Raw genomic sequence first — 576,716 nt, 5'->3', positions numbered from 1 at the left:
AAAGGCCAATGTTTCAGGTTGGGACACTTCATCAGAACACTGATGAAGCGTCCCTGACCTGAAACGTCAGCCTTCCTGCTCCTCTGATGCTGCTTGGCCTGCTGTGTTCCTCCAGCTCCACACCTTGTTATTACAAAGGCCAATGTTTCAGGTTGGGACACTTCATCAGAACGCTGATGAAGCGTCCCTGACCCAAAACGTCAGCCTTCCTGCTCTTCTGATGCTGCTTGGCCTGCTGTGTTCCTCCAGCTCCACACCTTGTTATTACAAAAGCCAATGTTTCAGGTTGGGACACTTCATCAGAACGCTGATGAAGCGTCCCTGACCCGAAACGTCAGCCTTCCTGCTCCTCTGATGCTGCTTGGCCTGCTGTGTTCCTCCAGCTCCACACCTTGTTATTACAAAGGCCAATGTTTCAGGTTGGGACACTTCATCAGAACACTGATGAAGCGTCCCTGACCCGAAACATCAGCCTTCCTGCTCTTCTGATGCTGCTTGGCCTGCTGTGTTCATCCAGCTCCACACCTTGTTATTACAAAAGCCAATGTTTCAGGTTGGGACACTTCATCAGAACGCTGATGAAGCGTCCCTGACCCGAAACGTCAGCCTTCCTGCTCTTCTGATGCTGCTTGGCCTGCTGTGTTCATCCAGCTCCACACCTTGTTATCTCAGATTCTCCAGTATCAGCAGTTCCTACCATCTCTGAAAAATACCTGACTTGTGAAATACCTGAAAGTGAGTTGAAAAGGTTTGAAAAGAAAAGCACAATAGGGAGAGGAGGAAATGGAGAGTGTTGAAAATAAAGCTTCATACGAGAGTGAGGAGAGAGGGCTGGAAAGTAAAATGGAAAGGTGGGGGGTGGGAAGGAATTGAATTTAAAATAGTTAAACTTCAATAAGGTAGGCAACCAGACAATATAAGTAGTCTAAAGGAAGAAAGAAGTAGCGGTAGCTCAGAGGATGATTCTGATCCAGTGAGGGATGTGATTAAGTAGAAATTACATCTTGTGCCTTACTTTACGGGAGATTGAGTTGAAAAATGTTCTTTTTAAAAAGGTAGCAGGACAGAATATGGTCTTAAAATGTCAGTGTTTTGACCAGTTCACCTGTGAAAGTATATATCACCTTGTCAGAAGTAAAGCTTCAGACTATGAAACTTTTTTAAAAAAAACAAATCTCAATGCTGCTTGGCCTGCTGTGTTCATCCACCTCAACACTTTGTTATCTCAATACGTATGAGCTTGTCCCTGAAGCTTATAAATTAAAATTTAGGACCATAAGAAGGAAAACTTGGTCAGACGTGTAGAATTTACAAGAGAAAAATAAAATGCTGTGGGATCAGTTATTTTGATCACTGACGTTTGAGAAAAAAAATGTTGATTATGTGAAGGAAGTCATGATTATGCAAGAATTTAAAAGTATTATTCCCAGAAGCGTTAAGATTTATTTTGATGCGCATCACACACATCGAAAGATCTGACAAGCTGCAATTCCAGGAGATGGATAAGATATCTTACACAGTTGGAATAATGGGTGGAAGTAAAGAAGGTTTAGATGCTACAGGAGGAAAATCCAGATTTCTTTCTGTTGTGACTGAATGTTGGACCTACAGAAATAAGCAGGCAGAGGAATCCCCTATGGAAAATAGAGATGACTTGAGATTTCAGTTATCGAAGATAATTTTCAAACATGTACGAGATGGATGAAGGTAAACAGAATGAGGCTGATGTATTTAGTCTGTGATCTTCTATAGAAATGCAACAAATGGATCTTAATTGCAAGGTTAGTACCAAACACCGTATTCAGAAATTGAGTCAAAGTGAATACTTGTGTGTTGTTACTAAAATTGCAAAGATGGTATGTTCTTTATTTTTCTGCAGTTTTCAGTGTGGATTGGAATGGGGAAAGAATGGCTTTAAAATCGAAGAATTTTTGTAGTATATAACGCCAATTTTGGAAGAACAATTTAGCAAGGTCTTAATAGATTATGTAGGTCCCCTATCTAAAACTAGGAGTGGTAATCCATGTCTTTTAACAGATATTGATGTGTTGACAGGATTTCCTAAAGCAGTGTCTTTGGGGGAAATTTGCAGCAGAAACTTCAGTTCATTTTTTTTCAATAAACGGATTACATGAAGGAATATAGGCCATTCAAGATTCAAATTTATATTCCAAATGTTCAGAAAGTAATGAGTAATTTCCGAATAAAACAATTTACATATTTCCATAATCTCAAAGAATGTTCAAAACATGGCATCAAACTTTAAAGACCATGATTACAGCTTATTGTCTTGAAATCATTAATGATTAAGATGAAGAAATGTAGTCATTACTGTTTACAATTAGGGGTGACCCTAATGCATCCACAGGATTTAGTCCTTTTGAATTGATGTGTGGTCATAAGGTGAGAGGACCATTTAAAATGATTAAAAATACATTTTAAGACCAAAGACTCGGAACCTACACTTCCAACCTATGTTTCCAAGTTTCAGAGAAAAGCTACCAAAGTTGTGAGTTTGTATTTTAAAGATGTTCAACAAATAGTTAAAAACTAAAATAGCTAAAAAGACCAAAACTGGGAAATCTGTTGCTAGAAACAAGAGTTTGGTTTCATTACAACAAAAACAGAAATTTCTGGAGAAGCTTAGCAGACCTCGCTCCCATCTGTGGAGGCAAAGCAGAGTCAATGCTTTCGGTCCAGTGACCCTTCATCAGAATTAATTTCTATTGTCTATCTCTGAGGAACTATTAAAAGTGAGGTTTATGGGACCTTACCAAAGCAAAAGGATAATGTGAATTGTGTACCTAATATTTCTGCCAGGAAGAAAGTTCAGTAAGTGTGTCATTTTAATGTAAAAAGATGACAGGGAGGACCTAAGAAAACTGTAGTCACGGTGGTGAAAGACATGGGCATTGAACATAAGATACAAGAACAATTGGAGAATAAATCAGAAATTATAAATTCAAATATTGACCCTCCAGTAATCAAATAATTTAAATATTTGTGAAATATCATCTTAAATTTCAGAAAATTACTGAGTGACTTACAAAAGCTGAAACAGACTTTTAATATGTTATTGTTTATTTGTGTGAACAGGCCAAGAAAAACATTTTTGGCTGTACATTTCATCCTAAAGGAAACATGTTGAGCCTCTACTATCACCAATTCCATTTTGAATGCACCCCACCACCACGCACGCACACACACACACCCCACAAACACACCCCACGCACATACAAATACTTTAAATTTTCACACAAATGGCTGTTCACACTCTACTTTGGTCAGATTCTACATTGTTTTAAAAGACCATCTTTTTCCCCATTCTATAACAAATTTAAAAGGAACAGTGTTGAAGTCGCTTTCATTAAAATACTGTCCTATTGTCACCTCAAGCACTGTCTGGTCTTCATTCTCAAAATTAGGTCTAGCACTGCACTTGTACCTTGTTGGATCTTCTACATGCTAATATTTTTTAAAAAACTCTCCTGAAGATATCTCAAGTAATCTATCTCCACTTAAACCATTTACACAGTATCTGTCCTGATAAAGTTGGGGGAAAATGTTATGGACCAGCCCAAATGCCCTAAAAATATATCAAGGCAGTAGTCTAGACACTAACATTTATTTAAAGGCAGTAATAAGGCGCTGTGTTCCAGAAGTGATTTGATTGATTCGAACTACTGAGCTTTAATAAAACACATTATTCTTATAACACAGTTAAAATACAAGCAAAAACAAGACATAAATTTAACTCTACCAAAAGTCTTAACAGGACAATATATTATTTACTACTAATCAACTTTTAATTTAGCAGCATCACATAAACACACCCTTGGCAAAGGCAATTCAGCAAATGGAATGATGATTGGGTTCCCATTATCAGTTAAACTGATCAGCAAGTCAACTTGTTGCAGTTAGACCTGAGCAGTTTCACGAACAGTCAGGTGAGTAAGTGGGGTTACCACTTGATTTCCAGTTATAATCTCTAGTTATATTCAGCTAACATTAAGGGCAGATGATGTTGTGAAGGTTTTACCCCTAGACTAGTGAACCCAGACTAACATTCCAAGGACATGACAGATAGTGAAACTCAAATTCAAGTAATAATTCTGGAATTAAAATGTAGTCTAATAGTGATCATAAAGCACTGCCAATTGTTTTAAACATCCATCTGGTCACTAATGTACTTTTGGGAAGGAAAATCTGCCATTCTTGTCTAGTCTGGCCTAGATATGATTTCAGACTGACATCAACGCCGGTAATTTTCATCTCTATCTGAAATAACCAAACATGCTGCTCAGTTGTATCTTGTAGCGACAGAGTCTGACAAAAAGATTCGGTGAGACAGATCATAAAATGTGAGGCTGGATGAACACAGCAGGCCAAGCAGCATCTCAGGAGCACAAAAGCTGACGTTTCGGGCCTAGACCCTTCATCAGAGAGGGGGATGGGGGGAGGGAACTGGAATAAATAGGGAGAGCGGGGGAGGCGGACCGAAGATGGAGAGCAAAGAAGATAGGTGGAGAGGGTGTAGGTGGGGAGGTAGGGAGGGGATAGGTCAGTCCAGGGAAGACGGACAGGTCAAGGAGGTGGGATGAGGTTAGTAGGTAGCTGGGGGTGCGGCTTGGGGTGGGAGGAAGGGATGGGTGAGAGGAAGAACCGGTCAGGGAGGCAGAGACAGGTTGGACTGGTTTTGGGATGCAGTGGGTGGGGGGGAAGAGCTGGGCTGGTTGTGTGGTGCAGTGGGGGGAGGGGATGAACTGGGCTGGTTTAGGGATGCAGTGGGGGAAGGGGAGATTTTGAAACTGGTGAAGTCCACATTGATACCATATGGCTGCAGGGTTCCCAGGCGGAATATGAGTTGCTGTTCCTGCAACCTTCGGGTGGCATCATTGTGGCAGTGCAGGAGGCCCATGATGGACATGTCATCAAGAGAATGGGAGGGGGAGTGGAAATGGTTTGCGACTGGGAGGTGCAGTTGTTTGTTGCGAACTGAGCGGAGGTGTTCTGCAAAGCGGTCCCCAAGCCTCCGCTTGGTTTCCCCAATGTAGAGAAAGCCGCACCGGGTACAGTGGATGCAGTATACCACATTGGCAGATGTGCAGGTGAACCTCTGCTTAATGTGGAATGTCATCTTGGGGCCTGGGATGGGGGTGAGGCCCCAAGATGACATTCCACATTAAGCAGAGGTTCACCTGCACATCTGCCAATGTGGTATACTGCATCCACTGTACCCGGTGCGGCTTTCTCTACATTGGGGAAACCAAGCGGAGGCTTGGGGACCGCTTTGCAGAACACCTCCGCTCAGTTCGCAACAAACAACTGCACCTCCCAGTCGCAAACCATTTCCACTCCCCCTCCCATTCTCTTGATGACATGTCCATCATGGGCCTCCTGCACTGCCACAATGATGCCACCCGAAGGTTGCAGGAACAGCAACTCATATTCCGCCTGGGAACCCTGCAGCCATATGGTATCAATGTGGACTTCACCAGTTTCAAAATCTCCCCTTCCCCCACTGCATCCCTAAACCAGCCCAGTTCATCCCCTCCCCCCACTGCACCACACAACCAGCCCAGCTCTTCCCCCCCACCCACTGCATCCCAAAACCAGTCCAACCTGTCTCTGCCTCCCTAACCGGTTCTTCCTCTCACCCATCCCTTCCTCCCACCCCAAGCCGCACCCCCAGCTACCTACTAACCTCATCCCACCTCCTTGACCTGTCCGTCTTCCCTGGACTGACCTATCCCCTCCCTACCTCCCCACCTACACCCTCTCCACCTATCTTCTTTGCTCTCCATCTTCGGTCCGCCTCCCCCTCTCTCCCTATTTATTCCAGTTCCCTCCCCCCATCCCCCTCTCTGATGAAGGGTCTAGGCCCGAAACGTCAGCTTTTGTGCTCCTGAGATGCTGCTTGGCCTGCTGTGTTCATCCAGCCTCACATTTTATTATCTTGGAATCTCCAGCATCTGCAGTTCCCATTATCTCGGTGAGACAGATCACATGGCTTTGACCTAAATACTGAAACTGACATGGCAAATGCAGCCCTTCTAACGCTGCAGATATTCTTCCTTATTTACATCTGGGGGTTAGTGCCAAAACTGGGAAAGCTGCCTCACAGACTACAGCAAGCACCAGCCTGACGTAGTCATATTTATGGAATTGTATCTTGCAGGTAATGTCCCAGACACCACCAGCAATATAAGAGGTGGCAGCTCAGCGCTATGCAGTTGGGTGATGATTACCCTAGGAGTCCTTATGACTTCTGGACCTCGTGACATCTCATTGCATCAGATCAAACATAAAAGGAAACCTTCTGTTGTATACCATGTTACCACCCCCTTTGATGATTCACTCCTCCTCCGTATAAAACTCGTTGGAAGCACTAAGGGTGGTATGGGCACAGAATGTACTCTGGGTGGGGGGTTTCATTGTTCACCACGAAAAATAGCTTGGCAGCTGCACCACTGACCAAGCTGGTCAGTCCCGAAAGGAAGGGAAGGGAAAAGTCCTGAATGGGACTGACCACTTTAAACTGAGGGAAGAATGGAAATCAGAAGCAAAACTTGATAATGTTTTCAAATTTGGCGTATAAGCAGGCTGTGGTACCGATACAGTGATCGATGTATCAGAGTGGAAGGGTGCAGAGTATGATTGAAATGAGAAATTTTCAACATATCCCTTCTACAGGCTGCCATAACTGCAACCAATAGCAGCACCTTTTATTTGGAAGAAGTGAAGTGAATTAGAGCAGACAGTGTTCAATGGGATCAAACTTGGCCAAGTGGAGTAGTCAAAAGTCATCAGGATGTTCACAGGAAAAGAGAGAATGCAGGAAAGGAGGGGAAAGCAGGATGGAGTGAAGGTAGGAAGGAACCAGAGATAATGGGAACTGCAGATGCTGGAGATTCCAAGATAATAAAATGTGAGGCTGGATGAACACAGCAGGCCAAGCAGCATCTCAGGAGCACAAAAGCTGACGTTTCGGGCCTAGACCCTTCATCAGAAAAGGGTCTACACCTTGTTATCTCAGATTCTCCAGCGTCACAATTCCCACTAGCCCTGAAGCAGTTTTAGGTAGTCTGATTATCTACTGCCATAGGAAGGAACCAGTTCAGTGGTACTAGAACTGGTTGAAGCAGTGAGATCCATCCTGCTTATGGATCTTGGGGAGGGGGTAGAAGCAAGTTCTGTGGAATTGGAGGGAAGGTCACTTGGTAAATGTTTGGAGGTGACAAAGAGGTGAATGATGGTTTCAGCAACAGATAGACTGATGCAAAGGTAGAGTTGGAAGACATTACACAATTGAACTTAGGTAGTGTTTTCATATAGTCCTCGGAGTTGAAGCTAAATTCAGAGCCAAATAATGAAACTGAAATTGTGAAACATGGGGTTCATTCTGAGATGATGCCTCGTGTGGGGAGGAAGTGATAATAACGTGTGGCCTTAGGTTAGGATCTAAGTACATGAAAGCTGGAATTCCATTAAATAAGGCAAATGAAAGCAACACAATGAAGGTGTGCACAGAAGGAATTAATGGTTGCAATTCTTAAACATTCCATGAGATGGCAGTAGATAATCAGACTACCTAAAACTGCTTCAGGGCTAGTGGGAATTGTGACGCTGGAGAATCTGAGATAACAAGGTGTAGACCCTTTTCTGAAGAAGGGTCTAGGCCCGAAATGTCAGCTTTCCTGCTCCTCTGATACTGCTTGGCCTGCTGTGTTCATCCAGCTCTACACTGTGTTATCTTACATAAGACTGCTGAGGTTCAGCTTCCATTGTACTGCTCCAAATCTAAAGTTAAAAGAAAAACCATTTAATTTCAAAAATCTTTCATTGAAACATAGGAATAGGACCAGGCCATTCAGTCCATCAAGCCCATGCTGCCATTCTAGATCATGGCTGATCCACATTAATGCCATATTCCTTAACTATCCCCTTATCTCTTGATGTCATTCCTAAGTAGACATCTACCAATCTCTATCTTGAACATGATGATTGAGCTTCCCCAGTCCTCTATGATAGACCTTTCCAAATGAAGAATTTCCTCCCTGCCACACTCCTGAATGACATGCCTTTTATTGTGTTACTGCAATTGTGTTCCTAGTTCTAAATCCCGTATCCAGGTGAAACATCCTTCCCACATATACCCTGTCCATCCCTTTAAGAATTTTGTAACTGTTTGTGGAATTGTCTCTCATACGCTAAAACTCCAGCGAATACAGGCCACGTCTGCTCAAGCTCTTCGGATAGGACCATCCAACATCCCAGAAATGAGCCTGTCGAACTTACACTGCTCCCTCTCTATGGCAAGTATGTCCTCCCTGAGGCCATCAGACCAGGACTGGACACAATACTTCGGCTGTGGACTCAACACAGTTCAATGCAATTTCTCCTGCACTAAGATCGTCCTTGCGCTAAAGATTAACATTCTGCACCTACATGTTAGCCTGCAATGTGTTTCAGAGGGTCAAAGTTACAATAGCCCATCTGTCATGCACTTTCCCCCTTGTTGGGCAGAACCTGAAAGAGTGAGATTTGCGGCAGAATTAGAAGAAAATCTGCCAATATATATCGCAGTGTCAAAAGCATCTTGTCGTGACTTTTATGCTTTTGCTGAGGCGAGATGAGTTTCTAACTGAAGGGGGAATTTTACTTGTTAAATGCCACGCTAATATCACAAATCATCCCATAAATATTCAGCTTCCTGGTTTATTAAATGCAACAAGCAAGCTGGACATTAAGACTTCTTGCTGGGGAAGTCAAAATAGGATAGTCTTTGTGTGGCTCAGCACCAGACAAGACAGGATCCATGGGCATCAGGTAGACATAGGCCTCAGTCACAAACACTGGCATTTGCCAATCCTCCATAACACATCACCAGTACACTGGCTGACCACTCAGAAAGCACAGACTTACTACAGAGCACACCAGCAATTCTCGTTTTAAAGTCTGCAGTGGGACAGTGCACAGAGACAGTACTCAGCTTAAAGTCTACACTAGGCTGCTTCCCTGGAGGACTGGCTTGCTATCTTAGCACTCACTCACTCAGTGCCAACTCGCGCACTCGGAGCATTCAGGCCTTGCTTTGCCAATTAGCACACACGCCTCAGTCAGAAAGCTTGGCTTGCAGGTCAGTGTGTTGTGTCAGCCTTGCCCCTACACTGTGCAGCAAGCGAGCAAGCAGCCAGGTCTCAAAATCTTAGGGCAGTCATCCTCATCAAAGCCATGGTTAGTCAGGCTCAGTAAGTCAAGGGCAGCCTTTGTTATCAGTCAAAGAGATTAGTCACAACCAGTCAAGGCAATCTATGCCTCTGAAGTCCAGGGACTGGCACACGGTCAGTCCTGTCATTCCAGTAGAAGCCCGTTCTGGGCGTGCCAGGGGTGGGGGGTCAGGAGGAAGGGTTCAGGATAGATTTGTAGAGTGCATGAAGGATTGTTTCCTCAAGCAGTGTAATCCTGCCTAGGAACAAGCTATTTTAACTCTAGTAATGTGTAATGGGATAGAATTAATAAGAGAGCTCGTAATTGAGATTCCTTTGGGAGTAGCCATCATAACATAGTAGAGTTTCAAGTACAATTTGAGGAAGGTCACTTTTGTGTCAAATTGAATTGCATATAAGATTATTACACAAAATGGGACCTCGTTGGGGGTAATAGACTGAGAATTAGTTAACATAGTCAGAATTAATGGGTCTTTTTCAGGTTGGAAAGATATAACTCGTAGACTGCCACAAGGTTCAGTCCTAGGGCCTCAATTATTTATTATCTATATTAATGAAGTGGAGAAGAGGGCAGAGTGTAATATATTCAGATTTGCTGATGACGCAAAAATGGGTGGGGATGAGCATGTCATGCTGAGGAATCTGCACAGATACAAAGACAAGCTGAGCTTGTTGCAGATGGGGGTTTAATGTGGGAAAGTGTAAGGTCATACACTTCGTTAGGAAGAGTTAAAAGACAGCCTATTATTTAAATAGAGAGGGACTCCAAACAAAAAATGTAAGGCGTTGGAGGGCTTGGAGGAACCTGAGTATTCTTTTACATGAAACACAAGAAATTATTGTAAGGTTTAGCAAGTAATTAAGAAGGCAAATGGAAGTTTGACTTTTATTGTTGGGGTGTCATGGTTAAATACAGAAGTCTTCTCACAACTGTACAGGGTGTTGCTGTGTGTCCTGCGGGTTCTGTGCACAGATTTGGCTCCTGTACTGAAGAAAGGATACACCACCATTGGACGCACTTCAAAAGAGATTCCTAGGATGGAGGGCTTGGCGTAATAATGACAGGTTACTGCTCAGCAAGATTAAGAGTAATTTTATTGAAATGTATAAGATTCTGAGGGAATTTGACAGAGTCAATGTTGAGACGATGTTTCTATTCATGGGGAATCTCAACCCAGGGAACATTTACAGAATAAGAGGGCATTCATTTAAAACCAAGATGCAAAGGAATTTCATACCCCAGACACTGGTGTAAGTCTGTAATTCTCTACCCTAGAGGGTTGTGGAGGCAAGATCACTGAAACACTTAATTACTTGCTAAACCTTGCAAAAATTTCTTGTGTTTCATGTAAACGAATACTCGGGTTCCTCCGAGCCCTCCAACACCTTGCATTTTTCATTTGGAGTCCCTCTCTATTTAAATAATAGGCTGTCTTCGAAGAGGAGGTAAATTATTTTGAATTATTCGGGAGTTGATGGCTATGACGAAGTGGTTCAAAAGAGGAATTAAGGCTTGGTGCTGATCAGCCAAGATCTTGTAGAATAACAGAGCAGGTTTGATGGGCTGAACGACCTACTTCAGCTCGGGGGCGAATCCATGATGAAAGTTGTCCTCTTGAGGCTGTACAGCAGATTCATTCTCCACAGAGCCTCTAGCAATCTGCCCCAGCAACTCTGTTAATTCATTGGAAGACAGATTGCTGGACTCCTGTGAGATATATGCCAAGTTCAGAAATATAGAGCTCCTTGATACAAGAGTTATTTTGACACCAAGTTGTCATAATCATTGGGTATGCCCTCAGGCTAGTTCCACTTTGACTCTCAGCTACCCTGACTTTATAAAGACAGCCAATTCAGAAAGCTTTGTGTTCCATCTTTCTTATCTTGTACTTCCGTCACCTTACTGTCTGTTGCATGCGATTTTGCCATTGTGGCATATGCAATTGTTACCCAATACTACATTCCTTGCTTCATTGTTTAACTGAAGAATACTTGAGGCTGAATCTAGACTGGGACTCCCCCACTGGCATCTCCTCTATTTCAATATCTGCATTTATTGCTTAGAAATTAGGGTCCCTGACAGAATAATACTGTAGCCAGTGATGTCTTTATATAGTCATACAGCACACAAATAGACTCTTTGGTCCAACCTGTCCATGCTGACAATAATCCCAAACTAAATTAGTCCCACGTGCTTTTGTGCTCCTGAGATGCTGCTTGGCCTGCTGTGTTCATCCAGCTCCACACTTTGTTATCTTGGATTCTCCAGCATCTGCAGTTCCCATTATCACTAAATTAGTCCCACCTTTTTTTTTCTTTATTCATTCATGGGATGAGGCATTCACTGACCAGGCAGCATGTATTGCCCATCCCTAATTGTCCAGAGGGCAGTTATGAGTCAACCGCATTGCTGTCGGTCTGGAGTCACATGCAGAAACGACCAGGTAAGGATGGCAGTTTCCTTCCCTAAAGGACATTAGTGAACCAGATGGGTTTGTCCCCCCAACAATCGCCAATGGATTCATGGTCATCATCAGATTCTTAATTCCAGATGTTTTATTGAATACAAATTCCACCAACTGCCGTGGCAGGATTCAAACCCAGGTCCCCAGGACATTATCTGGGTCTCTGGATTAACAGTCCAGCAATAATACCAATAGGCCACCACCTCCCACTATGGGCCTGCACTTGGCCCATATCCCTCCAAACATTTCTTTTCATGTACTTATCTCAATGTTTTTTAAATGTTGCAACTGTGCTCACATCACCCGCTTCATCTGGTAGTTCATTCCACACGTGAACAACCCTCATGTCGTTTATAAATCTTTCCCTTCGTAACTTAAAGATATGCCCCTAATCCTGAAGTCCCCCACCCCAGGGAAAAGACTTGCCATTCGCCTACGTATACCCCTCATGATTGTATAAACCTCTATAAGGTGACCCCACAACCTCTTACGCTCCAGTGGCAAAAGCCAGTTTATCCAACCTCAAAGGTTTCTGTTCAGTTCTAAACTGGGCTTCACATTCACAAATGCAGGTTTATCATCTCAGGAAATCCCAGTATCAAAGTCAATCTGGTTCTGGGCCCAAAACGTCAGCTTTCCTGCTCCTCTGATGCTGCATGGCCCACTGTGTTCATCCAGCTCCGCACCTTGTTATCTGGATCTGTAATGTACCTGTTGATGGTTTTCACTTCTGGCAAATTTTGTGACATTGCTCCCAAAGGTTTTATGATGGACTGCTTTCCTACAAAAGCCCTTGTAGTCATGATTGCAAAATTACAATATTATATAGTTTGTAGAGAAAGTCAGTCTTATAAAGTACCTCTCAGAAGTTACATGACTGCCCCTCTAAGTTTCACCAGGCCTTGGGTCTAGATTGCATATTTCCAGGAAGAAATTGCAAGAGACCTTTTGAAATTAAATTAACATTTTCGCGTGCAGATGGGAACCTGAAAAATATTTCTCCTGAAGTTGCGAATAGTTCAACAAAAACGGAGAGCTGTTGAAGCTAGTGGCTATGGCAGTTTTATAAAAAGTTAATGAATTCCACTACAACACCACATCTAATGTAGAAGAATGATTCATTGGTTTTGAGATACTAATCATTTGAAGCTCTGATCTGTATCGGGCAGTCTGTGAAGGGTCAGGCTATAAGAAATCTCCTTGTGCTCAGGCTCTCTGGAAAGACTCTGAGACACGTCACCAAAGAGACAATTGAAATCAATGTCCCATTTGAAAGTACATTCTTGTTTTGGGTGACACCATAATCTATGAGATACAATTTTATTAGCTACCATGCTGTCTTTACTTCTCTACATTGTTTTATCACATTCTTATTTCAATCCGTAGTTTTATTCATGTTACACAAACATACTTTTTCTTCTTCATTCATAGAATTCCTACAGTGTGGAAACAGGCAATTCAGCCCAACAAGCCCACGCTGACCCTCAAAGCATCCCACCCAAACCCATCCCCCTATAACTGAACTAATCCACACATCCTTGAACACTGTGGGCAATTTAGCATGGCTAATCTACCTCGCCTGCACATCTTTTGGCCATGGGAGGAAACTAGAGCACCCAGAGGAAACACAGGGACAATGTGCAAACTCCACACAGACAGTCACCTGAGGGTGGAATCGAACCCAGGTCCCTGGTCCTACAAGGCAGCAGTGCTAGCCACTGAGCCACCATGCCACCCATCTTAACCTTAATCTCTATCACTTGTCATCCACAGAGACCTTTTTTTAATCATAACCTTTCCCCTCACTTTTCTGCTTGTTGGGAATATACCTTGGCATTGTTCAAGCCATCACTTCTTTAAAGGTAGCCCAATATCCAGTTCATGTTCTCCATGCTAACTTTGATCGCTGTTTATCTGTCCCAGATCCAATCTTACCCCACTGAAGTTATCTTTCCCTCAGTTAATTTATTTCACTTTGGACAGTCTAGCCAACCTAAAACTTATGGTATAACGACAATAGCCCCAAAATGCTCTCCTGTTGACACTTGACCTAATTTAGTTTGAGGAACTGCTTTTGAAAACTCTCCTGAACACAGTCTAAGAAATCTCTGCTTTGTACAGTTGTAATTTTGCAGAACACGTTCGTAAAATAACACTTTCTCATTGCAGCTACTTTATAATTCATGCGCATTCCTGTAACTGCCATACAAATTTGTTTAAGACAACAAAGTGTGGAGCTGGATGAACACAGCAGGCCAAGCAGCATCACAGGAGCACAAAAGCTGACGTTTCGGACCTAGACCCTTCATCAGAAAAGGGGGATGGGGAGAGGGTTCTGAAATAAATAGGGAGAGAGGAGGAGGCGGACCGAAGTTTGTTTGCCTACATCTTTTCCGGTGGCTTCTGTCTCATAGACCACACTGAGGAATGTAATTGCACACTTTTGGGCCGTAGCTCCAGCCAAATCGATTTTGGGCTTGACCTCTCTCTAGCACTGCATCGTCCCAGTCAATAAGGCCATCCCTCCCCTTTTCTTCCTTTCCCTTCTTTTATGAATGCCTTGTATCCAGGAAGACTTAATACACATTCCTTCATTCCTTCTATTATCCTATAATTTTCTTACATGCTAAACTAACTGACTAACCCTATTTATTGCACTCCATGCAGTCACATACGTGCACAGTAACCCTGATTTAGACTATAACAGTGTCTTCCAATGAGCTTCCTTACTAAGTTACTCTTCGCTACTCTAATGCTGTTTGTCGAGCCCGTGTTCCCTGTGCCTTAGTGTTTCTCTCTGATTTTATTTCATTTTTATTTTGCTACACCCCTGCCAAATTACTCTACACCTTCCCCAGCAGCACTAGCAAATTTCCCAGAATGTAATAAGTCCCCCACTCTGTTCAGGCACAACCCAATGGGTTTGGATAGGGCCCTTCTCCTCTAGAGCTGGTCCCAATGTCTGAGAGATCAAAAGCCCTCCCTCCTGCACCATCTCTCCAGTGTGTTTTATCCTCTCATTTCTATGATCACTTATGCATGACATTGGGATAACCTGAAGAATTCTACTTTGGAGAAGTTTCTCCTTACTCAACTTTTACTGTTAGCTGATGGATTTATCACATAAGGCAGTTTGGTTTCAGTAAAAAACCCACTGAGTCCACACTAACCCTCCAATGAGCATTCCCCCCCATCCCTCCAAAGAGCTTATTTCACTTTGGACAGTCTAGCCAACCTAAAACTTATGGTATGACAACCATTGCCCCAAAATGCTCTCCTGTTGACATTTGACCTAATTTAGTTTCCAACAGTTAACCTGCACATCTTTGGACTGTGGGAGGAAACAAGATCACATGGAGGGGTGGCACAGTGGCTCAGCGGTTAGCACTCCTGTCTCACAGCACCAGGGACCAGGGCTTGATTCCACCCTCAGGCAATTGTCTGTGTGCAGTTTGCCTGCATGGGTTTCCTCCCACAGTCCAAAGTTGCGCAGGTTAGGGTGGATTGGCCATGCTAAGTTATCCATAGTGTCCAGAGATGTGTAGGCTAGGGGGATGGGTCTGGGTGGGATGCTCTAAGTGTTGGTGTGTACTTTTTGGGCCAAAGGACCTGTTTCCACACTGTAGGGATTCTGTGATAAAGGAAACTCCTGCAGCCACAGAGAGAATGTGCAAACTCTACGCAGATAGTTGACTGAGGGTGGAATTGAACTCGTTCCCAGTGCTGTGAGGCAGCAGTGCTAACCACTATGCCACCATGCCACCCAAAAAAGGCAACAATTTTTTATGTTGTGCAACAACGAAAACTTCACTGTGTTTTTTTGTTGTTTGGCTCTGTTCTTTTTTACCCACACAGTGTCATCCGATATGACTTGATTTATTATTGCCACATGTACATAAGTACAGTGAAAAGGCCTGTTTTGCATGCAGTACAGGCAGATCATAATATGAAAAGACACAAAGATCGTATGGTAATTGAACAGAGTGAGGAATACAAGGTTATGGTTGCAAAGAAGGTATACAAAAGGAGTGATGACCATTAGACTTAAAACTAGAGAGGTCCCCATTCAGCAATTTAATAACAGTGGGAAAGAAGATATTTTTGAACTTGTTTATACATGAGTTTAAGCTTTTGTATCTTCTGCCTGATGGAAGAGGTTGGATGAGACTATAACTGGGGTGGGAGGTGTCTTTGATGATGTCAGCTGCCTTTCTGCAACAATGTGAAGTGTAGATGGTGTCAAGAGATGGAAGGTTGGCTTATGTGGTGGTCTCAGCTGTGTTCACAACTTTGTGTAGTTTCTTATGGTCCTAGGTAAAACAGTTGCCATACCAAGCCTCAATGCACCCAGATAGAATGTTTTCCATGACGCACCTCTAAAATTTGATGAGAGTCCTTATGGATATGCAGCATTTCTTTCGCCATCTGAGGAAGAAGAGGCGTTGTGCCCTGTTGACTGTCACATCAAAATGGGTGGCCCAGGCCAGATTGTTGGTTATTGTCACTCCTAGGAACTTGATGCTCTTGACCATCTCCACTTCAGCTCCATTGATGTAGCTAGGATGTGTCCTCCCTCTTTCTTCCTGAAGTCAAAGACCGGCAGTTTGGTTTGGTTGGCATTGAGGGAGAGATTGTTATCTTTGCACCACATCATCAAGCATTCTATCTCTTTTCTGTATTCTGTCTCGTCATTGTTTGATAGCTGGCCTACAGTGGTAGTGTCATCAGCAATATTGTAGACTGAGTTTGGATGGAATTGGCCACACGGTTATGAGTGCACAGGGAGTACAATAGGGGACTGAGTACGTACCTTTGCTCCTTCTGCTTGATGATTTCAGACCCAGCTCTTAAATTCTAACTGCGGAACTGTGTCTCCCTTTCTGCCTATCCCATTGGCTGTAACAGAAGTCAGCACTGTCCCCTTTAAGGACACACTGTAGCTGTTCAATCAAATTCTTGATCTTGGCCCCAGGAAAGCAACACACCAACCTGAATTCATCTCTGCAGTCATATTAAAATCTTCCTATACCCTATCTATTCTCCACCACCTCCTCAAAGGTATTGAGCCTCCTAACTAAAGATCCCAGCCTGTGGAACATTGAGTTGTGATTCTTCCCTTCCCTCAACCCTGTTTCTGTGATGGCAACAACATTATACTTCCATCTGTCAATCCATACCTTTAACTCATCAGTCTTTGTTACACTCCTAGCACTAAAGCAAAGACCATCCAGCCTGGTGTCAGAAAGGGTCCCGATTTAGACTGACCAAAGTATGAGGTTAATTTACGCAACTGTCCCTTGTTCCCAAATCTATTCGCATTGTAAGACCAAATTTAGCAACAAGCGGGCTCAGATATTCTTGAGTGGGAACAGTTCTGGTGATATAAATAGGAGTTCGTCCATTCCGAGACTCTGAATTCTTATTGAATTAAAACTAAATGCGGTAAGTACCCAGAAGGCAACATCTGCGGAGATAAAAACCGTTAACATGTGCTGGTTAATGACTTTTCTTCAGAAATGGAACTCCAAAGTGTATTGAAGTCTTTTGAATTTTTAAATCAAAGTGTAAAATGCAGTTGCTGGAGCTTTAATTTTCCTTGGAATTCTGCAAGCAGCAATAAATGTAAAGGTCAGTGTGAGACCAAGGAAGAGAAGTAAGAAAAGCTTGTGATTGCAATTGAAAACTGAGTGGAAATGTTCTGTAAAGTAGTAACCCAAGCTGTCTCTGATCTCCGTAATTTAAAGATTGTGTTGCGAGCCTCAAAACAGTATTCTAAATTGGAAAAAGTACACATTAATCACTGTTTCAATGAGATGGAGAATTTTTATAGCTTCGGACTATGAAAAACGAGGATGTTTAATGGATGAGAAATTTTTATGGGCAAGTGACACGGGACTGAGAGTAGGTATTGTGGAATATTTTGAGGAGTGGATCAGAGAATTGCAGACTGAAATTTTCCCTTTGGAATGCTGAAAGGGGAGTGGAGAAGAAACGATGTTTGATGAAACAACAGAGGATGGATGACAGTGAATGGGAGCAGGTGAGGGCAGTTATAGCTTTTGGAGAGTGAAATGAAAATGGCTGTGGGCACAGTGACTGAGGGTGATTGTATTGTTGGGGGGAGGCAAAAAAGACATACAATCTTCAGCATCAAGATTTTGCATCATCTGTTTTGATGGGAAAAAGAGAAACAATGGAATGTCATCTTAACTGTGTAAGGAAGAGCAGTGTAGAAAGCTCAAAGTTTGCAAGCTTTTAGTGAGTATTCATTCAAAGGCTATACACAAATGGAAATAGGGAAGTCAAAAGAAGGTAGGATATTTTTGGAGGTGAAGCATTGGAAATTCAAATTGCCCACGGTAGGCAGGCAAGCCATTTGGCCCATTGAGTCCACACTGACCTGCTGAAGAGCATCCCACCCAGGCTCAACCCACCCACCCTATCAGCGTAACTCTGCATTATCCATGGCTAGCCTTCACAACCGTGGACACAATGGGAAATTTAGCATGGCCAATCACATAACTTGCACATCTTTTTGGACTGTGGGAGGAAACTGGAGCACCCGGAGGAAACCCACACAGATGTTCGCCTGAGGTTGGAATCAAACTCAGGCCACTATTGCTGTGAGGCAGCAGTGTTGATCACTGACCCACCTTAGAAATGTTGCTGAATCATTATTTTCCCTTGACCATTATCATCCAATTTATGGGGCCTTGATGTGTGCAAATCTGAGTTTCCTTCTTCAACTCCACACTTCAAAAATACTTCTGTGGTCATAAAGCTCTTCAGCATGTCCTAAGATCATGATAGATTAAATTTATAGTACAAGGATTTATTTGTTCTCTGGTCCAGCAAGAACACATCACTTTATTGTGCCCAATTTTCTCTACTGTGTTTACAATCTCCATGGAAACAGTTGAAAAGAGATTTGAAACCTCAGTTACCGGCATGGAGAAACCCACAACCCAAGATTTTGTTTTAAGACTTTTACATTATGTTAATTTAAACATCTGTTAAACTTTATTTAGTAGGCACCTAAATACAGTCTACTTGAAGATACATTTCACAAATGTTTGTTAATATAGCCTGTGGCCCATACCATGAATTGTTGTGGGTAAATCGCCACAAGTTAACATTTAATTCAATTACTTAGTAAGGAAATTACATAATAGCTTGCATTTTTAATGGAATAAAACTTCACAAACATGATAAATAAAATGAGAATTTAGGACGCACTGTTACTATGTTTGTGAATGACACCAAGATTGATTGTATGTGAGACAGTAAAGATTATCTAAACTTACAAAACAACCTTGGTCAATTGGGCCATTTGACTGAGAAATGGCAGATGGGGTTTAATTCGGATAAAGCGAGGTGTTGCATTTTGGCAAAATTATCAAGGGCAGGACTTATACAATTAATGGTAGGCTGCTGGGTAGTGTTTTAGGCATTCAGGTACATAGTTTTTTGAAATTTGCATCACAGGTGGACAGGGTGATTTAAGGTGTTTTTGTACCCTTGCCTTCATTGCTCAGACCATTGAGTGTAGGAATTGGGACATTGAGGTTGTACAGGGCATCGGTGAGACCTTTTCTGGAGAACTGTATGCAGTTCTGGTTGCCTTGCAATAAGAAGGATAATATTAAATTGGAGAGGGTTCAGAAAAGATTTACCAGGACGTTGCTGGAAACTGATTTGGTTTGAGTTATCAAAATAGGCTGGGACATTTTTCCCTGGAGCATAGAAGGTTGAGGGGTGACTTTGTAAAGTTTTATAAAATAGTGAGGGGCACAGATAAGGTGAATAGCAAAGGTCTTTTCCAAAGGCTTGGAGAGTGCAAAACTAGAGGGCATAATTTTAAGGTGAGAGGAGGAAGCTTTCGTGGATCTGAAGGGCAACCATTTCACACAGAAGGTGGTTCATATGTGGAATGAAATAGTAAATGCAAGTACAGTTGCAACATTTTAAAAGATATTTGGATAGGAAGGCTTTAGAGGGATATGTGTGACACACAGGCAGATGGGATTAGTTTAGTTTGGGAAACTTGGTTGGCATGGACAAGATGGACTGAAGGGTCTGTTCTGCATGCTGTATGACTCTTAAACACTATTACTCTGTTTCTTGCACCGTTCTTGTAAACCTGAGTCATCCATGATGCCATCTGGCTCCCCAGTCACCCTTACTTTAACATCCTGTTCACAACTGAATACTGGTTAGAGAATGGGATGTATTCAGGAGTCTCCTGCATGGTCTGCCAATTGCTTTTTGGTTGCCTGGAGGTCACCTATTCCCTGCCTCCTTGGATAGAGTCATAGAGGTCCACAGCATGGAAACAAGCCCTTTGGCCCAGTCTACCCACACCACCCAGTTTTTGCAACTAAACGATTCCCATCTGCCTGCACTTTGTCCATATCCCTCCATGCTTCTCCCATCTGTGAACCTGTCTAAATGTTTCGTAAATGATGAGATTGAACTCTCTTTCCACCATTACCTCTGGAAACCCATTCCAAATACTCACCATGCTCAGTGTGAACCAATTGCCCCTCTGGACCCTTTTGTAATTCTCCCTCTTCCCTTAAACGTACACCCTCTAGTTTTACACTCCCCTACCATGGGGAAAAGCTGTTGGCTATCTACCTTATCTATGCCTCTCATGATTAGGCCTTGTACTGGCAGCAGTATGGTTATCCATGAAGCTAAGGGCCCCACTGGTGCTCGCTGTTACTCATGTTGATGCAGCTAACAGCCCTTCCTGCAACAATAGTTACCCAGGTCACAGAAATATCTGGGAATTCCACCCCATAAAGAATGTGCACTCTAATGGCAGGAGAAGCCCTATCATTACCATTAAATATCACACAGTGGCTAATAGTGGTAAGCATCTTGGCTGCTAATTGTGACCATCAGCAATCACTTGCTAAAGATGGTGATTGTCCACCTGGGAAGTTCTGTGTCGCAGGACATGGGCCTCTGCTAATGAGTCTTACTAGTATTCATAAATGACCAAATTCACTAGCTGCTTTGTGTCCTAGTTTAAATTCTTAATTTCCCAGCTCCTAATTTGAAATACGCAAGTTTTAAAAGAAAAAAAACAAAACTATTTGTGCATTGATAACGAAATACTGTCAAAGCTGGTCGTATGTGCTTGAGCTGCTGTCTAGTCTCACAAAAACATCTAAATAGCTGGGAGCAATTTTTGTGCAATCCCTGACTGTGCCTCAGTATCGAGCTTTAGGTGGCAGGCTGTGAATAAAAGAAAACCAAAAAGAAAGCACATTAAGGTTTTTCTTGTTGCACTATGTCTGAATTTGTTACCTGTTTTCGGAATTACAGTTTGATGAATCAGAAGGAATATAAGGGAGTATGCATTTCTAAGAGCATGAGAACAGGAATTAAGTTCATCTGGCTTTTTTTGTTACTTTGTTACTTTGGTTAGACCCTTGTCATGCGACCCTTATAACCATCATGTTATTCTGGCCATTTGGTTCGTCTCTAGCACCATTTTTTCTTGTGATTATTAATCAGATCATAGGTCATCCCTTCACTTGCTCTATTCAGCTGTTGACACTCCACCCACACCATTTGACATTCTTCATCACCTGGAATTATCTTATCTTTATCTTTCTGCCTGTAAATCCTGTGCCATGCGCTTCCCTCCACTTCACCTGATGACAGAGCAACCCTGCATAAGTTTGGGATTTCAAATAAACCTGTTGGACCATTACCTAGTGTAATGTGACTTCTGACTTTGTCCACCCAGTCCAACACCGGCACCTCCACATCATGGCTCCAAAGTTGGTACTGTATCGGTTGAAGTGTATTTGATCAGATGGTTATGTGAGCACATTTAAACTGGCACTTACTGATATCGGATTAATGTGGGGTCAGGAGGTGTATACCTGCCTATCCAAGATGGAGGCGGAGTAGGATTCCTCGTCCCGCTCTGAATGCTTTTCTGTTTCTATCTTCTATTTTCCTCACTTAGCTCTTGAGCTTGGATGGTGTCGACAGAGGATCCCGCAGACCTCGCGTGAGCCCAGTGCGAGCCTTGAGCATTCGTAAAGCTGGAGCCATGACCAAGGGACAGAGCGTGGCGGCAACAACTGGGGCCCAGACGGTAGCAGCCATGGTCAGCGGTGATGTGACCGCCGTGTCCGAAGCTTTGCAAGCGGCATCGAAGCCTGGTGTGTGCCCAGACTGGTCTCATGCAGGGGAGAACAAGCCCTCTTGGGAAAACCCACCTTAGAGCATCTACAGGCCCATGGCTCAAAAAAGGACTGTAATGTTTGACATTTAACTTTTATTTCTTTATTTATTTACTTCTATGCTGAGGAGACTGTAGTGTTGAACTTTTTAACTTAGTTCTATATTTTCCCATTTCTCGAACGATGATCTTCTACTAAGACGGTGCCATTTGTGGTGACATTGTTCACTTTTCACTGTGCTCTTGTACTCCATACTTGAGTACACGTGAAAATAAAACCTAAATCTAAAATCTAATGTTTCACTCTGTCAATAAGCCTATTCCAGGTAAAGATTGTCTTGGTTTCTTTCTTCACCAGCTGGTTATTATAAGGTTTATAGCAAGGGGGAGCTTTTATCATGATTTCATGTTTCAGCCAAGCTGGTAAGCTCATTAAAATAAATGTAGAACAAAAGCCAAAGTTGCTGGAAAAGCTCAGCAGTTTTGGCAGCACCCGTGAAGGAATAAACAGAGTTAATGTTTTGGGTCCGGTGACCCTTCCTCAGAAAGTAAATGTAGATATACTTTCCAGTCTTTCTTGTGATCTTGGATGGTGACTTGCACAAATACACTAAGGATGGCAAAAGTGGGGTCCAATTTAAAAACTAAATCTTTACTGCCCACGACATTACCATTGGCATATTGGCAAAGGGTTAGTGATTCTCGATTTTGAGAGACCCCACTACTACATTTCCAGTTACTTGTGATGTAATCTCAATGCAGCTATCACCGGGCGAACCTCAGTAGCACTGGCTGGAATGGGGACTCAGCAGAGGGTCCAGACTTTCCACTCCCATAGCCATAGGTTACAGTAACCCCTAATGAAATAGGGCATTATGGCACAGCATCATTGCCTTACTTAGATCCCTAATATGCTACAGCACAGAAGGAGCATTTAGTCCATCATATATCTGAGGCGGCTCTTTGAAATGTGGAAGCCACTTCACTGCTACCAAGGTCCTACAAACGGGAATAGGTAATGGGCCGATGATTTGCTTTAATGATGTTGGTTGAATAACATTAACCAGGACACAATGGAACTACCTTGCTCTTCGTGAACAGTGAGGAGAGGCGGCCTTTCCAAGTCATATTGTGGGAAAAGATTTCTCAGCCAGCAGTGCCAATTTTGCCACCATAACTCCCTGGCTCACATTGCTATATACCACCACAATAGTTTATTCCATGTCTTTTGTCCACTTTACATTGTGCAGATGATGCCAAACACAAGCCTCAATAGCAATCGCATAGATAACAAATCAATCCAATAATTTTGATTTAATTTGATTGATTTATTATTGTCCCATGTACCTAAGTACAGTGAAAAGTTTTGTTTAGTGCACAATACAGGCCAGATCATAACATATAGATCACAGGGTGATTGAACAAAGCAAGGAATGCAAAGTTATAGCTGCAATTAAGGTGTACAAAAAGTGAGCTCAACATTAGATTTGAAATTTGATGGGCCCATTTAGAACTAAAAAAGAACAGAAAAAACTGTGGATGCTGGAAATCAGAAACAAAAACAGAAGTTGCTGGAAAAGCTCAGCAGGTCTGGCAGCATCTGTGGAGAGAAATCAGAGTTAATGTCTCAGGTCTGAACTCAGTTCTGAGGAAGGGCCACTTGACCTTAAATGTTTACTCTGATTTCTGTCCACTGATACTACCAGATCTGATAAATTCCCAATATGTCATCCATGATTATATTACGTTCTTTATCAGTTTTGATTTAAAAGATGAGTGCCTCTCTTCAGAATAGACAAAAGAATTTTTAAAAATTGCATTCTTTATATGAATGCAGACACTGACATGTTATATAATGAAATGCGAGGCTGGATGAACACAGCAGGCCCAGTAGCATCTCAGGAGCACAAAAACTGACGTTTCGGGCCAAGACCCTTCATCTAGGCCCGAAACGTCAGCTTTTGTGCTCCTGAGATGCTGCTGGGCCTGCTGTGTTCATCCAGCCTCACATTTCATTATCTTGGATTCTCCAGCATCTGCAGTTCCCATTATCACTAACATGTTATAGTTATGTTATTCCATGGTGGGAGGAATTATGATAAATGTGAAGTCACTAAACATTATAGAGTCATACAGCATGGAAACAGACCCTTTAGTCCATCTAGTCCATACTGATCATAATCCCAATCTAAACCTGTCCCACCTGCCTGCGCTTGGCCCATATCCCTCCAAACCTTTCCTATTCATGTACTTACCCAAATGTCTTTTAAACATTATAACTGTTTAAAACATCCACCACATTCTCTGACTGTTCATTCCACTCATGAAAAGTTACGCCTCATGTCCTTTTTAAATCTTCCTCCTCTCACCTTAAAAATATATCCCCGTGTTTGAGAGATATTTCCCAGCTAAAAGGAGAAGCTGTCAAAAGTCAGTCATTGGGCTGGAGCTCCTTATGTCTTTGGTTCATTTTTTACAGCATGAGCTGTTAGGAATGGTAAGGTGGTTGATTGTAGAACCAGCAGTGAATAGCACTCCTGTCTAAAGGCACAATGGCTGGCCCCAAACTATCAGGTGGTGGCCATCCAATTAAGCCTGAAGAAGCAGTCTCACTCCATCACTCTTAATCCACCTTTGATGATCTACTATCCACCATCATTGGTCCCTCCTATCATCTTTGATGTTACTGTGTTAACCCCAGCTTTCAGGACACCAACCCTGACTTCTACAATCACACTTGACCTACTGTCTTTTGACATTGACCTTCTCTGAGTAGTTTCAAACCCTTTCAGAAAGCAGACTGTGATGTGCCTTGGTATCCTGTCACTGCAGCTATACAAGATTCTGCCATGACAATCCGGAAGAAATGTTGGGATATTTTTCCTGAATAGTTTGTCGTCTTTATTTCCTTTCGGGCCTGTCCTCAGTTTTAGTTCACGGGGTAATGAACTGCATTGTTGGCGGTCTTGAATGTGCTCCATAATCTTAACTAGGCTTTCTCTATGTAAGTTTTAATTCTATTGTGTTTCACTGTAATGGAAATCCTGAGCTGACGTCCAGACCTGACGCTGAGAGGCTGTAAAAATGTTTGGGTTTGAACTTCATTCAGTCTTTTTCAGAAATATATGTTACGCTGCTAATATGCTGGTAAGATGGATGGAGTGTAGCCTACTTGTTTGCAGTGTGAGTGTTAAAAAAGCCTCTGATTATCAACTGTTTCAGGAAAAAAATTGCTGGCAGCTGAAAATTGCTTCCACTGGTTTTGAGGCAATAAATGTGTAATATCTAACAGTTGGAAAGAACATTAAGTACTAATTCAGCCACAGAGAGAAGCCTGATGCTACAAAGTGTGGGGTAAAGTGTCAACCTCACAAAACTGAGTCTTCATTGCTCAGCTCAAATGTATTTAATTTTTTGCTACTCATTCTCAGCATGCTGTAGATGGTCTCAGGATTAGAGATCACAGACAAGAGACAAACATTTCCTTTGTTGTTGAAGTAAATAAATACAATCATAACATTTTAATTACTGGTCATAATTTATTATAAACATATAGCTGACCATGAATCATAAAAATGTCAATGATACAACAAAATAATCTTAAACACACGTGGAACTTCCTATATTAGAAAATATGCTTAAAGTAATATAAAATAAGTATGTATACTGTTCCACACTGAGTGACTGAGTAGAACTGTCATTGAGTGGGAGCATTATTATATCAGAACGAGCACTTGTCTGAAGTAGTGGCTGCTATTTGGATTTTCACCACTTCTATCAGGTAGACTGCATTGACTAAACTACAACAAAGCTGACTGATTAAACTCATTTCAAATTACGTATGCCTATTCAAATTATTTTAAAGCAGGATGATCGATTTCTATATTTGATCGTCTAGTATCAGTTGTCTTTCTGTACTATGTAAGTAAACCAGTGTTCCTCTGTTTACTGACCTGGCTATAAGTTGGTAATAGCTTTAACTAAGCTAACTTACTATAACTGGCAACTATATTCAGTCCCAACAGGATAATGAAGAATAACCTAAATGCACAAAAACAAAATACCCATCAGGAAATAAGACAGAGTGCAGTGTTTGTTATCTTAACTTCTCCACTATAATAACATACTACTTCCAGTGATGAATTATAACAGTGTGTTAAGTATTCCCAGGTATTTATTGACAAGCATATTTTATAGAAAACTGAGATGTAAAGATCAATGCCAAAATAAATATTATTACAAGTATTTCTGAATCTATTCACATTAAAATATAAGGACTTAAACCAGTACAAGTGTACTGACCATCAGTAATGACCCTGTGTCCTCTGCCACCATTCACTCTAGACTGAGATTCCAATGAAAGAAAACTAAATTAACCTCTGGGAAAGCACAGAGCTTGTGATCAAGCCAACAGTCAAGATTGGTCTATAGGTGTAAGGAAATTAATACAAAATAAGATACAAGCTTCTCATTTCAACTTCAGCCCGTTTAGAGTGTTAATACCAGGCATCCTTTTCAAACAGGAAAGGCTGGGCCAACGTAACTACCAGAAATAACGGCAATCTTGCAGAAGCTATTAACCAGTTCTAAGGGATTGTCCATCTTCCCTCAATTATCTTCTTTTCTATGAAAGAAAAAGGATTCGTCATTAGCAACAGAATATTGATTTTATGTTTTGGGGCTTTTATAAATAGGAAGCCCCTCACAATAAAAATAATGCACACTATCAGGAATTCGTACAAAATAAAAATGTACCATTGCAAAATTCTTCTTATCTTCTGTATCCAATGTGCCTCTGGATTCACACAGACCTTCCTTCCTTTTCTAAGGATTGCACTGAAAAGAAAACACAAACAATGTTATTTTGATGAGGGTCTAGGCCCGAAACGTCAGCTTTTGTGCTCCTGAGATGCTGCTTGGCCTGCTGTGTTCATCCAGCCTCACATTTTATTATCTTGGAATCTCCAGCATCTGCAGTTCCCATTATCTCGAATGTTATTTTGACCTCTTTGTTTGGGTGTATCGAAAGTGTGCAACTGGTTATCTTGTTTATTTCCGAGCTGCGCAATAATTGTGGGGGTTCTGTGCCAATCGCTCTGCTCTTTCTCATACCATGCATTCAGGGTAAGGATCATTAAACTGGGTCACCACATCTTTCAACAATGGATCTCCAATGAAGTTACTCACATGATTTGAACTTTGGCGCAGTGTGGACCCGCAGGTATGATTTCAAGATTCTTGATTAACTTTCGGGGGATGATCTCATGTGTGGATTTGATGCATTGACATCGCAGATTGACTTTCACTGAATCGATGGCTTGGCCTGGACAGAGAGACATGAAGTGTTAAGATCTAATTCTGTAGTTTCTCACCACCTTTGTTTATGACCCTCTCTTTGCGGATCTTTCTCCTACATTATGAAACCATGTCAGCGTTTAGAACTATTTTACCACTAAGAAGTAAAAGGCTGCCAGATTGAGGCAGGAAGCACCTAGGAACATAGGAACAGGAGTAGGCCATTCAGTCCTTTGAACCTGTTCCACTATTCGATGAGATTATGGCTGATCTGCAGCCTAATTCCGTATATCTACCCTTCATCCATATCCCTGACTGACTTTGCCGAGTAAAAATTGATCTTTCTCGGATTTAACCATAACAACTATTCTGACATCAACCACAGGCTGTGAAAGAGAGTCCCAAGTCTCTAACCCACTTTGTGTGTAGAAGTGCTTCCTGATATCTCTTCTGCACAGTCTGGACCGACTTCTCAAAATACGCCCTTCGTTCTAGAATCTCCGATTCATAGAAATAGCCCATCTTTATTTACCCTGTCTTTTCCTATTAATAACTTGAAGACTTCCATCAGATCATCCTTTACCTTCTAAATTTCTGCAAGAGCTACAGCCCCTGGACCCATTTGCAAATGGTCACTGCATCCTGATGCTGCGCATATCTTTTCGTAATTCCACAACGACGAGACGGTAGCATAATACAAAAGCCTCTCATGCAATCTCTCAGGTTAAGGTGTACCCTGTTCTGTATCAAGTTGAAGATTTCTACCATAACATTGCCATTCATCAAGTGAACAATATGATTCGGGTCCATGAGGAGCACAACAAATCTCTTACCATCTGCCAAATGTCCAGAAAGCATCAGGATGGCTAAGATGATGAAGAATGCTCTGCAGTTCATAATTTCTTTCTTTAGTTGCTGATTGTACAGACTCGGGCATTCCTCTGCTTCTTTGATCCAAAGTCACTGCATTTATAGCCTGACTGATCTCACAATCAATGAATTTCCACCCATTGGCCCAGATCCAAAAGGAGGTGGTCAAAACATAAATCTAAACTGCTGGCTTATCCACAGATGATAGTAAAATTTTAATCCATTTTATTCTGACCACTCCAGCAAGTGATTTATTCAGGCTGAATTGTGTAAATTGGCAAATGCTTAACAAAATATGAAGAGAAAATTCACAAAGTTTTCAACCACGTGGCTTAATTTCCTAAGCAATGCAACGAGTTAACTAACAGATCCCGAAGCAAAGTTGGCTGCATTCCAGCCATTGTCTAAAAATCTGAACTACACCTTTACTTGTCTTGTCACGTTGTTGTAGTCAGTTTCAGCCTTGCCACGAAACTTAAGTAATTGCTCCATTATTTAACAGATTGGCATGATCTGATTGATGGCAAGTTATTGGAAAAGTTGGAATGGAATGTATGAGTCATAGAATACATGGAAAATAGGAAACTGAAAAGGCCATTCGGCTCCTCGAGCCTGTTCCCCAATCAATATGGTCATGGTTTATCTTCCAACTCAGTCCCCTGTACCTGCTTTCTCTCCATAACCAAGAATTTCTTTAGTCATAAGAACTATATCTAGTTCCTTTTTTGAAAACATTCAATGTTTTGGCCTCAAACTTCTCACTACTTTCCATGAGAAGAAATTTCTCCTTGTCTCAGTCCCAAATGATATACCTCTTATCCATAAACTGTGACCTCTGGTCCTCGATTCCCTAGTATCAGGAACACCCTTCCTGTGTTTACTCTGTCCGGTCCTCTTCAAGTTTTATAGGTTTTTTTTATGAGGTTACAACCCCCACCCCCTTATTCTGCTAAACTCCAGTGACCATAGTCCCAACCAATCCAGTCTCTCTTCATTCGTCAGTTTTGCTTTCCCAGGAAGCAATTTAGTAAATCCTCATTGCATCCCTTCCACACCAAGAATACCCTTCCTCAAATCAAAAAAAATGTACACATTACACCAGCTATGGTCTGACCAAGGCCCTGTGCAGTTGTAAAGAGAAGTTGTCTGGGCGGGATACTCTGAGAGTCAGTATGGGCTTGTTGGGCCAAACGACGTGTTTCAACACTGTAGGGAATTCTAAGAAAATATGTGATTTCTATGAAAAACCTAGAAGGAGGAGTTGATCTTTCACCTTGTCGAACCTGGATTTAAATCTTTTTGTTGGAATGAAATTAACTGTTCAGTGATAACAAGATCAACCAGATTTAAAACAATTAGCAAAAAACATCAAAGACAACATAAGGAAATACAGTTTCCCCAATGAATGACATTAAACACGTGATCTGAAAGGATGATCACAGTTGATCTACCAGCAGCTTGAACTATTCTGTGTTGTTCTGTATTCTTTCCCACTCAATCAAAAATAATGTGAAAATCTTCCTTTGCAATCCTAAGGCAGACTGCACAAATGAAATCTGACAAATCTTGTCACAATGATTAACAGCAATTTTAAAAAATCACATTCAACAAATAATAAATAACGGCACCTTAGTCCCAGAAAACCACAGGGCTGGTCTCTCAATCCAGAGAGATGAGTGAGTTTAACCTGAGTTTATGAATTACTTATTGTCACATAGATCTGGAAAGAAACAGTGAAAAGCGTTTTTTCACCGCAATGCAGCACCATTTTGAGTTACAAAAAGAAATTACATAAATAGAGCTTACAAAAGGTCTTAAGGGTCACCAGACCTCAGGTGAGAGGCAACGTTGGGAAGTTGGGAACTTTGTGTTGACTTCATTGAATCTATACTGTTGACATCGCGCTATATCACAAACTGGCTGTCCAGCCAACTGAGCTAACAGACCCCAGCATCATACAAATGACAGGCTACCATGTGACATGTCATTAAAAAGTGTTCAAATGTTTGCAGTGTGCACATTGGGCTTAAAATAAGAAAAGAACAGGTTAAGAAATTAGTAAATGATTTTGATTAGCGAGAAAATGCTTGAATCTGTCATTAGGGATGTGATAAATGAATAAAAATGATCTGGTTGGGTATAGTCAGCATGGATTTGTGAATGGGAAATCATGACTGGTATACTAGTCAGAGTACTTTGAAGATGCTGCTAAAATAAATGGATAAATGAGAGTCAATGGATGTAGTATACTTAGATTTTCAGAAGGCTTTTCATACAGTTCCCCACATGAGGCTGGTTTGAAAAATTAAAGCACATAGAATAGGAGGTGATGCACTGGTATGGATTAATGATTGACTAACAGGGAACATAGTGCAGGAATAAGTAAGTCTTCCTCATGTTGGCAGACTGTGATTCCTGGGGTACCGCAAGGATTATTACTTGGGCCCAGCTGTTCACAACGTACAGAAACGATTTAGAACTGAGGGCTGTGATAATCCCTACATGCCTTTGGGAATCACTAAATAATCTCCCCATGGAGTTCGGTAAATATGAGTTCTCTTGGAAACGGGTAATGGCCTGTCCCACTAGAATTCATCACTTGAGTCCTCTATAAAGCAGGCTAAGGGATGGATTTGCGGAATTATCTGTACGAAGCTGGGACTAGCCTATGTACTCCATGAATAGTGGCTTTACTTCGATGTTCAAGTAAAGGATATTACTTACCAGTCAGGCTTGATGAGTTATTGCAGGATCTAAATGTAATTTTTCTAAGTTTAGATATCATACAAAGCTAAGTGGAAATGTGTGCTCTGGCAAAGATATGAAATAGCTTCAGGAAGATTTGGACAAATTTAGTGAAAGGCCCAGAACATGGCTGATAGAATACAATATAGAAAATATCAGGTCATCTACTATGACACTGAAATGTATATGCAAAGTGCCTTAAATGGCACTGAAGTGTAAGTGTACATGCGGGTGCAGCAAAATATTAAGAAAGTTATTGGAATGTAATTCTTTATTGCCAGAGGATATGAGTATAGAAGCAGTGAAGTTTTGCTTCCATTGCTTAGGAACTTAGTTAGACTCCAGCTGGGTACAATGTGCTGTTTTGGTCTCCTTACCTCATGAAGGATATTATTGTCAAGGGGGGGGGAGTGCAATAAAGGTTCATCAGACTTGTCCTCAGGTTGGCGGACTGTCCAAAAGAAAAACTAGGCAAACTCAGCCTGTGTTTATTCAAGTTTCAAAGAACGAGAAACGATCTTGTTGTAATTTTTAAAAAATACTTAAAGCGTTAGATGGGGTAGATGCTGGTAATATGTTGTTTAAAAATCAGGAGCACAATCTAAAAACAAAAGGATATCATTTAGGACCAAGATGAAGAGAGGTCGTGAATAATTGGATCTCTACGCCCAACAGAGCTGTGAAAACTCAGTCTTCAAGTATGGTTGAAATTGAGATTTGGTGGAGTTCTGATGACCAAGGGCATAAAAGGTTACGGGTACAGTGTGAGTAAAAGACATTGGAGTATTCCATCAGCCATGATTGCATTAAATGGTGAAGAAGGTTTGATGGGGTGAATGGCCTACTGCGATTGCTTTGGATTATCTTATTGATTACTCAAAGTGTATTGAGGATGTGTCACATTATTACATCTTGAGCATTGTACATACTCACGTAAAGCTTGTGTTCCCAGGATGTAATTTTCAGTCAACCAGTGGACGGTCAAAAATGAGGAACATTTAGGAGAAGTTGAAATCCCCTCTCCCATTCTCTCAGTAATACAATACACTTTCAGTATTAAATATGATAATCCAAGGTACCTGCAGTAGACCAACCAGTGCGTCAAACCTGCTTCACCATCGAAGATAAGCAAGGCTGATCCAACACTTCAAATTTCCAGAATCTACAATGTTTTATTTTTACATTCCCAGTGGACTTAGTTAAACAAAGCCACAAATTTGTTCGTTGTAAACCATCCCTCAAAGAAGAGATGGCTGCAATCAGCTTACTGACATGGAATGAATACAGTCACAGCTGGATATATCTCCCCCTCCTACTCTCTTCGACTTCTCCAACTACATGTTCCTCTACCCTACTACAACTGAATGGGTTGGCAGCACAGTTACAGGAAAATGGCCGGGATGGAGGGAAGAGAAATTGGGATAAGACAATGATAATACCAGCAAAGTGAAACATAATAAAATGTCCCATGGAAGACGACAATAATGTTACAAAACAAAATATGACTCTTAGATGATTTGAGTAAGTGCTTATAGGAGGAAAGTGAGCTAAAGAGGAGAGGAGGTAAATTGAGGAAATTCCAGAACTTGGGGCACATCTGGGCTTTAGGTGACCTCAAGTTTATCGAGTGTAGAATGGGGGCAACAAACCTGAGTGTGTGGAATATGAAATAACTCCACAGAGGCCGCTATCCTGTCAACAGATCATCCACTGATCCTGCTCCCTCAGAGCCAGCTCTCAGAATGAACAGAACCCCTGACACTCCTGTTTATATCTATCATCCAGGGCTCCCTGATTGGACCAAGTTAACAGCCCCAATTGGGGAACTCATATTCTATGAAGTCGATCTGGTTGAATCTGGTTACGCAGAATAATCAGGGTCAAAGGTAACAAAGGCATGAAGGATGGATTTCAGCAGCAAATGCACTGACATGGGTGATGTTGGTTCACTTAAGGGCAAAATTTCTATAGAAGACCATAGGGCTGCTCTCTCATTACAGAACAATGACTGGTGGATGATTTAATCTGAGGCAAGGGGAAAGTTTGAGAAGGAGAGCCCTTCATGATAAGCTCATCAGGAACTGAACTCGCACTGTTGTCATCATTCTATATCACAATCTGGCTATCCAGCCAACTGAGCTAAACAATTCATAATAGAGGTGGAAATAGGTGATGTAAGTGATCACACAGATATGTAATCAGAAGTACTTATTTGGGTCCTGTGTTGATGGCTGACCACCTACCTCCTTACCACTTTGCTGCGCTATCTCATACCTTCCATTGATGTCATTTCTTATGTCCAGACCCTGGTGATGTTCCCCAGTTTGTTATGGTCCCAGTTATTAACCTGAAATCATTGAGTACTTGTTGAAAGAGAGTTGTCTTTATTCACCTGACCCCTCAGTTGGTTGCACAAGATTAATTTAAAATGATCCCTTCCATAGTGGCTACCTATCTCCCAGAGCCAAGTTAGCTTGTGTTTTAAAAGGAGCCATTTTAAACAGGCATTCTCAAGTGAACAAAGAGTGAGCTTATTAATTACTGAACATGAGAAGAATTAGGTAATGCCACACACACACAAATTAGAAACAGGAGGTGAGTCAGAAAGAATGAAAGAAAACTAAAACAGATACATGAATCAGTTTCTGAATTGTTTGTGAACAGTGAATAGTTGAATGTTCTGGCCAATACATTGTAGGTTACCAATAGTGTTGGGGGTTGGTGATTGACCAGTCAGTGTCACAATTTTTAGACTGATTGGGATTCTGCACTTTTGATTCCTTCTGACTACGATTGAGATTTAGTATTCAGGGTGTGGGGTGGGGGGAATGCAAGGAGAGTTGTTTTGTTGTCTTATTTCCTTTTTGTTAACATTTTGTAGCATTCAGAGTTAGATAGCATCCTTACACATGAAAACATGATAACAAAGTGTGAAGCTGGATGAACACAGCAGGCCCAGCAGCATCTCAGGAGCACAAAAGCTGACATTTCGGGCCTAGACCCTTCATCAGATGGAGGGGTCTAAGCCTGAAAGGTCAGCTTTTGTGCTCCTGAGATGCTTCTTGGCCTGCTGTGTTCATCCAGCTTTACACATGAAAACATTCAGTCTTACCAGTATAGCCCAGTTGAGCTGAAATTGGCTTTTTAATTTTTTTATATATCCCTGAAGGATGAAACTTTCATGCTTGTAAGGGGAGAGAACATCTGATGGTATCTCTTCTTTTTAATTCTCCCCCTGCTTTCCTGACGATTAATAGATGCAAACATGCACAAACTTCAAATAGTCACTGAATTTAAGCTTGCCGTTTTTTCCTTCCCTGTAGCAGTCCTCTTTTTAAAAACAACTCATTTTGGAGTTAAAAGTAGAAATTATCTAGAAATACTTTGGACTTCTGATCCACCGTCATGCCACATTAGTCTCCAGAAATCTATGGGTTTCTATCTTCAGCATGCTCAATGGTTAAATTTCCACAGATCCCTAGAGTAAAATATTCCAAAGATCCTCCAGTCTCTGAATGAAGAAATTCCACCTCAGCTCAGTCATAAGTGACTTTCCCCTTATTCTTAGACTATTGTTGCCTGAATCTGGGTTCACCAGCCAGATTATCGTTCTATCTACACGCATCATGACGAACCCTGTAGGTGTAAGGAAGCAGAGCTTGTGCTGCAGGCACCAAAACAAGACGTCAATCTTCCAAATACTTAATATTCCTCAATACTTCATTGGAAAAGATATCGCTCAAACAATAATGGAAATACGAAGCACTATGGCTTATAGCACTTCTATTCACCAGACTAAACTTTCCAATCACCATGGATACCACGCGAACACTTGTGGGGTTCTAGCTTCTTGGTCCATTTCTCTCCCATTTGTCTCTTTCACACCTGTAAAAAAAAGGCCAGTTTCAACTCAACTGGTAAGACTGAATGTTTTCACGTGTACCAGCTTTAATTCAAATATTAGCAATTGACAAGTACTCGTGACTAACTTACCCCCGGTTAGCCCTGGTGTTGCAGGTAAAGATGTTATCTAACTCTGAATGCTACAAAATGCTTCAAGGTGGTGGTAATCCTGGGAGTATGAACCCCAATGTTGCACCCATTTCGACCCTTTCTCAGACCATGTCCTCAGCCTTTAGTCTCAGGCACAAACTCAGATCATTTTCCTTCGCTTCTTCAGATCATCCAATCCCTTTAGGCCTGTGATTATGTCTTGTCATATTGTCATTTTGATTTCATTGTACATTCAGCTGGGATCCCGTTCCCCATGTCCAATGATCCTTATCTCAGGCAAAGTAGTCAGTGGTTTGACAGTGGGTGAGGAATGTTCCTATTCCATGACAAGCAGAAAAATCTGGCTCACCCTAAATCCTTCTCTCTTTTGTACTGTTTCCTGAGTTTTCTTAAGTGTAACTTTCAGGCCTCTCTCTGTTTCAGCCTCATTGTTCTGTCACCTCGTTTATTTACAACCACCTCTCCATCTGAATGCTTGTCACATGATTTTCTTTCCCTGAATGAGAACACCACCATCTAAAAGTTCCCCTAAGCCACTCAGCACCCTAACTTGGAAATATATTGTTGTTCCTTCAATGGTGTTGGGACAAAATTCAGGAATTCCCTTTCTAGTGGAATTCCAGGTCTACCTGCAGCACAAAGGACTACAGTGGCTCAAGAAGATTTCTCACCACATCCTCCTCAAGGGCATCTAAGATCGGGAAATAAATTCTGGCCCAGCTTGCGATGCCCACATACCATGAAGGAACTTTATTTTTAAAAATGCAATTGTCTCCCCTTTGTATCTCTCTCATTTTGCTTGTGTCTGTTCCCTAAATTCTCTTCCTCACTCAGGCCACAGCCAAAACCATACCTGACCTCTACATGTGTGACAGGATCTGTTGCTTTGCCCGAATTTATGATGCTTCCACTTGTTTTACCTGCGGATCACTGCACATTAACATCAGAGTCACTGGGGACCTGGGGGTGTAAATAATCTGCTAATTTTTAATTACCAGGCAACAGGTTGGATGAAAACCATTCTAATCGTCTGACCTAAGGACTTAGATCATAGACCATAGAATCACTACAGTGTGGAAACAGGCCATTTGGCCCTACAAGTCCGCGCAGACTCGCCTTCACACCCAGACTTATTGCCCTAAACTATCCCCGTGACCATGCATTTCCCATGGCTAATCCACCTAACCTACACATCCTTGAACACTATGTCCAATTTAACATGGCCAATCCACCTAACCTGCACACGTTGGATTACATGGCTAAATGGGCTATACAGTTTTAAGATATTTATATTTTTAATTACAGGCACATTGTTTAGCGACGAGAATCACAAGCAGAGCAAATTGCAAATATTTCTTGACTTAGATAGTTGATTTTCAGAAGCTGCAATTGGAAAACTTGGATTAGATTAATTCCTGGTAATCTTTTCTGCTTATCACTGTTTTAAATTATTTTCGCTTCATTCATATGGACGTCAATATTTATGATTCAACAAGGTAAAGAAAGTATTTTCCAACTGAACAGGATACACAGCTGAATAGCTTTATGCTGTTAAAATATTCATATACTTAACTTAATTACAGGCACATTGTTGAGTGATGACAGTCACAAGCAAATCAAGTTGCAAATATTTCTTCTTATGCCAAGAGTGCTTGACTCATAATTCCAGCCACCAGTAATTAAATATGTTTACTCAAGCTTATGACTGTCTTCTCCAGATTACATCCTGGTGATAACTAAAGAAGCGGTGAAATACCCAGATTTTGCTGCCTGTTTAATATACCTAATGTTATTAGTGAGCAATGAGCAGCAATTTCCTGCAAAAAAGTGATACTCAGTGAGTTCCAAATAGCCACAGATTCCTGGACAATTTGCAGTTCTTCACCATGACCCTGTATCTTTCAAGTTGAAGGGTGAGGGGAGAAATCCAAGGGCTAAATTTCCCTATCGTGTCTCCCTAGTTGAGAACTTAATTGTCACCATGCTGACTTTCAATCTCTCTCCTCGAGGCACCCTTAATGAGGCGAGGGTGGGCCTTTTATCTCTGCCCACACAAATGGCCAGTTTGATTATCTGGGTGGATAAATAATCCCAACAGTGTGTTATGATTCCAGCTGATATTATTACTGGACACACCAGATCCTAGTTTGAAATCTAGGCAGATAGGTACTTAACATAAGATGATAACTATATATTGAAGGTAACATCTTGTTTATTTTTAGGTGTTAACAAGGTGGGTTTTCTCTGAAATACAAGCACTCAATAACACACATTTGGTTTTACCAACAAAATAAAAGTTTATCACACAAGAAGAAAATAGAATAAACCAAACCAAATACACATAGCACCAGTTTAAAGATTTGAAAATACAATCCAATTAATCCCAGCAGCACTTCTTTACAGTCTCATAATTAAGAGAAATCCTTCCCTATCATATATCTACGGGGCTTAATTTTAACTGCATCGCCAATTCCTCATCTTGAGAATCTGATAGCCTTTTCCTTGAGACTTCATAAAACTGAGCTTATACTTTCTTTATTTCAAATAACCCCTTCAAGGTGTTAACCAAACACTTCTGGTCTGGAACATTCAAACACTCTTTGCACTGAGGTAACCTATTTCATATTTATCTCTCTTCTTCAAGAGCAATTGTCTACGCATCCAGCTTCAGCCAACACCTCTGCAAACCTGAAATCAAAGCTAAGGGTGTTACCTCACTCCAAAAAAAACACTTTCTGGAACCTTCTACCCAAAGCCTAATGCACAACTGTTTACTCTATTGCCTCATAAAATCCTCCCAAAGTAAATAAATTTCAATTAACCTCTAAGAGCTATCTGTCAGTTTTTTTTTAAAGGAATCATCATGGCTACAGAAATACTCACAAGTTAATTATTAAACCTCTTCGCGCATGCAGAAAGCCTACATGGCACTAGTTCAAAATCCAAAGATCCAAAATAAATGATGAAAAATAAAGATGAATCACACACCTTATATCACAAGCGTCAAAAACAAGTTGACACTGCTGCTGGGAGTGCACACGCTCCCCAGGGGTGAAGAACATAGACTCAGGGCTTAAAGGTAAATCCATGCTTTTGCTTGGGGAAGGTTTGGAGAGCCCACAAAGGGGGTGGAGGTTGGGGGTGGGGTTAGTTTCCAGGGCGGAGAAAGAGGCACTAAGTAGGGATACTGAGATACTACCTTGGGAGATGATGCCCCAGATAGGCATAGAGTATGCCTAAATGAGGCGCCCAACCTCCCTTCCTTCCTGACTGAGCCCCATGCAGTGAAACTTGTCAAGCTGGTTGTCTACTGTAGTAAATATGGAGATGAGGTAGTCCATATCATTAGTGATGTGATCACAACACTACCAAAACTGATGGGAGAGAATTCTAAGTGAAAGCCTCATATAATAACTAAATATAACTAGACAATAATATGGCAAAAACAGTTGGTGGAAGCAGGTGAAATTTAAAAAATGCCAACAAGCACAAAACTACAGGAGGTGAAAATGCCAGCAGATGAAAGGTCAGTAATCAAAAAGGCTTCAAGTAAAAATGAGGAGAAGGGAAAGGGCAGTACAGGATGTAGCAATCAAATAGACAAACTGACCACCATAAGGTAAAACCAGTGAAATTTATGAATGATGCATAATGGCCCGACTTGTCTTGAAAACCTCTAAACAGTGATTCAGCGTGCACCAGTAAATTCATTCTCAACTATTACTGATATTTTAGCCTTTCTTTGTTCCCCTCTCTGTAGTGAGATCAAAAAACTCATAGAACATTGCACAAATAAAATCAGTGGAGAAAAGCTTACTTTAACCAGAGTGCTTCAGAAGCATTGCAGGCCTGAGTCAGTCTGAAAACTGGTTAAACTGTACAGCAAAGAAATTGTTTAAGAAATTAAAGATGCAGAACAAAAAGACAAAATTCCTCGGGATGGCCAAAAAGAATCAAAACAGAATTTGGATCATCAGCGTGGAAGCACAAGGCTTTAACGCAGAATTTAAACTCAACATTGGAGCAGCTGCTTCAATATTGGCAGACCCCTTGACATAGGTTGATGTCTGTAAGAATCAGACCAACTAACACAAAACTCCAAGGTCTTCACATTTCTTGGGCAAATCACCATAAAATTTAGTACTAAAGAACAGGCTGAAGCTTACCACAAATAGGCATGTTGTCAGTTTTGTCATGTTTCATGAAGGGTTTCTCTCTGCTAGGCTTAGTGGGTTGTCTTGTGTAAACATCCCAAACTCATCTCATTAACTGTGCCCTTACAATGCCCCTACAGTCCAATTTTCCCACTGGTTGTAGGTAGAGTACTCAAGTTCATGTGGTAATGAGCTCTTCCAAGAATGGATGGTCCTATGCAGATATGCCATGACTTGCCACACAGTTCATAGAAGACTATAGTGATCTTTTTCCCCCGTGTATCAGCATTGTGCAAGTATGTCTTGTGGAATCCTCCCAGGTGAACAACATCATAGAACATAGAACATAGAAGAGTACAGCACAGAACAGGCCCTTCAGCCCACAATGTTGTGCCGACCATTGATCCATGTATGCACCCTCAAATTTCTGTGACCATATGCATGTCCAGCAGTCTCTTAAATGACCCCAATGACCTTGTTTCCACAACTGCTGCTGGCAACGCATTCCATGCTCTCACAACTCTCTGTGTAAAGAACCCGCCTCTGACATCCCCTCTATACTTTCCACCAACCAGCTTAAAACTATGACCCCTCGTGCTAGCCATTTCTGCCCTGGGAAGTAGTCTCTGGCTATCAACTCTATCTATGCCTCTCATTATCTTGTATACCTCAATTAGGTTCCCTCTCCTCCTCCTCCTTTTCTCCAATGAAAAGAGACCAAGCTCAGTCAACCTCTCTTCATAAGATAAGCCCTCCAGTCCAGGCAGCATCCTGGTAAACCTCCTCTGAACCCTCTCCAAAGCATCCACATCTTTCCTATAATACGGCGACCAGAACTGGACGCAGTATTCCAAGTGCGGTCTAACCAAAGTTTTATAGAGCTGCAACAAGATCTCACGACTCTTAAACTCAATCCCCCTGTTAATGAAAGCCAAAACACCATATGCTTTCTTAACAACCCTGTCCACTTGGGTGGCCATTTTAAGGGATCTATGTATCTGCACACCAAGATCCCTCTGTTCCTCCACACTGCCAAGAATCCTATCCTTAATCCTGTACTCAGCTTTCAAATTCGACCTTCCAAAATGCATCACCTCGCATTTATCCAGGTTGAACTCCATCTGCCACCTCTCAGCCCATCTCTGCATCCTGTCAATGTCCCGCTGCTGCCTACAACAGCCCTCTATACTGTCAATGACACCTCCGACCTTTGTGTCGTCTGCAAACTTGCTGACCCATCCTTCAATCCCCTCATCCAAGTCATTAATAAAAATTACAAACAGTAGAGGCCCAAGGACAGAGCCCTGTGGAACTGACTTCCAGGCAGAATATTTTCCTTCTACTACCACTCGCTGTCTTCTGTTGGCCAGCCAATTCTGTATCCAAGCAGCTAAGTTCCCCTGTATCCCATTCCTCCTGACCTTCTGAATGAGCCTACCATGGGCAACCTTATCAAATGCCTTACTGAAGTCCATATACACCACATCCACAGCTCGACCCTCATCAACTTTTCTAGTCACATCCTCAAAAAACTCGATAAGGTTTATGAGGCATGACCTACCCCTCACAAAGCCGTGTTGACTGTATTTGATCAAGCCATGCTCTTCCAGATGGTCATAAATCCTATCCCTCAGAATGCTTTCTAACACCTTGCAGATGACAGACGTGAGACTTTCTGGTCTGTAATTGCCAGGGATTTCCCTATTTCCTTTCTTGAAGAGAGGAATTACATTTGCCTCTCTCCAGTCCTCAGGTACGACTCCAGTGGAGAGCAAGGATGCAAAGATCTTCGCAAGTGGCGAAACAATTTCATTTCTCGCTTCCCAAAGCAGCCGAGGACAAATCTGGTCCGGGCCTGGCGACTTGTCAATCTTAATGTTTGACAAAATTTTCAGCACATCAGCTTCCTCTATCTCTATCCATTCCAGCATGCACACCTGCTCTTCAAAGGTTTCATTCACCATAAAGTTCATTTCTTTCGTAAAGACAGAAGCAAAAAACTCATTAAGGGCTTCCCCTACCTCCTCAGACTCCTCACACAAGTTCCCTATGCTATCCCTGATCGGCCCTACTCTTTCTTTGACCATTCTCTTATTCCTCACATAAGTGTAAAATACCTTTGTGTTTTCCCTGATTCCTTCTGCCAAGCCTTTCTCGTGCCCCATCCTGGCTCTCCTCAGACCATTTTTGAGCTCCTTCCTTGCCTGCGAGTAATCCTCTCTAGCTGAACTTGACCCTAGCTTCCTCCACTTTATGTAAGCTACCTTCTTCCTTTTCACAAGAAGCTCCACCGCTCTCGTCATCCAAGGTTCCTTTATCTTACCCCTTCTTGCCTGTCTCAGATCAGTTTGTGAATTGGTGATAATGGGATCCAAGATAATAAAGTGTGAGGCTGGATGAACACAGCAGGCCAAGCAGCATCTCAGGAGTACAAAAGCTGACGTTTCAGGCCGAGACCCTTCATCAGAGGATGAAGGGTCTAGGCCCGAAACGTCAGCTTTTGTGCTCCTGAGATGCTGCTTGGCCTGCTGTGTTCATCCAGCTTCACACTTTATTATCAGTTTGTGAATTGCCTGACGTTGTCTCCAATGCATGGAGCAACCACGCATGCTTAGAAGTCACTCTTCCTCTACAGAGAGCTGCCTGAGATTTTAATTTTTGTCTTCATCCTCATCTGTTAAGGTGGGACAGAAGCTGGATAACCACACAACAGGTATCCACTTCTCCAGGACTATAGTCTTTACTGTTGTTCAATCATACTGTGAGTATTCCCTGTTATGACCAAGTCTGAAGGATGAATACATTTCCCTTGTTTTCATTCCTGTGTTTAACATAACAGGGTTTTAAATTTTTACACAGATGTGTTTGCGATTGGAAGGTGTTCAGTCTGGTTTTTATACATTTGAATTTGGATTTAAGTCTTTTTTCAAGCAAGACCTGCAGTTGAGAATTCTCATCCCCAAAGAAATTTGAAGATTTCATTACGTTAACAGCCTCAGTCAGGGAACTCATATTCTATGGGTCCATCTGGCTGACCTTGTTACAAATACTAAAGTGAGTTTGCTCACAATCTCAAAGTGAATCAGCTCATTTTTACTATTTTCCCTCACACCAAAGTCCATGGCTTTTCAGTCCCTCGGAGAGATTTTAAGATTAACTATCCATATATTACATCATCGTGATATACCCATGTCGGCAACTCAAATTTACTCTGTTCAGGGACTCAGTGGATGAATCTAAGATGATGGTTTTCAGGTTTAAAATAAAGGAAGTGCATTGTGTTGTATCTGTGAGATTTCTGGACCTGAACTTTATTTAATTTTTTTTTGAGAGGACTTCAAATGCAGCTTCCCACAGAGCTGGTTCCACATAGTTGTTCTTTGGTGACGGTAAGTGATACACAGACCATAAATGGGCTGCAGCAGCTGTAAAGGCCACAGGAAGTGCGCAAGATTTCACTTTGGAAATTTGTCCCCTCCTCAGACAATGATACTGACACAGATTTGCTTGGATTAGAAGGATGCTTTCTGAACACAAAAGATTATTACACCTAATAAACACTGTACTCAGCTCACTGACAAATGTGGGCAGTCCAGGAGGAGTCCAACACGTACTGTGGGTGGGATACAAGGGGAGGGAGGAATTTAGCACCAATCCCAACCTGGCCTTGAATTCTCAATAACAGAGACAACAAGGTGTGGAGCTGGATGAACACAGCAGGCCAAACAGCATCAGAGGAACAGGTAGGCTGACGTTTCAGGTCTAAGGGTCTAGGCCCGAAACATTGGCCTTCCTGATCCTCTGATGCTACTTGGCCTGCTGTGTTCATCCAGCTCTACACCTTGTTGTCTCAGATTCTCCAGCATCTGCAGTTCCTGCTATCCCTGAATTCTCAATCTCATGTTTCCTCTGACACCTTCAGCCCACCACTTTTTCAAGTTGCTTCCATGAAAGAATAAAGATAACAGAATTCTATCCCTGAACAAACAGACCTTGGAGTGCAGCTTCATAGTTCCTCGAAAGCGGAGTCCCAGGTAGATAGGATAGTGAAGAAGGCTTTTGGTATGCCTACCTTTATTGGTCAGTGCATTGAGGATAAGAGTTGGGAGCTCAAGTTGTGCCTGTACAGTACATTGGTTCAGCTAGGAATACTGTGTCCAATTCTGGTCTCCCTGCTACAGGAAGGATGTTGTGAAACTTGAAAGCATTCAGAAAAGATTTACCAGGATGTTGCCAAGGTTGGAGGGTTTGAGCTATAGGGAGAGGTTAAGTAGACTGGGGCTATTTTCCCAGAGTGTTGCAAGTTGAGGTGTGATCTTACAAAGGTTTACACAATCTTGACGGGAATGGAGAGGGTAAGTAGACAAGGTCTTTTCCCCAGGGTAGGGAAGTCAGATGGGGTATTGAGTACAAGAGTTGGCAGGTCATGTTACTGTTATATCAGACTTTGGTTCGGCCACATTTAGAGTACTGCGTACAGTTCTGGTCGCCACATTACCAAAAGGATGTGGATGCTTTGGAGAGGGTGCAGAGGAAGTTCACCAGGATGTTGCCTGGTACGGACAGCGCTAGCTACAAAGAGAGGTTGAGTAGATTAGGATTATTTTCATTAGAAAGACAGAGATTGAGGGGGGACCTGATTGAGGTCTACAAAATCATGAGGGGTATAGACAAGGTGGATAGCAAGAAGCTTTTTCCCAGAGTGGGGAACTCAATTACTAGGGGTCATGAGTTCAAAGTGAGAGGAAGAAAGTTTAAGGGAGATATGCGTGGAAAGTTCTTTACGCAGAGGGTGCTGGGTGCCTGGAACGCATTGCCAACGGAAGTGGTAGACACAGACACGATAGTGTCTTTTATGATGTATCTGGGCAGGTACATGGATGGGCAGGGAGCAAAGGGATACAGACCCTTAGAAAATAGATGACAGGTTTAGACAGAGGATCTCAACTGGCGCAAGCTTGGAGGGCTGAAGGCCCTGTTCCTGTGCTGTAATTTTCTTTGTTCTTTGTTCTTTGAGTCCAAAACTAGAGGACAGAGCTTTAAGGTGAGAGGGGAAAGATTTAAAAGGTACCTAAGGGATAATCGTTTCATGCAGAGGATTTTGTGTTTATAGAATGAGCTGCCAGAAGAAATGGTGGAGGTGGGAATAATTACAACATTTAAAAGGTATCTGAATGGATAAATGAATAGGAATGGTTTAGAGGGATATGGGCCAAATGCTGTCAAATGGGACTAGATTTATTTAGGATATCTGGTCAGCATGGACATGTTGGGCAACGTGTGCATCTCTATTACTCTATGACTTTAAGTCCTGAAGAAATGTCCTGCAGCTGAGATGACTGATCTCCAACGACCGCAACCATCTTCCTTTGTGCGAAATATAATTCCAACCAGCAGACAGTTTTCCCGCTGAATCCCAATAACTCCAGTTTTGCTTGAGCACACTGATGCCACATTCAGTCAAAAGTGCCCATGACGTCAAGGACTGTCCCTCTCATCTCACCTCTGGAATTCAGCTGTTTTGTGCATAGTTGAACCAACACTGTATTGAGGTCAGGAGATGCGTGGCCCTGCTGGAACCCAACCTGAGACTCAGTGATAATGGGAACTGCAGATGTTGGAGAATTCCAAGATAATAAAATGTGAGGCTGGATGAACACAGCAGGTCAAGCAGCATCTCAGGAGCACAAAAGCTGACGTTTCGGGCCTAGACCCTTCATCGGATGGACCCGATGAAGGGTCTAGGCCCGAAACGTCAGCTTTTGTGCTCCTGAGATGCTGCTTGGCCTGAGACTCAGTGAACAGCTTATTTCTGAGGAACTGTTACTTGATAGCACTGTTGAGGACCCGTTCCACCACTTTATTGATGATCAAGTTGCTTCCTAACATTATATGGATTGAATGGAATTAGCTGAAGATTGACATCTGTGATGTTGTGTACCTGTGGAGGTTCATCCAATTGGCATTTTTAATGAAGATTGTGAAAAATGTTTCAGTTTGATCTGTTGTACTGATGTGCTGAGCTTCCCATTGTGCCCTTCTCTTCCAATGAGTTGTTTAATTGCTGCATTTGCTTCATTTTTGGGAGGGGGGAGAGAGAGAGAGAGAGAGAGCACCAGGAGGCTGCCAGGAAGGTAAGTTTTTCCCACTTTAAAAAGCTTACCTCGAGCGGGAACGGTCTTCATTTATTTGGGCAGCGGCTGAACCTGAAACACTACATTGTAGTGCCTCCCACCGGCCCTCCTCCTCTCTCCAAAAAAATAAGGACATGGTGGTGTGTAGATAAGGTAAGACTTTTTTCTATTTCACGTTTTTTTTTATATTGTGTGACTGGCAAAAACTTTTCTCGTTCCTTTTTCATTTACCTAAGTTAAGTTTAACATTAAAAATGGCAGGAGATCTCAGACCCATGTTGTGCTCCTCTTGCTCAATGTGGGAACTCAGGGGCGCGGCTGATGTCCCTGACTCCTTCACATGCAGGAAGTGTGTCCAGCTGCAGCTCTTGTTAGACCGCATGATGGCTCTGGAGCTGAGCAACGGACCCACTTTGGAGCATACGCGATGCTGAGGGGGTCATGGATAGCACGTTTAGCAAGTTGGCCACACCGCAGATTAGGATTGCTGAGGGAGAAAGGGAATGGGTGACCAAAAGGCAGAGAAAGAGCAGGAAGGCAGCGCAGGTGTTCCCTCCAGTCATCTCCCTCCAAAACAGGTATACAGTTTTGGATACTGTTGGGGGAGATGACTCACCAGGGGAAGGCAGCAGTAGCCAGGTTCATGGCACCGTGGCTGGCTCTGCTGTACAGAAGGGCTGGAAAAAGAGTGGAAGGGCGATAGTCATTGGGGATTCAATTGTAAGGGGAGTAGATAGGCGGTTCTGTGCTCGAAAACGAGACTCCCGAATGGTATGTTGCCTCCCAGGTGCACGGGTCGGGGATGTCTCTAATCGGCTGCAGAACATTCTGAAGGGGGAGGGTGAACAGCCAGTTGTCGTAGTGCATATAGAGACCAATGATATCGGCAGAAAATGGGATGAGGTCCTATGAGCAGAATTTAGGGAGTTTGGAGCCAAGTTAAAAAGTAGGGCCTCAAAGGCAGTGATCTCAGGATTGCTACCAGTGCCAAGTGCTAGTCAGTGCAGAAGTGAAAGAATTGCTAGGATGAACGTGTGGCTTGAGGGATGGTACAGGAGGGAGGGGTTCAGATTTTTGGGACATTGGGACTGGTTCTGGGGAAGGTGGGATTATGACAAATTTGGATGGTCTACACCTGGGCCGGACTGGAACCAATGTCCTTGGGTGTGCTTTTGCTAACGCTGTGGGGGAGGGTTCAAACTAATGTGGCAGGGGGATAGGAACCAAATATTGGACAGAAAGGAGGTAGTAACTAAAGCCTGTAGGGAACTAGATAATAGAGTCAGAGTGACTAAAGAGAATAGTAGTCAGGGAGCAGATGTTGAACACAAAGGGTCAGGTGGTCTGAGGTGCATTTGTTTTAACGTGAGAAGTGTGGTAGATAAGGCAGATGAACTTAGGGCTTGGATCGGTATCTGGGAGTAGGATGTTATTGCTATTACTGAGACGTGTTTGAGGGAAGGTTATGATTGGCAACTAGTTGTCCCAGGATATCGATGCTTCAGGCGGGATAGAGAGGGAGGTAAAAGGGGTGGAGGAGTTACAACACTGGTCAAAGACGATATCTCAGCTGTACTGAAGGAGGGCACTATGGACGACTTGAGCAGTGAGGCAATTATGGGCAGAGTTCAGAAAAAGGAAGGGTGCAGTAACAATGTTGGGGCTGTACTACAGGCCTCCCAACAGCAAACGTGAGATAGAGGCACAAATATGTAAACAGGGTGGTGGTGATGGGAGATTTTAACTTTCCCAACATTGACTGGGATTCACTCAGTGTTAGGGGTCAAGATGGAGCAGAATTCATAAGGAGCATCCAAGAGGGTTTTCTAGAGCATGTATGTAGGCCAACTCAGGAAGGGGCCATACTGGACCCGGTGCTGGGGAATGAGCACGGCCAGGTGGTTGAAATTACAGTAGGGGGCTACTTTGGAAATAGTGACCACAATTCCGTAAGTTTTACAATACTCATGGACAAAGATGAGAGTTGTCCTAAAGGAAGAGTTCTAAACTGGGGGAAGGCCAACTATACCAAAATTCGGCAGGATCTGGGGAATGTAGATTGGGAGAAACTGTTTGAAGGTAAATCCACATTTGATATGTGGCAGGCTTTTAAAGAGAGGTTGATCAGCGTACAGGAGAGACACGTTCCTGTGAAAATGAGGAATAGAAATGGCAAGATTAGGGAACCATGGATGGCAGGTGAAATTGTGAGACTAGCTAAGAGGAAGAAGGAAGCATACATGAGGTCTAGGCGACTGAAGACAGAGAAAGCTTTGGAAGAAATGTAGGGTGAATCTGAAACGAGGGATTGAGAGGGCTAAGAGGGGACATGAGATATTGTTAGCAAACATAGTTAAGGAAAATCCCAAAGCCTTTTATTCATATATAAAGAGCAAGAGGGTAGCTAGAGAAAGGATTGGCCCACTTCAGGACAAAGAAGGTAAGTTATGCGCTGAGTCAGAGAAAATGGGTGACATTCTTAACGAGTACTTTGCATCGGTATTCACCAAGGAGAGGGACATGACAGATGTTGAGGTTAGGGATAGATGTTTGCTTACTCTAGGTCAAGTCAGCATAAGGAGGGAGGAAATGTTGGGTATTCTAAAAGGTATTAAGGTGGACAAGTCTCCAGGTCCAGATGGGATCTATCCCAGGTTATGAGGGAAGTAAGAGACAAAATAGCTGGGGCCTTAACAGATATCTTTGCAGCATCGTTAGACACGGGTAAGGTCCCGGGGGACTGGAGAATTGCTAATGTTGTCCCCTTGTTTAAGATGGGTAACAAGGATAATCCAGGTAATTATCGACCAGTGAGCCTGACGTCAGTGGTAGGGAGGCTACTGGAGAAGATACTGAGGGATAGGATCTATTCCCATTTGGAAGAAAATGGGCTTATCAGTGATAGACAACATGGTTTTGTGCAGGGAAGGTCATGTCTTACCAACTTAATAGAATTCTTTGAGGACGTGACAAAGTTGCTAGATGAGGGAAGGACTGTAGATGTCATATACATGGACTTCAATAAGGTGTTTGATAAGGTTCCCCGTGGCAGGCTGATGGAGAAATTGAAGTCACATGGGGTCCAGGGTGTGCTAGCTAGATGGATAGAGAACTGGCTAGCCAACAGGAGACAGAGAGTAGTAGTGGAAGGGGGTTTCTCAAATTGGAGACCTGTGACCAGTGGTGTTCCACAGGGATCTATGCTGGGACCATTGTTGTTTGTGATATACGTGAATGATTTGGAGAAAAGTATAGATGGTCTCATTAGCAAGTTTGCAGATGACACTAAGATTGGTGGAGTAGCAGATAGTGAAGGGGACTGTCAGAGATTAGAGCAGAATATAGATGGACTGGAGAGTTGGGCAGATAAATGGCAGATGGAGTTCAATCCAGGCAAATACGAGGTGATGCATTTTGGAAGATCTAATTCGAGAGCAAGCTATACAGTAAATGGAAAAGACCTGGGGAAAATTGATGTACAGAGAGATCTGGGTGTTCAGGTCCATTGTTCCCTGAAGATGGCAACGCAGATCAACAGAGTGGTCAAGAAGGCATATGGCATGCTTTCCTTCATTGGACGGGGTATTGAGTATAAGAGTTGGCAGGTCATGTTGCAGTTGTATAGGACTTTGGTTCAACCACATTTGGAGTACTGTGTACAGTTCTGGTCGCCACATTACCAAAAGGATGTGGATGTTTTGGAGAGGGTGCAGAGGAAGTTCACCAGGTTGTTGCCTGGTATGGAGGGTGCTCGCTATGAAGAGAGGTTGAGTAGATTAGGATTATTTTAATTAGAAAGATGGAGATTGAGGGGGGATCTGATTGAGGTCTAAAAAATCATGAGGGGTATAGACAAGGTGGATAGCAAGAAGCTTTTTCCCAGAGTGGGGGACTCAATTACTAGGGGTCATGAGTTCAAAGTGAGAAGAGGAAAGTTTATGGGAGATATGTGTGGAAAGTTCTTTACGCAGAGGGTGGTGGGTGCCTGGAGCGTGTTGCTAGCAGAGGCGGTAGATGCAGACACGATAGTGTCTCTTAAGATGTATCTGGACAGGTTCTGGATGGGCAGGGAGCAAAGGGATACAGACCCTTAGAAAATAGATGACAGGTTTAGACAGAGGATCTCAATCGGCGCAGGCTTGGAGGGCCGAAGGGCCTGTTCCTGTGCTGTAATTTTCTTTGTTCTTGTTCTTTGGTGACTACTATTCACGATTAGATGTGTCATTGAAGTTCCCCACCCAGAGCACATTCTGCATCCTTGCCATACTCAGTGACTCCTCCACTTGGAGAGGCACTGATTCATCAGCCGAAGGAGGACTGTGTATGGAAATCGGCAAGAGATTTCCTTGTTGATGTCAACCTGATGGCAAGGGACTTCGTGGTTCATAGTATTATTATCACCAGATTGTTAAACCACACACCAGGGAGATGTTCTAGGGATCGGGGCTTGAATCCTCTCAGGGCAGATGGTGGAATTTGATTTTAATCATTAAAAGAAAAATTTAAAGTATGACGGTGACCATGAAACTTTTGCTGTCAGAGAAACCCATGTGTTCGCTAGTGTCCTTTAGGGAAGGAAACTGCTGCACTTATGTGGTCTGGCCTACATGTGACTCCAGACACATAGCAATGTGACTGACTCTCAATTGCTAGCCAATGATGTCTGTGCCCTGTGACTGAATGAATAAAGGGCTGTTTGGCCGGTGTTGACAGACTGTTTATTGAACTCTGTATTATGCAAAATAAAGTTTGTGTAAAGATATCTTTAATCAATAACTTGGTGTGACACACCTTCTTCATTTCTCATTTCCTTCTCCGAAAGAAGATGGTGAAAATTCCCAAAGGAATTCCTACCAGCATTAATTTACTTTATGCAAAGTAGCAGCTCTTAACAGGACTGTTGCGTAAAACATGCAAATAAACTATTATGGTGCATTTGGCATAAGTTAATCAGCAGCGGAACGTAAAGCAAGTATCACAAAGAAGTGGATATTACCGTTGTGTAATAGTTGTGTAGACAAAATTCATGAGTGAAGCGAACTCAGCTGCCAGCTGAATAGCTGGCATGTTCCATTATCGAGTCTAAGTATGTCATCAGGCATGGTAAAGATCATCATTTCCCTTGGGTTTAACATGAGTTTTCTTTCAAAATCACAGAATTTTGATGGCTGTTCCTGCAGGATGTTTGGGGCTGAGTTTATCCCTGCTTCCAATATCTAAAGGTGTTTAACGGTTACCTGACAACCCACAACTCAGTGCAAGCCCTTGGTATGTCTCAGATTGAATAGAAACTGGCCACAAGGCTCAGGATTGCCTCATTGGAGGGCCTTTGTCAGGGCCCTCCAGGCAAGGAAAGGTGTTCCTTTTTCCAGGATTAAGTCAAAAGTCACCTCATGAAGGAGCAGCTCTCCATAAGCTTGTGATTTCAGGTAAACCCGTTGGACTATAACCTGGTGTCCTGTGACTTCTGACTTTAGCCAACTCCATCCAGGACCAGCCCCTCTGCATCATTTTCCCAGGACTGGCAGAGGAAGCCTGTCATCAGGCCTGGGTGGTATGGATTGGGGTGTCCTGTGCTCCTCATAAGAAAACCCACATCAACTGCAAGCTCTATTCAGGCGCAATGGCTCGAGCTGCTTCTAGAAGATTCTGGCGGCCTCATCAGCCCACTGTTGACATCAGGGGAGATCGAGAAAGGACCAGCTCCCCTCTGGCTCTTGCCAACACCGTGCTTGAACAGGGAGGGTGTTTCTCTTCTTCCCCTCTCAATATCACCACACAAAGCAGGCCTTAGGCAGACACAGTGACTGAAACAATTCGGGAATTAAGGGAAGGGCATGTTGTTTTCTTTAATTTAACAAACAGACAGCAGATAGGCGGGTTCTGGGGTCCTTGTGCATGAAGGAGACAGAAGGTCAGACTAAAATTGCAGGCAGTTTCATCACCAGAGGTCACAACCATGGGGTCAGGGGTCAATACCAGGCAGCATCTGTAGGTTAGAGGTCAGTACCAGGCAGCAACTAGGCTCAGGTGTCAGCACCAGGGGTTCAGGGGTCAGCAGCAGGCAGTACTAGTGGGTCAGGGGTCAGCCGCAGACAGCACTAGGGGGTCAGGGTCAGCACCGAGCAACACTGCAGGGACAAAACTCAGCGCCAGTTTGCCAATGTATACAAATGCATTTATGTTCCCCCCATGAGTCTGTCTTGTCTTTACATAAAGGTCAGACATCAGCTTTGTTTTTATTTGAAGGCTGTGCTCATTCTTCACCATTCTAAAGTCAACATGAATGATTGAGTCGCTTAACTCAACGTGACTCCTGTTGTCTCACCTCGGCATCTGATTCAGAAGGATTCAGATTGAAACCCCACACCAGGGTGGATGTACAGGGCTTTGGTTAGGCTACTTTTGGAATACTGCATTCAATTCTGGTCTCCCTGCTGTGGGACGGATGAAGCTTGAAAGGGTTCAGATCAGATTTACAAGGATGTTGCCAAAGTTATAGGGTTTGAGCTTTAGGGAGAGGCTGCGATAGACTGGCACTATTTTACCTGGGGCATTGGATGACAAAGGTAACCTTATAGAAGTTCATAAAATCATTAAGGGCTTGGATAGGGTGAATAGACAATGTCTTTTCCCCACGATAGGGGAGTCCAAAGCTAGATGGGCATCGGTTTCAGGTGAGATGGGTAGGGTTTAAAAAGGACCTGAGGGGAATCCTTTTCACACAGAGGGTGGTGTGTGTACGGAATGAGCTGCTAGAGGATATGGTGGAGGCTGGTACAATGACAACATTTAAAAGGAATCTGGATGGGTATTTGAATAGGGAGGGTTTGGAAGGTCATGGGCCAAATGCGGACAAACGGGACTAGATTAATTTTGGATAGCTGGTCGGGATGGATGAGTTAGACTGAGTGGTCTGTTTCCATGCTATACATCTTTATGACTCTGTGACTGTAGAAAGTGAATTTACGATCTGCCTTCTGCAAGGGTAAATGACACCATCTGCTCACGTAAGCTAGCACTAGTAGGGGCATCACTCAGCCTAACCATACTCAGGACAATAGCTTACAAGCCTCAGCACCACACAGATCCATTAAACAGAATCCCTACAGTGTGGAAGTAAGCTATTCAACCCATTCTGACCTTCTGAATAGCAGACCACAATGACCCACCCCCTACCCTATGCCTGTAACCTTGCATCTACCATGGCCAATCCACCTAGCCTGCACACTATGGAAATTAAACAAGGCCAACCCACCTCGCCCACACACTGTGGAAATTAAGCACGGCCAATCCACCTCGGCCACACAATATGGAAGTTTAGCATGGCTAATCCACCTTGCCCACACACGATGGAAATTAAGCATGGCCATCCACCTAACCTGCACATCTATGGACAGTGGAAGGAGATCAGACCATCAAAGGAAACCTATGCAGACAGTCACCTGAGGCTGGATTCGTACCTGGGATCCTGGTGCTGTGAAGCAACAGCACTAATTACTGAGGTAATGTGCTGCCCAACATGGGCAACGTGCACTGAAGAGCTTACTCCTACCTCATGCAGCCAACCTTCTAACAGTTCCTGGGAAATGTTCCCTTTCTATGGAGGAACAAGCCTTGGGGTGGTTATAAGTGCTCATAAAGTGCTCACATACCAATTGTTCTCACCCACAATCTTCTCGTTTCGCTGTTTGACCAAGAGTGGTCATAACAGGAGGGAGCGCTGTCAGACCAGGAGAAGGCTGTAGGATATAACACATCCTCACCCCTTCTTGAGGAGCTGCTGGGGAGAATCAGGGAGGTACCAGTACCAGTGGAGAAACAGGGCTCTCACAAGAAGGCAGTGAGGACACCTGAAGAGTGCGGTTCTCAGGATGTGGCTGGAGCTATGTTCCCATGAGGGACTGTGTATGTTTGGCTACCAAAGCTTTCTCCTTAGCACTCCCGATAATACAGACACTGAAGCACAAGGTGTCACAACCTACCTCCCAGCTATGGCTCCCACCCACCCCCAGGAACAAACACACTTCCTCTGATGATAATGTCTGAGATCTGAGAGGAGGTGCAGTATTCACCTGCATCATCGAGTAGCACAGAGACTATTAAATGGTGTAGGGCCAGGCTCACAATCTGGACAGTGCATCATGGCTGTAAGCCCAGAGCCAGCACAGGAAGCAACAGCCAAGATCCTCGATACTTGGAGGACTGTAGAGAGCAGGAACCTGCACAGGAATAGCCAGAAGATTCTTAGCTACTACTGGCACCCATTAGATGTCAGGATGGTTAAAGGAAACATTGGGCTAGAGACTCCGTAGACTAGAGTGAGAAGCAGAGATGTCCATCTGCTTGGCATACTGACATGGATCCTGTATATGAGCTGCCCTATGGACGGTGTAGCAACCCCTCATGCACCAAGGTCCAGCAGAACATCTTGTGGTTGGGCACGGTAATCCATCAAACACAGCCTTGTTGGATGATGTATCTTGGCTGCTCTACAGGAGTCTGTTCACCGGAAGGAGACCATAAGGTGCCTGGTGGAGGGGCTACTGTCACACGCCCCAGAACCTTCATCTTCAGAATGTCTCGTCGTGACCCGTTTCTCCCCACCTCCTGTTTGCCCATTTCCTTCAGCTGGACAGGCTGAGGGAAGTGTATACATGGATGCAGGAGACCCGTGGTATGGCAGGGCCTCCATGACCCCCAGGGAATGCCTACCACAGCCATTGAAGTTATCAGGGTGCAGTGTGGAAATGCCACCTCCACCATTACTGTGGGTGTCAGGGCAGCACTGAGCTGTCGTGGTAGGTAAAGAAAGAGGAAGGTGTTTTGAGGGTGGCATCGATGCAGTTTCATTATAACACCAGGTGCTGAACAGGTTGAAGTGAACGGAGCAATCTATCTTACCCAATCAATAGGCAATACTGGAAAAGCTCCACAGGTCTGGCAGCATCTGCGAAGAAAATATCAGAGTTAATGTTTCAGGTGTGGTGACAGTTCCTCAGGAACGTTAACTCTGATTTTTTTCTTCACAGATGCTGCCAGACCTGCTGATCTTTTCCAGAAACTTCTGTTTTTGTTCCTGATTTACAGCATCTGCAGTTCTTTCGGTTTTTAAGAAGTGATACTGGTCTTCCACAGGTACACCTTTTACTACCTCACACAATCGACAATGAAGGCCTAAAGCTGCTCTCAAGATGCAGTACAACATGTTTAAGAATTGCAATCAAGCCTCATGGGGTTGCTTCATGAGGGCAGTGGTCTTTTTCAGTGGTTTAACAGCATGGAGATTGGAGCTCAGATCACCACATTGTGGTAAACATAGAAACAATCTACATAAGTAATAGAGAAAGGTGAATGGACTCTACAAGACACAAGGAAAGATCTGGCTTGGATCTTAAATAAAAATATGTGAAACATGCAGTACACTACTGAGATGTGAACACCTTCATTCTCTCAGGTAAATATTTGGATTTGTCTTGTGCTTAGTAGTCAAAGCACACTGGTCACTGAAGGTGCTCAGTGGTTGCAGCAATACAGTCAAGAAAACCTGACATTCTATTGTATTGTTACAGTTAGTAAGGGAATAAAGTAACTACATCATGTAGAATGTAGGCGAACTGGGGAGTATGCTCCAGGGTCTGTGTGCCCCAATCTGCCTCCTCTTTGCTACAGGCCAGATCCAAAATGATGACTTCCTCCAGGAAGAATGTGGTCATGGGTCCACCCAGGTCAACCAAATTTTCCAGGAGGGATTGCGAAAAGAGTTCAGCAGTTTCTTACCCTGGTGGCCACCTTTTTCAAAAGGCCACCATTGAAGAGGAGATGTAATGCTCAATCAGCTGCACCAGTTCAGCCTTGGGAAAAAAAAATACAGCAGTGAATATTTGACAGCACTCTGCAAGTCGAAATGTACAAGGCAGTCATTGACAGCTGCAGCTCAGTAATGCAGTGGCATCCATGTATCAGTGACCCATAAGAAAAATTTCATCAGCAATGCCTTTGCTGTCTCTGGCATCAGCAGAGGATTGTCAGACAAATACCACTGTCCTTCTTGAGTTTAACTCCACAAGCTTTCTGGCTACACCCCTGCAAAACTAACTAGAATGGCCTCAACACTGTCTGGATTGCTGCAAACTGTCTTCCTATCCAGCTCCCAAATGGCCAAAATCAAAGGGAAGAACAAAGGTAAAACCTTCAGAATACTCCAAAACTCTCCATGAACGATGGGGAGGAGCTTGTGGCCAATTGTTTGAAAAGGGGACCACTTGTCCATCAGGCTGCATTATTATTTGAGGCGCAACATCTTAGCAATGAGGCAGACAAGCAACAGAGAAAAGAAGACAGTCGTGCTCTCTGGATTCCACTGCCCCATGTGCCCAACAATTGAAAGATCTGCCTGTTGAGCTACATGTGAAAGTGTAGCAGAAGTACACAAATCTGAGTAGGTCACCCTCGAATAGAGGCAGCTAACGACAACAGCAGATCAGATAAGGTAAGTCACTGATCTCGTTTTCACTGTCCACCACCAACACATAGTTTCTGCCCATTTCAGGGAGTTAAAATCAGGGCCATTGTTTCTGAACCCAACGGAGTGCCTCAACAAATTCACAGCAGGACATCTGCCAGTGGTTCAATACAGGCATGCTGTAGCTAGCTGAACTTGTCATAAAGTCCTCAGAGGAAGCATGTTGTATAGAATCGGGCTCGTTGGGTTCCTGGGAATCTCAGAGCATTGTACAAGTATTGGTAATTGCACATGTTACTGATGTTTGCATTGGCTCGTCCATCGTCATTGGGTTTACAGCAACAGTGTAGATGAAACATTTCATACATTAAACGACCACCAGATCTTGGGAGACCATGCCTCATTGGTAACTTTGATATTGACAAATAGGGCATAGTTTCCAAATGCCGTTGCAAATGTCCATAATATGTGTAATCCTGTTACTTGTACAATGCCTAAGATTCCTAAGTCCTTTGCTAACTGTTGTGAATGAGTTACTTGATTCACAGAACCTCAGTTTAGTATTGGTCAAACTTACCTGTTGAGAAATTGCCAATGTTTACTTTCCTTCGAAGCAAAGATATTATTTCCTGTGAATAGCATAATAATTTGCTGTAACATAACCCCATAAGCCAGTAATTCCTAAATAAAAACCAAAAGAATTGCAGATGCTGTAAATCAGAACAAAAAAACAAAATTGCTGGAAAAGCTCAGCAGCTCTGGCAGCATCTGTGAAGGAAAGAATGGAGTTAATATTTCAGGTCTGGTGACCCGAGGAAGGGTTTTCTTCCCTCACAAATGCTGCCAGAACTACTAAGCTTTTCTAGCAACTTTGTTTTTGAGCCAGTAATTCCTGTTCTGCGCCAAGGGGCTCTGTGATATCTATCTGTCCATCCAATTTCTGCTCAGTTTTCTCTTCACACCTATGCACATACATATTTGGTTGAGCAATGCCAGTTTTGTAGGGTGTAAGTGAGCCTCTGAGACATCAATAACATCTTGAATTGACAGACAAAGCAATGGCTGGCCTTTAACTTCAAATTCTGCTGCTGAATGTGGGAATTTTCACAGGAAAGAAGGGGGTGGGTTTGGTGTTGGGGTGGAGGGGTCAATGTGTACAAAAGCAGAAGTAAAATGGGAAGAAACAAAGAGAATGCTGAAGAAACTCTTAGGGCTTGAAACGTTAACTCCGTTTCTCTCTTCACAGATGCTGCCAGACCCACTGAGTTTTTCCAGCATTCTCTGCATTTGTTTCAGGTTTCCAGTATCTGCAGTATTTTGCTTTTATTATGAAACAGAAATGGAACATGACAACAAAACCCACTCCTGTCTGGGTTTCGCTGAGGTGCTTTGGAGGCAGTGTCATCATAAACACAGGTAGGTGGGAAAGTAAGATATATTTACCCTCAAATCACCTGCAGGTGAGAGGCTTTAACAATTAATTCATATTTTCTTCAGGTGTGAGGTGGGTAGGAGGGACTCAGAGATGTTGGTGAGATAGGGCTGGGAATCACCAGTGTTTATGTGGAAGTTAATGTAGTGCTTTTGGATGATGTCACTGAGCAGTATGGAGATGACAAATAGGAGGAGGGGCAGGCGCTGTTCAATGATAGATCCTCGGCAATGCCAAAGCTAACAACGCAGTAGAGGCAAGAGAAAATGTTGCAGGTTTAACTTTGTGACAGCATAAGATGCTACAAAATACTACCTGAATTCTCCAGTTTCAGCAGATATTGATTTAGGTAGCGTGGCCAAGTGGTCTAAGGTGCTGGTTAAAGGATCCTTCTCTTTGGATCCCACTGCTGTCTCCCAGCCCCAGGGACCCAGGTTTGATTCCACTCTCAAGCAACTGTCTGTGTAAAGTTTGCATGTTCTCCCCGTGTCTTTGCGGGTTTCTGCCAGGTGCTCAGTTCCCCCCCACCCCACAGTCCAAAGATGTGCACGTTGGGTGGATTAGCCATGATTTTAAAAAAGTGCAGCGTTATGAAGATAGGGTGGGATGCTCACCAGATAGTTGGAGACTTGATGGGCTAAGTGGTCTCTTTTCAGATTGTAGGAATTCTATGATTTCAGTCCGAAGCTCACTTTTAATGCCATATTGCCTCTCGCAAATGTAGAAGTTAATTACTTTATTGCAGTAATCAGCTGTCTGACAATAATAATGGAAAATAGCCTACATTTTCATATTATTTAATTTATCAAATCTATATTTGCATGCAACATTACTTAAAAATAACTACAGAATTAATTAATTGTTGTAAGGAGCATCTTAATTTGAATTTGGCATCAAGTTAGGATAATACGGGAAAAAATTATTTCAGTTCTGAAAACGAAACAAAATGGCCATACGTCTGTGTAAAATCAAAGAAAATACTCTCAATATGTTTCTTCATCTTTACAGCTGAATGCCACGCATTTCTTTTTAGCTATTTCACAGAATGACAGACCATGTCTCTGGAACTTCCAAATGATCTTTTGTTGAACATGTAGATAATAATGAACAGGCCAGATTTGGCACTGTTTGGGCATTTACCAGCAGTTACTATTAATTAGACCTGATCTTGTGTGATTGGATATTTTGTGTGACAAGTTAATAGATGTGTCACCTGATAACAGAGTGGCAACAGAAACGTTGGGCCTCAATAATTACAGGGGTAGTGTTTCAGTGGGGTGGAGTTTGGGAAGAAATCTGGAATTTCTGGTTATCTTGAACATCATAGTGTTTTAACACCAGGATATAATTGACTTCTTTTTTCCCCATCAGGTTCCCAGAGACACGGCTCTGAAGTTTTGGAGGTGGGGGATATGAACTCAGTGTAGAAAGAATCAACTCCCTGGTACCCATCTGCACTCCCCTCTCTCCATGGTCAACGATATAGACCAAAGCCTGAAATAGCTCCATCAGTCAGCTGGGCTTTATACCTAGTGGACCCTAAAGAGTTAAATAGGCACATCAAGAGCTGGTAGGCTGTAATTCGGAAGGTAACAGTCACTAATTTACAGCGAAAGCTGGCACAAGGCTGTGTCAGTTACCCTGGGGTCAGGGGCTATCCTGCATGAAGAAAACCTGTGGCCAAGTTGGAAAATGTCAGAGTCTGAGCATATAATATTTTCACTATTTTCACAGAGGGACAGAGCTGCTGGCTAGACAGAACCTTTAAATGTATTCTAAGCATTATCACAATTAATACAGGGACAGGTGGAACATTGGACTGATACATTATAAAACAAAGAACTGCAGATGCTGGAGATCTGAAACAAAAGCAGGAATTGCTAGAGAAACTCAGCAGGTCTGGCAGCGTCCATGCAGAAAAAACAAAGTTAACGTGTTGTGGCCAGTGACCCTTATTTATGCAGATGACAAGGGTTAGGGGTAAAAAGAGCATGCTGATGGATGGAGACGGAGCTGACAGAGAGAGAGAGAGGAATGCCTGATAGCGAGCCAGAGAGGAAGAAAAGCTCAACTGGAAACTGTGAGTAGTGAAAATTGGTAAGCTGTAATAAAAGTATTGTTCTGTTTATAATCTGTCCAAGCAATGTTTGCCGAGTGTGGGGATGGAAGAAAGACCCAAATGACCTCAAGAGTTACTCACAAATCTCAGTGAGACCTTTCCAGGCTGTAACTAGAACTGGGAGATCTTTATGACATGATGACACTGGGACCATACAAATGGGAGTTAGAGAGGAACAATCTGATGAGGCCACTTCACAACTCCACATTTACTGCTAGAGAGTATGATGGAGCAGGGCTCTGGCAGACAGTGGAGTGCTGAAGCTAGTACAGTTCTGGGTCTCACTCAGATGATGAGACTCTGGGATTGTCCAGTTGGCAGCAGATGCTGATGGGTCAGTGTGACGTACCTGGAGATATTGCTGAGGTTCTGCACGGGTTGTATGCTCTGGTATGGGTTTTGGAGGAGTCCATCTAGGCCACGAGTGCAGCTATAATCCACCCCTCAGAGTGACCACTGCAGAGGGGCAAGTCTTGTATGTTGCAATGTGTTGTCACCTGTGCTCAACTGCCCTGGCACAGTGCTCAGATGTGCAGAGCCAGAGGGACTGGGGCCTTGGGATCTGGACCCAGCTCACACAACCAGGTACTGGATCCTCTCAGGAAGCCAGTGAGATCCAGTTAGCAGGTGTTGCCATCTTTTAGCATCTCTCAGGGTGCTACTGATGGGGCCAATCTTTGCTACGCCTCACTACAAGTGCTGTAATGGCTTATTTTCCCCATTCCAGGGTTGTGGGCTTCATTGGGTGGATATACATCTATTGTGCATTCCTAAACGCTGTCGAGAAGGTGGTGGGGAGCTACTTTCTTGACGTGGTGGAACTTTCAACCTAGGTGTAGCCACAGTTTATCCACGGTCATGGGGGCAAAGTCCTGCTAATCCTTCACCAGCAGTGTACCTACAACGCAATGTCTGCAGCATTTCACGAAGGCAGCTCACCGCCACCTTCTCAAGGGCAACTTGGAATGGGCAATAAATGCTGGCCCAGCCAGCAACTTTTACATCCTGCAGCAAACCAAAATAAATGTTATCAGAGAGGATGATCCAGGATTTTGATTCAATGATAGTGAATGAACGACAATATGTTTCCAAGTCGGGATGGTGAGTGGTTTACACCGGACCTTGCAGATGGTGGCGTAGCCTTGCATCTGTTGCCTGGTCCTTCTAGATGTTAATGGTCATGAGTGTGGAAGGTGCTGTCCAATGAGGCGCAGTGAACTTCTGCAGTGGACAAGGATAGAGCATTCCAAAATGAATAAACTTCACGTTAGGGTCTGGACCTCTGGGTCAACAGTGATGCTTCTGAGCCACTCTTGATGATGGGATTGAAGTCCCATATCCAGAGTCTTGCAACTCTGAGTGCTTTCTTCCCAGTTGTTACTTAAAATGGAGGACAAATCATCAGTTGAAAGGGAGTGCCATTAGGTGCTAATCAGTGTCAAGATTCTTTGTCCATGTTCGACTTGATGTTGTGGTCCACAGTCAATCTTGTCGACTGCCTCCTGACTGTATACCGCAGTCACCACATTTGGTCTCTTTGTCCTGCATTTGAGACCTAACCCAGGGATGGTGTTGGAGGTGCCCAGGGAAATTGTCTGTCAGCTGAATATGATTACATCAGGCTGTTGCTCATCTAGCCTCTGGGACAGCTGTCCCACTTTCGATGTGTGCGCAAGACAGTAAGGACAACTTTACAGGGTTAACTGGGCCAGATTTGTCATTTCCAGTACCTGGGTCGGTCCACTTGATTTCACATCTTTTAACTTTTTTGTGGTTTGATACAATAGAGTGGTTTGTTGGGCCATTTCAGAGTTGACTGAGTTGCTACAAGTCTGGAGGCACATCCCAGTTTTGTTCCCTAACCGGGATTACAGTAATAGTTTCACTGGTGCTAGTTTCCAATTGTAGATTTATTAATTAAATTTAAATTCCAGCAGGTTCTGTGGTAGGGTTTGAACTCCTGCTCCCAAAGCAGTTACCTTGGCCTTTGGACTTCACACAACTGCCTCTCCTGAATTAACTCTGTCATTTCGTTAATCTAATTTACTCTGTTCAGAAACTTTGATTCATTTACGAATGGACTGATAGCCAAGTGCTTGCAGCTGTATGTGTCCTAACACGAAGCAGGTACAGGTCTTCCAAAATGATTTATGTGTTTTGCTCCTTGAAATTAAAACAGGATCTGGAGCAGTCACAGATTGTGAGTCAAAATATTTTGGAGATCACAGCGAGTCAGACAGCATCCATGGAGAGAAAGCAAGCTAATGTTTCAAGTCTAAATGACTTGAGATCAAGAGCCAGCTACCATAATGTTGGCACACACTGTGGGAATTTGATGCTCAGGCAAGGTTGGTACGCTTAAGTAGAAAGAGAATAATTTCCAAACAAGCTTCATTTTCTTCTCCAAACTCATTAATGCAGAAATGCCTACTATTATCTGATTGGAAAAATATTTTCTGGATTCTTTTTGGCATCTTGCAAACTTTTTAATTGCATGTGATTTTAGGTGATTACTCTTTTGTTGAAGTTAAATGTTAATCTATTCATTCATTCACAGGATGTGGGCATTGTTAGCTAGGCCAACCTTTATTGCTCATCCCTAATTGCCCTGCAGGCAGTTTGTAGTCCACCACATTGCTATGGGTTTGGAGTCACACCAAGGTCAGATCAAGTCAGGACAGCAGATTTCCTTTCCTAAAGGATACGTGTGAACCAGACGGATTTTTTTCTGACAATTGACAATGGTTTCATGGTCATCATTAGACCCTGAATTCCAAATTTTATCAAATTTAAATTCCACTGTCTGGCATGACAGGGTTCAAACCCGGGCCCCCAGAAAATTACTTAGGTCTCTGGTTAATCATCTAATGATAATACCACTAGGCCATCACCCCCAATCCAGTTGGTGTAGGTGTACCCACAATGCCCATGTGGGAGGGTGTTTCAGGATTTTGACAGAGGAACATGGAAGGAGCGAGGATTTCCAAGTCAGGATGGTAAGTAGGTTGGAGAGAATTTACTTGGAAGGGTGGTGGTGATCCAATGGATCTGCAGCTTTTGTCCTTCTAGATGGTAGTGGTTGATGTTTGAAAAATTTTGTCTCATGAGCCTTGGTGAATTTTTGTAGTGCGTCTTGGAGATGGTACACACTTCTGCTACTGAGGGTTGGCGCTGGAGGGAATCAACAATTGTGGATGCGATGCCAGTTAAGTGGGCTGCTTTGTTTTGGATGGTGTTAAGCTTCTTGAATGTTGTGGGAGCTGTACCTATCCAGGGAGAAGGGGAGCATTCCATCACCATCCGCAATCGCTGGCTAACAATTATGATTATCCACTTCAGAAATTCCGTGTCACTGGTCACAGGTTCTGTGGGTCCTTGTGTGGCTGATGAGCTTGATCCTAGAGAAGTATCTCTGACTACACATTTGGCAGCTGGTTCTGGGAGATGGAATTGTTCCCTTGCTTTGAGATCATTGGCCTTTCTTTCTCCTGTTCTTTGTGCATATTTCTTCTTGTTGACGAGCATTCTCAAAGAATTGTGTCTCTTCATACAGGAGGTTCTTCTAAGCCTGTTTCTTCCGAACAAGAGTCTGCCCCTTGGTATATTTTTTGAGGGATGCCTTCAGGGAGTCTATGAAATACTTCCTTTGTCCTGGTCTCTTACAAGTGCCTTCCTTGAGCTTGGCGAAGGAGATTTGCTTTGGCAGCTGGAACTCAGGCATTCTAAGCATATGACCAGCCCAATGGGGTTAGTTTCCCTGTGAGTAGATTCCTTGTGAAGGACATCTTTTAATATGGGAATTATGTTGCACATCAGCAGACACATGGTCCCTGACAGAAAAGGGATGCAGTTTCAATGGCAAGGAAACCTAATGAATGAGATTCACCATCACAGCCATTAATATCACATGAATATCTTCCACCTGGATCACTGTCGAGGACGTGGTTTCTCCCATCTTACCATCAATGCTGGCTCTGACAGGAGTCAAAGGCTCCTGATGAAATCGCTCTCGGGATCATTGGAACACTCAAGCATCTCTACGCAGCAAGGTAGCAATCTGTAGAAGGGAGGGTGCATACTATCACACTCCTGACTTATGTGTTGTAGATGGAATGGGCTTTGGGAAGTCAGGAGTTACTCACGGATAATGGGAACTGCAGATGCTGGAGAATCATGAAGGGTCTAGGCTCGAAACATCAGCTTTTGTGCTCCTAAGATGCTGCTTGGCCTGCTGTGTTCATCCAGCTCCACACTGTTATCTAGCTGAGTTACTCACTGCAGGATTCCTCACCTCCAATCTAAGTTGTAACCAATGTATCTGGCTAGTCCAGTTCGGTTTCTTGTCGATGGTAATCCCAAGGAAGTTGATTTTGGGGGATGCAGTGATAGTTGTGCCATTGAATGTCAAGTGGTGATATAAACACATTGTGATATTCTGCAAATAGTACTTAATTATTAATTCAGGTCATGTGGAGACATTCCACAATGAAAAAGCAGCTACAATGTATCATTCATACCGTAATTTACTTTTCCTTCAGTTCACCCAGCGTTCAACAGGCATTTCTCAGCCTGGAATTGTTGTATTTTGAAGTCAAAATAAAATTACTTTGGATTTTTCAGGCGAAGATTGTATTAGCATAATTTTGCTGATTCTTTAACTCACGTGGTTTGAACAAACTATCTGAAGATGGGGCAATTCAGTTACCCGGACCAGTAATTAGCGATCGTTGGAATTCATAAAGTGTTGTGGATGCTGGCGCTGGTTTTTGCTGACCAACACTGACAAGGACATGTAAACAAGCAGGGAAGGGCAAGTTCCCTGACTGACGGCTCGAGAACTTTCTAGATGCAGTAAGAGAGGAGAATACGGTAATGGACAAAATGCAAAACTTGCTGAGACCTCACATCTACATAAAATGTTAAGGAAAATCACCTATTCTACATCATATAGCTATTACTTTAAACTAATAATAATAGAAGATATTATTTGGTATTCAATGGACACCTTTCACAACCACAGGGCGTGTCACAGCTCGTTATGTCCAATTAAGACATCATCTATGCTGACGGCATTCGTAGTTCCGACTGCGTAAGTTATGTAAGTACTTTGAAAGTTTCAAGTTTGATACTTTTCTTATATTCATGCATCCCAGTGGTGTTTTCAAATGTAGTCTGGATATGAAGTGCTGTCTTTGATATTTATTGTCATGTCTCTACAACTTAGGTATGTCTGCACTTTTCCATGGCTGTAATGCACATATTTACTGAAGTAATAAAACATCAATGACTCAGTTAAAACAGTTACTTAACTTTGAAACTGCAGTTACAAATGTAGCTATCCCCTTAAAAAAAAGTGAAAATTGATTTTTCTACTCCAAAACCTCATTTTCAATTATTTACATTATTTGTTCACTGTTGTATGGCTTGCAGTATTTGCTAATGTACAAGGACTTTATTTCTTATCTCTTGCTCCCCTTTTCAATATGTCTTATTTCTGATTATGAAACATATTTTCCTTCACTTCCACTACTTCACACAGTTTCTTGCTGTAGCTGTTGGTGACATTCTTCTCGAGAGATGCCCTCTTCCTTGGGTGGCATGGTGGCTCAGTGGTTAGCACTGCTGCCTCAGAGTGCTAGGGTCTCTAGTTTGGTTCCACCCTCGGATGAACGTCTGTGTGGAATTTGTACATTCTCCCCCTGGTCTGTATGGGTGTGCTCTGGTTTCCGATCACATTCCAAAGACATACAGATTAGGTGGATTGACCATTCTGTAGTGTCCAGGGATGTGTGGGATAGGTGGAATAACCATGGGAAATGCAGGGTATTGGGACTGGGTAGATTGCTATACTCTGACCCGGCATTTGCAATTCTTGTTTTCTCAATAAAATGAAAAGTAAGAATGGTTTGCATGTATACGGTACCATTCACAATCTCAAGACTCTCAAAAATAACATAGTCAATTAAGTATTTATAACATAGAGAAATGCACTGTGATTTTACAAGGAGACGGTCTCAGTCTCTGTTATCTTGATGAGATAGTTTATTTCAATTATTTTGGAAGAGGGATCAACATTGGCTGAAAGAACCAGAAAGTTCTTCTGCTTTTCTTTATATGGTTTGGAGTGCTGCATACAATTCCGGTCACCCCGCTACAGAAGGGATGTGATTAAACTGGAACGGGTTCAAAAGAGATTTACAAGGATGTTACTGAGATTGGAAGATTTGAATTATCAGCAGAGGCTGAATAGGTTTTTTTTCCCCCCTGGAGCATAGGTGGCTGAGGGGGTGACCTTATAGAAGTCTATAAAATCATGAAGGACATAGATAAGGTGAATAGCCAAGGTCTTTCCCCAGGATGGGGGAGTCTGAAACTGGAGGGCATAGGTTTAAGGTGAGAGGAGAAAAATTAATAAAAGGACCTAAGGAGCAACTTTTTCGCGCAGAGGCTGGGACGTATATGGAATGAGCCAGAGAAAGTGGTCGAGGTGAGTACACTTCTAATATTTAAAAGATATCTAGACAGGTGCAGGAAAAGTTTAAAAAGATAAGGAACAAATGCAGATAATGGGACTCTAGGCCCAAAACGTCAGCTTTTGTGCTCCTAAGATGCTGCTTGGCCCGCTGAGTTCATCCAGCTCCACACTTTGTTATCTCGGATTCTCCAGCATCTGCAGTTCCCATTATCTGAGATAATGGGACTAGTCCAGTTTAGGAAACCTGGCTGGCATGGATGAGTTGGGTCAAAGGGCCTGTTTCCATGCTATACAAATCTATGACTCTACACCGTGAGATCTTATATGATTTACACAGAGACCTCAATTTAACTTAGGAGATAAATGATGGAATATCTAACAATGAAGCACTCCTATGGTACCACGCTAAAGTTTCAGTTTAAATTATGTACTTCAGTCTTTTAAGCAGGACTTGAACCCATGATCTCAGTTACAGGAGACAAGGAGACCAACTGAGGATGGTGGTGCCCATGAGGGCTGGAAACTTCATCCTCTGTGGTGACCGGCTTGTCCTTAGCCTAACTAACATGCCTTCTTAACATCTCAACACTGACAGAGCTACTATCTGCTCGAGGCTATGTATTGCAGCATGCTTTCTGTAAAAACCAGTAAGGAGCTCCTGTTTGCACTCCAAATTGCACTACAGTGCATGGCTGTGCATGAAATTAGCACTTTTTCAGTGGAGGAGCTCATGCAAATAAACCCGTGTTCCTTGCTGGTGTGCACATGATAAAATTATTTCTTTCATTCACAGTTGATTGCTCACTACCTCAAAGGATTCATAGAACATGCTGGAAAATAGATAACAAAGTGTGAAGCTGGCTGAACACAGCAGGCCAAGCAGCATCTCAGGAGCACAAAAGCTGACGTTTCAAGCCTAGAGCCTTCATCAGAGAGGGGGATGGGGAGAAGGTTCTGAAATAAATAGGGAGAGAGGGGGAGGTGGACCAAAGATGGAGAAAAAAGGAGATAAGTGGAGAGGAGAGTATAAGTGGGGAGGTAGGGAAGGGATAGGTCAGCCCAGGGAGGACGTACAGGTCATGGAGGTGGGATGAGGTAAGTAGGTAGGAAATGGATGTGTGGTTTGAGGTGGGAGGAGGGGATGGGTGAGAGGCAGAACAGGTTAGGGAAGCGGAGACAGGCTGGGCTGGTTTTGCGATGCAGTGGGGGGAGGGGAAGAACTGGGCTGGTTTTGCGATGCAGTGGGGGGAGGGGAAGAACTGGGCTGGTTTTGGGATGCAGTGGGGCAAGGGGAGATTTTGAAGCTTGTGAAGTCCACATTGATACCATTGGGCTGCAGGGTTCCCAAGCGGAATATGAGTTGTTGTTCCTGCAACCTCCAGGTGGCATCATTGTGGCACTGCGGGAGGCCCATGATGGACATATCGTCTAAGGAATGGGAGGGGGAGTTAAAATGGTTCGCCACTGGGAGGTGCAGTTGTTTATTGCAAACTGAGCGGAGGCGTTCTGCAAAGCAGTCCCCAAGCCTCCGCTTGGTTTCCCCAATGTAGAGGATGCCACACCGGATACAATGGATACAGTATACCACATTGGCAGATGTGCAGGTGAACATCTGCTTAATATGGAAAGTCATCTTGGGGCCTGGGATGGGGGTGAGGGAGGAGGTGTGAGGGCAAGTGTAGCACTTCCTGCGGTTGCAGGGGAAGGTGCCGGGTGTGGTGGGGTTGGAGGGGAGTGTGGAGCGGACAAGGGAGTCACGGAGAGAGTGGTCTCTCCGGAAGGCAGACAACGGTGGGGATGGAAAAATGTCTAGGGTGGTGGGGTCGGATTGTAGATGGCGGAAGTGTCGGAGAATGATGCGTTGTATCCGGAGGTTGGTGGGGTGGTATGTGAGGACAAGGGGGAATCCTCTTGGGGCGGTTGTTGCGGGGGCGGGGTGTGAGGGATGTGTTGCGGGAAATGCGGGAGACGCAGTCAAGGGCGTTCTCGACCACTGCGGTGGGGGATGTTGCGGTCCTTGAAGAACGTGGACATCTGGGATATGCGGGAGTGGAATGCCTCATCCTGGGAGCAGATGCGGCGGAGGTGAAGGAATTGGGAATAGGGGATGCAATTTTTGCAGGAGGGTGGGTGGGAGGAGGTGTATTGTAGGTAGCTGTGGGAGTCAGTGGGCTTGAAATGGACATCAGTTTCTAGCTGGAAAATAGCTGTTGTTGCTGAGCAGGTCTGTATCTGACTTTGTGTGAAGGGCACTTCACACAGCTGCCTCTGCATCTTTCATCTTTTCCTGCAAACCCATGACATGCTCATCATCTAGTCCTTCCCAATCTGTAAGCATGCAGAGTTCCTCCAAGGTGGCTATATCTGTGCATGGCGAAGGTTCTCTTGTAAGGTGGGACAGTGCTTGCTTTGAGGTATCCTCTGGCAGTGCTTGGCCTGTCCTTAATCAGTGTTTGAAACTATGAGTGACACCAGAAGTGATCGTGAGAATTACAGGCATTAAAGCAGTGTTGTGTCTTCCCCATGCATCAGATAGATTGGCATCTACTATCCTATCAATCCATAAATTGCAATTTCCATTCATCCTCTCCACAATGGATGCCCATCTCATATTTTCCAACTTGCCTGATGTCAATCACTGGTGTTCTCCTCTTCCTACTTGGGCCTTTTTGTGAGCGTTGAGAGTCCATTTCTCCTCATAAGGACAATGTGACTGAGTCAAGGCACTGCTGGCTTCTATGGCAAATCCCCGTGGATCATTGTAACATGAGACGCTGCTATGTCAGTGCTGGCAAGCCTTCAACAGCACTATGGTGCTGAGCTTTGCTAAGGCAGTAACTAATTACATTTGGCAAGAATTAAGCAAACATGTATCCACATGCTGTTGCAATATCTACACTCAACTACTGCAGCCCAATGAGCTACAACTGTTCATGCAATTACTTCAACATGTGATATTCTCTTACGGACAGATTTGATTATTTTGTGGGTATTTGCATTAATAACATGAGGTTTTGTATGGAACAGGGTCTCTTTAAGGCCCTGAGCACTCTTCAACCAGTATACACAACATTGATTTACCCAGGCACCTCGCTGTGTATCAGGAAAACACTACAGAGCATGAGGGTTCCATCAGTGAAATGTGACTTTATTTGAAGACAACAAAGATAAAAATTAAACGTTACAATTTTAACAAACCTAATTCTAAACGTCCAACCCTTTAGAAACTTAAATACATCTGAGATACTTGTTATTTTTGCTAGTCTGCGAAATTCTTCAGTCTGTTCCTCTCTTCATGGGTTGATTCTCTCTCTGGTCGGACGGCGCGCTGCTATGGTCACTGCCTTATACCAATGTGTCTCTAACTTGGCTGGAAAATAGGGCTGTTCGAGTCTCGCTAGGCCAGATTCTTCTACCCTCCTGGTGCCCTTCTGGAACTTTCCAAGGACTTGACCATTCAGATGTATTGAATTAATTGTTTTTATTACGTTGAAATGCTAATGGCTTTCAATGGCTTGCTAAGAGCGAACCCTTCGATGTGTCTGATCTTAGTCCTGGAAGTCTGGTTTCAGTCCATGAATATACACTTGGTCTTTTGTCTTACTGAGGCACGTTTGCCCCATGCATCTGTTGTTGTTTGTTTATCAGGAAGGATTGAATTGCCCTATTGTACTTCCTAATGTGTTCTGGTGTCTCTCTGGCTTTTCATTCTCAGATGTAGATCTTGCAAAGACATACAGGGACTGTCTGGCCCTAGGCAGAATGGTCTTTTCTATGTCTGTCTTGTCTCAGGCATTCCCAGCATACTTTGCTTTTTGGCCAATTTTTATGCCCTGTTCATTTCAGTTGTTGTGCTTGTATTTCTGGCCATCCTTCTTAATAATTTTCATTTCACTTGAGCAGTCACAGGCTACTTACATGTTACTTTAGTTTATTACAAATTGTAAATAAACTTTATTTCATGATTAAAACAGCAGTCTGACAATATAATATTTAACAGGAGAATGCGGTAGATATCCCACAGAATCTATAGCATAATGTTAATGTGTCAACGTTAATCCCCCTCAACTCCGTAAAAAGTGTTAGTTTTGGTTTGTAAAAAGAGAGTGCATATGGAAGCTGCGTCTTTGTGTGAGCAAGGCTAACAATTGTTGGCAGAAAGCTAATCTGTAACAATAAACATCATGAAATGACTTGTTGGGTTTGAAAAGTGTGCAGTAATTATTTAGCTGAGTTGGCTCAACAGCTGGTTTTGTGATGCAGAGTGATGCCAACAGCGTGGGTTCAAGTGCTGCACCAGCTGAAGGTTACCAGGAGAGATTCTTCTTCTCAACCTGTCCCCTTGCCTGACAAATGGTGACCCTCAGGTGAAACCAGCACCAGTCATCTCTCTCTAATGAGAGAGCTGCTGTACGGTCTGGTATGATTATGGTGACATTGCCTTGCCTTACTTTTGATATTGCTCAGGTATATTTCCAGAGACGGCAACGAAGAAGAAGAAGACGCTGTCACTTACGCTGTCACAGACAGGATGAGGATTCATGGATACACGGTTATTTACTTGTGAATGCAGAATACATGTTACATCATCCCACCCACAAAACCAAGAGTAAATCAAGTAGTACTGCATACAACAGTAACTTCCCACCAGCTCTAAAGTTATGAAAAAGTAGCAGCAATAGGCCATTCAGAGGCATTAGCCTGCCCTGTCATTCAATGAGATCATGGTTGATTTAATTTTGTCTTCAATTCCACATGCCTGTCCCTGATAACTATTGACTCCCTTGTTAGTTGTAGAGAGTTATGAATCCAACTACCTCTGCTTTAATGTTTTCAATGATCCAACCTTCATCATTCTTGCAAAGACTAACCCTGAGAGAAAAATTCTCCATTTCTGTCTTAAATGGGAGACCTCCTGTTTTTAAAGTGCATCCCCTAGTTCTAATCTCCACCAGCTCCTTTGGGGCAGCACGGTGGCTCAGTGGTTAGCACTGCAGCCTCACGGCACCAGGTACCCGGGTTCAATTCCAGCCTTGGGTGACTGTGTGGGGTTTGCACATTCTCCCCAACTCTGCATGGGTTTCCTCTGGATGTTGCGGCTTCCTCCCACTGTCCAAAGATGAGCAGGCTAGGTGGATCGGCCATGCTAAATTGTCCCTAGTGTTCTGGGGTGTGTAGGTTATAGGGGGATGGGGATGGGGATGGGTCTGGGTGGGATGCTTCAAGGGGTGGTGTGGACTTGTTGGGCCAAACGGCCTGTTTCCACACTGTGGGAATCTAATCTTCCAACATCCACCATGTCATGAACCTTCAGGATCTCACATGTTTCAATAAGACTATCTTTCATTCTTCCAAACTCCAATGGATACAGGTTCAAACCATCCAAACTTTCCTCATAAGAGCTCTCTCATTCCAGGTATCATTCAAGTGATGCTTCTTGACACTGGGTGATATGTCTTCACATTTTTTCTTACAGAAGTTCAAAATTATACACACTACTCCAGATTGACTTAGTGAATTTACCAACCACACAAATTTTAAACATTTAGGGCTCTTGCTCTTCATGTGTTTCTTTCAGTTTACCTCAAAATTCTTTGAAGTCTTATTGTGTCCCCCTTCAGAGCATAAGTGTATCAGCATTTTCATCCTTGGAACCTAATCTCTTCTCAGAAATTGTCAGAAGCACGTCTGTATCTGGAATGTGGAGCAATGCAGGTATTCGATACCCAAAATGATTCTCCTACTTAAATAGAACAGTTGTGTCGGTAGAATTTGAGGAACCCATCTTTGCAGGGAAAATTGGACACAGTGTTTTGAGAAAGGCATCAACTTCTCTGCAAAAGATGGAATTCAGCTCATTACAGTATCGACAATGCGATAATTATGTATTGCTGACAAAAATGTCAAAGCTTTTTATTTTGCATCAATCAGAACAAAGTGCAGGAAATACCAAAGTGAAAGGAAAACAATATTGATACTGTGCGAGTGGAGAGTGCTGTTTGGTTGTTGTCAAGTGGACTCGATTAGAGAGTGTTATTAATGATTTACAGTTTCCTGCCAAACTTGTTTTAAATTTTAATTTTCTAACTGGTGAGGGCATTGCCCTGATCAAGCCAAAAATAAGTTCTCCCTATTACGCACTTCTATAAAATCTTAAACCTTTATAACAGCAGGAATAGCGGGGCTTGATTTTTAGTTTATGAACCTCAGTGATGTGCAACACCCCCTCTCCCACCTTTTCTTACCTTCTGTCCACCCTCTCCTCTCCCCCTCCCCTTCTTCACACCTTACTCTTTCTCCCCTCTTGTTCCTAGCCTGTCTCCCCTCAGCCTGTCCGCTCTTCCCTCCACCTGCCTTCTAACCCATCTGCTGCCCATGTGGCCACATCCTTTTTCTCTTTCCCTCTCACCACATCCCATTTTGCCTCATCTATTTCCACTTCTGACCCTCCTCATCCCCTTCCTTCCTGTGTTACCCTCCCTCACCTCCACATCTTTACTTCCCTCCCCATCCCCTTAACCCTCAAACTCCAGGTCCTATCCCTCACCCCATTCCTCTTTTCCTTCCTTCTGCCCCATCTCATTTCCTCCTTTCCTATACTGTCCTATTTCTCTCTCTCCATATCCTCACTCTCCGCACTTCGTCCCTTCCTTTCCTTTTCCTTGCCTGGTTTCCGTTCCCATCCTGTCCACTCCTCCTGCTTTCCTGCAGTGGCACCTCCCCTTACCCTCTCCCACATTCACCCCATTCCCTCACACTTTCACCCCCTGCTTTCTCTCCATCTTCTACACTCTCTGCCAGTGTTCCTCACCAACCTCCCATTTCCCACTCACTCATACCCCCTTTTCCTTCATTCACCTCTCCACTTCCCACTCTCCAAATCCCCCTTCCTTTCTCTCCCTCACCTTCACATTTCACCCTCACCGATAACTCTCCTACCCACCCCCTTTCTCATTTTCCTTGTCCCTTTTCTGCCCCAGGATGTGTATGCCAGCTGGATTAACTATGGGAAGTACAGGGTGATGGGGATGGGTCTGGGTGCGATGCTCTTAGGAGGATGGCTGTTGACTCAATGGGCTGAATGGCCTCTTTTGACATTTGAGGGATTCTCTCATTTTAATTGCTGTGTAACATTGCTTGGTAATGTGGTATACTGCATCCGCTGTACACATTGTGGCCTCCTCTACATCGGGGAAACCAAGCGGAGGCTTGGGGACCACTTTGCAGAATACCTATGCTCAGTTCGCACTAAACAATTGCACCTCCCAGACGCGAACCATTTCAACTCCCCCTCCCGTTCCTCAGACGACATGTCCATCCTGGGCCTCCTGCAGTGCCACAACGATGCCACCCGAAGGTTGCAGGAACAGCAACTCATATCCCTGCAGCCCAATGGTATCAATGTGGTTCACAAACTTCAAAATCTCCCCTCCCCCTACCGCATCCCAAGACCAGCCCAGGTCATCCCGCTTCCCTAACACGTTCTTCCTCTCACCTATCCCCTCCTCCCAACTCAAGCCGCACCTCCATTTCCTACCTACTAACCTCATCCCGGCCCCTCGACGTGTCCGTCCTCCCTGGACTGACTTATCCCCTCCCTAACTCCCCAGTTACGCTCACCTCTACTGGCTGCATCCCCTCCTCTTTGACCTGTCTCCTCTCCACCAATCTTCTCCTCTATCCATCTTCAATCCACCTCCCCTCCCTCCCTATTTATTTTAGATCCCCCTTCCCCTCCCCCATTTCTGAAGAAGGGTCTAGGCCCAAAACGGCAGCTTTCCTGCTCCTGAGATGCTGCCTGGCCTGCTGTGTTCAACCAGCTCCACACCTTGTTATGAGTTTCTCCCACACTTTTCTGTTTTCATTGCAATGTTGTGATTTGGTGCTGCCACCTGCTGGAAAAGCTGAAGGGTCAGGCTACCTGCACATAGCTCCTAGGACATCTTCACTGTTTGGAAGACAAACATTGGATGTATTTCCTGCCCTGATCAACTTCACAAAGCTTCCCAATATTCAATCATTAGTTTGTTCTGTGTAACTGCACATCACAGCAGTGTATTAGAACGGCTCCCACTAACACTTGGATTACAATTGTGATGCCAACAGCGTGGGTTCACCTCCTGCACCAGCCAAGGTTACCAGGAGGTATTCTTCTTCTCAAACTTCCTCCTCACCTGAGGCGTGGTGACGCTCAGGTTAAATCAGCACGAGTCATCGCTCTCAAATGAGTGAAATGCCTTATGGTCTGGTAAAACCATGGTTACCTTACATTTGATATTGCTCAGTTATATTTCCAGAGGCAACAATTGAGAGGGCAAGGGCAAGGGCGACTGCCTGCGTCTTTGTCTCAGGCAGGACGAGGGTTCGTGGGCACATGGTCATTTACTCAGGATGACAGAATACATGTTACATGTGAATACCAGGAGTAAGTCAAATAGGGCTGGTAATTACCTTAGAGCTGCTGGGAAGTTAAAGTTCTGAAAACAAATTCTGATCGTTCAAGTTTCAAACATATAAAATAGGGGCTGCAGTAGGCCATTCAGACAAATTTGCCTGCTCTGTCATTCAATAACATCATGGTCAATTTGATTTTGGCTCCAATTCCACATTCGCACCTGTTGCTAGTAATTATCTGTGATAATGGGAACTGCAAGAGAATCCAAGATAAAGTGTGGAGCTGGAAGAACACAGCAGGCCAAGCAGCATTTCAGGAGCACAAAAGCTGACATTTCGGGCCTAGACTCTTAGGCCCAAAACGTCAGCTTTTGTGCTCCTGAGATGCTGCTTGGCCTGCTGTGTTCATCCAGCTCCACACTTTGTTAGCTAGTAATTATCTACTCCCCTGTTGTCAAGAATCCGACTATTGCTGCTTTATGTATTCAATGATCCAACCTTTACCATTCTCCCAAAGAGCAATCCTGAGAGAAAGCTACTAATAAGGCCAGCTGCAGACTTGTTGCTTCCAGAGGAGTGGTGAATATTGTGAATGGAAGAATCCAAAGGATCATCAGTAATGTCACACCACAAAAGAGTTTCAAATCGGGTTTTATTGCATAAATGGAATGATCAGTTCTCTGAATATTTGGTCATTTTTCCAAACCAACTTTGGGCAAGTTGCAACTACACTATAAACAACTAAAGCACAGGCTTTTCCTCCCAAGTAGTATACAATCTTGATGTTAGTGAATATTCTGATGATTAGCAATGAGAATTATCATGAGGTTTTATTTCTAAAATGTTCTTAATAATCTCATCAACTTGGAATACAGTGAATGAGATCTGCTCACTTTCAGATGCAGATCCACATTCAAACAAACAGGCAACAAGGGGAATTTCTTCCCCAGGAATTTCTATAAAAGCCAGTTCTGAGTAGGCGCAAGGACCATGACAAATGACCCAAGGGTCTGTCCAGGTAGGAGAATGACCGTGGTAAGTCCCAAGATAGATTCCTAAATCACTACGTGATTCCATGCTTGTTGTGTGTGAGAATAATATAATTTCAAAATCTTTTGCTAACTTTGATGTGCCTTTCTCCTGCTGAAAATGATGTTTTTTAATGACGGGATAAATGTTCATGTGTGAAATTTTTGATGAATGAAAATGGATGATACTGCCATGGCAACCATTGGGTGGTTCAACAAGCTTTTTTACCAGACACCCTTCTGTAAAAGCACCTCCACCATTTGTGCTAAAAGCTTGCACACGATACTGGTGTTTACCATGCTTAATGCTCCGAGCATTGCAATAAACAATTTCAGGTCCACGGCCTCCATGCATCGCCACCATCTGGCATTCACCACATTCCTCTTTAGAAATGAAGTCCCCAACTCTCCAGCTCTTTCCATGATCATCACTATAGAAGGTGAAAGCCCGACACTGGCAACCGGGCTTCTTCTCGTAAGCATAAGCTGGAATAATGAGGCGTCCAGACCTGAGTTGTATACCGTGACCTGGTCCCACAGCAAACATTGCCCACTTGTTAATGCGCTGACCTAACTGACAAACTGTCAAATCAATAGCAGTGCTCCAGGTCTTTCCTTTATCCGTGCTGGTAACAAAGCAAAGTCGTGTGAAATTTCTCCCGGAGAGTAGTTGCTCTTGCTCAGTCACGCTGTCATAGACAGCAATAAAGAAGAGGAAAATGGTGCATTTTTCTTTGTCATAGACAGGACAAGGATTCATGGATCGGTGATCATGTAGCTGCGCAGACTCAATGCATGTTACATCGTCCCACTGAAAATAAAACCAAGAGTGAATCAAGTAGGACTGGGTTATTGCATTAACTTCCCACTAGCTCTAACGTTCTGGAAACAAATTCTGATTGTTCCATTTCCAAACATAAGTACGAGCAGGAATAGGCACATTCCTGTCTACCCCTGATAACTATCTACTTCCTTGTCAATCAAGAATCTAACTACTTCTGCTTTAAAAGTATTCAATGACCCAATCTTTACCATTCATGCTGAGAACAATCCGGAGAGAAAATAAATCTCCATTTGCAATTTAAATGGGACAGCTTTTGTGTTTAACAAGTGTGTCTCCTAGTTCTAGTCTCTGCTACATCCTTCGAACATCCACCCTGTAATAAGCCCTCGGGATTTAGTGTGTTACAATAAGACCATCTCTCATTCTTCCAAACTTCAAATGGACACAGGTCCAAACCATCCAACTTTAACTCATGACAGCTCTCTCATTCCAAGTATCATTCAAGTGATGCTTCTCTAAATTGCATCAAATGCCTTCACGTTTTTTTCTTTTAAAAAGCCTGAAGTTGTACACACTATTCCAGATGCTTCCTCAATGAATACCAGTAGAAACATTCATAGTTTCACCTTCCGTTGCCTGCAGTCTCTCACCATTTAGACAGCAATACTTTCTATATTTGCTGCCAAATTGGACCAGATCCCGTTTTCCCAATTTTTGCTCCAAATGCCAATCTTCTTCCCATTCACCAAGCCTGTCCATATCCCATTACAGATTCACTATTGCCTCATGATAACAAGACAACATTTTCCAAACTATCAGTAAACTTAGCATTTGGTCTCTTCGGCCAAACCACTGATATATAAATAATTGAGGCCTAATCCCCGATTTCAGTATTGCAATACTTGCCATTTCCTACTCTGACTTCTTCTAAAAATGGATGGGGGATTCACATTTACTATTTCTAATCATTTTCTCAGCAACATTTCCTTGGAATTTATAACTGTTTTAAGTTATTCCCCTCACACTTCAAGTCACTTATTTGCATCATCGACAGTGATGACAGGCAAAATGTTCAATTTATACTTCATTTCCCCATTTTCCATAATGAGTTTCCCAGGCCCAGGACCAACTCACGATACTGACTTTTCTTTTTCCAAATACCTGTAAAACTTCTTTATTTCTACATAGCATCCTCTCGTTCTATAATTTGCCCTGTCTTATTATTCTAGTTTGTCATTCTTTGCTGTTCATTGTATTCAGTCTATTACTGTGATGTGCTACTCAACTTTGTGGAATTGTATTGTTTACTTCATATATTCAAGTCATAGTCATAGCTGACAACAGCCATCTGTCCATAGAAACCTGTGGTTCTCCATTAAATTACTGAATTCTATTCCATTATTGTAAAGCTTTTTGTTATCACACGCTAGAAACTTATGGGAATTAATCCTCCTTCGACTTATATTTTTAGATGGTAGAGAGAAAATCATTTTACTTTTGTAACTTTGTACAGTAAAGTTTACAGTATACCCTCCAGGCCAATTCTATCCCCCGTGCCACCCCTCCCAACCTAGCCTTGCCACCCTGAAATTTCTCCCCTCAGCTCTTGCTCACTCACCTCGACTTTGCTCCTTTCTGCTCTAGTCCTTCACTTGCCTGTTCTCATTTAGTTCTACTTCCGTCATCATTTCTGCTTACCAGTTTGTTTGGGACATTGCTTCCTGCACTAACTATTGCAATGCCACTAGATGGTACCAGATCAATTTTAAAATGCAGCTGAGTTTTTTTTTAAAACATCTTAACAGGTTGTGTCAGGAGATATTAATAAAAGTTACATATTTTGTGCAGCAGGTTATTTCAGCTAAAAATGCATAACACTGTTGTCGTGACAGGTGTTAGTCAGGGCTCTGGACTCATGCTTGAGGTGGCAGAATAAAGATGGACTCTTTTAGCCACATATTTTTATTCTCAAATGATTCCTAATGGTCCCAGATTGTTGAATCTTTTTACAGTATTTTGCTGTGGTGTTCATTGTAGAGAACCAGTGACAATAAAGCATCATTCATAATGTTTAGCATTTCAATTATACAGATTTTGCCTAGAAAAGTCTGGAGGAAATCAAATCCGGCTCTCAAGTAAATTTGTGTCAGAACTTTTGATCCACTTAAAATAGTTTTGCACAAAATTGTGATTTCCAGGATTGTAACTACAACTTTAATGAAGATTTACTGTAATTGGTTTGTTTATAAGTTATGGAGTTGTGGTTTTATCCTGTTTGTAAAACTCTGGGTTTCGAAATGTTTGTTTTTTGGAAATGAAGCCTCCACAGAGATCAAAAAATACATTACGTAATCTCAAGGAACAAACAAAGAACAAAGAAAATTACAGCACAGGAGCAGGCCCTTCACCCCTCCAAGCCTGCGCTGATCGAGATGCTGTGTTAAGCCGGTCATCTATTTTCTACGGGTTTGTATCCATTTGCTCCCTGCCCATCCATGTACCTGTCCAGATACATCTTAAAAGACACTATCGTGTCTGCGTCTACCACCTCTGCTGGCAATGCGTTCCAGGCACCCACCACCCTCTGCGTAACGAACTTTCCACGCATATCTCCCTTAAACTTTCCTCCTCTCACTTTGATCTCATGACCCCTAGTAATTGAGTTCCCCACCCTGGGAAAATGCTTCTTGCTATCCACCTTGTCTATACCCCTCATGATTTGTAGACCTCAAATCAGGTGCCCACTCAATCTCTGTCTTTCTAATGTAAATAATCCTAATCTACACAACCTTTCTTCATAGCTAGAAGGGATGATGTGGGATGATTTTAAAGACAACAGGTTAAGATTTATTTGACATCATTAAGGTCATTAAATGATGTCATTTGATGCAATTTAGGATGAGCATTCATATAATCATACAGCACAGAAACAGACCCTTTGGTCCAACCAATCCATGCTGAACATGATCCAAAACTAAAATTAGTCCTAGCTGCCTGCTCCTGGCCCATATCGCTCCAACCCGTTCCTATTCATGCGCTTATCTCTGAGACATTGTAACACTGCCCATATCTAACGCTTCCTCAGGAAGTTCACTCCACACACAAACCATCTTATGTAAAAAAGGTTGCTCTTGTCTTTTTCACATCTCACCTCAGTCCTAGGAAAAAAGAGACCTACTATTAACCCTATCTATACCCCTCACGATGATAAAAATCTCTCCAAGGTCACCTCTCAATATCATTCCTATAGCAGGGCAATCAGAACTGGACACAGTTCTGTAGAAGTGGCTTCAAAGTCCTCTACAACCTCAACATGACTTCCCAGCTCCTACAGTCAAAGGCCTGAGTAATAAGATGCAAATACTTTATCAATCAATCCCAAATGAGATACACATGGGAAGCTGGTCTTATAAAACGATATACCCAAGCCACAAACTAACCTGCACTCCCAAATGTCAAAACCCATGTGGGTTTTACTGGAAGGCAAACAATATGTCAGGGTAAGATAACAACAGACAGCGAGACATAACGTCATTCATTCATTAAACTGTAACATCTAATTTTGGACTGCATACAAATACAATGTCACTCAAGGTTAAATAGATTCTGTTCATGGTTTGACTCAGCATGCAATGCAAATGAAAAGTTACACCTCCCCATATCCACATTTTCTTTAATTAACACCTAAAATCAAATCCCAATTAAAAATGGGATACCACTTGACATAATTTACTGCTCATCCCTAAAAGCCATGAGAAGGCAGTGACCAGCTGTATTCTTTAACTGCAGCAGTTCACATGAAGAAAAATCCAGAAATGTGATTCTTATTGTCTCTCAATCAAAAAAACAATTGGTATTAACTAATTTTGAACTTACTAATCACATAAATTTTTTAAACATTTAGGGCTCTAGCTCTTCATATGTTCCTTTCAAGTTTACCTCAAAATTCTTTGAAAACTTATTGTATATGCCCTTTCGGAGCATGAGTGTATCAGCATTTTCGTCCTTGGGACCTAACCTCTTCTCAGAAATTGCCAGAAGCACATCTGTATCTGGAATGTGGAGCAATGCAGGTATTCGATACCCAAAATGATCCTCCTGCTTAAATAGAACAGTTGTGTCGGTAGAATTTGAGGAACCCATCTTTCCAGGGAAAATTGGACACCGTGTTATGAGAAAGGCATCAACTTCTCTGCAAAAGATGCAAGTCAGATACTCAAAATAAAATTTTGAAACTTTGTATCAAAAATACAAAACTCGTGTGTTGCTGACAAAAATGTCAGAGCTTTTTATTTTGCATCAATCAGCACAAAGTGCAAGAAATAACAAAGTGAAAGGAAAACAATATTGATACTGTACGAGTGGAGAGTGCTGTTTGGTGGTTTTCAAGTGGACTCTGCTAGAGAGTGTTATTGATGATTTACAGTTTCCTGCCAAACTTGTTTTAAATTTTAATTTTCTGACTGGTTAAGGCCTTGCCCTAATCAAGCCAAAAATAAGTTCTCCCTATTACGCACTTCTATAAAGTCTTCAACTTTTATGACAACAGCAGGAATAGTGGGGGGTTATGGCCTCAAGGCCCTCCGCTTCTTCCTGTCCCGCAGGCCCGACCAGGCCCCCTCCACCGACACTCACATCCGCCTAGCTGAACTCGTCCTCACACTCAACAACTTCTGACTCCTCCCACTTCCTACAGACTAAGGGGGTGGCCATGGGCACCCGCATGGGCCCCAGCTATGCCTGCCTCTTTGTAGGTTACGTGGAACAGTCCCTCTTCCGCACCTACACAGGCCCCAAACCCCACCTCTTCCTCCGGTACCTTGATGACTGTATCGGCGCCGCCTCTTGCTCCCCAGAGGAGCTCGAACAGTTCGTCCACTTCACCAACACCTTCCACCCCAACCTTCAGTTCACCTGGGCCATCTCCAGCACATCCCTCACCTTCCTGGACCTCTCAGTCTCCATCTCAGGCAACCAGCTTGTAACTGATGTCTATTTCAAGCCCACCGACTCCCACAGCTACCTGGAATACATCTCCTCCCACCCACCCTCCTGCAAAAATTCCATCCCCTATTCCCAATTCCGCCGCCTCTGCCCCCACGATAAGACATTCCACTCCCGCACATCCCAGATGTCCAAGTTCTTTAAGGACCGCAACTTTCCCCCCCACGGTGATCGAGAACGCCCTTGACCGCGTCTCCCGCATTTCCCGCGACACATCCCTCACACCCCGCCCCCGCCACAACCGTCCCAAGAGGATCCCCCTCGTTCTCACACACCACCCTACCAACCTCCGGATACAACGCATTATCCTCCGACACTTCCGCCATTTACAATCCGACCCCACCACCCAAGACATTTTTCCATCCCCTCCCCTGTCTGCTTTCCGGAGAGACCACTCTCTCCGTGACTCCCTTGTTCGCTCCACACTGCCCTCCAACCCCACCACACCCGGCACCTTCCCCTGCAACCGCAAGAAATGCTACACTTGTCCCCACACCTCCTCCCTCACCCCCATCCCAGGCCCCAAGATGACATTCCACATTAAGCAGAGGTTCACCTGCACATCTGCCAATGTGGTATACTGCATCCACTGTACCCGGTGCGGCTTCCTCTACATTGGGGAAACCAAGCGGAGGCTTGGGGACCGCTTTGCAGAACACCTCCGCTCAGTTCGCAACAAACAACTGCACCTCCCAGTCGCAAACCATTTCCACTCCCCCTCCCATTCTCTTGATGACATGTCCATCATGGGCCTCCTGCACTGCCACAATGATGCCACCCGAAGGTTGCAGGAACAGCAACTCATATTCCGCCTGGGAACCCTGCAGCCATATGGTATCAATGTGGACTTCACCAGTTTCAAAATCTCCCCTTCCCCTACTGCATCCCTAAAACAGCCCAGTTCATCCCCTCCCCCCACTGCACCACACAACCAGCCCAGCTCTTCCCCCCCCACCCACTGCATCCCAAAACCAGTCCAACCTGTCTCTGCCTCCCTAACCGGTTCTTCCTCTCACCCATCCCTTCCTCCCACCCCAAGCTGCACCCCCAGCTACCTACTAACCTCATCCCACCTCCTTGACCTGTCCGTCTTCCCTGGACTGACCTATCCCCTCCCTACCTCCCCACCTACACTCTCTCCACCTATCTTCTGTACTCTCCATCTTCGGTCCGCCTCCCCCTCTCTCCCTATTTATTCCAGTTCCCTCCCCCCATCCCCCTCTCTGATGAAGGGTCTAGGCCCGAAGCGTCAGCTTTTGTGCTCCTGAGATGCTGCTTGGCCTGCTGTGTTCATCCAGCCTCACATTTTGTTATCTAGCAGGAATAGTGGGGCTTGATTTCAGAGTATGAATCGCAGTGACGTTTAACACCCCCTCTATCTCACCCCACCCTTTCTTCTCTTCTGTCCTCCCTCTCGTCTCACCCTATTCCTTCATCTCACCTTACTCTTTCTCACCTTGTCTCCCCTTAGCCTGCCCAGTCTTCCCTCCACCTGCCTTCTCTCCAATCTGCTGCCCATTCAGACCAACACAATACCTTTCTTTCTCTCCCTTTCACCATGTCCACTTCCCACCCTTCAAATATGCTTTCTTCATGTAACCCTCCCTCACCTCCCTCCTTCCTTTCCCATGCCCCACATCTTTACTTTCCTCCCCATTCCCTTGCCCCTTAAACTCCAGTTCCTACATCCCACACCCACCTCCCTTTTTCCTCTCTTCTGCCCCATCCCCTTTCTTATATTCCACATCTCTATCCTCTTCCTCCCCCATTCCCTCCCTTAGTCACATCATTTCCTTTCTACACTCATTACCCGTTTCTTAACTTCCCCAAGTTCTCTTTCTCCTATGCTTTCTCACATCCACCCTTCTTCCTCCCCCACCCTTTTCTCATTTTTACTCTCCAACATCCTCTTTTCACCCTTCCATTGTCTTTCTCCCGTCCCCTCCGTTTCCCACCCCACTTATTCCCCTCCTCCCCTTTCCCTTTTAGGGAGAAATATTGGATATGGATATAGCACGGGTTAAACTCCCATCAATTTACTGTAGAAAGATTTATAAAATCTTCCATTATAGTGATAAAGGGTATTAGAAATACATAGAGAATTTAGTTAGCCTGTACATATTTGTAGTTCATTTATCTTATTCCAAGAACGGTTTGCTGATATGGTAGGCACGTCCAATCCTTTACAAGTATCAGGAAAAGTACCACCAGATACAGATATGGGGTTCTCAAGGCTGTCAGAATAGCAGATGCTACTGAAAGAAGATAGCACGTTTCTTAGAAAAATAGGGAGATGTCCCAGGGATGTTGGAATTTATGAAAAACATTATAAAAGACTTTATCCGAAACAGACTTAAAATTCAAGTAACATACTGTCTACATGTCTCGAGTGTCATACAACATTAGAAACAGGCCCTTCAGCCCAACAACAAATATCAAACGTTTCGGGTTTCAGGTCGGGACCCTTCAGAAACGTCAACTTTCCTGCTCTTCTGATGCTGCCTGGCCTGTTGTGTTCCTCCAGCTCCACATCATGCTACCCCAAACTTACTAAGCCTACTTCCCTGCATTTGGCCCATACCTTGCTATCCCCTGTCATTTTAAGTGCATGTCTAGCTGCTTGATAGATGTTGGGTGAACCTGCCTCCACCGCTTTTTCAGGCAGTACATTCCATTTATAGACAATAGGTGCTGGAGTAGGCCATTTGGCCCTTCGAGCCAGCACACCATTCATTATGATCATGGCTGATCATCCACAATCAGTATCCTGTTCCTGCCTTATCCCCATAACCCTTGATTCTACTATCTTTAAGAGCTCTATCTCTTTCTTGAAACTATCCAGAGACTTGGCCTCCACTGCCTTCTGGGGCAAAACATTCCATATACCCAGCACTCTCTGGGTGAAGAAGTTTCTCCTCAACTCTGTTCTAAATGGCCTACCTCTTATTTTTAAACTGTGTCCTCTGATTCTGGACTCCCCCATCAACGGAAACATCCTTCCTGCCTCCAGATTGTCCAATCCCTTAATAATTTTATATCTACCACCTTCGGGGTGAAGAAAACAATTTCCTCAGATCTCCTCTTAAACCACCTTCAATTAATGCCGTCTGGTCCTAATCATGTCTGTCTCAAGGTTGAAAGTATTCACAACCTATATCCATCCTTGGCTTCGTGCTGACAGTAGAGCTCAGCTTCAGACCTTTCTCTGGGGTGATGCCCTCCAAACATATCGGTGAATAAGAATCGTTAACATATACTTGAGACGGTTTTCTAAATTAAATCTACAGCAACAACCCCCAAACTTTCTCCACACCTCCTCCCACACACTCAGGCTGCCCTACAACCCTTGCACCGTCAAACATCCTTAAAATCCCAGAGGAATAGTCTGCTGTCGCGCCTCTCGCCGCATTTACAGAGGAAGCCAGGATTTGTTGTGTCTGAGCAAACAAAAGAGGATGTTGAGCAAACATACAGGTCTCTTTTAGCTTCATTCCATGACCTGCCTGTACCGCTGGCCGCCCAGACTTCAGTCAAAACTCCGCCTCGGGTCCCTGGCTCCTCACCAAATCTGAAATCGGTCCAGGTCACAATAACGTCTTCGCTTTGTCGTCTCAGCTGCTGCGGCCCAACGCTTGGGGAATAAATGCTGTCGAATTCCTGAAAATGTACCTATAAGAGCTGGTGAGGGCGGAGCCTGCCAGCTCAACTATTCAATCTCGTCTCAGTCCACAACTGCTGCTTCAGTCAGAATCCAGTCTTCCCCACCTCCAGGGGGCCACTCCAGATCAGTCAGACACCGCCCAGGTCAATCTACCAGATCGGTATCCCCTTTACCAGCATTTTCAGAGACTGATTAAACAATAATGAATCCTCGAGTCCGCTGTGAGAGCGAATAAGTGCATTTGGTAAAGTTAAAGCAAAAATGTTCTAATGAATAGACTAGATAAAGAATAATATTATTTACTGTTCTTATAAAAAGGCAATGGTTTAATCACAGTATAAAATGTTAAAGTTGCCAACTAATTGCTTCTCTTCGTAAAACATAAGCAGTCAACGAAAGTAAGGATAACAAAAGGAAGCCATCAATCGCACCACCACCAATTAACATATAGTAACAGAAAATAATAGAAATAGTGGAGAGCGGCAGGTGTGGAGAGATAAAGAATTCATGTTTTCAGTCAATGATCCAGCATTCTGTAACATTTCGTCTGAGAATGGATCTATTGTCCCTTGACATTCAACGGCATCACATTGTTAAATCTCCCAACGACACCCTGGCACTTATCTTTGACCAGAAACTGATCCAGAGTAACAATACTCTCGCAGCAACACAGTTTGTACGTCAGAGCCAATGGGAATTTTGCAGCACCTCACTTCCAGACTTCCCAAAGCCTTTCCAATATTTTCAAGCCAGACGTTTGACGGAATACTCAGTCACCTGGCTAATTGCAGCCCCAACATTCAAGTAGTCCATCACCATGTAGGAAAGCAACCCATCCTATCAGTATAATAAAGTGTGAAGCTGGATGAACACAGTAGGCCAAGCAGCATCTCAGGAGCACAAAAGCTGACGTTTCAGGCCTAGACCCTTCATCAGAGAGGGGGATGGGGTGAGGGTTCTGGAATAAATAGGGAGGGGGGAGGCGGACCGAAGATGGAGAGAAAATAAGATAGGTGGGGAGGAGAGTATAGGTGGGGAGGGGATAGGTCAAGGAGTTGGGATGAGGTTAGTAGGTAGGAAATGGAGGTGTGGCTTGAGGTGGGAGGAGGGGATGGGTGAGAGGAAGAACAGGTTAGGGAGGCAGAGACAGGCTGGGCTGGTTTTGGGATGCAGTGGGGGGAGGGGACGAACTGGGCTTGGTTTTGGGATGCGGTGAGGGGAAGGGGAGATTTTGAAGCTGGTAAAGTCCACATTGATAACATTGGGCTGCAGGGTTCCCAAGTGGAACAGCAACTCACATTCAAAAGGAAGCCAATCACAACACATCTAATCCACACATCCTTGAACACTATGGGCAATTTAGCATGTTCAATCCACCAAGCCTGGACACCTTTGGACTGTGGTAGGAAACCGGAGCACCCAGAAGAAACCCACAGGGAACCTTGCAGCCCAATGGTATCAATGTGGACTTCACCAGCTTCAAAATCTCCCCTTCCCCCACCGCATCCCAAAACCAGCCCAGTTCGTCCCCTCCCCCCCCCACTGCATCACACAACCAGCCCAGCTCATCTCCTCCCCCGACTGACTCCCAAAACCAGCCCAGCCTGTCTCTGCCTCGCTAACTTGTTCTTCCTCTCACCCATCCCTTCCTCGCACCTCCATTTCCTACCTCCTTGACCTGTCCATCTTCCCTGGACTGACCTATCCCCTCCCTACCTATACTCTCCTCTCCACCTATCTTCTTTTCTCTCCATCTTTCAGTCCGCCTCCCCCTCTCTCCCTATTTATTCCAGAACCCTCACCCCATCCCCCTCTCTGAAGAAGGGTCTAGGCCTGAAACGTCAGCTTTTGTGCTCCTGAGATGCTGCTTGGCCTGCTGTGTTCATCCAGCTTTACACTTGATTATCTTGGATTCTCCAACATCTGCAGTTCCCATTATCTCTCATCCTATCAGTATCCTAGTCAGCACCTTCAGTATCTACTCCCTTAATCATCAATGCACAGTAGCAACAGTAGGATCTTCACCATCTAGAAGATGCACTGGAGGAATTTACCAAGGCTCTTCCAACACTTTTAAAAACCATGAACTTTAGTCACAGAATCATAGAATCCCTACAGTGTGGAAACAGGCCCTTTGGCCCAACAAGTCCACACAGACCCTTGGTGCATCCCAGCCAGACCCATTCCCCTCACAACACATCTAATCCACACATCCCTGAACACTATGGGCAATTTAGCATGTTCAATCCACCAAGCCTGGACACCTTTGGACTGTGGTAGGAAACCGGAGCACCCAGAAGAAACCCACGCAGACACGGGGAGAATGTGCAAACTCCACACAGTCGCCCAAAGGTGGAATCGAACCAGATTAGATGTATGAAATCATAATCGTACGTAAATTCCCCTCCAAACCCTGCAGCATCCTGACTTGGAACTATATATCCACTCCTTTGTTGGCAGTGGGTCAAAATCCTGGAACTCCCTTCCTAACAACGAAAGCCCCATACCCTAAACAGTGCACTAGCTCAAGAAACAGCTCACCACTACCTTCCCCAGAGTTTATAGGAATGGGCAATAAATAAATCAGCCTGGTCACCAATACCCCTGTTCCAGGAATGAAAGAGAGGTCATAAATCTGACACGTTCAATTTGACTTTTTTCACCGATGTTACCAATACTATATCCCCAGCATTTTGACTTTATTTCAGATTTTTATATCTGAGTATTTTTATTTTCAACCGGTGTGGTACATGCAGGCAAAGATTGTGTCACAATGGTAGTGTCTAAGAGGGAGGCAATGGCCTAGTGGTATTATCACTGGACTGTTAATCCAAAGACCCAAATAACTTTCTGGTTATCGGGTTTCGAATCCCACCACAGCAAATGGTGGAACTTGAATTAACAATTTAGTGATGAACTTGAACCATTTGTGACTGTTGGAAAAACCCATCTGGTTCTCTAATGCCCTTTAGGGGAGGAAACTGCCATCCTTACTGTGTCTGGCCTGTGTGTGACTCCAGACCCACAGCAATGTAGATAACTGTAAACTGGTCTCTAGGCCATTAGTGATAGGCAATAAGTGCTGCCTGGTCAGCGACTCCCTCAGTCCATGAATGAATAAAGAGAGCCTAGTAATCCAGAAACCCAGATTAATGATCTGAGGATATGGATTAAATTCTACCATGTGGTGGAATTTAAATTCAATTAACAACCTGGAATGGAAAACTAGTCTCAGAAATGGTGACCATGAAAACTAGAGCATTGATTGAGGAATCAAATAGGTTTGTACAACGTCCTGTGAGGAAGGAAATCTAACACTTATTCCGGTCTAGATACAAATCCAGATCCAGTATTGTGATGGAGTATTAACTGCCCACTGAAACGCTGTAGAAACCAAGGGTAATTTGGGACGTGATTGCAACAAGTGATGGCTTTGCCAAGAATGATCATACCTGATGCAGGAATAAATAAAAACACACTGCACCATTAATTGTTGGATACCAAGCAGCACAGCACTTAAAATGCCTCCTCTACATTAAAAAATTGAAACAGGAATAGGCTGATGATCAGCCTCTTCAGCCTGCTCCTTCATTCAAATTGACCACAGCTGACCTGAAATTTCTCACATCCGCTTTCCTGCCTTTTCAAGGTAACTCTGCATTCCTCTGATCAAGAAACTAATTACCTTAGACTTAAATGTATACATGAACTCTCGTGGTGAGGAATTCCAAACACTTAACCCTCAGAAGAAATTCATCATCATCTCAGTCTTAAATTGGTAACCTTTTATTCTGAGAATATGCCCTTTGTTCCTCGACTCTCCCATGAGAAGAAACATCCTCTCATCATTTATCCTGTCAAGGCCCTTAAGAGTCCTTTGTTTCACCTCTTATTTTAAACTCCACTGAGCAGAGTCCTAACCTATCTTACTTTTAATTATTAATATACTCCATATCAGGAATCATTGCAGTCTGAATCCTCTCTGCACTGCCTCCATGAATCAGCTTTACGTAAATAAGGAGACCAAAACCGCTTATATTTCTCCACTTGCAAAGTACCCCCAATCCCTTTTTGTGGCAGCTTTCTGCAGTTCTTCTCTATTTAAATTATTTTCTGTTCTTTGCTCTCACAAAGTCATTAATTTTGACAGGCCTCCCCCGTCAGAATAAAGGGTTTCAAGTTTTTTGAGAAAATTTATATAGTTCGAGTTGTTGACTTGCTCGCTGAGCTGGCAAGTTTGTTTGCAATAATTTCATCACCATGCTAGGTAACATTATCAGTGCACCTCCAGTGAAGCAGTGTTCTGTCCTGTTTGCTACTTTGTTTTGGTTTGTTGAGGCGGGTGGCATCACTTCCAGACTTGTTTCAGCTTGTTTTATGTTTGTTAAGGGAGTTCCAATTTGAGTGCCAGGCCTCCAGGAATTCTCATGCATGTCTTTGCTTGGCTTGTCCCAAAATGGGTTACACTGTCCCAGTCAAATTGGTCTCCCTCTTTGCCCATGTATATTGAAAGGAGTGATAGTTGGTCATGTCTCTTGGCAGCTAGTTGGTGCTCATGAATCCTGATGGCGTATTTCTAGCAGTCTTTGCATGGTATCTTGGAAGTAACATTGGTTCCATTTGTTAGTTGTGGTTGTTGGATCCTTTATTCTCATACTGTCGGTTTGTGCTCTACTGTGATTCCTAAGGGGCAGAGTAATCTGGTGGTCACTTCAGATATGTCCTTAATTTATAGGAGGCTGATTAGTGACTCTGGATATTTTGTGCCTTCCTGTTGTGTAGTTATCGACATACTACACTTTTTGGGTAACCGTTGTTTCTAAATATGGCGTAGAGGTATTATTCCTCAGCTTTGCTCTGGAGTACTACAGTGTGTCATGGCTCGCTTGAACAGCGTAGCTTCATTTGTGGGTATTGGGACGATTGCTATTGTAGTTGAGTACCTGATCCATTATGGGTGGCCTTCCTGTGTATGCTGGTCTGGAGCTCGCCTTAAGTTCGACCGCTATGTCCAGGAAGGGAAATCAGCTGTTGTTCTCCTCTTCCCTGGTGAATTTTATGTCAGTAAGGATGCTATTTCCACCCACAGTGAGGGTGGGTTTCTTCAAGTTTAGCACATTTGATAATCACAAAAGGTGTCATCAAAGCAGAGACATTTAAGCAACTCTTGGATAGGCACATGGGTGACACTATAATGTAGGGCATGCAGGGTAGTTTGATCTTAGTAGAGTAATAGGTCGGCACAACTTCGTGGGCCAAAGGGCCCGTACTGTGCTATGTTCTATGTAAAACATAGGGCAAACCAGAAGGAAACTAACCATCAGCATTCATGAACAACAACTTGCTACCAAGAGACATTACCAATTACCACTAATTTCAATATACATAGACAAAGAGGAGCAACATATCCACCCTAGCACAAGCCAAGCAAAGACATGCACAAGAATTCGTGGAGACCTGACACTCAAACCAAAACTTCATTAACAAATAACTTGACCTCATATACCAACTACTAGGAAACAAATCTCGAAGTCATGCCACCCACCCCAACAAACCAAGACTCATAAATAGCAAGTGGAACAGAACACCAATGGTGTGCTCTGATGTTACCATAGTGATGAAATGTTTATGAACAAGCTTACCAGCTCAGTGAGTAAGTCAACAGAATATAGGGGTTCCTCACACTCTACAAGATTGCTGGCAGGTAGTGACTAGTGGAGTGGTATAGGGATCAGAGCTTGGGCCCCTGCTATTCACAATATGTATTAATGATTTGTACGCAGGAGCCAAATGTAATATCACCACAGTTGCAGATGACAAAACTGGATGGGAAGGTGTGCTGTGAGGAAAATGCAGAGGTGTTTCAGTGTAATTTGTACAAGTTGCGCCCGTGGAGAAATTCATGACACATGCAGTATAATGCGGATAAATGTGAAGTTATCCACTTGGGAGGCAAAAACAGGAAGGCACCTGTGTGCTAGCTTAGTGCTTATGTAACCATTGCGCCCCCGCCTCACCCATTCCCTGCACTGCAGCATTCTGCAGTTTCCCTCTATTTAAATACCATCCTCTTGTACTCCCCTCCAAAATGAAAAATTCAGATTACCACATTACACTCCATTTGCCAACTTTCTGCCCACTTTCTTAACCAAATCTCAATGTTTGTATCCTGTCCACAACTTGACTTTCCAACTGCTTGCCCTGTACAATTTTGGCTACATTAAGGACTAGTACTACTGTACAAAGACCAAGGCAAAACTCTTAATTCATCCAACTATTAAAATGACAAAATATGCCATATGACAAAATATGACATAATCCGCCCCAGCTTGTTAAAAATGTGCATGCAATGGGACCTCTTATTTAGATTGCCCACTCTGCACAAGTTGACAAATAAAACTTTTTAAAAATTTACATTTTCTCACCAGCCTCACCCAAACTTCTCACCTGGGCATTGTTCCTGAGCACCAAGGAAATGGTCTCCCAATGTAACCAAATTGACTATAAAGTAGTAAACATAAGTATTTGCTAAAGACTGCTGGTTTCAAATCAGGTTTTATTGTATATATGGCATGATCAATTTTCTGTATATTTGGTACTTTTCTCCAATTCAACTTTGACCACTGTTGAAACTGCATAGTAAGCAAATATAGCACAGGCCTTCACCTCACTTCCCAGTAGTTTACATTCTAAGTATAAACTTAGCTAAAAGTACACCATGCGACGTTTTAAAAATGAAATGCCTCTTATTTAAATGGACAAAGAGTCAATTCGCTCCTCAGCGAGAATTATCAGGAAGGTGGGGAAAATGCAGAAGAAAAAAATAGGGTTTGCTTCCTTTTGCAGCATTTTCTCTATTGGCCAACTATGTTGGTTGGTTTATATTTAACTACTATAAAGTGATCTGCATAGTTATGGCATCTCGCATTGTTTAATCAGATGGAGGGCTAACTCTAGAAAGGACTGGAACAAGACCAGCCCCTTCCTGTAGAGAGAAATAATCCAGGAGTTACTTGCTGTACTTCTCAAAAATGCAGCAAAGTTCAAAAGAGTGGTTCTGATGCAACAAAGTCAACATTTATGTAAGACAGCATAAAATCTCCCATTCTTTTGGGAGTCATGTTGCAATTACAGGGTAAGACTATAGCCGAGATTCTCAACAAGCATCTTTCTGTGTAGAAATTCCAACACTAAACCTCTGCTGTTATATATTCATTTTGTCACACGTATGACTCATATTACAAGTGTTTACTCAGCTTTACTGAGTAGGATCAAACATCACTTAATGATGGATGTGCAAACTCGACATGGTGACATGAATCATATGCCAATAAAAAGCATGACTTTCTTTGTTGTACGAAACAAATGTTTTGTTGCACTAAAACAAATGCTACTGCTCTGTCCCTTGGTGATAATATGGGAGAGAATGTGATTTTCTTTGCAATGAAGCCATGCACAATAAATGTATCCAGTATGATGAAAACCACAGTTAACTCTACAACTAAGCAGGTGGCACTATATTTTAGTTTTGACCAAAAAAGAAAATCAAGCCTTGCTGATCAATGGCAGTCAAAAGTCAGTATCTGCACTCTCCTAAGCCACCCTAGAGGCTTGATACTATTTTAGATTCTGATAAAGTCAGGTGCAATATAATTAAGGATGAATTCAGCGAAAAACATTGACAGAGCACTTTTTCAACATTCAACACTTTTCTGCACTATGCTTCACAATTGTTGAAAGTTCATTTTGATACTTTTGTAGTCCCAAGATTGATGTCCTATAGTTGAGACAGAAACTACACAAACTGCAATAAATGCATTTTCAGTTTTTAGCTATTCACATTCCAGTACCATCTAACACACGAGTGATCTACAGCACCAGTGAATATTTTTCCAATATCCCTCTCCCAATATTAACATCAGTGGGAATTCAGTGAAGTTACTTGAGGGTATAGAGCAAAAACAAATATTGACAAAAGAACCATAAGAATTTATTGGTGAAAAAAAAATCAAATAAAGTATTAAAAGACAGCAAGAAACTGGAATGGAAAGTAGTTTTCAGTCCTAAAATGGGTATTATTATTCCAAATTATATTCACTTTTGGATACTGATTAACTGGTTACTTGATCCAAAATACAAGCTAAGATTGCAGAGATGCAATGGGACAAACTCTTTATAACAGTTATGCTTTGCCTGCTAGATCATTTCAAAACTCAAGTCATGGAGAATCAAGGCCCCTTCATTTTGGGATCTCAACATTGAGAACACCAACTTGAATACAGATTTAAGCTACAAATTCCAGAGATCAGAAACTTGAAACGTTCTGGCAGATTGGACTGATGTTGATGAGTCCTTAGCAGCATATATTGTGGGAATGGTTTGAAGTGTGGTTTTTATGGTACTAGAAAATCAAGTTGCCTTAAAATATAATACTGATAAAATAATACACAGTAATAAATTAGATCACTGGCTCGAATTTACATTCGGGTTAAATTCAGTACCCAAGATAAAGCAGTCTTTAAATTTTGGAATGCAATCAGTTATATGGTACAAAACAAACTATCAAGTAGATTAAGTCTCAAATTATACATTAAACAAGCAAAAAAGATTAAAAGATCTCAAATTTATTTACTAGACCAAGATATGTCAGTCAAGACAATTTAGAAAAAAAAAAACAGTACTCTCGTATTGCTGACATGACCTTGGAGGAAAACAGACTTCATAGGCACTATTAGGGGAAGGTTTTGTTTTCTGTGCACAGTGTAAAGGGCTACAGATTTTTTTTTTTTCCAGACCAGGTCGATTAGTTGTGCCATTCCATCTTTATCAACAGCTTCAGTACATTCTTACACAAGTAATATACACATTCTGAGTTTGAAATTCGAGTAACTTAAAGTCAGCTACTTCTAAAGGGTTATCAATGATCAGTCCTAGTTAAGATGGACCGTAAAGCAAACTTACGAATTCCATGAGTTGTTCAAGCAGCCACGTCCAATTCTGAATTCCATGTGCCTGGAAATTTAATTGTGGTGGTGCTGCACACACCGTGCTAACTGCAATAAAGCACCGCGTTTAAGTAGTATTTAACTGATTCTCAATCTAAATAATAAAAGTGCCCACTAATAATTATTCCAATAAATGGCTCATTTAGCTATAGTTCTGTATCCCCTTTGTACATATCATATTACTTTAAATAAGGCAGCTTTACACACGTACATTCTAAAGGGAGGTTTAAAGATTACATTTTGGTGTTATTTGCATACTGATCAAAGCCTTCAGTTCCATTACCAAACATTCCAATCCAAAAGGCTTAATGCCCTAATATTCCGGATGAACTCTCTTTCTCTGAACTGATCCTAGGCGTGATGTACTCTCAAGCTCATCTATAGCAAGTCAGTTCTGTTGGTTAAACCATGGGATTACCTTCAATTCTTTTGTACATGCCATATGTTCCAACAATAGTATGGATGCAGAACGTGCATGACGACTAAAACCCTGAAATGTAGTGTATGTACACTACACAAATATTTTTTGGAAGTTCATGAATACAGATTAACAACACATGGCTGACTAGAGATGCAACCCTGAGTTACCATACAGAACTTCACATATATTACACAAAATGTTTGCTGTAACTGGATGTGAAAGGAAGACCAGGGTGGTAATGGTCCGCTGTATCCACGTATCCGTTTCTTAGACAGCACAGATTTTCAATGAGGAATTAAAACCACATCACTAAGTACATTAGTCTCACAGAAAAACTATTGTGCAAGCCCAATTAAACTGTTTTCAGAACCACCCAATCCGCCGTCTCCTTTCTGCAAGGATTTTATAGCGCTCGGTACTTGGAGTCCTGTGTACAAGTTTAGGCCACCACACCAGACCTGTAAGGGGAGAAAAAGTCAAAATTATAATTTCCTAAAATGAAAAAGAACATGAGCATACAAATGCAGTTGAAAAGGGCCAAAAAATTTTATTATTCTGCCTACTGTAAATTCAAGATTAAAGAGCTGCTCATTTTATTTTTAGAAATGAGATCTTTGTTCCTCATCAGTATCTTCAAAAATATGCATTATACAGCATTTATTTGAATCTGACAACCATTATACAGTTACAGAATATTCATAAAAATTACAGTACAGGAGGCCACATTGTCCATCATGTTCACAGGGCAAGGAGTTTTCGGGCCTAGCTCCACTTTCTGGTTCTTAGTTCATAACCTCAGACACACACACTTGAATGCTGTAACCTACAAAGCATTTTTTAAAAAATGTTGAGGTTTCCATCTCTCCTTTAAGAAAATAAGCTTTATATTCTGGCACACTCTTGGAGAAATATTTCCCTTCAAAACGACCTCAACTTTCTAATTCTCACCCTAAATCTTAGCTACCTCGCCATGGACCCCTTCTAAAGGGAAATTGAGCCTTTTTATTCACCATCCAATCCTGCAATTGCCTCAGCCTCCCTTGTTCCAAAGGTAACAACCTTAGCCTATTCAATCTTTTAACAATCAAACTTCCTTGTCATCTGGTGCAATTACACCTGTCTGTAGAACTAATTGCAAGCAGCATTCCACCTTATGTCTTAGTGTGGTTTTAAGCATTTCCATCACAGCCTTCCAACATATGTTAAATTATTTGGCTGGTAAAGGCCAAGTATCCCTTAAGCCACCTTGCTCATCCTGTTTACCTGCTCAGTCACCTTCAGAGATCTATGAACATGCACTCCAAAGTTCCTCTACATGTCAGGTTTTCAACCATTTATCATATAGCTCTTTGCCTTGTTAGCCTTCCTCAACCATATGCTGCCTCACCTCCAGATTGAATGCCATTTTTACTATTCTGTTCACCTAGTCAGTCCGTAGATACATTCCTGCTGTGTACAGCTTTCTCAATGTTTAGGTACACAGCCGATTCCTTCATTTTTCACAAATTTCTTAAATCACATCCCCTACATTGACTCCCAATAATTGATACATACACAAACTGGACCTGGTACGACACATGTAGAGATGCGCTGGAAACAGCCATGTAGTCAAGGCCACATTGACCATTCGACTTGGCATCCAGCCTGACCTAATCTTGGGTTTATATGGCCTATCAATCCTATCCAGTTTATTGTGTCAGACCATATAAACAACCTAAATGTGTAAGGAGTATACCAAATATACTAGACTCGTCAACACTCGTTGTTACTGCCTCAAAAAGTTCAATATTACTCAAGTCACATGTTTACTTTTAAAGCCCCACTGACAGCTGATTTTCATGTCATTCATCCTGCTCCTCAAATTTTTCAAATCATTTCCTGAAGATCAGACTGAGTGGCTTCATCTACCCCTTTTCTCTTTTTTTGAACCATGGTACAACATTAGTATCTTTCATTATTCTGGTATCACACCTGCTGCCAAACTTTCCTTTAAAAACAATACATAAAAAGCTATTTCAAGAGTATAAAAGGCATTGGGATGAAACTTTTAAATAGAAAAGTGGAAAGGAAGCATTAAAAATTGGCAAAATTAGAGAAAACATTTAATCGGGCATGGGGATTTATCACTTTGAAAGATATTATATCCCCAACACTGTTAATTTAACATTTCTCACTATTTCTAAACATCTCCCACTTCTGATCTTTTGTGAACAGTAGCAAAGTGTTCACTAACTATTTTAATGTTCTCCAAATATATGTTACTCTTGTTCTTCCTGAAAGGCTCTAGAGTTACACTTTTGCTCTTAACACATTGCAGAAGAGTCACATTTTCCATAATTTAATTGCTAGTTTTTTTTGGATGCACTCTTTCTGCTTCTCTAATTTCTTTTTAATTTCACCCCAATGCCATTTATAGTTTCTCGGCTATGGCTTTTTCTTGAAAAAAAACTCAAGATTAAACGAGGTCTAATTTTCATGCACCTTTTGTAATTTTTCTTTTATTTGTACAATTAGAATTGTTTAACACAAACAGATTTTTTTTTACAACAATTCACAAACCCTTTCCCAAAACTGCCCTTCTGCATATTGATTACTCACTCACCATAAAGGCTGGAATTACTGGTTGAGTAAACTTAGTCTTGAAAGTATGCAATAACTGTTTTGTATCAGCATTATAAAAGGAAACATGGCCTATAAACAAAAGCAAAAGGTGAAATTACATGCAAACATTTAAAATTTATTTTTCTGAAATAGACTTCATACTTGACTCAAGACCCATCAGATATTCAAACAAACACAAAACACATAAGCCACTTCAAATCTTACATTTTAGTTGATGATATCTGGTTATGTTCTAACCTCACCTTGAACTAGGAGTTAAACCATACTTCAGAACACGAACACAATATTAGACAATAACTCCTGAGTGTAGCGTCCAAGGAGTGCTGTATTATTAGAGGTGGCATCTTTTGCATGAGTCAAAGCATAGTCCCATCTGCCCTCTCAAATAGGCACAAAATAGTGTCCAAGATGACATGAGACATTTCACTGGTATCATGGTCAATATTCACTTCAAAAAACATCAAGAGCAGATTAACCTATCATATGCAAATTAGTTGTTACTTTTTCTGTTACAACAATAATTCAAAATTACGTGACTAGAAAAATGGGGCTGGAGAGAGACTTCAGATATTAGGACTGGCTCTAGAAAAGATGGCACATGTACAAGCCAGACAGACTGTATCTGAACAGAGCCGAGACTGAGTTCCTTGCAGGATGCTTTGCTAGTGCTACGGGGAGGCTTTAAAGTAATTTGGAGGAAGTGTGGGAACCAAGGGAGAATAGTAGTGGAACAGACCAAAGCTCGCAAAATAATTAGAGATGCAGCTGACACCAGCGGAGACAGTGGCAAATTAGAAGGAGCAAGAAAAGCAATCAAGTCTAAATCAGGGTTAATACACATATATACATATATGTGTGTGTATTTGAATGGCATATAGTAAATAAGATTTGAGACTTAGAAGTGCAGATTTCCATGTGGGATTTTGATGCTGCAGCAATAACACAGACCTGGTTTAGGGAAGGGCAAAACTGGGGCGTTATATATTCCTAAGTATAATGTGTCAGGCAGGATAGAAAAGGAAGGAGAAGGAACAGTGTTAGTTACGGAATTGCAGTAGTATTAGTTAAAGACAACACTGCAGTACTGCATAGAGAGAATGTTTCAGAGGGTTCAAGCACAGAATCGAATCAGCTAGAACTAAGGAACAAAGAGACTATGACTGCATTGTTAGGTATGGTCTGAACCACCACCGAGTGGAAAAGATGTAGGAGATCAAATCCACAGCAGAGTTAAAGAGATAATAATATTTTGTGAATGCCAGTATACCATTTGCAGTCTTCACTGGCTGCACTTGCATGCTTACTTTTAGCAACCGGTATTAAAGGACACTCACCACATCTCCCTTTCTCACTCTATCACCGGTCAGATAATAACCTACTTCTTGTTTTTGCTACCAAAGTGGCTAACCTCAGAGTCATACAGTAAGAGCTGTAGAGCATGGAAAGAGACCCTGTTGTCCATGCCGACCAGATATCTGAAATAAATCTAGTCCCATTTGCCAGCATTTGATTCGTACCCTTCAAAACCCCTCATATACCCTTACAGTTGCCTTTTAAATGTTAAAACTATACCATCCTCCATCATTCCTCTGACAGCTCATTTCATACAGGCACCACCTCCTCCGTGAAAAATAGTAGTGGAAGAGACCAAAGCTCACAAAATAATTAGAGATGCAGCTGACACCAGCGGGAACAGTGGCAAATTAGAAGGAGCGAGAAAAGCCCTCTCACCTTAAACCTCCGCCCTCTAGTTTTGGATTCCTCTACACTGGGGAAAAGACTTGACCTATTCACACCAATGTTGTCGAGGAGAATACTGAGATACAGGCTACTAGACTAGGTGGGATTGAGGTTTGAGGTTCACAAGGAAGAGGTATTAGAAATCCTTCACAGGGGGAAGACAGATAAGTCCCCTGGGCCAGATGGGATTTATCCTAGGATCCTCTGGGAAGCCAGGGAGGAGATTGCCGAGCCTTTGGCATTGATCTTTAACTCGTCATTGTCTACAGGAATAGTGCCAGAAGACTGGAGGATAGCAAATGTGGTTGCCCTGTTCAAGAAGGGGAGTAGAGACAACCCTGGTAATTATAGACCAGTGAGCCTTACCTCAGTTGTTGGTAAAGTGTTAGAAAAGGTTATAAGGGATAGGATTTATAATCATCTAGAAAAGAATAAATTGATTAGGGATAGTCAGCACGGTTTTGTGAAGGGAAGGTCGTGCCTCACAAACCTTATTGAGTTCTTTGAGAAGGTGACCAAACAAGATGAGAGTAAACCGGTTGATGTGGCGTATATAGATTTCAGCAAGGTGTTCGATAAGGTTCCCCACAATAGGCTATTGTACAAAATGCGGAGGAATGGAATTGTGGAAGATATAGCAGTTTGGATCGGAAATTGGCTTGCTGAAAGAAGACAGAGGGTGGTAGTTGATGGGAAATGTTCATCCTGGAGTCCAGTTACTAGTGGTGTACCGCAAGGGTCGGTGTTGGGTCCACTGCTGTTTGTCATTTTTATAAATGACCTGGATGAGGGCGTAGAAGGATGGGTTAGTAAATTTGCAGACGACACTAAGGTCGGTGGAGTTGTGGATAGTGACGAAGGATGCTGTAGGTTGCAGAGAGACATAGATAAGCTGCGGAGCTGGGCTGAGAGGTGGCAAATGGAGTTTAATGCAGACACGTGTGAGGTGATGCACTTTGGTAGGAGTAACCAGAAGGCAAAGTACAGGGCTAATGGTAAGATTCTTAGTAGTGCAGATGAGCAGAGAAATCTTGGTGTCCATGTACGCAGATACTTGAAAGTTGCCACCCAGGTTGACAGGGCTGTTAAGAAGGCATACAGTGTTTTAGCTCTTATTAGTAGAGGGATCGAGTTCCAGAACCAAGAGGTTATGGTGAAGCTGTACAAAACTCTGGTGCAGCCGCACTTGGAGTATTGTGTTCAGTTCTGGTCACCGCATTATAAGAAGGATGTGGAAGCTTTAGAAAGGGTGCAGAGGAGATTTACTAGGATGTTGCCTGGTATGGAGGGAAGGTCTTACGAGGAAAGGCTGAGGGACTTGAGGCGGTTTTCATTAGAGAGAAGAAGGTTGAGAGGTGACTTAATAGAAACATAAAATAATCAGAGGGTTAGATAGGGTGGATAGGGAGAGCCTTTTTCCTACGATGGTGACGGCGAGCATGAGGGGGCATAGCTTTAAATTGAGGGGTGAAAGATATAGGACAGATGTCAGAGGTAGTTTCTTTACTCAGAGAGTAGTAAGGGAATGGAACGCTTTGCCTGCAATGGTAGTAGGTTCGCCAACTTTAGGTACATTTAAGTCGTCATTGGATAAGCATATGGACGTACATGGATAGTGTAGGTTAGATGGGCTTGAGGTCGGTATGACAGGTCGGCACAACATCGAGGGCCGAAGGGCCTGTACTGTGCTGTAATGTTCTACGTTCTATAATGTCACCCTTCAGACTCCGATGCTCCGTGAAAATAGCCCCAGCCTATTCAGCATCTCCCTATAGCTCAAACCTTCCAACCCTGGCAACACCCTCGTAATTTTTTTCTGAACCCTTTCAAGTTTCACAACATCATTCCTATAGCAGGGGACCAGAATTGCATGCAGTATTCCAAAAAGTGGCCTAACTAACATCCTGTCCAGCCACAATATCACCTCCCAGCTCCTTTACTGAATGCACTAACCAATAAAGGCAAGAATGCTAAACCTCACATTTATTCACATTTTACTTCAACTGCTATGCATGTGCCCACTCACTCAATCTGTCTAAATCACACAACATCGCTGCTCACATTGACACAAAGCTGAGTGACAACTGCAAAGCAACAATGCCCACTAGCTAATGATGCTCACTTAACGAACCGTGGCAGATATTTTAGGATGAATGACCTCTGTAATGTTCACGGTTCTGTGCTGTTTCTGAAGCATTGAGATCTTCCACAGTTGGAAAAGAGGCTACAGAATTCAAGTCTTTATTTAACTCAATTGATAGCATCCTTCATGTGATAAAACACATGAGTGAAGCAATCAAAATCTGACATTTTGAGTCAAAAACTTGGTTATGGTAAATTTTAAAGAGGGTCTCAAGACGGTTTCAAAGAGTCTACAAGCAGAGAAACAAGCTATTCCACTCAACTACAAATACTTGAGCTCCAAATGAGCCTTCCCTCATTATCTAATTCTATTAGCATATTTTTCTATTCCTTTTACTCATGTTTCTCAAGCTGCTCTTCAGATGCTCTTACTCTGTTTACTTCAACTGGAAGTTTCATTCTTACATCAGAGCAGGGAAATTTCTCATGCAAGTCTGACGGAGAAAACACGACTAATCTTTATGACCGTATCAGTGATCATCCAGCCTCACATTTCATTATCTTGGACTCCTGAGATGCTGCTGGGCCTGCTGTGTTCATCCAGCCTCACATTTCATAATCTTTATGACCTTTAGCTTTCAATGATCGCTTTTAGTGATTTATGCAGTCTGTAGCCTTATATTCCTGTGGTCCCTCATTCCATTCATACTTCTATCATTTATGCAGTATGCGGCCTCTTCATTATTTAAACATAGTATACCAGCTCAAACTCATCCAAACTGAAATTAATTTGTAACGTACAGGCTCATTCTGCAAGAATGTGCACAATGCAGCAAGACATTCTTTTGTATTAACTACACTTCTCAATTAGCTATCAAAAGGATGAGCATAACTCTTTAGGAAAGAAATTCCACAACTATGGACATGTTCCTTCTAATCTATGTAGTTTCCTTTTCTTTACATTTTAATGTTTTCTTTTTTGCTTTCAGACAGCAGCTTACCTGCTGTTGTCAGTTTCTCATCCCATCTCCATTCCATTCAGTCCTGTAGGACTAGCTGTCATTCACTTTCTCCAGCACTCTATCACAGATTTATCTTGGTGCTTCATCCACCCATTCTTTGATACCTTTCCTAGATCTGATGAAGATCATTAACCTGAAATATTAGCTCTTCCATTCCTCAGATACTGCTAATTTGATTGTTCCAGCATTGTTTGATTCTAGTGGAAAGGATATGGAGGCGGAAGGTTAGTTCAAGGTCAAAATGGTCATAACCTTGGCAACCTATCTGGTTCAGCCTGAAACAACGGTCAGGGAAAATAATTGAACTTGTGCCTAAAGACTAAAAAAAAACACCCAAAGAACTGCAGATGCTGCAAATCAGAAATTGCTGGATAAACTCAGGTCTGGCAGCAACAGCCACAAGTGAGGTGCCGGAAGACTAGAAATGGGCTAATGCTGTGTCTTTATTTGAGAAGGGCTGCAAAGAAAAGCCAGGGATCTATCAGTCCAGGTGAGTCTGACATTAGCAGTGGAGATGTGTTAGAGGGGATTCAAAGACAGAGGATCTACATGCATTTGGAGAGACAAGGACTGATTAGGGACAGTCAGCATGGCTTCTTGCGTGGGAGATCATGTCTCACAAACTTGATTGAGAATTAGACCAAGATGATAGAGGGCAGAATGGCAGATATTGTCTATATGGACTTAAGTAAAGCCTTTCACAAGTTTCTGCATGGTAGACTGTTTAGTAAAGTGAGATCACTTAGGACTTTGGGGTGAGCTTGCCAACTAAGTACAAAATTGGCTCTATGGTAGGGGACAGAGGGTGGTGGTGAGGGGTTGTTTTTTGGACTGGAAGCCTGTGACCAACGGTATCCTGCTGGCACCGGTGCTAGGTCCACCATTGTTTGCCATTAATATGAGCAATCTGGATGAGAATTTAGGAAGCACAGTTATTAAATCTGCGGGTGACATCAAAATTGGTTACACAGTAGGCAGTAAAGGCTAAAATTACGAGATCTTGATTAATTGGGCCAACATGTCAAAGATTGGCAGATGGAGTTTAATTTGGATAAATGTGAGGTGTACGGGACATGTCTGGTGCCAGCAACATGTGCCATTTAGGGATTAAAAAGGCAGATTAAGCATCTATGAAACATTACAGGGGAACTAGCTTTGTAGTTAAGAGATTTCCCCTTTCCCACACAAATAAACCATTCAATCAATAAGAGAATGACCTAACCCCCAGTCTAGCCAGCTCAACCACCTACAGTGGGCAGAGGATGGGTCTCAAAGAGAATAACTCAAGAGGTACAATTTAAGGGTAAGGTAGGATGATGTGGAGAGAACATTAACAGAGGTCTGTCTTGGTGAATTCAGACACCGGAGAGAAGGGGCAGAGCTAGTTGATTTGATGGTCTCAGTCTTGGTGACAAAGTTCCTAGTAATTTTTGCTGAAGAAAAGGGAGAAAGACTTTTAAAAATGGTTTATATTGAAATAAGAAGCTGGGATTTGTCGTGGCAGACCAACACAATCTTGAAACAGTGAGAGGTAAGAAAGTAGACTTGCATTTCTACAGCATTTCACACCATAACCAGACATTTCAAAGTGCTTTACAGCCAAGTGATGCTAATGACTCATGGTCACTGCTTTGATGTTAAAAAAAAGGCAGTCAATTTGCACAAAGCAACTCTCACAAAACCAGTTTATCGCATTGCTAATCCATTTCACTGACAATGAATGGGGGAATACTTATGATTATGACAACAATAAGACCTCCGTTCAAAATAGTATTGTGGGATTTTTGCATCCATTTGAGGGAGCAGATGGAAACTGGTTTCTAATTAGTTATCTAAAGGATGGCACCTCCAAGGCAGCAGCACTAGAGTGCCAAGTAGTTCTGGAATGGGATTTAAATCCAAACTGAGAGATACAGAGGCAAGAGTGTTACTTAGCCATGCCTAACAGAACTTGGATGAGAAAGACAATTGTTTTAAGGGGAACAAGTATGTGGTAAAAATCAATGGGTAGAGCAGGAGCTGCAGGAATGTTTTGGCCAAAGTACAACGGGTGGCTATTTTAAGTAGGTTAGAGACAAAAAATACTGTAGATGCTAGAATCCAGGTAGACAAGCAGTAGGCTGGAAGAACACACCAAGCCAGGCAGCACCTGGAGGAAAGGAGCAGTCAATGTTACAGGTATTACCCTTTAATACCCAAAATGTTGACTGCTCCTTTCCTCCAGATGCTGCCTGGCTTGATGTGTTCTTCCAGCTACTGTAAGTAACTTTATTTAAAGGAAGTAAATCAACATGATCTCATTATGTGGAGGGAAGAATAGCAAAACATTCACACAGGATATGATGAGTTGTGATGCAGGTGGAAATCGTGAAGAATGCAAAATCACTACTGCAGAGGCTTATGAGAGAAAGAAGTGAAGATGCATAAGTGAGGAAGCGGGCAGGGTACTTAGACAGACAGTAGTGAATTTACATGGACCGATGAGAGTGGTGGAGCTAGATGAAATATTTAGAGTAGAAGATGGCAGGGGAATAAAAAGATTGACCATAGTATGATTTAGGAATGTGGGCCACACTGTCATTTGCCCACCTGGGTGGACAAATGACAGAAAGGAAAGCCAGACAGGAAGGCTTCCGTGAGGAAGTAAAAGTCATTATCCATCAGCTAAGTCCAAATCAAGACCATGAAGTCAATATAAATCGTCAATAATATACTCCCAAAACAGCAAACATTTTGTTTACACATGAACAGAAATTCTGAGTACATCATTCAGAGACACAGTTCATGCTAGGACAATCCGTCGGACCAGAGGTAAGAGGGGTTTGTGGAATGTGAAGGAGGAGATTAGCAAGATGAACTGTCAGCAGCTACAGTTAGTGGGAAATGTATGACAGGATAGTGGGGTGATTGCTGATAAGGAGACAGCAGCTGCTTCAATAGATTCTTCAGAGAATGCCTAATGACGCCAGGGATGAAAACTGTAGCCATATGCAAAAGGTCATGCATGTCGGAGATATTAGCGGGAGAGAATGTGGACTTACACTTGAAGTTTACCAAATCATTCAGTTAAAGCTATTAAAATAATCACCTGACAGATAGCAAAAGTAGTTGTTATAATAGGAAAAATGATAAACTTGCTTTGTTAAAGGATATGAATAATACTTTTGTAATGTCTTTTAAAAAGAGAATTACCTCCATCATAGTCGCAGTATACACCTATTTTGTCTGGAACCTGTGCATCCATGAATTTGGCTTTATTATTGTGTTTAGCAGCAAAGGATGTCTGTAGCCAGTTGTTAATGTGAACACACCATGATGTGACAGTCTTCCCCAGCTGATCAAACTTTCCTAGATTTCTGTAGGATACACCTACACTATAGGATTTACAGTCCTTTTGAGATTTCACTTCCCAATAATGCTGTCCACTTTCAATCAGTGCATCTCCTGTGAAGACAATGCAAAAGATTTTTAAAAAGAAACATACTTTTCATTTGTAATATCTTTTACTCCATGAAATATCAAGTCTTGCAACTGATGAACAGAAAAACCAAGAAAACACCTCATCCGTTCACCCATGCCTTTTGAAAGTGCATAATAATTGTTCATATCTTCATCATAAGAGACCAATAGTTGAGAAGTTGCACCATTTATTCCAGGCTAAAAGGAACCAGTAAAGAACAACCTCAGGTTTACTAACACTGATCTGGAGCTGGAGGTTTTTATCTACTAGACTTTGGTTTCAGACCAGTTTTCAATTTTCAACACCCCCAAATGTAGACATCTCAAAAAAGGAAAAAAAAAGGCTTGTTGTCCTCCAGCAAAAACAAGTTGGCTTCAGAATAACAGACTCCATTTGCTACTCTTAGGATAAAACAAAATAAATGAAACTTTTGCAGATTCATTCTCAACAAAATGAACATCACAAAGCAAAATAATTCGACAATTTCAAATGACCACTTCAATCTCGAAAGAGTTACGTTTAGTACTTCAAAACAGCAATGTGAATTCTTTGCAAAAAGCTTCAAAGTCCCTATTCCCAAAGCTAAATTCTTATCTTTGAATCAAAATAACATTTTTTGCATAAACATTTCTGAAATCAACATTATTTCTTCAGAATCAAATGGAAATATGTTGAATTGGCTCTTAAAAGCACAATATTGGCAGTATATACAGTACCATGTTTGCAAAACACTGATACCACTATTGATCATTTGGAATGTACAACATTTGGAGCAGAAAACTCTATAGACAAGTACAGAACTAGAAACCCTATATTGCAAAGTTGGTCACTTAAAAATGAAATATTTCTCAATCACACACAGCCTCAAAATACTTCTCCGGTTCTGTAAAATTCTCCGTGCCTTCTTTGCATTCTTAGACTATTTAACACACGTGTTCACCAAACTCTTCGTAAAAGTTGTTTATATGGCCATCTCAGCTTCCATCTTCTAAGCTTGATGAATGTTCTTGCATCTATTGCATGGTTTAATAACGTGTAATAATATTTACTTTATTATTAGACAATATTACACCAAAATTAAAAATACACATGAAACATTCAGAATGGAAAATTGCAACAGCCATTCTTATACATAAAGAGTGTTACCTAAAACTGTGTAAGATTCACCAGTAAAACGATCTCTGTTACTTCTTGCCGATGCTGGCCGGCCAGAGACAGACGTTCTTTTTGGAGAAGGTGTACCACTTCTAAAGAAGAAGAGAGGAAAAGGAAGGTTAGTTTACATTCAGTAATATCAGTTAAAGTAACAGTAACAAAACGTTACATAACTAAACTGACAAGCCAAGAGACATTTACATTTCAATTTTGAGACGTGTGGAATCATCCAATAATCAAATGCTACCATTTACCATTCAAGCTGTTAACTTTTAAATCTGCTCATTTAATGTTCATAGGCAGAAGAGATCACAGCAATATTAATAAAATGCAGTAGCTGCCAGGAAAATCATGTGTACTGTATACAATTTTTCTACAAGTAGTTAGAGTGCTTGATTCAGATTACTACATAGTTGCCAGTTTCAGGAAGGATATTATTAAGCTGAAGAGGATTCAGCAGAGATTTACCAGGATGTTGCTGGGTATGGAAGGCTTGATTTATAAAAGGAAGGCTGGATAGGCTGGGATCTTTTTCCACTGGAGAGGCAGCCTGATACAAGTTTATAAAATAATGAGAAGTATATGGAGAATTAATAGGGATCAAGGCTATGGGCACATTTTTAAAGGTGAGAGGAGAGAGATTTTTTAAAAAAAGACATTTTTTTAAAAAAACAAAGATGGTGGCTCACATATGAAATAAACTTCCTGAGGAAGTGATGAAATTGTACCCACTTCCAATGTTTAAAAGACATTTGGATAGGTACATGAGAAGGAAATGTTTGGACGGATACGGGATTATGTTCGGCACAGACTGGTTGCACCAAAGGGTCTCTAGCATGCTGTAAGACTCTGACTATGACAATAACTGCAGTAGGCCATAGAATATGATCACACTTCACATAATCCTCCCTCAGCCTACACATATTCTGTTTCTATAAATAAATTTTCAAGTAATGCTGAAGGGTTATGGCAAAAGTCTGAATTATTAGTTCCAATGTTTGATATTTCAAATAAATAACAGGTGGTGTACAGCGAAGAAAAGTGAATGCATGCACCAGTAAAAAAAAAGAACAAACATGTAACTTTCGAAACATAAAAATACTCACCAAAAAGTTAAGGAGGTTTCCGCAAGAAAGGGAAGATTAAACAGAGATTAGTGTTTTGATTTGGTTGATCAAGAGCCATCTAGAAAGTATTCACTTCACCCTAAACACACAAGCATTTAACCTGAACAGCTAACAGATATTCTGCACTCATCATACACAGATCACCACAAATAAACATTGCTCAATGGAACATCAGTGCTCCCAAGTCCCCATTTGTCAGCCATTGCATGCTTAATATCAATGTTTTTCAATAATACTCGACTCAGGAGTTCACTTTTGCCTAATACTCCCTACTAAAAGTGTCCCTAATTAAAATCTGGTGAGGAATTGATAAGAGAAATCAAAAAAATTACGTGGCTAATTGTATTCATTATTAATCATCACAAATGAAACACTACATGATTAGAAGTGAAGTGAAGACTTCTGAAGAAATCCATCAGTTAGTTGTTTTCAAACAACATACATATTTCAAGCTGTAAAACAAGCATTAAGAGGAAACAGTTTGCAAAGGTTAGGTTCATTTCACTGTGGGAAACAGACCAGTACTCCTGTAATTAGTCACTTACAGGATAAGCACAAGCAGGTTTTATTTGTGGCATGCTTTTAAATGAAATAAAAATTTCACGTAATTATTTAGAAAAATTATTTATCGTAGCAGACGGCCTGATAACCACAACTACCCTTAAGAAGCCACGGCCCAAAACATTTCATACATGTTAATCCTTCCTGAATTGTTTTCGTTAGTCATGAACAATCCTAACACACATTGTTTTGGGTGGGGGGGGGGGGGGGGGGGGGGGGGGAGAGCAAAACACTTGCCTAAATACAGGATCATTAAAAGAAAATTCCAACAGTATGTTCTAACCCAAAAAGACGAAAATATTTAAAAAGTATACTGGTGTCTTTACCATTTGAAGATAGCAATATAATTTCTATGCCAAAAAAATTTATTCCAAAAGCAGAGATAGTAGGAACTGCTGAAGCCGGAGAATCTGAGATCACACCGTGTGAAGCCGGAGAATCTGAGATCACACTTAAGGTCTTTGGATTTGAATGAAAATAGATATTTAACTAAATGGGCTCATGTTTTTAAAACTGCTGTTTCAACATGCTGAATCTGCAAAACAGTAGTTTCACTCGTAATGCAAAACAGAAAATGCTGAGTGTTGTTCAACCAGCTAAAATCATGCATTTCCACAGTAATACAGAATTTGATCCAAAAGAAAAATTACTGGATATTGCAGGACTCACTCCTATTGAAGTTGATTTATCCATTTAATAAAATTCACTACCATATTGGGTCATATAATTTCTGATAACCTTCTGAAGTACATAAGATCAAATTCTAGTTACTTGCACACGTTTATTGGTTTTAAAAAAAAAGTCAAGAAACAAGCATTGCTCTGTCATATGCGGCTAAATATTGAACCTAAACAATCAGATTAGCTTGGAACATTAAAGATTGACATTCCCGTATTCAGAGTTAATACAAAAAAGGTAGATTTATGCAACTGCAACGTGCATACATTCCAAATCCACAAGGAAACTGAAAGAATTGAGAAAGCTAGCAGATTAGTTCCATACTACTTCCATTAGAAGAAATGAAAGTATGGTTATCAGTGTGCTGCTACCAGTTAAACTCAAAATTAAGCAACTATTGTATTTCACCTCATTTTGTTCTTCCTCAAGGAAATCTGGCCACTAAGAGAGGAAGATAAGTAGATTAGCAGCATACATTATGTAGTTACTCAGAAAATTCAAGTGAAAATTCTTCTACTTCCTCCTCTATCAATTTTTTTATTATAGTTTGTTTTCTAATAGGATTTGCTTCAAAAACAAACTTAATATAGATTTTCCTGCAGATTTGCTGCAAAGTTACAATAATTAAGTGGAAAAGCCCAGTGAAATTGCCAACGATTGCCTATAACCACATTGGAGGAGAGGGATTCTGCAAGCCGAGGCAACAAAATGGAAAACAAATGCTTCCTGTTTTAGATCAAACATTCAGAAAACATCTACCAGAAATGTTCACTATAATGTACCCACTGTTAAAGTAAGTTGTTCCAAATAGTCATTTTTAGTACAACAAACCTACAGGATTAATCCATTTCATTACAAAACCTAAATAGCAATCTCGTTGTAGCAATATTTCCAGAAGTGTTTCTTCATACACTAATGTCTCCATGCAGTAGTGTAGATTCACATAGTACAGTCCTGGAATAATGATTTATTGGGTACAAACATTCTTGCTCTGAAACAAAGAACACAACAAAATAATTACCTGCCCTTGTTTTCTTTTCCTTTTATTTTACTCTCCTGCCCTTTTCCACCTGAGGAGTCCCACTCAACAGAGAAATCATCAACTTTTAAGTTCTGGTGTGAAGTTGTGCCATCAAAGCTAAAATTGAACCCTATGGACAAAATGACAACATCTAAGTTTTATTAATATTTTAATCTATCAGAAAATAAGTTAACCAGCAACTTCAAAGACTTCACATATTTCATGTACTGACATAATTTGTATAATATATAAACTTTAAATTATACAATTTACCACTGTGACAAATCTGGATGAACAATGTTCCACTGTCAGTGGTCAAATGTAGAGGTTAAACAGGCTAATACCCAAACATAACAAGATAATGTAATCAAAACTACAAATTGGAGGCCTTTTGCTTTATAGCCTCAAAACTTGATTTGAGTGGCATGGCGGAAAAATAAATATCACAGGTGAGGCATTCACACTGTGGGATAGGTGCAAGCAGGCAGATAGGGAGTGAGTGACTTCCCACAGCTCATGAGAAACATGCAGGTATTGCAGGAAAGTCCAGAGGTCCTGCTAATGAACCAATTTTCTGTTCTTGATATTCACAAGGTCAATGGATCCTTGTGAGTGCAGAGAAAACCAAGCTCATGGCACCACGGGTGGCCCAGCTGTAAAGGATGGGAGGAAGAGGAGAGAAAGGTAGTACTGATTCGGGATTCTTTAGTTCGGGAAACAGAAATACATTTCTGCAGCTGCCAAGCTGACTCAGGGATGTGCTCGGGTCAGGAATGCCACAGAACAGTACCAGACACTGGGTGAGCACAGAGTCATACATCGTGGCCCATGTTGATGCTGACATAGGTGTGGGAGGTCCTGCAATCAGAATTTAGGAAATTGGTCTAAAAAAATTAGCAAGAGAGGCCTTCAAAAGGTAGTAATCTCCATATTATTCCCAGTGCCATGTGTAAGTCAGTACAGAAAAAAAGACAGGTGAGGGTTTTAGAATCCTTGATTACTGGGTCTGGCTTGGAGGCTGTTGTCTGTACATGCTGGTCGGGTTGATTCTGAGCAGAAGTGGGACTAAGTTTCCTGCGAGGAGTTTTAATAGTGCTATTGAAAAGGATATGAATTACCTCAGCAGTGTTGTGGAAATCTGAGGAATAAGCAAGTGATACTAGAATGCACCAAATGTGCGGACAGGCAGACAAAACTTACTGTTCTTTTTACTTCAGTAAACAGATGAAGTTGGCGTAAGGTAGAAAGTCTAAATCAGGGTTACGCTGCATGTATATGAATGCATTGAGTACGTTTAACAAGATTAGGGAGACACAGGCAGAGATTGCTTTGTGATACTGTGGTGAAGACATCTGCTGAAGGATGGACAGATCTGGATGTCAAATATTGTTGGTATTCAGTGAAGATATGAAAGACAAACAAGAAGGAGTAGGGTGGAGCTTTTGGTGAAGGAGAACATTGTATTACTGGAGAAAGAGGACATTTCAGAGGGATCAGGAAATAAGTGGGCCAGAGCAGCGTGCAATACTTTGCACACAGTAATAATTAGACCTCCAGCTAGTGGGAAGGGTATGGAGGAAAGATTCTGCAAGGAAATTTCATAGACATATCAACATCAGAGTAACTACACTGAAGGACTTTAAATACCGCTATTTCAGTTGATATACAGAGCAGTTAGGAACAAGCGTTCTTAGATTGTGTTAAAGAGAATTTCTACAGCAGTGTAGGTCAGTTGAAGCAGTGCTGCTGGACCTGTACTTGGGAATGGTGGGCCAAGTAGATCGAGCAACCGTGGGGGTATGTTTCTCTCTAATTTTATTTTCTGCTGCAAAGGCCACCAAGGTCTGTCCATAGCAGCAAGTTTTGAAAACAGAAGCTAATGCATTAGCATGCTGATCAGCTTGCATGGAATTTCTTAACGGAGGTGCAAACATGCAGCTTAGAAGGGATTTTATTTAGAGGGCAGCAATTATTTTATCATATTATAGGTTTAGGATGACATTCAAGATGATGGTAAAATATGACACTAACCAATATAGAGCACACTTTAACGGAGCTAGAACAGAGCTGGCTGGATGGACTGGAACACAAGGTTAGCAGGATAAACAATAACTGAACAATGGGCTACTTTCAAAGAGACATGGCTTGGACACATTAAGGAAAGTAGGGCAATAAAATCCAGAACTCCTTGGAAGGCAGGGGAGATAAAAATTTAGTGAAAAAAAAGTGTGCTCATGACAGGCATCAGGCACTAAATACAGTGGAGAAGCAAACAGTGAACAGCTGAAGTGTTTTTTATTTGAGAAGCTTAAAAAAAACCTATCCAGGTATGGATGTCTGGGTCATAAAGAAAGGCTGGATAGGTTGGAGCGTAGGGTTTAAGGTGATTTTATAAAGATTTAAAAAGGTCATGAGGGGTACAGATAGGGTTAACAACAGGTGTGTTTCCCCTAGGATGGGGATTTCAAGACTAGAAGGCACATTTTTATGGTGAGAGGACACATTTAAAAACAGCATGAGGGGCTTTTTTTTTTAAAAAATGGAAGGTGGTTCATGTGTGTAATGAACCTCCTGATGAAGTGGCGGATGTGGGCACAGTTACAATATTTAAAAGATACTTGGACAAGTACATGAAAAAGAAATATTTGAAGGGATATGAGCCAGGAGCAGGTAGGTGGGACTAGTCTGGTTTGGGATTATGTTCGGCATGGACTGGTTTGACCAAAGGGTCTGTTTCCGTGCTGTATGACTCCATGACTCTATGACTAACTTCAGAATAGAGATGAGAAAATAAATGAGAAGCAAAGAGAAAAAAGTCTGACAGCTAACAAAGAAAAGGTCAAAGTTTTCTTCGAGCGCACATGTGCAAAAGGGTGGTAACATGAAGATGACCGAGTTAGGGACTTAAAAGGACTTACACTTAGACAAGAGGCATGGCTGAGGTGTTAACTGAATATTGTGCATCAGTCTTTACCAACAAAACAATGCTACCCAGAATATGGGATGCGAGTGGAAACTGCAGAGGCACTGGAAATAATCTTTCAATCTTCCCTGGATTCAGGGCTGGTATTAGAGAACCGGAGAATTGCAAGCATTTATGTTCTTGCTCAAAAAATGTTGTAAAGATTAGTGTAGCAATTATAGACCAGTCAGGGAAAATCTGTAGAAACTATTACAATAAACCAAAAGAACTGTAGATGCTGGACATGCTGAAAGGTTAGTCATGGAGTCATACAGCACAGAAACAGACCCTTTGATCCCATTCGACAGCGCTGATCAGACATTCCAAACTGACCTGCTACCATCTGGCTTATATCCCTCTAAACCATTCCTATTCATACATCCACCCAAATGCCTTTTAAATCTTGTAATTGCACCCACATCCACCACTTCCTCTGACAGCTTATTCCATACACGCATCACCCTCTGCACAAAAAAGTTACCCCTCCGGTCCTTTTTAAATCTTTCCCCTCTCAGCTTAAACATATGCTGTCTAGTTTTGACTCCCCTATTCCAGGACAGAGATCTTGTACATTCACCATATCCATGTGCCTCATGATTTTAAAAATCTTTATAATTTTATACCTCAGCTTCAGATTTCTGATTCCAATGTTGAATGGCCAGGCTCAAATTTTAGTATGTGTCATATCTGATCCCAGTATACCAAGTTAATCTGGTCTGGGCCTTACATCCAGAACAATGGAAATATTAAAAAAAAAGGCCAAAATTCCAGACTGTGCACTGTGTCCATTTAAAGCCTTTGCTAAAATTATTGATTGAGATTAAATGCAAATCACAGCATAGTAGTAGTCACCTCTTGTTTCCAAGGTAATTGGCTCTGAATAATCTCCTGCCACGGCCTTATTACATGCTCTGACCCGAAAATTCATGTATTTCGATTCAAATTTCAGCCCTGAATTACAAAAGGAAGATTCGTAAAATGAACCAAGCACCAAGTTCATTAGTTCAATATTCAAAGCACAAACATTTCCTTCTGTATTCCCACCATAAGACCATTCTTTTGCATTCACTGCAGACCAAGGCTCCCCCTCGACCCCCACCCCCAGCATGTGGAGATACAGCAGTGTGTTAGATTGTGATTGTGACGTTCCCAGAGAATCAGTGGGCAGTGAACAATTCTAGTGCTCTATTTAGCTACACTGACTGATCAGCCTTATACAAACATATCAAGATAAAGTATCCACATAAACCGGATATATCTGGGCCAAGTCTCCCCCACCAATCTCAGTCTAACACACATTTGAATAGTAGCCCAAGAGTGGAAAATTTCCCTTAAGGAGATACATATGTCAGGACCTCTACTGGGTCACAGCACTCTTCATAGACCCAGGTTCAGATTTCACCACTATGGATCTCAAAAGATTTAAGCAACCATTTCCTTTGATAATGTAAAAAGAAGTATAAATACTGCCTACGTTTGCATCATTTTAACTATTCTCAACTGACATATGAACAGGTATTAGGTAATTTAGCCTTGGCCTCAGATGGAAATCTTCATTTGAATGAAGCTTCAGTCTGTAGCTGGATTTCTACACACCTGAAAGCTTAAAAATTATTTCATTGAATGGAAGAAGCCAGCAGTGGTACCTATCTCAGTTTGCGCAAAAGGTGATGATGAGCTGCCTTCTTGAACTGTTTTAAGCCACCTGGCGCAGGTACACAATGTTTTTAGGGGGGAGTTCACAATTTTCCCCAAATAGAGGAGGAACAGCAATAAAAAGTTCCAAATTAGGATGGTGCATGACTTGGAGGAGAATTTGCAGCAGTCTGGTAACTCACGTTATCCTTAGATGTTGTCTAGAAGTTACTCAGTTCGAAGGTACTTTAGGGATGGGAAACAAATTTTGCTCAAATCTCAAAGATGGAAATAAAACAGGGCTGCATTCCATCACACACCTGATTTGTGTTCATGGCTGTCAGGCTCGAGAGAGTAATCTTATGATTTTACTGATTTATGGCTAGTCAAGTCCCAGGCTGAATCTGACAGGTGCATCATTCAGATGCTACTGAACTACTTTGGTGATGGACATTAAAGTTCTTCCCCCTGCCCCCCCCCTCCACCTCCCCCCATCACCAAAACCCTCCACCCAAAATATACTGCCTGCTCTTGTAGCTCTCAGGTGATTTGTTCAACCAATAATAGATCACTGTTGGAACAGCTGCATGAAGTCCACCAAACTGGTTGTTTCTATACTACACCGCTGGAGCACAGATGGTGAACTGATTAGTTAAAAAGTTTCTACATTATATTGTTTCAGGCAATTCTATTCCCCCCAGCAATGGCTACTTGCCCAAGTATTTTTACATCCGTGTCAACAAGAGGATTCCTCAATGTATTTCAAATTTTTTTTACTTAAAACCGTTTACTGTTGTTCAGCATTAGAACAATGTCAAATATTTCGCAATTAAAGTTGATTCTAGAAGCTACAGGATAAAATTTAGGTTGACACTTAGCGCAACACTGAAGGAGCTACACAGTTAACAAGTTAAGGTGGAAACAAAGGATATAGGCATCAAACAGCAGGTGAATTCATTCGATGTTAACATTTATTTTTGAAGCAAAAATCACAAAAGACTGATCATATTGATGTTTCAGGGCCGTGCCATGTACATATTTGCTGCCATTTGTTCCAGTTCAACAAGCTCTTCAATTCAAAAGCACATCACTGCATGCTGGGCACTTTTAGGGTCGCCCAAAGAAAACAAAAACTAAGCTATTTCTTGTAAAAACCTTCCAATTCAGAAAGTTTGGGGGATAAATAAGGTAGCAGCAGTTTACAGATGATGATGGCCCTTCAGAGTTTGTCTACCTTCCACACCACAGTACTAAAGCTAATGCGGTCACTTTCTCCCCCACTTCACTGAAGGCAACTTTAGAAACTATACTACATCCAAGGATACAGAGAGGAATCACACTCTCCAAGGCAATATTGCAATTAAGCTATTTGCATTCAGCTTCACTTTTTTGGATGGGGGCACACAAAGCAAAAATTTAACACTAGTGCCTTTTTGCAAGTTCAAAGCCATTAAGCCAGAATACTTCCTGAAAACAAACATCCAAAAGTTTCTTGATGTGAATTTATGACCATTGACCTGTTGCTATCAATTATCCTGACTCAGATGGCAGACTGTGGATCAATAACAAAACTGCAAACTTCTGATGGACAGTGCACCTACAGATGTTCAATAAGAAAAGAAATTGAACCTCATCTGCTTTTTGCACACTCATTAGGTTTAACTTTTAAATGCAGAACTGACCTGTTAAGGTGTATTCAGTGTCCTTGATATTATCAATGATATCCCAGTTCCGCTCTTCTTTAACTCTAGGAGGTCCTTCATAGTTGGTTTTTCTGTACTCTAGTATGTAGTGATCAATTTTATCGTCCGCCTCTGGCATTCTCCACGCTACAGTTACACAATTATCAGCAACCAAACAATCCACCAGGTCAATCTCAGGAGCTCGTGGGACTGTGGAAAACGTTTATGTATTTAATCATTTAAGATTTAAATATGTTTTAGATGGAAGCTGGGAAAATTTTCATTACAATGCCTGATGGATTTCAGGAAATTAACATTTAAATTAACTCAAGACTCAATTAACACAGGTAGTATATAACTGTACCACACAAAAGTTAAATCCCAGGTTTGCTTCCTGACCTGTGGGCTAAGAAAGAAAGAAGTTATTACAAGTGCTGTGGGGCAAATATCATTACTACACAGTGCACCAGGATTAGTTGTGTTACAATCCTACTCAGTTAAACATAGTTCCCATCTAAAGATTGAGATGTGCCTAATGAACAACAGTCAAGTGCTACAGAGGCAACGACCCAAGATTTATAGCCAGTAAAGATGGGAAGAAAGGAGCCTAAAATCTCATTCCTTTCCCCAAAATACTTCGTGACTGGTGAGGATGTCAATCAGTTGAACATGTACCAATATACTCATGGCATAAAGTTATCTCTATCATCTTTCGATACCGTTCAAAATACAAAGTAAGAATGACAGAATACCAGAGATGGTTTCCACTGATTTCACAACACTCAAAATGCGTAGGCAGTGGCACTGGTTACCAGTAGAATTTCAGCACCTAGGTCCAGAAATTGGGAGTCCAGGCGCAAAAAAAACAAAACATATTGGAAACACCTAGCAGCATTTCTGATTAAAAGGCCCTTGGTGTTAACTCCGTCACCACAGATGTCCTCACACTTGAGTATTTCACTGATTTCAAATTCCCAGCTTCCACAGTATTTTGCTTCTGCATTGAGAAAGATGTTAACCTGATGAGAGTTATCCACTGGAAAACATTATTGAGCCATGTCTGTTCAACACCAATTACTCTACTGTATCCTGAACCAAGATTGAGTGAAAATAATCATGATGGGCATTGATCATCCTGTTATCTAATTCTCTTCTTGTGAAGTGAAGATGACGCTAAAGAGACTGTTGCTGAAGGATGCTGTCTAATCTTGGACTGCCTTACTGAGAAACCACCCAAGTAAAATGATCTGAGTGGCAGTTAAAACAAAGCTTTGGCTTTTGGACAACTAGTAATGACAGCTGAACAGTTAAGAACGTTAACAAAGCATTTTACTCAAACCACGTTAGATATAAACATTTTTTAGTCTCTTTATAGCCATCCTTAAATTTGTTCTTGGGTCCTTTAGGGAACCTAGAATGACAGGGGACAAGAGCATTATAATTTGCCATGTCCTTCAAGCACACAATTTTGTGGGTACACACATTGATGTTCATGAACACTCGATTGATCTTGGGAATGATCAAATTGCCATGTATATTCAGTTGAATCTTATTGAAATAAACAAGAATAAAAGAACTTGATATTGTGATGTTGAGAAGGTGCTTTCCTTTGCTGAGAAGTCTAGAACCAGAGATCAGAATTTAAAAGTTAATGGCCTCCTGTTTGAGATGGAAATGAGGAGTTTTCCCCCAAATCCTCTCAGGGAGTTATTAGTCTGTAGAATTTTTTCCTCCGAGACAACACTACGGGCTAGCTCACCGAATTTGTTCAAGGCCATGAGACAGATTTTTGACTATGGAATCAAGATGATAGAGGTGGTGTCTGACAGGAAAGCAGAGGTGAGACTATGACCAGATCCACAATACTATTGAAAGCAGAGCAGGCATTGAAGGCCAAATAGTAGATTCCTGCTCTTAATTCGTGTGTCCTTGATAGTAACACCTTGTAGCAACAAGGCAACAGGCAACAGAAGCAAACCAAACTGCCTGTTGTGCTGGCCAATATCACAGGTGAAGCTGACCAATTGTCATCAGTGGCAAACATGCTGGTTGTCTAACGCATTTGTAGACTGTTAATAGACCCAGAATAAAAATTCAGCAAAGCTCTAGAGGTTATGAAGGCTAGGAGGTTGAATACACAGGTGACTTTGATGTCAATGTTAGCACATTGCACTAGGTGCAGAGGTGAGTCTTCGCAAAACTTGTGACCTTTCGGAAAGTTTCTGTCTGCCCACCCCATGTCATAGGTATTGTCTCCTGCAAGATCCTTCTCCCTTCACTCTGCATAACTACAGGTTTCAAAAGCAAGTTGCTATTGTTTTTGCTTGGCCTAGTTCCAAGACAGTCAAACTGATATCATCCTTTTAGGATTCAGAAAATCAAATGTTTCAACTAAACTACACACACTTTCCCACAAGCAAATGCTGAACCAAAGTGCAGGTCAAAGGAGGATCTTGAAAAACAAGGAAGTAGCAAAGCACAAAGCATCAATGAGGAACTATTTAAAATTCATTCATGGGATGAGGGGGTCACTGGCTAGAGGCTAGCATTTATTGTCCAGAGGGCAGTTTACAGTCAACCACATTCCTGTGGGTCTGAAGACACGTGTAGACCACACTAGGTAAGCATGGCAGCTTCTCTCCTTAAAGGACATTAGTGAACCAGATGGATTTTTCTGACAATCGGCAATGGATTCATGGTCATCGTTAGGCTCTTAATTCCAGGTTTTTTATTGAGTTCAGGACTTGGTTAGGATGGAAAATAATCACCATACTCTAAATAATGGTTCAGGTCTGTTAGCAGTTTTTCTTTATTACTAGGCTCAGGGGAATTAAGATCACCCAGGGAATGTATCTAATCTGGAAGATGTAACATTACAGTAAGGAGAACAGATGTCTGATAAATGCATCATTATATTGTCTAGACAAACAGGTGGTGTTATCAAGTCTGTAGCAAGTGTCCTACATAAGCCCCACTGAATTTGAAAGCAGACCAACCAATCCTTGGAAATAAAAACGATAGATTATTCCTCAATGTTAGGTCCATATACTTTAAAAATATTTGAAGTTTGCATCTTGTGGAGAAACAGATTATAAAAGTAGGTAGAGTGGAACATTTATATTACATACAGGGAGAAAAATAAATTGGATTTTGCACATGCAAGCAATTTGCCCCATCTTGTATCATACTTCTGAAATTTCAGTTAACAAAGAGGATAAACTGTACAGTTCATGAGTCAAACTGCATCAAGACAAACCCAAAAGAAAAATAATTGTAAAATTTACAGGAAAAAACCTTATCCCAAAACTGAACGGCTGAACTGATGAAATAGACATTTCATAATGGGCACAAATTTTTAACAGCAGCTTAGGGATTGCTTCCACTTGGGCAGTGCAGCGTGCAAACAGCTAAAGCCAACTATTCCTGCACTGAAATCTGAAGTTGGATTAAGTAATGTTACCTGACAGTGTCCCAAAACAGAATGCTATATAAAGCAATGTTCAGAGAGCTTGAAAATATCCATTTGATAACATCAATAGTCCTTCTTAATCTATTTCAAACAAGTACACAAGCAGCATATATTTTTAAAAAGTATTTACACTTAGAAATTGTCACTGAATATCTGTGGAGCTACCACATTTAAACAGGCTCAAGAAGGATTTCTGCCTAATTAAAATTTCAGCATGACAGCTTTGCTTGAAACAAAAGAATAAATAGGCATATGTTAGATCCCAAACTTTTTTCTTCAATTTCAACTACACATCCGTAGGGGAAAAGAGCAAAACATGTTTTATTCACCTTGGACAACTTTCTCTCAGGTTGTTTGCCATTTACATTGTATCCAATCCCTATACATTCTCCAGAGGAAGGCCGAGCATCAAGAAAGGAAAAGCTATACATCAATCCAAACTGTCGTCCACTCCTAGGACTTGCAATGGAACAATTGAGATAATGACAAAAGGTCTCAAGGTCAGCTACTGGGCTATGGTTTCATTTATAGAAACAAGGAGGCAAATCACAAGAATGAAACTGCAAACAGCTTTCCATAAATACAGTAAAAGCATTACACAGACCTTATCAACATAAACATGGGGGTTAGACCAACAAATCAAATTCTTACCTGGCAAAAATTTTAGTGATCTAAGCATCTGCTTTTCACGGAAGAAATCAACCATTAAATGTGTCATGTTGTCACTGATCTTTGGTTTCAAAGATAACCGAAATGCAGGAGCCATTGTTACCCTACAAAAGCAATGTGAAACCTGACAAGTTAAGAGTATTCTTTTCAGAAAAAAAATGCACATAATGAAATCTGCAAACCTTTTCTTTTTAAATCGACTATACTTCATTTTCATTCGATTGTATGCGAATTATCCCAGACACAGCTGTCTTAACCTCACGCCCCAACTACTGAAACTGTGCACTCCTATCAGACATTGTTGCAATTGACTATAGACTGAGAAAACTGAAACTCCAAATGACCTACCTAAAATGCAAGAGAACAGCCAGGGATAGTTCCAGGATCAGTCAGAGTTATACAGCATGGAAACAGATCCTTCAGTCCAACTAGTCCATCCCAACCAAGTTTCCCAACCAAATTAGTCCCACCTGCCTGCATTTGGCCCATATTCCTTTAAACTTTTCCTATTCATTTACATGTACAAATGTCTTAGATGTTGTAACATTTACCACAATAAATAGAAAAGCGGGACAAAACACCAGCGCTTCATCGGAGGCTCACTGATGATGTTACCTAGAATGGTGTGGAAACGTCTGAAAACTAACCTTCCAACTCAGCGAGCAAACTCACATCCATCCATTTACCACTTCCTCTAGTAGTTGACTGCGCATGCGAACCATGCTGTGTGAAAAAAAATTGACCTTCAGGTCCCAATTTAAATCTTTCTCCTCTCACCTTAAAAATATGCCTGCCAGTTTTGAATTTCCCCACCCTGGGGAAAAGACCTTTGCTACTCACCTTATCAAAGTCCCTATGATTTTATAAACCACTATAATGTCATCCCCAAACCTCTCACATTCCAATAAGTCCCAGTCTACCCTTATTAACCTTGTTCCTCAAGCTCTGAGGCAGCAGGGAAAAAAGTCCTGGTCGCTCATTATAACTCACCCCCTCCAGTCCCATGCAACATCTTGCAAAATCTTTTCTGAACCCCCTCCAATTTAATAATATCCTTCCTATACCAGGGTGACTGGAATTGCACACAGTACTCCAAAGATTACCTCATCCATGTCCTGTACCACCTTGACATGATATCCCCAACTCCTTTACTCAATGATCTGAGCAACGAGGGCAAGCATGCTAAACACCTTCTTAACAACCTTGCCTTCCTGTGATGCAACTTTCAACGAACTATGTACCTGAACCCCTAGGTTTCTATTCAACAACACTACTCAGGGCCCTACCATTAACTGTCTAAATCTGCCCTTGTTTGTACTTTGCATTGATTCAAATTAAACTCTATCTCCCAATCCTCAGCTCACTGGTCCAAATAATCAAGATCTCTTTGTGATCTCAGATAACCTGCTTTATTGTTAGCTAGACCACCAATTTTGGTGTCATCGACAAACTTACTAACCATGCCTCCTAATTTCACATCCAAATCATTTATGTAAATGACAAACAAAAGTGGACCCAGCGCTGATCCCTGAGGTACTCATAGGTGCTGATGCAAGTTAAACACAAAGTAGGAAGAACTTAGATACAATTAAAGACATGTCCATTTAAATACATTCATAAAGGTACGTGTATAAAAACCATCAATTGAAGGCTGCCAGTTTCAAGGAAAATGCATGGGTTAATTATTTGGAAAACATGGCGAGAATCTCAGAATACTGCTATATCATCAAGTGTTTTGAATAGGTTTTAAAAATTAAATTTTTGGCAACCTCAAATCTCAGTCTCTCACTCTTGATTTTGTCGCAAATTATTCCTTGCTACATCATTCAATATATGTTTCAACTCTGCCACAATCTTGAACAAGTATCAGAGCATTGATAGATTGTCTGTTAGCTGGAGCAAATATAAGACAAACTTCTTGAGTGGAATCAAGCCCCAGGCTGAACCAGCTTTTGACCCTGAATACTATGGATGATGTTTGAGATAGGCACCAACGAGCATTTAATGTTAACCCAAATCAATGAAATAAACAGGTCAATGAAGAGTGAGAAAATACATGGGATTTACTGACACTAAACCTCAAAATACAATGACCCTCAAGAATGTTTTCACCCAGCAGCTTGCTGCTACAAAAACTTAAAATATAATACAGTGCAGGCCAATACTGAGGCACAGACCCAAATTACTGGCTACATGTGGAGCAATTTCCCAGCTGAGTTGTTTGCAACTAGGGGACAGACTTCCTGAGCAGAAATCCAATACCATTCATACAGGTACGTTAATTGGAAAATTTTTTAAAAGTGTCATTTTTCTTACCCTGGCCGGGTGAAGAGGAGCTTCATTTCTGTACTATGAGGAAAAAAAAACTCTATTCTCCTTCCCTTACATTGTCTTAATCCTGAGATTAAATAAGAAGTTCTCACAGATATTACAGATGTACAACATTTAACAATTTCCAGAGAAGATAAATAAATTTTTTTTACCTATCCTTGATCTGCTTGGCAGCCTTGGAGTGAAAGAGGAAGAGGAAAAGAGGATGTTAGTCCCGCTCATGCAAGTTGACTGAAACATCATGCTGAAGGCGAAAGTGAAAGTACAAGAGAAATCTATAAAATTTTTCAAGAAAACCAAGACATTGCATTTTAAAGAAAAAATGCCAAGAGTACTGTGATCTACTTTAATTTACAAGCTGTAAAGAGATTACAGAATCACATGTTCGCTGCAGCAGTTAGTAGGTTAGTGCTGCAGTAGCCAAAATATTTGACAATCATGCTTAAGCACAACACACTTTATCTAGTTACTCAAACGACACAGCAACCTTTGGAAAAGGTGAATTGGGGCTAATAATTAAAACAATGATGTGCCATTAGTACAGAGATGCATTCCTAGTGGATAATGGAGCACAACTCAGTCCTTTCAATTAAATATCACTTAATTTGAATAACTAGATGGTTAAAAATTTTAGTGCAAAATGAAAATAAATCAAACACAATTTTACAATATTCTATTAGCCCACAATGGGCACTTAAAGCCAAGAAATTAAGTAGTAGGTCCTTCAGTTTTGGGCTCAATCACTTACCAAATTTGTTTACACACCAATTATACAGTTATATCTGGAGTGGCATAATCCAATTCTTTTAACTCCCAAAAGCATTTTTAATACAACAAAATGATTGCATACACTAATTTGCATCAAAGTTACTCTCAGCATGTATTTACTACTACTGACAAATGTTAGAATTGATTTTGAATCCCGCATCCAAGGACACAGCAAGGATACACCTATGCATCTCCAGCATGCTTTGTGAATGTCTCAAACAGCAAATAACATGATGCTCAGCATTTTCTGGAACATCAAGGCAGTAGATTTTAAAATGCAGAAAAGATCAAAGTTATCAAAGGTTAATTTCTGTTACTCTCACTGAACAAATATTTGAAGTTCCATTGCTTTAGTTGTTTTGGTTCTAAAATTAACTGTTCATATTCAATGACGGGCCTTTGGATTGCACAACTGGGGATGTAGTACAATCCAATAAACTACAAGGATTCCTGATGTTAGTAACTGTGCTGTATGAAAAGACTTGAGGGGCAGAGAAAGCTTGTAACATCAGTGAAAACAGGCTGTCCATAATCGCACAGTAGTAAGGATCATTTGCCAGGCAAAAGAACTGCAAACCCACAGAAGAAACAAATATTGTATACACTGTATTCTTCAGTAGTACACTTTAGAAGCAAATACCTTTTGGGTAACAACTGCACAAGAATCTATATAAATGAAGGTCAAAACTGGCTTCATTTATCTGTGCTCTTTTGTGTTGTACATTATAAAGACAGGTTTTTTTTTGTAGTTTTGATTGTGGACTGAAATAGGGAAAGAACAATTTTAAAAACCAAGGATTGTGGAGGAATTTCTGCAGTTTGTGGAAACAAAGTAACCTGATAATCATTGTACATTCTGGCTGTGTACAAATGGAGATTCAGCCAGGAACAAATAGCTGCTTGATCTTGGAACTAGCAATGACTATGGCCTTCTGCTTGCCAATAATTATATGACTGATTGACTCCCAGGAAGCTTGGTCTCCAAACACGATGGGTGAGAAGTCATCAGATCTCTCCAAGTTCAGGAGCTGTTTGCTGCAGTAAATACCTCTGAAAGCCTGAAGAAAACCAGTTTACCTTTTTCCTCCAACAGTTGCTGTAACCAATGACTTTTGATTGATTAATCAGGGACCCTTATAAGTGTTACCCAGTCACCCTGTACCTCTTACAAACAAGAGGCAGCATCCAGAGAAGGAAAACCAAGAAGCTATTTTCTAATCAGCACAAGAAATATCTGAGGAAACCCTGTAGGACAGGATGACTGAACTGCCTTCCCAGTTCTTCCCTCTACTCACTATATCCTTTCTTGCCAAACCCACATTTCTGTTTTGTACACGCGCGTGTGTCTTCATCGTTTCTGAATAGATTAAGTTCTGATGCTCTTAAGGTTGGCCACTTTAGATCACCTACACATAACTATACTTGTATAAAGTGCAACACTTAATCAGTGCTGGCAAAAAAAGTGGGGAATCTTGTATCAATCTTCCCAGACCAATTCTTACAAAGTAGTGCCAGAGTTAGAACATAAACTTCTTGTTTATTCAATTCAAAACCGGATTAATGATCGTAACTGCATGTGCACATGAAGGTAAGTGGAGAAGCTTAATGATTAAAAGCTGATCATTTTAACTACACAAAAACTGAACAAGACACAATCCCAAAAAAAGTAAAGTATTCAGAAGATTTTAGTGAATCCTTGCAGAAGTGGAGAGAGGAAACTCATTTGGAAAAACTGCAAGAATCAAGGAGGAGAAAGAAATTCACATCAACAGGTTTTGATGTTTTTTTGACCGACCTGATCTTCAAGCCAGACACTTATTTCAGATATTATTCAAATATTGTTACAAGATCTTGTAACATTCTTCTGGAAGAACAGACAGGACCTACAATTTTTTTTTGAGTAAACATTCAATCCTGTAACAACACAGCACTTTCTCACTACTGAACTAAAGTGGTACATGAAATTAAATGCAATACCGTAAGAGTGTAATTTTAATGTAAAAAGAATACAAATACCAGCTAGCATACATTGGAACTATATTCAAAATATATTTTCCCCTGTGAAAAAAAAATTGTTGTTTCACCATGACTCCAGTACAAAAAAAATTGCACATGACAGCACGCACCTCCTATGTAGATGCACAATTTAAAAGCATGATGTCATCCCCTTCACTTTCCTGGATGGGTACAGTCCCAAACACCAGAAATAATCGTATGGCATGGCTGCAATACGCACTGCAGAAACTTGTCAAGCAATCTTCAACACCACTCCCAAATCTGCAACTTCACGAAGTACAAAATTGCAGGTGAATGGAAACACTTACCTCCAAGTTCCCCTATAAGTACGACACAATCCCGATTTAGACAGATAGCACATGGGTTCAATTCCTGGAACTCCTTATGCTCAAATCTTCACAAGGACTGCAACAGCTGACTACTACTTTCAAGGGAAGCTAGGGATGATAAATATTAGCTTTGCCAGTGATATGTGGTCATGGAAATGCTTTAAAATAGCGATAATTTAGGGAGCTCCTTTGACTGTATTTTTAAAACCTCTGCCATCTTGAAGGACAAGACAACCAGATATAGAGAACCACATTCCAATTTCACTCCAAAACACACCATCCTGACTTAGAACTACATCACAGTTCTTTCACTATTTCTGGCTTAAAATGCTGGTTGGCCCTTCCTGGCAGCACTGTGGATGCATCCACACCACAAAAGAAATCTGCAGTGGTTCAGATAAGCAGCTTACCGTTAAGCTGCTCCAGAACAATAACAGGTAGGCAATAAATATGGGTCTAACCACAGATATCCACATAACAAATAATAAAGATCCTGCAAATATAACTTGTCCACAGTAATGCACATCTACTGCAATTTAAATATTTCCTAGTTTGGAGTTGGAGCCTAGTATCTTATACATATTGTTGGTAACAATTTAAATATGAAGAGAGATCGAGGCTGAACTAATTTAGTCACAGAAGCTATAAGGATATCTACATAAACTCCAAAAGGTACCCACTTCAGGCTTATATGATAGACAATCAATAAAAGTGTGACTGGGATTTTTAAATCTCCAATAAGAAACTACTCAAAACATAGTATAGGTGTACTTTAATCTTCAAATTTAATCAAATCTTCCACAGGCAAAATCCATCAGGAACACACAGACACTTTAGAATTGTGTTCCACTGTCACCCAATTACACTTTTGCCTTGCAACAAAAACAGAAGTTGCTGGAAATCCTCCACCGATTTGGCAGCATCTGTGAAAAAAAAAATCAAAGTTAATGGTTCAGGTCCAGTGACCCTTTCTCAGAACTGATGGCAGTTGAGAAAACATCGGTTGTCACCAAGATTATTTACTCCCTTCCCATTTTCTGCATATAAACCAACATTTTCCAGGTAGCAGTTCTGGCGAAGGGTCACTGGATCCGAAACATTAACTCTGATTTTCTTTCCACAGATGCTGACAGACCTGTTGAGCTTTTCCAGCAACTTCTGCTTATGTTACTATTTTCAGCATCTGCAGTTCTTTCTGTTAAGATTTTCTCCTTGGTTGCAAACGTCTTGAATACTTCAATGGAGGAGAAAAATAACAGAGATTGTAAATACATCGTACATGCCCCAAAAGTCTCTAATACCTTTTGGCCAAAGAAGCACACCTCCAGTGCAAGCGAGATGGACTGGAAAGGAGCTTTACTAAAGACTTTAGATAATGATTTCACCTATTGCATGCGATTTATCATGTACAATCCTGAAAGGAACATCTTAAACAATGAATGGTAATGCCAGCTCCTCCTCATACATTAATAAACCTAATGTTCCAAATCTAATTCTAACAAAACCACTTTATTCCAATGTTTTGACTTTCAGAAATTTTCTGTACAATCAAAGTACAACTTCAAATCACTTCTCACTTCATATGTGAGCTGACAGCTAACAGAGGAGCTCCATGGTCTGCTACCATAAGTTTTTTTTAAGGCAACTTATCAAATTTTAGTCCAGGGCACCGATGGCCCAAGTATTTTATGCCTGCATCGGAAACAAGTCAAACATCAACTGGAGATGGTTGTAGTCTGCCACTGGAAGAAATTCTCACTTCTCTGCTTTATAGCTTCTAAGCAGTGAAGCCTATTAAGATTACGCCATCAGAAAGAAGGGTACTGACCTGAAACGTCAACTTTCCTGCTCCTCTGAAGCTGCCTGGCCAGCTGTGCTCCTCCAGCTCCGCACTGTTGCCAAACATTTATTACAGCTAAGCTTTAGCTGGTAACAAATGTTTGGCAACATCCCAGAATTTAGTTGCAAGATAAATGTGAAATATACACATATGCATATTATTTTGGTACCCATGTCTCTACATGCAATGATATAGGAGCTGCATTTTACATTCATGTCCACATGCCGCAGTTGAGCCTTGCATTATTCAGAATTTGGGAACATGCTCTAGTACTTTGCTTACAATTATTGATTATCAGGAGTACTTCCTTGTGAAGCTCCTTCCTCCTTAGTTCATGGAGGAATACAGCCTTAAGTCTCTAATTTTCCAAATTCACATGAGATTGGAACAGTGTGATAACTGCACTCCCCACAGTGCAGTAAGTTAGTCCAACACTGATCTAAACAGCAGTTACCGTTCAAAAGGACAAAGTGGAAATTTATCAGCTGCACCTCATTGGAAGTGTACTTCTAAAATAATGACATCATCTGAAGTTTTTACGTGATTTTGCTGCATCTTATTGGTCATTTTTGCTAATCGCAATCTTCCATTCTTGTTTAAAAATACCACTTCAAAAGATTTTCAAAACTAACTCTTCTCTTAAAAGAACCACTTCCATGCAAAGCCAAAAATCATACCTTAGCAAAAGCTTCAGGGTCATTGGTGCTTAGCGTCCGATTTGCATAGTCCAGTAGTTCCTCTGAACTTTCTAAAGCATTGGTGCATATGGTCAACTGGTTCTGAGGATATCAAAAATTTAGCACAAGTTTTCCATGTGTCAATGTAATTACATATCACAAATTGCATTTTCACACTCGATTGTTTTAAAACAAACAAATTGCAAATTGAAGGATGCTATTCATTGATCCATTCAAATTAAATTTGTAAGAATCAAAATTTCAACAGAATACAAAACAAACTTACAAGAGAATAAAGTATTTAAATTGTAGCAGCTCCAACTTTCCCTCATTTCAGTTTCACAAAAGTAGACATATTTTGGGTTATCTATTCACTCAGCGCAGAAAAACAAATTACCCTATAATGCTTATCTCCACAGCAACCAAATAAGGGGGTTACCAGGTCATGTTTTCAGCCATGAAAGGTAACGGTTAGTTAAAAAGTTTCAAATCACAAAACTTCCATTATGCTCTGTACTAAAAACAAGAAAAATCGCAACAACCAATGTAGTTTTTTCAAAGAATTCAACGAATATGGTCTCAATCCCACCAGCAAGATCTCAACTGCAGACCATTTACTCCTATTTCTTACCAAGGGAATGGTGTTCAATCTTTGAATGGTATTTAGCCAACACAAATTAAAAAAGATCTGATGGAAAGCCCTAACTGAATCTGGCGGCAAGACTAAGTCCAATATTGTCAGTGCTGGTTGGGATACAATTCCAAAGATAAACCAATTTAAATCAGGGCTTTATGCAGAAGGAAAATTTGCACAATTTGCTTAAGAATTACACAGGGTATAATAATTAATCTCAAAATAACCCATTTTATGAAAATAATACTTGACCACCAAAATTAAAATTTCACAAGTTTTTCTGTTCGACCACTCATTTTCTACTTAATAAAAGGTAAGAGCGCATGGTGTTGAGGGTGGCATATTAGCAAGGATAAAGGGTTACGAACTAATAGAAGACAGCTGGGATAAGTAGTACACCTTCAGGAATGGCAACCTGTAACACATGGTGCCACAAAAAGACAGTACTGGGGTGGGGGGGCATAATTATTTACAAGGTTTATTGATGATTGGATAAGGAAAGTGATCGTACTAAAGCCAAGTTTTGGATGATCGAGAAATAGGTGAGACAAGTGGCGACTCTGTAGAGAAATACAGACAGGTTAATCAAGTAAGGGAAAAACTTGGTAAATGATATAAAAATGTGGGAAAATGCAAGGTTTTGCACTTTTGCAGAAAGAATAGAGCTGCTGAATGTTATTCAAATGATGAAAGACTAAAGAGAGCAATGGAACACGGGGGCTTAGGAGTCCTTGTCCATGAATCTCAAAGCTACCACCCAAGCCCAGCAGATAAGGGAAGGTAAATGGAACTCTGGCCTTTATTTTAGTGGGAACGAATCACAAAAAGTAGGAAGTCTTACCAAAGCTATTTAATACCCTAGTTAAACCACACTTGGAAAACTGAACAAATTCAGTTCCTTTAACAAAGCAAAGATATACTTGCATCAGAGACAGAAAAGAAGTTTAACTAATTTGATACTGGGTAGGAAAGACTGGCTTGTAATAAGAATCAACCTTATTGAAACATACCAGTCATGTCTCTCTAAAGAGAGCAGCCGTACGGTCTGGTCAGACTATGGTGACTTTACTGACTTGGCATCCATTTACATATTCAGCACATTTGATTTTTCCAGAAATCTTCAAAGTAGACAATACTGCCACAAAGCATAGAATATGAAATGTTGCCACTTCAAACACTCTGAGTTGACACAGAAGTCAAAACCATATTAGAGATAATGGGAACTGCAGATGCTGGAAAATTCCAAGATAATAAAATGTGAGGCTGGATGAACACAGCGGGCCAAGCAGCATCTCAGGAGCACAAAAGCTGACGTTTCGGGCCTGGGCCCTTCATCAGAGAGAACCATATTACTTTGGAAACAATGAAATAATAACAAGTTGAGAGAAGATTTGTAGCCCAGGTTGAGTTTCTGGATGCAAGTTTGCTCACTGAGCTGGAAGGTTAGTTTTCAGACGTTTCGTCACCATTCTTGGTAACATCATCAGTGAGCCTCCGGTGAGGCTTCAGAAACGTCTGAAATCTAACCTTCCAGCTCAGTGAGCAAACTCACATCCACAATGAAATAATTAATGAAAAGCGTTCTCAAGATCTAAATCAGGAATTAATTCTCTTTGTTTTGAATTGAAATCAAGGTTGGAATTTTGGACAGCCAGAAAAATTCAGGTTTGGAATTATTAATTTGGTTTCCAATAAACACAAATACAGGGAAATTATTCTGGATATTCCCAGGGCAACAAAAAAACACAAGATGCAAAGTCAGTCTTGAAGAACTGCTTTTACCTGGAGTTCTTGGCTTTTGTAAGCTTGTTCTTGTTTGATTTTGTTCACCATGCTAGCTTTCATCTCGTCCAAGGTGGCCTGAAGAGCACCAAACTCTTCTTCCAAGTCAATCATCACTTTGGTGGTATTGACCTGCATGAAAGAAGTAAAAAAACACTGATTAGGACCTTAATCAAAACAGAGGTCACAAATCAATTTTTGGTATAAGTGAGTAAAACAAGCCTCAAATTCACTTATAAATTGTAGGTCTAAAAGCAAAAATGATAATTTGTTGTTTTAGCAGGCTTGGGTATGTACATATTGTCATGATAAATATGCAACTTGAAACTTAGACATTTGGTTGTAATTTACAAATAAAACTGCATCTGAGAAAAAAAAATCAATTAGTGCATTGGAAAAATGATAAGCTATTTGGAATTGTAAATAACTTGTACTGAGACAGAATAATTGTTTTGGCACTAAAGAATGAACTAGATGGATTAAGGACCACTGAACCAAGAAAATGTTGCTGCAATTAAGATCAACATCTTTAAAAACAGACAGCATTGATTTCAATGCTTAAAAAGTATTTACACAAATTGCTTCTTGAGAAGTTTGACTATTTCCCATGAAGGCATTCAACCAAATCAGCCTCAATTTTTCATAAATTATCCCGTCAATGCTTTTTTTTTCTAAAAAAAATGTTTCAGAAAAAACACACCTCATGCCAACTTCCCTCAAATAAACTCATTGTCAATACATATGAACTTGAAATGGTATTTGAATGACAAGATACTTGGAATACTTTAAAGAAACTGATATGCTGCAGAATTAATAAATGATGCAAGGCATCCTCAGAACAATAAATTTTCTGTATGTTTTATTTCGCAATGCAACTTTTATTACTGGCCCAATGACCATTTTGTAAATTCTTAAAACGGTAAATGACAGTGGGGGAAAAAACTAAACCCTGTACTGCTGACAAATCATTGTGCAGTTAATCACTTGTGCATAAATCTTTTTAAGTAACACTGACACTACACATCTATTTCCATTAAAATCAGAGAAAATTAATTTCTTAATCCAATTTGAAATTAATCCCAACTAGAAATAATCAAAAAATAATTAATTGGTACAAAACCCTGCTATTTAGCGTACTTATGTTTAAAATTAATTTGATCCCGAAAAGATTAATGTCCCTTATACGATTAGATACCCCACCTCTCAAAAATTCAACCAAATACACCTAGATGCTGCACTTACTTGACATCCAAAACATTTTTACAACTGAAAACTCTGCTTTCAGACATTAGTAAATAATCAAAAACACTGGCATTCATGGCGTGATATTTCAATATCAATTTACAGTCCTGTACACCTGTCAACTAGAACTGTTAACAAGAAGTCAGCAACTTACCTGCAACTGAGACATATAAACCACTACTGCTTTTTTTTTAAATCTAAAGGAACTTGGAATCAGAAATCATTATAAATTTGTCCTGTTTCTTAGCAGTAGGAAAATACAAAGGACAAATACAAAAGGTATCTACTTTATTACAGAATTGGGCAGACAGATAACAAATGCCATGTTACACAGAGGGCAAAAACTATAGTGCATAATGTGCAAAATAAATAAAAATTAGCACAAGTCCCAAAGGGGTCAAGAAGTAATAGCAGAAATTATTATTCTTTCCAAACAAAAAGCTTTTAGTCTACACAGCAAGAGTCTCGGCATAAAGTTTGGACAAATTTGCCAGCCTTATTCAGTTTATCATGATGTTAAGAAAAAAAAACCACCTCTTAGAAGATTGATAAATAAATAAATGTATTGGTCAAAATGCCTTGAAGATTTGTAATGAATAAACGTGATGTCATAACAACAGAAAATTATTCAGTTCAAAATATTTGACCAGTCTTTGTAAGATATACAGTAATTCATGGGTTTCAGAATGACAGAATGGTGAAAAAAGTAATACATATAGATTTCAATACTGAGAAATATTAAATGAAGCACATTGGGAGGATGTGGAGAAGGTGGAAAGATTGTATGCTATTCAAGTGACAATTTTGAAAATATGGAGACACAATTGAAGCTCACACAAGAATTCTTAAGTGTGATGTGGTGAGGAAAAGAACATAAGAACAGAAACCCTTCTCGGCTTTTAACCACTATTTAGGTATCAGCTGGAATATGTAGACAATATTGGACACTGATTATTCGGGAAACGAGATGAGCAAATCATGAGAGCACTTGAATGCCAGACCAAAATAAAACGCAAATTTCAGATTCTGGAAGAAATGGGTAATAACAGCAATTTAAAGACTAGAGAGCAATTTTACAGCAAGTCAGAATACACTTCCATTTTGATGGAGTTAGGCCTCATTTCTATGTTATGAGCTGTTTCAGTAAACTGTATGAAGCTGTACCTGCTCAAACACTTATAGCAACAGCCAAAGGACTAGCTGCCAGTGTGGAAAATGGAAACAAGGGAATATTTAAATAATGACAGTAGATTACCCTCGTTTCTCAAGATGGAGCCAATTCACCAGCAGATGAATGAAGTGGCTATGTGGACACAAGTTACAATATAATTGTAGAAAACAAACGAGAATTGGCCTTGGCATTACCGCTTCCTGCAACAATTAAAATCAAAAAGTATTATTAAGAGATAAATCACCACTAATTGAATTGTAAAGATTTGGGTCTTTCAAGTGAGCTCCTTAGTAAAATCTACAAAAAAGGTGGTCTATTAAGTTCCTGAGGCACAGAGCAGTTTTCTTAGACTTGATTAAACAATTGGTTATGCATGGAAGAATGCATAATGTCATAGATATTAATATTATTGTATCAAAGATTGACAGTTTTTCAATTGGAGATTGTTAGGTCAGTATTAACTTAAGATATTGGTTTGTACTTTTGATGGGCAGGCAACCAACTCCAGCTAATGTACGGCTCAAAAGCAGAATCTGTTGGATTAGTTGATTGTATGCCCCTGAAAATCTCTGGGCATACAGTCTTCATGGAAGAAACAGAACATTCTACTGTGACAGAGAATACGCAAATTACGCCAAGTTTGAAGTGGTCCAGCTACCAGGCACAGAGTCAATACAATTGAAAGGTACAATACATAACAAGTCTTCACACAGAGTGGAGAAGTTGACACTATTTTCCTCAGATGGAAGGCTAAGATAGAGGTTTTAAAAGGTCATGTGGGGTGTGGACGGTGTAGATAGGAAGAAGCTGTTCCCACTCACAGGAGGACTTAGAAACCAAAGGATTTTAATATGTTTTTCAAAAGAAGCAAATGCAAGAGAACAATAAATGTTTTTCCACACAAGTAATTAGAGTCTGGAATGCACTACATGGAAGTGTAGAGGCAGCAGTTTCAATTGAAGCATTCAAGAGGACAATGGATGAATATTTAATAAAAATTACATGCAGGGTTACAGGGTAACAGCAAGAACTTGACAATAAGCCAAAATGCTCATACAACCAGTGCAGACACAATGGAGCAAACAGCCTCCGTATTGTAACAACTTGGAATCAAACTAAGCATAATACATTTTAATCCTTTGATCAATTCATTAGATAACTCTTTTAGATTATTTAGACATTCTGTCCCTAAACTGTTGATATGCTTCCCTGGATCATCAAGTGGTGAAGATTAAGGAATAAAGTACCTTGTGATCGGGAAAAATATTCATTATTCATTTGAGCTAGCTGGACTAAGCCATTTCAAAACAGGTTCTTACAATTCTAGTGAAATATTTATCTAGAATCAACCTGATCTGAGAAAAGCATAAAAAGAATCTTGACATGGAACATGACAAGTCATTAATTTCATGAAAATTAGTTGATCTGGAATTTACTCAGGAAATCTTTTCCCCAACATGATTACTATTCACATATGAACTCCTGAGGCACAATATAGATATTTTCAATCAACCTAGTCAGATGTCCTATGACAACTCTGGAGCAGGTGGGACCTGAATCCAGGTCTACTGGCTCAAAGTTAGTAAAACTACCACTACACCACAAGAACCCCCCAAAGTACACCGGATGATTTCTTACCAAGGTCCCATAGGTACATACAATCAACTGATTAGAACATGTTGCAACACATTCCTAGGCAGGTGGGACTTGAACCTGGGCCTTCTGATCCAGAGATATGGACATCTCTACTGAATCACAACAGCTGTTCCTCTAAATGACATTTCTCAACAGTTGTCAATAAAGTATTAATGATATCAAATGATAGGAACAGACAGGAAACGCAAATTGTCTTTAGAATTAGATTTTTTGTCACGTGTACTCAAGTACAGAAATATGAGTCATGCAGTCATACAGCATGGAAACAGACCCTTCGGCCCTACTAGTCCACGCCAATCATGTTCCCAAACTAAACTAGTCCCACCTGCCTGTGTTTGGCCCACATCCCTTCAAACCGTTCCTATTCAGGTACTCATCCAAATGTCTTTTAAACCTGCATCCACCATCTGAACGGATGCAGTTCATTCTACACGCTAACTACTGTGTGAAAATGTTGTCCCCCGCCATGTCCTTCTTAAATATTGCTCCCCAACCTTAAAAAAAATCCAAATACAGTGAAAAGTGTACAGTGTCACCAATCTTAGCACCTTCTTAGCTATATAGGTACCTCAGTACAAAACCTTATGAAAAAAGTAGAAAAATTAAAAAATGAAATTAAAAGTTTGACCGTTTTTCCTTGAGTGCTTTGCCATGCTGACTCTGCACTCCCCACAAGGGCTTGATCTCCACTGCTTCAGCCTGCTCTCACCACCACTGCAGATACAGGGGGTACCTCCCACACGAGGGTGGGGGGGCGGGCAGTGGTGGTGGTGTTGGACTTGCTCTTCCCTCATTAATGTTTGATTACTGACTGTCAAAGTCCCGATCCAGACATCCAGTCGCTGTAACATTCTGGACAGTGTCGAAGTCCTGATAAAGGCCCCAAGCCACTGCCATGCTCCAGACCCAACCAGTTACTCATCAGTGCTTAAAAAGCCTTAATTGGCAGGGATATGCTTGCAACTTCATCTGCAAATGTCTACTAAACAGACAATATGGGGACACACTGCCCTAACACATTGGTCACACTAAAAGCAAGACTCCTAAGGCCACTAGGAATCATGGTGGCCCACAAGCCCACAGCCACTTTACGACAAATATTTATAGGGATTAAAGACCACATTACCAAAACACGCAGAACCAACATAGTTTACAAGGTACCATGCAATGACTGCCTCAAACATTACATTAGACAGACAGAAGGAAACTAACCATCAGAATACATGAACATCAACTAGCAGCAAAATGGCACAACAAACTCTCCTTTGTATCAGTACACTTAGACAATGAAGTCCAGCCGTTTAACTGGACAAGGTAACCAAAAGTAGCCCAAGACAAACATAGACACGCACAGGAATTCCTACAGGCATGGTTCTCCACCCAAAATGCAATTAATAAACACAGGATTGGACCCCATATACAAACCCATACAGACCAAAACCGGAAATGACAGTACTCATGATAACACAAACAGTATGAATTCCAAGCAGAGTAGAATAATACTACTTCATCGGACGCTCCACTGATGTCACCTACCATGGTGACGAAATGTCTGAACAAGAACAAGCCAGCTCAGTGAGCAAGTCCACAACCTCACCAATTAGAACGGATAAGAGTCAAGATATCTGTGAAAAATAATCCAAGAATGCTGCCACATCCTACCGCAAGGCTTCCATGAGTGAAGTGACTTTTACAAGGTAGCATGATTGCAAATGGTATGGGACAAAGAAGTAAATTCTTTCATCCTACACTTCATTGACCCAACTAATTATGCATAGCAAGGAGAGGACAGTGTATTGGAGAGACAAAATTGCAGAGAAATTCAAAGGACTAGATTTCAGACACCAAAGCTTCTGTCTGACAACAGATATCAATACATGATGAACTCAGATGTGCGAGAACATTCATGTTATGAAGACAAAGTGGACAAAGACTTTTACCATTGGCCTTTGTAAATAGATAAAGTAGTGCACAACATTTTAACAGATAAACCAGACAAATGCTTTCTGCAGAATAAGAAAGTTTGTTCACAGTTTTACAGAAATTTTTAATGGGACACCATCGCTTAAAATAAACATGAAAACTTAAGTGTCAATCTCCTGTCTTTTTCCTGTAACCCCTCATTATTTAAAACGGAAACATTACCCAATGCTTTCTTGAATATCTTGACTGAACCTGCTTCCACCATAATTCCAGGCAGTGCATTCCAGAATCAAAGCATTTGCTACATACAAAAAAGTCTATGCGCACTTTTTATTGGTTTTTATGCAAGTCACCTTTCTTCATTCTTGGGATGTGGGCATCCTGGCCAGGGCAGCATTTATTGCCCATTGGGTGTTTAGGTGTCAACCACATCATTGTAGGCCTGAAGTCACAGGTAGGTAAAATCAGGTAAGGATAGCAGAGTTCCTGGCCTCAAGTACACTGATGAACCAAATGGGTTCTCACAACAATCAACAATAGTCATACTGTTGTCCTTAGGCTAACTCCAGATATTAATTAAATACATATTACACCATCTGACCTGGTGGGATTCAAACTCATGTCCCAGAATATTAGCCTAGTGTTTTGAATTACTAGTCAAGTGACATTACTGCTATGCCACAGCCTTCCATATCTAAGCTCCTCATTCTCAGTTTAAAAGCAAGGACAGTTTCTCCCTATCTGCCCTGTCCAGCCCTCATAATTATGAAAGCCACCATTAAGCCTCACACTAGTTTTCCTTCCAAAGGGGAAATCCCAACTTCTCCAATTTACCTTTGTAAAGGAAGTATTTCGTCACTGGAACAATTCTTGTACGCGTCTTCTGCACTCTCTCCGATATATTCACTCCTTCCTAAGGAGTGTGGAACCCAAAGCTATACACAATACTCTAGCTGAGATCTAACCAGCATTCTACAGAGGGTTCAGTACAATCACCCTGCTCCTGTGGTGTCCACTCCTATTAGTGAAGCTCAAGATACCATAACCCAGCTAATGTTCTGGGGACACTAGTTTGAATCCTGCCACAGAAGATAGTGGAATTTGAATTAAAAAAAACAAAAACATCTGGAATTAAGAATCTACTGATCACCATTAAATCATTTCCAATTGTCAAAAAAGCTCATCTGGCTCACGAATGTCCTTCAGGGAGGAAAATCTGCAATCCTCATCTGGTCTAGCCTACATGTGCCCAGAACCATAGCAATTTGTTTGACTCTCAACTGCCCTCTGAAATGGCCTAGCAGGGCATTCAGTTGAATCAATCACTATGAAGTCTCAAAAATGAAACCGATAGACCACCTGGAGGCAAACTAGGCAGTGGAAAAAGACAGTAGTAGAAACAACCCTTTCTGCCCTGCAAAGTACTCCTAACTAACATCTTGGGACTATTGCCAAAATCTGGAGGACCAGTCTCACAGACTAGGTGAGCAACAGCCTGCCATAGTCACTCACATGGAACCATACTTTACAGGCAATATCCCAGATACCATCTTCACCACTCCCGGATATATCCTGTTCCACCAGCAGGACAGACCCAGCAGAGGGAGAGAGTTGCCCTGGGAATCCTGAACATTAATTCCCAGGCCCTTTGAAGTCTCACTATTTCAAGTTAAACATAGGCAAGGAAACCTCCTGATTGTCACATACTGCCCTCCCTCAGCTGATGAATCAGTACTCTTCAATGCTGAGCAACACCAAGTAACCACTGATGGTGGCCTGGCAGGGGTGCAGAATATACTCTGGTGGGGGATTTCAATGTCTACCACCATGAGTGGCTTAGCAACAATACCAATGACCAAGCTCGTGGGTTGTAAAGGATATAACTGCCAGATTCAGTCTAAGGCAGGTGGTGATGGATACAACAAGAGGAAAAAAAAAGACACACTTGACCTCATCCTTACCAATCTGCCAGCTACAGATGCATTTCTTCATGACTAATGGTAAGAATGACCACCAGAGTCCTTGAAGACAGGAAGTCCTGACTTCATCAAGAATACCATCTATCATGCTGTCTAGCATTATCACCATGCTAAATGGCACATGGCAACATCCTGACAAGAAATATTCAGCAATTTGTCTAGTTCATCTTCCACATGGGTAGATTTGCATAAAGTTGAACTGCAGGAACCAAATTCTAAACTACAATTAAACTGTAGACATGAACTGAAGAAAATAGGTTGAATGAATAAATACATGCATGTAATTTTAGAGAACAAAGTACACAAAAATACTACCTGAACATTTTTTAAAGTATGGTTCAACGTCTCAATAAAATTCTGTATTTCGTCATCTTTGTTTGCCAGTGTTGTGATAATTCTTTGCAACGCTTCCTGCAAGAGAAAAAAAGTATGTTAGACAAACAAAATTCAATATGTATTTGTTTTTGATGTAGGGCTGGAAGCTTTTCATGCAATGCCATCTATGCAAGGGTTAGGCAGACGTATGTAAAAAGCTTTTCAGAATGTTTTCAATTAAAACATTGACAGTTTTAACAACTAGAAGATTATGTGTGGCTTGTCCAAACGATCAAAATGAGAGTTTCATAAATTTTAAATGGTGAAATGAAACTACTCACCCATATTGTCTGTCAGGGAAATACAAGCTGCATCTATCTAGCAAGTCTTCTCAGAATTTTATATACGTCAAAAAAAAAAATGACCTTTCACTCTTAGGCTCCGAAATTACAGGCCCAATTCAGTCAGACTCTCATCTTAAGACAACCAATGAACTTTACAAACCGTCGCCAATACAATGATATCGTTCCTTAGCGAAGAGAGAAACGTGCCTTCCAAATTGCCACTTGCACTTGAATCCTGACTTTGCTCCTTGAACAAGTACAAAGTCCACCTGAACATCAACATTTGCAAGTTTCACAACTCAAGTCTGCATTTGAATTCTGATTATAAGTGAGTAACTTCACGTTACATCCAGAATCATAGGAGTGTAAGTTTGCTCGCTGAGCTGGAAGGTTAGTTTTCAGACGTTTCGTCACCATTCTAGGTAACAAAATCAGTGAACACCAGTGCTTCGTCAGAGGCCCTGTCCCGCTTTCTATTTATCTGTTTAGGTTTCCTTGGGTTGGTGATGTCATTTCCTGCGTTGGTGATGTCATTTCCTGTTCTTTTTCTCAGTGGGTGGTAGATTGGCTCCAAATCAATCTACCATCCCCTGAGAAAAAGAACAGGAAATGACATCACCAACACAGGAAACCTAAACAGATAAATAGAAAGTGGGACATGGCCTCTGACGAAGCACTGGTGTTCACTGATTTTGTTACCTAGAATGGTGACGAAACGTCTGGGAACAAACCGGCAAGCTCAGTGAATTCGCTTACATCTCAAACACAATAAAGACCCACTCTCTTGTGGACCGAGAGGAGGAGAATGCTATCTTGGAGGTGAAAGGAGGACGTCGGGTTGGCTGTGCACCCATGCAACCAGTGGATCTTAATGCTGGCTTCGGCCTAACGTTGGTTCAGGGGAGCAGCCAACCTGCAACGATGGCTGCGGCAAGTGCTCGTGCCCCAGGTCAGGGGGTCTGGAACACCATCCGTGTTTCTGTAAAGAAGGTGGACGAAGGTGCACCTGTGGACCGCACCTTCTTCGTGAAGAGGGTCCTGTTGGACTGTTGTGGATTCGCTGCTGCGGACATTTACTGCCTGCAGGATTTCCCCGGAGGATGTGTTTACGACGTGACCTTCAGGAGTTCCAAACTTTGCGAGCGCTTCCTGGAGGTTTTCAAGGAGAAAGGAGGTGAGGGCCCCCTCTCTGTATTGACCGCTGTCCCACTGTTTGTGATGCCAGCGCAGAGGAGCTGTATGGTGACTGTGCACATGTACAACCTGCATGTGCCAGCAGTTGATGTCCTGACCTTCCTCAGAAGGTATGTGAACGTGGAAGGGGACCTACCTGACATTGTGGACCCCTTTGGCATCTGGACGAGTAAGAGGCAGGTCAAGGTGACGCTGAGGATGGGCGCAGACGGGAATGTCACACACCCACCGTCCAGCTTCGCGATCGGTGGGAGCAGGGGCTACCTGACCTATGCAGGGCAACCTAAAGTCTGCCATGCCTGTGGTAGGTCAGGTCACATGGCGGCCGACTGCAAAGCCACCATCTGCACGAACTGCAGGGAGGAGGGACACCTTGCAAAGGATTGCCCACGAGAGAGAAGCTGCAACCTTTGCGGGGAAGCGGGCCACTTCTATAGGGCACGCCCGCGGCGGGGTACCACCTACGCCCAGGTCGCCGGCAGGGGAAATGCGGGGCCAGCCCCCCCGGAGGAGAGGAAGGCACCAGGGCCCAGAAAGGACCCCACTAATGTGCAGGAGGACCAGGCCGTGCAGGAGGGCCCAGCCCCGCAGGATGGGCCCGAGGCCAGCAAAGCACCCCTGCAGGCTCCGATTCCCCCCCGACAACCGGGAGCCAATGGAGGCGGCGACAGGCGACCCAGGGGGGTGGACAACAGTCCGGAAAGCGAGGAGGAAGGTGCGTCGACGGGCCCAGGAACCGCAACCATCAGGCGGGAAGAGGCAGCTACAGGGGGGCTATAAGAGCTCCTCTGACGGGGAGGATTCGGAGAGGGCCCACCCGAAGCAGAAGTTAAAGGTCTCGAGGGGGAAGGAAAGCAGCGCCCTGCTTCCAGGTGACGGGAGGTGTCCTGAGTCTCCCTCCGACACCCAGTCAAGTGCCGCTGGAGCACCGGAGGGCCCCCCGGAACTTCCAGGCGGGAAGGAGGAAACAGCGCTTCCCCAGCCTGACCCTCCTGCCTCCGCACCCCTGGCGGGGGGATGCCACCCGGAAGGCAGCACGGATGGTTTCCTGAGCCCGGAGAGCGTCCAGCAGTTAGCCCGGGCAATGGGCATGAAGGGACAGATGGAGGGGCTGGACCTTGGACTTGGGGAGGGTACTGCGGTCACTGCCCACAATGGGGCTACGAGTTGCGAGCATTAATGTGCGCAGCGTCAAGTCAACCGCGAGATGTATGTCCATGTTGGCCTACCTGACCACCATCAAGGCGGACCTCCTATTTCTGCAGGAGTGCGGGATACCGCACCTCGGCAGGTACGGGAAATGGTCCGGCGCCTGGACCTGTGGGCCTTCGATCTGGTCGGGGGGTAACGACTGTCGCTCCTAGGGCCTGGCTATTCTGCTGCGGGGGCGCGACTTCACCATCTCTCAAGTTCAGGAGGTGGTGGGGGGGGGGCGCCTCCTAGTGGCCGACATCACCTACAGAAATGCTCCCCCGAGGCTGATCAACGTGTACGCCCCAGCGGTACGGAGTGAGCGGTTGGCCGTCCTGCAGCGGCTTCCACCCCTGCTGGCTACGTCCAGGCCGGTTATCCTAGGCGGAGACTTCAACTGCATCATTGATGCAGATGGAAGATCCGGCGTGGGGACAGCGGGTGGGGGGAGTCAACTGGACATCACGTCCAGATTCCTGATGGGCACGGTGAAGGACGCCGAGCTGCTTGACGTCTTCAGCACCCCTGCAGACGGAGCGCAGCAGAGGTACACCTGGTCGCGGCCAGACGGGTCTATCCGCTCAAGGATAGACTTCCTGTTTGTGTCACGGGCGTTCTCGGTGAGGTCCACCGGCGTCGAGCCGGTGTTCTTCTCTGACCACTGCCTCCTGCTGGTTGACTGTCACTTACAGGACGACCAGCCGGCCGGCAAGGGGACGTGGAAGCTCAACACGACTCTGTTGACCCCAGAGAACGTCGAGGAGCTTAAGAGGGAGTACGCCGGTTGGAGAACCGTGAAACCCCTCTTTGAGTCTCCAGGCGACTGGTGGGAGACGGTGAAGGAGAACATCAAGAGGTTCTTTGTCCTCAAGGGTGTTCAGAAGGCAAGAGAGGCGGGGAAAGCTGTCGCGACTCCAGAAAAGGGTGCAGAACCTGCTCCTTCTGCAGTTGATGGGGGTCGATGTCACGGAGGACCTCCGCGAGGTGAGGGGCCAGCAAGCCTCGCTCTTCGCCGCGGAGGCCTCCAGGATAATCTTCTGGTCCAGGGTCCGCTCCGTGGAGCAGGACAAGACGTGCTCGCGTTTCTTCTTTCGGAAGGTGCACAAAGAGAGCTCTGTGCTTAGCCAGCTGAAGGAGGACGACGGCTCGGTGACGTCGTCACGGCCTGCCATTTTGAGGATCAGCAGATCCTTCTATGCCGGACTGTACGACACGAAGCCCACGGACAGCACGGCCTCAGAGTCGTTCCTGTCATCTATCACAGCGGTCTTAGACGACGGCACGAGGGAGTGGCTGGACCGGCCGATATCCCTGGACGAGCTGGCCAGAGCCCTCAAGTCCTTGCAGAGGAATAGGGCTCCCGGAAGCGACGGCTTACCGGTCGAGCTGTATTCCGCTCTGTGGGACCTGGTCGGCCAGGACCTGCTGGAGGTGTACGATAGTGTGCTTCGGGCAGGGGAAATGTGCAGGTCCATGAGGAAGGGCATCATCACCCTCATTTACAAGAGGAAGGGGGAAGAGGGAAGAAATTAAGAATTGGCGTCCCATTTCACTTTTGAACGTGGACTACAAAATCCTGGCCAAGGTCATTGCCAACCGGGTCAGGTCTGTCCTGGAGTCAGTGATTCACCCTGACCAAACCTGTGCTGTGCCGGGCAGGAAGATCACTGAGAGCCTCGCGCTCATCAGGGATACGATTGTCTACGTACAGGACAGGCGGGTGGACACCTGCCTCGTCAGCCTGGACCAGGAGAAGGCCTTCGACAGGGTCTCTCATGCTTACGTGAGGGACGTCCTCTCCAAATTGGGGTTCGGGGAGGGCATCCGCAATTGGATCCGGCTGCTCTACGCCAACATCGTTAGCGCAGTCTCGATCAATGGGTGGGAATCAGACAGTTTTCCTGTTAGATCTGGAGTCAGGCAGGGCTGCCCACTCTTTCCTGCCTTGTTCGTGTGCTGTGTGGAGCCCTTCGCCGCCTCCATCAGGAAGGACGTGAGCCTGAAGGGCGTGACTATCCCAGGCAGCGGAGGCCTTCAGGTCAAGACCTCCCTGTACATGGACGATGTCGCCATCTTCTGCACCGATCGTCGGTCGGTGAGTAGACTATTGGACATCTGCGGCCAGTTTGAACTGGCTTCGGGTGCCAAAGTCAATAGGGGTAAGAGCGAGGTCATGTTCTTCGGGAACTGGGACGACCGCTCCTTCATCCCCTTCACCGTCAGGACAGACTACCTGAAGGTGCTGGGTGTTTGGTTTGGTGGAGCTGGGGCACGCACTAAGACTTGGGAGGAGCGTATCGCCAAGTTGAAGCAGAAGCTGGGCAGGTGGACACTCCGGTCCCTCTCCATCGCGGCTAAGAACCTGGTCATCAGGTGCGAGGGGCTTTCGGTACTGTTGTATGTGGCGCAGGCCTGGCCTATTCCCCGGACCTGCGCCGCTGCGGTCACCCGGGCCATCTTCCACTTCATTTGGGGGTCGAGGATGGACCGGGTCCGCAGAGACACCATGTACAAAGACCTGGGAAATGGGGGAAAGGGCGTACCGAACGCCACCCTCGCCCTGACGGCTACCTTTGTGTGCGGCTGCATCAAGCTGTGCGTAGATCCTCAGTACGCAAACACCAAGTGTCACTACTTACTGAGGTTCTACCTGTCCCCGGTGTTGCGAAGGATGGGCCTGGCCTCGTTGCCGCGGAACGCTCCGAGTAGTTGGGCCGTTCCGTACCACCTGTCCTTCGTGGAGAAATTTTTGAAAGGGAACACCTTTGACCACAAGGCCGTCAGGCAGTGGTCAGCACGTAGTATCCTCGGGACCATTCGGGAAAAGGAGAGGGTGGATCCCGTCGTGTGGTTCCCCACGCAGACTGCCAAAGTCGTTTGGCAGAATGCCTCAATCGCCAGAACTTTCAAACAAGCACAAGGACATTGCTTGGCTGGCGGTGAGAGGGGCTCTGCCAGTGAGATCCTTTATGCATGCCCGGAATCTCTGCACCACCGCATGCTGCCCTCGAGGTGGCTAAGGGGGGGACGAGACTGTCGCTCACCTCCTTCTGGAGTGTGCCTATGCGCAGGAGGTCTGGAGGGGGATGCAGTGGTATTTGTCGAGGTTCGTCCCGAGCAGCTCCGTGACGCGGGACTCCGTGCTCTACGGGCTGTTTCTGGGGACGCACACCGAGACCAACATCAACTGCACCTGGAGGACCATCAATGCGGTGAAAGACACTCTTTGGTCTGCCCGCAACTTGCTGGTCTGCCAGCTGAAAGAACTGACCCCGACCGAGTGTTGCAGACTGGCGCACTCCAAGGTCCAGGACTACGTGCTGAGGGACGCGCTAAAGCTTGGGGCAGCCGCCGCCAAGGCGCGGTGGGGCAAGACTACCGTATGAGCCCCCTCGTCCAGAAAAGGGAGAAGAACCCTATCTGGTAACTGGGCCCAGCTGGCACCTTCCCCAACTGGTCAGGGGGCCAACTGGGACTGTGCGGGGTGACGACTGCCGGGGCGGTTTCTTTGCTTTGTTTTTTTTCCTTTAGTTGGTGTACGTACCCCCGGGTAACCCGGAGCGGCTTGCATGACTGGGTAGGTGTATAAATGTTTTATTTTTTGTACATCTTATGAATAAAGTATATTTTTTCAAATAAAAAAAAAGTGACGAAACATCTGAAAACTAAACTTCCAGCTCAGCGAGCAAACTTACATCCAGAACCTCAACCTGAGCTACAAATCTTCTCAAAACTCGCTAACACTCCTATGATCTTGATGCTTACCCACTTCATCTATTTATCCTCTTTCCAGCCACCTCAGTTTATGTTTTCACCTAGCCTCACTGTCAGCAAACTTAGAAAAAAGACTTGAGTAAGATAGCTAAGTTTTTGTCCAAGTCATTAATATAAATCATGAATAACAGATGCTACTATTGATTCTAATGGCACTCCACATGCATCAGCCTAGCAACATGAAAATGTCCTATTTTATCCTTACTCTTTGCCTACTGTCAGTCAATCAAGCACACATTTATCCATGCTTATTTCCAACATCATGAGGCATATCTTGAATATTAACCCTTTGTGTTGCACCTTACATGCATCAACCACTCTGTTTAAAATGAAAAAATGGTTTAAGGTAAAGCTCCTAATCAACCATGCAAATAATAAAATGTGAGGCTGGATGCACACAGCAGGCCAAGCAGCTCCTGAGATGCTGCTTGGCCTGCTGTGTTCATCCAGCCTCACATTTTATTATCTTGGAATCTCCAGCATCTGCAGTTCCCATTATCTCTAATCAACCATGCACTTCATTTGGCCTTTTGATTATTTGCTTTTCACTGAATTATTAAAATATTTACCAAATCACTCCCTGCGTTCTGGCATTTAAAACGACAGAGGGGTCAAGTCAACCTCCACAGGGCAAGTCAGGCAACAGAGAGAACAGAGAAGTCTTAACAGAAAAGCATCAAGTGCAAAAACATTCTACAACAAATAAGCTCAACACATTGACACATGTAACTACAATTCATTTGTTTTAATCACAGCTTTGTGACCACAGACTCTGTCTCAATCATCGTTCTCAGTGAATTGCTAGGGATATTAGACAGATGTTTAAAAACTTATATTACTCAGTTGTATTGTAATTTTCCAAAGTATGTTTAAAAACAGAGCTAAAACAAACAGTCTTCTACGTATGATACACAAAACTAACATTCTCTCATCAATGAATACTCACTGGTCACCCTTACATGCAGTTTCACACCATTTAATTTTTCCACTTTTAAGTGGTTTTTCTTATGGGCATGCTAGTTGAGACTAAGATTGAAGAGACGCTAATGGCTAGATTACAGGTGTGGACAGGTTTCACTCACAAAAAAAAAACCAACGTTGGCATTGCCAGTCTCACTCACCTTAATCTTTTCAGTTCGACTAGCCCCAACCCTAATGATTTTCACAAGCCCAATGTAAAAAATGGGATAGATTGTTGAAAATGTCATAAGTGCCAGGGACACCCACACCAATTGTCAAGAGCCAAACAAATTTAATCCAGTCTAGATGAACAATCTGACAGTGGGTCCAATCATATCCTATGAATCTTAAAAGGCAAGCTCTTCACTACCAAATTACACTCTTGCCAGTATCAAATGCAGAGTATAGATTTGTCAGTCTGCCAATCCATTAACCTTGTAAATGCGCTCATCACTGTCGGTTGAATCAGACAGTAGTCATTCCATTTTTGGCTCAGACTACATATAGATTAGGCTTTCATACAGGTCTTTAAAAAGACAGCTCAAATGTTGAGACAAAGTTCAGTTTCTTTCAATCCTGATGTTCCATGATATCAAAATGGTCACTGCCACATGCTATTTAAATAGAGCTAATATTGCCTCAAGATGCGATTGCTGTTGAACAATAACTAAACAGGAACATAAATGTTATCACTCATTCAATAATTAGAAAACAATTGTAAAATTAACTACATCCAGAAATAGCAACAGCATTTCCCATGCAAGTAACTTTACAGGCCAAAAATGCAAATATTTACAAATAAATACTTATGGTACTGAAGGATACAATGTAAACCTACACTGCTACAAACGGATTGCAACTCAGCCACCACCCTACAATAGTTACACTATTGATCTCACTACAAGTGATATTCTGTGGACCAATGACTGCCAAAGCCACTACGGATAGATGGAGATTGCTTACACATTAGAGTGATACAGCATTTTCATTCCGCTGCAGCAAGCTGCTGGGAAGACAATAACCAAACTCACCCCACTCCCTTTCCAAACCTGAACACAAACAGGTCAAAGATCCTCAGGGTAAATAAAGACAAGGGATGAAAATAAAACCTAGAGATTTAAACTAAACATATCACACAACTGATGCAAAACAGAAATTAACCCAAACGAATTAATCAGAAACTGAGGGGGAGGAGAGGAGAGTGCGCGGAGGTAGGGAAGGAGAGGGTGACGGCGGGGGGGGGGGAGAGGGTGACGGCGGGGGGGGGGAGAGAAGAGGGTGACGGCGGGGGGGGGAGAGAAGAGGGTGACGGCGGGGGGGGGAGAGAAGAGGGTGACGGCGGGGGGGGGGGAGAGAAGAGGGTGACGAGGGGGTGAGAGGAGAATGGGACAGGGATGGCGGGGGAACGAGCAGAGGGAATGACGACAGTTGTGGGGGGGGGGAAAGAAGGTGACGGGAAGGACAGGAGAGGGTGACGGAGAGCGAGTGGGAGAGGAGGCAGGGAGTGGGACTGGTGGGGGAAGTGGGGTGGGGGTATGGGAGAAAGAGGGAGGGATTAGGCCGCCCATGTTCAGCGATAACCAGCACCTGATCCTGCCCGTGGATGGGGATCCAGGAACGCTGGGAAAGAACAATTCTGATCAAGGGTGACCAAACTCGAAACGTTAAATCTGCCTTCTCCTGCCAGATCCGCTGCGTTTCCCTAGTAATTTCTGTTTCGGGAACGCAAAGGGTTCGTTCATGGACGACCTTAATTCTCTTGGGCCTAGGCACTTACCCGCTGTGAGTCCATCGGGTCGGTCAAGAGCGGCCTCCCGGGTCGCCGCTGCCCCTGGAAACAAGAGACACCTGGCGCCACCAGGATCCAGGGAACCAAACACACAGAGCCTAATGCGCAGGCGCATCAACCGACGATGCCAAGGTCGGTCGGCTTTCGGTCTGGGGGCGGGATAAGGTTGGAGGGGAGGGCGACGTGACGTCAGCCGCGTGCGTGTGCGCGCCTGACGCCGCGTGCTGTTGCCTTGGAGACATCAGCCATTGCTCTCGACGTCCAACCGCCCTGACCAGGATCAAGAGCGGAGGGGCGTTGAGATTGAGATGGAGGGAGCAGTCTCGCTTTCTTTCCGAGAACTGGTGGGATTTGAACGTTGAACTCAATCTCATCCCGTATGGTTTGGATGATATTAAGCAGCCGTCATGTGCTTACTGCGCATTTCGCGAAAAGAAACTCTGAAACAGTTCTGAAGGAGGGTCGCTGGACTCGAAATCTTAACTCTGCTTTCTCTCCCCGACACATGCTGCCCGACTTGCTGAATTTTTCCAGCAATTCCTGTTTCGTTTCAGATTTCCAGCATCTGATGTTCTTTACTTTATTATTTTTAAAAAAACTTGTGGATCATTCCATGCGATGAACCCTACTTGGCGATTTAAAAGCGGCGAATTTCGCGCTGCGTCTCCTCTTTTCATTTCTGCCACCTTTCCGCCTATTTCTTTCCTTTCTTATTTCTCTGATTGATCTTGATTTAATCTGTCGTCCTCCTCCGTCATTCCCCACTTTCTGTGTCAATATTTAGAGCCCATTCACTGGCCTAGATTTTGCAGTCAGCAGCAAAACCAACTGCACTTGCCCCCTACAGCAATCTTCCCACAAAGATGTACTGATGCCTGTGGCGTTGTTGTTTTCCCCTGTTTATTTGTAAATTAACACAGTACGCAAAGAAGGTCCAAGTGTGCAGCAGCAGTAATATCAGCAAACAGGTAAGCGGCAAATCACGTATTCAGAAACAACAAAGCAAAGTTAAAATAACTTAATATTCAACATTACAATAACCACCGTAATTATGATAGAAAATAAAACAAGAACAAACTTTATAAGCGTTTCAGAGATAGTAGGAACTGCCGATGCTGGAGAATCTAAGATAACAAGGTGTGGAGCTGGATGAACACAGCAGCATCAGAGGAGCCGGAAAGCTGACGTTTCGGGCCGAGGCTTTCCGGCTCCTCAGATGCCGCTTGGCCTGTTGGGTTCATCCAGCTCTACACCTTGTGATCTCAAACTTTATGTGACTTTTTTTAACTATCATGCAGAAATGTGACATTCCACAAATATGAAATTTGATTTAAAGATGTTTAGGGAGGGACCCAGGTTTGATTCCAACCTCGGGCGATTGTGTGACATTTGCACATGCTCCCCGCGCCTGCATGGGTTTCTGCCAGGTGCTCTGGTTTCCTCCCACGATCCAAAGATATGCATGCAAGTTAGGTGGATTGGCAGTGTCCATAATTCCCATAGTGTTCAGCGGTGTCAGAGTTAGCATTTCGGACCCGAAACATTAACTCTGATACTTTTCTTCACAGATGCTGCCAGACCTGCTGAGCTTTTCCAGCAACTTCTATTTTTGTTCCTGATTTGCAGCATCTTCAGTTCCTTGGATTTTTATTGTGTTCAGAGATGTGTAGGTTAGGAAATGCAGGATTACAGGGATAGGTCTCGGTGGGATGCCCTTTGGAATGTCTTTGCGGATTTGTTGGGCCACATGGCCTGTTTCCACACTGTAGGGATTCTATTTATTATTTCTGAAATTTTAATATCAATAAAAAAAAAGCTTCATTCAGCAAGGTCACTTTTTATTAAAACACAGAAGATTCTCGCAACAAACAACTGCACCTCCCAGTCGCAAACCATTTCCACTTCCCCTCCCATTCTTTAGATGACATGTCCATCATGGGCCTCCTGCACTGCCACAATGATGCCACCCGAAGGTTGCAGGAACAGCAACTCATATTCCGCCTGGGAACCCTGCAGCCTAATGGTATCAATGTGGACTTCACCAGTCTCAAAATCTCCCCTTCCCCAACTGCATCCCTAAACCAGCCCAGTTCGTCCCCTCCCCCCACTGCACCACACAACCAGCCCAGCTGTTCCCCCCCACTCACTGCATCCCAAACCAGTCCAACCTGTCTCTGCCTCCCTAACCGGTTCTTCCTCTCACCCATCCCTTCCTCCCACCCCAAGCCGCACCCCCATCTACCTACTAACCTCATCCCACCTCCTTGACCTGTCCGTCTTCCCTGGACTGACCTATCCCCTCCCTACCTCCCCACCTATACTCTCTCCACCTATCTTCTTTACTCTCCATCTTCGGTCCGCCTCCCCCTCTCTCCCTATTTATTCCAGTTCCCTCTCCCCATCCCCCTCTCTGATGAAGGGTCTAGGCCCAAAACGTCAGCTTTTGTGCTCCTGAGATGCTGCTTGGCCTGCTGTGTTCATCCAGCCTCACATTTTATTATCTTGAAGATTCTTAGATGACTGGATAGGGTAGATGCGGAAAGGACTAGGACCATTGGGCATTATCTCAGATTTAAGGCTGTGATGAGGAGGAGTTCCTTCTCTAAGCATTGTGAATCTGGAATTCTTTACCACAGAAGCTCTTTGAGACTGGGTCATTAAGTGTGTTCAAGGCTAAGATAGACACTTTAATTTATACAGGCAAAAGATAGGAAAGTGGAATTGAAGATTATTAGATCATTTGTGATCTCATTGAATAGTGGAGCAGATTCAATGGGCTGAATGGCTTACTTCTGCTCCTATATAGAGTCATACAGCATGGTGTCTGGAGTCTGGGATATCCACTACATCCTATAAAATCCAAGCATTGCATTTGGCATCTCAATCAATCCTTCCGCTGCCTGCGATTCATCCAGTATTTAATGAGCATAAATTTCCTGCATTTAAATTTTAGCAAGACCGAAGCTACTGTCTATGGGTCCTCTCCATATCTGTTTCACTAATGTTGACCTTATCCCTCTTTCGGGTTACTGTGAGGCAAGTAGCAATTTTGACTGAAGTGTATAAAATCACGAATGGTCTTTGACAAGGTTGATTTGGAAAGGATATTTCGTATTGTGGGTCAGTACAAGACTAGGAGTACTGCTTTAAAACTAGGAGTAGACCTTTTAGGACGAAGCTGAGAATTTTTTTGTTTCCTGGCGGTTGTGTGACTTCGGAACTCCACTTCAGTAGGCAGTGGAGGCAGTGCCATTAAATGTTTTTAAGGCAGAGGGTGATAGATTCTTGTTAGACAACAGAATTTAAGATTCTTGCGTTTGGATGAGAATGTGGATTTTGAAATAATAACCAATTAGCCATGATCTTATTGAATGACAGATTAGGCTTGCAGGCCTGAGTGGTCTATGGCTAGAGATAGAAAACAAGTGTTATCAACTGGTATTAAACCATTCACACAGTAATGATTCACTGAAACAAGTGATTTGTTTAATACTAGCAGCATGTTTTGTAGATTATATTAAAACTTTTGAAAACATATTTATATTATACAGCGTTGTTAAAATATTAACTGGCTATTTAATTAAATTTTGAAAAAACAAAAATTAAAATGTTACAAAGTAAAATAGTCTAGACATTCCTTCATTGATATTTTTGGCAGCAAGTGGCAGAAGTTAGAACATTACATCTAATCCTTCAGTGGCAAAGGAACCCCAGATGTTCCAGAAAACTGATTTTAAAATACCACAGCAAGGAATATGATAAATCAGACAGTGCACCCAATGCCCAGTAAAGGATTTTCTTCAGAGCTGAGAATTATTAAGCCATTGTTAATGGATCCAATATACCAATCTTTTCCTTGTTGGTATGTTTATTCTTAGAATGCAGCATTACAGATTTCCCCCTCGTAACTACGAAACAAGTGTCCCACCTGACACACTTGAAACTTATTTTGAGAAATCAGTGAAATCAAATTAACTTCAGAACCTGATTCTCTTGGTACATTTTTTTTTTACAGTCACCCTAACCAGGCATGTTCTGACAGTCCTCCAGAACTTGAAACACAAACCTTGCAGTCTAGAGATAGGGACAGTGCCACTGTGCCACAAAGCCCATCAGATTTTTTAATCAGCTGGTTTAAACATGTTATGACACACCTCCAGTGCAAGTGGAGCTTGAACCCAGACCCTGTTGCCCAGAGATAGATACCATTGCAAACAAGCACCCCTGCTGACTCAGCCCTTGATCAAACAATATCTACCACTTGTATACCTGTATTTTTAACATAAAACTAACTTTTAACAGTTTTATCCACATTTCTTCATATGGACCTAATTAATGAAAAGAATCAGGAATTCTGCTGAATTGAATTGAATTGTCCCTATTGAAGCAAAAACAAAACCTTCAGGTTTTCATTGGAAGTTGAATTTCATGACCACCAAGATTCAGTCTTCACATTTAAATAAATGCTTCTTTCCGTTGTCTTCATTGAGCAGTTCACTTTTTATTTATGGCAGAAAAAACATATAAAATACATAATATTGTAGCTTGGATTGTGTATCCTATGCTTCAATTATATGGTCTTATTTAAGTAACTGATTAATCGTGCATTTATATGAGCTGTAAGAAATGTTAATTAATAAAGCAAGTTAATATAAAATGACCATCGAATATTTTCTAAAAATGATTTTAGTTTTAGCTCTGAAGGCAGCTAAATGGTAATTAGTTTATGATTCTTTGATAAGTTTTGGAAGTTTACTTTTACTAAGAAAAACACTAAGAAAGGTAATAAAGTACCTTTGGAACATAGTCTTTGCTGCAGTGTTACAACAACTTGGATTTATATGGTGTCTTTAATGTGGATAAACATTTCAAAGCAACTCATAGAAGCGTTTCCAAACAAAAAGGTTGTTGTTTGGGCTTCGGGCATTTGCAGCATCACTTGAAAATCAAAGTCTAATTCAATGAATATGTTATAGTCAATATGACTCCAGAGCCAAGCCGTCACCTCCCATTATTTGTTGTACTGAGTGATATCCATGAAGAGTGGCTCAAATGCAGCAACGTTGTGATGAATGTTGATTTCAGTGGGACAGTGCAATGATAATGGCTTCCTTAGTTTTCAATAAATCCACAGTGGAGCGGCACAAAGATTCCTGATAAATATGGAGTGACTGAATTAAAGCCATAAGTGATTTACCTCACCGTGCCCTTTTTCTGCTGTAGATGTCACGATGACAAAAAAGAGTTCTTGTCCAGAGGAAGGTCTAGGGCAATAGTTTCATGATTGCAGGTCAGACTAAATACAAATAGGGTTCTGGTCCAAATATGATGGGTCAAGTGGTCTGTTTCCATGCCATCACTTTTCCATCATTTTAAAGTGTGCCATTCCCATTAAAATGAAGCACTTATGCATTCTATGATTGTTTCCAGTTACATATCACTGCACACAGACATCTAATTTCTCGGTGAAGGATCTGCTTCTTAAACTGAAGTTTCTGCTCTCACTATCATCCGTTTGTGCAAAAGCTGGATCAAAGACCTTTTCTCGGCCTTGTACCTGAAATGGAGCACAGTTAGAATTCTTAGATTAAATCATCAACGTGGGCATTGTCTGGTTTTCTAGATGAAGCAAGTTGATACTTGTCTAAATTCTCATTTTAGCAAGAATGAAGATCAGACCCTCAGGCAAGAGTGTTAATGACTGGGGCAGTTTGAACTGGTTTCAGAAAGACTCCTAACATTTCTTAATGGAATGAGACCAAAGCATACAGTCATATACTCACACAGCACGGAAACAGACCCTTTGGTTCCAACCAATCTATGCTGACCATTATTCCAAACAAAACTAGTCCCACCTGCCCATGCTTGGTCCATTTTCCTCCAACCTTACTATTCGTGAACTAACCGAAATGTCTTTTAAACATTGTAACTACCTTTGGCCACTACTTTCTCTGGCACTTTGTTCAATGCACAAACTACTGTGTGTAAAAAAGTTAACCCTCATGTCCTTTTTAAATCCTTCTCCTCTCACCTTAAAGATATGACTCCTGGTCCTGCTAGCTAACTTTTGCCTGTAAAGATATAAAAGAAATCAAAGCAGTTCCTCCTCTACAAAAAGTAAAGCCCCTTATTCACATCAGGTAATTGTAGGGACCAGGGTTTCAGTGGATCTCACAGTTTAGAAAGATAGGGATAATGGAGAGAAAAAATGTCCAATTGGAAGTAACCCAAATTTTCTGGAGATCAGGGAAGCATTCTGAAAGCTCAGCTTCGAAAAACCTGAGTTATCCAAGTTTCCGAGGAGTAGCAATCACAGAGATTGCCACTACATTCCTTTTCTGACAAAAGTAACTGAGAAATTCTGACCCACAGGGTCCCCACAGCAAAACTCCATCTGCGGTTCAGAAACAATTAACTGGACATTTGAAAGTCTGGGCCATTATCTTAAATGGCCTCTTCTACTTTCTGATATTCTTCACATTTGACTTTTACTCGTTAAAGAAACCCCACATGGTTTCCTCACTCAGGTCAAGGTTGAACTCAAAGATGAGACCTAAGGATGTCATCCAACCCCAATCTGCATATTTAAAGATAGTTCTATTGGTTTCAAGTGGCTGCCTTTGCTATCTGCTCGTAAGTGCAAGTTAAAGTTGAAGGTAACAGGATCCATGCATGAGATTGGCTTCCTGGACGAGTGCAGCAATCCAGGTCTTTGGCCTTGCACACTGGAGCCATAGAACCCTTTAAATACAGCAATGAGTAGAACTGGTAGTCCAAGTGGCGAACCATAACTCCTGCAAAGAAAAGCACTCCTTTTCACTATAAACTGAAGACAGACAGCTTTATCTTTTGATATGCAGAGTTTTTGAATGTATCTATCATTGCAGATACTGGACAGCCTGCAGCCTTCCCACCCACAACAATGCTCATCCCTTTAACTTTGACACTCACAACCCATGATCTTCACAATGCTCACCCTGCGACATAATTCATAGACTCCTAGCTTACCCTTGCCACAAACAATGCTCACATTTGGAATTGGAAGTGAAGCTTATTGAGAGGTGAGGTGATCATTGTCAAAGGGAGCAGAACAGTATGGTAAGGTATTAGCACTGTTGCGTTGCCATGGTGAAGTGCTTTGACACTGATTTACTTAGAGTTGCTCTTCTGAGCAGACTTTACATCAGCTATGAAAAGCTTTAAATAAATCCATGTTAAAAGTACAATGTAAGCATAGGACAAAAAATCCAGATCTGCTTAGATATGATCGTCTCTTTCCTATGCCACAGGAAATTGAGCAGTAATCTATGCAGTATAAAATTGGCATTAGAAGTTTAATCTTCCACTGAAGGAAAACTTTATCGTGGTCGCAAGGCTCATTAATGACTTAACAGGAATAGCAAATGAGCAACTTGTCAGAAAATGTAGACCAGCCTCCCTGGACAAATGCAGCTCTTAATTGAATAGTTAATTGTTTCTGACACACGCCAAAGTACAGTGAAAAGCTTTGTTTGCCAGCAGTACAGGCAGATCATAGTAAGCAAGGATGTACAGATCAAAAAGACATAGAGGCATACAGCTTACATTGCATAGGGCATATGCTAGGTGAGATCAATGTTAGCAAGATCAGCATTATTTGAGGCTAGTGACTCCATTCAACTGTCTAATAATGGCTGGGAAGAAGTTATCCTGAACCTGTTGGTGCATGCGTTTAAGCTTCTGTATCTTCTGCCTGACAGAAGAGGTTGTTGGAGATCATTATCAGGGTGCGATGGTCAGCCAGACAAACAAATATAGTCTCTCAAGAAAAAGCAGCCTCCTAGAGAAGCACAGTTTCCCTGGAGAAATGCAGGCTTCCAAATGAAATGTTGGCTGTTGGAATAAATGCAGACTTCTGGAAAAGATGAAGGATCCCAAGAGAAATGTAAACTTCTATGCAAACTTTTCTGAAAGGTGCAGCATTGTTACACTGCACTATCAGAAAGGTAAGAATTCCTTAAAGTTTGCTACTCCTTGGTCAGCCACTCTCCAAAAGTACTCCTTTGCTCTTTCCACCAGTTGATGCCGCTCCTCTACCTCTAACTCAAATGGAATTGCTAGAAAGATTTTTTTTTAAAATGGTGTGTTGTCAGGTTCCTGTTTTAAGTAATTTGAACTTCACTTCTTTGCTAATATTCATTTTAAGGTAACAAAATCATATCTTGCAAACCTTTGCAGAAAAAGCATCCTTCTCCCCCTCCCCCTGTAGTTAATGGGCAAATTAGGGAGATAACAATAACATTTCCGATTGGGATTCTGACAATAACATTTGACTCCCTATTTGCATATATTCTCAAGGTTTCTGCCTATTTTCCAGTAGGAATCCTCATCATATATAATGCCATCCATCTGAAAATCAGAACAGGTGGGCCTCCAGCACAAAGCAACTATCCTCGATACTGATCCAGCTCCCTCAGAACCACCTGTCAGAGCGAACTGGAAGCTTGACGCTCTTTTTTTATCTGTCAGCCCGGGCTCCCTGATTGGACCAGATTAACAGCCCTAATCACAGAACAAATATTCATTGAAGTCCACCTGGCTGTCCTTGTTACAATCATTACACTCTGCCCCATCCACAATCCTTAATTATGCTATTTATATTTTTGGAAAAAACAGTCTTGTAATGCAACAAAAATCGTCCTTGATGGTTATAGAAATGTTTACAATTGCTGGTGTTTTTCTTCAAGTCTAGTTGATAATTCATAGAAGGTGTTAACAGTATTGTGTCATTACCTTGGAATAATCACCACTGTTAAATGAGAGTAAAGTCTTACCGGTCCTTGACTTTTCCAATAATTATCTCCTCCTCCTCACTTAGTTTCTGAAGAAGTGTTTTTAAGGCATGAATTTCAAACTTGATATACTGAGCTACCTGGAAGGAGTAATAATAACAGTATGAGCACAGACTTTGAAACCATTGACACATTATATTGATTTTGGGAGCTTGTTTCTGAAATTTTGCTTACATCACTGCTGATTTCTTCTGCATCCTTGTCCATTAAAAATATTTTCACGATTTCCCGTGATGGTCCATGAAGCAATCTTTCCCACAATGGAAATGCTGTGACCTTCAGCTTTTTTTTTTCTGTAAAAGGCATTTACAGTTTGAGAAGCAACAAAGATACTATAAAATTGTTAGATTATGCTCTGATGTTAGCATATTTATGATATAAATGATAATTAATTAAGCCCTGAAGAATTTAATGGCAGGTCCTCCATTTTATTTTGTTCCACGTCCAGCATAGCAGACCCAAATTAACAGGTTGACTGACTGCCGAGTGAGAAAACTAGTGATAGGAGGTTGCAATTAAGGACCTCTGGGACAGAACCTAGTAGTTCAATCAGAAAGATGGAGGAAGTGAGTGTTCGACGCTGAAGGAGGCTGGGAGTGTCAAGAGAGATTGAAATCAGAAATGTGGATGAAAGCTTTGTTGAAGGCCAAGGAAATAATCTTGCTTCTTCTGGTCCATGGATTGCTCTAAAAAGCACTTAACTCATTGAGCCATCAGATACTCCTTTGCTTCGATTACCAGGTTTCCTAAGCATTGGCATCTGTTAAATTTAAGTCAGATTCCACATTGCACAATGGGAAACTGATTTAAAAATGCAGATAGTGTGCCCCTCCACTTGTGGGCCAACTAACACACTTAGTGCAAAAATTACAAAAAACACAGATGTGCAGAAGTCTGAGGACCCGTTTCCTGTTTTACCATTTTTAACCAACACTCTCTAAACCCAAAACATCAGCTTTTGTGCCCCTAAGATGCTGCTTGGCCTGTTGTGTTCATCCACTTTGTTATCTCAGATTCTCCAGCATTTGCAGTTCCCATTATTTCTCTAAACTGTCTCTTTTGTCTGCAAACCTGTTTAATTGTTAAGTGAAAAAGTTCCCACTGAACAGAATCAGGTCTGCTGTCACAGTGTTCGCATTCAGGACCTGTGTTAAAACTGCGTTAGGGTCCTACTAACACCAGTAGTTTTTTGAGGTTTCCTCTTGCTTTAAATCTCATCGTATCCACCTGCAAAATCTTAGAGGTCAACGTGGAGAATATTTGAGATCTGAGTCAATAAATGGCCTGTCTACTTTGAACTGCTCATTTGTCCAATTCCTGTTGGAAAGTATTGCCTTTATATAGAACATTGCATACTTATCAGACAACTCAAAATGTGTTACAGCCAATGAAATTCTTTTTGAGTCTAATCGCTTTTGTAATGTAAGAAACTCAATAGTCAGTTTGCGCATAGACAGCTCCCATGAACAGTAAGGTAATAATGACCAGATCATCTCTTTTTTGTGATGTTTGCTGAGACAAACGTTGACCAGGATACAGAAGAAAACTCCCACTGTTCTTTTTTCGTGCTCTAGATTTAACATCTCATCAGAATGACAAAAGCTTTGGCACCTCAGCAGTCTCTCAGAACTGCACTGGAGAGTAAACCTTGATTTTTGTGCTCAAGTCCTGAAGTGGAACTGAAACTGGAACATTTGAACTATTAACTGAGTCAGACCTGACACTACAGTTAAAACTGATCCCAAAGCCTCAGTTCAGTATGTCACATTGAGTGAGATCAAACCCACCGTTACTTCACTGAGTACAAGTTCTGCCATCTCAGTACCTTTAGAGAAAAAAAATTCTAATCGACCTGTTTGGACACGTTATGATAAATCTCCAGGACAGATGATGCTTAAATCAGACCTTCTGGCCTAGCGATAGAGACACTGCTACAAGACCCAGTGCACTTGACAGAAACAAACAAATGTTACATAAATAGTTGAGTAATTGATCCTGTGAATAAAGTTCACATGTTTCAGTCGGAAGAATTTTTTTGGGCAGCCTTTCAGTGATCTTCCACAAAGAAGGGAGGGATTTTTATTAAGATAACAAAGCGTGAAGCTGGATGAACACAACAGGCCAAGCAGCATCTCAGGAGCACAAAAGCTGACGTTTCGGGCCTAGACCCTTCTAGGCTCGAAACATCAGCTTTTGTGCTCCTGAGATGCTGCTTGGCCTGCTGTGTTCATCCAGCTTCACACTTTGTTATCTTGGATTCTGCAGCATCTGCAGTTCCCATTATCTCTGACGGATTTTTTTTTTGCTTTCAAAAATATAAACATTAACTCTTGTAACCCGTAAGATTGGACTTCTTTTTTCACCTGTTATTTGTGCTCCTGGGATGCTGCTTGGCCTGCTGTGTTCATCCAGCCTCACATTTTATTATCATGGAACAGTCCTGGATTGCTTATGTGCCTCAGGCCCACTGATTCCCCTGCATGTATGCTCAACGAATTTGGTAGGATCACTATTATTTATCAAGGAGGCTAGAAGCCTGTATATAAACAATGCACTGTGTCATTAGAATTGTAGGTATAGTACTAATTAAGCAACCTTCATATGTTACGCCTCCTTCTGCACAGTGCTGTTTGGATCAGGAGCTGAAGCGAAATTGCCAACAAGTATTGTTCAAAATTTGACACACACACACACACCCACCACCACCACCAACCCCCCCCCCCCCCCCCCCCCCCGCCCACCCGCCACCACTGCATTCTCACCTCCCTTGTCTAATCATTCCCGAGCCTTAGCTTTCCATGTCCTTGAACCTTCCTCCCACTGGACCATTGTATAATCCATGGACCACACCTTCACGAGTGCTGTCATTTGGCATCATAACTCCAGTGCTCACAACACATCTCTCTAATCATATCAACTGAGCCCAGGTCAGTAGCGGCCAGAACCAGCAAAGAAATGCCATAGGAGCTCCTCCAACTGTTGCATTAGTTGGAGGTAAACAAAGATGAAACCCAACTAATCAAAATGGAGCTTTTGAATGATTTAAGAAAAGAGATTGAGGCACATTTAACACTCATACTATGGTGCAGTTCTGGACCTAAACATAACTAGCAATGCAGAGTCAAATTGGTCCTAGTATTTCCAGAATCAAAGGGATGGATATTTATCCAGGTACAGGGACCCTAAAGTCAAATGAACTAAACACAAAAAGGATGTTTGATAGATACCTTACCTTCATTTGCGTGAACAACATACAATGCAAAATCATTTGGATCATTTTCTATCTGTTACGGAATAAAGATGTCAAAACAAAAGACATTATAATTAATTGCAAATCTAACACTTGAATGTATTTTTTATCTGCGGTATCCGATATCCTTTGTCACATTACTATCACTCTGTGCTAATTTTTTTCTATTACAAAATTTCAAACACACATTTCTATTAAAAATCTATATAATAATTCTAATTGTGCAATGGGTGTCCACATTTGCTCAAAATGCTTGTGAACATTTGTTTCAATAAATGCACTAACCAAAAGAAGACTTCAAACAAAATATCTGCAATTCACGGTAACATGGTTAAACGTGTCCACTGATTTTTGATGTTTCATTTAGCACTCAACTCAATGACTTGAAGGTAAAGCCATTCTCAGAACTGATCGTTTTAACTAGATCTGTAACACTGCCAGTTAAAGTTTTGTCCTAAACTCATCTTTTTCACAAGTTTTTTTTAAATTTACTTAAATTGAAAGATTTAAAGCTCGTTTGAGATAAAAATTCTTGTGTTTTTATAGGACACAGAGATATCTTGCAATAGTTTTAGATCCACATGCTGAGTGTGGAGGAAGAAAATACAGGGTGGGAGAAGGTTAAAAACAGAAACCCAACACACATCCAAAATGCTAATTTCCATTGTTTTTGGAGGCAGTTGTGGTTGTGTGACTGACCTGCTCCCTGGAAGATACTGCTTGCTTCAAGCCTAACCTTTTTGGTATTTCAGGTTAGGAGCTAAGTTCTCCAAAAAAAGAGAAGCTGAAGGGAAGTGTGCACAACTGAATGCGATCTCAGTTCCTTTCCGGCATAGCTTGACGTTCATGAGTAACAAGAGTGTTTCCTTCCAAGATACTTGTCAAACATCCTATGATCTGACTCCTTATTTGGTTGTCTTCACTCATTGTGGCAGATCCCCAATCTTCGACCTGATGACTGATTCCCTTTCTAATATCCAATGTTCAGATCCACCACCTATGTTTTGACATCCACCTGTCCTACATATCCCATATCTGAATGTTCTGCTGTCAGCCTCCCCACTCTGACCTCTAATATCCAATTATCTGCACCATGAATTGAAAAATTGTATCCTGCATCCCTGTCAATGAGGGACTATTGTGTTTGTGCATTTGATTTCTGCCCCAACCTCATTATCAGACCCTTTCATGTCAAGTGACTGTCCTCGAACACTCCTTCAATCATCGATTACCCTCTCCCCACAATCACTGCAGCCTCTCCCTAAAATTGTACTCTATTCAGACCATTCATTCTTCTTCCTTTGGTTCTATCCAATAATGGTAGTGAATGAGCTGTACTGTCAGTCGCATTGTTGAAATCTCCCAGTCTGAACCCAATAGCCAGCTCTTTTGTTCTGGTTCAGAAGTGAGAGACCATAAGACCTCAATAGTATACAATTGGCATAAAACTTCCCAACTGAACAGACTTAGATGGTTTTGACCTAATTCTTTGAAGATAGTGGTGGGGGTTTGTCAGTGTGACATGTAGTAGATCGCAGTAAGTGATGGAAAATTGAAGGAATAATTGGAGAAATATTTGTGTGATTGGAAACTTGAGAGAATTGGGCAAGGAACAGTAGTGGGAGAATGAGAACGCGACACAGTGGGAATATAGATATTGAGGCTTACAGGAGTGAGGAAATGAAGGTGTTAGCTCTTAGAGCTGCTCAAAGACTGAAAAGCTATTTGGAAAACATACCTTGAACTTTTGTAGCAATAATGCTATTACCTCCTGGGTTGTCATTGTGCTGTTGATTCTCACATTAGTCACAGAGCCTTTGACTGGTGTGAAAATAGAAGTCTGCAGAATATGGATAGAAGTTATTTTACCTTTTGTGAAGTATAAAACAAAATTCCATAGTCTGTTTACACTGCAATTCAGTCCTAATATAAATACCCTAAATCTGATGTTGAAAAAGTTGAATGTATTTGATAGTTGCCTGTTTCCTGCTTTCCTCAAATCCACTCCCATGTAAAATGTCCAAATTATTCTGTCTATTTCATTTTTGTGAAGATGTTGAGAAGCTCTTCAATGAGCACATTTGAAGGCAGGCAGAGAGTTTTTGGTGATCTGTTGTGAGGGTGAGAGGCAATATGTGGGTTCAGTGAGTTATACCATTCTGCTGTTTTAATCGGACCAGTAAGGAAGAGTGGGGTGGCCTTGGTGTCATCAATCTAAATAACAATAATATAACAAAATTACTCCTCCTACTTTTAGAGGGACAAAAAGAATAATACCAAAAGCATAATGAAGGATATATAAAATCAAATAAGAACATAACTGCAGTGTCAACAATTATACTTCAGTTCCCGAGGCACCTAAATGTCAAAGCTTCGGGAGTTCAGGTGCAAACTGTGTGAGCCATCTCGAGGGCCATTTGGACATGAAAATAGCTGTACACAAGTGTGTGGCAGCAACTGGGAACTTGCTTTGTGTAATTTAGACCTGTGGATAGGAAGAGAGTGAAACATTTTCATGGATAAGTGGGAATGTGATTTTAATGTTACAATCTGATAAGCCATGATCTCATTTATTGACAGAGCAGGCTCAAAGGGCTGAATGGCCTACTCCTGCTCCTAACTCGTATGTTCAAACGTATGTACATTGAACACACCGAGGGCAGATCCTTGATGCAATCTTCCAATATGCCCAATCTCCACCACAACATGTAGTCAGAAATCATAAGTGTGAAACTAAAGTACAGCTGGAAATGGGTAACAGTCCCTTCAAATAATGGACTATGAGCTACAACCTCTCATTTCCTGTGTAACTTTGATGCATTTACTCATCGCAGTTGCAAAAGGTACAGAGCTGCTGTGTGCAACACATTGGCACAGATCCACAATTCCTTTACCATTCTCAATTTTTTTTCCTTTCATGGGAAAGGGCTGAAAAATTGCAGCTCTGTTGCTGTCTGATTTCATTGCCTTCAACACACCTGGTGTGGAGACCAATGAGGGTGAATGAAGGGCTATGAGTGGGTATGTGTCTGATCTGCTTCCTGGAAAGCACTGCTTGCTTCAAGTTTAATCTCTCTTTAACATTTTAATCCTAGGAGTTTGGTTTTCCAAGCTTCAGGAAACAGAGCAGCTGAAGGGAGGTTGCACAACTGAATGGAACCTAGATATAGTAGGAACTGCCGATGCTGGAGAATCTGAGACCCGCAACGTCAAGCTTTCCTGCTCCTCGAACGCTGCTTGGCCTGCTGTGTTCATCCAGCTTCACACCGTGTTATCTCTGAATGGAACTAGGTTCCTTTGCAGCATTGCTTGTCATCCACGAGTAACAAGTGTGTTTCCATCAAAGCACCACTGCCTAGGTCAAACCATTTTTGCCGAGGTGTGGTATCAATAACTGGTACAGACCCACCACCTACATGCAACAGGACATGCTGTACAAACATGCTTGTATCAGGTTAAATCAGTTTAAGTGTAATTTTAGCTATTCAGAAATTGAAACTTAATTTGTTTTTAATAGTGTCAGCTCTAGACTCTGAGATCAGATTACCATGCTATTTGTGAAGTCAGAATTTGGAACTTGTCTTTTGCCAGCAGCCACCTCACTTTTCTCATGCTTCCTCATGTTTTCGTAGGCGATTGCATGATAATTCCTCGGCTTGTAAATTGTTCATACTTCTGCACTGCAGACTAATCAGTTTCACCATTCCAGCAGGTATTGTAAATGCAGCACGAGGTTTTTGAAGGTTATGCGACTGCCTCACTTGAGCTGCCTGAAAAAACTTAATGACAGGTAGCTAGACTCAAACAGCTGCTTGAACAACCAAAAATAGCCACCTACTTAATAAGGTTTAAGTGGCACCTATGTAAGTGATGCCAATGGAATGGGAAATAGCTAGATGCGTATCGGCAGCTGTTTGGAATAAACAGGAGCAGTACAAGTCATGGGGACTGTTTGTTCATCAAATATTTTTATCTTTTAATCTAGGGTCCCTTGCTCTCTGTGGTGGATATATACAATTAATCCTGTGTGAATTTCACGACCGCCCTCGCCACCACTGATTGACATCATTTTGAAAGTTTACCCAATTCTTCTGAGTATAATTTTGAAGTAAACACTGCAAGTATATTTTACTTAGTACGACTTACAGCTATAATATTTGAGTCTGCAACATGCTTCATTTAAATTTTACAGAGTCATAGAATCACACAGCGTGGAAACAGACCCTTTGATCCAACTAGTCAAAGCCGACCATGTTCCCAAACCAAACTAGTCCCACTTGCCTGCGTTTGGCCTATATCCCTCCAAACCTTTCCTATTCATGTACCTATCCAAATATCTTTTAAATGTTGTAACTGTATCTGCATCCACCATATCCTCTGGCAGTTCATTCCACATACGAACTATTCTCTGTGTAAAAAAGCTGCCCTCATGCCCTTTTTAAATCTTTCTCCTCTCACCTTAAAAATATGCCCCTAGTTTTGAACACCCCCACTCCTAGGGAAAGGACCTTTGCTATTCACCTTATCTATGTCCCTCATGATTTTATAAACCTCTATGAGGTTACCCCTCAAGCTCCCACGCTTGAATGATAAAGTCCCAGCCTATCCGGCCTATCTTTATTACTCAAACTTTTCATTCTCGGCAACATTCTGATAAATCTTCAATAAAAACCAAAAGAACTGCGGATGCTGTAAGTCAGAAACAAAAGCATAAATTGCTGGAAAAGCTCAATGGGTCTGGCAGTGTCTGTGAAGGAAAATCAGAGTCAACGTTTTGGGTCCAGTGACTCTTCCTCAGAACTGACAGTAGCTGGGAAAATGTTGGTTTATGTGCAGAAGATAGAGTTGGGAGAGGGGGTTAAAAGTAAATGATAGGTGGGGAGAGAGCCCAAAGAGAGAGAAAAGCTGTAGGACAGACAAAGGAGTTGATGACAATCTGCCTAGCAGGGTGAATAGCTGTTAATGGACACTGTTAGCAGCTAACAATAGTTAGTGTGTAATGACAGGCGATGTGATAACAAGGCCTGGTGTGCGGGGTAGGGGAATAGGACATGGGAGAGTTCAGGCCCTAAAATTATTGAACTCAATATTGAGTCCAAAGGGCTGCAGGGTCCCCAAGCAGAAAATGAGGTGTTGCTCTTCCAGCTTGCACTGAGCTTTGCTGGAACACCGTAGCATGCCTAAGACAGAGATGTTGATAAATCTTTCCAGAACCCTCTCCAATTTAGTATTATCCTTCCTAGAGCAGGGGTGACCAGAACTGTACACAATACTCCAGAAGAGGCCTCACCAACTTCTTGCACAACTTCAATAAATAACATCCCAACTCCTATATTCAAAGACTGAGCCATGAAGGCAAGTGTGCTAAACACCTTCTTAATCACCCTGTTTACATGTGATATAAATTTAAATGAATTATTCACCTGAACCCCTGGGTCCCTCTGTTCTACAACACTGTCAAGGCCCTACTCTTAATTGTAAAGTTCTGACCTCGTTTGTTTTATCAAAATGCAATACATTGCATTTATCCAAATTAAACTCTATCTGCCACTCCTCAGCCCATTGGCCCAATTGATCAAAGTCTCTTTGTCATCTTATATAACCTTCTTCATTGTACGCTATGCTACCAATTCTGGTGTGATGCACAAACTTAATAACCACCTCTTCTAAATTCTTATTCAAATCATTTATATAAATGACAAACAAAAATGGACATGGTACTGATCCCTGTGGAACACCTGGTCATAGGCTCCAATCTGAAAAACAACCCTCCCCCATCACCTGTCTCCTACCATCAAGACAATTTTGTTTCCAATTGGCAAACTCTCTCCAACCCCCATGTGATCTAATTTTATGAATTAATCTACCGTGCAGAACCATGTCAAAAGCTTGATGAACGAAGTCCTATCTCAATTTGTGTTGTAAACTGCACCACCCAAATATACAGTGTCATTTGATCAGTGTTAAATTACAGTATAAAGTGCATTTCAATCATGAAGAGAAGAATTAACACCTTCCTGCCTCCACCATTCAATGATCAGAAGCAATGTTTGCATTTAATATTTGCTCCTATGAAATATCAGTTTTTTGGACCATTAACATCAAGAATACTTCGCAGTAGATTTTTTTAACAAGTAGTCTCAAGTAGAGTACAAGTCCATTTTAATATGCTTATATCTATAATGCAATAAAAAAGTTTAGGCACAGCCCTTCCATTGGCACAGACTCTTCCTATCACATTTTCCATATTTGCTTTTGTTGATAACACCTGTCTATTATTAAAACGCAAGGAGAAAAAATTTAATTCTTCAAGTTTGGGTTGGGTGAAACATTAAAATGTTAAAATTTGTAAAGCTAGTTCCATCAGGCTTGAAGTCCACCTATTTCTGGTTTTAATGGAAACATGAAGGAACCGTGGTGACCAACCCACTTGCAAAAGGTGGGTCACTCAATAACATGTTCTAGTAAGGTTTTGTGCCACACATTTTCGACTCCAGCTAAACTGACAGGCTTTCCTGGGCCACAAATGTGAAGTGGCTGATCCAGCGTATAATCATTGCTTGGAGGGCAGAGGAAGTAGGACTGCTTTCCCTTGGTACAGTAAGGTAATTGTGAACCATTGCTGCAATAACCCAGCTGTTAAATACACACTCCTAAAATTACAATTGGGTATCCCAGCCCAAGCAGTCATGATCTTCACCTAACTTTTCTGATCTCCACCACAACCTTTTGCTCTCTCTCCCATCCTATCTTCTCTAATCTGACGCCTGGCTTTTCTCTCCTTGTCCATTGGCCTTTCCTAATCCACCTCCAACCTTTCAAATCCCTTTTACATAATATTTCTGAAACTATGACGTGGCTTTTTCAATCGCACATATTAGCTTTTCCAATCTCTGAGCATGGTTCTCTGATAATTTCACCCCTTCTTTCTAATTTCTTCCCTCAGTCTGTCACCTTTTTGATTTCCTGTACCTCCCCATTCCTCAACAGCCTCTAATCTCACCATTCCATCCTCATGTCTCCATCCCAGCCAACAGCCTCCAACCTTACCATTTTTCTCATGATTTTATATGTTATTCTGATCTCCAACCTCACTCAACAGCCACCATCTTTCCAACTCCTCTCTCCCTTCTCTGCAGTTCCTGTGTGATCTGATTCCAAAGACCTATCTGCAGTGGCTGAGAAATAGACACAAAATGCCAAATAGGTCCTGTTTTCAGGCAGTACCTGAGGAAACTTGTTTTCTAGTATCTTAAAAATAATAGTTGTAGTCATGTGCCACTCCCATCCTGCTTTCCTTAAGTATCATGATCAGTGCGCCTGCTGACAAACTACGAAAACATGGCATCAGCATACATTTATGTGTGTACACATATGTCTGTGCATGTATGTATACACTTGTACTTCTGCATAAATTTGCACATGTGCATGTGTTTGTGCATATGGGCCTCTGCATGGTTACATGTGTGCGGTGTGCATGTATGTAGGTGTCCATGCTTGTGACAACATGTGCATGTTACATACTAACAGGAGTAGGTCATTCAACTCCTTGAGCCCGTTCCACTATTCAGTGAGATCATGATAACTCCATTTACCTGTCTTTGGCCCATATCCCTTAATACCTTTGCTCAATAAATATTTATCTATCTCAGATTTAAAATTAACAACTCATCTAGCATCTGCTTCCATTTGTTGAAAAGAGTTCCAAACACCTACCACCCATCCTAACATCTCCCATAAATGATCTGGCCCTAGTTCTCAGACTATGTCCACGAGTTCTAGAATCCCCAACCAGTTAAAATGGTTTATCTTTATCTACCCTGCCTTTTCCTGTTAAGATCTTGAAGACTTCAATCAGATCACCTATTGACCTTCTAAATTATAAACAAGACAGACCGAATTTGTTTAATCTCTCCTCAGAACATTACCCCTGAAGTCCAGTTATCATTTTTGTAAACCTATATTACCCATGTTATACTCCCTCCAAGACCAATAGGTCCCTCCTAAGTGCTCTTGGTATTCCAAGTGGGGTTAACCAGTGTTTGGTACAACTACAGTATAACTTCTGCCTCCTTATACAACTCTACATGTAAAGCCAGCATTTCATTAGTTTTCTTGATTATTTTCTGCACCCATTTGTGACATTTTAAAGATCCATTCACCTGAATCCCCAAGCCTCTTTGGGCATCCTCTATATTTAACTTCATACCATCTGGAAAGTACCTTGATGAATCTTTATTCAGTCCAAAATGCATAACCTCATATTTGCTTACATTGAATTCCATTTACAACAGTTATGCCCATCATTTAGCATCTCAATATCCCCTTGAAATTTTATGCTAATTCCTACACTCTTCATTGTCTATGTTTATACTGTCCATGTGTTTGCATATGTAAGTCTGCATGAATGTGTGATGTGGGAAGTAAAGAGTTGACAGAGTTCATAGTGGTAAATTTGAAGTATTTGAATTAGCATAGTTCATAGTACTAAAGTGTTTTTCTCCCTGTCAACATCCTTTCTTCTCTATGGACAGGACAAAATAAAAGGAATCCAAAATCCAATCAAAGGAAAAAACACAAAATGTAATCAGACAAGAGCAACACAGCTTCCTGAAACTGCTGTATAAGTGTCTGAGTAACCAGCATTTTCAAGAAACTTGGCTTTGTTGAAGACTGTTCCATGTATTTGCATAATTAAACTTTAATATCCTAAATGTCCCTGCCTTTGGTATGGTGCTTGAAATCCCCACAACAGTACATGTGGTGCATTATGTATGTATATATGCATATTCGAGCCTGGCAGTGAAGAGGAGAAGCTAAAGTACTTCTTGGGATTTACTATTGTCTGTCATGAATCTGAAGTTTCCTCACTGGCCTCACTTAATTCCCAATTCACCACAGATGGCATTGCATTAATTAGGTTGTGTGGCATTAAAAGATTAAAGAAAGCTGCAGAGCAGCAGCAGAATAATACACTGTCCATGGTAGAGTGTCCTGCTTGTAATAAAACAGCATGTTTTCCGTACCCTGAACACCACGATAGGATTACAGCCTGTTTTAAAATGATAAGAAGTAGTTCTCACTCAAATTTCTGAATCTCCATAAGTCAATTGTTATAACCCATGGTTTGGAAAAAGAGGATAGAAGGATAAAATCATGAAGTCTTTACGTTAAAAACTCTGCCCCAGTAAGGAATGAGAGAAATGTTATTTTGTGCGTGGGAGGAAAAATTGTCCACATATAGAACTGACAAATATAGGTGAGAATTAAATTGACAGCATTAGGGGGTAGGTATCCATGAAAAGTGTCTAAATTTTAGTTTGTTAAGTGAGTGCTGAATGTAAATTCTGTGGAGACCCCTAACCAGTGGCATTTTTTAACAAGTAAATTTAATTATGAAGAGTAGATAAACATTTCAAAGTCCGATCAGATAGACTATCAGATACAGACAGAAATTCTTGCTTGGGATTGAAATGAAAGCATATTAGTTAAAGTCAGCTCTAGAACCAGTGTTAAAAGCAAGTAGGTTAATTTGAATTTCAATGAATTTTCATGAATGGAAAAAATTTTTTAAAAATTTCATTTTTATCCAAAATGCATGGTTAAAGATTTGGTTTGATCTTATGCCAATAATGTAAATGTAATAGAATCAGGAAGGAATGCATTAGTTTCTGTTTATTGCCTTTCTTGATGGTGTGCCAGAAGTTGAGCCTATAGCCTTTTGGGAGACTTAGGTGAAGTTGAGTCTCTTAACTGAGAATTAAGGTGGATATAAGATTGTATCTATTACTTGAGGCAGGAGCAGGGTACAGCAATTTGGGTCTGTTATCAGTGAGAGGTTCAGGGTAGACAAGGTTGGTAGGTTTATTTGTTAATGGAATGTGGGTGTTTCTGGAAAGGCTGACATTTATTTCCAATCCCTAAATGTCCTTAAGATGACGATGCTGAGATGTCTCCTTGAACTGCTGTGGTGTAGGTACACCCAAAATGCTATTAGGGAGAGAATTCTAGGATTTTGACCTAGTGACAGTGAAGGAAGGGTGTTTATAGTTCCAAATCAGCCATAGCAATCAGTATGATATAGAGGGAGCTTAGTAGATGGTGGTATTCCAATGCATCTATTGGCCACATCTACAAGGTGGCGGTGTTTGTGGCTTTGGAAGGCTTTGGTGAGTCAGGAGGTGTGTTATGTGCCTAGAATTTATAGCCTCTGATCTTCTCTTGTAGCTACAGCATTTAAATTGCTGGTCCTGTTAACTTTCTAGTCAGTGGTAACTCTTAAAATGTTAACAATGGAAATTCAGTGATGATAAATACTGTTGAACATCAAAGAAAGATAGATATTTAGATTCTCCTTTGTTAGTGACAGTCAATACTGGCAGCTATGCCGCACAAGTGTTATTTGCAGTCTAAATTTTGTCAAGGTTTACTGCATGTGAGCGTAGATTGTTTCAGTGTCTCAAAAGGTACTGAACCTGGTACAATGATCAGCAAACATTCCCCCTTATTGCCTTATTTGGAAGGGAAGGTCATTGATGAAGCAGCTGAAGATGGTTTGGTCTAAGATATTAATCTGAGGAACGAAAACTCTTGTGGAGCCATAGTGGTGTCCCTACATCTAAACCAGGAGACCATGCTGCAAGTCCCAGCTGCTACAGAGGTGTGTCATAAAGCACTTGAACAGGTGGATTAAAAATATCTAACCTGAGGAACTCTAGCAATGATGACCTAGGCCTGAGATGCTTAGCATATTCTCCCATTTCTTCCCTTTCTTTTAACTTTACTTGTTATTTTCTCTGTCACTGTGTCTTCTCTCCCCTCCTCACATCCCAGTGGAACAGTCTGCTGTTTCAAATTCAGTGGTTAGGCACTCCATTGCTCTGCCACTCTTACATTCCGATCACTTAATCTGAACTACCAACATCTCTTGTCCACCAGCACTTTACATCACACCACTCCCACAACCACCCAACCATTGCATAAATGCTGCCCCCACCACGCGTCACTTCAGCTCTGATGAAGAGTCATCTAGACTCAAAATTTTAGCTTCTCCCTCTCCCCATGGATGTGATCTCCAGCATTTGTTGTTTTCAGTACAGATTCCAGCATCTACAAAGAAGTGAAAGGTGTTAGCTCCTAGGGCTGCCCAAAGACTGGAGACCTATTTGGAAAACATACCTTATCAGTAGCTCTCCAACCCAGGATTTTAGGTCGGAGATGGGGTTGAATGCTGCCTTAGACCCTTCCAAGCATTAGATGGGCAACCCACCAAAGCAGTGTGAGTTTGCTCCTAACTTGTTCACCCATGTGTGATATGTTGGCACCTGTGAAATTCAGTCTACATAACACAACAACTGACAGTCCCTGCTCATGTGATTAGTTTTATAAAAAGTCTCTTAGACTCAACTTCCCCTTTACCCATTTTACATTCATCACATTTGTGAATCAAGTGGGTCTAACACAGTAACAAGCTAGATCTTAGCAATCCAGCTAATCTTTTGGGGACATGTATTGGAATCCCAACATGGCAAATGGTGAAATTTAAATTCAATTTTTTTTTAAAAATGTGGTATTAAAATCTGGCCTAACAGCAATCATGTCATCATTGTTATTTGTTGTAACAACTATTCTAATTCACTAATGTCCTTTGGGAATGTATCTAGCAACTGTACCAGATCTAGTCTGCATGTGCCTCCAGATCCACAGCAATGTGGTAGACTATGAACTGGCTTACCCAGGCACTCAGTTCAACTGTAACTAGGGATGGGCAATAAATACCATCCTAGCCAGTGAAAACCACATTGTGTGAATGAATTAAAAAGCGACACACCAAATAGAAAGTGTCAGCTACATTTCACCTTCTGCTGGTGACAGTCATACTGGTGTGTAGGAAGTATGCCTCACATAAGGAATTTTCTTTGTAATTGTCATTGTTAATTTCTGCTGCCTTTTCTGCACAGAAATCAGGGTATAATCATGCTGTTGCCACTTTCATCAGAGTTTATTACACCTTCATAAAGTTTCAGAAGACCCTTCACTTTCACTAGGTGATAGTACTGTTGCTTCTTTCTGAGATGATTCTACCCAGATTAATAGGAGCAGTGAAAGTTGATTTGTTGTACAATTTCTATTCGCATTCCATGCACTTTGAATACACCACACTACAGCTTGCTACCTGTTGGTATCAATGTCTTAAGGCCTCTTCCAAAGCTCACTGACAGTGCCTGTTGGTGGACTTGACAACTACTGTGCAGATGTGTGTTATAGGAGCATGCAAGCACGCTACTGGAGAACTGTGGACAGCAACTCCATGCTTTCTAACAAGCACATTCATTATTTACATAATCACGCCCCATAGTTTGATTCTGATGATTTTCCACTGAGAGTAAAGAAAGATTTCTGTTCTGTACATGTTCAGGACATCCCAAAGTGCTTCACAGCCAAGAAAGTACTTTCAAAGTTTAGTCACTGTTGTGATGCATGAAAAGACACTGTCAATTTGTACACGTCAAGATCCTACAAATAGGAAGCAAGATAACCAGTAAACCAGGGATGACAAAATAGTGGGGGATCACCTTGCTTTTCTTTGTATATTATTATGGGATCTTTTGTATCCACCTGAAAAAACAATGCAGCATTCTCTCACAGAAATATTAACTTAAAATGTGTCCAAGATTTGATCCGCAGTTCACTAATTGAAATATGCCCATGACTTCGGGTACGATTAACTCCTAATCCCTACTAGCAAGAAAGTTCATTGGATCAAGTAGCAATTAGGTAATTAAAGGTCAGTTCTAAAGAAGAATCGTACTTGACTCAACATGTTAACTCTACTTTCTCTCCAGAGCTGATACCAGGCCTACTGAGTTTCTGTACTGCTTTTATTTTAGATTCTTAAGTGCAGTCCAGTGAGCTTGCTGTCCAATCAGGAACCTCACTACTGAAATCCCACTCTGCCTGAGGCTGTCAGCCATTTTTTTGGGTGGAAGCTGAGATGGAGATGGGGACTGGGGCAAATAGAGCATCTATCCCAGTCATGCATTCAGGCCATTCCTATTTTCCCATTGAGAAGCAGACAGCCACTTTTCTCACCCGCAAAGTAGGCAGGTAATTGAACCGGGATTGGATGAGGACCTTAATTAATGGTGGTGGTGGTAGAGTGGGGAGGCAGAAACAGAGAAAGAAACAGTCATCAGAACTTAATTGCCAAGGAGGCAATATCTCTCTGGGCCAACTTACCCAATTATTTGCCTTTCCCACCACCTCCAAGGAGGGAAACATGACAGCCTGCATGCTGAAGTTCTGGCGTGGTGACTGAATTCAAATCACTGATCTATTTCTACCTTTTAATTTTTATTGAACAACTGAAGCATACCAGGCAGTGGTGATACTGAGTGCTGTTCGTGCATTAGATTTTACAGACAAGTTGAACATGTTATATTTCAAAGCAAGGAAATAGACCCTGACTTTATACCTTGTAATTGTAGAAGTGACCGTTAATGGAAAACCGCTGACGCTGTGTTTTCTTTGCTGCAGTCGCTGCTTGGTCCTTAACCCTCATCTTCACCAGTGATGCATCACTCCTTGTACGTATTAAGTTGCCACTTTCTGGCTCTGGGTTCCGTTTTGGTTTTAATGTACTGCTTTCAAAGACTAAAAGGTTGTAAGAGGAGAAGAAAATAACAAACTAAAATCCATTTTGGATACTATTCAGCATTGAAGCTGGTTCATTCTCACTCTGTATAGCAATATGACCTCAGATAATTGGACTGATTTTGCAACTGAATGGAAAATCAGGCATTGTTGATCTACAGTTCCCTGCCCAGAACACAGAACTGCGTAAAATCCAAGAAGCATCTTTACCGCTACTGCAGTTTGAAACATGCTTCTGTTTATTAAAAACAAAACAGAAAATGCTGGGAATACCAAAATTGTGCGCATAGTTCCTCGTGCACATGCCCAGTAGCTTTTGTCAGAGAATTAGTACATTTAATCCTTTACTCTACAATAGTCTTTCAATATTTAATGTCACTGTAATTCTAAAACATGTTCAATCATTTATCCACCCTCCCAGTCTCTGAGAAACTTACCTAGCTGCTGGATTGGCCCCTGTTCCTTGCCTTCTGGCATTGTTTCTTCTTCCAGTTCAGCAATGTTGTACAAGTTGTCAAACTCTCCCCAGCGTGTCATTCCTCTGTAAATACAAGTTAATTTATTCAATAACTTAAATTCAGGAAATGCTGAAAATATTCAACAGACCTTGTAGCTTTTATGGAGAAAAAAAGTTTGAGTCAGAGGGCCTTCATCAGAAATAGAAAAAAGATAGAGATATAATAGATTTTAAGCGAAAACAGAGCCATTTGGGTTGAAAAGTAAAATTGCATGGAAAAAGATAACACAGTGTGAAGCTGGATGAACACAGCAGGCCAAGCAGCATCAAAGGAGCAGGAAAGCTTGACGTTTCAGGTCGAGACCCTTCAGAAAATGAATGGAAAGACTTGTAATAGTGCAGAAGAAATTAAATGACAAAATAGATGATTGTATACTGCAAAGAAATGGTAATGTGACCAATTAAAAATTATTGAAGAAGATTTAAATGGGATCAGCTGAATTATCACAGAGCTGTCATCCAAAAAAAACTGGAAATAAACACAAATATAGAAAAATAATTGATAAGCTGATCTGAAGTTGAGTCTGTTAGATGAAAAGTCTCTAATTGAAGGATGAGGTATTGCTTCTTGATCTTACTGGGAGCTTCACTAAAACAGTATCATAAGCTAAGAACAGAGGGGTCAGACTCAATGTGCAGTGAAGAAATAAGAAGACAGGCAAATAGAAATTCCGGGTCACACTTGCAGACTGAAAGGAAATCTTTTTCAAAGCAGTCACCCAATTTGTATTTGTTATCTAAAGCAGAGGAGAACACATTATGTCCTGTAACTATACTGTATTAACTTGAAGTAAGTAGAAATATATTTCTGTTTCAACAATATTATCATTTAATAGGGTCTGGCAGGGATACCTGAGGCCTAATGGAACAAAGGAACAAGCGATGGTAATATCTTCATTTAAGGGTAATTGGGCATGAACTGAGTTTATGAATATTTGACACGTAATCAATTTACCCCGGAGAATTATAGAGGCTGGCAAGAAAAGATGGAAAGATTTTTGACATATTTGGAAGATGAAGCTATGATGAGCTGGCATGAAAGTTGAGTTGAGGGCTGGAGCAGATCAACTATGATCTTGTTGAATGGTGGGGCAGGCTTAAGATACCAAATAACATATTTCTCCTATTTCTTATGTTCTTACATCAGGAACATGAAACTCCTTGCTTTTAGTGATGCTCCTAATGTAAACCATTGTAACGAGTTCTCAAGTGCAAGAGGGTTTCTCATTTTTCTTTCAGGAGACGGAGGTAAATGCTGGGCCTTTGCTTGGGAAGCTAAAAAGATAAGAATATTCGTAAAATAATCTTAACGGCAGGGACTCTGACTATAATTAAGGTAGTGTACATGGCATTTTTCTGCATGAAATTATTGAAAACATTTTGAAAAAGGTATTTAGCAGCAATTCATTAAATGTATGCCATCCTTTAATGATTTATCATCAATGAAAAGAGACTGAGGATCAATATTATAATTTTAAAACAAAACCTAAAAAATAGAGAAATCTCCAAAATGAAATGGCTAGATAGCAGCAGTCAACTATCTGATTTCTTTAAGAAGGAGAAAAGCAGACTCTAGGGGAGTAGTAAAAGTTCTAGAAAAAGATGTTTGGAACTTTAATACACACTTTAAAAAAAAGAGAAACAAGAATCTAGTACAACAAAGTACTGTCAGTGCCGGAAATCTGAAACAAAAATAGCAATTGCTGAAAAAGCTCAGCAGGTGTGGCAGCATCAGTGCAGAGAAAGCAGAGCCAATGTTTCAGGTCCAGCAACACTTCTGTAGAACTGAAAAAAATGTTATTTTGCGTAACATTTTAATTTTATCTTTTTTACTTTGTTTGCTTTTCATTATTATTGTATATATTCATTAAAAAAAGAAAGATAGGAATCATTGCAGCTGAGTCTGTAGGGATGCCTGACACCTAATCTAACAAGGGAACAGGTGACGGTGATGGTTATATATTAATTCGTGAAAATTAGGAAAGTACTGGGTTTATGAAAATGGGGTGCAAGCAATCAGTAAAACAAAATAAATAACTGCTGATGTTAGAGATTGGAAACAACAACAGAAATTGCCAGTGAAACTCAGCAAATCTGGCAGCACCTGTGTAAAGAAAGAAGACTTAGTATGTCGAGTCTGGTGACTCTTCATCACAATGCCTGAGGTTTCATAACAGAAGCTGTTGGAACTCACTAAAATTTCTTTCTTTATGTCAAGTAATCGATGTTGTTGGAGTTTGTTGTGGGTGAACTTGAAATAAAACTCTGACTAGGAAATTCTATGACTAGACTCTATGTAGCTAGCATTTTAACCTCTGGTTTTCAATAACCAGGATAGAGTGTTTGGGGCTTGAGGGTGAGAAAAAGGTACAAGTGTCGATGTTGCATCTCCTGCACTTGAATGAGAAGGGAAGGGATTGCTAGCTGAGACAGAGGACTGAACTGTTGAGTGTTATTGAGATAACAGAGTGTAGAGCTGGGTGAACACAGCAGGCCAAGCAGCATCTTAGTAGCAGGAAAGCTGACGTTTCGGCCTAGAATGAAGAGTCTAGGTCTGAAACGTCAGCTTTCTGCTCCTAAGATGCTGCTTGGCCTACTGTGTTCATCCAGCTCTACACCTTGTTATCTCGGATTCTCCAGCATCTGCAGTTCCCATTATCTCTGTTGAGTGTTACTGCTGTGATTCAATATTTCCTAAACACTAGTTCACCAATCTCACACAAGGACTGATATACCAAACATAGATTCTGTGTTTATCAAAATAAACGAAGATTCACAATAAAGGTTACAGAATCAAACAGCTGCAACTCCCTCACAATGAGCTATGAGCTTGACAATGCAATGGCTGATGGCTACGTGTATTCCCTGCTGGTTATTTGCTCCTTCTTAAAGTAATATTACAATACCCTTTTTTTCTATTAACATATACATACAGTGAAAATACATGTACATTAGTGTAGTTACAAAAATGCAGGAAATTGCTTCATTACATCATTCATGCACGAGTTACAAAAAAAGGAAAAACAGAAGGATTTGAGTTGCAACATATGAATTCCTTAAATCAAAATTGGTGGTATTAGTTATAACAAAGAACAAAGAACATTACAGCACAGGAACAGGCCCTTCAGCCCTCCAAGCCTGTGCCGATCGGGATCCTCTGTCTAAACCTGTCATCTATTTTCTAAGGCTCTGTATCCCTTTGCTCCCCGCCCATCCATGTATCTGTCCAGATACATCTTTCAAAAAACACTATTGTGTCTGCCTCTACCACCTCCGCTGGCAACGTGTTCCAGGCACCCAGCACCTTCTGCATAAAGTACTTTCCACGCATATCTCCCCTAAACTTTCCTCCTCTCACTTTGAACTCATGACCCCTAGTAATTGAGTCCCTCACTCTGGGAAAAAGCTTGCTATCCACCCTGTCTATACCCCTCATGTTTTTGTAGCCCTCAATCAGGTCCCCCCTCAATCTCCGTCTTTCTAATGAAAATAATCCTAATCTACTCAACCTTTCTTCATAGCTGGCACCCTCCATACCAGGCAACATCCTGGTGAACCTCCTCTACATCCTCTCCAAAGCATCCACATCCTTTTGGTAATGTGGCGACCAGAACTGTACACAGTACTCCAAATGTGGCCGAACCAAAGTCCTATACAACTGCAGCGTGACCTGCCAACTCTTGTACTCAATACCCCGTCCGATGAGGGAAAGCATGCCATATGCCTTCTTGACCACTCTATTCACCTGTGTTGTCACCTTCAGGGAACAATGGACCTGAACACCCAGATCTCATTGTTCATCAATTTTCCCTAGGACTTTTCCATTTACTGTATAGTTCGCCCTTGAATTTGATCTTCCAAAATGCATCACCTCGCATTTGCCCGGAGTGAACTCCATCTGCCATTTATCTGCCCAACTCTCCAGTCTATCTATATTGTGCTGTAATCTCTGACAGTCCCCTTCACTATCAGCTACTCCACCAATCTTCATGTCATCAGCAAACTTGCTGATCAGACCACCTACACCTTCCTCCAAATCATTTACGTATATCACAAACAACAGTGGTCCCAGCACAGATCCCTGTGGAACACCACTGGTTACAGGTCTCCAATTTGAGAAACCCCCTTTCATTACAACTCTGTCTCCTGTTGCCTAGCCAGTTCTCTAACCATCTAGCCAGCACACCCTGGACCCCATGTGACTTCACTTTCTCCATCAGCCTGCCATGGGGAACCTTATCAAATGCCTTACTGAAGTCCATGTATATGACATCTACAGCCTTTCCCTCATCAATCAACTTTGTCATGTCCTCAAAGAATTCTATTAAGTTGGTAAGACATGACCTTCCCTGCACAAAACCATGTTGGCTATCACTGATAAGCCCATTTTCTTCCAGATGGGAATAGATCCTATCCCTCAGTATCTTCTCCAGTAGCTTCCCTACCACTGACGTCAGGCTCACCAGTCGATAATTACCTGGATTATCCCTGCTACCCTTCTTAAACAAGGGGACAACATTAGCAAGTCTATTGTGACTTAGTGTCCAGTTGGGAGTCTATCAGACCTTATAGCATTTTTTTGGGGAGCTGGGATGCCGTTGGATGCAGCAGTGTTTCTTGTGCTATGTAAATGAGTCCAATTTGACAGGGAAAATTGGAGATTCTTTCTAGAAATGAGATTTTTGAGAGAGACAGAGATGTACTGTGGACTTTCGAGCTGCTAAAGCCTGAAGCTACTCTCCTCATGATGTTGAGGTGACAACTAACTTAGATTTCCAGGATTATATATTTGGGAATTCAGCAAGTGACAAAGACAGACATTTCAGACACTGAGTACCTTCAGAGTAGGAAAACTGGAAGGCAATTAAGTGAACAGTACAGCTTTATCTGCTCAATTAATATTTCCATTATGAAATCACATGATGACTGTAAAAACATTGGCATTCATTTTAGCATAATGCGTCTTGATGTTATCCTTTCTCAAGAGTTGGCTGGAAGCAGACAGCTTTGTTCTTTGTGTCAGCTTTACCTGTAGTGCCAATACAAGGAAATGGATCTTAGAAGCTTCTGAACATACAATCAGGCTCAGCATTTTATAAGCTCAGCAAAGTTGTCCATTTTTAAAGGAAACAGAATTTAAACACAAAGGAAAAGAGAGTGCAGTCTTGTTTGGGATTTATCTTCTGATCATAGCATGTATAAAACACGTTTTGCTTTCAATTAGAATATGGTATCCAGTTCAAGGCATCACACTTAGGGAAGCATATGAAGATATTAAAGGAATTACAGAAAAGAATCTTGAGGTTTCCTGGGTTGAGAAACTGCAGTTATGTCACAGAATCAGAAAACTTGGGTCTGTTCTCCTTAGAGAAGAAAAGACTAAGAGGAGATTTAATAGAGGTATTAAAAATTGAGAGTTGTGGTTTCTTGGGGAGAAACTGTTCCCATTGGTGGAAGGACAGAGAACCAGATGGCACAGATTTAAAATAATCGACTAAAGGAACAAGGGCTACATAAGGAAAAAAATCTTTACATGTAGAAAGTGATTAGGAACTGGAATAAACTGTTTTAAAGAGTGATGAAGGCAGAATCAATTGAGGCTTTCAAAATTGAATTGAAATAAAGTCTGAAAAGAAATGTTTGCAAGGCTGTGGGACACAGTAGGTTGGTACAATATAATGCTTCAGAGAGCCAATGCAGACAAGATGGACTGTGCTGTAACTGTTCTATGATTTTATAACACCATTGTGGGAGCATTACGTGAACTGAATTGATTCAGGGAATTGGTGCTCAGGGACGACAGTGACAGGGCAGTAAATTAGCTTTTGACAGTACCTCTTACAGATGATTAAATCAAATGATTCCTGTGGATTCAATATTCTGCCTCAACAAAAGATTTGTGCACTTGCTTATCCTCAGATGGTTTGAAATATGATGCAATAGAGTCAGCATTTCTGACATTGGGGTGCACTAGGGATTCGGTGGACAAACCTGGGAGGAGAAGAGGAAAGTCAGTGAAGGGATGAACTAGTGTCTACAGAGATGAGAAATTAGGGGCCAAGAGAGGTGTCTGTGAGGAAAGACTGTGGGGAAGAAAAGAGTCTGTGGTCATGGGGGTTAAAAGAGGCTAAGGCATGGTATAGTGTCAGGGGCTAGTATTTTGGATCTGGTGTATGGTCTAGGCAAAGGGCAGAGCCTGAATTGTTCAAAGCAAAAAGTTTAATGGGAATGAGCATGCAGGGTAGAGTCACGCAGTAGCTTCTGAGGGCTGAAGTCTGAAGGTAGATTCTGTAGGGCTAGCTCATGCAGAAGTTGAATTTGAGAGGCTAGTAACTGAGGCAGTAGACTGTGCAGGGTTAGAATCTGAAAGGATAGTTTCAGAGGGAGTAGAGACAGAGGACAGAGTAGAAGGCAGCAGAATGACAATTAAACCATATATCATTGTATTTAGAAATTTCCAACCTGCACTCTGATGGAGTAAGGTTCCTTTCTGGAATGTTGAATTTACCATTTAATATCTGGATATATACACATGAGCCCAGTAAGTATGCAGTAAGTGACAGGTATCTGCACATTATCATTGTGGGTGCTTACCTTTTATTCATTGTAGTATCAGTAATTTGGATTGCAATTGGTGATGGTATAGATTTCTCATCATCAATCTGAAATCTTATTAGTTGGTGCACACCCCACGAAATATCTAATACGCCTTCTAGGATAACCTTTCCATTATTCTGTAAAGAAAATTGTGACATATTCAAATTACAAGAGAAGCATCTTCATAAAACATTACATTGAAAACAAAAAATGCACAAGTAACAGTTCTGGGAAAATGAGTAAGCACATTGACCCACAGAGATGGGCAGCTACAAACAATATACTTTAGTATCATCAGCATCTCATCTGTGTTGGTGCTAATCAGAATCTCTAAGGTATTTACACTTGCATAGGTTTTAACTATTTCTAACAATTTAATCATATATGACTGGGCAGCAGCCAGTCACCATAAGTGCACAAGTCATTTTCTTACTCTCACCTACTTGTGCCTTTTTCACTGGGTTTGAGAATACAGATTGAAAAATGATGGCAATGTTTTAGAAATCCAATGGTAGATGAGTAGCAAGTCCAATAAATGGTTTGGGTTCTGATAACATTGTGAGTATTGCCATCTTCAAATTCACTTCATTATGTTGTGTCACACTTACCAATGTGCTACAAGGAATAGTTTTCGGACATGTTTAGCAGGTCAGAATAGGTATCTAGAGCCACTGTGGGCCATCGCAACAGCAAAAATATATTCAATCACAATATGTAACTTCATGGCCCTCATATCCCTCCTATCTGTGTTACCATGAAGCTGGGGATCAACCCTGGTTCAAGGAAGAGAGCAGGAGGGCATGCCAGGAGAAGTATCAGGCATACCTAAAAATGAGGCATCACCCTGGTGAAGCTATAACTCAGGATGTCTATTTTGAGTGATTTCATAAAGGAGTACTGGACATTTACTGGAATTTTTTGAGGTGGTAACAGCAGGATAAAGGGGAAGCAGTGGATGTAGCATATTTGGATTTTCAGAAGGTGCCTGATAAGGTACCCCACACTAGCAACTTAATCAAATGAGAGTTCATGGTGTTAGATTTAGTATAGTTGCATGTATAAAGGATTAGCTAACTAATTTAAAACAGCAAGTTGGGATAAATGAAGCATTTTCAGGATGGCAACCTGTAACTAGTGATGCACTATAGAGATCATTACTGTTACTGCAGTTAGTTACTACATATGAAATACCTGTATGAGAAAAATGAATGTACTGTAGCCAAGTTTATGGATGACAGAAATAGATGGGAATTCAAGTGGTAAGGATGACACAATGAGTCTGTGGAGGGATCTAAACTGGTTAAGCTAGTGGTCTGAATCTTGACAGATGATTATAATATAGGAAAATATGAGTTTACGCATTTTGGCAGGAAGAATAGATGAGTTGAATATTATTTAAATGATGAAAGACTGCAGAAAGTACAGAACAGAGAGGTCCAGGGGTCCTCATCCATGAATTTCAAAAAGCTAGCAAAGCAGGGAGGTTTTGCTAAAACTACACAAGGCATTAGTGAACCACAGCTGAAATGCTATAAACAGTTTTGGGCTGTTTATCTAAGGAAAGATATACTGGCATTGGAGGCAAAGCAGGGAAGCTCCCTAAGCTGATCCTGGATAGACAGGGACAATCCTTTGAGGAGACGTCCAGTAGGTTTGAACTGCTGGACAGTATAGTAGCTTAGTAATTAGCACTGCTGCCTCACAGTGCCAGGGTCCCAGCTTCGATTCCAGCCTTGAGTCACTGTCTGTGTGTCATTTGCACATTCTCCCTGCATCCATGGGTTTCCTCCCACAGTGCAAATATGTCCAGTTTAGGTGGATTGGCCATGCTAAATTTCCCATAATATCCAGAGATATGCAGGCTAGGTGGATTACCAGGATAAGGTAGGTCTGGTTGGGATGTTCTTTACAGGGTTGGTGTGGATTTGATGGTCTGCTTGCACACTCTAAGGATTCTATGACTCCATGTACACATTGGAATTTAGAAGAATGAGGGGTGACCTTATTAATTTTATACAGGATTATTAGGGGGCTTGACAGAGAAATTGTGGAAAGGTTGTTTCCCCTTCTGGGCAACTGTAAATCTACAGGATATAAACTCCAGATAAGAGGTTTAAAATAGAAATGAGGAGAAATTTCTTCTTTCAGAGGGTAGCAAATTTGTGGAACTCTTTACTGCAGAAGACTGTTGAGGCTGGGTCATTAGGTACATTTGAGGCTGAGATAGATACATTTTTAATCAGAAAGAGAATCAAAGGTTAGAGGAAAAGGCATGATAGTGCACTTGAGAATAATAAATATGAATGGCAGAGCAACTTGATGAGCTGAATGGCCTATTTCTGCTCCTAAATCTTATGGTCTTAACTTAATGGATAGGAGAATCTCAATATTCTCAACTTGTTCCATACTTTGTTGTATTGAGAAACATTCACTTCTGGAAATCTGAATGTTCTATAAAATATACTCACATCAGAATACGTCAGTTGTAAATTCTTGTTATCTTGACAAAAACAATTGTACGTTCCTAGCAAAGATAAAAACTTAGCCCTGGAGGAATTAAAAATATACATTAAAAAATCATGAAGTGCATATTCCATCTATCTGATGACAGTACCATAATCATGCATTGTCTAGTTTCATAGCTAAAACTTTATTTAAAATTAAAGCCAATTAGTAGTTGTACTCACGTAGATGTTTGCATCTCAGAGCATGTATTCTGAATCCTCGAAACAGTCCCACTGATCACAGATCATGGATTTGAGAACTGTGCTTTGTGCCTAAGTTCCTGACATTGTGTTGCAGGTGCTTCATTATTTTTGTTATTTGAATATCTATGTTTGAAGGATTGTGGACGTTGAATCATTTGAAATGAATGAAGAGATACTATGATTTTTTTTATCAAATGGGTCACTAAAAGAATGTTAGGATTTTCTTTTATAAGACACTTCTTGCAATCATTTGGTCAACACTAATTGTTGGGACTTGTTTGTTAGAAATCACATGCCTGGGTTTATGATTATCTGGAGTTTAGATTTGTTTGGATACTGTTTGGAATTCAATTAAGGTACATGCTGCCAGAAGAATATAGCTATGAGCTCACCCTCTGCCTTTCTGAAAAAAACCCTTTTGGAGGCTCCAGTGTAATAACTGAAATACTGAGCTAGCTGTTCTCATGAAAAATCTATCAATTTACAGTAGTTCCTGAACAAACTGTGTCTGCATAAGTCTCACTGACAATTGCTTATATTTGGCAACATATATCTATGTGTCAGGATGCCAAATAAAAGCCATCTTGAACATTTCATACCTTACCATTTTTTTCTCTCAAAAGCTAACAATTATCAGCCAACACATTTTTTAAAAAAATTTCTGTAGAGAATTCTTTAAAATTTCCTATAATTGGTGTGCGTATGTTAGTGGGGAATTACTTAGAAGAGTAAATATTTAAACTTCTGTATTTCAAACTGTGTTAATTTGACTGTGATGAAGAGTCATCTAGACTCAAAACAGTAGCTTGCTGTCTCTCCATGGATGCTGCCTGACCTGCTGTGATCTCCAGAATTTGTTGCTTTCAGTACAAATTCCACCTACTGCAATAATTTGCTCCTACATTGTCTTAGTTTTCTATGCAGCTTTGTCTATAAAGCTTCTTTTAATTTAAAAAAAATCAATAATCTTGTTTGCTAAGGAAACCTGCTTGAATCCTTATAAATCTAATACAGATGAAATATATAATTAACTATATCACTGAAAGTAAAGCATTTTAACTTTTGTCATGACCAGTGAACCATTGGACTGAAGGGTGACAGTGTACTTGCCCAAACTCAGTCGTAAGAATATGCTCCCTCAAAGTGCAAATCTATGTGCTAGCAGCGTTATTTTCCGAAATTGATGTTTTGAAGACTACAGTGTGTTCATAGCTTAACTCTGGCTCTCTGGCCAGCAAATTCCATTTTACATTTATCTATCTAGTATCAGTGAGGGAAAGATTCTGGCCTCTCTGTTAGATTTAAATAATGAACAAATGCCTCAAATAAATCGAAAATTGGGCAAAGATTACTCAAACATATTCCATTTGGGAATAAAACATCAGAATAAAAATGGGAGATGTTTGTTCCGCTTGTTCAACTCTTCCAGATGAAATGATAGCTCATTAATTTGCTGTACCATTTAGTCCCCAGTCAAAATTCAACTGGAAAAGCTTTGCTTCCTAAGTTAAATTATTGTATTTTTGAGTTTAGTCAACAATTTTACGGTCCAATGGAACATTGAAGACTCCACTAGCAGCAAAGCTGATATCATGTGGCATGGATTGCATTAATCAGTGTCCAGAAATTGTTCTCAAAATAATAAACCAAACGTCACAGCAATTTCACATGAGGGCAGCTGTGGAAAGGATAAATTTGTGGGCAGAGATGCACTGCTGTACTGACAGCATTGCATAAATGACAATTTACAGCCTGGTTTTCCAATCAAATAGTCTCCTATACTAGAGTGGCAGATACAGATACAAATATTAAATCAAGTCAGTGAATTTGAATGCAATTTTAATGATGTATGAATAAAAAAAAAGACTTGGTTTTGGATGAGACTTTCCACGAACTCTGGATGTCTTGAAATGCTTCACAGCCATGAAATGTTTAAATGTAATCATTTTTGTAATAAAACAAATTATTGTCAGTCAACCTCTCATGCTGAAAATTATAGATTATAAGTGCAGAGACTCATACCTTTAGGTTTTAATTAGAGATATTGAAATGACATAGGTTACAATTTTACTAACAGCAAGCGACACAATCTGTGTTAATTACTAATACCATCAGCACTAATACTGAAGGAATAGTGTGGGATACTTGCATGTAAGCTTTCTGGTTGATTTTAGCTGCCCAGCAGCCCAGTTGCTAATGGGCAGAGGAGTTAAAATCACCTGTAGATTGTCAGTGTACCTCAACAAGCTGAATATTATGCTCGCATGCCTGAAACATGGTAGCGTTCATAGATTCCTCTGTTGTTTGCTCATGTCTGCACATTGCCCCTGGAAAATTTGCCAGATTTTCTCTCATGATGCTCGCAACTCCGGCGTCTTCCATGTAGTCAATACCAGAGACTTGTCATGTGCTTTGGGCTCAGTATAGCTTTGGCCTTCTCCTACTGCCAGTGGCCTGACCCATAACAGCTTCAGACAGCTACATGGGTACTGAAAATTATAGATTATAAGCGCAGAGACTCATTCCTTTAGGTTTTACTAACAGCAAGTGACACAATCCATGTTAATTACTAATACAAGTTTTCAAGCTATCACAAATCTGTGATCAAAGATTATGACTGCCAAATCCACTGAGGAGTTTCTGTGTTAGGACCAGATGCTGGGCAATGATGGAACAGTGCATCCTCTGAGAGATTTTCCTCTTCAAAGAAGAACAAGATTCCTGTGGCTGTAGCAGACATTCGTCTGCTTGAATTGTCACAAACTGCTTGAGAAAACACAGATATTTTGGGATGGCAATGCAGAGGTCTGCCCATTCCAACCTCGCATTCCTTAGGTTATTTCTAAAGTCATACACTTGTCTGCTATTAGCCATTCTAAAGGCTAACAGTGGGCAAGTGAATACGATGCCCTTTACTCTCTTAGGTAGACATTACAATGCCTCTGTCTACAATGGACAGCCATTCTTGGAGTGCTTCTTTCTATCTTTCCTGGATGTTGTTGACCCTTCTTGTGGACCTTTCTCACCATCAATACACTGCCCAAAGGCAGTGGAAACCTTAAAAACTTTCTAAAAAATATTTTGTTGAGTACTTGAAATATCATAATAATCAAGGATATGGGACAAGTGCAGGAAATTGGGATTAGCATGCCTTCAGTGGTAGTTATTATTGCTGCAGACTCGATGAGCCGAAGGCCTTTTCTATGCTGTATGAATCTATGACTCTATCACTCTATGACCTAGCCTGCAAGCAGATATCATGGTACTATTAGCCTTTACATGTAGCCCAGCAGTACAAGTATCATTGGCATGCCTTCTGATGGCTTTATGCTGCTCTTCAATGCCTCCTCACACGTGGTGACAGGGGAACTGGGGAATGAACTCAGACAGAACCCCCTGCCTGTCCTTGGGAAGTAGTCCGAGATAATGGTTGATACCTTATGTAAGTGTGGTCAAAAATGATGTGAGGCAGGTTTTGGCAACTCTTCTACTTAGACCAGGCAGTGGCTTTCCTCCATGCAAATGAGAACTGTTTATAGGTCTTTGTACATTATGCATAGAATGGGGTGAGGTTGCTGCATGCCATCTTGGAATAACACCCACAACATATTGAGTGTCATGAGACTTGAAGTCACTTCATATGCTGCAATCAGCTATCCTATTGATAGCTATAACCTTGGTCAAAAAGGACCTGCTTCAGCCTCAGCCCTGTGCAATGTGCCCAGAATATATTCTTGCATATCCACGCACATTTCTCAGAGTTCTGTGGATTCAACTTGGCAGATCAAAGGAGGTTATTGACCCTCTTATAACACGGGACCCAGTTTCACAGCATACCCCATGGCTCTTTAACTTCTATGTGATTTCTGCCCAGGTTTATTCAGTCAGGCAAGAGGCTCTGTTGATGTTGGCCCTTGAAAGGAAAATCTCCTGTTGTTATATTACAACCTGGAGGAGGATCTGCAGGGAGACATCAATACCCTGGGGGACACTGATGTATCTGCAGAGACATGGTCCCAATTACCTCTGGCCTAATACTTAGGTATTATGGTCTTGATAGCAGGACACAGGGGATTCCAGCAACAGTAGTGGGACAGCCACAGATGTGGCTCCAGTAGGAATAGTTTTACAGGACCGGCTGTCAGCTTTTCAAAGATAGCATCAGTGTTCTTACCTACTCACACTTTGTGGCAGTTCCCTGTTACTCTCTGTGCTGTGATAGAATTGTTCCCATGCTTTCTTATGCAAAGTAGCTACCATCCATGTGATTGCTATCAGCCAGCTAAATTTCTTACAGCTACAGCAACCATTTTTGAAGCCACCATCTGGACATGAGGGTGCTGACAAAATTCAGTGCATTTAATGTCTGTTGCTTCTTATCTGACAGGATTTTTGTTGAATGGGCATGTCAGCATGCCGCACAGTATGATGAATGTTAGGAGAGATAGTAGGAACTGCCAATGCTGGAGAATCTGAGATAACAGGGTGTAGAGCTGTATGAACATAGCAGGCCAAGCAGCATCAGAGGAGCTGGAAAGCTGACATTTCAGGGCTGAACCCTTCTTCAGAAATGGGGGAAGGGAAAGGGATTCTGAAATAAATAGAGAGATGGGGGGAGGCGGATGGAAGGTGGATAAAGGAGCAGACAGGTGGAGAGGCAGGACATGATCGAGCAGTTTCAGGGCTGAAGAGATTACCAGAGGGTTGCAGTGGGAGGGAAATCCACTGAGGTCTTTCCGGATGGAGGAGAGTAACTTCTTCAAGGTAGGCATCCTGAGAAGAGGCTTCACAGTGGAGTTAAAATTGATTGGTGTAGCCATCCTTTTTAACTGCAGGAAGCTAACTGGCTTGGTTGGTCTAGTGCGGGAAAGGAAAATCACTTCTTCATCTATGTAAAAGAGCTCATGCACTTAACAAGTTATAGTTTATTGCATGTTAGCAATTAGAGGTTACCCTGATATGATCAACACTATGACAGAGACTTCAAGGAGGATCAGATGTTTAGTCTACCCACAAGTCCATTACATTTCATGGTGTTTAGGCACTCTGCTGTCATCACAACCATCATGATGAAATTCAAAAATAATGATCTGAATGCAAAATTAGTTCAAATGGCAATGAGTGTAAATACTTGGGGATAGGTAAGTTTGATTTTTATTGCTCGCTGCTAATCACAAGCATTCTCCTAATAAACATCATACCTTAAAAATCAATATGCTGTGGTTAAGCTGTAAAAACATTTTTATTCATTGATCACATTACTGGTACAATGGAAACAAGCACTTGCTGAAAAGGGAGCTTTCATAGAGAGGATGGGAATAGGGAGGAAAGAATCTGGAGCAGAATCTCAGTACCTGGAAATACACTTGTCTTTACGAATTTGAATTTGAGGCTGCCGATGAAAAGTGTTCATGACAGATTCATTTATTCAGAGAAGAAGGAAATCTGGCAAAGAAAAATGAATAATTACATGGAATTATTATTGCAATATTCTTTTGAAATTACAAATGTGCAGAGTAGAAGAGTGCATTTATTTTAATCAATCTTTTGAGACATGTTATGACACACTTCCAAGGCAGGTGAGATTTGAACCCTGCCTTTTGTCCAAAGGTAGGGACACCAACATTCTACCACACGACTTCTTTATCAGTGTATTACTTGTTGATACACCCCACTAAAGTTAGTTAGCAACAAACAAAACATCTGAATTAGGGAAATCAAAACTAAAAAGATCTCATAAGATACTGGTTGATACAGAAATACAAGTTAGAACAGTCCTTGGATATGCATAGTTGACGTTCTTGCTTGACATAAAATAATTGCGTAGTGGCCATCACTAAGGAAAAGGCGGTAGGGAAGCTGAAAGGTCTGATGATGGATAAGGTATCTGGATCAGATGGACTACACCTCTAAAGTTCTGAAAAAGATAGCTAAGGAGATCGTAGAGGCATTGGTGGTGATCTTTCAGGAATCGCTGGAGGAGTAGGTCCCAGAGGACTGGAATTGGCAAATGTTTAAGAGAGGAAGGCAGAAGATAGGAAACAATAGGCTTGTTAGCCTGATCTCAGTTTTTGTTAAGATTTTAGAGTCAATAGATGAGTTTGTGGAGTATTTAGAAGTGAATGGTAAAATAGGGCTGAGTCAGCACTGCTTCTTCAAGGGAGGTAATGCCTACAAATCTGTAAGAATTCTTTTGAGGAAGAAACAAGCAAGCTAGACAAAGAAGAGCTAGTGGACATGATCTATTTGGATTTTTAGAAAGCCTTTGAAAAGGGGCCACACACAAGGCTTCTTTAAGATAAGAGCACATGGTGTTAAGAACATAGCATGGATAAAGGATTGGCTGACTGGCAGAAGGCAGAGAGTAGAGATGAAGGAATCTTTTCAGGATGGCAGCCAATGACTAGTGGAGTTCCACAAGGTCAGTATTGGGTCCACATCTATTCACATTTTACATTAGCGATCTGGACAGAGAAACTGAGGGTGTGTTGTTCAGTTTGCAGATGATACAAAAATAGGTGGGGGGACAGGTAGTGACTTCCTACAGACAAAGTGGGTGGCCATGGGTACCCGCATGGCCCGAAGCTATACCTGCCTCTTTGTAGGCTACGTGGAACAATCCCTCTTCCGTACCTACACTGGCCCTAAACCACACCTCTTCTTCCGTTACATTGATGACTGTATTGGGGCCCCCTCACGCTCCCACTTCATCAACTTCAACAACACCCTCCACCCCAACCCTAAGTTCACCTGGACCATCTCTAACACCTCTCTCACCTTCCTGGACCTCTCTGTCCCCATCTCGGGCAACCACTTAGAAACCAATATCCATTTCAAGCCCACCGACTCCCACAGCTACCTAGAATACACCTCCTCCCACCCACCTTCCTGCAAAACTGCCATTCCCTATTCCCAATTCCTTCACCTCCACCACATCTGCTCCCAGGATGAGGCATTCCACTCCCGCACATTCTCAGATGTCCTTGTTTTTCAAGGACTGCAACATCCCCCCCTCAGTGGTTGAAAATGCCCTCAACCGTCTCTCCCCCTGCAAGTCATCCCTCACACCCCACCCTTGCAATAACGACCAAAAGAGAATCCCCCTCATCCTCACATACCTCCCCACCAACTTCTGGATCCAACGCATCATCCTCTGACACTTCTGCCATCTGCAATCCGACCCCACCGCCAAAGACATTTTTCCCTCCCCACCCTTATCTGCTTTTCGGAGGGACCACTCTCCCCGTGACTCCCTTGTCCACTCCACACTCCCCTCCAGCCCCAACACACCTGGCACTTTTCCCTGCAACAGCAGGAAGTGCTACACCTGCCCTCACACCTCCTCCCTCACCCCATCCCAGGCCCCAAGAAGACTTTCCGCATCAAGCAGATGTTCACCTGCTCATGTGCTAATGTGGTATTCTGCATCAGTTGTACCCGTTGTGGCCTCTCCTACATCGAGGAAACCAAGCAGAGGCTCGGGGACTGCTTCGCAGAACACCTACACTCGGTTCTACACCTCCCAGTTGCAAACCATTTCAACTACCCCTCCCATTCCTCAGACGAAATGTCCATCCCGGGCCTCCTGCAGTGCCACTGTAATGCCACCTGTAGGTTGCAGGAACAGCAACTCATATTCCGCTTGGGAACCCTACAGCCCAATGGCATCAATGTGGATTTCACAAGCTTCAAAATCTCCCCTCCCGCTACCGCATCCCAAAACCAGCCCAGCTCATCCCCGCCTCCCTAACCTGTCCTTCCTCCCAAGTATCCCCTCCTCCCACCTCAAGCTGAACCCCCATTTCCTACCTACTAACCTCATCCCGCCCCCTTGACCTGTCCGTCCTCCCTAGACTGACCTATCTCCTTCCTACCTCCCCACCTACACTCACCTTTACTGGCTCCATCCCCGCCTCTTTGACTTGTCTGTCTCCTCTCCACATATCTTCTCCCCTATCCATCTTCAATCCGCCTCCCCCTCTCTTCCTATTTATTTCAGAACCACCTTCCCCTCCCCCATTTCTGCTGAAGGGTCTGGGCCTGAAACATCAGCTTTCCTGCTCCTAAGATGCTGCTTGGCCTGCTGTGTTCATCCAGCTCTACACCATGTTATCTAGGGGGGACAGGTAGTGTTAGGAAGCAGGTAGGCTGCAGAAGATTGGACAGGCTAGGAGAGTGGGCAAAGAAGTGACAGATGTAATACAATGTAAGGAAGAGTGAGGTTAAGCATTTTGGTAGGAAGACTAGAAATATAGACTATTTTTCTAAATGGAGAAAATCTTCAGAAATCTGAAGCCTAATGGACTTGGGAGTCCTAGTTCAGGTTAATGTGCAAGTACAGTTGGCAAATACAATGTGTTGTGACGATACTATGGCTTTAGGAGATGTATTTTCTCCTGGTTTTTCTATGAAGGAAGGTTGAAACAGAGGTGAAGAGCAGTCTGTTCCAAAGCCAATAAAGTAAACAGCTTGTGAGACCTTGCAGCTTTTTTTTAAAGTTGAAACAATAGAAGCACCCTTAATGGCTGGGGTCAAGCTCCCACCAAACCAGATATTTAGTTTTAGCTTTCTGCAAATGCAGGGGCCTTGAAACTGGATGTGGAAGCTCTTATTCCTCTCTCTGGCTAAAAGCTGAGGTTCTCTTCCTGCTACTAGAATTGCATGTGTGATCGTCTGTTTTACTGAATTTGCCTTTGCTAGGGATATGTTTATGGGATGTTATTATATTGGAACAGTTAATTAACAGCAATTAATATATATTATTTTATTAAGCATTTTGTTAGAGTTAGAACCTGAGGGCACAGTCTCAGAGTGAAGGGATGACCCTTTAGAACTGAGATGAGGAGGAATTTCTTCAGCCAAAGGATGGTTAATTTGTGGAACTGTTTGTTTTTATGAGCTGTGGAGGCATTGAGTATATTTAAGATAAACATAGATAGGTTCCTGATTGGTAAAGAAATCAAGGCTTATGAGGTGAAGGCAGGGGAATGGGGTTAAGAAACATATCGTCCATGACTGAATGGCAGACAAGACTCATTGACGAAATGGCCTTCTTCTGTTCCTACATCTTATGGTCTAATTCAGAAAGTGTACTGTAAATTTGAAGACGTCTCATTGTTTTATTGTTTACAGCAGTTAGTGACACTTATTATTAAATATTCCTAAGTATTGACAACAATGCATTTAGATTCATCATTTGACTTTGGTTTTATGTTTGAGTTCAGATGTATGGGTTTGGTTCTGAATGTACATTTGAATTTATGGGCTGAATATTATATTCTCTCACATGTGTAGTTCAGGGAAGAGTATAGTATCCTGCAGAAGGTCTCCCCTTTACTAACCTAACTGCAAATTTATGGTTGGATGGGTCAGGCCTACACCAGCCCATCTTTTCTTGCCTCAGCTTAAGGTTAATTCCCACTGTACTTCTGTTTTTAGGCTGTGGGAAGTGTTTAGGAGCAGAGATGAAGCCACAAAAGTGACCCTGCTCAGGGCTTGCTCAGAAAAGGAGGTGGGGATGCCTTGTTTCCAAATGAAGCAACCCCTACATGAGGAATGTGATACAGAGTGATGCCAAAAGGTTGGCTTCAGTTCGTGAATTAGTTGAGGTTATCATGAAGGACTCTCCTTCTCAACCTTTCCCTTCGCCTGAAGTGTGGTGACATCAAGTTAAAAATCACTGGTTGTCCCTCTCTAATGAGAGAGCCTCACAATTGTCGGGTAAGACAATAGCGACTTTCCCTTTTTACATCCCTTTGTATCAAACATTGGGAATGACACTAAAAGCTAAGCTTGCCTATGATGCCCAGTTCATGAAAATGAATGTTAAGAAAGGTCAAGTATTCTTAGAGTGAAAATTATGACGAACTATAATTATTTCCACATCAAATGCTGTATACATTCAAACTGAGTACATTAAAACAGTATAGATTTTTAATCAAAATGAGTGAATCAAATGGCAAGTTGAGTGGGAGTTGACAGTTGGAAAGACCAGGTGATCCTTCCCATTTTTCTGCAAACAAAGCTGTGTTCTGGGTTATTTCCTGTTATTTGACTATCAGATGGCATCACTGAGACACTTGAAGCAAGATACTGGGACATCAACAGAAATTTATACAGTAACTCATATCTGAAAAGTAGTGCATGGATGGAAGCCCCAAACACAGACATTGCAAAGAATGAGGAAGATCATACATACTGCTCCTCTTATGTACTCCATCTCAAAATTTAAGTAGCAATGTGTGAAACTAACACACAAAACAGTTGTAGGATTTAGGGCCACAGCTGTGCAAAAGCATTTATGATTTAAACAATCCGGCAAAGACAAACATCTGCTTATTGCTCTATGATATACAATACAATACAGCATAGGAACAGGCTTTTCAGCCCAGCAAGGCTGCACTGATTCCCAGTACTGATTTGGACCCGTTTTATTTATTGCCCATGTGCAGTATTTAACCCTCTGTTCACCTCCCGTTATGTTTCTATCAAGATACGTCCTAAACAACACCTCCACTGGCTGTGTTTTCCAGGCATCCACCGTCATCTGTGTGAAAATTTTCCCCCACATTTCTCCACTAAACTTCCCCCCTCACCTTGAACCTGTGCCTTCTTGTAGTTGACCTTTCTGCCCTGGAGAAACAGCTTCTGACAATCCACCCTATCTATGTCTCACATAATTTGGTAGATCTCTATCAGATCACCCCTCAGCCTCTGTCTTTCCAATGAAAACAATCTGAGTTATCCAATCTCTCCCCATAACTAAAACTCTCCAGACCAGGCAATATGCTGGTAAACCTTCTCTGCATCCTTTCCAAACATTCGCATCCTCCTGGTAGTGTGGTGGACAGAACTGCACACAATTTACCAAATGTGGCCCAACTGAAGTTTTATACAGCTGTAACATAACTTCCAACTTTTATGTTCAATGCCCTGGCCAATTGGAAAACGGACACCATGATTCAATTTGCGAACTTTTGTTTGACAGTTCACATCTTTCAAAACATGATATGCTGGATGTGAATTGTCAATCAATTGTGAAGTGGCAAATTGAATCTTCAGCAGAAGAATTTCTGGAGGCAAATGAAATTTAGCAAAATTTTCTGCGCAAGTATGAATATGTGTCAACCTTGACAAGCTGCTGTCAGCAGCAAAATGCAGCTTACTGACAGCTCCATGTCCAGTGAAGGAAGGTAAAGCACAACACAAAAGGTCATGATGTCAAACTGTTTGACTGTCTGAACTAAATTAAAAAACTCTCCATGGAACAATCTGTAGAATGAAAGACTGCATTTTATAGTAACATTATTAATGATGGCGCCAGATGTTCTGTAAATATATTCCTGTCAGAGATGGGTGTGGGATTGCCAATGCACATTGTTTGTGGGATCAGCACAGGATATGTTTAAAACACCATTCCATTCTGATTAACAGAAGCAATTTTTGAACAGATCTAATTAAAGGAAGGTCATTCATCCAAGTCTTAACGTTCTGAAACATGTTGACTGGGCCACAGTTTACAATAACAAAATGATTGAAGAGCTTGCATGAAATGGATAACCATAGTAACTGAACTTTTGGGAGACAGTAGTGTACAGAATGACTTCATGTTATCCAAAGTCTGCATTTTGTCTCTTGGTAGATTGTAATTTCATATTAGCATGCATGGAATGTAGAGATCAAAGGTAGAATTGAGATAAGTATTTTAAACAAGCCTCTTTTTTCTATAGTCGTGCTGAAATTATAAAGCACTGTACCTAATTTATTGCAGTGAATAGTATCACACCAAAAAGAGCCAAATAATGGTTTGAAATGGTAGATTTGACTGAGTAATTGTGCTGAATAGTGTCAAATGAGTGTGTCTGAGACAAAGATTTGATTATTTGGTTTTTGCAATTGATGTCTGTCTTTAAAGTAACAAAGCAAAACAGAACAGAAAAGCAGTGCAACAATAGACAATGAGTGAACTAACCGGAGAATAGGTAATTTGTGGATAGGATAAAGAAAATGACTAAAAACATCCCAGTGGAGTGGGAATAAGGTTGTTGTGCCAGTGGACAAAATCATAATAAATTCAGGCTTCCTCTTACCTATAATTAATAATGCTTAATAAATGAGGTCTTCATCAGGCAATTGTATTATCGAACTGGCAAGTGGCAACAAATCTCAGATACTATGCAGTTTTGGGCTGATAATTTAAGAAAGGATGTAAATATGTTAGGCGTGGTTCAGAGGTTTAATACGTTGATACTTGGTTTGAGTAGGTTGTCCTAGGAAGAATTATTGGATAGACCGGGCTTATTTTTACTGGTGTTTAGAAGTGCAAGTGATTCGATTAAAGTTTCTAAGATGATGAACAGTCGGGACAAAATGGATGCAGAAAGAATATTTGGGTTACTCCTGTGGGTGAGTTCAGAACAAAGGAACACTTTTAAAATTAGGGGTCACCTTTTAAGACAAAGATGAGGGAAATTATGTTCTTTGTGGCTATACAACATTGGAACAGCTTGCTTCAGAAAGCATTAGAGGCAGGATCAATTAAAGATTTTAAAGTGGAAGTAAATAGATTATGAGCAAAGAAATCAAATGTTCCCAGAGATAGATGCAAATGTGGAATTTAGAACCTGAACAGCTTGGCAATGATCTTTTTCAGTGGCAGAGAGGGATTAAAGTGCCAAATGTACTTCTTCTGTTTCTAATTTGTATGTTCATACGTGTACAAGAAAACAGGTTGAGAATTAGAGATGCAAGTCAATTTCAGAAAGATGAGCAGGATATGGATTAGATGAACTGGACTCCATATCCGAAATCCTGATGGAAGACCTGTATTAGGGGAAACTCTGAGCTGGCAGCAGTAAAACAGAACATAAATCCTACTGTTTCTAACTGATCTCTTGACCACTTAGTGGATTACCAAATTCTCAGAGTAAGTGAAAGCTATATGAGTAAAGATGGAAGCATCAACATGTCAATATACTTCACCAGAACTTTCATGCAGATAATGCTGAACCAAAGCTTGGGACATGTTGGATTTGATTACTGTATTCTGGACCCCAGTTTAACAAGTGATGACCAACATTCAGTAAATAAATTGAGCTTTCCAGTGTCTATAAATATTCCAAAATATTCTGCAAAGTTTATGAAGGATTGCACTGTTGGTGACAATTGTGGATCAGACTGTCAGTCTGTTTGCATGGATAAACCCAGATTCCAAGGAGTGGGTCTTTTGAATACATAAAGTAGGCACACATTCAAGCTCAGGAGTTTTAGGCTCTTTATCTTGAGGGTAAGCTTTGGAATGTGGAGTCCTTGCGGGCCAAATGCGTAATAATTCAGCTTAGCCATTTTGTGCTGCAGTCAGGAATTCTGAATTGGACAAGCCAAGCACTCGTTCCCCATGTTGGAAGCAAGTTACCCAGAAAGAATGGGCTCCAGGAATCTAATTCATGTGTGCCATGAATCGTGACCCTGTTTTTGGTGATGGAACTGAACACTCACAAAGCTATACAAACAAATATGACAGTGTTTGTAATGCAAACAATAATTGGCTGTGGGATGAAACTTTGTTTTCCCTGTTTGGAGACTGGAAAGAAGGTTCAATTTCTACACCATTGAGCTCCATCATTTTACACACCGTGCTGACTATTTTTTTCTGCCAAATAAAATATTAATATTTTTTAAATTGATGACAGTCTCCAGCTTCAATTCTTGCTTCCCTCTACAGTGTGGGAGGTGAGCTTTAAATATGGTCGCTGTAGATGCAGGTCTGGAGACTGTTGACTTAAATATCATAACCTGTAATTTTGAAACTGAAAAAAACAAAAAAAAAGTTTGATGGAGAGCTGAGACCTTTGTTTATGTTCTGGTGAATCATCCTCAATTAAATTAAATTTAAATTCCATTTTTGGTGGAGACAGATTGACAGAATTAATTGTTTTAATAACATTTTTAAAACCTACAACCTCTGTGTGCTGCAGAACTGTTCATTATCAATCTGGGAGGTTTTGTTAAGTGATAATAAACATTGCAAACTTTTTAAATTGACAGGATGTCAATAGCATAAGCAGGAGCTAATCATGAAAGAGGAAAAATGAAATTCCACTTTGAATTAAAAATAAGATGATATTACACTTTTGAAAATGGTGCATTTATTTATTTTCTCAATAGGTTATTAGACAAGAAGAAAAGCATCAAATTTCACATTTAAAGAAAAATGTTTTGAGACTTATGGTATTTTATTTCATTAGGACTTATGTCAATGATCTTGGCTGACATTTCAGTCCAGTACTGATGGAGTGCTGCATTGTCAGGAGTATCATCTTTTAGAAGAGATGTTAAGCTGATGACCCGCTTAACCTATTTGGAAGATTTAAAACATCCAATCTCAACTTTTGAAGAGGTGCAGTGGAGTTCTCCAATATATTTTCCTCAGCTAGTGCCGTTGTGGACAGATTATCTGGTTATTTATCTGTTGCTCTTTGTTGCATCTTGCTGTGTTCACATGATTGCTGTGTTTCCTACATTACCTAATTATTTTACGTCATTACTGTTTTTGAACTTCCTTCTAGTGTGATAAATTGAATCCGTACTAATTTCCATGGATTTTCAAGCCAATTAAGCACTGCACCTACCTAACAATCTGCAAGTCAAAAGCCACACAACCAATGTCAGCATATTTATATGGCAATTGGTTCTGTGGTGTTACAAAGTTCTTGAAGTTACACTCAATTCACCAGGTTAAACAAGAAACTTGGCGTGCAACCATGGTAAGAGGCAGTGGAAATATTTCACCTTCTGACTGGTCAATGCCTTTTTATTCATTTACAAGGCACAAGCAGGGAGTGTGATGGAATACTGTCCACTTGCCTGAATGGGGCCAGCTCCAACCGCACTGGGAAATCTCAATGTTATCCAAGATACAATTCCTCACATGATTGTTAGCCCATCTGCCATCTTCCATATTTGCTTCTTTCACCAATGACATACAATGGAAGCCATAACAGCATGCACCATGGACAAGACGCACTCATTAACTCACCAAGGCTCCTCCAACAGCAACTTCCAAACCCACAAACATTTCCACATCAGAGGATACTGGCATTACTTACAAGGGACCATCATTGCAGATAAGTGTCCATCAAAATCACACACCATCTTAACTTGGAAATATTCACTGTCACTGGGTCAAAATCCTTGAAATCTATTTCTAACAGCAGTGGCTGTATTTAAATCCCAAAATCTGTAGCAGTTCAAGAGGTAGCTCACTACCAACTTTTCCAGGGCAATTAGGAATGGTAAATAATTATTGGTTTGGTTAGCAATGTCCCTGAATGAATAAATTTGTGATTAATTTATTCATTTAATTTTAAATGATTAATTTATGCTGAAGTTTCCACACAAGCCCATTAAAAAAATACCCTTCAGGGCTAACAACTTGCCCTTCCTCAGTCAGCCAAGCCCTGTTCCCCTTTCACAGAAACATAAAATTGTTATGGTGCAGAAGGAGGCCATTCAGCCATCATGTTTATACTGCCTCTCTGAGCATTGGTGCCAATCTCCTGCCATTTCCAGGTACCTTTGAACATTGTTTCTCTTTAAATAATCATCCAATGCCCTCTTGAATGCCTCAACTGAACTTGCCTTCACCAGACTTCCAGGCATTGCATTCCATTCCCTAGCTGCACGCTGTGTGCAAAAGAATTTTCTCACCTTGAATCTTCTTCTTTTGCAAAACACGTTAAACTGTGCTCTCTGGTTCTTGGCCCACTTATCAGTGGAAACAGTTTCTCCCGATCCACTCCATCCAGTTCCGTCATGATTTTGACAGCTTCTTTCAATCCTCTCTCAGTCTTCTCCTCTCCAAGGAAAATAGTCCCTCGCATTCACCAGTGTCAGAGCTGCCGCCAATCCCAATGTGTCAATACTTTCTCTTTCCTGGTTCAACAAAGCAACCAATACAAGAAAAAGTAGCTCCCATTCAGGCCAATTCCTTCAGGAAGATTACCTCACCTTCTGCGCACCGCCTTTGATCAGTCTTGAATCCATTCCGACTTCATACTGAAAATTTGAATTTAATTTGGCAAAGTGTTTTAATAAACATGCAAGACCTACTAATATACTAAAAAACACAGGATTTTTGCCATCAGGAAGCATGATCCACTTGATTTGCTGCTATCTTAATAACCAACTTTCATCCCATTGCCAGGAAGTTGATACTTTGCTTAATTGAGTTCCCCTGTTGGCCTCATTTTCCAGTCTCGGAAGTTTCACATGTTTCCGCCCATGAATTTTGAGTTGGCACAAGGTTTAATGATTGGATAGACTGAATGGACCAGAGAGTGTAGTCCTCCTCATCACAGTTCATTATGGTTGTGTTTCTTCATATTTAACTTTATTCCTCCTGGAGTCCGGTATTAGAACAGAAATCTTGTACAAGTTCAAGCCGAGTAAAGTTTTGTGTGAAAGGAATAAAGGAACACGCATGCCGATTGCTGTAATTCGAAACAGACTTCACAGGAAATTGTTTGATTTCCTCTTATCCATGCTTGATTTATTTCTCACTGCCATGGGACTGAGACACACCCCAGGTTATTACTGACCGCATCCTTGGGTGTGGGAATGATTTAATGCCTGCTGGCAAATCCCAACCTGCCCTCATCACACAGGAACAGCACAAGATGGTAGATTGTAAAATCAGGCAGCGTTTAAGGAATATGGACTGCAGATGGTATTATTTCTTCCCCTTCAATGATACAGCATCACAAACCCTAATGGGAAGATACAGTGAGGAAATATGTATTGGAAGAATGCATTCCATCAAGAAGGCACTAAGATAGGATTGTCACCTTGTCCGTGAAACCACCAGTCATGATCATCTGACTCAGGATCATCCCAGAGAGCTGTGGGTGATCTCTATATTACTTCTTAAAATTGTAAACTTTTGTGACAACTCTGAGAAGAGTAGGGCTTAATTTCCAGCATATTATGCCAGTGAGACATAGCATTATGATTTGTTGGAAGTTGGAGTAATTCATTTCAAAGAATCCTCACAGAGTTGAGGCAGGCATTTGGCCCATCAAGTTGACACCAACCCTCTGAAGAGGCTTGTTGACCTGAGTTTGTCCATCCTGAGCTTTAGGAAGAAGATATCATCTGAGCAGATGGTTTTGTGGAGATATATTGTACTCCCTGCTTTCATTTATGTCAATGCCAATAAGAATAGCCTGAATAACAGAGGAGAAGCACTACAGTGAGACACAAACTTGTACTGGAGTGATCCTTCAGAGGACACTGGTGTGTTAAAGGGGCATTTGCACTGCCTATAGGATCAGGAAGGACCATGCAGTTTGTTCCTCGTGAGCTGTAGCCTGATACGATTTGCACAGTTTCATCATCCAAGTTGTAAAACACAGAAACATCAGAGTCAATCAAGCAAAAGGTGAATTTCAGAAGATGATCAAACTTTCTGTATAGTTAATCTCACACAACGTGTCAGCAGTGTAAGGAAATTAGAAGCTTTTACAACCATTAATATCATAGAATGTCCTGAAAAGGCAGGACGACTCACAGTAAAAGCCACAATAGACCTGGGAGCTACCATTACCCATTCTGAAAAGCATGTGCATCAGCAAATGGTATTTCTTGGCACAACCTATAGGAGAACGTCGCACATCTTATAACGGATCACCGATTCCAAGCACTGCCAAAGTCACATACCACTGCTTCTTTATTGATCTATCCGCTTGCTGAGTATCCCAATTTACTTCAGCATGTCAGATATAAACTGTTGCAATTTACAATTAAATTAACATATATATATATAATATGTATAAAATATATATGTTAATAGTACAAAATAATTTCCAGACACAGCCGATGCTTTGAGTGCAATAGTACAGATAGCCTGTGGTCATATGACAGCATCTGGGTACTTGGTTTTTTTGCGCATTGATCCTATAAAGGAAAATCACTCCTACTCATTGAGAGGACACTGAATGTTGCAAAGATTATCCAAGAACAATGGAATTCTTTTTCAGGGATAAGATTGTCTCTCTTCCCTCCACCTTTCTATAGAATGAAAATCCTCAGATGTTTGTGTGTGCATTTTTTAAAGGATGCAAATGCATTCTTCAAATTGTTTGTCAATAATCTTTGTATCTTTGCTTGAATAATTTTGTGTTTCTATTGAACTAGGTACTGGTTGGTTAAAGCAACCAGGCTGACCTGTTCTTAATACTGAGCCTGACACAGCCTGAGAGCTATAAAATTGACCAGATCACTAACCTGGATAAATGTAAAAATTGTTATGGCGAGTGGAGGAGTGGAACCAGAAGAGGAAACAGTGCACCCTTCCAACCTTGGCCATCACATTTAATATTTCATGACCTTAGTATTTTTCAAATGCTTGACAATTGATGAAGTAATTCTGTAGTGTAGTTACTATTGTAATATAAGAAAAGGACCAGCCAATTTATCTACAGCGTGTTTTGACGATGACAATATTAGGAGGATAAAATAATCAGATTTTAGTGCAATTGGTTGATAGATAATTCATGTCTAGGTTCTGAAGTTGTGGAGTGGACTCTTTGCATCGATCTGAAAGTATAATCTTCATGTCTCATTTTAAATGAGATAGGCAGCACAGCGGCTCAATAGTTAACAATGCTACCCCACAGCGCCAGGGACCTGGGTTTGATTCCAGCCTCAGGTGACCATCTGTGTGGAGTTTGCACATTCTGCCTGTTTCTGCGTGGATTTCCTCTGGGTGCTCTGGTTTCCTCCCACAGTCCAAAGATGAACAGGTTAGGTAGATTGCTATGCTAAATTACCTCGTAATGTCCAGGGATGTGTATGCTGTGTGGTTAGCCATGGCATATGCAAGGTTACAGAGATAGGGTAAGGCGGTGAGTCTGGGTGCAATTCCCTTTGGAAGGTTAGCATGGCTTTGAGGGGCTGAATGGGCTGCAGGAATTCTATAATAAATTTGATGGTGCAGCGCTCCCAGTACATTAGATTTTGTGTTGTCCTGGGATTTTTTTAGCTTACGTTTCTTGAACTGAGAACCACCTGACCCAAGAGGTGGCAGTGTTACAATTGAACCATGGCTGACACCAAAGCAGGTCATCAGTGCACAGTTACCTTTAATACAACAAAGTCCAGAGCGAAGCGAGCATGAGTCACCCGGTTCTTTCAGTCTACTGTGTTTACCTTGGCAAGCATCACTGTGCAGTATGTTGACTGCAGCTGGTACTACTGGGCCTTGGATCATTGCCCACACTGATCTCTGTGCTTGCTGCTGTATTTATAGTTCCCAAATCTACAAAGCCCTGAAGTACAACAACCTAAATTGCAGTCATTAGAAGCTGAGGTGCAAAGTGCTATTTTACCTTCTCCTTATCAGGGCAATACTTTGCCTCTGTCACAAAATTCATTGCCTCTGCCCTTTGGAAGAATAATCCTGAGTGTAGCTGTGAATATGAGCTCTGGACACAAGTGGCACATCTGTCATTACTACACCTCCTCAGAAAAGTCTGCATGTAGGCACCTGATTTGTCAAACACCCTTCTTTTCAGCTCCAAGATCTTCAGGTTCTGAAGTTGTTAGCAACTTGACCCTGCTCAACGAAGGTGACACGTGTCAACCATCCCCCAATCCTCCAGCCCTCTGATGCTCAAGGAATTGCAAGGTGACACACATCCTCACAGGCATGATAAGGAAAAGATTATGTCAGTGGCCAAGGAAAGACATAGAGAATAGTAGGCATGTTACCCTGCCTCCCCATGTCAGTTCACTGAACTGGCTATTGCCAGGCCCGTGAGAGAGTTGGTATTCAGTGCCAGTGCAAGCACCTTCCTTCACATGGCATGAGAGCCTTTCATTTGCTTCCTCCCACGGAGACTGAGTAATCCATTTTGCCACTACTCTTCCTCTCTGTCTTATCATTGTTATTTTTTCTTTCTCTTTTTCTTCATCCCTTTCTGTTGTTTCTCTCTTCCCGTCAGATCCTCAATCATTCTCTTAATCTCTATGTCTGTCTGTCTGTCTCTTTCCCATTCCCTTCGTTCCCTTTCTTTGTCTCTCTCACTTTCTTTCTTGCACTCTCTCGCTCTCTCATCTCCTGTTACACATGCAGCAGGACTTGGTGCCAGTCACACTAGAACTGCAGACATCTTTTTCTAGTCTGTGCAGCCTCCTTCTCCCTGACTTGTTGTTTCTGTCAAATCCTCATACCATTTGTTTTACAATGTGGAACACAGTGTCACAAGCGAGTGCTGCCTGATAGCTGACAAAACACAGATTAGGTTTTTAAGTGACCAACTGTTGATAACTTGAGCAAGAATACACTTTTTAGAGACTACATTCTAATTTCAGAGTTCAACCAACATCCCTCCTCAGATGACATGTCCATCCAAGGTCTCCTGCAGTGCCACAATGATGCTACCCGAAGGTTGCAGGAACAGCAACTCATATTCTGCTTGGGAACCCTGCAGCCCAATGGTATCAATGTGGACTTCACAAACTTCAAAATTTTCCCTCCCCCTACTGCACCCCAAAACCAACCCAGCTTGTCCCTGCCTCCATAACCTGTCCTTCCTCCCACCTATCCCCTCTTCCCACCTCAAACCCCACCCCCATCTCCTACCTACTAGCCTCATCCTGCCCCCTTGACCTGTCTGTCCTTCCTGGACTGACCTAGCTCCTCCCTAACTCCTCACCTACACTCACGTTTACTGGCTCCATCTTCGCTTCTTTGACCTGCCTGTCTCCTCTCCACCTATCTTCTCCTCTATCCATCTTCTATCCACTTCCTCCATCTCCCTATTTATTTCAGAACCCTCTTCCCCTCCCCCATTTCTGAAGAAGGGTGTAGGCCCGAAACATCAGCTTTCCTGCTCCTCTGACGTTGCTTGGCCTGCTGTGTTCATCCAGGTCTACACCTTGTTATCTCTAAATCCAGATGGAATATCCTCATGGTTTCCTGATTGTTTGTAACCATTGTAGGAAAATTCCCAGAAGCCTTGAGGAAATTTTTATTATCTGGACGTTTTATCTCTTTGCTGTTTGTGGGGTCTTGCTGTGTATAAAACAAATGCCTTGTTTCCCTTCATAACAATCATGACTTGCAACCATTTTTCAGATCATGAATGGCAAAATACAAATTGTTCTTTCTTTTTCTTTTATCCAACAGTATTCCCATTTTGCATGGACGTGCACTGCAGAACTGCAATCGATATATAAGTGAGCTGATCCCCGAATGCTGTGCAATTCTTTTCAGTCCTGTAGTGTCAAAGAATGATCGTACTAAATATCGGGAATAACTTATTAGCGTGATCTCCTTTCAAATGTACCAGAAAATCAGCGAAATAAATTTTAATGGAAATTAAATGTAGGAAATGGTTACATTTGGGGTCTTTAAATAGTGATGAATGGAATCAGGTGGGGTAAGAAATAGGCTGCCAAAAGTCCAGCCCAAACAAAAGGTCAATTTAATTTTGAAGAACACTTCTGCCCCCTTGTGCTCTTAAATTTTCTGAGTGGTAATTGAACTGGGCAGGGAAGCCTTGGATGCAACCTGGGGTTGGATGGTGGCTCAGTAGTTAACCCTGTTGTCTTGCAGCACAGGATATTCAGGTTCAATTCCACCCTCAGGTGACTGTCTGTGTGGAGGTTGCATGTTCTCCCTCTGTCTGTGTGGCTTTCCTTCCACAGCCCAAAGATGTGCACGTTAAGTGGATTGGCCGTGCTAAATTTCCTATGCTGTCTGTGGATTTGCAGGCTAGGTGGATTAGCCATGTGAAATGAGGAGTTACATGGGTAGGGTAGAGGATAGAGGGGTGGTTCTGGGTGGGATGCTCTTTGGAGGGTTGGTGTGGACTCAATGGGCTGAATTGTCTTCTTCCACGCTCTGGGATTCTGTGACTCGCTATGAATGCAAAACCTTACTGTGTGACCTGGAGAAGGCTATTTTTCTAGCTCTGCAGTAGTCACAGCATTGTCAACTAATGATAGGAGGGGTTGCATGGTGACTGTGGCAGTTTTGCCACTGAAAAGCATCCCTCATTCTGCAATTGCACATTTCCATGCTCACTGCTGGAACTTTACATCCTAACTGAAATTGTGTGGGAAGTAGGAAAAGCAGCAGAGTTGAAATGGCGATAATAAAGTGTGGAGCTGGATGAACACAGCAGGCCAAGCAGCATCTCAGGAGCACAAAAGCTGACAATTCTGGCCTACACCCTTCATCAGAGAGGGAGATGGGGTGAGGGCTCTAGAATAAATTGGAAGAGAGGGGGAGGCGGACCGAAGATGGAGAGAAAAGAAGATAGGTGGAGAGGAGAGTATAGGTGGGGAGGTAAGGAGGGGATAGGTCAGTCTAGGGAAGACGGACAAGGCAAGGAGGTGGGATGAGGTTAGTAGGTAGGAAATGAAGGTGCGGCTTGGGGTGGGAGGAAGGGATGGGTGAGAGGAAGAACAGGTCAGGGAGGCAGAGACAGGCTGGGCTGGTTTTGGGATGCAGTGAGGGGAGGGGAAGAGCTGGGCTGGTTGTGTGATGCAGTGGAGGGAGGGGATGATGTGGGCTGGTTTTGGGATGCGGTGGGGGAAGGGGAGATTTTGAAGCTGGTGAAGTCCACATTGATACCATTGGGCTGCAGAGTTCCCAAGCGGAATATGAGTTGCTGTTCCTTCAACCTTCGGGTGGCATCATTGTGGCACTGCAGGAGGCCCATGATGGACATGTCATCTAAAGAATGGGGGGGGAGTTGAAATGGTTCGCGACAGGGAGGTGCAGTTGTTTATTGCGAACCGAGCGGAGGTGTTCTGCAAAGCGGTCCCATAGCCTCCGCTTGGTTTCCCCAATGTAGAGGAGGCCATACCGGGTACAATGGATACAGTATACCACATTGGCAGATGTGCAGGTGAACCTCTGCTTAATATGGAAAGTCATCTTGGGGTCTGGGATAGGGGTGAGGGAGAAGGTGTGGGGGCAGGTGTAGCACTTCCTGCGGTTGCAGTGGAAGGTGCCGGGTGTGGTGGGGTTGGAGGGCAGTGTGGAGCGGACAAGGGAGTCACGGAGAAAGTGGTCTCTCCGGAAAGCAGACAAGGGTAGGGATGGAAAAATATTTTGGGTGGTGGGGCCGGATTGTAGATGGCGGAAGTATCGGAGGATGATGCGTTGTATCCGGAGGTTGGTGGGGTGGTGTGTGAGAATGAGGGGAATCCTCTTTGGGCGGTTGTGGCGGGGGCGGGGTGTGAGGGATGTGTTGCGGGAAATGCGGGAGACGCGGTCAAGGGCGTTCTCGACCACTGTGGGGGGAAAGTTGCGGTCCTTGAAGAACTTGGACATCTGGGATGTGCAGGAGTGGAATGCCTCATTGTGGGAGCAGATTCGGCGGAGGCGGAGGAATTGGGAATAGAGGATGTCCAAGTTCTTCAAGGACTGCAACTTTCCCCCCACAGTGGTCGAGAACGCCCTTGACCGCGTCTCCCGCCTTTCCCGCAACACATCCCTCACACCCCGCCCCCGCCACAACCGCCCAAAGAGGATCCCCCTCATTCTCACACACCACCCCACCAACCTCCGGATACAACGCATCATCCTCCGACACTTCCGCCATCTACAATCTGACCCCACCACCCAAGACATTTTTCCATCCCCACCCTTGTCTGCTTTCCGGAGAGACCACTCTCTCAGTGACTCCCTTGTTCGCTCCACACTGCCCTCCAACCCCACCACACCCTGCACCTTCCCCTGCAATCACAGGAAGTGCGACACTTGCCCCCACACCTCCTCCCTCACCTCTATCCCAGGCCCCAAGATGACTTTCCATATTAAGCAGAGGTTCACCTGCACATCTGCCAATATAGTATACTGCATCCATTGTACCCGGTGTGGCCTCCTCTACATTGGGGAAACCAAGCAGAGACTTGGGGACCGCTTTGCAGAACACCTCCGCTTGGTTCGCAATAAACAACTGCACCTCCCAGTCGCAAACCATTTCCACTCCCCCTCCCATTCTTTAGATGACATGTCCATCATGGGCCTCCTGCAGTGCCACAATGATGCCACCTGAAGGTTGCAGGAACAGCAACTCATATTCCGCTTGGGAACCCTGCAGCCCAATGGTATCAGTGTGGACTTCACCAGCTTCAAATTCTCCCCTGCCCCCACCGCATCCCAAAACCAGTCCACATCATCCCCTCCCTCCACTGCATCACACAACCAGCCCAGCTCTTCCCCTCCCCCCACTGCATCCCAAAACCAGCCCAGCTTGTCTCTGCCTCCCTAACCTGTTCTTCCTCTCACCCATCCCTTCCTCCCACCCCAAGCCACAGCTCCATTTCCTACCTACTAACCTCATCCCACCTCCTTGACCTGTCCGTCTTCCCTGGACTGACCTATCTCCTCCCTACCTCCCCACCTATGCTCTCCTCTCCACCTATCTTCTTTTCTCTCCATCTTCGGTCCGCCTCCCCCTCTCTCCCAATTTAGTCTAGAACCCTCACCCCATCCCCCTCTCTGATGAAGGGTGTAGGCCTGAATTGTCAGCTTTTGTGCTCCTGAGATGCTGCTTGGCCTGCTGTGTTCATCCAGCTTCACACTTTGTTACCTTGGATTCTCCAGCATCTGCAGTACCCATTATCTCTGATAGAGTTGAAATGGTGGATACTTCTGGTTTTGTTGTTGCAAACAATGCTATTCGCAAGATCTTCCCCAGAGACTTTGATCCAAATCATCCGGTCATCCCATTTTCTCTAATTCCTTCTTTTCCATTTGCTTTAAATAAAACTTAAACTTTTATTTTACTTTATCAAATTCACTTGATTTTGACTCAAAATCATATTTTCCCAAGACAAAAACAAAATTTATTTTGCTCTTTTGCCTCATGACTTCAGACATATGAGCTTTTGTTAGTAGGATGCCTTCATGATAGAATTCTTTTACAGTGATCAAAGACTCAGACAAGGAAGCATTCTATGGTTTTGACAACTAGGCTGTCATTATCCTTACATTCATGTGTCATAGGAGGACTGCCATCTAATATGTATAGATACAGAAGCAAAATGCTATGCAGGTGTTGAAAATCTAAATGAAAAACAGAAAATGCTAAAATATTCAGCAGGTCAGGCAGTATTTGTGCAGAGAGGAACAAAGAAATGGACAGCAATGAACGTCATATATGCAATTGCAGCTTAACAATTGGAAAATCAGTGGAAAACTTGCATTGCTTGAAAGGGAACATGCTTGTCAGACACTTAACTGGCCAATGCCAAGCCTTCCTTGAGATTTATGACCCTAGGGCTGGAAATGGCTGTTGGCTCTGAGCTATTTGGTGTCAATAATAAACCTCTTTGAAAACCTGCCTTTGTAGAGTAAAGGAAATTTTACCTTTACTCATGGTGTAGCTGCTTGAAACTGATGTTACTTCTTGGTGGGCGTTTGAGGATTGAAGGTTTTCTGTAAACACATCGAGCTCGTATTGACATTTTCTCCGTGTGATTGGAAAGATTTATTGCGCACAAATGGCTTCTGCCTGTGCAGGTATGGGACCACCCACCATGACTGAATCTTTAGTAGTTTTGAAGCTGTTTTGAAACTCTGAGACCTCTTCCTTGAATGATTGAGGACATGTTTCTAACACCAAACCTCATATCTCATATTCTATAGTCATTCTACTGGCTGTAGAAATTTCTGAAGCTTTACTTCCTTTTATTACTAATTGAATTAACAGAGATTACTTCCTTGCCTACCTGCAGCGATCTGGCTACCTACTTTAGGAAGATCTTCTGCAAATAATTGTGACTACAGTTAATCTTACTGCTTCGCTTAAACATATTCTTTGCAATAATTAAACAACTTTACCTCCTTATCTTCTTAAGAAATGGCTGATTCTCACCAAAAGAGACAACTGGGCTTTTGGGATCAATTTGGGGAAATGTTACAAGCTGTCATTAAACATGTAATAATAGGCACTTGGCTAAGTCCAAGATAATCAGGCAGAGATGAAATGTTTTTCTGAGAGGGAACTCATGCTTAACTAATTTATTGGAATTCTTTAAAAAGTGACATGTGTTGTAGATAAAGGGGAACAAGCAGATGTATTGTATTTAGATATCCAGAAGGCATTTGAAAAAGTTCCACATCAAAGATTATTGGTAAAACTAAAAGGTCATCACGTAGGGGTTAACATTACTGGCACAGATATAAGACTAGTTGGCTGATATGAAGCAAACAGTAGGAACAAACATGTCCTTCAGGTTATCAGGATGTCATGAGTGGTGTGCCGCAGGCATCAGTGCTGGAAGCTCAACTCTTTACACTTTATATAGACGATGTGGATGAAGGGATCAAAGCTATGGTAGCTAAATTAGCTGATGACACCAAAATAGGTAGGAAAATGAGTTGTGAAAAGGGCATGAGGAGCCTGCAAAGGGAAGCAGATAGGTTGAGTGAGTGGGCAAAAATCTAGCAAATGGAGTACACTTTGGGAAAGTTTGAAATTGTCCATTTTGGCAAAAAGAATAAAAAAGAAGCATATTATCTAAATGATGAGAAACTGCAGAGTTCTGAGTTGCAGAGATTTATAGGTCTCCTAGTACATAAATCCCTGAAGGTTAGTATGCAGGTACAGCAAGTAGTCAGGAGAGGTTAATGGAATAGTATGATTTAATGTGAGTGGAATTGAATGCAAGGAAAGGGAAATGATGCTCAGCTGTACAGGGCATTGGTAAGACCCCATTTGGAGTACTGTGTACAGTATTGGTCATCATGCATATGGAAGAATGTTAATGAATTGGAAGCAGTTCAGAGAAGGTTTCCTAATCTAATAGTTGGAATTAGCAGATTGCATCATGAGGAAGGCTATGCAGGATGGATCTGTATCCTCTGAAGTTTGAAAGAGTCAGAGGTGATTTAATTGAAACTGAAGGGACTTGACTAGGGAGATGTTGAAAGCATATTTCCTCTTGTGGAAGAATCAAGAAGTAAGGGTTTAGTATGAAAATAAAGGGAAGCCCATTTAAAACAAAAATGAGGAAACATTAATTCCCTGAGGTTTGTGAATCTTTGGAATTCCCTTACTCAAAAGACAATGTATGCAGAATCTTTCAATATTTTTTGAGGCATAGGTGGATAGGGAGTGAAAGATTATCAGGGATTTGCAAGAATGTAGAGTTGAGGTTAAAATCAGACCAGAAATGATTTTATTAAATGGTGGAGCAAGCTTGAAGGGCTGAGTGGCTGACTCTTGTTTCGTGCTCAAATGTTTGTATATATCCCTGAGTCCAACAGGATAGGAAAGTGCAAAATTTCAGATTTAAGTATGTGAATGATTGCCTGCTAGTTTCCTTTTCATTAACAGTGGCTAGGATTTAATGGTCTGTGCACAAAGTTTGTAGGCATCAAAGTATTAATACCAATCCACCCACCAACCCCACCTCCTACCTGAAACCTTCTTTGCCACTTCCAATCTTACTGAAGGATGGTCAGAGGACTCCTGACCTCAACTATGGCAAAGCATCTGAAAGGATCAAGACATGTTCTCCAGTATCCAGGTTAAAACTAGTTTCTCTGCTATTTAGTTTACGTATACCAAAATTCATCCCTGAATGTCTGGATAATCAAGAAAGTCAAAATATTACTTTAGTCACAACTCCAGTCACATTTCCCAGGAAGAGTTCATCCTGTCACCCTATCTTTCCCATTTCTGGAGCTGCTGCTGGATGCTATGATCTGTGTTGGTCTTTTTATGCTGCTGTTGCAGTCTTACCACAATGTCTCTTTTTGCTCTCACAACTCTCTACAAAACAGGCCAGGCTCTGTTCTCCCTGTGGAATTTCTTCACGGCTTGGACTGTGCCCTGTTCCTTAACATGCTTGCGATTCCTGTTTATGTGAGTGTTTGTTTCTTCCCAATCTTTGTAAGTACTTTCATTTCTGTAATTCCTTACATATTGTAGTTTGTTGATTTATTCCTGTATTGCTAACCACATACTTTGCTTTCTTCTGCTCTATATTCAACTTCTCTATTGACTTTCCCACTGTGTGGTTCAGTGCCTAGATACCCCTTGAAAGCTACTACTTGCTGGTCTACACCAACACTGAGGTTCACTTTAGGTATTTCCCTTACTTCTAGTTTTGAATCACTGCGCCAGCCTTACAATTTACCATCACTGGGTTTCACTTCAGGCTCTCATCACCTAGTTCCATGGGTCTGGTCACTATTGCCACCCTGTGGTAATGTGAGATCTGTGCCCTTGTAAGTTTAACAGCAGCACAATTTATTTAGCGTAACAAAAGATTGTGAGAGAGATATCTTACTTGGAACCCTTTAAGTCCAGCCTCCAATTCTATGACTATGTCACCATGTACCTCCCTTTATACATGCTCAGTAGCTATACCTACAGTAAAGGTACCGTTCCCATTACTCAACAGCCAAGACTGGGCAGCTTTCCTGCTGACGGGAGACTGATGAGTACCTCTGGTACATTTATGTGGGCTTGGCCACTATATTTTCTGCAGCAACAGGTCACATTAATCACAGCCCATTGTTTCAGGTCTGACTAGGTTAAAGACTATCAACCTAAAAGGTTGAGTGGAATGTTCCCCCGCCTAGGGTGGCATAAGCAATGGTAAGGAGGGTGGGAAAGAATGGAAAGAATGAAAAATATCAAAATCTCAATGCTGCGAAAAAACTTTGTGATTTCGCCTCAAGCCTTAAGTGGCAACGTTTAAGCTCCAGCTTGCCTTTTTTATACATCACTTCCAATTTTCCTCTCCATTCCCAAGGAACTCAATGGTTCCTGACATCAAGCAGAGTGACTAGTTGGCAGCTGCACCATGCCAGAAAGGTTGACCCAGCTCGTCATCCAACTGCTTCCTCACCATAATGTCCATGCCCCTGCATCCTCTATGGCCAACATTCTCCTCAATCCTTTGTTCATTCAAGTCAGCATTAGCATATCACAGCTTTATCACGGCTATGCCTACTCTCAGACCAACTCGACACCACTTCATCCTTTCAATACTTCACTCATGGACACCTGTTACTTTACCTGTTTCTGTCTGATCATTTGGCAGTGACACACATGTATCCCATGTATCTACACAGGATGCAAAAGGTGTAGCAGCATAAGTAAGCCATTAAGCCTATTGAATCTGTTCTACCATTCAATGAGATCATGGCTGATGTGATAATCCTCGACTTCACTTTCCTACCATTTCCCCACAACCCTTGATTCCCTTGCTGACCCTCTGCAATAAAAAAATTACACAAATTCACTTCCATCCAAGAGAAGAAATTTATCCTCATCTCTGTTTTAAATGTGTAACCCTTATTCTGAGTTTATACTCTCTGGTCCTCCTAACCTTTCTGTAGCTACTTTGTCAAGTCCTCTAAGAGTCTCGTATGTTTCAGTAAGGTCACCACTCATTCTTTTAAATTCCAATCAGTACAGACCCAATCCACATAGCTTCTCCTTACAAGACAGTTCCTCCATACCCAGGGTCAGGCTAATGATTGTCACCTGGACTGTCTCAGTGCCAGTATATCTTTCCTTAGATAAAGAGTTCAAACTATTCACTGCATTTCAGCTGTTGTCTGATTAGTGCCTTGTTTGGTTTTAGAAAAATCTCTCTATCCATTCCCTATGAAATACAGGCCTACATTCCATTTTCCTTCCCATTACCTTCTTAACTTAGATGCTAGCTTTTTGCAATTCATTCATGAGGACTCTCAAATCCATTTGTTCTGTAGTTTTTGCAGGTATTCTCCCTTTCAATAATATTCAACTCTTCTATTCTTCCTGCTAAAGTACATAACATCACACTTTCCCACATTGTATTCCATCTGCCATGTTTTTGACCACTGTCTTAATCTGTATATATCCCTCTGCAATCTCCTTGTATCATCCTCACCACTTGCCTTCTCATCCAATTTCATATCACCTGCATACTTGGCTTATGTACATTCACATTTCTTGCTTAACTTTATTAACCTTAGATATATTTTAAATAATTGTGGCCGCAGCACTGATCCCTTTGGCACTGAACTAATTACAGGTTGCCAACCTGAAAACACCCCCTTCTCCCAACTCTGCCTTCTGTTATGAGACAATCCTCTATCCATACTATCACATTACCTTCAAAAGCTTTATCTTATTTAGTAGCATAATGGGCAGGAACCTTGTCAGAATCCTCTGAAAATCCAAATATATTAAATCTACTGCTTCCCCTTTGTCTGTTGTGCTTGTTAACACCTCAAAGAATTCTAGTCGATTTGTCAGAAATGAAATTTCCTTCATGAAGTCATGCTGAAACTGCATGGTCATAGGTACTTTTAAATGCCCTGCAATGAATGCTTTTATAATGGACTCAAGCTTTATTCCAGTAGCAAATATTAAGCTAACTGGCTGATAGTTGCCTTTTCTTTTGTCTCCTTCCCTATGTAAATAAAGATGTGGCAGTTTTTCAATCCTTTTGGACTTTTTCTAGAATCTAAGGATCCTTGGAAGATTGATACTGATGGCATCTTATGGTTCTCAACTTGATTTCTTAGTGCTCACTTTGAACTTACTTGGTGGTTGTCAGCCTCTGTCTACTTTATGTTGCTTTATTAGCACTCATTCACTGACTTCAGCATTGGCCCACAGCCTGCCCAGTTCGGTCCGCCTCCCCCCTCTCTCCCTATTTATTCCAGAACCCTCTCCCCATCCCCCTCTCTGATGAAGGGTCTAGGCCCGAAACGTCAGCTTTTGTGCTCCTGAGATGCTGCTTGGCCTGCTGTGTTCATCCAGCCTCACATTTTATTATCTATGAGTTTTCCTTCCCTGTGCGTCATGTTCTTGGTGATAATGGTCATGCACCACAGGGTGAGGGTCAGTTTCTGGCTTCCAGCATCTGAATTGTTGTTCAGCTGTGCTTTAAGAGCATTGCCAGAGGGGTGAAAGCCAGTAGGTGCCAGCCATAGTGACCGCTCCACCTCTGCAACCACATGATTCCCTGGGAAAGGCAGCCAAGAGACCAGTTCCATAATTACTGAGGCAAAGAGAGGAAGACTACATGAGATAAGACATTCCGAGCTATTACAAACTGGGTGTTGGTCGCTCAACAAAACACTTACCAAAAAAGGGGAAATTCCACCTTCTCTGCAAAGGCTGCTTGACCTGCTGAGCATTTCCAACACTTTCTCTTTGTAAAAATGTAGATCCCTGGGTTTATTGCATTAACCGTTCAGCTACAATTGAAGGCTTTTTATGATCATCCGTGTTGCTGGTAACCTACAAACAGTGCAACCTAAACTTTGAACCACCACATTTTGACCAATCAGTTAAACGTCTCCTGGTCTCCTGGCACTACCTGTTGTGTTTAGACAGCTGTTCTTTTTGAAGTCACCTTCAGTTATACCTTGTTGTTATGCCAACTCATGTATTAACAATGAGGAACTCTGAGCTAAGTACACAGCATAGATAAGGGCTCATTCCTTCGTACATTAACCTGTCTAGTAACTTTAAAAAAGATACCACAAACATTTAAAAATATGTCTTATATTTCAGCTGTGCTGCTATCTTGTAGCCTGTTCATCAGCTGTGTAACTTTCAGCAGGAATTTGATCAAAAAATGCTTGCAAAGCCTGAACAAGAAAAGAACATCTATATTTTTTTCAATATTATAACTAAGGTGGGGAAGCACTGAGAGACTAGCAGACAACTCAATAACTCACTGCTCCCGTATTTGAACCCTCTCGCAATGAAGACCAACATACCATTTGCCTTCTTCACCGTCTGCAGCACCCACATGCTTACATTCAGCGGCTGATGTACGACGACACTCAGGTTTCAGAGCATATCCCCCTTTCCTATTCAATCATAATTTCAATAATCTTTCTTTGTTTTTGCTACCGAAGTAAATAATCCCATATGTATCCACACTGTACTTATTCTGCCATGCATTTGCCCACTGATTCAACTTGTCCAAATCACACTGAATAGTCTCTGTATCCTCCTCACTGTTCACTCTCTCGCCCAGCTTTGTGTCATCTGAAAACTGGGACCTATTACATTTAGTTCCCTCATCTCAATCATTAATACACAAGCTGAATAGCTGGGGTCCAAGCATTGATTCCTGCAGGACCCCAGTAGTCATTGCCTACCACTGGGGAAAAGACCCATTTATATCTACTCTTTGTTACCCGTCTGCCAACCAATCCTCCATCCATGTCAGTACAGCTACCCCCAAATCCATGCATTTTAATACAACATTTGTAAGATTGTTATGTTTTCGATGGTCTGTTTAGTTTAAGGTAAAATTGATCCATGAATGAGTCAGGCAACTTGTTCTGAATTCCACCTGTGAACACACTTAGGTTGAAATGCAATCATCTCTAGGTTAAAGTTCAGGTATTCTAAGGTTAAATCGAGAATCGAGTTGGGCAAATAGATATGAAGCTGGAAAAGCACAGCAAGTCAGACAGCATCCAAGGAGCAGGCAAGTCAATATTTTGGGTCAAACCCTTCATCAGGCATGGGGAAGATGGAAGGGAGCCCAGAAGTAAATACAGGGAGGGGTGGGTCTGGGGGAAGGCTAAGTGGGATGGTGATAGGTGAATGCAGTTAGGCGGTTATTGTAATTGACCAATGGGAAGGCTGGAGTGGATAGGTGAGTAGGAAGATGAACAGGTTAAGTCAGGTCAGGAGGGAGAGGGCTGGACATGGGATAAGGCTGGCGGTGAAGAGATTTTGAAGCTGATGAAGTCAATATTGAAGCCATTGGGCTGTCAGCTCTCGAGGTGAAATATCAGGTGTTGTTCCTCCAGTTTACATTTGCCCCCATTCTGACAGTGGAGGAGGCCAGGGATGGACATGTACCAGGGGAGTGGGAGGGGGAATTGAAATGGATGGTAACCAGAAGGACGGGTTGGTTGGTGCATACAGAGTGCAGATACTCTGCGAACCAGTCCCCGCGTCCGCATTTAGTCTCCCCAGTATAGAGGAGACCACATCGAGAGCAACGGATACAATAGATCAGGTTGAATGAAGTGCAGGGGAAACTCTGCAGGATCTGGAAGGATTGTTTGGGACCGGAGGTGAGAGGGGAGGTGTGGGGCAGGTATTGCACCTCTTGTGGTTGCAAGGAAAGGTACCGGGTGTGGTGGAGAAGTTGGTGGGGTGCGTAGAGCTGACATGGCAGCTGTGGAACGAATGGTCCCTGTGGAAAATGGACAGGAGTGGCAAAGGAATTATCTTTTTGGTGGTGAGGTCTGATTGTAAGTGGCAGAAATGTTGGAGGATGATGTGTTAGATTCAGAGGTTGTTGGGGTGGTACATGAGGACTAAGGAGACTCTATCCTTATTGTTGCTGGGGGGACAGGGTTTGAGGACATAATTTCAGAAAATGAAGGAGATACAGTTGAGGGCATCCTTAATAACAGAGATTAGGAAATTACGGTCACTAAAGTAGGAGGATATCTGGAATGTCCTGGAGTAAAACGCCTCATCCTGGAAGCAGATGTGGCGGACATGGAAGAGTTGTGAGCATGGCATAGAATCTTTGCAGGAGATGGGTGTGAGGAGGTGTAGTCGAGGTGTTGTGAGAGCCAGTGGATTTGGAATGGATGTCAATGGTTTCCCAAGATGAAGACGGAGACGTCCAGGAAGGGGAGGGAAGTGTCAGAAATGATCTAAGTGGATTTGGGTGATTGTAAGGAATAGTTAATTCAAACTTCTGTCAAGATATAAGGCACATGTAACACACATTGTCATAGGGATGGACTTTAGGAAGGAATAGCTCTTGGAAGCTGTTGTAGGATCAGGTTTCAGGCCCTCCAAACATACTCATGAGCCTCTCAGACCTACAATCAGTTTGCAAGAATCTAACAGAGAGAAAGAGAGTAAAGAGATAGAAACAACCGGTCTGTCTTGTTCAACACATGGTATGTGGGTGGGAGCTCATGCCTGCAGCAGAAAGAGTGTGTGAGAATTTGAAGGAGGCTGTAAGAGTTGCCTATCTGGAAAGAGGAAGGAATGTCCAGCTAAAACTTCACTTTAACTGTCACTTCAGGGTTATAAGTTATTTACCTGGAAAAGAAGAAAGGAAGTAAGCCATGGGAGCTGAGAATAGTTTTGAACTGGCTATTTGCACTGAATGAAAGGTCTACTTAAGGGACAATGTGAAGCATGACCATTGTGAGGGATTTTTGGTTGTTTTAAAAGTTAAAACTGAGAACATTTTCCTGAGAACAAGTTGCCTACAGATATAATGATTTGGGGTGATGTGTGACAATAAGAATCATAACATTTGAAATCTCAGTGTGTAATCCTTCCAGTTAGCCACTGGAAATGATAATAGCTTTTTGAAAGTTATAGTTTGGAACAAAATTGAAGAGTCACCATATGTTGCGCCCACCCCACACACACCATTGTGTTAATCTCTTTAAAAATGATTCTGTGCATTATTTTCACACATTGGGTACACAGGCATAGATGATGGAGAGTGTTGCCAGAAATTAATTAACTGAGAGATGCCTGTCTCCTTACCTTAAGGAAGACCCCCATAGCATGTGACAGTCCGGCATGACAGTGCCCATTGGCAGGCTCCCCTGGGAACAAGGAAACCCACAGCACAAATCCTATTCCCCGAACCAATCAGAGGCCAGCAGCTCTTCAATGCAGACAGCGCCAGCAGCTAAGGCCCAGGATCAGAGGGGGATCAAGGCCATAAGGTGAATGAAGGCAGGGTGGGGATTGTGATGGGGGGAGACCAGAGGCACGGGCAGGGGTATACTTTTGGTAGTACCTCCCACCACCCTCAATCACTATTTCAATGCCAGATCCCTCGATCAGTAAGTGGGTACTTGGATTCAAGAGATCCCCTCAATGTGCCAGGTATGCCAGGCTTTGCTTTATTGGATCCTGAGGTGGTGACTGCACCTCCTGGCACTGCTGGTATACTAACAGGGTGGAGTGAGGACCTGTGATGGGTGTTCATTGCCCATATTTGGGTCTCAACTGATGGTGAGATAACAAGGTGTAGAGCTGGATGAACACAGCAGGCTAAGCAGCATCAGAAGAGCATGAAGGCTGATGTTTTGGGCCTAGTCCCTTGATGGTGTGGTGTGCCTGGCTGCCCACAATCTTCCTGTGCCCTGGATTTAATAGAGGCAGGGACCAGAGGCAGCACTGTCTCCAACTGGCACCCCCCACCCTGATTCAAATTCACCCGCAGCTCCCAAATTGGCTCATGGGAGGACATTAAATTTACCCACAGAGTCACAGTGGATTATGTATTGGATTCTTCCTGACCGGTCACAGCAAACTGAGCTTTAAACATGGGCCCTGCTCACTCCTTTTAGAAACTGAAGACAGCCTACTGCCAGGGGATGTTAGAACTTCCTATCATTTGCTCAGTCCACTGACATTCCTTCTGCTGCCCCAGGAGAATCATAGAATCCCAGCTGATTGGAGGAATATGAACTCCATACAAGTAGGTGCTGATCTGCAACAAACGAACATTGCATTCTGTGGGCTGAATTTTGCCTATCTTACCCAACCTTATTAATATGCATCATTCAGTGCCCACCTCATTAAGGGCATTCCTTACCCTCAATTCCGGTCCTATCTTACCGTGTGCTGTTCTCAGAACAAGTCATCTCTGCTGGGATATCCCAGAATTCACCAGCAACCCTTCTGCCTGTGCCATCTTTAAAAGCCCATTTGTGCACCTGGACAAACACTGCCAGTCCAGAGGTGCCCCACACCGTTTCTGACCTTTGTCCCGGACATGATTAGACAGAGGGAAAATTAGCACCCCACCTTGCAAAGCAGGGACCTGGCAGCTCCTGCTGGAAGGAATGGTGCACAGGCATGATTTCTGCATCCCCCAGGACCAGCAGTGGAGGCTACGATAGTAGTCCTGGCTTGGTCTGAGGTTGCCACCCTATCCCAGCCGTCTAGTGGGACGCTCGGCACTGTACAAAGAAGATCAGTGACCTTCTCCAATTCACAAGCATTGGTGTCATGATCTTGCCTTCAGTACCTTTCACTCACTCTGTCTCTAGTACCTTACCAATCTCCTACTAAGGTTCATGCTGTATCATTCTTATAATTGCCTGCAACATCTTACCTCACTTGCTGTCGTCTGCACCACTTCAACCCCTAACACCACTGACCTGCATGCCCTGAGCACTGCCATTGACAGACTCAGTACATTTCCCAACTGTAACAACAGTAATAGCTCTGCCACCCACTTTCATCTCCAGTATTATATGCCCATCTCTCATTTTAGGAGGAAAGCAGCCCACAATAGGGCAGAAAGAGTAACGATGGGTGGTCGATTACCCAACATGTTGCTCATCACCCCTTAAGTGGAGTACATCCTGACTCTGGACAGGGCTGGTTGACTATGCCCAAGTTTCTGGACTGGTATCAGAGGCTGCTTTTGTATTACTGTGCCAGGGGCCCCTGAGCAAAACCTATCTCTCCTGGTTTATCTGAGGCTCACTAACAACTCTGACAAAGTTCCTGCCTGTGTGCCTGTGCTAAATGACATGGTAAGACAGAAGTAATCAAGGGGAAGCAAAGACCTCCTGGTATTATTGCTAGACTGTTAATCCAGAGACCCACATAATGTTCTGAGGATCCATATTCGAATTCCACCACAGCAGATGATTGAATTTTAATTCAGTAAAAGTCTGGAATTAGGAGTTTAATGATGACTGTGATTCCATCATCAATTATTGGAAAAACCCATCCCATTCACTTATGTCCTTTAGGGACGGAAATCAGCCATCCTCTATTGGTCTGGCCTATATTTGAGTCCAGAACCACATCAGTGTGGTTGACATGTGTGTGTCAACAGCCATCAGGGCAAATAGGGATGGGCAATAAATGCTGACCCAGCCACCAATGCCTACATCCTGTTAATGAATAAAAAACAATGAGCCTGGTATCTCTGCCTCAGGGGGCACAGTGTATAAAGGCAAGGCTGCGCAAGACAGTTTGTGGAATCAGTGGGCATCCAGGTAGGCTCAGAGTGACTGAGCACTAGGATAGAGAGCAAAGAGAGCACACATGCAACCTAGTCCAATCCATGAGTGGGAGTGTGTCCCTGTGTGCACAGTGTCCTTGCAGCATTATATTGATAGTTTCCAGTGCATCTGAGATGCATCACTAAAGTACAGAAGGGTCCTGAAAGTGGATCATGGGCGTTCTTAGAGGCTGACATATTTCAAACATCATTTTCTGTGGATGTGAGATGCATGCAGTCAGTCCCTGTGGAGTGTACCCTGAGATGTTTGTGCCTTTTTATTCAACATAGAGATCTTTCAGACTGCATCGGTGAGCTGAGGTCACCATCTCGAGGTTTCTCAACGTCTAGATTGTTGAGCAAGTTTGGTAAAATAGAACACTAGATATTAGTGAGATGAATTGAACCATGAACAAGGCACTTACCAAGATATAATCCCACTTGATTAGTTGCCTAGTGGGAAACTTGCTATAGTACTTGGCAAAAACATCCCAACTATGCTCTCTGATGAAGGGTCTAGGCCCGAAACGTCAGCTTTTGTGCTCCTGAGATGCTGCTTGGCCTGCTGTGTTCATCCAGCTCCACACTTTGGTATCTTGGATTCTCCAGCATCTGCAGTTCCCATTATCACCACCTATGAGGCAGGCCTCTCTGGAAAGCTTGTGCAATTCTGTCACAAATCCCACAATAGTTTACATCATTCAGGCCTGTTATAGGATTCCATCCAAACTAAATGTCCTGTCTGACTGGAAATCTTACCCAACTATATCTGGTGATTGGCAACAATGACTTTGAGAGACTCAAAACCCAGACTGGTATATTTCTTTGGCAGAAATGTGGTGTAATTCCTCAGTCTGTGATATGAAAATCATGCCTGTTGTCAAGTGGTCTGCTATTACACACTACTACCCTTGACCAATTTTACCCCTTTTGAACTCTTTGCAGCTTGGATACCTGATGCAGACATCAGTCCTGATTGACAAAATGATATCACCCCTTTAATATGCTACCAACTTGCACTTCCTTGTTTAGTTTCTGCTTTCACTTTCAACTGTTACTCACATTCAACAAGTAATTTTAGTAAGTACTTTGCAATTTGAAATGGGAGGTAAAGGTGATGCATTCAGTCTTCATTCTTCAATTCTCCAGCTGGGATATGGTCGGTTCTAAATCTACACATCTCTAAGTTCCTTTGAGTGCTGAGATCTCCTTCCATAAATTATTTGCAACACTCTGCTTGAAAATGTTTAAAATCTGACCGAGTGACACTTTCTTCAACTACACTTAAATGTATTTGTCATCCCCAAAAGCATGTGTTGAATTTTACTCAGACGAATTAAATCCACGAGCTTAAAAATATCTTTGAGGAACCAGCCAGCTAGTTCAAGAACTGATCCCACAGAATCAGACATAGCAAGTGAATGGATCAAAATCAACAAAGGCTCAGAGTTCGAGAGATGAACAAAGGCTCAAACAACAGCTGAAATGCTCATTGCATGTTAGAACATAGAACATAGAACATAGAACATAGAACAGTACAGCACAGAACAGGCCCTTCAGCCCACAATGTTGTGCCGACCATTGATCCTCATGGATGCACCCTCAAATTTCTGTGACCATATGCATGTCCAGCAGTCTCTTAAATGACCCCAATGACCTTGCTTCCACAACTGCTGCTGGCAACGCATTCCATGCTCTCACAACTCTCTGCGTAAAGGAGCCAAATTGTGATGATGTTGCAAATGTGGATTCACAGTTTGTTTTAATTAACTAAGAAATAGAGAACAAAAGCAAAAATATCATGCACAACCTGATCCCACAATGGCTTTGAGATACATTCCTGCATTATTGTTTTTATGTAATGCTGCTTGAGGGATAAATATTGGCCAGCTGGACATTGCCAGAACTTCTGTGTTTTTCTTCAAAATAATGCCATTAAGCCATGGTCTAAATGGTACCTGGGTTTAATGCCTCATCACAAAGATTTGATTACATTAGAGGTACACTTTTAAGTGAATTTTTGATTTATTATATATTATCCTTTCGTACTTCAGGCTGCGACAAACATAGACATTAAGATACGATTCTGCACCAAACTATTTCCACTGCTAGCAGAAGACAAAGTCAGTAGATTAAGTTGCAGGAATGCAATTGAATTCACAAGTTGTGACATGCTATGCTCCATCATGAACCATAGAGGGATTTGGCAGATTTGTAAACTGTACTGAGAAACACAGTATAGCAGAAATTTACTCTCTATTACAATCCCCGAAATGCAGTGAGCTGGTACAGAAAAATAGTTGTGATTGTAACACTGTTCTCTCATTTTATTGTTACAAACCAACATGGTGCTATCAGTTTGCACAGCAAAGGCTGTAAAATATACATGAGTCACAGTGGCTTTCAATTTTGTGCTTTAACTGCAGACATCTCAGATTATATTAAAACTATAACAGTTGGGGAAGGCTCACGATTAATGCAATCAACTCTCCTGAATGACTTTGCAGAACTAGTCTTGTGAACCAAAGAACTGAGTTACTTACTCATGAACTCATTTAACACAGACAGGATTAAAGGAACTGTGATAAACATGCAGTATTGGTCCATAATCTTCACTTACTTGAGGAAATCTGAAGTAGAAATCGGCGTGATGTACTGTTTCGTTGATCCTTTCACTTTGCCCATTCAAGTACGTGACATCTGGAGAATGACCTGTCAGCTCACCTCGAAAATATGAAGAAGAAGTTAATTATTACCTGCTAAGGTTGAAATTTGACACACCCACTACCAGCTGCCCTGCGCGTTTTGGAAGTGTTTACTTTGTTATTATAAGCAGTTAGTACAAACCCATCTGCTCTGGCGTATTGTCGGAGACAGTGCTCCGCACCCGTCTGAGAAACTTTCTGCTAAAAAGAACAGTTTTGCTTCTGTAGAAGAACTTCCTGCTGCAGATGAACTCCTGCACGAAGGGGTGGTGTGACTAGAAAACTTGTGACGAAGGATTAGATATAATGTGTTTATCAAAGCAGAATGAAATTTGGATTGTCAACTAAAAGAAAGTGTTGCATTGATAAATTGTCTTCCATTGCTGCAGGGCATCCAAAAGTGCTTTACAACCAACTGAGTACACTTGTTGTGTCGTCACACTTGTACTGTATGTGACAATGAACACGAGAACACGGACCCTGTAAACTCTTAGAAACAGCGGTGTGGTTATGGCACCCTGAGCGGAGATGCTGCCCCAGAAGGGAGGAAGCAGAACGGCAGGGCAAAACTGGTCGGGTGTTCAATTGTAAGGGGAACACACAGGCATTTCTGAGGCTGCAGCACTGTGTTGTGTAAGTAAAAGCAGACCACAGGCATTCTCAACACCCAAGCAAATGCATACCGAAGGCTGCCACAGATCTGTCCAGGCAGCTGCCCAGCATCTTCCACAACTCAATGGTTCGTTATATATGAAAACCTTTGTGCTGCTGTGACTCCAGTCCTGTTTCCTTTCTGTGTGTGTGATAAGGATATCTTCACAGGTGTAATCAACTACCCCTTCAGAGGATAATAAAGCAAAATATTACAGGTGCTGGAGGACTGAAATAAAAATAGAACACGCTGGAGATACTCAGAAGATCTGGCAGCATCTGTAGAGAGAGAAACAGAGTTAACAGACAGACTCTCCCAGTGAAAACAGCAGTTGCATATTAGAGTCACAGAATCAAAGTGCAGACCAGCATGCAAACAGATCCTTCAGCCCAATTTATCCATACTGACCAGACTTTCTGAATTAATTTGGTCCCATTTTGTCAGCATTTGGCCCATATCCCTCTACAGCTTTCCTATTCATAGGCCCATCCAGATGCCTTTTTAAATATTATAATTTTACCAGCCTCCACCATGCTCCAATCAGAGCTCCTCTGCTCACTGGTTCTTTTTCTTTTTGATCCTCTTTGTAGCTCCCCCCCCACCCGCCACACCTCAACCACCCACCAACCTTTGACTGCCCTGCCCTGCCTGGAGAGGGAGGTTGAGGGGGATGGATTGCAGCTGGACCCCATAGCCAAACAATTGGCCCAAGCCCCTCAGTGGCCAAACAGGTGGGCTGAGTCCCTCAGCGGCCGAGCAAGTGGCCCGAGTCCAGCAGTGGCCGAGCGAGTGGGCTGAGTCCCTCAGCGGCCGAGCGAGTGGCCCGAGTCCAGCAGTGGCCGAGCGAGTGGGCCGAATCCCTCAGTGGCCGAGCAAGTGCGCCGAATCCTTCAGTGGCCGAGCGAGTGGGCTGAGTCCCTCAGTGGCTGAGCGAGTGGGCTGAGTCCCTCAGTGGCTGAGCGAGTGGGCCGAGTCCCTCAGTGGCCGAGCGAGTGGGACGAGTCCAGCAGTGGCTGAGCGAGTGGGACGAATCCCTCAGTGGCCGAGCGAGTGGGCTGAGTCCCTCAGTGGCTGAGCGAGTGGGACGAGTCCAGCAGTGGCTGAGCGAGTGGGCCGAGTCCTGCAGTGGCCAAGCGAGTGGGCCGAGTCCCTCAGTGGCCGAGCAAGTGGGCCGAGTCCCTCAGTGGCCAAGCGAGTGGCCCGAGTCCTGCAGTGGCCGAGCGAGTGGGCTGAGTCCCTCAGTGGCTGAGCGAGTGGGACGAGTCCAGCAGTGGCCGAGCGAGTGGGATGAGTCCAGCAGTGGCTGAGCGAGTGGGACGAGTCCAGCAGTGGCTGAGCGAGTGGGCTGAGTCCCTCAGTGGCTGAGCGAGTGGGCCGAGTCCCTCAGTGGCTGAGCGAGTGGGACGAGTCCAGCAGTGGCTGAGCGAGTGGGACGAATCCCTCAGTGGCCGAGCGAGTGGGCTGAGTCCCTCAGTGGCTGAGCGAGTGGGACGAGTCCAGCAGTGGCTGAGGGAGTGGGCCGAGTCCTGCAGTGGCCAAGCGAGTGGGCCGAGTCCCTCAGTGGCCGAGCAAGTGGGCCGAGTCCCTCAGTGGCCAAACAGGTGGGCTGAGTCCCTCAGCGGCCGAGCGAGTGGCCCGAGTCCAGCAGTGGCCGAGCGAGTGGGCCGAATCCCTCAGTGGCCGAGCGAGTGGGCCGAATCCTTCAGTGGCCGAGCGAGTGGGCTGAGTCCCTCAGTGGCTGAGCGAGTGAGCTGAGTCCCTCAGTGGCTGAGCGAGTGGGCCGAGTCCCTCAGTGGCCGAGCGAGTGGGACGAGTCCAGCAGTGGCTGAGCGAGTGGGACGAATCCCTCAGTGGCCGAGCGAGTGGGCTGAGTCCCTCAGTGGCTGAGCGAGTGGCCCGAGTCCTGCAGTGGCCGAGCGAGTGGGCTGAGTCCCTCAGTGGCTGAGCGAGTGGGACGAGTCCAGCAGTGGCCGAGCAAGTGGGATGAGTCCAGCAGTGGCTGAGCGAGTGGGACGAGTCCAGCAGTGGCTGAGCGAGTGGGCTGAGTCCCTCAGTGGCTGAGCGAGTGGGACGAGTCCGGCAGTGGCTGAGGGAGTGGGCCGAGTCCTGCAGTGGCCAAGCGAGTGGGCCGAGTCCCTCAGTGGCCGAGCAAGTGGGCCGAGTCCCTCAGTGGCCAAACAGGTGGGCTGAGTCCCTCAGCGGCCGAGCGAGTGGCCCGAGTCCAGCAGTGGCCGAGCGAGTGGGCCGAATCCCTCAGTGGCCGAGCGAGTGGGCCGAATCCTTCAGTGGCCGAGCGAGTGGGCTGAGTCCCTCGGTGGCTGAGCGAGTGAGCCGAGTCCCTCAGTGGCTGAGCGAGTGGGCCGAGTCCCTCAGTGGCCGAGCGAGTGGGACGAGTCCAGCAGTGGCTGAGCGAGTGGGACAAATCCCTCAGTGGCCGAGCGAGTGGGCTGAGTCCCTCAGTGGCTGAGCGAGTGGCCCGAGTCCTGCAGTGGCCGAGCGAGTGGGCTGAGTCCCTCAGTGGCTGAGCGAGTGGGACGAGTCCAGCAGTGGCCGAGCAAGTGGGACGAGTCCAGCAGTGGCTGAGCGAGTGGGACGAGTCCAGCAGTGGCTGAGCGAGTGGGCTGAGTCCCTCAGTGGCTGAGCGAGTGGGCCGAGTCCCTCAGTGGCCGAGCGAGTGGGACGAGTCCAGCAGTGGCTGAGCGAGTGGGACGAATCCCTCAGTGGCCGAGCGAGTGGGCTGAGTCCCTCAGTGGCTGAGCGAGTGGGACGAGTCCAGCAGTGGCTGAGCGAGTGGGCCGAGTCCTGCAGTGGCCAAGCGAGTGGGCTGAGTCCCTCAGTGGCCGAGCAAGTGGGCTGAGTCCCTCAGTGGCCAAGCGAGTGGGCTGAGTCCCTCAGTTGCTGAGCGAGTGGGACGAGTCCAGCAGTGGCCGAGCGAGTGGGATGAGTCCAGCAGTGGCTGAGCGAGTGGGACGAGTCCAGCAGTGGCTGAGCGAGTGGGCTGAGTCCCTCAGTGGCCGAATGAGTGAGCCGAGTCCCTGAGTGCAGACTCATGCTGGAGAGCGACTGGAAATTAAGTACTTATGGTCACTTTGATTATCATTCTTGACTTTTCAAACTGTTCCCATGCTAACCTATTATTTTTAAATATGTAACAGCACTTAAAGCATCCGTACCTGGGTACTCTGTACCTAAGGTGGTGCTACGAGGCAACATTACCAACTTTTCACTGCAGTCATTCAAAGATATTCTATTCTGGCAGCTCATTCAATACATGCGCCTCTGCATGAAAATGTTGCCCCTTAGGTCCCTTTTAAATCTTTCTGCTTTCACCTTATATCTATGCCTTCTAATTTTGGTTTCTGCTACCCTGGGGAAAAGACCTTGACTATTCACCCTATTCATGCCCCTCATGATTTTATAAACTTCTTTGAGATCTCACCTCAGCTTCCAACGCTTCAGGGAAAATAACCCTAGCCTATTCAGCCTGTCCCTATAGCAGGGGGACATGAATTGCACACAGTATTCCAAAAGTGGCCTGACCAATTTTCCGTACAGTCGCAACATGACCTCCCAATGCATAAGATGATATGACTCTGTGGAAGTCCTGACCTGTGCACATGTATAAGCTTACTGAGGAAGTCTAAACTTCTAGTGGGTAGAACTGTATTCCCTGATTCCCTCTGTGGATGAATCCAACTTGGACATTATTGACAGGTTTCAGGTTTAAAGCTCTCTAGTTGGTGGAAATTTAACCTGGGGTTTTCCCAATGATTATCTTGGCCAGAGGACAGAGTTACAGCTCAGATCGGTTTTTGAAAACCATGAAGAAATACTCTTCCACTCCAACAATGCTCATTCCCCTTTCTTACACTCCCAAAAATGTTCATGATGCCACCTATATTTTCAAATGTAGTTTAACTTGACAATGTTCTGTCCCCTTTCCCACACTCAGCAGGTGTGGCAGAATTGGTGGAGAGAGAAATTTGATTCATTGAAGCAGATTTCCTGATATGCTCATGTTTTTCCAGGATTGTATCCCACACTTATTCTGAAGCCTATGTGCTCACTCATATTAGAACTAACTGCTCAGCGTGAGAGAGATTGGTAACACAGCAGAAAACTATTGAGGTTAACTTACATTTGACATGGTCAATGAGATAAACTTTTATTTTTAAATGCTCCTTAACGGAATATTACTTTGAGTGACTAAGACATTCCTGCTCACTAAGTACAAGACCTGGCGTGCACGAGAATGCATATTTCTTCACCATTATCAAATTTGACAGATTACTGTTGCAGGATTGTACATGTTGAAAGGAAATATTCAAAGTCAATGGGCCGTGATTTTCCAATGCCTCAGAAGTAAGGATGGGAAGGGCCCCAAAAAAGTGAATGGAGGGGCATCGTCCTCAATCTCTGATGCTAATACCCCAGACTGCAAGTGAAATGTAAACAGTGCGAACTTTTGAAAGAACAGAAACTGAGACCTAGTTGAGACCCTTCAGGACACACCAAGACTTGCTTCCAGTGCTGCTTGAAGTCTTCTGAGGAGCCTGGTAAGTCCAATGCTTGACCCATAGACTCTACCACGTGGGGGCCACTTGTACTCATGGGATGGAGTAGATGAGTTATTTGGAGAGTTTACACACTCATTATCCTCTCCAAAGGTTTTCAAAACTTCTAAGTTCTGAACCATCCCCAAATTATAAAATTTTGTCCTGTACGCCCAAGTCCAGGTCACAAAAGTATATATTAAAAAAAAGCACGCAGTGGTCTTTATTTCAATTCCTCAGTGAGAAAAGCAATTACACATGACTGCCGTGTTTAGTGCACTCAGAAACTTTGTATCCATGCTGCCTGATTCTGTCCCTGTTATTCTAGGAGTTTAAACTAGTAAGCCTGTTACAGAGCCCTTTTCCAAACACCTTTTGGAAGTCTATGTACATTGCATCAACTGCATACCTCATCGGTGAAGTTAGTGCAACATAATTTGCCTTCAACAAATCCATGCTGGATTTCCCTACTTAATTGACATCTGTCTGTGTGACCACTAATTTGTCATGTATTACCGATTCTAAAATCTTTCCCACCTCTGAAGTTAAACTGAGTGGATGTTAGTTCCTGGGTTTATACTTACGTTCTTCTTTAACAATATTTGCAAGTTTAACAGACTTAATACAGAGGCTAAAATAGTATCAGAGATAATGGGAACTGCAGATGCTGGAGATTCCAAGATAATAAAATGTGAGGCTGGATGAACACAGCAGGCCAAGCAGCATCTCAGGAGCACAAAAGCTGACGTTTCGGGCCTAGACCCTTCATCAGAGAGGGGGATGGGGGGAGGGAACTGGAATAAATAGGGAGAGAGGGGGAGGCGGACCGAAGATGGAGAGTAAAGAAGATAGGTGGAGAGGGTGTAGGTGGGGAGGTAGGGAGGGGATAGGTCAGTCCAGGGAAGACGGACAGGTCAAGGAGGTGGGATGAGGTTAGTAGGTAGCTGGGGGTGCGGCTTGGGGTGGGAGGAAGGGATGGGTGAGAGGAAGAACCGGTTAGGGAGGCAGAGACAGGTTGGACTGGTTTTGGGATGCAGTGGGTGGGGGGGAAGAGCTGGGCTGGTTGTGTGGTGCAGTGGGGGGAGGGGATGAACTGGGCTGGTTGAGGGATGCAGTGGGGGAAGGGGAGATTTTGAAACTGGTGAAGTCCACATTGATACCATATGGCTGCAGGGTTCCCAGGCGGAATATGAGTTGCTGTTCCTGCAACCTTCGGGTGGCATCATTGTGGCAGTGCAGGAGGCCCATGATGGACATGTCATCAAGAGAATGGGAGGGGGAGTGGAAATGGTTTGCGACCGGGAGGTGCAGTTGTTTGTTGCGAACTGAGCGGAGGTGTTCTGCAAAGCGGTCCCCAAGCCTCCGCTTGGTTTCCCCAATGTAGAGAAAGCCGCACCGGGTACAGTGGATGCAGTATACCACATTGGCAGATGTGCAGGTGAACCTCTGCTTAATGTGGAATGTCATCTTGGGGCCTGGGATGGGGGTGAGGGAGGAGGTGTGGGGACAAGTGTAGCATTTCCTGCGGTTGCAGGGGAAGGTGCCGGGTGTGGTGGGGTTGGAGGGCAGTGTGGAGCGAACAAGGGAGTCACGGAGAGAGTGGTCTCTCCGGAAAGCAGACAGGGGTGGGGATGGAAAAATGTCTTGGGTGGTGGGGTCGGATTGTAAATGGCGGAAGTGTCGGAGGATAATGCGTTGTATCCGGAGGTTGGTAGGGTGGTGTGTGAGAACGAGGGGGATCCTCTTGGGGCGGTTGTGGCGGGGGCGGGGTGTGAGGGATGTGTCGCGGGAAATGCGGGAGACGCGGTCAAGGGCGTTCTCAATCACCGTGGGGGGGAAGTTGCGGTCCTTAAAGAACTTGGACATCTGGGATGTGCGGGAGTGGAATGTCTTATCGTGGGAGCAGATGCGGCGGAGGCGGAGGAATTGGGAATAGGGGATGGAATTTTTGCAGGAGGGTGGGTGGGAGGAGGTGTATTCTAGGTAGCTGTGGGAGTCGGTGGGCTTGTAATGGACATCAGTTACAAGCTGGTTGCCTGAGATGGAGACTGAGAGGTCCAGGAAGGTGAGGGATGTGCTGGAGATGGCCCAGGTGAACTGAAGGTTGGGGTGGAAGGTGTTGGTGAAGTGGATGAACTGTTCGAGCTCCTCTGGGGAGCAAGAGGCGGCGCCGATACAGTCATCAATGTACCGGAGGAAGAGGTGGGGTTTGGGGCCTGTGTAGGTGCGGAAGATGGACTGTTCCACGTAACCTACAAAGAGGCAGGCATAGCTGGGGCCCATGCGGGTGCCCATGGCCACCCCCTTAGTCTGTAGGAAGTGGGAGGAGTCAAAAGAGAAGTTGTTGAGTGTGAGGACGAGTTCCGCTAGGCGGATGAGAGTGTCGGTGGAGGGGGCCTGGTCGGGCCTGCGGGACAGGAAGAAGCGGAGGGCCTTGAGGCCATCTCCATGCGGAATGCAGGTGTACAGGGACTGGACGTCCATGGTGAATATGAGGTGTTGGGGGCCAGGGAATTGGAAGTCCTGGAGGAGGTGGAGGGCGTGGGTGGTGTCACGGACCTGTCCGTCTTCCCTGGACTGACCTATCCCCTCCCTACCTCCCCACCTACACCCTCTCCACCTATCTTCTTTACTCTCCATCTTCGGTCCGCCTCCCCCTCTCTCCCTATTTATTCCAGTTCCCTCCCCCCATCCCCCTCTCTGATGAAGGGTCTAGGCCCGAAACGTCAGCTTTTGTGCTCCTGAGATGCTGCTTGGCCTGCTGTGTTCATCCAGCCTCACATTTTATTATCTTAATACAGAGGCTTTTTTTTTTGTTTTGAGAGACACAAGAAGTAAATGTGTTGTGAAACTAGAAATAGTTCAGAAAAGATTTACAAGGATATTGCCATCGTTGGAGGATTTGAGCTATAGGGAGAGGGTGAATAGGTTGGGACTGTTTTCCCTTGAGCATCAGAGGCTTAGGGATGACCTTATAGAGACCAGGAACAATGCTAATTAACATGCACAAAAACAAAGTTGCTGGAAAAGCTCAGCAGGTCTGGTAGCATCTGTGAAGGAGAAAACAGAGTTAACATTTCGGGTCCAGTGACCCTTCCTTGGAGTTCCCCTTGAGTTCTGAGGAAGGGTCACCAGACCCAAAATGTTAACTGTTTTCTCGTTCACAGATGCTGCCAGACTGCTGAGCTTTTCCAGCAACTTTGTTTTTGTTCCTGATTTACAGCATCCGCAGTTCTTTCGGTTTTTATTGACTAACACAAAACCTGGGGAAGGAATGTGAAGTCAGTACTTTATTGGCAATAGGGTCAAGAGAACAGGGGGTGGAACTCACAAACATGATCTCAAAGAGGGCATGGGGAGACAAGGAAGCTCAAAGAAAGAAGTTCAGGGTGAGGGCAGGGAACCATCTTGGAGGAAGTTTAACCTGTTGGGCTATGTGAATGGAGGGAAGTGCCAAGGTTGTTTTCAGGAAATGATCTCTAACAGGCCTTTAACTCTTTTACAGAGGTTTCCCATTGGTTGAACCTCAGGTTCCCCAGTGAATGAGCCTCAGGTTCCCAATGATTGAGCCTCAGGTTCCCCGTTGATTGAGCCTCAGGTTCCCCAATGATTGAGCGACAGGTTCCCATTGATTGAGCCTCCGGTTCCCCAGTGATTGAGCCTCAGGTTCCCCAGTGAATGAGTGTCAGGTTCCCAGTGATTGAGCCTCAGGTTCCCCAGTGAATGAGTGTCAGGTTCCCAGTGATTGAGCCTCAGGTTCCCCACTGATGGAGCCTCCGGTTCCCCACTGATTGAGCCTCAGGTTCCCATTGATTGAGCCTCAGGTTCCCCAGTGATTGAGCCTCAGGTTCCCCAATGATTGAGCCTCAGGTTCCCCAGTGAATGAGTGTCAGGTTCCCATTGATTGAGCCTCAGGTTCCCCAGTGAATGAGTGTCAAGTTCCCAGTGATTGAGTCTCAGGTTCGCCATTGATTGAGCCTCAGGTTCCCAGAGATTGAGCGTCAGGTTCCCATTGATTGAGCCTCAGGTTCCCCAGTGATTGAGCCTAACGCTCCCCAATGATTGAGACTCAGGTTCCCCACTGATTGAGCCTCAGGTTCCCATTGATTGAGCCTCAGGTTCCCCATTGATTGAGCGTCAGGTTCCCCAAAGATTGAGCCTCAGGTTCCCATTGATTGAGCCTCAGGTTCCCTGTTGATTGAGCCTCAGGTTCCCCATTGATTGAGCCTCAGGTTCCCCATTGATTGAGCGTCAGGTTCCCCACTTATTGAGCATCAGGTTCTCCATTGATTGAGCCTCAGGTTCTCCATTGATTGAGCCTCAGGTTCCTCAATGATTGAGCCTCAGGTTCCCTAATGATTGATCCTCAGTTTCCCCATTGATTGAGCCTCAGGTTCCTCATTGATTGAGCCTCACGTTCCCCACTGATTGAGCGTCAGGTTCTCCATTGATTGAGCCTCAGGTTCCCCGTTGATTGAGCCTCAGGTTCCTCAATGATTGAGCCTCAGGTTCCCCATTGATTGATCCTCAGGTTCTCCATTGATTGAGCCTCAGGTAACCCTAATGATGAGCCTCAGGTTCCCCAATGATTGAGCCTCAGGTTCCCCAATGATGAGCCTCAGGTTCCCCAATGATTGAGCCTCAGGTTCCCCGTTGATTGAGCCTCAGGTTCCCCACTGATTGAGCCTCAGGTTTCCAGTGATTGAGCCTCAGGTTCCCCAATGATTGGGCCTCAGGTTCCTCAATGATTGAGCGTCAGGTTCCCAATGATTGAGCCTCAGGTTCCCCATTGATTGAGCGTCAGGTTCCCCAATGATTGAGCCTCAGGTTCCCATTGATTGAGCCTCAGGTTCCCCACTGATTGAGCCTCAGGTTCCCCACTGATTGAGCCTCAGGTTCCCCGTTGATTGAGCCTCAGGTTCCCTGTTGATTGAGCCTCAGGTTCCCCATTGATTGAGCGTCAGGTTCCCCAATGATTGAGCCTCAGGTTCCCATTGATTGAACCTCAGGTTCCCCAATGATTGAGCCTCAGGTTCCCATTGATTGAGCCTCAGTTCCCCAATGATTGAGCGTCAGGTTCTCCATTGATTGAGCCTCAGGTTCCTCAATGATTGAGCCTCAGGTTCCCCATTGATTGATCCTCAGGTTCCCCACTGATTGAGCATCAGGTTCTCCATTGATTGAGCCTCAGGTTCCCATTGATTGAGCCTCAGGTTCCCCACTGATTGAGCATCAGGTTCTCCATTGATTGAGCCTCAGGTTCCCATTGATTGAACCTCAGGTTCCCCAATGATTGAGCCTCAGGTTCCCATTGATTGAGCCTCAGTTCCCCAATGATTGAGCGTCAGGTTCTCCATTGATTGAGCCTCAGGTTCCTCAATGATTGAGCCTCAGGTTCCCCATTGATTGATCCTCAGGTTCCCCAGTGATTGATCCTCAGGTTCCCCATTGATTGAGCGTCAGGTTCCCCAAAGATTGAGCCTCAGGTTCCCTATTGATTGAGCCTCATGTTCCCTAATGATTGAGCCTCAGGTTCCCTAATGATTGAGCCTCACGTTCCCCACTGATTGAGCGTCAGGTTCTCCATTGGTTGAGCCTCAGGTTCCCCGTTGATTGAGCCTCAGGTTCCCTAATGATTGAGCCTCAGGTTCCCTAATGATTGAGCCTCACGTTCCCCACTGATTGAGCGCCAGGTTCTCCATTGATTGAGCGCCAGGTTCCTCAATGATTGAGCCTCAGGTTCCCTAATGATTGATCCTCAGTTTCCCCATTGATTGAGCCTCAGGTTCCTCATTGATTGAGCCTCACGTTCCCCACTGATTGAGCGTCAGGTTCTCCATTGATTGAGCCTCAGGTTCCCCGTTGATTGAGCCTCAGGTTCCTCAATGATTGAGCCTCAGGTTCCCCATTGATTGATCCTCAGGTTCTCCATTGATTGAGCCTCAGGTAACCCTAATGATGAGCCTCAGGTTCCCCAATGATGAGCCTCAGGTTCCCCAATGATTGAGCCTCAGGTTCCCCGTTGATTGAGCCTCAGGTTCCCCACTGATTGAGCCTCAGGTTCCCCACTGATTGAGCCTCAGGTTTCCAGTGATTGAGCCTCAGGTTCCCCAATGATTGGGCCTCAGGTTCCTCAATGATTGAGCGTCAGGTTCCCAATGATTGAGCCTCAGGTTCCCCATTGATTGAGCGTCAGGTTCCCCAATGATTGAGCCTCAGGTTCCCATTGATTGAGCCTCAGGTTCCCCACTGATTGAGCCTCAGGTTCCCCGTTGATTGAGCCTCAGGTTCCCTGTTGATTGAGCCTCAGGTTCCCCATTGATTGAGCGTCAGGTTCCCCAATGATTGAGCCTCAGGTTCCCATTGATTGAACCTCAGGTTCCCCAATGATTGAGCCTCAGGTTCCCATTGATTGAGCCTCAGTTCCCCAATGATTGAGCGTCAGGTTCTCCATTGATTGAGCCTCAGGTTCCTCAATGATTGAGCCTCAGGTTCCCCATTGATTGATCCTCAGGTTCCCCACTGATTGAGCATCAGGTTCTCCATTGATTGAGCCTCAGGTTCCCATTGATTGAGCCTCAGGTTCCCCACTGATTGAGCATCAGGTTCTCCATTGATTGAGCCTCAGGTTCCCATTGATTGAACCTCAGGTTCCCATTGATTGAGCCTCAGGTTCCCCACTGATTGAGCATCAGGTTCTCCATTGATTGAGCCTCAGGTTCCCATTGATTGAACCTCAGGTTCCCCAATGATTGAGCCTCAGGTTCCCATTGATTGAGCCTCAGTTCCCCAATGATTGAGCGTCAGGTTCTCCATTGATTGAGCCTCAGGTTCCTCAATGATTGAGCCTCAGGTTCCCCATTGATTGATCCTCAGGTTCCCCACTGATTGAGCATCAGGTTCTCCATTGATTGAGCCTCAGGTTCCCCAGTGATTGAGCCTCAGGTTCCCCATTGATTGAGCGTCAGGTTTCCTCTGGCGCGGGCAGCCACGTCCCCTCAGCCACCTGCAGGGGGCGGAAGCCCGGTGCGTGTGACGTCGCCGCGTCACGGAAGCGTTTGCGTCGGCCGCGCTTGTCTCCGTCACTTCCGGGAAGGGCAGGTGGTCGGAAGTGGCGCTGGAGAGGCGGGCGGGGGAGTGTGAGCCGGAAGTTATAAAGTTTATAAATAAATCCCAGCTGGAAGTGTGAACCCATCCATTCAACCCAGGAATGATAAATCTGAATGTGTCTCGGTGATGGGAGGCTGTGAGATGTGCAGGTGGGAGGAGGGATTTGGGTACTGGGATAAGAAGTGTAATAAAATCCTGCCCACAGGGAGAGAAAGGAGTCAAGGAAGCTGATGGAATATGGGCTGTTATCTCAGAAAGTGAGGCTTTGGCTGTGCAGGATCCCACCTGCAGCATTACCTTCAGTTTTGGGGGCGTGTATTTTAGGGAGAATGTTGTTGACCTTGTAGGAAGATGAAGCAGGATCACCAGAATGACACAAGGGCTTAAAGGGACATTATTACAGAAACGTTGCATGTCTGTTTTTTTTTTAATTTTTGAGTGTAGGATATTGAAAAGTGCATGAGTCAAAGTGTTTAAAATGGTGAAGGATTCGGGAAGCCCAAAAGAACTGAAGATGCTGTAAGTCAGGAGCAAGAACAGCCTATCGGTTGCTTTCCCAAAAACCTCTGTTTTCGTGAAGGATTCGGGGGGGCTTGACACAAACTGGGAAATCCAGGTTAAAGAGCCATGAGCTTAAAATCAAAGCTAAATGCACGACTGATGCTCAATGTGTGCCAGATATCAATGCTGGCATCTTCCTGACCTCTGTGGGTCAATTCCCAAAGTGAACAGACTGACTGCCAAGTAATTCCAACAGACTGCAAGCCATTGGTCTTTATTGTGAACGCTGCCATCTTTTCATATCAGATGTCCTAACTATGCTGTACCTAATTATTCTTCCAGCAGGTTGGAAGTGACAAGGCAAAAACCTCATTCCAAACATGAATTTGGAGGCGAAGAGTGGATCGTCATCAACCTCTGCTGATACAGGACAGGGAGAGCTGGAGCAGAAAAAGTCTCTACCACCTGTTGTGTTGGCCAAGATTGAGCGGAACCGACAGAGAGCACTGATCCTGCGGCAGGCCAGGCTGGCCAGCAGACCCTACCCTTCTGATGCAGGCAAGTAGTGTTTTTCTGATGTTAAGACACTGTTCTGTAGTGTTACATCTGAATAGAGTTATTTAAATATGCTTTGTAACTGAGATCTTGCTGTTTAGAATTTAAATCTAAGCCCTGTTTTTAAGCATGATCTGTGTTTACTGATGGATGTAATCCTGTACATTCTGCAATACCATAGTTTTGTCTAAAAGGGTATTTATATTTGTATCTAACAGGTGGCACTGTCGCAAAGCTTGCACCCAAAGTAATTGATACAGGAGGAGGATTCTTTCTAGAGGAGGAGGAGGAAGAGCTTCCTGAAGTGAATAAAGTTGTACATCAACCAGGTACATTTGTATTAAACATTCCAGCACAGTATGATTGGGATGGAATTGCATCCAGAGAGGGTGCAGGGGAGATTCACCAGGTTGTTGTTGTTCACCCTGGAGTATTTTAACTATGAACAGGTACCCGATAGGCTGTGATTGTTATCTTTTGAGCAGGGAAGGCTGGGCGGATGGGGAGGGGTGCTGACTGAGATGTACAAAATTGAGGGGCAAAGGTAGTGTAGGCAGGAGGAAACATCCTTTAGTAGAGGGATCAATGACCACAGACCAAGAGCTTCAGTAGTATTTAAGGAATGTCTTTCGACATTCAGACGATGAAGTCTTTGATACTTAGTGCCTGAGAGGTTATAAATACAGGGACCATCACAACGTTTAAACCTTGAAATGCCGTAGCAACGAGGCCACGGGCCACATGCAAAAAAAATGCAACGAGAGTAGATAGGTTCTTGATGATCAATGCAGGTATGATTGGCCAAAGTGACTCTTTCCGTGGTGTAAAACTAAGGTTTAACCTTCCTGACTCAATCAGATGTTTCCAGTACAGGTCTGAGGTGCACATTAAAGCACAGAACTATCCCTGAACAGAAGTGATTTAAAAAAAACACATTCTGGGCTACTGCTACCAAATGATACAACCTTGCATGACTTGTCCACATTAGAAGTACTGAATGTAATTTAAATAGGGAAAGACTGCAGAAAGCTACAGCAAAGGGATTTAGGGATCTTTGTGCATGAATCACAAAATACGTGCAACCAAGTTCATTGGGTAATGGGGAGGGCAAATGGACTTTTGACCTTTATTTCAAAGGGGTTGGAGCATAAAAGTGGGGAGGTCTTACGAAGATGGTTTAAGGCTTTAGCCAGACCACAACTGGAAAACTGTCATGGTCCTGTAGCTCAAAAAAAAACAGGCAATGGAGGCAGTTCAGAGAAGGTTCACCAAGTTGATCCTGGGGATGGAAAGATTTTCTTGAGGAAATGTTGAGTAAGTTGGATTTCTGCGCATTGGAGTTTAGAAGCATGAGAGCTTAAAATAATTGTTAGGGGCTTCACAGGGTAGGGGGAGAGAGATTTTCTCTTTGTGGGAGAGTTCAGGCCAGAGGAGATATCTCAAATTGAGGAGTTAACTATTAATAATAGTCATACAGCACAGAAACAGACACTTCAGTCCAACCAGCCCATGTCGACCATAATCCCAAACTGAACTAGTCCCATGAACAGCAGTTTATTTCCTGACGATAATGTATCTGTGGAATTCTTTACAGAAAGGGCTGTCGAGGCTGGGGAAATAAGTATATTAAAGTCTCACACAGATTCTTAATCAGTAAAGTAAATGGACAGTTATCGAGATAAGTAAGGAAAGTAAAGTTGAAGACTATCACATCAGCGCATTGAATGGCAGAGTAGACTTGATGGCCCTGGTTCTTCTGATCTTGTTGCTGTTTTATATATAGCGTGGACTGCAGAAATTACTGGAAATCATTTCAGTATAGGAGAACACAACCTGTGGTTTGGTATGTGTGGTATAATCTGCATCAGCTCACAGCCTACGTTTCCCTGGATGGTGGCCTTGCTTGTGACACTCACGTCCGATAAATAAATCACAAGTACTCCAGTTAGTTGTGGATGGAGAAGATGCATTAGCTGATCAAACCTCAATTCTTCATTGGTACAGTATCCGTACAAGTTGCATTGTACTGTCAGGCTAACAGACTGTCAGCTTGGGTATTTCCTCCTCCCTACCCATTTGGCCATTCCAGGCTTTAATTACCAGTCAGAGCGTGCAATGCACTTGCCCATACAAGTAAAAGATTTATAGTGTGAGGATGACGTTTGACCAATTTTGTTTGTGCATGTAATTGATCCTTTTCCAATTGGAAACGGTTTCTCCTTATTGAATCAAAACGCTCCATAACTTTTGAACAACTCAGTCAACATAGAACATAGAAAAGTACAGCACAGTACAGGCCCTTCAGCCCACGATGTGGTGCTGTGGAATAATCCTAATCCAAAAATAAAATAACCTAACCTATATTCCCCTTAATTCACTGCTGTCCATGTGTATGTCCATCAGTCGCTTAAATGTCACTAATGACTCCGCTTCCACGACTACCACTGGCAAACTATTCCATGCGCTCACAACTCTCTGGGTGAAGAACCTCCCTCTGACGTCTCCTCTATACCTTCTTCCTAACACCTTAAAACCATGATCCCTTGTGGCAGTCAATTCTGCCCTGGGGGAAAGTCTCTGGCTATCGACTCTATCCATGCCTCTCACTACCTTGTACACCTCGATCAGATCACCTCTCTTCCTCCTTCTCTCCAGAGAGAAAATTCCGAGCTCAGTCAACCTCTCCTCATAAAACAAGCCCTCTAGTCCAGGCAGCTTCCTGGTAAACCTCCTTTGCACCCTCTCCAAAGCCTCCACATCTTCCCTATAATAGGGGGACCAGAACTGGACGCAATACTCCAAATGTGGTCTCACCAGGGTTTTGTAGAGCTGCAGCATAACCTCGCGGCTCTTAAACTCGATCCCCCTGTTAATGAAAGCCAAAACACCATATGCTTTCTTAACAACCTTATCCACCTGGGTGGTAACTTTGAGGGAGCTATGCACTTGAACACCATGATCCCGCTGTTCCTCCACACTGCAGAGAATCCTGCATTTAATCCTATATTCAGCATTTAAGCTCAGCCTTCCAAAATGCATTACTTTGCATTTATCCAGGTTGAACTCCATCTGCCATTTCTCAGCCCAGCTCTGCATCCTGTCAATGTCTCGCTGAAGCCTGCAATAGCCCTCGATACTATCAACGGCACCTCCAACCTTTGTGTCATCAGCAAACGTACTAACCCACCCCTCAACATCCTCAACCAAGCCATTTATAAAAAATACAAAGAGCAGAGGCCCAAGAACAGAGCCCTGCGGGCCATCACTCAGCACTGACCTCCAGGCAGAATACTTACCATCTACAACCACTCTCTGCCTCCTGTCAGCCAACCAATTCTGAATCCAGACAGCCACATCACCCTGTATCCCATACCTCCTGACTTTATGAATGAGCCTGCCGTGGGGAACGGGGAACCTTATCAAATGCCTTGCTGAAGTCCATGTACACCACATCCACTGCTCGACCCTCGTCAACCTGTCTTGTGACTTCCTCAAAGAACTCAATAAGATTTGGAAGGCATGACCTGCCTCTCTCAAAGCCACGCTGACTCCCTTTAATCACACTATGCTTTTCCAAATAGCCATAAATCCTATCCCTCAGAATTCTTTCCAAAACCTTGCTGACCACAGACGTAAGACGTCAAATCTCCCCTCAACTTCCTTTGCTGTCAGTTCTAGTAGGATCTCCATCTTTTTGAATTCTCCCCTGATGGTATTCCATTAAGTCCCCTTCTGAGTTCTGAAAGTCCTTCACACCCTTACTAAAATGAGGTGCCTAGAACTGGCAATAATTTACCAGCGAGGGTCCAACCACGTTCAGTGTAACTTCTTTGCTTTTGTGCTCCATATGCATTTATTTAAAAATGCAATGTGTATTTTATTACAATTGTCTCAATTTGTGCTAACATCTTTACTTAATTGTATATTTCCTTTAAAATTGTTCCATTTTGCTTATGTTGCATCTCCTGCCAAAATGAATCACCTCATTCTTGTGTTAAATTGTATCTGCCAATTTTATCTGTGTCTTCTTGGAGTTTATTACAACTGTCCTCACTGCCTACACTTGAGTTCTCTGTCAGCAGCAAACTTTGAAATGATATTCTGCATATCTAATAATAAATAGATAATAAATAGATAATAAATAAATGAATAATAAATAGCAAAAAGAGCATGGTCCTACTATCAACCCACATGGAATGTAATTACAGATTTTATTCCAGTTTGAAAGGAATAAGGTTCACTTCTGTCCCTAAACCAGTTTAGGATCCAGATTACCCCTGTAATTCCAAATTTTCATTTTTGCTAAATGTATACTCTGTGGCACTTTATGAAAAGCCTCTTGCATAGTCCAAATGCGCATCAATCACAGTATCCTCAACAGCATCAGAGATAATGGGAACTGCAGATGCTGGAGAATCCAAGACAACAAAATGTGAGGCTGGATGAACACAGCAGGCCAAGCAGCATCTCAGGAGCACAAAAGCTGACGTTTCGGGCCTAGACCCTTCGTCAGAGAGGGGAGGCTTGGAGACCGCTTTGCAGAACACCTCCGCTCAGTTCGCAACAAACTACTGCACCTCCAGTCGCAAACCATTTCCACTCCCCCTCCCGTTCTTTAGATGACATGTCCATCATGGGCCTCCTGCAGTGCCACAATGATGCCACCCGAAGGTTGCAGGAACAGCAACTCATATTCCGCCTGGGAACCCTGCAGCCTAATGGTATCAAGGTGGACTTCACCAGTTTCAAAATCTCCCCTTCCCCCACCGCATCCCTAAACCAGCCCAGCTCTTCCCCTCCACCCACTGCATCCCAAAACCAGTTCAACCTGTCTCTGCCTCCCTAACCTGTTCTTCCTCTCACCCATCCCTTCCTCCCACCCCAAGCCGCACCCCCATCTACCTACTAACCTCATCCCACCTCCTTGACCTGTCCGTCTTCCCTGGACTGACCTATCCCCACCCTACCTCCCCACCTATACTCTCTCCACCTATCTTCTTTTCTCTCCATCTTCGGTCCGCCTCCCCCTCTCTCCCTATTTATTCCGGAACCCTCACCCCATCCCCCTCTCTGATGAAAGGTCTAGGCCCGAAACGTCAGCTTTTGTGCTCCTGAGATGCTGCTTGGCCTGCTGTGTTCATCCAGCCTCACATTTTGTTGTCTTGGATCCTCAACAGCATTCTCTGCTACTTTGTGTTGGCCAAGACAAGAGGAGAACGTTTTGTTCCAGTTTGTCTGTTTCTTGGGTTTTTGGTTTAAAGAACAACCGATTGACAGGATCTTCAGCTACACAGTGTTGCCACCATTACTGATCTATTTTACTGGGACAAATTATGCTGCAGGTCTGAGACTCCATTTTGGGGTGATACTGTATAACACTAGTTACTTAAGTGCCTATAAATGTATGGGCCAGACCTCTTGTGGCTACTGTTTTACTGTCTTTGTTACCCAAGTGCAGGTAATTATTTCAGAAAATTTTTATCATGCTAACTTTTTTTCCTCCTCTGCCACATTATAAGAAAGTTGTCGCTAATTCAAAATATGCTGTCTGTAACTGCAGGACCTGTCTTGGAATTTGATTATTTATTGTGTGAAGAATGTGGCAAAGAATTCATGGACTCCTTTCTCAGCAGTCACTTTGATCTACCTGTCTGTGATAATTGCAGGTATTGAGAGTAATTTTATCCTTAGATACATAAGCTATGTTTATTGTTATGGGGGAGAAATTGAAAAGAAATGGTCACAATGGCATCCCAATTGTAACTAAGCATGTTGGATCAGATTGTTATTAATTGCAGGTAATTGTTTGTCAGGTATTTTCCAGAAATACAAATTGCTTATTATCGAGATAGTAGGAACTGCTGATGCTGAAGAATCTGAGATAACACGGTGTGAAGCTGGATGAACACAGCAGCCCAAGCAGCATCAGAGGAGCAGGAAAGCTTGATGTTTTGGGTTGGGACCCTTCTTCAAAAAATTTCTGAGGAAGGGTCCCGACCCGAAACGTTAAGCTTTCCTGCTCCTCTGATGCTGTTTGGCCGGCTGTGTTCATCCAGTTTCACACCATGTTATCTCAAATTGTTTATTCTTGGGCTGCAGGCAACACTATCCATACAAACATCCGTTGCTGGTTAAAACCCAAAAGAACAGCAGATCAGAAACAGAAGTTGCTAGAAAAACTCAGCAGGCCTGGCAGCATCTGTGAAGAGAAAGCAGAGTTGGCGTTTCAGCCCGGTGACCCTTCCTCAGAACTGTTATTGGAAGGACAGACCATCCTATTGGGATGGGGAGAGAGGACATGCCGCAGTGCTCTCGTGAATCACAGTGTAAACTGGAGAAACAACAACTTATGCTCAGACGAGGCACTTTACAGCCTTCTGGACTTAATATTGAGTTCAACACCTTCAAGTTGTGAATGAACTCACATTTCTTCCCCTTCTTTTAACTTGTTACATTCTGTTATGCCCTCTGTCCGCTCCCCACGGCCCAGTGGGACTGTCTGTCCTTTCCATTCTGGCAGGAGACATGCCATTGTTCTGTCATACTGATCACTTAATCTGAAATGTCAACATCTTTTCTCCTCCAGCCCTCTACTCCTAATAGCCGAACCCACCGCCAAACCCCCCCCCCACAAACTATAGCATAAATGCTGCCCCCTCTGCAACATTTTCCTTCAGCTCTGAAGTCATATAGATTTGAAACATTAGCTTGCTCTGTCTCCATGAATACTGCCTGACCTACTGTGATACCCAGCATTTGTTATTTTCAAAGCAGATTCCGGCATCTGCAGTGATTTGCTTCTCCAGTGATTGTGGTCGCTTTTACTCCAAGTTTTTTACTAATCATATTTTTTAAAAAAACTTACTAAATTGCCATAGAACACTTGCATTCACATTTTGAATTATTAGTCCATGACCGTTCTGCTTAAAGAAATTTCTGAAGGGTCGAGACCCAAAACATCAGCTTTGCTGCCTGGCCTGCTGTGTCGATCCAGCTCTACACCTAGTCAAGAATGCATTTTTTTTACCTAATATGTACAGCACACAAGCAGGGTCTTTAGCCAACAAGGTTTGTAGTCCAAATGAGATTCTGCTCACCTCACCTCTCCTCTTCCAACCCGATCAATGTTACCAATGCCTCTTCATCTACGCTGTTTGCCTCAACTGCTCCCTCTGGTGGAAGTTCCCAAATCTTTTTCCGGGTCAGAGATGGTAGGAACTGCTGATGCTGCAGAATCTGAGATAACAAGGCCATTTCTGTAGAAAGGTCTAGGTCCAAAACGTCAGCCTTCCGGTTCCTGTGATGCTGCTTGGCCTGCTGTGTTCGTCCAGCTCCACACCTTGTTATCTCAGATTCTCCAGCATCTGCAGTCCCTACTATCTCTGCATTCTTGACTGGTGTATAACAGCGAAATAAAATTTGCATCATTGTGTTTTAACTGGTGCTGCTGCATGTGGTACACAACAGGAAATTTTACAGCTGATTTTAAAAATGTGATTTGCACAATTATTCAAATATCTACCTTTATTCATAGCTTTCCTTCACTGACATTTCTTTCTGTAGTCTAGGTCTGATCTGTTAACATGAGTACATAATTTAAAGATTCTCATTCACAGTGGAAACTTCGGTCACCAGCTTCTTGCTGTATTGCAGAGATAATGAAGAGAAACACAAACTAATTACCCGAACAGATGCAAAGCAGGAATTTCTGCTTAAAGACTGTGACCTGGACAAGCGAACCCCTATACTCAAGTACATACTGAAGAAAAATCCACATAATACTAACTGGGGCAACATGAAACTTTATGTGAGGCTGCAGGTACGTTAACAATACAAGATGTAAAGCTTTTCGTGAGAAAATGAACGAGTGCCAATAACTAGCGGTGTTGAAGGAATAGTGATATATATCCAGGTAAATGCTGTCCTTGTTTTTCCTCAAATCAGCTATCTGATTAATGGATTTAACTGATGTTATAGACTTTGTGGAGCTCAGGGTCCTTGGTCAATCTCATGCCAGTGATTAGAAAACATCATACAGTCTGCTCAGTTTCTCTGGACCACAGGGATCAAGGCTGAGGAAGCACAGATGAAATAAACAGAACAGTTGAGATGCTGTCACAGGCATCTTGAAACTGATTAATGGATTTTATATGCTTTTTTTTCGAAAGGCTAGTTTAGGTGACTACCTGATACTTGAAGTGGTGGGAACTGTATTCTGTCACACTCCTGAATTGTGCCTTGTAGGTGATGGTACTCCGAAAAGAATCACTGCCTGTTGTTTTACCTACCTGAAAGCAGCTAGGCATTCTAATGTGGCCTTACCAATACATTAATAAAAAATACAGTTAAGAAAATAAGTAATTCATAAATCAGAAACAAGCGCTCAGTTTGTTGTACCTCACTGGAGTCACGTACTGGAAATCATGCCCCACCTGAGTTATCACAGTAAAGATGTTATCAAAGTACTAAAAATCTCCCAATTATGTCAGGTTAGGCCCAGGCAAGCAGAAAGCATGGACCAAGTTTCTGTACTTTACAAGAATTTCTATTTGTTACACAGTTTCTAGCTACACAAACTATAAACTGTTAGCATATAATTATAAGCTTGAAAGAGTCCAGAAAAGATTTATAAGGATGTTGCCAAAGTTGGAGTGTTTGAGCTACAGGGAGAGGCTGAATAGACTGGGGCTATTTTCCCTGGAGTGTCGAAGTCTGAGGGGTCACCTTATAGAGGTTTATAAAATCATGAGGGACATGGATAGGGGGAATAGTCAAGGTCTTTTCCCCAGGGTGGGGGAATCCAAAACTAGAAGGCATAGGTTTAAGGTGAGAGGAGAAGGATTTAACAGGGACCTAAGGGGCAACATTTTCCTGCAGAGTGGTGCATGTATGGAATGAGCTGCCAGAGGAAGTGGTGGATGCTGGTACAATTACAACATTCAAAAGGCATGTGGATGGGTACATGAATAGGAAGAGTTTAGAGGGTTATGGGCCAAATACTGGCAAACGGGCCTTATTTAGAATATCTGGTTAGCATGGATAAGTTGGACTGAAGGGTCTGCTTCCATGCTGTACATCTGTGACGCTCACTAACCCCTCTCCTGACACATGCACACAGACAAAAGAAAATTGGTGGGGGGCAGGGGGAAGGGGTAGAATATTTAGGAAGCAACTTGATGTCCTCTGACTGGGGTTTTGTTAAGATGAACCTTTCATTTGCCAAGACTTGGTGTCTCACTTCACCTGGTTCTTTTCGTATCCTCACAAGATGTGCAGTCAATAGATTAATAAATTGTAAAGGTTTTGACTTATTGGTGAAAGCATCTGGTAAGAAAATGTACTGGCTTTCTTCAGGTATTTTCTACACGAGAGACACATTCTGCTTCCTGTTTTGGAGGTCTGAAGGCTTCAGCCTATATTACTTTCAGTTTCAGGCTGTTCAGCTACCCAGGAGGCAATCACATAATTATTGGCAGGCTGAGGTTTTTGCCATTGAACTGGTAGTCATTCCCAGACCAGTCAGCTATTTGTTGCTGGCTGAATTTTACTTTGCACGTAACACTTGGTGATAGCCCCTCTGCAACTCCCTCTTTAAAAGTGCAGTAATCCTTTCAATAATAACTGGTTTTGAAAACAGTCCTTTTACCATTTCAGTTCAAAAAACACGTATATGGTCTGATAATGTTTTTTTAAGTTGCATTCAAATCTAGTCCACAAATTGAACGTGACCTTTGTGAAAACTTGGTATATAACTATTGTTTCATTTTGTTAATTGTTATGGTTCAGTTAGGTGGATAGCTGGTTTGCAATTGCAAAGTAATACAAGCAGCATGGTTTCAATTCCTGTGCTAGCTGAGGTTATCATAAAAGGCTCCCCTTTCCAACATCTTCCCCCAACCTGAAGTGTGGTGATTAAACCACCACCATCACATGTCTCCCTCCCATGAGAAGTGCTGTGGTCCACTACAACAATGGTGACTTTAGCTCATGATATCTCAGTAAAGATATTGTACATTAACATGTTTTATAACTAGACAGTCTACTTATTGTGGAACTTAAGTTAAATAGCTAGCATATATCAAAAAGCAGTAAATGGCTATATATTGCCAGTTTCAGTACTTGCCATGTGATAATGGAAACTGCAGATGCTGGAGAGTCCAAGATAACAAAGTGTGGAGTTGGATGAACACAGCAGCATCTCAGGAGCACAAAAGCTGATGTTTCAGGCCTAGACCCTTCATTCTCTGATGAAGGGTCTAGGCCCGAAACGTCAGCTTTTGTGCTCCTGAGATGCTGCTTGGCCTGCTCTGTTCATCCAGCTCCACACTTTGTTATCTCAGTACTTGTCATAGTTAGATTCATTCAGTTTAAAAATCGTTTGTTTCCTCACTGTCCTTCACTGGTAATTTTGAAATCTGAATGAAGCTGCAATGGTGTCATTCTCCTGTTTTTATAGATAATAAAACGTTCCCTTGAAGTATGGGGTAGTGAGGAAGCTCTGCAAGAAGCAAAAGAAGCAAGGCAAGAGAACAGGGAGAAGATGAAACAAAAGAAGTTTGACAAAAAAGTCAAAGGTAGGTCAAGATTAAACTGCTACTGGATCCCAGCCTGAACTAATTTCAGTAATGTTTTTCCCCATTCCCACCCACTTTTCTCACTTGTTCTTATCTCTACCCTTCCTTTCATTCCACACACAATATTCTGTTGTTCCCCTGACCTCATTGTAGATCTTCGTCGAGCTGTGAGAAGCAGCCTATGGAAGAAGGAATCAGCTCTTCACCAACATGAGTATGGTCCTGAAGAACAACATGAGGAGGAAGAGGATATGTACAAAAAGACATGTGCCACATGTGGCCATCAGTTAGTCTATGAAAAAATGTAACTGATTTGATTTTATGCTTTGCTTGTTGTATAATAATTTGGCACTTCAATAATTGTGTAGTTGATTTTTTTAATAAATTGAACATTTCTGTACATTTGCTATCTTTGAAAAACTGTTTCAATACTGACATTTACCATCATCTTTCCTGAGTTTTGGTTTTTAAAAAGCATTACATAATCAAGTGTAACCACACAGGAAGAGGCCATTTGGTGCATGTCTGCACTAGCTCTTCAAATGAGCATCACTACCTACTGTCAAATCACCTTTTTTCTAACTGCACCAATTTCTATTTCTATCCAAATAATCACCCAAAGCTTTGTCAATCACTTTAAAACTGTGCCCTCAGGCCATTCAGGCTGTATTTCATGGTACAGAAAGTGACTGTGCCATACATCCTCATTACCACATAAGACAGCAGTCAACTCTCCTCCATGGATGTCTTCAAAATCTTTTTGACAGTGTAACCGTTGGCCACTCCTTACTGTTCATCCTAAAGAAAATATGCAAACACTGCAAAGGAGAAAAAAGAACAAAGTACAAACTGATGGCCAGAAAACACCAGCTCATTCTGCAATGGAACAACCTAATCCTCAATATCACTGGCCAGCAGTTATGTTTGAGGCAAAAATATTAAAACAAAAAAAACCTCTAATTGATACTATAAAACTGTAAACACTTTTAATGTCACCTGAATTGAGTTATCCATTTTTTTTGACACTCCACATTGATTTTAAAACTGACTGGTGGTAACCATACCAAACCATCCATCTGATTGTCACCAATATATTTTAACATGAATGAGCACTGTAAAATTAATCTCAAATGCTTCAAAGTCCCATTGTTAGTCAACCTATGTCCAATCCCAGACATGCTAGAACAAGCAGTCTACCAGTATAGAACAATGATTTGTGCTTTCAATGAAAATTTTTATTTGCTTTATGACAATTTGTCAAGGACTATGCTGCAAGAATCAGGCCACATAAAGGAACTTCAGGTCAGAGGCCATCTCCATTCCGCTAACCAATCACTATAACAGGGCCTGCATCATTCTAAATAGTTACTTTGCAGGTAAAGCTTTAGCCATATATAATGTTAATTGTAAATCATGGTAAAACTCAGAAGCTGCAGCTGGGTTGCACGTCACGGATCAACTCCTTCAGGCCTCTGAACCTTTGGCAGATGGCGGCTGACGTACAAGGTAAAGTCTCAACGATGACCAATTAAAGCATTAGCACATCTACCTCAATCTGATAACGTCTTTGAGAAATGCCACTTTTGTCTTGTGCTCACTAGTTTTGTATTCATGGGATTGTCCTTTTCTTAATCAGTGGACTAGTCAACCTTTGATCCTTTATAGCGCTAGTTATTTTAATCAATCTGATCAGACATGCTGTGATACACCTCCAAAGTGAGTGGGAATTGAACCTGGATCTTCAGGCTGAGGTATGGACATAGCCACTGTGCAACAATCCGGTTACCCTGGTTTAGCATTCATGCTGACACCAGAGGAAAACTGTGGAACTACCTGTCGAAGGGGACAGCATTCTGAACTTCTCACTCAATCTTGAAGGGTGAGAAGATTGCCTTTAGTACAAACCATTCTCCTAAGCACCCCATAAATTTGAGTTTGTTGCAAACACAGTGATGGGTCAGCACTGGCATCAGAAACATATTAAAAGGAGAAATTCTTTGCTTCTACATCCAACGCAACATTGTCTGTCTTGCAGTCTGTGAAGGATGTGACTCAAAGCCACATTTGATTCAATGGTCCAAAGTAATTTGATACATCAGTTGGTTCACAAAAGGAGCCACAAGGGTAATTTGATGGTTCAGAACATTAAATTGCAAGCAGAGGTCAAGATATGGCATTTGTTCTAAGTTTTGGGGAGTATCAGGTAGGATATATAAAATTAGGCTTCACAATTGTGAAGATCTCAAGGAAATGGAACAGTTGCTAAACAAGTGTGGAGCTGGAGGAACACAGCAGGCCAGGCAGCATCAGAGGAGCAGGAAGGCTGACATTTTGTGTCAGGATCCTTCTTCAAACGTCAGCTTTCCTGCTTCTCTGATGCTGCCTGGTCTGATGTGTTCATCCAGCTCCACACTGTTATCTCTGGCTCCAGCATCAGCAGTTCTTACTATCTTGGAGTTGTTAAGCAGCCTATGATGTCCAGATTATACACTTAGAGTGCTATTTCATAATTATTGCAAAGCAAGATTCTGATGATCAATTCAATTCCAACTATGCCAGACTGAAACAGAATAAACAACAGCAAAATCTTCAAACCATCTTTTTTCCTATTGTTGTATAGGCAATAGAAATAATCAATGCTACATTGAAACTGTGGACTGCTTAAACATGCAGGATTGTTATAGAACTTGCTAACTAATGTGCCATCTTAGATATGTCTAGTTTTAAACATCTATGTGGAATTGATATGGGGTGAGTGCAAACTCTCATATCCCAATATCTGCAATATATTTCCTACAATTATCTTCCGGGTCCAACTATTCACTTTTGGTTTGTCCTAAGATTTCGCCTTTGGTTTTTTGGTGATCAAAAAGCTAATGAACAGCCAGTCTGCTGGGAAAAGCCAATCTCCAGGCAAACAAGGTCTAAAACAAAATCCTTAGAGTGAAAGGCCTTCTATCCGTTTCTCCCTCAATACGCACCCACTTTCACGTTAAATACATTCACGCTTTTCACTTTGACCGCTTTTTGTGGTAGCCTGTTCCAAAATCTTGTTCCAACTAGGTCAAGGTAAAGCAACAGGTTAACTAAAGTTGGTGTAGACTGCAATAAGAACAGTGGTTAGAAGATAGATGATTAAGGAGATATTGACTATCAGGAGCTAAATTCATGAGAAGAATGGTGAAATGCACGCAGAATAACTTGAAATATGTTGTAAAGCAAGATATGCAATAGAGAAAAATGGTTTTGACAAATACAGTCAGCAGTAAAAGACAGGAAATGTATAAGAATATTGATGCACTGGGTCAGAGACAAACAAAATGAAAAATGATTAAGAAGAATCTCAGGACTGCCACTGAAAGTTAAAAAAGGCTGTCTTCGTCTGACTCTCAGTTTCTACACTGTCAAAAGTTGATGGGTGCACCAGTTTAATAAGTTGGGCAATATTTGCAGTGAACATATTGACAACCTCCAATTTTAACTGGAAACCAATGCAGAGTATGAAACTGGGACAGCAAAAAGGGTAAAAGTCACATATCTGTCACAGCTGTTGGGAATGTAGCATTGTAGAAATTAGATCTGTGCAAGACATGCCTTTAATATTCATTGGATTACTCTCCTTTGATTCATCCCATCAGAACTACGTAGAAACAGGACTTCATATTAATTCCTTACAACACTGTTTAATGGGGTTAGCAATGGAATGGAAAGTGGTCCATCATTTCACAGATGATATGCAATTCAAGGTACTGGAAGCAATATAAAGTAGATTGATGTGTGTCTTGTACAAGAGCAGCATCAAAAGCAGAATGGATCCTGACAAAAGTTAATTCATTCAGGTGTTAGGACCCAAGAAGAGGACAGGGTAAGCTTCAGATTCTGTAAAATATTCAAAAATTTAATCAAAATTGCAAAGCCATATTTTACTTGGCAGTATTCAAACTTTACTAAACTAAATGTCTCTGAATACAGATATTGCCAGATCTCTCAAAACTGAATTAGACAGAATGTCAGGGTTTTTAAAAAAATCTGTACCCAAGGGATGGTATCCTGTTTTATATACAATCTGGTGTTTTAAAAGAAGAAAATGCAGTTTGGGAAGAATGTATGAATTCAATAAAATTAATTTATAGTCCCCAGAGGTTTACCCATTTGTTGTTTCTGCTTTGCTAATACAATTTGCTCATCGCTTCATGACTTAAAACATAAGCTCCACCTTCACTTCAATAAGTCACATTAACATTTTGTAATGGTGCATGAATTTTGAAGAATAAAAAGACAACATAGCATTAGGGGTCAGTTGATCATGAAACCAGTTCCACATTGCAATGTCAATTTGTATAAAGGACATAACTCAGGCACAGATACTCTGCTTTTGGAAACAGCACCATTTTCACCTCAGACTCATTGCTGCTACAGATCCAAGCCAGAGCCTTTTGATGAGACATGACCAACTGGTGATTAAATACCAGCCTCATTGGTCAGTCAAAACGGGTCCTGACCTTCTGCGGTACAACCAGATGGCTTAACAGTAACTGGACCCAATAAATTACAACATTGTTATCGGCCTTCAGTCATTTTCATTAGATTTATAAAAAATATTCACTAGTTTTTTTTCAACCATGTGGTAGCTTCATCCCTCCATTTCCCACTGTGTGTGTGACTTGGATGGCTGCATAAAATTTTAAAACAATAGACCCTCTCTTCTTTTTTTTAAAAAAAAGGACAGTATCCCAAATAAATTTCAGTCACATTGATATCAGTAGAGTTACCTATTTGCTGTTACTAGAACCAAAAGAACACAATACAACGTCTAAATTCAAAACTTTGGTCTACTATCAAGGAACACAATTTCAGACAAGTTACAACATGCAACTTAAATGTACAAATTGGAAGATAGATCATAAGGATAGAGCAGGTATTAATTAGCAAGATGCAGTGTTACACTGTATCCAAAACCAAACCAGACGAAGTACAAAGCAAATTTAAAACTTAGTTCAATTTCAAAGACGTAAATCAAAACATGTATGTTCAGCTCTTGAGCCTCTACAGTCTCTAACTATTAAAGTCTAATTGTTTGTTTTGAGGAGAGGAATCCTTTCTAATGTGAATGGCAACTTTCTTCATGCTCCATGGTTTTCACAGATAACTGGGCAAAAAGCTTCAGAAAAGGTACTGTCAGTACAAGGGTGTTTCTTGTATTCACTGATGAAAGACGAAAGAAGTGCCAAAAAATGGTGGGTTTGGAAAATACAGCCGCAGCACACAATTGTGATTACTGAAGAGCACAGAACTGCTGATAGACGGCTAGTATATGGTGGTCCAGCTCAGCTGTGAACAGCAGATTCTCCAGAGTGACCATGTACTGTTGAATGATTTGGTGATGCTACAAGACAGAAACAATGCAAATGTTAGTACTATCACACCAAAATATTACTGACCTGAACTCCAGCTTGCAAGGTTGTAATGGCAACAGTTCTCTGACTAATTTTGTTCAAATAGGCATACACGCTACCCTTGTCCAAACATGTTTCTGCCAAGATTCCCTTCGATTCTTAATTGTGTAAAATCACATCAATATTTTGCCCGGCCGCGTATAATCGAGAACACAGCAAGTCTTTCTTCATACCCCTCAGGCTACTGTGCAGCTACGTACCAGGAACTTAGTTCTAATATTGGTGCCTGTCCAATGCTTTAATAATTCTATATATAATTCCTAAAGTTAACTGAATGATTTGTCTTAGCAGCCACCACCAGCAGTGTCAAATTGCTTTGACAACAAACATGGAAAACACTTTGGATGATCTAACTTTGAACAATATATCCCAGCATTTATTGAAGGAGCGCAGAATAATGAAAAAGGAATTAAATACACTGGATCACAATCCCTCTCATACAATACAGCACTAGTGCACCAAGTCACAGGCAGCTCATGGCACAAACAAAAAGATTACGACTGGTTGTATCAAATTGACAGATTGTCTCAAAAGCAATAACAGTTGCCTCTACAACAGAAAGCTCTGGACTCAAGCACAAAATCTACACTGGTATTTTAGTATGGAAATGAGAGAGTGCAGCAACTGTTGGAGGTGTTATCTTTGGATGAAATGTTAAATTGAGGCTCTGTCTGCCTATTCGAGTGGATGGAAATAATTTCATTGCAACAAAAAGGACCAAGGAGTTAAATCAGTGTACTGGTCAATATTTTACTTTAACCAGAAAAGGCAGACAAGGATAAACTGCTCCCATTAGATGAATTAGGGAATACTGAATTAATGTCTGTGCAAAAGACTGGGGTGGGGGGAGACAACAAGTCACAAGGTGCATTTTTATGCTGCATTGCTTCTGTGTATGGTGGAAGAGGAAAAAATTAATGGCTTTACAAGGAAACTGAATGAGTGCTTAAGGGGAACAAATTTTTAAGGCTATGGGAATAGAAACCAAGAATGAGTCTTGATCGACTCACTCTATGCAGCAGTGATTCACCAACCATACCCATCAAAACAAGATGACCCGATCATTCATCTTGCTATTATATGCAGCCTTTGCTCAGCGCAGTTGGGCTGCTGCATTTACCTACACTTAAAAAGTAATCAATTGGCACCAAATCACTTTAAAGCATCCATAGCAGTTGCTAAAACACTAAATACCCTCAAAATTGCACTTTCTTTAGGGTTATCGCATATATATTTTTGAGTATTTAGCCAGAAAATATTTTATTAACACCATACCTTATATCGGCCAAATTATTTTTTATGATGAACATCACTAACCTGGAGGAAAATTTGCTGCAAACGTCCAATGCAGTTCTTATACCAAGGTGTGTTAAAATCAATCCCACCAGTTTCACACCTTGCAAGATGTTCTGTCAGGATCATTATAAAACGCTGTGAAGAATAAAGAATCTTCAGTACTTAAATGAAGAATTCTATGGAACAAATGTGAAAAAAAATAAGTGAATTAAAACAGGGGAACCCAACGTACAACTTTACCTGGAAAATTACTAAGAAGAGGTTTTTCTGCTCACTTTGAGCAGATTCAACCTTCTCCTGAAGACGTTCAATCTGTTCTTCCAAAGGACCATCTTCATCTTCATCACTGTTCTGATCATAGTCATCATCACTGTCTCGCTTTAGAAAAAAATACAATCATACCATTGCTCTAATTATTAGAAATTTTATACTCTCCTCATTAAATTGTTCTAAGTCATTAACAATGTTTTAATTTCTTTCCCTCCATTCCAAATTGCTTCTTGGCAATTTCTTTCCAACAAATGGTTATATTTCTGTTTGGGGGATCCATAAATGCCATTTGCTGCATCTGATATTGAGCAAATATCCAAATGTTACTCATGCTTTATTGGGTCTCAGATCACATTGATCACAGCCAAACAAGTAGTTTATGTTCTTTTCCCAGGCAAAATAAAACCAGTTTAATCAGAGTAACATTTTTATTTTTGAAACATGGAAGATCGGATATTGCAAGTTGTTAAGCAACACATACCGGTCAAAACTCTATTCTACATCTCCCTACTAAACTGAGTTCTCAGTTTCAAATGTTGCCTTGTTCACTGTATCACCCAGTGATACATACAAGGAATCACCTGGCTGTTACAGTAACAAGCCACTTTGCTTCCTTCCCTTAACACTAGAAAATTAGAAATGGAATTCTAACGGGTTAACTTTACTGAGGATTCTTGTCTTCCTTCCAAATATGGAGCTCATGAATATTTGCTTTCTTGAGAGCCAGAGCTGGCACTGATGGTGTCCACCGCTCCACTCTGTTGCCAAAAGACTGATTCCACATAGTGACTCCCTCAGTGCTCCCTCTTGCGGCACAGAATAAACATTGCAACCACATTTTCACAGTTCATTTTTTAAATCTCAGATCCTAATCACAAAAATTATATCTTCTAGTTCATGAAAACTATGTATTAAAGAACAGTCTTGACATGGGTGTCCATACAATCAATGTAAAGTACTGTTGGCTATTCTATTTATAGTGATGTAACAAGGTCAGCTAGCAGGACCTCACAGAATAAACGAGTTCCCTCACTGGGGCCGTTAATCTGGTCCAATCAGGGAACCTGACATAAGAGCAGGACTGTCTGACATCCCATTCACTCAAAGCTGGATAAATGTCAAGGACTCTCCACATGTACATAAAAGGTGACTTGGTAACAGGATGCTGGCTCTGTGGAGTTATTTCACTGTTCTTTCCACCTGGGTTACCTCTGAACACATACCAGCTCTTTTGAAAGGACCTAACAGGGAGACCTGATAAAGTGATAAATCAAAAGAGCACCCAAGCACATACTACCTCAGAAGAAGAAAGCACAGATAGAATGAGACTTTATACAGGAAGGTTGAAAACCAATCCAAATCCAGGACAAACACACACTGGCGAACATAGATCATCTACATTTACAGCACAGGAGGGTATTCATTATATTGATACCTATCAGCTGAAAGAAAAACCTATACATTCCAGCAGTGGCTTAGTAGCTATCAAAGGAGTTGCTCTGACCTAGATGTAATGTTGGCTAAATTTCCCTCATGTTTTGCACAGTCAATAGAAGCACTTGTATCATGGATACATATTTGTTTTTCTACTGTTTGCATGCAGCATGAAACCAGCCTGTTGTCTAGCCCAAGGGATATTTTCTTGTTTATTTTGTTGCAAGCTTTTTTTTTAAATGTGTTGGAATTTCTTCCCTCTTCACTCTTCCAGCTAGCAAGTTCCAGACCCGCATCACATGCCTAGGAGAAAAGTTTCTCAATCTTTCTACCAAACATATTAAGACAAATGTCCCCACAAACCTTGCCTATATGCAAAATCAAAATGTTGGAAATACTCAGCAGGTCGCATCTGTGGACAGGAAGTTATTATTCAAGGACTTTTTATTGGATCTATGAAAAGTTAGCTTTCAACTAATTGAAATAGAGGAAGAGTGGAAAGAAGTGATGCTTTGTAATGAGCCAGGAGGAGATATTGAATGACAAAAGTATAGGTGAGTAGAACCAGAGGGAAAAATAACGGGTCAATTGAAGAAACATGAGATAGGTCTCAGGGAGGCGTAAATGGTAAAATAACACCCAGCTACCAAATGAGAGCAAAAATGAGAAAAACAAAGTTAACACCAACATGTTGAAAGAGGGGGCAAAATGCGGAGTACTTCCTGTTTAATTTCAATTAAAACTCTTCAAAGTTCTGGTGAAAGATCACATCCTGAAATATTAACTCTGTCTCCATTTTTATTTCAGAATTCCAGGGTCTGTAGCATTTTGCTTTTGAATTAGATTTTCCTACAGATTCTCCCCCAGTCCCTCAATCTGGTACATCTTACACCGTTCATCACCAGAGCTCACTTCAGTCAACAGATTCAGCAGAGGGAGACAGCAACTGAGAGACTGCAAGACAGTGTGAGGATGGGGTCAATATGTTTCAGAAGGGTCAGACAGCAGATGTGGTGAGCAGGATCGGCAGTGATGGAGAAGCAAGTAGAAAGGTTATTCTGGCATTTTGGTCATTTATTTTATTTGCCAGTTTAGAAAGTTAGCATTATAAAATATTTCAAGTTATAGGCTCCAATGTTTTAATATTTTTCTGATGAGGAAGATCCTATAGAAGTGACAGCTTTTATATTAATCTAAATGATAAAATCTGATTTGCTCAAAGTTATTTCATTTAAAGTCGCACTTTTCAGGAATGGAACTCCAACTTGAAGCAAGGACTTAATGTACAGTCTTGACATAATGAACTGGTTGAGTGTGCCAAATGTGTTTGGTAGACCGATGTTTGTCCGATTAGTTGTCATAACATGGTTATTCCTGTTTGTTGTATTTTAGGTGCAGTTTTGGTGGTAAACAGCACACAGCACCCAAGTTACAACACAAACTGCAACCACCAGACCCAGACGACAGCAAAATAGGGAGCCCCAAATACAGCTGTTCCAGTACTAATCTAGCACTTTTCCAGTTCCATTCTGTGATGGGCAGGAAGCCCAGCAAACGAAGAATAGCGACTCACAGTGAGATAGCAGTGTAGACCTTGCCTTTAAATCAGGAAGGGAATATGTACTTTGAAGATATTTTCTATAACCTCTGAGCAACACCAATCTACATCCAAAAGTCACTGGAAATCTAAAATAAGAACAAAAAACTGCTGGACATACTCAGATCAGGACGCATCTGTGGAGAGAAACAGTTTTGTTTCAGGCTAATTTCTGATGAAAGTTCAGCGACTGAAATGTTAACTCTACCTCACTCCACAAATCCTGCCAGATCAGCACTTTTCCCCCTAAACTATATTCAATTAAGTTTAACTTAAAATAAACTTACTCTTTTGTGCTGTTTATCCAGTTTGTCTTTCGTCTCTTCAAGCTCCTTTTGGACCTTTTGCACATGTTTGTTCATCTTTCGGATGGTGGAGTGAAGAATCTCCCAGACATACAACCTAAAATGCCAAAGAACAGTTAATTCCACTCAACTGCAAGGACTGATCACAGTAGGATACTGTGGCGTCATGTGTTCATGCAGATTACCTAGTGAAATCGTGTGCCATTTCTGAAGAGAAGATCCAGTTTGCTACTGCTGCACAGTCTACAATCTGTGTTCTGATCATTTTGTCAACCAACATGGCCATCATCTGCAGAATATCAAGAAAAAATGGTTAGCAGACAGGAAAGTAATATGATTTCATACTCCCAGCAGAGAGCTGTAACTGAACGGAGGAAGGGGCAGACAATAGCCTCCATCACAGCTCCAGCGCACACTCCTTTCAAATGTGGCTCTCCATAAGAATGCAGTGTTCTATTTCAGGCAAGGTTGTCTTGGCTGACACCCAGGAGCATGCACACTAATAGCAAAATAGCTCAAATAAGTTGAAATAAAAAGTGATAAAGACCTAACAAACATAAAAATGAAAATAATGAACAAGTAAGTTTATCAGTTAAGGAAAAAATTTTTTTTTTTTTTGTAACACTGAAAAAAAGAGCTTTAGATTGCATGTGCAAAGTTTAAAAATAAAATCAGACGTGAGCTTGGACAGTCAGCATTTATCATCGATTGTGGGTGTCAGCAAGCATTCCAATCAGGCAAAGGGTAGTTGATGGTTTAGGCCACTTTGAAGAAGGCAAGGAGAAGAAACAGTATGAGTTCTGCTCTCAACTTACAGATTTGTTACTTGACAGGAGAGAAAGGAACAACTATTACCTGAGGATGACACTTCCAAACATCGAACATGACTCTCAGTACATGTAGCTTGCCCTCATCACCTTCAGCCAAAGTCTTAAAAATTTCATGAAACCTACAAGAAGGAACAAACAACTGGTAAAATTTATGCAAATAAATATAGAAAGAAACATCACAAAAATGGTGGTGTGAGAAATGGAAGGTTATGTAGCATTTTCGAGACTCTTGACAGACACCCATTCTCTCCCTGTCATTTTATTGCTGCCTTTCATTCTCTTTGTACCATTTGCCCAAATAAAGGTGGTGCTAAAACTTCTGGTTGACTCGGCCCTAGATATTTTGCTCTTCCTTCGTTGAAGCATTTATTTGCACCCGCTGCCTCTCCAAAGGGTCAAATAAGCAACTACCTCAGGAATCAATGATACCAATCTTATTCCATTTGTTGGGAACCACCAGGAATAAGCGTTGTACAACACGTCACATTCATGGGCAAGGTACAGACGCGAAACTTGGCCTGCTTACTGCTTTACCCGAACCCTTGAGGCCACCAATTATTCTGCATTATGATCTTAGATGAGACGGCCAAGGTTGTTCATTTGACCAGGGACTAGCAATTGCATTTTGTTTTTAAGATAAACAAGCTAAATTTAGCAAAATTAGAACAGCAGAACTACTTACAGTATACCCTAACATCCACAATTAACATCAAGTAAATACAAGTAACAGAAACAGTGGTCAAATACACCACAGAGTATATCAAATAGCAAATATGGTCGGAATTAATGCACGGATTTCTTAGCAACGGAGGTCATCAAATCATATTGAACCTTTGTGTACATCACACGGAAGATCAAATCTTCACTTCTGAGGATCTAAATTTCGAAATCCCTCAAAACCAACTTCTTCACAGACTATTCAACAACTGCTCACATCAAGTTAGTTCAATTTCTTCCTGACATTGCATTCAGCACTCACTCACTGAGCTCCAATATTTCTCAGCTGCACCAAGCAAATACTGTTGTGGCTTCCTACATATCCACTCTCGGGCTACACTGAACCACCAACAGTTTCCAAGGCTCCTTCCAAAATGCAGTCCTATCAGGTTGTTCTCAGGGCTTCTGATGAGCCTTAAACCCAAATACTAACACCTAATGGTTCTCAGAGCTCCCAAGAGCTGCAAGTGGTCAAAACCTGCAACAATAGTCTCTTTTCGGTATGCCCTAGATTCAAATCTTGTCAGAGCTGAAGGCTGAATTTGAATTCAATGCAAAGAAAATCTGGAATTAAGAATCTACTGATGATCATTAATCATGGGTGGCACGATGGCTCAGTGGTTAGCACTGCAGCCTCACAGCGCCAGGGACCCGGGTTCGTGTCTGCGTGGGTTTCCTCCAGGTGCTCCGGTTTCCTCCCACAGGCCAAAGATGTGCAGGCTAGGTGGATTGGCCATGCTAAATTGCTTGTAGTGTTCAGGGGTGAGTGGGTTATAGAGGGACGGGTCTGAGTGGGGTGCTTCAAGGGGCGGTGTGGGCTTGTTGGGCCAAAGGGCCTGTATTTCACCCTGTAGGGAATCTAATCTATTGTTGTTTTATGAAAAACCCATCTGGTTCACTAATATCTTTCAGGGAAAGAAATCTGCCATCCTCATCTGGTCTGGCCCACATGTGCCTCGAGACCCACAGCAATGTGGTTGGCTCTCAACTGCCCTCTGAAATGACCTAGCAAGCCACTAATGTTCAAGGGTAGCCAGAGACAGCCAGCAACATCCATGTCTCAAGTGAGTAAATAGAAGTTGTCTCTTTTCCTCCACATGGATCTCAGAGTCAGGCTTTTGTACCACACCCACCCTACAGCCACACCCATTCACAGTTGCACCCCCAAAAGAACCTGGAACGCTCAGCTGAGAATGTGCAGCCGGTTCTGCTCTGTATATGCACTGAAACTGAGGGAGCTGCTAAAAGTTGTAATGCTCAGACTCTGTCCATAAAAATTAAAAAGTTCGGGCTTCTTAACAATTGCTTAGTGGACTGTGTTAATTGTTCAGCAGGATGTTGGTTAACTGTAAAGATCAGTGAAGCGGGAGAGCAAAAACCAATATGTTGTACAACAAAAATAAATCCCATTATTCAGTGAGTTAATTGCAGGATTATAAATGAAGTGGCACACAAGCATCCAATCCCAAACATTTCGTTAATAGAAAAGGAATACACTTACTTTGCCAAAGCACTGAAGGAATGGCTGAAGGATTTGGCAGCCAAGTGAAGTAAAGTCTGCACGAAAACTTCAATCTTCAGAGGATTAAAGCTGAATCCTTCATCTGAAAAAGTGTAGCTCGAGAAATTTGGTCATTTAATCCTAACAGCATTTTTTCCAACTTAAGGTAGCAGATTAAACCAATTTGAGAGCCATGCTAAATTATATTAACTGAATCGATGGCATTTTAGAACCATATAATGATGGGAGGATATCCATTGTATATGTGAGAGGTTTAGACAGAAATAGACAATTAGTTCGTCTCCTTAGCTCTTTACCCAGTTCAGAATTCTTTTGCATTTCATCTATCTATCCACTTTCCTTTAGAAAATTGCTGTTAAATCTGCTTTTACCACTTTTAGATGGTGGGTTTCAGGCCATAGCAATTCATTATGCGAGAATATTAGTTTCCGCATGCTACCTTTTGATTTTTTGACAATCAACCTTAAATCTGTATTCTCTGTTTATCAACACTTCTGCCAGTGGAAATGGTTCCTTCATATTTACCTTATCAAAGCCCTTCATAATTATTAATTATTTTCAGAATGCATGGCAAAGTGATACTTCTACATCATCAAAAGCCTTGCTCTTAACAGTATTGAGAGTTTTAAAATCAGTGAACTGGGAAATGCCAGAATGTTGACAATTGACCATTCAGAGTGTATGGCTGATAATAAGTTATTCATCTACTGGCATTAGGATTAACACATGACCATCGGTGCCAAATGCCAGACATGCAACGCTCACTTCTGTTCCTAAAATCCTAGCAATGGAGGGAGGCAATCATTTTAGCCTGGGTAGCTTGGGCCATTGCTGGATCTGTTTTTGAAAAGATACATTTGTTCATGGGAAGATACAAAGAACTGCAGATGCTGGAGTCAGAGTCAACACAGTGTGGAGCTGGAGGAACACAGCAGGTCAGACAGCATCAGGGGAGGAGGAAAGTCAACGTTTCAGGTCGGGACCCTTTTTCAGAACTGGGGAGGGGCAAGGGAGCTGGGAAATAAAGAGAGAGGAGGTTTGGGGCTGAGGGAAGGTAGGTGGGATGGTGATAGGTGGACGGAGATAGTGGGTCGTGGGGATTGGTCAGTAGGAAGGGTGGGGCAGATAGGTGGGGAAGAAGGTGGGCAGGTTGTGTTAGATCAAGGAGGCGGGGATGATATACCTACTCCCTTTAGCATTGGGCACTTCTAACTCAGGAAAAAGACTCTGACTATCCAACCTATCCATGCTTCCATGATTTTATATACTCCTCACTCTCCGACGAAGAAGAAATCCAATAGTCTTAATACTGACTCCTAAATGAACTCACTGCCTAAAGAAAAAGTCTAAACATTACACTGTGCTTGGCCAATAGTACACCGAAGTTGCCACGTTCCTTTGGATATCATGTACCTCCGTTTTCTGAAGTAGTCTGTTATAAGGCACTTTATAACATGTATTTTGAAAGTCTATAGCACATCTACTGCACTATGTTCTTAACCATTTTTATCATGTCAAAAGAATTCAATCAAGCCAGTCATAGAGTCACAGGGATGTACAGCATGGAAACAGACCCTTCAGTCCAACTCGTCCATACCGACCAGATATCCTAAATTAATCTAGTCCTGTTTGCCAGCATTTGGCCCATATCCCTTTAAACGTTTCCTATTCATATACCATCCACATGCCTTTTGAATGTTGTAATTGTACCAGACTCCACCACTACCTCTGGTAGCTCATTCCATACATGCACTACCCTCTGCAGGAAAAAGTTATCCCTTAGATCCCTGTTAAATCTCACCCCCCCTCAGCTTAAACCTATGCCCTCTAGTTTTGGACTCCCCACCCCAGGGAAAAGACCTTTTTATTTACCCTATCGATTCCCTTCATGATTTTATAAACCTCTATAAGGCCACCCCTCAGCCTCTGATGCCCCAGGGAAAACAGCCCCACTCTATTCAGCCTCTGTCTGTAGCTCAAAACCTCCAACCCTGGAAACATCCTTATAAATCTTTTCTGAACACTTTCAAGTTTCACAATATCCTTCCTAAAGCAAGGAGAGGAGAATTGCCCACAGTATTCCAAAAGTGCCCTAACCAATGTCCTGTACAGCCGCAACATGACCTCCCAACTGCTATACTCAATGCACTGACCAATAAAGGCAAGTGTACCAAATGCGTTCTTCACTCTCCTATCCACCTGCAACTCCACTTTCAAGGAACTATGAACTTCCACTCGAAGATAACAAAAGTGTGAAGCTGGATGAACACAGCAGGCCAAGCAGCATTTTAGGAGCACAAAAGCTGACGTTTCGGGCCTAGACCCTTCATCAGGTTTGGCCCGAACCGTCAGCTTTTGTGCTCCTGAGATGCTGCTTGGCCTGCTGTGTTCATCCAGCCTCACACTTTGTTATCTTGGGTTCTCCAGTATCTGCAGTTCCCATTATCTCTGATCACAACTTCCACTCCAAGTTCTCTTTGTTCAGCAACCCACCCCAGGGCCTTACTTTTGTGTGCATAAGTGGGCCCTGATTTGCCATTCCAAACTACAGCACTTTACATTTATATAAATCAAACTTCATGCGCCACTCCTCGACCCATTAGCCCTTTTGATCAAGATCCCGTGTACTCTGAAGTAACCTTCTTCGTTGTCCACTACACCTCCAATTTTGGTGTCATCTGCAAACTTACTAACCATACCTGTGTTCAGATCAAAATCTTTTATATAAATGACAAAAAGCAGGGGACACCACTGGTCACAGCCTCCAGTCTGAAAAGTAACCCTCCATCATCCTGTCTTCTACCTTTTAGTCAGTTCTGTATCCAAATAGCTCCTTCTCCTCGTTTCACATGTGACCTAACGTTGCTGACTAGTCTACCGTAAGGAGCCTTGTCGAACACCTTACTGAAATCCATATTGAACACACCCAATACTCTGCCCTCAAAAATCCTCTTTGTTACATCTTCAAAAAACTCAATTAAGTAGTGAGACATGATTTCCCATGTACAAAGCCATGTTGACTAGTCCGATATGATACCTGTACCAGCTATTATTAACACTCAATTTTCTACGTGAGAATTAATGGTGTCTTTGACAATGATCTGTATTTGTTTTCCACCAAAATTAAAATAACTCCTTACCATCATCATCATCCTCTTGATTAGGATTTGGTAGGTCCTTTAGTATGCTCAAGATTTCATCATTGCTTGCTTTGCTTTTAATAGCACTGCAGACATTGACAGCCACAGCATAACCAGGCAGAGAACCTAAAACATTAACAAAAATAATGATGTCAATGGGCTCAAGAATTTATGTCAAATTATTAAATTTCATTGGGCAACTTTTAGTTCATTAGGGGCTAACTACATTTCTTTTTATTTTTCAACACAATTGCTTTTACTGCAGCGTTGCAAAGTAGAATAATGTGTGACTCTGATTATCATAAATGAGGGAAAGCATAAGAGGGGGAACCAGTAACCACACACATATCACATGCAAGTGATAAGAGCCAGAGGGGGAATACACAAAACAAAGACATTGTATCCAAATGCGCAAAACAGGCATGAAGGTGAATGCACACATTTTTTATGGTACAGCATGTGTAACTAGCATGAAAGTAAGAAAAGAGCTAGGGAGATCTAAAACCATAGAAATGCTGCAGAACATCAAGAGAAACTGTGACACATTAGTGTACTTCACTGCACACCGAGCAATATGAATGTATAGTCAGATTTAAGTCAGTATGGAGCAGTTATTCATCCAATGTATTTTCACTGAGCTTAATATTTAATTCTTTCACTGAAATACAACTTTTCAAGAAGCAGAGGTATGATTTTTAAAGAAGTAGGCCCAAGATAAATCGCAGCACTGAAGGCCAAGGTTGCAATTTGTAAAGCAAGAATGATCATATCTCAACCTTTGATGGGGCCTACTGTCTTCCAATTTGTTGACTAGATATCTTAAAGTTATATAATACTAGTTAGGGACTACATTACAGTTCTTATGCTAACATAAATTAAACAGATAAAATATAGTGCTTAATATGGATTGACTGCCACGATGGGTCACAGTTTTAAGGTGTTAGGGGGAAGGTATAGAGGAGACGTCAGAGGGAGGTTCTTCACCCAGACAGTTGTGAGCGCATGGAATAGTTTACCAGTGGTAGTCGTGGAAGCAGAGTCATTAGTGACATTTAAGCAACTGCTGGACATGTACATGGACAGCAGTGAATTGAGGGGAACGTAGGTTAGGTTATTTTATTTTTGGATTAGGATTATTCCACGGCACAACATCGTGGGCCGAAGGGCCTGTACTGTGCTGTACTTTTTCTATGTTCTATGTTCTAATATGTCTGCATGACAGAAGCTACCAAAATCATCAGCTTAAAAGGCAGAAAGTTCCAATCTCTAAGTCAAATCAGGTGTTTATTACTTACTGTTGCTCTCATCACCGTACTTGTAAATACACAGTGGATTTGCTGGTAACAGAGCTGCAAAGTTCTCGGGTACAATATCCACTATCCTTTGATAATAGGAAAGCCTGTGAATAAGACGGCGGTATATGTTTATATACAACACATACACATGCATATTCATAAAGATGCTGAATGATACCCATTGACTATTTAATCAAACACAGAAACAGAAACCGAAATTGCTGGAGAAATTTAGTAGGTCTGTCAGCATCCAAGGAAAGCAGAGTCGATGTTTTGGGTGCAGTACCCTTCATCAGAACCATGATGAAGGGTCACTGTGGCAAAGCACCGACTGCCTTCTTTCCATAGATGCTGCCAGACCTGCTGGGTTTCTCCAGCAATTTTGGTTTTTGTTTCAGATTTCCAGTTCTTGGTTTTATTAAACAAACTCAGGTGCTGACACAAGAAAGTTAAACAAAAAATAATTATAGGAAACAACTTCAGGTAAAATCCTGTAGAATTTGGCACTTTCCCCCCATTGTCTTGGATTATTTTTCTTTACCCAAAGATCACAGCTAAAGAATGTGGAAAAAAAGAGAATACTTTGAGTGGTAGGCCATCATAGGTCATCTTGAATAAAGTGAATGGGCTTTAAAAGGAATTCTGTTATTTTGTTACTTTAGATGACTTAAAATGACAGTTAGTGTCTGTGTATCTTATTGGATTTCTTAATTTCCTTAATGATGAAACACTAGAAACCATGGAGGGGCAATAAAAATGTCCTCATGCACAAACCACAAAACTAGCACACAGGAACAAAATGTACAGCACACTTGAAAGGGTAAACTGATCTTGGGATGACTACAACACACAATTGCCAAAATGAATCTGGCCAACAGGGTTAAATACTGAGAACAATTTGTTTATCTTCCAAGGTCCAGCCTATACTATCTACATTCCACTTCAACAACTCTAAATAAAAAAAGCAAGTAGAAAGCAAAAATTGTACAAATCTGTGGGTGGATAATCATTAACTGGCTCTACATTCATGTCATATCAGATCTGGTTCTCATCCTTCCTTTATGTCAATGAGACTTTAGCACAAAATAGACTGCAGCAGTTCAAGAAGGCAGCTCACCACCACCGTCTCAGGGGCAGCTAGGAATGGGCAATAAATGCTGGCCCAGCCAGCCACGGCCCACTCCCATGAATGAATAAAAAATTGATTAAATAGTCAAATCATTTATAGATCGAAAAAATCCCACTGGAAGAGTAAATGCACAGGCTTATGCAGATCATATTACTGGATGGTCTGAATCTTGCTATTCTTTCGTAAACCATTCAATATTTATATTCCATTTTTACATTAGAAAATATCCCAGATCCCTCACAGAGGAAAAACACACAAACAGCAGAACAAAACTCGGGAGGGGTGATTCTACACAGATTCAAATGTGAAAGATAAGGTAGGTTGGAAGAAGGTTCTGAGTTGGAATTATTAACTAGGCTGAAACAACTCAATGGTTGGAAAGGAAAACAGGCAGTCAGAAACAGTGCTGAGGAGCGCAAATAGGTATAGAGATTTCCTAAATCAACCCGTTCAGAGATTACACACTTCAGGAGCAGGTAAGACTTGACCCACAAGCTGAGATACAGAAGTGAGGGAGGTTACATAGATTAGGTGGAAGGATTTGTAAAAATGGAGCAGGAGTTTTAATACATGGCACAAAATATAAACCTGTTAAGAAAACTCAACAGATACTGTAAATCATAAACATTCCAACCAGGTACACGTCACCTCAAAGAGGATTCTGTAAAAAATACAAACACAAATTTCTCACCCTGACCTAAACATCCCAGTAGATCCTACTCCAAGTCATTCCAAATTATTATCACGCTCTACAAGGATCAAAACATTACACTAAAAAAAGTTTTCGCATGCTCTGCTATACAAAAGGATTAAAGTTCAGACAGCACACACATTGACTGCAGAGCAGGCATAACTAAAGCTGAAATCTTCCAAGATCCACAAGGAGGCTACTACAAGAGAAACTTGAAACAGCAGGTCTCACAATGAAGATTCACAGTATTAATATAACCATTGCACAGCTGAATAGATTACAAAATTCCACAAGTGGCAAGCTGAAGTTAATTTTAGATCTAGGGTCTGGTTAAACGAAACACAAGCTCACATTTGTGACTTTACAGCTCAGTTAGCAACTTCAGCTTTGCACACGAATGATAACTCTTAACCTCCAAACTCTAACAAAAGTTATGTGTGTATAAAAATTTAAAGTTGATGTCTATTAAATATTGTACACCATCCCTGCATAAGATTTTCTGTATCTAGATGTTTAATTGCTCATGCCTGTCAAATAAGCGCCCAGCTCACTTCACGACAAATTTAGCAAGGCTGCCCTTGCCCACTTTGAAAGCTAGTGCAGCACAGAATCAGCAAGATTGATACAAAAAAATCCAAAAATTTATTTACCTCATGCATTTTTCCAACACTTCACGCAAAAACTTTGGTTTGGCTTGGTCAGGGTCCAAAGCCAAACAGTCAGACCTGTAGTGGGGATAGGAGAAAGGTGAAAGAAGAAGAATGTTATTTATGTATTTCAGTGTAAAATTTAGAAATATATTTTAGAGCAAAGCCAGTTAAGCTGTGCCTCTCTTATTGATTTGTCCTGCTTGAATTTTATGGGCTGAAGATTTGGCATGGATTGATTTTAAACACTACTCCTTCGTGGATGAATAAATTCTAAAAGAGGACACAGAGATCCGTCAACAGCAACAATTTAAGACATGTGAAAACTAAAGGGAGTAGCCATTAAAACTTTATGGACTAGATTTCTGCGTCAGCAGTATAACAATGATCCATATGTCTTGGCTTCCTTATTTCCCAACATCAGTTTGATTGAGGCACCATGTCAAGGGGACTTCCAGGTATCTCCATCACACACAGTATGGGGTCAATCACATTGAAATATTTGCATGAGCAGTATGCCTGCAAGTCAAAACCACTGAATCCCTTTCCATTTTACACTTTATTTATTGCAAAATAAATTACCGGGACATACGTATGGGATTAGGTTAGATGTTAAAATAGTCTAAGCTTTTCTAAACAGTTAAATCTTATGTAAAAAAGAAATTTGGCAGTCAACAAATATAAATTTACTGCTTCAGAGCTAGTGCAATTGTTTATCCGTAATTCTGAACAGTGCGCAGTCTAAAAGCAAAATTAGGCCACAATCAACGAGGTGTATCTTTCCCATGGATTTTTTACAGAGAGACTATGTACGTAAAAATACAAATTCTGGTACCTTCGGTGTTTTCAAATTAATTTCATTTGTGGGAAAGGGAAAACACAACAATGTATTCTTTGGAGAATGTACAACTATCAAAAGTAGTTGTCAATTTCAGAGAATCAACAACAACGAATTCTGAATGTTTTGCTACCATTGCTACTGTAAATTCCAGGCCTACATGTGCTGCCTGAGGTTCTCCCATATGTGGTCAATAATGGTAAACATTTTGCTTCCCCGCTCCCCCATTCTTGTGCATGCCAATTCTGCTCCAATTGAGCAGTTAAACGGTGGTCCTATCCTTCATTGCTCATTGCACAGTGGATCACTCACCAAGACACTTGTACATCACATCTACATGCAAAGGACTACTAAAAGAATTCACACAAGTCTCAATGCTCAAAGATCTTTGAGCAAACCCTAAGAAGTGATATCCTGGGCCTTAAAAGTTCACAATCTAGATTACTGACTTGAATGAAGGGAGCAATTATAATGTAGCCAAATTTGCAGACTTATGAGGATAGGCAGAAGATTCTGCAAAAGGACATAGGTAGATTAAGAGAGTTCGTAAAAATTTGGCAAATGGAGTATAATGTAGAAAATTGTGAGGTTGTCCACTTTGTCAGAGAGAATCTTATTATTTAAGATTGCAGAATACTCTGGCATAGCAGGATTTAGGAGTCCTCACATGCAAATTACAAGAATTTAGCAGGCAGGTACATCAAATAATTAGGAGGGCAAACAGAATTTTAAAAAACTTTGAAGAGGTCTGGCAACATTTATAAAGGCAGAAGGTAACACTTTGATTCTGACATAACTTTTTAAAAGAAGCAGTTTTGATCTTCTTAAAGAGGGATACCCTTATTGGAAGCAGTTCAGGGAAGGCTCACTTGGCCGATTACTGGGATGGAGTTGTTGTTTCAGGAAGAAAGATTGAGCAGGTTACACCTATATTCAAGAGTTTAGGAAAATGAAAAATTACTGAAACATACAAGATTTTGAGGGGGTATACGCTGAGATTACCGTCCTGGATGAAATCTAAAATTATGGGGCACCGTTTAAAATAAGGGAGTGCCAATTTGAGGTTTAGGTGAGGAAAAAAATTTTCTCTGAGGTTTGATGGGCTTTGGAACGCTCTTTCAGAGAAACAGCAACGGAGGCTTGGTTCACTGAAAAATCCTAAGCTAAGTTAGTCAGATATTTGATTTACAATAGAGAATCTGATGTTTTGGGAACAGGAAGGAATGTGGATATAAGACCACAATCAGATCAGCCATGAATTGCATGAACAGCATTAAAGTGGGACACAGACAAAGACTTTATTATGGTAATAAAATGTCTTACCTTATTTGCCTACCGTGCAGGAAAACCACATCTTTCCACCTTTTACGCTTTAGTGTTCCCAAGTAAGCTGACATCTATCAATGCCCAAGTCTCTTGAAATTTAGGACAGTGAGACATGTCACTGTAGGACCAAAACTCATATTGCACTGTTATGAACCAGAATTCCTAACTAAGCGATTTTCTTACCATCAGTTGGAAATTGTGAATTGCAGCCATGAGTTAATCCCCATCAGACATATGGATTATCAAATAGCAACCTTGTGAGATCAATGAACAGCTAGCGGGTGTGGTGCGGGTTTAAGCTGTCATGATAGTATAGCTCCAATTTTGCATAACTTAGCAATAGAATGTAGACCCTTCGGCCCTCCCAATCCAAGCTTGTTCCAGCATTCATGAAGATCACGACTGATCTGATTATTCAACATTCCTGTCTACTCCGAACAACCCTTGACCTCCTTGCTTGCAAAGATTCTGTCCACCTCTGCCATATAAAAATATTCATAGGCTCTGCTTCAACTGCTTTTCGAAGAAGAGAATTCTGAAGACCCAATCTTCTGAGGAAAAATAAACAATCCTCATCTGCCTTAATTGGGAAATCTCTTACGTTTAAAGTTATCCCTAGTTCCTATTGGCTAGTTAACATTTACCCATGATAACATGCTACTCCCTGCACTATGAGCTTTTATTTGTTTAAATAACCTTTGAACAATTATATTCTCTTCTTGGAGGTTTCACACGTGCAAACTGTAGCCACATGGACAAACACGTAACTAGATTTTCTATGCCAATTAACAGGGAGTTCAGAGCAGCTACAAGGCAACAATTTGCAATTTACAGCTTGACCTTCCTCCATGCCTACTTTGGTCAGTACTGTTTGGGTAAGTTCTGTCTAACTTATCCAAATTTATACTTTTGAACAATTTAATCAAACCTGGCATGGTCATGCTATGCCAATCACTCTGGCTTGAATGCCTACATCCTGGTAACGATGTCTAATCCAATAATGTAAGAGTGTCCAGACACTTCCATTATAAAACAGTCATCCAATGAAGATTTCTCACACACAACAGCAGAACATCCATACTTACCAATCATCCCAGCTCCATCTGAACTGAAAATTACTCAAGTGATGAGAAAACCAATTGATGAATCTGAAAAGGAATATTTGAGCCATAAATCAGATACTTATCCAAATCTGGGGTAGTGTGGATCAAAAAGGACCAAGGACAAAGGAGGAGAAAGCCAAAACATTGGAGAAGAGACTATCAATCAGGAGAATTTCATCCTGCTCTCCATTGCTAGGCTGAGCTGGCTGGCCCCGTTCACTGTAAAGGTGAAGTGTGAGTTGACATTGGCTTGCTGGAGACAACCTACAATCTTTGGCTAGATTTGAAATGCTACAACACACCAGCCAAGCTCATGCAATAAATTCTACTGCTGCAGAATTCATCTCCAATATTAACAGGCAAGTTCAGACATCAGATTTCACTACAGCAGCTTCAATTATTTGGTCAAGCACCTCATCCATCTAACTACTTCAGGGCTACAGGATAGAAATTCATTGATTAGTAACACATTCAATAGTCTGTGTATCCAAGGTAATAAGCTTGCTTTTCCAAGAGTTTCTCTCTGTGTACAGTATAGAAAACAACTACCACTTGTGGCAAATGTGAAGGTGATGAGATTAAATGTGTCTCACTAATGAGTTACCTCTACAAAAGGTGTCCATAAATAATTTATAATTCACCATTTCCTAGTAAGATGATTTAATCAACTATATCCTAACCAATATACAGTTGCCCCAGAACAATATAAGGGTCATTGACTCATGTCCCAGACAGGAGTGTGAAATGGGCTGTAAACAATGCTACCATTTATGATATTCCAACAAGAAAGAATTTGCTACAACATTGCTGTGAACACAGTCCTGGCAATTTAAGGAACTTTGAAACAATGCAAGCTGACAGCCAGTTGTTTCATCTGACAATAGCTCAATAGTGATCAGATTGTTGTTTTACAAAAGTAAAAGCTAATCAATTTGTATGAGTTGCCATCTCCCCAGAGGTGTGCAAATCGTTCTTCCTTTACCCAAAGTGATAACTTATTTTGCAATTATTTCTTAGAGCTTACTTCACATTCATAATGCTTTATGAACAGAAATGAATGAAATTAATCAAAATATGATGAGAGATTGTAATTGCTTACTTTTGGATATTTTCCATTTCAAAATTGGATTTAACACAGTGATACTTTTCCATCTAATTCTATACAATGTTTATTTGGTCACTTTTGCACAAATAAATCAAATGACAGCCAGTATTAAAAAATTGAGGATATTGTGACGCTTTCCCAAGTTTAACCACTGTGAACTCAGGTAAAGCCAAAACGACAAGATTGCTAGCTTCCTTGCAAATCTATATTTAATTTACTAGTGGCCGATAACAAAAGTGCTGTTTCTATTTTTATTTCTAAACGAATGAGCAAACAAATATAACTTGACAGACAATGAGCCTACCAGCACCCTTGTACATTTTTTAAAAAATCAACTTGTTGAGATTAACAGGGAATGACAGGGTAGCTGAAGATAAACTATTTTCATTGGTAGGGACTCTAAAACTAGGGGTCTTAGAATGAAAAAAAATTAGGGGCAGAGCATTCAGGAGAGAGCGAGTTTTGAGAAGATTTGTAGCTCAGGTTGAGGTTCTGGGTGTGAGTTTGCTCGCTGAGCTGGAAGTTTCGTTTTCAGACGTTTCGTCACCATTCTAGGTAACATCATCAGTGAGCCTCCGACAAAGGCTTCGTCGGAGGCTCACTGATGATGTTACCTAGAATGGTGACGAAACGTCTGAAAACAAACCTTCCAGCTCAGCAAGCAAACTCAAACCCAGAATTCAGGAGAGATTTTAGGATGCACTTCTACATGCAAAAGTTAGTAGGTATTTGGACTCTGCCGCAAACACCAGTGGATGCAAGATCAGTTGTTAATTTTAAATGTGAAGCAGAGCTTTTCTGTTCTGTTAGACAAAATATTAAAGCAGGCAGGTATATCGAGTTAGGTCACTGAACAGCCATGATCTCACTGAATGGCAGAATAGATTCAAGGAACCAAATCGTCTGCTCTCATTCATAGTTAATACACACCTCTGGAGCAAATCTTGAACTCGGGCGATCTAAGTCAGAGGTGGGGACACTATTGCTGCACAACAGCCCTACCAGCGCCATTCTATAAGTTGTAGCAGTGATTCAGTGAGCAGGCTTAAGTCACTCATGTTATAATTTTGGCATTGCATATGGTATAGGTTGCTAAATTTTCACCTTATTCTTTGTAAATCAGGTAAATATACAGATAAAATAAAATATAATGAACAATGAGTGATTCCCAGAGCTCCCTTTACCATAATACCAGACGGAGGGCAAACAATTATCCACAGCTCTACAAACAAAAGTACCTCAGCAGTATCTTGGCTTATTTTCCAATATACTATTTCTCAGAATAAAGCAGCTTAATTATCAAATTATGCTGAAAAGGACTTGGGCTCTGCATTTCTTTGATGTGTGGATTGAGGGGTAATCTGAAGTTTTATAAAATGAAAAAAGTAAAATGTGTTTCAATTAAGTAGGTTATGGAGGCTCAGGGGGCATAAATTGTGTAAGATCAGATTTAGATTAGGTGAAGAGGTAATTCCTTTCTGAGAGAATAATAAATCTCTGGAACAGGCTGGCAGATCACAGTTTTTTTTAAATCAACCTGCTTATAGATGTTATTGCATGCCTCAGGCACCGCTGGGGCTTGAACCCAGACCTCCTAGCTTAGGAGAAGGGACACTACCACAATGTTACAAGAACACTCATGGCTGGTGGAGCATGCAAAGCATGTTATTTCATGATAGCTGTTTCTGGTTGAGACAGCCATCACTTCTTGAAAATGATAGGTGCGTTACAGAATTCAGTGTCTTCTTGATCTTCGGGGTTACCTTTGGCCACTTGAATGGCTTAAAGAGGAACTTCCCATATTTTCTTTCATTAGGTTGATCAATTTTTTTTAAAACCAGGTTTTGCCTCTCTCACACGATTCTGGGTGCAATGGAAGAGAAAGACAAATTGTGATTGGCAAGATATTAATCACTTATCATAAGCTAGGCACAATGGCTCAGAGGCTAGCACTGCTGCCTCACAGCGTCAGGGACCTGGACTGAATTCCAGCCCTGAGTAACTGTCTGTTTAAACGTGTCTGCGTGGGTTTCACCCCGGTGCTCCAGTTTCCTCCCACAGTATAAAGATGTGCAGGTCAGGTGGATTGTTCATGCAAAATTACCCATAGTGTGCAGGCTAGGTGGATTAGACATGGGAAATGCAAAGTTACAGGGACAGGGTAGGGTGCTGAGTCTAGATGGGATACTCTTTGGAGAGGCCGTGGATTGGCCAAATAGCACTGTCAGGATTCAATTATTCTAAGAGGGTATTTTCTATCAGTGTTTCCATGTTCAACAATTCAATTTTCTTCACTCTCTTGAGGATGGTCAATCCAGCTATGCTGCTATTAATGTTGGCAACTGTGCACAAGTGGATATTCCTTAAATCTAAGGCCAATAGTTAATTAACACAGGCTATTTAATACAAGGTCTAAAAAGCATTACACCCAACTTTCAAGCTATCCTCAGGTGATGTGTACAAACATGCATCTTGCATTGGAGCAAGTAGTCAATTTGAGACATTAGAAATTAAATGAATTATCTCCTCACTGATCCAGGGATACTTGAAACCAATCAATCACAGTGAATCCAATAACTTACTGATCAAGAACAATCAACCTAGCACAGAGCAACCAATTAAAATTGAGACATTACTGGTGTGTTCACTGACAGGCCATACAGTGGACATTTATCACTGAGACATCAGCCACATCATTAACCCGCTGTTCACACATAAAAAAATTGCAGTGAGGAGTGAGAGCAATTATTCCTCTTTAAAACGATTGTCACCACTAAATAAAATACATTTCCCTTTAATTGTGATAGTTTCTCAGTTATAGAAAAGTCAATTAACAATGACTTATTAACTGAATCATTTGATACAAAAATTCTTCAAAATTTCAAGAGTAATCTAAAACTGTTTTTACAAACAAAAATAGAACTGAAGACAAAATTACCTGTCTATGCAAATTGTATTCATTGTATCAATCCGCATATATAGCATCTCTGTAGCTTGTGCAAGCTAAGATGTACCAATTAAGTAAAACACAAAGCATAGTCAGCAGAAAATTACAGTTACAAAGGAGGCAGCTAACATGATTAAAACCACTTTTTTGTGAAGTAGTTAGGATCTGTAATGCACTTAGTGTAGTGGGGCATATTGAATTATGGCTTTCATAGGGGATTGTATAATTAGATAATGTATAGAAAATATTTGCTGTGCTAAAGGGAAAAGGTGGGGAGTGAGACTAGTTGACTTCCACTTGCAGGTAGTTAACATGGACAGCCAAATTTTTGTGTGTGAGAATCAAATCGCTCATTACATCTTCTCTTTGCAACTTAACAAGCAATCAGAGATTCAGATACTCCTGGTAACTATTACCCAGTGAGTTAATAATTTCCTGCTGTAATCAAATTTATGCATCTTCTGGAACAGTGAATTCATCATACCATACAACTTCAGGGAAACATCTAATGTTCTATTCCCCAAAACTCCCGTGTAGGATTGTTAAAATTCAACTCTAAATTTTACAATCTAAACTGCTGATTATAATCCAGATATCTGGAATAAACTATTTTAAGCAGTTAATTGGAGATGAAGTATTCCTAATTAGCATACATCAATGTTACAACATTAAGTGTTTCTTGATTGGTGCATTCCAAAACTACCACTTGGAGAGTAGATATTGAAATAGTGCGCACATGTGACAAAGGCATCAGAACCGATGTATCATACCAATATCTGGCATGGACAAGCTCCTGCAAGTCAATATGCAGGTAAGTCCATAGTGTAAACCTGAGCTCCTCTTTAGTTTCTCATCAGTCAACTTACTTCTGCAATCACTGAACCAAGACATTGAGAAGGGGGGGGTCCTTTATTGGGAAATCAATTGTGAAAATAATCCATATAACTGATGAATATCATCATGCAGACAGAAATAGCACTTGATACTGTAAGTACTCCACGCCATCCCTACATTTCCTCCTTAGCACTGAGCCTACGATTGCTGCAAATAACTAACACCGGCAAAAGGATACCACTTGCGGTAAAGAGCCAGGCTGCAGCTTGCAGAGTTCAATCAACAGTGTTGTATACATGACTTCAATGTGAGGGGGTGAGGGCAACTGGAAAAGTTCTCCGAAGACAACCTATAAAACAATTATTAGCATTACTGAAAATGGGCTATTAATTTGCTGTACATTTACTGAACAGAAATGTGTAATTGTATAAATTCTTCACAGAAGAAAAATTATCCCAACTCATCCTGCAATATCCATCACCTTAGCAAAACTATGAACAGCAAAAATGTCAAGTCATGTGTCAAAATTCTCTTTGTTTATGAAACTTTAACGCTTAATGCTGTACCACAATATCAACAGGACCAACTTTTGCAAAAAAGTACATATCACTGAAATGATAAAGAGAACATGCAAAAGTGGGGAATGTTCTCATAAATCCCAACTATTAGAAGGTGGTTTCATTATAGAATCAGAATGATTTATAGCAAAAAAGGCCATTTAACATAAGAACGTAAGAAACAGAAACAGAGCTAAGCCTTCTGGCCCGCCTGTCATACAATTCATATTTCATCGGTTTCCTTGAAGTCACTTACTACCCTCCCCTACATTTCCCATGCACCATTTAAAGGCAAAATTTTGTCCTGTATGCCAAAAGCCAGATCAGTGAGGACAGATCATCAAAAGAGCAGTAATCCAACACCAACAACTTGGGAATACTACTGAATACTTTCCTTTGAGCAAAAAATGTCAATACACCAATACTGTCTGCATTGTATTGCTTTACTAATGATGTACTTCAGCTGCGAAACTCCCTTAAGGCCAAGGGAGCTTCTTCCAACAAAGGCATGGCATATGCTCAGTTCAAGTGACGGCTCCTTCACCCACAGGCCACTAAAGATTTATTTCCAGAATTTTACATAATTCAACAAGCTCAATCTCTAGTTCAGTAAAGTAAAAACTTGGTATAAAATAGACTGCTTGCTCGTGTAAACCACACATTCTACATATTGGCTAATTTATTACAATGGAAATTAAAATTTCCAGCAAGATAAAATGTAAGCTACCAACTTGCAGTAAAAAGGAACCCACCTCAACTATATGGTAATTCAGAGGAATCTTGTTTTTTCCAGGATAACTAAGCAGCTGTGCAGCACTGTTTGAAAGAATAAAAATTCGCGAAGGTAATTTAGGCAAAACCATAGATACTAACCACAAACATCAAACTGTGTTACATTGAGAATCGCAAATACGAAGTTGCACTGTCACCATTAAAACAAAGATTCTACATTTATGCACGGACCAAATTTAGCAGTTCAAATTAATCTTACCTCAGTTAGTCTGCAATTACAACATGAGGATCAGCCACTAAACTCGAGTAATGAATGTGTGTTAAAGCAGCAGTGCTGACAGCAAAAGAAATTGATTGGTGCTTTCTGCTTCTACTTAGCAGGAACACCCACATATCGTTTTGGAATTTCTGCTTTCCTCCCACCCCTTTTCATATTTAGCTGCTTCATCAATTACAAGATTGATCATTGCAAAGCGTCAGTACCATTTGCAATTCCTCAGACACTGAAGCAGTTTGTGTTTATATGCAACAATACCTGGCCAACATTCAGGCTGGTTGATAAAGTGGCAAGTGCATTTCATGCCACACAGGTGTCAGGTAATGATTGATTCCAAGCTGAGAGAACTAACCAACTTCCCAGGATTTTTCAAGGCAGCAATATCACAGAATTCCCAATCATAATATATTCTGGAGGTTACCGGTCATCTGGAACTACAAGTTCTACCTAAACTAGCTCACTTCCTGACTCGTGAAAACCCATCTAACATCTACAAGGTAGAAGTCAGGGCTGTGATGGAATAATCTACACTCGCTTAGACATGCACCACTTCAACAACACTGGAAACTCATCATCATCCTTGATGAAGCATTCCACATAACTGGCACCCCGTTCAACACCTTAACACAGTAGTAGCAGTATGCATTGTCTACAAGATGCACTGCATCAATTCATCAATGAGAATTTGCACTCTTGCAGTGATTTTCTCTCTCTGTAAAAATGAAACCTTTTGAAAGAATCACATTTTGTACAATGCACTGTAACTGGGTTTCTAATGGTGCATTTACTTTACAGTTGCTGCTAAGCACCTCCTTGACCATAAAAAGCTTACTTGTACATTTTTTAAAAAAGCATTCAGGCATGTGGTGAACACAACCAGAGCAGGTAGGATGGACACAAACCTTCTAGCCCGTAGGTGGGAGACTACCACTACACCACAAAAGCTTACTTTTGTGTTTGTGGAATATCAGATTTTTCCATGATAATACGATTCTTCGAAAAAGTATGTACTTCATAAAACTTTACGTCTGATTTAACTTCCACCTGAATCCAATTGCAATACGTTATTGTCTAATGTGAGCATCCAGAGAAAATATGAATGACATGAAGTACACTTTTACTTTCTGGTTTATTGTGTGTGAATATTCAATTGTAATCAACACGTTATCTGCTTCCTGATCTGCTTACCAACATCAATGTTGCCGCGTGCTGCTTGATTTGGCAGCGGACTTCAACACATGTCAAGAAAGGAGAGCTCAAGATCTTTGCGGACAGCTTTCTTCAGGGTCAGTAGCACGACCACGGCATCAGAGCACTAAATTTATTGCTTAATAGAATACCTGTAATGATATACCTCCATCCATACATATGGAGATTGATTAGGCCACTTTTGGAATACTGCGTTCAGTCTGGTCTCCCTGGTTTAGGGAAGATGTTAAACTTGAAAGGGTGCAGAAAAGATGTACAAGGATGTTGCCGGGGTTGGAGGGTTTGAGCTATAGACAGAGGTTGAATTGGCTGGGGCTGTTTTCTCTGGAGCATTTGAAGCTGTGGGTGCCCTTTATACAGGTTTATAAAATCTTGAGTGGCATGGATAGCGTGAATAGCCAATGTCTTTTTTCCCAGGTAAGGGGAACCTAAAACTAGAAGGCATAGGTTTAAGGTGAGAGGTGAAAGACATGAGAGGGACCCAAGGGGCAATTTCTTCATGTAGAGGGTGATGCAAGAATGGAATGAGCTGCCAGCCAAAGTGGAGAATGCTGGTACAATTACACCATTTAAAAGGCACCTGGATGGGTACATGAACAGGAACGGCTTAGAATATGACAGACTGTGGTGGTCCTAGAAGTTGGCCTAACAATGTCTTCTAAACAACAATTACAGGAAACAACAAAATGCTGGCCTTGCCTGTCATTTTCAAAGTCCAAGAAGTATTTAAAAATCTTTCCTCTATTTCTCGTTTTTTTGTACTTTTGCTGCACATACATTAAATCTTATATGATTCCTCCAGCAACCCTCACAAGAAAATGTTACTGCAGTACTGAAACAAATATTTTTGAGATTACCATGTCTTTCTTTCCCTCCAATGAGATTTGATGATGCAGTGTAGATTCTCCTCAATTACAAATCTCTCAACAGAGTGGCTACCAGGCATTACTGGGCCCTAAGGGAAGAGATAACAGTAGAGGTTTTAAAAATACTCTCATGTTTCGTGCCCGTATAAGAAGAAGAAATAAAGAGATCCAACAACCAATAAATTATTATTCCTGAAACTAAAACCAAGGACTACAAATTCCAAGACCTGAACAATATTTACAAAAAGAAAATATTGTTCACCCCAAAACATCTTAGTTACCTATATGGACTACAAACAAATGTTCCAGTAATGAAAACAAATTAATTCTAGAGGTGATCATCAAGCACTAAAATCTTAAACAGCACAAGGGAAAAAGAAAGAGGATTAGGAATATAAAAGGGCAATTTAAACAGCAATTTTATGCGCATGAAGCCAGGGAGAATACTACATTGGCAGTGTTGCAACTTATGCCTTGGATCACAGCATAACAGGACACAGGCAATAAATTACTTTAAATGCAAGCACTTTCACTGATATTGCTGTTCAATTCATCAATCTGGATAATCAGCAGACTTTAGCAGAAATGAGTAAGCACATTTGCAGCTGCATTAAATATCCAGCCGATGATCCAAAGCCTCAGGAAATGGGCCCACTTGCGCTGCAATGGTAGTGTTCCCACCCCTAAACTGGGAGGCCTTGGTTCAAGTCCCACCTCTTCCACAGTTGTGTAATAAAATCACTGAACAGGTTGATTGAAAAAAAATGCTCAAAACCTGAGGCGGGGTTCCTGTGGCGCAGTGGTAGTATCCATATCTTTGGACTGAGGAGGCTTGGGCTCAGATGTGTGTTATAAGATCACTGAAAAGGGTGATTAGAGACCATCTCCAATACCAGGATGGAGCTGGGGGCTATGAGGCTCTGGGGTTTGGGTGGGGGATGGTGGGCCTCATATGGCTAAGTGGCATGCCATCAACTCTGGACCAGGAGTCCTGGGTTTGATTCCTACCTGCCCAGCACGTTATTACAACTCTGATCAGCTGTCTGCAAGCTCTTGAGCTCTATAAAAAAAATCTCCTTTTCATTAATGTCTCCTCATTTAAATCTCCTTAAAACGTTTTTATCCCCCATCAAGCATATAGTTAATGAAGGCTTCTGAAACATCCTTTTCGGATCAATCTACTTGGCCAAAAATTCTGATTATGAAGTATCTTGGAATGCTTTATTATAAGGATTGCAATATGAATACAAGTTTTGTTGCAGATGCATGCTTAGTGATGTGTTTGGATCTATTAAACAAAAGCCTTGAAACACAAAGGGGCTTACAGCCTTCTGTAGTGAGATTAGAGGTCTAACAGGTTAAGGGTCGTAAGAACACTTCTCAGAGGTGGCATTGCCAAAATCTTTGAAGTGGTCCATCCTGCATTTGTCCTTACCTCCAGCCAGCAGTTACTAGCCACTGGCTGTCAGGATGACAGAGAAGTTGATGATGCACAGCTCTCTCTTTCTCTATAATCTAATTCATGTGTAAGTCATGTTCATCATCTATCAGCTTACCAGACTGATTCCTGGGATGGCAGGACTCATATGAAAAGTGACTGGGTCAGCCCATACAATAACCACTGGAGTTTGAAACAAGGCAGGGAGGTTAAACAGAATCCCATAAACTTTGAACAGGACTAGGCAGGGTAAACACAAGAAGGACGTTCCCGATAGCCAAGAGTCCACAGCCAGGAGGTCACAGTCTCAGGGTACAGGATAGGCCATTTAAGGCCGACATGGGGAGAAATTTCTCCACCTAAAGAATGACGAACCTACAGAATTATTTGCCACAGAAAGCAGTTGAGACCAAAATACTGAATGATTTTTAAGGCGGTAGATATAGCTCATAGGGCAAAAGGGATCAAAAGGTATGGGGAGAAAGTGAGAGTAGGATACTGAGTTCAATGATCAGCCTTGATCATAATGAATGGCAGAGCAGCCCATTCCTGCAGTTCTTTTTTATGTTTCTGTCATTAATTTTCCATAAGCCAAGTGGTAATCGGTATGTGGCAGAACGCTGTGCATTCACTGGGAGGTGTAAAGGAATCTGCACACACAACTGAGGTAATTCAGAAACTAAATGGAAGAGAAATATTGCCTCTATTGCATTTTTGTCAATGATAAAACATTACTTTCCATGCTGATTAAAACAGCAAGACTGTCCAATGCAACTCACACATGGCTGCCAGACAGTCAGTGTAGTTTCAGAAAAGGTCAAGTATACATACATATGGAGTTTGCAGATAGTCAACTCATGTTTACTGACCTAACAAAGACCTTTTGAACAGTCAGCCATGATAGACTGTGGAAAGTAATGAAGTTTGGCTGCCTGAAAAATTCATCATGATTGTTCAGCAGTCCAACGACACATATTTGCATGTGTCCTGGATGGTGTGTCTTCAGACCCAATCCTAATCACTGACAATGTTAAGCAGGGCTCCCTGCTAACTCCAAACTTATCAGGATACTTTTCTCCATCATGCTCTTCAATGCCATCCATGATCATGATCCAAGGATCAAAGTCAGATACTGCAGAGATCGGAACTAACTCAATCTGAGACAATTCCAGGCAACGACCAATGTTACCCTGGCCATAGTCAATTTCCTGTTTGCCAATGTCTGTGCACCAACTGACCATTTAAACGGTGGATATATATTGTAGTCTGGATTTGTTCTCCAATGCATTCAACAACTTCAATCTTATGACAAGGTCAAAAATCACACAACACCAGGTTATAGTCCAACAGGTTTATGTGAAAATACTAGCTTTCTAAGCTCTGCTCCTTCCTCAGGTGGAGTGTGGAAGAAGAGATACACTGATATAGAATTTAAAAGCAGAAAGGTAACAACCAAGGTAAAAATGGCTTGCTGACTGCCTCCTGTGGAATCTTAAATCGATTAGAAAGGACGCGCAGGTTTCTATCAATTAAAATGCAAACCCCAGAATTTCTCTCAAGTCAGTGCCCTGAACTAATTAAAGGATTTATCAGTGTATGCAGGAGGTGACATCCCAGGTCAGACAATGTATTGTGGGCGTGTGGCCCTATTTAGAATCTGTCTGTGTTTTAACCTGGAGTCACGCTAGACCTTCCTTTTGAATGATATGGGACATATGTGCAGATACACAAATGTCTCAGATGGAATAATTGTGTGTGTGTGTGCGCGTGCGTGTGTGTGTACGCATAAGCGTGCATGTGAAACAACCGGAGGCAGACAGCATGAGAGTGCGGGATGAGAGCGCAAGAGCTAGTGGGGACGGGGGAGACAGGTGGGGAAGAGAGTATACAGTGAGGTGGAGTCACCTGTAGTGCGACATGAACCCAAGATCATGATTGAGGCCACCTTAATGGGTATGGGACCCAAGATGTCTGTGTATTTGCAGATATATTCTATTTTGTACAAACAAATAAAACCAGCCTAATTCCAGGTTAAAACACAGCCAGATTCTAAACAAGGCCTCACACCTAAAATGCCCTGTCTGACCTGGAATGTCACCTCTTGCATATAATGATAAAACTTTTAATCTCTCAGGACAATGGCTTGTCCATTGTCAAACCCAAGGTTTTATGTACCCAGAAACTGTCAGCAGTGGAGAAGTTCTGTGCTCTCAGCAGCACGCTCCTGAATGCTGTCTATACTGAAGACAAAATACAGGCAAGAATTGCTAAATCTAATCTAGCCTTTCGCAGTCTTTGAGCATCAGTCTTGAGAGGAAAGGGGTTAAGTCTCCATGTCAAACACAGCAGATAAAGTAACAGTACTACCCTATGTATGCATGACTTGGACTGTGTACAAGAGTAATGCCTAGAAGCTCAACCACCCAAGAAAAGGTTGCCAGGAGAAGCACTGGGCATAATTAAAAATTAGGTATTAACCTGGTGAAGTTACAACATAGGGCTCCTTACATGCCAAACACTATAGGCAACATGCAACGGTCAGAATTAAGCAAATTACAACTAACAAATCAGTTCAAACGTCTACAGTCTTGCTACATCCAGTAATGGATGAATGATGAATAGAACAATGGTAGACAATTAAACAACTAGCTGGAGGAGGTGGCTACACAAATATTCCCATCCTTATTGACAGAACAGGGTGATGTTAGTGCAAAAGGACAAGATTGACACAGTTATAACCATCTTCAGCCAGAGGTGTTGAATGGATGATCCATCTTGTTCTTACCAAGGATCCAAACATCATATCTGCGAGGCTTCAGCCAGTATGATGTGAGACAGTTGATGATAATGGGTACTGCAAAGACTATGGACGATGATAATATTCTTGCAAAAGTGTTGGATAAATGTCAGGCAATAAGCATCACTTGTTGACATTCAATGGCGTTACCATCACCAAATCCCCCATTTAGCAACATTCTGGTGATTACCATTGACCAGAATCTGAAACTGACAGGCTAAATATGTAGCTATAAGAACAGGTCAGGTCCTGCGAATTCCTAACTCACTAAAGTCTGTCCACCATCAGTAAGACACATCAGGAGTGCACTTGATTACTTTCCATGTCCTTTGACAAGCACAGCTGCAGAACACACAAGAAGCTTGACACTACCACCTTCTCAAGCGTAATTAGGGATGGACAATAAATGTTGCACTCACCAACAATGCCACACTCCATGACAAAATATATTTTTAAAATATCTTTCACTCAAGCTGACTTCAGAAGCCTGTGAAGATGAGTTGGTAACTGCCAGATACAGAGGTGCCCACCAGAGCTGGAAGGCCAATCATCCAAATCATGTTGAGATCATCACAACTGGTTGAGCTGGTCATATAACCAAAAGGCCTGACACTCTGCTGCGCACAGTTTGACTTTGGTGTGCTCTCACGGCAGTCAGAAGGAAGGACATTCTGAATGATTGACTTTGAGCTCTAAAAAGATTGCAGCTGAGGATCACTGCAGCTGGCATAAGCAAATAAAAAAAATGGAGTGGCTTCCTTCAAAAACAAGTGCATATTAGAGGCAGAAGTAAAATGAAAGGAGAGGAAGTATTCAGCCAGTAACCTCCTAAAACTCAAAATTCTGCAGTATTCTGTCCTATTTACAGCAGAACTTCCCTAGCACTGACTGGCATTATATATCTAGGTCACTATATATCCACCAATACCCCAACACCAAACACTGTAGATGGTCAATATAGTCAACTTCACCTTGAAGGATAACAAAGAATGCTTAGACTGAGACTCCATATTTCCTTATTTAATTCAAGATGTAAATGTATTAGAAATGGTTTAGAAAAGGTTTGCTAGACAAATACTTGAAATGACCGAGTTGTCCTACAAGAAGAAGTTTAACAAGCCAGGTTTGCATCTGTTGAAGTTTCAAAGGGTAAGAGACACCTTGACTGAAACACAGAAAATCCTAAGGAGTCTTGACTGAGTAGATGTGGAAAGGATGTTTCTTCTTTTGGGAGAATCTAGAACTAGGGGTCATTGTTTTAAAACAAGGGGTCTCTCATTTAAGACTGAGATATGAGGTTAGTTTTTCTTTCAGAGGATTGCCTGTTGGCACTCACTTTCTCAAATGGCAGTGGAAACACATTCTTTTAATTTTTTTAAGGCATAGGTAGATGGTTTCATGAAAAGCAAAGGGTGAAAAGATGCAAGGAATAACTGGGAAAGTAGAGTAATCAGACTGTAAAAGGATATCTTCCCTTCACTGCTGAAAACCATAATCCTTACTGGAATACCACAACCACAATATCATAGTTTCAGGGCTGTTCTTCACAATACGCTGGATGACAAGGATCAGCAGCCAAAACTGCTTTGGGCAAGTGATGTCATGGAGATGCAATCAGATTAAATAAAGCCCCCAGCATTCAGGAACTGATCTTCAAGAGACTTATTCACTGGTGACCAAACAGTAATACTTAAAATTAACACATACCTCAGGGGCATCTGTGTAGTCAAACATTCTGAAAATGACTCGTGGTATAGGGTAGACGGAGTCTTTTGTGTGAGGAGGTGGGGTGAAAGGTGGCAAGTTATGTTGCAAAGCCTCACAGAGTACGCTGTCAAAAGCCAAATACGGCCTCAAGATGTGTTTCTCCTGCCAACGATCTTTCTTCATTTTCTGAATTTGCGCCCAAAGGCAATCCAAGTACTGTAAAGAAAATGTTGTTTTTCAATACAGGAAGACAGTAAGGCTTTGATCAATCATTCAGTCATGTTACTCGACTTTGAAACTTTTCTATTGCATTTATTCTTACAAGCAAAAGAGTTTAAAATCAGTGCAGAAAGAGTGCAAGTGGAATTACAGCGCAGGGAGTTTCATGCTGAAGTAGATAGCCAGGACTGAACGAGGAGATTTAATTATGAGAAGAGAATTTTAAATTAGACTGTCAGGCCAGGAATCAATGAAGGACACTGATGATAGCATTAATAGCTGAGTTGGGCAATCTATGGGCAGCATACATTTACAAGAGCTGAAGTTTATGGAAATTGGACAATGGGAGTCTGAAATAGGCCCACCAAGGGACTCATTAGGTTTACATATCAATGCAGCAGTACAGTTAACTCATTGGAGATTCATAATTACCTTCTCCAGAAACTAACTGCTTTCAGAATTAGATTTTGCAATTCATTCAGTATTTTGTGATATATTTAAATAAATACAGAATAACAAGACAATTACATTAATAGCAGGGCCTTCTGATTTATGTCACATTTACTTCAGATTGAAGTATTAGAATTGTTATTAATATTTTCATGGGTATATTTTCAGTGCTAATATATATATAACTAAAACAATTAGAAAAGAAAAACAAGTAGTTTCAGAATCAGGAAACTAGGGATGCGCTAACAATCAGAGTGAATCAAAGCTGGTGAATCATTGTCAGAGTGAATGGACCAAAACATATGTACATGTAAACAGGCAATATGTGAAAATATAATGCATAAATAAGCAACAATTTGAGGCTCATTTAAAGCACATGTAAAATTCCATACATAATATTGACATATATAAAGCTTTCTATATTAATGCTGAGACATAAGCATTGCATTAGTGCTCCCATTTTCCTGAATATTCAAATTTACATTACCAAGAGGACTAGATCAATACTTTTGCATTTTACAATTCAGTAAAAATCTCCCACTTTGTGAGCAGGGAGTGGGTAGGAGAATGGTTTCTGTTCTCCCCGTTCCTCTAAGTTATCACATCGCACTGTTGCCATCTGTACATTTTGGGAAGAATAAAGGAGATTAATAACTTGTTCTTGGATTTCACTGTGTAGATATAAGTAGCATACTAGTGTTTCCTTTCTGTCATTCCATCTTTAACTGAAACCTCACCACAGCTTTGAACCTGTTGGCCTTCTGCTTTCTGGAGTAGCATGTAACTATACTAGTTGCCACCAAGTTTAATGGTTCACATCTTCAAGCAATTTCCAGACATGATCAGAATCAAATACTTCTAAACACTTTAGTCCTCCAGCATATTTCTAGCAACTAGTCCCCTTCCCTAACCCAGGGTTAAGGGCCTCAATTCCACTTTTCCACAGTCCAGATGTTCAGGATACAGACAATAAGTATAGAAATATGTAAAAGAAATTGTAAGATACCTACAACCACTCTGACATGAGCAGCTAAAATGGATATGGTGTGGAAAATTTTAGTATCACTGAATAGTTTTTTAGAAGTTCTAAAAGAATTCAAGTCTGACTCTGCACTCCTTGAACCTTCATTCCAGCCTTTAGCTGAAATTAAGTACACAGTCTGAATCGCAAACTTCCATACATCTTTCCAATATCAAATGTCAGAGGTAGTTCCTTGACCACATCTGTGGATACAACACCTTTCACCCAAAATAACATGCATTTGTTGTGCAGCAATCACTAACAGTTTATCTGAGAAGAAAGCCCCTCATTCAGTAAGATCTCAAAGGAGATTTCAAATTATGTCAAGATTCCCCAAAATGGTACAGTAAACTACACCACAATAGCTTGTTAGATATCACTTAATAGAAGGACAATTCCACAAACAGCTGCACATGGCATAACCACTCTACAAAGCACATTTCCAAACTTCATGTCCAGGTTTCAAGGTTCCTCAAGAGGAAAAAGTGTCAATTTTCAATAGCTTTCTCACCTCCTCCTGTGGATGAGGTTGTTCAGCAGTCCAGCACTGTAGCATTGGTACGTGATGCTTCTGGCGTCTCCTACAAAGAGGTACAACAAATATAAAGTTAAGTTGGCCCACAGAATTTTGTACTAAACTCACTGTTCTACAAGTAGTCATAATAGTTTTAATGTCTCTGAATAGAAGCACCTTCATTATTTAGTCTTACGTTCATTAGGATTATACAATCAAATTAAACCAGTACCTTGTGTCACAAGTTGAAATCTAGATAGGACAGTTCACTTTCTCCATCTCCCACCTATTCCAAGCACTAAGCCAAAAATCTGCCTTTGGTTCCCTTTTGGATATCAGCTACATCCCACCTCTCATTCACTGGTTGAATGGTCATGAGTCTGGCTCCAGTGCCAAACAATCGAAAACATTCATTACCTAATAACAAACCAACTTTCTAACTACTCTTTAAGTAACAAAAAGGAAAGAATTCAGGAGAAGAAGGTAAAGATATACTCCCAGACCCTAACTGAGCTTCAAGCAAAATCAATTGTCAGCAATTCTGAGTTACAAATGAACATTGTTAAAGTACTTAATTTGGATTACACTACACTGAAAGTGAACATTTTGACTCATTTTGCTGTAGATGTTAAGTGCTGCAGCCTAATTCAAATTATAATCCATTAAGCAAATGCTCAATGACGTTTCTTCCTCCACAACATGATCAGAAAAAGGCAGAACCAAGAGTACTTTTCCTTGTAGTTCAGAGGGTATTTTAACCAGTATTATTCCAAGAGTATACTTCTGTCAAAAATACGTGTGCATTTCAAACAGGTAGCGCCATAATGGGAATACTAGACTGAATTCCAATTCATATTGCTAGTAGATGCTTTTGACTGTTATCTCATAGCAGAAGTATACTTCATTCTCGATAACTTGGCTCTAAGCAGCTATTTAAAAGAAGAGATTTAAAACACAGCCGCAGTAGCAGAATCTACTGTACAAACGTATTGCAAATTAGTGGATTCAAAATGTTTTAAAATCCGGACCAGGAAACTCCCTGTTTTGCTCCGAGTTAGTTGCTTGGAGAAGGGTTATTTAGCCAAATGGCTGGTTTGCAACATAAAGTGGTGCCAACAACATGTGTTCAATTCTAGCACTGGCTGAGGTTACTATGAAGGACTCTCCTTTTCAACTTCTCCCTGCTTTACCCTCAGGTTAAACCACCATTAGTCATCTATCTCTCTCTAATGAGAGAGCGTCCCTATGGTCCACCAGGACTATGGCACTTTACCTTTTAGTTGCTTGCAGTCAAAGCAGTTATGAGGTAAATAAATTGAAGTTCACTGCTCTTGGATTTGAGAAAACAAAATAATTTTTAAAAGGTGCAACCAAACCAGTCAGTAGGCAACGGCATTTACAAGGATGTCAATCAATGAGAGACTGGAACTGGGATTTGGGAAGTCTTTGCTCAAACAGCTTAGTGACATTCACCAGCGACACTAACACTTGGCTAAGGAACCCAACTGGTGACAGACTCTACCAATCAGTCACCACCGAGAGGGTAAATTCACTGAAAAGGGGATAAACACATTATGTGCGACTGAAAAAAGACATACTTTGTCGATGCTTTTCACCTTGCACTTATGTGGATAATTTGCAAGTAATGCCAAGGTAAAGGAAAAACAATTAGACTGTTTGAGAAGTGTGGCACTGCCATATAGAATGCACCAGTTAAAGGATGACTGACAGTTAACTGCCAAGTGCTTGGTTTCTCTCGCACTTTGTGTTTTCATTTCAGATTGCCAGCTTCTGAAGTATTTTGCTTTTAGTCTATAATTAACTGCCAAGCTTTGTCTGAATTTTAAAATGGTATGTTTATTCTGATTAGTAAAGGCATTTCTTAAGGAATGAACCAGAAAACAGCTGATGTCTACTTTAAACAATTCAGGGTGTGAGATGAATTATATGGACAACCAACTTAAGATTACCAGTTGGGCGCACAATGTGGCACATGCACATACTGGAAGCTGTGTATATTAACAGCCGAGGCAGTACTTTGCAGTCAGAAAGAACATGTTCACATAATGTGCAGTTTTAACCCAACAAAATAACAACAGTGTCTGGGCTATTGCGGTCATTGTTAAACTGGTACATTCTCCCGCAATACCTCTACAAATCAGCACTCTTCTCATACAATATGTTATTTTGCCTTTACGGTGCTTTATCTTACAAATTGTTCTGATGAGTACAAGACAAAAATCTTCGAAGTAATGTCTTTTCCCAGCAATACTAAGTACTGTACATCTTACCATAATATCTTATGCAATTCTTGTATCTGTCACATGATCTCAAGCAGTCTTAAGGCCTGCTGAAACGTGTTCTGTGCTCCCAGCCTGCTTTACGTCCTTCTTCAGATTTTGGAAGGAAAAAGTGCCCAAGAGAGAAAGTCAGTCATCTATTGGTGTTTAGAAATGCAAATTGAGAATTTGAGTATGTAATCATTCTCATTGGGGATTGCAGAGGGAATTTCAATTGTATAGGGGAGCTGAATCATATGGAAATATGTTTCAAACTCTGCACTGCCTACGACTGCCAAGTTGCAGCACTTACATCTATCGATAGGGGAATGGAGTGACCTTATCTCAAACCCCTCCTCAAGACAAAAAGCAGGGAGCTGTGAAGTCCGCAAAAAATGGAAGAACTATTATGTAGCCTGATTCAAAACAGTAAAAAAGAGATTGAATTGTAGAAGGAGGAACTGCTAGGGATACCTGGACAGCCAAATTATTGTTTGGCAGTTATAGAATTTGTTAGTTGGCATCAGCTTGGGGGGGGAAATAAACAAAAAACAATACAACAGGTCATTATTTCAAATTTCAATTTATTCTAATTAAATAAAATTTCATTGCCCAAAACATTGCATATACCACTTACAACGCTATGCTGATCTCACTCAAGGAATGCTGGGTTAAAAACCCATACCTGGCAATAGCTCAAGAAATGAAAGGCTTCATTAACCTATCTGAATGCAAGAATTAAAACTGCCAGCACTCTCAAAATACTATACACAGTCATTTTAGAAGCTTAGGATTTCATTTATTAGTTAAAAAGCAAACAAAGGATATAAACAATTAATTGCAGCAGGTGAGACATGTTTATACAAAGAAAATTAACATTCAGCCAGAAGTAGATCCAAATGCTTAAACTTTAGTTTTGCATATATTATTATAATATCATCCAGGTTTCTGGCTTACCAATTTGTACAACCTCCCAAGGTTCCATTCACAGCACACCACAGCCACAAAATATTTTTAATTTGCTTCAGCTTTTCATTAGATGAATGAAAGCCCGTTGTCAGAACACAGCCCAATTCTGCATCAATGATGTGGAGGTGCTGGTGTTGGATTGGGGTGGACAAAGTCAGAAGTCACTCAACACCAGTTTATAGTCCAAAAGGTTTATTTGGAACCACACAAGCTTTCGGAGATGTTTGTACCTGCAAATAAACATTCTATTTTGTTCAAAAACACACATTTTTTGTAGTCACAGTCAGTCAGTGTGGTATTTTATAAATTCCAGCTTTCAGAATAAAACCAACCTGATTCCAGATTAAGACTGAGAGATTCTAAGCAAAGCCTCACATCTACAATTTAGTGTCCGACCTGAGACGTCACTTTTTATATGCTCCTATGGCTCTGCCTGATTGTCTTTATCAAGTGTTGTGCTGTTATGACAGCGTATGAAGTGTTTATAAGGTCAAACACTCTCAATTACCTGCAGAGACTTTTCTGACACTCCACTCACATCAGTTGTATGATCTTTTGATCTCTCTGCCCTTGATCTCGCTGCCTAAAAACTGTGTCTGTATGCCTTGCTCTCTCACTGTACCTGACAACAGGGCTGCACTCCGAAAACTTGTGTGATTCCAAATAAACCTGTTGGACTATAAAGTGGTGTTGAGTAACTTCTGTCAATTCTGCATCAAAGCAGAGAAAGATTGATTCTCATTTCCAGATAATTTCTCCTATTTTGTTCTGGAATGAAACAGACTCTGGCTCCAGATTGGCAATGCAATTTCAGCATTGAGCACCATGACAAAACTGTAATGAAAATACAACTTGAATAACCAGATACTATCATGCATATTTAAATGCACTTTTCCCAAAATTGAGAAATTTTCTGGGAAATTTAAATCAATTTGTCAATTCCTTTTGAGCAAAATTGCCTCTTACTTCAGAAAACTTTCGATCTGTAACAGGATTCGATCCATCTCGACATCCTTTTTCTCATACAGCTCCTTTCCAACCCAGGGCAGAGAAGACAGTACTGCATACACATACCAGTCACAGCGTACCTACAATACAGTGAAAATTAATGTGTCAAATATTTTAAAGCATTTTCAGTGCAAAATCATAATGTATACTAACTATGATACCTTAGAATGGAGATTGTCAAATTAGAGGCACAGCTGCAAAACTGAAGGCAAAATTAAGTAGTGTGACTGGCTCTGTAGTCTGCCTGACAACAAACCTGAGAGCTTTGCTTCCTAGAAATGTCTCAGCTTGTTTTATTTGCAGAAAATGGAAGGTGCTTTCATTTCAAGACAACTGCAGCAGACTGCATGTTGATAACGGATAGCCTGTGGGTTTCCAAAGTCTGAGAGAAGTATTGAGAATATTGTAAACAATAGTTCCTGAAAGTGTTTGATAAAGTATCACATAATAGGCTACTTAATATGATATGAACCCATGATTTTGGAGACAGTACATTAGCATGGATAGAGGATGAGCCAACTAATTGAATACAGAGAGTTGGGATAACAGGAGCAATTTCAGGATGCCAAGCTGTTACTAGCAGAGTGATACAGGGATCAGCGCTGCAGCCGCAAGTATTTCCAATATATTAACAACTTGGATAAGGAACACGAATGTACGATAGCCAAATTTGCAGATGACACAAAAATAGGTGGAAAGGCAGATGGTGAGGATGACACAAAGAGGCTATAGAGGGAAATACAGGTTAAGCAAGTGGGCAAGAACTGGGCAAATAGAACATAATGTGGGAACAAGAGAGGTTGTGCACTATGGCAGGAAGAATAGAGGAGGTGAATACCATTTAACAGGAGAAAGACTATGGAAAGTGAAAGAACACAGGGATTTGGGAGTCCACGTCCGTCAGTCACAAAACGTTAGCATCCAAGTTCAGCAGGTAACAGGGATAGCAAACAGAACTTTAGTCTTTATTTCAAAGAGAATAGACTTTCATCATCTAATATAAAGTAGGGAGGCTTTGCTAAAACAATTCAAGGCACCAGTCAAATCACAGCTGGAATGCTGTTTTGGGCCCGTTGTCAAAGAAAAGATATATTGGCATTGAAGGCAGTCCAGAGAAGGTTCACTAGCCTGATAGCAGGTACGGATGGACTGCATTAGGACAAAGACAGGTTGAGTATTTGGGGACATTACTCATTGGAACTTGGAAGAATCACAGGCTACCTTATTGAAACATACAAGTTTCTTTAGGGCAAAGTCAGAAATTGCTGGAAAAACTCAGGTCTGGCAGCATCTGTGGAGAGAAAGCAGAGTGAATATTTCAGCTCGTGACCCATCTTCAGACCTTCCTGTTCTGAAGAAGAAATGCTGCCAATCCCAATGAATTTTTCCAGCAATTTCTGATTTTGTTTCCGATTTCCAGCATCTGTGGTTCTTTGGTTTTTTTTTTGTTTAAGTTTCTTAGGGGACACAGTAGGTTCAGAGATATTGTTTCCGCTTGTTGGGACAGTTTGGGAGAAGAGGGCAGAATCTCAGGATAAGGGTCATACTTTTAAGAAAGAGATCAGGGGAACTTTTTCTCTCAGAGGATAGTGAATCTGTGGAATTCAGTACCATAGAACATAGAACAGTACAGGGCCTTCGACCCATGATGTTGTGCCGAACTTTTACCCCAAACCTAAGGTCTATCTAACCTCCACCCCAACCCTATACTATCATCCATATGCCTATCTGATAGCCGCATAAATGCCCCTAATGAGGCCGACTCCATGACCCTCTCCAGCAATGCATTCCACGCCCCTACCACTCTCTGAGTAAAGAACCTACCTCTGACGTCTTCCTTCTAGGGCTCCCTTCAGAGAGTTGATGAAGGGTCTAGGCCCGAAACGTCAGCTTTTGTGCTCCTGAGATGCTGCTTGGCCTGCTGTGTTCATCCAGCTCCACACTTTGTTATCTTGGATTCTCCAGCATCTGCAGTTCCCATTATCACTATCCACCTGGGTAGCAGCTTTCAGGGAACTGTGGATATGAACCCCAAGATCCCTCTGCTCCTCCATGCTGCCAAGAATCTTTCCACTAACCCTGTATTCTGATTTCAAATTTGTCCTTCCAAAATAAATCTCCTCATACGTTTCAGGGTTAAACTCCATCTGCCACTTCTCAGCCCAGCTGTGCATCCTATCAATATCCCGTTGTAACCAAAAACAGCCCTCCGCACTGTCCACAACTCAACCCACCTTCGTATTGTCCGCTAACTTACTGATCCACCTTTTCACTCCTACATTCAAATCATTTACAAAAATCACAAATAGAAGAGGGCCCAGACCTGATCCTTGTGGTACACGACTCATGACAGAGCACCACGATGAATATTTTCTGTTCACTACCACCCTTTGTCTTCTAAGGGTCAGCCAATTCTGAATCCAATCTGCCACATTTCCCCCATCCCATGCCTCCTTATTTTCTGAATGAACCGACCATGGGGAACTTATAAAACGCCTTACTTAAATCCATGCATGCCACATCCACTGCTCCACCTTCATCCATGTGTTCAAAGAATTCATAAGATTTGTGAGGCATGATCTACCCCTCACAAATCCATGCTGGCTATCACGAATCAAACTGTCCCTATCCAAGTGATCATAAATCCTATCTCGCAGAGCCCTTTCCAATAATTTGCCCATCCATGAAATAAAACTAACTGGCCTGTAATTTCCGGGGTTATCCCTATTCTCTTTTTTGAACAAGGGAATGACGTTTGCCTCTCTCTAATCTTCTGGCACTATACCCATGGACAGTGAGGACGAGAAGAACATCGCCAAAGGCCCTGCGATCTCTTCCCTCGCTGCCCATAGAATCCTTGGATAAATCCCGTCAGACCTGGAGAATTTATCTATCTTCAAGTTCCTCAAAATTCCGAGTACATCTTCCTTACTAATATCGACCTCCTCTAGCTTACCAGCCTGTTTCTCACTGTCCTCCCCTACAACTAAGTCCCTCTCAGTTGCAAATACTGAAAAAAAAATTAAGGACTTCTCCTATGTCTTCAGGCTCCATGCACAAATTCCCCTTACAATCGTTGATCAGCCCTACCCTTTCGCTGGTCATCCTCTTATTCCTCAAGTACGTGTAAAAAGCCTTGGCATTTTTCTTAATCCTATCTACCAAGGTTTTCTCATGCCACCTTATAGCTCTCCTAAGCCCTTTCCTCAACTCCTTCCTAGATACTTTGTATCCCTCTAGAACCTTTTCCGATCCTTGTTTCCTCAACCTTTTATAAGCATCCTGCTTCCTACTAACCAGTCGTTCAACCTCTCTCGAGAACCAAGGCTCCCTCACATCTTCTCTGCCTGCTAGGGACAAATATATCGAGCACATGCAGTATGCATTCCTTAAACAATCTCCACATTTCTATCGTGCTCTTCCCTGACAGCATCTGTTCCCATTTTATGTCTCCCAGTTCTTGCCTAACAGAATTATAATTACCCTTCCCCCAATTATAAATCTTACACTGCTGTATGTAGCTATCCTTTTCCATGACTATTGTAAAACCAACAGAATTATGATTGCTATCACCAAAATGCTCTCCTACCAACAGGTCTAACACTTGGCCTGGTTCATTGCCAAGCACCAAATCCAAAGCACCCTCTCCTCATGTTGGTCTGTCTACATATTGTGTCAGGAATCCTTCCTGAACGCACTGGACAAAATCCGCTCCATCTGAACTATTACAACTAAAAAGTTTCCAATCAATATTTGGAAAGTCGAAGTCATCCATGACAACAACTCAGTGACTTCGGCACCTTTCCAGTATCTGCCTCCCAATCCGCTCCTCCATTTCTCTGCAACTGTTAACAATATCTGTCTCTGCATAATCGTGAACAAAAGAAATTATATATTTAAACTCTTCACAGCAATTTACATTTGACAATTACTGACCCCAAACAAGATATTTTAAATTTATTTGTTCAAGTTAGTAATCATACATACACAAGTTGAATGTCCCAGTTTGTCAATTTATTTGCTCTAATCTTATACGTGACAAGTAAATTAGTTTGGCTAAAGTTAACTTGTACTTAATTCAGCATGATACATCATCCAGATGAAATCTTACAAATAGTTTCAGTGCCTTAGTTAGCAACCTGACTTTTATTACAAGTTCTACACTGATATCGACCTAAACATATTTGGAACTAATTGTAGCAACGGTACTAAAACCACACACTTACAGGCTTAGTTTAAAATCATCATAGTTTACAAACATTGTGATATTATAAGTCAATGTTAAGCAATTATTAACATTTCATTTTGACAGATGTTGATGGACCAGAATAACAATCTAATTACCCTTTTAATACCACATCTGTGGCAGTGCATTCTAGATCCCTAATTGCCCGTTGTTGAAAAACGTTTTCCTCCAATAATGCTTGTTTTGTTTTTACTCGTTATTTTAAATCGGTGCTCTCTCATTTTTGACTTTTTTCTACAGGTGCGTTTTCTCCTTATCAACTCCGTATGGACCTTTCAAGACATCAAATGCATCTACCAGGTCTCCTTTCAATATTCTCTAAGGAAAACAATTCCAACCACTCCAATCTATCTAGATGACTGAAATTCCTCACCCTTGGAAATATTTTTGTAAATCTCATAGCACTGTCTTCAATGCCTTCGCATCCTTTCTAAATGATTAATTATATCTCACTGATATCTTGTGAAATAAATGATGCTTTTTTAAATACAAAATAATTGTCCAAGGTTCCAAGAGAGAAGACCTGTAAATGTAGTTTGTAGTGCTGTATTTTCACCTCTGGTCTCTTTTTTACACCAGGATGATGTAAGAAATTACTTTTTTTCTGTCAAATGCTGCTGAAAAATGTAATCCAAAATATAAAGCTGGTTGCACCTGGCATGAGCTGACTAATTTGAGAGTGAATTTTGATGTTTGCTGCAATAAATATATTAGGCATTTATTCAGTGGGATATTGGTATTTACCCAGATTTGACATGGTACAAAGTAGAATTATGTCCTGTTTTGCAACTGCTTGCTATATTTGCCTGGCTATGACTACTTAATGGTGTAATGTAAAAATTATTTAATTTGCAACACTGATATTTCAATAAACATGATTATCAAGAGGAAGAAACTAGACAATGCATGCAAATTTATATTTAACCCTTGTTTATGCGTAAGACTTGATGTGTACCTCAAAAAGTATTCAAATATAAACAAAATGCTGTATGTGCAACCGAGGATATTGAGAGAAGACAGGAAATTGGTATGCAGCGCATTGCTCACTTGACGAGCTAGTAGAGACACAAAGAGCCAAATTATGTCCATCTGCACTACAATGATTCAGTTCAGGAAAAGGAGTCTTTTGACTCCAAATGTTAACTCTGTTTCACCCTCTGCAAATTGTTCCAGGCTTCCTGAGATTCCCCAGCATTTTTTGGTTTTTATTTCCAATATACAGCAACAACAGTACTTTGCTTTTATAATGATTCTATGATTCTGTAATTTTAAAGAAATGCAATTAAGATGTGTGTGATATATATATATAAATAGAAGATATAGAGGCCTCCTAAGATTGGATCATAAAGTGTTTTCAAAGTTGAGATAGATATTTAATCAGTAAAGGTCATACCTGGCTCAATGGTTGAATTGCCTACTTCTGCTCTTCTGTGAAAGAGCAAGGACAAGAGAGAAAGTGCATGTACGACAGAGACAGAGAGAGAGAAAAAGAGTGTGCTTGTGACAGAATGAGCACACATGCGGGAGTACGAGAGCACGTGAGAGAGCAAGAAAGAGGGAACAAGGGGTCTCCGTGGATGACCAGGTTGTCCTCAAATAGCTTGATTACAGAAGGGTGGGTTCTGGACCATAAGACTTCAATATCAATGCTAGGATCCATAGTCTTTGCTGTCACGCAGAGTAACTTCAGAAATAGATCATAAAATTCCTACGGTGTGGAAGGTGGCCATTTGGCTCATTGTGTCTATTCGAGCCCTCCAAAGAACATCCCATCCAGACCCAGCACTCCTACCCTATTTCTGTAACCCCACATTTAGCATGGCTAATCCACCTAGCCTGCACATCTTTGTACTGTGGGAGGAAACCAGTGCACCCGGAGGAAACCCATGCAGACACGGGGAGAACATACAACACAGACAGCCGCTCAAAGCTGGAATTGAGCCCAGGTCTCTAGTGAGGTGTATCCCAGCCTGTGAGGCAACAATGTTACCACTGTACCGCATTGCTGCTTGTTATTCTTCTGACTGGTGGTAGTCACAGTAGAAGATAAAATGAAGCAACTCTCAAAAATACATTTGATGTCTTACCTGTGGTACATCTTCCTCTTGCGTTACACTGACAAAGTTTTCAAACATTGCCACCATTGAAGGAGCTGCAATCACATGGCAGTTCACAAGATCAGACAGGAAGCGTACCTGTGAAATAAACACAGCTTAATTGCAATATATAGAATATTGCCATGCTGTATTTAAGACTCCATTTTACGGAAGTGGCTTATTACCTTTTATCTCCACTAATTATAGGGACATTTGTACAGCTTTCCAAATGGAAAGCAATTCTCAGTTTCAACGCTGTCAATGCTGATCTGTCTCCAGATACAGTCATATTTCTATGTCTGTTAACAACACAGCTTCAACCCTAAGCAACAAATAACACGATATCCTTCTTTGGCTAATTGATTACTGTTCAAATTGCAAATAGTTAACGTTAACTCAGCTTCATTTTGGGTTATACACAAATCAACAAATTCTACATTTGCAATCTTAACATGGCAAAATATCTCAAGGTCTTCCACAGGAGGAGAAACAACAGGTAACAAAATATTTAAGAGATGGCAAAAACACGGTCAGTTGGATTTACAAAAATAATTTTCAGAAGGAAAAATAACAAGGCACGTGAATTTAGTAACAAATTTTAATGTCAGTCAAAAGCTGCACCATCAGTTGGGAGAAGGAAAATCAGGTGTATGGGAGGAAAGAGTGGCAAGATCAAAACCCATTGGCTTGGATAGGCTTAATGTAGTTTCCAGTATATGGGACATTTTAGTTGTGAAGGTACCAATGTTAAATGGGGGTAATGAAAAGGAGAATAGCAGCGATTTGCAAGTGGGGATTCTGAACTTGATGCATTCGAGTTAAGAAGCCAAAGGAACATTTTTTTCTGCTCTGGACAGCTAAGCACAACAAGGCGACTTAGGATGTGTGTGGAGAAGTTAGGTTAATTTGGAGCTTATTGGATAGAATACTAAACTCTAGCCAATGAAGTCGTTAAGTCAACTAACAGCAATAAAAATACAGGTAAAAATGGCAATGACGGCAGAATCAGGGTTACTATTTGGCTTAAATACAAACAAAAAGTCGCACACCATCTGTTTCAGGCTGTGCAGATAGCTACCAAGTGGGAGAGGTCAGCGTAACAGTATGGAACATTTGGCAAGGGCAAGGCAAATGGCATTGTTCTACTTGAGACTCAGTTGAAGGATTTTCAGCTTATCTGCAAAGTGACACTAAATAAGTAGTGTGACAATGAGAACACATTTTGAGAGTCAAGGGCGGTGATGGTTGAGCAGAGTTAAAGAAAATCACTGAGAAAACACTAAGAAACTACTTTGCGTACTATCTCGAGAACTAGAATGTCAGGGTGCCACCTTGAACTCAAAACAAAATATTTTGATGGAACAGAGCATTGTGAGCCCTGACCACTTCATTTCCAAACAATTTAAATGTAAAAGGGGCATTTATTTTAAGTAAAAATAAAGTTCAAGGTTTTAGAAACTTTCTTAAGTTTACAGAAGTAACAAATTGCAAGAATGGATAGTGAACAGCAAGAGACACAGAAATATTGATGTTTGAAAGAATACGCTTCCAAGAAAATAAATATCTCTCAATTATTCAAACCCGAGAGAGATCTGCCACACCTTGAGACTGAATGAGATTTGTTTCAGCTTAATTTAATGAGTTCTTGTGAAATCGAAGATGCTGGATGACTCTTCTTGAAGACGACGATGAGATAAAGGCAGGACGCTATATATTATGTCAGGCATGCAACTAGTCATTGTACAAATACTACGCTGGCTGTATATTAGTGCAGATGTCATTCGATTTTGTTCATGCCAAACCACGTTCTTGAGCACTTAACATATACCAAAATTTTTCCAGGAAAGATCGCCACATGATAATTATGAGAAAATAGACATTTGAAGTTGAGATACAGTGCATTCACAAGCAATATTGCATTTTTCACCACTCACTAAAAGTGCGCTGCCGATAATATAAGATGCCTTAAGTGATTAGTATTTTCTTAAATTATTAAAAATATAGGAACCCATCACTGCCCCCAACATGGTCAACGTCCAATAATTGTTTTTTATTAAACACAAAATGCAAAGCCTCTAGTCAAAACCATTCCAAATGCTGCACATCAGTTCTAAGCAACACAAACTTGTACAGTGGCAAACATGGCAATGCTGTTTAGAATGTTTCAAGTAGGCTGAGTAGTTGGAACCCTTTGAAGTAGAACAGCAATCAAGGATGGTCGGCAAACATCAAAACAAAAACCACAAGGGTGACACTTACAGCAAAAACTGCCTCGTTGTATAAATTAGTTTTCAAAGTTTCCTTGAGTTGTCTAACCATTGCTTCAACAAATTCTCCACCAAAGTTGTAGTTCCTTGCATTTAGTAGCCCCACCAGTGTTGTGTACACAGTTAACTTTTCAGGAAGCTGTCGTGCTCTAGAGGGCAAAATAACACTGTCAGATACTCAAAATAGTAAATGTAAGCCAACAAAGAATAGACCCACCTGTTGCTGAGTTTTCAAAGAAAAAATTCCACTAGACCACTAACACTCTTTCTAACTCTAACTATTTGCCCAAATGTTAGTTATTTAAGCTAGAAATATTCCTCCCTTTATAACAAAATAAGTTACTATTCATGGTGGGAATTAGCTGTAGTCCTTCCAATTCACTCTAGCACCATCTTATAATTAGTTTGTTGGACAAAAGACCAGATTATAATTATATTAGAATTATAATTCTTTTATAATACAAAATCTTAATGAAATAAATTTAATGCATAACACTATGTTTCATTCAACTTACACTGCACATAGTATTCTTAGGATTTTACTTTTATAGTTTGGCAGGTCAGCTTCTAAAACTCCGGCTAGACCTTCCAAGTTGCTCTCCAATGAAGATGTGCTCTGCAAATTAAAACAAGTAAATCAAATATAAAAACACTAGATCTGATGGTGTAAGTATGCTGTCAAATCATACCAACAGTTTTGGTGAAGTTCAAGGTTAGAACTGTCTATCAATGGAAAAGACAATATTAAAACTTTATAATTGATATGGAAGGTGGGAACACAGTACACTTTAGGACATATCAAAATGTAATTAAAGAACTTTTGTGCTTGTTCCCATCCTTGACAGAGGCCTCAGCTTTCTTTCCATGGTAAAAATCAGCTTACTCTCATCATTAAGTGCTCACTAACCAGCTTTAAGTTAGGCAATAAACTGTACCTTCTCTCCTACTCGACATATCAAAGATTCCAGCCGATCTTCAATTTCAATTGGTTCAGATGTCCTTCTCCGTTTGTGAGGTTGCCCTAGTGCAAAATAAGACAAATCTCATTATCTGACTAAAACAGTTTTCTGCTAATCTGCAATAAATAGATTTTTCAGGAAATTAAAGATTTTAAATGGAGCACTGGTACCTCATGATATCTACTGTCTCAAATCAAAAACAAATTTTTAGATGCTCGTTCATGTCAATAAAATCAGGAAGTACAAGCAACGGATAAATGGCTAAAAACTTCAACAGTTTCTCACAAGAGTAGAATGTAGCATCCTTGGACATACTACTTTACAATTAGACTCCAATGTGTATGTGAGGGTGGTTAAAATTTCTTTCCAATCTTGTGACCACCTTGCCACAATATTAAACAGAACAGACTGGGAGGAAAGAAAAAGATGTATTTATAAAGCACCCTAAAACACGTACAATTTAAATTTCACTCTGGGCATGTTAGCTTTCTGCTTTCCGCTTTCCAACAGGTAATTCTTCAAACTATTCTTAATAGTTTACTGAACTAGAACAGTTATTGTTCTTTCATTTCAATGACTAAAGCAACATGTCATCATGATATTACAAAAGATACCAGGAACACAGTTGGGAATTTGGCCAAGTGTTTCCGAAGTAACTCAGTATATAAATGCACCTTGGTTTGAGATACTGACTCCTACAGATCAGCAAAACTGAGGTTCATCACTTGGTTTGTTTCAAGTTGGCTGATTCCAAATGCTGGAATTGACTTACATTTAACAGTAACAAACAGCATGTTTTTCCAAACATCTAACAAGCAATTTCATGCCTAGTTTTGCCTTCCACAAAACTACAGCTGTTTAAAAGCCACAAATAGCATGACTTAAAAGTACTTTCAAGTTGAGGTTATTAAACTGATTCCTCTCGTGTAACACAAGCTTTCGGCCTGATAACATAATTTGTCATTTTTAAAACATGACTTTGTTGCTGACAATTCATAGCCTGAATGCTTCACAACTTCAAACACACTGCAAGGGAAGCACCAACAGGATCGCGTGTTTCTTTCTATTAACAGCAGTTTTCTCTTGCACTTTCTAAACACCTTGTGTGAGAAATTATATATAAGTTAAGCAGAAATAGATGGGATGGCTAGAGATGCTAAAGCTAATTACACCATTTTGAATTGTCGCCTTAAAAAAAAGAAACTCGCTTGCACAAAATCCAGGGCTTTAGTTTTACTGTATTGGCATATACAGCAGAAATATGTTTTCACAACTGGTCAGCTGAGAGTCTCATTTAAACCGGTCATCAGAACAAACATTAAAGTATGGTTATACAGTTGAGAGGTAATTCATGGTTACAGTAATATAGTGTATGGTCCATTGATTAGTTGTAATGTTTCTATTGATTGCAAAGAACTGACTACCTTGTCAGCTATTTTCAATTAAACAGCAAACAAGTAAACTAAAGCATTTATTTAAACTGAACATTGGTTATTAAACAAAAACTCAGCTGCAGTAGAGCCAATTCACAACCTTAGGGACTAATCTGCCATAGCCTAATTGAATGGCTGTTCTGTCTTAAAAAATTGAATACTGTGCTCCTGTTCCCAATTACACCAGATCACAACTACTGCCAAATATTAATGAATCTTAAAATAAACAGAATTAAACTGTACATTTGGGACCAGGGCAGCATAAGACATTCTGCCATACCAACCCAGACACAGCCATACAACCAGATCATGTTGTAAATATTGAACTCTATTCTTGGTCAACCTTTCAGTATCTCCACAATGTCCCAGCTGTACTGCAACTCCACTTCATAGAAATTCTCACTATCTCACAACTGGCTATTTTTGAATTAGTTGTTTTAGATGAAATTTCAGTCTCAATCCAGCAATGTTTGGTGTGAGGCAATCCCTTGGTAAAAAGAATGATATTCTTACGCTCTGCTTCAAAGGGTTCTGAGATGGTTGATAAATGCAAAATGCAAAACTCTGCCACTTGCTGGGCAGGTGGTGCTTTGCTGGGGTGGGGGGAGGGTCATGCAGATATGTCTCTCCACTCTTCCAACGTTCCTGGTGCCTTGTCGAATTAGCCTTTGCTATTCTAGTTGGCCGCAAGCCAGGGATGTTTTGCCCCTTCAGAGGTGCTTCGATGACATCCCTAAAGTGTTTCTGCCAGTTTCCTGGGAATCTCCTGCCATATTATGGTTTCAGGTAGAGCAGCTACTGTAGAAGTCTGGGGTCAAACATGTTCTATATGTCAAAACTAGTTGTGAATGATTAGTCTGCTACTAGATTTTGAAGATTTTGTCAAGACACCGAGGAGTAGTACTGCTTCTGTGCTTTGAGGCGCCTGCTGTAAGTTATCCGAGTATCCAAAGCATAAAGGAATTCCCAGTTCACTGCCACTTGGTAAACCATGACCTCAATCTCCAGTTTAAAAAATGTTCCTCAAACACTCTCTTGCTCAGTCAACTGGCAGCTGAAGTGGTATGTTGACGATGAAGAAGAAACTGAAGTGCATCATTTGAGGCCTGCATAAGGCTCACTTCATATATAATACTCTCATTATAACTGCATTATGGTTGTCCAATACATCATCTTCGTACTAACAGCATCATTGCAGTCACAAAACCTCATTTGTTTGACGCTATTTTAATTGTTTGCATTTATTTGCATATTTAAATAATTTATATCCAAAAATTAGCTGCAAAACAAAAAGCAAAAAGCAAGCACAATTCAGTTCTAAGTTTAAATGCTTCAATTTGCCAGAGGTCCTTAGGCAATACTTACCAAATCCACAGCCGCTTCCATCTCAAAGGTTAAGAGCAGCAAATACATGGGAATACCACCACCGGCAAGTTCCCCTTCCTGCCACTCACCATCCTGACTTGAAAGTATATAACTGTTCCTTCATGGTCAGTGGGTCAAAATCCAGAATTTCCTTCCTAATGGCATTGTGTGTCTACCTACAGCACTTGGACTACAGGGATTTCAGAAGGCAGCTCACAACCACCTTCTCAAGGGCAACTAGGGACTGGCAAGAAATACTTGCTGGCCAGTGATACCCACGTCTCACGAGTGAATAAAAACAAAACAGCAGTTTTTATAATTATGAACTTCTACATGGCCTTATGCGGCAGTAAAAGTTTAACTAAAATGTACCTGGAAAGTTAACAGTCTTCAACTATGCATTCACAGTACCATGCTTTGTATTCAGTTGAAGTGTGAATCAAGAATGAAGGACGAATGTAACTCGGAAACAAACAAACAATCAAAATGTCTCCTCCTGGGAGTCTCATTCTATTTAATGGGGCACTAACACCAGATTTAGACAGCATTTACCGTATACTCTTGGCACTGAGTGTGGGTAAAATATGAATTGGTTAACTGCAGGTTAATTAAGGAAATCAGCAGGGATTTATGAAAGCGGAACTCCTGAGGATTTAGTGTTAGGACCATTATTCTTCCTGATATACATTAATGATCTAGATCGTGACGTGTAGGGCACAATTTCAAAATTTGAGAACAATACAATATTTAGAAGTATTGTGAACTGTGAGGAAGGTAGTGTAAAATTTCAAGGACATAAACAAGTTGCTGGAATGGGTGGACACATTACAAGATGAAATTTAATGCAGTGAAGCGTGAATGATCATTTTCGTAGGAAGAATGCAGGAGACTATACAAAACAAAGGATACAGTTCCAAAGGTGATGCAGTAGCACAGGGGCCCAGGTATACATGTGCACAAAATCTGAAGGTGGCAGGAAGGTTGAGAACGCAGTTAATAAAGCATACAGCATCACAGGGGAACTCAATGCCAAAGCAAGGAAATGAAGTTAAGCCTATATTAGACATGGTTTGGCTTTAACTGCAGTGCTGCATCCAGTTTGAGACACCAGACTTTAGGAACGGCGTGAAAGCAGCTGATCAGGTGCAAAGAAATTTCATAAGAATGAGTACAGGGATGAGAAACTTCAGTTATGTAAATAGATTAGAGAAGATGGGACTGATTCATATACCTTGATCAAATTTCCTCTCAATTGTCTCTTCTCGAAGGAATCGTGAGGGGATTTGGACGTTTAAAAAAAATAAGTTAATAAAATTCATGTGATATGGGCATTGCTAGCATAAGTCAGGTATGTTGCTGACTCTCGAATTGCCCTTGAACTCAGAAGCTTTCTAGGCCATTGCTGTGGATCTGGAGATAAATATTGACCAGACCAAGTAAGGACGAAAGATTTATTCACCTAAAGGATATTAGTGAACCAGATGAGTTTTTGCAACAATTGGTGATAGTTTCATGTTCTTCATTACTGAGATTAGTTTTCACTTTAAGGTTTTTATGAAATGGTATGGTGAGATTTGAATAAGTCTCTCTAGAACATGAGACTGTGCCTTTAGATTATCAAGTCCAGTGATGTTACTACCATTTTCACATAGAGCAGATAGGGAAAAATGACTCTAAGGGGCAAAAGGGTCAAGAGCCAGATTTAAGGTATTTGGAAAAAGAGGCAATGACGCATTTAGTCTTTTTTTAAATGCAGCAAGTTGTTACGATTCTAATGTACTGTCTCAGAACATGGTAGAAACAGGCTCATGGATTGGTTACTTTCTGAAAAGGAAGGAATTGTAGGAGAACAAGGAAAAGGCAGAGGAAAGGCAAAAGCTGAGCTGATTCTTGATAACACCAACAGAAACAATGGGCCAAATTGCCTTTTGTGCTGTAACTATTTTACAAATTTATAAGAACAGTCTTTCAACTCAAGCCATCTGCACCATTTGATTAGGTCGCTGCTGATCTGGATCAAAAATCCATTCACCTGCATTTACTCTTTAATCTTTAAACGCTTATCTAGCAAAGGTCGATCAGTCTCAGATCTAAAATTACTAATTGATCTATCATCTGCTACCTTTTAAATGGGAGAATTCTCCATATGTATACCATTTGCTGAAAGAAGAGCTCCCAAGTTCTTCCAAATAGCCAAATTTTGATTTTAAGGTTCTGTGCTCTTGTCCTAATGTCACCATCAGAAAAATGCTTTTCTCTATCTAGCTAAACGGATAATTCCTTTCAAGATCCTAAAAAAAATCTCAAATCAATCATCCTTATTTTACTATATTTGAGAAAATACTTAAAATATACCGGTAATCCCTTATGTAAACTGTTTCTTACAGCCCTGATGAGATTTTGGTTAATCTGTACTGTACTCCTTCCAAGACCAGTGTGTTCCAAGATGTGGTAACCAAGGCTGCACACAGTATTGCAGACATGATCTAACCGGGTCCGTGTATCAAAGTGTGAAGCTGGATGAACACAGCAGGCCAAGCAGCATCTCAGAAGCACAAAAGCTGACGTTTCGGGCCTAGACCCTTCATCAGAGAGGGGGATGGGGTGAGGGTTCTGGAAAAAATAGGGAGCGAGGGGGAGGCGGACCGAAGATGGAGAGAAAAGAAGATAGGTGGAGAGGAGTGTATAGGTGGGGAGGTAGGGAGGGGATAGGTTAGTCCAGGGAAGATGGACAGGTCAAGGAGGTGGGATGAGGTTAGTACATAGGAAATGGAGGTGCGGCTTGAAGTGGGAGGAAGGGATGGGTGAGAGGAAGAACAGGTTAGGGAGGCAGAGACAAGCTGGGCTGGTTGTGTGATGCAGTGGGGGGAGGGGATGATCTGCCAATGTGGTATACTGTATCCATTGTACCTGGTGTGACTTCCTCTACATTGGGGAAAACAAGCAGAGGCTTGGGGACCGCTTTGCAGAACACCTCCACTCGGTTCGCAATAAACAACTGCACCTCCCAGTCACGAACCATTTCAACTCCCCCTCCCATTCTTTAGATGACATGTCCATCATGGGCCTCCTGCAGTGCCACAATGATGTCACCCGAAGGTTGCAGGAACAGCAACTCATATTCTGCTTGGGAACCCTGCAGCCCAATGGTATCAATGTGGACTTCACCAGCTTCAAAATCTCCCCTTCCCCCACCACATCCCAAAACCAGCCCAGTTCGTCCCCTCCCCCCACTGCATCACACAACCAGCCCAGCTCATCCCCTCCCACCACTGCATCCCAAAACCAGCCCAGCTTGTCTCTGCCTCCCTAACCTGTTCTTCCTCTCACCCATTCCTTCCTCCCACCTCAAGCCGCACCTCCATTTTCTACCTACTAACCTTATCCCACCTCCTTGACCTGTCCGTCTTCCCTGGACTAACCTATCCCCTCCCTACCTCCCCACCTATACTCTCCTCTCCACCTATCTTCTTTTCTCTCCATCTTCAGTCCACCTCCCCCTCTCTCCCTATTTATTCCAGAACCCTCACCCCATCCCCCTCTCTGATGAAGGGTCTAGGCCCGAAACATCAGCTTTTGTGTTCCTGAGATGCTGCTTGGCCTGCTGTGTTCATCCAGCTTCACACTTTGTTATCTTGGATTCTCCAGCGTCTGCAGTTCCCATTATCCCTTGTATCAAAGTTTTCTTTTTATATTCCAGCTCAGAAGAGTCAGTATTTTATTCCCCTTTTTTTGATTTTTCTTGTACCTACTATATTTTAGTGATTTGTGTCCATGGACTCCGATATCTCCATGGACTTCCACTGTTTCTATTTCTTACCTTTAAAACACTAGGATGTATCCTTTATTTAGATCAAAATGGATGAAATCATAGCTACAATACAAATCTGTCCATCACAGCTTTTCGCACTCAATCAATATCCGTTTTTAAAGGGCCCATGTTACCAATAACTAGCATTTCTCTTCCAAAATAAAACGGTTTCAAAAATAATACCAAAATTGTGATATTTCTTGCAATTTCTTTACAATAATTGATAGGGAAGGAAAAGAAGTATGATCGGCAAGCATACAAATAACATTCTTGCAAAATTCTGTACTTTAAAAATAGATATTCTTAAATGCATTATATGCTGATCTATAATATACAAAATCTAATAGCCTGTAAGCCACATCCAATTCACAGAAACCTCTAACAGCCCATAGCTGCACCACAGAATTCCAAGAATAGTGTCTGAAAGCCAATGGAAGTACTGCAAGGTACGCTGGCATTGGTCAATGATCATAGGCAAGGGGTGTGATTTTCTTGAGAATTACCAACAGCAACCATGTCAGAGGCGTGTGGAAGAGCAATGGGAGCAACACAAGATAAATGTCTATTCAAATTTACATAGTAGTTTACTGTAGTTTCGATCTCTGTTAATTTCCCAATTTTAAAATTTCAACTCATCTCCTCTCAAGATTTCAATGCTCTTTATGAAAAGTCAACTTGTCTCGTTTCACCATTTTTCTCATTTGCTCACTGAAGATTCAGACCCTTGCTAAGGCACAGAGCCATTGGTACTGGCAGACTCGGACTGGAACTTCAGGTCTGAAGATTATAAATGTGTTTCTGAACAGGGTAGAACAAAGTGCACTTGGATAGTATCAGAGATAATGGGAACTGCAGATGCTGGAGAATTCCAAGATAATCAAATGTGAGGCTGGATGAACACAGCAGGCCAAGCAGCATCTAGGCCCGAAACGTCAGCTTTTGTGCTCCTGAGATGCTGCTTGGCCTGCTGTGTTCATCCAGCCTCACATTTGATTATCTTGCACTTGGATAGTACCCATTTGAAAATGTACTGGAAGTTATTAAACCCCAAGTATAGGAAATGGAGGTAGCAAGAGGGCACAGATAACCGTACTCCCTGCAAGATGTAGTTATTACCTCCCAGGATTGAGATGAGGCATGACATCTTCACTTAAGAGATTATGAATTTTTGGAATTCTCCACCCTAGAAAGTTGTGTCAATGAATATATTCAACATGACTTAACAAATGTTTGCACTCAAAGAGAAACAAAGTAAGGAGGAAGAGAGGTGACCTGATCGAGGTGTACAAGGTAACGAGAGGCATGGATAGAGTCGATAGCCAGAGACTTTTCCCCAGGGCAGGATTGAATGCCACGAGGGGTCATTGTTTTAAGATGTTAGGAGGAAGGTATAGAGGAGACGTCAGAGGGAGGTTCTTCACCCAGAGTTGTGAGCACATGGAATACTTTGCCAGTGGTAGTCGTGGAAGCAGAGTCATTAGTGACATTTAAGCGACTGCTGGACTTGCACATGGACAGCAGTGAATTGAGGGGAATGTAGGTTAGGTTATTTTCTTTTTGGTTTAGGATTATTCCACGGCGCAACATCATGGACTGAAGGGCCTGTACTGTGCTGTACTTTTCTATGTTCTAAAGTGTCTGGGGATTTGAGGTTGGAAACAGGATCAGAGGCTATGTGAGCTACTCCTGAGCTTACTTCAAGGTGTAGAAACACTTATGGAATGGAAGAAAGCCATCCAACCTAACATATCTGCAGTGGGCAAGAGAGGGCTATCCAGTCTAACTCCACGTTTCATCTCATGGTCCATAGTCTTGCAGATTAAAACATCTCAAGTGCATACCCAAGAGTTTTGGTTTCCAAATTCAATCTGCTTTCAGTACCTACTACATTTTCATCCTGTGCCTTCCAGATCTTCTGTAAGAAAACATTACTCAACTCCCCACAATCCTGCTGCCAACTACTTTAACTCAATACACCTGATTATTGACCTCTCTGCTAAGAGAAATAGGTCCTTCCTGTCCATTCTATCTTGGTCCCTCATAATTTCACACAAATCAATTAAATCTCTTCTCAGCCTCCTCTGTCCTAAAGAACATGCACCCAGCCTATCCAATGTTGCTTCTTAGCTAAAATTTTGTAATTCTGGCAATGTTCTTGTAGACTTTTGTGAGCTCTCTAATACAAACATATCCTTTGTACAACACAGAGGCCAGAACAATATACAACACTCTAGCTAGCATTAATAGTTCTGGTGAAACCGTCCTCTTATACTCCATGCTTCAACCAAAAACAAAATATCCCATATACCTTCCATGCTACCTGATCTAGCTACATTCAAGTGGCTATGTTAATACACTTCAAGGTCCCTCTCTTCCTGCATATTTTTCAGAACCCCATCACTTATGACAATATGCCCTTGCTTTTTTTGACCTCAAAACACGCTACATCATATTTTTCAGATTGAAATCTATTTGTAACATTTCTCCCTACTTGCCTAGTCCATCATTACATTCCTACAGTCTGGCACTTTCCTCCCCACTGCTAACCGATTTTCTATCTTAGCAATTTATGTATCTGCAAGCATCTTAATTACGCTCCTGACAAAAGGTCTTGATCTTTGGTGTATACCACAACTATCCAGCGACTCAAAATAGAACCCAGTGAAATAACATGTGAACAGCCTTCCTGCTACAAAGGTACCTATCAAAATTAACCTCCCGCTCCCTGCCTCAGAGACAATTTTGGGTACAACTTGCTACTTTAGCTTTGATGCCATGCATTTTTAAATTACATGTGGGACCGTGTTAAAATCGTCAATAAAATCCATGTGGACAACATTCACTGTGCTATCTTCATCAATCCTCCTTATTGCATTAAAATTGTATCTGGACCCAAAACATTAACTCTGTTTCTCTCGCCACAGAAGCTGTCAAACCTGCGGAGTTCCAGCAATTTCTGTTCCAGATTTCCGGCATCAGCAGTTTTTTTGTATAGAGCCATTGGCATCAGTTCTGGGATTGATACCGGGACAGCAGGGTTGGTGGGACCAATTCTGGGATTGATACCGGGACCGCAGGGTCGGTGGGACCAATTCTGGGATTGATACCGGGACCGCAGGGATGGTGGGGCCAATTCTGGGATTGACACCGGGACCGCAGGGACTGTGGGATCAGTCCTGGGGTTCAGACCAGGTGTTTGGGACTGCAGGATCAGTGTGGCATTGATACCGAGACCACAGGGATTGTGGGTTCAGCCCGGCGTTGAGACTAGGACTATAGTGGGGGTGGGGCCAGCCTGGCGTCGATACCGGGGCCGCGGGGACTGTGGGATCAGTGCCGGGGTCAGTGCCGGGGCCGCGGGGACCGTGGGGCCGGTGCCGGGGCCGCGGGGACCGTGGGGTCGGTCCCGGGGCCGCGGGCACCGTGGGGTCGGTCCCGGGGCCGCGGGCACCGTGGGGTCGGTCCCGGGGCCGCGGGCACCGTGGGGTCGGTCCCGGGGCCGCGGGCACCGTGGGGTCGGTCCCGGGGCCGCGGGCACCGTGGGGTCGGTCCCGGGGCCGCGGGCACCGTGGGGTCGGTCCCGGGGCCGCGGGCACCGTGGGGTCGGTCCCGGGGCCGCGGGCACCGTGGGGCCGGTCCCGGGGCCGGTGCAGGGACCGCGGGCACCGTGGGGCCAGTCCCGGGGCCGGTGCAGGGACCGCGGGCACCGTGGGGCCAGTCCCGGGGCCGCGGGCACCGTGGGGCCAGACCCGGGGCCGCGGGCACCGTGGGGCCAGTCCCGGGGCCGCGGGCACCGTGGGGCCAGTCCCGGGGCCGCGGGCACCGTGGGGCCAGGCCCGGGGCCGCGGGCACCGTGGGGCCAGGCCCGGGGCCGCGGGCACCGTGGGGCCAGGCCCGGGGCCGCGGGCACCGTGGGGCCAGGCCCGGGGCCGCGGGCACCGTGGGGCCAGGCCCGGGGCCGCGGGCACCGTGGGGCCAGGCCCGGGGCCGCGGGCACCGTGGGGCCAGGCCCGGGGCCGCGGGCACCGTGGGGCCAGGCCCGGGGCCGCGGGCACCGTGGGGCCAGGCCCGGGGCCGCGGGCACCGTGGGGCCAGGCCCGGGGCCGCGGGCACCGTGGGGCCAGGCCCGGGGCCGCGGGCACCGTGGGGCCAGGCCCGGGGCCGCGGGCACCGTGGGGCCAGGCCCGGGGCCGGTGCCGGGGCCGCGGGCACCGTGGGGCCAGGCCCGGGGCCGGTGCCGGGGCCGCGGGGACCGTGGGGCCAGGCCCGGGGCCGGTGCCGGGGCCGCGGGGACCGTGGGGTCAGTCCCGGGGCCGCGGGCACCGTGGGGCCAGTCCCGGGGCCGGTGCCGGGGCCGCGGCCACCGTGGGGCCAGTCCCGGGGCCGGTGCCGGGGCCGCGGGCACCGTGGGGCCAGTCCCGGGGCCGGTGCCGGGGCCGCGGGCACCGTGGGGCCAGTCCCGGGGCCGGTGCCGGGGCCGCGGGCACCGTGGGGCCAGTCCCGGGGCCGGTGCCGGGGCCGCGGGCACCGTGGGGCCAGTCCCGGGGCCGGTGCCGCGGGCACCGTGGGGCCAGTCCCGGGGCCGATGCCGGGGCCGCGGGGTCAGTCCCGGGGCCGCGGGGTCAGTCCCGGGGCCGATGCCGGGGCCGCGGGGTCAGTCCCGGGGCCGCGGGGTCAGTCCCGGGGCCGTGGGGTCAGTCCCGGGGCCGATGCCGGGGCCGCGGCCACCGTGGGGCCAGTCCCGGGGCCGCGGGCACCGTGGGGCCAGTCCCGGGGCCGGTGCCGGGGCCGCGGGCACCGTGGGGCCAGTCCCGGGGCCGGTGCCGGGGCCGCGGGCACCGTGGGGCCAGTCCCGGGGCCGGTGCCGGGGCCGCGGGCACCGTGGGGCCAGTCCCGGGGCCGGTGCCGGGGCCGCGGGCACCGTGGGGCCAGTCCCGGGGCCGGTGCCGGGGCCGCGGGGTCAGTCCCGGGGCCGCGGGGTCAGTCCCGGGGCCGATGCCGGGGCCGCGGGGTCAGTCCCGGGGCCGCGGGGTCAGTCCCGGGGCCGATGCCGGGGCCGCGGGGTCAGTCCCGGGGTCGATGCCGGGGCCGCGGGGTCAGTCCCGGGGCCGCGGGGACTGAGGGATCGGCCAGGGGCCGGGGCCGGGGCCGGGGCCACGGGGACTGAGGGATCGGCCAGAGGCTGAGGCCCGGGCCACGGGGGCTGAAGGATCGGCCAGAGGCTGAGGCCCGGGCCACGGGGGCTGAAGGATCGGCCAGGGGCTGAGGCCCGGGCCACGGGGGCTGAAGGATCGGCCAGGGGCTGAGGCCCGGGCCACGGGGGCTGAAGGATCGGCCAGGGGCTGAGGCCCGGGCCACGGGGGCTGAAGGATCGGCCAGGGGCTGAGGCCCGGGCCACGGGGGCTGAGGGATCGGCCAGGGGCTGAGGCTGGGGCCACGGGGACTGAAGGATCGGCCTGGGGCTGAGGCCGGGGCCACGGGGGCTGAGGGATCGGCCTGGGGCTGAGGCCGGGGCCACGGGGACTGAGGGAAGCTGAGGAGGGAGAGCCGCAGAATAAAGGGATATCTAGCGATGACGACAGCTGGCACTGGACACGGCTCGCGGGTGAAAAAGGCCGCTCTCAGGAGCCAAAGGAGGGAATAACGAACCGGGAGGCGCTCGGGACGGTGACGGACCAAGTGCGGCGCTCGCATCGTGCACCGGCGCCGTTTCTACCCACCGTCATTGTCGTCACTGTGCCGCCTTCTCGACATCTCTGCCCGGGGCCGATGCTAGCAGCAGCCCGGGAACAAGATAGTTGCTCGCTGAGAACGTGCAGCCGGTCCACCGGTGGTACCAAGCACTCCTCCCCCACCCCCCTCTTTCTCGGGTCGTTCACAACTTCCACGGAAAAGCTTCCACCAGCACCACCACACACCCCCCGGCCCCCTCCCCCCCTCCCCCCGATTATGGCGGGCACACTGCACATGCACTTCCGGGGTAAATCCTCGCGTGCGTGCTGGCCAAGTGGTTCCGGCTGGAGGTGGCGGGCCGCTCGTCTCCCTCGGTCCCTGGAGCCCCGAGCTCGGGCTGCCCCCCCCCCCGGTCCAGGCTCGCTCCCCCGGCCGGACGTTGAGAGGCGGCACGAGCTGGAGAGCAGCGGGGCGCGCACCCAGCGTCCTGAGGCCGTGCCTCGAGCGCCGGAGGGCGGTCAGGGACAGGGTGAGAGCCCGCGGGGGGGGTCGGTCAGGGACAGGGACAGGGACAGGGACTGAGCTTGAAGGGAGGGTCAAGTGGAGATAGTGGGAGCCCGCAGTGGAGTGGAGTGGGGATCCGGAGCAGGCTGCGAGCTTGGAGGGGAGGGTCTGAGGGGTTGAGTCAAGGATAGGATGTGAACCTGCATGGGTCAAGACAAATTTTGTCATTTGGCAGACCAAGTACATTTTGCAGCTATGAGCTATTGGATTGTTTTATGGGCCGGGGACACCTCGGGTACAAATAGCAGCAACACTTGATGATAAGGATTAGACCATAGTGACAAGTATCACTTGCATTGTTTTATATCCTGGTGAAAACATGAAGCTGTTTCACTTGCAAAAACTGACGTTTTGCCTTTGGTCTTTTTAGTTGTAACCCTTTTCTAGAATGTTTTCTATCATGCAGAATTCTGCTTGAACCCTGATATTTATAATGTTGCATAAAAGTAATTTGCACTGATCTAGTAATATTCAATGATGCATGCTTGATCCTGAGCATAAAAAGAACTGAAAGCAAATTATTTCAAAAATTCATGATTTTTGAGACATATAATTAAAATGGCAACTTGCTATTGGTGAGGAATACTGACTGTATTGTGTACCAGATTTGTGGGCCAAATGATCCACAATCTGCAATAATCAACAAAGAGTTGCATGTTGCTTTCTGCTAAGTATTTAAGATAAGCTATCAAATGTATCCCCTATAGTTTTCCTTCCTGTATTGTACTTTAATTTGCATATATACCCATTTTATAGGCATTCGCTTTCTTTATCAAATCAAGACAAATACCTAAAGTTGGCAGCTCTGCAACATGAGAATTTGATAGGCCAAGTGTTCATTGGGAGTGTTGTGGACAGCAGTTTGACAAAGAGGAGGATATTCCCAAGCATGTGGCCAATAAACACATGCCTGAGCTTTTACAACACACTGAAGATGTTTGCCCAAAATAACAAGTTGATGAGTATCTGATTCTTCAGATCACTATGTTATATCACCACAGCACAGTGGAACTGAAAAAGAATTTGACATAATCCAAGTGATTGCCTGATGCAAGTCACACAAATTTTGATGAACTAAAGTGGCAAGAACTTCGTAAGAGTTTTTTGTAAGTTATACTGAATTATGAAAGCATTCAACTCTTTAGTTATACCTTTGCACTTTCAGGCTTTGTTGTTTGAAAAAGCCTATGTTTTTAAATTTGAAACAACAGTAATGTCGGTTAATTATTTATTTTTTTAAAAATACTTTGTATCACTTAAAATTATCCTCATAATTTGGAAAAGATTAATTAGATCTTCATGATGCTTTAAAATCATTTCTCAAATTGGGTTGGCAATTCCCTGTACTGGAAGCTTTCTATGTATTACACTTGAGAGCCTTTAAGCATTGAAGTTACACATTTGTTTATCAGCATTGCCAAGTTTAAATAGTGCCCCTCAGAATTGTTAAATTAAATGAGTATTAATTGCCCAGTCTTTATGGTATAATTGATAAATCTAGGTACAACCAATTCTGGCTTTCCACATTTCAACATGAGCAAGAATATAAATAAATATGCGCTCTGCTTTCCTCACTCACATGGAATCTGAATGAATATTAAAAATGCACCGCTGTAGATGGATTTACACCCAATTGCTGTAGTAACCATTTTAAACAAGATTTAACTTATGAAGATGAAATATCCAGATAAAAGTATAAATAACTTAATGGACTGGCAGACTATATTTAGCATATTGACATTCATTTTTACCCAAGCTAAACCTATCCTTTACAGAGAAAATTAAGTCTGTTTCTTCCAGTTGCTTTAAAGTTTTCTGTAAAGTTTGGGCCTTCTGAGTTTTAATCAGATTCCTTCCCACAACAATGGTGATAAATTGATATTAGATGGTGATCTCACTCTGTTTAAATGAATTGCTTATGTTAAAACTGTTTTGAAGAAAATCTGACTCAGCATGGTTTTATGAAGGGTAGATTATGTTTAACTCAGCTTGTTACATCTTTGAAGAATTTTAACAAATAAGTGGATAATGGGGAAACCTGTAATTGTATATTTGGACTTCCAGAAGGCATTAATTAGGTATTGCACAAAAAGTTAATATACAATGTATGATCATGTGGGGTTGGGGTAATTTATTAACTTCAGTAGAGGATTGGCTAACCAACAGAAAGTAGAGAGTCAGGATAAATTGGTCTTTTTCTGGCTGGCAAGATTAACAAATGGGGTGCCATAGAGTTTGGCCCCTGGGCCCCAGCTATTTACAATGTATATTAGTGACAGATGCAGGGATAAAGGTGCAATAGCCAAATTGTCAGATGACACTAATGTAGATCAGCAAGTAATTACAGTGAAGAAATAACAGAAACTTACAAATGGATGTGGATAGATTAGGTGAATGAGCCAAAATTAGGTAGATGGCATTTAACATGGATAAGTGTAAGGTTCTCCCTTTTGTTTGGAAGAATAGAAAAGCAATTTGTTATCAAAATGGAAAAAAAAACTCACTGATTTGGCACAGTGGGATCTGGGTGTCCTTGTGCGTGACTGATAGAAAGTTAATATGCAGCTTTATCAGGTAATAAGGGAGGCAGATGGAATTTTGTCATTTAATGCTAAAGGAATAGCTGTAAAAGTAGGGAAGTGTTGCTGCAACTGTACAAAGCATTAGTGATTCTGACCCAGAGTATTGCATACAGTTTTGGTTCCCTTACTTGAGGAATGATATAATTCACTGGACACAGTTGGGAGAAGTTTCACTAGATTGATTCCAGAGATGAGGGATTTGTCTTGAGAGGTTGAGGAGTTTAGGTCTATTCTGTCTTGCATTTAGAAGAATGAGAGAAGATCTGTTTGTCAATTTTCTTTAGCGACTTATATACCTCAAATTAGATGTAGGGAGGACGTATCTTGTGGGGTATTCTGAAATGAGAAGTCAATGCTTTCGGATAAGGGGTTGCAGATTTACAACAGGTGTGAAATTACTTCTCTCAAAGGATTGCAAATCTGGAAATTGCTACCCCAGAGTACAGTGGATAACGGGACATTAAGTAAATTTGAGGATGGAATAGGCAGATTTTTAATTAGTAATGTGTTGAAGAATTATGGGGAGCAGACAGGAAAGCAGAGTTGAGGCTGTGATAAGATCAGTGTGATCACATTGAATGGCAGAACTTGCTCGATAGGCTGAATTGTTCATCTAATTGTGTGAATTTTCGCTTTGGTCCTTTTGAGTTCCAGGTTGGATAAAGTTGAAAAGAAGGACCTTTATGCTAACTTCAGTTTGGGAATTGAAACCCAAGCTGTTGGTGTCACTGGGCCGTGCAAGCTAGCTGTCCAATCAGCAACCAAGTGAGATGTTAATGGATTAACATCCCATGAATTTTTATGCTCCTTATTTCTTCATACAGGGGTATGTGAACACTGTCTCACCTTCCTGCCTGAATAGGCTGGAGTGTGAAACATTTGTAAACACTAAAAGCATTAAGCTCTGCAATCTTTATGGCTCTACCCACACTGCGGCCTACCTTTGTTTCTCCTAAAATGGCCAGGTCAGTGACCTTTGGTCAAGCCAGGCAGTTGTCACCACTTAAAATCGCATCCTGTCGTTATCATATACCTTGTGACGATCAAAGCTGTGTCATGTTCTCGTTGTAGCGCCATGACCACATACTCATGATGTTTCAGACGTAGTCATTGTTTTATGTATCCGCCAATTTCAAGGGTATAAAAGCGGGGACAATCGCTCACGATATTCAGCACTCTGTGATACGTTGCGTATAGGGATCCTCCGCAGCTTGTACTTGCTTAATAATAAAGGATTGTGTTTTTGTAACCAGGTCAGTGTCTTGCTCTTGCATCAAGTCCGTGAGGGTCTCTGTGAAACGAACCTAACATGACCCCTTAATCTTGATAAATAGGTAGTTTTGTTTTAATCGCTCGGACTGGGGTTTGTCTTTGATTAGGATCTTAACACGCATAATCAAAGTACAACAACTAACCTTTCAACACCTAATCTTAAGGAGGCATTGTACATTCATACAGAATGTCAAATACAGCATTGTATGTTGTAAATACTGGGATTGTCATTGTATATGTACATTCTGAATGAATGATGCACATGGAGAGCATCCTTGTGTACACCTTACAGCTGGACCAACATCATCATTGGTTGAAACCTGAGGCTGATTTGGCTATCGGTGGAATGGAGTGAAAGTTGCGCCATTCAAACCCCAAAGTGGCTCTCTCCCATTCAAGTGTCTGATCAAACTATATACATGGTAATTGTAGACTGTTCAATGTGAGCATAGTGAGGAAGCAAACATGATGCTGCAGTAGACTCTAAAGTATATTGAGCACAAATTTGAAAATTAATTCTTTGTGTGGAAGAATAATTAAAGTGTCTAGAGCAATTAGATGTAGAAAGTAGCTAAAGCTCACAATTAGAGGTTGAAATGATGGGAAAATAGATCAAGTAAGAGATATGCGACAAATTGTTGCGTATCTGAAGAAAGCTTAGAATTGCTGCCTCAATGTTGATGTAAAACTTAAGACACATTCCGCTTAAAGATAACGTATCAGCAACAAGTTGTGGAACCATTATGTTTGACATTTCATATGGCCTGCCTTAAGGGGATGCGATAAACTCTCCAGTCTTATGTGCTTATAATAATTGCCTCAATCTATAACAGCGTGTATAAGTATTGCCTTGTTTTTTGTACTTGTTGAAGACTACAGACCTGACCTTTTGACAGTGTTGGCTCACCGTGATATCACAAATAAAGCCTCTTTACGTTGAAGTCTAAAGCTCCAATGTGTGACTAAATTAAAATCTTCGACACTTTGTGAGTCCAGTTGCAGAGTTTGGAAAATGGGAAAAGAAGGAATGACCAAATTGTCTGTCATTGTTCCAACAAAACTCGTTCCACCTATCTGTCACTGTAATGCGCCTAACCCTATCCCTCCTTGTTTACTATCGTCTGAGAGTAGAAACAGTGAGGCCTTCGCCTCCATGCCTACTTCTTCAACCGGGAACCTAACCCTCCCTCCGCTGACCCCTTCTCCCGCTTCCAACACAAGTCCTCCTCCTGGACACCACCCCCAGGCCTCCTACCTTCCCTCGACCTCTTCATCTCCAACTGCCGTCGAGACATTAACCGCTTAAACCTCTCCACCCCTCTCACCCACTCCAACCTCTCTCCCGCAGGCAGCCCTCCGTTCCAACCCCAACCTCACCATCAAACCCGCAGACAAGGGTGGCGCAGTGGTAGTATGGTGCACTGACCTCTACATCGCTGAGGTCAAACGCCAACTCTCTGACACCACCTCCTACAGCCCCCTTGATCATGACCCCACACCCGAGCACCAAACCATCATCTCCAACACCGTTCATGACCTCATCACCTCAGGCGACCTCCCACCCACAGCCTCCAACCTCATTGTTCACCAACCCTGCACGGCCCGTTTCTATCTCCTTCCCAAAATCCACAAACCTGCCTGCCCTGGTTGACCCATTGTCTCAGCCTGTTCCTGCCCCACTGAACTCATCTCCACCTATCTGGACTCCATTTTCTCCCCTTTGGTCCAGGAACTCCCTACCTATGTCCGTGATACCACCCACGCCCTCCACCTCCTCCAGGATTCCCTGGCCCCCAACACCTCATTTTCACCATGGACGTCCAGCCTCTATACACCTGTATTCCGCATGCAGATGGCCTCAAAGCCCTCCGCTTCTTCCTGTCCCGCAGGCCCGACCAGTCCCCCTCCAGCGACACCCTCATCCGCCTAGCCAAACTCGCCCTCACCCTCAACAACTTCTCTTTCCATTCCTCCCACTTCCTACAGACAAAGGGGGTGGCCATGGGCCCCAGCTATGCCTGCCTCTTTGTAGGATACGTGGAACAGTCCCTCTTCCATACCTACGCAGGCCCCAAACCCCACCTCTTCCTCCGCTACATTGATGACTGTATCGGTGCCGCCTCTTGCTCCCCAGAGGAGCTCGAACAGTTCATCCACTTCACCAACAGCTTCCACCCCAAACTTCAGTTCACCTGGGCCATCTCCAGCACATCCCTCACCTTCCTGGACCTCTCAGTCTCCATCTCAGGCAACCAGCTTGTAACTGATGTCTATTTCAAGCCCACCAACTCCCACCCACCCTCCTGCAAAAATTCCATTCCCAATTCCTCCGCATCTGCTCCCACGATGAGGCATTCCACTCCTGCACATCCCAGATGTCCAAGTTCATCAAGGACCGTAACTTTCCCACCACAGTGGTTGAGAACGCCCTTGACCGCGTTTCCCGCAACATATCCCTCACACCCCGCCCCCACCACAACCGCCCAAAGAGGAATCCCCTCGTTCTCACACACCACCCCACCAACCTCCGGATACAACACATCATCCTCCGACACTTCCGCCATCTACAATCTGACCCCACCACCCAAGAAATTTTTCCATCCCCACCCTTGTCTGCTTTCCAGAGAGTCCACTCTCTCCGTGACTCCCTTGTTTGCTCCACACTGCCCTCCAACCCCACCACACCCGGCACCTTCCCCTGCAACCACAGGAAATGCTGCACTCGCCCCCACACTTCACCCCTATCCCAGGCCCCAAGATGACTTTCCATATTAAGCAGAGGTTCACCTGCACATCTGCCAATGTGGTATACTGCATCCATTGTACCCGGTGTGGCTTCCTCTACATTGGGGAAACCAAGCGGAGGCTTGGGGACCGCTTTGCAGAACACCTCCGCTCGGTTCGCAATAAACAACTGCACCTCCTAGTCGCAAAACATTTCCACTCCCCTCCCATTCTTTAGATGACATGTCCATCATGGGCCTCCTGCAGTGCCACAATGATGCTACCTGAAGGTTGCAGGAACAGCAACTCATATTCCGCTTGGGAACCCTGCAGCCCAATGGTATCAGTGTGGACTTCACCAGTTTCAAAATCTCCCCTTTCCCCACCGCATCCCAAAACCAGCCCAGTTCGTCCCCTCCCCCCATTGCACCACACAACCAGCCCAGCTCTTCCCCTCCTCCCACTGCATCCCAAAACCAGTCCAACCTGCCTCTGCCTCCCTAACCGGTTCTTCCTCTCACCCATCCCTTCCTCCCACCCCAAGCCGCATCTCCATCTCCTACCTACTAACCTCATCCCACCTCCTTGACCTGTCCGTCTTCCTTTGACTGACCTATCCCCTCCCTACCTCCCCACCTATACTCTCCTCTCCACCTATCTTCTTTTCTCTCCATCTTCGGTCCGCCTCCCCCTCTCCCCCTATTTATTCCAGAGCCCTCACCCCATCCCCCTCTCTGATGAAGGGTCTAAGCCCGAAACGTCAGCTTTTGTGCTCCTGAGATGCTGCTGGGCCTGCTGTGTTCATCCAGCCTCATTTTATTATCAGGAATTTCATAGAGTTACAATAAGAATTTTTATTTACTTCAAGTCAATTAATTCCTATTGTGCAGTGGGGAGTCCCTTCGAAATTGGCTTATCTCTTATGATGTAATGTTTTCCTTGTAAAGAAAAAGAGTTTGCTATAGTCTTGATTATTGGATTTAATAAGTATTCATTTTCTTCCCCTAGTACAGTGAGCAAAGTGCTGTTATATCACACATGTTGTGATATAGAGGTGCAACAACTGATCTGCACCTAACAAAAAGCCCTGTGTCGTCAGCTGCAATTAACAGGCAAGGTAGAAGATGGATTCCTTCTGAGTTATTTTATTTTTGGCATCCTTAATTTGCGTTCGATTTTTCTGTGTTTTTCAGAGATATCTGGATAAGGAAAGTAAATATGCTGTCCGAGGGACTGAGCAAGTTTTCAGTGTTGCCCATTATTTAGCTTTTAGTGATTGTCACTTTACTGTGTACTCCCTACAGTGTGGAGAAAAGCCATTTGGCCCATCAAATCAGCACTAACCCACTGTAGAGCATCCCACCCAGAGCGAGCACCCCTATACCCTCTCACTTACTATGGCCAATCCGCCTAACCTGCACGTCTTTGCACTGTGGGAGGAAACTGGAGCATGCAGAGAAAACACATGTAGACACAAGGAAAACGTGCAAACACTACACACAGTCACCCAAGACTGGAATCGAAGCCAGGTCCCTGGTGCTTTGAGGCAGTAGTAGCGACCACTGTGCTGCCCAGATTGCTTGGTAGTAGTTCACTGGTTCTGTCACTATAGCAATATTAGTGTACAAAGTAGCTCCAAGGAAACTGGGGCAAGGTTAAATCAAAAAGTAAGTTAAACTTGTTGTAAAAGGGCAGTGGGTATGTGTTGAATTATTTAGCTCAACTGCAATGTTTCTTTCAGGTCTGTGTTTCTAAAGAGGGCATTAATGGAACCATTGACGGATGCAAGAGAGCAACTGAGTAGTACATTCAAACCATGCCTTCTCATCTACAGTTTCAAGCTACGTCTACAGAGGACTTCTAAGATAAAGGCAGAGCAGATTCTATCACATTATAAAAGCACATTTGAAGCGGGGGAAAAAAAAGAAGTTTGGATCAACTATGGTTAAATTAAAGAGGTGTTAGTCTCCTCCTTGTCTATAATCCTGACCCATCAACTTTTGTCTCTGTGCTCGTTCTCCTGCCTTCTACCCATGACCCTTGATCTCTGACCAATCAAGAACCTATCTTTCCCTGCCTGAAATACTCTTAATGACTTGGTCTCCACAGCCTTCTGCAGCAGTGAGTTCCACAGCTTAACCACCCTCTCCTCATCTCAGTTCTAAAGGATTGTTCCTCCACTCTGAGGCTCTGCCCTCCGATCCTAATCTCTCCTACTAGTGAAAACATCTCCACATCCGCTCATTCTAAGCATTTCAGTGTTGTATAAGTTTCAATGAAATCCCTTTCTTTCTTCTAAATGCCATCGAGCACAGACCCAGAGCCCTCAAATGCTCCTCATATGACAAGCTGTTCATCCTTGGGATCATTCTTTAATACCTCCTCGGTACGTTCTCCAGCACCAGGACATCCATCCTTAGTTTTGGGGCCTAAAACTGCTCTCAATGTTCTAAGCATTGTCTGACCAGAACTGTGTTCAACGTCAGCCGTATATCTCTGCTTTTGTATCCAAGTCTGCTCAAAATGAATGCTAACATTGCATTTACCTTCCTAACTGCCAACTGAACCTCCATGTTAACCTTAAGAGAATCCTGAACTAGGGCTCCCTTTGTGCTTCAGATTTCCGAAGCCTTTCCCTATTTAAAAAATAGTCTGTGCCTCTTCTTCCTACCAAAGTGCATAAACGCCCACTTTCTGACACTGTATTCCATCTGTCACTTCTTTGCCCACTCTCCTAGCCTGTCCCAGTCCTTCTGCAGCCTCCTCTCTTCCTCAACGCTACCTGTCACTCCACCTACCTTTGTGTCGTCTGCAAACTTAGCAACAGTGTCATCGGGTTCTTTGTCAAGATTGTTAATGTATAATATGAATGTGACACGCTGTCAAAGGCCTCCTGGAAATCCCAATATATCACTTGCATTGACTCCTCTTGTCTAACTGTTTGTTATCACCTCAAAGGATTCTAACAGATTTGTCAGGCGTGACCTCCCCCCGACAAAGACTTGCTGATTCAGCCCTATTTTACCATGCACTCTGAGTACTGTATTCTGCAATCTCATCCTTTTTAATGAACTGTCAAATCTTGACAACAACCAAGGTCAGGCTCACTGACCTATAGTTTCCCATCTTCTGCATCTCTCCCTTCTTAAATATGGTGTTAGAACTGTTTCCCAGTCCTCTAGGACTTTCTGACTCCAATGTTTTCTGAAAGATCGCCAACAATGCTGTCCAGTCTCCTCTGCTACATCTTTCAGAACGCTAGTCCGGGTGATTTATCCGCCTTCAGACCTTTCAGCTTCACTTTTTCCTTAGTGATGGTCACTACACCCACCTCTGCATGTAACTCTCTTGAAGTTCTGGAACACTGCTGGTGTCTTACTGATGCAGAGCATATATGTAGTTCCACCACTTTTTTTTATTCCCCATTACTACTTCTCCTGCCTCGTTTTCTTGCAGTCTAATATCCACTCTGGCCTTTTATATATCAAAAAAAGCACTCTTGTAATCTTCTTTTATATTACTAGACAGCTTACCCTGATATTCTGCCACACCCCCTCGCCCCACTGCATTTTCATTTATCCTTTGCTGGCTTTTAAAGGTTTCTGAATCCTTTGGCTACCCACTCATCTTCACCATGTCATTTGCTTTATCTTTTGCTTTCATGCTGTGCCTGAATTTTCAGGGTCAAAGTGGTAAGAAGTTATAAAAATGCAAAATTAATGTTCTTTACTTAAATAAGTGGAGTATTTGAAATAACTGCAAAAATAGGGGTTAATGAAGTTGTGTCAGAGATGGTAGGAACTGCAGATGCCGGAGAATCTGAGATAACAAGGTGTAGAGCTGGATGAACACAGCAGGCCAAGCTGCATCAGAGGAACAGGAAAGCTGACGTTTCGGGTTATCTCAGGGGTTAATGAATATGGTTTTCTAGTCGTTATGCAGACTTGATTGCAAAGACATCAAAACGGGGAACTAAATATTCATATGCTACTTTTACCGAGATGGGCAAGAAGGGACAGTTTTGGTGGTACATGATGAAATAAGTATGGGTAACAAAAAAAACTAGAATTGGATGATATAGAGCTGATATGGGTGGGGTAAGAAATAACATAGGGAAGCTGCTGGTAGGTGTAGTCTGTAGATCCCCTAACAGTAGTTATTCTGTAATTTTCATTATCTTAAAAGATAAGGACATTTTTAAAAAAGCATTACATTAATCATGGGTTACTTAATCCTTCATGTAGATTTGGGAAATCAAATTAGCAAAGGTAGCTGTAAGGAAATATTCGTGCAAGGTATTTGGGGCACCTTCATAAATTGATATGTTGTGGATCCAACCAAGGACCAGGCAATTTTGGATCTGCCAATATGTAATGACGTAGGTTCAAAAGTATCTCCAAGTAAAAGATCCCCAAGGAAACGTTAACCATAACATGGTAGTATTCAGCATTCAGTTTAAGAAGAAGGAACTTGGGGTGAAAACAACTGCTCAACTTAAAGAAGAGTCATTATGAAGGCAGAATCAGCTGTAAAAGTAGTTAAGCAGCAAAAACAGGCTAGGTACAGTGGCGGATGTTAAAGAAAATAGTTCATAGCTCACAATGAAGATGTATCTCAGCGAGGAAATGGGATTCTAGGGACAGAATAAACCAATCATAGTTAACCGGGGAAGTTAAAGATTGAAAGAAAAAAAACAATTTGGCAAAGACTAATGGTAAGCCAGATGATTAGGATTTCTTTTTTAAATAAAGCAACAAAAGATGACCAAAAAAAGTGAGGGAGTAAATCAACTTTGAAGGTAAACTTGAGTAGTATTGAGATGGAGAGGAGGAGTTTCTTTAAATATATGTAAGCGAAGAGAGAAGCCAAAATAAGCATAGGCCCCTTCAAAAATGAAGCTTAGGAAAGAATGGGGAATCAGGAAATGGCAGAGGAGTTGAGTAAGTACTTTTCATCAAACTTCATGGTAGAGGGCATTAATAGTGCCCTAAAGGAGGCAATAAACAGTAACTAGAGAGAAAGTGCTGGGGAAATTTAAATTCATAGGGAGATGTAGAGTTCAATGGTTGCTGGAATTCAATAGCAAAATAGCAAGAAAGTAGCCGGGATTGGAAGAGAAACAATGTAGAAAATTGAGGTTAGACGTAACAGTATATCATTGGATTAAAACTGTCTGCTGTAATTCTGACCATTCACGGCAGTAGAAAGCATGATTAAAGTATTCCTGAACTTGCGATATTCTAGAAACCAATCTAAAGACAAAATTTCGGAATGTTTTCACGAGACCAAGAACCAATGTTATATCTGTCAGAGAGACAAGACAGGAGTGAAATGAGTTGACAATTTTAGTTTAATTTTATTGGAGTTTGGGCGCCCAAAATACTACAGTGATTAAATAAGAGAAAATGGAACTGGGGGTGTGAGTTTTAATGGACCCTGAATAAATAAACAAAAGCTTCTTTGGTGATTTTCACTGAAATTTCTGAAGGTGTTTTTGACAATTTCACAGTGACCATAGGCCCATGAAGCAGAACCTTTCAGAGTTTGACATGTTGTCAATCTCACTGAGAAGTATAATGAAGATGACTCGTGGGGAATGACATGCCAATTCTGGATCAATAGAGAACCTTCTGAGATTTATTTTAAGCATGAAACAAGAGAAAGTTTGGAGCTTCATGGTACCTTACTCCATTTTGTATCTGACCTGTAAATTGCTGTTCCCGAGTGACAAAAATAAAATGCTTATTTCCCTGCATGTGTATTCTTTACATTTTCTGCGGCTTTCAGCATTCACAACATGTCAAGAGGCAAACCTAGGAAGGAACATTATGGCTGATGAGTGTGCACAATAGGTTAGGGGGTCAGACAGAAATAAATGAGCAAATCTTTTATGTCATTTAGACGTCTCCATTTAGTCTGTATGTTCAGTGTGATTATTGCATGTGCATTTTGAGCAGTACAGAAATTGCATATATATTTGTGTGCATGTTTATGTAGATTAGTTAGAATAAAGTCGCTGTTTCTGTGCTGTTCATTCTATGTTAAAACTCCATGGGACCCTCTACCCAATCTTGTTAGGGTAACCTTCTTCTGCTTCTCTATTGATTATTTTCCCTTTGAATATGTCTATGCTCAATTATCCTTTGTGGAGTCTTTTTAATTCACTTATGGGGTGTGGGCTTTGGTGGCTGACCAGTATTTATTGCCCATCTCTAGTTGTTCTTGGGAAGGTGGTGATAAGCTGCCGAATTGAACTGCTGCAGGCTATGCTGTAGGTTGTTCCACAATGTCCTATGGGGACAGTTCCAGGATTTTGACCCAGCAACAGTGACGGAATGCCAATATATTTCCTTGTCAGGATGGTAAGTGGCTTGTTAGGGAACTTGCATGTGGTAGTGTTCCCATGAAAGTGCTGCCCTTTTCTTTCTAGATGGAAGTGGTCTTGGGTTTGGAAGGTGCTGTCTAAGGATCTTTGGTGAATTTCCATACTGCATCTTTTAGAAGGTAGCAGCAGTGTGTACTGAGTGTCAGTGGTGTACTTTCTACAAGATGCAGTATGGAAATTCACCAAAGATCATTAGAAGATGTTGTGCCAATCCAGAGGGCCGCTTGGTCCTGGATGTGTCATGCTTCTTGAGTTTTGTTGGAGCAGCATCCGTCCAGGCAACTGGGGAGTATTCCATCACATTCCTGACTTATGCCTGATAGATGATGGACACACTTTGAGGAGTAAGGAGATGAGTTTTCATCACAGTATTCCTAGCCTCTGACGTGCTTTTGTAGCCAATACATGTATATGGCTAGTCCAGAGGAGCATCTGGCCAACAATAACTGCAAGGATGTTGATAGTGGAGATTCAGTGATGGCCACATCATTGAACATCCGTGAAGGTGTTTAGATTGTCTTTTATTGGAAATAGTCATTATCTGGCACTTGTATGATACAAAGTTACTTGTCACTTGTCAAGTCGGGATATTGTCCAGGTCTTGTTGCATTTGGATGTTGGGCTACCTCTGAATCTGAGGAAGTTGTGAATGGTGCCAAACATATCCAGCTCTGGGCTGACAATTTACTCCTACTTTCTCCTGAATTCTCTGGATTTGTTCATAATGATCTTACTTATGACTCTTTGATTTTAGCCTGTAGCATAAATGGAAACATCTTTTGATATCTGCCCTTTCAAAACCTGAAGCATACCTATCAGGTCATCCACGTTGGCCTTCTGTTTTCTTGAGGATAGATCCCAGTTTGTTCATCCTTCCTTGACGAGGATAGCATTTCAGATCTAGTTTTATCCTTTAAATTTTTTGCATACTCATTCCGCTAAATCTTTCTTGGAATGTAGAGGCCAGAACTATGTATAGTGTGCACTCAAATATGGGCCATCCCAAAGTGTAGAGAGGTTTCATACAATATCTTTGCTTTACAATTCTAACCTTTTCAAAACATATACAGTTACATGTTTGTATTTTTGATGAATTTATTAATTTGAGTATGATGGTTCCTTAATTAAAGGATTTGATATCATAGAACAACATAACATAGAAAGAGACCTTTCAGCCTAGCATACCCATGTGGGGCCTTTGAAAGAGCTATACAATTCGTCTCACTCCCTGCCCTTTCCCATACTCCACAATGTTTATTCCTTTACAATTCCCTTTTGAAACTTACTGAATCTAGTTCTACTAACCTTCAGGCAATGCTTTCTAGATAACCATTGTATAATATTTTATCCTTTTTGTTCACTACATTTCCCAGTTTGGTGTCATTTGTAAGCTTTGAGATTATGTCCTCCCAGATCCAATTTATTAGCATATATTGTAAGGAATAATGTTTCAACATGTACCTTGTATGGACATCCCTGCCTACTTCTGTCCAGTTTGACAAATAATCATTTGCATTTTAACCTTTCATGTAATATCTGTAGTTCTTTAAGTGTTGTCCTCTGTTTACTGCCCTGTCGAATAGAGGAAAGTATTTCTTTATTTATTCTACCGTGTTTTCAAGACATTGAACACTTGTTAAATCCTTCTTAAGTGTCTCTGTAAGAACAACAGCTTCCAGTTTCTCTACGTAATGTCATATTTCTATCCACTTATCACTCTAGTAAATTCCCTATGCACCTTCTTTAAGATCTTGACATCCTTCCTAAAGTATTGTCTCAGAATTAGCCATAATACTGCAGCTGGAGTCCAATCAATGTTTTATAAAAGTTGTTTGTGCCATTGCCACCAGTAGGTGGAACATCATGTGCACATGCACAGAATTAGTTGTTGCTTTTAAACTCTACTCTGCAGGAAAGTGCCTTCGGTGATAAATAAATGCAAATATAGGCGTCAGAGTTTTCCTCCAGTTTGGGAGGAGTTCCCACAGGTAGTGTTGAAAGTGTGATTCTGTTTGGAATTTGTTTGAGATCAGATTTATGTTTTAATAAACTCAGCACTGTATTATACTATCATTTCCCCAACTCCGAATTCCCTTCAGAACTATCTTTATTGTCCGTTTTCTTACTTATGCTGAAATCAGTCTGACTGATTTGTTATGCAGTACCTTGGCATTAAAGTCCATCATGCCTCGTTACTTGGTTCACTTGTGCTTTCAAAAACTTGCAAAGTCAAAATGTTTCAGCACCATTCGTGACTTCTCAGATATTGAAGCAGTCCATGCTCAAATGCAGCAAGATCTGGGCAATGTCCAGACTTGGACTGACAAGTGACAAATGACATTTGGTCCACGCAAATGACATGCTATGGCTATCACCATTAAGAGACAATTTAACCACTGTCCCTTGACATTCAATGGTGTTACCATCACTGAATTCCCCCATGATCAACAGCATGGGTGTTATCATTGACCAGAGACTTAACTGGACTTATCACATAAACACTAGTCACAAGAGAGGCCAGAAGTTAGGAATACTGCAGCAAGTAGCTAACTTCCTGACTCCATAAAGCCTCTCCACCATCTACAAGGCACAAGTCAGGAGTGTGATGGAAAACTCCCCACTTGCCTGGATCAGTATAGCCCCAACAAAACTCATAAAGCTTGACACCATCCAGGACAAAGCAACCTGCTTAATAGGCATTATGTCCACATGCATCCACTCCCTCCACCGCTGACACTCAGTAGCAGCAGTGTATACTATCTACAAGATACACTGCAGCAATTCACTAAAGATCCTTAGACAGCATGTCCCAAACCCATGACCACTTCCATCTAGAAGGACAAGGGCAGCAAATGCATGGGAACACTACTGCCTCCAAGTTTCCCCCGCAAGTGACTCACCGTCCTGACTTGGAAATATATCGCCGTTCCTTCACTGTCACTGGGTCAAAATCCTGGAATTCCCTCCCTAATAGCATTATGGGTCAAACCACAGCAGGAGGACTGCAGCAGTTCAAGAAGGCAACTCACTACCACCTTCTCAAGGGCAACAAGGGATGGGCAAGAAATGTTGGCCCAGCCAAAGACGCCCACATCTCACGAATGATTAGGAAAAAATAAAGCTACATCACTTTCTCACCTAATAAAACTCTCATCCTAACACTTGTTACAACTGCTTTGGAGGTACATATATTCATGTGCAAACTGATAATGAAAACCACTTTTAATGATGACGTCCTTTCTCCTGCATTGGGGCACGCCCTCTATTTTATAAATGTTTTGTAAATTTTCCATGATGTTCTGACTTTTTCTCTACTTGTGATGCCTTGGATTGCTCTGCCAACTTAAAAGTTTTAGATATTTTACTAATCAACCTGCTCAGAGATGTTATTTCGCATATCTAGAGATGGTGGCACTTGAACCCAGGCCTCCTGGTTCATTGGTGGGGATGGTACCATTTCACCATTGGAGATAGTAAGATGTAGAGCTGGATGAACACAGCAGGCCAAGCAGCATCAGAGGAGCAAGAAAGCTAATGTTTTGAGTCTAGACCCTCTTCAGAAATGGGGGAGGGGAAGGAGATTCTGAAATAAATAGAGAGAGAGGGAAGGCGGGTGGAAGATGGATAAAGGAGGAGGGAGGTGGAGAGCAGACGGACAGGCCAAGGAGGTGGTGATGGAGCCAGTAAAGGTGAGTGTAGATGGGGAGCTAGGGTGGGGGTTGGTCAAGGGGGTGTGGATGCTACTGATAGGTGAGGGTTAAGTTGGGAGGAGTGGATAGTTGGGAGAAAGAATGGAAAGTTACACAATATCTTAATTTCAATTATAAAATAATCTGGTCTGGAGGAGTTAGAACTAATTTCCTTGAAGTACACAAGGGGGAATAGAAACTTGATTGAGGTATTTAAAAGCATGAGCTGTAAGGACAGCCTAGGGTGGGGAAAAGTGTCCCAACATGCAAAAGGATTAAGAATTAGAGTGTACCGATTTAAAGTAATTGGTAAAAGACCCAAAGCAGAAAGCATGGACAGATTAGGGAGGCAGGGATGAGCTGGGCTGGTTTTGGGATGTAGTCGGGGGCAGGGAAATTTTGAAGCTTGTGAGGTCCACATTGATAATACTGGGCTGCAGGATTCCCAAGCAAAATATGAGTCCCTATCTACTTGCATTCCCCCTGCAGATGGCCTAAAGGCCCTCTCTGCTTCTTCCTGTCCCACAGGCCCGACTGCCCCCTCCACTGACACCCTCATCTGCTTAGCTGAACTCGTCCTCAGCTCAACGACTTCTCCTTCAATTCCTCCCACTTCCTACAGACAAAGGGGGTGGCCATGGGTACCCGCATGGGCCCAAGATATGCCTGCCTCTTTGTAGGTTACGTGGAACAATCCGTCTTCTGAAGCTACACTGGGCCCAAACCCCACCTCTTCCTCCATTACATAGATGACTGTATCGACGCAGCCTCGTGCTCCCACAAGGAGCTCAAACAGTTCATTCACTTCACTAACACCTTCCACCCCAACCTTAAGTTCACCTGGACCACTTCTGAAAGCTCTGCCTCTTTCCCGGGACCCTCTGTTTCCATCTCTGGCAACCACCTGGAAACCAACATCCATTTCAAGCCCACCGACTCCCACAGCTACCTCGAATACACCTCCTCTCACCCACCTTCCTGCAAAACTGTCATCTCCCAATTCCTTTGCCCCTGCCGCATCTGCTCCCAAGATTGATTCCAATCCTGGGAGGTCCCAGATGTTTTCGTTTTTCAAGGACCGCAACTTCCCCTCCACAGTGATCGAAAATGCCCTTGATCACATCTCTTGCATTTTCCACAACCCTTCCCTCACACCCCTTCCCCACAATAACAACAAAAACAGAACCCCATCGTCCTCATGGATCACCTCGCCAACCTCCGGATTCAACGCATCATCCTCCAGCACTTACACCACCTGCAATCTGACTCCACTACCAAAGACAATTTTCCCTCCCCGCCCTTATCTGCCTTACAGAGGGACCACTGCCTCCATGACTTCCTTGTCTGCTCCACGGTCCCCACCACCCCCGGCACTCTTCCCTGCAACCGCAGGAAGTGCCCCTACACATCCCCCCTCACCCCCACCCCAGGCCCCAAGAAAACCTTCCACATCAAACAGAAGTTCACCTGCACGTCTACTAACGTGGTATACTGTATCCGCTGTTCCCGATGTGGCCTCCTCTACATAGGGGAAACCAAGTGAAGGCTTGGGGTCCACTTGGGTCACAACAAACGACTGCAGCTCCCAGTCACGAGCTACTTCAACTCCACCTCCCATTCCTTGGATGACATGTCCCTCCTGGGCCTCCTGCAGTGCTCTAACGATGCCACCCCAAGGTCACAGGAACAGCACCTCATATTTTGCTTGGGAACCCTGCAGCCCAATGGTATAAATGTGGACTTCACAAGCTTCAAAATCTCCCCTCCCCCAACCACATCCCAAAACCAGCTCAGCTCATCCCCGCATCCCTAACCTGTCCTTTCTCCTACCTATTCACTCCTCCCACCTGAACCCCCAACCACCACCTCCTACTTATCAGCCTCATCCCCTCCTCCTTGACCTGTCCATCTTCCCTGGACTGACCAACCCCACCCTAACTCCCCACTTTACACTCACCTTTACTGGCTCCATCCCCGCCTCCTTGACCTGTCCATCTCCTCTCCACCTATCTGCTCTTCTATCCATCCTCCATCCGCCTCCCCATCTCCACTTATTTCAGAATCCCCTTCCCCTCCCCCCATTTCTGAAGAAGGGTCTAGGCCCGAAATGTCAGCCTTCCTGCTCCTCTGATGCTGCTTAGCCTGCTGTGTTTATCCAGCTTCACACCTTGATATCTCAGATTCTCCAGCATCAGCAGGGGATCTGGCCAATTGGATATCAAATTGGCTTAAAGGTAGGAGACAGAGTGGGGTGGTGGGGGATTACTTTTCAGACTGGAGGCCTGGGACCAGCGGTGTGCTACAACAATCAGTGCTGGGTCCACTGCTTCTCACCATTTATATAAATGATTTGTATGTGAATATAGGAGGTGTGGTTAATAAATTTGCAGATGACACCAAAATAGTTGGTGTTTTGGACAGTGAAGAAGATTATCTCAGAGCACATTGAGACCTTGATCAGATAGGCAAATGGGCCGACAAGTGGCAAAAGGAGTTTAGAAAAATATAAGGTGTTGCATTTTGAATGGACTTATACAATTTATAGTAGGGCCCTGAGGAGTGTCGCTGAACAGAGAGACCTAGGGGTGCAGGTGCATACTTTGTTTAAAGTGGCATTGCAGGGAGACAGCGTGATAAAGAAGGTGTATGGCACACTTGCTTTTATTGCTGAGAATATTGAGCATAGGAGTTGAGACATCACTTTGCAGCTGCACAGAACATAGGTGCAGTCCCTTTTAGAATGCTGCACACAATTCTGGTTGCTGTTGTAGAAGAAGAATTTTGTTAACCTCGGGACAGTGCAGTAAAGATATGCAAGGACATTGCTGGGAGTGAAGAATTTAATTTATAGTGAGAGGCTGGATGGGCTGGGTTTTTTCCCCCTGGACTGTTAGAGGCTGTGGGGTGACCTTCTAGAGATTTATAAAATCATGAGGGGCATGGATAGGGTGAATAGCCAAAATGTTTTTCCTATCCAAAAGTCCAAAACTAGAGGGCCCAGGTGTAAGGTGAGAGGGGAAAAATTTCAAAAGAAACTGAGGGGTAACTTTTTCCAACAGAGGGTGGTGCCTGTGTGGAACAACTGCCGGAGAAAGTTGTGGAGGTGCGAACAATTGCAACATTTAAAAGACATCTGTATGGGCATATGAATCGGTAGGGATTAGAGGGAAATTGGCCAAATTGTGGTAAATGGGACTGGGTTAGATTGGAATGTCTGCTCAGCATGGATGAGTTGGACCGAAGGGTGTGTTTCCATGCTAAATAAAAACCGAACGAACTATGGACGGTGGGAATCAGAAACAAAAACAGTAATTGTTGGAAAAGTGCAGGTGTGGCAGTATCTGTGGAGAGAAATTAGAGTTAATATTTTCGGTTCACTGCTGCACCTGAGTTTTTCCAGAAATTTCTGTTTCTGTGTTGTATGACTGAAATGTTAATTTTTACAATTCTGGGAAATTCAAAACTTAATGTATTGCACTTCCTACATTGATGTATAAAACCATTCACATTATTTGTATCTTTGATATTTGTGAAATAATTCTTAAATAAGTATTTTTGGCTAAGCGGAGTGCAGGAAGATCCCACTGTTTCCAAGACCTCCGTGTTGGAGTTTAGGAAGAGGTTGCTCCCATGGGAGTAGATCCTGAGAAGATTTCTTATAAAGATGCTGGTAAGTAAAGGAGCAGATTGAGATTGTTTGCTGGTGCATTGACTAGCAGAAAATATGTTCATAAACCACACTGTAATTCATTTACAATTTATGCCATTATTATTAACTTAAAAGGATAATGTTTTGAGTACTGGAGTGGTTTTGAAATTAGAGCAGGATCTTAAATAAACACAGGCTTTATTTAGCTCGGGAACCAGATCTTGCTGGCATTTTTACAAATCTTGTAGAAGTGAATACGTGTTTAATTGAAACTTGTAGCAATGTGCATGCTACGTACAGCTGTAACTTAATGATTTTTTTTGTTTGTTTTGTAAGTGGTATGGTAGGAACTCATTTAACTCCTGAAGAGTCCCATAGAAAACTAGAAACATTGTCTGACAGTGCCCAGATTTTAAAAAAAGCACCACTCTCTTGGACTGCAGTAATTTCTATGAGAGTGAAACTGTGCATTTTTATTCATCTGATTTTTTGTTTAGTGTTGTAGTCAATTGCTGAGTTCAAAAGTGCAAGTTTATTTAAAATATTGAGTATCATAATAAATGCAACTGAAGGAACATCAGTACGCTCAGAAACTGTATGTGGTTTCTCATTACACCAATAACCTTGGAGCGAGTATTTTGGATTCCCATGTTGAACAAGGTCTTTGCAGCAGCCAATGCCTTCCCTATAACTATTCCTTATGAGCCAGTATTAATTTTGAGCTGGATGTGGTTGCATAGTTCCAGAAAATTATACTCCGTGGAGAACGTGTCATGGGAATGAAATGTTTTTTGAAGAAACGTGGTACTTGGACAGATTTAGTAAATGGTAAATGGCTGGGAGTGGCCATAATGATTGTTTAATTTCCACCTGACTGGAATTTTTGTAGTTTTTGCCATTTCAAGCATGCCTTTTCCAGATGATTTGATAAAAAGTTATCTGATGGGCTTCTAATCTATGCCAACATTTCTTTGGTGGCTAGTCTGAAACTCAGAATTCCTACACTATGGAAACAAGCCCTTTGGCCCAACAAGTCCACACTGATTCTCAGAGCATCCCACCCAGATCCATCCTCCTATAATCCACCTAATCTACACATCCCTGAACACTACAGGCAATCTGGCATGGCCAGTCCACCTAACCGGCACAACTTAGGACTGTGGGAGGAAACCCACGCAGACACAATGAGAACATGCAAACTCCACACAGACAGTTGGCTGAGGGTGGAGCCAAACCCAGGTTCCTGACACTGTGAGGCAGCAGTGCTAACCACTGAGCGACTAGTAAACTTGAAATATAATGGACTGCAGCATCCAATTGGCTCGTTAGGTAAGAACAATTTGTAGTTGACCTGCGGAACCTGAGGTATCAGAGGTAATGGGAACTGCAGATGCTGGAGAATCCAAGATAATAAAATGTGAGGCTGGATGAACACAGCAGGCCAAGCAGCATCTCAGGAGCACAAAAGCTGACGTTTCGGGCCTAGACCCTTCATCAGAGAGGGGGATGGGGTGAGGGTTCCGGAATAAATAGGGAGAGAGGGGAGGCGGACCGAGGATGGATAGAAAAGAGGATAGGTGGAGAGAGTATAGGTGGGAAGGTAGGGAGGGGATAGGTCAGTCCAGGGAAAACGGACAGGTCAAGGAGGTGGGATGAGGTTAGTAGGTAGGAAATGGAGGTGCGGCTTGGGGTGGGAGGAAGGGATGGGTGAGAGGAAGAACAGGTTAGGGAGGCGGAGACAGGTTGGACTGGTTTTGGGATGCAGTGGGTGGAGTGGAAGAGCTGGGCTGGTTGTGTGGTGCAGTGGGGGGAGGGGACGAACTGGGCTGGTTTAAGGATGCAGTTGGGGAAGGGGAGATTTTGAAACTGGTGAAGTCCACATTGATACCATTAGGGTGCAGGGTTCCCAGTTTCCCCCCACAAGTGATCGAGAACGCCCTCGACCGCATCTCCCGTATTTCCCGCAACACGTCCCTCACACCCCGCCCCCGCCACAACCGCCCAAAAAGGATCCCCCTCGTTCTCACACACCAACCCACCAACGTCCGGATACAACGCATCATCCTCCGACACTTCCGCCATCTACAATCCGACCCCACCACCCAAGACATTTTTCCATCCCCACCCCTGTCTGCTTTCCGGAGAGACCACTCTCTCCGTGACTCCCTTGTTTGCTCCACATTGCCCTCCAACCCCACCACACCCGGCACCTTCCCCTGCAACCGCAGGAAATGCTACACATGCCCCCACACCTCCCCCCTCACCCCTATCCCAGGCCCCAAGATGACATTCCACATTAAGCAGAGGTTCACCTGCACATCTGCCAATGTGGTATACTGCATCCACTGTACCCGGTGTGGCTTCCTCTACATTGGGGAAACCAAGCGGAGGCTTGGAGACCGCTTTGCAGAACACCTCCGCTCAGTTCGCAACAAACTACTGCACCTCCCAGTCGTAAACCATTTCCACTCCCCCTCCCATTCTTTAGATGACATGTCCATTATGGGCCTCCTGCAGTTCATATTCCGCCTGGGAACCCTGCAGTCTAATGGTATCAATGTGGACTTCACCAGTTTCAAAATCTCCCCTTCCCCAACTGCATCCCTAAACCAGCCCAGTTCGTCCCCTCCCCCCACTGCACCACACAACCAGCCCAGCTCTTCCACTCCACCCACTGCATCCCAAAACCAGTCCAACCTGTCTCCGCCTCCCTAACCTGTTCTTCCTCTCACCCATCCCTTCCTCCCACCCCAAGCCGCACCTCCATCTCCTACCTACTAACGCCATCCCACCTCCTTGACCTGTCCGTCTTCCCTGGACTGACCTATCCCCTCCCTACCTCCCCACCTATACTCTCTCCACCTATCCTCTTTTCTCTCCATCCTCGGTCCGCCTCCCCCTCTCTCCTTATTTATTCCAGAACCCTCACCCCATCCCCCTCTCTGATGAAGGGTCTAGGCCCGAAACGTCAGCTTTTGTGCTCCTGAGATGCTGCTTGGCCTGCTGTGTTCATCCAGCCTCACATTTTGTTGTCAACCTGAGGTATCAGCTTGGTTCTCTACTTTGTGCTGAGCTAGCTGATCTCCAACAAAATGATTAGAATGCTATAATTGTCCCTGGCGTAGCAAATCAGCTAAGGCAATATTTTATCTGACTACTATTGAAATTGGAACTGAGGTGAGTTCAGGATTATGCTCTAAACTAAACAAAAGAACTGCAAATGCTGAAAATCTGAAACATAACAAAAAAGAATTGGTGGAGAAACTCAGCAGGTCTGGCAGCATCTGTGGAGAGACAACAGTTAGTATTCTGAAGAAGGGTCACTGACCTCAAAAAAGTAACTCTGTTATCTCTCAACAGATGCTGCCACACTTGAATTTCTCCAACAATTTCTGTGTTTGTGTATTTCAGGATTATGCTTGACTAATTCTCCTTTAAATCGTTAACCACCACTTAACTCACAAAAATTGATGTATGACAAAGTAGTAGCAAAGGAGAATGCATATGACAAAGTAAGGAAACAAAGCTCAACATCAAAATAATGGAGTATAATCAGGAGTTATTCAAAAGTTAATATTGCCAGATCCTGCTGGAAGAGGTTTGTTCAACTTTTTCCAGCAACTTTCTCAAAAGAATTTGGAAGATTGTGTATAATTATAATGGAGCAACTAGGAGTCTGTCGGCTTTACAAACCATGGCAACAATTATCAACAAGAATGAGAAAGATATTAAATTAGATTTGAATCAGTAAAGAAAGTAATAGAGAAGAAGAGGGGTGAAAAGCTAAGAAAAAAATTTAAATCTCAATGAATGTGCAGGACTGAATTGATTTTATATTGTTCCCTTTCTGGGCCTGAAAAGTTAATTGCATTGCTTTAACAAGACATTTTCAAATCAACCTGGCAGAGATGTTGTTATTCAATTCTGGGGCAGGTAGGACTTGAACCTGTGTCTCCCGGCTGTAAAGATAAGAGCGTTACCACTGTGCTACCAAAGACTTTGCTTTAGTTAATTAAGACATTTTTAACAGCATGAGTACCTTGTGAACTCTGAGCAGCAATGTTCTACAGCAGATTTAATGAACATTTAATGCATAAACATAACATTTAAAATAATAGGAAGTCTGAGGATAAGGAGCCTGATGTGACAGCAAACAGCTTAGCAGCGTTAATTGACAAGAAAGTTCTGGAGATTCACATCTGATGGCATATATCTTGATCCCTCTGAATTTGTAGGCTGTTTTGCTCCTTAATAACTGCACGTGTCATGAACATTTCATTATTATCCTGTGAAGAGCTATGGACTGCAACACCTCTCAATTAAAAGGATTGTCACCTCTTCTTGTCACACCACCAAAAGGTAAAAATCAAGATGAACCTGATCTGAAAGCTAAATAAAAAACCAAAATAAAAATGCGGATGCTATAAATCAGGAACAAAAATCTGGAAAGCTCAGCAAGTCTTGTAGCATCTGTGAAGAGAAAATCAGAGTTAATGTTTTGGGTCCGGTGACCCTTCCTCAGAAGGGAAAACGTCTGAGGATGGGTCGCTGGACCGGGAACATTAATTCTCTTCACCAATGTTGCCAGACCTGCCAACCTTTTCCAGCAAATTTTGTTTTTGTCCCTGGTCTGAAAGCTCACTGGCATGGCAATTAAATTAATTTAAAGCAATAAATAAGGCCCTGTTCGATGGAAGAAAAGTGCTTTTTCTCTATTGACTGGAGGATCATCTGAGATTATGCTCAATCCTGGAAAGAGATTTAACCTCAGCCTTCTGACTCAGAAATGAAAGAGCTGCCAACAGAGCCAAAATCCATTATTAAGCTGGGTTGAATGAGCCAGGTAGGTGGTTGTCTCATTGCATGGAGTGGACAAGATCATTCTGTGTAGCAAAACTGGTTTTAATGAGCACAGAGATGATTGGCAAACTCCTAGTATATGTGCATTAACAACAAAGATGGTGATAAAAATCTATCCATTCTTCCCATTCAAAATCGGTGTTTGCACTGAAAACTGCTATATAGTTCCAACTTTATTTCACTATTGACTTGCAGTAAGCAGTCCGTGAACAATAAAAATTATGTTGCACTGAATTGTAGCATCAATTGTTTCAATGAATCATTGCAGAATGCGTACTACTTTTATCCCTCTTGTACTCATGAGATTTGTTTGTTGAATTGTAGCAATCTGTGTTGCTCAGGGAAATTTTCAAAACTGCATTGCCCCTAATATCCGGAAATTCAGCTATTTTCCAGATTACTTAGATACAAATTTGGAATGTTTCAAGGACTAACCGGTCCTTATGTATTGTACAGGAGGAATCAGCTGTCAATGACGCTCAGCCTGTCTAAGGTCAAAGGTAAGAATCATTAATTAGATCAAGAATTACATGAAATGTAAAGGTTATATAATTAATTTGATGTGGCAAAATGCCAAAATCAACATGTTTGCTCTTGTGGCATTAAATTACTGTAGTCAAGGGTGATTAATTCGTTTTCCCTATTAAAGCAAAAACTACATGAGAGCAAGTACTGATAAGGTACTTTCTGGAGATCAGCTCTGTCATTTTTAAGATGCATCTTTTTAGAGGATCTTTCTGGATAATCTTGTACAAGGCTCGTTATTAAAAATTACAAACATTAATTTGTTCACATATGCATAGTTTTGCAATATTGGTAAAGTGAATTAAGACTGAAAGTAATTCAACTTTATCCTGGACCGTGTCCAGTCACTTCTTTTGTGGATTATGTTCAACATTGTTGACTTAACTGTTACTTTGTTCCTGTTCTGATGGTTTGATTGATTTCATTTATTTATTGTCACATGTACTGAAACACAGTGAAAAACGTTGTTTACAAGTAGTACAGGCAGATCATAGTAAGCAAAGGATGTGTAGACCAAAAAGACTTATGGCATACATTACAGAGAGTGTGCACTAAGCAATATAAACGTTAGCAAGATTACGTTATTTGTGGCTAGAGAGTACATTCATCAATCTGATAACAGCTGGGAAGAAGCTATTCCTGAACCTACTGGTGCATATGTTTAGGCTTCTGTATCTTCTGCCTGACAGAAGAGGATGTAGGAGGTCATTACCAGGGTGCAATGACCCTTTGATGTTGGCAGATTTTCCGCAGCAGCGAGCTGTGTAAATGGAGTCCATGGACGGAAGGTTGGCTTCTCTGATGGTCTGGGCTGTACACACCACCTTCTGTAGCTTCTTACGGTCCTGGGCAGGGCAGTTGCTGTACCAGGTCATCATGCAAACGGACAGTTTGCTTTCAGTGGTGCATCTGTAGAAATTGGTGAGGGGCCTTATGGACATGCTGAATTTCCTGAGCCGCTTGAGGAAGAAGAGGCGTTGTTGTGCCTTCTTGACCGTCGCGTCTTTGTGGGAAGTCCAGGATGGGTTGTCAGTTTTCGCCACTCTGTGGAACTTGATGCTCTTCACCCTCTCAATCTCAGTTCCATTGATGTAGATGAAGATGTATTCTCCTTCTTTCTTTCTGAAGTCAATGATCAGTTCTTTAGTTTCGCCGACTGTTGAGAGACAGATTGTTTTTCATTGCACCACATTACCAAGCCCCCTATCTCCCTTCTGCAGTAGCCGATATCTGTCCCATTATGGTGGTGTCGTCAGCAAACTTGTAGATGGCGTTCACTCGGAACTTGGCAACACAGTAGTGTACAGGGAGTATGGTAGGAGGCTGAGGACACATCCTTTGAGGGGATCCAGTGTTGTTATTGTGGAGGAGGTGCAGTTCCCTATCCTCACTGATTGTGGCCTGTGGGTCAGAAAGCTGAGGATTCAGTTGTAGATGTATGAATACAATAAAGGAGTTTTATCCACATTATGCTCTCTAAATTTCAGGCACTCTTAGACAACCCATAAGGTTGGAATACCTTCCTTCTGCACATCCTTTTACTTTCCACGGTCAGTAATGCCCTATTTATGAATTTTATATGTCATTAAATCTGGAAAGAGCGATTCCTTATGGCATTGCCTTGATGGTAAATAATCAACATTTAGAACTTCAGGATGCTTGGGACAATATTGACAATGTCGACATTAACAAAAAAGTGTGAATTTAAATGCAACCAGATTTAGAGAGATCAAACCTCCCCGTGAAACGTCAAACATTCAGAGAAGTATAGCACTGTAATCCTGATCCTTTCCCAATCAAGCAGAAGGGCCACTGAATGTGACACCTCATTGGTGGGACAGGAGCCTTGGGCTTAAAGCCACATATCATTAGTTCTCAATGACTAAAGGACCCCTTTCAAAGTATAGTCATCACAGAAGTTTTCTACATACACACATACGCACACACAAATGCAAACGTAAACATAAGCATGCACAAAGCAGGGGCACATGCACATGCCTTCCAGACGCGGTGCTGCATCCCATCAAAATAATATTAATATAGAAGTGTAGCATTTAAGGTGTGACTTAGGAATGCTTTTACGAAGGTAATATTTACTTGCAGATATCAATAACACAGACATGTCAGCTTCTCACTGCAGAATCTGTCTATACTTGCACACTGCTACTTCCCACCCGCTGTCCCCAAACAAAATGCAGGTGAGGTATCCAACTGACTCCATGCTTCACGTGGTGGTTGAAATTTACCCCTGCCTTCTAGCTCACATAGAACATAGAACGTTACAGTGCAGCACAGGCCCTTCGGCCCTCGATGTTGCATCGACCTGAGAAACCACTCTGAAGCCCATCTAACCTACACTATTCCATTATCATCCATATGTTTATCCAACGACCATTGAAATGCCCTTAAAGTTGGCGCATCTACTATTGTTGCAGGCAGGGCATTCCACACCATTACTACTCTCTGAGTAAAGAATCTACCTCTGACATCTGTCCTATATCTATCAACCCTCAATTTAAAGCTATGCCCCTTGTGCTAGCCATCACCATTTGAGGAAAAAGGCTGTCACTGGCCACCCTATTTAACCCTCTGATTATCTTATATGTCTCAATTAAGTTACCTCTTAACCTTCTTCTCTCTAACGAAAACAGCCTCAAGTCCCTCAGCCTTTCCTCGTAAGACCTTCCCTCCATACCAGGCAACATCCCAGTAAATCTCCTCTGCACCCTTTCCAAAGCTTCCACATCCTTCCTATAATACGGTGACCAGAACTGTACACAATACTCCAAGTGCGGCCACACCAGAGTTTTGTACAGCTGCAGCATAACCTCATGGTTCCGAAACTCAATCCCTCTACCAATAAAACCTAACACACTGTACACCTTCTTAACAACCCTATCAACCTGGGTGGCAACTTTCTGGGTTCTATGTACATGGACACCAAGTTCTCTCTGCTCATCCACGCTACCAACAATCTTACCATTAGCCCAGTACTCTGTATTCCTGTTACTCCTACCAAAGTGAATCACCTCACACTTATCAGCATTAAACTCCATTTGCCACCTCTCAGCCCATCTCTGCAGCTTATCTATGTCCCTCTGTAACCTGCAACATCCATCTTCACTATCCACAACTCCACCGATTTTAGTGTCATCTGCAAATTTACTACCCATCCTTCTACGCCCTCATCCAGGTCATTTATAAAAATGACAAACAGCAGTGGCTCCAAAACACATCCTTGTGGCACACCACTAGTAACTGAACTCCAGGATGAACATTTCCCATCAACCACCACCCTCTGTCTTCTTCCAACTAGCCAATTTCTGATCCAAATCGATAAATCCCCCTCAATCCCATGCCTCCATATTTTCTGTAATAGCCTACCACAGGGATCCTTATCAAACACTTTACTGAAATCCATATACACCACATCAACCACTTTACCATCATCCACCTGTTTAATCACCTTCTCAAAGAATTCAGTAAGGTTTGTGAGGCATGACCTACCCTTCACAAAACCGTGTTGACTATCCCTAATCAAATTATTCCTTTCCAGATGATTATAAATCCTGTCTCTTATAATCCTTTCCAATACTTTACCCACAACCGAAGTAAAGCTCACTGGTCTATAATTACCAGGGTTTCCGCTACTCCCCTTCTTGGACAAGGGGGCAACATTTGCAATCCTCCAGTCTTCTGACACTATTCCTGTAGACAATGACGACATAAAGATCAAAGCCAAAGGCTCTGCAATTTCCTCCCTAGCTTCCCAGAGAATCCTAGGATAAATCCCACCCGACCCAGGGGATTTATCTATTTTCACACTTTCCAGAATTGCTAACACCTCCTCCTTATGAACCTCAATCCCATCTAGTCTAATAGCCTGTATCTCAGTATTCTCCTCAACAACATTGTCTTTTTCCTGTGTGAATACTGACGAAAAATATTCATGTAGCACCTCTGCTATCTCTTCGGACTCCGCACACAACTTCCCACTACTGTCCTTGACTGGCCTTAATCTTACTCTCGTCATTCTTTTATTCCTGACATACCTATAAAAAGCCTTAGGGCTTTCCTTGATCCCACCTGCCAAAGACTTCTCATGTCCCCTCCTGGCTCTTTTTAGCTCTGTCTTTAGGTCCTTCCTGGCTAACTTGTAACTCTCAAGCGCCCTAACTGAGCCTTCACGCCTCATCTTTACATAAGCCTCCCTCTTCCCCTTGACAAGAGATTCAACTTCTTCAGTAAACCACAGTTCCCTTGCTTGTTCCTCCCTGTCTGACAGGTACATACTTATCAAGGACACACAGTAGCTGTTTCTTGAACAAGCTCCACATTTCAATTGTGCCCAGCCCCAAAAGTTTCCTTCCCCTCCTATGCATCCTAAATCTTGCGTAACCGCCTCACAATTGCCTTTCCCCCAGCTATATCTCTTGCCCTGTGATATATATCCATCCCATTCCATCGCTAAAGTAAACATAACCGAATTGTGGTCACTGTCACCAAAGTGCTCATCTACCTCCAAATCTAACACCTGGCCTGGTTCATTACCCAGTACGAAATCCAAAGTTGCCTTGCCTCTTGTTGGCCTATCTACATACTGTGTCAGGAAACCCTCCTGCGCACATTGGACAAAAACTGACCCATCTAAAGTACTCAAACTATAACGTTTCCAGTCAATATTTGGAAAGTTAAAGCCCCCATAACAACTACACTGAGATAACAAAGTATGAAGTTGGATGAACACAGCACGCCAAGCAGCATCTCAGGAGAACAAAAGCTGACATTTCGGGCCTGGACTCTTCTTCAGAGCTCTGACGAAGGGTCTAGGCCCGAAACGTCAGCTTTTGTGCTCCTGAGATGCTGCTTGGCCTGCTGTGTTCATCCAGCTTCACACTTTTTATCTCAGATTCTCCAGCGTCTGCAGTTCCCATTATTTCTCATATCAACTACCCTGTTACTTTTGCTTCTATCGAGAATCATCTTTGCAATCCTTTCCTCTACATCTCTGGAACTTTTCGGAGGCCGATAGAAAACTCCCAACAGAATGACCTCTCCTTTCCTGTTTCTAACCTCAGCCCATACTACCTCAATAGATGAGTCCTCATCAAACGTCCTTTCTGCCACCGTAATACTGTCCTTGACTAACGATGCCACACCTCCCCCTCTTCTACCACCTCCTCCCCCACCAAATCTAACTGAAACATCTAAATCCCAGAACCTGCAACAACCATTCCTGTCCCTGCTCTATCCATGTCTCCGAAATGGCCACAACATTGAAGTCCCAGGTATCAACCCATGCTGCCAGTTCACCCACCTTATTTCAAATTACTTCTAAAAGCTCATGGAATTTCTTTGTAGACTCCAATTTGAGAACCTTGACATAGGTGGCCTCTTTTACATACTTAAGTAATTCCAAAACAAAGAAAAACTTGTTAGTAAACAAAATTTACATGATCACCACTGAACTTCGGCAGTGCATACCTTCACAGTTTATTAAAATATTTGTTGTTTGTTATTCAGGATTTGTGTGAGGAAGTTTACCAGCTCAAGGGTGGAATTCTCAAATACCTTGAACAGTTTCCAAATGGTTTCTGCAGGGGAAAGTTGTTTGTTTTTGACAATTGCTATGCCATTTCTGCCAATGATGACATTATTTCAGGTAAGTACAGATAAACTGTTAAAGCATTGTTGTATCTGACTCATAGAAATAATTCTTGATCTTTATTACAGTAAATGAAATGAATGACCAGACTGACGTACTTTTGATGTTAGCTAAGAGTGTCTTACTCTTCAAACAGATTCAGCAAACTGAGCAGAATTCTATATAGCCTCACTTAGTTCAGCAAAGATGCAATTTCTCTTATACAAATCTCGTTCGGCACTATCTTACAAGTCATTCAATTTCAAGCTCCTAACTACTAACAATTACAGAATCCACACATGGATTTATCATAACCAACAACAGGTTTGTTAGTACTTCAATCACTGTTTTTAATTGTTTAACATGTTTGTACTTCTAATGCTTATGAAACTCATGGTGTGATTTTCTGCTCTAGAGTGCAGCTATTGTGGTATCCCTTGTGATGAATACAGACTCTGCAGTACTTTTTACTGCTGTCAGCTTGTTTTGTCCTGTGTTCAGTGTCCAAAAAGGCTTTCTAGCCAGTTGTATTGTGTGGCAAGAAAAGGGAAACTCAGCATCCGAAACACATTCGGGCCGTACCAGAAAAAGGGAAAGTGAATGTACTTAAAAACGCATGCCGATTCCTGTCATGTTCCCACATTAGTTTTTTTTTAAATCCAGAAAAAGAGAGACCAGACTTGAAACTATAGGGGTAATGGGAACTGCAGATGCTGGAGAATCCAAGATAATAAAGTGTGAAGCTGGATGAGCACAGCAGGCCAAGCAGCATCTCAGTTGTGCTCCTGAGATGCTGCTTGGCCTGCTGTGCTCATCCAGCTTCACACTTTATTATCTTGAAACTATAGGAGTTTCCATTTCCTCAGTGATTTCATAAAGTAAGACATTTCAAAGTACTTCAGTACTTTTAAAGTGGAGTCACTATGGTAATGTAGGAAATATGGCAGCCAGTTTGCACATCCTTCATGCAGTGCATAAATGACCATATAGTTTGTTCAAAAGCTCTCAAAAAATCACTAAACTACACTAATCCCAATTACCTGCACTTGGTCGATAGCCTAATATGTCCTGGTGCTTTAGCTGCTCATCCAGGTGCTTTTTAAATGTTGCAAGAAGACCTGCATCCACCACCCTCTCAGGCAGCATTTCCCAAATATCTACCACCCTTTGGATGAAAATTCTATTCTTCAGATCTCCTCTCGACCATTTACTCTGCACCTTTAGGTTATTCTCTCTGGTCTTGGCCACATCTGCCGTGGGGAAGAGATTCTCACAATCTACTCTGTCTATGCCTCTCATAATTTTATATACCTCAATTAGATCCTCCCTCAGCCTCTTCTGCTCCAAGGGAAACCAACCCAACCTATCCAGTCTCTCCTCATGACTGAGGCAACATCTCTGTTGCACCCTGTCCAGTAAATTGAATCCTTCCAATAGTGTGGCGACCAAAACTGCAGACAGTATTCCATCAGTGGCCTGAGCAATGGTTTATAAAGTTGTCACAAGACTTCTTTGCTCCTATATTCTACACCCTGGCTAACAAAGGCAAGTATCCCCTATTCCTTTTTCACCATCTTGTCTACCCGTGTTGACATCTTCAGGGATCTATAGGCTTATACACTAAAGTCCTTCTGTTTCTCAGTAGTCTCCAAGGACATAACACACCTTGCATAAACTCTTCCCTTATCAGATCTCTCAGAACATCGCCTCACACTTTATCAGGATTAAATTCCGTCTGCTGTTACTCTGCCCAGACTGTAGCCGGAGATGATCCTTCTTTATATCAAACAGCACCAATTTTCGTATCATCTGCAAACTTTCTAATTATATCTTCTACATTCACATCCAAGGTGCTTACGTACATAACAAACAGCAATGGTCCTAGTACTGAACCGTACCACGGATCAGTGGTACGCCACTGGTCATAGGCTTTCAATCACAAAAACAACCCTTCCACCATCACCCGTTGCCTCTTATTGGTAAGCCAATTTTGGATCCAGTTTCCCCAGCTTGCCTTGGATCCTATGGGCTCTTTACCTTTAGGATCAGCCTTCCATGTAGGACCTCGTCAAAGGCCTTACTGAAGATCATATAAACTATATTAACTGCAATACCCTCATCAAAATATTTAATCACTTAAAATATATTTAGGTTCTCTAGGACTCAGCCAGCTTAGTCAATTGTGATGCTACCTAGTCATTATTTGTGATGGGCTTTGAGGCCCTTGATCCAGAGTACATGCCAACCTTAGTGTTTTGTTAAATTGCTGTTCAACGTAAAGGAATGCTGATTTCGAGAGGCAGTAGGTTGAAATCAGCAGCAGTTTTTCTTACCTATGTTTGACCTGATGCTATAGGCCTCAGGGAATCTGGAGTCAATGTTGAGGACTCCCTCCTAACGACATTCCTGCAGCCCAATGGCTATGGAATAGTCGATAGGAAGAGCATCTATGAGCCATAAGCCGAAAGCATGTAAACTTCAAAATCAACCCTTTGCATTTGCTGCCTCCTGGTTGGTACCTATATCTACAGATAATTCTTTTAGAAACAAATGAAGTTTTCTCATACCTAATGCTGTGGTATTAGGGCCACTTATTTGGGTTTTATGTTATACAAGTGAATCTGTTCCAAGTAAAGATGAACAAAACATCACTACCTTTATTGCACAACAGTATTACACAGGAGCTTTTATTCAGCTTTTTCAAAGAATGTGAAGCAACAGAATGCCCAAAATTGTGATGCTTTATTTGTCATAAAGTGCAAGAATCAATACATTCTAATTTTTGAAAGAAACCACAACTTTGTAGATTTAAAACCAATATTTTCACCTGCTTTGGGCAGAGCCTGCTCTGTTAATCACAAAGTTTAATTCCTGGAATCAGTCTGAAATTTATAAGCAAATCAATTATTCATTCTCTGTTTAGACAAAAAATGTCCCAGCTTTAGAAATAAATGGTTTCATGGAAAATAGAAGTCTGGTGTCCATGAATTGTTGAATACAGCTCCACGAGTGTGAGCAGTCTGGTCTGAGTCTGCCAACTGAATGAAACAATAACTTATTTTGATGAATCTTTCAAAATCTGAACAGATCTCGGTTTTGAACTAGAACAGACTCTGCTTAATTGAAAATACGTCTTTGAAAAGGTTACTTTGGGTATTCAAAATACTTTTACTTTTAAGGCACATTGTAAATACAGCCAATAAATTATTTCAAGTCATTTCTTGCTCTCTATTTCTCAGCAGTGAGAACATCTGCAGTAACATGAAGAATAAACAGAGGCTGCATCTCCTCGGATTTGATATCTCAAAAAGCAAGTGTTTAAATAAATTCCCATGATTTTAAATCTACCTAAAATAAATATTTTGATTTAAAAACAAAAACATTCTGGGTTTTTAAAAATCTTACTTCATAAGTAACTCAAATCAGTAGAGACGCTGGTTACATGAAAAGTCTGAAAATCAGCAGACAACAGGGTGATGCACATAGTTCTGAAGCAGTGCATTATTTCATTTCTGATTGCCACAGTGTTAATGTATGAAAGTACAGCGGGGTTACACTAGGAGGTAATTCTCTGGTGTCAAATCATATAAATAAAAAGGATTACCTATGTTTCTACAGTAAATCCTAGAACAGCAAGCTTGTACATGCACAATATATCTATGGGTACAACCAATAATCCATTTAGGGATGTACTCAACTGATGGCTTCAAGCTTCAAAGCACACAGCACAAACTGAACTGAAACATAATTCTGCACTGCACATACTGCTACTTTTCTGTCAGACAAATACACCACAATCTGTTCAAGCTACATCTATAGATGTCTGCCATTGGACTTCACACTAAACTTCAATTGGATACATCATCCCATCATATAACACAAAGAAAAAAATGGAGCCACAGCAGAGAATTGGGGACGCCCTCTTGGGTGTATGTAGAATCCATCGGTGTAGGGCGTGAGCTGTAGAGGCAGGAAGTCTTCACAAACAGATTAGACAGTTGTCCGACACCTGGGGAAGATGGGGCCATTGAAGCCCTGCAGTCGGCTTTGCCTGACTAAAATGAACAGTTAGAGTCATAAACAATCCATGATAAAGATCTCACTTGAATAAAGATGTACATTGGTGATAAGGAAGATTAAACAAATGCAGCATCTTACAATATACAGCTTTAATATATAACAATACAATACAGAACATTCACCACACTTTAACCTATAGCTTTTTTAAAAACTTATAAAATGTAACCTTTTTGGCCCTGTGTTCTAATTTTGTCATTTATTTATTATCTTCAACTACAAGCCTCAACAGTTTTTCACTTGTTCTCCTATAGTATGCAATAGTATACACTCTCGTGTATGACAATTTTGCTAATTATAGTACTTTGTCCATACATAGCCACCAAATAATTAGTCCCTCTAAAATATGTTTTTGATAATATTTCACAGTACTACTTGGTCGCAGACATTGTCTGCATCCCAGATTATTGTCATTTTAAAAGTATAACTTGAGCCTGATGTAAAGACATGTAGGTTACAATTTCTCAAACATACTAAATTAGGGAACAGAGTGGGAGTGTTATGTCTGACTATGTTTTGGCAGGACAACTTGAGAAGTCTTTTAAAAAGGTATACAGGATCCTTGGCTTTACAAACAGAAAAGATTTCCCAGAACAGTACAATGATGATAAAAATTTCAGTTAGATTGATTGTGCTGGCAGAAGGCTGAGAACTCAGAGTACATTAATTTAAGGCAATTGGCTTAAGAATCAGAGGCGACATGAGAGGAAAAATTTGTTTGTGCAGTGATAACACAGTGTGGATCTGGAGGAACACAGCAGGCCAGGCAGCATCAGAGGGGCTGGAAAGTTGACGTTCCGGGTCAGGACCCTTCTTCAGACTTTCCTGTTCCTCTGACGCTGACAGGGCCTGCTGTGTTCCTCCTGTTCCACACAGTGTTAACTCTGACTCCAGCACCTGCAGTTCTTACTATCTCTCAGTTTGTGCAGTGAGTTATTTTATTGTGAAATGTACTGCCTGAAAAGAAAATGGAAGCAGAATAAAAAAATTTTAGGCGGAACTGAGTGAACGCTTCAAAAGGAAAAGTTGTCAGTCCTGTGGGAAAAGAATTGGACACTGTGATGAATCGGATAGTTTTTTTTCCGAAGGAGTTGAAATAAAAACAATGGACTAAATGGTTTCCTTTTGTTCCATTACATTCTAAATCTCCTATGCAGCCTCACTGAAGTTTTGAAATTGTTTCTAAAGTGTTTATGCATGGATTTGGACGCAACACTTAAGCTGATGCCTAACCAATAAACCACGGATTCCACACTATCTTTTTTAACATTTTGAAAGGAATTGTCTACCAATTATGTTCAAAGGTGCAATTGCAAAACATTTTAACTTTTTTCACATGTACAATTTTTAACATTCAACATCTTCAATGTAATATCACAAAATATAAATATTACATCACATAGAAGCAATTCTAAACAATTTTCGATTTCAGGTGGAAAAGCCTTAAAAATTTTATTATATTCCTTCTGTTCAATGGCAGCAAATGCAGAATTTTGAAGCATAGACCCGACCCCATTAAGGAACGTATTTTTACTTAACGTTTCCGTACAGTTTTTAACCGACCAAGAGTAGGTCCAGATAAACCTAACATCCACTACTTTGCTATCGGTGTTCAACAGCTATTTTCTTCCTAAGTATGTATTTTCTTTGAATTGGAAGGTGCATTTTCTGTAACATCCACAAAGGAAATGTAAATTTATGTTCAAACAGAAGTTTAATATTTGTCAGGGTGAGGTTTATCAGTGGGAGAGAATGGAACATTTTTGCAACTTGTGCCAGTAAATATTCTTCAGGTTATGGCATGGCGAAATGCTCTAAAAAACTCTTTCCCTGCTATATTCCTTGACTGGAACTGCAGCAAAGTGCCCCGACTGTCCACATGCATTATTCCCATGGTCATGTCTTTAGCATTATGAGCGGTTTCGTGTAGCATTCTTTTCTTACCTAAGATTGCTGCTTATACCTTAACCTGATTGCATATTTGATTCTGGCTACCCAGTGTTGGTAAATCAGTGCCTGGTATTTACGCAGTTAAGTTTTGTTTCCCTAAAGTGTTTAGAAACGATTTATGAGGATGTTGCCCGGAATGGAGGGTTTGAGTCATAACGGGAGGCTGGATAGGCTGGGATTTTTTTTCCACTGGAGCGTAGCAGATTGAAGGGTGGTCTTATAGAGGTTTGTAAAATCATGAGAGGCATAGATAAGGTGAATGGTAGGTGTCTTTTCCTGAGGGGTGGGGTAGACTTCAAGACTATGAGGCTTTTTTTTTAAAAGGTTAGTGGAGACAGATTTAAAAAAGACATGAGGAACAACATTTTTTGTTTGCACAGGGAGTAGTTTGTGCTCAAAATGAACTGCCAAAGGAACTGATGGATGCTGGCTACAGTTACAGTGTTTAAAAGACATTTGCTTAAGTACCTGAATAAGAAATGTTTGGAGTGATATGGGTCAAGTGCAGGCAAGTGGGACTAGTTTAGTTTGGGATTACGGTTAGCACGGATGAATTGGGCCAAAGGGCCTGTTTCCATTCTGTATAACTCTATCTACATTCCAAAATGGATTTAAGAACTTGGTGCCAGAGCTCCCAGATCCTAAATGAAAGTAGAAAGCCCTTAAATGGATCGAATTTATCTAAACCCAGGCCGTGCAGATCCAATTTACGATTAAGGCTTTCCCTCCAGCAATCCAGACAGAGGCAGCAAATAGTATCAAAAACTCAATACCATCCGCTTCCAGCTGAAAACTGCTTCATTCTTTCATATTTTGTAAGATATTGAGAGTCATTTGTTACGTTACAACCATGTTTTCAAGCTGACAGTTAAATAAACGGCATTCTACATCTGACTGAATGATGTTGAATAGTCTTAACATTGTCCGCTAGTATCGTGACTCAACCACACAGACGCAGCCAGTATTCACTAATCAGTAAATAGAGCGTAAATGGTGAGAAGCTGAGAAATGGGTTAATATCTCAGTGAATGGAGTGCATACCTAATTTGGCATTCCTTTCTATTCCACACGTTGGAGTATTTACTAAAGATAGAACAGAATTAGGTTTGAGTCTTGCTTTGGACGAGTAGTTTCCTTATTCAGATGCCAGTGTGGCCACTCGCAAAATATGAAAAATTCTTCATGGACAAAGGTGATGGAATATTCTTATTTTGCTGCACACTTGCCTGACCAGAAGCATTAGAAATGCAGAATTCCACTAAGGCGTGGGAGCACAGGACAAATTTTTGAGACTCCCAACCAGCATGAAATGCTGCTTTCTTGGGGTGTGGACTTTGAGGAGCTAATGAGAATGGGTTTTGTCTAGACCCATTGGGAATGAGCCTGGTCACCTGATGTTGTCCCCATCCTGCATTAGTCAATGTTAGGAGTCTAGTCTCTAAAAATTCACTTTTGAAACAACATAAGGAACGAGATTAACAAAATAACAGATTTATTTATCATATGGCGTAATCTAAATTGTGAGAGTAGGCTTGTGTTAGCATAAGTATGGTGGTTCTGAATGACGTTTAGTGCAAGTTTGTTTTTGCCCTCAATTAATTTCTGTGCGTAACATGCGAATTTGCTCCCATGTGGCCAATTTACAACTCATTAAAAAGACAGCATATATACCAAATACAAATAACAATTTTTAAACTGAGAAAAAGGAAACGGTTGAGATTCAAGAAAGAAGTGCCGCTGCGTCAGAGATAGAATTGCTGATTAATGCAATCGTTTTTAAAAAATATCCAGAACTATAAAATTAGGAAAAATAGTTGTGTCAGCAAGAAAAGCAGAATAAAAAGCAGTGGAGGAGTGAGGAAGGGAGTAATACTGCACTCAGAGATAGGGAAAAGTTGGTGCAGATCCAGCAGAAAGGCAGTGTAAAGCACTGCTGTTTCAATTTAGGAGACTACAACCAAAAAAATACTATATACTTATATCTCCTCCAGTTCCAAAGCTGAGAATCTAGACCAGGAACCGTCTGCTCGATTAATGCGAGCTGCAACAAAAATTGAATTGTTGAGAACAACCTGTAAAATACCACGTTGTAGAGAATCTAAGAAACTCATTAAAAATGCTGAAACGCATAATTTCATTCTTTTAAAGTCTGCAATACCCAGCTGTGTTAGAATGGTATGGCTTCTTTTGATAAAAAATAAGCCACCAAGATTATGTTTCCTTTGAAGTTTTCCAGGAACGGAGGACTCTTGCATTGTGTATTGGAAATGTTTGAATCAATCAGTGACACCTTGCATTTATACCACAAAGAATGAGAGAATGAGGCTTGACTTGAGTAATTACGATGGAGGAGCTGCAAAAGGATTTGTCTTGCCGAGGCATTTTTGCTGCCTAGATAGCATCCAAACTTTAACAAAAGTAATTGTAGATCAAAGTGGATAAATAAATTTCCCCAGCTGTTAGCTCTTTGTTAAAATATATTGTTCCCACCGCTGTCTACTCTAAGCATTCTGACTCAAACTGCCTAAATTCATAATTGATACTTTGCTGTTTGTATTACTCAGATCAAGTAAGTTTTGAAATTAGTAGAAATGATTTTGTAACCTGTGAAAACATTTCTTTCCAAAGGTGAGCAACTTTGAAATTTCCACATATAGCATTAGACTAATGAAAATCTTCACATTGTGTTTAATTCAGCTGGTATTCACTTACATTGTACTAATGCATTCTTCCAGCTGCATATTACATCTGGTGGTGAATGTTTGACAATACTATTCCACTGAAAAGTACTAAGACCCACAAGTACACCTAGAGAATGAGTTGTAGACATGACCCTAAGATGATCGTCCGGGCTGTATCACTGCCTAATATTGTAGTGAATGAAACTTTCTCAAACGGCATGTTAAATGAAAATTCTCTTTAACACGCAATAATCACATTTAATTGCTTCTTTAGTTCTTTGCGGTCAATTAATTTTTGCTTCAGCTTTCAGCTGATACGGATTTATTCTATGAAACTCCTTTCCTATTCTAATTTCAGTCTTCTGGCTTTTAAAACCCTCTTGAATCAACCTATTGAATTATACTTTTGGTTGCTTCTCTCATCTTCCCAATTACATTTGGTGTTCCTTTCTTTCATCTACAATGTCTCTATGTTAAGGTATGATACAAACGCATGTGTTGTTGCTGTTTGAAGATTCCCTGTGCCAAACATTGATCACGTTTGGGAAGACAAGCTGAAGACTCCCTGATGGTTATCAAAGAGTTCTGGCCGTTTGTTTTTACAGTAACTCTCAATGTGACTTTTTCCTCTTGCTTCTTGTCTGTGCTCTGCGCAGTAATTCCAATTGCAGCACAGTCTAGATTTGGAATTCATCAGGAGAGGAACCCTAGATGGAGATCTGCATTCCATAAACTTTCAAACTTTGTAACCATGATGATTATTAGTATCAATCACAAGGTAACTATTATAAGTCGTATTTGAATGGCAACAGGGTGAATTCTATTGAAAGAAAACTGAGATACATTTCACTGTCTTAACAATGCAATATTAATGGATTTTTAAATTGTTTGAATGACAATCTACATTGATAGAATCTGGATCATTAATGTAAGAGATTAATTTAAATTCTTCGTAGTGAAAATATGAACGGTGGCTCAGTGGATAGCACTGCTGCCTCACAGCACCAGGGACCTGAGTTCAATTCTGTTCTCGGGCGACTGTATTTGTGGAGTTTGCACATTTTCCCCACGTCTGCGTGGGTTTCCTCCCACAGTCCTAAGATGTGCAGGGTAGGTAGATTGGCTATGCTAAATTGCTGATAGCGTTCAGCGATGTGTAGATTAGGTGGGTTATGGGGGATGGGTCTGGGTGTCATGTTCTGAGGGTCGGTGTGGACATTTTGGGCTGAAGGGCCTGTTTCTACACAGTAGTGATTCTCTCTCTACATTTAGAAAAACCTTTTATAAAGGAAACATTAAATCCCTGCTGATTCCAATTTGAAAATGGCCCATGTTATTCTAAAATTCTTTGGTAGTTTACATTATTACATTACATGATCCAGATACTAAATTGCATAATAATTTGTAAATCTTTCACAAAAAATAAACATAATATATTTTGAATATTTCTGAGAAATCATAATGTAAACAGTGGCAGTCTCCTTACCAAGGTCATTGTTGCTCATCACTGCATTGGATGCCCGAAGCCTTGGACCTTGCTGAGTAAAATGATAGCCAAACTTCAACAGGGTTGGATTTTGTTCCAACATATTTGCAATTTCCATTTCCACTTTATTACCCAGCTGCTGACACTGTCAATAAAAGAAAGAAATACGTCTTGGATGAGAAAAACCTGCGTTGGTATGGCACCTTTAATGCAGGAAGAACTTGACAGGACCATTACAGACAAAGAGTGCCAGGAGTCACAAAACTATTTCCCTAAATAAGCAACAGAACAGCACACAGTTTCGGAGTGTTCAATAAATGGGTTTCTACCTCCAATGAGGCTCTGAACGCTTTTCATAGCAATGAGAAATTTGGCTGTGCAAAGAGCTAAAATGCTTCCAAAGCCACACTATAACAGGAAAATACTCATCTTACCTGATTATCAATTTTAAGTTCAAGCAATGTGTTATTGTACTGTAGAGCTTTCACTAGAGCCAGGATTCCATTGCCAGTGATAAAATTGGACTCCACATTCAAACTTTTCAATGTTTTGTTAACTTTCAGCATTTCTGCAAACGCCTTGAAAAGGAGCAAAGTACACACAAAAGTATCAAGGAATGAGAAGGATTGAGATTTAGTTGAAGAAGAAGACATGGAAGAAAATCTCCCATTCATGTATCTTGTTCATTTCTTTGAATAAAGTTGTTAGGATGAACTTTAAGTTTTTTTTATCATTGGCCTTTAACCAATTTGAGCATTAATTGTAAACCATTGCTTACGTCTCATCTGGCACTGAAAAGCATTGTTGTAGAAGTTGTTCATTGTGAACAGGAGCTTTATTGCTGTAGTATCAATGTACTAATATATAAAATTTTGGTGATATATTGGTTGGAGAGAAATTCCTAAAGATATTCTCTTTGGAGAATTCCCAGTGATATTTTAGTTGGAGGGCAGCTTCCAGCAATATTCTGGTTGAAAAGAGTTCCCAGTGATATAGTCACCTGAGTAAGTTTGGATTAATTATGGAACACTGGCATGACTCTGTTAAAGGACAATGGTAGCATGGGTAAAGCATTGAGTGACTGTCCGGGAAACAGAGACTAATGGTTAGTGGTTGTTCTTTGGGCTAATGGAAGGGAAAGGAAAATAGGACTTTAAAGCAGGAGGAAGTCATGTGGCCCTTCAGGCTTCTACCATCGTTCAATAATCTCGACATGGTCTCAGCTCCACTTTCATATCTGCACCCTAAAACCCTTCATTCATTTGTCCGTCAAAAATATATTTAACTCCACCTTGAATAAATTTAGAGACCCAGCCTCCATCACCTTCTGGAAAAGAGAATTTCTGACACTATTGAGCGTCTTAAAGAAATAAGTTCTCCTAGTCTCTTACTTAAAAGCAAGACATCTTATCCTTAAACACTGAAGTCCAGTTTTAGTCTCCCACTATTCATAGAGGAATTTCCTAAGAATTGGTAGTAGATCCATAAGTATTTTTGACCTGGACTTGGTTATACAGGGCACAGCTCCAAAATGTGCAAATGACAAAGAGATTTGCAAGTACTGTGAACTGCAGGGAGGAGATTTTAAGAGGATATGAGTAAATTAGTTGAATGGGTGATGAGGCAGATGAAATTTAATGCAAAAGTGTGAAGTTATACATTTTATTAGGAAGAGCTAGGAGAGTGAAAAAAAAGGCTGTAATACTATAGGGAATACAGGGCCAAAGGAATTCTTTGTAATAATTGATGAACTCCAGTCACGAACGGTTGTAAATGAGACCCTGGGTTAAAAATAGAGACATGGAGAAATAAAGCAAAGCTGTGAGAAACAATCTCTATAAAACACTGAAGAGGTGTCAACTAGAGTATTGTTCCAATTCTGGACATTGAAGGAAGGGGATGAAAGCTTTTGAAAGGGATCAGAAAAGACTTTTGGGAATATAGTCAGGAATGAAGAACCTCAAGATTAGAAAAACTGGGCTTGTTCTCCTTGAAGAAGAGAAATTAAATAGGAGATTTAACCTCCTGCTCAGCAAAATGGACTATGTTTTAAATGGTAAAAAATTGCAGCACACTGCTGTGGAGAGGGACTTGGGTGTCCTTGTGCATGAATCGCTAAAATTAGGATTGCAGGTGCAGGAGATAATTAAAAAGGCAAATGGAATTTTGTCTGCCATTGCTCGAGGGATGGAGTTTAAAAACAGGGAGGCTATGCTGCAGCTTGACAGGATCCTGGTGAGGCCACACCTGGAGTACTGTGTGCAGTTTTGGTCTCCTTACTTGAGAAGAGATATACTAGCACTGGAGGGGGTGCAGAAGAGATTCACTCAGTTGATCCCAGAGTTGAGACGGTTGGATTATGCGGACAGACTGAGTAGACTGGGATTATACTCATTGGAATTCAGAAGAATGAGGGGAGCTCTTATAGAAACACATAAGATTATGAAGGGAATAGATAAGGTGGAGGCAGTGAGGTTGTTTCCACTCACAGGTGAAACTAGGACAAGAGGGCATCGCCTCAAAATAAAGGGAAGCAGATGTAGGACTGAGGTCAGGAGGAACTTCTTCACCCAAAGGGTTGTGAATCTGTGGAATTCCCTGCCCAGTGAAGCGGTTGATGCTACCTCGCTGAATGTTTTTAAGGCAAGGCTGGATAATTTTTTTGAACAGTAAAGGAATTAAGGGTTATGGTGAGTGGGTGGGTAAGTGGAGCTGAGTCTCAAAAAGATCAGCCATGATCTTATTAAATGGCGGGGCAGGTTCGAGGAGCCAGATGGCCTACTCCTGCTCCTAGTTCTTATGTAAATCGTGCTCATCAGTTCAAAATCATTAGGGAACTACGAAGTGTTGGTAGACAGAAATTGACAATAAGGATTCAGAACCAGAAGACACAGATTTAATGTATTGAGCAAAAAAAAATTAAAGGTGACATACAGAAAAAACCTCTCTCTACAGTGTATGGAATGGATCTGGAATTCACTGCCTAAAAGTATGCTATAGCCAGATTCAACTAAAAAGTGAATTGGACACGTGTGCGAACAGAAGAATATTGCAGAGCTATGGGGAAAGGGTTGGGGCGTGAGACTAGCTCAAGTGCTCTTGCAGACAGCCAACTTGCACTATGACATCTCAATAGCCTCCATCTGTACTGTAATCATTCGCTGATTCTACTGCAGAAATTCTGAATATATCCTGGCTGGGGAGCAATTCCCAGCAATACACTGGTTATTTTCTGTAACCATCATTCTTGTTTCTACTCACTAGTCATTTTTCAGTAAATTTACCATACTTCAAGCAGTCCTCTCCCGCACACTTTAGTGACACAGCTTTATTTTCACTAACTCATTTATAATTTATCCTGTCTTTCGACATATTGCCAAATCTTGATATTCTCTTAGCTGTGCTTTATTTCGTTCACGTATTTTTACGAAACAGTGATGACACAAAGTTGGTGATACAAACTGACAGCATTGTAGACAGTGTCAATGACAGCATAAAATTACAAAGGGATATTGATAGACGAGGTGAATGGACACAAGTGTGGCAGATAGAGTTCAATGTCAGCCACTGCGAGGATATCCATTTTGGACCAAAAGGGATACTTCAGGGTACTTTCCAGATGTCCAAACAGACTGAGGTGTTGAGGTGAATAGATCTTTAAAATGACACAAGCAGGTGCAGAAAATAATCAAGAAATTGAATGGAATGCTGACCTTTATACTGAGAAGACTGGAGTGCAAGGAGGTAGAAGCTATTCTGCAATTATACAAAACCCTGGTTAGACTCCACTTGGGTACTGTGAGCTGATATGGGCACCACCTCTTAGGAAGGATATATTGACGTTGGAAGGAGTACAATGCAGGTTTACAAGAATCATACCTGTACTTCAGGTGTTAAGTCATGAGGAGAGATCATGCGAATCATGCCTGTTTTCTCTAGAATTTATAATGTTAAGAGGTGATCTGATCAAAGTCTTCAAGATTTTGGCAAGCAAAGACAGGGTATATAAAGATAAACTATCTCCACTGGTTGGGGATTCTAGAACTAGGGGTATAGTCAGAGGATTAGGGCCAGACCATTCAAGAGAAAAAAAACAAAGCGTGGAGCTGGATGAACACAGCAGGCCAAGCAGCATCTTAGGATCACTTTTCTGATGAAGGGTCTAGGCCCGAGACGTCAGCTTTTGTGCTCCTGAGATGCTGCTTGGCCTGCTGTGTTCATCCAGCTTCACACTTTGTTGTCTTGGATTCTCCAGCATCTGCAGTTCCCATTATCTCTCATTCAGGAGGGATGTTAGGAAGTACTTCTACACACAAAAAGGTGGTGGATGTTTGGAACTCTTTCCACAAATGGCAGTAGATGCTGGATTGGTTGTTAATTTTAAATCTGAGATCGGTAAATTTTTGCTAAGCAGTGATAGTATGGGATATGGGCCAATCACAGGTGTAGGGAGTTAAGTCAGAGATCAGCCATGATCTTACTGAATGGCAGAACTGTCTCAAGGTGCTGAAAGGCCTATTCTGATGCAAGTGTGAGAGCCAAAGCTTATTGTACCATTCTGCTGTGACGTTATACAGTCGGCATTTTAAGGTCATACATTCTGCCCTTATTTTTGTGCACTTTAATGGTATTAACAGTTAACTAGCAAACTCACCGCAATGCGGCAAGTTGAATGGGTTGAAGCATTTGAAGAGTCACCTTGCAAGTGCAGGAGGTGGTGTTGGGTGAAATTGAGGGGTGGTGCCCCCACTGGCAGGTGAATGTTATTACAGTGTGAGGAGTTTACATTACCCATTTCTATTTTACAAAGGTGAAACACTGGGGAAGCTGGATACCTGAAATATAAACAGAAAATTCTAGAAATATTCAGCAGGTCAAGCAGTGTCGTTAATCAAAGAAACAGCGTTACATTTTTAGGTCAGTATCCTGAAGGTTCTGATGGAAGGGGTTAGACCTGAAATGATATTTTCTCTCCACAGGAACTACTTGACCCACTAAGCGTTCCCAGCATTTACTGTTTATATTTTCAGTTTCCAGTAGAAATACAGAAAGAAGCTTATGATGGCTAAAGATAACAAAGTACACACATAAAACTTTACAGATACATTATAGATGATGGTGCACACTGCATGTGTTTGAATGTGTGTAATTGTTTTTGATTGAGATATTTGAGCTAATCAGTGATTAATATAGCAGAAGATTGTGTTTTTTTAAAATAATTAGTCATTTTGGCTGAATTAAACAACTGAAAAATTAAATTATATTCTGTTTAATTGTGGTTAGTTATAACATAACTTATATAGGATATAAAGCTTTATGATCCTTGTCAAAAGTAAGGTCTATGATTTCCTTGACCAGCAAAAATCCTCTGATGAAGGGTCTAGGCCTGAAACGTCAGCTTTTGTGCTCCTGAGATGCTGCTGGGCCTGCTGTGTTCATCCAGCTCCACACTTTATTATCTTGGATTCTCCAGCATCTGCAGTTCCCATTATCTATGATTTCCTTGCTGCTCTATGAGTCAAGCGAATGTAACAAAGGCTGGCAAATGTGAAAATGCTTTTGAAAAGGATGTAGCTTTAACTTAAAGACACAGCTATATTTTGGTTCATGGCTTTCCTTATATCTTATATACAGATATATGTGTATAAGTGTATGCAAATATATTACTTTGCAATTCGGTTCTGAAGTGAGTCTTGTAATTGTTTTGATTTCCCTCAATGTAACAATTGGTACATTTTGGTGATAGTTCATTACTGGGTGGTGACATTGTGTTCTGTAGGCAATTGCACAAATGGCTTCACCAAAAATGTCTTACCAAAGATCGAAATAAGAAGGACAAACTATCATAAAAGCGATAATCTTACAAACTGATTGACATGCAAAAGAATGAATCAGGAGGCAAGAGGAAGTAATATCTTTGAGATGCCAATAATTTTAAAGAAAAAAATCAGGAAGTGGGCAAATCAAGATTAACGATGAACTGTGTACACACTAAAAGCTAGTTAGTTAGAGTTCAGGAAGCTTTTGATGATGTACAGTGGATAGTGGTTGGGGGTGGAGTTTAACAAGGCCTCGGTTTGAATAATTCAATGCACATAAAGCAAGACCAAAGACAGAAGAACTTCAGTCAACAGAACAACACAAGAGATCTGCGCCCAGTCAAACTATGTCATGAACTGCATCCCAAAGTAGATGGACTGCAAAGCTATTGCCTTTATTTAGTATTCTTTATTTTGTACTTGATATGACAAACTTAAATAAATTCTGTAAAACTCCTGAAAATGTATTTGTATCTGTGATTAATTCTAAAACTAATCAGCATTAGTAAACTTTCAGATTGGATCTAAAATTAAACTCCAAAATTTTACAAAATAATCACAAATTACATGTCACAAATATTTTTAAGCTTATAGTGTAGAAACATATGTATTTTTCATTCTCAGTGTGAGGATTCACCCACCCTAATTCATCACAATTCAACATTTCAATTTCCTTTTCTTCCTTTCTCTCTCATGTAATTCTCTGGCTTCTCTTCAATGCATGAATGGTATTGAAACCAACCACCCCAAGAGTTTCCAAATTCCACATTTCCAATAACTGTCTGAGTAAAGACATTTCTTCAAAATTTCCTTATTCACATTACTACATTTATGTTCCCTAGTTTTGCACCCTGACAAGGAAAAACATCTCTTCTTACAGCTACCTCATCAAACCCTTTTAGAATTTTACAGATCTCTATCAGGTCATGCAGCAGACTTTTTCTATCCGGATAAGAGTCCCAGATAAACAGTAGGTAGATACGCTTAGTTACAGTATCATTTCGTAAATCCTTTTCCTACCTTCTCCAACTTAATACAAAGACCAAAACTGGGCACAGAAATCTTGGATCAGGCAAAACTAAGGCCCAAGATAATAAAATGTGAGGCTGGATGAACACAGCAGGCCAAGCAGCATCTCAGGAGCACAAAAGCTGACGTTTCGGGCCTAAACCCTTCATCAGAGAGGGGGATGGGGTGAGGGTTCCGGAATAAATAGGGAGAGAGGGGGAGGCAGACCGAAGATGGAGAGAAAAGAAGATAGGTGGAGAGAGTATAGGTGGGGAGGTAGGGTGGGGATAGGTCAGTCCAGGGAAGACGGACAGGTCAAGGAGGTGGGATGAGGTTAGTAGGTAGATGGGGGTGCAGCTTGGGGTGGGAGGAAGGGATGGGTGAGAGGAAGAACAGGTTAGGGAGGCAGAGACAGGTTGGACTGGTTTTGGGATGCAGTGGGTGGAGGGGAAGAGCTGGGCTGGTTGTGTGGTGCAGTGGGGGGAGGGGACAAACTGGGCTGGTTTAGGGATGCGGTGGGTGAAGGGGAGATTTTGAAACTGGTGAAGTCCACATTGATACCATTAGGCTGCAGGGTTCCCAGGCGGAATATGAGTTGCTGTTCCTGCAACCTTCGGGTGGCATCATTGTGGCACTGCAGGAGGCCCATGATGGACATGTCATCTAAAGAATGGGAGGGCGAGTGGAAATGGTTTGCGACTGGGAGGTGCAGTTGTTTGTTGCGAACTGAGCGGAGGTGTTCTGCAAAGCGGTCCCCAAGCCTCCGCTTGGTTTCCCCAATGTAGAGGAAGCCACACCGGGCACAGTGGATGCAGTATACCACATTGGCAGATGTGCAGGTGAACCTCTGCTTAATGTGGAATGTCATCTTGGGGCCTGGGATGGGGGTGAGGGAGGAGGAGGTGTGGGGGCAAGTGTAGCACTTCCTGCGGTTGCAGGAGAAGGTGCCGGATGTGGTGGGGTTGGAGGGCAGTGTGGAGCGAACAAGGGAGTCACGGAGAGAGTGGTCTCTCCGGAAAGCAGACAGGGGTGGGGATGGAAAAATGTCTTGGGTGGTGGGGTCGGATTGTAGATGGCGGAAGTATCGGAGAATGATGCGTTGTATCCGGAGGTTGGTGTGGTGGTGTGTGAGAACGAGGGGGATCCTCTCTGGGCGGTTGTGGCGGGGGTGGGGTGTGAGGGATGTGTTGCGGGAAATACGGGAGACGTGGTCAAGGGCGTTCTCGATCACTGTGGGGGGAAAGTTGCGGTCCTTGAAGAACTTGGACATCTGGGATGTGCGGGAGTGGAATGTCTTATCGTGGGAGCAGATGTGGCGGAGGCGGAGGAATTGGGAATAGGGGATGGAATTTTTGCAGGAGGGTGGGTGGGAGGAGGTGTATTCTAAGTAGCTGTGGGAGTCGGTGGGCTTGAAATGGACATCAGTTACAAGCTGGTTGCCTGAGATAGAGACTGAGAGGTCCAGGAAGGTGAGGGATGTGCTGGAGATGGCCCAGGTGAACTGAAGGTTGGGGTGGAAGGTGTTGATGAAGTGGATGAACTGTTCGAGCTCCTCTGGGGAGCAAGAGGCAGCGCCGATACAGTCATCAATGTACCGGAGGAAGAGGTGGGGTTTGGGGCCTGTGTAGGTGCGGAAGAGGGACTGTTCCACGTAACCTACAAAGAGGCAGGCATAGCTGGGGCCCATGCGGGTGCCCATGGCCACCCCCTTAGTCTGTAGGAAGTGGGAGGAATCGAAAGAGAAGTTGTTGAGGGTGAGGACGAGTTCCCACCACCCAAGACATTTTTCCATCCCCACCCCAGTCTGCTTTCCGGAGAGACCACTCTCTCCGTGACTCCCTTGTTCGCTCCACACTGCCCTCCAACCCCACCACATCCGGCACCTTCCCCTGCAACCGCAGGAAGTGCTACACTTGCCCCCACACCTCCTCCTCCCTCACCCCTATCCCAGGCCCTAAGATGACATTCCACATTAAGCAGAGGTTCACCTGCACATCTGCCAATGTGGTATACTGCATCCACTGTGCCCGGTGTGGAAACCAAGCAGAGGCTTGGGGACCGCTTTGCAGAACACCTCCGCTCAGTTCGCAACAAACAACTGCACCTCCCAGTCGCAAACCATTTCCACTCGCCCTCCCATTCTTTAGATGACATGTCCATCATGGGCCTCCTGCAGTGCCACAATGATGCCACCTGAAGGTTGCAGGAACAGCAACTCATATTCCACCTGGGAACCCTGCAGCCTAATGGTATCAATGTGGACTTCACCAGTTTCAAAATCTCCCCTTCCCTCACCGCATTCCTAAACCAGCCCAGTTTGTCCCCTCCCCCCACTGCACCACACAACCAGCCCAGCTCTTCCTCTTCACCCACTGCATCCCAAAACCAGTCCAACCTGACTCTGCCTCCCTAACCTGTTCTTCCTCTCACCCATCCCTTCCTCCCACCCCAAGCCACACCCCCATCTACCTACTAACCTCATCCCACCTCCTTGACCTGTCCGTCTTCCCTGGACTGACCTATCCCCTCCCTACCTCCCCACCTATACTCTCTCCATCTTCGGTCCGCCTCCCCCTCTCTCCCTATTTATTCCGGAACCCTCACCCCATCCCCCTCTCTGATGAAGGGTCTAGGCCCGAAACGTCAGCTTTTGTGCTCCTGAGATGCTGCTTGGCCTGCTGTGTTCATTCAGCCTCACATTTTCTTATCTTGGATTCTCCAGCATCTGCAGTTCCCATTATCTCCAAAACTAAGGCCCAATGTGAGTTCAATATAATCTCTCTGCTTTTGAATATTATTCTTTTGGAAATGAACTCCAGCCTTTCTTTGTAGTTTTGGATTATGTTAGTCTATATTGTTATTTTAAATAATTTGGTCATCCACCTCTATAGATCCTACTGATTCTCTACCCAGTTTATACCATGAGTAAATGGCCATTTTATACCTCAAAACAATATACATCACTTCACACTTACTTATACTGGAATTTGTTTTACATTTACATTTAGAAGACTCATTGTCTAAGTTTTTTTTAAAACATCATTTGTATTTTTTTACATCACAGTTTTCATCAGTATCAACTATACTTCCCAAATTGGTGCCATATTATTAGCTATTGTTTTAGACTAAAGACAAAACTACAATCGAGAAACACGAATGCACTTTTTCAAAAATCACAACTAACGATCACGATAAATCAGTCCAACATGCAATACTTACAATGGCAACAGGATCATTACTTCGAGTTCCTACAATACTGAATTTCTTCACATGTGTATTATTCTTCAAAGCTTCAGCATATGCTTTTAGAGTGGCAAGAGGAATGTTCTGGAAACATGTAAATGAAATAATTTTCATTTAAAAATATTGGGTTTCAATGCCGATCACTTTTTTAAACAGTATTTAAATCTCACCAATTTCACTGTTTCATAATATTTTACTTCTTCACTGCCATGGGCCACGTAATCAAAACTTAAACTTTCGGGTTATACAGTCATAAATTAATAGTACAGCACAGAAACAGGGTCTTCAGACTAACTTGTCCACGCTGACCAGGTTTCCAAAACTGAACTTGTCCCTTTTCTGATGAAGGGTCTAGGCCTGAAACGTCAGCTTTCGTGCTCCTGAGATGTTGCTTGGCCTGCTGTGTTCATCCAGCTCCACACCTTGTTATCTTGGATTCTCCAGCATCTGCAGTTCCCATTATCTCTTGTCCTATTTGAACCCTGATTCAGCTGCTGAACCATTCGCTTGCAAAAATGACAAATTCTAAATCAAGATAGTGTTTTTAGCCTTTACTTTTTTTTATATCTTTCCTTTGGAATTCTAATTGATCCCCAGAATTTTTACATACGGAGGTAGCAACTTCAAACAGAATGTCACTATTGAAGCTTCAAGCAAGGTACTAAAGCTGGTGGCAGCCCTGTGTATTTTTTTAAAAACTCCATCACCTCTCTAAATTCCCCAAACATGTCATAAGATGTTGTCAACCCTGTGTTTGGGACCCTCTAATCAGGTGTTAGAATCTGTCAGCTGTGAAATAAGCTAATCAAAGTCACAAGTTATATATTATGTAATTGTGCTCTATCCCTCTTCATCACTTTTGACCTATCAACTCAGCTTGAATAACAAAGGCCTGAAAATTGTCTTCCATGTACCATCAAAACGAAAGTAGTCTTGCAAAATTTGCAAGCAAAGCCACTACCGTCCCAAGGGGCTGCTCTCTTATTAGAGAATGACAATATTAGTGTGGAGTGGCTTAACCTAATGGTCACCAAATCTCAGGCGTTGGGAGTGTTGAGGATAACTTCAGCTGGAGTGGGAATTCAACCTACCCTGGTAATATTACATGGCAATACAAGCCAGCTATCCAACCAACTGAGCTAACCAACAATATTTCCCACAGAAATGACAATGCACGAGTTTTAAACAGTGTTCTTGAGCACAAAAGGTGAAGGCTGGCATTCCAGTGAAGCACTGAGGGCATGCAGAGGAGAAGTGGTTGTGAAGTGATAAACTCACTGGACTAGCATTCCAGAGGCCGCCATTAATGCTTCGGTGGCGGGGGGGAGCCTGGGTTCAAATCCCACCGTAGCAGCTGATGAAATATGAATTCAATGAATAAGTCAGGAATTTACCAGTGCCTGGTCCACAGGGGCTCAACGAAACCATAAGCTATACTGAGATATTTAATTGCAAAACAGGCTTTGCTTGGCCACTGCCAATCACGTGATGGAAGTTGACTACAATATTTAAGGTGAAAGGAGAAAGATTCAAAAATGACATGGGGTGCAATTTTTTTACACAGAGAGTGGTTTGTGCGTGAAATGAACTTTCAGACTGGTAGATGTAGGTATGTTGACAACATTTAAAAGACAATTAGATAGGTTCATGAATAAGAAATGTTTGGATGGATATGGGCCAAGCGCTGGCAGATGGGACTAGTTTAGTTTGGGAACATGGTTGGCATGGACTGATTGCATTGAATGTTCTGTTTCTGCGCTGTATGGCTCTAACTTCTTTTTATGGAGAGAAAGACTGAAGAATAAAAAACATTCAATCTACCTCTCTCCCTTGTCCATAACACTAATTTCAATATTGGTTATGATAAAATCAGTATGATTTGCCGTCAAAATCCATCCAGATCACAAGTGTATGCTGGAGAGAACATCTGCTACCCTCAGCTGGACTGGCCTATATTTAAGTCCAGATCTACTACTATGTGGCTCAGTTCATCATGCAATTAAAAATGGACAACAAATGCTGGCTTGCCGGTAATGAGCACATCCCACAAACGAATAAAGGAAAATTTTTAACCCATTTGTTCTTGCAAAAATCAGGGATATAAGGCTACTGACAAGGTAACTTTCATTCAAAATTTCACAGACATAGCTAATCTTTAACACATATACACACCCAAAGGCAGCATCAGTTCAAAACAACTGCTCACCACTACCTTTTCCAGGGCAAGTAAGGATTGTAATAAACCCTGGTCTAGCACATTCATCATTCATGAATTAGAAAGTAAACTAGCATTAGGTGGCTGAGACTGGAAATATGTTACTTTCTCTCCATACTGAGGTCAAATAGTAAGTATAAAAACAATAAAAACAAAAAAAACCCTCTATAGTTAATTAATAAAAACAGAAAATGTTGAAATCCACTGGAGGTTAATCAGCATCTGTGTGAAGAGGAACAGAGTTAATTTTCTGGTCAATCACTTAATGAAGAGATAGTAGCATCAGCTTTGCTTATCTCACTGTTGATGCTATCTGGCCTACTGAGTATTTGCATCAATTGTTGGTTTTAATTCAAGTTTATTGCAGAAACGAAAGACTGCAGATGTCTGTACGTTTATTGCTCTGCTATTTCACATATAAACTGTGACATACCATCATGCTAGTTAAAAGACTGTATACTGAGCTGATACTTTCTTCATGCACGAAAGAAACTGATTAACAATATCATTAACTATAGGTGGCGATTGTAATTTGCTTATGAATCAATAATTGTGCGAACACACTAATTCACTAAATAGTGAAAGTCTTCAGACAATAATAATCCCTTGGAAATTGGGAATTGAGCATGCCACTTCCCTTTGTTAATCCTGGAGGCTGCTTCGGCATGATCATAGCAAACTGCCCGGTACAGTGAGAAGGCAATTAAGCTTCTTAAGTGAGCAATTAGTTGCAAATTTCCTAACAGCAATGTAATTTTGACAGCTTCGCACACATGCCCTAAGCTCACTCAGATCCTCAGAGGCAGCAGCAGCATCAGGGATGTGAAAGCGGCATTACAGAAAGATGTAAGCTGACTGCCTCATGGTGCAGACGGCAAGCCTGAGGGCACCTGTGGGCAGACATTTGCCAAGGGAAGAGCGGTTCCTTGAGATTGCTGTCTTGGTCAGTGCTTGGGGTTCATGGATGATTGCCTTTGGCTTTTTCTTTCAACGATTCTGCTCGATGGAGCAGCACACTGACACATATCTGCAGTGAAGAAAGGCAGTGTGCTGACTAACCCTCTCTCCCTCCTTAATGTGCCTTTCATCTTAAACTGAATAGTGGATCTGAGGGTGGGGGGGGGGGGGCTGCTAATTGGGCGATTCCAAAAAATGACCCAGAACGGATGCTGTCCTGAAGCTACAAACTCATAAATGAAAATATCACGTGTCCATAAAACATAACCCAGTAGTCTGTACAACTTCGAAGTATTAAAGCTGATATGACAATTCATTTTTGTGGAATCTTCATCTTCAGTTTGTTAAATGTATGCACGGTAACACTTTAATGGACTCACAGTGGAGGCTTAAAGTTTAGGTATATTGGTTAAAATGGCACGAAGAAACTACATAAAGTAATAAAAAAAACCAAAGGAATGCCAATTTTTTATTTCAAGCTGAAAAGAATATCAGAGGGCTAGAAGTTATGCCACAGCCATGCAATGCTCTGTTAGGCCACAGCTGGAGTACTGTGAGCTTATAAAGACATGTTGGCTTTAGCGGGAGAGAAGTACACCTTTAACAGAATCATAGAATCATACCTGAACTCCAAGGGTTACATTACAAGGGGAGTTTACCAAATTCAGAGTGCATTCCTGAACATTAGAAGGTTGCGAGATATTTAAAAGTATTATTATCTCATTGGATGTGGGCACCTAGGGCTGGATCAACATTTATTGTCTATCTCTGGGTGCCCTCGAGAAGAGTTGCTTTCTTGAACCACAATACTGTAAGAGAGGAAAATCCAGGAGTTTGACCCAACAACACTGATGGAACAGACAAACTTTTCCAAGTCAGCATGGTGTGTGGCTTAGAGGGGATCTTGCAGGTGATGCTTCCATGTATCTGCTGCCCCTGCCCTTCTGGATGGTAGCAGCCATGGGTTTGTAAGGTCTAATGATCTTTGGGGAACTTCTGCAGTGCATGCTGTAGATAGTACATATTGCTGCTTCTGAGTGTTGGTGGGGAAGGGAATTAGTTTTTGAGGTGGTGGAGGGAATGAATGTTTGTCAATCAAGCGGGCAGCCTTGTCCTGGATGGTATCAAGCTTCTTGAGTGCTGGTCGAGGGTCAAGTGCGGAGTATTCCATCATATGCCTGACTTGTGCCTTGTAGATGGTGGGCAGGCTTTGGGGAGTCAGGAGGTGAATTATTTGCTGTAGGATTCCTAGCCTCTGACCAAATAGATTAAACTGTTCAAGATATTAGGAGAAATAGATGGACAGAAACATTTTCCTGTGGTTGGGGAAACTAACACTGAGGAGGCATAGGCTAATAAGTAGAGTCTGATATTTAAAGAATAAAATTAGGAAACGCATCATACACAAAGCATGGTAGAAGGTTAAAGCTTCACAAACCTTTTCATTTCAAATCTGAGATTAGTACACATTTTTGTTATCGAAAAATATTAGCAATTTGAGGTAAAATTGATGGGCAGATTCAATGAATTTCCTATGATAATTCCTTTTCACATTTCCTGTATTAATGGATGCTGTTTTAAAAAGTGTACATGTGATGATGGAACAAAACTAAAATCTAATTAATTAATCGAACATCCCTGGTGCATAGTTAGCATGAATTTGGTTCTTGCCATGACAACTTCCCCATGTTTTTTGGTTTACTTTGTTATCTCAAGCATTCAAAATGCCTCACATAGGTGTGTGACATTTTTCTCATCCTTGGAATTCCCTCCTTTGTTTATCAATTACGTGGAAGAAAGTTCTGGCAAATCAGACAAGGGAAGAACAATGAGTGTTTGCAATCACCTTTATGTTATTGAGATTTATCTCCTCAAGCTGAGGGTCATTTTCCCCAACTTGCTTTAGGGTTTCTTCCACATCTGTAGAATTTGGCAGCTCGTCTGGAACTGGTTTATATTGAGTGGGTTGGATTACACCTGCACAAGGAAGGCAAGCTGAGTGTTAACAGGGGTGGACTGCAAAATCATCACTTCCAACATAAACCTGCTCACCATTGATGCTCTACGGAAGTTCAATAATCGAAGTAAAATGTTTAAGGTTTTACAGTAGATTTGTAGCCGGGTTGTGGATGTTGTGGTTGGTTGGCTCATTGAGCTGGTTCATTGCTCCGCAGACGTTTCATTACCCTGCCAGTAATGTCATCAATGCAGCCTCTGATGAAGCACCGCTGCGTTTTTCCATCTTGATCTGGAGTCTGTTGAGCTGGATTACCACGCTTCCGGCTTTCCTTCACAGTGGGGTGTGTATGAGGTCGAGTTCTATAAACACATCAATTAACACATAGAGGTCAACCACATATACGCTCCATTGCGAAGGAAAACCAGAATGAGGTAATCCAGTTTAAAAAACACACCAGCGCTTCATCGGAGGCTGCACTGATGATGTTACCCAGCATGGTAATGAAATGTCTGCAGAAAAATAAACCAGCTCAGCGAGCCAACCATACACGAGTCAAATGTTCTGTTTCATGCTAATGTATGTTATTATTTTACTCTGTAACAACAGTTTATTTTAACTCTGTAAGCTTTGTACCTAGATACTTGTACGGAAGATGGCGCCATTAAAAGCGACCATTGTAAAAACATTTTACTGTACTCCTGCGCTGGAGTACATATAACAATAACAGATATTCTATTCTAGTATAATTCTGCATGTTACCAGCCAGGGCTGATGTCATAACTAGGAATGTTGACAAACAATGGCACTAACTCACCCTTTTAACACCATTTTGCAACTTCCTTTTTATTCATTTACAGGATGAGGGCGTTTCTGGCCAGGCAGCATGTATTTCCCATTCCTAATCGCCCAGAGGGCAGTTAAGAATCAATCACATGGCTGTCGGTCTGGAGTCACACACAGGCCAGACCAGGTAAGGATGGCAGTTTCCTTCCCTAAAGGACATTAGTGAACCAGATGGGTTTTTCCGACAATCGGCAATGGATTCTCGGTCATCGTTAGACTCTTAGTTCTAGATATTTTTATTGAATTCAAATTTCACCATCTGCCGTGATGGGATTTGAACCCATGGCCCCAGAATGTTATCTGGGGCTCTGAATTTACAGTCTAGCGATAACACTACAAGGCCATTGCCTCCCCATCTAAACTAAATCCAGGAATGTTGGTGAGACAGTCACTACCTCACTAATCCCCAGCTTTCCCTTCTGAGCACAAGCAGCTCAATTCTGAAATGTGCTTGGATGAGGACTTAGAATCCCTACCAATCTGATTATGGGACAAAGCTAATGCATCTTAAATACATAGTCAGTCAACCTTAAATACGTTAGTAACCACATAAGCTTAGATACAATTATAGATCCAAATGCATAAAAGAGGCAATTGCATTTTGAACTTGCATTGTATTGAAAAGAAATACAGAATCATATTTATCACAAATACAGAATTAATCATTTTGGCCTCTGATACAAAATGGTCCAGCTTTTAAAATGGTGTTAATCTTACTCACTGTTAAGGCCTTCCTTGTTAACAATTGTGCTACTGGCAAGAGCTTCATAATATTGCTGGTTGCTCATTAGTGTGTGCATACCAAGGATAGCTATAAAGAAAAACAATAGACACACAAAATTAATGACATATTGCTGGGTGGATGCCTGCGTTGTAGGCATACTGGATCAGTTTTGATCAGGGCAGGGCAAATTCTAGAGCACATGCCTTCGGTAATATTGTCAGAATGTTGTCGGGGCTCACAGTCTTTGCAGTATCCAGTGCCTCCAGTCATTTCTTGATATCACGTGGAGTGAATCAGATTTGCAGAAAAATGGTATCTGTGATGTTGGGGGCCTTTGGAGGAAGTCAAGATGGATTGCCCACTCAGCACTTTGGGTAAAGATAGTTACAAATGTTCAGCCTTATCCTTTGCACTGATGTGCTGGGCTCTTCCATTGTTGAGGATGGCGATATTTGTGGATCCTCCTCCTCTAGTGAGCTGGTTAATTATCCACTACCATTCACAACCAGATGTGGCAGGGCTGCAGAGCTTAGATCTGATCCAATGGTCGTGGAATTGCTTAGCTCTCTCTATCACTAATTATGCTGTTAGGCACACAAGTAGTCCTGTTTTGTAGCTTCACTGGGTTAAAGCTTCATTGTTAGGTATGCCTGGTGCTACTCCTGGTGTGCCCTCTTGTACTCCCTATGAACTAGTGTTGTTCCTTTGCCATTATGGAATAGTAAAGATGGGATATTCCAGGCTTTAAGATTGCAGGTTGTGCTGTGGTTCAATTCTGCTGCTGTTGATGGCCCACAGTGCCTCATGGATGAAAATTACAGGTCATGGAATAAGAGGGATGGTAACAACATGGGTACAAAATTGTCTGAGTGATTGGAAATGGAATAATGGTTAAAGGGTACTTTTCAGAACAGAGGAAGTTTGCAATGGAGAACCTAGGGGTCAATATTGGACACTTGCTTTTCCTTTTTGCATATTTATATATATATATATATATATATATATATTATGTGCATGGGAAATTGTCAAAGTTTGTGGATGTCACAACACATGAGACAATTGTAAACTGTAAGAAGGATCAATTTGAACTTCAAAAAAAAATTGACATTTTGGTGGAATGGGCATATATTTGGCACATTAGGTTTAATGTGGAGACTTGTGAGGTGACACACTTTGGTGCAGAGAACAAGGAGTGAAGGATAGATAGATTTTGAACGGTAAAGGAATTAAGGATGTGGTGAGTGGGTGGGAAAGTGGAGCTGAGTCCATGATCGGCTATGATCTTACTGAATGGCAGGGCAGAGTCAACGGGCCAGATGGCCTACACCTGCTCCTATTTCTTAAGTTCTTGTATAAAATAAATGGTACAAAAGAATTTGCTGCAGCAGCAGAGATATCCAGGTGTATATGTACATGTATATGTGTGTGTAAGTTATTAAGTGTGGCCAGACAGATAGGGAGGGCTTTTTGTTAATGAAGTGCTAAGTATTCCAGGCTTCATCTACAGAGTCTCAGAATACAAAAGCAATGAGGTTATGACAAACTTATATAAGGCACCAATCAGACTTCAGCTGGTATACAATTCTGGATGCCACGCTTTAGGAAGGATGTGAATGTATCAGAGCGAGCAGAACATATTTCCAGGGATAAGTTGCTTCAGTTCTGAGGAAAACCTAGGGAAGTTTAGACAGCTTTCCTCAGACTGGGAAAAAGTGCGTGGAGATTTCTTCGAGATTTTCCGAATCATGAGAGGCCTGAACAGACTGGAGAGGTGGCATTGTTCCCACTCATAAATGCATCTGGAATCAGAGTGCATAGTTTGAAGTGTTTTGCAAAAGGAGAAAATGTGAGGTGAGAAATATCTTTTTTTGCATGGTGAGTTGTTAGAGTCTGGAATGCACTGTTTAGAATTATGGTACAGGCTGTAGCATTCCAGAGGGCACTGGATGATTACTGAAAGAGAAACAATGTGCTGTGTTATGGGGGAAAGGCAGGAGAATGGCACTAAGGTAAAATACTCAGAGATGTAATTCTGTGATTTTGTCTGTAGTCGCTAGATGTGTTCGACATTTGTCCCATTTAGTATTGTAGCAGTCCCATACAACATAAAGGACGATATTCCCCATGTGAATTCAGGATATCCATAAGGACAATGCGGTGTCACTCTTACGGGGACACTGTCATGGATAGATGCATCCGTGGGCAGCAGATTGGTGAGGATGAGATCAAATATATCGCTCCCTCACCATCACCTGCAGATCCTGTCTGACACTGTCCTTTTGGACTCCACCAGCTTGGCCAATAGCGCTGCAGTGAGCCACTCTTGTTGATGGCCATTAAAGTTCCCAACTGGAATACATTGTGCATCCTCAGTGCCTCCTCCATGTGGGGTTCAACATGTAGGTACACTGATTCATCAGCTGATGGGGGAGGAGGAGAATTAGCAAGAGATTTTCTTGCCCTTATTTGACCTGGGTGCCACAAGATTTCCCGGTGACCTGGGTCAATGTTGAGGACCCCCAGGGCAACTCCCAACTGTGTGCCACTGTGCCACCACCTCTGCCGATGGGACAGGACATGCCCAGGGGTGGTGAAGTCATACTTGCGAAATCCTACGTTACCTCAGTTAGTCTGTGGGGAAGCTCTCCGAAGTTGGCACTGGTCCCAGATGTGAGTGAGAAAAACTTTGCAGGACCAGCAGAGCAAAGTTCATCAAATCTGGTGCCTGAGCTAATTTTATTCCTTTAGATTTCTATTTAGAAATGCCATACAACTGATTGAATGGCTCAGCTATTTCAATGTGCAGTTAAGTCAACCATATTGCTGTGGGTCTGGAGTCACATGTAGGCTGGGACTCTAATCACTGGAATTTAGAAGAGTGAGAGATATCTTGTTGAAACATGTAGAATTTTTAAGAGGCTGGGCAGGGTACAAGCTGGGAGGATGTTTCCCCTCATGGGAGAGTCTAGGACCAGGGGGTATAGTCTCAGAACAAAGGGGTACCAACTGAAGACCGAGATGAGAAGGAATTTCTTCTCTCAGAGAGTTGTGAGTCTTTGAAACTCCTTGCCACAGAGAGTTGTGGGAGTCCTTGTGTATATTTGAGGCTGAGATAGGGAGGCTCATGAACAGTCGGGGAATTCAGGGTTATGGGAAAAAAGCAGGAAAGTGGATGTGAGGAATGTCGGATCAGCTGTGATCCTGTTGAATTGTGGAACCGGCTCGAGGGGCTGAGCAGCCGACCCCTGTTCCTATTTCTCATGGTCTTATGCCAGACCAGGTAAGGATGGCCCATGACCTTTTCTAAAGGACATCAGTGAACCAGATGGGTTTTCATGCCATTTGATTCATGGTCCTCATTCGACATTTAACTCCATCTGGTATGGTAAGATCCAAACCCAAGTTCCCAGAGCGGTAATAAAATGTGAGGCTGGATGAACACAGCAGGCCAAGCAGCATCTCAGGAGCACAAAAGCTGACGTTTCGGGCCTAGACCCTTCATCAGAGAGGGGGATGGGGGGAGGGAACTGGAATAAATAGGTAGAGAGGGGGAGGCGGACCGAAGATGGAGAGTAAAGAAGATAGGTGGAGAAGGTGTGGGTGGGGAGGTAGGGAGGGGATAGGTCAGTCCAGGGAAGACGGACAGGTCAAGGAGGTGGGATGAGGTTAGTAGGTAGCTGGGGGTGCGGCTTGGGGTGGGAGGAAGGGATGGGTGAGAGGAAGAACCGGTTAGGGAGGCAGAGACAGGTTGGACTGGTTTTGGGATGCAGTGGGTGGGGGGGAAGAGCTGGGCTGGTTGTGTGGTGCAGTGGGGGGAGGGGATGAACTGGGCTGGTTTAGGGATGCAGTGGGGGAAGGGGAGATTTTGAAACTGGTGAAGTCCACATTGATACCATATGGCTGCAGGGTTCCCAGGCGGAATATGAGTTGCTGTTCCTGCAACCTTCGGGTGGCATCATTGTGGCAGTGCAGGAGGCCCATGATGGACATGTCATCAAGAGAATGGGAGGGGGAGTGGAAATGGTTTGCGACTGGGAGGTGCAGTTGTTTGTTGCGAACTGAGCGGAGGTGTTCTGCAAAGCGGTCCCCAAGCCTCCGCTTGGTTTTCCCAATGTAGAGAAAGCCGCACCGGGTACAGTGGATGCAGTATACCAAATTGGCAGATGTGCAGGTGAACCTCTGCTTAATGTGGAATGTCATCTTGGGGCCTGGGATGGGGGTGAGGGAGGAGGTGTGGGGACAAGTGTAGCATTTCCTGCGGTTGCAGGGGTAGGTGCCGGGTGTGGTGGGGTTGGAGGGCAGTGTGGAGCGAACAAGGGAGTCACGGAGAGAGTGGTCTCTCCGGAAAGCAGACAGGGGTGGGGATGGAAAAATGTCTTGGGTGGTGGGGTCGGATTGTAAATGGCGGAAGTGTCGGAGGATAATGCGTTGTATCCGGAGGTTGGTAGGGTGGTGTGTGAGAACGAGGGGTATCCTCTTGGGGTGGTTGTGGCGGGGGCGGGGTGTGAGGGATGTGTTGCGGGAAATGCGGGAGACGCGGTCAAGGGCGTTCTTGACCACTGTGGGGGGAAAGTTGCGGTCCTTGAAGAACTTGGACATCTGGGATGTGCGGGAGTGGAATGCCTCATCATGGGAGCAGATACGGCAGAGGCGAAGGAATTGGGAATAGGGGATGGAATTTTTGCAGGAGGGTGGGTGGGAGGAGGTGTATTCTAGGTAGCTGTGGGAGTCGGTGGGTTTGAAATGGACATCAGTTACAAGCTGGTTGCCTGAGATGGAGACTGAGAGGTCCAGGAAGGTGAGGGATGTGCTGGAGATGGCCCAGGTGAACTGAAGGTTGGGGTGGAAGGTGTTGGTGAAGTGGATGAACTGTTCGAGCTCCTCTGGGGAGCAAGAGGCGGCACCGATACAGTCATCAATGTAACGGAGGAAGAGGTGGGGTTTGGGGCCTGTGTAGGTGCGGAAGACCGACTGTTCCACGTAACCTACAAAGAGGCAGGCATAGCTGGGGCCCATGTGGGTGCCCATGGCCACTCCCTTAGTCTGTAGGAAGTGGGAGGAATCGAAAGAGAAGTTGTTGAGGGTGAGGACGAGTTCGGCTAGGCGGATGAGGGTGTCGGTGGAGGGGGACTGGTCGGGCCTGCGGGACAGGAAGAAGCGGAGGGCCTTGAGGCCATCTGCATGCGGAATACAGGTGTATAGAGGCTGGACGTCCATGGTGAAAATGAGGTGTTGGGGGCCAGGGAATTGGAAGTCCCGGAAGAGGTGGAGGGCGTGGGTGGTTTCACAGACGTAGGTAGGGAGTTCCTGGACCAAAGGGGAGAAAATGGAGTCCAGATAGGTGGAGATGAGTTCGGTGGGGCAGGAGCAGGCAGAGACGATGTGTCGACCAGGGCAGGCAGGTTTGTGGATTTTGGGAAGGAGATAGAAACGGGCCATGCGGGGTTCGGGAACAATGTGGTTGGAGACTGTGGGTGGGAGGTCCCAGGAACAGCAACTCATATTCCGCTTGGGAACCCTGCAGCCCAATGGTATCAATGTGGATGTCACCAGCTTCAAAATCTCCCCTTCCCCCACTGCATCCCAAAACCAGCCCAGTTCGTCCCCTCCCCCCACTGCACCACACAACCAGCCCAGCTCTTCCCCTCCACCCACTGCGTCCCAAAACCAGTCCAACCTATCTCTGCCTCCCTAACCTGTTCTTCCTCTCACCCATCCCTTCTTCCCACCCCAAGCCGCACCTCCATCTCCTACCTACTAACTTCATCCCACCTCCTTGACCTGTCCGTCTTCCCTGGACTGACCTATTCCCTCCCTACCTCCCCACCTATACTCTCCTCTTCACCTATCTTCTTTTCTCTCCATCTTCGGTCCGCCTCCCCCTTTCTCCCTATTTATTCCAGAACCTTCATCCCATCCCCCTCTCTGATGAAGGGTCTAGGCCCGAAACGTCAGCTTTTGTGCTCCTGAGATGCTGCTGGGCCTGCTGTGTTCATCCAGCCTCACATTTCATTATCTTGGATTCTCCAGCATCTGCAGTTCCCATTATCACTGATAGAATTTTACTCTCATCAACCTGTTTGGTCACCTTCTCAAAGAACTCAACAAAGTTTGTGAGGCATGACCTACCCTTCACAGAACTGTGCTGACTATCCCTAATCAATTTATTCTTTTCTAGATGATTATAAATCCTATCCCTTATAACCTTTTCCAACACTTTACCAACAACTGAGGTAAGGCTCACTGGTCTATAATTACCAGGGTTGCCTCTACACCCAGGTGAACAGGGGAACCACATTTGCTATCCTCCAGTCGTCTGGCACTATTCCTGTAGACAATGACAAGTTAAAGATCAATGCCAAAGGCTCGGCAATCTCCTCCCTGGCTTCCCAGAGGATCCTAGGATAAATCCCATCTGGCCCAGGGGACTTATCTATCTTCACACTCTGTAGGATTTCTAATACCTCTTCCTTGTGAACCTCAATCCCACCTCGTCTAGTAGCCTGTATCTCAGTATTCGCCTCGACAACATTGTCGTTTTCTAGAGTGAATACTGTCGAAAAATATTCATTTAGTGCTTCCCCTATCTCCTTTGACTCCACACACAACTTCCCACTACTATCCTTGATTGTCCCTAATCTTACTTTCATCATTCTTTTATTCCTTAAATACCTATAGAAAGCCTTAGGGTTTACCCTGATCCTATCCACCAACAACTTCTCATGTCTCCTCCTGGCTCTTCTGAGCTCTCTCTTTAGGTCTTTCCTGGCTACCTTGTAGCCCTCAAGCGCCCTGAGCCTTCACATCTCATCCTAACATAAGCCTTCTTCTTCCTCTTGACCAGAGATTCCACTTCCTTCGTAAACCACGGCTCCTGCGCTCTACAGCTTCCTCCCTGCCTGACAGGTACATACTTATCTAGGTCACACAGGAGCTTTTCCTTGAATAGGCTCCACATTTCTAATGTGCCCATCCCCTGCAGTTTCCTTCCCCATCCTATGCTGCCTAAATCTTGCCTAATCTCAATGTAATTGCCTTTCCCCCAGCAATAACTCTTGCCCAGTGGTATACACCTATCCCTTTCCATCACTAAAGTAAACATAACAGAATTGTGATCGCTATCACCAAAGTGCTCACCTACTTCCAAATCTAACACGTGGCCAGGCTCATTACCCAGTACCAAATCTAATGTGGCTTCGCCCCTTGTTGGCCTATCTACATACTGTGTCAGGAAGCCCTCCTGCACACACTGGACAAAAACTGACCCATCTATCGTACTCGAACTATAGTGTTCCCAGTCAATATTTGGAAAGTTGACGTCCCCCACGACAACTACCCTGTCTCTCTCACTCCTATCGAGAATCATCTTTGCTATCCTTTCCTCTACATCTCTGGAACTATTCGGAGGCCTATAGAAAACTCCCAACAGGGTGACCTCTCCTTTCCTGTTTCTAACCTCAGCCCATACTACCTCAGTTGACGTAATATTTGATGGAGATATTCAGGCAGGAAATCAAAAGCTTGGTCAAAGACAGTTTATGGCGTGTCTTAAATGAAGACTGAGATTCAGGGGGCTAAAAATATTTAGGAAGGGTATTTCAGAGCTTAGAAATTAGGCAGATAAAAACACAGCAAACCAATGATGAAGCAATCATGTTAAGGGGCATACACGTCAATGGTTTAGAAGGGGTGGATGCTGGGAAGTCGTTTCCGTTAGGTGGGGAGACTGGGACCCGTGGGCACAGCCTTAAAATTAGAGGGTGTAAATTTAAAACTGAAATGAGACGACATTTCTTCAGCCAGAGAGTGGTGGGCTTGTGGAATTCATTGCCACAGAGTGCAGTGGAGGCCGGGATGTTGGATGCCTTCAAGGCAGAGATCGACAAATTCTTGATCTCAGAAGGAATCAAGGGCTACGGGGAGAGTGCAGGGAAGTGGTGTTGAAATGCCCATCAGCCATGATTTAAATGGCGGAGTGGGCTTGATGGGCCGAATGGCCTTACTTCCACTCCCATGTCTTATGGTCTTATGGTCTAAATTGAATGGAGGAAGGTTTATAAGATTGGAGAAAGTGACAGAAATAAGGAATGAGCTGACTGAGGAGGGATTTGAAAATAAAGCAGATAATTTAAAAGTTGTTGCTGCCAGACTAGGAGGCAATACAAACCAGCAAAAGGACACGATGGATTAATGGCACTGGTGATGGTGCTAATGTTTCAAAACATTCTCAGTGTAAATAAGATTGTATGGTTTAGAATGATCTGGTTCTTATATTTGAAAGCGCTGCCTGATTGCTTTGGTTCATGACAAATAGTGTGTATTCGGCAACATTCAAATTGCTTTAATCAGCAATGTAAGCACTTTTCCACACGGGAATCATTCTAAAACCAATTTGCAAATGTGTTGCTGGTAGTGCCTAGAGCCGAAATTTAAACCTATTCATCATCTCATTTGTCCTTATCAAAAGAAATTGATATTCCTTGGACATGACTAAAGTGGACATAAGTAAATTCTGTTGAAACATGTATGGTAAACGAAACTTTCAAACAAGCTAGGTAAACATAGGAAGACACTCATGGTGAAAGATATAACCTGGTATGAAGAAAAAGTAAGAACAGGAATCTCTATATGAGATAATCCACCAAGAGGGAGCCAATAAATTAGAACAAGAGACTTGTCAAAAAGATGTCCAGACTGTGGCATTCCACTTTCAGTGTAACACCCTAAACAGGTGCCTCATAGATAACAAAATATGAAGTGGGTCTAATGTGTTTGTAATCCATTTGCGTAATTGTCTTCATGCTGTGTTTAGTAAAGGTGAAACAAGAAAACTCTGGCATCCAAGATTCGGACTTAATTCAACTTCAAAACTGATCTATAATTCAATGCATTCTCTGCTTTTCAACATCAGAAATGATAGACATATGTTTAGGTTTTTTCTATTCACTCATGGAATGTGGGCATCGCTGGTTGGCCAGTATTTATTGCCCATCCCTAACTGCTCCAGGAAACATGGTGGGATTGAGCTGCCACCTTGAACTTCCAAAGTCCATGTGCTCTGGGTTGACCCACAATGCCCTTGGGGAGGAATTCCAAGATTTTGCACCAGCGACAGTGATCGAGTGATGATATATATCCAAGTCAGGATGGTGAGCAGCTTGGAGGGGAAGTTGCAGGTGCTGGTGTTCCCATATATCTGCTGCCCTTGTCCTTCTAGATGTAAGTGGTCATGGGTTTGGAAGGTGCTGTCTGAGAATCTTTGGTGAAGTTCTGCAGTGCATCTTGTATATAGTGCGCACTGAGGTTAATGAGCGTCAATGGTGGAGGGAGTGGATGTCTGTGGGTGTAGTGCCAATCAAGCAGGCTGTTTGGCTTGGATGGTGTCAAGCTTCTTGAGTGTTGTTGGGGCTGCACCCATCCAGGCAAGTGGGGAGTATTCCATCACACTCCTGGCTGGTGCCTTGTAGATGATGGACAGGCTTGGGGAGTCAGGAAGTGTATATTTGCTGCAGTATTCCTAGGGTCTGACCTGCTCTTGTAGCCATTGTACGTATATCGAGTGCAGCTGATTTTTCTAAACCTGAAGTGACATGGAGCTGCTTTCAGCAATAATCCCACTTATGATATATGGATTATTGACACCATTCTGTTCAAAACAGCAATGGTGTAATTCAATCGATTATCAGTATGGACTTTTCTATCGTTTTAAATCTATCAACTAATGCATCTTGCTACGTATGAGCAATAGATTTTAAAATTGTTTCAGAGATAGTAGAAACTGCAGATGCTGGAGAATCTGAGATAATAGTGTAGAGCTGGATGAACACAGCAGGCCAAGCAGCATCAGAGGAGCAGGAAGGCTGACGTTTCGGACCTAGACCCTCCTTCAGACCCTTTTTCTGAAGAAGGGTCTAGGCCCGAAACATCAGATTTTAAAATTGTACTTGCTTTCTTTCTTTTGGCTCTAGTTAAATCAATAATCATGTAAAACAAGAAGGAACTAACACTTGCATTTTTTCATCAGGACAGGCCAAAGAGGTTTAAGATGAATGGAATCTTTATTTAATGTTCAGTCAATGTTGTTTTGCAAACAGCAACCAATGTACTCAGAGCAAACTCCAACAGTTGGCGAATGAGATAAACAATCAATCAAACAGATTATCTGAATTTTTTGGTATTGTTTGAGACAAGAATGTTGGCCCGCTACACCACCAGAACCCTGTGCTTCTCCTCAAACCTTTTCCATCCACCAGAACATGGAGGTGTGGCCTAGACTGAATGTCAACATCAGAAAGAGATGTGCAGCACTGAAGCTCTTCACTAAACTAGGTTGAGTGCTCACGTTCGGGAGTGGGTGATCTGAGCACACAACATTCTTATTCAGAAGCATCGTACTACTAATTGAGCCAAGACCTATATTCGGGTGGGAATTACACTGCAAACATTTGTTGATGATTTATTGAAGATAGCACAAATATTTCCATGACGTGTAGCAAGGATTCTAAACACTTGCTGATTTAGAGACAAAGTTTTGAAGAGGGCTCTATGCTGCTTTAAGTATCCAGGTATTAACTCAACTCAATGTTAAAATAATTCTACTTACAGGCACTGATATGGACATTGGCAGACTGTGACCCATGTCATTCCTGATGCACGATTCTGCCAAAGCTTTCCATAAATAGCTATCTTACATTTCTGAGCTTAGGTGCTGAGGGTTGGACGATCAATCGACCACTGCATGATCCTAACTCGAGGCTAGCAATCCAGTATGAGCAAGTGAGAACTCTGCCTGGGATTTCTTTCCCCTGAGATTCTTACCCTCATTATCATCCAGTTCAACAAACTTTGCAATGTTGTAGCAGTAAAGTTAGAATCATGGTCATAGAGTCATAGAAATGTATAGCACGGAAGCAGGCCCTTTCTTCAACTTGTCAGATATTCTATGTTAATCTAGTCCCAGTTGCCGGCATTTGACCCACATCCCTCTTAACCCTTCCTATCCATATACCCATCCAGATGCCTTTTAAATGTTGTATTTGTACCAGCCTCCACCACCTCCTCTGGCAGCTCATTCTATACAGACACTACCCTCTGCGTGAAAAAGTAGCCCCTCAGTTTCCTTTGCAATCCTTCCCCTCTCATCTTAACCTATGCTCCCTAGTCTTGGATTCCCCCTCTCCAAGGAAAGGGCCTTATCTATTTACCTATCTACATATCCTATTCATATCTTACCCCTCTCACCTTAAACCTCTACCGTCCAGTTTTGAACTCCCCTACACTGGAAAAAAAGACTTGTCTATTCACCCTGTCCATACCCCTCGTGATTTTAGAAGCCTCTATAAGGTCACCCCTCAGCCTCCAATGCTCCAGGGAAAACTGCCCCAGCCTATTCAGCCTCTCCCAATAGTTCAAACTCTCCAACCCTGGAAACATCCTTATAAATCTTTTCTGGGCCCTTTCAAGTTTTACAACATCTTTCTTTTAGTAGGGAGACCGGAATTGCATGCAATACTCCAAAAGTAGCCTAACCAATGTCCTGTACAGCCACTGCATGACCTCCCGACTCCATACGCAATACACTGACCAATAAAGACTACCGTATCAAACATCTTCCATCTAGGAAAATAACTGATTAATTTTGTCACAATGCCCTGATCAAAGTACACTGAAGAATGGGTAAAGCCCATAAATTCCTTCAGTGGCAATGGAATTGGTCTAACAACATCTGAATGCAGCAAGCTTTAGGCTCACGGATAGCAATTGCAAACCTGCTCCAGATAGTCCTTGCAAATACAGTTAAGGGGCCAGGCTTTCTGTGATTTCCTGACATGGCATGCTGTAATGATCTCCTATCAAAAGCAAATGCTCAGGGTGAGGGCAGAGGGATTCAAGCCTGACGCCTCAGGGGGCAGCCAGGTAGGCAGACGAGTGTTGAGGCAAGCTGGTTAGGAGGCCCACCTCATTTCTCTGAGATCAGCCCTGTTTTACAAAACATTGTTGGTCGGCTTTTTCCTCATCCCTCACATCCCACTACCTCCACAACCCAGCATCCGCCACAGGCAGATCTCAGGAGACATGTGGCGATGAAAAGATTCAACTTTAATAACATAATAGAGCTCTCATTCATTCATGTTTGATATTGGAAAAATAAACTGTTTATTCTCGAATCCCATTCAAAGATTTTAAATACTCTCAGGCGGACATTCTGGTACAAAAACAAACAAACATCAAATCAGTAAAAACAGAGGCAGTTAATCCTCTAATAGCCTCTTAAGACTGTCAAACACAAACATGAACTCAGTCCTTCTGCTTTTGGAGCTTTTAAACACACATACAAGCAAATATCCCAATTAGGAACAGGAATAGATCTTTCAGTTCCTCAAGCCTGTAGTACATTTGACAAGATCATGACTGATCTGTTTGTAGTTTTGGTTTCAACTGCCCTTTCCAGACTAACCTGATATGTTTTTGACTCCCTTTGTCAGTCAGGAGTCCAGCTGACTCAGCCCTAAAAGTATTCAATGGCCTGTCGGAGGAAGAGAATTCTAAGAGTAATGGTCCTCTGACAGAAAGAAAATTCTTCTAATTTCTGTCTTTAATGGGACACCCCTTTCGTGTTAAGCACTGTCTCTGTCTTTTTTGCTTCACCTGATGGCAGCTGCATTGCTCCCCATTTGTTTCTCTTGGGCTGTGGAATGAAATCTCGTCAGATCATGACACTTAAAGCAGACCCGATATTCCCTTCAAGAATGTTTACTTCGCTTCCATCAGTTCATCATGCCCACAATGCATGTTAACAGTCTTTGCACAACAAAAATGGGATCTGTTTGAACTTAACACTGATTTCCAGTGGTCCCGAGTTCAGGCTTTCTGTTTATGTGATTTACGGCGCTATCAACAAAAACAGGATCACAAGGACTTCACGCTCGTGTCTCCACTGCCACTTTGAAGACCTCTGGAGTTAGCCTAACTCCATGGAATTCAGTTCCCTACGGCTTCAGGAACCCAGGAACATGGGAACAGAAGTAGGCTATTCACTTCCTGAGGCCTGTTCCATCAATCAATGAGATCATACTCATCGGTAGCCTAACTCCATATACTGACCCTTGGCTCATATCACTTAATACATCTGCTTAACAAAAATTATCTACATTGGATTTAAAATTAAGAACTGATCCAGTACCCACTGCCATTTGTGGAAGAGACTTCCAAACACCTACTCCTCTTTCTGTGTAGAAGTGCTTCCCAACATTTCTCCTGAATGGTCAGGCCCTAATTCTCAGATGATGCCATTAGTTCTATGTTCTGAATTGAGCAGGATGTTCCTGTCAGCTGGCAATGGATGGCTCCTTTCAGTGTTTATGCTTTGGGACTTTACAATGTCCTCCCCTTGCATAGTGCTAACCACCCTAATGGCTGGTATAAGGATCGTCGCAGCTAGAGAAGAATCCTCCATGTTACAGCTCATCAGTTTCTTAACCAGTCTCTCAACCTTTCTGCTCCTTGACAGCACGCTCCATGATGTGAAGATACAAAAAAAAAGCATGGTTTTGTTAGTTAAACCAGATAGAAGCACCTTCAAAATCTGAGGAAGTAAAAGGACTATCTTTTTTGATAATAAGTTGTACAGGTTAGATGAATTCAGGCCTGAATTGGTCTCCGTTAATTCAGCCAATCTTACACTGGCAAAACTATTGCCTGCAATTTTCTTCAATACAATAGGCTGGGGGAAACTATCATTCAGGCTTTCTGCTCCTAGTCTGAGCCATGGAACATTGTCTGAGAAGTGTGTTTGATTTAGATGGAAACAGGGTTGGGTTTGACTGCGTTATCCTCCATATGGAATAGCCCATCTGCATCAGGTGCTCAAGGACTGCAGTGTCACATCCAGTCATTGCTGTCAGAAATGGGGAGAAGTAGGGACACAACTGGGAGAAGTATTCTTAGTAACAGTGCAAGGAGTCCTAACAACTTGTGTCATGGATGGAAATGTCTGTAATAGTAATTATTCAGCATACTCAAACTGCAAGACAGTCTTCATTGGTAACAAGATGCTGCACGCAATAAAAATATGGAGGGTTAACCTCCTCTCTGTGCTAATTTCACACTCATGCTTACTCTACCAATAAAGTAGCACAGGCAAACTTTACCCAACATGCAGCAGCATCAATATTCTCAGCAGGGAGATCAAAAAGCAGAATCAAATTGAAAACTAAACAGAAGAATCTCAGAACAAAACTTCTGTCTGTTGATCAGGCAGCAGCACTTTCCAACAGCAAGAAGCCAGCCCAGAATACATTCATTTAAACAGTAGCACAGCCAACTCTAATCACGCATTCTCCAGCAGGAACAGTCACACAGTCCTGTTGGTACAGTCTCACGGTGTCCAGCAGGGGCAGTTACAGATTCCTGTTGGTACAGTCTCACATTCTCCAGCAGGGGCAGTCACACGTTCCTGTTGGTACAGTCTTGCATTCTCCAGCAGGAACAGTCACACATTCCTGCTGGTACAGTCTCGCAGTATCCAGCAGAGGCAGTCAAACGTTCCTGTTGGTACAGTCTCACAGTGTCCAGCAGGGGCAGTCACACATTCCTGTTGGTGCAGTCTCGCAGTGTCCAGCAGGGGCAGTCACACATTCCTGTTGGTACAGTCTTGCATTCTTCAGCAAGAACAGTCACACTTTCCTGTTGGTACAGTCTCGCATTCTCCAGCAGGGGCAGTCACACATTCCTGTTGGTGCAGTCACACATTTCTGTTAGTGCAGTCTTGCACTCTCCAGCAGGCACAGTCACACATTCCTGTTGGTACAGTCTCGCATTCTCTATCAGGAACAGTCACACATTTCTGTTGGTACAGTCTCACAGTGTCCAGCAGGGACAGTCACACATTCCTGATGGTACAGTCTCATAGTGTCCAGCAGGCACAGTCACACATTCCTGTTGGTACAGTCTCACAGTGTCCAGCAGGGACAGTCACACATTCCTGTTGGTACGGTCACGCATTCTCCAGCAGGCAGAGTCACACATTCCTGTTGGTACGGTCTCGCAGTGTCTAGCAGGGCAGTCACACATTCCTGTTGGTACGGTCTCGCAGTGTCTAACAGGCACAGTTACACATTCCTGTTGGTACAGTCTCATGTTCACCAGCTACAACATGACATGATTAATGAAGAACTTTTAGAAATGAAGATGACCTTACAGTCCAAGGAACATTGCAAATGAAATGAGTGATGACGTGGGTTTGCGAAAGAACAGAATGAATGCTGAAAAATAAACAGTGAAGATTGCTGAACAGAAGAAATATTAACGTTTATTCCCTATCAAAATTTTTAATCAGTTAATTCATTTTAAGTTACTTAGCTCAAGTTATTTTTCAGGTCTATTAACATCTCTACTTTGTTTCAAACCCGTCTGATTCTGCCTCTAAGCTCACTAAATTGTTGCCCAGGACATGACTGAGGTCTAATCTCACTCACCTCTTTCTGTCTCATCCAGCTCGGTTTGCCCAGATAACATCAATCAAAAGACTACTGCCTCTTTCTTCGCATTTCTCTTCAGAATGATTACTCACTTGTAAACAGAGTCTTTCCATCTATTGCCTTACATTGGAACAGGAGTAGACCATTCAGCCCCTCAAGCCGATTCCACTATTCAATGAGATCATGGCTGATCTGTGGCCTAACTCCATATACTGGCCTTTGGCCTATATACCTTAATATGTTTAACAAAATATTTCACATACTATGTCAATCTTTATTTAAAATTAAGAACTAACCCAGTATCAACTGCCTTTTGTGGAAGACAGTTCCAAACATCTAACATTCTTTGTGTGTAGAAGTGCTTCCTAACATCTGTCCTAAATGGTCTGGCCCTAATTCTCAGACTATCCTCCTCTAGTTCTAGAATCTCCAACCAGTGGAAATAATTTATCTTTATATACCCTGTGATTTCCTGTTAATATCTTGTGGACTTCAATCAGCTTACCCCTTAAGTTTCTAAATTCTACAGAAAACAGGTCTAACTTGTACAACATCACCTCATAACTTAACCTCTAAAGCCCAGATATTAATCTAGTAAACCTACATTGTACTTCCTTCAAGGCCATATATTCTTCGTAAGGTGTGGTGCTCAGACGCGCCGACAATACTCCCAAATCTCTTTGGACATTCCACTGTAACTTTTTTATTAACTTTGTATTGTCCAGAAAGTGTCTTGATCTATCCTTTATTCGTCCAAATGTCCACCTTACTGTGGACAACTGTGAAAATATCCCGGCTTAAAAAGAAAATTGGCTCCTGGGTGATGACAACTGCCCCTTATAGAATCTTTATTCCATGGGTGCTTTCTTTTCTCATCACCTTTCCTGTCTGAAACACAATGTGCTAAGATGGCCATTCAAACTATTGCTTGCTCTCTCCCCTTGCTCCCCTGGCACCTCCTCCCCTGTGAAATGCCTGGCATTATCCTATCTTCTCTTGAACAGCCGAACCACCGACCTGTCTTCCCAGTGTTCAAGCCGAGTGGGCAAACAGAGGCAGAGGAGCTTGGGGACGTCTGACATCGACTATAAGTCTATTGGGATCATCGCTAATTCTGCTGATATTACACCTTACATTATAGTCTCATTCTTAAAGATGTCCCAAAAGTGTGGGGAGATGCAAATCTGATCCACACTCCACAATCTCAGTTTGAGCTTCTGCCCACAAAGAATGAAACAGTTAGGGTGAAAGTTATCATCTGAGTAGTGAAATAATTGATAGATTTGACTCATGAGGATAATCTTTAATTGCAGAACAATAAGTGTTCTGATTTCCTCACTGGACAGAAAAGGTATAGATATTAAGGATTAAGTATAAAGAGTTTAAGACAGGAATGATGAAAATCCTTTGTAAAAAGAGCAATAAAGCTGTGAAATGTATTACTCAGGTTAATGAATGAAGCAGTCACCAAATTAACATAGAAATTTACATTAGAAGATTCTGTGGGATAAAAGGATTTGGGAACAAGCTGGTATATGCAATGAGAAGTATTACTTGTGCGGAGGATAATGATTGACACAGACTATTTTAAGGAAACAGCCACTTCTCAAGTTGCAATAGTAAAGAGAAGTTGCAAATCTACCCTAAACTAGGAGCAAAGCTGCCATCTCTAATGCAGGAAGTAAACAGCCTGGCACAGCCAGGGGTAGACACATGAAAATTTGAAAACAACATACACCCAAAGGAACAGTCACAGAAAAAAGAATAAATCATTAGTGAAAATGTCTCATCTTTGGCAAATGGCACTACAAAGTGAATCCAGTCCCAAATATGAGCATCATTTACCTGCTATGTCACACAGTTCAGCATCAGTAGCATTGACCAAGGCTTCTTCCAGCTCTGGTTCCAGGGTAACACTGTCAATTACTAACTGCACAGGCTTCTCTTTGGGGATCCAAGGTTTCCCTATTTGAAGAAGTGAATAACAAGGCAACACATCAGTCTGTTCAAATAGTAAAAACACAATCTAGTTCAACTACTCTTCACTCCCCAACACCCTGTTGGGAACTCCATTTCCACACGGGCCACAGCGATTCGAGGAGAAAATTGACTGCTATCACCCTCTTGGAGCAGCTAGAGCTGAGTAATAAATGACAGGAATGCACCGATCTTAAAAAAAACAAAGAAAACGGCCCGTTTAATAGGCTTTGCAAGAATGCGCAAATATAACAAGTTCACACTTTACAGATGACACTAGGATAGATAGAAAAGCACTGTGTGGTGGAAAGTGGACTTGAGGAATTTGGAGACAAATATAGATAGGTGAGCGAGGAGGCAGAAAACCCAGTAGCTGAAGTGTAAGGCAGAAGTATGTGAAATTGTTCACTTTGGCAGGAAGAATAGGAAAAGAATATTACCTTCAGTGAACATAAAAAGTAAGGAGTTATGCACCAGTTACACATACTGTACCTTGATCGCTGTGTTCAGTTTTGAATTCCTTATTTAAAGAGGACATTAATGTGTTGTAGACAGCTCAGCTCATAAGAGCTTCACTAAGTTGATAGCTGTCATGAGTGGGTTGTCTGATGAGGGAATATTGGACAGGCTGGCTTTCTTTTCACTGGAGGTTTGAAGAGTGAGAAGTGACTTGATTGAAATCTATAAGATCCAGAATGGTCTTGACAAAGTCAAGTTTGAAATGCTGTTTCCTCATGTGGGTGAGTCAAGATCAAGGAGGGCATTGTTTAAGTTAGGGCTCACCCTTTTTAGGACAGAGATGAGAAGAATTGTTTTCTCTCAGTGGCTAATGTAACTTTGGAACTCTCAGCTACAGGATGCAGCAGTGGCAGGGTCAGTGAACACTTTTTAAGACAAAGGTGGATTTTTGTTTGTCAAGGAAATTAAAGGATATCAGGAAAGTTGAATTCACACCATGAACAAATCAGTCTCATTGCAAAGGGCCAAACTGAAACATGGAAACATAGAAAGTAGATGCAGGGATAGGTCATTTGGTCCACTGGGTTTGCTCTATCATTCACCACGATCATGGTTGCTCCTCTACCTCAATACCATTCTCTCCATCTCTCCCCATTCCACTTGATGCCGTTAGTGTTCAGAAATCTATTTCTTTTTTAATGAGTCTCCAATGCCTTGTGTGGTAGAAATTTCCATGTGCTCACTGCCTTCTGAATGAAGGAGTTTCTCTTTATCTTATTGTGGAATAGCCTATCCTATATTCTGAGGCCATGGCCCCTTGACTTCAACCCCCAAACCCCCTACCCCCACCCCATGCAGTGACGATACGTGTCTTTAAGAGAGAGTTAGTGAACCTGGTAATGAAGTGTCTCTCCATAGGAAGTGGCGTAAATGGCTTTGGGTTTTCTTTTAAAAAAAGGGGACAAAAGAATCATGAGTGGGTGTAGTTGCTGAAGTTGGGGTTTTCGAGTTGAAGCTGCTGGATGCAGCTCTCTCTGCTGCAAAAGCTTGAGTTCTCCCTTTGTTGTTAAATTCGTTCTGTTGGTGTGGCTTCTCCTGAACTAGTAGTTTGCCTTCCACTACAAAAAGGGTCCATTTATTCCCATTCTGCTTCCTGTCTGCTAACCAATTCTCAACCTATCCCCTTATATTACCCCTGATTCCCATGTGTTTTAAACTTGCACACAAACCTCTTTTGTAGGATCTTATCAAAAGCTTTGTAAGAGTTGAAATGCACCACATCCACTGCCTTTCCCTTATCTGTTCTCCTCGTTGCATCCTTTTGCATCTTTATTAGATTTGTTGAACATAGAACATTACAGCACAGTACAGGCCCTTCGCCCCTCGATGTTGTGCCGACCTGTCATACCGATCTCAGGCAATGGCCTAGTGGTATTATCACTGGACTGTTAATCCAGAGACCTAGATAATGTTCTGGGAACCTGCATTCGAATCCCACCACGGCAGATGGTGGAATTTGAATTCAATAAAATATCTGGAAATAAGATTCCATTGTCAATTGTTGGGAAAGACTCATCTGGTTCACTAATGCCTTTTAGGGAAGGGAACTGCCATCCATACCTGGTCTGGCGTGCATGCAACTCCAGACCCACAGCAATGAGGTTGACTCTTAACTGCCCTCTGGGCAATTAGGGATGGGCAATAAATGCTGCCTGGTCAGCAATGCTGTCATCTAGTTAATGAATTAAAAAAGGCCCGTGTTGACGTTGTCTAATGAATGTTAGGAGCACTACTGCTCCTAAATCATACGTTTGGAGTTTATTTGGTCGAGATGTGAACCCTAGTTCAGAAGACACCAGCAGATTTTCACACTTACAATCACAGAACTCCTACAGTGCAGAAAGAGGCCATTCAGCCCATCGGGTCTGCACCAACCTTCCGAACAGCATCCTGCCCAGACCCAGCCCTCTACTCTATCCCTGTAACCCCACATTTCCTGTGGCTAATCCACCTAGCCTGCACGCTAGACGTTACAGACAATTTAGCATGGCCCATCCACTAGACCTGCACATCCTGGGACTGTGGGAGGAAACCGGAGCACCCGGAGGAAACCCACGCAGACACAGGGAGAATGTGCAAACTCTGCACAGACAGTTGCCCAAGGCTGGAATTGAACCCGAGTGCTTTGAGGCAGCAGTACTAACCACTGACCCACAGTGCCGCACTAATGTCAGGACACGTGCTGGAACAAAGACATTGTTATCTGCCTGCAATTTATGGCCAAAGAAAGGGATGTAGCAGAGACAGTTGAGCGAATGGAGTCACTTTTAGTGGCAATGAGGTCCAAGAGTTCAGTGTGCCCCTGGATTGATGGAGGAGGAAGGGCAATGGTTTAAGGAAATATTTGACAGTGGGGCAAGCAAGTTAGAATTTACCTTCGCTCCGCAGATGATCCTGAAGCAGTGGATTGTCTTGGCAGGAGAAAGCGCAGACCTAAACAGATTTGATGTATTTCAGTCTTAATGTCAGATAGACCAAAGCCTCTGGGACTGGATGCAAGAGTAGGGGCCCGAATAGGGAGGAGGAATGATCAAGGTGGGAGAATGTAAGGGATTTCTAACTGACAATTTGAAAATTCAATTCTGAGACTAAATTTAGCACAATGATACATCAGTTACCAGGAAAGTTCGAGTAACTTGAGGCGAGAAGGAGTTGGGGGTGTTGGTTACTGGTTATAATGAAACTCAGTCGGAGCAATGCGCAACATAACGCCTTTCGACAACTGGCTGGCAGATCCCTTCAAGAAATAAATACACAGCTGAGGATGGAATGTAGTTGCAGCTATTTCTGTCAAGGCAGAGAAGCAGCCGTTAGATGACTGAAGAACAATTACAAGATAAAATATATCACAACAAGTGTTACTGGAACACAAGGTGACTCAAGGTGAGAAATATTTATCTTTTCAAGAAACTACTTAGGTTACAAAATCACAAGTATAGAAATCCCTCTTCAATCAGGCTAAAGAGAACAATGACCTCCAATGTCATGCTGGTGATCATCGACACACTGATGATTCACTAAACATTATAACAATCTGCACTTTCTTATGGTCATTCCTATGATGTGAGCATTAAGGCACAGCAGAGAAAAACACTGTTGGAGGTCTTCCGGCTGCAGTTAGATGGGAGTCCGTTTTATATATGTATATACACACACAAGGATCAACCACATTGCTCTGGGTCAGGAGTCACATGTAGGCCTGATGAAGACAGATTCCCCTCCCTAAAGGACATTAGTGAGCCAGATTTTTTTAACATAATTTACATGGTTGTCATTTGGCTTCTGTCTTCTTTTTAAAATTCCAGATATTTCAAAAGCAGAATTTCACCATCTGTGATGGTACAATTTGAACGCATGGACCAGAGCATTAGCTTGACGAATCTAGTGATACCACTCTGCACTACTGCCTCACCAATAGTATTACTGTACAAGGACTTTAATAAAAAATAGTCAGGAGGCCTCAAGGGAAGGAAAAACACCAACGAATTATCAATGAAAGACAGAGTTATAAGAGGCTCCAAAGAAAGAGCAAAGAAATTTATCTTTCAAAGACTTCCAAATGCAGGAAAAAGAGAAGGGGAGAGAGAGTGTGGGTGTGTGTGTGAGAGAGAGAGAGATAGAGAGAGGGAAAGAGAGAGGGATAGATAGACAGGAAGAGAGGGAGAGAGGGGAAGAGAGAGAGGGAGATCAAAAGAACAGGATTAAGGTTGGTACTGGTCTCACTTGAAAAGAATGTGAAGAATCCGATGAGACAGTAACACTTATTAATGTTTACAGAAAAAACTGACTTTATTTCATGAAAGTAACATGCCATGTTTTGAAAAATACAATAAAGGTGTTTATTTTCTCCTCACAAACCTTCACATCTAAGTATCCCTCTTTCATGATGACTATCTCTTCAAGATAAGGATCTTTATGGCTGCTTTTAGAACCAACAGTTAAATAACAAAAACTGTACTGACAGCAGACCAAGCCAGACATAAACTTTGCTTCATGATCAAGGCAACCAGGCACGCATTATATTACTGCCCAGTGGCATTCCATTTTATTGGAAGCTCTTAGCCACTTATGATATTTATTCATGAAACATTTGTAGAAGTCTATGGACCAAAAGCTAAAACACCAAAAGCTGTCTTTTAGGACACAGAAGATAAGTATCAACCTCAGTGTGGCAACAGCAGAGACTGAGAATCTCCAAAGCCCAGACGAAGTGTTGAGAAAGTCAGGCTGTAAAAATTGCTCTGTAACCATTCCATTTAGTTCCAAAATGAAAGATGATTGGGCTCTCAGGCAATGCTCCCTCTAATTCCTCTTGCTGCTGTGTGGACCCTCTGAAGTCCATGTGAAATAACAGCTCCAAGAAGTGGAAGCTATGCGTTGGCACATCGATTGATGTACGGGAACAGTACAGCTCAGTATAGCTAATCAGTACCTCTACCTGCATTTCAGGTGTTTTCAGAGATGAATAATTTTTGAGGTGTCTCTGAAAATGTTATAGTTAACCTGCCAGAGTTTGGAAAGAGTGTTTCTAAAGACCAGAAGTATCATGGTTCACTGGGTTGAAATGCATGTGGAAGTTCATGAAAAGAATGGAAAGAACAACTTCATGAGGCATAATAAAGTTGCAAGGTTGACCTAGTATACACAGAGGATCTCAATTAATACTCACACTGTCCTGGGTTACACTTTACCAGGATAAGAGTTGAAAAGAACAGAAGTAAAGCCTTGGGAACTTAAAAATCATTTCGGGCCATTTCTAGAAAAATTGAAGGTCTGCTTTCAGAACATTGCAACTTATACATGCTGCTTTTTTTTGAGTTGAGTTATAAGTTCTGTTTTGTAGTTTAAAGTATATGCTGCCTACAAAATGACATTTATGAAATAATGCTTTTACTTTGTTCATCAGTCTACATCTTACATTTTGAACTTTTGTTGCATCATCCATTCAACTATTAACTGGAAACTTGAATTCCTTTTCAAAAATTATTGATCATTATGGGAACTGTAGCAAATTGGGGAGGCTGTGGCAGGATATTGAATCCAAGACTAAGATGAGTGCACTAGTTTAACAGGAGTTTAAATGGACAAGCTCTCAGAGTAATTTCTGCTGTATTCAAAGTAACATTAAAATGCCTATGCCTCTGTTGAAGGTTTCCTCGAATGTTTATGGTCTTATGGAGGGGACTTGGCCAAATTGCAACCATTAACAGAGATTATTCTAAAAATGGGTGGAAAAGTTAAAATTGGATTTAAAAATGGGCAATAACAAGGCAGGAATGGTTGGGGTGTTGGCTCAGTACGTGAACCTTGAAGAAAGAAATGGCATTCCTGACAAAATGCAGACAGAGGTGGCTTGGATTCAGTTCAAATGAAGAAAGTCAAGAGATAGAGACAAAAGTAGAAACTTGTACTGGAAAGAAAGGAACAAAAATGGGAAATGTAAAACGTTGAATTAGAATTGCAAAGAAAAGGAAATCAAGGAATTTGAACTTGATATACAAGCATTTTTATTACAAGGACTGACAGTAACAGGCAGATTTGGCAAGTTGTATTTGCCTGGAGGCTAAATGTGGTGAAGACATAAATATGTATTTCATGCAATTTGAGAAAGGTCCAACAAAATTAGAGAGACCACGAGAAATTTGGACAATTCTATTCCAAAGTGTTTTGGTCGGAAAAGCAAAGGAAGTTTATTTGAAGCCTTCTAATGAACAAGCAGTCAGAAGACTATGATACTGTTAAGAGTGCTGCATTTCATGTATGCAAGTTAGTCCTCGGAGTTTAAAGGCAAAAATGTAGAAACCTGAGGAAGTGACAGAATCAGGCTTCTGAAAAATTTGCTCAAGATAAAGAAATGGTGTCTGCTTGATAATAAGAGCAATGAAGTTAATCAAGATTTTGAAAACCTTTCAGAATTGTTGTAATTGAAAGAAATTGCAAACAGTATTCATTTAGGAGTCAGGCCCCATCTATAAAAACATAGAGGGCGGTAAGCCTTTGTATGCAAACGCAGGCAGAAACTGGAGAGAAAGGAGCAATGATAATGAACAGAATGCTTATGTGGATAGCAGAAATGAAAAGACAGTTAGTTCTCAGATTAGTACAAAAGACAGTATTCAAAAAGATTCAGAGACAGTGAGAACTGCCAATGCTGGAGTCGGAGATAACACAGTGTGGAGCTGGAGGAACACAGCAGGCCAGGCTGCTTCAGAGGAGCAGGAAAGTTGACGTTTTGAGTCGAGACACTTCTTCAGAAAATCATTTTTGAAGAAGGGTCCTGACCCTAAACTTCAACTTTCCCGCTCCTCTGGTGCTGCCTGGCCTGCTGTGTTCCTCCAGCTCCACACTGTGTATTCAAGAAGACTAACTTGATGCAGTTGCTATAAGAGAGGGCGTGTGAAAGCCAACTTTTGGAAGTCAAAAGCTACGTTAATAGTTTTCGAGCTTCTCCAGAAAATGTTGCATTGTGAAGACCACATCTTTTTACAATTATTTATTTTTGACTGCGGACTATATCCAGAAGGGTGTTACTTTGACTCCAAGGGACTGTATGGAAAATGAGTGCAGTTTTAAAATCATGTTTACCGGAACTGTCTGCAGATTGCAAAGCAAGTGGAGCTAACAGGGATGTGAGAAATTCTGTTACTCTGAGGAGGTAACAAATTCAGACCAAATTGCCTCCATTTCTTTGTGTTTGAGCCAAACCTGCCCAATGACACTGGCTGGTCAGGTTAGAGAAACTAACTTCTGAAGGAAAAGCATCAAAATGGCTCTTCTCCTTCCCGTGTGGGAAAGGTAACCAGCAAATCTACTCCTTGCTAACTGTTCTCACACTCCATTTCCATGGCCCTGCCAAAGGAAAAGAAGTTATGCGGGATATTCATAGAATCAATTCTCAACCAATGACTGAAAGCCTGAACTTTGAGGCAAACAACTTCATACAAAGAGATCAAGGGAAACTGAAAGACACTGAACTAAGACCACTTATCAAGTCCTGTCATCCAGACTGGAACTATAGAACTGCATTCGACCTTGTTTCTCTTCAACTTTAAAATCCATGTCTTTACATTCAGCCTGTCTGCGTGTGTGGTTTGATAATTAAGAAGGGTTAGAAACATAGAGTTTTAAGTTAGTAACTCATATTTCTTTGTTATCTTTGGTTGAAAACTATTTGTGCGTTTTAGTTTTGTTCTGGTTTCTTCTACAAATTGGTGGTGTGTAATCTTTTGACCAGAGTTTGTCAGTCAGGGTAACTGGATGGCTTAACAAAATCTTTTCACATTTGTGATGACTCTGAGAATAATGGCGCTACCACAGGATGTCATAACAATACAGTAAGTGAAGCTTCTGACAAATGGATGCCATCCAGTGTGTTTACAGTAGTTATAAATTGAAACATGAAATATTATGGGAGCTTTGTATTTGAAGGCAAAATAACTCCTTTTTAGTCTGAAAAAGGGATCAAATAGATTGTTTTTCTTATGAGATATGGGATCAGCTCAAAGATTGTGTGGTGGAAAGTTTTGAATTTCCTTGTGGAAAGTTCATCAAATATGGAAACAGAAAGGGGGGGCAAAGGTTACAGTTTGAAATTCTTAAACTGAATCCTGAACTTGGGCTGTAAAATTTCCTTGAGCCTGTATTGACCTTCACTGGAATACTGCTGGAGCCTGATGCCAGAGAGCCCAGTGTGTGGGAACAAGGTAGGAAATTCAAATAGCATGTGGCCAGGTGCTTGGAATAAGAGAGGTGAATTTCTAGTGCAGTATCACAATCGCTTCCCTATCCCAATGGGATAATTCAAAGACCTAGAATGAGAATCTTGAATGCGTGTTCAAAACCCAGCAATGACAGGCTTAGAATATCGCCATTTAACTTCCATTAAGGTATGACATTGAACAAATGGGATTTTATGGACTTACAGTAAACTGTCTGTTGAAACGAAATGGAAGCACGCAGTCTGCAGAAGAGAGATTAGTCAGGTAATTTCTTAGTTTTACTTTCAGATCTTGAACTATCTTGCACACACCTTGTCAATGCTAAGCACTGATTTATTTTAAGAATTACTCGCAATTGCAGGAACTAGACAGGCACTTGTTCAAATGGGAACAAGGAGGGATTGGAAATACTCAAAGGAACACTGGTGATCAGTGGAAGAAATATGCATCAGGGGCTGATGTTTTTCTCTGTCTGAATGATGTGCGTACCTGGTGAGCCAGCTAGAAAAATATGGCAAGATTGAAAAATGAGATTCTCAATTTTGAGAAAGAAAGTCCGAGTTTCCGCCTAAGGTTTGAACAGCAAGACAGGAATCAAGGAATGAAGTGAGCAACAGGAGTTACATTTGTATGCATTTTCAGGAATGGAAATAGGAAATTCCTAGGAATACAGCGCAAGCAACTTGTCTCCTGACTCCCCAAAGCCTGTCCACCATCTACAAGGCTCAAGTCAGGAGTATGATGGAATACTCCCCACTTTCCTGGAAGGGTGCAGCTCCAACAAGACTCAAGAAGCTTGACACCATCCAGGACAAAGCAGCCTGCCTGATTGGTACCACATCCACAGATATCCATGCCCTCCACCACCAACGCTCAGTAAAGCATTCTGTACTATGTACTGCAGAAATTCACCAAAAATCCTTAGACAGCACCTTCCAAACCCACGACCACTTCCATCTAGAAGGTCAACGGCAGCAGATACAATAGGAACAGTCCCACCTTCAAATTCCCCTCCAAGCCACTCACCATCCTGACTGGGAAACATATCGCCGGTCCTTCACAGTTGCTGGGTCAAAATCCTGCAATTCCATCCCTAATAGCATTGTGGGTCAACCCACAGCAGGAGGGCTGTAGCGATTCATGGTAGCAGCTCACTACCACCTTCTCAAGGGCAACTAGGGATGGGCAATAAATGCTGGCCCGGCCAGCGATGCCCAGGACCCACAAATGATTAACTAAAAATACAAGATGTCACTTTGGAAAAAAGAATACGAGCATGGACTATTTTCTAAACGGTGAGAAAATTCGTAAAGCAGAAGTACAAAGGGATCTGGAAGTGTTGGTCCAGGATTCTCTAAAGGTTAACTTGCAGGTAGAGTCCATGATTAAGAAAGTGAATGTAATGTTGTCGTTTATCTCAAGAGGGTTGGAATATAAAAGCAGTGATGTGCTTCTGAGACTCTATAAAGCTCTAGTTAGGCCCCATTTAGAATACTGTGTTCAATTTTTGGCCCCACACCTCAGGAAGGACATACTGGCCCTGGAGCGTGTCCAGCGGAGATTCACATGGATGATCCCTGGAATGGTAGGTTTAATGTATCATGAACAGCTAAGGATTCTGGGATTGTGCTCATTAGAGTTTAGAAGGTTGAGGGGAGACCTAATAGAAACTTACAAGGTAATATATGGCTTAGAAAGGGTGCACACTGGGAAGTTGTTTCTATTAGGCGGGGAGACTAGGACCCGTGGGCACAACCTTAGAATTAGACAGGGTCAATTTAGAATGGAAATGTGGAGACATTTCTTCAGCCAGAGAGTGGTGGGCTTGTGGAATTTATTGCCACAGAGTGCCGTGGAGGCCGGGATGTTGGATGTCTTCAAGGCAGAGATTGATAAATTCTTGTTCTCACAAGGAATCAAGGGCTACGGGGAGAGTGCAGGGAAGTGGTGTTGAAATGCCCATCAGCCATGATTTAAACGGCAGAGTAGACTCGATGGGCCGAATGGCCTTACTTCCACTCCTATGTCTTATGGTCTTATGGCTGTAGTGCCAATCAAGCAGGCTGCTTTGTCCTGGATGGTGTCAAGCATCTTGAACGTTATTGGGGCTGCACTCATCCAGGCAAGTGGGGAGTATTCCATCACACTCTTGGCTTGTGCCTTGTAGATGGTGCACAGGCTTTGGGGAGTCAGGAGGTTAGTTACTCATCGCAGTATTCCTAGCTTCTGACCTGCTTTTATAGCCATCGTGTTTCTGTGGTGAGTCCAGTTGACTTTCTGGTGAGGCCTTTCAAGGGCCAATTGCATCAATCAGGCACTCACACAGTACAAGATGAAGTCATCTGTAATCAGAATATCCTGCATGTGAAAGGCATGCACTGTCCAACTCTGTGGCATGACACGCTGGTCATGTCATTGGTCAGTGCAGAGTGAAGCTAGTCACCTTTGTGCAGGAGGTTGTAATCATTGGTGGCCTTGAAAGCGTGACATCAGGCCATAATTCGCAAAGGCAATCCATGATCCCGTCTGCCATTTAAGGTCATGGGGATGCTTATCTCTCACCTTGATCCATAAGTAAACACCAAATACTCTCCTTGGAGGAGGATTTCAGTAATCTCACTCCATTTCCTGGGCTTGTATGGGATGGCAGTATGGCTGCAACATGTGCTGCAATCATTGGAATAAGGGTCCTATGTCAAAGGTCCGTATCAAGGCATCTCTCCTTGTCAGAATCTTCTATGTCCCACTGTATGGAGGGCAATGCTAAACTCGTATTTGACTGTGATGTCCATCTGACTTAACACATTACTGAGGGCCTGTTCTGTTTCTGATATTTCCCACCTAGATTACTGGAACTGTAACTGATGGATCCAGCCACAGCATGATGCAGGCATGGTACAACAAGACTCAGAGAATTTAAGGAGGAACAAATGTGCCAGCAAGTCCTGAATAAGCACTAACACCCAGCAGCTGCTGAATAACCTCCAGGTTAAGAAGGTTAAACTGAAGGCTCCCTTAGCATGCTGAGGCACAACGAAGGGTCGAGAATCCAAACACTTGCGCACAGTTATACACTATGTCCTGACGAAAGGCCATTGACCTGAAACATTAACTCTGTGCCGAATCTGTTGAGTATTTCTGTTGTTATTATGTGAATCCTGAAGCTTGTCTCAGCAAAGCCGTGCCAATGCTCCCTGAATTTGAGGAAGTGAAGCATGTCCTCAAATATACAGAGTGAGGAGTTGGTGAAAAACATGAGAGGTAGGAGTTGTCATTCATTTCACACCTTGACTTTTACCGGATGGATTTTCACATACAAAATGATCTACTGGCTACTATTAGCACACAGCCCTAGAATAGTCTGGGGTACAAATCGCAGACGGTTAATTTAGAAACAGAGTTTACAAATATTATAACGGCATTAAACAATTGCTTACCTCTCTTTTCTCCTGTGTAGGGAACCAAGTCCTCTCTGTCTTTGCACTCCTTTGCTTGTTTCTCTAAATGCTCCAGAAGCTGGTCTCTATTTAATGGGCCTGTCGGTGCTTTTTTTGTCTGATCTTTCTGCCTTAGTCCTACAGGTAGAAGGTCATTCTGGAACAGGAAAAGAAAAGTTCATGTTTTCTCCAGAGGCTGCACATACTATTTTATATCTCCAGTTGGAACAGTTGTTGGATTGCTGTAAAGATTAATGGCACAAACCTAATCTCACCCATTGTGAATTCAAGGGATCTGAGAAAATAGATCAATATGAGATATGTGAGTGATGGAAGAAGGTGCTTTTCCAGGGGCACAAAGCTACAATTTAATCTCTCCAAATTTAGCGATTTGATTTGATTTATTATTGTCACATGTACCTAGGTAGAGTGAAAAGTTTTGTTTTGTGCAGTGCAGGCAGATCAGACCATACAAAGATCGTAGAGTGATAGAACACAGCGAGGAATACAAAGTTATAGCTACAAGGAAGGTGCACAGAAGGAAAGATCAACATTAGATTTGAAATTTGAGAGGTCCGTTTCTCAGTCTAACATCAACGGGGAAGATACTATTCTTGAACCTGTTGGCATGTGTGTTTAAGCTTTTTTATCTCTGCCATATGGGAAGAGGTTGCATGATATTATAACTGGGATAAGAGGGGTCTTTGATGATGTTGGCTGCCTTCCTGAGGCAGTGGGGAGTGTAGATGGAGTCAGTGGATGGAAGGTTGGTTTTGTGTGATGGAGCAGGCTGTGTTCATCAGGACTGTTGACTGGACACTTTCTCCAAGGCTCCTCAAAGTTCAATGAGAAATGACTGGACTTGTTTCAGATCAGAATGCGTAGGTGTGACATGTCTAAACAGTGCAGTTGACTAAGCCATTCAGTCTGCTTTTAGTTTGTGAGCAGGATTTATGCATCAAGTTCAAAAAGCTGACAAAACATGTTGAGGAAGGCATGAATTTTTCTCAAATTGTAAACTCGGCTCTAAAATGAAATCAGAATTGGAAAAACAAAATCTATGCAATGAACACAAGCAGATAGAAACGTGTTTGGCCTTTAGGCTTGGCTAGCCAGAGCTCAGTAATTCTCCCCAGTGCACAAGTTGTGTTTTCTGTACGCGTAAGTCAGAAGCGTCACACTGTCTATTTGGCAGCTTATCTAAACTGTTGGCACCCAAACTCCTTTTAATGACAGCCCTTCCAGCTTATGTTCTCCTGCAATATGTCGAATATGAAGCAGCCATGCTCAGATTGCTGAAGTAACCCTAGGCATTGAATTAAAGTGCATTTACACCCAAAATATTCTTACCGACCTTCAACCATTCCAAGAGGTCTATCGCCATACATTAAATTCGGTCAATCCCAATCAGCCTCCTGCTGAATTTTTCCTTTTGTCAACTATCTGCTTCCTTCCTGCCTCAGATCAATGTGATAGAATGATTATCTTTTACAGCCTCGCTTTATGAGAGAAGCCTCACTGGGACAATCTCTGACTGGTAAGAATACTTGAAACACAGAGAAACCCGCAACAAAATGAAACAAATACTGGAATGATTTGCATGGTAATCCTACATTTGTAATTTTGACAATTTTCTGTAACACATCAGCTCTTTCCTCTTTATCCATTCACACTGTTCTCGGTAGGACAAACTAGGAGACAACCAAGCTGCACAACACAACAATTAATTTCCATCTCAACAATCAAAACCCAGCATTATCGTGTTTGCTCAAATCTGCTCATCAATATGTCTCACTTTTGTAGGTTATGTATATCTGGCTATTCAGGCCAAATCAGAAAATCCTGGGAAAACTCAGTAGACATGGCAGCATCTGTGGGGGGAGAGAGAGCAGAGTTAACGTTTCTGTTCTAATAAAAGGTCACTGGGCCCAAAACATTAACTCAGTTTCTTTCTCCACAGATACTGCCAGACCTTCTGGGCTTCTCCAGTGGTTTCTGTTTTTGTTTCAGATTCCCAGCTTCTGAAATTCTATGTTTTATTTTACACAAGTTGAGAAATTACGTGGGGGCAGCACAGTGGCTCAGTGGTTAGCACCTACTGCTTGATAGTACCAGGGTCCCAGGTTTGATTCCAGCCTTTGGTGACAGCTAATATCTTTACAGTGTGGATAGAAACCATTCAGCACAGCAAGTCTGTACCAACCCTCTAAATAGCAGCCCATCCACACCCAACCCTCCACCCTATCCCTGTTACCCTGCACTTCCCATGGCTAATCCACCTAGCCTGTATATCCCTGGACACTATGGCAAGTTGGCACGGCCAGTCCACCTAACCTACAAACCTTTGGACTGTGGGAGGAAAGCAGACCGCCCAGAGGAAACCCAGGCAGGCGCAATGAGAATGTGCAAACTCCACACCTGGGATTGAGCCGAGGACCCTACTGCTGCGAGGCAGTAGTATTGGCCACTGAGCCTATCTGTGTGGAGTTTACACCCTTTACCCACATAAATTTATTGGCCATCCCAATGCTGTGGGTCTGGAGTCACGTGTAGTCCAGACCAGGTGTGGATGGCAGTTTAGTGAATCAGGTCAGCTTTCCCCCCAACTATTAGGAATGGATTCATGGTGGCCATTAGCTTCTTAATTCCAAATTTTGATTGGATTCATCTGCCATGGTGAGATTTGAACCTGGGTCCCCAGAATATTACCTGGGTCCCTGGATTAACAGTCCAGCAATAATACCATTGGGTCATCACCTCCCCGAGTAACAATTGTGAGCAATGCAGCCTCCAGGCTAACAGGAGCTGGAAGCTGAGCTGACATTAGTTAATTTATTTAACCAGGTGGCCAACTGTGCCCCCAGATCAGCTCCTGGAGCACAGATGAGCTATTGAAATTGGGATAACTTTGGTCAGTGTGATTGAATTATCAGATATAAGGTAGTGCCCAAAAGAAATGGCATCACCAAATATCCATTTTGCCTGCCTTATTTCAAAGCATAGATTTATTTTAAAACAATTCTCATTTAATTGAAGGGCGCTAATTCTTTTCATTGGTTGATATGTATCAGAATATGAGCACACACTCAGGCCTACTTCTTCGCACAGACTTGCACTCGAGAATCATAGAATCCCTACAGTGCAGACAGAGATCCTTTGGCCCATCGAGTCTGTATTAACACTACAAAGACCTACTCACCCCATCCCATAATCCCATATTTCCCACGGCTAATCCACTCAACCTGCACATCCCTGGGCACATCTTTGGACTTTGGAAGGAAGCTGGAGCACTAGGAGGAAACCTACATGGTTAAATAAATTAACTTGAACACTCGGAGGAACCCCACACATCATAGGGAGAATGTGCAAACTTCACACAGGCATTTGCCCTAGGGTCCTGTCTCAGAGATTCTAATAGGCACAGCAAGACAAGGTGAGGCAGGGATGCTGTGAGCATGTAGGTAGGCACTAGGTGAGTGAGCACTAAGACAGCTAATGCATAGCCATGAGATGCAGCTCTGCCTCAGTCTGAGAGTTGGGTACCTGGTATGCAAGCCTGTGCTCCCTGAGTAGCCTGCCATTGTAGCAGAGAGGTGTCACAATGATCATGAGAGACTGTCCATGTCCATGGACAAGGAATGAATGTGCCTGGTGCCCTGAGGTGCTATGTGGCGTTGGATCAAAATGCCAGGTGTGGGTGAGCTGAACCTGCCAGGTACCACTCTACTTTCCACATTGAGCTTTCTCAGCATCTAGTTTATTCGGCACATTCAGTAAGATGGGAAGCTGAATATTAATAAGGGCAAGCTAGGCTGGTAACAAGGTGCTTATCAAACAATAATCCCTTTTAATTGACAACCTGCCGCTACCTAGTGAGAACTTCACCACACTGCAAGTCAAAAGCAAGAAAGACAGACTGAGTTGCCGCCAACATTGAGAAGCCATCACTGGATGCTTCACCTGATTCTGTCACAAATCTCCCCATTGCCCACATCACTCAGAGCCCTGTCAGATTCCATCCAACTGATCTTAGGGACAATTACTCGTTTACCCTTTGATTGGAGAAAGGTGTTAGCAAACTTTTTTTTTGTCAGGTGCATGATAAAACAGTCAGAATCACTGTGCGGCTGTTTGAACAGTCGGTGTTGCCTATGCAGCAGGCAACAAGCGTAGAATGATTGCCAGAATAACAGCTACAAGGCCACAGATGATGTAATGTTAAATATTGCATTGCCAAGCACATGATCCGAAAAGAATGGACTACATAGTGTCCATTTGTAGTGTGAAGACTTTGTAAAGCCCAGACCCCTTCATTCATGTCTGTTGTAAAGCTGTGATCTGAAAAATTACCATTTCACATTGACGTACTTTAATGGTTATCACATAACAGGCTCTTCAAGAGGTTTTCACTGGCTTTCCCACCCATGTACAACTAAAAAACTACTCTAACCATTATGTATAATGAATACCATGCTAAAGTCTGTTGTAATATAACATGCTGAATCTGACAATTCAATTACAACCACACAGAAAGCAAGTGACAGGATTTTGACATTTAGGGCAAAAGGTGAGATTTGGAAAATTAGTCACAGCAGGAGTTTCAGGTATATTCCTGCACTAGTTGAGTGTCTAGATACGTCAAAAATAGTTCTGTGCATAAAAGGGGCTCGTATGTTGACAGGAAACTTCCGTGTTAATTCTTAACTTACAAATCAGAGAAGCATGGAATGATTACAGCACAAAGGAAGGCTTTTGGGGTGTTATGTCTGTGCTGTCTGTCTGCAAGAACGTCACATTTAGTTCCATTCCCTCATCTATTTCTGGAGGGTCTGCAAGTTCTCTCTCTCAGGAGCTTACCCTGTTGAAAGCCATGATTGATCCTCCCCCACCGGAATCTCTGGTAGTACATTCCAGATCTGAGCATTCACTGCATTAAATCACTGTTATCACATTTTCATTTACCAATCATTTTAAAATATTGTGTTCTGGATCTCAGCCTTTCAGCCAGTAGATCTTTCTTAATCTATTTGTCCAAATCCCTCCAAACATTGCTCACCTCAGTGAAATTTCCTCTCAACCTTCCCTTCTCTACTCCAGCTTCTCCAAACATTTCAAATAATTGAAGTCCCTCGCAGACAGTGAAATAACTCCACAGAGGCCAGTATACCATCTCCAAGTCACTTTTTATCTACACACTGAGTGTCCTTGACACTGACCTAGCTCCCTCAAGAGCCAGCTCCCAGAGTGAACAGAGCCTCTGACATTCCTGTTCATATCTGTCAGCCAGGGCTCCCTGATTGGGCCAGGTTAATAGCCCCAATCAGGGAACTCATATTCTAAGATCCACCTGACTGACCTCATTACAATTATTACACCGGGAAGTATTTGTGGCAATCTTTTCTGCATCCTCTTTAATACCTTCATGGCTTTCCCAAAACAAACAGAACACTCCACTGGAGCCAGAACTAGAGCCATTTTATCTTCCTTCCTGTCCTCTTGAAGCCCCTACTCCCTATACTTACAGGGTCTGTTACCTGCACATTTTGAAATTGCGCTGTATTTACCCAAACCCAAGTCATTAACATTTCAATGGAACATTTTCTGAGGGAAAAAAAAACCCATTCACCATGACTCTCCATTTTCTGTTATTCAACTCACTTCCTATCTATGCTGCACTGCTCTTTTATTCCATGGGCTTCAACGTTTTTGGCAAGCCTGTTTCTATAAACACTTTATCAAACGCCTTTTGGAAATCCATGTACACCACACCAAGGTCTTCACCCTTAAACAAATCAACCCACTGTTATCTCAATCTAGTTAGTTAGATGTGATTTTCCTTGACCAAATGCATGTTGACGTTTCGTAATTAACCTACACTTGTCCAGGTAATGTAATTGTCTTTCAGATGATTGAGTCAAAGCTTTCTCCCCACTAGCTAAACTGACCAGCCTGTAATTGCTACACACATCACATACAGGGTGCAACATTTCCATTCCTCTGGTATGACCTCAGTATTGAGGAAGGACTGGAAAATTACGGTGATTGCCATCGCAATTCCCATCTTTAACCTACAGGAAGAAAACACAAACCCCACATATTCAGTTGCCCAAGAGTGGAGTCAAACCTGGGTTCCTGGTGCTGTGAGGCAACGATGCTAACCACTGAGCCCCATTGTGCTACTCATTCACTTGAACAATAAGTTAAAAATGTATCTGCCGAGCCCCTTCCGGCTCACATTCCTGCTCTCAGCTGGCTTTACCCAACAAATGCGTGAACCCTATCTCTGAGCCCTCTCTCTAACCTCCACTTTGGCTAGGAATTGCAGACCAGGATCTGATGGTATCAATAGATTTGACCTAGATATTTCAAACAGGGGCCCACTTCCACAGAGTCACGGAATAGCTGCAGTACAGAAGCTCATCATTCAACACTTTGTGTTCAACAGCAACTGGAACAGTCTAACTTTCCCACATTTTTCTGATAGCCCTCCAAATGTGTCTCTCTCAGTCAGTTATCCAATTACCTTAATCTGCCTCTATCACACTCAGACAGGGCATTCCAGATCCCAACCACTCATTGTCTCAATGAAAGGTTTTTTCCTGCAGACCACTTTTTCGCCTGTTCAAGCAGATAAATGGGGCACAGGTTGGCATATAATTAACTCTAAACTCATGGTGATGAGTTATCACCCCTACTCTTTTTCAGCCACTGTTGTCAAGGTAACTGACGCAAGAGTTACTTTTAGCTATTCCCCAATCCAGTTCATGCAGGTGGATGCAATTAATATCATTTGTCAAGAAACTATTTCTCTGCAAGTTCTGGATTTTCTTAAAATAAAGTAATCCCGTGCATGCAGACCATCGGCCCCAAGGTCTGTGTTTGATCCACAAGGAAGGGGTTTATTGGCAGATTTGGGACATTTGTGTTGTGTTGCTCCTGTAGGTCAGTCCAAGTTTGAAGGCAAGACTCAAGTTTCCTGGGGTCATTGAGACAAAGCACTGGAGATAACCCCAGGCCCTGAGGCCTGTGAATGGTGGCAGGGAAAGATAGGCCAAGGAGCAGATTGTTATGGGGGCAGAGTTCTGACTGGATGGAGGAAAACTGAGCTTTTCAAAAGCCACATGCCATAGACCCTTACTGGAGGGAGGACTCCTCTGAAGGGAAGTGACTGTGTCTTCAAAGAGAGAAACTGATGCGTAGCAACAAGCCTAATGTCAGGACATGCTGGCTTTCTCAAAGGGTAAAAAAAGACATTAGGGTTATTATTAAGAGATAGTAGGAACTGCCGATGCTGGAGAATCTGAGATAACAAGGTGTAGAGCTGAATGAACACAGCAGGCCAAGCAGCATCAGAGGAGCAGGACAGCTGATGTTTCTGGTCTGGACCCTTCTTCAGAAAATTTTCTGAAGAAGGGTCTCAACCCAAGGCGTCAAACTTTCCTGCTCCTCTGATGCAGCCTGGTCTGCTGTGTTCATCCAGCTTCACACCATGTTAATTCAAAGCCAACTTTAGTTTAAAGCTGTTAGGGAGTCTGAACCAGGCCAATATGAATTCACAGAGCCTAGCGTCATATTCACCTCGAGATTTTATAGCCGTTAATATGTTGGTAAAGAAGGAGGCAGACTTTTGCTATCACTCATGAATCTTGTTGCTTAAATAAGGCAAGCAATTTCTGGTGACTCATATCACCTTAGAGACTGGCAATTTTGCCAATTCTGAGACTTGTATGTAACTTGATGCCAATCTTATATTCAAATAGTGACGGCACTTCAAGAATATTTTCTTGGCTGTCGAGTACTTTGAGATGTACAGTTGTTGTGAAAATGCAACAGAAATTCAAGATTGCCTTTCTTTCATTTCATCAGCAAACTGCAGTACACATGGGAAGGTGCAGCTCTGTTGTAGGATCTTGCATCCAACTGACAATAAAGAAGCAGGTCATTGGACCTGTATCAGAGCTCATGCCCTGTCATGCTTTCTCCCGTTTTACTTCAACATCCTTATCGGGATTTCTTATTCAATCCTAAATTATGATGAAAAATAGAATGTGAAAAATGCTGCCTGGAAATCAACTGGAAACATGCGTTAGTAACCTACAATAGAAAATAGGATACAGGTCTGAAAAAAAGTAGGGCAATTGGGAAAGAGCTGGTGAGTAAAGGGATTGGAACTGCCTACCAAAGATGGGATGAATTAATTGAATTAAAATGAATTGAATTCGCTCAAATGAGTACAGTAATAAGTTGTTAAGTAGCCACTTACAGCACCATCTTGGGTACAAGGATACCTAAGTACAGTTTCCTCAGCTGCAAGATTAGTTACAGTGTAACAATGTCACCAACACAGCACTATAACAGGTACAGAGTACCTAGGTACAATCCTTAGTTACAGAGTAGAGGAATGAAGAAAGGAAAGTTATAGAACATAGAACATTTATGTTACAGCTATACACTATATAACCATAGGTCAGTAAAACAAGCAGCAAAGTTAATAAGTCAATATCACAGTCCATGGCCACTTTCTGCGGTGGGAGCACATATCCTTCTCATTTTCAGATATACAAGCTCGGATCTATTGAGATTAAATAAACCACTAAATAGGTTTATAAACTAACAGCCAATCTATATGGGCTATATGTTTGAAAAATGTCAAACGAAAAATAAATCATATGAATTGGTATGATAGTAAACTGCTCGTGTGTTGATTTGTGCAGCCGTGGAGTTGGTCCATTTGCCCAAATCTCCACACACTGAATTACAAAGTAAAATGTCAAACCTCAGTTGGTGAATGCAAAGGTAGAACTTTACTTGCAGTAATGCAGTGTTGTGTAGTTACAGTGCGGTCTTTAAAATAGAAATTTATGAAATTGTATGCCATCAGTCTGTCAACAAATCACCTTGATCACCACTAAATGTGAATCAGGAATGTGTATCACATCAACTCTAATTTATATAAAACTCTCACCACAAATAAACTGTGTAATGGGACAGTACAGTTTGATGTGAAGCCAGTCCAATTAGAAACATTTTATTTCCTTTTTTGTACTTCTTTTTGTCTTCATCTAGCAGTCATTATCTACCATATACTGCATGGCCAAAGACACAGAAACACACAGACGCGCGCGCGCACGCACACACTCCTTGTGTAGATTTTAAACAAGTATTTTTGCTTTAGTGGTGATAGCTTCAACAGTTCAAATAGGTTAGTTTGCATAATTTCAAAGTAAATTTGCTGTTTTTCTCTTTGCCTGTGTGTCTGGCTTCTGCTGACTCTAAGTTACATTGATAGGAGAAGCCATTCAAATTTAAAAGTACTTTCCTGTGTTCTCCACATTTCCCACGTAAAATACAAACAATTCCTAAAGCAAAACTTTAACCATTTAAACTAAGCTCCTCAAGAAACTGTTGTTTTTTTAAAAAACAACCAACCTGTTCAATGATGTTATGACACAATTTTTTTTGGAGCAAGTGGGATTTGAACCTGATTCTCCTAGCTAAGAGATAGGGACACTACTAATGCACTACCACAACAACCCTCCTTATGGCCCGCAACAAGAGGAACGACAAAGAGTTTCAGCTCTGCAGACGTCTTGAGGCAGGAACAGCTAATGTTTCAGAAAGCGACACTTTTTGAAGTATCAACAATTCTCTGTTTCAGAGACATGCCAAACTTAATCAACTAAAGCATTCAGATAAAGTCCAGTTATTACAGCCTTGAAATTGCAATATTAGTATTCTCTCCAGTTCAGATGTTAAACAAATCCTTAAAAAGTAGAGACAACACAGTACGGAGCTAGAGGAACACAGCAGGCTAGGCAGCATCAGAGAAGCAGGAAAGTTGACATTTTGGGTCGGGATCCATCTTCATTTCTGAAGAAGGAACCTGGCCCAAAACATCAGGCGGCTCAGTGGTTAGCACTGCAGCCTCACAGCACCAGGAACCTGGGTTCAATTCCAGCCTCAGGCAACTGTCTGTGCAGAGTTTGCACATTCTCCCTGAGTCTGTGTGGGCTTGCTCTGGTTTCCTCCCACAGCCCAAAGATGTGCAAGCTTGGTGGATTGGCCATGCTAAATTGTCTGTAGTGTTTGGGGTGTGTCGGTTATAGGGGGATGGTTCTGGGTGGGATGCTGCAAGGTGCAGTGTGGACTTGTTGGGCCGAAGAGCCTGTTTCCACACTGTAGGGAATCTAATCTAATCAACTTTCCTGCTCCTCTGATGCTGCCTGGCCTACTGTGTTGTCTCTGACTCCAGCATCTGCAGCGCTTGCTATCTCCTTAAAAGGTAGGTATTGTTTGGAAATAATTTTTTATTGATGTTCAATTAAATTGATAATTTTGTATTATTTTCTAATGCATGCATTTTGTAGGTGTCAATTTTCATTTTTGTTTTAGAGTCATAGAGCATAGAAACAGACCCTTCAGTCTAATTAGTCCATCCCGACCATATTCTCAAACTAAACTAGTCCCACCTGCCTGCACTTGGACCATATCCCTCCAAACATTTCTTATTCATGTACTTATCTAAATCTCTTTTAAACATTGTAACGGTACCCACATCCACCACTTCCTCTGGACATTCATTTCACACATGAACCAGTCTCTGTTAAAAATAAAATTGCCCCTTGTGTCTTTTTCAGATCTTTCTCCTCTCACCTTAAAAATATGCTTCCTAGTTTTGGAATCCCCAACCCTAGGTAAAAGATACTTACTATTCACCTTATCTGTACCCCTAATGATCTTATAAACTTTTCAGCCCTCAACTTCCTATGTTCTACTGAAAAAAGTTCCATCCTATCCAGCCTCTCCTTATGACTCAAACCCTCCATTCCTGGCAACATCCTGGTAAATCTTTTCTGAGCTCTCTCAGCCTAATAATATTCTTCCTATAAACAGGGCGACCCGAACTGCACACTGTACTCCAGAAGAGGCCTCACTAATGTCCTGTACAACCTCAACATTTCACCATAACTTCTTTACTCACAGGTCTAAGCAATGAACAAGCATTGTTTTACAGATAGATTCACAGAATCCCTATAGTGTAAACAGGCCCTTCAGCCCGACAAGTCCACACTGACCCGCAGAGCACCCCATCCAGACCCATTACCCTTTTCCCTGTAACCCTTCCATACATCCCTGAATGCTATGGGCAACTTAGCATGGCCAATCCACCTAGCCTGCACATCTTTGGACTGTGGGAGAAAACCAGGATACCCAAAGGAAATCCTCGCAGGCACGGGGAGAATGTGCAAACTCCACACAGACAGGGGCCCGAAGGTAGACTTGAACCGGGGTCCCTGGTGTGTGAGGCAGCATCTAAACAAGTATTAGCATTTAGACAAAAGTCTGAATCAAACAAAATTTTAATGACCATTGCTCTGATCTTTGAGCCAATTTTTCCAATTTATAACCACTCCTATTATGCTCGTCTAATGTCAACTATCACACAGGAAGGGTAACGCTGGTTCAAACATTCACTCTCCATTTATTAATATGCAGTTTCTTTTTTGTGGAGAGTGTTATTGTTTAATTAAACATTCTTGTACCGTTGGTTCCACAGTTTTCGTAACAGAATAAATATTTTGCAATTTGTAATCTGAGAGTGTCTGTAATTTTAAGTGTTTATTTAATGATGAATATATTGACTTTAGATCATCATCTACTGGCTGTTATTTTTAAATGTTCAAATATTTTCATAGCAGTTTTCACTCATTATGGTCGTGTTTCACCAGGGGACCTACATTCACTTGGTTCCCAGGCACTGGTCCCATAGGAACCTGCTGAAGCCTGGTGTCTGAGTACTATGTATTGTAGCTTATAGTACAGTCATCCTGATCAGATTTAAGTCAGTTCCTGCATGCAATGGTTGGACCTCCAAACATTGAACCTTTAAGCAAAACCAATAGCTAAGATAGTGGGTGGAATAATGGAACAGTGGCTCAAAATGGTCCAAACTCTGGAATAGCTGGAATGGAAACAGTGTCAAAAGGTATGCACCCAAGACTGTGAAGCACTTGACAGGTTTTCATTTTATAGAATGTGCTCACTCTAAAAGTTTTCAACTTTGAGTTTAGTTTCATTTTAATGGTGCAAATGGTAACGTTTATGGAGACTGGTGCAAACGTCAGCGGCAAAGCAGGATTTGTAAGCATGTAGCTCACTACACCAACTCCAATTTATAGCATTTCGCTTTATTCATGTTATGACATGAGGGCACAGTAACACTTCTTGTGCTAAAGTCAAAATGTGCTCTCTCTCACTTCATCTGTCGGAGGCTATTTCTGTAATTGATTTTTGCATTCACCTAATTCACCCATTCTTCCTGTTATACACAAGCTGTTACGATTCACTCTTCCATAGTATGGAGACACTCAGAATCCCTACAGTATGGAAGCAGCCTTTTGGCCCATCAAGTCTGCACAGACCCTCAGAAGAACATTCTAACTAGACGCATACCCCCACCCATCCCCATAACTTTGCATTTACTATGGCTAATCTACTTAACCCGAACATCTTTCAACTGTGTATTTTGTCCTAGGCTTTTTTTTTATGAAGAGAGACTGAGCAGAGGTGCAAGCAATCAGCTTAAAACCAATAAGGTAAATTACTTGTGAAGCCTTGGGTTTCTTTTTTAAATGTTGGAACAATAGAAGCAGGCTGAATGGGTGGAGTCAGGCTCCCACAGATCCAGGATTTTCAGTTTTAGCTTTCTGCAGTTGCTAGGGTCTTGATGCTGGATGTGGAAGCTCTTATTCCTCACTCTGTTACAGCGAAAAACTGGGGTTCTCTTCCTGCTGCTAGGTGTGCATGTGAGACAATCTGTTTTACTGAATTTGCCTTTGCTAATGGAATGTCTATGGGATATTGCTGTAATTGAACAGTTAATTAATAGTAGTTAATATATATTATTTTGTTAAGCATTACAGTAGCATTACGGTTAAGCTTTTTTTTTATTTTGTCTGTATTTTAATTGTAGTGTAACCACTGAGCTACCATCCACCCTCGTAATCCTCTTAGTTAAGTTCAGTTAAGTCTGGCATGAAACTGGATTTCAGATCTGGATGTATAAGAATTAACTTACATTCACCTATTTCATCCGTTCATTAACCCATTTCTGGATGGATAGTAATCCACAAAATTATGTCAAATGAGGATAAAGAGATTGTTGGTGTTTTCTATTAACAACCCATCTCTTCTAATTTTTTTCTGCAAGCTCACTAAAAGCAGAGATATAGATAGAATGTAAAAGCAGTAATGTGATAATATATGCACCCATTCTAGAACCTTTGAGAAAGAAGGCATTAGGATAATCCACCTTCATAAAGTCTGGACTCAAAGCAGTTGACAAAATTATTTAAAAGAGACAGAGACTTAAGGGGACAGTTGCACGACAGTTTTCCCAATGTTAGCTATGAGAAGGGAAGCGGGCAACCTACTACGGCATGGCAACTCGAGGTGACTAAATTTATACATCATCACCATAAATAGATCATAGTTTTCAATTTACTTAAAACTTTTTGAGGATCTTATTAAATTAATGATTAAGGGCTAGAAAGAAGAATGTTCATTGAATTCCCAGATGATTTGCTGGATGAAGATATGTTTTCTAAAATAGGAGGTCAAAGTGAAAATATTTCCATTCGGATTGAGTGGGTAATCCATAAATTCTATAGCAAACTATTCTAGAGAGAGAAATCTCTGTACACAGATATGTATGTGGCTGCACCCTTTCTGGTTACAAATTACATATGTTTTCTTCACTTGCCTCAAAATTTCCCTGTTCTGATTTCTTTACGATTTTTAATTATGATAGAATCCCTACAGTGTGGAAACAGGCCCTTCAGCTCAACAAGTGCACACTGAACCTCAGACCATCCCACCTAGACCCATTCCCCCGTAAACAACCTAATCTACACATCCCCGAACACTATGGGCAATTTAGCACGGAAAATTTACCTAACCTGCATATCTTTGGACTGTGGGAGGAAACCGGAGCACCCGGAGAAAACCACGCTGACACGGGGAGAACATGCAAACTCCACACAGACAGTCGCCCAAGGCTGGAATCGAACACGGGTCCCTGGCATTGTGAGGCTGCAGTGCTAACCACTCAGACACCGTGTCGCCCATCATTAATGACATTAACAACATCATTTGTAGATCTACAAATATAAAATTACACTTACATCAGGATCTAGTTCTTCCAACTCATCTTCCAATTGTTGGATCTCCTCTTCTGATAATTTTCGAAGAAGATCGTCTTCATCAACATCTCGATACTTTTCTAATTCCTTTCTAAATGGTGTAGACATGTTGATTCAATCTTTGTTTGTATCTCCTTTGCAATATTGCAGCAGACCTGAGTGTCTGAAGAAACAGAGGGGTTACAGTAATGAAGATACCACTTAAAATTGAGATTACTTTAAAATACATTTAGTAAGCACATATTTCTTTGTTAGCATAATCAAAGGATTATTTGTTTGAGTTTCACATATATATCTGCCATCTACCCTTGTGCTCATTTTTAAAAAATGTATGATTAATAACAATGATGACACTAACAATATAATTTTAGTATCAACTACCTATTTCCAACCAGAAGTATGACTGAAAATTTAAAAACCAGAAGACCGTAAGGCATCGGAGCAGAAATTAGGCCATTAAGCCCATCAAGTCTGCTCTGGCATTCAATCATGGCTGATAGGTTCCTCAATAATAATGTGAGGCTGGATGAACACAGCAGGCCCAGCAGCATCTCAGGAGCACAAAAGCTGACGTTTCGGGCCTAGGCCCTTCATCAGAGAGGGGAATGGGGTGAGGGTTCTGGAATAAATAGGGAGAGAGGGGGAGGCGGACCGAAGATGGAGAGAAAAGAAGATAGGTGGAGAGAGTATAGGTGGGGAGGTAGGGAGGGGATACGTCAGTCCAGGGAAGACGGACAGGTCAAGGGGGTGGGATGAGGTTAGTAGGTAGGAGATGGAGGTGCGGCTTGGGGTGGGAGGAAGGGATGGGTGAGAGGAAGAACAGGTTAGGGAGGCAGAGACAGGTTGGACTGGTTTTGGGATGCAGTGGGTGGAGGGGAAGAGCTGGGCTGGTTGTGTGGTGCAGTGGGGGGAGGGGACGAACTGGGCTGGTTTAGGGATGCGGTGGGGGAAGGGGAGATTTTGAAGCTGGCGAAGTCCACATTGATACCATTAGGCTGCAGGGTTCCCAAGCGGAATATGAGTTGCTGTTCCTGCAACCTTCGGGCGGCATCATTGTGGCACTGCAGGAGGCCCATGATGGACATGTCATCTAAAGAATGGGAGGGGGAGTGGAAATGGTTTGCGACTGGGAGGTGTAGTTGTTTGTTGCAAATGGAGCAGAGGTGTTCTGCAAAGCGGTCGCCAAGCCTCCGCTTGGTTTCCCCAAAGTAGAGGAAGCCACACTGGGTACAGTGGATGCAGTATACCACATTGGCAGATGTGCAGGTGAACCTCTGCTTAATGTGGAATGTCATCTTGGGGCCTGGGATAGGGGTGAGGGAGGAGGTGTGGGGGCAAGTGTAGCATTTCCTGCGGTTGCAGGGGAAGGTGCCGGGTGTGGTGGGGTTGGAGGGCAGTGTGGAGCGAACAAGGGAGTCACGGAGAGAGTGGTCTCTCCGGAAAGCAGACAGGGGTGGGGATGTTGCTCGGTTCGCAACAAACAACTGCACCTCCCAGTCGCAAACCATTTCCACTCCCCCTCCCATTCTTTAGATGACATGTCCATCATGGGCCTCCTGCAGTGCCACAATGATGCCACCCGAAGGTTGCAGGAACAGCAACTCATATTCCGCCTGGGAACCCTGCAGCCTGATGATATCAATGTGGACTTCACCAGCTTCAAAATCTCCCCTTCTCCCACCGCATCCCTAAACCAGCCCAGTTCGTCCCCTCCCCCCACTGCACCACACAACCAGCCCAGCTCTTCCCCTCCACCCACTGCATCCCAAAACCAGTCTAACCTGTCTCTGCCTCCCTAACCTGTTCTTCCTCTCACCCATCCCTTCCTTCCACCCCAAGCCGCACCTCCATCTCCTACCTACTAACTTCATCCCACCTCCTTGACCTGTCCGTCTTCCCTGGACTGACCTATCCCCTCCATACCTCCCCACCTATACTCTCTCCACCTATCTTCTTTTCTCTCCATCTTCGGTCCGCCTCCCCTCTCTCCCTATTTATTCCAGAACCCTCACCCCATCCCCCTCTCTGATGAAGGGTCTAGGCCCGAAACGTCAGCTTTTGTGCTCCTGAGATGCTGCTGGACATGCTGTGTTCATCCAACCTCACATTTTATTATCTTGGATTCTCCAGCATCTGCAGTTCCCATTATCACTGATAAGTTCCTCAACCCCATTCTCCTGCTTTCTCCCTGTAACCCTTGATTCCCTTGACAATCCAGAACCAATCTATCTCCATCTTAAATATACGCAATGACCTGGCCTCTACAGCTTTCTGTGGCACTGAATTCCATAGATTCACCACTCTCCGGCTGAAGAAGTTTCTTCTTATCTCGGTTCTAAAAGGTCTTCCTTTTACTCTAAGGCTCTGCCCTCGGGTCGTAGTCTCTCCTATCAATGGAAACATCTTCCAAACATCCACTTTGTCCAGGCCATTGTGTATTCTGCAAGTTGCAAATAGGTCATCCCTCATTCTTCTAAACTCCATTGAGTATAGACACAGAGTCCTTAATTGTTCCCCATATGTTAAGCTTTTCATTCCTGAGATCATTCTCCTGAACCTCCTCTGGACCTGTTCCAGAGCCAGCACACTCTTCCTGAGGTATGGGGGTGAACATTGCTCACAATACCCTAAATGTGGTCTGACCAGAGCTTTATAAAGCCTCAGAAGTACATCCGTGCTTTTATATTCTTGTTGTCTCGAAATAAATGCCAAATTTACCTTCTTAACTACTGACTCAACCTGTACTTTACCTTAAGGGAATCCTGGACTAGATCTCCCAAGATCTTCAGATTTCTGAACTTTCTCCCCATTTAGAAAATAGTCCATGCCTGGATTCTTCCGACCAAAGTGCATGACCTCACACTTTCCTCACATGGTATTCCATCTGCCTTTCCTTTGCCTACTGTCCATACCTGTCTAACTCCATCTGCAGCCTTCCTACCTCCTCAGTATACTTGTTCCTCACCTATCTTTGTTTCATCTGCAAACATTGAATTAGATCAGAGCATCTGACAGTACAATTTACTTTAGACTGTATAATGCACTGTTCCTTTAGATAAAGATGTTGCACTGTAACTTGCTGGAGTTGTGAGCTGATAACGGCACAGCAAGGGCAACAGGACATCTGGGATCAACTCCTTAAAACTTTTGGGAGTAAATTAGGATGACAGGGAAGGAAGGTAAGTTACAAATCAGGTCTAGAAAGAAAAATATCAGAAAACAATAAAGATTGGCTGAAAAGAAGGAGAGAAGGAGCAGATTGTAGGAAAAACATTTTCGAAGAATTTATTAGAGTGAAAACTTTAAAGTTATTCCAATCCCAGATTACAGAGGTTGATTGGCTCTATATTTACAGCATAATGGTATTAATATGGTGCCTGGTTAATTTCTAGATTTAATTCTGTGACAATTTTAACACATAATTTATGTGCAAAAGCAGAAAGTTCTAAGAAAAGTACTAATGATGTTCAGGGCCAGTGAGCAAACTGCAGAGTGACGTAAATTAACCAGCAACTTGTGGAAATTTGCAACTCACAACATATCGCTTAATCCCACAAATTGTCTGTCTGATTTGCACATTAATAATGGCATGTTTTGCTGGCTTACAATTATTTATTTAGCAGAATTCTAAACTGAATCTTTTGCCAAGATCAAAGACTCAAATACTGCCAGAACTGTTTTTCAGAAAATCATTTTGGCCTCTATTGTACAGTTCATCTTTTATCTGAGTGAACTTGCACAATACATCACTGTCAGCTGAGCACAGTTTAAATCTCTACATACACAAGGCAACTCAGGACAACAGCTCTATTGTCCACCATGCAATATAGATAACAACACCACCAACTCATAACTATACAGAACATTTAAGATAGTAAGTTGTGATAGAAGTCCATAAGTTCAATTGGAACTATTGTAATGAAACATCTCTGATTTATAGCTCCGAGACTTTGGATTTTAAAATAGTGGCACAAGCATGTTGGTTACTTTTGTGAAGGTTTTATTTTTAAAACAAACTACATCAGACATTCCTTGGGAACAGTGACCTAATCCAGAATGAGTCAGACAGCACAGAGCCCCATGGGATGTCAATGAACATATGTTTATAATTGGGGGTGGCTTATGACATGTGAAGTAAACATTGAAGGTGATTAGCCCATGAATACATGGCCCATATCAGAGCTAAAGAAATCAGCTGATGGAGCAAAGGTTGCTAAGACATCCCTGAACGCCCTCACAGTCTGTCAGGATCTGGAAGAGGAACTGCAGTTACAGGCAACATGATACTGCAGCTCATCACACTGGAATGTGTATGTGAGCTCATGCTCATTTTGGTAATGCATAAAATTTCTGTAGATTATACTGGAGGGAAAATCTCTTCAGAAAACTTGCATCATGAAGGTTGGTTTTAGATGTTTCTAGGAGGGGAAAGAAAAAGGATCAGAAGTAAAGCTTTAAAAGCTAAGAATCATTTTGTTCTGACTCCAGGAGAATTGAATGTCAACTTAAAAGAACAATGTAATATAGTGGTTTCTCAGTTGTGCTAAAAGGTTCTATTTTGTAGTTTTAAAATATATATTGTTCACCAAAGTGATGTTTAGTCAATAGTGTTTTAAGTATGTTTGTTATAGTAAACGTCTTAAAACATTAAATCTTGTGTGGTTAGCATTGAGTAGTCACGTAAAAGGTTAAACATTTGGAATCTGATGCTAGTATTTAGTGCAAAGGAGGAGGGAGACGCTTATTTTTGTCACCAACACATGTACTAATTAGTGTTATACGTAAAATAACACTTAAACTAGATCAAAATCTTAAATGGAAGAGGGCAGATTCAAGAAAAAATACATTCAAAATTAATGTGAGGATAGTAGTAAGTTGGGTAAAAGTAAGCAGAGGAGGTCAGAGAAGCACAGAACAGAAACAACATGTTATCAAACACTAAAATGATACCAGGGAAAAGCAAAATAAATGAAACATCTACAACAAAATTAATTAATTAAAGTTGAAGTGAATTAGTGAAACAGACTGGAGTGACACAGACTGGAAATAGAATTCCAACAAAGAAAATAGGAAAGAGGATGCCAGGAATGGAAAGAAGAGGGAGAAAGGCAGCAAAGAAAAAAGGAACAGGAATTCCAATAAGGAGACAGAGACAGGGAGCTTCACGTAAAACAGCTTGAGCTGAGAAGGGAGTTTTCCAGGGAAGGTAAACCACACTCAACTCAGAAGTATGAGTTCACAAATTCAAGTGTGCCCATTAAATCCTTATCAATCCTTTTCATGACGCAGAGGTACATGACCTACTTATGTTCTTTAAAGGTTAGCGTAGCAGTTAACATAGCTAGTCTACTGCAGTTACCCTGACAGGGAAAACTTCCACTGTTTACTTAACCTTACCTAAGGAGAGTGTCACTAACAATGAGGCGTCAAAAGGGATTATTTCAAATGTGCACCAATCCGTGCCAGAGGCGTCCAGGCAAAAGGGCTGGCTGACTGAAAATCTGACCGTCTTTATGAAAGAAAAATCAAGACTGACAAATTGTCTGAGGTTGAAATCAGTTGACCAGATCGCAGAGAACTAGGGATATAGCATATTTGGGTTTTCACAAAACTGATGAGGTGCCAAGAAACTAGGACTCATGGAATTTGATATTACATATTATCTTGGATAGGGTAATGGTCAAGAAACAGAGATTGGGTATAAATGGGTCATTTTGGGTTGTAGGCCACTAACTATTAGCATACCGCAGCTTCAGTTCTTGAGGGTCAGCTCCTTGCACTCTAGACTAATGACTTAGCTGTCGGAACTGAATGGAATGTATCCACTGATACCAATCGTACAAAACTATAACTGGGAAACTAAGCAGTGAGGAAAAAGCAATGAGGGCAGAAGCTGAATGAATCAGCAAGAACGTGGTAGGAAGAAAATAATGCAGTGACATGTAACACGATCCAATTTGGTATGAAAAATAGAAAAGCAGTATTTTTTAAAATATCCTGACATAATGTGAAATATTGGTATCTGACGGATCTGGGTGTCCTTGTAGATGAATAACAGAAAGTTAACATGCAGGTGAAGCAAGCAATTTGGAAGCCAGTTGGTATATTAATGTGTTGGTGTGTAAGAGAAAATAAGGCCATGGCCAGGCTACTGTCCACACTTTGGTCTCTTGCCCAAAGAAAGGAGAAATTTGCCTTCAGGGAGTGCAATGATCAATCTCGAGATTGAGAGGTTTCTCTTGCGAGGACAGATTCAATCGCCAAGACTTTATTCCCTAAAATGTACATGTTGAAGGTGAGATGATCTAATTGAAGCAAATAAAATTCTTGAGGGGAATGTTGAGGTAGGTACTGGGAGGGTGGACACCTCAGCATTGATCTTGGACCCCATAAAATCACTTGGCATCAGGTCAAACATAGGGAAGGGAACCTCCTGCTGATCACCATCTACCACACTCGACCACCTACCAATGAATCATCATTTCTCCATGTTGAACATCACTTGGAAGAAGTGCTGAGGGTTTCAAGGACATCGAATGGATTCAGGAAGGGGAATTGCATTGGTCATCATCAGGTGTGGTTCAATGACAGACTGAGTTGGCCAAATCCAAAAGGACATAACTGCCAGACTGTGTATGCAGCAAATGGCAAGGGAATCGACAAGATAGAAAAAACCTACTTGGCCTCAACATCACACCTACCTGAAACAGATGCATCTGTCGTTGACAGTACTGGTTGGCGCAACCACCCAACAGCGTTTTGGTGACAAAGTCCTGTCTTCACATTGAATACACTTTCCATTATGTTGTTTGGGACCAAATGGGATAGATTTTATATCTATCTAGCATTTCAAAACTGGGCAACCATGGAGTGTTTTGGCCATCATTAAAAGCAGAATTGTATTCAATCACAATCTCATGGTCCAACATACCTCCCCCTCTGCTTCACCATTACCATCAAACGTGAGATCAATCCTGATTCAGGGAATAGTGTAGGAGGACATGCTAAGTGCAGCACCTGGCATAACTAAAAGTAAGCTGTCAACCCACTGAAGCTACCACACAGGGCTACTGGCATGTCAAGCAGCATGAACAACAATTGAGAGACACAGCCACATGATTCCACAACCAATGGAATCTAAGCTCGACAGCCCTACCTCATTTAGTTGCAAATAGGTCGATAATTAAACAGGAGGTGAAGGCTCCACAAATATCTCCCTCCTCAAAAATGGGGGGAGGCCAGCACACCAGTGTAAGAGATAAAGGTGAAACATTTCCAAAAATCTTCAGCCAGAAGTGCGAGGTGAACGATCCACCTCAGACTCCTCCAGAACTCCCCACAAGCTCCCCAGCATCACAGAAGCTGGTCTTTGACTGACTTGAGTTTGGTAACTGTTTTTTCTCTAGGGTGGGGTATTTCAAGACTAGGGGCACATTTTAAAGGTGAGAGGAGAAAGATTTAAAAAAGACATGAGGGATCAATTTTTTTTTACACAGAGGGTGGTCCACGTGTGGAATGACCTTCCTGAGGAACTGGAGGGTGTGGGTACAATTACAATGTTTAAAAGATGTTTGGATAAATACATGAATAGGGAAGGTTTGGAGGGATACGGGCCAAGCACAGGCAAGTGAGACTAGTTAAGTTCAAGATTATGTTCGACATGGACTGGTTGGACCGATGGGTCTGTTTCTGTGTTGTATGCTCTATGATTCTATGTGATATCAAGGACGGTGGAAGATACTGAATGTTGCAGTGGCTCTGGGTCCTGGCAACATTCCAGTAGTGGTACTGAAGACCTGACATCCAAAATTCACCGTTCTGCTCACCAAGCCACAGGCATCTAACCATTAATGTGGAGGCATATCCTTTTCAAAGAGCAGGACAAACCCAGCCCAGCCAATTTCTACTTCACAATGTCACAGCCAGGGCATTAAGACGGGCAGTAAACAAGGGTCCAGCCAGCGATGGCCAGATCCTATGAACAAATAAAATGTCTCCAGGATAGCATATTGCCTTCCATGGATATTACCGTGGCTGCAAGACATTCATTAGTCATGGTCCACATTGGTATCAATGATATAGTGGGAACCATTACAACATTTAAGAAGTATTTAAATGAAAACGTGGAACACCATAAGATGCTACAGACAAGTAGTGGAAAATGAGCCAAGGATATAGGTGGAAAGGCGTTTATGGTCCTAATATAAAGGGAAGTTGCAAAGTCTTCAATAATAAATAATAACGGGGAGATAAAAGGAAGAGCAAGGTGATTAAGATCCAATTTACTCATGGAGGCTGAGGTATTAAATGGCATTTTGCATCTTTCTTTACCAACAAAGCAGATTTTACCCAGGCTGTCATCGTAGTCACTTGGGATTTCAAACTGTTAAAGAGGTGGCGCTCACTGTTGGTACTCATCATTGAGAAAGTGCTTGGATCAGATGAAATGCATCCAAGGATACCGAAGGAAGCTCAAGGGGAAGTTACGGAAACACTGGTGATAATCTGTTCCAATATCACGACAACAACGGCACTTATCCGGCAATGTGGAAAATTGTCCACGTATGTGCTGTCCACAGAGGGTAGGACAAATCCAACCTGACCAATTAATCCCTAACTGTGTGGGGTCAATCAGCAAGATGATGGAAGGTGTTGTTGATAATGCGACCAAGCAGCACTTGCTTTGCAATAACCTGCTCTCTGATCCTCAGTTTGGGTTCTGTCAGCACCATGTAGCTTCTGACCTCATTACAGCCTTGGACCAAAGATGAACACAAGAACCGAATTCCAGAGGCGGGGCTGGTGAGAGTGACTGCTCCTGTCATCAAGGCAATAATAGATCGAGTACGACAGCAAGGATCTCTAGCCACCACGAAGTCAATGGGAAAATCAATATTGTCACATTTTCTACATTACAGCACTTTATTTTCTGTAAAGTGCTTTGTGATATCCTCAGATCATGAAAAGCCTTGTAAATGCAAGGCTTTATTTATATAACCAAACATAGGAAGCCACATCACGCAATTTAGTTTGCAAAATGAAGCCAGTCAATTTACTATGTGTAGAGCTGGATGAACACAGCAGGCCAAGCAGCATCAGAGGAGCAAGAAAGCTGACGTTTCGGGCCTAGACTCTTCTTCAAAAATAGGGGAAGGGAAGTGGATTCTGAAATAAATAGGGAGGGGGAGGCGGATGGAAGATGGATAAAGGAGAAGATAGGTGGAGAGGACACAGACAGGTCAAAGAGGCGGGGATGGAGCCAGTAAAGGTGAGTGTAGGTGGGGAGTTCGGGTGGGGATAGGTCAGTCCAGCGAAGAAGTACAGGCCAAGGGGGCAGGATGAGGCTGGTAGGTAGGAGGTCGGGGTGGAGCTTGAGGTGGGAGGAGGGGATAGGTGGGAGGAAGGACAGGTTAGGGAGGCAGAGCCAAGCTGGGCTGGTTTTGGAATGCTGTTGGGGAAGGGAAGATTTTGAAGCTCGTGAAGTTCACATTGATACCATTGGGCTGCAGCGTTCCCAAGCGGAATATGAGGTGCTGTTACTGCAACCTTCGGGTAGCATCATTGTGGCACTGCAGGAGGCCCAGGATGGACATGTCGTCCAAGGAATGGGAAGTGGAGTTGAAATGGATCGCAACTGGGGGGTGCAGTCATTTGTCATGAACCGAGCATAGGTGTTCCATATAGCAGTCTCCAAGCCTCCGCTTGGTTTCCCCGATATAGTGGAGGCCACATCGGGAACAGCGGATGCAGTAAACCACATTAGCAGATGTGAAGGTGAACATCTGTTTGATGTGGCAGGCTTTCTTGGGGCCTGGGATGGGGGTGAAGGGGGAGGTATAGGGGCAGGTGTAGCACTTCCTGCAGTTGCAGGGAAAAGTGCTGGGCATGTTGGGGCTGGAGGTGAGTGTGGAGTGGACAAGGGAGTCACGGAGAGAGTGGTCCCTCCAGAAAGCATATCAGGGTGGGGAGAGAAAAATGTCTTTGGTTGTGGGGTCAGATTGCAGGTGGCGGAAGTGCCGGAGGATGATGCGTTGGATCCAGAGGGTGATGGGGTGCTACGTGAGGATGAGGGGGATTCTGCTTTGGTTATTATTACAGGGACGGGGTGTGAGGGATGACTGCAGGAAATGTGAGAGCCATGCTCAAGGGCATTTTTGACCACTATGGAGGGAAAATTGCGGTCCTTGAAAAACGAGGACATCTGCGATGTTCGGGAGTAGAATGCCTCATCTCGGGAGCAGATGCTGTGGAGACAAAGGAATTGGGAATGGGGCTGGCATTTTTGCAGGAGGGTTGGTGAGAGGAGGTGTGTTCCAGATAGCTGTGGGAGTCGGTGGGCTTGAAATGGATATCGGTTTCCAGGTGGTAGCCATAAATGGAAACAGAGAGGTCCAGGAAGGAGAGAGAGGTGTTAGAGATGGTCCAGGTGAACTTAAGGTTGGGGTGGAAGGTGTTAGTGAAGTGGATGAACTGTTCAAGCTCCTCATGGGAGCACGAGGCGGCGCTGATACAGTCATCAGTGTAATGGTGGAAGAGGTGGGGGAATAGGGCCAGTGTAGCTACTGAAGACGGATTGTTCCACGTACCCTACAAAGAGGCAGGCATAGCTTGGGCACATGTGGGTACCCACGGCCACCCCCTTTGTCTGTAGAAAGTGGGAGGGTTTGAAGGAGAAGGTGTTAAGGGTGAGGATGAGTTCAGCTAAGCGGATGAGGGTGTCAGTGGAGGGGATCTGATCGGGCCTGTGGGACAGGAAGAAGTGGAGGACCTTTAGGCCATCTGCATGGAGAATGCCAGTGGGTAGGGACTGGATGTCAATGGTAAAGATGAGGTGTTGGGGACTGGGGAATTGGAAGTTTTGGGGGAGGTGGAGGGCGTGGGTGGTGTCCTAGAATTAGGTCAGGAGTTCCTGGACCAAGTGGGAGAAAATGGAGTCGAGATAAGTGGAGATAAGTTCGGTGGGGCCGAAGCAGGCAGAGGCAATGGGTCGACCAGGGCAGTCAGGTTTGTGGATTTTGGGAAGGAGATAGAAGCGGGCAGTGCGGGGTTGGGGAACGATGAGGTTGGAAGCTGTGGGTGGGAGGTCACCTGAAGTGATGAGGTGGTGGATGGTCTGGGAGATGAGCTTCAAAATCTCCCCTCTCCCGATCATATCCCAAAACCAGCCCAGCTTGTCCCCGCCTCCCTAACTGTCCATCCTTCTTCCGACTCATCCCCTCCTACCACCTCAAGCCCCACCCCCACCTCCTAATTACCAGCCTTACCCCGCCTCCTTGGCCTGTCTTTCCTGGACAGACCTACCCCCACTCTAACTTTCCATCTACACTCACCTTTACTGGCTCTAACCCCGCCTCTTTTACCTGTCTGTCTCCTTTCCACCTAACTGCTCCTTTATCCATCTTCCATCCGCCTCCCCTCCCCCATCTATTTATTTCAGAATCTCCTTCCCCTCCCCCATTTCTGAAGAAGGGTCTACGCCCAAAGTGTCAGCTTTCCTGCTCCTCTGATGCTGCTTGGCCTGCTGTGTTCATCCAGCTCTACACCTTGTTATCTCAGATTCTCCAGCATCTGCAGTTGCCACTATTTCTGAGTCAATTTACTGTTCTGAAGGAATAAGAACAATTCAGAAAATGACCACTTGCTCAACATAAAAATTTAAGAATAGGATAATGGAGGAATTAAGATAAGAATTCTTGACTAGAAAGGAGATAAAAAGGAGATCTGTCTTAGGTTAAAGACGATAATGGAATAGTATAGGCTAGATGGGCTTCAGGTTGGTTTCACAGGTCGGCGCAACATTGAGGGCCGAAGGGCCTGTACTGCCTTGTAATGTCTATGTTCTAAACAGGGCGAAAGCAAATATCCAGATGAAATCTTCAATTAGCAGGATGCAGACAGCACAAAATAAATGTACGAGGAAAAGAGCTGGTACGTCAAAGAATTAAGTTCTATAGATAAACAGTTTAAAAAGGAAGCTTGTGATAAAGTTGGGGTTAACAGAACAATTGTGAGGAGTGTGAGGTGTGTAATATGAAGGGAAATTAGCTACACTTCTTTCACCAGCCTATGTCATCCTCTGCTACTGTTATCATTGATTACTTCATTTGCAAACTTTACAAATCTTGCAAAGCTTGAAATTTTATTTGTATTCCCAAGTCCAGGTCATGAATATGCGTCAAAGAGTATAGTTCCAATACCTGGAAGAATTCCTGGGAAGCCATTGGATTCTTGTCTAGAGACAACCATTCAGAATACTCCTTGCCTTCTATCGCTCAGCCAATTACATGTAGGAACGTTGGAACATGAGTATGCACTGGATTGATCGAGACTGCCTCACCATTCAACTTATTCATGACTGATCACCTCCTTCATGTATCTTTACTGCCTTACCTTCATATCCAATAATGACATTTTCTTACTTGGCATAGAAAATTCTAAAGATTCAACACTTCGTCAGTGAATAAATTCTTTCTCATCTCAGTCTTAAATGGCTTGCCCCATACCCTGAGAGGAAGTGCCCCGAGTTCCAAAGTGTCCAGCCAAGGGAAACATCAATATTCACGCTGTAAGAATTTGAGAAGTTTCAATGTGATCCTTCTTATTTTTTTCGAATTGCAGGAAATCCAGACCCAGTTTCCGCACATTCTCCTCCTCAGAAAATCCCATCATCCCAGGGATTGAATCTGGTGAACATCTATTGACTGTCCTTTATGGCAACGATATCCTTCCTTACAGAAGCAGACCAATCAGACTAAAGTATTTCTTGAAGTCCCGTGATCAAATTTTATTTAACTTATCAAAAGCCTTTTGAAATCCTTATTGGACCACACGCACTGGCGCTCCTGTCTATGCTACATTTAACATTATCAAAAAACTCAAAGGTTGCCAAATATGATTTTCTTTTGATTCATGTTGACTCAGCACATTTTTGCCATTTGAAACAAAAATAAATGTTTAGTTATCACATCCTTAGAATAGATTCCAACATTTTCCGAACTACTCAAATCGAGCTAATATGCTTATAATCTTAAATCACCCTCATCCTCCCTTAGTTAATTTGTTTTTCTTCAGTCTGGAGGATTCTTTACAGTATCCATAGGGCCATGTAAGATAATCACGCTGCACCCATTATCCTTCCATTTGCTATCTTTAACATTTGAGGATGATGCTGTTCAGGTCCAGGAGACTTATCAATCCAGTGATTTTTCAAGTACCTGAAACATCAGCCTTCCGGCTCCTCTGATGCTGCTTGGCCTGCTGTGATCATCCAGCTCTACACTTGTTATCTCAAATGCTCCAGCATCTGCAGTTCCTACTATCTCTAATTCCTTGCAGCTCCTCAGTCACACAAATCCTTTGGTTGCCCAGTATTTCTGGAAGATTTTCTTCTTCGATGGAAACAGCAACTGCCCCTTTAATCCCACAGGCTTCAATTCAGCTGACAAGGCTAATATGTAGTATTTTGTTAACACTTTCTGAAAATCCATGTACAATTTCCTACCCTCACCATTACTTCTAAGAACTCCATCACATTGGACAAATGCAGCATGACTCTTCCAAATTTGTGCTGATTTTCATTTAGATGTCACACAACATCAAATTATAGTTCTACAGGTTTATTTGAAATCACAAGCTCTCAGAGTGTTGTCCCTTTGTCAGGTCACCTGATGTCATGTGACTTCTAATCTTGGCCACCCCAGTCCAACACCAGCATCTCCACATCATGATTTTCATTTATTCAACCTGTTTTTTCCAGGTTCCAATTAATCTAGTCCCCAAAAAAAGTCTTTCTGCAAAATTTCTCCACCACCACCATTAATTATATTGTTCTCTTTTTATGAATGCAAGAGTGGCATTTGCAATTCTCCAGTCCTCAAATTGAACCCAATATTTAAGGAGGATTGGAAAATTGAGAGCAAAGCCTCTGCAACTTTGCTTACTTCCCTTAGCAGCCTAAGATTAATCCGGACTGCATGTCTTTTGTACTTTGTGCCATGCTTTTTTTAATGTCTTCTCGATCTATTTTTATCTCATCCAGTTTCTAAAATACTTCCTCCTTTAATGTGACTTTGATGTATCAGGGTCTTTAGTGAAGACAGGTGCAATGTACTCACTTAGTACCTCAGCGATGACCTCTCCCTCCATAAAGCTTTGTTTTGGTCTGGATAAACAGTTTTTTTAAACTACTTTGATACATTGCATATGAAGTGTATGCTGGCTCCTTTAAAAAATAATGCAGTTAAGTCTCACTCCCCTAATCTTTCCCCAGTTTCTTTTATTATTTTTCTTCTTCAGGAATTTATCCAATTCCTTTTGAAGGCTCCTATTAAACTTAATCTACTGAATTTCTTTCAATCACCTTCAGAGGTAATGTATTATAATTAACTATGTAACTGTTCATTACATGAAAACTCTCATTCCCACTCTGGTTCATTTGCCAATTATGATAAATCTGTGCCTTGGTTTTTGACCCTTTAGCTATTGGAAATATTTTCTCTGTATTTATTCTGTCTTAACGCTTCATGATTTCACAACCTCAATCAAATCTCCTTTCAGCTCTTCTGCTTTCCAAGTTTATCTTCCAAACCCTGCAGCCACTCCTAACAAATCTCTTCTGAACCATCTCCAAATTCTTCCTAAAATGCGGCGTTCAGAACTCATTACAATATTGTGATTTGTGCCAAAGAAGTAATTTAGGTAGCTTGAGCAAAACATCCTGGGTTTTATCACTTGATTTATAAAGCCCAGGACCTCCTATGCATTATTCACATCTTTGTTTATTTAACCAGTCAATTTTGAGGTATTGTACAAGGTGTGAGCTAAGGAGAGGGAGAGAACTGACAGGGACAGCTGAGCAAATTGGCTTCAGTTGGCGACCAAGACATACACCAATTCCCTGCACTTTCTGTTGGAAATGAGAATCGTGGCGAAAGGGGACAGACATTCGAGAAGATTACTGATGGTAGAGAAAAGAAATGGAGTTACTTTTCATTTAAGAATGATCCTGGACTAGTGAGCAGCTTTGGCAAACATTCCAAAGTGGAATTAGTGATAAGAACCACATTGAGGTCTGGATGGATAAAATAGATAACTAACAAAACCTCCTTCAGATGGAAGCTGTCATCACCCTCTATTATTAATGAAATTAATGTCAATTGTAAAGAAAATTCTCCAAAGGAGTTATTAGGGAACCAATACATGATTATTTGAATGGAGAAGATAGTATTCAGGCCACACAGCATAGATTAAAAATAGCTGAAGGAAATTCAATATTTGTTGTACACAAATTCAGTCCAACATCTTGCATTTTCTTGTAACAGTCAAATGGATAGCTGTACTGTAAAGACTCTGCTGAAGAAAGTGGGATCACAAATGTACCCAGCACAAAGTAAGATGGTTGTGGTTGTTGGAGCTCAACATCTCAGCCACAGAATATCACTGCAGTCATTCCTCAGGGGAAAGTCCTAGAACTGACTGACTTCAGCAACTGCATCAATGACATTCCCCATCACAAAATCAGAAGTGGGGATGTTCGCTGATGATTGAACAACATGCATCACCATTTATAACTCCTCCGATACTACAGCAGTCTGTATCCGAGTGCAGCAATACCTAGACATTGGCTGATAAAGGCAAGTGCACCACATTAGTGCCAGGCAACGGCTGTCTCCAACAAAACATAATCCAATAATTGTGCCTCGACATTCAATAGCATTACCATCACTGAATCCCTCACTATAAATGTCCTGGAGGTTATCATTGGCCAGAAACTTAGTGGGACAAGTACTGTGGCTTCAAGAACAGGACTGAGGCTGTGAATTATGTGGCAAAGAACTGACTTGCTGATTCGTCAAAGCCTGTCCATCTACAAGGTGAAAGTCAGGAGTGTCATTCCAGTTGCCTGGATGAGTGCATCTCCATCAATACCGAGGAAGCTCAAAACCATCAAACAGTGGCACCCCATCGAGCACGTTCAATGACCATTTCTTCTACCACTGACATACAGTGATTGCAATGTGCACCATCCAAAAGATGCAGTACTTTTCACGTTATAATTTCCACTGCATTAAGGGGAATAAAATAGGTCAAGTGAGTCAATTGTCATTTCAATGATATTTAGAGGACAGTGACCATAATCTCTTCAATCTTTGGTTAGCTTTGGAAATAGCGTGGAAAAATCTAGAAGGGAAGACCAATGTGATTGTAGTATAGACTGATCTGGCTTAGGGAAACTGGAAACAAAGGCTAGTAAACCAAATTCTAATGGAACAATGAGTTTCCTTTGAAGAGGAAGTAGTAGAAGAACAGTTGAAGTACATTTCCATGAGAGGAAAAGATGGAGAAAATAATGCAGAACTCCTTGACTGATGAAAGAGGTAGATGGTCAGATGAAGCAGAAAAAGTGCACGAGAGATCTCAAGTGGATAATTCAATTGAAAATATGGGCTAAATATTATAGGTTCAAAGGGAAAGTAAAGATACAATTAAAAGAAATAATTAGAGAGTATGAGAAGAGACTGACAACTAACATAAAGGAGAATCCAAAAGCCAGTTACAGGGATATAGGTAATGAAAATTGGTAAGAAGAGGAATAAAGCTAATTAGAAACTACAATGGTGAGTTGTGCGTAGAGTTAAAGACTTCACTGATGTACTAAATAGATATTTAGCATCCTCTTTACTGAGAGAAATACTGCTCAGGTCACAGCAAAACTGAAGGTAATTGAGATGCTGAATAGGCTAAAATTGCTAGCGAAGAGGTACTGAAAAATCTGAATGCACTTAAAGTTGCTAAGTCATGAGGATACATGAAACATAGACAAGTAACTTGAAGAAGCAAGGGAGAAAAGGAAATCATACAGACTTAATTTTCCAGTCCTCCTTAGATTTCGGGGTGATGCCAGAGGAGTGGAGAATTGCATATTTGTTCAAAATAAAATGCAAGAATAAGCTTGGCGTCTATAGACCAGTAAATTTAACTTCAGAAATGATCATTTAAGATATGACTAAGTCACAGGGACAATGTAGACTAATTAAGGCAAGCCTATACAGACTTGTGAATGAAATCACACTTAACTTTTGGATGAGGTAACAGAATGGGCAAGAGTAATGTCTTTGATGCAGTTGACATTGAAATGGAAAAAAATTAGTTTAAAAAAAGTGTAGTAAATCTTAGGTAGTATTTGAAGCAAGTAAAGCAATGCAGAAAAAAAAGATGAATTAATCAAGCATATTAAGGTTGCTTAGAGTCAGAAATGTTGGCAGAACAAACAGGGCACAGAAGAGAAGAGGTAAAAACAGATGTATATGTCTTAGAGGCACCAAAAATAAACACACAGGGAAGTGAAATGATAACATTGCTGCTTGAATGAGGCTAGGCCCTGAGAAAATGGTTCGTTTCCCATGAGGAGAAGGCCAGGCATGCCATATTATCGTCTAATATGTAGTTAGGTGTGCCATCAAAACTCTGAGACTACAAGACATAGTACCAGAATTTCCCATAACTTTTGAATCCCTGACTAATCAAGGACATTGGTGAGGCCACTTTTGGAATATTGTGTTTAATTCTGGTCTCCTTGCTAGAGGAAGGATGTTATTAAACTTGAAAGGGTGCAGAAAAGATTTACAAGGATATTGCCAGGGTTAGAGGGTTTGAGCTACAGGGAGAGGCTGAGACTGTTTTCCCCGAGGCTTTGGAGGCTGAGGGATGTCACCTTATAGGGGGTTATAAAATCATGAGGGGCATGGATAAGGTGAACATCAAAGATATTTTCCCAAGGGTGGGCGAGTGCAAAACTAGAGGCCATATTTTTAAGGTAAGAAGAAAGATTTGAAAGGGACCTGAGGGGCAACTTTTTCACGCAGAGGATAGTGTGTGTATGGAATGAGTTACCAGAGGAAGTGGTGGAGGTTGGTAAAATTACAACATTTAAAAGGTATCTGGATGGGTACATGAACAGGAAGGGTTTAGAGGGATATAGGCCAAATACTGGTAAATGGTACCAGATTAATTTAGGTTATCTGGTCAGCATGGATAAGTTGGACCAAAGGGTCTGTTTCCAAGCTATTCAACTCTATGACCCTATGACTCCAGGAGGATTGACAGAAATGTTCACAACCATGAGATATTTGCACAGAAAAGATTGTGAGAAACTGTTGCCATTGGAATGAGAGGATCAGAGGCAGAGGACACAGATTTAACAAGAAGAAGCTACTGAAAAATTAGGAAAATTAGGTATTTTATGCTGTGAGTGATTTAGAATCTGGAATGGATTGCTTGAGAGTTTGGAACAGGCAACTTCAATTACAGCCTTGAAAAGGGAGTTGGATATTTATTTGTAAAGAAATATCTCAAGGACTACACATAAAGGTGCGTAGCTCTTCTGTGTTGTAACCGTTCTATGAGTAACAAAGAATAAACAATACTTGAATTAATTCAGTGTATTTTTGAGCAAGATCAAGAAAACAGAGTGTGAAAATGTAACCTACTAGTGGCTTTAGCAGGGATGAATTAAATTCCAATCTAACTAGCCAATCAGGTAGTAGAATAATTCAATAAAGCCATTGATGAATGATCCTGACCCAAGTAAGCAAAGGAGATTGAGCGCAAAGGACTCATCAATAAACAAACAAGAATGCATTATGTATAGAATCTCTTGATCCAGCAATGAGTCTTGTTAAGTATTCATGGGAAAAGTTGGAATGAATCCAAAGGCCTCAGATTGAATACACATTGCTTAAAAGCAAAACAAAAATACCAGGATATTAAGAAATTTATATGACCTGGACTTATTTGCATCCTAGTAGTGGGATGCAGGTAGGACTTGTCACAGATTGTGAGTTCCCAAGCACATTTGCAGTTTAGAATGGCTAAAGGTTAAATTTACCAACTAATTAGCTCAACAGAGAACAAATAACTGAATATAGATATATAAATAACTCAAGAAGCAGCTACAAGTGCTAAAGGGAAAGAAAACACATCCAAACAGATTATATATCAGAGGACAACTCCCCAGATAAAGCTACATGATTGCTTTGTCTGGTGACTTGTCAATAAATTGTTAAATGAAGTTTATTTTAACATAATCTTCATTTACTACCTCTGGTCATTAATCTGATATGGAATCCAAATTTACATGTTTTTGCACACAGGTCTAATTGAATGGTTTAATTGGACTAAAAGTGTATTTAGCAACACTCGGCTTACAAACTCCAGTCACAGTGTTTCAATACTGTTCTGTTCCTCATTGATAGGGTGAGCTAGCATTTAAAGTACAGAGAAAGCAATTGATTTTTAACTGTATTTCAGATATATTAAAGTGTACAAGAATTGTGATTTTTGCATGTAGACTAATTAGTTAAATTTAGATCTTCCAAAAGTAGTCATCACCAGAAATTAAACTGCAGGCTCTGCTTTTGAATTTGATGGGGTGAAAATGTATTTCAGGATTTCTGAAGCAGGGAGATACATCAATTCTAAGGAAAAAGGGTGGCACAGTGGCTCAGTGGTTAACATTGCTGCCTCACAGAGCCAGGGACCCAGGTTCAATTCCAGCCTCTGTTCTGTGTGGAGTTTGTGCATTCTTACAGTTCAAAGATGTGCATGGTAGTTGGATTGGCCTAGGGATGTTTAGGTCATGGGGGGGTAGGCATGGGCAATGGGTCTGGGTGGGATGCCCTTCAGAGGGGTGCTGTGGACTTGTTGGGCTGAATGGCCTGTTTCCACACTGTAGGGATTCTATGAAACAAGAATGGTAATTTTCCCTCAAAATGACATTAAGGCCCAGTATGCTAATGAATGTTTAATTGGGACATGACTTCAAAGTCAAGATATTAAACCATCAGAAACAGAAATTGCTGGAAAAACTCAATGGATCTGGCAGCAACTGTCGAGGGAAAGGATAGTTAACATTTAGGGTCCAGTGCCCAACTTCAGAACAGAACCATCAAATAGGTTATTAAATAAAACTTATTTTAATATTATCTTCATTTTCTATCCCTGGACAGTAAATATACCTATTTTGCACACAGTTCTGAATGAATAGTTTTTAATTGGACTAAAAGGGTATTTAGCCCCACCGTCATCACTCAGAACAGAACCATTCTGAGGAAGGGTCACCGGATCCGAAATATTAAATCTGATTTCTCGGCACGAGTACTGCCAGACGTGTTGAGCTTTTCCAGCAATTTCTGTTTCTGGTTTCCAGCATCCGCCGTTTTTCCGTTTTTAGAAACAAACAAACTCAGATTCAGAAAACTAAACCATACCTTCAGTCACCATAGTTACAGGGTAGCGCTGGGTTCATTGATAAATTCGGTGACTTTGCGAAGGTCATTAACAGGCCCTGGTCCTCCTTCTGTTGCCAGTGGAATTAAACCAGCAGACACACACGCAAACACAGACTAATGCTATCAACGCGGATTTCAGATTAATTGAGAAAGACTATTTGTGCAGACTATTTGCTGTGTCCCACCAGTGATTCTGCATTGATGAAATGATCATGAAAGGAGAGAATTTGCCATTAACATTAACGTCTTGACCAACTTAAGGACGTAAGGGTTTTTCAAACTTAATAGTTGTGATACAATCACGGTCCAGCAGAACGGCAGAAACAGAAACTTACACAAGGTGTAGGGCTGGATGAACACTTCAGTTCCTAATTTCTCTGAAATGTGTTCATCCCGCTCTACACCTTGTTATCTCAGATTCTCCAGCATCTGCAGTTCCTACTATCTCAGAAACAGAAACTTATTTGTTTCTATGACATTGAAGGGTAAATATTGGGCGGTGGGGATGAGTTACGAAGCTTATCGAAACGCTACTGCTGACTATAGCTCCGTGATGTGGAGGTGCCGCTGTTCGACAGGGCTTGACAAGGTCAGAAATCACACGACACCAGTTTGCAGTCCAACAGGTTTAGTTGAAAACACAGGCTCCGAAAGCTTCAAATGAATCTGCTGGGCTATAACCCGCTGGCGTGTACTTCAGATCCAGGCATGTGGACAGGGTCATGTTTAATGTCTCATCCGAGAGACGGCACTTCCAAAACCATAGCCCCCTCTCAATGCAGCACTCGCTGCTAACACTCTGCAGCTCTCAACTTCTGACACAAGAATGAACCCAGCCGGGATGGTAGCTCAGGGGCAGTTCTGCACGCAGCTAAACTCAGAACAGACACCAGATACCCTCATTACTCAGCATCTGGGCTCATCCCATATTGTCTCACCTCTTCCCCCAGAGGGACTAAAGTCCCCTGAAGTCTCTCTCTTTGACTTTTTACGCAGACACCGCGCTTTCTGTACCTTCTGACAAATCAGGGGCATTTCTCACACAAAACTAAGGAGTTTCAGCGAGCTGCAAGCCTGGAAATGGGATTCGAAGGATAAATGGGAGCTGAGTTACCCTTATCCCCTCTACAAATGAATCAGCACAGTCTATATACCTACCTTTTAACAAAAATCACAATAGTTTTAGGTGTCTTACCGGTCACGGAACAATCTGAAGCAGTGAATATGAAAGCACCAGGCTGCCTTCACTCGGGTCAAGGACACACACACAGAGAGAGAGAGAGAGAGAGAGAGAGCCCGAAGCAGGCTGCTTGTTTGGGGGAAGTGTCCCAATCCGATACACAGTATCCGAGTTTTAGCCATTTAAAGAAAGTGACGCCGTGACGCCGCCTTCCACGGGCTATTTTTAAAGCCGATGTGAAGCGGCCTTCCGCCCACCCACCCCGGGCTAAAGCAGCTCCCAGGCACCGGGCTCGGCCCCGGGATGTGGCGGAGCCGGGGCTCAGATCGGGTTGCCCAGGCGCTACTCTATTTTAGTGCCGGCGGGATGTTTTGACCAGATATGGTGAATTTCCAGGCTGTGGGGAGAGATCCATAGCAGAGCCGATAAACAACTTCTCCCTCTTCAGCTCCTGGACGACCCCAATCGGGGCTAACCAGAGGCTCTTACCCAACCCCCCCCCCCCACCCCCACCGGAGTCAAAAAGTATACACCCTAGCCCTCCCCTCTGCCCCTCACACTAGACTAACGTCCACCCTCCTGGAAACCCCTCCTCCTTCCCTTCTCTATACCTCCTCCCTAAACAAGCCTCACCGTAAGGACAAACCACCCAGTCTTCCAGATTTAACCCACCCCGGTGTATACCCCAGGGTAGTAGCACGCCCCCTCAGCTGGACACCAATCCAAACCTTCCACCCCAGTCCCCGCCTCACCACCTCTCCCAACTTCTAAACAGTCCAGCTCCTCATGCCCAGACTCTCCATCCAATTTCTGAGCCATCTGTAGATGTCCAGGATAATAAAATGTGAGGCTGGATGAACACAGCAGGCCAAGCAGCATCTCAGGAGCACAAAAGCTGACGTTTCGGGCCTAGACCCTTCATCAGAGAGGGGGATGGGGTGAGGGAACTGGAATAAATAGGGAGAGAGGGGGAGGCGGACCGAAGATGGAGAGAAAAGAAGATAGGTGGAGAGGAGAGTATAGGTGGGGAGGTAGGGAGGGGATAGGTCAGTCCAGGGAAGACGGACAGGTCAAGGAGGTGGGATGAGGTTAGTAGGTAGCGGGGGGTGCGGCTTGGGGTGGGAGGAAGGGATGGGTGAGAGGAAGAACCGGTTAGGGAGGCAGAGACAGGTTGGACTGGTTTTGGGATGCAGTGGGTGGGGGGGAAGAGCTGGGCTGGTTGTGTGGTGCAGTGGGGGGAGGGGACAAACTGGGCTGGTTTAGGGATGCAGTAGGGGAAGGGGAGATTTTGAAACTGGTGAAGTCCACATTGATACCATATGGCTGCAGGGTTCCCAGGCGGAATATGAGTTGCTGTTCCTGCAACCTTCGGGTGGCATCATTGTGGCAGTGCAGGAGGCCCATGATGGACATGTCATCAAGAGAATGGGAGGGGGAGTGGAAATGGTTTGCGACTGGGAGGTGCAGTTGTTTTTTGCGAACTGAGCGGAGGTGTTCTGCAAAGCGGTCCCCAAGCCTCCGCTTGGTTTCCCCAATGTAGAGGAAGCCGCACCGGGTACAGTGGATGCAGTATACCACATTGGCAGATGTGCAGGTGAACCTCTGCTTGATGTGGAATGTCATCTTGGGGCCTGGGATGGGGGTGAGGGAGGAGGTGTGGGGACAAGTGTAGCATTTCCTGCGGTTGCAGGGGAAGGTGCCGGGTGTGGTGGGGTTGGAGGGCAGTGTGGAGCGAACAAGGGAGTCACGGAGAGAGTGGTCTCTCCGGAAAGCAGACAGGGGAGGGGATGGAAAAATGTCTTGGGTGGTGGGGTCGGATTGTAAATGGCGGAAGTGTCGGAGGATAATGCGTTGTATCCGGAGGTTGGTAGGGTGGTGTGTGAGAACGAGGGGGATCCTCTTAGGGCGGTTGTGGCGGGGGCGGGGTGTGAGGGATGTGTCGCGGGAAATGCGGGAGACGCGGTCAAGGGCGTTCTCGATCACCGTGGGGGGAAAGTTGCGGTCCTTGAAGAACTTGGACATCTGGGATGTGCGGGAGTGGAATGCCTCATCGTGGGAGCAGATGCGGCGGAGGCGGAGGAATTGGGAATAGGGGATGGAATTTTTGCAGGAGGGTGGGTGGGAGGAGGTGTATTCTAGGTAGCTGTGGGAGTCGGTGGGCTTGAAATGGACATCAGTTACAAGCTGGTTGCCTGAGATCGAGACTGAGAGGTCCAGGAAGGTGAGGGATGTGCTGGAGATGGCCCAGGTGAACTGAAGGTTGGGGTGGAAGGTGTTGGTGAAGTGGATGAACTGTTCGAGCTCCTCTGGGGAGCAAGAGGCGGCGCCGATACAGTCATCAATGTACCGGAGGAAGAGGTGGGGTTTGGGGCCTGTGTAGGTGCGGAAGAGGGACTGTTCCACGTAACCTACAAAGAGGCCCATGCGGGTGCCCATGGCCACCCCCTTGGTCTGTAGGAAGTGGGAGGAGTCAAAAGAGAAGTTGTTGAGTGTGAGGACGAGTTCAGCTAGGCGGATGAGAGCGTCGGTGGAGGGGGACTGGTCGGGCCTGCGGGACAGGAAGAAGCGGAGGGCCTTGAGGCCATCTCCATGCGGAATGCAGGTGTACAGGGACTGGACGTCCACGGTGAATATGAGGTGTTGGGGGCCAGGGAATTGGAAGTCCTGGAGGAGGTGGAGGGCGTGGGTGGTGTCACGGACGTAGGTGGGGAGTTCCTGGACCAAAGGGGAGAGAATGGAGTCCAGATAGGTGGAGATGAGTTCGGTGGGGCAGGAGCAGGCTGAGACGATGGGTCGACCAGGGCAGGCAGGTTTGTGGATTTTGGGAAGGAGATAGAAACGGGCCGTGCGGGGTTGGGGAACAATGAGGTTGGAGGCTGTGGGTGGGAGGTCCCCTGAGGTGATGAGGTCGTGAATGGTGTTGGAGATGATGGTTTGGTGCTCGGGTGTGGGGTCATGATCGAGGAGGCGGTAGGAGGTGGTGTCGGAGAGTTGGCGTCTGGCCTCGGCGATGTAGAGGTCAGTGCGCCATACTACCACTGCGCCACCCTTGTCTGCGGGTTTGATGGTGAGGTTGGGGTTGGAGCGGAGGGAGCGGAGGGCTGCCCGTTCTGTGGGGGAGAGGTTGGAGTGGGTGAGAGGGGTGGAGAGGTTGAGGCGGTTGATGTCTCGACGGCAGTTGGAGATGAAGAGGTCGAGGGAGGGTAGGAGGCCTGGGGGTGGTGTCCAGGAGGAGGACTTGTGTTGGAAGCGGGTGAAGGGGTCAGTGGAAGGAGGGTTGGGTTCCCGGTATCCAGTGAAAAATGATGTTTTTTTCTGGCATCAACAAGAGTCAGCTGGTAGACCAGAAAGAGGCAACCATGGAATCAGATATTGTCAGTTTCACCCAGCTGGGTGACACTACAGGAGTGCTGGAGAACTGTTGGTCAACGGTGGGATTAACTTTCCCAAAGGCTGTGGGCAGGTTGAAAAGGCCAAGATAAGATTGTTGGCCTTTGTTACAATCCCATAGGATGTCATTTGTGACTTTGAGAAGAACCACTTCTACCATGACAAATATTGAAACATGGAGTTGTAGGAGAGGCAGGCACAAATTTGAAAGAATGTTCAAAGACTTTTGGGAGCAAAAGGAGATGCAAGCTTGGATAGGAAGCATGAGTTGGCAGTTTTGTTTTAATGAGGGTTTGTTGACAGCAGATTTCAAGAGAGGATCAAGACTCAGAAAGAATTGTTTACAATATTGGCTAACATAGGGACTGAGATGCGAAGTTGGGCAGTTAAACAGTTTAACAGGAAGTGTGATGGAGAGAGCAGTGAGTGTCATGGACAATGTGGTGTCAGACAGGCCACAATGGACATAGCACAGCAGTTAATGAAAGATGCAATTTCAAGGCATCCCTGAACGTGGCCCTTGAACATCCTTGACTGGAGATAGCTCACTTCCCAACATGTCTTTCTGCCTCATATTTTGAATGACCTTACCTGAACACCCCAGAAATCCCTGAATACTTCCCCTCTCCTGAACATCAATCTTCCTCCAAACATCTCCATCACGAACTGCACCATCATAACATACACACCCCCAAACATACCCCCACACCCTGAACTCCTTTCCCTTCAACACCACCCAAACACTGCCTCAGTTTCTGAACATCGTCCTGCCCAGAACTACACCATGAATATGTCCCGTGAATACAAGCCCTTCCCCTGAATATTTGCCTTTCGTCAGTATTACCTTACCAGAAAAAGTCCCAGTCTAAAGCAGCCCCCTAGTGTTCAATTCCCAGCCAATAGCATGCATGCCTGGTGAAGTGACTTGGAACTGAGCTATCAGTTGCTGGAATGTGTTTGAGTTGGCATTCATTGATTTCACAATGAGCCAGTTTTCCAACAAGTTAAGGGTAAAGAGCTATGTTCATCTAAAAGGAACATGCACAAAAACTAGTCTTGCCAAGCCTATGACCAGCAGAAGTTGGGGGATTAAATGGCATTTTTCCATGAGAGTCCATAGCAGAGAGTAATTGTAAATGTACTAAGATGAGTAGGAGGCAAAGAGGAGATTCCTAACCCCAAATAACTAGTGGATTTCAATGATGTGGGATGTCAAAATGTTAAAAATCGCAAGTTCAAACCATGTCTGCCATGAGGTTGCCGTATTGCCACAACATTGGAAAAACATTTTATGTATTATGAGGGATAACATGATGGGCAATAATTAATCAGAGATACAAAATGGTTTTAGTGAGTATCCGCAAGATTCTCAAGATATAAAAGGTGGTACATTTATGGAAACTAATTGCTATCACAAGTAATAGAACAAGGATGGATTTCATTAAGGAACTGAAGAGGTTCTTGTTAGTAGATGGGATATAGACAGGGAAAGAACCAAATTAATTCTAGGAACAGGAGTGCTAAACTGACTGAACTCTTTTCTTTTTGGAAACAATGTTGCGGCTTTATTGTGATTGGATTAGCCCATGTTTCTTTTTTGTCAATTAACACTAACAGCCCACTTAGATTTTTTTTAATGGATATTTTGCTCAGCAGAATAAAGTGTGCTAACACCATAAACCTTACTAAAAATATTTATGTGCCAATGATGAACTGCAATTGACTAAGTGTTAGGTCAGTTGAAACTGTTGAAGATTTGTTAATCAGAAATGAATGGAAGCTCATGTGTGGCCAGCTATGCTTATTGGGTTTGTGTTTTATACCTTTGTTGCAGAGAATGCTTTATTTGCATTGGTCGACATTAATTCACAAGTCAGGTAGGCAGCATTCCAACAACTCAACGCTCACACTCAAGACAGATCCACAACGTAAAGGAAATATAGTTGGAAGAGAAAGCCCAAGAGTATGCTGATTGTAATAATATTGGAACTTTCTGGGTCTTTGAAGATCAAAGTCAAATGGACAAGATCTATTCTGCTCACAGGAGGATATCTCTCTTCTTAAGGAGAGAATGACATCCATCCTGACAGAGGAAAATAGAAACAAGTCAGCCATTCAGCCTGTTGAACCTGTTCCACCATTTAATATGATTGTAGCTGAGCAAGCACTTCAATGTTTTCTTACCCACGCTATCTCCACAACCGTTCATGTTACTGGTAATTAACAAATCATCAAGTCTACAGTTATACAGTTATAGAGTCATACAGTTTGGAAACACACCCTTCGGTCCAACTCGTCCATGCTTTCCCAAACTAAACTAGTTCAACTTGCCTGTGTTTGGTCCATATCCCTTTAGACCTTTCCTATTCATGTACTTATCCAGATGTCTCTTAAATGTTGTAAGTGTACCTTCATCTAGCATTTACTCTGGCAGATTATTCCACTCTCGAACCATCCTCTGTATAAAAAGAATGCCCCTCAGGTCCTTTTAAATCTTTCTCCTCTCACCTTAAAAAGAATGCCCCTAGTTTTGAACTCCCCACCCAGAGAAAAGATCTTTGCTATTCACCTTATCTATGTTCCTCATGATTTTATAGACCTCAGTAAGATTGTCCATCAACTTCCTACTGTCTGATGAAAAACGTCCCCTCTTATCCAGCTTATCCTTATCACTCAAACACTCCAGTTCTGGTAACGCTCTGATTCTATCTTTTCTGAACTCTTTCTGATTTAATAATATCTTTCCTGTGGCAGAGCAACCAGAAATGTATATAGTACTTTGGAAATGGCCTCATCAATGTCCTGTACAACCTCACCATGACATCACAACTCCTATGGTCAATGGTTTGAACAATGAAGGCAAGCATGCTAAACACCTCCTTAACCACCCTGTCTACCTGAGATCCAACTTTCAAAGAATTATGTACCTTAACCCCTAGGTCGCTCTGTTCGACAATGCTACCCAGGACGCTACCATTAACTGTATAAGTCCTGCCCTTTGTTTGTTTTACCAAAATGAAATACCTTGCATTTATCCAAATTAAACTTCATCTGCCACTCCTCAGCCTATTGGCTCACTCGATCAAGACCTCTGTGTAATCTTGGATAACCTTCTTCCCTGTCCACCATACCACCAATTTTGGTGTCGTCTGCAAACTTACTAACTATGCCTTCTAAATTAACATACAAATTGTGTCTATAAATGACAAACAATACTGGACCCAGCACTGATCTCTGCGGAACACTGCTGGTTCCAGGCCTCCAGTCCAAAAAACACCCCTCCACCATCACCCTCCATCTCCTACCATCAGACAAATTTTGTAATCAATTGACAAGTTCTCCCTGAATTCCATGTGATATAGTGTTACTAATTAGTCTACCATATGGAACCTTATCAAAGGCTTTACTAAAATCCAAGCAATATCTACAGCTGTGACCTCATCAATCTTTTTGGTTACATCCTCAAAAAAACTCAGTCAAGTTTGTGAGACATGATATCCTACACACAAAGCCACCTGACTCTCCCTAATCAGTCCTTGCCTCTCCAAATGCATGTAAATCCTATCTCTCAGAATCCCCTCCAACAACTTGCCCACTCCTGATGTCAAGCTCACAGGTCTATAATTCCCAGGCTTCTCCTTCAGCCTTTCTTACGTAAATGCATAACATTAGCCACCCTCCATTCTTATGGGACCTCACCCATAGCTATAGATGATGCAAATATCTCTGCTCGGGGTTCTGCAATTTCTTCCCTAATTTCCCATAACACCGTGGGATACAGAGATTTATCTACCTTTATGTTTTTAAAATCTCCAGCACTTCCTCTTCTACAATTCTACTGTTTTCAAGACATCAGTATTTACTTCCCTGAGTTCCCTAGCCTTCATTTCTTTCACCACAGTAAAACCTGGCATGAAATAATCTCTCCCATCTCTTGTTGATCCACAAATAGAAAACCTCGTTGATCTTCAAGGAACCCTGTTTGATGTTTTGCTCTTAATGTGCTTGTAGAGTCTTTTTGGATTATTGCTAACCTTATCTGCCAACTCTATCGCATATTTCCTTTCTACCTTTCCGATTACCATCTTAAGAATGGTCCTATGTCCTTCATACTCTTCAAGAGATTTACTTAATTCCAGTTGCCTATATTCCTTCTTATGCTTGCCCAGAACTTCAATATCTTTATTCATCATTGTTGCCTTCTCTTACCAGCCTTACCCTTCACTCTAACAGGAACATAGTGGCTCTGAACTCTCGTCATTACACTTTTGAAAGCCTACCACTTGTCAGTCATCCCTTTGCCTGTGAACAGTTCTACTTCAATCAACTCTTGAAAGTTCCTGTCTCACACCATCAAAATTTGCCTTACTCTAATTAAGAACTTTAAGGACTCAAAGATTGAGCTGCTAGAACCTTCTGGGCAGGAATTTCGAAGATTAATCATCCTCTGAGTTTAGGAAATTGACCTCATCGTGGTACTAAATGGCAGCCCCTTATTTTTAAATTGTGTCCCCTGGTTCTAGACTCCCAACTGGATGAAATGTCTTACCTACATTTACTCTGTCTATCCCTTTTAGGAATTTTGTAAGTTTCAATGGGATCGACTCTCATTCTTCAAAACTCTAGAGAGTACTGCCCAGTTTACTCAATCTGTTTTCTCCGGTTAACATTTCCAACAGCTCCTTAACTCAGTGCCTTGTGGCAGGATCCATGGCTGAACTGTTAATGATGGGACAGCTACAACAAGAAATCCAACAGATGGTAACAACAAAACCTGTGGCCTGATGCTGTCAATCATAGAATCCCTACAGTATGGAAATGGGCCCTTTGGCCCAACAAGTCCACACCGACACTCAGCGTATCCCACCCAGACCCATCCCCGTACACTGTGGGCAATTCAGCACGGCCATTCCACCTAACCTGCTCATCTTTGGATTGTGGGTGGAAACTGGAGCACCTGGAGGAAACCTGCACAGACACCGGGAGAATGCTCAAACTCCATACAGACAGTCACCCGAGGGTGGAATTGAACCAGGGTCCTTGGCACTGTGAGGCAGCTGTTCTAACCAGTGAGTCACTGTGCCGAAATGTTAGTGGGATTTTGCTCAAATCAATGCTCCATTCTCTCATTCTGCAGATTTGAGTTTTGGGGAAAGAACTCCTTCTGCTGCTCAGTAAGCCACGTGTTCCCTACCCAGCAAGACGCACACACACACACACACATGCATACACACGCATATACATACACACACAATCTCATACAGACTGTCATATATACACACACACAAACACACATATATACACACAGTTGTAAACACACACAAACAAACACCCTGAAGAAGGGTCTAGGCCCAAAACATCAGCCTTCCTGCTCCTCTGATGCTACTTGGCCTGCTGTGTTCATCCAGCTCTACACCTTGTTATCCCTAATAATCTGGGGACCCAGGTTTGAATCTTGCCATGGCAGATGTTGAATTTGAATTCAATAAGTATCTGGAATTAAACATCTAATGATGTCTATGAATCCATTGTCGATTGTTGGAAAAACCCATCTGGCTCACCAATGCCCTTTAGGGAAGGAAACTGCCATCCTTACCTGGTCTGGCCTACATGTGACTCCAAACCCACAGCAATCTGGTTGACTCTTAACTGCCCTCTGGGCAATTCAGGACAGGTAATAAATGCTGCCTGGTCAGCAATGCCCTCATCCTCTGAATGAATAAAAAAAACTAGTGTGGTTATTTTAATCCAATTATTTTTACAAGTAGTAGAAAATACCTATATCTGATTTCATATTAACAGTTTTATACTTAAGTAGGCAAGTGTTACTAGGTTGCAAATTGAGAGGCAAAACAGTAGTGTTGCTATTTTGATACTAGAGGCTGATAAATGTTCTAAGTGTTGTTAATATACTTTACTGTTCATTTACCTGTTTAATGTGAATGAAATTTATTTGTTAATTTAGTCTGAGTCTGTTTAATTGAACATTAATTTCCTAGCAAAGGTTACATAAATCAGAACACATTATATTTTAGTACACTGGAATACCATGATAAAGAGCCTCTGCTGAATCTGTGAATATTAGCACAATGATATAATGTGTTAAGCAGGTATTACGATGCTGAAGGAACATGTAGCCCATTCAATGGTTAGAATGAATCAAGAATGTTTTGTGAAAATATAAAAGCCAAACTTAAGCACATGGGAAGAAAAGAGGTTTGATTTGGAACAGAATTGGCAGGGATCAATGGTTCGGAAGGAATTATGGTCATTTCAAAAGGTCCTATGCAAGGGACATTGTCAACAGTATTCTAAGACCTTATATATATAATAGAGTGGAGGTGACATTTTTTATTTTACTGTCAATCCATTAAAAAAAACCATTAAATGTAATAAGAAAAAAATCATTTTAATTTAACTTGACTGTGTTTTCTGAAGAAGTAACTATGAGGATTGATGAGGGCAGAGCAGTGGATGTGATCCATAAGGACTTCAGTAAGACATTTGACAAGGTTCCTCATGGGAGATTGCTTAGCAAGGTTAGACCACGCGGAATGTAGGGAGAACTAGCTATTTGGTTAGAAAACTGGCTCAAAGGTAAAAGTCAGAGGGAGGTGGTGGAGGGTTGCTTTTCAGATTGGTGTGCCACAAGGATCAGTGCTAAGTCCACTGCTTTTTGTCATTATATAATAGATTTAAATATGAACATAGGAGGTATGTTTACTAAGTTTGCAGATAACACTAAAATTGGAGGTAATGGGAACTGCAGATGCTGGAGAATTCCAAGATAATAAAATGTGAGGCTGGATGAACACAGCAGGCCAAGCAGCATCTCAGGAGCACAAAAGCTGACGTTTCGGGCCTCTCTGATGAGGGGCCCAGGCCCGAAATGTCAGCTTTTGTGCTCCTGAGATGCTGCTTGGCCTGCTGTGTTCATCCAGCCTCACATTTTATTATCTAAAATTGGAGGTGTTGTGAACAGCGAAGTAGTACTTCGGAGTACAACAGAATCTTGGATCAGATGAACTAATGGGCTGAGGAGTGGCAGATGGAGTTTAATGTAGATAAATGTGAGGTGCTGCATTTTGGAAAGGCAAATCAGGGCAGGACTTATACACTTAATGGGAAGGTTCTGGGGAGTGTTGCTGAACAAAGAGATCTTGGAGTGCAGGACCACTGTTACCTACCTTCCAGGTACTTAGGATAATGTTGGTGGCGTTTGGTAGAACATAGAAAAGTACAGCACAGTACAGGCCCTTTGGCCCACGATGTTGTGCCGTGGAATATTCCTAATCCAAAAATAAAATAACCTAACCTACATTCCCCTCAATTCACTGCTGTCCATGTGCATGTCCAGCAGTCGCTTAAATGTCACGAATGACTCTGCTTCCACGACTACCACTGGTAAACTATTCCATGCGCTCACAACTCTCTGGGTGAAGAACCTCCCTCTGACGTCTCCTCTATACCTTCCTCCTAACACCTTAAAATTATGACCCCTCGTGGCAGTCAATCCTGCCCTGGGGAAAAGTCTCTGGCTATCGACTCTATCCATGCCTCTCATTACCTTGTACACCTCGATCAGGTCACCTCTCTTCCTCCTTCTCTCCAGAGAGAAAATTCCGAGCTCAGTCAACCTCTCCTCATAAAACAAGCCCTCTAGTCCAGGCAGCATCCTGGTAAACCTCCTTTGCATCCTCTCCAAAGCCTCCACATCTTTCCTATAATAGGGCAACCAGAACTGGACACAATATTCCAAGTGTGGTCTCACCAGGGTTTTGCAGAGCTGCAGCATAACCTCGCTGCTCTTAAACTCGATCCCCCTGTTAATAAAAGCCAAAACACCATATGCTTTCTTAACAACCTTATCCACCTGGGTGGCAACTTTGAGGGAGATATGCACTTGATCAAGATCCCGCTGTTCCTCCACACTGCCGAGAATCCTGCCTTTAATCCTATATTCAGCATTTAAGTTCGACCTTCCAAAATGCATCACTTCGCATTTATCCAGGTTGAACTCCATCTGCCATTTCTCAGCCCAGCTCTGCATTCTGTCAATGTCTCGCTGAAGCCTGCAATAGCCCTCGATACTATCAACGGCACCTCCAACCTTTGTGTCATCAGCAAAATTACTAACCCACCGCTCAACCTCCTCATCCAAGTCATTTACAAAAACTACAAAGAGCAGAGGCCCAAGAACAGAGCCCTGCGGGCCACCACTCAGCACTGACCTCCAGGCAGAATACTTACCATCTACAACCACTCTCTACCTCCTGTCAGCCAACCAATTCTGAATCCAGACAGCCAAATCATCCTGTATCCCATACCTCCTGACTTTATGAATGAGCCTGCCGTGGGGAACCTTATCAAATGCCTTGCTGAAGTCCATGTACACCACATCCACTGCTCGACCCTCGTCAACCTGTCTCATGACTTCCTCAAAGAACTCAATAAGATTTGGAAGGCATGACCTGCCCCTCACAAAGCCATGCTGATTCCTTTTAATCACGCTATGCTTTTCCAAATAGCCATAAATCCTATCTCTCCGAACTCTTTCCAAAATCTTGCTGACCACTGGTAAGACTGATTGGTCTGCAATTTCCAGGGATTTCCCTATTCCCTTTCTTGAAAAGAGGAACAACATTTGCCTCCCTCCATCCTTCCGGTACGACTCCCGTGGAGAGTGAGGAAGCAAAGATCTTCGTCAGTGGCCTAGCAACCTCCTTTCTCGCTTCCCGGAGCAACCTAGGATAAGTTGCCTTTATCGGTCAGTGCATCGAGTATAGAAGTTGGGAGGTCATGTTGCAGCTCTACAGGACATTGGTGAGGCCACTTTTGGAATACTGTGTACAATTCTGGTCACCCTGCCATCGGAAGGATTTTGTGAAACTTGAAAGGGTTCAGAAAAGATTTACAAGGATGTTGCTATATGGAGAGGCTAAATAGACTGCGGCTACTTTCCCTGCAGTGTCGGAGGCTGAGGGGTAACCTCATAGAGGTTTATAAAATCATAAGTAACAAAAATAGGATAAATAGTCTTTTCCCTAGGGTAGGGGAATCCAAAACTAGAGGGCATAGATTTAAGGTGAGAGGGGAAAGATTTAAAACGGACCTAAGAGGCAACATTTTCACACAGAGGGTGGTGCATGTATGGAATGAGCGGCCAGAGGAAGTGGAGGATGCTGGTATGATTACAGTATTTAAAAAGCATCTGGTTAAGTATATGAATAGCAAGGGTTTAGAGGGATATGGGCCAAATGCTGGCAAATGGGATGAGATTTATTTAGGATATCTGGTCAGCATAGATGAATTGGATTGAAGGGTCTGTTTCTGCGCTGTAAATCTCTAACTCCAATTCTGAAGTATTATTCATATCATGCAACTCTGACATGAGGATAGGATTAATTCTGACACTCAACAGCATTGTGCAAAAGAAAATGTCTAAAACTGTCTAGCCAGTGTGTAAATCCCCTCAAACTGCAAGCAAGCACAAGTTAAAAATTGAGGATTTCAAACTGCTCTGCTAAACTTAGCTACATATAGAATTGAAAAGAAATTGAGATAGATCACAAATCTGCATGTTGTTATCAAATCTCCTCCAAAAATTGCAGCTTGTGGGCTATCTATTGTTTTTCTGTATGATGCAGAACAAAGACTATACTCAGTATAAATGGGAAATGTCAGCTTATTTACTAATTTGAACGGAAATGGTTTGCCTGTATGAAGATTTGTTTGCATTGGATTAAAAATAGTACGTACGCACAGAGCAAAATGTTAAAATCAAGGTGGAATTGTTTCGTTAGAAAATCAAATGCATAAAATGGTTAAATCCAAGCAAAAAGATTTAGTGGTCTTTAAAGAAAAACATAATTTGTAACTGTAGGGAACTGGCACTGTTTTAAAGATAATGGGAACTGCAGATGCTGGAGAATTCCAAGATAATAAAATGTGAGGCTGGATGAACACAGCAGGCCCAGCAGCATCTCAGGAGCACAAAAGCTGACGTTTCGGGACTAGACCTTCTGATGAAGGGTCTAGGCCCGAAACGTCAGCTTTTGTGCTCCTGAGATGCTGCTTGGCCTGCTGTGTTCATCCAGCCTCACATTTTATTATCTTGGCACTGTTTTAAGTCAGCTTTGTTTAGATATCTGGCTTCAGTATTTGTATTGTGCTGATTGATATGCTGCTGTAACATCATAGCACAACCTTTACACGAGCTAGGCAGCATAAAATGTGATGCTTAAATAAATACCTACAATGTGGTGTTTTATTTTGTTAAAATAGTATGCAGTTACGTAGCTGATTGGGGTTAACTAGTTAATTAATTGACTGTGTAGATATAAATAGGGAGCAGTTGGGACTGATGTGTGGAAGGAACTGCAGAATAAATAATTAACTCTATCCACAAAGAAAGATGAAATGGTTTCTGTCTCACCAATTCGTTTGGATCCACATTTGACAGTAAAATTCAAACTTTAAAACCAAAGCCTGTTGGTGGGGCATACTTGACAGGCTGAATGGCCTACTCTTGTTCTTATGTTCCTAACTGCAATAGAACACAACTACACTATACCTAAACGTAAACATTTTGCATTAACCAACTCAGTGTTGCCTTTCAGCTTTGCCTCCATGAAAGTGCATGTAATTGAAAGACTAAATCCTTGATGCACTGATTAATTTCATCGAGAATATTTTTGAAGTAATACAGTCCTACTTCAATAATTTTTATGTTTCTACGTTATTAGAAAATGAAATTCCAGTACTAGAGTGAAATGGTCAATGGTATTTGAACTATAGTTTACAGTTAACGCTTGCATAAGAATACAAATAACCAGGAGGATGATTAATTAGTTTATTATTCCTACACAACCCTTCACTTCAATACATGGCCAATGGCAAAGGCAAGTGGCAAACCAATAGCATATTTTCAATAAACAAATCTCTTCAGTACAGTAATCCAAACATTGGTAAGTGGACAAAAAAAAAGTCATTCGGTTAAGTTCTTTTTTATACAAACAAACCATGTGGCTCTTTAGAATCACTAACATACCATCGCCAAGTTATTTGAAAACCTTGTAAATAACAGCAAACTAGATTAGTATTGTGCTCTCATTTCAGTTATTGCTAATGGGCAGAAGTTAAAGTTACTTTGAAATGTTGTTAAGGTAAACAATGATTATGCAACTTTTGACAGCTCTACAAGATACTCCGTCAGCAGATCATGTATCCAGACATCTGTGTCTGGAAGGGATGTGTCCACCAAGTAAGTCACTACTTTTCTATCCCAGGGATATGCACTCCCGTGAACTGATTGTATTTGTGCCACAAGAGGCTTTCTCTCCACATGGTTGCGGAAAACTATTGATGCTTCTTCCGACCACTGTTCACATTTGATACCTGCAAAATATACATAAAGGTTAGCTCAAATCTAAAGCTCATTTGATCTGCGTTAAAAGAAATGTACAATACTTATTTGGTGGATAAAATTTTGGATACCAGTAGATTAAAAAAGGACTGCATTTTGTAAGATTCATTTCCATAAACTAATGTCTTGCTTGTTTCGCAACCTCTCATCATTGGTGTATAAAGCACGAGCTTTTGTTTTGAACTGTTTCCTATAATCTGCCTGTCTCCTTACAGGACTAATCTGAAGTCCATGCTTCAGAAAGTAGTCATAGATCGGGTATTCGCTTGATTGGACAATCAAAATGGTCAATTCTGGAGAATACCCTAGCTATTCATGTAGCTCATTTCTCTCACACCAGTACCAGTCCTTCAGCCTTGAGGTCACCATAATCTTTATACTATGACAGTTTGCATGTGGCTGAGGTAACAGTCCAGAGATTATTACCTTTAAAGTTCTGCCTTCCTAGGGCGCACGGTGGCTCAGTGGTTAGCACTGCAGTCTCACAGCGCCAGGGACCTGGGTTACATCCACCCTTGGGCGACTGTGTGTGGGGAGTTTGCACATTCTCCCCGTGTCTGCGTGGGTTTCCTCTGAGTGCGCCGGTTTCCTCCCACAGTCCAAAGATGTGCGGGTTAGGTGGATTGGTCGTGCTAAATTGCCCGTAGTGTTCAGGGGTCTGTAGATTAGGTGGGTTAAAGGGGGATGGGTCTGGGTGGGATGCTCCATGGGTCAGTCTGGACTTGTTGGGCTGAAGGGCCTGTTTCCACACTGTAGGGATTCTATGATTCTATTCCAGATCAGTGCTCAGTTCTTCATATTGTCTGTGCAATCTCTGTTTCCTGGTCTTGTTAGGTAGGTGGTATCTACATGGGCAAGAGGATCCTTCCCCTCCACCCAGAAAGCTCCTCTCCATTCTTGAGTGGATATCCTTGGCATGAGGCAGTCAAGTCAGCCTTCTGGTGTCTGCAGTCCCCACTACATTCCTTTCAGCTCGCAGGCTTAAAGAGCTCCCTATATCAACATCAATCTGCTGATCCATATTATATTCTTCATTTTTATTTATAGAAACTGCAAGAACTTCAAACCTATTGAATAATTGCAAGGACTTTGCATTTTCCACTCCCACCTTCTTAGTCCTTTTAGCTACCTTACAGTCATAGCTTGCAGTCCCTGCCTGCAGATCAAATCAGATAATGCTAACCTAACGGGTATGGCTGCTTTCTGAACCTTCATCCCCCTCTAAAGCTTTGCAACATTAATAACACAAAGATAGTGGGACAAAGTGTTTTTACTTTCTCAATTATTTCATAGTTCTGAGCAAGGGTCACTGGACCCAAAACGTTAACTTTTTCCTTCACAGATGCTGCCAGACTTACTTTGTTTTTGTTCCTGATTTACAGTATCCGCAGTTCTTTCTGTTTTTATTATAGTTTATCCTACCTGTTCCTGGCTTCACACATTGCAGCATTAAGAAACAGCTGTATTTATACTCGTACTGAAAATAAAAGTAATCTCTGCTGCAGGACAGGAACCAGCTTAAGCTTTTTAGCTGATCAACTAATTAGAGATGTTCTCAGAGAGCCTGTATGTCATGGTTTACCTAACATTTTTTGAAAATAATGTTTTGTTAGTTTTTAAACAGAAACAAAAAGTAGAATTTAGAGGCAAATTCATCCTTAAAATTCCACTGCTGACTCAACTCTTGGACTATGTGGACAATGAACTTCTGGATGTGGTCACCCATAGTTAAAGAGTATGTAGGGAAAGGTGAAAACGGGTAAACAGCAGACAGTGACGAGACGGACAATTAGTGCAAGAGTTCCTTTGGGGCATTTCAGTCTCTAATCAACGTTCAATTCTGACAGAACAAAAACAGAAAATGTTGGAGAAATTGAAGATGGGTCACTGGACCTGAAATGTCGTCTCTACTTCCTCTCCACAGGTACTGTCAGACCTGTTGAGTTTCTCCAGCAATTCCTGTTTTGTTTCAGATTTACAGCATCGACAGTTCTTGGCTTTATTTCAGTTCTGATGGCTCAGCTGTGCAGGAGGACTGGAGAAAAAAAAATGCTACGGGTTTCTCTATTTAAGAGCATACAGACAGGCTTTTCTGGGAATGGTATGGTACCTCCTTTGTGAGAAGGATAAGACTGTCGCTGAGTGGCTATAATAGAACAATGACATAGATAGAAGGAGGGATGAGAGCCTACAAGGTGGTTTTTGAGTGCTAGAAATCAGGATTTCTGTGGTAGTAATCTTAGGATTGCTTGCAGTGTCACAAGCTAATGACAGTAGAAATAAGGGGATAAAAATAGATGAATACCTGGTTGGGCAGTTGTATAAACAGGAAAGTTTTAAGCTCTTAAGATACCAGGATCACTTTGAAGGAGTTCAGAAACTCGATTAGGGTCAGAGACAGGATCACAAAGCAGGCCAAACATTCTCAGTGTAGTATGCTAGGGCTACTAGTTTAAATTAACTTGGAGGGGGATGGAAATCAAGAGGTGGAATACAGTGTTGTTAGGAACTACTGGGTGATAGGTATTACTGGATGTATTGTATATGCCACTATTTAGTGGGAAATATAGAGGAGAGAATTTGAAGGAGAAGCATGAAAATGTGCAAATAGACTAGTAGTAATGGAGGACCTTAATGAGCACGATATAGACTGGAATATTATTGCTCAAATGCAGCTAATATGGGAAAATGTAGCAAATACAATTTCAAACTTATTACTCCCAGTCCGTTCCAAGTGTGTATGGTGGTACTTGTAAATTACAGAATTTATTAACATTTAAATAATCAGTTGACAGAAGAGATAACAAGAGCAAGAAATGACTGAGACATATTCACTAGGGGCTCAGAGAACATTCAAGTGTGAGTGAATCTTAAGCAACTTCTAAAACCTTCAAATTAAATCTTTGACTTTAAAGTCAATCTCCAATATCATCTTTGTTTTCTTTAGAACATAACTTAATGTTTCCTTGGGTGAGAGAAGGTATGGAAAGCAGTGACAATTGATATTATTACCACAGAACTTTTGAATGATAATCTATTTATCTAAACAATTCATTTACGTTAAACTAGTTATATGGTGATCAAATGGCAATTTATGTTTAAATTGTTTAGTTAAAAAATGTGTTATCAATTTTCTTTTCTAATGGATAGATATGTACAAACTGCATACGTAGAATAAATGAAGAGCATATAAAACCTTTGCAAATACTAATCATCTTAATCTAAAACTGGCTTAAAATAAAATTAATTGTTCTGAAGTATTTTAATTGATTTTCAAATCAAGTAGTGTCCTCAAATCACTCAATTTGCACTGAATTGTTTTAAATTACTCATGGAATGTGGGTGTCGCTGGCTAGGCCAGCATTTATTACCCATCCCTAACTGTCCAGATGGCAGTTAAGAATCACCCACATTACTGTGGGTCTGGAGCCACGTAGGCCAGACTGGGTAAGGACAGCATTTTCCTTCCCTAAAGAACATTAGTGAATCAGTTCCCACTATTTCTGACCATTAGTGAATCAGATGGGTTTTCGCTTTCATTGAATTTAAATTGCACCGTCTGCCAAGGCAGAACGTGACCTGGGTCACCGGAACATTACCTGGGTCTCTGGATTAATAGTTTGACATTAATACCACTATGCCATTGCCTCCCAAAATGTGTTTCATCAAGGAAAAAGATACCTACTCTGAATCTGACAAAATATCAGCACTAAATTATTAATGTAATAAAATGATATTTCTGCAGCATTCCAAGATACCAACTTCATTACAGTTGAATTTCTGCTTGGTTAACTCACCTGCTAACTGTGCCGTAATGGCTTGGAAAGGCAATTGACGGAACTGTTGTACCAGAGTCTGAACTTTCCTACAACTCACTAGTTCATGTCGACCATAATCCAATTGATACACCGACACCAAACCATTCGTAAGAATTCCTTTCACCAACACACGGTACCACCTATAATTACAAAAAGGTATTCACCAGCAAGTTCGCAAAGTTATTTATAAGAAACATAAAAGATCCCAATATCTCCATGCATACATCAATTCCAGTCATCAAGGATTGCTTTTTTTTTGGGGAGTCTTTAGACAATATCTTGAACACTGGCCCTAGTAACCCAGGAGGAAAATCAGAGGGTCCTATTTCCATAGAATACTACTTTTTAAAAAATTCATTCACAGAATAACGGCATTGCTGGCCAGGCTGCATTTATTGCCCATCCCTAATAACCCAGAAGACAGTTAAGAGCCAACCACATTGCTGTGGGTCTAGAGTCAGTGCAGGGAAGACCAGGTAAGGATGGCAGTTTCCTTTCCTTAAGGACATTAGTGAAACCAGATGGGTTTTTACCAACAATCAACAATGGGTTTGTGGTCATTATTAGATTCTTAATTCCAGATATTTATTAAATTCAAATTCCACCACCTGCCAGAGTGGGATTTGAGCGCAGGTCCTCAGAACATTGTCTGGGCCTCTGGATTAACAGTCCACTGATAATACCACAAGGCCACCACCTTCCCTGATACACCAGTTACAACAATACAACAGATGTGAACAAAGGCTGTTTGACTGAGTGGAAGAGTTGGAGGATACATCCAACCAGAATTGGTGACTTTCATATGGGGGTGAGAAAGAGGGGCCAAAATCTGGAAGTCTAGTATCATCACTGCTATTGAATTATGGCTCAAAAAAAGTGACAGCTCCACATTGTTAGTGACAGGGTTTCCAAGCAGGATTTGGGGGTGGGGGTGGCTCACAATATTGGTTTAAAAACCGTTTAGAAGCAAGTTATTTTTGTTAGTTTGTTCGAGAGGAGAAGGGGCTGAGTTTTAGGGAGTGATGCTGGACAGCAGGAAGGGTCCCACTAGCAGGTTGTAGTGATCATAGTTTCGTTACCACATTCAAATTAAGAGTAACAGGTAGCATTGGGTGGTCAAATATAATGGGAATTGCAGATGCTGCAGAATCCAAGATAACAAAGTGTGGAGCTGGGCGAACACAGCAGGCCAAGCAGCATCTTAGGAGCACTGGGTGGTCATGTTGTTAATAAAGAAGGGAATCATTGCTGTGATGAGGCACAATAAATCATGATGTGGAATCAATTTGGATGGAAATAAGGACGACCAAGAGAAATAAGCCATGAGTGGGAATTGTCTATCAGCCTAGAAGACATGTCTCACTGTCTTATTCACAGTAATAATTTAAACGGTGACCTGGAAGATTATGAAAGGTTTTCACAAACTTTACACAGGAAATATTTTCTACTTGTGAGATCAGAAGTAGTGATCATACATCTAAAACAGTCAGTGGTCAGTACAGTCAAGGAGGAAGGAGAAATTTCTTTACTCAGAGTGGTCAAAATATGGAACACGTGAGGAAAGGAATGGCCAAGCTGTCTGAAGGAGAACCTAGGTATCAAAGAACGAAGAAAGGATATATTAAAAGCCAAAAGAGCTACGGATGCTGTAAATCAGTGAGACATCTCTTCCACAAAGTACAAATCAAGAAATAGTGGAGGCATGTAAGACAGCACTGCGACTGTCATGATGAGTTTAATCTGCACATTAACTGGACAAATCATATGGTTTCTTCCATGACATCCTTGCCCAAGATAACAAAGTGTGGGGCTGGATGAACACAGCAGGCCAAGCAGCATATTAGGAGCACAAAAGCTGATGTTCCGGGCCTAGAAGGGTCGAGGCCCAAAACGTCAGCTTTCGTGCTCCTGAGATGCTGCTTGGCCTGCTGTGTTCATCCAGCTCCACACTTTGTTATCTTGGATTCTCCAGCATCTGCAGTTCCCATTATGTCTGCCATGGAAGATTTTTTTTAAAAATAGAGTAAATCAAGGGTGATTTAGAACAGTACCTTACACAACCTACCTGGGAACAGGCTACCTTAGATCTACTGATGTGTAATGAGATAGGATTAGTTTACGAGATCTCAGAGCTAAGGATCCTCTGGGGCTTGCAATCACAGCACGGTAGAATTTCAATTCATTTTAAGGAAGAGCAGCTCAGGTCTCAAACCAGTGTCCTCAACTTAAATAAGGACAATTACAGAGTTATGAAGGAAGAGGTGTCTAAAGCATGCTAGAAAAACATGCTAAAGGAAAGACCAGCAGCTGAGCAGTGGCAGACATTTAGGCAGAATATTTCATAACTCTCAGGAAAAAAAAATGAGGATCTGATGAGAAGGATAAACCAGCTACGATTAACAAGGGAGTCAAGGAGAGTATCCAATCAAAAACTAGGCACACAGAGAAGAGGTCCAGAGGACTGTGAATTTTTGGAAACCATCAGTGGTTGACTAAAAAGATAATAAAAAGAGAAAAACAATGATTATGAATATAAAACTGCAAGAGCTTCCATGGATATGTGAAGAAAACAGTAGCTAAAGCGAGAAAGGGACTCTTGGAAGATACGACTATACTAATTTAATAACAGGGAACAGGGATGTAGCAGATAACTTAAGTCAATATTATACATCAATTTTCACAAGTGGAGAGAGGACATTGTAAACATTTATATTGGGAAAATGCTAGAATCCATTATCAAGGATGAAATAGCAGGACATTTTTAAAAGCTTAACAAAATTATAACATGGTTTTATCAAAGTGAAATTGTGTTTGACAAAATTTGCTAAAGTTCTTGGAGGAGATAACAATCAGAGCCGGTAAAAGGGAACTAGTAGATGTAATGCATTTGGATTTCTGGGAGGTATTTGATAAGGAGCCACATAAAAGATTACTGCACAATATAGGAGGATTAGAGGATTAGACTCCCTATAGTGTGGAAACAGGCCCTTCGGCCCAACAAGTCCACACCACCCCTTGGAGCATCCCACCCAAACCCATCCCCCACACACCCCTAAACATTACGGGCAATTTAGCATGGCCGATCCACCTAGCCTGCACATCTTTGGACTGTGGGAGGAAACTGGAGGAACCCAATGCAGACACGGGGAGAATGTGCAAACTCCACACAGACAGTTACCCAGGGCTGGAATCGAACCCGGGTCCCTGGCACTGTGAGGCAGCAGTGCTAATCACTGAGCCACCTTGCCACCCAAGGTCATGGTATTGGAGACAAAGTACTGGCATGGACTGAGGGTTGGTTAACACAGAAGACAGAGTTTGGACTAATGGGTCTTTTCGGGTTTGAAAGACATACCTGGTAAAGTGCCACAAAGAATCAATCCTATGGTCTCAATTATTTACTATTGATATTAATGACTTGGAAGAGAGTACAGAGTACAATACCATCCAAGTTTCCTGATCATGCAAAAATAAGTGGGAGGGCATGTTGTGATGCACACAGTAAGGGGAGTGAGTGAGGAAAAAAACTTTGCAAATGGAGTTTAATGTAGGAAAGGGTGAGGTAGGAAGAGTCAAAAAAACTGATGATTATTTAAATAGAGAGACACTGCATAAATCTGTAGCTTAGAGGGATCTGGGTGTTCTTGTCCATGAAACACAAAAGGTTAGCATGCAGGTGCAGCAAATGAAATTTAGGACTTCATTGCTAGAGGATTGGAATTTAAAATAGGGAAGTCTTATTGCAACTGTCTACACCTGGAGTACTGTGTACGGCTTTGTTCCCCGTAATCAGGAAAGAATATACTGGCATTGCACACTACTCAAAAGAGATTCACAAGGTTGATTCCTTGTAGGGGACTGACATATCAAGAATGGCTCAGCAAGTTAGACCTTTATTCATTTGAGTTTAGGATAATGAGGGGATAATTTTACTGAAAGATACAAAATTCAGGCTTGCAGGATAGATGCTGAGATGATGTTTCCACTCATGGGAGAAATCTCAAACTAGGGGACAGAGTTACAAAATAAGAGGATATGCTTAAAATTGAGATGTGAAGGAATTTTTTTCTCTCTGCATAATGAACATCTGCAGTTCTCTACTCCAGAGTTGCGGAGACTGGATCACTGTGTATTTAAAGGGGAGGTAGATAGATTTTTGAAATATTGAGGAGTTGAGGTGAACTCCACATTCCAATCTACCACCAAAGATAATGAAAAGGACAAAGCCATGGAGCAAAGTTAATGCTTTAAATTGGAAAAGGCCAATTTTACTAAGCTAAGATGTGATTTAGAAAACATGGACTGGAAATCTGAAAATATAGTAAGTGTCTGAGCAGTATAAGGCATTCAAGGATTGAAGGCTCTCAACAAAAACGTTGCCATAAAGAAAACTAGTGGGTCTTCCAAATCTACACCTTAATGGATATCAAAGAGCACACAGCATGGCAAAAGAGAGGGATAGCACAGACAGTGTCACGGAACAGGAGAGTGAGATGGTGAATGGCAAAACAATGAAAGGAGAGAAATCAGGCTTTGCATCTGAAAGAATGAATAAATTTCCAGTTCTAGCAGATTAAGATGTATAAGGGAGGAATTAGAAACTCTGACCATCATACCCCAACCCTCTATGGCTACAGGCATGGTACCAGAGGACTCCTAACATTGTACCATCTTTTAAAAAGAGAGGAAGGGAAATAGAATAATTTCTGGGCCAGTCAGCCTAACGTTGTAAGTTGGAAAACTACTTGAAGAACATTCTGATGGACCATATAAATCATCACTTAGATAGGAAAGAATTATCATGGGCAGTCAGCAATTTCTTAGGGGGAATATCATACCAAATGAACAGGATTACATTTTTGAGACAAATCAATAGGGTAACACATTTGATGTAGCCCATTGATGCTTTTAACAAGGTTCCACATGGCATCTGGGTCAGTAAAGTAAGGCCTATGGGATTTGAGAACAAGTTACAAGTTGGATCCAAATTTGACTCAAGCAGGAAGCAAAGGATTAAATAGTCAATGGGTACTTTGTGACTGATTGGCTGTTTGCAGTGAGGTTCTGCAAGGCTTATACCAGGTCTCTTGCTTTTCCAAGGATGAAATGATCAATGATTCAGAAGCTAAAGTCTGGGGCATAATTAAGAAGTTGGCATGTATTTTTAAATTTCTTGGATGGCTGATATGCAGAAAGAAAGCTGCCACCTGCAGCTAGACAACAACTGGCTAGTCAAATAGGCAGAAAAATAACAAATGGAATTTAATCCATAGAAGTATGAGTAAAATATTTGGGGAGAGCAATCATAATAAAAGAATACTCAATAAAAATGGGAAAACAAAGGATTGTAGGAGAGTGGGGGACTTTATGTTTCAAATCTGTAGATTGCTAAAGGTGACACAACATCTGGATATGACAGGGTATTTCATTTGTTAATCAAAATGAAAAATAGGAGAGCAGGGACATTACAGTAGAACTGTGTAAAACACTAGTTAAGCCATAGCTACAGGAGTGCACAAAGTTCTGGTCAGCACATAATAGGAAGCATGTGATCACACTACAGACGGTAGCAAGGAAATTTCAGGACTTGGCCAGAAATGGAAAATTTATCCATAAGAAAGATTCAGATGGGCTGCTGTTTGTTTCCTTTGGAACTGGAGGACTCAAGTGAGATATAATTAAAGTTTGGACGGTATCCAAAATATAAGAGGTCTGAATAGAGTGGATAAGAAGGACCTTTTAGCTAACAGATGAATAAAATTTGGGCATTGAATAATTGGCAAAAAGCTTAGAGGCAACGCTTCAACTAATCTGTTTTGAAATGCGTGGTGATTTATTTAGGTACGTAGCATCTACATTTTTTGAACAGGTGACATGTGATGTAATTTAAAGGAGTTGATTTGTTCATCACCCCTTGAGAAACTGGTAACTTGCAATGGCTGTATTCTTACAGGGATGAACTATAGGGAAGTACTAGAAATATTTTTCAGTGGTAGAAGGTCTCAAACCCGTTTAAACAGTGGGGGAGGTAGAATCCCTCACTGCATCTAAGAGATTCTTGGGGTATGCCCCTGAACATAGTAACCCACAGGATACGGACAACAGCTTGAAAACAAGATTAGGGTGAACCACCCCTTTTGCACTGAAATTGACATAGTGGATCATAGTTTTACTACTCTTCTTTTTAAAATCTCCACAAATTATTTGTTCTCAGCATTGATAATTGTGCAATCATGTCTCCATGCTGGCTATGAGGCTACATTTGCTAATTTGTGTTATTAATTCATCTATTGTTACAATTGTTTTACATACTCCAATATTGTACTTTTAGTTTTATCTTTTTTCTAATTATCCTTGATGACACTTAGAAGGCAGCAACATACTTGTGGGAACAGCAGGCTACATAGCAGGATTTGTGCAGATGGATCTTTTTTAAAAATTGTTATTTCAGTTGACATGAAGACTTGTTATTTATTTATTGTAACATTGCAATATTATAACTCAATTATTGTTCCAGATAAAACAACACAGACAATAGACTGTACCTTACCAGTATGGCTATGACACTCAGAAACATTGCAATGAGCCTAAAATTCAGTTTTAGTCATTTATAAGTCACTTTTGACTTAAATTCAGATTGTAACAGTCTGATCTAATTTGACCAGATGAATCTACTGGCAATCAACAGTGACACAGATATTCAATGCATTTGTTGTTCAATAATACCATCGCAGGTTATTAAGCCATGTAATCTTCAATTGCAGGGTGTAAGATCTAGAGCCAAAAGAATGAACACCTCAAGCTATACAGAAATTGGATCCTATCCAATATGTAATTTTGGCTGATGCAGCATAAAACTAGTGTCCAGCAGAACAACCACTAGTGTGATAACATCTATATTGTAAATTCCAAATGGAAGACAGTTTCAGATATACACACAGACTGTCTCAAAGTGCTTCACAATTAGTGTACAAACTTGATGAGGTGTTCTTGTCTGAATTGAATGCAGTAGCCGATTTACAAGGTACAGCAGGAAGTGAAATGAAAGACTTGTTAAACTGTTATTTTGTAATGACATTGATTGAGGGTGCAATGTTTGCTAGAACACCAGGGAACTCTTCGCTGCTTCCGTATTAATGACATGGGATCTTTCAGATTCATTTACCAAGCTGGAGTTGTCTCAGTTTAAGCTCAACTAAAGGAGGTCACCTTCAAGAAAGCAGCATTTTATTCAAACGCCATGTTAGATTGTGCAACCAAAGTGGAAGTGAAGCTTCAACTTCTAGCACCTTTCCCCACAAGTCAGGAGACGATAAATTGAGTGAAACTGACACTTCTTCACAGGATAACAAAGCGTGGAGCTGGATGAACACAGCAGGCCAAGCAGCATCTCAGGAGCACAAAAGCTGATGTTTCGGGCCTAGACCCTTCATCAGAGAGGGGGATGGGGAGAGGGAACTGGAATAAATAGGGAGAGAGGGGGAGGCGGACCGAAGATGGAGAGAAAACAAGATAGGTAGAGAGGAGAGTATAGGTGAGGAGGTAGGGAGGGGATTGGTCAGTCCAGGGAAGATGGACAGGTCAAGGAGGCGGGATGAGGTGGTAGGTAGGAAATGGAGGTGCAGCTTGAGGCGGGAGGAAGGGATGGGTGAGAGGAAGAACAGGTTAGGGAAGCAGAGACAGGCTGGGCTGGTTTTGGGATGCAGTGGGGGGAGGGGACGAGCTGGGCTGGTTTTGGGATGCAGTGAGGGAAGGGGAGATTTTGAAGCTTGTGAAGTCCACATGGATACCATTGGGCTGCAGGGTTCCCAAGCGGAATATGAGTTGCTGTTCTTACAACCTTCTGGTGCCATCATTGTGGCACTGCAGGAGGCCCACGATGGACATGTTGTCTGAGGAATGGGAAGGGGGAGTTGAAATGGTTCGCGACTGGTAGGTGCAGTTGTTTGTTGCGAACCGAGCGGAGGTGTTCTGCAAAGTGGTCCACAAGCCTCCGCTTGGTTTCCCCAATGTAGAGGAAGCCACACCGGGTGCAATGGATACAATATACCACATTGGCAGATGTGCAGGTGAACATCTGCTTGATATGGAAGGTCATCTTGGGGCCTGGGACAGGGGTGAGGGAGGTGGTGTGGGGGCAAGTGTAGCACTTCCTGCGTTTGCAGGGGAAGGTGCCGGGTGTGGTGGGGTTGGAGGTGAGTGTGGAGCGGACAAGGGAGTCGCGGAGAGAGTGGTCTCTCCGGAAGGCAGATAAGGGTGGGGATGGTAAAATAGCTTGGGTGGTGGGGTCGGATTGTAGATGGCACCTTCCCCTGAACCTCCCACCCCAAGCCGCACCTCCATTTCCCACCTACCACCTCATCCCACCCCCTTGACCTGTCCATCTTCCCTGGACTGACCAATACCCTCCCTACCTCCTCATCTATACTCTCCTCTCTACCTATCCTGTTTTCTCTCCATCTTCAGTCTGCCATCTACCTCCCCCTCTCTCCCTATTTATTCCAGTTCCCTCTCCCCATCCCCCTCTCTGATGAAGGGTCTAGGCCCGAAATGTTAGCTTTTGTGCTCCTGAGATGCTGCTTGGCCTGCTGTGTTCATCCAGCTCCACACTTCGTTATCTTGGATTCTCCAGCATCTGCAGTTCCCATTATCACTTCTTCACAGGAGTTGTTTTTTGGTGACAAAGCACTTTAATCTATGATACGATCTAGAGAGTGCCATTTCTACTTTTACAGATATATCACAACACACCTGCAGCTCCTTATTCTTCCTTGTTAAATCAATCCTTTTATGCTTTCAGACATAAATACACAGGTACCAAGCCAGATAATATACATGAACGCACATCGACATATGCATTTAGAACTGTGGTACTTTTAGGATTTTCTAGCAGCTTCATAACATATTTCAACATAAATCTTAGAAACATTTTGCACTGCACATGATGAAGTTTATTTTTACACAAGTCAAATTTGCTGTTTTGGGCAAATTATTTGAAATGTAATAGCGAGTTAGCCTAGCGCAAACTGTCACCTTCAAAGGATTTTTAAAAAAAAATTTCTGGTATGTAACTGAGATTTAAGAAACTATTAATCATAACAGTAAATGTTGCATCAGATGCTACTGAATGACCAGAAGACTGTATATCCACCTGCAATGGAAAGGCATATCTGAGCATTTCTATTAAGACTGGTGCTTCACAGTAGATTATAATAAATATATTTATAAACTTACTTGTTATCCAGCTGTGCAACAAATATTTTGTTCTTTTCTATTGGCACAGATTGCCACTCAGTACTGTTGTAATAGAGAACCATTTCTTCCATCAGAACTTCTAACTTGTACAGTTCCTGCCAGGGCTGAAAAACAAAGTGCCCTGGATGACAAGCAACTGAAATGAAGACATCCATGTGCTCCCCAGGCTGTGGCAGAACAAATGGAGAAGGAAGCACATTGTGAACAATGTGTGGGGCAATCATCTTGATTGGTGCAATCCCAAAGTCCTTAACTGGGCTTTTAGTGTCAAACTCTGAGGCAATATTTGCATCACCTTTATTGCTTGGAAAGCTGGTAGTAGAACTCCGTTCAACACTCAGGTAAACATCCTTCCTGTGCTTCCACAGGTCTGCATTTGTTATTTTATGATTAATGCTACGCTCTGGATTAGGAAAATTCTTTGAAGTAAATAAGTAAATATGAACCAGTCCTTTAGCTTCATCAACTTTCACAACCTGGAAAAATTTTTTAAAACAAAAAAAAAATCAAACAATTACAACCAAGTCTTTAAGACAATAATCACTGACCTCAAGTTAAAAGGTAATCTTTCAGTAACACATTCACCTCACATTTACCTTAATGCTGCAATCAGAGCAGTTTAATACGGTGTCTCTAAGCCACAGTACTGCATCCGGAGTCCACATGCCTATATTAAACGTGAGGTCTGCTAAGCAGCATTTTATGGCCTAAGGAGGAAACAGCCCACATAATCAAATAGTAAAATACAGCCTTTGATGTCTACAAGTACACAAATTCTGTTCCTGGTGCAAGCTAGTGATCCCTTCTGAAACGTGTTATTGGGAAACTCAGAAGACATGATCAAACTCGGTTGTGTTTTTTTTCCCCTAAGAGATAGCCTTTTAGGTTCAATGTGACACAAAGGATGTCCCAAAGGTTGGTGTAAAATTATACCAAAGGATGAGGAACTGCTTCCAGAAAAGAGACAGTTAAGGGTGAGATTAGGGATACATGTGGGTTAGGGTTACTTCTGTAAGAAATAAGAACGTTCGGTCCTTTGAACCAAACAAATCTGTCAATAATATCATGGCTAATAATTGCCAGTCCCTCAAAGCTCTAGACTCCCTTATAAATCAAAAATCTGTCTAACCTAGCCTTGAATTAATTCAGTGACCCAGCCTTCCTGCTGTTTGTGGAAGAGAATACCAAAGACTAATGGCCCTCAGAGTCAAAAGTCCTCATCTCCGTCTTAAATGGGAGAACCATTATGTTAAAAACTGTGCCTTTGTTCTAGATTTTCCCACAAGAAACATCCTGTCAACACCTATCTTGTTACACTCCCTCAGTTTCATTAACTTCTCCTCTCACTCTTCCACATTTCAACGAGCATCATCTGCCCAACTTACTCAGCGTTTCTTCACAAAGGAATAATTCTAATCCCAGGAACCAGTTTAGTGATCATTCTCCAAACTGCTTCCAGTGCAAATGTATTCCTTTTCAAGTAAGGCTACCAAAATTTTCAGCATGTTACGTGAGGTCTCACCAATGTCCTATACAGTTAAATGAATATTTCCCTACTTTTACACTCCATCCCTCCTGCAATAAAATCTGATGTTCCACTTTCCTTCCCAATTATTTAGTGCACCTGTATGCAAACATTATGTGATTCATGTAGAAGGGGACCCAGATCCCTCTGTATTGCGCATTTCTGTAGTTTCTCTCCATTAGTTGCTGCCATGCATTTGACTCAATGAAATGAACTTCAATTTTTAAAAATAGTTTTTAAACAGATTTACTAAATGAGAAATAGCAAGAAAATACCTCATGAGGAGCATAACATTTTCTCCTGAAGTTAAGGAATGCTTTGGGTTTGCTTCATTTAGACTTTTGAATTTACCATATTTATTGAATGGGAGGAACATCACCTGAAAATTTATTTCAAAATCGAAACTGCTATCTAATTGCTTCTGTCATGTCCATTACAATAATAATTTTGTGATTTGAATAGGCAGAAGATATGCAGAGATAATCCACAAGAATTAATAGTAACATCACTGTTATTCATAGTTTACATCAATAACTTAGAGTCAACAATTAAGATACTAGTTTATATTTGTTGATCACATTAAATAGAAAGTGTAAGTGAAAGAGGGAGAATGCCACCAAAACACAAAGGCATCAATAATTTGCTGAATAGATCCATAACTGGCCAATTACTTTCAAGCCTGATAAATAGTGGCGCTCTTTTCGGTTGGTAGATAGTTGCTGAAAACAATAATGGAAGAGGGTAATCTGGGTACAAAGACACAATTCATTAAAGGAGCTCTGTAGTTTGATGACTAGAAAATAACTAATGACTTGAAAAGCACAAATCCAAACATAAGGATTCATTTAGATTAGATTTCCTACAGTGTGGAAACAGGCCCTTTGGCCCAACAAGTCCACACCGCCCCTTGGACCATCCCATCCCCCTATAACGCACACACCGCTGAACACTACAGGCAATTTAGCACGGCCGATCCACCTAGCCTGCACATGTTTGGATTGTGGGAGGAAACCGGAGCACCTGGAGGAAACCCACGCAGACACGGGGAGAACACGCAAACTCCGCACTGACAGTCACCCGAGGCTGGAATCGAACCCGGGTTCCTAGTGCTGAGAGGCTGCAGTGCTAACCACTGTGAATAGCACAGAGGTGATGTTAAACTGATATGGAACTTTGGCTAGACATTCTTAGAGTGTTGTGTGTATTTCAGGTCTCCACATCTTAAAAAGGATATAGAGTTACTTAGGACGGAGAAAACATGAAGTAAAAATTCAGAAAATAACCCTTCAGAACTATCAGTAAGGACTGAACACATTGGGTCTCTTTTCTGCAGTAATAATTTAACGGTGACCTGGAAGATTATGAAAGGTTTTCACAAACTTTACACAGGAAATATTTTCTACTTGTGAGATCAGAAGTAGTGATCATACATCTAAAACAGTCAGTGGTCAGTACAGTCAAGGAGGAAGGAGAAATTTCTTTACTCAGAGTGGTCAAAATATGGAACACGTGAGGAAAGGAATGGCCAAGCTGTCTGAAGGAGAACCTAGGTATCAAAGAACGAAGAAAGGATATATTAAAAGCCAAAAGAGCTACGGATGCTGTAAATCAGAAACAAAAACAGAAATTGCTGGAAAAGCTCAGCAGGTCTGACAGCATTTGTGGACGGAAATCAGAATTAATGTTTCAAGTCCAGTGACTCTTTTTCAGAATATAAAAGGATACATTGATGGGGTTTGACGACGCAGGCTGGAAAGGGGATTTGCATGGATCATTAAGATTAACATAGACTTGTTGAGCTGAATAGGTGACCTTTATTATGCTACATGTACTTTATTAATAAATTGTAATGGTAGACAAAGTGCTTCATGTAATCACCATTACCTGCGGTGGTATGGATACAAAATCATGAAGAAGTGGAGATGGAATTTCCCTTAGCTCTGACACTGCAATAGATGCAACTATTCCAGTATCCAAGAACAGAATGTCCACAACTCTTGTCCCATGTACATTGGTAATCTTAAAAAAACAAAAAGGTATTTCAATTATTAAGAATACCAACAGAAACATAAAGGCTGTACAAACTTATGAAGTTTAAAAAGTCTATTTAATACATCCAGCGGACCTTAATTTCTATAATAATACAAGTATGTAAGGCTCAAAAACAAAGTTGCTGGAAAAGCTCAGCAGGTCTGGCAGCATCGGTGGAGAAGAAAACAGAGTTAACGTTTTGGGTCCGGTGACCCTTCCTCAGAACTGTTGGTGGTTGGGATAACGTCAGTTTATATGCAGAAAACAGGGAGCTGGGTGGGGTAGGGAGTAAACGATAGGATAGGGTCCAAAGAGAAAGACAGTTGGACAGACAAAGAGTCGTTAATGGTCAGGCTGGGAGGGTTAATAGTTGTTAATGGGGACTGTTAGTGACTAACAACAAGGGGTGTGTAGCGTCAGGCTATGTGCTAACAGGGCCTGGTGTGTGTGGTGGGGGCTGGGACACGGGAGAGTTTAGGCCCTAAAATTATTGAACTCAATATTGAGTTCGGAGGACTGTAGGATCCCCAAGTCGAAAAGGAGGTGGTGTTCCTCCAGCTTGCATTGGGTTTCACTGGAGCACTGTAGTAAGCCAGAGACTGAGATGTTGGGCAGGGAGCAGGGTGGTGCATTGAAGTGGCAGGCAACAGGTAGTTCAGGGTCTTTTTTGCAAGCAGAATGTAGATGTTCTGCAAAGCAGTCACCTGTCTACACTTCGTTTCCCCACTGTAGAGGAGACCACAACGTGAGCAGTGAATGCAGTAGACTAGATCCTTGAAGTGCAGGTGAAGTGTTGCTTTACCTGTAAGTTATGTTTGGGCCCTTGGATACTGGGGAGGGGAGGAGGTAAATGTGCAGGCGTTGCACCTTTGCTGGTTACAGGGGAAGGTGCTGTGGGGCTGTGGGGAGGTGTTGGGGGTGGAGGAAGTATGGACCAGGATGTCCCGGAGGGAACGGTCCCCATGGAGGCTGGACAAGGGAGGGGAGGGGAATGTGTGCCTGGTGGTGGCATGTTGATGGAAGTGGTGGAAATGGCATCTGATGATCTTCTGGATGTGGATGCTGGTGTAAGTATGTAAGGCTGTTCTTCTAGTATTTTGTACTCTTTGACTATCAGCCGTTTAAACTGTCACATTAAGTAATGGCATTTTGTAAGCTCGGAAGAAGGTTTTCTTCCAACTTAAAACTTTCCTTCCACTGAATTCAACTTCTTAACTCTTGCTAGGGCATGGTTTCATAGGTGCCAACATTCCTCCATTATTTCAGAACATAGCAACATAAGTCAGTCACTCAATTCTTCCAGCCTGTTCCACTGCCATGTTATCATTAATTTTAAGCAAGATAAGGTTGTGCCAGCAGGCACGTACTTCAGAAAATTTCTTCACTCTGGATAACAAGCCCTCTGATTTTCCTTTTCAGACACTAGTGAACTGCCTGCTTCTTATCTTGACAACTCTTATTGGTGATACAAAATGTTTGGAATCTAAAGTTAGGTACAATCAGTTACAAACAATACGAAAATAAATGCCACATTACTCTCGAGCAGCAAAAGAAAGCGAATTTTTAAAAAAATGTATTCATGGGATTTGGGCTTTATTAGCTGAGCTGGCATGAATTACTCATCCAGTTGTTCTTGATGTGGTGGCAGTGATCTGCCTTCTTGAACCAGTGCAGTCCATTTGGTGTACACCCACAATACTGTTAGAGGGGTCTAGGAATGTCCTTATCCATTCTTCAACAAATTAGGGTTGATCTCCTGGTTTGGCAATAAAGGCAGAGTTGGGGATAGGTCAGGCCATAGTGTTGCATATTATAAAAAACTGAAAGAACTGCAGCTGCTATAAATCAGAAACAAAAATAGAAATTGCTGGAAAAGCTCAGCAGGTCCAGCAGCATCTGTGGAGAGAACTGGTTCTGAGGAAGGGTCACTTGACCCGAAATGTTAACTTGGGTTGCAGATTATGTTGAATAGAGTTCTGCTGCTGATAGTTCATATTGATCATGGGTGCCCTGTCTTGAGTTGCTACGTCTGTTTAAGTCTATACTATTCAGCACGTTAGCAGTGCTACACAACACAATGGGGTGCATCCTCAACATGTTGAAAAGACTTCACCTCTACAAGGTGACCATTCCTATCTGATAGCTAAGGATAAAGTCAAGTGTGTTTTCACCTTTTGTTGATTCCTTGAGCTGTTGTAGACCCAATCTAGCAACTATGTCCTTTAGGATTTGACCAGTGTGATCAGTAGTGGTGCTGTTGATTCACTCTTGGTGATGAACATTGAAGTCTCCACCTCAGTAGTGCTTGGCTAGTCTACGAGACATCACTCCCAACTTTGGCACTAGCCCTTAGGTGTTAATAGGGAGGATTTTGCCTGAATGACAGGGTTGAGTAAATCTTTGGTTACACTCCTAAATCAGAGCAGTGATGAGAGGATGAGAATCACTGGTATCCTATGGGGTCAAGCAATGACAACAGAAAAAAAAAGAGCTCTTACACCACAGATCCCCAGTTAAGACAGTCGAATAGATTGGCAAAATAGAAGGAAGAAGTGGTAGACAGCTCTGGAACATTCAAATGAAAGATGACAATATCATAGAAACAGTAGTACTTGGTGCTGCACCCCAGGATGAGGGTGATTTTATAAAAGAGGGGTAGACAATTGGAAATGGTACTATCTTCACTGCTCTGATTTAGGAGTGTGATAAAAGATAAAAATATCCAAGAAAATCAGAATTGGATTCATTTCTGTTGGTGGACACTTACCTCTACTCGTGCCCATTTCCCTCGCCATCGCGCTAAACAGCGCTTACCACAGAAAGGTAACGAAACAAAATAGTCTGATGTGATTTGCTGTAATTAAACAAAGTTCACAACGTAAAATTGTAAATTAGTGATCTGGTACAACTATTTGAATCTTTAAAATAATTTCATGATATTTACAGTGCTAATCATAAGATAAATCCATGAACTCACTCTACTCCGCTCCACCACACACAAATTACATGATTAAAAAGGCAACACTCAAAATATGGAAATGGACAGAACATTTCCTTCAAGAAAACCTGTGCCTTTTTAAAGAGCAGGCACACTAAATTTATGTGCACTGCTCATTTGCTCAAACTTTCTTCTCCAACTTATTCAATGCATGTTTTACCTGAAATACTCAGCGTCTTCAAAAGGCTTTTAGTACCAACTGTGTAGGGGCCAATAATAAAAAAAACTAGTTAGTATCATTTGTCCAGCCCAAGTTAACTAAGGATGGCTTAAGTGAAAATTAGGAATACTAACATCTAGAATGGGAGGGCAGTTTCCCAGATGGATTTTAACTACCAGTTTGTCTGGGCAGGAGGAAGATGGGAAACTACCTGGAGGCCCACTTTCCATTCTACAAGATTGAGTCAAAGGAGAGGGAGTTTTGAAAATTTGCAGATTTTTATACAAATAATGATGACGAAAATTAGTACAATCCAGCTGCTGAGAAATTTTAGTGGGAGACAGGAAGCAAGTATTCATTTAAAAAGTGAGTTCCATGATACTCTACATCAGAGGCTGTGGTCTTACTGCCAGGACAGCATGCCCATCCTGAATCAACTTGTTGAACCACAGCCTTTCGTGTGGTGAAGGGACTCCCAGCACTTTTGCTGTTAGGTGTGGGGTTCCAGCATTTTAACTAAGCAATGAGTGAGGAATAGCAATTTATTTTCAAATCAGTACGATGTGACATAAAGAAGAATTTGGGAGGTTTTCTCATGTGCTTGCAGCCTGTCCCCTTCTGGACAGCAAAGGTCACAAAATTACAAGAAATTGTTCATGGCACTGTAATGGGCACATACTGTAGATCTGTTGTGCCAGTTGTTGAGTGAACCAACATTGAAGGTGCAAGATGGGTGCTAATCAAGTGGGCTACTTTCTTCTGAATTGTCTGAGAGCTGCACTTTTTATAGGCAACAAGTAAGATTTTATATTGCTTTTAAATGTTCAGATGAACAACAGCGATTGATGTGGGCTACATATCTGACTCATTCGATAGCATACTCGTCTCAAACTAACAAATATCAAATTAAAACTGCATTGTAGACTTGAGCACATGGTTTTCTTTTCATTCACCAGGGCTTTGCTGGCTGGGTCACTGTTAATTGGCCATCCCTAGTTGCCTGTGAGAAGGTGGTGGTGAGCTGTTTTTCTTGAATGCACCACTGAAACGTATTATTGGAAAGGGATGTCCTTGGATTAGACACTTCACAGGAAGACCAATTACACCCAAATTTCTGAAAAGCAATCAGCTGTTCCTTACTTCATTTCCAGACTGGGTGAAGAAATTAGGAAAAGCTGGGGAAGCTACATCATTGTTTGATATGTTTCAATTAGTTTAAACATGGTTTAAAAAAAATCAAAACTGTTAGGAACTCCGTTTCAAAATCTTTTCTGTCAAGATTCAAACTGTTTCATTTATTTCCTCTGCCCTAAAATGGTAGCCATGTCTTCACATCACAAGATGGCTTGAAGCCCAAGATGTACAATGATTATCAGAATTATTGGCAGTTATTAGTTTTTGCAAAATGAACTGCAACATTGGGATGTAAATCTGAAATATTTACTTGATTAAAATTGGCTTGTGTTACTACAGAATAAATCATATCGAAATAGGTTTACTACATTCTGAGTGGCCTGGCCAAATCTGTCAATTTATTACTTTTTTTTCTGATTATTAAATGATTTTGCTTCTTTGCATGCAGCGCTTCTTGCTAATTTGTTGAGAAAATGAAGTGGGCCACTTCTGGCCAAGACACCGGAAAGAAGTTTCACAGTTAAAGCGAGCATGCAATTGGGAACTAGAACAATTCAAATCTGAAAACAGAGCGTACAATGAGTAAGTGTGGGCTATTATTTCTATCCTATGAGCATCTGACCTGATAATGCACAAGCAAAGATGAAGGACCCTTATCGTGGCATGGTCTGACTGAATCAGTATGTTTCATACACTGCACAAAATATAAATTGCATTATTACTTCTTTCTTTTTTCACCTATAAAAGCAACGTGATTAATAATGCAATACATGTTTCTGCGAATGGAAACGTCAAAAGATGATAGAGCAGGATTTCCACCTGAAGAGAAATGGCTTAAACATATGAGGCAAATCCTAATCTAAATGAGTAATGTTGGGTATCCACCGAGAAATGGAAATATATCATGCACTCAGCCCAACCCTGAAAATCTAAGCCAGCTGTTGGGAGAATGCAAACTAGCAAAAGTACCCCAATGCTGGCAAGCAAAAACATCACAAATAATATGACTGAATGGAAAGGTTTGCTCCACTTCCTGCCAAAAAAACCTGTTAGTACTCAAATGTTCAATCTTCCCAGCACAGAAAGAGCAAATCACCTTAATGCAGTAACCTATTCCTCTTGTAAGCACTTTGCAAAAAACTGATTCACAATGAACCAGTCCTGCTCGATTTAGTGATGAATAATAAGCCAGAAATAATTAATAATTTAACAGCTAGGGAAACATACTGTTAGTGGGGATCACAATATTGAATTTGATATTAGGTTTGAGCAGTAGGGTTTGTAATAAACTAAAGCTTAAAATTGAATTTACAATTGCCAAGGGGATATGGTTATACCACTATAAACTAGGCTGGATTGTTAAAAGATAAATCTACAAATCATGACAAGTTTCAAATTAGTTTTTGATTGAAAGTACAACTGATGCACACTCCTAAAGTGAAAAATTAATACTTGTGCTCCTAAGCAACTATGTTGATTAAATGACAGTCAAAGCTCAAGGGAAAGGCTTACACAAGTGCAAAGGAGACATTCTGCTAAGCAGAGAGTTACGTAAAGTAGCTAAGAAAAGTGAAGAAAACAATACTATTTAGGGAGAAAAGACGCAATATCAAAGCTAAGAGGAGTCTTGAGGAAAGAGGACTGTGTATCCCACTGAAAACAGATTTAAAAAAAGGATTACAATGGACAATAAAAGAAACAGCAGACTAGTTAAACGCACACTTTACATCGATTACAAGAAAAGGACAAAGCACCAACAGTACAAGGGAACCTAACCTCGAAAGGAACTCAATGCACTTAATAAGCAAGTTTGTCAAATTTAGTAATGCAGAGAATAATGGAATTTGACGTAGAAAATTCTCCAAAATGTAATGCTTACATCCAAGAATTTTGAAACAGATAATGAAATTGCAGTTCCATCAGTTAATTTTTCAAATCTGTCTACAATCAGAATTTGCCCTTAGATTAGAAAATTGCAAATGTCACTCCATGATTTAAGGCAGGGAGGGATTCAGTTAACTACAGTCAACTCATCTTTATCAGGCACTGGCAAGTTACTTGAATCTTTATAATAAGCAATGACTGAGCATCTGCACAAGTATAGGCTCGAAGAGGATGAGCATAGATTTGAGAGTGGTGCATCATATCTGGGTCATCTACTGATATTTTTGGGAAGTGACTAGCATGCTGAGTAGCAGTGCATCTATGGACATGTTCTAGAAGGATTTCCAGGGGAATGGTAAGAACAAATATGAGAGATTACTGGCGAAAACAAAAGCCTTTAATTTGGAAGGATTCTTATGACATGATTTGGCAGTTGGTTCAGAGTAAGACAGGCATTAGGGATTCGGGTCCTGATCCACATCTCTTTCTCTGGTACCTAAATGACATCATACGAGCTGCTTCCCTCTCTCATCTGGAATTAGAAAAAGTGATTAGTTTTACTTCCAATTTCCACTTCGCTCTCACCTTTACCTGGTCCATCTCTAACTTCTCCCTTCCTGTCATCAGCATCGGTTTCCATTTCCGGAGATAGCCTAGCCATCTATATCCACTAAAAATCCAGTTACCTAGACTATACAGTGTCACAGCATGCTTCTTGTAAAAATTCCAATCCATTTTCCCAGTTTCGTAGACTATATATCCTCACATCATGCTTTCTGTAAAGACTCGATTCGACCTCCATCGCATCTGTTACAATGAAGAAAGCTTCCACACAGGAGTTTCAGAAACATCCACCTTTTTGATGTTATACTAACCAGTGTCCTCCACCTCTGCTCTCATCCCTTTCACTTCCCTTCCACAACACTGTTACAGTCCTCTTGGTCCTCACTTTCCATCCCACATCCAAAGGGTCTACACCTGCCATTTTCACCTCCCGGATCATATTCCTCTCACTTCCCTTGTCAGCCTTCCCCAAGGACCAGACCCTCTCCTCACCATCCAAAGGCCAGGCATCTTCCAGGTAAAATAGCAACTTACCTTCACTTCACTCAATCTAGTCTAATTTTGTATGCTGCTCACGATGTGGTCTCCTCCATGTTGCAGCGACATGTTGGTTACCTGCCACTTCAACACACTGTTCTCTGGCCAACATTTCTGTCTTAGGCCTGCTGATAGGAGCGCAACTCATCTTGGGGACCCAGCAGCCTTCAGGTCTCAGTAGAGTTCAATAAGTTTAGGGCCTGGAATACCTTCTTCCATGTCCTTTATCCATTCTCACACCTTGCGCTTGCATCATAGTCAACCCATTTGCACTCACTGATGGTCCCCATTAGTAGCTTTTCTTTCTCTCCATCTCACCATTATCTATTTCGTTGGCTTCCCAGCCACTGTTCTCTCTTTCTGAGCTCCATCTCCACATATTGTTCAGTCCCTTTCCCTCTCTACCTTCTGTCTTCAGCATAAATACCATCTTTTCCTAGCTATAATCAGTTTTCTGAGGAAGGATCACTGGACCCTGAATGTTGATGTTGCTTTCTCTCCTGCCAGACCTAATAGATTCCCAAGCAATTTCCATTTTTGTATTGGGGGTAGCAGACTGTAACATTTTCTTCAACTACTCTTATGTTTATATGTAACTGCAACTTGACAGAGGGGGGAAAAAGAAAAGTACCCAGCATGGTCCACTTTTCCACCAAATGGTTTTAGAATACATCAGCTGCCTTGCCCTGATTCTGAGGAGTCTCTTGTCTCTTTTCACTCTACCTGCCACCCTTTTCTCCCCCTACCCTAGTTCAAATTGCATTAAGCATTCCCCAAACGCTTTTCCTTCAGGGCTCACAACCTTCTTCACCTCTTTCTTTCTTCCTCTCATTCATTTGGTTGTTTGTAAATACCATCTCCAATAGTTTCTGACTACATCAATTAAAAAGTTCCATTCCAAGTATTTAAGCATGTTTCTCTTCTCTTGTGCTCGACTGGTTTTAAGTTTCATCATTCTTCACACAATGCTACAAAGCCTAGACCCCAGATACTACAGCCTCTGTCTACCGGAGAGCTGCCAAACTGTCCTCTATGATAATGCTTATCCACCCAGATCCAGCTAATCTTACCCTATCTAACTCCATCATTGTTGTCACAACTGAACTTATCAATTACAACCTTGTTGCCTCACTTATTTAGAAAAAAGGTAGCTGGAAATTGTGTACATTAGTAACAACATGCAAGAACGAGAATGAAACAGAGTCACACTGAAGAAAACAGATATAGTAAACAAAGTTGTTTACAGCTAACAAAGTAAGATAGACAGTTCAACAAGGAATGGAAGGCAAGAATTAGAAACAGAATTTAAAACCAATAAAAATACAGTAAAATCATAATAAATTCCCTTCTGACTCTTTAATTAACATTTAAGACTTATGGTGTCCAGCATTACATCGAAAATTTGAATATTGCATTCCCAGCAGTGACTCAGGAATCTCATATTCACAAAAATCTATATAAATTTCACAAATTTAAGGGATTATGAGAAAAACATACCCGAAAGTTAAAGTACTGCTCAACTTTTTCCAGTAAGGCATTAAGCTGGGTCCACCCTTTTGAGGGCACTTGACAGTAGATGGTACCATCTGAACAGACATTTGTAACCACCACGTTCAGGTACACACCATTTTCCTGTAGCACGGATACATTTTTAAGTTGCATAATAAAATATTCAGTCCATAGTACAAAAGTTCAAGTTTACTATTGAATTTGTATGCTCATCTGTGCAGTTACCAAAATTTAACTGTTCTTCATGCCATAATGACATTGTCAAGAACAAACCTGGTGAAGAGCAATCAGTTTCAGTTTGGTAATTACACTCGTCCACTGTAAAATTTGCAAATTCACATTCCTCAAGTTAAAAAAATCTACCACTTAATGCAAAATTAATAAACCAATGGTGGTGAGGGATAAGATGGGTGCTCGTTAGAAAAGGAGAAGGGACAGGGTGGACCATGAAAGACAGAAAAAGAGCAGGATAGAGAATTGGGAAGGGAGTATGGGACAGGGAAGATGAGAGATAGAGAGAGGCGCCAGGAAACAGGAAAGAGGCTGATAAAAAGAGAGGGAGGGAGTAGTGGGGAGAAAAAGTGACAGATGGGCAACAAAAGGGACAGGAAGAGCGACAAAAGAAAGAAAAATGCAACAAAAGGGAGACGGAACTTGGCGAAAAGAAGAAAATTGTGAACGTAGAAAAATTAAAAGCAATTCTTTGCCATAACACACTGAAAAATTCTGAAACACAATTGTGCACTAAAATGAATTAGCATGCTCTTCAGTGAAAACAAAAATCACTGCAACTAACAAACAGTACAGTAGAGGTGGCTGGAAATCAAAACAGTGTAATTAATGGAACATTGCATTTTTAAATTAATGTGCATCTTCGCTTTTAGCTGCCCTAGTTCAAATAAAGAATCCTCAAAGGATCATAAATCTGCTGACAAAAAGTACCTAGCTACCTTAGTGAGAACCTCAAGGAATTTACCTTCAAATTCAGCTCAAGTGTCTTGTCATGCAAAGCCTTCAAACATGCAGAATTGATGTTAAAATCATCATCTCCTGAAGTGTCATACAGAAGAACAAGTGGAACCTCACTCCTTTCTAAAATTTCCATCAGCAGTATCTTTCCACTGGCCAGAAATTCAAAGGTTTCTAATACACATGGCTCTTTGCAGAATGTTTCAAGACCTAAAACACAAACACCTCAGTCTTAAATGATCAGTGTTGCTTACATTCTGCGAGTATGTCCTCAAGCATCTTTACACTACGAGGGCTATATTACTCATATTTATAGACATTCCATAACAATGGATGAAATGTTTTAATCTAGCTAAATATTCACTTAAAGGGTATATTCTTCATTGCTTGTTCCAATTTAATGCCATACCCTGTCAAAAATGAATTTATTCTTCATAATAAACCTTGTGTGTGGGCATATATGTTTGAATGAATATGTATGTATGCAGCAGACAGAAAGAAAAAGTATATCCAAGTTCCAAGCGTACACAGTTAATGACAAAATAGCAGGATGTCAGATTATACTTAAATTCTGACATTCATTTTAACTCCTGCTGATCTAAGCTATCTTAAAACATACTACAGTTCATACCATTTATTAATAGATTTAAAATGCAGTAACACAAATTCCCAGCACCAGAATGTGCTGAAGATCTTGCTCTCAGGTTTAGTGGCATTACTTGCAATGCCAACAGCATTGAACTGCAAATTAACAATTTCCTGCATGACTCATGCTTTGCATTTTAACAAATAACAAGATATTGATTACTTGCATGCCTCAGGATGATCAAATTGATAAATATCTAGATTTAGAAAATTCATGACAGCTTATGGCATTACAGAGTGCAAAAATGGTCGATAAATTGAGTTTGAACTTCAATGTGACCTGCAGAATTATTTTACATATAATATGCAAACAGTGAAATTACTAAATCTATTTGCTGATTTGGTAGTTGGCACTAGGGAAATGTTAGTAAGGTTTTCCAGTTATTGGTTCTACAACTATTGATACGTCAAAAAACATATTTATCTTAGCATTGTTGAGGTTGCCTTAATTCTAAAAGCCTCTGCCAGTCTCCAATCAGGCCATTTGCTCCCATGACATTAGTGCCAAATGCAAACTTAGCTGTCATCAACAACAGGTAGCATCTCTTCTATTTGGGGAGCTGTACAGATGCCAGAAACTATTTTCTGCCCAAACGTGGATGAACATCAGGCCACCAAGTAGTCAGCAGGTTCTATTAAATGCTACATGTATTCTTGTGCAGACTGCATGACTGACTACCAAAGTTTCCTCGATCATGATGAAATCACCTTTGTTACTGTTATTTGCTCATGCAGATATTATGATTTATTTTAGAGAAGAGGAGGAGATGTGACCATTGTTAAAATGCTGGTTAATGAAAAACATTGCATTAAATATCATGAAGCACGTTAGAGTGGAAAAATATTTATTATGCACAAATAGTGTGAATACATGTTCCCCCAGACGACTAATGCCCAAATATTTCATCCATACCCCTGTGAATCAAAGGTAGCCGTATATTCCATAATGCATTCTTGAATTTTAACCTTACACTTTATTAAAGAAATAGATCATTTTCAAACTATGGTAGTGAGGTGCTTCTAGAGAGAGTGCAATACCATTGAGTTATTTGCAACCAAGAATTAACTCATCACCGAGTCGGAGTTATAACAGACCCTTTGGTCCAACTCATCTGCACAAACCAGATATCCTAAACTGATCTAATCCCATTTGTCAGCATTTGGACCATATCCCTCTTAAACCTTCCTTTGCACATACCCAACCACATATCTTTTAAATGTTGTAATTGTATCCACGTCCATTTCCTCTGACAGCTCATTCCATACACTCACCACCCATTGAATGAAGAAGTTGCCACTCAGGTTCCTTTTAAATCTTTCCCCTCTCACCTTGAAGCAATGCCCTCTAGTTCTGGAATCCCCTACCCTCAGAAAAAGACTTGTCTATTCACCCTATCCTTGCCCCTTTTGATTTTCTCAGTCTCTATTAGGTTTGTTGCTGTTGGCTGTGTTCTCGGTTGATAGCACAGATAAACATCTTACGTTCAGATACCATGGACCAATGTTGGAGAGTCTAGTAGGAACAGTTAAGAATCTCACCAACCAAGATATAATAATCCTAAAGGACAATGAAAGAGATAAATTGTGACCTGGAACCAGAAGTCAGCATCAAAAACTTGGAAAATTTGAAGGAATTTTGGAAAGACTGCAAGTATTGTCGTAAAACTTCATGTAAGCAGATGGAAACAAAATGTTATTACAGATGATAAAGGACATAGGTCAATGGCTAGACAATGGAGGTGGGGTCACAGTCTTGGAGCACCAAGGACACATGCAGGCGACTATGAAGGCTAAACCAAATGTCCAGTTGTTCTCAATTTGGACATGTCATTATTTGCACTTGCAAGTTGAACAATATTGGTTTTCTGGTGTTACAAGTAATAACTGCATTTTGCGAGAAAGAGAGTCATTTTTGTTTTCATAATTAGCATTCAATTTATCATGAATTGCATCATTGACCTAGGTCCAAGAGAAGTCAGTCTCACCTCAACCCTCTGCCCTCCCACCCACTGTGCCCTTTATCACACACAATTATCCACACTGACTTCACTGCATGCAAAGGAAACACTTCTTCCTGTCACAGTAAATTCAGAACAGTTGAAATGACCTTAATCAAGGTATTCAGATATCCATTTTAAAATCTGAAATTGCTTATGATCAATCAGTTAAGGTTGAGAGGTGATCTTATTGAGCAACACCTGATTTTGCTTGGACTTAACAGAACAAATGGTGACAGGATAGGGAAATTGCGAAAAAGTGGAAAAAAGTTATACAACGATGTTTGCCCATTTGAGATGGAGATGAGAATTAATTCACTTTTACAGAGGCTTGTGAATGTTTGGAATTCCCTATCACAAAGAATGGCAAAGACAGATTCATTTACTTAAGTTAACGTCATGCCAGACAGTTTCTTGAGCTACATGGGAGCCAGGTGTTCTGAGCAACAGGCAGGAAAGTGGACCTGAGGCCAAGATCAGAATAACCATGACATTACTGAATAGCAGGGCAGGCCTACTCCTGTGTTTCATTGCTCAGCTTATGTTCGAAGTTCATTATGTATAATGACCATTACACTGTTGAAAATAATATCCTAATTGAATTTCAAGAAAAGCAGATTTTAAATTTTAGCTTGAACGTCTACATTACATGTAAAGAGAAACCATAAACTTGCTTTCATCAAGACAAAGTAAGTTTTACTTACCTGCTAGTTTGCATTTTGCAGCTTGAAAGGACAAGGTAGAAAACCTTGCATCTAACTTGTACAACTTACTCTTGTCAACCACCTCATTAAACCCATGATCCACGAAGAACACCTGAAAGAAAAGTACTGGTTGCTGACAGATTTGTAGTGATGTTCCACTTATCATATTTGAAATGCAAAACAAAACCAAATTTCACAATTGTAAAGTTGTAGCAGTCGTAATAGAAAAAATTCAAATGCTAGAAATAGGAAGAAAGGAAAGGTGACTGGAGTAACTAGCGTAAGTTATTTTCAGGTCATTAAGTCAATTATTTCTAATTTGCTGGTGATGATTTTCCTCGAATCCCACACTGGAATGTTTATATTTTAAAAAGACAAACTAAAATAAGATGTCTTTTATTGTTGCAGATACTGATTAAAATGGTATGTATTCTATGCTTACCAGAGTCATACAGTGCCATACTGAGAACAAAGCCCACCCTGAGAAATTTTAGTGTCACCTGCAAACTTACTAACCATACCTCCTAGATTCACATTTAAATAAAATGATAAAAAGCAGCGGACCTGGCACCGATCCTTATGGCACACTGTGGGTCACAAACCTCCAGTCAGAAAAGCAACCCTCCACCACCACCCTCTTTCTTCTACCTTTGAGCTAGTTCTTCATGTATTCCATGTGATCTAACCTTGCTAACCTGTTTAAGATATGGAACCTTGTCGAATATCTTACTGAAGTCCATATACATCACACTCACCACTCTGCTCTCATCAATCTTCATCACATTTTCACAAAAACTCAAATTAAGTTAGTGAGACAGAATTTCTCATGAACAAAGCCATGCTATCATTAGTCAGTCCCTGCCTTTCCACACACATGTAAATCCTGTCCCTCAGGATTCCCTCCAACAATTTGCCCACCACCATTGTCAGGCTCACGGGTCTATTGTTCCCTGGCTTTTCCTTACCACCTTTCTTAAATAGTGGCATGCATTAACCAACCTCCAGCCTTCTGGCATCTCAGCTGTGGCTAGTGATGATACAAATACTTCTGAAATGTCTCAAGAGTTCCTGCCTCGACCTCTATTTCGAGCGGTGAGTTCCAGATACCCATAACCCTCAGTGAACAATTTTTCCCCTCAAATCTACTCTGAACCTCCCACTCCTATCCTTAAAACTGTTTCCCCACCCCTGTTAATGACCCCTCTAAGAAGAAGTTACCCTACCTAGAGAGAATTCCTAAGGTCCTATTATTCAATGTGCACTCCCTTGCCTTGTTAGTCCTCGCAAATGCAGAATTAAATTCAATTTGCCAATGTTCAGCTCATCTGAGAGCCCATTGATATCATCCTGTCATGCAAGGCTTTCTCCTTGCTAATGACCACGCCAACAACTTTTGTGTCATATACAAACTTACTGATCATACCTCTCACATTCATGTCTAGACTGTTGACGTACAGAACAAATAGCAAAGGGCTCAGTATCGAACCGTACAGTACATCAATGGACACAAACGTCCAGTCACAAAAACATCCTTTAACCATCAACCTTTGCCCCCTGTCACCAACTCAATTTTGGATCCAATTTGACAAGTTGCCTTGGATCATACAGGCTATTGGCTTCCTACCAGCTTGCCATGTAAGACCTTATTGAAACCCATGTGGTCTATATCATCTGTACTAAGTCATCTGCACAGTCACCTCCTTAAAAAAAATCCAATAAAATTTGTTGGATATCATCTCCCCATTACAAAGCCATGCTGACTATCCTTGAATAATCCTTGCCTCTCCAAGTGGCCATTCATTTTGTTCCTTAAAATTTTTCCAACAGTTTCCCTGACATGGGTTTTAGACACACTAGCGTAGTTTGTAGTTTATCCCTAATGTCCTTCTTGAATAATGGTACTACATTAGTTGTCCTAGGGATTTATCCACTTTCAAACCTGCCAATTGCTGATACTTCCTACCCCTTGGTGCTAATTCAAGTAGGTTACAATCCCCCCCTCTGATTTCTCGACTTAGATTGTCTTTCTTTATTGTGAATACAAATGCAAAATACCCACTTAAAACCTCAGCTTTGAGTTTAACTTCCACGTACAGACTACCACTTCAGTCCATGCTCTTTCCCTGGTTATTCTCTTGCCCTAATGTACCTATAAAACCACTTCCTTTATTCATTCACGGCATGAGGGCATCGCTGACTAGGCAACATTTGTTGCCCAGAAGACAGGAAAGAGTCAACCACATTGCTGTGGGACTGAAGTCACACAGAGGCCAGACCAGGTAGGAAGGCAGTTTCCTTCCCGAAAAGGACATTAGTGAAAGAGATGGGTTTTTCCTGACAATTGACAATGAATTCACAGTCATGTTAATCCCAGATATTAATTGAATTCAAATTGCACCATCTGTCATGGTGGGATTCAAACTTAGATGCCCAGAACATTATCTGGGGTCTCCGGATTAACAGTCCTGTGATAATACCACTAGGCCATTGCCTCCCCAACTTTTAGATGGTCCTTAATGTTACCTGCCAGTGCTTTTTTTAATGCCCCTTCTTTGCTTTCCTAATTTCATTTTTAAGCAAAATGCTGCACTTCCCATAATCCTCTTTGGGCATCTGCAGTTTTGAGCCTTTGTTATCTACAATATCCTTCCTTTTTGTTTCTTACTCAATCCTATAAATCCATTCACATCCAGGATTCTCTGGATTCGTTGGATCCACCCTTCATCTTTACGGGAACGTGTTGGCCTTGTACGCTCACAATTACTCTTTTCAATGTCTCCCACTGCTCTGATACAGATTTTTCCAGCATACAGCTAGTCTCAAACGAATCTGATCAGATCCTGACATTAAAATCAGCCTTTCCCCAATTTAGAACTATTATTTATGATCCATCCTTGTCCATAATTACCGAAAACCTTACTGAGTTGTGGCTGCAATCACTACAATGCTTCCCTATTGCTACACCTAACTTGCCTGGCATGTTCCCTAAAACTAGGTCCAGCACCGACCCCTCTCATGTAAGCTTTCTACTTGCCGGCTTACAAAAGGTCTCCTGGACAAATTTAAAGAATTCTGCCCCTCTAACCCTTTCACGCTTTGTACATTCCAGTTAATACTGGGCAAGCTGAAATCCACTTGTTATTACCATATTACTTTTCACTTCTGAGATCTGCCTACACGTCCATCTTTCTATCCCTCCCTGACTGTCTATAGTACACCCCCAGAAAAGTGACTGCCACCTTTTGGCTTTTAAGTCCTACTCACATGGCCTCATTTGAAGAGCATTCTAAGGTAGCATCTCTCTTTACTGCAGTACACTGCCACCTCTTCTACATGTATTCCCTCCACACCTGAAGTTCTACACACTTGAACACTGAGCTGCCAGTCTTGTCCTTTCTGTCATGTAATACACTGTATTTGAGAACTTCATCCCATACTAAAAATTAGGATAAAAACTGTTCTCCTCCATTCACTTATCCCCCAGCTTTTGAAATTTGCCTGTATTTTTGTCAGTTCCCTTGCTGTTAGCAATTTAGTTCCTCCCACAATGTACACCATGTGTCAATGCTCCTGTTTGAGTGACAACCGAGGAGCACCATGTACATCTCTGAATGGATATATTTGAAATGGCAGAGATTGATGTTCCCTCTATACTCTGCTTGCTGCACATGGTCAACATCTTGCACTATTCAGTTCCTTTTAAGATGGATGCATGATCACCTGAAAAAGGAATGTTGCATTTTCAAGGCCTGCACAATGCTTGCATGATACATTTTTGATTACTGTGTAACTGTACACCCATGCCACCCGACAGGAACACTGGTGGAGATTATGACTCTAATCTATCACTTCATAGCTGTTTGACTTCAAATACTTGCACTTTATAGCTGTTACACAGTATGATTTGCTGAGGCCATACTGAAAACATCCCTTGAGCCCATATTCTTTTCACAAAATGTAACTGAAATTGTACTCTCACTGGAGAGTGCAGAAGTTGTTGAGGTTTAAATACACTGCTCACATAAAACATCCACAACTTTTCACAGATTACTTGTGACCCAAGCATAAGTACCAGTACCTTGACTTTTGCAGCATCCACTGAAACAATCTGGGCCCTTAGCCAGGAATCCTCTTCAGCACTAACAGCCACAAGTTGCCCAATACTTTGTGAACTCAGTGGCTTCAGCTCACCAGTGTAAGTGTAGTACTCTTTCATTGCGTCTTCCATTTCTTCAAGAGCACCAGAATATTCTGGCCCAATGTATCTGGAGGGGTAAGTTCAACATATTTGAGTGTTAAAATATTTCAGCATTTTCCTTCAATATTAATTTCCTCATTTAAAAAATTACTTCCAAAGCACCTTCAAAAAAGCTTTGCATACAGGTTGTACATTGCAAAGTGAGCATTTGATACATACAAAATTTCAATATAGTTTGAGTAATTAACGAGTTTTATAAAATGTTTTGTACCAAATGCACGACAGTGGTGAATATATGCGATGTTGAGTCTCAAATTCCTATTGTTTTTTACATGACTTCCGTAATTCCCATGCTCAGATTTAACAGGTTATTGTTGAGGGACAAAATGTTTTTGATGCCCAATATCAGCAGGAAGAACATTGACTTTAGCACCATGTAATGCAGTCAATACAAAGCTGTCTGTATCCTGCAGCAATTTGCTTATAATCACACTAGTGTTAAGAACTTTGTATTTCCCTCTCTTCGGGAGTCTTTGTGGCTTATCTGAAAATAAGATCAGTTACGTCATTGATCCACACCCAATAAATATTGCTATACTCATTTCAATTCACAGCAAAGGGAATTTCATGTCCCATTTAGATCTCATTCAATCTGGAGACTCAAGGTAATGAAATGTGCGGCTGGATGAACACAGCAGGCCCGGCAGCATCTCAGCTGTGTTCATCCAGCCTCACATTTCATTATCTTGGATTCTCCAGCATCTGCAGTTCCCATTATCACGGAGACTCAAGGGATGAGTTTGTTAACACACTGTGGTACTGAGGACCAGAAAAAAAAGAGTAAGTTTAGATCAATTTTGAGAAATTTTAATGTTAATTTAGTTTAGTATTTTAAATTATGTCATTCTTACTACAATATGGAACCTCTGTGAAGCCAAGTAGTATTTGGATAGCAGTTTTAACAAAATATCACAAACTATGACATCAAGGAAAATGGGGAATTATGCTGGGATATGGTCTGGAGGTAGATGACCAGCACACTTGAGGGGTTTCATGATCCACTCCCATTCTATGTTCCTATACATGACTGGACATCAGATAAACAGCCTGACAAAGAAGCAGTGGAGGGTCAATGCATGTAATTGAGAAACAGCTTTTTTCCATTTTTAGTCTCATTTACTGGGATCTTAGTCTACAAAAATGGACCCTTTCTTCCAAACAATGGCCACAGATGAACCCTTTCTTCTTGCTAAGTTGTATTTTCCAATGTAAAATATTTTATTTATATATCTTCAGTTGTTTCTTTGACTATTTCATATTATTTATCTATCCCACATCTTTGACTCTACACAATCCCCAGCTGTTCCCTCAACCTACGTATTTGTCTTTTAAGGTTTGGGTTAGGGAGTCAGCCATTTTCAAATTTAATATTGACTTCAATTCCACAAGGCCACCATTTACCAACAGATTGTTTATCATGACATTACTAATTAACCCTGTTTCATTAGTCAATGCTAGATCCAAAGTGTCTTTATTCCTATTGGATTCCACACACTTATTGCTCTAGGAAAGCATCACCAAAGCACTCTACAAATTTATCTTCCAGGCTACTTTTGCTAACTTGGTTCACCTTGTCTATATTAAGATGCATGAGGTCCAGCACAAGTATTACATTACTTTGGTTTCATGTTCCTATAATTTTATGTTTAACATTCTGTGCAATACCATAACACATGATGGTGATGAGGCAGGGTGGGGGCGCATGGGAAAAGAAAAAGCTATAAATTATTCCCCTGAAGCGTTTGCTAGCCCTCGCTATTCCAAGGCTACATCTATGCAATCTCCTATTCCTTGACTTCAAAGCCAAAAACCCTTCCTCACTCATGCCCTTATATCAACCTTGATCATTAAGGCTACCCTTTCCCCGCTTTTCCACTCTGCCTTTCTTTTTGATATTTACTTCCCAATTTGGTCACCTTGTACCCACATCTGGCATGATGACTGAACTTAAACCTATTTTCTCTATTGAAACCATTGAGTTCATGGATTTTATTCCAAACACACAGTGTGTTGATATAAAGGGAGTTGAATTTTATTTGCATGAATCTTGCATGAACCTTCCTCTGAGGCACTGTTAACTTCTGTTTCTGCCTGTACCACTCAATTTGTCTTTATCGACATTGATATACTTTCCTACCTCAACTTCTACCTTTGGATTTTTCATTCTCCCTTTATGACTTTCCAGCTATATTGATGCACTGATATAACCAGGCCCAGGGTGAGGTTCCCCAGTTTCACATGGCTTCAGATAGGGGTGAATTGACTGCTCATTCTTTATTCACCAACCATACAACAAGGTTAATTAAAAAGGATTCCTTCCCTTGTAACCAAAAGAATTTAAGTTTTGAATGAAACCAAATTAACCAGGCTTGCATAAATTAATAAAAGAATGAGTTTATTTTTTATAAATACAAGAAGATAGATTAGCAATGAGAAGGTAGCGCAGAAAATAAATTTAAAACACATATTGATTAGTCACTGGGTCATTCATGATGAATAAATGGTGGCATTTTGATAGTTTAGCAGCTAACTTTGGGATTCTTGGTTTTGTTGGTAAACCGAAACTCTTTTGTTCCGTTTTATGATAAAGCCGGCTGGCTAGCTTCCAACACTGCGAGCAAAATGATAATTTAACTGGAAAGCAGCAATGATGAGAGGATATTTCTTGGACTGTGACTTCCACAACATGCTAACATTTTACTATTACACACCAGTAGTTCAGCTCATATGCACAAATAGACCAGGGTTGAAAACTGACTTTGAACCCATACCATTGTCTATTCTTGAATGGATGAAATACATGGCTTTCACCCAGACTGCTATATTTTTTCCCCAACACATCCATATTCAGAGATATTCATGAAGTTACAATTCCATTTACAGTACATTGCTCTCTTCAAAGGCTCCTTTAAAATCCAAGGTGTGAAATTCCATGCATTGTCTCTGAACAGCTACTAAAACTACATTTGAAATAATCTTTTGGCTTGATGTCTTCCTGTTGAAAAATTGACATCTGACCTCCAATATATCAATATATCCAATGGTGATCCAGAGTTACGATACATGGTCATGACTGTATTGATTGCAATGAGGTCCGTCAGCTCAGAATATGAGTTCCCTGATGGGCTGTTAATCTGGTCCAGTCAGGGAGGTCTGGTGGACAGATATGAACAGAAATGTCACAGGTTCTGTGCACTCAGGGCTGGTACTGAGGAAGCTGGATCAGCATCAAGAACTCTCAATGTGTAAATAAAGGAATACTTGGTGACAGGATACTGGCCTCTGGAATTATTTCAATGACAACATGTATTTTTATGCTCTGTCCTTCCTTCCATATTGATTCCTGGCATTTGTATTGCTACCCTTCAGTATTGCCTTGTCGTTGATCTTTAAATTTCTTCTAAGAGTCAGAGTCAAATGGCACGGAAACAGACCCTGTGATTCAATTTATTCACACTGACCAGATTTCCTGAACTAAACTAGTTCTATTTGCCTGCATTTGTACCATATCGCTCTAAACCCTTCCTATTCATGTACCCATTCAAACTACACCGGCATCTACCACTGTCTGGCCGTCCTCCTCCAAACCTGCCATCTTAACAATTAGCTTGTTGTTGAATGTTAACAATGTTAATGCTGATATTAACTACTGTTAGCTAATATTAACTATTATCTTATTTCTTTATTTTTGTACATATTCTGTGAAAGTCTGTAATGTTTAACATATTAACATTGTTTCTTTCACTACTTTGTATCTCAGTCTTGAATACGTGGGTACCTTGGTACCTAAGATGGCACCAAATTGCAACATTAGATGTTTCACTGTACTTCTGTACTTGAGTACACGTGACAATAAAATCTAAAATTTAAACATCATTTAATACCTTCTCTTTAGTCACAGATGTAAGATTCATCCGAATACTGGTTCCATTGAAACTCACGTGAAGACCAGCAGCATAGCTCCCTCTTTCCCAAGTACCGTGACTACCTCATGTTTTGAAATGGTTTTTCCCAAAGCCAGCCTCTGACCTCCAATTTTACTGGATTGGGATCAAGCAAGGAAGGGAAGAACACATAGTGCAATGGGAAAGCTTTTTTTTCTAGATAATGTGAAGTGAAGCAAAATATATTTTGTAACCAAGTATTGGAATATGGGGTGGGGAGTTGGGTTCAAACAGAAAATTACAATTCAAAAACTTTTCCATATGATAATACTGCAGATTGATAACAATATAGTTAAAACAACATTAATGTTGATGCAACATGTTTATGTCTCCATTTACGATAGCATAGTTTATTTTGAATGGTTTTGCACCTTCACCAAATAGATGAGAAATGACATACAAATCTGTAAAGCATCCATCCAATAAAGTTAGAAACATGAGAGTTCTGTGCCAGTCATGTGACAGGATGCTCGAGATGATTCACTTTACAGCACAAAGTGAATGTTTCTGTTTCAGCCTCAACAGGACTGTGTAAGTAACAAATTCATACCTAGGTTTCAGTTTTTGTGCAAAGTTATAGGGGTCAACTTTGTGCACAAAAGAAAATCAAAGTGGACTGCTTAAGTGGGAAAAGCTTACCAGGGCTAAAATGCCAATATTAAAAGGTAATATAACTTGGTAAAACTTGGGAGGATCCCCATTTGGAAATAATGCGACTAACTAACTAATGGAATAAACTATCATGTTGGGAAATATCAAAACTACAACAAAACTTTAAACAGGCTCACCTGATAACAGCTTCAGCGGTGTTGTGAAGTTCAACAACCAACACTGATGGGAATTGCTCTGCAGGGATGCTGAGTGGGGAAGGCACTGATTGCACCGAACAACTTTCTTTAAATTCACTTGTGACCACAGTCACCTCATTTTCAGTTAATGCCAGACGTTCAGGATCATTAATGGTTTTGTGAGATCGAAGTCCGAGATCACCCTGTTCCTCACTGATGATTTCTTTCAGTTCAGGTTTCACCAAAGCAGTAGGGGTCACCAATAATGGGGAGAGAGTCTCTTTAGGTTTATCATTTTGCTCATTGGTGGTTTTAACCATTTTTGCATAAAGAATTGCCTTTTTGCAATCACCAGACACTGCATAATCCACTGTGCAAATATCAGACAAGCAGTCAAGATCATCCAAAATATTCTGAGGAAATTGCATTTTGTATGTCTCTTCAAACAATTTTGGAAGTGCGTTTGCCCAAAGTCCACTGCTGTACTTCTGTAATAGCTTGGTGATTTTTTGTTTCACCTCAAAATCCTTTGGAACAAGGCTTTTAGATGCAGCTAGCTTCCCTCCTTGAGTTGCACTTTTTTTAGAAAACGATAAATCCTGTTTTTTATCAGCTAACTTTGGGTGAAAACTTGACTTCTTTTGCTGTTGGCCACTCCTTGCAGGATAAAGCAGCAATTCTGCCAAACCACTAGATGCTGACTTTTCAACCTAAATAAAATAATGAGAATAACATGAGTGTAGTACAATACAAAGCTGTCCATTCAGAGGCAATTATTCTACCAAGGCAAAATATAAGCCTGAAAACAACTGAACTGTGCAATAAATGAAAACTGCACGTTAAACCAGGTAACACATGCGTCTTTTCGAAAAAAAAGAGTCAGATAATCCTGGGACTAAGTAGATCAGTCAGCATCCAAAAACATGAATGTTTTGTGTTTTGAAACTGTCTAAACTTTCAAGTGATATTTACCAGTGTACCAGTGGTTTTAGGTGAAAGAATAATGATTGTACCTACTTTCTCTTACTCTAAAATGCCAACGTTAAAGTAATATTACTTGGTAAAACTTACCTTGGGAGGATCCCCAGTGATTTAGTAGTTAAGTGCATCATATGCTATGGTTATGAGCTAGATCAGGGTCACAATCCTCCCTTATGAGCTTTAAGTTGTTGCAGGATTACAAAGGAAAAAGTTGCCATGGCACAATGATAGGACACACCAACCCATTTTTGCACAGGACCAAAATATTGCACCTCTCAAAAGGTTTGCCACACCTACAGTTTGCCATGCTGATTTGTTCAAATAGAAAAGTATCAGGATAGCACAGAATCAAATTTCTCACTTTTAAAGTAATATACAAATTACAAACTATTCATCACAAAGAAAATAAATCAGTTGTTCAAAATGTTATTTAGCTGTTTCAGTAACCATGTTGCTTTCAGACTTTAAAAGGGGAGATAAACAATTCCAGCTGATGACTCGTAAACAAAGGCCTATCCCATCTCTGCAGTGCAAGCGGAAGGCTTCACATAATATTTTCCAGCTGTTATACAAATGCACAAACAGTGACCCTTTACGGATGCCCTAGGCAAGCCCCAGATTTTCTAGTTTTTATTCTTGGCTGAAAAAGAGTCAGATACCCTTGTGTCCCTTATAGGTGACAAATACCACTGCAGCACCAATTGAAATTAAAATTTCTAGGCTGTCTTTATGGTTTTGTGATCTGAAAAACTGAGGATATGGGTTCCAGGTCTGACGTAATGGTCTGTGCAAAGTAAATCAATCTCATCTAAAGCAGTAATGGAACCAGTACACAACGGGGCTCCCAAGCTGTAGAAGGAGTTGAGTACTTCAAGTATTCAACAAAAGTTATGCATTCCAGGATTGTGATCCAAGGAAATCTGGTTAACTAAGTTTTTATGGTTGCATTATGAATAGATTCTCATTCCTAAGAGTCTACAGATATTTAGACTGTCAACAAAACTGGAAGTTAACCATTGGAGTGAATGAGAAATTTCTAACCCTTTTAAATTGAAGTGGTCTTTGACAGCCAAGAAGCCAATTATTTGCTTTAACAACTGGGACTTGTTTGCAAAGTTAGCGTGTATGTTGACAAAGAACATCATTCCTTGAAAATTGTTCAAGTATTATACTGGATGAACAGGTGAATATTTCAGATGAAGCTCTTCTCTGGTCATTAATGCTGCAATGTGTCTGAGAAACAAATGTTTACTCTTAAAAGCAAAGTATTTTTTAAAAACCTATAGAGTTTCTGATCCCTTCTGTTCCCTGCTTTGCCATGCCCTCGTCTAACAACATTATCGTAGATCCGTCATAAAAGGTTTGTAGCAGGATAAGACAGTAACGTATCATCACCCACTCAAGAAAACTAGTGAGCAGCAATAAACACAACTGGATGAAAATCCTGGAACTCCATCCCTAACTGACCCACTGCTGACCCACTCCCTCCTCTATAGCATTTCAATGCAGCAGCTTAGTACCATCTTCTGAAGGCATTCTTGGATGAGTAATGGTTTCTTGTCTAGCCAGCATTGCCAACATTCCTTGAACAAATAAAAAAAAACAGAATAATAAACAAACACAGTACATTTGAATAATTACTTCAAATGACAGCTACCAGTATACCACCCTACGTAAGCTCAGACCTCGAATGAACCCGAGTGCATAATCGAAGCCCAAGGTTGTTTGTTTTCTCCTAAAATCATAGAATCTCTACCGTGTGGAAACAGGCCCTTCGGCCCAACAAGTCCACGCTGACCCTTGGAGCATCCCACCCAGATCCATCCCCCTATAACCCACTTAATCTACAGACCCCTGAACACTACAGGCAATTTAGCTTGGCCAATCCACCTAGCTTGCACATCTTTGGACTGTGGGAGGAAACTGGAGCACCCAGAGGAAACCCACACAGACACAGGGAGAATGTGCAAACCCCACATAGACAGTCACCAGAGGGTTAGCCTCTGTGCTGTCCTGATGGTAAACATGTAAAGTGTTTTACCGAAAATCAAGTGGAGAAGAAAATTTATGACAGAGATGTGATGCAAGATGTGATATTTATTTACATTTTATTATTAGTTTTATATTTTGGAATTGAGCTAGTGGATGTGGAATTTGGTCTTTATGTCTGAAGGGAAATTAATCCTTAAATTCTGAGCATTTCTGTATCCATGGTGATTTCTTCTCAAACACAGTATTGGAGACAGACTTTCTGACAAGTAATAGGGTTTTGTTTACGTTTGGAGAGTTTATAAGCAAAGTCAACCGTGTAGTACATTACACTTTCAGATGGAAGGTTCCGGAATAGTTTTTTTTGTGCTTAGTGGACACACCTACAGCTGGAAGGAAGTTTTTTCATTTCAGTTTGGGGTAGTTTACAGAACTCTTGGCTGAAACTGAATGCGTAGAACAGTTGCTTTTTACTTAAGTTCACTCATGGGATGACAGCGTCATTGTCTGGCAACGCATTTATTGCCCATCCTTAACTGTCCATGAAAGGGTGGCAGTGAGGTGCCTTCTTAAGCCACTGGAGTCTCTGTGCTGCAGGTAGACCCATAATGCTGTCAGGAAGGGAACTCAAGGATTTTTACCCAGCAAGTGAATTAACAGTGATTTATTTCCAAATCAGGATGGTGACTGGCTCAGACAGAAAGTTGCGGGTATTTCTGTCTCCATATAACTGCTGCCTTTGTCCTAGATGAAAGGTGTTAAGGATCCGTGATGAAATTCTGCAATACATCTTGTAGTCACTGTTGCTATTGAGTATTATTGTTGGAGGGAATGAGTGTTTCTGGATGTAGTGCCAAATCAAATGGACTGCTTTGTCCTGGATGGTGTCAAGCTTTGAGTGCTATTGGAGCTTCACTCATCCAGGCAAGATGGGAGTATTCTATTATTCTTCTGATTTATGGGAAGGCTTTGGGAGTCAGGAGATGAGTTATTTGCTGCAGGATTCCTGGCCTCTAAACAGCTCTTGTAGGTACTGTTCTTATATGTCCATTCTAGTCTCTGGTCAATAATATCTCCCAGGATATTCTGGTAGGGTAATCAGTGATGGTGAAGCCATTGAATGTCAGGGACCAATGGTTAGATCATCTCTTTTTGGAGATGGTCATTGACTATATTTGTATGGTGCAAGTGGTACTTGCCACTTTTCAGCCTAAGCCTGGATACTGTCCAGGTCTTGCTACATTTGGACATGGACTGTTTCAGTACCTGAGGAGTTGCAAATCATGCTGAATATTGTGCAATCAGTGAACATATCCACTTCTGACCGATTGTCAGGCATTAATGAAGCACCTGAAATTTGAGACCCTAGGATGGGTAGGACACTACCCTGCGCAACCCCTACAGAGATGACTGACTTCCAACAATCACAACCATCTTCCCTTGTACTAGGTATGACTCCATGAAGCAGAGATCTCCCCTCTCAAAACTCCCAACGACTCCTGCTTTGCTTGGGCTCCTTGATGCAAGGTGTCTTGGTCACACACAACCTTGATGTCAAAGGCAGTCACTCTCACCACACATCTGGAATTCAGCTCTTGGTCCATGCTTTAACTATGGCTATAACAAGGTCAGGAACTGAGTGGCTCTTGTGAAATGCAAACCTGCTGCCAGTGAGCAAGTGCTGCTTGATAGCATTGTGAATACACATTTCATAAATTTTCTCAATGATCAAGAGTTGACAGATGGGGCAGAATTGGCCAGATTGGATTGGTCCTGCTTTGTATGTACAGGACATACATGGGAATTTTCCTCATTGCCAGGCTGATGCCAGTGTTTTTACACAGACATATGGACAATGGATCATCTGTTCGGCAGTTTAGGCTGCAGATTGTTGCGAGTGCTACTGCCTTATCTTTTGAACTGATGTGCTGGGAATCCCCATCATAGAGGATGGGGATATGTTTGGAGACTCCTCCTACAGTAAGTTAATTGCCTGCTACCATTCATGACTGAATATTGTAGGACTGCAGAAATTGCTTGGATCTGTTTGTCACATGCTGCTTATCAAATGAGTAGTCACGTTTCATACCTTTACCAGTTGACACCTCATTTCTAGGTATGCCTGGTGCTGGCATGCCCTCCTGCACTCTCCATTGAATCAGCACTGATGGTAGTGGTTGTGTTGGGGGGGGGGGGGGGGGGGGGGTTGTAGGTTGTGTTTGAGTGTGATTCTGCTGCAACTGATGGCGGACAGCACCTCATGGTTTCCCAATGTCAAATTACTAGATCCGTGTGAAGGCTGTCGCATTTGCATGCCACAGAATACAAAAGAAGGATTCTTAACGTGAAGGCAGAACTTGGTCTCTCTAAGGGCGGAGAGGTGGTCATTTTTATGAATACCGTCACTGATTTCCACACCACTTGCTGCAGACAGTCTAGCAGCAATGACCTTTCAGACTTGACCAGACCGATCAACAGTTACGTTAAGTGAACATGGCTGTACCCAGTGTATACTTTTCACCCTTGCAAAACTTAGGGCTTCTTCCAAGTGTTGCTCAACCTGGAGGAGTACTGATTCATTAGCTGAGGAAGGACAGTCTGTGATAATCAGGTTTCCTTGACCATGTTTGGCTTGGCACTATGAGACATCATGGGGTCAGGAGTCAATGTTGAAGACTCCCAGAACAACTCCATTCTGACTATACACCACTGTTCTGCCACCTCTGCCGGATCACTCCTGGGAAAGGAAAGTAGTCTAAGACTGTTAAGAAACAGAATATTTCAGTGTAAGGAGCTTAGGTTAGAAATTCTCAATCAGAAGAGTCCATTAAAACACTGAAGGGGTTACGTGAAGCTGAAAATGCCAAATCGCAATCTAATGATTAATCAAGAGAGGGGCCATTGGACTCTCAGCTGCAGCTTCAGTTCCCATTTAAGTTAAACTGTGTATGGAAGATAGATGGGAATTCTTTCTGATTACAGAGTGCTGTAATGGGATTCTCTTGGCATTAATGAAGTTCTATTTTTACTGCATGTTTTGAATGCTTTCAGATTGCATTATATGCAGATAGCTTGGTTTATTCTACTTATATTAATTACTCTTGTTTAATAAACTTACTTTTGTTGTTAAAGACCAGCATTTCATGCCCGAGTTTCGGTGAAAGACCACCTTGTTAAATAGAACCAAAATATAATACATCAAACCAGATTTCAGTCTGGGCTTGGGCTTACTAGTCATAACATCAAGTGGGATCATAATAGGAGCCTCTTCATTTTTCATTCCAACAACCTCTCATTAGGTTTATTAATATTATAACATTTGGTTGCCTTAGCAAATATGTACTAACATTCTTCTATATTCAAGCTGTACTCATTTTTCACTGCCTGAGCTAAGTTTGGATGTTAGACTGGAGGTGCGTTCCTCATTCCAAATGGAGTAATAACTACTTCCCCATTGTTAGACATCTGGGTTTAATTATTTGCTGTCCAACAGGTTAATTAAACTGGAGATCTTCCCTCTCTGAGCATTTATATAGATTATGCCCCAATTCTTCGGTTCAACATATATAATCTCTTTTTTCTTTTCTTCAGACTGTTCTTCAGAACAACCAATTAATATGATCACCTTGTTAAAACTGCATTCAAAAAATTTAGAATGTAACATCTGAACAACCGGTAAAACAAATTCAACCAACAAAATTCAAAATACCTGACTTCTCTGCACATAGATGCAAGGAGACAGAAAAGGGTATGGATCAAACCAAATTGAGCTGAGTGATGTTGAGTTGGATAATGCAGAAAGATTGAGTGAACTGGAAGCACAGTGCTTAGGGAGATAAAGCTTATTATGATGCAACAAAGGGCTAGATTATTCACGTCATTCATAGCTAAAGGATAGAAAGCCTAGCCCAATGTATCTAGGTAAATCGTACAGAGTGCTAGAATGCAGTGAACAACTGATAAGAAATCAGCCCAACACCTGGGGGTCATGGATATGTCAAAAAGGAGCTTCCATTTTTCATGTAGATAACCAACGTAGGCCAGTTAAGCTACCGTTTATTTTTTAAGAAAAATTCATGAAGCACCCATTCCGAAACCCATCAAACTGAAGCTCAACTGCAGACCCAGCTTCAGCTTGTGAGCCAGCAAATGGCCTCAGGTGAGTTAGACTTGTTTTCTGATCTATGTACATTAACTCAAATCAATTAAATTACCTATCTCCCTAGTAGGCATGGAGAAGTATTAATGTAGCAGTCTTACTTTTTTGAACACTGCATTTTCTGTAACCCAAGTGGAATGTTAAGATCATAAAAAGGTAGAAGTATCAGAGAAATCTGACTACAGCGCTGAAAATGAGATCCACTAAAAGTGGTAGGAGAGTTAGGAATACGTCCTTGTAAAAAGTTGGTGCAAGATTCCCTTAGGAACCCAAGAACTGAGCTGCACTTTGGGTGTCTATACAGGTTTAAATTTAAATATTATTTTTCCTTGAGTTTCCTTGGATGCATTGCTGGCAAGGGTAACATTCATTGAAAAAGGAGCGGTGAGCTACCTTCCTGACTGAATGCAGTCGACATTTTGCATGAACATCTCCAATGACTGACTGATTGATTGATTTACTGATCAACTAAAGTGAAAGGTTTTGTTTTGCGAGCAGTACAGGCAGAATAGAAAGCCAGGACACACAGATCATAGGGTGCTTAGACAGAGCGAGGCATACGGGGTTACAACTGCACACAAAGTGTGCAAAGCAAGATCAACATTACACATGAAATTAGAAAGGTCAATTCAGCAGCCTAACCACAGCTGTTCTGGAACCTGTTAGTGCAAGTGTTCAAACTTCTAAATCTTCTGCCTGACGGACGAGGTTGGAAGAGAGCATTACCAAGGTGATAGGGTTCTTGGATGATGTTGGCAGCCTTTCTGTGGCAACAAGTAGTGTAGGTGAAGTCCATGGATGGGAGGTTGGCTTCTGTGATAGTCTGGGCTGTGGACACAACTTGCTGTAGCTTGTTATGGTCCTGGGTAGAGCAGTTGCCATACCAAGCAGTTATGAACCTAGATAGTATGATTTCTATGGTGCATCTGTAAAAGTTGTTGAGGATCCATATGGACATGCTGGATTTGCTAAACCACCTGAGGAAGAAGAGGCTTCTGTTGTTGTGCTTTCTTGACTGCTGCATCTGTATGGGAGATCCAAGACAGATTGTTCGTTAGCGTCACTCCTAGAAACTTGATGCTCTTAATCCTCTCCACCTCAGTTCCATTGACGTAGAGGCATGCCCTCCTCCTTTCTTCCCAAAATCAATGATCAGTTCTTTTGTTTTGCCAACATTGAGAGAGAGATTGTTATCATTGCAGGATAACACCAAGCGTTGTATTTTCTTCTTGTGTTCCGACTCATTATTGTTCGGTTTCCAGCCTACAACGGTGGTGTCGTCAACAAACTTAAAGATAGGGTACATATGGAATTTGGCTACACAACTTTGGGTGTACAGGGAGTATAGTAAAGAGCGGAGTATGTATCCTTGATGGCCACCAGTTTTGAGGATTATCCTGCTGTTAAAAAGAAGGAATTGCAGATCCTTAGCCCAGCAACTGTGAAGGAATGGCAATATAGTTCCAATTCAAGATAGTGTGGTGGCTAAGGAGGAACCTTCCAGGTGATGGTGTTCTCCTGCATCTGCTGCCCTTTGTTCTTCTAGGCAATGAGGGGTCAGAGGTTTGGAAGGTGCCATCCAAGGAGCCTTGGTGAGCTGTTACAGTGCATATTGTAGATGGCACACACTGTTGTCAATGTACACTGGCACAGAACAGCAATCAAGCTGCTGCTTTGTCTAGACTGTGTTGACAATCTTCAGTGTTAATGGAGGTCCTTTCACCGAGTATTCCATCCTATTCTTGCCTTGTGGATACATAGTGATTGGACTCGGATAAGTCAAGACAAGTTCCGAATTATTTACTGCAGAAATTACAACTTCTGATCTGCTCTTGTAGCTGCAGTATTTAAATGGCTAGTCCAGTTCCATTACTGGTCAATGGTAAACTCTAGGATGATGATGATGCAGGATTCAACATTGGTAATGTCATTGAAAATCAAGGGATTGTTACATTCTCTATTGTTCAACACAGTCATTGCCTCACTTTTTAATTTCAAGTACCATTCAGGCCAAACACCAAGATCATGAACATGGTCTAGGTCTTGCTACTTCACAGACACATGTCACTCCAGTGTCTGAGGAGTTGCAAATGTTACTGAATGTGGAAAATGCTTACTGATGATTGTACACCTATCTTAGAATGGAGACAATGGGTCCTCGAAGAAGCAACTGAACATAGATAAAACCTAGGACATGACCCTGAAGAATGAGAGCTGTTGTGGTGCAGTGGTAATGTCCCTACATCTGAGTCAGTTGGCCTGGGTTCATGCAACCAGCAATCTGTAATCACATCCCTGAACAGGTTGATTAATAATACCACAAGAAGGGTAGAAGTGCTGGGACTGAGATGAATTTGCCTCAACAACAACAGCCTTTTGTTTTGCACATTATATGACAGCCATGAGTGGAGACTCCACCTGCTCACCGCAAGTTATTACTGACTTGCCATACCTCAGCAATTGCTGCTTTTATGTATAGGGCAATCACTCCTACCTCAAACATCTGCACTAGAGCCACCCTTGTGGAACCCAAGCTTAAATTTATGAGCAAGTTATTGCTGTGAAAGTGCTGCTTCATAGCACTGTCAGTAACAGATTCCATTGTGTGTAATAGTTGACCATGGACTGGTGGAATGTTGCTAGTGTCGAAGCTTCAGTGGAATTGCTTGTTCGGGTCAAAATGGGAGGACATTTACCAGGACTTTTCGCCTTGGCTGTATCCAGTGCCTCAGTCATTTGATATCGTAGAATGAATCAAATAGTTTGAAGACTGATATCCATGATGGCAAGAGCATCAGGAGAAGGCTGGTTGAACCACCTGTTCCTCATTTTGGATGAAGTTTGTTTCAAATGCTGCAGCCTTGCATTTTGCCTTAATTTGCTGGGCTTGAGAATCAATCAAGAAAACTGAGCTCACTCACAAAAACAATCAAGTGGTTTAGCTTAATATGTTACAAATTTTAGTCAAATAGTTGTTGGTAGTACAGAACATAGAACATAGAACATAGAACAGTACAGCACAGAACAGGCCCTTCAGCCCACAATGTTGTGCCGACCATTGATCCTCATGGATGCACCCTCAAATTTCTGTGACCATATGCATGTCCAGCAGTCTCTTAAATGACCCCAATGACCTTGCTTCCACAACTGCTGCTGGCAACGCATTCCATGCTCTCACAACTCTCTGCGTAAAGAACCTGCCTCTGACATCCCCTCTATACTTTCCACCAACCAGCTTAAAACTATGACCCCTCGTGCTAGCCATTTCTGCCCTGGGAAATAGTCTCTGGCTATCGACTCTATCTATGCCTCTCATTATCTTGTATACCTCAATTAGGTCCCCTCTCCTCCTCCTTTTCTCCAATGAAAAGAGAACCTGAGAACTGATGAAATAATTCACATTTTGTCAAAGCTTTCCGTCTTGCACTTTTTAGGACAATTTGCAAGAATAAGGGAAACTTCTCTAACTCAACCATTGTTACTGGATATCTCTTAACTACCGCCCTACACCCTCCCACCCACCCTCCAGCTTGTTTTTATTTCTCCTCATTGCCCCCTTTTCTCATCAATTTCTCCCTTCTTCTGAAGGTTGGTTAAGATTGATTATTAGTGGGTACAGTTTGTTAGTTATAGCTTCCTAGCATTTTGAATCACAGATTAATTGAATGTCTACAGTGCAGAGCAGGCCGTTCAGTCCATCAAGTCTGCATCAACCCATCGAAGAGCAGCCTACCCAGATCTGTAACCCTGCATTTCTCACAGCCAATCTACCTAACCTGCACATCCCTGGACTCTATGGGCAACTTAGTTTGGCCAATCCACCTAACCTACATGTTTTGGACTGTGGGAGGAAACTGAAGCACCCAGAGGAAACCCATGCGGACACAGGGAGAACATGAACAAGATCTGAACAATATCCAGGCTTGGGATGACAAGTGGCAAGTGACATTCACACCACACAAATACCAGGCTATGACCATCACCAAGAAGAGACAATCTGACCACTGCCCCTTGACATTCAATGGCATTACCATCACTGAATCCGTCACTATCAACATCCTGGGGGTTACCATTGACCAGAAACTCAACTGGACTCACCACATTAACAGTGTGGTTACAACAGCAGGCCAGAAGCTGGGAATACTGCGGTGAGTAACTCATCTCCTAAATCTCCAAAGCCTGTCCACCACCTACATGGCACAAGTCAGGAGTGTAAAAGGAATACTCCCCACTTGCCTGGATCAGTATAGCCCCAACAAAACTCAAGAAGCTTGACACTATTCAGGACAAAGCAGCCCACTTGACTGGCACTACACCCACAAGCATTTACTGCCTCCACCACTGATGCTCAGTAACAGCAATGTACACTATCTACTAAATGCACTGCAGAAATTCACCAAAGCTCCTCAGACAGCACCTTCCAAACCCACGACCACTTCCATCTAGAAGGATAGCAGAAGGCAGCAGATATATGGGAACACCACCAACTCCAATTTCCCTTCCAAGTCACTCACCTTCCTGACTTGGAAATATCGCTGTTCCTTCACTGCTGCTGGGTCAAAATCCTGGAATTCTCTCCCTAATAGCATTATGGGTCAGCTCACAGCAGGGGGAACGCAGTGGTTCAAGGAGGCAGTTCACCACCACCTTCTCAAGGGCAACTAGGGATGGGTAAGAAATCCTGGCCAGCAAGCGACGCCCACATCCCACAAAACGAATAGAAAAACAAAATGGAAGATTCACACAGACAGTCACGCGAGGTTGAATTCGAACCCAGGTCCCTGGCACTGAGAGGCACCAGCGCTAACCACTGAGCCACCATGTCACCCCAAAAGGACCACCGTCACATTTTATGAGGAAAAATTACAGCTGATTCTCATCTGACCCAATCCTCATATGACATTCATACAAAGGTATATCCAGCAGATGTCATTCAATAGTTTTCTCAGGAGGGAATACTGGTTGGTGCCTTTCTTCCCCAACGCCAAAGTAGGCACTCCACAGTTAACTACTGCACCATAGCTGATATAAGAGAATTCAGCAGAGACATTAAAAACAATTTATACCATCTTTGTCTGAAGGGTTCAAGCTACACATCAGATACATTTGCAAAATCATTGAGGAACTGTGCTTCTTTCCATTGAACTATTTGAGTTACATGTCATTTTCTCAAAAAAAAATTCTACATACAAATTGCCTTACACCCTTAGCACAGAACCCGAGGGAGAAAAAACAAAAGCTCCAATCGGCAAATATTTGAAACTCAAAGCAGCATCAATATTGAGCTTCCAAATGACTGAAAATGGACTATTTCTCTTCAGCAGGCAAAGGTTTAAAACGTAGATCAATAAAAGCAATGAGATGACCAAATATAATAAAGACAACAAAAAAATTGAAATAAGATTCCAGATAATTATAATCTCATGTTTAAGCACAAAGAAGTACCAACCAGGTGCAATTAGCAGCTCGGTTTAAACTCAGATGCGGTAGCAGAATACAATTCCACCATTTAGGGTGTAGGCAGCTTAAAATTTCAGGTACAGAGAGACAATGCACCAAGCACCAATTCCTATTTTCACACATTACAAATGCAGCCAATAATGAACAGAGGCATGAATTCAGCACATCTGTTTTCTAAAATAGAAGGACAAGATGAACTGATGTGGCAAAAAAAAACATTGCAGTTAATTCCATGTTTATATGACTGTTCCTTTTTTGATGTTACACATGAAGGACACAGTTTCAATCACTTGCAACACAATACCTTGTGCAGAATTGCCTGTAAAACCTACATTACAGGTGAGCATCATTTCTAGACAAACTCAATCTGAAGATATTCTAAAATACAACTATAAAGCAAATTAACACTGAAATGCCTTTACCCATTACTTTTCATATTAATATTTTAAATCAGCTCACCATGTTTTGGAAATATGTAGCCATCTTTTTACAGATTTCATGCACTTTTAGCAATATTCTTTATTCTCGGCAGTACACAGTGCAGGTTTTGTTCTAATCTATTGCCTTTAGACTCCCTTGTCAATGATTGTGACGTTGCTTTTGCACACAGCTCACAAGTTAAGGGCAGATGCAAAATTGCAATGCTTGCTAGAAAGCTGCTTGCATGAGAAAGGAAATATCAGTTTGTCAGTCTTAATGTAAATACTTCCTTCATTAGATATAAATACAAAATAGTACGTGCATTGTCACTCTTGAAAGCATTCATAAAAGATTTCTCAAGCAACAGACTAGGGAATTTGGACTGGTGCTGAAGCCCAGCCTGTGGGTAGGGGGAGGGGGCACTGTATAGTATTTTGAAAACTGAATGATTGATATAGTCTGAGAAAGCTTTGTGATGATTTTGCTCTAGTCTACCTTTTGCAAATGCATGACAGTACTGCTCCAATGTAACAAATAGAAAATAAAATGAGAGAAACACAATCCATCTTTCTCTAATAGCACAAATACTTGTCCTGCCAGGTTAACTACATACAGCAATTACTTTAGCACATCTAATTGAAGTAGGAAATCCAACTGATTGCACACAGATATAAAGGATGGATAGGTAGCAAAGCCCAAAGGAGATAAGTGTACTTGGGATAAGGATTTTCAGAGGTATCTGCAAATATAATTACGCTCAGGCGAGGTAAGTGGAATAATATTAGAGAAGCCATACTCCAGTTTTTAAAATCACATGCAAACAAGCAAACTATTTGCAAAACTATTTCTATTCTAAAAAGGTGAGAGTATAGTACAATTAAAAGAAACTGTGTCTCATAGTTAGGCCGTTCATAGTTGAAATTACTGCACCTCTGCCAAATGGTATCATGCAAGCTGAACGTCTCTGGTAACCATAACCCTTCAGCCATGACTGTAATGCCTTACAACTATCCTAATTACTGTCCATCTTAAAGACCAATCGTGATTTAGCAGACCATAGCCAGAGTGCAATGCTCACCTGTAATGAAGACTTTACAGGCAATTTTCCATAAGCGTCACAGGTTCATATTTCCACTTGAATTGGTGAAGCTCAGTGGCAGAGGGCGCAACAATTTTATACTATAGCTTTTCCCAATGTCTTGGGCCTAACCAACTGCAGATATGAAAATAAGTATACATTTGTAATTCCTTCATTCTCAAACATTTTTTTCTGGTTGCAATATGTGAATGTAGAGACCGACAATAATGTTTTCCTTTTTAAAACAAGGCACAGAACAGGGCCTGACAAATTGACACTTCAGAGAAACCAACAGAAGCCAGATACAACCAGGCACACAAAACTCTTTCCAACATTGATATCTTCAAGTAGCAACTTTGGTACTCTACCAACTTTTGTAGCAAACAAGAAACTTAAGTAGGAGGAACTGTGACAAATTGTTCTGATATATAAATGCAGAGGCTTTATCTCAAACTGTATGAGAAATGTACTTGCGCTGTGGCAGAAGATGGCAATGTAATATCGCCATGGGACACCAGAAAAAAAAATCAGATTTTCACATCGTGGAACAATCTGACTGTTGACAGGTACACATACAGTTCCATATACCAATCTTATATCTACAGGAACTTCACACAGACATCCATAATCCAACTGTGGTAGACAAAGTATGTCCAACAGGAAACCTGTGTTTTTTTTCCTACAAAGTAACTAGCTCTACGGCGATTTTTAATTCACTCACAGGATGTGTTCATCTCTGGGTGAGGCCAGCATTTATTGCCCATCATGTAGTTTACAGTCAATCATATTGCTGTGGGTCTAGACCCACATGTAGGCTAGGTGAGGTAAGGATGACAGTTTCCTTACCTGAAGGGCATTAATGAACCAGGTGGGTTTTTCCAATAACTGGCAATGGATTTCATGGTCATCATTAAACTCTTAATTCCAGATTTCTTTTTAATTATTGAATTCAAATTCTACCATCTGGTATGGCAGGATTCAAGCCTGATAATTAGTCAGGTCTCCAGAATGGGCTCCGGAACATTAGCTGGATCTCTGGATTAAAGTTCAGCAACATTACGCTCACACATCTAGCAAAAAGTATGATTTTAGCTTAGCTGCAGTCAAGTCAGAAGGTTGTGGGTTCAAGCCTCACTGCAGACTTCAATAGAACAGAGGCTCACAAGATGCTATAATAAGGGAGTGCTGTAACATCTTTCATATGATGAAGGCAAGATGGTAGCAGAGTCAGATGCTCCACCTGGAGCTCCTCTGCTCCACCCATTCTCTTTCTTTTCTTTTTTCTCTGTTGTTGGCAGTCCTGCAGCAGCACAAGGGGGAAGTGAGTCCTGGTGCAGCATGAGGGGTACAAGACTGGGAGCAGTGCAATGGGAAGCTAGTCCCCATGCAGCGCAACCTACCTTGCTGCAGCTGAGTGCCATTGAAGAGCAGGCTGGAGGCTGGAGTGGAGCAGGACAATTGTTGTACTGGGGCCTAATTCAAGTGGTCAGACTGAGTGATCACTGAGCTGTTGCTATTTCAAACTCTTCACCAGACTGAAATGTCAATCTTTTAACAATGTATCAACTATTCTTTTTCTATTTTATATTTTAGAATTTGTAACAAATGCTACTACTTATCTTTTTATTCCTTTTATTTCTCTTTAAATCTAGCTTTGTAACTAGGTTAATAAAATGTGAGGCTGGATGAACACAGCTGGCCAAGCAGCATCTCAGGAGCACAAAAGCTGACGTTTCGGGCCTAGACCCTTCATCAGAGCTATTCTGATGAAGGGTCTAGGCCCGAAACGTCAGCTTTTGTGCTCCTGAGATGCTGCTTGGCCTGTTGTGTTCATCCAGCCTCACATTTTATTATCTTGGATTCTCCAGCATCTGCAGTTCCCATTATCACTGATACTCTTTGTAACTAGATACTTGTACCCAAGGTGGCGCCATTAGAGACAGCTATTGTTGAAAAAAAACTTTTCACTGTATTCCAGCACTCAAATATGTGACAATAAAGGATATTCTATTCTGTTTGAAACAGCCTTCCTACCAAGTGGGATGAGAACCATTCCATTATAATACTTGAGGAGGAGCTGGCAGCCCAGTGACTGAGCTGACTGTCCAACTTCAACTAAAGCCACCAAAATCACGTCACCATATTACTTACCCATTCAAAACAATGACTGCCTATAGACCTCGCTTAGAACATGATACGACTTAGTATAAAGCAAGATTTTTGTGCTGCCACCATGACCTGCGCTTTTAATAACAGTCTTATTTATTTCCTTGTTATCAATTTCCAGTTTATAAATCTAATGCTTTTATTTGACAAGCAAATGAAAGATTAGAATCATTTTGCACTCTCCATTATCTTGAATGCTTTGGAGCTGAATATCAATTGTACTTCCTTGGGAAAAAAGGGAATAATTTCTAGACTAGATTTAATTGATAAGAAGCATTGTGTTAACCTCTCAAAACACGGGTACATATCCTTCGACATCACAACAGTATAAAATGCAATCAAAGTTTACCTCGACATTTATTCTAGTTTTCAAAAAAATGAAGTTATATTACTGAATATTTTTACTCTGAGAATTCTTGTGGCCTTGATGGTCATAAAGTATTCTTTCAAATGCTTTAATAAGCTTAGTTGTCAAGTTGGCAGTCACAAATTGATTGCCTAAAAGTTGTTAGATTTAATTTAATTCTTCTGCTGTTCAAGTCTTACCACTGTATGCCCCTTTAATCCGACAGGGGGCAAGCATGGCAATAAAAATCCAAATGAGATATATAATTTCTTTATGAAGATTAATTATATATAAATCTTTTTAAAAAGTAATAAAATAAAACTATATTTGTCTTGATTGATCAGCTGTTCAAGAGATTTCATTTTTGTTATGCATAAGCAAATGATATTCAGCATTATTTTTGACTTACTTGTGAACTTTGCAACACCAAACGTATTGACTGGACAAAATAAAAGGGTCACCATACAACTGCTTTATGAAGTCATCTGTGTCAACACAATTCGTTGCACTTGCAAACCAATCAGAATGCTGGAAAAGTTACTCTTCAAAAGCAACTCAAAAGGACCAATAAGCAATAGTCACCATAGATCAATAGCTGATGAGATTTTTCAGTCAGATTGTTCAAGTGGACGAATCACTATGACAATAAAAAGCCACTGGTGGGATGATAGTATCCTGATCCAGGAGCCTGGGTTCAAGTCCCATTTGCTCCAGAGGTGTGTAATAAATTTGACTGATTAGAAAATAGCTAAAAAGCCACTGTTAAATCCACCACTAATTAACATATATAGAGTTTAATACTTCCTTTTCTCAGCAACAACTGCCCTTAAGATGACTGAGTTAATTAAAGGACAAGGAAGAGAAAGTGGGAGAATGGACAAGAGACAAGCACATCTACATTTTAAACTACATTCAAAATTCTCTTTAGCAAACACTGGTCAGGTATTATAATGCCACTCACAGTGCATATATGAGTCCAATGTTCTAATTGCTTTAAAGCATCTTGCTGAAGATCCTCATTGAACATCTTTCTGTACAATTGTGGCAATTTTGATAGCCAAATTCCATTAGTGTATTTGTCCAAGATCTCCTTCAGTCGGGACTGGATCAACTCATTACTGTAGTTGGATTGAGGTGGTGATGAATTAGATTTTCTGGTATCTATGCCGTCACTCCAAACCACTACAAAAGAAGTGTAGAAAAAACAATGCATCACAATTTATAATTTGTTTTCTCTATACCAATACAATCAAATAAGGTCAAAGTAACAAGTCGGGGGGGGGGGGGTTCTTTAAACAAACAGCTGAACACTAGTGGGACGAATAATTGTAACCCTACAGTTTATGTAGCTCAAGTGTTCAGCAGCTGATACTATTTGTTAAAATGTATTAGGCAACAGCAATAATTCCTCAAGCTGTTGTATAGTTATAAACTCTACCACATGCTGAATCAATATGACAGTATACTGAATCAATATGACACTATACTGAACAAAGGCATGTCGGACCAGACGCAATTGAAAGAAAAATTAAACATGGAAAGAACAGACAATTTGCTATACCAACAAATAAATAAAATTTCAAAGCACTATTAAGTGGCCATTTCAACATTACAATATTCAATATTATTTCCATCCAGAAGGTGGCAGGTTTTGCTCGGAAACAAATTATTAAACCCAATATTACGATCACCTTTCACACGAACGGAAATTCTCTTCCTCTAATCAATCAAAAATGACTGCAAAAATCAGAGAATGGTCAAAATATCAACATGATGACCCTTGAAGGTAGCGGCACAGTCAGAATAGACGAGTTTGAGGAGAGATGTTAGCATTGGTTAAACAGGAATTTAAAATCAATTTCAGAAGTGAGAGAGAGATGGGATAACAGAAAGAGAACATTTCAGATTGCAGAATCTAAATGGCTAAAGAAATAGATGCAGGTGGTAGGCTCGAGGAAGGGAAGGATATTCGAGAGACTACAGCTCAATGAATAAAGGGTCGTTAGAGAATGCAAAGAGAGTTAACCTGCCTTAGTGGCCAAGGTGCAATAACCAACAATAAATTTTGGGAGGTGGTTGAAGTGTCAGAGGCGAATAAGTACTTTATCAAGCATGTTAAATTGAAAACCTTGAAAATTGGAGACAACGAACGAGAGCAAAGACAGGGAGACGTGATTGGTGATGTTAACCATCAAGTTGAATGTGTAGGTCTTATTTGCAACAACAGCATCAAGGATACTATCTGGGCAAGACTGCATCAAGCTGTCCTTTGATCTCTACATTCGCAATTTTTAAAAAGCCTTTTGCAAGATCCATCATCATGGGCTGCTTCAACTAAGATAATCCTCACATACAACAGAAAAATAATGCCTCTTGCAGACCTCCAATGAGGTTCAACACAAGCTGAAAGAACAGCATCTCATTTTCCACTTGGGAACCTGCAGGTCTCAGGACTCTACAACACAGAATTCCATACTTTCAGAGCATGAACACTTTCCTTCCCCTTTACCCACACTCTCACCCTAGGCATGGTGATCACACGGGCTGCTTTCAGTGAAGCCAATCCACTTTCACCTACATATGGTCTCCATTCTCAACTTTTCTCCTTCCCTGGAAAACCATTATTCTTCCCTTTGTTTGCCCACTGTCTTTTTCTTAATCTTGTCTTCATCTCCACTTGTCCTCTCACTTTCTTACTACCCCCAACTTATGTTCAGCAATATAAACCACTGTTATCTAGCTTCTACAAGTTTAAACGAAGGGTGGCTGGACCAGAAACGCTGACTCCATTTTCTCTCCAAAGATACTGCCAGACTGCTGAGTTTCTCCAGACATTTCTGTTTTTGTTTCAGATTTCCAGCATCTACTGTTCTTTGTTTAATTGTAGCAAAACTGGATGCTTACTACTGCTCCCCACAAATCAGAAAGACCTCGCAAGCAGTAATATGATAATGATCTATTGCCTACTTTAGTGACATTGGTTGAGAGACAAATGATGTCTACCTCAATGGGCACCCTTTTAGTTTTCAATGGTAACAAGGTGTGGAACTGGATGAACACAGCAGGCCAAGCAGCATCAGAGGAGCAGGAAAGCTGACGTTTCAGGCCTAGACTCTTCTCAGAAATGATGTTGGGATCTTTTCTATCCACCTGATGGATAGACAGGGGCTGGGATTAATGTTTGCACTTTCTTAATTATAATACAATAATACAACTATACAATAATTATTCTTATCGCATTATTGTCCTGACATGCCAGCACTGCTTTTGTTCCAGTCTAAGGCTGGAATCTGAACCTACAGCCTTCTGACACAAGGTTCAGAGTAGGGTTCAAGGTTCTCAAGATACAAGACCATTCCACTTCCTTCCTTTTGAATCCTCCTCCATCTGATATCTTAATTGGCCCTGCCTCTTCATTGATGTCGCTTATTTTTTCCCATCCTTGATTCCCACTGTTTTATCTGTTTCTCCTTTGCCTTCTTGACCATTCACTCAGTTTTCCTCCCTTTTACCACATTGTTTCTTTATTCATGAGGGCGTCATTGGCTAAGCAGCATTTATTGCCCATCCCTAATTGCCCAGAGGGCAGTTCAGTGTCAACCACATTGCTGTGGGTCTGGAGTCACATGTAGGCCAGACCAGGGAAGGATGGCAGTTTCCTTCCCCGAGGACATGAGTGAACCAGATGGGTTTTTCCAACAATCGACCATGAATCCATTATCATCATTAGACACTTAATTCCGGATATTTATTGAATTCAAATTCCACCATCTGCCATGGCAGGATTCGAACCCAGATCCCGAGAATGTTATCTGGGTCTCTGGGTTAACAGTCAAGCAATAATACCACTAGGGCATCGCCTACCCTGCTTTGATGATCAACATCATCTGGTAACTTCAAGGCAAACATTTCAAACTACTGTACACTATTCGTGCACAGTTTCATAGCTCAAATTATCAGACATGCGCGCACGTGCACACACACACACACACATTTGAAATAATTTTGGAAAAGGGAAGCATTCTTTTATTGGGCTAGCTCAATTTTATTGACGTTTTAGCAGGAGGCATGGTAGCTCACCAGTTAACACTGGTGCCTCACAGCACCAGGGATCTAGGCTCAATTGCAGCCGCGGGAGACTGTCTGCGTGGAGTCTGCCTGTTCTTTGCGTGTCTGTGTAGGTTTCTTCCGGCTGCTCCAGTTTCCTCCCACAGCCCAAAGATGTGCAGGTTAGGTGGGTGGCCATGCTAATTTGTCCCTTAGCCAACACATCCCTGGAAGCTATATGTGAATTAGCCATGATAAATGCAGGGTAAATACTGGGGTTGGGTAGGGTCAGAGTGGATGCTCTTCGGAGGATTGGTGCAAATTCAATGGGCTGAATGGCCTCTTTCTACATTGTAGGGGTTCTATGATTTATATTCTGAAAGATTCTGCACCATGGGAATATTTTAAAAGTCAGTTGACCAGAGGTCAGGGCCTGCATATTCCTGTGAGAATGAAAGATAAGGATATGAAGACTAGGGACCACGGATGATAAGAGATAAATTAAAGCTAGGTCAAAGCTTTTAAAAAAAAAAGAAAGATATGAAAGGTTTAGGAAACTGAAATCAAGTAAGGCCCTTCAGGAATATAAAGGAAGCTGGAAAGAACTTTAAATACGGAACTAGGAGAGCTAAAAGGGGCCAAGAAATGTCCTTGGCAAGTAGGATTAAGGTGAATACTGAGATCGTTTATACATATGTTGAGAGCAATAAGACAACTAGTGAAAGAGTAGGTCCACTCAAGGACAAAGTAGGGAATTCAAGCATCGAGCCGGAGGAAGTGGGGGAGGTCCTTAATGAGTACTTTGCATAGACATTCACTAAGGATGCGGACACGGATGAGGTTTAGGGACGGGTACGTTGATATTAAAGAGGTGGTGGTGTTGGGTGTCCTCAAAAACATGAAAGTTGGTAAGACCCCAGGGGCTGATGGGATTTATCCCAAGATACTGAGGGAGGAAAGGAGGACACTGTTAGGACCTCGATGGAGATGTGTGTATCCCCTTTATCTACAGGCAAGGTCCCATAAGACTGGCAAACAGCCATTGCTATCCTTTGTTTAAGGAGAACAATAGAGATAATCCAAGAAATGATAGGCCGAAGAGCCTTACATCAGTGTTAGGGAAATTGTTGGAGAAGATTCTTAGGGACAGGACTAACTCACATTTGGAAGAAGAATGGATTTAATACGAATGGTCAAACAAGGCTTTGTGCAGGGGAGCTTTTGTCTCACAAACATGATTGTGCTTTTTGAGTAAGTGATGATCATTGAAGGGGGCAGGGCAGAAGATGTTATTCACATGGACTTTACTAATGCATTTGACAAGGTCCCTCACAGTAGGCTGGTCCAGAAGGTTAAGTCAAATGGATCCACAGTGAGCTGGTGAGTTTAATACAAACTTGGCTCAGTCATAGAAGACAGAGGGGTGTTTTCTGATTGGAAGTCTGTGACTAATGGTGTTCCACAAGGATCAGTGTTGGGATATCTGTTGTTTCTATAGAAATGATTTGTATTAATATATAGGTGGTCTGACTAATAAGTTTGCACATGGCAAGAAAATTGGTGGAGTTTTCAATAGTGGGGAGGGTTGTCAAAAGATACAGTAGAATATAGATCAATTGGAAAGTTGGACAGAGAAACGCAGATGGAGTTTAATCCGGAAAAGTGAGAGGTGATGCATTTTTGGGAGGTCAAGTACAAGAGGAAAGTATACAAATCAATGACAGAACCCTTTGGAGTATTGATGTACAGTGGAATCTTGGGATCCAAAGGGAATAGACCCCTGAAGGTGGAAACACAACTGGATAAGGTGGTCAAAGGTGGCATAGGGCATGCTCGCCTTCAGCAGTTAGGGCATTGAGTACAAAAGTTTCTAAGTCAAATTGCAGCTGTATAAAATTTGAGTTAGGCTACATTTGTAGCATTGTGTGCAGTTCTGGTCACACACTACAGGAAGGATGTGGAGCCTTTTGAGAGGTTACAAAAGAGGTTTAAGGATATTGCTTAAACTGGAATATATTAGCTATAAAAGGAGAGATTGGACAAACTTGTCTTCGCTAGAGTGCTGGACGCTAAGGGGCAACCTGAGAAATATATAAAATTATGAGGGGCATGGACAGGATGGACAGTTGGTGTCTTTTTCCCCATGGTGGAATTGTCAAGTATGAGGTGGCATGGGTTTAAGGTGAGAGGGGAAGTGCACAGGAGATGTGCGAGGAACATTTTAAAATAGAGGGTCATAGGTGCCTGCAGTGCAGTGCCAGGGAGACGGTTGAAGCAGATATGACAGCAACATCTAAGATACACTTAGACAGATACATGAATGGACAGGGAACATAGGGATACAGACCATATGCTGGCAGATGGGATTAGTTCAGAATGGCATTGTGATTGGCATAGAATTGGTGGGCTAAAGGACCTGTTACTGTGCTGTAATGGTCTATGTTCTATACATTCCTTCAACTAACAGTTACAGTTTATGGACAAAAATATCAAGTTGAGGTTCAGACAAAAGCCGTGGAGTAAAAAATTTCATGTCATTGTTATGAGACAAAACATTTCAATACACAATTATCAATGACTATTTTTGGCACTTGTGTAGTCCTTAATTCAGAGGCCTTGTGTGTATTTAAGGCTGAGATGGATAGATTCTTGATCAGGAAGGCAAACACGGGCTATAATGAATGTGCAGACTGATGAATCAGCTATGATTCTATTAAATGGTGGAACAGGCTTGACGGGCCAAATGGTCTACTTTGGTTCCTATTTCTTATGGTCTCAATTTGGGCATTATAAATTCCATGAACCCCAAAAGACTGCAGATGAATTTATTCTAATAAATTATAAGATTCAATTGATATATCAAAAACCATGCAATCTTTACACACGAAGAGCAACATAAAATTCAGATTGCAATTATAAATGGTTATGAGGCAAGTTTCCATTATTAACATGGCATGAAAACCATTACTTCAACATTCATGGTCATGAAATGTACAATGCACAACGCAAAGCTATCTACATACCACTATGTTCACCTGGCGTGTTTTTTGCCAAGTGCACCTGAAGTTCTTTTTGAAATCGTGGAGGAAATGTCATGGTTGGCCTTTTCTCAGATCTATAAAACCAAAGAATGCAAAATTATATCCAGAACAGAAATCAAAGAAGTGTGGGTAAAATGAGAATTTGAAAATGCTAGATGCTTTATGGATCTTGTGATAGATCAGTATCAAGACTTTAACTGTTAAAACATAACATGAAATATGCATTGGTTCACAACAATGTTGACACTTAGCAGTTTTAAGCGATGTATGTGGTCTGTCAAATTACAGATCACAATTATTGCAGGCAAATACCATAGATGAGGATTTTTAAAGAACGAATCATGACATTATGGACGGTTTCAACATATATCCAAAAACTTCAAAACTAAATTTTAATAATTGAAATGCTAATAGATATAGCAAAGAATCAGTATTACAATCTTCTAAGTCTGGTTCAAATTCTTAAATCATACTTCTTCAAAAATTAGGCAAATTCCAACAAGCAAAGTGACAACTGCAGGAATTCCTGAGTCAGGATAAACCTCCACACAGGGAATGCGACAAAAGTTCAGCAGATTAACTCAAATGATGGAATTGTCCTTTGAGGGGGGAGCTATAAGGAAAGGATGAACAAGCTGGGGCCTTTTCTCCTGGAGCATCAAAGCTGAGGAGTTACTTTAGACGTTTACTAAACCATGAGGGGCATAAATACAGTGAATAGTCAAAGTCTTTATCCCCAGGGTAGGGGAATTCAAAACTAGAAGCCATAAGGTTTAAGGTGTGAGGGGAAAGATTTAAAAGGGGTCTGAAGGTCATTCTTTTAAGTCTGAGGGTGGAGTGTGTATGGAATGAGCTGCCAGAGGAAGTTGAGGAGGCTGGTACAACCACAACATTTAAAAGACATTGGGATGGGTATATGAATAGGAAGGCTTTAGAGGGATAACGGCCAAATGCTGGCAAATGCGATTAGATCATTTTAGGATACCCGGGCTGCATGGATAAGTTGATCTGAAGGACCTGTTTCTGTGCTTTATAACTCTGGGTAATGGACTCAATCATCTTGGAGGCCAGCATTTTTTTTTGAGATTCATGGATGAGGACGCCCAAATCCCTCAGTTCTGTAGCTTTCTGCAGTCTTTCTCTATTTAAATATCCAGTTCCGCAATTTTTCTAAGCAAAATAGAAAACCCTACATTTTCTCACATTCCATCTGCCAAGTTTCTGCCCACTTTTTAACTAGTTTATTTCCCTCTGCAGACTAAGCCAATTTCACTATTTGTCTTCCCATCTATTTTTGTCATCTGCAAATTTGATTACCTTTACTCTTCTCATTCAAGTCAATGTACGTTCCCTGTGGTCCACCACTTGTTACAGGTTGCCAACTTGAAAATGTCCCTCCTTATCCAAATGCTCTATCTTGCCTTAGTTAGCCAATTCTCTATCCATGCTAACATACTACCTCCAACACCCTGGGGTCTTTTCTTATGAAGGAGCCTAATGCATGGCAACTTACTAAATGCCTTTGAAAATCGAAATACATTACATCCACAAAGAATTGGAGTAAAGTTGTCAGGCATGCCTTCCCTTTTTATGAAGCAATGTTGATTCTGCTTGATCATATTATGCATTTCTAAATCTTTGCTGTTATGTACTTTAGAGTAGGCTCTAACATTTTCCAAATAACAGATGGTCTGTGGCTACTTGTTTTATGCTTCCTTCTCTTGCACTTCTGAGAATTTAGAAGAGTTAGAACTGATCTGGTTGAAACTTGCAAAATTCATAAAGGATTAGACAGGATAAATGCAGTAAGGATGCAATCTTGGAAGGTGGGGGGTGGTGGTGTGGGTTAATGAATCTAGTTAACAGTGTACAAAGTCTCAGAATCAGGGCAAGTCATTTAGGACAGTGATGGGAAAGCATTTCTTCACTCAGGGGCTCATGAATCTTCACAATTGTCTACTGCAGCAGCTTTGGAGGCTCAGTCATAGAGTAAGTTAAAGATAAAGATCAAAGGATTTGTCAACTTTAACAGCATCAAGAGAAATAGTGATGGCACAGGAAAATGGCTTTGTCATGTACAATTAACAGAGCAGGCTCAAGAAGCTGATTGGCCAACTCCTGCAATGTTCCTATTGCTGTTTGACCTAAACTTTAAAAATAATTTTGAAATTCTATGTGGATGTGTCTAAAGGCATAAAGTGTCCTCTCTTCTATTGGTGTTTTTTTTGCAACTTTATTGCATAAAATGTCTAGTCTTTACTGGAAGTTAGACATCTGACTCAAAAAACAAATTACAGAGTCCTAAGAGTCTTTTGAGTATAGGAGTTGGGACAGCATGTTGGGTTGCACAGCCCATTAGTGAGGCCACTTTTGGAGTACTGTGTGCAGTTCTGGTCGCCTTGTTATAGGAAGGATATTATTAAACTGGTGAGGGTTCAGAAAAGATTCACCAGGATGTTGCCGGGTATAGAGGATTTGAGATATAAAAATAGACTGGAAAGGCTGGGAATATTTTCCACTGGATTGTATGAGTTGAGGAGTGACCTTATTGAGGTTTATAAAATCATGAGGAGTAGAGATAAGGTGAATGACATCCACACCTGGTCTGGCCTACATGTAACTCCAAACCCACAGCAATTTGGTTAACTCTGAACTGCCCTCTGGGCAATTAGGGATCGGCAATAAATTGTGCCAAGCCAACGATGCCCACAACCCGTGAATAAATTTTTAAAAAATGTGGACTGCAGCGGTTCAAGAAGGTAGCTCCCCATCACTTTTTCAATGGCAGCAAGGGATAGGCAATAAATGTTGGCCAGACGGTGATGCCCATATTCCATGAGTGAATTTAAAAAAGATCACTGTGGCCAGCTGGATTGCATCCCCTTCCACTAAAGGAAGGCACAGAGGAAATAGCGGATTTTAAACAAAAACGAAAGAAGTTGATTAGTGTGCAGGAGAGACATGTTCCTGTGAAAATTAGGGATAGAAATGGCAAGATTAGGGAACCATGGATGACAGGTGAAATTGAGAGACTAGCAAAGAGGAAAAAGGAAGCGTACATAAGGTCAGGCGACTGAAGACAGACAAAGTTTTGGAAGAATATCGGGAATGTAGGGCGAATCTGAAACGAGGAATTAAGGCGGCTAAAAGGGGACATGAGATATCTTTAGCAAACATTGTTAAGGAAAATCCCAAAGCCTTTTATTCATATATAAAGCGCAAGAGAGTCGCTAGAGAAAGGATGGACCCACTTAAGGACAAAGAAGGAAAGTTATTCGTCGAGTCAGAGAAAATGGGTGAAATTCTTAACAAGTAATTTGCATGGGTATTCACCAAGGAGAGGGACATGATGGATGTTGAGGTTAGGGATATATGTTTGATTGCTGTAAGTCAAGTCGGCATAAGGAGGGAGGAAGTGTTGGGTATCCTAAAAGGCATTCAGGTGGACAAGACCCCAGGTCCAGATGGGATCTATCCCAGGTTCAAGAGCAAACTATACAGTAAATGGAAAAGACCTGGGGAAAATTGATGTACAGAGAGATCTGGGTGTTCAGGTCCCTTGTTCCCTGAAGGTGGCAACGCATATCAACAAAGTGGTCAAGAAGGCATACGGCATGCTTTCCTTTAGTGGACAGGGTACTGAGGACAAGAGTTGGCAGGTTATGTTACAGTCGTGTAAGACTTTGGTTTGGCCACATTTAGAGTACTGCGTACAGTTCTGGTCGCCACATTACCAAAAGGATGTGGACGCTTTGGAGAGGGTGCAGAGGAGTTTCAGCAGGATGTTGCCTGGTATGGAGGGTGCTCGCTATGAAGAAAGGTTGAGTAGATTAGGATTATTTTCATTAGAAAGATGGAGGTTGAGGGGGGACCTGATTGAGGTCTAAAAAATCACGAGGGGTATAGGCAAGGTGGATAGCAGGAAGCTTTACCCCCTCCCAGAGCGGGGAACTCAATTATTAGGGGTCATGAGTTCAAAGTGAGAAGAGGAAAGTTTAAGGGAGATATGTGTGGAAAGTTCTTTACGCAGAGGGTGGCGGGTGCCTGGAACGCGTTGCCAGCAGAGGTGGTAGACGCAGACACAATCGTGTCTCTTAAGATGTATCTGGACAGGTACATGGATGGGCAGAGAGCAAAGGGATACAGACCCTTAGAAAATAGATGACAGGTTTAGACAGAACATCTCGATTGGTGCAGGATTGGAGGGCCGAAGGGCCTGTTCCTGTGCTGTAATTTTCTTTGTTCTTTCAGTACAGACACTGGAAATCAGAAACAAAAACAGAAATTGCTGGAAAAGCTCAGAGATCTGGCAGCATCTGTGGTTGAAATCAGAGTGAACATTTCAGGCCTCTTACGGTCTCTGATTTCTCCCCAAGGAAATAGGAGATGCTTAGAGGATCTTTTTTGCTATTTTCATTTGATTATATTTGCAGTACTAAAGAACTGAAGAGAGGACTACAAAATATTCAGGCTGATTTTAGTGCTGGGCAAATTATCAGAATCAATTCTGACAGAAAGGATAAATGGTCACTTTGAAAGGTAAGAATTACTGAGGAACTGTCAGCATGCTTTTGTGAAGGAAAGGTCTTACAAACTTAATAGATTATTTTGAGAAAGTAACAAGGAAGACCGATGAGGACAGTGCAATGAATATTGTCTACAGGAATTTTAGTATGATAGGTCTCACAGGCAGACTCAACAGAAAAGTAAAAGGTCCATGGGATATTGAGAGATTTGGAGAGTTAGATTCAAAGATGTCTCACTGACAGGAAACAGTGCAACCAAGTGTAAATGAAGTATAATCTCATTGTTCATATATTCAATTCCCCTCACAATAAATCATAACTTTCTGATATATTGCAGATTAACATTCTGCAATTTATACATGAGGAAACTCAGATCTCTTTTGCATCTAAAAGTTCTGCAACCACTCATCATTCAGATAATATGCTTTCTCGTAAAATTTCTTTTTGCCAACATCGACAATTTCATACGTTTTCACATTGTACCCTATTTGTCAGATTTTTGTCCATACACTTAATCTATTTATATTCCTTTTTAGGCATCCTTATTCCCCTTCACAAGTCATTTGCCTTCCTATCTATGTCATCAGCAAACTTAGCTACCAAACCTTTGATCCCGTCATTGACAAAATGTAGAATTGAGAACCCAGCAACAAAACACCTGTGGAACATCACTTGTGATGTCCTGCCAGTCTGAAGAACTAATTATTCTTACTCTCTGTTTCCTGTTAGCCAGCCAATCTACTATTCATGCCAAATGTCTCCTAATACACCATGGGCTTTTAAGTTCCACAACAACCATTAATGGGCACCTTATTAAATTACCTCCTGGAAACGTAAATACAACAAATCTATTGGTTCTCCCTCATTTACAGCACAAATTACTTCTTCAAAGGATTTCCAAATATGAATTCCTTTGGTAACATGTCAGCTCTGCTTTTTGCCTTAAAATTATCCAAATGCCCTGTTATAATGTCTTGAAACCCTATGGAAGATGTTAAGCTAACTGCCCTATTGTTGTCTACTTTCTGCCTCCTCTGCATGAATAAATAGGTTGCAGTCATTATTTTCCAATCCCAAGGTATATTGGTGAGACCATGCAGACGCTCCGACAATGGATGAATGGACACCACACAACAATCACCAGACAGCAATGTTCTCTCCCAGTCAGGGAATACCTCAGCAGTCAAGGGCATTCAGCCTCCTGGTAAGGTTCCTCCAAGGTGGCCTTTGAGATACACAACAAAGCAGAAACACCGAGAAACTAATAGCCAAGTTCCATATCCATGAAGGTGGCCTCAATCGTGACCATGGGTTCATGTTGTGCTACATGTGACCTCACACACAGTTCTGTTTCTGTAAAATCTTCCTTACTGTCCTGTCATGACAGAATCACCTGAATAAATTGTTATGATCTCATTACCTTAATTAGTTTGTACAGTTTTGGATTACTTATTACTTCGGTTAGACCCTCGTCATGCAAATCTTATACCTATCATATTATTCCAGTCATTTAGTGTTGTCTCCAGCACTAACTTATTTTTAACTTTTTTGAAATTATCTCTCTGCCTCATTTAATCAGATTATAGGTCATCCCTTAGCTTGTTATTCAGCTACTGATACTTGACTCACACTGTCTGACACCCGATCACCTGCAGAGACTTATTACTCATCACTCAACTCTCACTATTTGCATGATCTTTTGATCTCTCTGCCTGTAAATTCTGTGCCTGTGCGCTCCCTTCTCACTTCACCTAACGAAGGGGCACACTCCAAAAGCCTGTGATTTCAAATAAACCTGTTGGACTATAACCTGGTGTTGTCTGACTTCAAATGTTTCCTGGTTTTATACACTGGCTGACTTCTTTCCTCCTTATTAATCTTTAGTAATTGCTTGCTTGTTTTATATTCTATCCAAATCGCTGACGTGTCACCTACCTTTGCAGAATTATTTGTCTTCTCTCTGAGTCTGATACTATCTTTGACATTTTTAGTTAACCATGGAGGTGGCTTCATCCTTTAGGATTTTTCTTTTTTGCTGGAACGTATCCATTCTGTACTTGCTGGAATTTCCCTTACCTGTTTTTATCTTTTAACTTAATTTGTCAGTTCACTTCTGCTAGCTCTGCTTTCACGCTCTTATAATTCAAAATTGTAGAATTTGACCCACAATTTTCTCCCTTAAATTGTATGCGAAATTCAATGACATTGTGGTCACTGCTATCTAGAGGCACCTTCACTTGGAGGTTAATGAATCAAATCCTGACAATGCAAGGTGTGTGACTCAGCAGAAGGTGAGCTATGTTAAAATGGGAATGAGAAACAACGATATTATAAAAATCAACTCTGAAATGGAAAAAAATCAAAGAGGGTAAACATAAAATGACAACTCTCCAAATACTTAAATCTTAGTTAAGAATGTTTAGAGCTTAACTGACATCAGCTGACAATATAACCACAATTTCAGAGGCCTAAAATGTGGGCAAACAGCTTGCCATAACAAAACTTTGAAAAACATGTTGATCAGAAGTTAGTCTATGGGATTGCTGAGTTAGTTGCAAGCTTGTTAATAACAAGGGAGATCATATTTTAGTACCAATCCAAAGAAGCACATGAAAATTAGGTTCAAATTGGAACAAAAAATAACAACAGCACAACGTTATTCAAATTAGATGCTGTCCGCCTGGGAGATGCTGAGCATTTTTCACATTCCTATCTATTTGATCAGGTAAACATTTAACCACATGACTATGTTGATCTGTTCCAAATACTGGCGTGGAAGAACAAAATTTAACTGCATTAATACAGTTGGTCTTGAAATAGAATGGGAAACTAGAAGAAAATGTATTTAGCACATTTTGTGACCAACAAATCTTCATTGTGAAAAGAGGTACAAACAAGTACATTGCTACAGCCGGGAAGGGTGCAGTCCAATTGTGCCATCTATGTAATTAAAAAGACTTGTATAGTTAATCGCAAAAATCTTTTAAATGGGTGGCACAAGCCTTTGTTCACTTTGGCCAAAAAGTGATTCATGCCGACTTCGCATATTTTTTAGAAAGCTGTTGGGCCAATTATGCAATTACAACTGAATATTTGCTAAAGGAGGATTTACAACACAATACAAATGGATTTATATCAGACCATACTGGTTAAATGAAAGCTCACACTGCTTATTGGCATACACTGACCTCCCTATCACACTGCACTACGAACAACTCTGTTGTTTCTAGTAAATTCAATGGTACACTCATCTGGAATGACCTGTCAGCAGATGCAGGTACAGTTATAGTATTTAAAAGACATTTGGATAGGTACATGAATAGAAAATGTTTAAAAGGGGTATTAGCTAAACACAGGCGATTGGGACTCGGTTAGCTTGGGAAACTTGATTGGTAGGGACGAGTTGGGCCAAATAGTTTGTTTCCATGCTGCATGACTCCAGGACTGGTGTCAAGCAGGTAAGTTCAACAAATTCGCTTTGGTACTGAAGACTGTGCAACAATTTTCAGTGCAAAAGATCTTAATTTCAATAGTGACCCCATCACTTTTTGACGTTTATCCAATAAAAAGTACAGAGGAAGTCAAATAGCATGAATGCATAAAAACATTTAACAAATTACAACAGCACCCAAGTTGAGGAAATTTTGGAATGATTTTTATATTCCTACAGCCACTGAAATATCTGAACACAGCAGATACTGAAAAATTAATGCTCCTAATGGAGACCATTTCCTTTACTTTCCTTTCATTTGCTGTGCCCAGGTGAGCATCTACTACAGGAATGGGAAAAAGAAATTGGACTTGCTTCCAGATGTACTATTTGTTTCTTGAAGAATATTCTTTGATCTCAAGTATAAACCGCATAGTAACAGCCATAAACATTCATAAAAATTTCATAGGAACCAGCTAACCTTTAAGGCTACATTGCCTTGTATAGTAGTCATTGCTGATTTGCATCCCAACTTCATCTCTAACTGTCTATGCTGATATCCTTCTCTAATTAAAAAAAAACCATCAATCTCAACTGATGGAGACATTAACTGCTATTCATGGAAGACAGTTCCCAACTTCCACCACCCTTGATATGACTTAACTGCTCTGAATTTCATTCCTGATACGTCTGGATCTAATTGTTGGACTATGTCCTTTATTCATTGACTTATCCAGCCAGTGAAAATGATTCAACACCATGTACTCTATTTGTTCTACTGGTTGTCTTAAATCTTCAATCAAATCATCCTTTAACCTTCCAAATTCCAGGAGTATAATTCAAGATTGTACAATCTGTCTTCATAGTTTAATCTATCAAGTCCAAGTCTTATTCTGATAAATCAGGGAGAGGTGGTGACATAACAGTGACATAACTCTAATTCAATAAAAAATCTGAAAATAAAAGCTGGCTGAATGGCAATCATAGCCAGTCTCTGCTGATCATCATGAAGACCACATCTCATTCACTTAAGTCCGTAATAGAAGGATATCTGCCATCCTTACCTGCTTTCTTCTACATGTACATCCAGACCCACAGTGAAGTGACTTTTAACTGCCCTCTGAAATGACCTCGCAAGTCACTTGGCTGCAAACTGCTACAAAGCTGACAGAAGTCAACGCATCCAGATGTACATTTTGGCATCAACTGAGCACCAGAAATGATGTTAAGCCTTGTTTATCCTGCTAATTTACCAAAGAGCCTTAGTCAGCATCTTATAAACCAACAATTTCCATCTAGAAGGACAGGAGACACTTGGGAACACCACCATCTGCAAGTTTCCCTCCAAACCACTCAGCATCCTGACTTGAAAATTTATTGCCTTTCGTCCAGTCATTGGGTCAAAATCCTGGAATTCCCTCCCTAAAGGCACTCTGGGTCAACCCAGCTCACATGGACTGCAATGGTTCAAGATGGCAGCTCATCGCCACCTTCTCAAGGGCAACTAGGAATGGCAATAAATACTGGCCCAGCCAGTAAAACCCACGTTCAGCCAGTGAATACAAAAAAATCTCTTGATTCCTCTTCTGAGCAAGAAACTATCTTGGCCTCAAACATACACAGGGAATTTGTGCCCATTACTCTCTGCGCAAGGAGTTCTGAAGACCCTCAACCCTCTGGATGTGAGTTTGCTCACTGAGCTGGAAGGTTAGTTTTCAGACGTTTCATCACCATTCTAGGTAACATCATCAGTGAGCCTCCGACGAAGCGCTGGTGTTATGTCCCGCTTTCTATTTATCTGTATATACCCTCAACCCTCTGAAAGAAGAGATTCCTCCTCACTGCAGTCTTAAATTGGCACCCCTAAATTCTGATACCATCTTTACTGGTCCTAGACTCTCCACATTCACCGTGTCAAGCTCCTTGAGAATCTTATATATTTTAATGAGATCACCTCTCATTCTTCTAAATTCCAGTGAGTGGACTCACAACCTGTTTGATCTTTGCTCATAAGACAATCCCTCTATACTGGGGATATCCTTGTGAACCTGGATTTTCATTTGTCTATTTCACCTTAAAATACATCGATTACTGTCTTCCAACTGGTTCTATATTGACCTTGAGGTACTTAGCACACCACATGCCCAAGAATAAACCCGTCTATTGTCATTCTATCATCTCCCAATAACTACCTCCTTTCTTGTTGGATATTCAGCCATAGATATTTCCCTTGAACACTGTCTAAGAACATTTGTCTATCTGCTTTTAGAACTGATCTTATCCTCATCTATATTTAAAGGTAGTTCTATATGTAGAACTCCCCATCTGTTTCATGCCTTCACCCCTCAAACTTTTGCAGATTTGTTCCTGCATTTCCCTCCACGAGATGGCTGACAGAATAAATTGAATAATGTACCCTCATGTTCAATGATTCTAGCCCATTTTATTGGATATACTCCATCCATTCACATATGCAGGGCAAACCTAATTTAGAATGCTTTAATGTCTTATCCCAATTCCACCCATGAACTTAGAATGCTTATCTGTCGCTCCCAATATTTTGTGCATTCAGGTATTACATGCTAATCTTATCCCTTCTGAGTTAGTTTAAAGCTTCTCCAAAAACAACAAAATACTCTTCAAGGAACTCAGTCCTTGTTCTGTCCAGAAGTAACCTGTTTGTCTTGTAGGTGGGTCATCTTCCTCAGAGCCAGTGCTTGCACTGCAGAAATTTTAAGACCTCCATCCTGCCAACATGCTCTACAACCTTGGGCTAAACACCCTCCCCGGGAGAAGGACAGACGTCTAGAAACCTGTGGTTATGCGTATATGATGCTTTGGGATTTGGAGTTTCAAGTAGAAGGAAAATAGACTTGTGGCTTTAGTTCTGCAAAAATAACTGTTTTTTTAAAGAGGGCAAAGTAATTTAGAACAATATTTTAACTACATAATTTCCAAGCATGCTCTGCAGTTACGGCAGCATTTGTGAACAAGGAAAGAGTTAATATTTCAGGTTTATGATGCCAAATTACCCTTTTTAAATCCAACAACTCCCGAATGGTTCCAAGGTGAAAATAGCTTATTCCTGTCCCACTTTTCCTCATACCACTCACCCATTCCAAGTAATAGTCCAGTAAACTTCTCCAAACTGCTTCCAATGCATTTACATCGTTGCTTTAGTAGGAAAACCAATACTGCACAGACTGGTCCAGATGTGGTCTCATTAATACCCTAAAGCATAACCTCCCAACTTGCATTGGTAATTTCTGTCACAACAAATTATAGTATTTGATTAACTAGTACTTGTTTACTAGCAATTTGCTGTTCATGCATGCATACGTCAAGATTCTGCTCAACTCTGCAATCTCTCACCATTTAGATAATATGCTTTTTTAATTCTTCCTGTCAAAATGGACAATTCCATACTTTTCCATGAAATGTTCCATTTGCCTTGTGTCCCTTTCACCAATTACTTTTCTATCTGTGAGATCAGAAAATTTAGCAACCATGCCTTCTGTTCCTTCATTTATATCATGTCAATAAAATGTTGAAGCCCCAGCATTGAGCACAAGAGTACACCATTTGTTTTATTTTGGCAACCAGTAAAAGACAAATTTATGCATATTCTCTTTCCTGTTCATGAGTCAATCTCTTTCCACTCTAACATTCTACCTTTTTGACCACAAATCTTGATTTTCTACAGTAACTTTTGATGTGGCCCTCTATCAAGTTCTGCAAATTCATGTACAGGACATCCACTAGTTCTTCCTTAACCATAGCACAGTATTGAGAGTCTTGGAGTCAGACGGTTTTAACAGCGCACTAAGAAGTCCTTCAGCCCATTGTATCTGCAGTGGTCATCCAACATCGGTCTGTTGCAATTGCATTTTCAAGCACATGGCCAATACCCTTCAAGGTTGCAGTGTTTTCTAAACATTTCTTAGATGGAGAGCTCCTGTCTTTACAACACTTTTAGGCAGCGAGTCCCAGGTATCCATCAGCTTTTCAGAGAAAACATTTATCCTCAAATCCCCTCCAAGTCTCTGGTTCCCTATCTTAGAATTGTGTCCCCAGTTATTGATCCCTCTACTAATGAGTAAGTTTCTCCCATCTGACCTGCCTGTGTCCCTCAGAATTGGCACGCCTCAATCAGGCTCCCCTCTCAGCCTTCTGTGCTCTAAGATAAATCCCAGCCTATCCAGAGTGTCTTCATAGCTGGACCTCTCCAGCCCAAGCAACATCCTGGTGAATACCCTCTCAAGTGCAATCACATCCTTTTTACATGGCTGAACTGCATGCACCACTCCAGCTGTGGCCGAGGTAATGTTGTACACAGCTCCATCATAATCTTCTGCCAAGAACTCCAGTGGGCTAAACAGATTTCTGTACCACAACTCAAAGAATAGTTGACCCATTTAAATTTACCCAGCAAGTCAAGGAAACCAGTCAGCAAGATTCTTCTGTTGTTTCCTTTGCTTGAAGTTCAAATAACATGAACTGATTTGATTTTGTTTGTAATGATGTTGAGCTGTGATGCCCCACTTGATTTCTACAACCTTAGAGTGTAACTGGCTCCTTCTGTTTCTACTTTCATAAGATATAATCTACTCAGCTAAATAGTTAGCTGTTCAATATATGTGATGTTCCCTTTAACTCTTCTAATGTACTGCATATATTAAATATTACCTCATGATTGTGACAGGCAGAGGTTTATGAATTGATGTATCCTTAGTCACACCAGCCACTGGGACATGTACTTTAGAGTCTGAAAGCACCTCTCTTCCCAAGCCAATTTTTGCTCCTTGCACATTTCCTCTTCCTCTTGTAGGCAGAGGAGTCCTGCGGCTTCCTTTGCCTGGCTGGCTAGTACATTCCGGTTGCCTTAAATTTGCTTTAGGTTTACCTGTAGAAAGACAACACGTCTATATAAATGTAAAGACAATTGTTTTTCCAAAACCACAAGGAGAATCTGTGATCAACAACTGATCATAAAACAAATTAACAAGCTAAAACGCCTCAGCGTATGAAGTGATATGTTTTGTTCAGAAAGAGATTACAAACTGCTTGAATCATGTAGCAGACTCAATGTGTTTCGCAATGTAACTATGGTCACAAAGAAACAAATCACATCAAAATGCACCAAGTTGGAACTTTAAAACTGAATGCTACTTCTTCCTTTGCCTCCCATTATTCCAGAAATAGATTAATACCACACAAAAGCAATGCATAAAATTTAGCAATCATTTGCACCAACATTCCCCACAGAATTTTGTGAACAAAGCCAAACAGATGATTATGGTTTGTGTAAGATGCTTGCAAATCAACAGATGAGCACATTGCAAGCATGGTAACTCATTCTAATTTGACTTCCATTCTTATCACAATTGTTATTCATTACCTCAGAAAAACATACTTTCCAAAATGAATGAACAATTCTATGCACATTTTCATATTATTATAAAACTGCCTAAAAAAATTTAAAACCAGAATACAATCTAAACAAGACAAAAAATGTAGAAAAGAACACCTTAAGCAAACAGCATAAACCACAAAATACAAGAAAAAAATGTTTATTTTTTGGGATGTGGACATTGCTGACAAGGTCAGCATTTGTGGCATATCTCTAATTGCCCTTGAACCAAGTGATTTGCTCAGCAATTTCAGAGGGCAGTTAAGTGTCAACCACTTGTTGCGAATCTGGAGTTATATCTCTGCAGGAGTTCCTCAGTGTAGTGTTCTAGGCCCGACTATCTTCAGCTGCTTCAATGACCTTCCCTATGTCATAAAGGTCAGAAGTGGGAATGTTTGGCGACGACTGCACAATTTGTGACTCCTCTAATACTGAAGCAATCCATGCTCAAATGCAACAAGATCTGGGCAATATCCAGGGTTGGGCTGACAAGTGGCAAGTAACATTGGTGCCAAACAAATGCCAAGCTATGACCATCACCAGTAAGAGCTAATCTAGCCATCACCCCTTAACATTCAGTGGCGTTACCATCATTGAATCCCCCACTATCAACATTCTAAGGATTGTCATTGATCAGAAATTCAACTGGAATCACCACATAACAGTGGCTACAAGAGCAGGTCAGAAGGTAGGAATATTGCAGCAAGTAACTCACCTCCTGACTCATCAAAGCCTATCCACCATCTACAAGGCACAAGTCAGGAATGTGACGTAATACTTTCCACTCGCCTGGATGAGTGCCGCCCCAAAAAGATTCAAGAAGCTTGACACAATCCACGACAAGGCAGCCCACTGAACTGGCACTACATCCACTAGCATCCACTCCCTCCCGCAGTGTGTACTATCTGCAAAATACACTACAGAAATTCACCAAAATCCTCAAACAGCACCTTTGAAACCCATAACTATTTCCATCTGGAAGGACAAGGGCAGCAGAACAAGTTCCCCTCTAAGCCACTCACCATCCTGATTTGGAAATATTTCGCCACTTCTTCAGTCACTGGGTCAAATTCTTGGAATTTCCTCCCTAATAGCATTGTGGGTCAGCCCATAGTAGTTCAGCAGCAGTTCAAGAAGGCAATTCACCACCACCTTCTTAAGGACAACTAAACTGGGGAATAAATGCTGGCCAGCCAGCGACACCCACATCCTATAAATGAATTGAAAGAAGTTAGCCAGACTAAGTGAGGATGGCAGATTTCCTTCCCTAAAGGGTAATGGAGATGAGTCAACTAGAATGGGTTTCCTTTTTGGAAAAAAGCAACAATGATAAATTTCATGGTCACCTTTACTGTGACAACTCTTCAATTCCAGATTTTTTAAACTGAATGCAAATTCCACCAGCTTCAGTCATGCGATTTGAACATTAGCCTGACACACTGGATTATAAAATCAGTGATTTTAACATTACACCATCTTCTCTCCAAATTTTGCCAGAACTACACCTCAAACTAAATGGGAAGGACGACCAAAGCAAAATCAAATCAATGCTGCCAGGCTTGCCCAAGATAAAAAGTAAACGTACCTAACCACCCACAAAACACACTGCCAATCCCATCCAAACACTAGCAAATCAAGTCTGCACATATGATAAATATAATACGAACCGAAGATGACATCAGGTCACATGTTCAGATGTTACACTGACTAAGCGGATTGCAAGTTGGGATTTAATGCAAGTTCCTATTTAACCGTGTGTTTGAGCCTTGTCTTGCTTGCATACCATTACACCACAGCTTTATAACATTTTCCCCATTGTTGCCTACTTTAACAAACCAAACTTCGTGTAACATGGCCTCAATGTGAAAATTTGCTGTCTTGGAACTCATTAACCTGAAATCTCACCCATGTACCTCCACATTATATACAATGGTATGAACACCAAGATGGAACATGCAGGTATTTAATCCAAAACAACCGTAGTACATATGACGGCGTGGTGGCTCAGTGGTTAGTGTTGCTGTCTCACAGTGCCAGGGACCCGAGTTCAATTCCACCCTCAGGCGACTATCTGTTCCAAAATTCTCCCGTGTCTGTGTAGGTTTCCTCCGGGTGGTCTGGTTTCCTCCCAGAAACATGTGCAGATTGGCCAGGCTACATTGCCCGTAGGGTCCAGGAAGGTGCAGACTAGATGGATTAGCCATGGGAAATGCAGGGTTACAGGGATAGAATAGAGGGGTGGGTCTGAGTGGAATGCTTTTTGGAGGGTCAGTGTGGACCTGATGGACTGAATGGCTTGCTTCCACGCTGTAGTGATTTTATGATCTATGGTTCAAAGCTGAAGGATTTAGGCAGATCATAACAGCAACAATGGACATAAAAAGATTACAAATAAACAGCTTAAAAGTCAACTAGATATTCAAAAGGTTAAACAGTGAGATTTTGACAGGTAAACTGCTACATACAAGTGTTTACAAATGGTATCATTCTACTGCAAGTGATCTTCACCTCTAAGTGTCAAAAGCCAGTAACCAAACAAAAACCTTGCATTTATATAATGCTTTTCACGTCCTTTAGGACAACTCAAATGGCCAATGAAATTACTTTAGAATATAGGCAAACACTGGCACCCATTTAGGCAAAACAAGATCTCACATCTCAAAATCTACTCAACGGTTCTGCTCGAGGAAAACAACCAGGACTAATGAAGAAACTGTCCTGCTACTCAGGATCTTGCAAACAATTCTTAGTTCAATTAAACATATCACAATATGGGAGCCACTCGCCACATACCCGTTAACATACATCTTGAGCATGTATGCGTCCAATAGTGCAAATACACCAGCATGTGCCAAGTTTGGCAAAATAACTCGATTGGTCCTTGGCAGAGACAAATTAAGCTGAACATTTCTTTGCACAAATAATCCCCAACTGACATTCACGATAACATAGCTAAACTCAGCCTCCTGGTTCCACTGGAATCAATACAGTGCGCAAGAAATTAATCCGCATTCAAACGTGAGCAGCCAAAAACAATTCAGATGCTATCAGGTTCATTAGAAATGCGATGAACCTCCAAAAGAAATTGGTATCCAAGTTGAACAGTACAATAAGCAACTTATTTCTTCAAATAGAAACTACTTCAGAAGTGAAGGACTGGACAAAATCCTGTCCAAAGCACACGTTGAAAACATGAAAAGTCCATTACATTTATTCACTAAGTACCTGAAACCAAAGTGAAGAACTTCAAGATGGTCCCAAAACAGGGTTCCAGAAGAGGACGACTTGAGAAATTAGAAGGGCAAATCATCGAGTCCAGGGTTGAGGTCAGTAAATAGCGAATTAAAGCCGACTGCCCATAGTATGTTCATCACCCCAATCTTCTAGCAAGTATGACATCTTAGAGTACAGTGCACACATTTCTGGCATTCATTGAAAGAAATACTTGGAATAATCCAAATCAAGAAAGGTAGTTTTAAGGACTGCTTGAACTCCAAGAAGTTTTATCATAATACTCACATGCAAGCATCAACCATGAAGTGAGAAAAAAGTAGCTTTTGTCTTTGCTCCCATGAGACAAACGAGATGGGAAAGTAATTAAGTCATTACAGACGATGCAAGTTCCAAGTTGCCTGCATTGCAAACATCACACCACAGGTAAAATGTTCCCCAAATAGCCTGGCCTTCCAATTTATTTCAAATGGACAAGGGGATCCTCATCTTCTTCGTGTGAGCCGTACCATTGGTCAGACCAAATCATACATGCTGAACTTGATTTATACTGTGACTTATAAATCTGAAGTACAGTGCAACACTGTCCCCCAGAAATTGATATTTTTAAACTAGTATCTCATAGACAGGAGGTAACTAGAGTGTAGAAATTACTTTGCTTTGATACAAGTCATTAGATTACCCATTCAAGCAATTCCCCTTCATAACATCAGTCCCCAACACAGATCAAAATTAATTATCAATGTTAGCAATTGAATTAATCTTTCAATTCAGTGATTTATTTTTATTCATGGCTTGGCCAGTATTCATTGCCCATCTCTAGTTACCCTCAAGGAGGTGGCAGTTAGGCAGCTTCTTGAAGCACTGTATTCCACTTGGTGTAGGTAGACCCACATGCCATTTGGGAGGAGTTCCAGGATCTTGACACAGTAACATTGAAACATTTCAAAAGTCAGGTTGATCAGTGGCTTGGAGTGGGACTAGTAAGTGATAGCTTTCCCATCTTTCTGCTGCTTTCCAGATGGACGTGGTCATGGTTTGGGAGGTGCTGCCTTGGTGAATTTCTGCAGTGCATCATGTCAATGGCACACACTGCTGCAAATGAACGTTTGTGCACGTGGTTTTAGTCAAGCAGGCAGCTTTGCCCTGGGTGATGTCAAACATCTTAAGTGTTAATGGAGCTGCATCCATCCAGGCAACTGGAGAGTACTCCATCGCCTGAATTGTGCCTTGAAAATCGGACAATCCTTGTTGAGTCAGGTGGTTAGTCACTCACTGCAGGCAAGTTACACACTGCAGGATTCTTAGCTTCTGACCTGAGTTTGTCGTCACAGTATTTATACAGCTAGTCCAGTTCAACTCATAGTCAATCATCACCTCCTGGATGCTGATAGTGAAGAATTCAATGATGAAAATGCCACTGAACATCATGGAGCAAAGGTTACATTTTCTCATGGTACAGGTATAACATGAACGTTTACAAAGTAAGCATCTTTTACAGAGAGTTCTAAAGAGGTCTGTTAAGATCCCAGAAGTGAAGGAGGCTGGATTGCAACACATTGCTCACAGACAGAAGAAACTGAACAGTCTGGAAAATGATTAAGACTCCTGACTTGTCCCTTGGATTTCCAACTATTATGGTAACGTGTGTTGCAACTCAAGTTACTGCACTTGATCATAAATGCATCTGACATAGTTTGCAAAATCCTACAGCATAAATCTTGTTTGCACTGGCGCTTCCATATACCATGAAATTACTTGCAACACAAAAAATGAAATAGCTATTGTAATAATAGAACACAGGTAAATTCTAGGAATGCACAAGGAACCACAGAAGTACAAAGTAATTCCACTAAGTGCAGTGATTGAAGTTCCTTCAGACTGAAATGTCAGATGACCATGAAAGTTCAGAACAAAAGCCACATAACACTGGATCAGTGTTAAATTGTGATCTTGACACAAACTCACAAATGCAAGTTTTGAATGGAAAATACAGTGTGAATGAACCACAACACACAGTGGATGATCAGCCTGAAATCAGTTTCTAAAAGAACCACATGCTTATAGCCATAATCACAATACCAGATTAGAGACATTAACTTGAAACTTGCTGTAAAGAGCACAAGGTGAACTTGGCATTTTGAAACTGTTCAGAATCTGCAGGAATTCAGCTTCGGCAAAGTTTGCACATCATTTTTGTTTTCAGAAGGTTTCACTTCCCAAACAGTTGACAAAAGTTGAGGGTGACTTACCAACTTGGGTGGCTGGTGGAACACGTTTTAAACGCACTTGGGAATTTACCAACGTTTGTCCACCATGCCTTTTCTTGGGACTTCGCTGACGAGCCACCAGTTTAGCAATGTGGGCAATCTCACTGTTTACAGCAGCAAAACAAACTGTCTATAGATTAAATGAGGGAAAAAAATTAAGTTTCTGGAATAAAGTTACATTTTTATAAAAATTATGTTATGATTTCAGAAATAATATCCAAAATTGACGTGCTTTCTATAACTAAGATGAAAGCCTTTTTCATGCACACTCTCACGCCACATTTATGTCAGATCTCTACTTTATTACATAAAAAAAACCTAACATGAAAAATTGGAGCTGGAGTAGGCCAGATGAACCTGCTTTACCATTCAAGAATCATGCTTGATCTTTAATTCAATTCCACCTTAAATTCTCCCCGTGCTTATTTGCACCCAAACAAGCAACTCAGCCTCAAATACACTCAATTAATGAAGATCTGTAGCCCTCTCAGGAGAGACTTCCAAAAATTCCTAACAGAATGAAGAAATATTGGCCTCATCCTACCCTGGATGATTTGATTTGATTTATTGTTGGTCATGTACCAAGAAACCGTGAAAAATGGCGCTTTGTGTGCTGTACAGGCAGATCATTTTAACAACTTCTCCTTCAACTCCTCCTACTTCCTACAAAGGGCGTGGCTATGGGTACCCGCACAGGCCCAAGCAATGCCTGCCACTTTGTAGGGTACATGGAACAATCTCTCTTCTGAAGCTACACTGGCCCTATCCCCCACCTCTTCCTCCATTACATCGATAACCAGATCAGCGCCGCCTCGTGCTCCCACAAGGAGCTCAAGTAGTTCATCCACTTCACCAACACTTTCCACCCCAACCTCATGTTCACCTGGACCACCTCTGATACCTCTCTCTCCCTCCTGGACCTCTCTGTCTCCATCTCTGGTAACCACCTGGAAACTGATATCTATTTCAAACCCACCAACTCCCACAGCCGCCTAGAATACACCTCCTCTCACCCACCTTCCTGCAAGAATGCTATCCCCCTATTCCAAATTCCTTCGCCTCCGCCGCATCTGCTCCCAAGATGAGGTGTTCCACTCCTGGACGCTCCAGATGTCCTTGTTTTTCCAAGGACCACAATTTTCCCTCTACAGTGGTCGAAAATGCTCTCAACCACATCTCTTGTGTTTCCCGCGCCTCAGCCCTCAGACCCCCTCTCCGCAATAACAACGAAAACAGAATCCCCCTCGTCCTCACATATCACCCCACCAATCAACGGATTCAACGCGTCATTCTCTGCCTCTTCAACCAGCTGCAATCTGACCCCACTACCAAGGATATATTTGCCTCCCCACCCTTACCTGTCTTCCGGAGGGACCGCCCACTCTGCGACTCTCTTGTCCACTCCACATTCCCCACTAGCCCCAAAACTCCCGGCACTTTTCCCTGCAACCGAAGGAAGTGCTACACTTGCCCCTACATCTCCCCCCTCACCCCCATCCCAGACCCCAAGAAAACCTTCCACCTTAAACAGATGTTCACCTGCACGTCCACTAATGTGGTATATTTTATCCGCTGTTCCTGATGTGGCCTCTTCCACATCGGGGAAACCAAGCAGAGGCTTGGACAGCACTCTGTAGAGCACCTTTGCTCAGTTCATGACAAACGACAACACGTCCCAGTCGCGAACCACTTCAACTTCCTGTCCCACTCCTTGGGCTGGAGGAACAGCACCTCATATTCCACTTGGGAACCCTACAGCCCAATGATCTCAATGTGGACTTTACAAGCTTAAAAATCTCACCACCCCCTACCTCATTCCAAAACCAGCCCCTCTCGTCCCCACCTCCTTGACCTGTCTGTCTTTCCTCCCACCTACCCGCCCCTCCCTCCTCACTGACCAACTCCTATCCCAACACTCACCTGTATTGGCTTCAACCCCGCTTCCATAACCTGTCCGTCTTCTGTCCACCTATCTGCTCCTCTATCCACTTTCTATCGACACCTCCCCCTCTCTCTATTTATTTCAGAGGCCCCCCCTTCCCCTCCCCATTTCTGAATAAGGGTCCTGACCTGAAACATCAGCTTTCTTGCTACTCAGATGCTGCCCTGCCTGCTACGTACATCCAGCCCTACACTTTTATCTCAGACTCCAGCACCAGCAATTCCTACAATCTCTGAGATCATATCATACAGAGTTCTGAATACATTGTCAGAGCTGGAGAGAAGCCACCTGTTGCCAGAATCTACCTCGTCAAGCCCCTGAAGAACTGCATGTTTCAGCGAGATCACAAAGTCTAGGGAATACAGGGATAGCAGACTCAATTTCTCTTGAGAGGGCAGTTCCTTCAGGAACCAGTCTTGAGAGGCTTTACTGCTCTCCCACTAGCCGAAGTAGTTTCTCCTCAGGTAAGGACGTCAAAATTGCACACTGTGATCCAGATAGTGGTCTTCCCAATGTGCTATCAAGTTTAACAAGGCTTTGTTATTCTTATAGTCTCATCCCTTTGTAATAAAAAATAACAAAATTTGCCATGTTGCTCAATGCTCCCGATTGCTAACATTGCCACTCGTAATTGGATACCCAGAGTTTCCACATTTAAAAAAAAATGTTTGCTATATTAACTTTCTGAACCCATGCTGGTTAAATTTGCACCAGCAATACTATATCCCATCTACCACTATCTGGCCCTTTGTGTATAACCATTACTGTTCCTCTGCATCTATTGGCATCCTCCTAAAAACTTTCTTTCCCAACTTGCAATATCAGTAAATTTGGATACATTTCAATGAGTCCACTCATATAAGTTATTCAAAGCAGTGCAAGACGTTGAAACCCAACTACAGTTCCTTGCACTACACTGCTAAGTACAGCCTGTAAATAGAAAAATGTCCCATTCACTCTGACTGTTTTCTGTCCAATGGCCAAAACAACTCCGATGTAAAGATTAATCACAGTTCAACAATTCATAATTTTGAGGGATAATCTTGGACAAAACCACCCTGCTTCTGCAAACAGTATTCACTAAATATGCTCCATTCACTGATTTCCTCTTGTTCATTCTATTAACCTCAAAACGTAATTTAGAATTAAGAATCTAATGATGACTGTGAATCTATTGCCAATTGTCAGAAAAACCCATCTGGTTCACGAATGTTCTTTTGGGAAGGAAACTGCTGTCTTTATCTGGTCTGACCTACATGTGACTCCAGACCCACAGCAATACGATTGACTCTTAACTGCTATCTGAGCAATTAGGGATGGGCAATAAACGCTGCATAGTCAGCAATGCCCTCATCACGTTAATGAATAAAGAAAACAAAAGTTCAGAACAGATTTGTCAAATAGGATAACAAAGGTGTAGAGCTGGATGAACACAGCAGGCCAAGCAGCAAAGCTGACGTTTCGGGCATAAGGTCAAATAGAATTTTCCTTTCATGAATCTGTGTTGACCTGGCTCAATCACATTTAGTTCTGTTTCCTCGGAATCCTTTTTTAAATAGTGGCCTTATATTTGCCACCTTCTAATCCTTGGGAACCATTTCAGGCTCTAGAAAATTCTGGAATGTCAAACCTAATGCATTCACTTTCCCTTCAGCTATATCTTTCAAAAACATAGACTGCAGATTGCCAGGTCCAAAGGATTTACTGACTTGGAATCCAGTCATTTCTTCACTAATACGGATTTATGCAATTTGCTCATTCTTGCGAGACATTATTCCCAAATACATTTTGCATTTTCTGCCAGGAAGACAGATATTAATGACTTGTTTCATGTCTCAGCCATTACCTCATTTCCTCTTTGCATGCATTTATCTATGCCTTCTGGGGAATTCTTGAACCATAGACTATAATTTCAGGATAGCAGGTTGTTCAGTTAAGGTAACGATGACAAGAAATTTCTAGTCAAATTGTCTGGTGAATCTTTGGAATTCTCTATCCCAAAAGAGCTCTGAAAGTTGAGCTATTGAATGCATTAAAGGTTGAGACAGACAAGTTCTTGAACAAAAGAATAGGCAAAGGTTATGAGAAAGAATTCCTGACAATTTTTAACATGTGAAAAAATATTGATTTTGAAGGCAACTACAAAACTAATCTCTGGCTAACTTGCAATTTAACATCAATTATAATTTTGACATGAAGCTAACCACTCACACATCCTGTACTTCACAGATGGGCTATCAATGTTAAAATTAAGCACAAAGAGCAAAATCTCAGTAAATTATCTAACAATATGACAATGATTGGCTTGGACTGTTTTGAATTTATTGAGATGAGGTCCTATTTTTTTCTGAAAATCCTTTTAATTATAGAATGCTGTTTAATTCTTGCAATTATCAGCATAGTCAAAGGCTCAATCACAGATAAGTGGGTAGGAATAAGGGATTATATAGAAGAGGAAAAGAATTATAAATGACTTACCTCTCCACTTTTATTAACTCCAAACGTGACAACTGAAGGAATGCTTTTCAAGTAGTTCTCAAGAGTTGAAAATCCAAGCTGCTTATGAGGGATCACTTCACCTGTCAGTTGCTTATACTCTTCTTGCAGCCTTGTGAAAACCACACCATCTTTGCTCGACTGTAGAACTGCTCGCAGCATCTTTGCCACCAGATCCTTCTCCGCTTCCGTCATTTTTTGACCTCTTAAGCCATAAATGTTACACTTGTAAATATCTGTGTACAAATCAAATACTTTAGAAGATAAAAGGTAAAACGAAAACATGACATGACAATTATAAATTTATCACTTTTTATTTATAAAGATCCTTTGCAAGCTGATGGTAAGTTGAAACATCTCAATGTATAAATCCACCTCAAATATATCACTTGAAGATGATGGAAACATGTAACGCAAGTTATTGGAAGGCACCGTGCATTCTCTTTTGTACAGAATTGACCATCAGTTTTAAACTTTTATGCTTCTCTCCTGCAGTAACACTGGCAACAAGGGTCTCAACACACAGCAGCCATACAAAAGAAGTAGGCAACCTGCTTTTCCATTTAATTAGATAACCCCTAACGCACATCTAAAATCCATTTACTGGCTTCTAACTCATATTTAGGAACAAACTGATGAGGCAACAATCTACCAGTTTTTAAACTTTCCCTCGATCCAGCATATCCACTCATTTCAAATGGAGAGTTACACTTTGATGTTAGAAAAAATATTGCTCCTCATTTTCACCAAGCAACAATTATGTCCTTTCGTTCAAGATTGTCTCCAGCAGAAAAAGAGCTTTGTATGATTATCCTGTCGAATTCCTTTAACATCACTAAAATCATATTTAAATCACCTCTCAAGTCTTCAAACTCAGATGAAAAGAGCACAAATTCATGGTCAAGGCTCAAAACGTCAGCTTTCCTGCTCCTATGCTGCTGCTTGGCCTGTGTTCATCCAGCTCTATACCTTGTTATCGTAGATTCATGCAATATCATCTTAAAATAACCCTAATTTTATTCTACTGAATCTGTGCTGCACCCTTGCAATGCCGGTATGATATTTTTTTCATAAAGTCCAAGACTGCTATCGATGGGCAATTATGGCAGTGCGTCTGAAACATAATTACTCGGTCCTTTTACTCCTCTTGAAATGCAAAAAACCATTATTCGTATTGCTTTTTAATCATATGGCCAGGCGCTATATTTTACTAAGTTCTGATTTGTTCTTCTGCAGTCCCATTCTGTGAATGGAAAATACTCTGTTCAGTCAAGCTGCCATCCAAATTCAATGACCTCACACTTTCCCCACATTGTCAGCCTATATCCATTTACAAAACTCTGCTTCCTTCATCATGATGGATTGATGCCACCTGCATACTTAGATAAATTGTCTGTACTTTCATCCAAATCATTGGTATGTACAGTAAAAAGCTAAGGCCCCAGCACAGATCCACGTGTTTTTCCATTTCACACATTCCCTGTTTCGGGTCAGTTTGAATGTATTTCCCCAAAAGGAACTACAAAAGGTACATTTGAAGGTTGCTTTGAAGCAAAACGCATTCACAGTTTTGAGACATGAAAGCTGGTTAAAATACTATCATCGATTTAAACTTTGATGCTGCACAAAATTTAAAGTAATTGCTTAATCAGTCTTGATATTGATAAACACTTCTAAACCATTATTTGCCAAGGTTATATTTCCCAGGTATTAGGCAAGATGTGTTTGGCTTTGCTGCTTTTAAAATTCATTCCTGGAAAGTCAGGGTCATTAGTAAGGCCAATGTTTATTACAGTCATCGTTCTTTTCCCTCAGTATGTTTGTTAAATTGTTCCCTGCATCTGGGTTTTGCTGGCAAGGTCAGCATTTATTGCCAATCCCCAATTGCCAGAGACGAGGTAGTGGGGAGCCACACTCTTGAACCACTGCTGTAGATGTGAAGCAGATACACCCACAGTGCTGTTAGGAAGGGAGTTCCACGATTATGATCTGGCAACAGCGCAAGTATTGTGATTTAGTTTCAAGTCAGGATGGTGTATTTGACCTGGAATGGAACTTGCAGATGGTGTTAAACCACAACAGTTTGTGTCATGAAGGTTTTTCCATTATTACAGCTAGCATAGGGACTCTGGTTGTGATCAATAAAACTGCTGCTGTTTTAGTGGTTCAGATCACCTCCAGATCCTTGCTTCTGACGCTGTATTTAATTTAGGAATGTGAAAGAAGGAAGGCAGTAAACAGGGGTTTTCAAGGCAAAGAAACACTGTTCATTAAACACAAGGTGCGTATATCACAAGAGTAAAAGGCAAATGTAATAAACAGGGAAATAATAGAGGTGAATAAATTAAAAGAGATAAAAATGCAAAACGGTGAAACTGACACTGTCAGTTATTAACTTAGCACAGGCTAATTACTATTATAAACTAAGCTGTAGCTTTAAACAAAGGCACTTTAATCAGACATCCTGATCTTGGGGTACCCTGCACTGTCACCAACACATGCTCCCCTCCCTGCTAGCTAGACTGGATACTTTTGGACTGGAGGAAAACGAATTACAGCTGGCCGTTCCCGCTTGCCATAGCTGGCGCTTCGCTGAAGACTTCAGATGGTGTAGGCCTTCAGTCTGAGTTGAGTCCGCTCATGCAGTAAGATACGTTGTTGATTTATCGGGGCGGGGGGGGGGGGGGGGGGGGTGTGTGAGTAATTGCGTTTTCTTACTCTTTCAGAGGTAGTCGGAACTGCAGTTGCTGGAAAATCCGAGATAACAAGGTGTAGAGCTGGATGAACACAGCAGGCCAAGCAGCATCAGAGGAGCAGGAAGGCTGACATTCTGAACGGTCTAGGCCTGAAACGTCAGCCTTCCTCCTCCTCTGATGCTGCTTGGCCTGCTGTGTTCATCCATCTCTACACTTTGTTCCTCTTCTGTAGGTTTTGCGAGTGGGTTTTCACCCTAGGATGCGTTTGAGGCCTTGTGGTGTGGATCAGGTTGGTGGTTCTCAGAGGCCATTGTTCGTTCAGTCTGCAGGTTGCAGTCGGTTGGAGATGACTGAAGGAGTCTCTCGGTGTGATAGCCACAGGGAATAGCTCAAGGTGGATTGCTCTTCTTTCTTCTCTCCTTTCCTTTTTTCTCCCCTTCAGGTGAGACTGGGGCCTACAATTATGCTAAATTGCAGATCTCTTATCTTGGTGCCAAATCTGGCTTTAGCAACTATATTACTGTTGCCTTATGGAGGTGAAATGGCTTCCCGTTCCTTAAGAGAAGGTGTAAATGTCTTTCAGTCAGAGGTGAATAGGTTTCTTGATTGTTTAGAAAAAGTGTAAATGTCCAATGTTTTCTGTGAATGAATATTAATTCAAGTTGAATGCCTTGGCATCTCTGAAGGCTCCAAGATGTCTGGTGTTGTCATTAGAGATAATGGATTCTCCAGCATCTGCAGTTCCCAAGATAACAAAGTGTGAAGCTGGATGAACACAGCAGGCCAAGCAGCATGTGCTCCTGAGATGCTGCTTGGCCTGCTGTGTTCATCCAGCTTCACACTTTGTTATCTAAGATGTCTGAAGTTGTTGTTTTAGGTCTGAGGCATGAATAGGATTTCTAACTCAACCAGGGTTCCAGATAGCTATTCCCTGTGTACAAGTAGATGAACACAACAGGCCAAGCAACATCAGAGGAGCAGAAAGGCTGATGTTTCGGGCCTAGACCCTTCTTTGCTCCTCTGATGCTGCTTGGCCTGCTGTGTTCATCCAGCTTCACGCCTGGTTATCTCAGATTCTCCAGCATCCTCATGTCCTACCATCTCTCAAGCTATTCTCTGTGACTGTATATTCCAGAGGATAGCCCAGCTGCCTTTTTCTGTTGAAGTTCTGTGAAAAATCCAGGGGTTTTAGTCCCATATTCGAAATGACAGGGATTTTTGCTCACTCCTACACGAGGCAGGGAACTTCTCAAAGGTTGTTTTATCCCAAATACTTGTGCACTCAGGCAGTGGATACTTGAAAACTTGTTTAACTAGAGAAAAGGAGCAAGAGCAAGCTTTTGCCAAACTGAATGCAGGAGGCTAACTGGAAGTTGTTTTAAAATTATTTAAAATGGATGTGCGACATTGCAAAATGTTCACCATTTTATACAATATGTAAATAAGGGATACTAATTGAATTAACCGAGTCCAATCATAGCTGCTGTTCCTTTATTCTTTTGCAAAATGGTAAAAGCATGACAACCAACATCACTGTCACTCTAAGATGGAGATGAAGCAAAATGGTTATCTCAGATTCTCCAGCATCGGCAGTTCCCACTCTCATTATGTGCATTATTATTCTGGTTTATCTTACCCTCTCCCATTAGCCAGGGAACACTGGCTTGGTTTGTCCTTCACCTTTCCCCCTCGTGGAAAGGTGCTTTGGCTGTACCCAAATCCTCTTTCCAATTTATCTGAGCCACATCTGTGCTCACCCCACTGAAATTGGCCTCCATCCAACTTACTTTTATTCCAAATTGCTCTTTGTTCTTTTCTGTTGACTTTGATTACATGCAATACAGCCACACCTTAATCTTAAACTTAGACTACATAGTGAGGAGACTCTTGGTACTGTACTGAACAAATGTCCACGTACTTCACTGTTCAATTGTTGACTTCTGAACATGTTCCTGAAGAAAATGTGAGATCACCTTTCACAAAAGCCATTTAGGACTGCATTAGCCATCAAGCGGCTTACTAGTTTAAAGCTTACAAAAGCGGAGTTCAACACACCAACAGATTGAACGTTAGACCTTCATCTGGCTAATATTACAGAACTTTTGTTACTGCATCACATAGTGGCTACAAATATAAATAGTGTAAGTTAGGTTAAAACCATCGGCTTAGTTGCATTGAGCAGGAAGCTGCCCTTGGAATCCTGAACATTGTCTCATGACCCTGTGAAGTTTCACGATATCAGGTCAAACATGGGCAAGGAATCCTGCTATTACCACGTACTGCACTCCCGCAGCTAATGCAGTGGTATTCGTCTGTTTTGGATACTCTTCTCATTCCCTCTTTTCTCCATCCACTTCTCCCTCACTCCCTCTTGCTCTTCTACCCATCCTTACTCATCCCACCTGTGGAATTTGCACCCTCCCTCCTTGCCTTTCCCCTCCTATCTCCATCCCCCCCATTCTCCCTCCCTTTTCTTCTAATGCCCTTCTCCTGCCATCCTATGTTCCCCCAACTTGCCCTTCCCTGCTCCATCCTCCTTCCACCTCCTCCAACTCTCCCCTCCCTCCCTACACTTTGCATCTTTCTTCCCCCTCCTTCATGCACCCTTCTTTCTCCCTTTGCCTCTTCATCCACCTTTCTCCCTCCTTTTCATCACCCTTTTTCCCTACCTTCTTCCTCTCATATCCTGTTATGTCTTTTTACCACTCCCTCCATCATCTCTTTCCTCCCTACCTCATCCACCTCCCATCCACTCTTAACCCTTCTGTTCCTTAATAATATCGCTACCATCTTAAAAATCATCAGGAAAGGTAAAAACAAATGAATTTGTAAAATAAAACCTGTAATTAGATGCATACATCTTGTTCTGACATGTCAGCCGTTATAGAACTATAAGATCTCCTACTCAAAGTAAAGTTAATCCTATTATAATCAGTGATCTGGAATCTCTCAAGTTTGCGTAATACTTTTTCCACAAATGGGGTAGTTATCTCAAACCACTAATCAATTAAATTGAACAGCTGGAGAAACCCAAAGCAAACTGATTTGATAAGATAATAAATGAAAAAACAATTCAAAGTCAGTCCCTATATCTAATGACCAAAATGTAATCTGTGTTTATGTCACATTTATATGTAACTATGGCATTGATTTGAAGTGTTTGCATCAAAATAATTACTAGCACTGCCTTTATTTGATGTTAGGAGATGACCTGAACAGAACAGAATCAAATGCTGTGGATGCAAGTAACTGCTTCCACTCAGACACAACAAACTTTTAAAGTGGTGCAGTGGTAATAAAGAGATAACAAGGTGTAGAGCTGGATGAATACAGCAGGCCAAGCAGCAGAGGAGCAGAAAGGCTGATGTTTTGGGCCTAGACTGAAGAAGAGTCTAAGCCCAAAGCATCAGCCTTCCTGCTCCTCTGATGCTGCTTGGCCTGGTGTGTTCATCCAGCTCTACCCCTTGTTATCTCAGATTCTCCAGCATCTGCAGTTCCTACCATCTCTGAAGCAGTGGTAGTAAACCTAGTTTTGAGCCAGGAGGCCTGGGTTCAAGTCTCACTTGTTCCAGAGATGTGAAAGAACATGTATGAACAGATGATTAGAAAATAGTTTTCGTTTCAATTGTGAGATATATTCAGCACATTTTGCAGCAGTTCAAAATGAAACCATTTCATCTTGCAAGTTTGGTGACAGCTTGAAAAATGAAAGCAAAAAGTCAAACTAACCTATTGAGCGCTTCAGGTTTATTTTTAAGCTAAATTCCAAGTAATGTATAAAAAGAAACCCAGTTTGAGCATAAACATAGAATTCATCTATCATGTTCATGTTTGAGTTATATAAATTGCCTTTTAAAAACTTGGACCCAAAATGCAAAAGTATATCACATTTGTAACTTAAGTGGTTAAACTACTTGATACAACTACAAATAAACTGTTCAGTCAAAACTATAAATAAAATAAAGCTGGTCTAATGAATGGAATTGTGTGGCACATCTCCATGTGGAAGAGAGGAATAAAAGGTTGATAAGGAAGTCCCACACAGACTGGTTACGTCCAAAAGCGATGTGCTTGCTATTTGAAAGAAGAAGAAAAGGAAAGACTGCAAGGAAGAGATGAAGTAACACAGCAGGCCAGGCACATCAGGAGTAGGAAAGTTGATGTTTTGGGTCTGGACCATTCTTCAGAAACAGACTATTTTCTTCAGTAGGTCCCTGAACCAAAACATCAACTTTCCTACTCTTCTGATGCTGCCTGGCCTGCTGTGATCCTCGTGCTCCACACTAGGTTATCTCTGACTCTAGCACTGGCAGTTCCTACTATCTCTGACTGCAAGGAAGATGCTGGTACAGGGATGGGGGTTGTGGGGATAAAAGCAGAATAGAAATAACAAAAAAGCAGAATAGAAATAACAAAAAAAACATGCCCTGCAGCCAAGAGCAATGATTCTGAAGAACGTATTGCATAGTAAGACCAGAGTAAGGGATATCTCACAGCAGCTACAAAGGACTATAGGAAGGAAGGGGCAGAATCCATATGTATATTTAAGGCTGAGATGAATAGATTCCCAGTGGTTAGCACTGCTGCCTCAAAGCACCAAGGACCCAGGTTTGATTCTACTTTTGGGCGGCTGTCTGTGTGGAGTTTGCACATTCCCCCGTGTCTGTGTGGGTTTCCTTTGGGTGTTCTGGTTTTCTCCCAGAGTCCAAAGATGTGCAGGCTAGGTGGATTGCTCATGCTAAATTGCCTGTAGCGTTCAGCGACGTAAAGATGAGGTGAGTTATAGGGATGGGTCTGGGTGGTATGCTCTGAAGGTCAGTGAGGACTTATTGGGCCGAAGGGCCCGTTTCCACAGTGCAGGGATTCCATGAGATAATTGATCAAAAGCAAAATCAAGGGTTACAGGGCTTGGAAAGAACTTGGATGTGGGAACGTCAGACCAGTCGTGATCCCATTGAATGTAGCATGTAGCAGGGTCGAGGGGCCAACCGGCCTATTATGCCTATTTCTTATAGGGAAATCTACTTGCTGTCATTCATGATGCAGCAAACAACAAAAGTTTGGAACAGAAAAGAGATTCTACTTTGAAAGCCTATCGTGAGTACTGATCTAAGTTGACATATAGCTGAAGAACTGATATAGGAAGTAAGACATTGGCTTTGGTGTGACACTGACAATTCTGGGACAGAAGGCAGCTGCACCAATGGGCTGTGTTCTGCCTGAACTGGGGTAGAATTGGTGTCCTCCTGGAAAGGGTAAAAAGGGAAGTGGCAAATGTTATAAAATTACCAAGAGGAAGGCACAATCCACAGAAACATCAGTTTAATGTAAACAAAATGGATCAGGAGAACATAGGAAAGATTATAGTAAAGGATGGCATTGATGACTTCAAAATACATTGTTATAAGACAGCAATATAAAAAGATAGTTAAAGAAAATCAAAAGAAATTACAGATAAATTTGAAGTGGTACTTGTGGAAAGGAAGAATAAACCTGTAAAATTTCGCACAATTATTTTGGAATTTGGAGTTTTAAAATTGAGGCAGATAAGATTTTGATTTCAGAAAGAGTCATAAATGTTTACAGTACAGAAAAAGGCCCTTTGGCCAACTGGAAGAGAGGAATAAAAGGTTGATAAGGAATCTGCACCAGTCAAAAACAAACACCTAACTATTCTAATCCCATTTTCTCACACAGCCCATAGCCTTGCATGACGTCGTATCACAAGTGTACATCTAAGTAACTCTTACATGTTATGGGAGTTTCTGCCTCTTACAGGCAGAGTTCCAGATTACCACCGCCCTCTGGGTTCTTCCTTGCATCTTCTTTAAACCTTCTGCCCTTATCTTAAATGTATATCCCCAGTCATTAATCCCAACACCAAGGGAGAATGTTTCTTCCTCTATCTGTCTGTCTGTACCCAATTTTTATACATCTTAATCATGTCTTCCCTCTGTTCCACATAAAACTCTAGTTTATCTAACCCCGCTACAAAATGAAAACCCTCCTGCCAAGACAACATCCTGGTAAATATTTTATTTTCCTGAAGAGGCGGCTAGGACCGAAACGTCAACCTTCTTGCTCCTCTGATGCTGCTTGGCCTGCTGTATTCATCCAGCTCTACACCTTGTTATCTCAGGTTCTCCAGCATCTACAGTTCCCAGTTCCTATCCTGGTAAATATCTTCTGCCTCTTTCCAGTGCAATGTGGATTCTTCACTTGCATACAACACTCTAGCTGTGGCCTAACTAACATCTTATACGGGTCTCACAACCTCCCTGCTCTGAAACACACTGCTTGGCTAATAAAAGGAAGTATTCACTGAAGCCTTCTTACCTACATGATCTACTTTCACATTACCTTAAGGGACTGTGGACATACACATCAAGATCCTTAGCATTCCCAGGATCTGACCATTCATCATGAATTTCCTGGTCTTGTTTGTCACATCCAGTGTACCACCTCACTCATCTATCAGTCAGCCTTCCTGACCAACCGATCTAGATCCTTCTGTAACCGCAGGTCCTCCTCCTTACCAATGACCACCCCACCAATTTTCATACCATATGCAAACTGATGAACCAACCTCCCTCCTGTCAAGCTTAAAAATCATACCATCCATAGCTACATACACAATTTTATACATACAAACAGCAAGGATCCAAACACTGATCCCTGTAGGATCCCACTGGACACAGGCTTCTCGTCACAAAAACAAGCCTTGACCATCACGGTCCACTTCCTGCCCCTCAGGCAATTCTGGGTCCAATTAGCTAAATCTCCTTGGAACCCAAGGGGCTCTTACACTCAATATCAGTTTACCGTGAGGAACTTTATCAAAAGCCCAGTTGAAGTCTAAGTAGATTACGTCTAATGCATTGCCTTCATCTACACACTATGGAATTGACATTTGTTTTCTTTTAAAAAGGAGGAAAATAAAACTTGGAAAAGTGACTTAAATACACAATTTTCAGGACAGCATGCAACTTAAGAGTCCAGCAAGATACCTGTGGTCCTAACTTAAAAGTGTTTATAATACTTGCTTTTCTCCATATCATCAACTCTCCAATCAGGGAACACTCTAAGGTTTGAGTTCAGTTCAGAACAATCAGGTTTCAGATTCATGCTAGCAGAAGAATCTGGGTCTCAGGTCAAGAGAACAATTTTATCCAAGCAGCAGGACAACACGTTAGGTTTTTAGAATCTCCAGGTAGAGAGAGTTTTATATAAGTCTCTTATAGGCAGCACGGTGGCAAGCACTGCTGCCTCACAGCTCCAGAGACCTGGGTTCAATTCCAGCATCGGGCGACTGTCTGTGTGGAGTTTGCACATTCTCCCCATGTCTGCGGGGGTTTCTTCTGGTGCTTCGGTTTCCTCTTACAGTCTGAAGATGTGCCGGTTGGGTGGATTGGCTATGCTAAATTGCCCATAGTGTTCAGGGGCGTGCAGAGGAGGTGGGTTATAGGGGGATGGGTCTGGGTGAGATGCTTTGAGGTTCAGTGTGGACTTGTGGGGCCGAAAGGACTGCTTCTACACTGTAGGGATTCTAATTCTTGACTATCAAATAAAAATGATTCCAAACCGGAAAGAATGAGTTAAATAAGAAATTAAACATTTAAGTTGGGAGCAACTTTCTTTTTTGGAAGTGAATGTCTGAAAGAGGATATTGCTGGGAAAATACTGGATCTATGATTTTTGCTGTTTATGTTGGGATCAGAATACACAGATTTCCTTTTTTGTCTTTCATTCAACAATCTTGTAGTTTTGTTTTCAAAGAACTTTGGCAACGTGGTACAAATATATTCTTTTACCAATTACCATGAGAGAAATGCAAACATAAAATGAAAGATCTATCAAACCAGGTTTAATTCTGGAGTGACAGGATCAGAAATTAAATGAAGGCGATACTTTATGTGGAGGATAATAATTAAAACTAGGGAAGTTATAATAAAGTTATATTCATCTCTAGTTCTGATTATGTCATAAAAAAGAACCTCTCAGACTAGATCTTAACTTAGTTTCACCTTTATTCACAGGAAACACGATTTCAGTTTCACATGACAAACATCAGACAGCTGGGCAGGAAATTACACTGTCAATTGCACACAGTAAACATGCAACAGCAAGCACCACAAAGCTTGTTGAAAAGGCTGAAACAATTGACTTTCACTTTCGTTTCTTTGTCAAACATATTTCAGTCACCACCTATCACAATTTATCCTTTATATGAAAGCTTGCTCCTGTCATAGTCTATTGCTAGGATCAGAACAGGGAAACAACATTACCTAAGGAAAGGGAGCTTCCTATTATAAAGCACTCAAGGCCCATGAAGTCAGCATCAGGCTTTTTTTTTGCCTATCAAACAACTACTCCAGGATTGTTCTGAAACACTAACTTAACCCTGGCTTTTCTTCACCTCTACAATACCTTATTTAAACCCAGCTCCTCCAACAGGAGGTAAGAGATAAATGATATATTATCCACAAAACTGAGATCATTACATCAGTAATCACTGCTGCTTCACCTTCCTTCTCTATGTCTTATCTATGAAAACACACAGGTTCACAGGTTTACCTATTCACCTTCTCCCCTCTGATCACGTGTGCAAGCCTATTTTCTGTCTTCTCGATTCTATCCCTGAAATTGTGTTGACAACCAATGGTAACTGACAATGCTCACTCCACTCACACATTCCACCTCCCTTCCCAAATGCTATTAACCACCACTCTTACTACCCCAAATGGAAAGACATGGTTCTACGCACACAAAGCAATTTCTAAAATGTTTTAAAATCAAAGGCTGACTACTGTATGAAGAAGTCCAGTCTCCCTTTGGATATGCCGAGATGAAATTAAATTATTGCTTGCAGGTAGTGTTGCCTCAATATTTCAAACACTGTCTGCATTTCCCAATCCAAAGTTGTAGCAACATTGCAACTTGTTGATTGCACATAGTCCATTACAGCACACAACTGATGAATCCTATAGCACAGGGAGGTAGGGTTACATAATATTTTGCTACTTTTCTCTTTTAAAAAAAACTTTTGTTTGTGTTTAGTTTTAACAAAATTCCAGAAATTTAAAACTGCAAAGGAACAGCAAAACTACAATACAACTTTTGGTTACTGTAGCTTTCTGGTTCTCATTGATTGGGCCAGTTGGTCCACAGTCTTTGCTTAGCCCAGTTTCAGCTACTAACCGGGAGACGGGGAGTTGATCCCCTGCTCCCTGCCAAGAACAAACACCCTTTCTTCTTCTACCTCTTGTGCACGCACTGGTGCCTCGCCCCACGTTCCCTCCCCCCAAGAGTTGCTGCGCCGCTTTTCCCAGAGATAAGCCTAACAACCCGGGCACACCAAACACTGTGCTCCTCTTGCACTACCACAACCCCTGCAGGTCCAGACCGCGGCCCCTCTGACAATATTCTGCCGACAACCCCCGGGGAGACCCCTCAGGCTCTCGGGTACTTTTCTCATTCGCCACCTTGCCCCTCTCCTCTCCTTAAGTGGCGGCAGACCTCCTCCCCATCCTGTCGCGGTGTGCCCGGTTACTCACTGCCGTGCGCAGTCCTGCGCTCGCGCCGCCGCTCGCTCTCTGACGGTTGAATCCTGTTCGGAGCACGGGCGCACGCATGCGCACCGAGCACAGTCTAGACCCACGCCTGCGCGCTGCCGCCGGAACGGACACCTGTCATCGTGTGCGAGAGGCGACGACGTAGAAGTGTCCCTACCTCTGCGCCGGGGAGAGTCCGGTTTCAAGAATTCCCACCTGAAGCGCAGGTGTGGCATAACGTCATCGAACTGGTCGCTTAGAAAGGAAAGGTTAAGTTACCACAATCTTACCAGATCATTGGACTCCTGTCTCATTGAAGAGAGACAGGATTTGGTGGTGGTTTAACCGGGTGGGGGTGTCACCTCGCCTCACGTCAGGGGAGAGAGATTGAGAAGGCGAGCCCTTCATGCTAACCTCAGACGGTGCAAGAATTGAACCCACATTGTTGGCACCACTCTGAGTTACAAGCGGAGCCGGATCAATAACGTGTTCACTTGCAATATGGATGGCCCAGGTCTTTCATGCCACCTGCTCTTGAACGTATGTCCCAGGACAAAACCGAAGACAGCATCTGCAGTTCCCATTATCTCTGATTCAATTTGAGCATCGTTGTTGATCATCGTGTTTGGAACAAAAAAGGAGGCACAGGAAATGTTACTTGTTTGACAAGTCTCGAATGATTTAATCAAGATAATATAAAGTAACAAATGAGGACACAGACCAGTGAACTGGGTAGACAGGGTTGGTGGATGAATTACAATGCAGAGAAGTGATTCATTTTGGCAGGAAGAATGAGGTGCGATGTCGTGGACAAATCAGATAAATTGGCATTGTCCCCCTTAGAGAAGAGGATATTTTATCAAGGTGCTCAAAAACATGAACAGTTTAACGGTTAAAGAGAGAATTGTTTGCAAGGGTATAAATGTCAATATCCAGAGGTAGACTTAAGGCAATCTGCAATAGAGCTGGAGGAGAATTTTTTTCACAGCATGTGGATCTGATCCATAATGCACATCCAGAAAACATGGTGGAAGCATTCCATGTTAACTTCCAAGGGAGACCGGATGAATACTTGAAGGGAGAAAATGAACCGGGCTATGGTGAAAGAGCAGGGAGTGCATTTAATTTGTTCTTTTAAAGAGTAAGGCACAATAGACCAAAATGCTTTTTATGTGTTTCTAAGCTACACTTTTATTTTAAAGCCCCAAGCTCAGCATCATAAATGTTCACTCCATATTGACTTATCTTCCTACAAACACTTTTCAATTTAGGAAATGGACCTTTGTCTGTGTTTCTCTAATTACAAAAAAAAACTGTTCTTAGTAGTCTGCCAGTGCCAGTGTTGTAAATACAAAATAAATTTTGTGAGCTCAGCTGGTCTGGCAATGAACAACTGAACCACACTGATTAGGAAGAAAGGAAGTTTGATCCCACTGTTTGTTGAGTTAGCTAATTTCAGCTGGGATGCAAGAGGAATGTGATGATCAAGAGTTTGATGTTTGGCCTGCTGTTCACAGTTTATATAAATAATTTGACCTTGGCTACAGTTAATGTTGAGGAGAATTGTAGCAGAATAGTAGGAGATGTTAACATCATGCCGATTGGGAATGCAAATGCGACATGAACTTTGATATTGTTCAGTGTAAGTTAGTGAATTTTGTTAGGAGGTGTTGTGAGGCTGAACAGAACTTGGAAGATAAAAGTCTCAATAAATGGAGAAAAGATTCTTTGGGGTTACAGATTCACAAATTATCACAATGGAAGAGTTCAAGGGAAATGCTGGTATTCATTTCAAATGGAATTGAAACATAAATGATACAAATCAGGAGGTCATTTGGTCTATTTGGGAGTGTTACGAATTAGCCTCACAATTGCCCCTTTTCCCAATAATCCTGTGAACCTTTTCGAATCAAATATTATTCAATCTTCATTTGCAAGTTACCATTTAATCTGCCACCGTCGTTTTAGACACACCTTTCCAGATCACATCAACTCACTGTAAAACAATTGTTTCCACAGGTCCTTCTGGGTCTTTTGCTAATCATCTTAAATGTTTATTCTCTAGTTACTGACGATCCTCCAACTGGAAGCAGTTTTACCTTCTTTACTTTAAGAAACAACAGGGAATTAATGTTTGTTTGTACAGAATGAAGGTTAAAGCACTGTTGGTATTCTATACTGTCTTCTGGCTTCATATTACAAGGCAGGATATAGAGGCGTTAGACTAGTTTCCAAAGTCACTTATTGTGAGAAAATATGCATTTTTCCGACACCCTTAATGGACTAAAGTATGACAAAGCATACCACATCAGTGATATTAAATAAAATCTGACATCAAGCTATTTAGAATATTACGATAAATTATTCAAAGAGCTAGATTTTAAAGAATATATCTTCTTTCTGGAATAACAAAGGTTAACCGAATAAAGCTGTTCAATTTTTTGATAGGACTGCATAGTGTAAACGTCATGAAAATGTTTACACTTGGGTAAATTTAAAACAGTGGGTCATAAATAAAAGATTATCATACAAGGTTGGCAAAAAAATGAGTCATACAATTCTGCTTATTTATTTATGGAATGTGTGTGTTGCTGGCTGGGCCAACATTTATTCCCCATTCCTAGTTGTTTGTCAGAAAGTAACAGTGAGATGTCTTCTTGAATCACAACAGTGTATGTGTTGTAGGTAGACCGACAATGTCATAAAGGAGAGAATTCCAGGATTTTGCTCTACTGGCCATGAAGGAAAGGTGATATATTTTCAAGTCAAGATGGTAAGTGGCTTGGAGGGGGTAATTTCAGGTGATGTATCTGCTACCCATTTCCTTCTCGGTGGCAGTGGTCATGGCTTTGAAATATGCTGTTTAAGGAACCTTGGTGAATTTCTGCAATGCATCATGTGGATTGTATTCACTGCTGCTACTAAGCATTCAAAGTGAATGGAGTGGTTGAGCGTGGACATAGTGCCAATCAAGCAAGCTGCTTTGTCCTGGATGGTGTAAAGTTTCTGAAATGTTGTTGGAGTTGCATTCATCCAGACAAGTTGGGAATATTACTGACTGTCTTGACTTGTACCTTCTGTTTGATGGACAGGCTTTGGGGAATCTGGAAGTGAGTTACACGCTGCAGGAATCCAAGCCTCTGATCTGCATTTGTAGCCCCTATTTATATCCCGAGTCCAGTTCAGTTTCCAGTCAATGGTAACTCCTTGGATATTGATGGTGGAGGATTCAGTGATGGTAATGCCATTGAATGTCAAGGGACAATTGGAGACAGTAACTGCCTGGCATTTGTGTGTCTTGAATGTTACTTGTCATTTTTCAGCCCAAGCCTGGATATTCATAGAATCCCTACAGTGTGGAAACAGGCCCTTCGGCCCAACAAGTCCACACAGACTCTCAGAGCATCCCACCCGAACCCATCCCCCTATAACTCACTGAATCTCCACATCCCTGAACACTATGGGCAGTTTAGCTTGGCCAATCTACCTAGCCTGCGCATCTTTGGACTGTGGGAGGAAACGAGAGCACCCAGAGAAAACCCACGCAGACAAAGGGAGAATGTGCAAACTCTACACAGACAGTGGAGACAGCCCGAAGGTGGAATTGAACCTGGTCCCTGGCGCTGTGAGGCAGCAGTGCTAACCACTGAGCCATTGTGCTGCCCTGTCCAGGTCTTGCTGCATCTGGACATAGACTGCTTCAGTATTTGAGAAGTCACAGATGGTGGTGCACTTTATGTGATCTTAAGTTCTTGGGTGAGAACAGAATTTGAAGGAGATTGTGGTAAGGAAAGGGTGAGCAAGGAGAAAAGCAAGTGGTCCATAGGAACACCAAGATGAACATGCATGCTGAAGAACATGCAAGGCAATGATGCATGCAAAGATGCTGGGTAAATTGGCTGGCCTCCAAATGGCTTCCTGTCACTGTCAAGAACAGATATCTGGATAAATGTGCATTGGACACTGGGAAGTGTCATATGACAGGAACACAGCATCTTTCTCAAAGTTGTTTGTGATACCAGGGGTTGAGTATGCTGCAACCACCCATGAGGCAGAGAACTAAATCTTTCAGGTTCTTGTCTCTCATCAGTTCTATTCTGCTCCCTTCTATTATTTGCCACCGTATCCTGCATTGAGAGGGAAGAATATCTGGGGCCACTGCTAAATAGCTGGAGGAATGTGGAGACAGTAAGAGTTCTTTTGGTGATGGGCATCATTGGAATGACGTGAGGGTGACATGGAGTTTCCAGATGTTGGGGAATGCTGATGTGTGGCGGCTATGTGGTGTCTGAGCAGGGCAATATTGCTTTATACTAGATAGTGAAAGGAGGGCTCATTTGTATGGAAAATCAAAAAATCAGATGTGTAAGAAGGAGGCAGATTTCCAATTTAGTGATTAAGCTGATATTTTTGTCAGAAAGTCATGAGAAGGGACAGAGTGTGTGGATATCATATTCTACCAAAGAAGTGTACAAGAATAGGAAAAATTGAAAATGTAACAGACTTAAAAATTTTTCATCCGAACGCCAGTAGCATTCAAAACAAAATGAGTTAAGCATGCAAATTGAAACAAATGAGTATGAGTTGGTGGTGACGACTGAGACGTGGTTGCAGGGAGAACGTATGAAACAGAGGTCTGGGAGTTGAATATCCAAGGGTATTTAGTACATCAGCAAGATAGAAAGGAAAAGGAGGTGGTGTAGCTTTATCAGTAAAGGGAGAGATCTGCACTGTCATGAGAATGAAGCTGGTACTAGAGATCAAGACGTAGAATCAGTCTGAGTAGAAAGAAACAGGAAGGGAGAAAACGTTCCTGGTGGGAGTAATTAATAGGTCACTTAACAATGGTTACACTGTAGGAAACCAAGGAATATTGGGGGCTTCCAAGATAATAAAATGTGAGGCTGGATGAACACAGCAGGCCAAGCAGCATCTCAGGAGCACAAAAGCTGACGTTTCGGGCCTAGACCCTTCATCAGAGAGGGGGATGGGGAGAGGGAACTGGAATAAATAGGGAGAGAGGGGGAGGCGGAGCGAAGATGGAGAGAAAAGAAGATAGGTGGAGAGAGTATAGGTGGGGAGGTAGGGAGGGCATAGGTCAGTCCAGGGAAGACGGACAGGTCAAGGAGGTGGGATGAGGTTAGTAGGTAGATGGGGGTGCGGCTTGGGTTGGGAGGAAGGGATGGGTGAGAGGAAGAACCGTTTAGGGAGGCTTGGACTGGTTTTGGGATGCAGTGGGTGGGGCAGGGAAGAGCTGGGCTGGTTGTGTGGTGCAGTGGGGGGAGGGGACAAACTGGGCTGGTTTAGGGATGCAGTAGGGGAAGGGGAGATTTTGAAACTGGTGAAGTCCACATTGATACCATTAGGCTGCAGGGTTCCCAGGCGGAATATGAGTTGCTGTTCCTGCAACCTTCGGGTGGCATCATTGTGGCACTGCAGGAGGCCCATGACGGACATGTCATCTAGAGAATGGGAGTGGGAGTGGAAATGGTTTGCGACTGGGAGGTGCAGTTGTTTGTTGCGAACTGAGCGGAGGTGTTCTGCAAAGCGGTCTCCAAGCCTCCGCTTGGTTTCCCCAATGTAGAGGAAGCCACACCGGGTACAGTGGATGCAGTATACCACATTGGCAGATGTGCAGGTGAACCTCTGCTTAATGTGGAATGTCATCTTGGGGCCTGGGATAGGGGTGAGGGAGGAGGTGTGGGGGCAAGTGTAGCATTTCCTGCGGTTGCAGGGGAAGGTGCCGGGTGTGGTGGGGTTGGAGGGCAGAGTGGAGCGAACAAGGGAGTCGTGGAGAGAGTGGTCTCTCCGGAAAGCATGTGTGGATTTTGGGAAGGACCTCATCACCTCAGGGGACCTCCTACCCACAGCCTCCAACCTCATTGTTCCCCAACCCCGCACGGCCCGTTTCTATCTCCTTCCCAAAATCTACAAACCTGCCTGCCCTGGTCGACCCATCGTCTCAGCCTGCTCCTGCCCCACCGAACTCATCTCCACCTATCTGGACTCCATTTTCTCCCCTTTGGTCCAGGAACTCCCCACCTACGTCCGTGACACCACCCACGCCCTCCACCTCCTCCAGGACTTCCAATTCCCTGGCTCCCAACACCTCATCTTCACCATGGACGTCCAGTCCCTATACACCTGCATTCCGCATGCAGATTGCCTCTTTGTAGGTTACGTGGAACAGTCCCTCTTCCGCACCTACACAGGCCCCAAACCCCACCTCTTCCTCCGGTACATTGATGACTGTATCGGCGCCGCCTCTTGCTCCCCAGAGGAGCTCGAACAGTTCATCCACTTCACCAACACCTTCCACCCCAACCTTCAGTTCACCTGGGCCATCTCCAGCACATCCCTCACCTTCCTGGACCTCTCAGTCTCCATCTCAGGCAACCAGCTTGTAACTGATGTCCATTTCAAGCCCACCGACTCCCACAGCTACCTAGAATACACCTCCTCCCACCCAACATCCTGCAAAAATTCCATCCCCTATTCCCAATTCCTCCGCCTCCGCCACATCTGCTCCCACGATAAGACATTCCACTCCCGCACATCCCAGATGTCCAAGTTCTTCAAGGACCGCAACTTTCCCCCCACAGTGATCGAGAACACCCTTGACCGCGTCTCCTGTATTTACCGCAACACACCCCTCACACCTCGCCCACCGCACAACCGCCCAAAGGGGATCCCCCTCGTTCTCACACACCACCCTACCAACCTCCGGATACAACGCATCATCCTCCGACACTTCCGCCATTTACAATGCGACCCCACCACCCAAGACGTTTTTCCATCCCCACCCCTGTCTGCTTTCCGGAGAGACCACTCTCTCCGCGACTCCCTTGTTCGCTCCACACTGCCCTCCAACCCCACCACACCCGGCACCTTCCCCTGCAACCGCAGGAAATGCTACACTTGCCCCCACACCTCCTCCCTCACCCCTATCCCAGGCCCCAAGATGACATTCCACATTAAGCAGAGGTTCACCTGCACGTCTGCCAATGTGGTATACTGCATCCACTGTACCCGGTGTGGCTTCCTCTACATTGGGGAAACCAAGCGGAGGCTTGGAGACCGCTTTGCAGAACACCTCCGCTCAGTTCGCAACAAACAACTGCACCTCCCAGTCGCAAACCATTTCCACTCCCCCTCCCATTCTCTAGATGACATGTCCGTCATGGGCCTCCTGCAGTGCCACAATGATGCCACCCGAAGGTTGCAGGAACAGCAACTCATATTCCGCCTGGGAACCCTGCAGCCTAATGGTATCAATGTGGACTTCACCAGTTTCAAAATCACCCCTTCCCCTACTGCATCCCTAAACCAGCCCAGTTTGTCCCCTCCCCCCACTGCACCACACAACCAGCCCAGCTCTTCCCTGCCCCACCCACTGCATCCCAAAACCAGTCCAACCTGTCTCTGCCTCCCTAACCGGTTCTTCCTCTCACCCATCCCTTCCTCCCACCCCAAGCCGCACCCCCATCTACCTACTAACCTCATCCCACCTCCTTGACCTGTCCGTCTTCCCTGGACTGACCTATCCCCTCCCTACCTCCCCACCTATACTCTCTCCACCTATCTTCTTTTCTCTCCATCTTCGCTCCGCCTCCCCCTCTCTCCCTATTTATTCCAGTTCCCTCTCCCCATCCCCCTCTCTGATGAAGGGTCTAGGCCTGAAACGTCAGCTTTTGTGCTCCTGAGATGCTGCTTGGCCTGCTGTGTTCATCCAGCCTCACATTTTGTTACCTTGGAATTCTCCAGCATCTGCAGTTCCCATTATCTCTGATAATATTGGGGGTTTATGAGAATGGTACAACAATTATAATGGTTGATTTTAATATGCATATAAACTAGCATATAAATTGGCAAGAGTAGCTTTGAGGGAGTTCATAGAGTATATTAGAGATTGTTTCGTGGAGCAATGTGTTGGAGAACCAACCAGAGAATAGGCCATTTTCAATCTATTATTGTAAAAGGATGGGATTAATTGATTACCTCTTAATAAAGGAACCTTGAAGGAAGAGTGATCATAGCATGCTGGAATTTCAATTTCATATTCAGGATGAGAAACTGAAGCCCAACACTAATTGCTTAGACATGAAGACAGACTTGGCCCTTGTGTACCGGGCAAAAAGACAGAAAAATAGGACAGTTGACAAACAATGGCAGACATTTAAGGAGATATTCAGTTCTTTCCAAATAAAATATTTTTCAGAGAGGAAAAATTGTAAGGGTGAAAAACAACCATAGCTAAGCAAGTAAGTAAAAGATAGCATAAAGGCAAAAACAAACCCATTCAATATTGCAAAGGTGGACTTTAAGGACCAACAAAGGGCTACTAAAAACGTAATTAAAAAGAACAAAGGTTAATTATGAAAGGAAATCAGAGCAAAATATAAAAATGTTGCAAACGTCTATACAAGCATTATGGCCTTACGAACAGTCATAAACCTAATCCTAGCAATTACAGACCAATTAACTTCAGTGGTAGGTAAACTTCCAGAAACAATTATTTTGGACAATTATTTGCCGCATGTGAAAACGTAGATTGATTAGGAATTTTCATGACAGAAAGGCCTGATGTGGGTAATGCAGTTGTGATATAATGATTTCCAGAAGGTGTTTGATACCATGCCTCACAGCAAACTTATGAAGAAAGTTATAGGTCATGGTGTAAAAGGGGCAGCAGCAACATTAATACAAAATTGCCTAAGTGATAGGAAATCAAGAGTAATGATCAATAGATAACTTCCGTCGTTTGTTAGCTCACTGAGTCAGTTGTTGTGTAGCGTGCAGACATTTTGTTACCCTTCTAGGCAACATCATCACTGCGACTTCTAGTCAAAGCATTGGTGTTCTGCTTCCTTCCAGATTTATATGATGATGGTCTTGTCGCTTCTGGTTCTGTTGTTTTAGCAGCAGAGTGTAAACAGAGTCTATTTATATGTGTTTGTTAGTGGAGTCCCGTGTTGTGAACCAGGCTTCCAGAAATTATCTTGCATGTCTGGTGGTCATTTGTCCCAGTCGAACTGATGGCCCTTATTGTCTGTATGTATATTGACAAGTGAATATCGGTCATGTCTTTTTTCTGCCAACTGGTGTTCGTGTGTCCTGGTCACCAGTTTTCTCCCTGTTTATCCAATGTAATGTTTATTGAACTCGCTGCATGGTATTCTGTATATCACGCTGGTATTATTTACCGTCGGTGTGGGGTCTTTAGTCTTTGGTAACGTTTGGCGCAGATTTGCTGTAGGTTTGTGTGCATTCATGATCATATGTGGCCTTCAGAGACTGGTAGTCATTTCTGATATATTTTTGATGCAGGGTAGCATTGTAGTGCCTTTTGTTGCATTGTATTCTCTGACTGTCGATTCTTTTGGAGGCATTTTTGGATGAAACTTCTTGGGTATCCATTGTCAATGAAAACTTTATGTATGTGTTCCTCTTTCATTCTCTGGAATTCTGGGGTGTTGCAGTCTGATGTGGCTCAGTTAAATAATGTCTTGATGCAGCTCTGTTTGTGTATGGTGGGGTGGTTGCTATTGAAGTTAAGAATTTGGTCCGTGTGTGTGGCCTTCGTGTACACTTGGGTCCGGAATTCGCCATTAATCAGCCTCTCTACCGTTACATCTAAGAACAGGAGCTGTTTGTTGTTTTCTTTCTCTAGTGAAATTTATGTTTGCGAAGATGTTGTTGACAAGTTGGTGGACTTCTTCTACTTTTGTGCATTTGCTTATTACAGGGGAGACTCAAATATCAATGACCTAGTAGGAAGGTGACCTCGTGGTATTATTGCTGGACTGTTAATTGAGAGAGCCAGATAATGTCCTGGGGACCCGGGTTTGATTCCTGCCGCAGCAGATGGTGGAATTTGAATTGAATTAATAGCTGGAATTAAGAATCTAATGATGACCTTGAATCCATTGTCAATTGCCGGAAAAAGCCATCTGGTTCACTGATGTCCTTCAGGGAAGGAAACTGCCATCTTTTCCTGGTCTGCCCTACATGTGACTCCAGACCCACAGCAATGTGGTTGATTCTGAACTGGCCTCTGAGCAATTAAAGATGGGCAATAAATGCTGCCTAGCCAGCGATGCCCTCATCCCATTAATGAATTTTTAAAAATGTGTCGACAACGTATCTTACCCTCATTTTCGGTTGAATTATAGGAAGGACTGTGTGTTCCAATCTCTGCATCAATGCTTCCGCGATGAGACCTGAGGTGGATGATTCCGTCAGTGTGCTGTTGATCTATTTGTATATCTGCCCACTGAATGTGAAGTGCATTGTGAGGCATAAATCTAGCAGTATCAGTAAACTGTCCTTGCTGATGTTGTTGCCGATGTTCAGGGTCAGTGTTCCTGGTCTATCTAGTAGTGTGGCTAGTGTCTCTCTGACTAATGGCATGTCAATGGATGTCAATAGTTCTGTAACATCAAAGGAGATCATGATTTAGTTCTCTTTGATTTTTGTGCCCTTGAGCTATGTGAGCCGAATGGATTGAGTGTGGAGATCTGCTAATCAGGTGTTTGAGTCTCCTTTGTAACTCTCTCACTAGCGTGTGTGTAGGTGTGCCTGGTAAGCAGACTATTGGTCCAAGTGGTAGGTTTTATGTATCTTGAGCAGTCCGTGGAAGCAGGGGATGTAGTCGGTGTTGGTGATCTCTCCTGCATGTTTAAGTCTCTTTGAGTGTCTGGGTTATCCTGTCCCTGATCTGTGGTGTGGGGTCTGATGCCACCTGTTGGTGTGTGGTTGTATCTGTAACTAGTGCCCGTGCTTCCTCAATGTAGTCTGTTCTGTTCAGAGCCACGGTCATTTGTCCTTTGTCTGCTGGTAGAATTGTGATTTTTTTTCCTTCCTAAACCATTCCACGGTCTTTCTCTCAGCTGTGCTGAAGGTGTCTGATTCATGTTTACATTTAAGTGCTGGGACTTCCATTTGTCTGATGGCCTGTTGAATTTCATCAGTGAGTCCATTGGTTTTCAGTGTTGACTCTAGTGCTGCTAAGAAGTCCATTTTTCTTGTGTCCCTGTGGTTGTAGTTAAGTCTGAGTATCAGGACAACCTTTTCTGTGTCTGCAAATTGTCTGTCGGACAGGCTTCTGACCCATGTGTCTGCCTTTTTCACATTGTCCCTGTGGATTAGCCTGGTTAGTTTCTCTTGGCTGAGTCCCTTTCTCATTCTGGTTTTCTGTTTTATAGTGTTAATGGCTTGTTCCAGTGTTGTGGTCCACTGATGTTTGGTCGTGTTCTGGTTCCAAAGAATTTTGGTGCGTAATTTCCTGTTCATATCCGTGGAGGCGGATGTGGGTGTCTGTGATCATTGCCCATAGCATCCTGCGGCCATTTTGCTCTGCTATTCTTCTTGCTTGTGGGTTATTTAGTGGTGGTTTATATTTACGCTGCGAGGCAGTACCTGGTTCACTTGTCTCAGTACACACAGACAATGAGGGCCATCTGGGACAAACTAACACCAGACATGCAAGTGAGTTTCTAGAAGTCTTGTTCTCAACACAGGACTCCATGAACAAACACATAGAAATAGACCCTGTCTACAGACTGCTGCTAAAACAACAGAACCGGAAGTGGCAAGACCATCACAACAGAGGATAATATAAATCTGGAAGGAAGCAGAACACCAATACTTTGATTGGAGGTTGCAGTGATGATGTTGCCTAGAACGGTAACGAAATGTTTGCACACCACAGAACAACTAGCTTGGCGAACTAATGACCAAGTGCATCCACAAACCCAGTTACAAATTTTCGCTAAGACCCTAAAAAGATATCTTCTGGGCTGGTGGAACCAGCCTGTTTGTAGTGGCGTTCTCCAGGGTTCTGAATTGGGACTCTTGCTTTTACTGATATTTATTAATTATTTGGATCTTGGTATGCTGGGGGCACAACTTCAAAGTTTGCAAATGATGTTAAACTTCGAAGAATTGTAAACTGTAGGGACCACAATATGGAACTTAGAAGGACATTGACAAATTGACAAAACAAGCAGAATGTGGCAAATGAGGTTCAATGCAGAGAAATGTGAAGTGATATATTTTGGTCAGAAGAACATTGAAAAACAATATAAAACAAGAGGTACAATTCTCAAGTGAGTGCAGGAGCAGAAGGACCTGGGTGTATATTTTTCACAGACCATTGAAGATGACAAGACAGCTGGAGAGAGCATGCAGTGTTCTCACTTTATTGTTAGGACATAGAGTAACAAGGATGTGATGTTGTTGTATGGGATACTTGCTAGACATCAGCTGGAGTAGTGTGTACAGTTGTGGGCCTCACATTATAGAAAAGATGTGAAAGCATTGGAGAAAGTGCAGAAGCAATTTACTAGAATGGTTCCAAGAATGAGAAACTTCAGTTATGAGGATAAATAGAAGATGTTAAGACTGTTTTCCTTGGAGAGAAGACAGCTAGGAGGGGATTTGATAGAGATTTTAAAAATCATGAGCAGGCTGGATAAAATAGATAGGGAGAAGCTGTTCCTGCTTGTAAAAGAATAAAGACTAAGGGGGCATTGATTTAAACTGATGTGCAATTGAAATAAGGATGATATGAAGCAAGGGTGATATGAGGAAAAAAAAAATTTACACAACAAGTTGATGTGCAGATTGCTTTGGTGAAGGCAGTTTCAAATTAGGCATTTGAGAAACCATCCAATGATTATTTGGATTGAAAATGCATGCAAGGATATGGGGAAAAAGCAAGAGGTGGCACTCAGTACTTTTGCTTATTTGAAGGACTGGTGCAGGAATGATAGCCTTCTGTGCCATACCAATTCTATGATTCTGAGATTTTATGAATTTTAGTCACTGTTGATTGATGGTCATGGATAGAGGCCCTGCAGTTCATTGTGTCCTCGCTGGTCATTAAACATCTATTTATTCTAATCCCATTTTCTAGCACTTAGCTCATAGCCTTACATTCTATGGCACTACAAGTGCTCTACCAAATAGCCCTCCTTTTCAAGAAGGAGTTAGATATAGTTCTGAGAACTAAAGGGATGAAAGGGCATTGGAGAAAGCAAGAACATGGTACAGCGTTGGCTGATCTTGTTGGATAAGTTTGAACATAACAGGAACTGAGGAAATGCTGTACAATGGGCTGACATGTGAGGGGAATCATGCCGAATCAATCAGTCTGCTAAGAGGTAAGATTGCAGGAAATCAGTAACTGTTGGCTGTACTAAATAAGGCATACATTTGGTCAAAACATTCAGGATTGGTTATGTGTATGGATAATTCCAAGTAAGGTAGACATTTGGCATGGAGACCTGTGTATATAGAGCCTGAGGAGAATCCTTTCTTCAGCAGGACTTTGAAGAATAATGTTGCAGGAGGTATCCTATGTCAGAAGGTGTGGTGAAGAAGTCGAAAAGAGTTTCAGCCTAGCCAGCTGCCAACCCTCCACATAATAACAGTGTGAAAGCAGGCCATTCAGTTTTTCGCTGACCCTTAGAAGAACATCCCACCCTTACCCTGTTCCTTTAACCCTATATTTCTAGTGGCTAATCCACCTAGTCTGTACACTATGGGCAGTTTAGCCAAGCTAATCCAATTAACCTGGATACCTTTGGACTGCGGGAGGAAACTGGAGCACCCAGAGGAAACTCATGCAGACATGGAGAAAATATGAAAACTCCACAAAGGCAGTCGCCGAGGGTGGAATCGAACCTGGGTCCCTAGCACTGCAAGGCAGCCATGGTAACCACTGAGCCACCCATACGTTTCAATGTTACATGTGTTAAGGGTTCCCATCTCTACCACCCTTTTAGGCTGTGAGTTCCACCCCTCTGGGTGAAGAAATGTTTTCTCAAATCCCTTCTAAGTCTTTTAATCCTTAGCTCAAAACTGTACCCTCTGGTTATTGATCCTTCTACTAAGGGGTGAAGGTTCTCCATATCTACCCGATCTGTGCTCCTCAGAGCTTTGTACATCTCAGTCAGATACTCGCCGAGCCTTCTCTGTTCTAAGGAAAACATCTTGGACAATCTCATCTTTCTTTGTCACTGAATTGCTCCAGCTCAGGTAATATCCTGATGAATCACTTCTGCATTTTCTCTCATGCAACCGCTGCCTTCCTACAGTGTGGCGAGTAAAACTCCAAAAGTACTGCAGCTGTGGCCAAACATTGTATACAGCTCCATCACAACCTCCTTGGTCTTGTATTCAATGCCTTGACTAATTGAGACTAATATATGCCTCCATAATCAGTTTATCTAACTGCTTTGTTGCATTCAAAGATCTATGGACCTGGACACCAAGGTCCTGCTAATCCTCTATACTGCTGAGGCTCCTACCATTCAGTGTATACTTAGTCCTTCCAAAATGTCTCACCTCACATTTTTCAGGATTAAATTCCACTTGCCCATGTTCAGTCCATCTGACCAGCCCAACTGTATCATCTGTGGGCTAAGGTTTTCCTCCTCACTATTTATAAGACACAAACTTTTGTGTCATCTTTGAACTGACTGATTATACCATTCATGTCTAGGTCATTATTGGGCATGCAAACAGCAAGATATCCAACACCGAACCCTGTGGTACACCACTGGACACAGACTTGCAGTCACAACAATACCCTTTGAGTGGTAGAGGAGAGTACAGTTACAACATTTAAGAGACATTTGGACAGGTACATGGATAGGAAAGACGTAGAGAGATTTGGGCCAAATGAAGGAAAATGTGTCTACTTCAGTTTAGGAAAAATGGATGAGTTGGGCCAAAGAGTCTGTTTCTGCACTGTATGACTCTGACTGCTTCCTGTCACTCGGCCAGTTTGCCAAAGTGCCTTGATCCCATAGCCTGTTAGCTTCTTAACCAGTCTGATGTATGAGACCTTGTCAAAAGCCTTACTGAAATCGATATAGACTGATCTGTTCACTACCATGTCTCTTAAACGTATACTCACGGAGACTATGAAATATAACATAATATTGTATCCATTCCACTAGTACCAAAATCATATTGCTCAGGTCACTATCTCATGGGATATGTCTGCCAGGCTAGGAAATTTCCCAACCTAAGCTACTTGCATCTAAGGTGAACATCCAACCCATTAAAAAATCAGTGAGCCCCTGAGTTGTGACAACTCAGAGCAGTTGTCAGATTTGTTTGTAATCAATGTTGACATCTATTGGCCAAAAGAGGAATGACATTTCTGCTCAAGCGTGAGCAATGTGAAATGATTGGTAAAAATCTTAAGAACTGCAGGTCCTAAGTTCTGAGGAAGGGTCACTGGCAATTATTGGTAATGTCACTAGACTGTTAAAGAGTGACCCGGGTAATGTTCTTGGGACAGGGTTCAAAGCAGATGGTGGAACTTGAATTCAATAGAAATCTGGAATTGAGAATCTAATGAATATATTGTCAATTGTCAGGAAAAACCCATCTGGTTCACTAATGTCCTTCAGGGAAGGAAACTGTTATCCTTACTTAGACTAGCCTACATGTGACTTCAGACCTCCAGCAATGTGGTTGACTGCTGGGCAATAAATGCTGGCCTGGCTGGTGACACCCTCATCTGTGAATGAATTAAGAAAGAAGTTTTGGTCTTCTGATTTAAAGCAGAATATTTTTGCCTTGGGGTCAGTTCAGAGGTTTACGGGGTTGATTCCTAGAATAGAGGGGTCTCTCATGTGATGAAGAGTTGAGCAGGTTGGACCTATATTTGCTGCTGTTTGGAAGAATGAGAGGTGATCTAATTGAAACATAAGATTCTGAGATCATAAGACATAGGAGTGGAAGTAAGGCCATTTGGCTCATTGAGTCCACTCCGCCATTTAATCATGGCTGATGGGCATTTCAACTCCACTTACCCGCACTCTCCCCATAGCCCTTAATTCCTTGCGAGATCAAGAGTTTAATCAATCTCTGCCTTGAAGATATTTAATGTCCCAGCCTCCACTGTGCTCTGTGGCAATGAATTCCACAGGCCCACCACTCTCCGGCTGAAGAAATGTCTCCTCAATTCCGTTTTAAATTGACCCCGTCTAATTCTCAGGCTGTGCCCACAGGTCCTAGTCTCCCCGCCTAACAAGAACAACTTCCCAGTCTCCACACTTTTCTAAGTCATGCAGTATCTTGTAAGTTTCTATTAGATCTCCCCGCAACCTTCTAAACTCTATTGAATACAAAACCAGGATCCTCAGTCATTTGTCATAGAACATAGAACAGCACAGCACAGAACAGGCCCTTCAGCCCACGATGTTGTGCCGACCATTGATTCTCATGTATGCACCCTCAAATTTCTGTGACCATATGCATGTCCAGCAGTCTCTTAAATGACCCCAATGACCTTGCTTCCACAACTGCTGCTGGCAACGCATTCCATGCTCTCACAACTCTCTGTGTAAAGAACCCACCTCTGACATCCCCTCTATACTTTCCTCCAACCAGCTTAAAACTATGACCCCTCGTGTTAGCCATTTCTGCCCTGGGAAATAGTCTCTGGCTATCAACTCTATCTATGCCTCTCATTATCTTGTATACCTCAATTAGGTCTCCTCTCCACCTCCTTTTCTCCAATGAAAAGAGTCCGAGCCCAGTCAACCTCTCTGCATAAGATAAGCCCTCCAGTCCAGGCAGCATCCTGGTAAACCTCCTCTGAACCCTCTCCAAAGCATCCACATCTTTCCTATAATAGGGCGACCAGAACTGGACGCAGTATTCCAAGTGCGGTCTAACCAAAGTTTTATAGAGCTGCAACAAGATCTCACGACTCTTAAACTCAATCCCCCTGTTAATGAAAGCCAAAACACCATATGCTTTCTCGACAACCCTGTCCACTTGGGTGGCCATTTTAAGGGATCTATGTATCTGCACACCGAGATCACTCTGTTCCTCCACACTGCCAAGAATCCTATGGAACACCTGTGGAACACCACTCACCACTGACTTCCAGGCAGAATATTTTCCTTCTACTACCACTCGCTGCCTTCTGTTGGCCCACGATTCCAGGGATCATCCATGTGAATCTCCGCTGGACATGCTCCATTGCCAGTATGTCCTTCCTGAGGTGTGGGGCCCAAAATTGGACACAGTATTCTAAATGGGGACTAACTGGAGCTTTATAAAGTCTCAGAAGCACATCGCTGCTTTTATATTCCAACCCTCTTGAGATAAATGACAACACAACATTCGCTTTCTTCACCACGGACTCAACCTGCAAATTAACCTTTAGAGAATCCTGGACTAGCACTCGCAGATCCCTTTGTTCTTTGGCTTTATGAATTTTCTCACCATTTAGAAAATAGCCCATACCTGTATTCTTTTTTCCAAAGTGCAAGACCTCGCATTTGTGAGGGGGCTGAACAGGATAAATGCATTGATGAGGATGTTTTTGGAAGGAAATTTCACATTTTAGGACAATGGAGAGGGAAGGAATGGATGATGTGGGGCAATATTTAAGAATACAGAGATTTGTAAGGTCTTTTATTAAAGATAGCAATATCCATTTGGAATAGGCAGTTGTATTAAAGTAAGAACTATTTATATGATCAGCTGTCATGGGGTGAAGGAATCAAAATGGAAAGTGCTGGAGAAATTTGACAGGTCTAGCACCATCTGTGGCAAGAGATAGAAAATGGAAGGAAGATTTCATGCTCTGAAGTTGTTGAACTCAATACTGAGTTTAGAAGACAGCAAAGTAACTAAACAGAAAATGAGGTGCAATTCCTCCAGCTTGTGTTGGACTTCTTTGATGTAGAGGTGCTCAGAAATTACACAACATCAGGTTATAGTCCAACAGGTCTATTTGAAACACAAACCTTTAGAATCCCAGGCCCAGGCATTTTTTTAATACTTGAAGAAGAACTGAGGCCCCAAAAGCTTCTGTTTCCAAATAAACCCGTTGAACTATAACCTGGTGCCCTGTGATTTCTGGACTTCTTTGGAACGCTGCTGCTGAATTAGGAGAGAAATGTGAGTCAGATTGAAATATTTGTTGAGCAGCTGTAAAGCCAACATCTGTTTCAATGCTACAAATTCAAGAGTAGCAGCAAGCTCATTCATTTCTTTGTCAATGTTAACATTATTTGTTTGAAGGAGACAAGACTTTCTGGCCATTGTTTGGTAGTCATGAGCTTGAGCTTACAGTGAGAACGAAGCTGGGAAATGTGTTCCTTGATGTGGCTCATGCGGTGTCTTCCAATCAGGCATTCCCGCCGTGGTGGTCTGCTTCAGCAGCGGCTTCTGCAGCATCTTCGGCAGCATGCTGGTTGGCCTGGGATTCCAACAGTCAAAGATTCAGTGGCTTTGACGTCGTCATCCTACAGTGATGGAGTATGTCTAGGCCCGAAACGTCAGCTTTTGTGCTCCTGAGATGCTGCTTGGCCTGCTGTGTTCATCCAGCCTCACATTTTATTATCTTGGAATCTCCTGCATCTGCAGTTCCCATTATCTCTGGTCATTGTCTTTACTTTATTTGGTCTATGATTTCTGTAATTAATATAAGGACTAGAATATGGCATCTGAAATACTTTTCACAGTATTTCTTGTACAAGTGACAATAAATTACTTTTCTGTTCTAAGATGTTGTATTGAAATGGCAAGCAACTAGAAAGGTCAATGCTCAACCATTTCTGACCCATTTCCCGCACTTCTGCCCTGACACTTTCTCCCTTTCAGCAATAGAGTACACCTTGTCCTCACTTTCCACCCAGCAGTCACCTTATTCAGAAGGATTATCCTCTGACATTTATGCCATTCCCAGCGTACATCTTCCATTCTCCTCGCCTGCCAACATTCCAACTTTAACAATAAACAAGCAATCACTTTCAATCTTTCTTCCATGGCTGCTATATTAATGAGACTAATTTCTACCCCTCAATATTTTATCCTCTGCAATTTATCAGTTGGTGCATCACACATAAGTATAGATGCACAAATACAATCGATCCTGTTTTAAATTCATGTTTACAGATAATCAAACAGAAATAATGAGTGGAAATCTTTTAAAAATTGGAAATCTGAAATAAAGACTCAGAAATATAATGGATTGAGCCGGCAAAATTCCTGGTCTGTTCAACCCAAGTAGTTATTTAATAAATGTGTAAAACATACATTTCACAGTTTCAATACTTTAAATTTTTATTAGTTTCAATACATTGAAACTTGAATCTGTTTCACATTGCGATCAGTATTAAGGAAATAATCTTAGGAACAAAACTAATGCTGTTTGTCTCTAATTTTTCAATTTATTTTACTATCTTGAGAGTCATTTGCCACCAGGTGAACCCTAGCACTGTTTTATTTATTTAATGCCTGAAAGCTACGTATTGTTTGTGTCCCTGCATCATGTTACAAATATATCTAATAGAATGAAAAAAAAATGACAAGACAGCTTGTGTTTATAATGTTGTCTCTCATTTCATTCAAAGGTGACTGGACTCTATATTCAAGTTATCCATGATATATTTTATGGGATAAGGGAACTGTTGGATTTATCTAGCCTGTGGGCTTCTAAATTTGGGATTGTCACTACTGTTCCTTGTTGACACATGATGTGTCACTTAAGCAGCAAAGAAGTAGATGCTGAGTTATTCATCCAAATTGTACAAGTGCTTTAAATAAGTAGAGACTTAAGTAGAGCTGGTTGTAGAAGAGAGATAGCAGCCCCTTCCAGTATCTTTAACCGGAATGATGATAAAAGATTACAGACAACAACATAAAGTCTACTGTGTGGGCTGGTAAAATTTCTGAATGTTTTATGGGATGAAGTATTATTTCAATAAAATACTTGTAGGGTTGTAACTTGATGGGGTGACAGGAATTTTACCAGTGACTTAATTTAGTAGTTAAAAAAAACCTCCCTTTGCTACTGTGTTTCTCCCCATCCTTTTCCCTCCTCTCCTGAAAGTATTTTACCTGGGATGGAGCTCCACAAGTATTAGTTGTCCTTTATTGCCTTGATACATGTTATGAACTTAGCTCTTGAGAATTAGAAGGCTTTTTTGTAAAGCTTTATTTAATATCAGTTGGAGTTTCCCTAACCCCTTTTAAGCCACAAGGTCTCCTCTACAAAAACGCTGAATGTGCAAGGTCACAATTATCAGTGGCATGAAACATGGTAAAATTATCACTGGTGCAGTAGGGAATCACCTTCTAAGGTTTGAACTTTTATGAAAAAAAATTTGAATTGAGTGAGAAAATGTTCTGAATCTGGCAGGTGCTATGTGGTGCTGCGGAGGGGAAGGGTGGCATGGATTCTAAATGTTACAAAAAATGTCCCCGTCCCAGCAATGGCAATATTTAACTGTGTTTTCACCAAAAATACTAATCTTCAGCCAAGTGGATTTCTGTGAGTCTATTTATCAGACTGTCAACAGCTGTCAGTTTAAAATCTAGAATTCTTGCTGGGAATGGTCTCTCCATCTTTTTGCCAATGTTCAAAGCTTTGCTACTCCCTTGAGTGGCTCTCAAAAATAACACTACTTGTCTTACCATTCATTGTAAGTCTGTTGTAACCATTGGTCAGAGCAAGAGGTTCACAATATCTTATGTCCAACCTGATAGATTTATGTGTAATGTCAAATTAATTTGAATTTAGATGAGTAAGGAGCCCGAGTCAATGTGCAGGCAACTTTGCCTGAGTAAGGCAGAAGCCAAATATTTAGGAATTTGGCTCAAAATAGTAATTCAGTGCAGAAATGATCAAAGTGCTTTAAGTAAGGTTTACTACGAAAAGTTTCCAAGTCATGACTTATGTGGGAGAGGATAAACGGTCTACCTCCAGTGAGGCCCCCAGCAGAATGATGTCACGAACCACAATATGATGCAAGTGAAGGGAAGGTATTGGTAAGTAAGATTAGTGAGTATTTCTAGCCTTTAAAATAAAAGTAAGTTCTTTAGTTGGTGTTAATGTTTCTAGTATTGTTTTATCTCTATTTTTCTTAAAAATTAGCTTAAATATAAGATTAATACAGGTGTAAAAGAATGGCAATAAATGTAAAATGCAAGGATGCCTGAACAATTAAATAATACTTGAAATAAAGTTCAACAGTGAGGCAGGACAGATAATGTGTTGCTGCTGCAGCATGTGGCAGCTGCTGGATATCACGATGATTCAAAGCAAAATCAGTCATACTAAGTATTTGCAAGGAACTTCAGATCTGAGCTGAGGTGCTGGAGTCTGAGCTGCAGACATTAGGGAGGGGAAAGTTACCTGTATACTCCAGGAGGTGGTTATATCCCTTAAGAAGATGCAATTTAAATTTGATCAGGAAGATGGCAGCTGTGACTGAAGGTAAAGCAGGTATGCAGACTCAGAGTGTAGTGTTCAAGGAGTCTCGGTCCCTGGAATTGTCTAACAGTTACGAGTCTTTTGCAAACTGTATGGCCGAAAGTGGAGATTGCAGGAAAACTGGCTATGGTAATGTGGTACAGGGAGCCACTCTAATGCAGGGAGGAAATAAGAATGTACTACTGGTAGGGCACAGTATAATTAAGAAGAATGATAGAGCCGTGAGCATGAATTTACAAGTGATAATGGGAACTGCAGATGCTGGAGAATCCAAGATAATCAAATGTGAGGCTGGATGAACACAGCAGGCCCAGCAGCATCTCAGGAGCACAAAAGCTTTTGTGCTCCTGAGATGCTGCTGGGCCTGCTGTGTTCATCCAGCCTCACATTTTATTATCATGAATTTACAAGTCTGTGTTGTCTGTCTGGTGAGGGACATCTCCTCAGGGCTGGAGATGAACTTGGAGTGGAAAGGGGAAAGGATCCAGAGAACATCATCCATGTTACGATGAATGACATTGATAGCGCTAGAACGGAGGTTCTGCTGAAAGAATTTGAACTGTTGTTGTGAGTTAAATTGAAAAGCAGAACCTCCAAGGTAATAATCTCAGGATTCCTACCTGAACTATGAGTACATTGGCACAGGGAAATAAAGTCAAGGAGTCAAATGTGTGACTACAGTAAATAGAAGGCATGGGGAGCTTGACGGAGTTATGTAGACTTGCAAAGCAAAAGAATAGGGTGGCAGAGCAGCTATTTTGGTAATGCCACCCAAAATGGGACAGGAAAGAGCATTAAACAAAAGTGACAAATAAGTTCAAAGGGAAGAAAGTCATAAAAAGGCAAAATTATGGCTCTTGACCTAAATGCATGAAGCATTGGGAACAAAATAGATGAATTTACAGCACAAACAGAAGTTAATGGGTGTGATCTTAAAACCATTGCAGAGACAAAGCTAGGAACTAAATATTTAGGAGTGTGTGATTTTTTGAAAAGACAGGCAGGAAGGAAACAGTGACAGGCTAGCTTTGTTAGTGTGGATGGAATAAGTAAGAAATGATTTTTGATTTGAAGATATTGAATTTACATGGGTGGAGATAAGAAATAAGAATAATTTGTGGGAGAGTCTATAGCAGTGGGTTCCACCTTTTTAGTATTAAGGCAAACAAGCTGTGTAATTGAGTGGATTTCCCTTCTTTTGCATATGCGTGGTGCCAAATATCAATAGATACTAACTTAAGTAACAGACACCTAGATTCCAGAGGAAATCGGAAACGCAGACATGAAAATTTTGTGGCAGAATTCTCACCTTGTCACGGCACACTGAGTTCTATGGCAATAGCGGTTGAAATCGATTGGTCTACAGGTTCCCTGACATTAACTATAATATAGGACAGAGAATCAATCGGGAAATAATGAGGGCATCTAACAAGGACATTAGATATCTTCATGTGGATGAGCAAAATACAATTGTCACAGGTGGCCACGAGAAAGAATTCACAGATATATTCAGAACATTTTCCTGGAACAATATGTTGTGGGTCCAATCAGGGATCAGGCTGTTTTGGATCTGGTAATGTGTAATGAGGAAGGTATAAGAAATGACTGCAGAGTAAGAGATCCCTTTGGAAACAATGACTGTAATATTGTAGCATCCAGCATTCAGTTTGAGCCTGAGACACTTGACTGGGGAAGCAACTTCTAAACTTAAATCAGGGTAATTAAATAGGAATGAGGCGAGGTTCACTGTCATGGACAGGGAGAGGAGTTTAAAGATAAAGATGGTTGAAGAATAATCACAGACTTTTAAGAAAATAACAATGACTCACAACAAAGATAAATTGAAGCGAGGGAGAACGATTATAGGAAGGGGATAAATCATCCAAAGAAATTAAGGATATAATCACATTGAAAGAAGAAAAAGACACAGTGCACATAGATTACTGGTAAACCAAAGGATTAGGAAAGTTTTAAAAACCAACAAAAGACGACCAACAAAAAAAAGAGGGTGAAAATAAAAACTTTGACAGTAAATTATAAAGTTCTGTAAAAAAAAGGAACTTCTTTAAGCACATACAATGGAAGGGAGAGGCCAAAGTGAACATACGCTGCTTTGAGAATGAGGCTGGGGTAATAATTTTGGAGAACAGGAAATGGCAGAGGAATGGAATAAATACTTTGCAATAGTCTTCACAGTAGAGAACACCAATAACACTCCAAAAGTACTAAATAATAGAGGGGCTAAGTGGGGAGGAAATAAAAACAATAACTGTCACTAAAGAACATGTACTAGGGAAGCTATTGGGGCTAAAGGCCGATAAGTCTCCTCGACCTGGTGGGTTGCATTTGAGGGTATTAAAAAAAGTAGCTACAGAGATAATGGATACAGTGGTCATAATCTTTCATGAACCCTTAGGTTCTTAGAGTCCATAGATGATTGGAAAACTATCAATTTAATACCCTTATTCAATAAGTGAGAGAGACAAGAATATGGAATTATTGGCCAGTCGGCTAAACATCTGTCATTGGGAAAATTTAAGAGTCAATAACAAAGGATATAATAGCAGAATACTTAGAAATGCATAATATAATAAAACAGATTCAGTGTGGCTGCATGAAGGGGAATACATGTCTGGAATATTCATTAGGATTCTTTGAGGAGGTGACAAACAAGGTAAAAGAGAACCAGTAGATATAATATATTTGGGTGACAAGGTAAAGTACTCTACACAATGCTACCTAATAACAGCCCACGGTATCGGGGAAACAGCGTCATTTTTGTTTGCCTCTGCATGGACCTCTGAGTGCAGCAGAGGCTCCTGGAAGCAAGAACCATTCATCTGCATGCCAATCAATGTGCACAGAGCTTCCCAGTGACTGCGTGGCCTCGCATTTCAGAGAGCGGGTCGGTTGGGGTATTATATTAGCATTGAAAGAGAATTAGCCGACTAATAAATGACAGTTTGATAAGGGGGACATTTTCAAGATGGCAACTGTAACTAGTGGAGCACCACAGAGATCAGTGCTGAGGCCATAATTATTCACAGTACATATTAAAGCTTCAGCCAACCATTACTAGTTGAAAAAAATGAATGTACTATCAACAATTTTGCAAATGACATATGGGGAAAGCAAGTGGTGAGGATGACCCAAAGAGTCTGCAGAAGGATATAAACAGTTAAGTCAGTGTGGAAAAACACAGCATGTGGAATATAAATTGAAAAAATGACAGGAAGGAGAGGAACTGAGTATTTTAGATCAGATGCTAATTTTAAATCTGATGTAGATAAATGTAGAAGCAAAGTTATTAAGAAATATTGGCCAAAGACAGATATATAAAGTTATGTCATGGGTCATTCATGATATCGCTGAATGGCAGAACTGGCTTGAGGGTCTGAATGGACTGCTATTGTTCTTATGTTCCTATTTAAACTAGGAATGTTGTAGCACACAGGTATTAAAGAGTCCTCATGATTAAGTTACAAAATGCAAATATCTAAGTTCAGCGGGAAATCAGGAAGGCAAATGGAAGTCCTGTTAAACCTATATAATCCTCTTTTTAGACCACACATAAACTATTTTGAACAGTTTTATCCTATTTAACTAAGGAAATATGTATTGGCACTGGAGGAAGTCCAGAGAAGGTTGAGTAAGTTGATCCTGGATATGGTTTTCTTATAAGGGGGTTTTGAGTAAGTTACGCTTGTACTGATTGGAGTTGAGAAGAATTAGAGGTGGCCTTATTGAAACATGTAAGATTCTTAGGGGCTTGACAGTTTCGATGCTGAGTTTTTGTTTCCACCTGTGGGAGAGTCAAGGACCACAGGACATAATAGAGTATAGGGCCACCCATTTAAGAGAGATGAAGAGTAAATTCTTCTGTCAGAGAGTAGAGAATCTATGTATTTCTTATCATAGAGGGATGAAGAGACCAGATCATTAAGGATACTTCAGGGCTGTCCCAGCTGTAGAAGTAACTCCTTTTTGCAGCCATTCTTAGAAAGCAATGTGAAAGAGGAACAGTGCAAGGGGAAACCCCTTTTTACATCAGCTGCAGTACTGAAGCAAGAGCTTTAAAATGTTTCTAAGTGAGTGGGTGAATGAGTGTGCAGTCATATGCCTGAGTGTGGGTGAGTGAATGAGTGAGGTATTGGCTGATTGTGGTCCACAACAAGAAGACACAACACCGCCAGACACACTGGTTACCCTACCATGCGTCAGAGACATATCAGAGATGATTGACCACAAGACTACTCAGACCCCTAGGTGTTACAGTGGCCCACAAACCAACAACCACCCTGTGACAGTTACCGATGAATGTAAAGGATCCCATACCCACAACCAATAAAACTAACAAAATATACAAAATACCATGCAAGGACTTTGACAAACATTACATAGGCCAAACTAGAAGAAAACTGACAATAAAGATACACGAACACCAACTAGCCCCCAAGAGACATGACTAATTCTCACTGGTTTCAATACACACGGACAAAGAAGGACACAAATTTGACTGGGACAACATATCCATAATAGCACAAGCCAACCAGAGTCATGCCAGGGACTTCTGAGAGGTTTGGCATTTCAACCGGAACTGCATCAACAAACACATCAAAATGGACTTGATATACAAACACTAAAAAACAGAACTGGAAGTGATGCCAGCCACCCCAGTAAACCAAGTCATATAAATAACAAGCGAGACAGAATACTAACACTTCACTGGAGGCGCACTGACAATGTAACCTAGCAGGGTGACAAAACGTCTGCAAACACACACCGGCTCGACAAGCAAGTCTACAACCTCATCTACAACCTGAACTACAAATCTCAAAAACTTTAAGTGAGTCAGTTATGTCGGTTGACTGGGTAGTTTGGTTCGGTGTTCAGCTCCTCACATTGGTAAAGGTGAGAGGGTTTGTTGTCGGTGGACAATTTTGGGGAATGATCATGGGTCATTTGGTAGATACCTGTAGGTTGGGTCGTGCTGATAATTGTTGGGATATACAAGGAATCAAATGGCGTAACATTTTTACCTTGAATATTCAGGTAAGCTGTTTGTATCTAGCCTAAATCTTTGACACTAAGAAACATGTAAGAGTCATTCACAGGAGTCCTGGGCATTGCCAGTCAGGTCATTGGAACTTGAAACTTCCTGGGCAATTACTGTGTTTGTGTATGTGGCAGGACTTCTGATGGTCCTAAAATGCAACATTGTGGATTCCACAATATACCCTACTGTTGACATCAGAAGGTCTGGCTTGATACATTTTAGTGCTTGGAAATAGCCTAGAGCCTGCCACTCAATTAGTCAAAACAACAGCAGTTATCAAGGGAGTTGCTTCACAATGTATAATCACCCCTTCATTTACCTCGCAGTTCACAACCTGGGCAATGTTATGTCTGAAATAGGTTGGAAATAAGGATTCATATTGGAAAATTTGGGCTCATGTCTTTGCTTAATTCAGACAGAGCTGTCCATTATTCTTTATTTATTCATTCATAGGATGAGGCCATCATTGACAAGGCCAGAATTTATTTCCCACCCTAGTTGCTCAGAGAGCCATTAAGAGTTAGCCACATTGTTGTGGGTGTGGAGTCACATGTAGGCTAGATAGGTAAGGATGGCAGTTTCCTTCCCAAAGGGGCATTAGTGAATCAGATGATTTTTCTTGACAATCAATAATGGATTCATGGTCATCAATAGACTCATTTCAGATTTTTTATTATTAA

At 42.0% G+C, this 576,716-nt stretch overlaps 9 protein-coding genes across 26 annotated transcripts; 2 read left to right on the top strand and 7 right to left on the bottom strand.

The window, feature by feature from the left end:
* Window positions 1–25,695: 25,695 nt before the first annotated feature.
* LOC125451308 (interleukin-8-like) lies at window positions 25,696–28,110 on the bottom strand. The gene is made up of 4 exons (XM_048528292.1): window positions 28,028–28,110; window positions 27,087–27,222; window positions 26,655–26,735; window positions 25,696–26,523 (listed from the first exon to the last, which is right to left on the bottom strand). Coding segments are annotated over exons 1-4 (282 nt in total). The 5' UTR covers window positions 28,092–28,110; the 3' UTR covers window positions 25,696–26,522.
* Window positions 28,111–74,631: 46,521 nt separating this feature from the next.
* On the bottom strand, window positions 74,632–85,356 carry LOC125451083 (sialidase-4-like). Of its 2 annotated transcripts, XM_059643106.1 has the most exons (3): window positions 84,285–85,356; window positions 79,748–80,000; window positions 74,632–75,835 (listed from the first exon to the last, which is right to left on the bottom strand). In XM_059643106.1, the coding sequence occupies exons 2-3, from the start codon at window positions 79,949–79,951 to the stop codon at window positions 74,801–74,803; spliced, it is 1,239 nt and encodes a 412-aa protein (XP_059499089.1). In that variant the 5' UTR covers window positions 79,952–80,000; window positions 84,285–85,356; the 3' UTR covers window positions 74,632–74,800. The 2 variants fall into 2 exon arrangements, with proteins under 2 accessions (XP_059499089.1, XP_048383748.2); XM_048527791.2 differs by lacking the exon at window positions 84,285–85,356 and having other exon boundaries at window positions 79,748–80,710.
* Window positions 85,357–93,076: 7,720 nt separating this feature from the next.
* fsd1l (fibronectin type III and SPRY domain containing 1-like) lies at window positions 93,077–147,840 on the bottom strand. 5 transcript variants are annotated; one of them, XM_048527137.1, is made up of 14 exons: window positions 147,688–147,840; window positions 138,448–138,543; window positions 130,162–130,293; window positions 127,746–127,847; window positions 122,268–122,290; window positions 119,767–119,888; window positions 115,647–115,856; window positions 113,182–113,280; window positions 109,368–109,497; window positions 108,755–108,787; window positions 105,972–106,069; window positions 104,558–104,809; window positions 96,502–96,590; window positions 93,077–94,357 (listed from the first exon to the last, which is right to left on the bottom strand). In XM_048527137.1, the coding sequence occupies exons 1-14, from the start codon at window positions 147,700–147,702 to the stop codon at window positions 94,235–94,237; spliced, it is 1,524 nt and encodes a 507-aa protein (XP_048383094.1). In that variant the 5' UTR covers window positions 147,703–147,840; the 3' UTR covers window positions 93,077–94,234. The 5 variants fall into 5 exon arrangements, with proteins under 5 accessions (XP_048383094.1, XP_059499048.1, XP_048383095.1 ...); XM_059643065.1 differs by lacking the exon at window positions 147,688–147,840 and adding an exon at window positions 146,942–147,025; XM_048527138.1 differs by lacking the exon at window positions 108,755–108,787 and having other exon boundaries at window positions 105,972–106,072.
* A 3,361-nt stretch (window positions 147,841–151,201) lies between these two features.
* rassf6 (Ras association domain family member 6) lies at window positions 151,202–223,379 on the bottom strand. Of its 5 annotated transcripts, XM_048528179.2 has the most exons (13): window positions 223,120–223,379; window positions 222,893–222,996; window positions 210,698–210,773; window positions 188,610–188,700; window positions 183,016–183,094; window positions 180,545–180,684; window positions 173,871–173,974; window positions 173,255–173,433; window positions 161,519–161,620; window positions 159,763–159,814; window positions 156,705–156,823; window positions 156,513–156,610; window positions 151,202–153,256 (listed from the first exon to the last, which is right to left on the bottom strand). In XM_048528179.2, the coding sequence occupies exons 4-13, from the start codon at window positions 188,666–188,668 to the stop codon at window positions 153,181–153,183; spliced, it is 1,008 nt and encodes a 335-aa protein (XP_048384136.1). In that variant the 5' UTR covers window positions 188,669–188,700; window positions 210,698–210,773; window positions 222,893–222,996; window positions 223,120–223,379; the 3' UTR covers window positions 151,202–153,180. The 5 variants fall into 5 exon arrangements, with proteins under 5 accessions (XP_048384136.1, XP_048384135.1, XP_048384138.1 ...); XM_048528178.2 differs by lacking the exon at window positions 210,698–210,773 and having other exon boundaries at window positions 223,120–223,378; XM_048528181.2 differs by lacking the exons at window positions 222,893–222,996; window positions 223,120–223,379 and adding an exon at window positions 214,373–214,536.
* A 4,557-nt stretch (window positions 223,380–227,936) lies between these two features.
* Window positions 227,937–247,322, top strand: xpa (xeroderma pigmentosum, complementation group A). 3 transcript variants are annotated; one of them, XM_059643097.1, is made up of 7 exons: window positions 227,937–228,185; window positions 236,136–236,351; window positions 236,567–236,677; window positions 241,909–242,014; window positions 244,002–244,167; window positions 246,805–246,922; window positions 247,076–247,322. In XM_059643097.1, exons 2-7 carry the CDS (start codon window positions 236,174–236,176, stop codon window positions 247,228–247,230), a joined length of 834 nt encoding a protein of 277 aa, XP_059499080.1. In that variant the 5' UTR covers window positions 227,937–228,185; window positions 236,136–236,173; the 3' UTR covers window positions 247,231–247,322. The 3 variants fall into 3 exon arrangements, with proteins under 3 accessions (XP_059499080.1, XP_048382776.1, XP_048382775.1); XM_048526819.2 differs by lacking the exon at window positions 227,937–228,185 and adding an exon at window positions 235,285–235,441 and having other exon boundaries at window positions 236,139–236,351; XM_048526818.2 differs by lacking the exon at window positions 227,937–228,185 and adding an exon at window positions 235,285–235,441.
* A 3,477-nt stretch (window positions 247,323–250,799) lies between these two features.
* Window positions 250,800–313,530, bottom strand: LOC125450733 (nuclear cap-binding protein subunit 1). Of its 3 annotated transcripts, XM_048526814.2 has the most exons (23): window positions 313,345–313,529; window positions 300,992–301,077; window positions 300,572–300,672; window positions 300,049–300,205; window positions 297,781–297,888; window positions 291,406–291,527; window positions 287,189–287,258; window positions 284,988–285,203; window positions 279,037–279,134; window positions 276,714–276,777; window positions 275,643–275,753; window positions 274,562–274,626; window positions 270,501–270,563; window positions 267,255–267,329; window positions 264,785–264,888; window positions 263,490–263,615; window positions 260,329–260,431; window positions 258,136–258,229; window positions 257,466–257,569; window positions 257,263–257,377; window positions 253,915–254,052; window positions 253,696–253,809; window positions 250,800–252,308 (listed from the first exon to the last, which is right to left on the bottom strand). In XM_048526814.2, exons 1-23 carry the CDS (start codon window positions 313,376–313,378, stop codon window positions 252,198–252,200), a joined length of 2,379 nt encoding a protein of 792 aa, XP_048382771.1. In that variant the 5' UTR covers window positions 313,379–313,529; the 3' UTR covers window positions 250,800–252,197. The 3 variants fall into 3 exon arrangements, with proteins under 3 accessions (XP_048382771.1, XP_048382774.1, XP_048382773.1); XM_048526816.2 differs by lacking the exons at window positions 250,800–252,308; window positions 253,915–254,052 and having other exon boundaries at window positions 253,702–253,850; window positions 313,345–313,530; XM_048526817.2 differs by lacking the exons at window positions 291,406–291,527; window positions 297,781–297,888; window positions 300,049–300,205; ... (1 more) ...; window positions 300,992–301,077; window positions 313,345–313,529 and adding an exon at window positions 289,483–289,581.
* Window positions 313,531–325,348: 11,818 nt separating this feature from the next.
* LOC125450655 (thiosulfate sulfurtransferase/rhodanese-like domain-containing protein 2) lies at window positions 325,349–345,791 on the top strand. The gene is given in 7 exon segments (XM_059642589.1): window positions 325,349–325,379; window positions 334,064–334,183; window positions 334,510–334,566; window positions 334,569–334,627; window positions 339,364–339,522; window positions 345,071–345,209; window positions 345,607–345,791. Coding segments are annotated over 7 exon segments (750 nt in total).
* Window positions 345,792–347,897: 2,106 nt separating this feature from the next.
* On the bottom strand, window positions 347,898–437,395 carry tmod1 (tropomodulin 1). Of its 4 annotated transcripts, XM_048527992.2 has the most exons (12): window positions 436,969–437,394; window positions 415,468–415,648; window positions 401,285–401,441; window positions 389,479–389,598; window positions 372,152–372,241; window positions 370,474–370,604; window positions 365,432–365,539; window positions 355,820–355,963; window positions 355,386–355,530; window positions 353,195–353,259; window positions 352,260–352,301; window positions 347,898–349,246 (listed from the first exon to the last, which is right to left on the bottom strand). In XM_048527992.2, exons 2-10 carry the CDS (start codon window positions 415,591–415,593, stop codon window positions 353,195–353,197), a joined length of 1,086 nt encoding a protein of 361 aa, XP_048383949.1. In that variant the 5' UTR covers window positions 415,594–415,648; window positions 436,969–437,394; the 3' UTR covers window positions 347,898–349,246; window positions 352,260–352,301. The 4 variants fall into 4 exon arrangements, with proteins under 4 accessions (XP_048383949.1, XP_048383951.1, XP_048383947.1 ...); XM_048527994.2 differs by lacking the exon at window positions 352,260–352,301 and having other exon boundaries at window positions 436,932–437,395; XM_048527990.2 differs by lacking the exon at window positions 352,260–352,301 and having other exon boundaries at window positions 436,969–437,393.
* A 13,812-nt stretch (window positions 437,396–451,207) lies between these two features.
* On the bottom strand, window positions 451,208–549,817 carry LOC125451110 (tudor domain-containing protein 7-like). 2 transcript variants are annotated; one of them, XM_048527857.2, is made up of 17 exons: window positions 549,731–549,817; window positions 537,463–537,716; window positions 533,025–533,172; window positions 526,818–527,034; window positions 514,158–514,249; window positions 508,049–508,269; window positions 490,489–491,198; window positions 485,577–485,763; window positions 481,499–481,610; window positions 478,160–478,362; window positions 477,172–477,306; window positions 471,165–471,251; window positions 468,251–468,385; window positions 465,438–465,548; window positions 464,821–465,317; window positions 455,566–455,726; window positions 451,208–451,740 (listed from the first exon to the last, which is right to left on the bottom strand). In XM_048527857.2, the coding sequence occupies exons 2-17, from the start codon at window positions 537,673–537,675 to the stop codon at window positions 451,520–451,522; spliced, it is 3,450 nt and encodes a 1,149-aa protein (XP_048383814.1). In that variant the 5' UTR covers window positions 537,676–537,716; window positions 549,731–549,817; the 3' UTR covers window positions 451,208–451,519. The 2 variants fall into 2 exon arrangements, with proteins under 2 accessions (XP_048383814.1, XP_059498982.1); XM_059642999.1 differs by lacking the exons at window positions 526,818–527,034; window positions 533,025–533,172; window positions 537,463–537,716; window positions 549,731–549,817 and adding an exon at window positions 523,196–523,283.
* Window positions 549,818–576,716: the final 26,899 nt, after the last annotated feature.

The sequence above is a fragment of the Stegostoma tigrinum genome, chromosome 3, assembly GCF_030684315.1.
Source record: "Stegostoma tigrinum isolate sSteTig4 chromosome 3, sSteTig4.hap1, whole genome shotgun sequence".
In the NCBI taxonomy this organism is placed as follows: domain Eukaryota; kingdom Metazoa; phylum Chordata; class Chondrichthyes; order Orectolobiformes; family Stegostomatidae; genus Stegostoma; species Stegostoma tigrinum.
The sequence above is the reverse complement of the archived record's forward strand: the minus strand, read 5'-3'. Positions and strand labels throughout refer to the sequence as shown.

Excerpts from the sequence above, each read along its gene's own strand:
- LOC125451308 (XM_048528292.1), bottom strand. The coding sequence starts at position 28,091 with ATGAACTGCAGAGCATTCTTCATCATCTTAGCCATCCTGATGCTTTCT. Across the intron at positions 27,223-28,027 it reads TTCTGGACATTTGGCAGATG|GCCAAGCCATCGATTCAGTG; the intron begins GTAAGAGATTTG and ends CTCTCTGTCCAG. Across the intron at positions 26,736-27,086 it reads TGCGCCAAAGTTCAAATCAT|TGCAATCCTTAGAAAAGGAA; the intron begins GTGAGTAACTTC and ends TTTTCTTTTCAG.
- LOC125451083 (XM_059643106.1), bottom strand. The coding sequence starts at position 79,951 with ATGGGTTCCTCAAATTCTACCGACACAACTGTTCTATTTAAGCAGGAG. Across the intron at positions 75,836-79,747 it reads AGTTTTCAAAGAATTTTGAG|TGGGACGATGTAACATGCAT; the intron begins GTAAACTTGAAA and ends TTTTATTTTCAG.
- fsd1l (XM_048527137.1), bottom strand. Across the intron at positions 113,281-115,646 it reads CACTGAATACACCTTAACAG|GGCTGAAATTTGAATCGAAA; the intron begins GTCAGTTCTGCA and ends TTTGTAATTCAG. Across the intron at positions 94,358-96,501 it reads CAGTAATTCCAGCCTTTATG|GTCTGGTGTGGTGGCCTAAA; the intron begins GTGAGTGAGTAA and ends CTCCCCTTACAG.
- rassf6 (XM_048528179.2), bottom strand. The coding sequence starts at position 188,668 with ATGAACACTTTTCATCGGCAGCCTCAAATTCAAATTCGTAAAGACAAG. Across the intron at positions 173,434-173,870 it reads GGGGCCAATCCAGCAGCTAG|TCTTTGAAAGCAGTACATTA; the intron begins GTAAGTTTCTCA and ends ACAACCTTTTAG. Across the intron at positions 161,621-173,254 it reads GTCACTTCTACAATTACAAG|ACTTCTATTTTCACACCAGT; the intron begins GTATAAAGTCAG and ends CATATTCTGCAG.
- xpa (XM_059643097.1), top strand. The coding sequence starts at position 236,174 with ATGAATTTGGAGGCGAAGAGTGGATCGTCATCAACCTCTGCTGATACA. Across the intron at positions 242,015-244,001 it reads CCTGTCTGTGATAATTGCAG|AGATAATGAAGAGAAACACA; the intron begins GTATTGAGAGTA and ends GCTGTATTGCAG. Across the intron at positions 244,168-246,804 it reads AACTTTATGTGAGGCTGCAG|ATAATAAAACGTTCCCTTGA; the intron begins GTACGTTAACAA and ends CTGTTTTTATAG.
- LOC125450733 (XM_048526814.2), bottom strand. The coding sequence starts at position 313,378 with ATGTCGAGAAGGCGGCACAGTGACGACAATGACG. Across the intron at positions 285,204-287,188 it reads AACCTCATCCACAGGAGGAG|TACTTGGATTGCCTTTGGGC; the intron begins GTGAGAAAGCTA and ends TTTTCTTTACAG. Across the intron at positions 274,627-275,642 it reads CTGGCTCTTTACCGCAAGTG|CTTGCACAAGCTACAGAGAT; the intron begins GTATCCTTTTGC and ends GGTACATCTTAG.
- tmod1 (XM_048527994.2), bottom strand. The coding sequence starts at position 415,593 with ATGTCTACACCATTTAGAAAGGAATTAGAAAAGTATCGAGATGTTGAT. Across the intron at positions 389,599-401,284 it reads CTACACAGGAGAAAAGAGAG|GGAAACCTTGGATCCCCAAA; the intron begins GTAAGCAATTGT and ends TTCTTCAAATAG. Across the intron at positions 355,531-355,819 it reads AACTTAAAATTGATAATCAG|TGTCAGCAGCTGGGTAATAA; the intron begins GTAAGATGAGTA and ends TTTTATTGACAG.
- LOC125451110 (XM_048527857.2), bottom strand. The coding sequence starts at position 537,675 with ATGACGGAAGCGGAGAAGGATCTGGTGGCAAAGATGCTGCGAGCAGTT. Across the intron at positions 533,173-537,462 it reads GAGTTAATAAAAGTGGAGAG|ACAGTTTGTTTTGCTGCTGT; the intron begins GTAAGTCATTTA and ends TTTAATCTATAG. Across the intron at positions 527,035-533,024 it reads TCCACCAGCCACCCAAGTTG|GTAAACCTAAAGCAAATTTA; the intron begins GTAAGTCACCCT and ends GTCTTTCTACAG.